The sequence below is a fragment of the Malaclemys terrapin genome, chromosome 8 (assembly GCF_027887155.1).
Source record: "Malaclemys terrapin pileata isolate rMalTer1 chromosome 8, rMalTer1.hap1, whole genome shotgun sequence".
In the NCBI taxonomy this organism is placed as follows: Eukaryota; Metazoa; Chordata; order Testudines; family Emydidae; genus Malaclemys; species Malaclemys terrapin.
This window is the reverse complement of record NC_071512.1, coordinates 1950839-2527554: the sequence shown is the minus strand read 5'-3', so window position 1 is coordinate 2527554 and position 576716 is coordinate 1950839. Positions and strand designations below refer to the sequence as shown.

Here is a 576716-nt window from a genome sequence, read left to right as displayed (position 1 = left end):
AACAGCAAAACCAAGAGCAAGTTGACAGACTTGAAAAACCAGAAATTAGCTTAGGGCATGGCTACACTTGCAGTTGTAGAGCGCAGGGAGTTAAACCAGCCTTCGGAGTCTGCAGCAGGGAAAACGCTGCCGAGTGTTTACACTCTCAGCTGGAAGCGCACTGGCGTGGCCTCATCAGCAGCTCTTGCAACGTCACAGAGAGCAGTGCATTGTGGTAGCTATCCCAGCATGCAAGTGGCTGCAACATACTTTTCAAATGGGGGTGTGTGTGACAGGGAGTGTGTCGTGTGTATGTGGAAGGAGAGAGTGGGTTTTGGGGGGGCTGAGAGCGTGTCAGCATGCTGTCTTGTAAGTTCAGACAGCAGCAGACCTCCCTCCCCCTCTCCCGCATCTCTCTCTCACTCACTCAAAGCAAGCAGGATTCCTTTATCCCAGAGCAGATAAGCAGCCAGCTGTCAGAAACGGAGCTTTGAAAGGGGATAGCCGCATTCTTACAGCATTCCTACAGCGAGTTCAAAACAATAACAAGAGTGGCCACTTGACTTAAGGGGATTATAGGACGTTGCCGGAAGCAAATCAGAGCGCAGTAATGCAACACCTCGTTCACACTGGCACCGCGGCGCTCCAGCGGGGCCGCAGCAAATGTTATTCAACTCGCCGAAGTGGAGTACCAGCAGCGCTGTAGGTGCAGAGTCAGAGCTCTCTACGTGCCTTGCCAGTGGGGACGGGGAGTGAGCTAGGGCGCCTGGGGCTCCTTTATTGTGCTGTAACTCACAAGTGTAGCCAAGCCCTTAGATACTGTAAATGGATACCTGAATGTTAAAAGTCATTACCATAAAACCCCAGAGGCAAGGAGAGAGAGCTCCCAGGCTAAGAGGGACAAATTCCAGCCTACATGCACAAAGTATAGAAAAAAATCCTATTAGATGATGCATGTCCAGCTAGAGGCACACAGCGTAATAAATGCATGAACTATGGACCCTGTGCAGCTGTTTGCTGCACCAAAGCCACCAGGGAGCTACCTCGTATTACAGGCAATCAAGAGCCATTGTTTCTGGGGTCTATCATTTGTGATGACATAAAGCCTTCCTGGAAAATGAAACTTAATATTCATGAAAATATTACTGACTTTAAAATTGACTCAGGTGCTGATGTTACAGTCATCTCAGAGACTCACAATCGCCTTCAACCCCTCCCAGAGCTGAAGTCACCTGGCACAGCTCTGACTAGCCTTGGAGATATTCTCAACTACATAGGCCAGAAACACAGAAACATAAGAATGGCCCTACTGGGTCAGACCAAAGGTCCATCCAGCCCAGTATCCTGTCCTCTGACAGGTTTCAGAGTAGCAGCCGTGTTAGTCTGTATCCGCAAAAAGAACAGGAGTACTTGTGGCACCTTAGAGACTAACAAATTTATTAGAGCATAAGCTTTCGTGGACTACAGCCCAAGCCATCCGAAGAAGTGGGCTGTAGTCCACGAAAGCTTATGCTCTAATAAATTTGTTAGTCTCTAAGGTGCCACAAGTACTCCTGTTCTTTTTGTCCTCTGACAGTGGCCTGTGCCAGGTGCCCCAGAGGGAATGAACAGAACAGGGAATCATCAAGTGATCCATCCCCTGTCACTCATTCCCAGTTTCTTGCAAACAGCAGCTAGGGACACCATCCCTGCCCATCCTGGCTAATAGCCATTGATGGACCTATCCTCCACGAATTTATCTAGTATTTTTTGAACCATGTTATGGTCTTGGCCTTCACAACATCTTCTGGAAAGGAGTTCCACAAGTTGACTATGCGTTGTGTGAAGAAATACTTCCTTTTATTTGTTTTAAACCTGCTGCCTATTAATTTCATTTGGTGACTCCTAGTTCTTGTGTTATGAGAAGTAGTAAACAACACTTCCTTATCTACTTTCTCTACACCAGTCATGATTTTATAGACCGTAATCATATCTCCCCTTAGCCGTCTCTTTTCCAAGCTGAAAAGTCCCAGTCTTATTAATTTCTCCTCATACGGAAGCCATTCCATACCCCTAATAATTTTTGTTGCCCTTTTCTGAACTTTTTCCAATACCAATATATATTTTTTGAGATGGGGCGACCACATCTGCACACAGTATTCAAGATGCGGGCATACCATGGATTTATATAGAGGCAACATGATATTTTTCTGTCCTATTATCTATTCCTTTCTTAATTATTCCCAGCATTCTGTTCACTTTTTTGATTGCCGCTGCACATTGAGTGGATGTTTTCAGAGAACTATCCACAATGACTCCAAGATCTCTTTCTTGAGTGGTAACAGCTAATTTAGACCCCATCATTTAATATGTATAGTTGGGCTTTCCAATGGGCATTACGTTGCATTTATCAACACTAAATTTCATCTGTCATTTTGATGCCCAGTCACCCAGTTTTGAGAGATCCTTTTGTAGCTTTTCACAGTCTGCTTGGGTCTTACCTATCTTGAGTAGCTTTGTATCATCTTTAAATTTTGCCACCTCACTGTTTACCCCTTTTTCCAGATCATTTATAAATAGATTGAATAGGACTGGTCCCAGAACAGACCCCTGGTGGACACCACTATTTACTTCTCTCCATTCTGAAAACTGACCACTTATACCTATCCTTTGTTTCCTATCTTTTAACCAGTTACCATGAGAGCACCTTCCCTCTTATCCCGTGACAGCTTACTTTGCATAAGAGACTTTGGTGAGGGACCTTGTCAAAGGCTTTCTGAAAATCTAAGTACACTATATCCACTGGATCTCCTTTGTCCACATGCTTGTTGACCCCCTCAAAGAATTCTAGTAGATTGGCGAGGCATGATTTTTCTTTACTAAAACCATGTTGACTCTTGCTCAACAAATTATGTTCATCTATATGTCTGACAATATTGTTCTTTATTATAGTTTCAACCAATTTGCCCAGTAATGAAATCAGGTTTAGAGGCCTGTAATTGCCGGGATCACCTCTGGAGCCTGTTTTAAAAATTGGCATCACATTAGCTATCCTCCAGTCATCTGGTACAGAAGCTGATTTAACTGATAGGTTACAGACTACAGTTAGTAGTTCTGCAATTTCACATCTGAGTTCCTTCAGAATGGGTGAATACCATCTGGTCCTGGTGACTTATTGCTGTTTAATTTATCAATTTGTTCCCAAACCTCCTCTAATGATACCTCAATCTGGGACAGTTCCTCAGCTCTGTCACCTAAAAAGAATGGCACAGGTTTGGGAATCTCCCTCACAGCCTCAGCCGTGAAGACAGATGCAAAGAATTCATTTAGTTTCTCTGCAATGGCCTTATTGTCCTTGACTGCTCCTTTAGCACCTTGATTGTCTAGTGGCCCCACTGGTTGTTTAGCAGGCTTCCTGATTCTGATGTACTTAAAAAAAAAAAGCAAGCTATTACTTTTTCAATCTTTGGCTAACTGTTCCTCATTCTTTTTTGGCCTTCCTAATTGTATTTTTATACTTCATTTGCCAATGTTTAGGCTCCTTTCTATTTTCCTCACTAGGATTTAACTTCCCCTTTTTAAAGGACGCCTTTTTGCCTCTCACTGCTTCTCTTACTTTGTTGTTTAGCCACAGTGGCTCTTTTTTGGTTCTCTTACTATGTTTTTTAATTTGGGGGATACATTTAAGTTGAGCCTCTATTATGGTGTCTTTAAAAAGTTTCCACAACTTACAAACACAAAAGCTACACATTCATAGAACATGTGATCAAAGGATCAAAGACCGACTACCTTCTCAGCAGCAGCGTGGCTGCCAGGATGGGCCTAGTGAGAAAGGTGGAAGAACTCAATGGAGGATCTGATATTGGACCTCTGAAAGGAGATCCAATACAAATCAACTTAAGAGACCATGCTGAATCACACAATACGCAAACACCCATACCAAACAACCTTTGGAAGAGACTAGCTGCAGATTTATGCAAATTCAGAGGACATCATTACCCGGTTGTCGTGAACTATTTTTCCAGGTATATAGAAATAGTGTACTTGAAAGACATAACATGTCATAGTGTTATCAAGACACTGAAGTGCACTTTTGCTCACTTCCATATTCCAGAACAACTAGTGACTGACCACGGACCACAACTTCCTGCAGCAGAATTTAAGTCATTCTGAATGAAATATGGTTTTGGTCATATTACTAGCAGCCCACATTACCCACAAGTGAATGGAAAGGCGGAGAGAGCTGTACAGACAGCCAAGAAAATTCTTCAGTGGGAAGACCCATTCCTTGCTCTTCTGAGTTCGATCAATCCCAATGGCAGCTACTGTATATAGTCCAGCACAACTCCTGATGGGACGACAACTCAGATTCTTTTCCAAAGTTGGAACAGTAGTTCTATCTCCAAAGTGGCCAGACATGAAGAGAGTAGCCAAATTAGATACAAAAGCAAAAAGAGCCTACGAACACTTTTACAACAGAGGACACTCAGTTAGAAAACTGCTGGGTCTAGAGCCTGGTGACCATGTTTGTATCCAACAAGATGGAAGGAAAAAATATTGACAACTCCAGCAGTCATAAAAAAAAAAAAAGATAGAGACCAACAGTGGAAAGCTCAACAGAAACCATTGACCTCTACAGTTTGTTCCTCAGAAGGAACAATCAACAGAGCACTAAAGGATCATATGATGATCACATCTGGTGCGTATAAGCAAGCTCTGTGACCGTCCCACTTTTGGTACAGAAGAACATGATAACAAGTAGCACCTCGAGTGCCCTACCAACTAAGATCGAGGTCTCTTTGTGCTAAGTACTGCCTGTAAACGTCATAAGAACCAGTCCCTACCTGCCCCAAAGAACTTACCCTTTAAAAGACAAGGCATGAAGGATGGAGAGAAAGGGTTGGAGGTGGTCTATAGAGCACTTGCTGAGTTGCTCAAAGCTGGCTGGTCTGATGATGCTTGCTATCCCTGTTTCCAATGGGTAAATTTCATTAAAAGGCAGCTGTAAATACATTAAATACTTTCCTAATACTACTTTTCCATGTGATCGGCTGCCAGTGTTGCCACAGGGTAGCTGATCAAGAATGCGAGAGGAGGTGATCGGTATAATTGTGAATAAGAGGGGAGGGCTGCACTGGATTATCTCTCTATTAAGTGACCCATCCGATGGAACAGATCGAGAACCACTGTATTCGAAGACTTTGGCCTGGAAAGAGTTAGATGGAGCATTTGTCTGTTGGTTACTACTCCTTGATTACTTAAGAGCAAAAGCTTGGCTCTAGGTCTTTGCTGAGCAAATTATGTCATTCCTGTTCACAAAAAAGAAGAGCTTACAGTACAACTTCTCAATTAAAGCTGGTGGTTCAAAATTAAAAGCAGACGGGGCAGATGTGCCTAGAAGAAATTTATATCCACATCTTTTGGGAATCAGCTAATAGTTCTGCCAGGACTTTAAATCAGCTTTTCCTGTGTAGGCCTCAGTTGCACCACACCTATTTAGGCCACACTGAATGATGTGGAATTGAAATGTTACCAGATATTTCCTTCACTTTGCCACGTGAAAAATGAAGGAAAATGTTGCTGAAGCCCAGAATTCCAGGGCTCCAACAACCATTCAATATTACTCAAGATTTTACAGGGAAGGAGAGGGTGGGAAGTCCCAATGACCATCATCAGCTTAATATGCCGACATGTAAAATACTAACAATTTGATTAGAACCATATGAAGCTGTAACATCCACTGTTACTGGCTGTTATTGCACAGATATTGCAAGAGGATAACCATCGATTTTTGTATCCCTCTCGGCTACATTATAGTGCTTCTCTATTGTTCTGTACTAAACCTTTACGAGAGTGGGCCCCAAAAATGAAGGGAGCAGGGAATAACAATTTTCTGGGAAAATTTTAAAGCTGTGGATTTCCTTTTTTTAGGGTTCAAAACCGGGCCACTTTTTGTTTTACGCAAAAGTTTGACATTTTTATCAATATTTTTGTCAATCATGTTCAATATTCAATCATTTAGAATATAACTTTGATTTTAAAATATTTATAATGGCATTCAAACTCTTACAAACATTGGAAATTTATGAGGTGAACAATTTTTGCAAAAAGTTCCGTTTTCTATAAGGCTTTTTTTTTTTTTTGGTCAAAGTTTTTATACTACTTTTTTTTTATAGGCTCTGAACTTTACTGGGAACCATGGGTCGGCGGGGAGGTAAAACATGAAATAAATTTCTATCTTATGACTTTGGCATTTTACTTAGGACTGGTGAAGCCATGAATGGGATATTCAAAATGAGTGCAAATAAAAGAATTTTATGCTGTCATCCAGGTGAACATATTTTGTGCATCTATCCCATGTTACATAAAAATTGCTTTGCAACGGGTTTTAGAGGGGTTTTCTAAATGCTTTTTTGTTTTAAGTATCCTTCCGGTAAAGGCAGGTACCTTGGTCACTTCACGAGTCAGGGCTCAGAAGGGGAAGAAAGTAATAAATTTAAAACATATCTGAAAAATAACATGAAATAGCTTCTTTATACAATACAATTATCAGATCTTTAAAGCCTGTTTGCTTGGACCCTAACTGGTATTCTCCCTTTTCTAATAATATAAAGTTTGATAAAATTTCTAGCCCTGCACTTTCATGAGAATAAATCTGTTAGTGGTTGAGGAGTGAAACTAAATCCCATTATGGGCATCAGGCCAGTGTAATTTTGAGGAGGGCCTTTTTTTTTTTTTTTTGAGAAGGGAAAAAATGAAAATTCTGTTTTTTGTTGTTGTTTCATTTTTATTTTTTAAATGGTAGCTGTTTGAATCAGCTGATGGGTTTGCAATGTTGGAAATGGCCCTGGGAGAGCAGGATTTGTGGGCAGAACACAAGTGGAGTGGGAAGAAGTGCAGGTTAAATACAATTATATCACAGGGTATTAGTTTCTCATATGGCTGTCACCATGACAGTTGTGGTGTGCGTGTGTGTCTCCACTAGAACATCTCTCTCCAGCTTTAGCGAGACTCTAGCCACAGGGAGCTCCCACCCAACCCCTCGCAGTCCCACATAGGCGGCAGCTGTAATATAGCTGCCTATGTTCTGTTAGAGCATCTAGAAGTGCTCAGCACCCCAGAGGGGGCTGTCCGTGACAGGGTGGGGCCTGGCCTCTGTCCTAACTTCTCTGCTTACCGGCTTGCTGCACACGAAGGAGCACGGGCTGCAGGAGAGCATGCTCCTGCCAGTGTCTTTGAAGGCAATCTGTCTTCTCCTGGTCTCTACAGGCACAATGGCTCTAGCCAGCAGTACTTGTGTAGTGTATCACCCAGCTCAGCTTTGGTTCTAAGAGCTATAAAGGAGCCCATAGCACCAGGCAGATTCTAGCCAATCTCGTAATGGGGCTAGAAGGAATCGTATACATGGAAGCAGAGTATAAATCAGAGCAACCCTGAGGCTGCTCTAACTGACCCCTAGGGGCAGGGCTGTCCTTTGCCAGGCCCCAGGATATGTGGGGTGCAAATATGACTTAAAACCACCTTAACTCTCCCCTCCACATCCCTGCCCAAAGCACAGTACTGGGGTGTCGGAGAATTTAGCGTGGTATTTTCAGGAGTCAGGTGGAGCCAATAGGTGGGAAGGTGATCTTAGCAGGGAAAGTTTCCTCTGAAAACACAGGACCCTGTATCCCTCCCAGCAGCTTTAGCTGTTTTCTGATCATATTATTCTCTTTGGTCTTCTGGGAGTGCCCCCACCATCATTAATCAAAGCCTCACGTTGCTTACTAGTACTGAAGTATCCTTGCTGCATCATCAATCATAAAAGCAGCAAAGGGTATGCTTTGGGTATCTAAATAGAGCGAGAGACAGCACAAAAAAGAGAGAAAGAAAAGGGCCTTAATTATCCAGGGGTCTTTGGTCTATCACTCACATTGGAAACATCTCTACAGCTTTATTTTGGCTGCATCTCCTTTTAAATCCTTGTAAACAGCAGTTAAGCTAGCAACCTTCATTCTGCCGCTCAGGGTACCCCACTGCTTTTCAAGCTAGTATTTTAATAAGGTTTATTTTACAATTAAGGCACCATGGGCTTTAAATTACATATAACATAAAATGTGGAAATTGAAGCATTAAGTGTGTGGCTGCCTTCAGAGACTCCGCAGCTTTGTATTAAGCTGCCGCCTGCACTGACATGAGTAGCGACAGAAGACTATGGTTTTGGGCCACTATGTAATACAAGCAATACCAACCCCATTCCCCTTTTCTCCTCTGGGAATGCCCCACGCTGTGTTTCTCTGAGGATGGCAATAGATGCTTCTCACTTGCTCTAGGCTCATGTCTGGCCATGGCAACCTGCAGGCACGGTGGTGAACCCTGGAATTGCCCCAAAGCCCTCTGGCTTGGACAGTGGACTCAAGCACAGGTTCCGTCGCTGTGCTCCCATTAGCCCTCTTCATAGCTCCTTAGTTGTGTCTTGGTACCAACTCCTCCTCCGCCTCTTAAAGCTCAGTGGTTTAGGTTAAGCGCATTGCCGCTGCTGTGGTCTGCTGCGATATGGGGAATGACTCTCACTCCAGATGGTTGTAAAGGTTAACGAGGAATTTATGCAGAGCGATATACAAATCAGACTGTATCTTCTGGGTGGAAACAACAAACCGCCAGCATAAATTCAGCTTTCAGAACATATGTAGCTTGGTTACTATGGGAAAACATCACCTCTGCCTCTTGCTGGGGGGAGCGTTTAGCACCTAACATGAGGGGGGTTGAGTTGGGGGCAGGTCGCGCTCTGCTGCAATACAAATAAATAGCAATAATTCCCTAACCTTAACACATTGCTCTCACCCTTCAAGTGCGCCAGAGCCCCCTTCAATGTACTGGGATGGGGAAGGGAGGGGACAAATGTAGCATTATACCACCTTTCAGCCCCCATAATCCAGGAGACAGTGAGGGGGAGTTCTCTCATGGACACACACAGCACAAGCTGTAGCAGCCAGGGTGCTGTTCCAATTTGCTTTGTCTTGTAACAGTCTCCAAGGGGCCATTATGCAAGGGCACCAATACCCAAATGTCCTTCTAAGACAGCTTTAAGTCCTTTTTCCACTACCAAAGCAGCCAAAGGGGACTTTTAGCTGAGGCAGGATGTGGCCCATTGCATGTAGCCACCTATTATTCCAGAGGCACGTTAATAGGAAAGGAACAGGTATGCCTTTAAGGGTGCAGCCAGTTAAATAGAAACGGGTCTTTCCTTCTGAGCATCAGCCCCTCTATTCCGACAGACGATCCAGTGAAAAGATCTCCCAGGAAACAACAGCCACCTTTGCTTTTCCAAAAGAAATTCTGGGTATAAACAGATCCACTACAATATTACAGCTGGCTGCAGGAAAAATCCCTACGCCATCAAAGAGTCAGTGCGCCCCACAAATGCCATCCTAGTGGTCAAGCCTATGACAAGCCGGTAGGACCCTTCATGGCAATAAGTCACTGATGGTCCACAGGGCTCTTATCTCACTCTTGTTTATATACAATGCACAGATCCCTCTCCTGAAATGGAGTATATGAAACCCTCACTCAGCTACCTCCGTCAAGCCTCCCAGATGCCAAGAATCTGTTTTCATTATTCTTTATCTTCCCTTGACTAATATGTCAGCTCAAGGCATTCATCTACTTCCCCACTGAGTCGAAAGCTTGCCAATTCCTCCTAGGAACAGTGGTTATGAAGGCATGGCACTCTTCTTCTTTTTAGTTATAAACAGATCAAAGGGAGAGACAGTGCGAAGTTAAGAACTTCCTGTTCCTGTATTCGTGTTGCACTGACTAGCTGCAAGAGAAGAGGGAAGCCGTTCAATGTTCTCCGTTGGAGCTGGCCTCATGGCATGTTTCGCTGTGATTCTCTCTGGGGCATTACACACAAGAAGGTGGGGTCACCCCGTGAATTTAACCTCAGCTAAGGATTCTGTCTTCTCTGTAATGGTGGAGAAAGGAGCGGGATGGGTGTTTGTTTTACTAACCCTTACACTAGTTGTGAACCTGGTGGGAAACAGTCATCTCACGGAAATATAAATGTATTTGTTAATGCACATGGTGGTATGCAGCAGGAGATGAATAATGCTACATCTCATTATCTGCCAGGCTGGCTCTGTCTTTGTCACTGTTTCTCGACTTTTGTGCAATGTTTGTTCTTAATTCTCCTGGATGTTTCAACTCCTCATCTCAAGTGGTTTATTGAAATATCTATCTGCTTATTCTGGTTTAAGGATCTTTTATTTATGACTCTCCCCTTTGTTTGTTCTTCATGCTGCAGAATGTGGCTGCTCAGACTTCTTGGTACATTTTTTTTAAGCAGGGTACAGACTATTGACCTCCGGCTGTTGGATTTGTTGGCAGAAGAGCAGGGGCTGTGAATAGGAGATATTCAGTGCCAATGGCGATGTAGCTGGCAGCTCCACAAACAAATCAGAAGTGACAAAACTGTTCAATGCAAGATTTCCCCTCTCCATGTTTCCTCAGGAGAAGATGAAAATAAACTGTAGGCAACAAGCAAGTGGGAATACAGTGGACCAGCTTCTCAGTTGATGTAAATTACCATAGCTTCATTGACTTTGCCAATTTACATCACTGAGGATCTGGTCCAATGACTACAAGTTCTAGGTTGACCCCTGGGACTTTTTCAGCTCTTCTCCAACTAGCAGAGATCACATGCTGGAGCCTTCAAAACCAACCCCTCTTCACTTCCTCCCCAGTGTTTCTCCTCACCCAATGGGAAACGCAGCCATCACAGGGCCTAGTCCCCACTGAAGTCAGAGTGGTCTCTATGCTTCATGCTGGCTGTCAGCACAGCGGAGAATTTCACCCCCAGTCTCTGATTCGGTAAACCCTCCCTGGGCCACACATGCTGCTTATTATTGTACAGAGCAGGTTCATGAAAAGCCCAGCTGTCCCCGGTCTGGGCTCAAAACTTCCCAATTTAGAGTGGGACTTGTCCCAGCTTACAGGTGACTCCCTGTTCTCCTTCATATAAAAGGAACATCTCCATTGGCAGTACTGTCCTGGAGGAGGCCAGACCAGAGGTTCCTGCTCCCATGCTGAAGTTTCCATCTTTTTTTCCTCTGAGGGAAAGCCACTAGAAAAGACTCCATAAACTTACTCAACAGTCCTGGCTCTCTCCCCTGGAGCTGTAAACTGAGGTTGCTTTCTCAGTGGCTACCATTTTATTACATAATGCAGTTACCGGGCTTGGGGCCTGCTAGGCCCAAACAAGAGTTCAGCTTTCCCTCTGCAGCATTTAAAAAAAAATCATAAATCCCGCTGGCACGGTGGGCCTGTGCTGCTGAGCTGTTCCATGCCAGTTCTGTCGTTAAATCATAAGCAGCAGTTTCAAAACGGTAATAAAACATTGCATCTGAAATTTTACATTTCCCTATTAGCCTCCTTTCTCTCCCCCACTCCCTCCTATTAGGTCATTCCTTCTCTCCTCTCCTGCCTGACATTGCTGTAACAGAAAACTTGAATCTTCACCACCTTCCAGTTTCCCACTCTTTTCGTTTCTTTTAGAGCCCTTCGCTGTCAATTGCACTGTACAATGGCTTGTGCCAATGTGATGAAGCACAACATACCGTCCCCTAACAGCTTGAGCAATTTTTAAACCACATACGCCAGACAACACCACCCCCATCTCCCTGTCCCCCCTTCCCCCTCTCTCGCACACACATGCATGCATGCAATTGCTGACTAGATTTTTCTCTGCAGCTTGGTAATTTGTGCACATACTGTAGATCCAAAAAGAATCCCGCTTTGTACATGTTTAGCTTTCGAAAGATTCCAATTTTCAGGAGTCTACCTAAACCTTCAGCTTTTTACCTGAGAGTAGTTGGCAGAATTGCTTCGTTATGGGGGGTGGTCTGGAAACGGCCTTTCAGGCAGTGGCAAAAAGGCTAACTTCATTGCAAAGCTCAGTACATCCTTGCTGAGGCCCTCTGCAGTTGCAAAGGAATGATAGGAGGGTTTATGTTGCCATGTCATGTATTGATTCCCTCTCCTTGCCAACCCACATATTCCTTTTCCTGAAAAACAGGGCCTGCTTCTCTACTGGTATAACTCCTCTGACATCAGTGGAGCTGCACTCTCAGGGAATTTGGCCCAATAGTTGATTGTTGTGAACTTTAGGGAAGGAAATGGATTCAGAAAAAAAAATCCCATTTCACTCAGCAAAGGTAGCCCATCATGTAAAGTTGTCCCAGGCGCACTGTGCAACATAGACATGGTGTGAAACTGAGCAAAGAATGCACAAGTCAGACAGCATCTAGCCCAGAAACACTAGGTCAGGAGAATTTTCTTCCAATCAAAGCTAAACATTAAGGGCCTGATCCAAAGCTCACTGAAATCTGCATCAAGACTCCCACTGACATCCAAGTAAATCACCATCACTTCAGTGACCTTGCTGAGGATCTGGTCCAGTGACCAGAAGAAGCAGGGTTCTAATCAATGCTAGAGGTTGTACACCAACTCCTGGGACTTTTTCAACTCTCTGCAACTAGTAGAGATCACATAGAATTGGGATTTGGATCAGGCTTAGTTGATTTGGAAGTTTTTATGCATTTTCAGTAATAGGCTATAAAGACCAGAAACTGTTAATAATATTTAACATTTGTATAGCGTGTTTATGTTCAGAGCACCATGTGGATATTAATTAATTACTCCTAACAACATGCCTGGCAGTTAGATGGGTAACTTTTATGGTCCCTGACTTATATAAGGGAAATGGAGATAGAAAGGCGAAGTGACACACCCAAGGCCGAATGGTGAGTTGATAGGGATTAGATTCCAGAATCTAAACCTGTGCACATTCCTCTGTAGCAAGCCTGCTTTCTTCAGTAAAAATGCCTGTCACCACATTTCTGTGGAAAAGCTAAAGAATACCCCCAATGACCTTATTCTGTGCTCCAGAGTTAATGACAGAAAGCAGGATAGAAAGGTGTCAAAGTGGTTTTTCTTTTCTTTTCTTGTCTGCTCTTTAGGTTTTTACTTTTGGTGTCAAATAAGCAGAGTTTTTTAATTGCTTTAATTATTTGATTTTTGTTTTCCCTGCATGAAAAGTGTGTTACTGATGTTTGAACAGAGGTGCCCTGAGCTGGGAATAAGAATAGGTAAAGGTATTGTGAGGTTTGCCTCCCTGCCCCCTTTCCTCCCTTACACACACTCTGATCTGCCAGTGATCTCAAGTCTACCTAGACCCCACCACTCTCTCTAGGGATCTGTCTGCTGCGACCGCCTCAGGCCTTTCCTGAAGAGAGACTGCTAATTGGGGAAAATTATGTTGCATTACGTGCGGTGATTTTGTGATGCAGACTGGTGTCTGCAGGGATCTCAGCTGAGCTTCCCCCCCCTCCCGCCCTCCCCAACTCACTACCAGCATATGATTCACTATGCGGTTTGCTGAACCTGTTTGCAAATTGCTAATACTGAGGCAGATGCTTGCACTTTGCGGACGAGATGCAGACCTTTAAAGATTTGGGCTCATAGTTACACTTCTGCCTCACCATTGGTTAATGAATGAGCACATTAGCTGACATTAGATCTGGTGATGGAAATCCAGCCTTTTCAAATAACTGATGAGTTTGCTTTTAAAGACTCAAAGGCTTATGTATCCTTCAGTCCAGGCACTATGTTATTTCAAGGGGAAAAATGCTTTGACATACAGGGCTAACTCTATTGCCTACATTTGTACAGATGTTGGGTTACCTGCACAGAATGGGTGGGCAGGGAGGGGGAAGAAAATGAATAAAGCGTGAGCTCATCCACTCTTTCCTTTAAACAAATATATCAGTTACGATCTGTTAGAGGGATGCTCAGCTGGTAAAAATCAGTAGTGCACCTTTAACTTCAACAGAGTGATGCTGACTTACCTGAGCTCCTGTTCCAGCCCACTAAAGCATCATGAACTATACACGTAATTAAAGGGAATAAGGAGAAAACGTGTTCCCTGCCTCTGTGTGTGTGTGTGGGGGGGAGGATGAGGGGGCAAAAGAAGGGGGGAAATTGTCTTAAAAATGTGACTGATCTAAAAATAACAAAATAGAGGACATGATTCCCCAGGACCTTCGCATCAATCACCCCTCACACACCTTTCTCCACACACTCACAGCTCGCCCCTTTCTGGGTGACCTATTGTGCCTAGGTGTTTGGGCAGCAATAATAAGGCATTTATTTTCTTTAGCTGATTTCAGCCAGAGCCTTGTGGCTCTGTTTAATGTAGTGTAGCAATGTAAAGGTGGGGGAGCAGGGAGAATATGCTATCATATTAAATAAATCCAGAAATAGCATCTTATAAATTTGGATTTTTCTCTTATTATTTATGGGAGAATACCATTGGGTGCATAAATACAATATCTTTGTAAGCTGACACTGGGATTTATATCCAGGGAGTCTAACATATACTTCATGTACTAGCCACAACTATTATAAGTTATTTCATGTACAACTAGAGACAAATGATCCCTCCCATGTCTGTCTTAACTTGAATTCAAGGAACCCAACTGAATTCTATTTCCAAACCTTTTATGTGGGGGAAGGGCACAGAAGATTTATCCCCCTTTAATATAATCAATTCTAAAGATATCTTTAGACACATAATTTAAAAATCTATGCATTGAGAAACACCTCTATTAATTTCAGGACATGCAGTTTTCTGCAATTTTACATGCATTTTAAAAAAGAGATAAAAACCAAAAACGCCTTGACTCTGTTCAGAAACAAATTCTACCAGGAACATTTTGAAAAGAAAAAAATCCCAGAAGGCAACAATCCCTGAAACAATTAAACTGGGAGAACGCCCCTGAGGGCAGACCAACAAAATTTAGTAAAAATAATTGCCGTGTAGGGTCCTTGCCCTATTTTGGCTGAGTATAAACAGACACACAAAAATAACCTACTGAGAGCAAGAACATTCCTACATGAAACCGGCTAACAACAGAGCCATGTAACTACCTGGCCACACTGCCTGGCTTTTGCTGGCAGGCAATGCAGCTTTTTATATCTTAGCCAATATAAAATAACAATCAAGCTATTTACAAGGCTCTGCCAAATATTAGCCTTATATCTAATTCTCTCAGTCTCTCTAATGTGAATCATACAAGTTCCTCGTTACTTTAGAATATTCTGAAACTGCAATGTTATGGTCTACTTATATTTTTTAAAAGATTATGTGTTTATGTGCAGATAATGACACAGTGCATTTTATGCTGAAAGCTCTAACAATTAATTAATTTATAATCCCCCTCCATCCCCTCCAAAAAACAAAATAAAATATTAATTTGCAGGAGAAAACAGGTTCATGTTTGCCCTTAAGATAGAGGACAAAATTACTTTAGCAGGTGGACCGTGGTTATAAAAAGTTAGATGCTTATATGTTCATTGCCAGGTGACAACTATTAGTGAAGGGAATTGAGAGTGATGAAAACAGATATTGTTAACTCATCCAAATAGATGTAAAGCAGTTGGGAGGTATCGGGGATGCTAACTGTGAGATGTAACAGAGTTATCTTTGGCAAGGGCATACTGTTACAGAGAAGAGCAAATGTCTCTTTAATAAAAGGGTGCATGGGAACCTTCCAACAAAGCCTTGATTTTTTGTGTCCGAGATCCTTTCCCCCTTGTTTTATTTTCTCCCCCTAATGTTTTGCTTCAGCCAGTTCCCAAAATTCCCTTTCCTACAGGCCTTTGCATTCTTTGGTGTGACTGCTGGCTCATTTAGGAGCTGGACCAAAGCCTCTTGAGTTAATGGGAAAGCTCCTATTGACTTCAACAAGATTTGGATCAGACCCTTGGAAACAAGTTAGGACTTTAAGAAAACTCGGAAGGCTAAATTCCGCCCTTTGCTGTACACTGTTGTAAATTCAAAAGAAATACTTTGTCCTCAGTGGAGTTACTTAGGATTCCTGCTGGTGTTAACAAGAGCAGAATTCAACCCATTCCAAACTCTCTCGAACTGATAGTTCAGCATCACCCATTGTCTGAAACAGAAGGAAAGCTTTTCCTGACAGTTAAAATTAGACCTACTCTAATTAGGTGTCTTTTATTTTTAACCATCTGTGCATGTAGTTTTGGAAACACCTCATGCTGAAGGCTGGATTTCTTATTTGAAAGTGAGCCCTGAAGTATATTTTTTAACAACAGTGCTGTTATTTTAACAATAGGTTACCAGATCCATCACGCAGTCTGACTAAAAGCCCATATTTATTTCCCTAATTTTATAAACATTTAATAGGTCCTTATTAAACACATCAGCCAGCATGATTTAATAACACAATCAGTCTAGAAGTTTAAGAAAATTGAAAACAGGATTTGAATGTAATACAGCCACAATTACCGGAGATTATAGGCAATCATTTCCATATGTCTGCAATGGGGAGCTGCTAATCTCTGTTTGCGTGGAGGTGATTTCCTCTGGAACACTTCCCAGCCTTCAACAGCACTAGTGCTGAACAAATTAGATTTGAAAGTCCCCAATTTTATGACTAAGGTAATATACTCTGTGTATTTAGAGAAACAACTGAGTTCCTATTTTAACTGGCTTCCAAACATTAGACAGAAACCTCAGCTTAGCTTGGCTCCAGCAAGTAGATGGTAAGAGATTGCCTTTAAAGGGTAAGCATGTGTTTTGGGGGGTTCTTTCCTAGATGCCATAAACCCTCTCCATCCAGAATGGCTAAAGAGTTAGCATCGCAGTCCGGTGACATCATGGCTTTGGAATGTACAGCAATTAGCTCTGGAATACTGCATGCTGTTTGTGGCCAGGGGACATGTTCCCTTTTCCTGCTAAACTTTTAGAGCCCTAACACCTTACTCCCTGACCTACCACTTTTGAGACCCTGGATGGTGTCACTTGTGTTTTGTGAGAATTTGTCTGGTAAATGAGCCATTTTGTGCATGGTCTTGGCTCCTCTTTGGCAGTTGCGGTCAAAAATGGGACCGCTGCTGGGGGAAGGTTTCCTGTTCTAAGCACCCGGAGGTTTGGCTGATCTCACTACAAGCCCCTGACTAGCAGGGATGGGTGAACCACATGGGGCATAATGATTGCAAACTTGTCAACTTATTTGTGGGGATTTGAGGGCCCACAATGTAATTACGTTCATGCTTTGTCTGAGGGAGGTTCATATTAGAGACCTTTAATGAAAGCATAAAAGGACTACATAGTAGGCACAGAAAAACAAGGGCATCAGTAGGTACCCTATGTATGTATTATTTATTTCCACTGGACTCCCGTCTTATTCAGTGCCCAAGGCGGGCAGAGTTAAGGTTGCACAGTCAGCTGTAAATCTGGTATTTCCTAACTTTCAAGTGCTTAACTTCGGAACATCCATAACATTCTTTTACTATTACAAATATCATTTCTTGATGGACAGATAAAGAATAGGAATAAATGGTCAGTGTTCACAATGGAGAGAGATAAATAGGGACCAATGCTATTCAACGTATTCATAAGTGATCTGGGAAAGGGGGGCAAACGGTGAGGAGGCAACATTTGCAGATAATACAAAATTGTGCAAGATACTTGAGTCCAGAGCTGATTGCTAAGAGTTACAAAGGGATCTCACAAAACTGGGTGACTGGGCAACAAAATGGCAGATGAAATTAATGTTAAGTGCTAAGTAACGCACACTGGGGAGAAAATCCCTACTATACATACAAAATGATGGGGTTCTAAATTAGCTGTTACCACTCAAGAAAAAGATCTTGGAGTCATTCTGGATAGTTCTCTGAAAACATCCACTCACTGTGAAATGGCAGACAAAAAAGTGAACAGAATGTTGGGAACTATTAGGAAAGGGATGGATAATAAGACAGAAAATGTCACAATGCCACTATATAAATCCATGGACACCCACATCTAAGTACAGTTCTGGTCACCCCATATCAAAAATATATATTCTAAATTGGAAAAAATACAGAGAAGGGTAATGAAAATGATTAGGGGTTGGAATAGCTTCTATATGAGAGAGATTAAAAAGACTGGAACTTGTCATCTTAGAAAAGAGACAACTAAGGGGGCATATGATAGAGGTCTATGAAATCATGAATGATCTGTAGAAAGTGAATAAGAAAGTGTAAATTTACACCTTCACATAACATACAAACTAGAGGTCACCCAATAAAATTAATAGGCAGCAGGTTTAAAACAAACAAATACTTCTTCAGACAACAGATAGTTAACCTGTGGAACTCATTGCCAGGGGCAGAAGATCTCCCTTGTCACACAAAGAGGCAAAAATGGTCATTAAGGCCCTGAGTCAGGAAGGTATTTAAACACATGCTTAATTCCATCTCTGTTCAGGAAAGCTTGACTTAAAACATTTGCTGAAGTCCCATCAACTTCAATTTATTTCAAAGTACAAAGCAGGGCACCACAAGAAGTTAGGACACTGAATTCAATTGGAATTGAGCATATGCTTGAAGTCAAGCATATGCCTAAGTGCTTCCTGAATCAGGGCCTTAATCCAGAACCAGAAATATGCAACCACTTCTTCCCACACGTTAACCTCTCCCCCATAGGCACCGACTCTGTGGATGCTCTGGGGCTGGAGCACCCATGGGGGGAAAATGGTGGGTGCTGAGCACCCACTGACAGTACCCCTTTCAGCTCCCCCCTCAGTGTCTCCTGCCTGCCAGCAGGCCCCTCAAATCAGCGCCTCCTTCCAGCACCTCCCGCCCACCTCAATCAGCTGTTTCGCAGCGTGCAGAAGTCTGGGAGGGAGGGGGAAGGAGCGAGGCACCCTTGGAGGAGGCGCCTAGGTGGGAATAGGTGGGGTAGGGGTGGGGCCTTGTGGGAAGGGGTAGTGTGGGGGCGGCGCCTGGGGCAGGGCTGGGGGTCAAGCACCCCCCCGGCACTTTGGAAAGTTGGCGCCTGTGTCTCTCCTAAACAAAATACAGCATCCATTAGTGTCAAAAGGCCTTTGGTTTGCTTGGCCTGTCCCATAAGCCAGAGGTACAGACCCATTACACACGTGATTGGCACAACTTTTATAAGCTGGCTGGCCAGGCCTGACAATCTCGGTTTGTTTGTTAATTAGCATTTTCCTTCTCCTAGGCAGACTGCTTGCCATGGCTAATAAGCACCACCTGCCTCGTAGAGGCATGACACTTATCCAAAGTCACCTGCAAAGCCTGGAAAAGAACCCAGGTTTCCCAAGTCTGAGTCCCACACGCTCGTTACTGTATCATTCTGCCTCCGTATCAGAAGACCATTAGCTCTCTAAAAGAAATACCGATCCAGAGACTTTCCCGAACACTTCACCTGTAGAGCTGTACAAAGCAGAGAAGAAGGTAGCCCTCAAGGAAGGCTTGGTATAAAAGCAAAATGGAGCTTTCACCAAGACACTTTTGATGAAGATCCAGCCTGTAGCAAGTGTGAAAGAATAGTTAGCCCCTAGGACGGCCACTTAAATCATTGCCCACAGCATTCACAAAGTTGTAGAAGGGATCCAAAGGAGCTTGCTACCAATTGTGCAAATGAAGCTGTGAAAGAAAAGTTGTAGGCACTGAGATACCACGACGTTGGGTGCAGTTTAAACACCTACATGGACTCAGATTGACCAGAACAGTTTTACCCAGACCTAGAACCAAGGGATTCTACATAATGACTGCCGTTAGAATTAAATGTATATGCTAGATTTGCTCCTGCTCACTACCAGGTGACATAGCAAAGCTTTGCTGAACAGATATCCCAAGTCATTCATTGTTAAAAATTGCCTCTAAGATCCACTCAGCTATCTTCTGCATAGTTACACCAAAGAGGAAAGAAAACCTTGGTTCTTGTAATAAAAGACATATATAGTACCAGCACATTACTGCCTTTGTAGCAGCTTTTATCCTTCGAAAAACAGCTGTAATGCACAGTATATTTTTCATTATAAGATTGCTCACATGCATTCCAGATGCTGTGAGGAAGGGCCTTAGGAATTCTAGTGGCAATCGCTAGTAGTATGAAAATAAGGGTATGGATGATTTTGATTATGAATGTTGCTCTTAAGGAGTTTATAACTCAAATGTTTCCAAGTTGAAACTTGGAATACATGGGTCAAGTTATTAGATCACTAGATTCTTTCACCCACTCCAAACAAACAAAAATCTGCTCGGTTGTTTGTTTGTTTGTTTGTTTTAGTGAGATGAGTGTATATTTGTTTTAGAAAAAGTTGTGTGCATTGTTAAGATGTTTCATGGCCATCATTCTATTTAGAAAAAAAATGATTAAAAGAAAATGAGCAAGACAATTATCCATAATATGTTCTAATCACTTTTCACATTTTGAAATAAAACATTCCCCAAAATTCCAAACACCAAGATAATTAACTTTGCAAAATGATTATGATATACAAGAATGGAAACTACATAAGAACAGAATGGCCATACTGGGTCAGATCAAAGGTCCATCTAACCCAGTATCCTGTCTTCTGACTATGGCCAATGCCAGGTGCCCCAGAGGGCAAAAGATTTGATATGACATCTAAGCCATATTTTTGTATTTTAAAAGTCCTATTAATAAGTATATACATAATTTACATGATAACACAAAGATATAGTATTTAAAGATGCAGCTGTAGTCTATTAAGTCCAACTCTTAGGAGGAATTTTTCTTTTTCATTTCAGATTTCTCCCAACAATCTATAGGAGCTCAGCAAAAATATGCAAAATTATATAGATCAGCAATAATTACACCAGCATCAGTAATGAGTTTACTTTGTAAATTATTTCTTACTGTTAGTTAAATAAATAACTTAATCTCAAAACTGGCCTCTATCATAACCAATCTGCCCACCCCAAAGAGCACCAGGGAAGATTTGTAGTGCTTCAATTCTTCCCTGGGTCAGACTAGCCCCATACCATCCCCAATGCTGTGCTGTGGCTTAAAGGCACAATACAAGTGTGATACAATACTATTGCATCTGAAGAAGTGGTGTTTTACCCACGAAAGCTTATGCCCAAATAAATCTGTTAGTCTTTAAGGTGCCACCGGACTGCTTGTTGTTTTAATACAAGTGTAGCAGCAGGATGAGCTAAAGATGGTGCATCACTTTTTCACTGAATTTCCTGGCTTGTACTGTTTGTCTGCTCTATGAACTCTAAAAGCTGTTACTTACCATTTATTTAACATCCATTGACAGTAAACATGATGTCCATGAAGGAAATACTTACTGATAAGCTATCTAATAAGGTCAAGCCACGCAAACAAATGACAATGACAATAATATAGATGTTAAGCATTGCATCCTAATATTTTTTTTCTCTTGGGTTTCTGAATTCCTAGCTACTGTATACTTGGTGGAAGCATGCGGTACTATTGCTCCTACAATTATTCTTCTTCATGCACAACAAACAGAAAGAATTTCAGGCATTTTATTTCCTTGTCAGCTTCAATAAATGAAAACGATTTACTGAAAAGAGCAAAATATCAGTGCCAAATGTTCCAAGCCTTTTTATTTTGTTTTGTTTTTTTGTTATCCAGAAAGCAAACTCTAACTTTATAAGCAAGCAAACAAAAAAGGCTTTTTATGCATATCTTATTAGTTCATTTCCTTTGATTCCTGCAAGTGATGTCATGGAGGCCAGCTGTTGTGTTTCTGCAGATGATTTCCCTTACTCATGTTTCACCAAGTAATTTCAGGCCCTAATGGAATTACTTTGACTGAAATCTAGCTTTTTCATGGTTCACTTCTCCTATCAGCTGATACCAAGAACTCTTCTGCAGGAAACGTGGAGAGCACATAAAAGCAATTAAATATATTTTAAAACATATTTTTGTTTTATTTCCAGTCATTCCCGGCCCTCCCAGATCACTACAGTTCTGGGTATTAGCTCTCAAATCCAATCAGAATGTATTGACTGAAAGCACTTTTTGAATTAAAAGGTAATAAAAAAAAAGGCGAAATGAACTGAATGTTCTCAGCTATGGAATCACAGTGAATATTTTCACCCTATACTTCCAAAACCCTCCATTTTTGGATGGCAGGTAGGTTACTATTTAGAAACAATTTGCCCCAAGGTGGCAGTAGAAAAAGACTGCCTTTTTATTTAATTTTGATCTAACATACTTATATGTCTCCTAATAGCATAGTAGCTGAGGGCCAGATCCTCAAAGGTATGTAGGCTCTTAACTTTCATTGAAAACAATGAAAGTTGGAATCTTTGCAAATCTTGGCCTCAGTGGCTCTGTCTTTAGTGTGTTCATCCTCACAGCAACCCTCTGAAGTAGAGAAGTATTATTATGGAGGGGCACAGAGACCAAGCCCCAGATTCTCAAAGATGTTTAGGATTCCAGTGGGAGTTAGGGGCCTACATACCTTTCTACATCTGTTTGCGGTGTTGCTGTAGCCGTGTTGTTCCCAACATATGAGAGGGACAAGGTAGATGAGGTAATATCTGTAATTGGACCAATGGAGGGGACACCTTTCAAGCTTCACAGAGCTCTTCCGCTGGTCTGGAGAAGGTAACCAGATTGTCCAAGCTAACTACAAGATGGGGGGTTCACACATGTAGGATTTTTATGACTAAAGAGGTGTTAGTTGCCCACTGCCTTTCAAATAGTCTCCTACGGCATGTGAAAAATTTCAGCCAGCTCTGTTTGCCAGGTCATTTCAATACCTGGAAATTATGTTGGCATTGGGCCTGGTCCACTCTCATTAAAGTCAACGAGAGTCTATCTAGTGATTTTGATGGGAGTTGGATTGGGTCCATTGCAATCTCTACATTTTACAGTGTATATCCCTTTAGTTACATTCTCACATCCTTGTGCTGCCCAAAGCAGAACCCCGGTGCCCTACCTTTCAGCGGTGCTTTCTCCTCTTCTCCCTCTTTCTTTTTCATTAAATGGAAGTTGACATAACAGAAGAAAGGCGCCTGTCAGGAGGGCATCACAGTCAGCAACGATCACAATCCGACATCACAATCAGATTGCTCTACCAACTTTTAGGAAGAAATAACTATGTGTTTCAACGCTTTTTTTATGTAGCCTTGGGATGGCTGCAGCCAGCATTTTGCCTTCTAAGCGATGTCTTGTTGCCTGCCAGGCAGCATTGATGTAGGATTTAATAATGATGGAAAAATCTGGACCCTTTGTATCATGGCAGAATGCGAAGCATTCTGATAATGTGCAGGAGAATCAGGTATGGTGTGTGCCACAGTTAAAACATTTGCATTTTACCTCTGGGACCTGAGTTGGATTGTAGCCTAGGGCATGTATGTAGCAGGCTTAGCCTTTCTGGCTGATCGATTTCCACCACATCCGCTCTCCAGAATACACAGAAAAGCAGGTCACAGTAATTGGAAGTTGGTTGGTGTGCATGGGTAAACTAGAATCTATATTCTGCCCCCACCTCCCCATGCACATGCCCCACCCCTCACAGGTGGCTGCTGTTCAGTGACTGTACATTGGATTGATGGTATAATGTCTTCAAAGCACAACAGCTACCCCAGACCATAGAGAACTAGGGTGCCTGGATACAAAGGCAAAATTCATTTGTTCACTCAGGTGATGGATAGTCTGTCACTGTTTAGACAGTAGACACAAGCCCAATTTTAAGGTATTAGTTGATTAACACTTGAGTCATAGTGTGAGTCCTATGACCAGTAATGTGGAACATCAAATGTGTGAAAGAGATTAATTGTGTGCACAGATGTTACTCATAGGATCAATTTGTCTAGGGGCTGAGGAGGCGGTTCCCTGCAAATCAATGGGAAAGGAGAAAATTGGAGTAATGTGTTGAAAGAAATCACAGTCTGGTCTATGCATGGCTGGTTTATCTGCTGCTGCTGTTCAGGTCCTCATAAACCGTTTCAGTGACAGCAATGAAACATGGTGAGCACATTTTCATTTTGAATTTTCGTCTCTGATAGACTGGCAGCTTCCCAAAATAGCGAGCAAGAGACGCCCCTTTAAAAACGGGAGCAAAAAACGCTCCTTCTGTACACTGAAGGTTTGTGCAACCCCTGAGAACTTTTCCTCAACGTTTTGTATGACAAATGTCTGTATATATTTTGCAGTGTTGTTGTAGCCATGTTGGTCCTAGAACAGTGGTTCCCAAACTTGTTCCACCACTTGTTCAGGGAAAGCCCCTGGCGGGCCAGGCCGGTTTGTTTACCTGCCGCTTCCGCAGGTTTGGCCAATCGCGGCTTCCACTGGCCGCGGTTCACTGCTCCAGGCCAATGGGAGCTGCTGGAAGCGGCGGCCAGTATGTCCCTCGGCCACTGCCACTTCCTGTAGCCCCCATTAGCCTGGAGCAGTGAACCGCGACCAGTGGGAGCCGCGATCGGCCAAACCTGCGGACACGGCAGGTAAAAAAACTGGCCCAGCCCGCCAGGGGCTTTCCCTGCACAAGCAGCGGAACAAGTTTGGGAACCACTGTCCTAGAAGATTGAGACAGACAAGGTAGGTGAGGTGATATCTTTTATTGGACCAATCAGACCTGAAAAAGAGCTCTGTGTAGCTCAAACACTTGTATCTTCCACCAACCGAAGTTGGTCCAATAAAAGATATTCCCTCATCACCCTTGTCTCTCTGCCATAGATATTTTATAAATAGTGACTGGCATGAAGGCCACAGAAACAAATGTTGCAATAAGAAAGTCAAAGTTAAATCTTAGAAGCAGCCCTTTCTTGATGTGAACTGTTGCTCTTAGGTATTAAAGGAGAAAGAGTATGATACATTCTCCTCTGATATCCATAGCTAGACATATACTGTAAATCAGAATAGTGTAACAAGGGTATCCAAGGGAGGGAGGCAAGGCCATGTTATCTAACACAGCCAGAGCCCTCACACAGTAGCACTTGCCCACCTAGAGCTGGCAACTGGCCGCACCGCCCCCTACAAGAACACTTCACTTCAATCTCCGTTTCCCTGTCCTCTCTCTCAAACTACACCCACTTGTGACCCAGCCACTGGGCACAGGGAAACCCATCGCAATAGCTTTATACCTACTCTGAATTCTTCATGCGCAATCATGTTCCTTTTAAAGTTAGATTAAGCAAGATGGTCGCAATGAAAGGCGGGAGTTCTCAGAAGCTGAGTTCGCTGGCAGTTTGTTACCCATTCAAAATGGTTGTCCATGTTTCAAAAGAGTTACCATATTTTGCAAATTTTTCACTCGAGAAGAAGATTCTTTTTTTAAACATGTGGCAGCTGCTTACACACTGCGGCAGCAGCATTAGGACCACACAAATCACGCACTGGGATTTCAGTTACATTGGAGATGTAAATGTATTTTATTTAACAGCCGGGTTTTCTTCAAACTGGCCCATTTACGTGCTTGTTTAATAGCATGGTCTATGTCTAACGCATTTAAATCGAAATGTGACCGTCCCTGCGTAGGGAATGTGATAGGAGATTTCGCTGAAGGGAGAGCTAGGAAGTGTATATTTTTAGTGTTTCTTGTTCCACATTTTATCTCCAATGCAACCACATGGTAGGTGTCGGTAAGTGGCTGATCCTTCAAAACACTTACTATCGAGTGGGTTGCTCACAACTTAAACCATCTCACTGAAATGAACGCGGCCGCTCGCAGTAGTAAACACTACATCTGGCAGTAAGTTGGCAGGATGAGAACCAAAGGGCATGTCTACACAGCAGTCAGAGGTGTGATTGTAGCACGGGTAGACATACTCAAGCTAGGATGAGCACCAATAGCAGTGAAGCTACGGTCGCACAGACTTCAGCGCAGGATGTACCAGCTCGGTCAGGGTCCTGGGGTCACTTGGGTGCTAGCCCGCAGTGAAGTCTGTGCCTCCACAGCTTCTCTGCTCTTGGTACTCTTACTAGTTTGATCAAAGCCCCAGGTATGTCTACCCGTGCTGTGATCACACCTCAGATTTCACTGGAGACATGCCCTCAGGCAGTGATGGCCCATGCATGTCCCCTGTGTAGCAAAATGATCATTCCTTCCTTAAGAAGGGCTGAGCAAACCAATCAGAACCAGCATGAAATTAGCACTTTCTCATTTTCTCCGCAGAACTAGGTATGGTAGGTCTTGGATGTCCCAGATCTGAACCTGGAGGCCAAACATAGGGGATACCTTTCCTACACAAAAATTTCCATAAACAGATCTAGTCTGCAGGCAACATTTCCCCTCTAAACTGGTACCACATGCTACAACTCATCTAGGCCCTCTTAATTCTATTTGTCGCTTCCTTACCCTTAATAGAGCCTCTGAGTTCAGAGCGAAATAATCAATTGCTCAACAGTTTGAAAGTTTTCAAATGTGAACTATTTTTAAAAAGCCAAAACAATAAACCCTTCAACATTGGCTTGAGGTCTTTATAAAAATATATATAAATAGACTTGTACTGATTGTGTGTGTGTGTGTGTGTGTGTGTGTGTATTAGCAATAGAAATCTACAACTATCCATGCAGATGGTGTACAATTGCACCAGAGAAATCTTTGAGCCCAGTCCTTGTTCAGTCAAAAAGAAGTGTTTTTCCTGAATAAAGACCACAAGCTGATCTTAAAAGGCTTCTTCGTTTTTGTTTTTAAAGGTTATATATTGTGACAAAGTTCCTCCTCTGCCTCAGTGGGTCCTGAGCTTTTTGGTAGATTTGCTCGCCTCAGAGGTTCACAGCAGCCCTCAGTTTAGCCAAACCTGCCGTTTACTCAGCTAACCTCATCACTGGCCAACATGGGGGAAATGGAGAACAATCTCCGCAGTCTCTGTTGTCCCACCTAGTGGGTCGGGGACAGGCCAGATCCCTTTCCAAATTAGACCTTTCCTTCTGGTGTTGCTCACAGACCAGGTCAACTCCTCCTGTGTCCAATCAGGAGTTGGGAGGGTGGGGAGAACCCGGGCCCGCCCTCTACACCGGGTTCCAGCCCAGGGCCCTGTGGATAGCAGCTGTCTACGTGTCCTGTATCAGCTGCGTGACAGCTACAACTACAACTACAACTCCCTGGGCTACTTCCCCATGGCCTCCCCCAGCACCTTCTTTATCCTCACCGCAGGATCTTCCCCCTGAAGCCTGATTATGCTTGTACTCTTCAGTTCTCCAGCAGCACGTCTTCTTACTCCCTGCTCCTTGCTCGCCCTCCACTAACTAATGGGAGTCCTTTTTAAACCAGGTGTCCTGATTAGTCTGCCTGCCGTAATTGATTCTAGTATGTTCTTAATTATGCTCCAGGTGTCTTAATTAGCCTGCTTGTCTTAATTGGTTCTAGCAGGTTCCTGATTGCTCTAGTGCAGCCCCTGCTCTGGTCGCTCAGGGAACAGAAAACTATTCATCCAGTGACCAGTATATTTGCCCTCTACCAGACTCCTGTACCCCACTGGTCTGGATCTGTCACAATATATAAATAAACCCACACATTGTGCCATGTTATATTTACGTAATTGCTGGAATCCCCTTCATGTTAATGTTAACAAACAGTTCATATTAGCAAACAGTTACATATTAGCTAGATAGATACATGCTCTGTTATTTGAAATTCTTAATCATCAATATACATATGAACTGTTTGTAATATCATTAATGTGAACTGGACTCCAGCAAACAATTTGTTGCTGCCTACAAGATTCAAAATACTGCTAAATATCTATCAAAGGGAAATATAGTAGAAAGCAAAACTCCTAAAGCAACCTACCCTCAAATCAGACTAACTATACACTTTTGTGGCAATGTGGATACAGTTCTGACTTTTGAAGGTTAAATTCTGGGGACTCAAAATTAAAACCTAAAAGTCTTAAGAGGAGATGGGTCAGTTTCCCGCTGCAAGATGTTTTTCCATCTCTTAAGTATTAAAGGAGAAACAGTCTGATACATTCTCCACTGGTATTGATAGCTGGATATACATAGTTAAATCAGAATATGATGCAGGATGTTTTTACATCTAATTGAAATCAGATCCTTGTGCCATGTTTGCTCCTTTTTGGCAAAATTGGTCATGGCATTGTTTTCCTTACCGTTTTTCTCATCGTAATTAGTACCAATCACCTGGCCTATGACTGCTAGCAGCAAATATCTCCAATGGCTGATTATGGATTCTAGATGGGAAGGGCTCTGAGTTACTATGGAGAATTCTTGCTTAGTGTCTATCTGATCACCATATCTGGGGTCGGGAAGGAATTTTCCCCTGGGTCACATTGGCAGAGACTCTCGGGTTTTTTGCCTTCCTTTGCAGCACGGGGCACAGGTCACTTGTAGGTTGAAACTACTGTAAATAGTGGATTCTTAAATAACTTAAAGGCTTAAACCATGATTCGAGGACGTCAGTAACTCCGCCAGAGGTTAGGGGTCTAGTACAGCAGTGGGTGGGTGAGGTTCTGTGGCCTGCAAGGTGCAGGAGGTCAGACTAGATGATCACGATGGTCCCTTCTGGCCTTAAAGCCTATGAGTCTGAGTCCATTGCAGCAAGGTACAGAGGGGGAAAGCAACCTGAAGTGAAATAGCTTGAAATAATTCAGAGGTTTTCATCAGACTATCATGTCTAAAATGCTCCGGTGCAACAGAACCTTCAAAATCAACATACTAGGGGTGGGTTAGTGATACTAAGAGGCTAAAGCAATCTGGCTGATTTGTAAATTGCACAACTGTTTAGGTTCCACAGATAATGCATGAACAGATGTCTTTGCAGTGCTTCTTATTCTCTCTAACCTGAATGCATGATCTGTACCACCCTGAGTCCTTTGTGGTAAGTGGAATCATTCGGCTTTTCAAGATCTTTTTTCCTGCAAGGATGGAGATTTAAAAAATAATAAGTAATTGCATGAGAAAAATAAGTTTGGATATATTATCAGACAAGAATATTTCCAAAATTGCTCACTCCAATACCAAATATTAATAACATCCATCCATCAATCAATATCTTCCAATAATTTTAACAAATTTATTTTGGCATTAGTCTGTGGCAATCAAAGCATCTCAATCCGTTCAAGACTAGTATCTGTAGAACTAAAAAGCCTGTAAATTATAATGCAGAAATTCCAAATTGCAATCTACTTTTTAAGAGACAAAGCCATTATTTCCAAACCTGGTTGCTTAAAGTTAGGCTCCCAAATTCATATTTAGGCCCCTAAATGTAAGTGATTCGCTTTACAGAAGTGCTGAGCACTAGGACCAGATAACAAAAAATGTCAAATCTGCTTTTTGAGAGAAAATTGGTTATTGTGCTAAATGAAATGTTTCAGTAAAAGCTTCTGCTTTCTGGGGAAAAAATCAACTTTTTGTCAAAGAAAAGAAAAAAATGAAAAGTTGTCAGGTTTTGGCCAACCGTTTTGGAGTCTCATTTTTTTTTCATGAAAAGTTGAAATTTTCTGTGGACATTTTTTACAAAAATGATTTTTTTCCTTTTCTGTGGGATTTTTTTTCTCACATAGCTCTATTGAGCACCCAGCTAATCCCACTGAAGTTAGTGGGAGGAGCTGACACTCAGCGCCTTTGCAATCAAGCACCTGACTTGAGGCACCCAGATTTGAAATTTTTGGCTTGGGTTTTTTTTCTGTATGATGTTGACCACGTACCTCACCTATAGACTTCAGTGGGAGTTCAAACTGCTTAGCAGCTACCAGAACCCCCCGCCCCTCTCTCTGAATGCATATGCTGAAGGCAAACTTCAGCCTAGTCTTTTTCTTCCCTCTACATCATTTTCTAATCTTTTGCATGAAATAATTCACAGCAATTCACAATGAACACCCTCTTCAGCCCACAATTATCTTTGTCAATTTCACATGACGGTTAATCACATTTCTGCTATAGCGGAGACACTAGATTTCAGGTATTCATGAAAACTGAGAAGAATTTTGATGGTACCAAAATGTTTTTAAATGAATCGATATGGTATTTTTAACAGACATGTCACGAAAGCACATTATCTTCTTTTTTCTGTATTTAACATTCCCAAACCACAAGAAAAGGCAGAAAGAAGGGCTGGGGGAAGCAATTTTCCTATAATTGTAGTTTGGTGACTGGATGTTCTTTGTGCATCTGCTCCAAATATTTTGTGGTCTGTATTTACGTCTACGTTTACCCAGCGTATAGCTTTAAAAAAACTGATAGTAATGGAACAGTTTCATGGAAGCAGCAATTCCTGCAGAGATTCTGTGAGAATATTAATGTCCTCCAATGTGGGTAACACCCTTGGGCCCCAATCCTGCACACGCTTCCACACATGAATATTCCCACTGGTGTCCATGCACTGGACTGGCACCTAGGAGAGCTGGATTCAATTTCCAGCTCCGCTACAGACTCCCTGCGTGACCTTGAGCAAGTCAGTTAATTACTCTGAGCCTCAGTTTCCCCATCTGTAAAAAATGGGGATAAGACCATTGACGTCCCTCCTGGGGAAATGTGATGATAAACCATTAACATTTCTGAAGTGATCATATACTACAGTGATGAGTACCCTAGAAAAGCACAAAGTATACCAGACAGATATTTAATCTACATCTTACAAAACCATGTTCGGCAGCTGTGCTAGTCATAGGCTTCCCTGAAATCACAAAGCTTTTCTGTAACAGAAGAGGCCCGATGGAGATTTCCTGTAACTCTCCCCTGCCTTTTTCTGCTGCCGCTTGGCATTCAATTGCTTCTACATCCTCTGCTTCTGGCACAGAGTAAATATGAGAAATGTGGAAGCTCTTCTTTGTTCTGTGTTTGCCCTGATCCCTGACTGGAACTTCTGGAGGCTATCATAATATAAATAAATAATTAATAATTATAGTAATCAATTCCACCACAGGGCAGCAGAGAAACAAACGTGTGTCACAGACAGACCCACTGATGCGGAAGGTCACGAATACCATTGCCCAGTCTGGGGAACAGGAGCACCTATAAGTGTGGCAGAAGCGCTTGGCTGCTGTCAGTTCGTTGGGCTGCAATTAACACCCGTTCTTAGAGCTCTCAGCAGACTTTTGAAAGCGAGGACTGGAGAATGACAGGAATGGGAAGAGGGCTATCCACATGTCTCTTTGCAAGCCGGGTGAAAAGTGGGCTCCCACACGATGCTAAAATAAGAGGTAGGTAGGTTCGACCGCTGAAAACTGGAAATGGCATTTTTATTATTAATCATGTTCATGACAGAAGCGCCTAAGGGCCAGCTGAGAAGCAGGCCTCGTTGTGCTGGGGGCTGCACCTACACAGAGTAGAGCCAGGCTCTGCCTGGAAGAGCTTATAATCTAATCAACAAGACAGACAGAAAAGGTGTGTAATACACAGCTCTTCCAGTGCTTAATTTGTAATGAAAGAGGGGCCAGGGCTCAAGCAATTTTTTTACATTCATAAGTGATGCAGCAAACCCACAGGTGCCAGGCTATGAACTGCCAGGCCCGGAGGTGCTGGGGCTCTGAACCGCCAGGCCCAGAGGTGCCAGGCTATGAACTGCCAGGCCCAGAGGTGCCAGGGCTCTGAACTGCCAGGCCCGGAGGTGCTGGGGCTCTGAACCACCAGGCCCAGAGGTGCCAGGCTATGAACTGCCAGGCCCAGAGGTGCCAGGGCTCTGAACTGCCAGGCCCGGAGGTGCTGGGGCTCTGAACCACCAGGCCCAGAGGTGCCAGGCTATGAACAGCCAGGCCCAGAGGTGCCGGAGCTCTGAACCGCCAGGCCCGGAGGTGCCAGGGCTCTGAACCGCCCGACCCGGAGGTGCCGGGCTCTGAACCGCCAGGCCCGGAGGTGCCAAGGCTAAGCCCTGGCACAAATTAAGGACTGAGTTCTTCACTCTTCTTAGTTATGTAAACCTAAGTTAACTATGTGCTCAGTGTTCTGAGTTTCTAGGCGATCCTTCACTGTCCAATGAGGCTACCATATTTCACACAGATTCAGGTGTAGAGCGTTATTGCAGGAGTTCTGGTCTCCTGCCAGGTGCTGAGCATTCCTGATTCCCAGCAAGCAGGTGCCTGGGGCAGCCAACGGGAAGGGGCAGCACGTCCGGGTCTTTGCCGGCAATTCGGAGGGAAGGACCTGCCGCCGAATTGCCACTGAATAATGCCGCTGCGGTGGTAGAGCTACCGCCGAAGTGCTGCCGATCGTGGCTTTTTTTTTTCTCTTGCTTGGGGCGGCAAAAACGCTGGAGCCGGCCCTGCTGATTCCCACTTAAACCAGTGGCAATTTACACATGTGGGATTAAGGCTGGGGTTTGGAAAGTGAATATGATTCAATAATATGCAAAACGGAGTCAATGAAGTTTAAAGGAAAACCCCCCTATTCCTTTAAAAGAGCTTCTATCATTGTTATTACGAGAAACCACAATATGGACTAAAGTATCATATGGGATATACTGCATAGGGCCCTGATGAAATATATGTATACTTTCCCTGCTATAATGTGTCAGACCTATCATGTGTGTTGCCTGTTCTTTATATAAAGCATTGTGCATCAGAAAGTTCTAGTTCTATTGATTAGGTTTCTCCTCTTCCTCACAGAGAACCAGAGCTACCACAAGCGGCATCATCCCCTTCAAGTCAGTTCCTGTACGTTGTTTCCTCGAGCAAACTGGCTATTCCACGGCTTGTAAGGGGATTGATACAAAAAGCATCTGATAGGAGGTTAGAGTAGTTGTGGCTAAAAAGAGCCATCGTGATTTATGCAATGCACATTGGTAGACAGCTGATGTGAAGTCAGCAGCTGAAGGGCAATGAATAATTCAGCACTTGGATCCATCACATCATCTCTCTTGCCATGTTATTGCTATTTTTATGTAATTGCAAAGTGAAAAATAAATTGATGTAATAAATAAACCTGTGTCATTTGTCTTGAAATGCATTTAAGACTTATAGGTCCATTCCTCCTGTTTTGTGAGCCCGGTGCAATCTTTACTGTATGCAAAATTAAAAATGTGTCCTTATTAATATCTTACATCGGGATAGATCTATGCCATCAATGCGGCCTGACACCTTTCACCTCCATGTTAGTAACCTGCATTGATGGAGGAGGATGTCTCTGAATTGCTTCTTTAGAGCATTTGAATTGCCTTTGCCCTGCGCTTCACTATCAAAGCCTTAATGCAGAGCTGGATCAGAGGTGTCAGAGTGCATCACAATGGAGGATACTTTTATTACCTTGAATAGTCATGGATAAAATAATGTCAGCAGCAGGGGCTTAAATCCCTTTCAGTTGGCAGGTGTGAAGGAGCAGTTTGTTTTTGGATAGGATAATGCGAATCGTTTGGCAGGTTGAGCGGGTAGCACTTAATTACTTATTTCTTTGCTATGAAAGATGGGCCCAACCTACGAAGTTTAAGCAGAATACATTTCACCTCTATGCAGTGCCCCAGCATAAGGAGTACGGACGACTAAAGCCCATTGGGATTGACATGAGCTTTGTCTATACACACTGTTGCTTTTGGATGGGTTCTGTAGCTTCTCGCATGGGGAGCATGGGGAGTGCCAGTACAGGGCTCACAAACTATTTAAAGGGATTGTACCCTATTGCTGTAGACTTCACATAGGTTTTACACTAGTTTTCTGCAAAGAGGTAAAATTCACCCCGAGTGAATTTCACCAGTGTTCTTGTAGGCCTGGATATGAGATGCCAGTTCAGCTCTTCTCAAGGTACATCTGTGCTTCACGATGGAGCATAAATTCCACCTCAAGTAGACATACCCACACTAGCTCTGATTGAGCTAGCTCACTAAAAATAGAAGTGTAGCCGTGACGACGCGAGCGGCAGGAGAGACTAGCTGCCCTACGTACATACCTAGAGTCTCAGACTCAGGGCAGCTAGCCCCACCTGCTTGTGTGGCAACACTTCTATTTTTAGCATGCTACCTTGATCAGTGCTAGCACAGGTATGTTTCCCAAGCTGGAATTTACTCTTCCCACTCAAAATATAGATGTAGCTTTAGAGATCGGTCTGGACGTTTTGATCCAGATCCCCAAAGTTCTGGAGGAAGAAGATTCAGCTCCATTCTTCTCCTTCTGTCCCATCTAGGCTTTCTTCTTCATCCTCTCCCCCACTCATTTTGGATCATCCCCTTGTCTTTTCATGTAACTTTCAGGCAGATCAAAATGCCCTGGACGGTTAGGAGGATGGGAAATCAGACTCGTGCCACTTAAATGAGGTCTATGCTTTGTACTTTTCTTACTTACTTTGTTCTGTGTTTGCAGAAGAAAATTTATCTTTAGTGTCTCTTTTAAAATCTGAAATAGCCTGAAAGATGTAGTAATGGGTTTAGGCCTCTGATTTTCTAGTCATCCTAACAGGCCACAGTCACACCTCTGTTCTTGACTTTGTCCTTCAGCCTAGCTGAACATGTTGCCAATGTGAGCAAATGCTATTTCTTAGCAAAATTCTGACTCAACAGTGTAAGCTTTTCAAAGAAGAATGAATGCGATCTGTGAACTGGATTGGCAATGCAGACAGATTAGAAGAAATGCTATGCAATGCCTGGTACATGCCATTTTAATATCTAAAGATGATTGCTTTTAGAAAGGAGACAATAGGTTTAGCGCAGAGGTGACAAAACATATTCTTTCCCCCTTTCCTCTTGGTAAACAAACTTCTTTCAGAAATGAAATGAAGCCTATTATGCAACAGTGATCGGAAGAGGAAGACATGATACTGGTACTGTCCTCCAGCTAATAGGATAATAGGCATTTACCAACAGGAATGAGTGGGCTTCCAGGTCCTAGCCCTGGCTTTGTATTGACAGGCTTCACGTTTTCAAAGACATGCTGCCAAAATTCAAGGGCTCAGCATTTTCATCTGTGCCATTTGCTTCTTTCTTCAGCCCAGGCCAGGTGGAGGATCTTCAGGTTTGGTCAGTGCTCCAAGGGGCACAGAGGTCCTTTAAGATGGGATAAGGGGTGGGGGGGGATCTAGGAGAGAAGCAAAGAGATACTAAATCAGAGAGGATGAGAGGAGAGAACCAGGAATAAAGGGGTGAGGGGTTGTAAAGGACAAAGGGGACTTGGAAGGGAGAGACAAGGAGAGAAGGGATCCTGGAAAGAGCCAGAAGGGAAGAAGGAGGTGCACATGGGCTAGGAACAGAGGAGAGGAGGCTGCAGAAGTGAGTAGGAGAAGGGGGTTCATGGGGCACCAGGAAAAGTGTGGTGTTGGGGCTTCTTTGTTGATCGAGTCCTGATGCTCATAGTGGCTGAGACACAAACCACCACGCCCGAGAGTTCAACAGTCACAAGCCAGGCCTCAAAAAATTGGAAGATTAACATAAAACTCCTGAGATTTTTTTTTTAAATAACAAATGTCTTTGGGCCTTCTCAGGTTTGAACCTTGGAGAGTCACATTTTCAAGCTTTTCTCTGCAATCCTGTGGACTAGAAACTTACTCTTTTTCTCGAGCTTTACTAAAACCACCAGCTTTCAAAAGAGTGGGAATTAAGATCTCCAGGGTTGAAAACGCTATACCCATTTTGACCACCCTGATTTAAAACACAGTTAAAACCATCGGGGGGGTGGGGTGGGGGGGATTTTGGGAACCCAGGAGCCCTTGTTCCATTGCAAACTCTTTTGCTTTTTTTCTTATCACTACAGGGGTTTTCCCTCTGCAGCATCTGTGCCTTTAAGACAACTTGTTTTGCTCTCACTACTCCTGTGCCGATGCCCCCTTCCCTTTATGTACCTCCTGGCAGCAACTGCTCTGCCTCTGTCCTGCAGCCCAGTTTCACCATAAGAGCGCCTCGTCTTTTTGTGAGTCAGGGCCTTTTCTGCCCTCTCATCCTCTGTCCTTTCTGTGCAGACTCTCACCGCAGGGGAGTCTCGATCTCCTCGTTTTTTAGCTTTCTGGTGGGTGCCAGTCCCGTTGAGCAGTGGGGCAAGTGGGAACCAGGAGGCCCATGCTGTTACCGGGGCTGGCCAGCTCCAAGCTCAGCCAATCCACAGGCCAAAGAACTCATAGCCACCTTTACTTTTACTTGCATGACCCACCCCACCACAGCGTGGGTCATTGTTTTCTTAAATCCACCTATGAGGATAAGGCCCTACTATAGCTGCCAACTGGTGGAGTTACTCCTTTAACTCAGGCAGAAGAGGCTTATGTTTTGTCTCTGACAGTCCTGGATTCAAACCCCACTGGCAGCCCAGACAAGGGGGGTGTTGCTCCACGCAGCTGGTGTTACAAGTGTGGCATTGCCTGTAATGGCCCCCTCCTTGCCAGTCCCCGTAGAACCTCACTGATCTGAGGTCTGCAACCCCCAAACAGAGAGATGCGCTAGTCAGCTCCAGCTTTGCAGATCCACGTGGCTTTCAGTTTATTGTGTAAGGATTTGCAGTTTGGATTAGTGAGGTTCCTCTGTACTTGTTTGCAAAAGGCAATTCCATTCTTTGCATATTTTCCACCCAAAATAAATACTTCAATATTTATTTTTCTAAAGAATAAAATTTTAAAACTGGATACCAGCTGGCATGCATGAGTAACCCTACACTAGCAAACCAGCATGCATGCAAATAGAATGGGGGAAATATGTAAGGAAAAAAGTTTGTACCTGGCTTTTTAAAAATTAGATATTATGAAAAAGATCTTGATGGTGTCCGTCTAAAATATTTCTTTAAAAAAAAAAAAACCCTCAGGCAGATAAACTCCTTCTGCTCACCCCCATACATCTGACTCAGGTTCTGTAATGTTTAGATGAAGATAAATGTTAAGGATTCGGTAATTTTCATGGAGTACAGTGTTGCTAATCTTGAAAGTACTTAATTACGGTCTTGGGTTTAAGGAGACAATTTTCTCAGTCCATTATTGCTGTGTTTTATAAGTGCCAAGTTTCCAAGTATTTTCACAAGTATTTCCAAGTACATACATCACATTAAAGTGGTTTTTCTAATTTCTTTCCATTAATGGATAAACTGTGCTGGGCTTTTAAGGCAAAGGGGAGGGAAAGGGTGGGGAGGAAACACACAGATAATTTCTTTAGTTTATATGCAAAGTTTCCCTGAAATCCACTGCGTTCATTTTCTTATGGCTGGTCATACAAAAAGTAAACCAGAGCCGTCACCTGGACCTTATTTCAGTCCATGCAGCTTTATCACTAAGGAACTGTCTAATCCAATATAGGGCTAGGTGAGAAGAAACTAATCCAAACCAGTAGTTGATCCTTGATTTTTTCCCCCTGATGCTTAATTTCATACAGTTCCATGGAAAGGTACACAGACACTTTCCCGATGTCTATAATAAGGTCATTTCAAGTGCACATTCACTGGACTCTGCTCCCTCTCTCTCGGCATCTCTTCAGGGCAGTAAACAAAAGGCAGCTCTATTTCATACCATAGTCATTTGCACAAATATTACGAGCAAAATCCAACCCAATATTTGTGCTCTCATTAGCATAATGATGTGTGTTAATGTGGAGAACAAACATGTGTTTCCTATAAGAAAGTTGTTATAGGTTGGGGGTTTTTTTTAAAGTGGCTGTCAAACACTTTCTTTTTAGCAGGATTGTATCGCTGAAACCAAAACGTCAGTGAAATTGCCTGTCCTAATGTTTCCAATCTGGTGCGAGTCCCCTCGGTGAATGACAAACGTTTAAGTTGGCTATGCCAAGAAAAACACATCAGGTCTGCCGATCACAGAACCAGGGGCCGCAGGAACATAACTATTGTGGCTCGGTGCAAATCAGAATGAACAATGGGTTATTTTACTTAGCAGAGATTCAGCTTTTATTGCCATTAACATGCAGTAGTAACACAAATTGTACAGCCCAGGTTCCTAGCTCTCAGACCCCAATCTTAGCCCCTACGTACAACATTTTCATTGATCCTTATCTTGAGAAGCAGCTTGTTTTGCTGCTAGGATTATAATCTTCTTTAAGAGAGTGATCAGTGTAACCTTTGTTCTTTCCTCAAGCACAAAGGATACACTAATTAAAAATGTTCTGAAGCTGCTAGTGCTCTTTCCTCATGTTATAAGACTAAAAGATGTTCACCACTTCTGTGGAGAGGAAAGGAAATCCCAATAACACACGAGTTCATAGTCAATAATTTAAGGTCAGGAGAAACATTGCAAGCTGGTTTTCTTTTTGTTCTTATTGCTAACAAGCACAAGGGAAAAGATATTAGTAATATGATGCTTTCAAGCAAATTCCATTCCCGGGGGTGGGGAAAGATGGAGCATTTAGTTCAAATCTATAATGCAGCACACAAATTAGTATGCAAAAATTAATTGGTTTATTGCAAAGTAAAATTCTTTGGTAGGATGGGATCAGTGCCTATATACCTAAGGATAGTATTTATTTACCCTTTGATCTTAATTTATGGAACAATAGCCACAAACTTTATAAAACATTAATTATTAGAGCATTTTTATATAGCTAGCCATGTTTATAAGAACTTAAAATGATGCCTTTCCCAAGAGCTAGGAATCTTGACAAAGGGACAAATCCATCAACAAACTCCACTGTCACTGTCGATCATCAGTTAACACGTCACAGCAAAAGAAGATAGAATACCCCACTGGACACAGATCTCTGAGGCAATTGCCTCCTTCTCAAAAGCCTCAGGGCATGTCTACACCACAAAACTAAGTCAACCAAAGTTACATCAATGTACAGCCAGTGCAGTAATTGAATCGCTTTTGCATGACAGGCTACGCTCCTTGTGTCGGCCGTACGCGTCCTCACCAGGAGCGCTTGCACCGATTTAACTGTCGGTGTGGGGCATTGTGGGACGGCTTCTGGAAGGCAGCAACAGTCGATATAAGCAGTGCAGTGTCTGCACTGATGCTGTGTCGACCTGATTACATCAACCTAAGTGCTCCGCCTCTCGCGGAGGTGGAGTTATTAAGCTGGTGTACTGGGTGAGTTACATCAGTGGGAGCTACTGTAGTGTAGACCAGGCCTTCATGAAAAGATTTGTTTTGCAGGGTGCCCTAAGGGCTAATAAATCTGGGCTATCTATATACTTATATGGCCATAGCACCTGCGTGCCTAACACCCATGTAAGGTAGGAAAGTGCTATTATCCCCATTTTACAGATAAGGAACAGACAGTCTAAATGACTTGACCAAGGAGACACGATAAGTCTGTGGCAGAGTACAGCAAGGAATTGAGCCCAGTTCTGCATAGTCTAATCTGTGCTCTAACCACTGGACAATCCTTCCTCTGCTGTTTCAAGTTGAGGTGGAGCATAAGTTCCCAAAGCCAAGGGGCTCACACAGCAAGTGCCCTGGTGATGGCTCCCTCTCTGTTAAACAAACGAAGCTCTGTCTCAAGCACCTCTCCTGATCTCAGCTACAGCTGAATGGCATAAGTAAGTCTATTGTAGTTGTAAGTCCTAAACTAGATAGCTAAAACCCATCCTGTCACTCTGTGTGCCTAGATACATGGAGGGCAGGTGTATGAGGCCTATGTATAACATGCATGTATCTTTTATAACAAAATTAGGATTCCCCAGTATTAATATTGACTTGCTAATGACTTTAGAGCTGCCCAGCTAGGAGAGTTTGATTTGCACTAAGGAATTCTCCTTCCACTTTATTACAGTTCTAGAGGATCTCTTTTTATAAGGAGACCTTTATTTGCCTGCCTTTGCTACAGTATAACTACAGCCTATGACTCCTCACTTTCCAAACTGCAGTGTCAGAGTAGCGTGGGTCAGGATGTCGGATCTGAACGGCTGAGCCGGGCTTTTGGCTTCCTAGCAGGAACTCAGTTCTGTAGTTCCAGGGCTTCCCCCTTCTGCCTGGCAAATAGAATATTCCACCTTCATCCACAGTCTTTGGAGAAGGAGGCTTTTTCTCCTTGACAATATCTCCTGAGCTGTGCTGCAGCTGAGGATCTGGAAGAATTAAATTACATTGCTTTTGCTGCCATTAAAAAAAAGAAAAAGTAAAGAGGAATTGTTACGTCTGGCTCCCTTTCTTTGCCAGATTCTTCAGTTAATTGTTTTCTAATTTGAAGAAAACCACAAATGACAAGATGAAATTGCTAGAAATATAAATCCAAGAGTTCAATTGCTCTTGTCAGATTTCTAGTTCACAAACCACGGTAATGTGATTCTGCACATCTGACCAATAAACAAGGGAGAATTGGATGGATGTCGATGATTTCTTTCTCCCACCATATCCACAGTCCCACTTGCACACACTCATTTGTTTAAAAATACCCAGAAACCTTGAAAGATGCTGCCTTCGTGGTCTAGGGTCTGACAGTTGCAGTCTTGCAGATATCTCAAATATGTTCCAAGACAGTGTTCCTCAAGATAAACAATCACAGCAGATGGAGAATCCAGTGCTGAGCTAGTTGAAGAGTTTAAACAAAAACCCTGCTAGGTAAATATAGTGTAGGGTAAATCCATCAAGCTCATTTCACTACCAATTGTAAGATGATATTTTTTGTCATTCACCAGTAGTTAGGTGATGGCCAAATGTTTGTGAATCCTGAAAGCTTCACGAGTTGTAGCACGAACAGTTAATTCATCATCTGAAAATGCATTATAACAGTCTATTACTAGTTGTTAGTTATTCCGCTGGGTTGGTTTTTTTAAGAAAACTTTCATCCAATCAGTTAGCAAAAATAATAACATGTGACTTGGACAACCAATCACTCAACTCAAAAACTACCCAGTTGTGAAACCCTCATTAACATTTGGAGAGACACTTGCTCATGTGCGTGTTCCCTTTTGCACTGGAACAGGCCAAGTGAGGAAACCCTTCTGGGGTTATTCGGGGGAGGAACTGCTTGCTGTGGTGAGCAAGGTTTGCACAGTTGGACCCTATAATGCATAGTAAATATTCAAAGCAAACAGTTAATGAACAACGAATAGCTTTGATGAATAAACTGTAGTCGTTGGTCAATATTTATGAATAATGCAATTGGGGTTAGTTTACGGATTATTTCCTAACCAAAGAGATGGTCTACATTCAAAACAAATAGTATTTGTAACCAGCTCTCCACACACATTTCTCCTTTTAAATTATGGGAATTATGGGCACAATACTGAGCCTCGCTAGGCCCTTTTGCACTGTCCTAGCTCAAACAGCCAGCTGGGCATTCCCTCGGTGCAGGGGAAAGGCCCAAATAATGTAATGCTGATGTAGCCAACAGTGCAACACCAGGACAGTTCAGCGGGATGCTTGAGGGGGACTACAACGTCTAGAGTGGAGTGTTGTCAAAATGCGGATTGCTTTGGTTTTGGTTGCATTGCCATGGAGTTTTTTCAACCAAGCTAAACATTGCATGTGATGTGACTTAAACACAGGACGGCAAGAAAGGACCAGAGCCCTACAGGGGCAAAGAGCAGACCAGCCGACGAGCACTGCTAGAAACCGCAGCTGTCACAGAGGAGATAGAAATTAAAAAACAAAAAGCCTGGCACACCCTCAGGGACGAGGGCTGCTGTTGCTCCAAATGCCAACAGCTTTTCAAACCTAAACCACAGCTATAAAATATGAAATATAACGAACAAAAGTTGGCATCTGCCCATGTGTAGCTGTCAGCCTAATAAAAACAAAACTAACTGGCAGCTGGCACTTAGGTGCTAGGAGATGCCAGCATGAGACTCTCACAGAACAAAACTTTCCTTTGCCTTCCACTCGTTGGGTTTTGCTTGACTTTTAAATGTTTGATTGGATTTTGTCCTATCCACCAGCACAGAGGCCTAATGGGCAGTGAGATGTGCTGTCCCAACACAGCCTCCACAGACCTGGTCCAGCTGCATTGTAGTAACCAAGCCCTGTATACCCGCTACTCCCTCCCACTTTGAGTAGGCAGGCAGGAAGTGGATGGAAAAAGGCTCCACCTCCCCCTGTCCGCACTCCCAATACACCAGCCCAAGCAGCTGGCCTTGTGCAGGCCAGGGATACCAATTTGCTGCTGGTATAGACCACCAAGCAGGAGAACAAATTTGCTTCCCTGACGGAGCAAGTGAGAGAAGAGGGAGCCATGATTTCCGCTCTGTGCTGCTGCTGGGGGAAGAGCAGCAATATGCCGCCGTCCTTTAACTGGGGCGGATGGTAAAGGCAGGATCTGAGGGTGCAACACAATGCACTTTTGTCAAGGGCACTGCTCAGCTGGGGGCCTGGTTCTACTATTCTGGATGAGTAGCCCTTTACTGTTCAAGTAGTCCTGTGGAAATGAATGGAGCTGCTTGTAGAGTAAAGTACTTATGGGTGTCAAAATCAGACCCTTAATTTTTACATTGTCTCAACATACTGCGCCTTCTCTAAGGCCCCCTGGCTGAAAAATCCCCCCCAGTTACAGTATTAAAAAGATTACCTAAAAAAACCACGTGTGTTGCTTTACATTTTCTTTTTAATTCCTGCTACTAGTCACAAAGGAATCTGCCTCTTGCTCCTTCTATCTTTAGGTCCTTGGGGGACCTCCTGTGGATTGCAGGCTCTCTAGGTTCAAAAGTATTTGTTCATTTTTATGAAGGTCAGCCTCTTGATATTCCTGGTAAACAGGCCAGCTCTGTCTCCTGACGTTCATGGCAAACACACAAGTCTTTCAGTAAATGACAAGGGACCTGGCAGAATGTAGAAGACATTTGGTTGCGAACTCCTCTTGGCCTGCCAGTAGACCCCAAATTATCATTCTGCATGTAATAATTTTGGGGCTTGAACCTGCTCCGGTTCAACTAATTGGGCCAGATTTTTAGCTGGTATGAATTGGCGTTCTCCGATGACTGCAGTGGACATATACCGCCTCTCACCAGCTGTGAGTCTGACCCACTGACTTCAAACGGGAGCGGGACTGAGCCCTTAGATTGTAAGATTTTTGGATCAGGGCCTTGTTGTCTTGTACTGCACGCTCCAGGCCTGCAGAAATAATTAATCATCATAATCATGATAACATTACTTCTGCTTGCAGGCCTGTTCTCAGAAGGCTAACAGGAGACAGCTTGTGTCAGTCAGGGGTGTGAGGAGAAGTCTGATAGCCAGGCTAGGGGTTTTCAAGGAGACCACAGAAGTGGTGAATAACACCGACCCAGGTCTGGGAAGAAAACATCTTTGCACACATACTGAAGAAGGGTTGTGATTCGGATCTTTGATTCCTATTGATGAAAGCATCATTCAGGCACATAGAAGATGGTCTGTGGAACAAAGACCAGTGAGTTGACAAGTGGTCTGTTTTGTATTTGCGCACATCACAAGAAGGGACAGAGCATGCAATAGCCAAGATAGTCTGACATTCCTGAGTTTGCTTGTGAAATTGGAGTCTAGAGGAGTGTGTAAACCATGGCACGTGACCATACACCTCCATCTTGCATGGCACATTTTTACCCTTATTAAAGGTACTAATGACATGATAGAGAGAGTGACAGAGGTTAACCACTACTTTGACAGCTTCTGCAACACCTAGGGTCCAATCCTCTGGATTGCTGAACACCTCCTCTAAGAGGCTGGGCACTCCAAAATCCCATTGGAGATGACAGTGCTCGGTGCCTGTTGGAATTAGGCCCAGACATTTCAGTGAGGTAACTTTTTAAATTGGTATCCAGTATGTGGTGAGTCACTTGCCAATGGACATTAGTAAACAGACAGGGAATCTGCTTCATGTTTAACACCAAATAAAATAACATCCAGTGTGTGGTGATGTAGAATCAGTTCTCTCTCCTCTGACATATATGTCCATGGTTAGATGTATATTTTCCATTGGACTGTAGAATTGATCAACAAATGTTGCCTGACCCTGAAGTCCTGTAGGGGGAAAGGAAAGTTTCACTAAAAACAAACTATGTGAGGACTGGCTCTGTCCTCCCCAATCCTTTTAAGGTATTCATTGTGATTTACACAGGAGGTGTGTTTTGTACTGTTTATCTAGATGTTGAATAGAAGTAAGAGTGCATCAGGAAGATTTGCTTTCATTTCACTGTGTTTTATTGCCTGTAGGCCCACTTAGTTCCTCCTTCGTTCCCTGTTTTGTGTCACTATGGGCACCCTTTGTAGTTTTGCTCTTATGTTTCTATGTGCTCTGGTGTCAAGATACTACAGGAGTGTGTAGTAAATGAAGATATGTGTGTGGATTGTTGATATGCAAGTGATATTGCAAGACTAGGGAAAGTAGGATTAGACATTGGGATTTTTTCTTATTTGAGTTTAAAATGCAGCAAAATGAATCCCTTCCTGTGATGCCAGAGGGATATTTAATCTTACAGAAAAAAGTTTTTACAAGATCCAGGGGCCGGAAATAAGGGGTGAATTTTTAACAGTGAGAATAATCGACCATCCAATTACCAAAGGATATAGTAAACTCTTCATCACTTGGCATCTTCCAGTCAAGATTGGATGTCTTTCTAAAAGATACTCTAGTTCAACAATAGGTTGTTGGCAGGTTTGATACAAGAATCCTGGGTAAAGTCTATGGCTGTGTTATGCAGGAAGTCAAACTAGATGATCGTAATGGTTCCTTCCGGCCTTAAATCTATGATATCACGAAACTCTGTATCATAACTATCTTTTCTAGTTATTTAGTTATGATACAGAGTTTCACAATAGAAAAGATAGGATGTCCACCAACCCTGTTAAGTCTTATACGTTCATTCCACAACAACATGAGAGCAACTGTCCAGTTTGACAGGTCCATTTCGGACAGCTTTGAGATGAAAAGCGGAGTGAAGCAAGAATGTGTTCTTGCCCCTACACTCTTTGGGATCTTCTTCTCAGTACTCTTGAACTGTGCATTTAAGGATATGAAAAATGGAGTGTAGCTCTATCCAAGATCAGATGGGAAACTCTTCAACCTGTCCCGACTTAAGTCAAAGTCAAAAAAGTCCTAATCAGGGAACTTCTATTCGCTGATGATGCTGCCCTCATAGTCCACAATGAAGATCTATTACAGAACTCATGGACTGCCTTTCAAGTTCCTGTCAGGTATTTGCTCTCACCATCAGCATCAAGAAAACAGTTGTATTAGGACAGGGGGAAGAGAGCATGGAACAACTCAAAGCTTACCATTAAGACCAAAATGCTAATGTACCAAGCTTGTGTCCTCAGCACTCTCATGTATGGTGGGGAAACATGGACAACTTATACTCATCAGGAGAAAAGGTTGAATAGTTTCCACCTACATTGTTTTCACCATATACTCAACACCAAATGGCAGGATAAAGTCACCAATGCAGAGGTTCTTCAAAGGGCAAACTTACCAAGTGTGACAACCCTGCACAAGCAAAGATGACTGCACTGGTTGGACCACCTGAGTAGGTTGGAAGATGGACATGCTATAGGGGGAGCTATCAGAGGGAACAAGAACAACAGGACGTTCCAAGGTTTGCTATAAAGACACAGGCAAGTGAGATATATGGCATTTGGAATTGATCCTGACCAATGGGAAATCTTGGCAAGTGATCGTAGCAAGTGGTGCCATCGCCTCCATCAGGGTGTCAAAGTCCATGACAGAAGCTGGCCCCCCAAAGCTTGAGGAGAAAAGAGCCCGTTGGAAGCGAGCAGCTTCCAACCAAGATACAGACAGTTGCAATAGCTGCCAAAGATCACGCAAATCTCTGATAAGCCTATTCAGTCACATGAAACATTGCAAACCATCAACATCATAGGCTGTATTCCCACCATCTCTCGCAGACAAAAGGATGCCAACAAAATGTATCATAACTATCTTATTCAGCTTGCACAATTCATTGAAATAACCTGCCTAAAATGATCCCCATTGTGTACTGTGAGAGACTGAGCAGCTTCCAGGGAGTTATTTTGGCCCTGTGTAGACCAGTGGAAATGTTTCAGCTAGAAAATCTGCACGTGAGCACATTTGAAAAACTGATCATTCAGGAGGATCTCTCCGGGATGGCCTAAGGAATGTTGTGGCATCAAACTAATCTCATTTGGAGAAGATATTCTTTCCCCGTTCATTAGGGAAGTAGACCAGGCAATGTGACTAGACCAATAGAACAGAAAGACATTCTAGAGAGGTTGCATTTATTTGAAATGCTGAATGCCCAGATTTGTTTTTTTAAATCACTGATACATTCTTACCGGGGTCTGTTCTCTCCTCGGTGGGTGAATGAATAACGACACTAATGGGGGGTTCCACCCAGGGATGAAGAAGAGAGAAGCTCTCCCACGCACACATCAGTGTCCCAAACTGAAAGCTGTGCCGTGCCAAGGCTGCTCAGCCTATCAATTGTTGTGAGCATTCCCACCAGAAAACAAAATTCTCAGCTAGAAACAGTCCAGAGCACAGCACATGGGTAGCATTTGTATGCACCCAAATTGGTACCAGGTGTTCCATTCTATTGTCTATTTTTTGTGGTGGATTAGAAGCGGTGCCAGTTCAGTGATAATAGGATTCAGTGTCCCATTCCTGCTCCCCCATCTCCGCATGATCCTGAGCCACATTGGACTCTAGCTGGGCTCTCCCTGAGACCTCCTTGTCATCACAACCATTAACAATGGTTTCCTCACTTAAGGTCTGAGTAGGCTTGTGCTCGGTGCCAGAATCCTCTGGAAGGAAATGGCTCTGCGTCAGCCTAATGCCATAACAAGATCTGTAACAGCTGCAGCAGAGATACGTTGGCAGTCCATGCTGAGGTTTGCAAACCAATAAAGAATTACTGCTTGTATCCTATGCACAACTTGTACCCAAACCCAGTGCCTCTGTCATTATACACCCGACACAGGTTTCTAAATGAGCAACGTAACTGTTTGCACTTTTGATAGCAAGTTTCATCGAAGCTCATGAAATTAATTAGTTAAGCCTCTAGAGGCAGATAAGTATTATTAGCCCTATTTTACAGGGGGTAAACTGAGGCACAGAGAAGTTAAGTTATGTGCCAAAGGTCACACAGCATGCTTGTCGAGGAGATGGGAACAGATCCCAGATGCCTAGCCCTGTGCTGGAACAGGCTTCCCCCCGTGTAAACATTACTTACAGCATGCTCGTGTTTATACTTCAGCCATACACCCCGGTATGACCGTACGATACTACACTTCATACTATTGCATTGCAGTACACAGCACCAAATGGCTCTGTACCATGGCAAAGATCATTTTATTGCATAACTAAATATGAAGTGCAAAGGGGTTTTGCTGATTAAGGAAATGGTGGAGGGAGGGAGAAATCCCAACCTGCGTAAATAATTCTTCACTGAGAATGGTAGAAAATAGAATGGCTGGACAGGAGCCTGGTGATCTCAGTGTGAATAAACACGCAGGCTGAATCCCCCGCTAGACATGGCCAGGGCCGCCCAGAGGATTCAGGGGGCCTGGGGCAAAGCAATTTCGGGGGCCGCTTCCATAAAACAAAGTTGCAATACTATAGAATACTATATTCTCGTTGGGGCCCCTCCGGGGTTGGGGGCCTGGGGCAAATTGCCCCACTTGCCTCCCCTCTCCACCCCCCCCCCGGGCGGCCCTGGACATGGCTGGTTTGAGGTATGCTGGGGAGACTGTGGGGGCAGTGCCTACATGGGGGTGAGGATGTTACACCCACTGAATGGAGTAGCGACTTGTGCGCTGTCCCTGTGCCTGGGAGAGCTCTGGCGGGGATTGTACCTTAGGGCATGCCTCTTACTCATGATACTCACACAGTTGAACCCTTGGAGATGTGCCCTCCACAGGTGCCAATCTGGTGCTATTCCATAGAGAGGTAGGAAGGTGCAGTGGTTATAGTTAGCCCTGGTCAGAAAAGTTTCTGATAAAACAATTTGGCTAAAGCAAAACGGTTTGCAAAAATCGTTCAGTTTCACCCAAGTAACAGTGGAACCTGGTTTCCTACCTGCTCGCCCACCCTGCTGAGCTCAGAGTCCAGCAATCACGGTTCCAGAGAAGCCTGCATGCCAGACTGCGTCAGAGTAGGGGACCCCAGAGTGTCCAGAGTCTGCATTGCCAAGGCTCCAATCCCTTTCACAGAGCATTTTGAAAGGTTGGGGTTTTGCTCTGAATCAGACCAAAACCACATTTTGAAATATCAAATTCCTCTGTGAAATCTTTCTCCACCCAGCTCTAGTTCTAGTGCTAGTCTGGGAGTTGGAAGCCCCAGGTTCCACTCCCTGCTACATCCCAGAGTACTTGTGAGATGTGGGGCAAGTCATTGAGCTGCTCTGTGCCTCAGTTTCCCATCTGTAACATGGGAATTGTGAGGATAAATACACCAAAGATTGTGAGGTCCTCAGGTCTGCTCCTGGCGAGGGCATGTAACTATCATAGATATATGTATAGTTTAGGTACCTGCAGTGAGGTAGTAGGATGCAGCCATCTGCTGACCCAATGTAGGAGACCCAATGTGCCAGGAAAGAAAAGCATATTCACTAGCATTGGTTTGAATTTTTTTTGGACAGGAAACAAAGGTTTGAAATCATCCAGAAAATATTATGGTTTTCTGGTTCCAAACGACTTTTCATTTGGAATTTTAAGCTATTTACAGTAAAAAAAAAACCCACAAAAATTAAAAATGGTCAAAATCAAAATGAAGTTTTGATCCTGTTGAAACGAAGCATTTCTATTGACCCAAACTGAAATTTTTCTGGGATTTTGAGTTTACAAAAATTTTTGAGATTTTGACTTTTTCTTCTGAGTTGGGATGGGAAACTTTTTCAAAATGTGACAGATTTTCATAGGACAAGAAAACCATTTCCCTCCTAGCTCTAATGTCCAGCCAACAACAGAGGAATTAATCTCTTGAAGGCCAACCGTAGAGTTAATGAATGATGGGAGTGGGGTTGCCTGTTAACGTCTCCATAGTTCTCTGGGAAAACTCATCTTTGCTACCTCACTTGGTACAAACAAACAAACAATGTGCTCTGGAGACATTATGGTCCATGGAAAATGGCATGTTGAAGCTCAGCCAGATGTTTGTAAACCTTAACTTTGAAATGTGGCACAATACCACAAGCTGTCAACTCGTGTAAAAACTTTAGCAAAGACAAAAACAGAATGTAATATTTACCAGATGAGATTTCTGTGTAATCTTATTGGAATTTTGGGAGTCTCCAACTCCCATGGATTTTGAAATGAGCTCTGTATCTTTTTTCCCCTCCCTTCTCCCTGTGCTTCTTTTTCCCCCATGAAGAGGGAAAGGGGAGAAAACACATTAATGAAAGTGAAAGATTTTGCACGCACAAACAATGGACACGGGATGGCCCTGGGCAATTTCAGATGTAGATACATTTCTGCACAGACTGGCTCCTATAAAAGATGCACATACTTGGCATCTCGTTTAAAATATTGTCATGAAAATTCTATTTCTGAAACAATTCACTGAATTAGTGCTAAGTAGGATAATATCGCTATATTAGCAGCATTTTTCATAATGTCTGAATGCTTCCAGTGACATATATTAAATCACAGTATATCCAAAATATTTTGCAACTAAAATGAAGCCAAGATGGAGGGGGGTGGGACTTATTCATCCATATGACAATATGGATAAAATATTTAACTAGTTGAATTAAAAACATACAAACATACTTAGGAGTAAAACAAATGAACAAAACCGAAGCGTTCAAGATGATCTCTTTGCTCTCAACTAGAAAGGTTCTTCTTATCCTTATGTACTCTTGGCACTTCTAAGGTACTGATCTCCATGGCACTTGACTGGGATGCTGTTCAACCTCATTAAGGAACAATCGCGGTGTCTGTTTATTAAAGTATAAAACTAGTTTATCTCCCCCGAACTGGGTCTCTTGCACTGCTCAGGTGGCACAAAGGAGTTGGAACATGACCGTAGCTAGTCAGCTGAGATCTCACACACGGGGAATTCTCAACTGGCACAAGGCGGCAGAGCAGACTCTTGCACCACTGTTCCTACGTCGTGTAGGGGAGGTTTCAGAAAGGGAGGAGGGTGAAGCAAAGAGCAGCTGCGCTGTGCCGTTTCTCAGCTGGTATATGGTTCCTTAGAGACCATACCCAGTTGGCGTCATTTAGAGCAACTCCTAGGCTGCTCCAATTCATGCGGGGATGGGGATGTCATAGATTATTCCACAGAATCAGGGAACTGCAACTGCTCCCTGACACATCCTCGCCGTGCACGCGTGCGCACACGCATTTGGTTCAGCTCATAATCCGGCTCATATGCTTTAAAGTGATTGGGAAACTGCTCATTAGCAGCCAATTAATGAGCATAAGCGGTTTTCAGAATATGTTCCTGGTCACATCAAGATCCAGATAAACCATGAATCTGAAAAGGGCCATGAAATATTTTGAGCTTAATAGTTGAATTATTTCACATCAGCAGCAAAACAACCCTGGCACGTTCTTGTGCATCACTACTGATGCCACTAACTGGAAACATGTTTTGCCAGCCCTAGAGGACTAAATGTCCTTCGGCGGTCTCTTCCAACCTTAATAGTCTAGGATTCTAACACTTCAGATTCACAGGAATGGCAGGAAGCGTTGGAGATTTTTTTGTTGTTTGTGTGAATAACAGTTGAGATTCAGAGCCATATTTTCAAAGAGGCCTCAATCCAACCCCTGAATCTGTGTGCACAGTCAGTTGTGTGCTCAAACAATAGAATGTGCATGTGCAAAGAGGGTTTGTGTGCACAAATCAGGTAGTTGGACCTCTAGGTACCTTGCATTGCAAATTGAGAGCCAACCTTCGAAAATTTGGCTCTCATATGTCTAGGCAGTTCCTTGCATGGGAAGAGGGGAGAGAAATCTAGAAACCTTGAGACTTTTCTAAGCATAATAAAACATAGGCTATAAATATATACCTGGAGGCACATTTAGATGCTTAGGAAATATACTGAACCCTTCTTGGAATAAATACTTAACCACACTAACCCTTGCTAACTTTTCCAGTTTTTAACTGAGCTACTGTTTGTTGAACTGTAATGCTAATAAATGAAATAGAGATAGGCCTGAGCCAAATCTCTGTTTCCAAGCGTCTCTGAACTATGGGCCTCAGCTCACCACTAATAAATCAAGCCAGAATAAACAAACACATAGCATATGCACTGGCGTGTTCTAAGGTTTTACAGCACAAGACCATGGAAAGGTATAAAGATCTCCCTTATGCAGGGTACAAGGAAGCTTGCGTCTTTCACGGTAGCTGAGGAAGAGTCAGTTTGAGATTGCAATGAAAGCGTCCACACTGGGTTCCCAAGGTTTCTGCTGGGTTAGGTGCCTCCTAACTGAACATGCTTAGGCCTGCCATGAATGCAGGGGACTGGACCTCTTGAGGTCCCTGCCAGTCTTACGATTCTATGATTCTATGCTCTTAGGCTCCTCTATTTGAATATTCCTCGATTCCCCTCCTATAGACCTGATCCTGAAAGCTCTCCCCAAGGGAGAAAGTTTGCAGGATGGGCCTTATGTACTTCCTGGAAAAAGAAATATTTGCTAAATGACCAGTAAATCATATTTCCCCATGAGATGTTATTGCAATCCCCAGTTCTCAGTCACTATCATCACTAAAACAGGTTATCATTTCTGCTTCTGTGAGTGAAGGGGATGCTCCTTGGACAGACGGCAGTTGCCAGACTGGAGTAATCCCAGTATGCTGACTCCAGTAGGCTGCACCAGATACTTCAGAGGAAGGTACAAGAAACACTCCACTGGGCAGACATGGGATAGTCTCCACACACACACCCACACACCACCTCTGAAGGTCTCATCCTACCCCCTCGTCATTAGAGATGGGCTTAAACCCCTGAAGCCTGTGGTTTAATATCCCTTCCAAAACTTTTAAAAGGATTAACTACACCTCTACCCTGATATAACGCTATCCTCGGGAGCCAAAAAATCTTACCGTGTTATAGGTGAAACCGCGTTATATCTAACTTTCTTTGATCCGCCGGAGTGCGCAGCCCTGCCCCCCCCGGAGCGCTGCTTTACCGCATTATAGCCGAATTTGTGTTACATCAGGTCGCGTTATATCGGGGTAGAGGTGTAATTAGAGTTCTTGTTCAGGTGAATAGAGATGAATGTATCTTCCCACTACAGACATACCATAAGAGCCAGAGGTGAAGGTCAAAGCTGGATCCAGACTTTCCCAATGATTGAGGGAATTGTGATGTGGTGTGCTGGTCTGGAGCTATGTCACGGGAGTTGTGAAGGCTTTGATGCTGATGAAGATTTGGGTGTGAATTCCCCCTCAATGAGGGATTCCCATCTGGTGGCTCTGGGATGAACTAGCGTAGCTTGGGCTGCAAGACGGATCTGTAGTGGAAGCTGCACATGGAGCATCAGGTGTTGGGAATGCTGCAGTGACATTTTTAAAACCATTTAATAGATTTTATGCTATTTTTAATAAGACTGAGACTGAAAATGCATGAGATGTAATAATTACCAACCAAACCTCAGTTCACAAAAAGGAAAACAACAACCCCAAAACAGAAATAGAAGTTGCAAGTAAAGGAGAGAAAAAGAAATGAAATTCAGCTAATCAGGCATGGTATTAAGGGAAAACCAAGGTTAAAAAGAAGAAAAAATAGGCGTCTTTGTAAAGCTCTAATAGATATGCCAGATCTTCTCTCTTGCTTTCAGCAGTTGTGGTGTGTATTGCTGGCGATGGTTCAAAGCAATGAAGTGTTGTTTCCTTGGGAATTGTCTTTCACACAAAGAAAGTAATTAGGGGAACAAAAGAAGACGATGTATTAGAAAATGGGAGCCATAACAAATGACCAAGTAAGCTGCCATGCCTAATTCTTCTTAACACTCTTTCTAACCACTTTCAAAACTTGTAACCACTTTGAAAACATTTCCCAGTTTCCATCTATGACAAAAATTTTGTCTGGTCCATATGATCTGGACAGGAATATCAAACATCTAAGTGCATATTGTGTTTCCTCGTGACAAATATGTTACTCTAGCATAGGATGGGGGGCAGAAGGTACAAAGGGAGAGAGAGTTATCTATTTATACATTTTACCATGCTCTGCAAGAGGAGCTCTTGGGAACTCTTTTCATGGGATGGCTGATTGTGCTGTCTCTGATGTGGACTCTGCTAAGTACGGGTAGGAATCCTATTACAGACCACTACAAAGAAGTGTGGAGTTTAGTTAGGAAGAGAGAATTCATGTTATGAATGCTGTATGGAAAAAAAAATATTAGCCCACTGAAGAAGAGGCGACTGTGTCATGAATAATGCAACAGTAGCTCTCTGTGAGTCGCACAAATGGTTTGGATTTAAGATTGCTTTCCTCTGTTAGAAGGTCATTCATAGTCATATTTTGAATTCCTCCAGCTCCTACCATGCAAGGATCTCAAAGCTCTATGCAGACTAAGCCTTTCAGAACCGCTGTGCTATAAGCAGTGGCGGATTAGCCACTGGGCCTATGGGGCCCATGCCTGGGAGCCCTGGAGCCCCAGGCGGGTGGGGCGAAGAAAGCCCTCACACCCCGACCCTGCTCCCTGGCAGAAGCCGGGGGCAGGGGAAGGCCCCGCACCCCTCCCCCACACCCCGCTCCCTGGCAAAAGCCGGGGGCATCGGGGAAGACCCCCATGCCCTCTGTCCCCGGCAAAAGCAGCCCCTAGCAACCCCCCCGACTGTGTCCCCAGCAGAAGCCGCGGGGGGTGGCAGAGGACGCTTCCAGCACCCCGACCAGTCCCCTGCAGAAGCCACAGGGCCCAGCGCACCGACCCTGGTCCCCCATAGAAGCATGGTGGGGTGACAGGGGAAGCTCCAGCACTAGAATGCCTACCTCAGCCCTGGGACTGGAGGAGCGCTCACTACCTGCCCCGGGCCACAGCAGGGGGACAGGGTTTCTCCAGTCTTGGGGCTGCAGTGGGGGGGGGGGGCAGAAAGTAGCAAACAGGTTGTGGGGCAACAGTGGTAGGGGGTGGGATGTGGGAGACCCTGGGTGGAACAGGGGTGGGACCCCAGGGAAGGAGCAGAAAGGGATGGGGCCATTGGTGGGGCCGCAGGTGGAGGGGGCAGAACGGGGGTCAGACCGCAAACGGAAGAAGTGGGGAGGGGGACCCAGGGTCCCAGGAAACCTTAATCCACCTCTGACTGTAAGTAAGTATGAGTATCTCCTTTATAAGATTGGGGGGGGGGGAGAGAAAAGAACAGAGAACTGGCCTGCCTGAGATCACACAAAGCCAGAATGCAACCCAGAGCGTCTGACTCCTGGTCTTGTGCTTTCACCCTTAGGCAAAGCTCTCTCTCTTCCTCCATTAATGGCCCCATCCCTAGCTCGGAGGTGATGGCTGATTCTGTATACAGCTTCTAAGTGCTCGGTCTGCTCTGCATCTGAGGATTTCCCCGTAGGCACCGTCTAGTACATATGCTGTTTCTTACTACATGTTAAAATGCTCCAGTTTTTTACCTCAGGTACTTAGGCAGGTAAATCTCCAGGACTGCTCTTAAATCTCTGTTAATGGTGTATTTGTTTAGCTTGGCCTTGTCTGACTGGGTCTCTGGAGCTGAGCACATTGGGAAATGTCACTATCCCAATATAGGGGACACAGGCTGGGATTCTCAAAGAAGTCTTAACATAAGAACATAAGAATGGCCCTATTGGGTCAGACCAAAGGTCCATGTAGCCCAGTATCCTGTCTTCCAACAGTGGCCAGTGCCAGGTGCCCCAAAGGGAATGAACAGAACAGGGAATCATCAAGTGATCCATCCCCTGTCGCTCATTCCCAGCTTCTGGCAAACAGAGGCTAGAGACACCATCCCTGCCCATCCTGTCTAATAGCCATTGATGGACCTATCCTCCATGAATTTATCTAGTTATTTTTTGAACCCTGTTATGGTCTTGGCCTTCACAACATCCTCCGGCAAGGAGTTCCACAGGTTGACTGTGCACTGTGTGAAGGAGAGTTAGGGATTTAGGAGTCCAAACCCCAGCCATGGGGCCTAATTCTGCCCTTCAGCTTTTTGTCATGTAACCTCCTAACCCCAGGCCTGCATTTTACTACAAAGCACTATGCATTAGTGAGCTCTAATGTTTCAAATGCCATCACAGATGCAAACCGCACAGAAGCCAGCATCCCTACTGCAGATCTTCACTTCCCAGGTGTCTTCAGCATTAACTTGGTGGTCAACATGGTGCTTCCTACAGCCCGTGCAATCAGACTGCCTTCCGGAGGTGCTGGCTTCAATGGAGCTACTAGAGTACACCGAACTTGGCCCATGGCTTCAGCAGAGAGAGATGTCCGTCAGCAAAGTAGGATAATTCATGTTCCTAAAGGGCCATATTACCTTAGGGGAGGCTCTCCGTTGACCATCTAGTTAACTGTGAATGCAGCTGGAGGGGATAATCTTATATCCATCAGATAATAATATCACATGCAAGCTTACATGCTGCTTCTTTGATATGCCAATGCTATTGTAACAACCATCATCTTGGCCATTGCTAAGGGTAGAACCTAGAACGGTTGGAACTAAGAGCACAAGCTACTATAGCTTGAGCTAACAGGCCAAGTCCATCACAGAGAAGACTCAATCCCCTGTAAGCCAGGCACAGAGTAGGGGGCTGTGTAACACACATTCTGAGTTACATTCGGATACAATTTTGCAGTGTATTTGGGACTCTGTTTTCCTGGGCTCTCCATGTTATGACTCAGCTGAAAGACGATTTCTTACTGCTTTGGAATATTCCAAACCATTTTTCCCCCTTAAATGCTGTATTAATCACTCCAGTAATAAAGCAACAATACATCTCGAGGTGAAAAACCAGCGCTTGTTGGGTTGGAACTTCCATCTGTGGTCATTTATAACTTCATGTGAACAAATAAAAGGGTAATATCCTCAGAGAAGGTTTAGTACACACCAGATACTAGAGACAACTTGCTTTCTCTTATGGAACAAGCATAGAGGAAACAAGACCATTTTACTAAGAATCAGCATTCCATCCAAGAGAGAATTGTAAGTAAACAGTGGTAATACAGTGTACTTTAGAAAAAGCAGTATTTTTCTGCCCCTTGATCTCTAACTGTCTTAAGCCAATTTTGGCAGGTACTGCTCTATTAAGTGGTCAGTCTCCCATCGTGGTCACATACTGTTTTATTGGAGGTCTGACAGCAGCAATAGGAGAGATAAAATTAACCCTTTGGTACCAAAGGCTGTGACGGAGCCTATTGCCAGCAATGGGGAATTCATCAAGAATTTCCATCTCTCGGCCTCATGGGGTTAATGGCAATCTGTTGCTGATTTCCCCGGACAATCAGAGTAGCAAACACTGGGCTTTTTAATGAGCCCCTGAGGACAATGCTGGCACACCAGGCTGTGAAGATCTGGACAAACCAAGGAAACGTAAAATGAAAACAAACATGGCCGTTTATTTTCCTAACTCACCAGTTGCAAACAAAATTTCATTTAATAAACCATGAAATGATTCACAGAGTTTCTGTATATTATTGTAAGTGCAGCTGGGCAATGTAAAAGTTACTTTCCCTTACTTGGTTATTCAGCCCCCATATCCAATTCTCATCCAAACAATGCCGTATTTATTTATGTTTTTAATGTATTTATCATTTTACTCCTTTGCATACTTTCCTGCAATCAGCTGGGTGGTGATTCAATGCAGAATAGTGCTGAGTGGATCAAAATAGGGCTTAATAGGGAAAGTGTTTTGCCGATCACGTGAAGGGCCAGATTTTGTAGCAGAGCTAGGTGACTCACTCATGGTGAAAAATTAGATGAACTTCACCCTTTTTCTGTGGGCAAATTATCTGGACCAGACTATGAGATTTACAAATCTATTTGTTCAAGCTCTCATTGTGAGGCTATTTCAGGATAGAAGCCCCATTTCAGGAAATCCTCGCTATTCAGGAAAACACTTAAAGTGCTCACTTTTAAGCATGTGCTTAAGTCCTACTGAAGTCAAAGGGACTTAAGCATATGTTCACAGATACTTTTGGTCAGTGCAAGTTCAGAACGCTATCTAGGTGCCAACTAAACCCAGTGAAATTTAGCTTTGTGCTTTTAGATCTCATAATATTAGACTAAAGGAGGATAGAACAATTGCATTTTGATACGAGCAGACTCTTCTTTCAGAAATGCACTCATCTCTGAGAGACAAGGTGGGTGAGGAAATATCATTCATTGGACCCCCTTCTGTTGGGGAAAGAGACAAGCTTTTGAACTTACACACAGGACCCCAAAAAAAGCTCCATGGAAGTGTGAAAACTTGTCTCTCTCACCAACAGAAGTTGGTCCAGTACAAGATATTACCTCCCCCACCTTGTCTCTCCAGTATCCTGGGACTGACACGGCTACAACAACTCATCTCTGAGCACATATACTTAAAGAGCAATAAAAAAAGAATACAAATAAAGTAGATTCTATTTCTAGATTCTTTAAATCAGTGTTCCTGGCACTCTCAATTAGGAGTAGATAAATGGGTACGTTTGTAACAGTTTTACATGTCTGTAAAGGTGAGGACACTGATCTAATTGTGTGATGTTACCAAATCACATTATAATTTCACATCCAAGGCATATGAGATAAGAATATAGAGCCATATGCTCCCGTCTAAACATGTACTAATCATAAAATGGAGCTGGGAAACACAAATGGAAGGGAAAGGCAGCTAGGGGGCATGTTCAGCTATGTACCAGCTGGTTCCCCGTCTGTGGCAATAGTGTGTGCGCCTTCATGGGCATGGCCAGGTGAAAACGCAATTAGCAAGAGAGGCAGCTCTCCATGGCGGGCTGACCAAGTTTGCTAATGCATGTTGCAGCATTACATTTCCACTCAATGGCTTCTATTCCTTGGAGGAGAGCAGACTGCAGCAGAGATGACACTGCTCGTGTTGGGGTGCAGAGAGGTATGTATCCCCTGGCTAGATGCATGTCTCATGCAGAGTAGGTTACAGGGCTACTACTAGTAGGTCAGGCTTCTGTATCAGATATGGCCTGGCCACGGAATTTCCTTCTTAGTGAGATACACACCAGATGTGCTCACCATAAGTTCTGCCAGGCGTGGCTGAGGTTCGCTTAAATAAGGTATGTTACACACAGCACCTCCTAGTGACTGTATAGGGCAATACAGGTTAGCATGCCATTACACGTCCCCCTTTAAGTTCTACATTCCTGCCATTTACCAAATGGACACTATCATGCTATCTTTGAAGCTCAGAATGGATCCGCCTGTTAAGTGTCTCTGAATCGTTCTGGTTTTCTAATGACAGGACCCAAATGCATAACACCTTGGCCATCTGGCTGTCCATTAGGTGCAACAACTGGCTGTGGTTGGTTTGGAATCTTTGAGTCCCCTTATTCTGGCATCCTCCATCTGTAGACTTTGCTCTATTGATCGTTCTTTCTGAGGAACAAGCTGTAGATGTTAATGGTTGCTGTTGAACTCTACACTCTCGGTCTCAATGACCCGGGTGAGTCATTCTTTTTCTTTACGACAGCTGGAGTTATCCGTCCTTTTTCTCCATCCAATTTGACACAAACACAGTGAGCAGGTTTTAGACCCAGCAATTCTCTAACAGAGTGTTGTCTGTTGTCAAAATGTGTGTAAACTGAGAATAGAACTGTCACACTTTGGGTCAAGGAGAACATTCCTACCGGGCATTGGATCCAGCCCTAAAGGAAATCTAGTGCATGGACCCAGCCTTTAGGGAGCTAGCAAAATGAGTCAACGGCCCCCCATTTAAAAAACCCATGTGCATGTATAGGCACATGATAGAGAAATATAACAAACCACCCAGTGGCTCTTTTTGGTTTATTTTAACAATTTATAGAATAAATAAATGTTGATCATTTTTATACCTGGCAAGATACTGGCATCTCATTCTTGTTGTTTGTCTAAAACAAGGTAATCACATTAGGTTTTAAGATGAGACTTTCATAAAGCACAGATGCCCCACATGTGCCCTACTGCAATGGGGTTTCTTGAACCTCCTTCTGAAGTATCTGGCACTGGCTACTTTCCCAGACAAGGTACTGGACTAGATGTACGTGGGGTCTCTTCTAGTCTTACAATTCCTATGTCTTTATGCACAAAGGGCCCGATTCTGAACTCTTAACTTCATGAGCAGTCCCACTGAAGTCAATGGGATACTCTTGGAGACTGGTGCTATTCAACATCAATATGGGTTCAAGATCTGGCCCGTAGACTGAGATCAGAATCTGGCCCATAGATTGCGACCCATTGATATGATGGTAATTATGGAGAATTTCAAACTTTATTAAACAGCAGCTGTAACCTCCATGGTTTTGGGCCTGCCCAAATGACAGCTGGAAAACTTTTCAGGCTATCTATATTCATCTTTAATTTATTTTTTAAATATGTAGTAAACACAATTGTAGTGCTTCTCATTAACTGTGGAATCTTATAGTCATAATTTTTGATACACAACATTACTTACCAATTAGCTTGTCTTGTTCGTTTAAATGTCTTCTCTCATATTTTAATGGGAGCTAATGATGCCTTTGTTGACTTATTTAATGTTATGTAAATGTGGCCACAAACTGTGAAGGGCTTAAACAACAGCACTATTTTTGCTTACTCGTCAGTTTTTGAAGTGTGTGTGTGTGTGTGTGTGTGTGTGTGTGTGTGTGTGTGGTGTTTCCCACATTGTCCTGATAAATATAAGTAACTACGCAGAGAAATAATAATAATTCAGTAAGATAAGCAGTGAAAAATATTCAGTGTGAAATTTGATTTTTCCTCTTTACTGATGCTTACTTTTGAAAATTTACTTTACTACAGCCTAAGGGGACTTTATGGCAATTTGTCTAGTTAATCGTGTAATTTAGGAACCGTTAAACATAGCTAGGTGTCCTTAATGCAACCACACTTAGGGTTCAATTTTGCGAACATTAGGCATTTGCTTAATTTTGCAACACCTGAATAGTTCCATTGAAGTCAACAGGGCTATTGACACACATAAAGTTAAGCACATTATAAGCGTACCTGTGATTAAATATATAACTCATGTTAAACTGAGACATATATAATACAGGTATTAAATGAACTCTATAGAAAATACATTCATATGAGGTTTTATCCTTAAGTGTCCTACTATATGCCTAGTCCTCTGGATATAGCAATACTTTGTTCAATTCCCCAGTCCTGTTTCCCCCTCTAAAACACAGTACTGCTTCCCTTTGTCTTCTTTTCACCATGTATTACTGGTTGCCACAGGACAGCTGAAGGGGAGCCTTGGAAACATTTTGGGGGTGCGAACCAGAGTAATTTTGTATGGGATGGTCACAATTACATTATTGCACTTAAAACCGGCACTTATTGCTAATGAGTTGAAATGGGGAGAAGGGACAGCACACATTTCCAGCAAGGAATCTGTAAGCAATTGAGCACTGGTTTCTCACATCCAATGCTTTGAAAATATATTTCAAACACATCATAGTCAATTTAAATATTTAAATATTCATTTATTCTAATATTCCTTTTGCGAGGTACTCACCACTCTGCATACATTTCAGCCACTACGAAGATCTACAGCACTCTGTCTATCAATGTACGTTTTAGCACAATTCACTGTGACTTAAAGAGCAATTTTCAGCTTCTTATCTATGTTTTGGGCACTCCTTTGAGAAGTTCAATATTCAACAATCAGAACCTAAGTACAACTCCTCCTACAATGAATGAGCAAGTTAGAATTTCAAGGCACGGTAAAGGTGTGTGAGTGTATGGTTGTCTGTCTGTAGAATACAATACTTTTTTCAGCTTCATAAACTTTTTTCAGTTTATATAGAATGGGTTGGCACAGGTGTAAGTTTACAGGTATAAACTCTTAGAAATACGCTGTGGATATCATGGGTATTCATTCTATGCCACCTCCTTAAAAAAATCCTGTGGACCTGAAATTAGAAATAGACCTATCATTCTATCTATGCATATTAGATGTCAATGACGTGCAATATTACATTGTAGCACTTGTTTTTAGACAATGCCCTGTCAATGCCAATAGCTTCATAAATCTCTCACTTGGGCAGATACATCATGGTGAATATGATATATCAGTATGATGCATGTATAATATATTTCTCTAGTATTAGTCCCACTGTTCCTTGGGTTCTTCCATCCTTATTAGAGTCAGTTATGCTGTTTCCCCCACTTTCAAACTCTCAAATTGCTTTTCTTCCAAAGATGTTACTATGACGAGCATTGGAAATGTACTTACAATTCTGATCTGGTAGAGAAAACAATGGATATCTACATCTATAGCTATAGCTATATAGATATAGATATATTCTGCCTTTCCCCAATTGTGTGTAAACTAGACAAGGTTAAAAGAAAAGGCCTCTCAAAGGCAAAAATTGTACCATTCCCTTAACTACGGAGCTGCTATCCCATATATATATATATTTGGAATACATGATGTTAGGTTTTACCAGCATTAGTTTACAATGAACACAGTACTCATGGGTGGTGAGTTTTGCAGGTCACCCAAATGAGTGCTAATAAAAACTTTACACCACACCGCTTCTAGGTGTATGTCGTATATGTCACATATGCCTAATATTGATTTTGCATAACAAAAGAAGCATATGCAGAATGCATGACACCGGGGTGTGGTAAGAAGGTTCATCAGAACTAGTTTGGGATGATCTTAAGTCACTCATGGCTTCACAATCAATCGTTACTGTATGCTGTTTGTCGCTGCAACTACTAGGCATGGCTACCTTGTAACCTTAGTCTGTCTTTATTTGTATGATATAGATAGAGTGCAAATTGTTGTATTTCTCTCTTTGGCATAATTCTGCTTTTGCACCCATACACGCCCATTGAGGTCACTGGTATTTCACAGCTGTGAAGATGGGGTTAGGTCTCTTGTGTTTAAATTGTCAGTGTAAAAGTCCTTGATGTATGTGAAAAGAACAACTAATAACTGACTGCAAAACATGATTGCATCTTAAAAAGAAAGGTTATTACAGCAGACCATCTGTAACTGATTTTGAAAATTTATTTCTTTTCCCTTTTTTATGAACCAGGAGTTGTAGAGTGTGCAGGAAAGAGATTTTTCCACAATATGCTTTTTTCTTGTAATAAGGAGATATTGCATTCTATGGAGATTGCTATTAAGATTTCTTGGTTCTTGATGTTATTGATGGAGGTGACACAATGAGGCTTAGATATGAGATCTTGAGGGCTTATTATTAATCTTTGTGTTGACTGGAGGCAGAAGTTAGAATTGGTGTTTCTCATTCTCAGTTTAAACTCATTCTGCCAATTTCAGTCGCTCCTGACGCACTGGCAAACTGTTACATATTGTGGGCAGAAAATGGAGTGGCAGTGCAGGGCAAAGAGGAAGTGCCGGTTATTTAGCCCACAGCTAAAAGAGAAATTGGTAGAGGTCTGTTTGACTATAATGCACAGACCTCATGAGGTCCCAAAAGTTCAGATAATTTTGATAAGCCTCTAGGTCTTTTGGTTGCTTCTCTGAGCTTGATCAAAACCACCTTAACCTCTTGGGGCAGGAAATTCCATGGAAAACTTGTTTTCTTAGGAGAACATCCATACTTCTTGCACTTCCTGCTCAGGCTGGAAAGTAGGGAGAGACAAACTCATTTGGAACCTAAATGGTCGTCAGGAAGCTAAGCTGGCACTTTAACGTTACTGGCTCTGTGTTCCACTTGAGAGACAGAGCGATAAAAGAAACAGAAAAAAAGAGAGGGGAGAAATCTAGTGACAAGACAGGTACAGTATAAATGATATTAGAAAAAACATTCTAACCCTAAGGGGAGTTAAGCCCTGAAATAAGCTTCCAAGGAATTCCCATTACTGGAGGTTTTTAAGAACAGATTGGACAAACCCCTGTCAGGGATGGTCTGGGTTTACTTGGTCCCACCTCAGCACAAGGGGCTGGACTTGATGACCTCTTGAGGTCCCTTCCAGCCTGGCAGTTCTATGATTCTATAATGGATACAGGATATATATCATATTTAGGGCCCTCTCTTGTTCCAGCCATGCCTCTGGTGCTCAAATACCTCACTGATGAACGCCCTGTAGATATTTAGGCAAGTGGATGGATGGGTGGTTGGATGGATGGATGGATAGCTAAGGTTTTTCTGTCCCTAGCAGGTGGAAATGAGTGTAAGTTGTTGTAACTGACACATTGAATGGTGGAAGGGTGGAGGTTATAGCAGGGAGAGCAAATAAGAGGAGCGTACATAATAAAAAAATAAGATAAGGTGTATGGACAGCGCCAAGTAAGATCATCCAACTGTTCCTGCTTCCTTTACTATTTCATTTGTTCTTGTTCCTTAGTGTTTCTTTTCTGTTTGTCTTTCTTTGGTCATGGAGCTCATGTGTATAATGGTGGCTCATGGTTTGTGTAAGGGCAAGTCTACACTACCGCGCTACATCGACATAGCTGCACTGCTGTAGCACATCTGGTGAAGATGCGCCATGCCGATGGGAGAGCGTTGAATTACTCCACTTCAATGAGAGGCGGAAGCTATGTCGGCAGGAGAGCGTCTCTGCCAGCGTAGTACGGTGTGGGCAGCACTTTCAGTTGATGTAACGTATGTCCCTCGGGGGGTGGCTTTTTCACCCCCCCCTGAGCAACGTAAATTACTTCGACTTAAGCAGCAATGTAGACAAGCCCATATATGAGAGGGTTTACACTAATTAAGTTATGGAAAGATTACACACACGTGCTTTACGCAAGCTAAAAAACCTGTGGTTCCAAAAAACGCTGAGTTCAGAATGCACAAAAAAGCCGCTATTTGATCCCACTTCTAATTCAGCAAAATGCAGCCGAGATATGCAGCAAGCCAATGCATGTCAAACCCAGAGCTTAGTCCGCTCCAACTGCAGTTGCTGGCAGACAAAACCAGAGGCAATTCAGAAAGCTAATGCTCAGGCATTGTTGTGGATGGATTTAGCACTAAAACAATATTTTACAGGGAAGCTGGACAAAAATGCTGTCAGTTCTCATTAGAGATGGGAGAACTTTGTGAAGCTAGAGGTTTTGCAAATCAATCAAACTGCTTTTTAGGTTCACAAACCTAGTCTGACTGCACAAACTATTTTTTTCTGCCATTTAAATCCCAGGAGGTTTCTCCCACCCCACTCCAAGGATGATTAATTTTTTTTAAAAAAAGCATGTTTTTTCTAGCTAACAGGAAGCCTATGTCTTGTATTAGCAATAGCAGATCTCCCCACCCAGTTAGACAGGCAAAACAAGTGCCAATAAATGATAAAGGCTGGATTTTTTTCACCTCTTTCTGATATTTTTTTCCTTGTTTTTCATTCTCTCTGTATTTGTTTCTTATTCTGACCATTGTCCATTTTTCACTCTTCCCCTCTGCTCCTTCCTGTTTCTACCCGACATGAGTATCTCGTTAAGGTTTGCATTTGAGACAAACTTGCAAGCCCATTGTTTACAAAATGAGTTTGGTCCCTTCCAAAATCTAGTAGAAATTTAAGGCCCCAGAGAAATGATGCCATATGTGGTAATGTCCGTAGTCTGTAGGAGCCCATTATGCCACCACTAAAGTCAAATGCAAAACCCTCAGTGGGAGGCTGATCAGGTCTTAGCAAAGGGTGTTGATAAATTTCATATAAATCCCTTTGGAATCCACTTCTGTACTAGTCAGTGAGATGAGACCCTGTACTTCGATGCAGTTCGCATTATGCTCTATGATAGCACCAGGCACAAATTGTTGAATGTCGGGTTGGAACATGCTTCAGCTTTGCAAAACATGCTGTTAAATATTTATTCTAAGTGTATCTGTGCCATTGTGTGATTAAACCCTCTCCATGCTTCTCATAGCAACGGGCTTGAGTATTAAATATCATCTCCAAGTTGTTGTTTGGGTTTTAGTTTTTAAAGATACCAAGATGTAACAATCTGTTCCTTGTTGAATGAGTTGCAGCTCATAAGTGAGCAATCAGTATTATCTAAATAAATGAAATATTCTTTTGGGCTCAACAAAATGCTTGTTAGGTTGAGACTAATCAGTAGGAAATGAATGGTGCGTTAGTGTTTGACAGCGCAGAAGAGCTTCAATTTGCATTAGTGCTTCTGATAGTGCCAACATAAATGTACAGGGCTGTAAGTTACGGAGCTCATTATTGTTATCAGACAAGAGGTGGAAGGGAATGCGGCTTTATGTAGTTGACACTTTTTATTTGGGATGGAAATCGACAGGCTCCCTCACATACTTGAAAAAATCTAGCTCAAATGTATAGTGAATGCTCTTTGGTGGCAGAAGAAGAAGAAACAAAAATATGTATTAGGGGCCAGATTTTTCAGATGTAATGAGCACCCAGACTTTTACAGGGAAGTCAATGGGAAATGCCAGGGCTCGTTATCTCTGAAAATCCATCCCCAGATTGGGCCATTAGGTGGTGGTTCTGTTTTGCATGGTGTGTCTTTCATTATTATTTTTGTGAGTGTGCAGCTGGCGGGAGATGCCCACCTGACAGTCATGGGAAGGGAAGTTCTCCGTAATCAAAACAGCTACAGCATGGGCAGTGAGAGTGCTAGTTTTCCTCCCCTGCTTCCACCCTCCATTGTGTGCTACTTCTATTCCAGAAAGAACCCAACTAGGAATGATAGGATAGCTCAGTATTTAGGGCCATGCAGCAATTGGCTTCTCTACTGGAACTGCCAAGGAGAGAGGAAAGATGGTCCAATGGATACACTGCCAGTCTATGACTCACCAGACCCAGCTTCAATTCCTTGCTCTGACACAGCCTTCCCCTGTCACCTTGGGCAAGTCATTTAGTCTCTCTCTGCCTCCGTTTCCCATCTGTGACAGGATGATTGTATTGCTTTCCTACCTCACAGGGGTGTTGTGTGAGGATAAATACACTAAGGACTGTGATGGGGGCCCTACAAATACTTTAGAGCAAGGGTAACAAGGTTAATGTCAGTTGGGAGGTAGATGAGGAACTAGGCATTTCTGCACATCTCTAAATGACCATCAAACAAGAGTGACTTTTAGAAAAGATCCATATCCTTTCCCCATCTTCTCTGTAGCTCTGAGTCACAAAACCCCGGCCTGTTTTCCATGATAAACTTTTAAAGTGCAAGAAGTTGTAACTTAGGGGGGAAAACCCCTGACATTTTAAAGGCAAGCTCTGAACTAAAATACAATGAAAGGATTAGTATGTGTGTATCAACTGTGAAGGCTAATTGGAATATTTGTAAGTGACATATGGATTGTTCATGGGAAAATGATTGCTGGGAGTAACAAGAAAATGTAAGCTGCACAGTAGTTTGGCATGTCAGTGCTTTTACATATATCATGACCATCACGGTGGTAGCCAAGGACTCTCTCGGACTCTTTGGTTGACTTGAAATGGGCACCAGGAGAATGCACAGCTTATCAGGTTTGCCCACTCCAACCCTGATCCTACAAAGCATTCAAGGAAGTCATGCTGAAGTCCATTTATATTCAGTCAAGTACTTAAGGGCGCACTTAAATTCCACCGAAGCCAAAGTTAAGCATATGGCTAAGTGCTTAGTTGCGCAGAGATGGAGTGCTGGATCAGGGCCTGTAGAAGATGTCATTGGAGTTCAAACCGGTTACCTGCGTGTTTCCCAGATTGTGCTGTTCTCCGATCTCACAACCGCCCTGAATGATAGGGAGTGTCGGAAGCCGAAAAGAGGGGATGCTTGAAAAAGCAAAGTTAATAGGAGTTTGAAGTAAGGGAAACTATGAGGCTATATTTTCTAAGCAGCATATTTGCACTGAGAACTTCCAGCATTGCTTACTCTTGTTTTGCCATATGCCATTGACTGTCACATTTCACAAGTTAAGAAACATGTTATTTCTTTGTTTATTTTGTCAGTCTTAGATATTCTCTGGAGGGAAATTATATCAGTGTTTCAGTGGAATACGTTTAATTTGTTTGTGTCTTGTTGTCTGTAGAATCCATCTAACTACTTATCTCTTAAGTTACCTCTCAGTCAAAGGTTTTCCGTTTTGTTAACAGTTTGACAGGGGAAATTCACACTTGATTGCTTTGAACTCTTGATAGGTTTGTCCAGCCATCTATGGGTTTTTTTTTATTTGTACTAGTGAGAGAAAATGGGGATTTAAAATTTATAGAACTAGCAAAGGTTTAGCTGTGATTTGTTTCTAATGTAGAGGAGTAATTTTATCCTTTTCTCACAGCTAATGGGGATATGAGACCCTGCTGCATTGAACAGTAACATCACAAAACATGCTTCCAAGAACCGTAGTTTAAAGATTTCTTATTTTCCATCACAAAGCTCTAGCTTTTGCTGAACAAAGACCAGGTTCTACTCATATTGAACCCCACAAGAATCCAATGAGAGAGGGAGAAATCCCCAAGTGATCATAAAAATATATATAATGACGATTACTGCTAATCAACTATATAGCTAGATGGTGCCACTAGGAAACTAGATGGAGAGATTTTTGAAAGTAGAAGGCTCTTTAATTTGGTAGATAACGCAATGACGTGATCCAATAGCTGGATGATGAAGCTAGGCAAATTCATGCTGGGAATAAGACACAAATTTTTAACTGTGAGGGCAACTCATCATTGGAAAAACTTGTGAAGGAAAGTGGTAGATTCTCCATCATGTGAAGTCTTTAAGTCAAGATTTAGATGGATTTCTAAAAGAGATGGTCTAGTTGAACTGGTAGTTATGGGCTTGATGCAGGAATCACTGGCTGAAATACTACGGCCTGTGTAATGCATGGGGATCAGACTAGATGCTCAGAATGGTCCCTCCTGGTCTCAGATTCCATGGATCATCTCATCCACCCCCTTCCTTGCCCCTAGCATGGTCTTTGCGCAAAGGTAGATTAAGAAAACTGGGGCCCAGGTTCACCAGCATTTTTCCCCGCTCAAGTCACTGGTGTATTTTTATAAGACACATGAACACACAAATATTTAACAAAAGATCAACCCTCTAGGATTAAGATTGCAAAAATACATTTGGAATCATGGGAAAAGCCAGCATCAACTGTGCAGTGATACATACAACAATATTTTAACCCCAAAGCAAAGCAATTCCCCACTTCCGTTACTAATGCAATTTTTCTTCTGCTTTGTGCTTAAGTATACTAGCCTTCCATTTCCTTCTTTAATCTAAATCAATGGGAGCTGCTTTTGCTTCTGCTCCTGCTTCTGCTTGGCTTGAATTTGGCTCTTTGCATCATTTTAGCAATCCTCTCTTAACTCATTCTTTTGTCAGAAGTCCTTCCTGACACTTGGCTATAAGTATAGCTCAGTTTAGAATCATAGAATCATAGAATATCAGGGTGGGACGGGACCTCAGGAGGTCATCTAGTCCATCCCCCTGCTCAAAGCGGGACCAATCCCCAACTAAATCATCCCAAGCATTTACTCCAAGCATATTGCAAAATGATAGTGGTACAATGCCATTGTAGAAGGCCTAAAGCATGGAAACATGTGCAAGAGAAATGGTTAATCTAAGTCCTACCATTGAAGTCCTACTAAGTTTGACTGTTGTGGTCTCCCAGGTTTCATTTCAGACACCATCCCCTCACTTATATTTATACTGTGGTATTCATCTCTAGTTGTACATAGTATTCCATTCTTATCTCCTACTGGTCTGGCAAAATCACTAAGTTTACCAGTTTCAACTCTATTGTTGATAGGTAATATTTTCCCTCTGCCATCTCTTCTCCTTTCCTTTGCATCTTCCACAGAACTGATGATCATTGAATGTACATTCTCCTCTAGGCTGCTAATGGGTATATTGATTAATACCAGCCCCAGTATCAATTCCTTTGGGAGACCAATTGATACCTCCTTCTCTTCGGACGTAAACTCATTGATGATAACTCATTGGTTCCTATCCATTGAATAGATTTTTTTATCTACCTTATTGTATTATTATCCAGGCAGTAGAACTCAGGTTTGTCTATTGAACTTCCTGCACAACATTGAGTTTACTTAACACCGAAATACGTGATATGTGCCTTAATGGAACTAAAGTCTCCTTATAACTGGGCGTGTTTCACAGATCCATGCCGGCTGCTACACGTACCACATAATCTTAGCAGTTTGTCTCAGATTTCCTTTCTCCTTTGGAAACTAGGGAGTAAATTTATTTCTCATGGAAGTGAGGACTAAAGGTGTGAGCCAGGCACAATGGGAGCAAAGCCTGTCTGCCTGAGATTGGGGTATGAACGAGAGCTCACATCAAGTCAAATTCAAGATCTCTGTTCTTATCTGCCAGGTGCTCAGTGGCCCGAAGCCAGGATACCTATAAGAAAGGACTGACACACAGGGATGAGGCCCCTGGCCGACAACTCTGCTTCTCAAGAGCAATGGAGCCGTCCCTGGCAGGGGGAGAGCTCATCTGTGCAGGAGATGGAGCTGGCGTGGGGCTGGGCCATGACGAATTCCCATAGGATCTAAGAACCGCCTCACACAGCCCCTCCCTCCATTGCGAGTACAAGTCGGGCTTCTTTGACCTGCCTTCCGCTACCAACACACCGAGCACGGCAGACATCACATAAACGAAATACAGATAGAAAAGGCTCCTCCCATTTGGAAGCTGCAGGTTTATTTCGCATCAGACTGTTTTTCTATCTGGTGTCAAAGGCTCTGGCATTGATGCTTCTTTTATACTTATTTATTGCAACAAATATACACCTCTAACCACCGGCCCAGATTCAGTAAGCATCCCTAGGCAGAAAGGGCACGTGAGCATGTGCTTAATTTAAGCATGTGCTTAAATCCCAGTAAAGTCAAAGGGACTTAAGGATGTGCTTACCAGTCAGCAGCTGCTTAAGTGCTTTCCTGAATCAGGGCCTCAAGGAGTGAGTGTACTGCCCAGCCCCTCACTCATCTCCTGTTTAATTACAGACGAAGGGCCAGATCCTCAGGCCAGGTCATTCCGCACAGCTTCCCTGCCGTCAGCGGAGATTTGCTGATTTGCACCAGCTGAGAATCGGATTCAAAGTCTCCTATTAATTGCGTCGTGTCCAAACCCTATTTTACTTTCAAATACATATATATATATATATATATATACTTATCGTGTTTTTATATCACATATCCTAACTGACAAACTATTCCAGGGGGAGTTGCTGTCAGAAATGGCCCAGAGGTAGATGGATCTGGTTAGCGCTAAATGAAGTTCTCAGCCACTGGTAAATGAAATGAAACTTTTATTATTAGTATTATTTGAACCTGGACTGATGTAACCGGCTCTGTTTCTCTTTACACAGGCAAGGGTTTCTTTGGAAGTTTAATGCTTCCACTCCGGATAAAAGCAAGTCATTTGCTTCTTTCACGGTGTCGCTACTAATTTCCAAACAGTCAAAGCTGCTGCTAATTTATTTACTGAACGCTGAAGCCCTGTTAGCAGGGGCTGCTACTGAAACTGATTTCTGGCCTTCGGCTTTTGTTTGTTGACAGCCTGATTTCCCAGTAGGCCATTTCCACCTGTGTTTCTGTTGGTTTTAGTGCATGTCTTTCTTTCTTCTTCCCAGTGACTGTCTCCCAAATGGCTCCTGAAGGCTTTTCTCATCTTCACACTCTCTCTCTCTCATCCCCTTCCTCCCTCCCGGCTGCAAGGACTCTTGGCTCTGCTTTCAGTCTTTCGGCAGTTACTGGTTGTCTGCACTGCCGAGTTCCCATGGGGCACTAATTTTTGTTTCAAGGACAAGATTCAAAAGAGTTTGCTACACACAGGTTGCAGGGTGCGCCTTCAGATGTGCCTTCAAATAGGCTTTGGAGATTTGAATAGCTGAGCTCCTGGAAATCAGTTTTAAATTGCAAGGAAGGTCTATTAAGTACCGTAAAAAAAAAAATCTCTTCTTTTTAAAAGTTGCATAAAAATATATTTTTTTTTAAATTGCCTTCCCCTTTCCCCTGATATTAGATGGAAATAGAAATTAGGAAGACAGCCATTTCTCTTTAACTTCATGTGTGTCAAAGGAAGAGAGCTGACAGGATACGATGATGCAGAGGGTGCTCAGCCTGGTCTGTATCTGCAGTAGCTAGAGAGGAAATACATTGAGATGTTGCAATGGCTTCTTTGCAGAGACTCACTGTACCTGGAGCTTTAAATCTACAGCAAAAGGTTCTAAGATGGTATCCAGGGACTGAAATGTGCTGAAGCAACACAGCTTCACCTATAGATTTGATTAAGATACTGTTTTAAATTAACTACTTAAAATAATCTAATCTTCTCTCTCAGTTGTGTGTACACATTTGTGTGTGTGCGTATACTGTAGTTACATACAGCCTCTCTTTTCCTGTTGTCTTCTGTCTTCACCACTGATCTGCATACCAACCAGATCCACTTTGGATAGAACAGGGATGGTTACTAGCACTAAGATGAACAACTAGATTTTGGTTTATTGGGCTTCATGAAATCTTGTTTGTTGTTTTTTTTTCAAGTGGGTTTCCACCCCTTGAGTATCCCAATGAGTTTCTCTGTGAGCAAACAAACCCAGCAAAACTCAGTGAAATCACCCAGTTTTAGCTGGTCTAAACTAGAAACCTCACCCTGTGCTTTCTTTCCACTAGGGATGGTCCCCAATGGAAATGGTACATCTAAATATTTCCCTCTTCCCAAATTTTAGTGCAGTTTTGGTTTGAAACCTCAGCTAAGAACAGGTCTCTACAGTGTTGATTCCAAATTTGGGGGGAATTGTTCCTGGAATTCATTCAGATGTGTTCCAGGAGGGTGGAAATCTCATGAAATCAGCAGATCCCATGAGATTTCTTCCAATTTGGGACAAAATATCAGCAAAACAGCCCACAAGAGTTGTGTGCCATTGAATATGAATCCAGCCCTTAGCCTTGGCATGGCCACTAAACCAAACCCCACAGCCTAATCTAGGTCCCAACATCAGCTTCTCTGTTCATCTCTGATCAAAACAGAACAAGATGTGCCTGGAACTTGACCCCAGGTCCCTGAAAGCTTTGCAAACATCAGTCAACCTGAGTCAAACTTTAGCTTTGTAAACAAAGCCTGAAGCCAGATAAGTTTCCTCAGAGTTTATGATGAAAGAATTTGACAGCTCTAATTGTAGTGAATATGCTGGAACCGTACGGTATAAAATCTTCATTAAAATGACATTAGAACAAAAGAGGTCTGAATAAAACCCACAAAAGCCAGGAAATTTGGACTGAAGGTTGAAACACTACTTGAGGGGTTTAAATATTGCCAACATGGTATGGCATATTACACTCGGTTTACAGACTTTTGCTGCTTGTTTTAGGTCTGGGAAAGGTGAGGATAAGACTTTTAGAGCTTTCCATTTAAATCAGGCCTGCTATTTTAAGGCAGCATTGAATTTTTTTCCGTTCCAATTACAGTAGGGCATGAGCAGGCCAAACACAACTCTTTGGTCTACTTTGCCTACTCTCAGTTGGGTCAGAACCCTGAAGTGAAGAGATATAGAGCAAAAAGTAGTAAAGGAAACGTATTAAACCCTCATGAAGTTTCAGTTTGAATTTGGGATAAAGATTCCATTTATCTGCATTATAATTTATCTGAACTGATTCTGTTGTCCCTAGTGATGAGCAAGGAAAATATCCCATCTGGCCAGAAACTCCTTGCTAGTCAGACGGGCATCGTTTAGAATTTTTAGTCCAGGTGTAAAATGTGCTTTATTAATTTCAAATTAATATGTGTTAACTAACACCATTGTAATTGCAAATGTATGGCTGTCTGTCATGCCCAGTGATGATGTGTCGGCTTCACACGTGTTCTCACGTGGCTGTATAGGCTGATTGGTAAGGAGAAGCTCACGAACAGGTATCGCACAGTATGTGCAGGCTCTCACCAAAGACTTGGCATGGCACTTGGCCCTTTTTTCAATCATTTTTTTGTGTCTGTCTTCCTCAACTTTTATTGATAGTTGCTTCCGTTCAGCTCTGTGGCTGTCTTCAAAGTTATCAATATTTATGCTGTATGAGGTGAGCTTCTGCTTAAGGGTGCCTTTGAAGTGTTTTTGTTGACAACTCTTCCTGTGCTTTCTGAGTTTCAGCTCACTCTAGAAAACTGTTTTCGGGAGTCTAGCTTTGCCCATTCTGATAACATTCCCTGTCCATCTAAGCTGAGCATCACTGATTGTTGCTTCAGTGCTGGTTGTCTGTGCTCTTTCAAGGATGTTAAAGTTGGAAACTTTGTATCAGCAGTGGAGCCTCAGAGAGAGCGGAGACAGTGCATGTGACATTTTTCAGGTTGCTTCAAGCATCTGCAGTAAACTGTCCATGTTCCACATGCATATAGAAGGGATGCTGTCACTGCTGCATTGTGTATCATCAGTTTGGGGGACACTCTGCAAACGTAGATGGTAGTAGACCCTTGCGTGTGTGTTTGTATTAAGTAGACACTCGTGCTGATCGAAAAGCTTTTTCATCAAAACAACACCCTTGTTTCTAAAATGAATTTTTTTTTTTGCAAAACTGTGGCATTATCAAAAATATTTCATTTTTAATGATTTTTTGTGATTTTTCCTAAATCAATTTTTAATTGAAATCCTAATAGAAACTAGATACAATCAACTTAGACTTGAATAGAGACTGGGAATGGATGAGCCATTCAATTACAAATATTGAATCTATCTCCCCTTGTAAGTACTCTCACACTTCTTATCAAACTGTCTGTACTGGGCTATCTTGATTATCACTTCAAAAGTTTTTTTCTCTTACTTAATTGGCCTCAGAGTTGGTAAGACAACTCCCACCTGTTCATGCTCTCTGTATGTGTATATAGATCTCCTCAATATATGTTCAATTCTATGCATCCGAAGAAGTGGGCTGTAGTCCACGAAAGCTTATGCTCAAATAAATTTGTTAATCTCTAAGGTGCCACAAGTACTCCTGTTCTTTTTGCGGATACAGACTAACACGGCTGCTACTCTGAAACCTAATAGAAATTGTTCATTTACCAACCCCCCCAAAAAAGTCAATAAAATATCTTGCTAAAAATGTCACAAATGGGGGGGAAATGGGCCCATTTAGAACCCAGTGGGGGGGGGGGAGAATGGCTTTGAAGTTTTTATGTTTTTTGTTTTTTGTTTTTTTCATTTTTCAGCCAGTCCCCAGTTAAACATTTCACACGCATTTGTTTCTGGTCGTGGTTCAGCTGACAGTAAACAAATGTCTGCAAATATCTTACAGTTGAGTTAACACAACCAATGTTAATTCGCAGTCAGTTAACACAGGCTACAAACAATCCAAAATTCCTCTCTAGGCAAGACTGGGCCATCCAGGAAGCATGGCCTCTTGGAACTGGATCCAGCAACTATTGAAGTCAGTGGGATCCCTGAAGGTCTCAGAGCCCAGCCTGTGCTCAAACATCCACAGCGCAATTTTATATCCCTGCAGTCTGAGCCCAAGCCCAAGTCAGTTGGCACGTGCCTGCTACGGCTGTTTTATTGCCGTGTCGACATATTCTCATTGGCTTCATCCAATGCCTGGGGGAGTCAGTCGTTCAGGCCACGAGAAAGGAATAAGGAAGCCCAAACTCTTGTAACCACAAGGAGGAAGAGAAGGAAAGTGGTCATTTTAATTTGTAGCATTAAAATGTTTCTGGACTGCATACATAGAGTGCAAATATTGGGGGCAAGTAGAGAAAAAAGAACCCCTGAAATTCTCTTCCAGCAAGATTTGAGATTAAAAACTTCCAGCAAATTCATCTTTTTATCTTGACATCTCTAATCTATCTTTCTCCTCCCCAAAATCTTCCCAAGTCCATGCTGAATCTCAGGAGTAGAAATGGTCTCTATATATCCATCTGGGCCCCATTTCCATATATTCATAAATTCCAAAGCCAGACGGGCCCATTGTGATTGTCTTGTCTGACCTCCTGTATAACATAGGCCAGAGAACGGCCCCACAATAATTCCTAGAGCAGAGCTTTTAGACACACATCCAGTCTTGATTTAAACATTGTCAGCGATGGAGAATCCTCCATGACCCTTAGTAAATTGTTCCAATAGTTAATTACTCTCACCATTAAAAACGCACACCTTTAAACACCTTCTCATGTTCCCAGCTATAGAAAACTACCTTTGTTTTATTGTTTTGCCTCCTTCTTGCCTCTGGGTTAATTTTCATCCTGTGTATATCTTCATGTGTTGCTATTGGACCAAGTTCTCCTTCAGTGACCACTGTTGTAAATTCGGAGTAAATTTGGTCAAGGCAGTTGAATGCTGCCCTGAAGACCTGGATTCTCCTCCTGCCTCTGCCAGCATTCCTAGATGATGTTAAGTCACTTAAACTAAACTTTTCACAAGTGGTCACCAATTGTGTGTTCCCCATTTTCTACTTGTGACCTGGGGTCTGATTTCCAGAGGTGCTGAGCACACAACTCAACTGAAGTCAATGGGAGCTGTGCGTTGAACATACAAGTCACTATATAATGCTAAGTACTCAGAAAGGTCAGGTCCTGGGTTTTTCACATTGGGCACCCAGAATTAATGGATACTTTTGACCTTAATCTGTGTCTTAGTTCCCCATCTGAAAAATGAAGATAAAACCCTCACATGGATGTTGTGAAAAAACAATCAAGTAATGTTTGGGAAGCACTTGGCTACTATAGTGAGGTGCTCCATAGAAAAGCCCATGAGGAATTCATAATTCCGTCTCCAGAGCAAGGTTTAAATGGTGCAGTAAATGATGAATTCTAGGGCCACCCATTGAATGAGGAGAAAAAAAAAATATTGAAGCGCTGCTAAATAAATGAGCACTGTCCATCCAGTGCACTGAATGAGGCAGGGGTCCTGTGTTAAAAATAGTACCGTATGTGATCATGAAATTAGACGCTATCATAATGCACACGCACTAAGAGGCCGAATTAAGGGTGCACAAGCGACCTTCATTCTGCCATTTTCTAACGTTTGGGTACTTGACTTTGGAGCATTAATGGAACCTGCAACACTGAACTGAGCCTCAAAGGGGTCCTACCCTCTGCACTACAACAATGGCTCTGGAGCCTCGGGTTACCATTTCCCACCCTGCTTAGAGTCTGAGCAGGGTGGGGGGACAGAATAAATAGGAAACTCCTGTAAAAGCCAGTGGGGACTTCACATGGAGTGATTTATGTAAACAGTTTGCTGGGCCACTGAGGAGCCATGACAGCTCAGTCTTTCAACGGGAGGGGACAGCCTGATGCAGAGACAAAGAGACTCGGGTTAGTTTCATTTTTTGTGCTGTTTGAATTTGGAGGTGAGAGAGGAGTAACATGGCTTCTCGAGTTTCTACTCAACTCCCGCTCCCCACAATACAGGAGACTTTGAGCTATGGTGGGATTTGGTACATGACTGGGGAGCGCCAGCCCAGCGGAGACCAGTGGTCAGGGAGGCAGAGAACCAACCCAGCACCACGTATCCAGAGCCAGCCAGGACCTCCAAGCCAGGGAAGGACCCTACCCTACTCAGCGGTGAAGACACGGTAAGGGAACCCCTTTCTTTTTGTGCCAGCCAGCCAGTTCCCAGTACTGCAGCACTTGTTGCAGGACTTATCCTCAGTGTCCCATTTGCCCAGAAACATGCTAGGGAGGGAGCTGAGGACTGTAGGCAATGGGAAATGTGGGGAGGTGGAGAATTTGTTATATTGTTGGTGTTTTAGTATTTTAGTTAATCTCAATCCTTTCCTTCATGTGAGCCTTTGTTTCCTGTCCCAAGTTATATTGTCCTTTTTGAGTGTGGCATTTCATGGGTTGGGGCTTATATTAATGTGTTGTGTTGTATGTGTACAGGGGTATGTTCCTTGTGAACACAATAGGAGAGTTAGTTATTTTCCCAAGGGACAGAATCCCAGGCACAGAGAGGAATCACCTCCGGTGGAGGCACCAGGCGCTGAAATAAAGAACCCAGGCTCCAACCACTGGAAGAGCGGTGGAGAAGCCATTGCGATTAACAAGCACCAGGGAAGAGGTTTGAACCATGCCTCGGGGGAGGGGCTACAGTAATTTTGTGTGTGTAACTTCCTAGGTTTTTAAAAAACAAACTGAAAAAAAAGAAAGTCTATCATGTGGCATCATATTGACACCCACATGGGTCTTCAGAAAAGTCAGAACCTTTAGATCCACCACACAGTCCTCTCCCACTTGAGCTAAGACATTAACTACTAGCAGTAGTAGGTTGTCATCCTCTATGTGGACCAGCACTAGAGAGGGATGAGACACTTTGGCAGCAGGTTTCACACAAATATTTGGGGTCTATTCCAGGCTCCAGAGGGGAGTGTGCACTAATGAGCAAAAAGCTCTTCTGCCTGTTTCCTCCCCAAACTAGACCCCCTATTTCCAGATCCCAACCTGTCTCCCCAAGTGCCAGTCTCTTCGTCCAGCCAGTCCCAGTTTCTCCCCTCCTGGCTTCTCATTTGGTCTGTCTCCTTTCCTACTCCCTTCCCCACCGGCTCCCAGTCTCCCTCCCTGGGCTTCCTGGCCAATCTCCTTGCGCCCCCCCCCCCAGCTCTTTGTCCAGCCGGTCCCAATTCTCCCCTCATGTTAGAGCTGTTGGTAGAATGTCAATTCCATTTCATTGCAACTTTTGAGGTTTCAGAATTTGTTTTCTTTCCACGATGAAAGAAAAATTAAACATTTTTGAATGTTTTACTGAAAAGAGAATGGTGTCAAAATGTCCTTTTTGGATCGAAACCTGAGCGCTCAGCAACTGAAAAAGGGTCTTATAATGGGGATGTGTCAGGTCACCTGACTAATAGGCTAATAGCCCCACCTTTAATAAACCACCAAGCAGTCCCTAAAGGATAAAAGATAAAACACCCTATTAGCTGTGGGCAAACACTTTTCACAGAGCGATCATGCCATAGCTGACCTCTCACTATTCAGCCTCCAAGAAAACCTGCACAATACCTTGAAAAGACAAGGAACTCAAATTCATCACTCTGACGAACAGAGACACTGATTTTATGACCCATTACCACAATTTGTCACACACCCGGCTGCCTACTTTCCCTCCATTGTCCTATGCCTGCAGAAATGATAATTGCCCACTTCATGTTCATTTCCCACTTCTTTTTAAGTTGTCTCCTACATGTATGACCCCCTTATGCTTAACAATCTGTCCCACCTTGTATTTAGCTTGGATGCTCTGGTTACCTTCAGTAATGAGAAGGAACAGCTTCCCGTGTTTAGCCCACAGGACTAGGAGCCAGACATTCTGGCTCTGACACTAGTTATCATGTAACCTTGGATAAGTCTCTTAACTAGTCTGTGTCTGTTTCCCAGTTACATTCATACAGGGATAATATTTACCTACATGTGGTTAGGTCTTAATAAAAAATACTGTAATTGACTTTTCTATATTTTGTTGTAGATAAATACATATCGGTATCATGTATGTATGAATTTATTCCTATCAATATATGCAATTTCTCATCTCAGTGTGTGGGAATTTGCACATGCTGTAAAAACAAACCCAACAGTCCTTTACAAATCTTGTCATTTTTGCTTTTAAATTAGTATATTCACTTTGAGAACAGGGCTTATCAAGTAGTCTGCAACTAAAGTTGATGTTCTGCCTTTTTACGGTTGCCATGATGCAAATGTCATTTGTTCTCTCTTTTATTAAAGTTAACTGTTATTTAAGAGATCAAAGTTAATTATCACTAAGGAGATCATTTTACCTATCAACCCACTTCAGTAACCCCACTATTACGAGTAGAAGCTTTATGCTAATCAGTTTTCTAATTTGCATACATTACTGATTTTTTTTTTCCAGTATGAAAGTAGATCTGTTGGCGACAGCTCTTGAGAGGTAAAGAGAGAGAGAGAGTATGGTGAATTTCAAGGGTTCACCAACAGATCACGGTACCAAAAAAAAAAAAAATCCCAAAACTTTAAGTTCATCACACCATGAAACTTTTAGCTAATGTAGCTTGGCTGCGCTGCAGAAGTCTGATGCATGCAGCACCTTGTTTCCGCTTAATATGGGGATAGAAATGGGCAGGAACTTGAAGATCACCGTAAGTGAAGCATGCCTGCCTAGACCGGAAGAGACCACGTTGGAGGAGTTGTGATGGTGAAAACAGAGACTTTTTTTTTCAAAGCAGCTGTTGGCTCCTCTGCACGGCTCAGCCAAGTGTGTGCTGATGTAGTGGACAAGATCGTCTATTGCAGGGAAAGGTGATATTAGAGAGAGAAACCCCCCTTCTGCTCTCTCATGCTGCTTTCCACGTAGTGAGCTTGTCAAATGGGAACCACTACTGGGGAGGCAACTCCTGTTACCATTGGCATCTGCTGTAAATTAACTCCAGCAATATGGCGAAAGAACAATAAAGAATCTGAATTAAATAACTACCCTGGTGATCTCGAAGCTCAGTAAAATGATTGTCCAGGAGCAAACAAACCATTTGCTATGTTGGACATATGCTTAGATAAGCTTTAAACTCTCTCACGCCCAAAGGATGTAGCTGAAGTTATATCCGGTGTGTTCCTTGGATTCAATTGTGGTTCTGTAACTTTAGTTTGGCTTCATTACCAGCAGGACGATTCTCTTTCCATTGACTATCAGCGTGTTCTTCGTGTTGCTCCATACGCTGCTTAGGTGACCTAGGTTACAATCCTGGCTCCACTGACGTCAGTGGGCGTTTTGCCATTGGTTGGAATAGAGCCAAGATTTCACCCCTAGAGTTTGGTTGGGATTTTCAAAAGTGCCTAAGGGAGTTAGGCACCCAAACCCCATCCCAGTTGTGAGAGCTGGTCCTTGAAGGCTCTCCGAGCCCAGACTCCAGCCCAAGCACTCTCTTTAGCCCTATAGCACACATCTGGGTCAGGGGACTCAGGCTCTCAGACTCTGTGCCCGTGGGCTGTTTTTTAATGCATTGTAGATGTATCCTTAGAGTATGGCTACACTACAGAGTAAGCAGGGCTTGGAGCCATACTCCCATTTCTGTTCACACACAGATCAGTGTGACTTGAGCCAGCAAGCACTCAGGACCCTGCTCGGTGGGGTGGGGGGGGGTTGGACAGAGCCTAAATCCCACTGAGATTCAGGTCCAAGCCTGGGCATTTTGCAGTGTGGACGCACGTCAAGCCATCAACCCAAGTCAGAAAAGCTGCGTAGTGCAGTACGGACACACGGTAACACAGCTGTGAGACCCTGGTCCAGCGTTTGTAAACCCAGGTTTACAATGCAGTGTGGATGCTCAAGTACAGGCTTGGACACACCAGATCCACAAGCCGGGGTCCCATTGACCTGAGCTTAGGGTGTAGTGTAGACATATCCATAGAGCCACAGTGCCAAATTTTACCCTCTCCAGATTTTAGTGGTCTTCGGATTCCTCCCATTGCCTACATCCTGAAAACACACCTGCGCATGCTTAACTTCAAGCCCCACCCATCCCTTAGAAAGCTGTGGAACTCCTCCCATGGTTAAAATTAAGCATATGCATGTTTTCAGCCTTAGGCCCTTAACTGATATCCATAGAAGACGCCTTTTGAATTGGTGCATTCTCAAAAGCCAATGTGGCAAGGTTGTTCCTTATTGTGTAGGGGGGCAGTGAGAGCCAATGTGACTTGGTTCCATGTAGGAAGGCAAATCCTGAATTGCAAAGATGACCTTTTATAGTCTGTTTCTTTTATGACAATCTCGTTTCAAACTCTGGCTCAGACTGTACAGAGCTGTGTATTCCTATTTGAAAGGAAACATAAAATATGATGGAAAAGGCTAAAGAATTTAGAACACATAACCTTTGTGCATCTTGCTTGGCTTTTATTGTCTCAGTTATTCATTCTGCTGGCTACCTGTAGGATAATATGATAGCTGATTTGGAATCCTTCCCTGTTCCCACTGACAACAAATCAAACTGTTAATAGGCCAATAAAATCATGGGATTTAGAGGGAAAAAGTGATTGTATTGCTCCAGTGCTAATGAGCCACATCTATCTGAACAACTGATTAAAGACTGTGTTGGAACAAGATCTTAGTAAAACATGGCATGTTGTTAATGTACAAAGGTGTACAGTATTTTGGATAATAGACGCTCACGGATCAATCCTCATGGCTGTAGACTCACTATACTCGCTATGTAGGTGGAATGTGGGCATTTGCTCTCTTTGCTATCATCTTATTCCGCTTAACCCCTTCCATACACCTATCAAGTTGCAATGACAGCCTCACAACAAAGCAGGTCAAGCACGTTTAGGTGTTCATGGGGCATGTTGTGTAGATGATAAATAGTCCCAAAGCTGTGTGATTACATAATGATAGCCATGTTCACTCACCTGTCTATCAAAAGAGCTGCATTCAAGTTTGAGCTCTCTTCCCCTGGGTCCATGAAGTGAAGATGGAGTGTTAGCTTATAGTCTTTAACATTCCTCCCAACTGTGGGCTAAGTGCACTGGGGTTAAACGGAGTCCCTTTTGCTTAGTAATCCATTAGCTAATGGGTGTCTAAGCCCATCAATTTTCTGTTTAGTCCTTAACACCATTAGGGTACACCTGCTGTGCATAAAAATACACCTGACAAATAAGAGTGATAGTTGAAATAAAATAAATATCCAGTGTTGTTATAGCTGATCTGTAGTGTTTAAAACGTAGCGGGCATAACAGTGATTGTAAAGCGGAACCCGGCGCTACATACTGACACCCACCCGCCTGAGCAGTTTGAGAGAAAAATCATTGCAGTCTTGCCCAGGCACCAAGGGAGCTCTTCCTCACCACCATATTCCCCAGCCTGCTGGACCCTTAGTTTCCCTGCAAGTCGGGGATCAAGGCAATATTTATAAATGATGACTTAATTATTCCAAAGGCTTTGGGAGCCGGTGGTGGAATTGTGGGACCTCAGCGACTGCGCTCCAGGAAGAGCAGGCAGAAGCGTTACATGGTATTTTTCTAATACCTTTCCTAGTGTTCCATTGGTTTTTGTTGTTTTATGAGTCTTTGTTTTTTACAGCTTGCGATTTGCATTCAAATTGTCAACACAGCCCTTTGCACGTAACTAATGTTACTGCGCTGCGATTTCCCTGCATTAAGTAATGATAAAGTTAATCAGGCAAACAAGCACCATAGTGTAAAGATTTTCATGGCGATAAGAGGTTTTTCCAAAGGACCTTTTTAATCAGGTTATTGCAAGACGACTCAGCTGCATTTCTTCTTGCCATACAGATCTTCCAGATACTTATGACTTTTGTAAAAGGCTGTGCCATCCCCTGTTTATCTACACCCCCTCCAGTGTCCTCAAAATCTGCCCAGATTAGGGAACAGCTGTCTTAATTCCTTACCCTAAATCATAACACTTTATGGATAACAAATAAATCCAATTAGCCTGTGGAACTCATTGCCACAAGGTACCACTGAGGCCAGGACCAAGGTAATCTATGACTCTCTACAGCTTGAGCTAAGGCTCCAGGCTCTGTGGCTGTGAACAGGAATGGACTCACACCTTGTGTAATTTGGGCACAGCGGGGGCAGTGCGTAACACACATTGACTGACCAGTGGGTTACATGTGACAGCAGCAGCAACACATGGGGATGTCTAACTGGTGGCTGGCGGTTGGGTTCGCGACGGGTGGGCTACAGGAGTGCAGCACGTGGCCTGAAGGCCTTGAGTCACATATGCCGTACTGCTGCTCCCAACCACTCAGTTGGAGACCTCAATTCCCACCTGCCTTCCCCCAGCAAAGAAAGAAATAAGGCTAAGTGGCATTAGTCTGTGAGCCTTTTCGGGAAGTCACCCACAATGTCTCTTTGATCATTTCAGGCTTCAAATTCAATCTCAAATGCCAGCTTTGTCAAGCCCAGTGTTCAACAGTCAGGTCCTGTCCTCCCTCCCTCCCCCAAATCATGTGATGTCTTTTTTAAATGAATACTTGTTGGGCGCTTGTGCCTTCTGGAGGTTGTTTTGAGCTATTTTCAAGCTTTTCTTTAGAATCCTGATGGCTAGAAACTTATTTATTTAAATGGAAGCTGAGATTCTCTTGATTCACAAGACTCCAGGAGCTGGGACTTTAAGAAAACCATCACTTCACATGAGTTGGCAACATTGCAATAGCCACATGACCGTCTCTCTCCTGGCTGTTTTTGCGGGGGGAATCCACTTCCCACTTCCTAGCCTGTGTAGGGAGAGCGCTGCCACATGTTCTCGCACCATCCCCCTCCCGCCCATTCGCTACTGTCTCTTCCATCCTCCCAGCACCTCCTTGGCTCTATCACACGCTGCCTCCCACCCCCTTTCCTCTTCTCAGTCCCCCCTAGCCTTCAACGTCTGCTTTCCTGCTGCTGGGGGACAAGTCTCGACTGCCCTCGCCCACCCTCCACTGGCCACTTTTGAAGAGGTGGGTCCCTGCTGCTTTGGGGTTAAAGCCACTGGGCCAATCATAAGGCTTGCGGGGTGGGGGGTGAGTTTGTGTCTGAGTCACTGATGCTGGTGGGGTGTCCTGCATCTCAGCAGCGTGGTTAGATTTGTAGAGCCCTCAGGTGTTACTTGGACAGCGAAGCTAATAGGGGCTGGCAAGCTGGCGATTTGGCCTTGATCCTCTCAACGTTTGGGGCAATTTGGTGCAACACTTCAGGGCTAGAGGCAGATTAAGGTTTCCTGGGGCTCTGGGACAAAGCAAGTGCCCCCACCCACCCCTTCCACCTGCTGGCCCATCCCCATTCCGCTCCATCTGCCTGCGGCCCCCACCCAAAGTTCCACCCCTTTCGGCTCCTTCCCTGGGGTTCCAGCCAGGATCTCCCCATTCCACACCCCGCACTGCACCTGTTTGCTACTTTATGTCCTCCCACACACACACACACTGTGGCCCCCAAGACTGGAGATGCCCTGTCCCCCCGTCACAGCCTGAGGCCGCAGTGGGGAGTGAGCGCCCCCCCCCCCCAAGCTGTGAGGTTGCCTCCCGGGGCCGCAGTGGGGGGGTCCCAGTGCTTGGGCTTCTCCCGGCACCCCCTGCGCTTCCGCTGGGGATGGGTTGGAGTGCTGGGGGCTTCCCCTGCCCGCTCCCCACCTTCTGCTGGGGACACCATCAGGGAGGCGCGGGGGGGCCCTCAGTTGACCGCTGCCCCTGGGCACGGGCCCATAGGCCCAGTGGCTAATCCGCCACTGTTCAGGGCCATGAAATACCCACTGGAGGAGCGGGGGGGCAGACTTTGCCAAAGAGCGCTGCTCATTTTTAGACACCTAAATAAGCGTATGGCTACATGGCAATGCAAACCCCCTGTCCGGCCCGTGCCCACTGCCTGGGGCTCACAGGGCTTGGGCTAGAGCCACGAGCACTGACGTTTGTTTTTACCAGTAGGCGCTTTTGAAGCGAGGGTGTGGGGGTCTCTGCCAGTTTTGGGGCGGCCATGTTCAGCGTATTTATACGCTTTTTTCATAGTCCCGGTATTGACTATGTGGCTATCACTGGTATCTGAGTGAGGGATGAGCCTTGGGAGAAGGGGCAGAGAGGCGCGAGCAGTGGACGGACGGACAGGGTGGGGGAGTCCCTCAGGGGAGGGGTACTCAGCGGAAGAGGCAGAGCAGGGGCGGTAAGAGGGGGAGCAGGAACAGGGCAGCCAGGCGGAGTGAGAGTGGTGCACATGCAACCTCAGGTGGGGGGGAAGCCAAGAAGGGGTGGGGCTGTGGGACGGGGCCACGGTCCAGGCATCGGTGCTCCCCCCACACTTCTAGGGAGCTGCCGATGCTCCCGCTCAGCCTCCCCAAACACAAGGCTCACAAGCCGCCTCTGACTAGGCCTCGTGCACCCCTGAAGTCAGCGCCTAGGGCCAGTGCCGCGGTTTAATTGTGGTGTAAACATTCAGTCTCAGGCTGCAACCTGGGCTCTGGGACCCTTTGGGGGAGGGGAAGGGGTGCAGCCATAGGTGCCGAAACAATTTTGCCACAATAGGTGCTCCTGGATGCTGGGCTCTCAAAACCCTAGCCCAGCTTGTGCAGTGCACCGGGCTCCTGGCAATTCGGTCCCAGGTGTGGTGTCACGGGCCAGTGCCGGGGCTGAGGAGACCGACCAGCGCTGAAAGGAGAACGCTGTGTAAGCTCCAACGCTTGGCTCCTTCCCCAACGGCGGTTGGACCAACGCAAGCTATTACTGCCCCCATCTTGTGGCGCTAGTGGTGAACTAACCCCTGGCACAAACCCAAACCAGGCCTTTGTGTGATGTCAGCTCAGCGGCACCCATTGGGGTAGACTGCCACGTCTTTCAGGCCTGGCCCATTGCTGCTATGATTGTTAAATCCTGACTGCGGAAGAGCGTATCATTCATAGCACACCTATCAAAAAAGACTCGTTTTAAATGCTTGGGGAGATTGAGGGCTACAAACCTTGGGAAATCAGCTCTGCCTAATATATTATGAAGAAGTTCTGTAATCATTATTGAACTAAAGTGCATTGAGTAAGTGGATAAAATCAGTCCCACTGTAGCATACGTCTCCAGAGAGCACAGATAAAAATGCCTTGTACTTAAGTAAAAAAAGGTAACAAAATATTTCCAATCCTGGCAACTGCATTTTCCCCCTAATATAAATATGGAACCCCCTGGAGAAGCTGATGCTGCAGCAGAGGTTGAAGGGAAAGCAAAGGCAATGGGAGCAATGCAGCGTTAACGGGCGGGGAGGGCACCACGTGAGCCTGGCTGACACAGGGAGCAAGTCGCTGTGAAATACGGACGGGGCGGGGGAGTGTGAAGTATGGCTTCCCCTCCCGCCTGAGGGCAGCCCACCAAGCCAGCATGCTCAGGAGGGGGCAGAGGGGAAGGCTGGGGTCAGCCAAAGTCCCAGAGTGGCAAGTTGGGGTCAGGGGATTTCTACAAGTTGATACCCATACTCCCTTACTGGCATCCCGAAACCTCCCTGTGGCCCATTCGTGCAACTCAGCTCCTAGACAGTGGCTTCCCTGCACCAGTATAGCCCATGCAAATGCATCTTCCCTTACACCATCTTCCAGGAGACCTGCAAAGGGGCCAGAGCGTTAGGCTGCAGGGGCTCATTTGATGGGCGTAGCAGAAAAGAGGAAGGTTGAGCATGTTGTTAAAACACTGGACTGGGCCTCTGTGGGTTTAATTCCCCTTCTGCCCCGGTCCCCTGTGTGATGTTGGGCATAAGAACATAAGAACGGCCAGACTGGGTCAGACCAAAGGTCCATCAAGCCCAGTATCCCGTCCTCTGATGGTGGCCAATGGCAGGTGCCCCAAAGGGAATGAACAGACAAGTTATCATCAAGTGATCCATCCCGTCGCCCATTCCCGGCTTCTGGCAAACAGAGGCTAGGGACACCATTCCTGCCCATCCTGTCTAATACCCATTGATGGACCTATCCTCTATGAATCTATCTCGCTCCCTTTTGAACCCTGTTATAGTACTGGCCTTCACAACACCCTCTGGCAAGGAGTTCCAGAGGTTGAAGTGCATTGCGTGAAAAAATACTTTCTTGTGTTTGTTTTAAACTTGCTACCTATTAATTTCATTTGGTGGCCCCTTGTGCTTGTATTAGGAGAAGGAGTAAATAACACTTCCTTATTTACTTTCTCTACACCACTCACGATTTTATAGACCTCTATCATATTCCCCCTTAGTTGCCTCTTTTCCAAGCTGAAAAGTCCCAGTGTTACTAATCTCTCCTCATACGGAAGCCGTTCCAGACCCCTAATCATTTTTGTTGCCCTTTTCTGAACCTTTTTCAATTCCAATATATCTTTTTTGAGATGAGGGCGACCACATCTGCATGCAGTATTCAAGTGTGGGCGTACCATGGATTTATATAGAGGCAATATGATATTTTCTATCTTATTATCTCTCCCTTTCTTGATGATTCCCAACATTCTGTTCGCTTTTTTGATGGCCGTCAAGTGGGGCACGTGCTCCCACTTTTTGTGCCTGACTTCCCTGCCTCTAAAATAGGGATACCAATACCTCTTTGCCTTCTCTAGAGTGCAAGCTCTTAGGGACAGGGACAGTCACTCACTACGTGGTTTTCCCATGCCTAGCCCAGAACTATCTCTGCTTCTCTCCGTGCTGCCCCCTCCTGGCCGCCTGCTTGTGTTGCACGACGCAGGGAAGCCACGAGCTGGGAGAGGAAGACACGTGGCAGATTTTGGCTACGTTAACAGTCATTAGTAGCCAGAAAGTGAAAATGGCGGGTGACAAAGTCTTTTGCTCCCCTCCTTGTCCAGGGAAGCATATGGGGAAGCCCAGAAGTGGCTCATGTATCCCTCCCCTCCACATCGGGTGTTTCTTCCCCCACACTCCAGTTCCCGCCCAGGTAGGGTAGGGCATGGAGCTCCTCTGGCTGGCCCAGAGGGCACCACAGAACTCTGGCCCTTACAGCAGTCTGAACTTCCCCATTGCCCCTCACTGCCACCAGCAGAGAAGCTGAGGGAGGGATAGCTCAGAGGTTTGAGCATTGGCCTGCTAACCCCAGGGTTATGAACTCAATCCTTGAGGGGGCCACTTTGGGATCTGGGGCAAAATCAGTACTTGGTCCTGCTAGTGAAGGCAGGGGGTTGGACGCGATGACCTTTCAAGGTCCGTTCTAGGAGATGGGATAGCTCTATTTTAAAAAAAACACAGCAGCTGGGAAAAAGTCAACAATGGTGACATGCCCATCATTAGGCTTCAGTGTCAACAGGCTATTGCGATGAAGGGAGCCGTTAATTCCAACAGTCCATAGATTTATAAGGCCAGAAGCAACTGCTAGGATCATCTTCTCGGCCTTGCTGCACTGACCGCGTCATAGACGTTCATGCAGTGACCCCAGGAGTGGGGGGCACAGTGCTACCCTATTGCGTAAGGGAACGCTACTGAGCCCAGGGGCTTGTGGTTGAATTAGAGCATCTGTTTCAAAAAGAGAGCCCATCACACTACTCGGACTCCAAGTTGGGATGACAACTACGTCCCTGGAGAAGGCAATCCCAACGGTTAATTACCCTCCCTGTTAAAAAATGGCATCTTATTTCCAACAGGAATTTTTCTAACTTCGACTTCGAGCTATTGGCTCTTGTTTTGCCACTGGCTGCTGGCTTAAAATGTCTCAAACAATGCTCCATGACAGCCCTTATAGACCCTTATCAAATTGCTTCTTAACTTGTTCTAAATAGATTGAGCTTAGGTCTCTCGCTGTAACGCGGCTTGTCCAGCCCCCGCCCCCCAAGGCATTCTTGTGGCTCTTAGCTGAATCCTTTCCAGTACGTTGTCAATATCCTTTTTTAGCGTGCCGACGCCACAGCTGGACACAGTATTCCAGTAGCAGCCTGACCAGTGCCACGCACAGAGATCACACTACCTCCCTACTGGTCAGAAGAGTGATGCTCCGAGTCTTTATTTCCTGTCCTCACTCAGATGAGTAAGGGCAACATCAGCTCAGATGATACCTGTCACAGGGCAGGGGACAGTGTCACCTGGCGCCAGTGTTTGTCATTACAAGCCCCATGGAAACACTCGCATGAGTAAGGTATTAAATAGGGTGGCAGAATCAGGCCGTCGGATGAGGCCAGAGGCTGCCTGGCCCTTATGCAGGTATGCTTTGTGTCTGTGGCGGGAGAGGGTGCCAGGAATCCCTCCACCACTTGCATACCCCATCCAGGGTTGGTCTAGACTAGCACGAGTGGTTAAAGTTAGCTAACACAGCCCCAGCTTGCACCCTGACCAGCTAAATCGAAGTAAAAAGGTCTTAGCCTGTGTCTCCATAAGGGAAAAGGTTGAAGTTAGTGTCGCTGACCCCACCCACCTTTGCTCGTCGAGGCAAACCCAGAAGAGCCAGGTAGAATTGCCGTCCCTGCACTTGGGCTAGAGGCCTAGGATAAACCACAATCATTTGCGTCCTGGCTAGATTAGTATTGACACAGGTGGGAGCAAACTCAGGTTCGTTGCCAAGCAAGTTACCCCAGGGCACTTTCAAAGGGAGCATTTTAGAACGGGCAGAGAGGTGGCAGAGGTTAGTTCCTAGTCTCCCTGTAGCAAACCCATCCCCAACCCCACTGCCTAGCTCAGTGGGGTTACGGAATCCCATTCTGCAGCCTGCATCCCCAGACCAATGGGCCATGCTGGCTGTCCTCTCTCCCTACCCCAAATCCCCTACCCCATTGCACATCACATAGAGAAACGCTTACAAGACGAATAGCGAACAAGGGCCAAGGTGCGTAAAGGGGCAACACTGCAGCAGGCCCAGCTGACTTGAGGGCCAACAATGAGGTGTAAGGATTGCATGGAATGGGATGCTAAGCAGAGTGAGGAGAGGGGGCATGGGAGTGAGGATGTACCAGGAATCTGGGGATGGAGAAGTGGGCTACAGCGGATGAGCAGAAGCACAGAAATAGGGAAGGGGATCACAAGACTGTGTGAGAAGCCTGTTGTGCAGGATGGCGACCCCTCATTTTACTGAGCTTATAAAAAGCCAGGGGAAATTCCCATACGAAAAGCTTTGTGAAATTAAAGTGCAACCTCTGAAAAGCAAGGAAATGACCCGTTTACACAGCATTACCATCCCCCCTCCTTTCACACACCTGACCGCCCGAACACCAAAATACCCAACTGTCCTCACTCCATAAACTCCCTTTCCAGGCCAACATATACCCAACCACAGGGCACACGAAAACACCCCCACCCACGTCCAAATGCACAGGCCAAACTCAGCCCTCACACGTTTTTTTATTTAGTACAAACACCACTTTTTAGATGTGACCATTACAGGTGGATGTCTAGACAACGTATCGTCTCCTCGCTAAGGTCAGAGTTCAGGGTGCATCTCTGAGTTTGTCTGGAGAGCGCGGATTCTTAGCCAGGCTTAATTAGAATTTGAGTCCCTGCAGTTTATGTGGGCTACCTGTCTTCAGAACTGGCTAAAAATAACTGTCCATTGAACACATTGGGTCCTGGCTTTCCTGCCTGCAGACTGGCTGTGTAACACTGCTGGTGGAATGTACGCACTCTAACAAATCATTGGCCACATACATCGGGGGCTTGCTTTTCAGAGGTGCTGAGCAACCAAACAGCAGTGGGAGCTGCCTGGGCTTAGTGCCTTTAAAAAGCTGGCAAACACCACCATCTTGGCCAGCAAACCAGTACATAGGCTATGAGCTAATGGTAAACGTCTAGCAGGTCGTCTAGTTAGAGCTAGAAGTGACTATAGTGAGAGTTGCAGACACTTTCTACTATTATAGCAGAGCATCGGTTCTGCTAGACTAGAGTTAAACTTAAGAACAACTTTCTCTGTAAAGGTCAATTCTTCCATACGCTTCTGCTTTCAGTTGTTTACAACTTTGCCAAACTTCAGCTGCTGGGGCTGGAACCGAGGGATTCTGTCCCTGGCTCTGCCGCAGACTTCCTAGGTTATGGTGAGCAAGAGTCTATCACCACGGATCTACACAAGACAACAAATTAAGGTTGCACGAGAGCTTTTCATTCTGGCCTCTCCTAACTAGAGTGCTTGGCTTTGCATTTTTAATATTCTTTTAGCAGAGGGGGGTTGGTGTTGTATCCAGTTATACAGTACGACCTTTATCCTTTTTGTACTGCAGCCACTCGAGGGCAGTACAGTAACAGGTGCTAGGGAAGGTTGGATTCCAGCCCAGGGAGAGCGATGGTGCTGTTTTGTTTGTGCACAAAAATAAAAAAAGAGGTGACGTCTCTGGGAAAATATCCCCTTCGCTCTGAGAGTGGTGTCAGGGTGGGCATCCGCAGCTTTGTGTCTGTAAACAGAGCCCTCAAACGGCTATAATTCTTCACTCCCATTTGAATCAGAGAACCACAGGCTTAGAAGGGACCCCTTCTAGTGTAACCCCCTGCCAAGATGCAGGATTTGTTGTGTCTAAAAGAAGAGTTTTGGGTGCCATTGCAGCAACATCTTCAACCCCTGGGCTACTAATCACTTCTTCTCTTTCCTCTGCGTTGGTAGAGCAGAGGAGGAAGGGGAGGCGACACTCTTTGGCATGAAGCACATCACGCCTATCTGGTAGGTGACAGAGGCTTAATATGAAGACTGGCAAAGTGGAATCTCCTTATAGAAGCCCGTAACTTCACTCTGGAAAGGAAGGGTGCTCTTGTGGGTAAGGCAATGGACAGCCACTCAGGACACTTGGGTTCAGTTTTTGTCTGTGCCACAGATTTCCAGTGGGATGTTGGGCAAGTTACTTATGGTCTGATTCTGCACCACCGAAGTTCATGGGAGTTATGCCGTGGACTTCAGTGATCACAGGATCAAGCCTTTAATCTCTCAGACCCTCGGCCATAATATGGGGATGATACTTCCTTTCTCCCACCCTCCATCAGCCTTATGTATTGAGCCAGCAAGCTCTTCAGAGCAAGGGCTGAGTCTAGCTATGTTATTGCACAATGATCTGTCCTTGAAGCCTTATTGTAATACTGTGATGTAAATGAGAACAATAAATGCTTCATTATAAGATAAGCAAAAGTTCACTGAAATCAGTATAAGAGGAGTTTTAATGCAGCACGAGAGGAGTAGCTTTCCATGTGCTATTCTGCCACTTTTTGCTGCTCTGTGTTTTGAGAAGGGCAGTTCAGGAGCTTCTGGCTTCCACCTTATAGTTATCCTGGTCTGTTGAGCCGTAGAAGCAGATAAATAAAGTCACAACCAGGGGCTCTAGTCACAGACAGGAAGTAACTTTAATTAAATATTGTGAAAGTTGAAAAGTTTTTACAGCTTGAATTTCTGCCAAAAAATTATAACAATCTCTACAGTAGTTAGTTTCTCTAACAATAGAACTGTACAGTGTGTGTGTCTATTCAAAAAGATTTAGATAAGAAGGTGAAAGGTTAGTAGTTTCAGAGATGACTTCATTTTAGCTGCATCCTAGTACAACGGTGAGGAAATAGGCATACTTTATGCAATCCAGTTATTGTGTAGCTTCACCTTTTGAAACTGAAATCGGAACGTTTCCACTTAAAGCCATATTCTGTAAGGAGTGCATCTTTTACTTAGTAAGAGACAGGGGTCTTTTGCAGGGAGATTTTGATACATTTCCTTTCATCCGATCACTATAAATAGCTGCAACAAAACACGTTGTTCATGGATCTTTGGACTTTGAAGTAAAGGGCTACGAATGTACATGGTTAACGTGGCTGTCTAAATGGCTACGACTTAGAATGGCGTTCTACAAGACCAATCAATTGTGTCACTGAACAAAATATGGCTTTAAATTTGATTACATTGCCATGCTGTTGCTTACTATGTGAATTGGAATAATCGTTTTGAGTACAGAGAAGCAATACATTGATGTCTCTCACATTTTCCAGTTTTTTTTCTTTTATTTGCCTTTCCCCCCCAAAAAGATCACACTGTGACTTTCTAGTGAAAACCATTGCAAAATTCATACAGGAAGCATGCACAGTTGCAGCATCGTTGGAAATGATTTCTTGCTCTACTAGAAAAAAGTTACATTGTCTTAAGGTAACAAAAACAGTTCTTTTGTGCTTTTCAATTCCTTTTTTTTCTTAGAATGTTAGTGATGATTGACAGTTCTGGTGCACAGTATAATGTACAAGTGAAATGAATATGATTTGCATTGTTAAGGCATCCAATCTGCTGGTTTATATTTATGTGAAAGACAGAGAAATATACAAGCAGACTTAAGAAAGAAAGTATATTCATTGAGTTCTATGAAGTTTCTCCCCATATTTAATGCACAAAAATGCGTCACTCCAAAGAGGAGAGATCCCATGCATATTAATAGAGTAAAACAGCATTATTTTTTGTTAAGCCTCAAAAGCAAAGGATATTTTTTAAAATCTACATAACTAAATGCTACAAGAATAATATGCTACTTTTTGCCATATATTGGAAAAAACTTCTTAACTTACAAATAATACAAAAATAGACAATGGCTTTTAGGTGGAAATAAAAAAAATGGAAGCATGGTTTAAAACAATCTTAAAAAAACCCTATAAATGAAATGTTTTAAAATCACATTTAAACAGCTAATACAACGGTGAGTGACCAAACAAATCAGCACTTTTCACATAGCAAACATACACAATAAAATAAACTGGGGATGGAGGGGAAAAGCAATGTACAAATTCCAAAGATAAATACATTATTTATATGGATATTTTACAAAATCCCCTTTAAAACAAACAAATAACCCCCCCAAACAAAACAAAAAAGCTTTTTTTTCCCTTTAATTAATTTTGCAAGTATGTGCAAGCTAAAGGTAGTGAGCTCTTTTTGCAAAATATGCAGTAATTTTTTGTGACATTGAAAATCTGTCTTAAGACATTAAAATGTATAAATAGAACAACAACTTTGGCAAAAAATCACAAAAAATCTACAGTATTTATAACTACATACAAAACACAACAGCAAAGAAAAATATCAGATAATGCATCTTCAGAGCTTTGCTGCCTCTTTGACTAATAGTTTTAAGAACACTTCCCAGATAATGATAGCAAAATTCCTGTAAAACAGAACCTATGGTTTTGATTTGAAACCTTCCTCACGACCCTTCCCCCTCCCATCCACCTGCAAATTCAAATTCATGTTTCCACTTACTATTCAAAAACAGTTACCTGTTGCTTAATATATTATGCTACAAACTGAGAGGGTCGGCTGATACAGCAACAATCCTAGCGGGAGGCTGACAAACAATGTGTGTGCTTCTAGATCATTGAGAATGCAGAACTGCAGACGAGTCAATTCTAGTTCTGCCCCATAGAAACAAATAGATTAAAGTGAGGAGGAAAATTTATGATTACACCCAACATGTAATAATGGCTTGAGTCCGTGTCTTTAGACAGCGACACACAATCCAAAGGAGATTTGTATGCACAGCTCAGGTTATGCTAAACTCAAGGGAGGCCACTCATTTGGAAAGATTCTGATATAAGCTAAACAGAGAGCCATGCTAGTCTAATTATGCAGTTTTAGCATTATATCCAGAGGCACTGGGTTTCAGAGTTAAAGACGTCAGCTTACGTTATTCATGTCCTTAGCTACACTTTCACCAACTTTTCTCATCGCATTATTTACACAATTATTTAGTCTGATATTAAAAACAGAGGTTACAAATTCTCTCCCTGTTTTAAAAGAACAAATGCTTAGTGAGTGATATCTATTTAATTAGAGAATCAAAAATGTATCGGATAAGCAAACCATCCCTGGATAAACAACACATATGAGCCGACTCTTAATTAAATGGCCATTATTCTTCTAAAAAAAACTAACTGGCACTTCTATTCTGTCCCTTACCGACTTGTTTGTAAATGTTACCACTTCATTTCCCTTTACACAGCTTTAGAAAAGGGTCATAAATTAAAAATATGAAGTTTCATCTCTAGTGTCCCTTGCAGAACTGTATGATTTATAAAAGACAAATGGCTGTTGAGTTAAATCAAGCTTTAAAAATTAAAACAAACAAAAAACAAAAACCAAGAAAAAAGTGGATTTTCTTTATCAACACAGAATAAATATATCTCCCAAGTACTTGGGATGGACAACTCAAATCAACACCTTGCAATTGCAGATTTTTTGTTAATTTCGGTATTTGCAAGGATGGTGATTTTTGTTTTGTTTAAAAATCCGCAGTTATTGTAAGATTCCTCTTTATTTTATTGTATTTTATTTTTTTAAAAAGGCCTGAGTAAAAAGTTCCACTCTGGGACTTGTATCAGATTTCTCTCTGAAGCAGAATTCAACCTCTTCAATAAAATTCTTCAAGGCAATCCTTTCACATGGGAGGAACAATCATGCCAGATATAGCTGTTCAAAGGAGGGGAGAGGAAGGGAAAAAAGAAAAAGAAAAGTGACTCCTTTGCATCACACCTTCAATTCCAAAACCCTCACTACATTTACCAGCAGGTACTATCTATACTGGGAGCTGAATTCATACACAAGTAGCAAACAATAGAAATAACAATATATGCATTAAATACAAAAGGTCTGATTCTGATCTCACTGACACTGGTATAAATCAGGTCTAACTGCTGGCAACAATGACATTTTTCGAGCATAAATTTAGCAGTATCTGAGCTCAGACGCAACCCCTTTTCAGCTCTTAGATTCAGAATTTGGTTGTTGCTGGCAAAGCTGAGGAGGCCTAAACTGTGAGAATTTTCATAAATTCTGTTAATTTCTTAAGAAGAACAGACATTTGTGCCCTGTGTGGGCATACAGCTACCATCCCACGTGCCAGCAGTGTAATGCCATAGTCTGTTGCCTTGTGTACACGAACACTGGCTCCTTTTCTTAGCCAGCTTTCCCAGACAAGCTCGTTTCGGTATTCAAACCCCTGAAGAGTGGATGGTCAAACCTGTCACTCAGTGTTTCTGGGCGAGGTTGAGGATACATGTTGCTGTTTTGTGGGAGAGTTTAGGAGTAGGCCAGTATGAGCCGATACAGACCCAAGTAATGCTGAGAATGATGATACAGGATTGAAACATCTGATCCAAAGGCTGACTGGGATCCTTGCAAATTAGAACAGCAGTTAAGCCTATGGGAAATCAAAGCTTTAGACCCTATCACTTAACTGACGGGAGCCAGCTGAGAAGATGGATTTCCTCCAATAGGCTATTTTATTTGGTTGTCGCAGCTCTGCAGAACTGATGGGTTGGCAACCACTGGCTGACCCAGGGTGGACACGGCGCTCACCTATACTCCTCTCCCTGATTCTCTCAGACTGTGGCACACACTGATTCATTTAACATTTTACCTATTTAAAAACTTGTTGGATATTGACATTACTGGGAGTTGTGCATGTGTAGCCAGTGGTCCTGAGAGCAACTTAAACCCCCTACAGAAGAAAGTTCCAAGTTAAAGCTGCCATCAATCCTTAACCCAGTGTTGTTGTTGTTTTTTGTGGGGGCTCAGCATCATGGCATCTTATGGGCTCACCAAATCTTTAGGTGCCTTTTCACGACTGGGATGAATTCAGAGTAGAATTTTAGTTTTAATTTAGATTTTCATCTCTTTTGTTTGTTTAAGGTGGATTGATGGTTTTACTGCACTATTCTTTCCAATATAATTTCCTTCTTTTTTCCCTATCAGGGCTCCCATTGCAAACTCCCTTCAATTGGAATGGTGCATCATGAGATATAGAATCACAGTCTCTTTTAAACTGTTTTACAGAAAACAGCTACAGAAAAAAATAGACTTCCTCACCATTTCACCTCCACCTTTGTCTCTCTTTGTTTACCAGGGACCACACTCCACTACAACCTGTACAGAACAAGGGCACATCTAGTGGCTGAATGGTATACTGCAAGCGTGCAGTGTAGCCGTGTTGGTCCCAGGATATTGGAGAGTCAAGGTGGGTGAGGTAATATCTTTTATTAGACCAACTTCTGTTGGTGAGAGAGACAAGCTTTTGAGCTAACTAAAAGTAAACATAATTACAAGGGTAGTCGCATAGGTTCTTTGTGAATGTTATAACAGGATTGCATCTTTGAAATAGTAGTTGTATGGTTATTTGCAAGAGAATATAAAATGCATACTAGACTTCAGGCTGGTTGCACTTCATGGGTGCATGATTTAAACAGAGTTGCCATCTCGGACATCTGGGCAAATGATTTCTTAGGGAAGAACTCGGTCCTGTGACAGGTTCTAATTCATTGTGCTTTAATTACAGCTGCAATTACTTGATAAGAACCAAGCCAAAGTGAAAGACTTGCAGATTTGGGGGTGAGTGGGGGTGAGGAGGGAAACGTTTTCTCCACAAACACCACATGTGCAAGAATTACAAGTCTAATCAGTGCGGGGAAAACAGCTCAAGTAAACTGCACTGATTAAATTCAAGAAAATGAGAGAAGGGAAGAATTCAAAACACATCCACGGTTGCTGTATGACATCCAAAGAGGTGACATGTTCCAATTGTCCAGCTGCATTTCTGTTCTTGGAGCGTCTCACCCAGCAAGGTTTTTGCAAAGGACGATTGCACCAGGCATTCTGGTAAGGAGCCTGGTTATATCTGGGGCAGTTTTAAAGAACTTCATCTTTAGGGCTCCCCAAACAAGCTGCTGTAGTTTCACCCAAAGTTCATAAAACCAGGGACAATGCTAAAGAAATAACAACAAGTTCGCTCTGCAGTTTGACCCCAGAGAGAGGCGAAGTCGGGGAATAGAGTCAGAGACTAAGGCCAGGATTGTTCTCTGTTCTGGTCATGTCCAAAGGCCCCAGTGAGGAAGAAGGGCCCCTTTCTATTCTATGCAGGTTCTTATACCATGCTCAGCACAGTAGTCTCTGAGCACCTTCCAGGTGTTCAATAAGCAATGTGACTAACATCTGTCCCCCAAGAAGCCCCTCCATAGAACTGAAGCTCCATACTCGGGGGGGGGGGGGCATGCTTAGGCCAGGAAGACCTGCATTCTCCTCCCACCAGCCCTGTGGGGGGCAATCATAGTAAAGTTAAAATTGGTGGAGCTGAGATAGACAGTATCTATGTGGATCTGTGGGTTTGGGGGCTGAACTACCCAACATCATTCCTTCTGTGGGGCTGGGGAAAACCTGCCCCGCTCCTGGAACAACATGTTCACAACTTGGTATGGGGAACTTCATGGAGCTTCCAGCCCTCTATATGGGGATGAGTTGGGCCTAAAACTCATGGATGGAAAAGATGCTATAAAGATGGATGGAAAAGATGCTATAAAGTAGGATGGAAAAGATGCTATAAAGTATTCTTAGGCCTCATCAGACAAGGTCCCATCTTCCCCTCCTTCTGGCACAGGGACCCATGGCAAGACCATGCTACCACCGGGCAGGAGAGGGAGATGAAGGATTTATCCAGCAGCCGTCTCCACCAGGAAGCCTCTTGTGGATTCTCTGACATTTGTTGTTAGGTCTGAGGAAACGGAAACTCTAGGGCAGGGGTCGGCAACCTTTCAGAAGTGGTGTGCCGAGTCTTCATTTATTCACTCTAATGTAAGGTTTCGCGTGCTGGTAATACATTTTAATGTTTTTAGAAGGTCTCTTTCTATAAGTCTATAATATATAACTAAACTATTGTTCTGTGGCCTTTAAGACTAACAGAAGTATTGGGAGAATAAGCTTTCATGTCTTAAAGGTGCCACAGGACCCTCTGTTGCTTTTTACAGATTCAGACTAACACGGCTACCCCTCTGATATTAAACTATTGTTGTATGTAAAGTAAATAAGGTTTTAAAAATGTTTAATAAGCTAAATTTAAAATTACATTAAAATGCAGAGCCCCCCGGACCGGTGGCCACGACCTGGGCCAGGAGTTGCCACTGAAAATCAGCTCGCATGCCGCCTTCGGCACGCGTGCCATAGGTTGCCTACCCCTGCTCTAAGGAATTCCAGTCCCCTCCCATCCAGGCAGGTGATAACAGGGCCCCAGTTAAGGGCGAGATTGTGATTCACCCTATGTGCACATGCGGGGGATTAGTGTGGGCCACTGGACTGGGACTTAGAAGACCTGTGTTCTACGGGTTAGTGACTTTGGGCAAGTCAATTTCCCCATCTGTATAAATGGGGACAATGATATTTACTACCTTTGTGAAGCACTTTGGGATCTGTGGATGAAAGTCCTGAAACAAGAGCATGTTGGTGGGAATTGGGAGGAGGAGGTGGGGGCTGTAAGGCCCTCTTGGCTCAGCTAAGTACAGGGGTGAGAGCAGCCTCAGTGGAAGCCACTACTCCTCTTCCTATGGGTGGGGGAGTTGAGGGGAAGAGGAGGGAGTGGGTGGTGTCTTGACTCTGTCCCCCCCCTCCCACTCTAGCCAGCACAGCTGAGCTGCAGCTGAAGGGTAAGTAATCTGTGCCAGGTGAAGGTCTAATGCAGGTTACTGCGTCCCCAGGAGCAAGGGAGGAACCCAGAGACAAAATTACATCTCTCTGAGTCTGGTCTTCTCCTGGGGCAGTACCACTATGTGCAGCCCCATAGTGGGGACTTGTGGGAACTCCACAACTGAGCCTTACGCAAATAATGACAATTCCTCACTCTAGGACTGTTACATTTCCTCATAGATTAATGCAAGAGCTGCACCTGGTGCCAGTGGAAGTGAAATGATACAAAAGTACATCATGTAAGTAGGTTTTCAAGGCATCACTATTATTATTCTTATTGAGGAGCTCTGATATTCTGAATTAAATTACAAGTCAAATAGAGAAAACGACATCTTTTCTGCCTAAAAGCCTTGGCATTTCCATTCTGCCAGGTCCTCATTTAGATCATGCTACTTTTGTTCCTTAAGTGCTACGTCTACGGGGCCATGTAAATTCTCTCAACTGCAGCATGCCATCTCTTCTGAAAAAAGGAGAGCTCCGAGGGAAATGCTGTAGGTATGAGATCAGACCTCCTCCAAAGGGAGAGAGAGGAACAGACCCTACACATGGGCGTTATTTCTGCCCATCCCATGCTCATTTGTATCTGCTGTTAGCAAATTACAGAAATAATGTCTTTTGAGTTTTACAAAATTGCTCGGCAAAGAGAACAACAGATCAGCATGGCTGCAGTTCTAGTGACTTCTGCTACATAAGCAAAGCTTGATTGCTTTCTGGTGTAACCAGAAGCCCAAGAGAGATAAGACAGCCTCCTTATACATGGTTGTTTATTTAAGCAATAAGACACAACAGGCAGTGCATTTCTGAGTGATTATTGCATGCCTCGGGTGGTGTCATAAGGCACGGGGCTAAAGGCTGTGTGTCTTTAACTCACCAAGAAGTTCAGTGGTGCCCAAGAAATGAACTGTTTCTCTTGGTGTCTTATTCCTATTATGAAACTGAATTGCTAAATACAAATTAGGGGAAATACTCAGATCGGTGTGTTTTCTGCACATGACATAACGAGGCGGCAATCAGCAATCCCCAACTGCGACCAGTGCTCTAAGCTCATTCCATAATTGCTTTTCATAATACAATAGGTGAAATCTGGAATTCTGTGTGTGATGAAGTGAAAAACAATGATTTAAAAAAACCTCCTGCTGCTCGCTCTCTTTCCCCACTTCAAGCAAGCGGGGAGGAGGGACAGAAGAAACACAAACACTCTCAAAAGCCCATGTGAGCCAACTATCGGTTTCCAATTTTTATTCACAAGGCTAAATAGTTCTAGTTGATGCCGTTGCAAATAAATGCTGTTCAAATCTGCAGGTCGCTGGCAGTGACGGATTTTTAAAAACAGCACATTTTCTGTGAGCCAAGGTTTAGCTGTCGATTAAAAACCTGGTGGTTTTGTTTCTATCGTGTTAAATGAGGGGTTTGACTGACACCTCAAAAAAGCTACTAATTCATATGTTCTAGCCTTATAACTACTTATTTCAGCATAAGGATTTATACCCCCAATTTACCAGTCTGAAGTACACTGAATGCAATGCTTATCTTTAGTCGTGATAGATGCCGGTTTTTATGAATGAATTCTTTCCACTCTACATGCATATAGATTTTATTTGTGAATGATGCCATCTCAGCTCTGATTGCGAGACAAGCTTCTCTCCCCTCTGGACTGACAGAAGCCGTGGCATGGCACGCAGATACTTTAGGACATTACACATATTCTGAATAGATCATTCCGAAACAAGCCCTATGTGAAATGGGTTTAGTGATTAAAGGGTTTATTCTCCGCTCAGTACTCTTTATCGGAGTTGCATAGGCACATGGAAAGGAAAATGCCCCAACCTGAGGTCTAAAGTACAGCATGCATCACAAAACCTTTCCACCTCTGGCATAGTCTGAGACAGTTGGCTGCATCTGCTTATGAAAACCCCTCGGTCTAAGTGAGCATGAAAACGTACATGTCTCAGCATGCTAACGTGGCGTATAGTAATTATAAGGGAGGGTTAGGCACCACATTGTACAGCACGCCGCAGCAAACAATGAAATGGGCAGTTCTGTTTCCTGCAGCATCCCCAGTGCTGACTGTAGTTTAATCTCCTGTTCCCTCAGTGTACATGAACACATGATTATGTACTTATGTAACCATATTCGTATATTTTTGAATTAGAGAACTAGGGACATAGAAAAGAAGACGCTCCTGTATTACCAATGGCCGAAGAGGCTTTCAAAGGGACACTGCATCATTCAGGAGATTAATTGGCTTACATGCAGTCCATTAATCACAAGGAGCTGTTTGTCCCGTTATGCAGTAAACTGGGAAATGCTGCTTTTAGTTAGGAATGCGCCTTGTATTTATTAAAGGCAAACATATGCACCAAGCTTTGCAGCTGTGTATGTGCTGCGAAGCCCTACAGCTCTTGCGGCGTCGGAAGGATTTCTGCATAAGAGTACGATGACAAAGGAAAAAAAAGGAAGGGAAGATTGAGTGACGTACTTCAGGAGAAGGCCAGCCCCTGGAGAGACCCTGCAGTGGAGTACTTGCTAGAGTCCACAAAAGACTGGTCTGATAATGGACGACAACAGGGAATAAGAGAGGAAAGAAAGAAAAAGGACGGTATTAGTAAGTGGAAATAGTTCTCGTTTTTATCAAAACACTAGATCGGTGCTTTTAAAGCCACAGCATCTAAATTCAGTAGGATTAGTAGAGTTAAAGAAAGGGTGTGTTCCCAGTCACCTGCTAGGCACAGGGGGATGGGGATAGATTCCAGTTACTCTTTCCAGGAGTAAACTATAGGCCAGAGACCACGACAGCCCCATCAAGCTCCATCCCCTCTGCCAACGCCTAATTAAACGCCTAATTAAATGCTGTGCATAATGGAGCGCCGCAACCTTGCGGTTTCAAGAGGAGCGATCTTCCTCCCCATGCTGATCTCACCTACCTTGCAGGCTATTGCCATTGGTGCTGGTGCAGGCGGGAGGTGGGGAAGTTTGCGGTCTCACGACAGGGGCAAACGCACTCTTCTGTTTCACCGCTGAGACCATGTTGGCTGGTGAGAAGGAGAAAATCCCAGAGGAACTGCTACAGTTTGATGGGAGGCTAGTGGAGGAGGCCATTGTTGGACTTGATGGCACGACTAGAGGAGAAAAACCCAAAACCAAGCATTTCTTACACTGAATTCACAAGCAGGCACTGGGAAGAAAAGATTCCTGATTCCAGGATGCACAGGTCCTGATTTCAAAAGGCCCTGAGACCATCCACATCTCCCCTTGACTTCAGAGTCCCGCATGCTCAGCACTTCTGAAAATCTGGCACATAGTGTATGGCCATCACCACTGAAAATCTCACAGGCCTTACTGCCTAGTACATGATCATGAATCTCAATAGGCAGTAGGTTTAAAACAAAGAACAGGAAGTATTTCTTCACACAATGCACAGTCAACCTGTGGAACTCTTTGCCAGAGGATGTTGTGAAGGCCAAGACTATAACAGAGTTCAAAAAGAACTAGGTAAATTCATCTCTTTCCTGAGCTGATCGACCCTAATCTTTTAAGTCTCTTGTAGGGAAGCAGTTCCATACCCTTGATCATTTTTGTTGTCCTTCTCTGAACCTTTCCCAGTCCCACTCTATCCCATGTAAGATGTGGTAGTAATTGCATAATGCAATTTTCTCATTGTGGGCATCACCCCTGTAAATCCTGCTTCCCAAGTGTAAAATAAAAAAATAAAATTAATGGAGATATCCCATCTCCTAGATCTGGAAGGGACATTGAAAGGTCATTGAGTCCAGCTCCCTGCCTTCACTAGCAGGACCAAGTACTGATTTTGCCCCAGGTCCCTAAGTGGCCCCCTTAAGGATTGAACTCACAACCCCGGGCTGAGCAGGCCAATGCTCAAACCTCTGAGCTATCCCTCCTCCCCTTCTTTGCTCTCCCAATAAGTGAATACCACCTAGCCTATCTCAAGATGACATGTGGGTACTGTGATGATGCATTCTCATTTATAAACGCCGAAATCAGGCTGTTCTCTAGCTTCAAAGCCTTCTTCTTCTCCGGACCCCACTGGACTCCTCTGAGGGCCATCATCAGAGTACACAGCATCACAAACATTATTCATATTTCTCATCTGGCCAATGGGTGGGTGGGTTAGGGTGGCACGGTGGGAGGACGGGATGCTATAAGGGGAAAAGTTGGATTAACAAATCATATGTTGGGTGATATTTAGGATACTGAAAACAGGGACTTATTTTTATGACAGCCAAGTCAAGAAAACCTCCTGGCGGATCTGTGACCACAGTCTGGATATCGAGAATGCTACATTTTCATTCAGAGCCATGGGCCAGATGTTCAGCTGGTGTAAGTCAGTGTAGCTTGATTGTCTTCAAGTGAGCTACTCGGATTTATATCAGCTCAACATCTTGCCCCACTTATGGGAGTAAACAGACGTCTCCAGGTTTTATAAATAGGTTTAGAATATTTTTAAATGAAGGCAACTTTTTCATATGTGTCTGATTTTTAAACACCCCGCTGTTTACATTGCAAAGTTGACACAAAGGAGGTTTGATTTTTAAATGGCTGAGTACTTGGAATCCTGTTGGTTTACTGTATATTGCAATTAATGTCTTTGGGTCGTGGATTTATCATGTAGGGAGTTTGTTTTCATAAAAATACATCCAAACAATTCCAGTTAATACAGTATTATTGGACTCCAGCCTTGAACCAAAACAGAAAGGGACCTGTTACCAGTGGGATCCCTTATTCTTATTGTTCATCTGGTTTAGAAACTATTTATGAACATGAGTGGTTTATGAATAATTAAATATTACAGGAAGAAAATTCAAATCAGCTGAGCGTTGGATTATTATTTTATTTGCATTTATGCAGATAAAAATCATCCTATCTGAGTCCCTATATGAGAATCGGATATCATATTTTTGAAACACTGAGGAAATCAATTAATGGAAATTAAATGTTCAAAGTTTTACAGTCTGACAGATACAATCTAGTCTGAAGTCACTTGGTGTCTGCAAGCACTTGTTAAGGAAGAACAATCAAAGCACCTAAATTGAATTGCTACTATCCAGCAATTAGTTTATTGATTTAATTAAGAATGCCACCTTTTAATTTTCAGGTCATGATTGAAACATTTTCTGATTGAATGGATTAGATATTAACAGAATGACAGATCTACCACAAAAACCTCCGAAAATAAAAACAGAATAAAGCAAACAATCAGGACTGAGAAGTGAGGTGTTACTCCAAAGATGGCTTCATTCATAAATATGAAATAATTAATTGCAGGAATATTTTTAATGGGTTACAGGCATCTGTTTCCAAAAAAAGATGCCTTTTTAATCATGTTGCATTATGAATTCAGAGCGTACAGGTTCTATTATAGGAAATCCAGGTTAACAAAGTAAGAAAATTGATAACATTAAAGATTCCATTGTTATCAGAGTACAAAAGTAATACTGATTGGGGATTCCCTGGTTACAAAGTGCTAGGTTTGTAGGTGCACATTTTTTTTTCTAAATATTGGGAAGCTAAGAAGCCGTGGTCGTTATTTTCAAATTGAATTGTTATTAGTTCCCTTTCAAATCTGGACTCAGTGCATGTATTTCAATATAATTAACTGTCATTCTGAATATCAGATAACTTTAGAATTATACATGTTGATACAGTTAGCATCCCACATCTACAGAACATGTTAGGGTCTGACCCTACAAAATCTCACTCGCACGACTTGTCCTTACAAACCTGTTCTTTCACTGAGTTTGCACTGATGCCAGCAGAACTACTCACAGAATAAGCTACTACACAATGTGTGTAAGGGTGGTGAACTGGGCAGCTCCCATTAGTTTCTACTATTCATGTGCATACGGTTTTGCAGGATCAGGCTTGTAGGCCCCGATCCCGTCAACTCTTAAGCACATGAGTAGTTACATTTACGAAATTGCGTATACTTGCTAACATGCTGAACCTTACACACTTGAGTAACTCTTTTAAAGTTAATAGGCATAAAGTCAGTCCTGTGCATAAGTGTTTGCCGGGTTGGAACCTCAGACGGTAAGCTCGTTAGAGCATGGAACATGCGCTTTTCCATGTTTTGTATCTCTGTGGCACTCTAGAAACGCTTAATAAACATAAGCCGAATTCTGAGACTCTTGCTCAAGTTTTACTCAATCCCAAGTGAAGTCAATATAATACTGAGCAACAACAAAAACAGTGAATTGCGGCCTCAAGATGCAGCCCAATGACAATTCATAATTGCTAAGAGGGGTGTTCGCATACTATGTACACAGATAAATACCAACCCTTCCCAAAGTTACAGGACCTATCTTTTCTAACTTTGATACCTCACTGTTGGAACAAATTAGGTTTCATGTAGCAAATAGCCTCAAACTCCCTTCCCCCCAGATAACAAGCTCAGTATTGAGGCTACAAGTTTTGACAAAATCCAGCAGACATGAAGTCATTTACGTGATCTCCATTTTCTAGAATTAGCAGCGTTTAAGGGGGTGTGCTGTTATTTACAGGATGCAAAGAAAGTTTTGAAACTCTCAGTCGTGAGAGATGTTATTCTTTTTCAACCCTGCACGTTCTCCCAAATAATAATAATAATAATAATAATAATAATAATAAAGTAGAGCAGTTCACTCATGGCAACACTAAAAAGTGCTTCAAAAGGCAAGTGACTTAGGGAAAACAGAATAGCAACTAACTATTGCATAGCGCAGAAGAGTAGTCATTTCATTCTAATGAAAAAGTGCAAAATGCAGAAGTGTCGTATAATACTCACTGGCATAGGGAGAATTGGCAGCAGAGCCATTGAGGAAGGTTGGAGAACCACCTAAATTTGACATTCCAGCATTCCCATAGCCGTTCATGCTTGTTGTGACGGAGTTGTAGTTTGTCTGCTGAGGGGTGGTGCTTGGCACATACCCATGAGGTGACACACTGCTTGAGTTGCGAGTAAAACCTTTTTTGGAGAGGGGAAAAGGTTAAAGAGAAATATTTCTAAACATCGCCTTATCCCCCTCTCCCCCCCCCGTTCCCAAAATCTGCTAAACTAAGACAAATGATGCAAACTACAGTAAAATACATCAGGCTTATTCTTCAGGGGTTGTTGGTAGGAGATCAGAGATGGACACAAGAACAAATGGATATAAACCAGCCATCAGGAAGTTTAGACTTGAAATTAGACGAAGGTTTCTAACCATCGGAGGAGTGAAGTTCTGGAACAGCCTTCCAAGGGGAGCAGTGGGGGCAAAAGACATATCTGGCTTCAAGACGAAGCTTGATACGTTTATGGAGGGGATGGTATGATGGGATAGCCTAATTTTGGCAATTAATTGATCTTTGACTGTTAACAGTAAATATGCCCAATGGCCTGTGACGGGATGTTAGATGGGTGGGATCTGAGTTACTACAGAGAATTCTTTCCTGGGTGTCTGGCTGGTGAGTCCTGCCCACATGCTCAGGGTTTAGCTGATCGCCATATTTGGGGTCGGGAAGGAATTTTCCTCCAGGGCAGATTGGCAGAGGCCCTGGGGGTTTTTCACCTTCCTCTGCAGCATGGGGCACAGGTCACTCGCTGGAGGATTCTCTGCACCTTGAAGTCTTTAAATCACAATTTGAGGACTTCAATAGCTCAGACAGAGGTTAAGGGTTTGATACAGGAGTGGGTGGGTGAGATTCTGTGGCCTGCGTTGTGCAGGAGGTCAGACTAGACGATCATAATGGTCCCTTCTGACCTTAAAGTCTATGATTCTGTGGAGTTGGTGTATACATTTGGCCACAATTTTCAAAAGTGAGCAGCAATTTTGAGTGCCCAATTTGACACAAGTTAAAATGACTCATTTTCTGAATGTTCTGGGTGCTGCCCTCCAAAAACTCAAACCCCTTTAAAGTGTCCATTTAAAGTGTCTCTAGCCACTTTTAAATGTAGGGCATAAGACCTAGATAAATGAATTCTCCAAAATTCTAAGATATCTGAATTCATGGTAGAGATGGAAACTAGCTGCAAAGTTTAAATCCAGATCCAGCTCCGAATTTCCACAGAATTGTGGGCAACAGGGTTGCGGAAATCATGTCTGGATGTAGGATTAGTTTTCAGACCCAACTATACTAGAACATACAAAATACATTTCCACTTCTGGTAGATAAAGCCCAAATGTTGCTGCTTGTCCCATGGTACCTTGGTAGAATGTATGTTATGTTCTAAAGTTATACATATATATTCATGTAATGTAAACTGGTCTTTCAGCCTTCCAGGAGAACACACCTTTTTACTGGCTTTACCACCAAATATATTCCAAACTTCATATTGGGAGAGCTGGTCAAAAAGTGGGAGTGGGAACTGTGAAAGTATTTGCACAAATACTTTTTTAAATTTGACAAAATGTGAGAATGTTTTTAACTTCAAAAACTATTATCTACACTCTTTAGACAACTGAAAGAAGGGGAGGGGGAGAGGGAAATGTCTTTTAAAAAAAATCAGGCAAGATTTTCAAAGTTTCAAAATTTGATCAAAATTTTAAAAATAGTCCCCAAAGTGGGTCTTACATAATGCAAATACTGAAGGGATACTCTTTCATTGTAAGGAAACACTTTTTAAGGCCCCAATTCAAGAAATCATCCCTTGTCAGGAAAGCATTGCTTAAGTGCTTTCCGGAACTGGGGGCAAAGTCATTAAGCAATCTATTATCCCTTGACAAAATCATGCATGGAATATGCAAGAGGATATGGCATGCTCCTTGCATGTTATTAAACTTCGAATAAACAGTTCTTGATTGACCTACATCCTTAGTGCCTGATCCTCTTACATTTGTCAGCATAGGGTGCATAAAAAGAAGAAGCTATTTCTTTCTCTGACCCTGATTGGTGGCCTGTGAGGCTTCCGAGACGTTGACTGCTAGCTGACCACTAAAGGAATTCACTCCCATCATTCCTGCATGGACTGACGTGTTAGCAAGTGCTGGGAGCTGGTTGTGATTGCGGGGAACACTGTACAATGCTTCTGCAATATCCGCTGCTCTTTTCAGAATGATTTCCTGGAGAGAGGAAAGGAACAAATAAAAAGGATTGTCAAATGATCTTCCAACAAATGCAAGGAGATGTGTTATGTTAAATGTACTAGATAATGGATGGCTCAAAGGCTCAGATTGGGTGGTTTGTTTCTAAATCAGTGGACTGACTCCACCCAGATAGTTAATGACAGTACTTTGTTAACGTCTGATGAGAAATACTGACCTCTCTGGGAAAGGAGTTGGAAGTCTCAGGCCAGGTCCACTTCCCAGTGGGCAAAAACAATCTGTTAGTCTTTAAGGTGCCACAGGACTCTTTGTTGCTTTTTACAGACCCAGACTAACACGGCTACCCCTCTGATACTTCACAAAAACAATGGCACCCTGATTGTTAGAGGCCAAAGACTGAATGGGGATGGAGCCTAAACTACTCAGTCATTTCTCAGGGGTAAGGCACCGCAGATCACAGTGGTAGGACAAGAATCCTACAAGGTTGCTGCCCAAATTATACGTTTTCTGGCAACCCAGGACAAAACTCTTCATGGCTGGGAAGCCAGCTGCTTACATGAGCAATAAATTCACACACTTAACTCCCCAGCCCAAAACACCCAACCAGCCAAAATGTTATGTTTTCTCATACATTCGTCCTCCTTTCACGCTGTAATAACAGGCTTATACCCTTACCCATCACTCCGGGAGTAAAGATCATTTAGGTTTTAGAGTTGCTCCAGTAGAATACACTTACCTGGTTATTATGTGGCATACCATAGAGCGCTTCCACTAAATCAGCAGCCCTCTTCAGTATCACTTCCTGTCAATATAAAAACAGATATGCTCCTTTGAATTCAATAAACACGATGTAGGAAAAGCAGCTAGTTAGAATCTTTTTATATTGTTGTATCGGTTGCGTTATTTTTTCCAACCAGGTATTTTTACAAGCAACAACTCTCAGCAAACATCGAATAGTGTTAAATCTCTAGTTCATCCTATTCACACACAAGCTTAATCAAGTCAAAAGGGTGAGAGTCATTGATGCTGCAAAATAAAATACATCACTCAATTGTCTCTGCCATCTGCACTATAAACCACTCATAGATTTATTGCAGAATACAATCCTGAGGTCATTTACTAGATTACTGCAATCAATGTCATTCAGAGCATGTTATGCATCCCTTAGATGTGTTTATTTAGTTCTTAATTGCGTATCACAGGAATTGTGACCTTATCAGACAGGCCACAGTCAAAGGAGATCCAATCAGCCCTGTGCTACTGATAATGTAACATTCAACTTGGTTTTGATGTTATGGGCCACAGTCATGATCATGTATGTGCAAAGGCTGCACAATAATATTATAGAGAGACAGAGCAGGACTAAGAAGGGACTGCTGGCAGAATTCCCTACATAGAAGCGTAATTTAAAACAATCCAGGAGCTGGTTCTGAATTTTGGGTATAACTCTACCTTTAATTTCCTTGTTTGTCACTTTCTCCATCTGCTCCTTTGTTTATCGTTGTTGTGGTTCTCTATAATCATATGTTTTAGTAAGAACTCTTCTTTCCTTCTCTCTCAAACTCTGTTGCTTCCTTTAGTATTTTCTACTGACATCTGGGTAACACCATGTCTCCTTTGTTTATATTTTTAAGCATGCAAAGAAGTCAGGCTAACAATCCCAAAAGAAAAATTTTAACTGCGTCTGCAAAATTTAGACCAAAGGAAATCTTCCTCTATATGATGTCAGAATATCCAGCAGATCTCTATTGGTCTGAAAAAAACCTACCCGTATTCACACTCTTAAATAAAAATGATGTTTCTTCTTTTCCCCATAGCTGAGTGTTTATCGAATATAGAAACATGAAGCTGCATCCAAATATATATTTCTGCAGGAGGTTTACAAATATAGATGGAGCACCAATTCTTAGGGCTTTTTTAATACTTCTGTGTAAAGTTAAAAAAGTTTAACTTAAAATATTTGACACAATAGCTATATTTTATACCAAAAAGGAGCAGTAATGTAGCATATATTGTACACTCTGATCAGAAAATAGAGATATAATTGCATTCATTTTGCTGTCACCATAACCTCTTCAGAAATCCTCGAACAACTCTTCAAATGACAAGCTTTTAGATGCATATTAGCATTTTTTTCAATTTTAAATTCTCTATAATATAAGATAAAACAGTTGTCATACTGCAGTAACTACTTATGACATATATAATGTCCTAAATTCAAAAATGAGATGGAGGTTTTTTGAACTCCCGGTAAACATTTAGGCTTGCCTTAAGTTGCTATACATCCCCTTTCCAAAGCACACATTTCAATTATTTTTCATACATGAAGCGAAGTGCATTATATAATTGAAGGATTTTGAATCAAGACATTTGAAACAGTTTTCTAATTGTTAGGCAGCTACAGCCTTTGTCCTGTTTGTGTTGTTTGGCCATGGGAATTAATAATTTAATAGTATACAGAGCGAGTTTTAACAGAGCCACTAAAAAATTGACCACCCTCATCTGCCTTGCATTAAAGATTCAAACTAAAGATCTTTCTTGTCAAATTTTGTCTTTTCCAGCCCTAATTCAAAACCAGGAAGCAATATAGAGTCTGAAAACTGTTTGGGTAATGTTTGTAGCCTAATACATCACTATGCCAAATTATTAAAAATTAGTCAATCTCCTCCCAACCCAACTTGGTCATCTATGTAATGCTGAGCTAAAAATCCTTTGGACCGAGTCTGAGCAGAGATTGCGTGGGATAGGGGGGAAGGCCAGTGCAAAGCTCAAACCATGAGATCTTACTGCTGCATTATGTCATGTCAAACGTGTTCCCACTATTAAGGAATTGGAAGTTATTTGATGCCATATCATATTGCATGTAAATAAAATTAATTTTCATCATGCCTTATTGAAATACATTTGACAAGTGGCACTGAACATTTCCAGCTCGTCCCAGGTTATTTTTATAGCATTTCCAGAGTCTGTAAATGTGAGTTTCATGCTTTTTTTAACAACATTTTCACACAATAAAAGCCTTTCCTTGTATCTGACATTTTCAGATTACACAAGGCGGCTGTTACACAAAAGCTCCTTTGTCAGGCAGTGGTAGCTTCTACTCCAGTGCTGACCATAGCTCCTATGCAGACAAACTCGTCTTAAAAACATGCACAGGAAAATGCTCCTATATATTTTTTAAGATATTAACTTGTTTTTGTTTTATGTCATTGAAAACCTTTTTCAGACCTGCTTAAGTTACCAATGGTGCTAAAGTGATTATTTCAAATACAGAGGAGCCCCAAAAATCCTCCATAAGTTAGAATAACAGACCTTGCAAGGTGCTTGGATTGCGGTGACCAGAAAATTGTTCTCACCTCCATGTCATTACGCTCACAGTGAACCAGCCCCCGAGCATGTTTGTGTTCAGGATCTAATATATTGCCTTTCAATCAGAGCTGAGAGCCACCGAACACATAGACAGAACATGACGAGCAGGTCAGGAAAGCAATAAAGATTTTACAGAGCTGTCCAAGGTGCTAAATTTACTCAATAATGGGTTTGGCACCATAGTGTTAACCTCTCATTTACTACCAGTTTGAGGGACTGAATTGAAGTAGCTGACTTCATTTACCTTGAAATGTATATTTTATGACATTATGTAAGTAGATGGAAAGGGCACTGCAGTTTTAACAATTTAAAGGCTAAACCATGTTTAAGATGAAACTTCAATATTTATTGTATGTTGCACTTAAAGTATATAGAATATTAAAATGTATTGATTAAATTTGTAAAAAGTATTATAAAAAGGACAGCTAATATAAAAGATCTATGTCTTTAAAAATCAACTTGATACTGTATGTTACCATTGCAGTGGTGATGACAGACAGACAGACTTTTTTTTTTTATTGAAAAACGAGTGAGACTGGCACGCTACAAAACAAAATCTCATGATAGGGTCAAGAGTTGATGTCCCAGATACTCTTTTGTTCACTAAAATTCTTCTTTGCTCTCATCGTGGGAGCCTAGATTTTCATGCTGTAAGTGGGCATCGTCTAAAGGGCCTTCTATTTGAATATGCAAGTGAAAATATTTCTTGAGAGGCAGAATATGACTAAAGCTAATATCTAATTTATGGAGGCGTTTGTAAGGAAAGAGTCATTCTTCTCATTATTCTAAAAGTCTCCCTGCTTTTGGTTTAGAGTAAATGAGTATACAGAAAGTAGCCTGTTCCAGGATAAGGATTTTCTTGCCTTTTCTTTGAAATAAGCATAATTTTGTTGTTAGAAAAATAATAAATGACCGAATTGGGAAAAAATGACATCGGAGCTGAAGCTCATTGTATTCCAGCATTGCAGGTGGCTATGCAATCTAAACTAGACCCAACTTCCCCTTTGGACCCCCAAATTGCAATCTGGTTTCTATTTTAGGGAAAAGTAAACACAGCTGAATTATTTTTTTAATTTGTGAAACAACAATGCAATGGGGTGGTTGTGTTTTTGTTTTTACACAGAACCAAAGGCATTCTCAGCTCTCTTTCTTCTTGAAAATATGGGGGGATGGTATGTTTACATCTGTGAACAGCAGAAGAGTCTCAGGCCTGGAAGCCCTGTAGCTACATGGTCAACATTAGTGCGGGAAGGATTTTATTATCACAGCAGAAGGACTGCACTTTTGTAACACAGAATGTTAAATTCAAACTAAATCCACTTCTGGCTGAACTTACCTAAAGTGAATACTACAGCACTTGTCCAACTTTATTTGTTCAGCTTGTGATGTGAGTAACTCTCCAATAGGAATTCATCAAGACCATGACACTTACTTTAAACTGAATTATAATCTCATATTAAAAAGTCTAGTGCTTTGTCTGCTATGCCACTTGTCTTCAGAATGAATAATATTTTCCATATATGGTTCACTGGGGTCAAATTTCATCATAATGACCAGTATGTGCCACTGTTAAGGAAGATGTGTTACCATTCTTGATGACCTCTGCTTACAATGTTGCAATTAGTCAAAAGAATTACGTATCCATCCCAATGTGGATTGTGGGTTTAACTGATGTCAGGGCACTCTGGAGTATTTTTAGCATTTAAAAAAAATATTTAATCTAAATAAATCAATTACAGAATGTTTGAGGGACTTGTTAAAGCCACATGAATTTTGTCCAGCGGGAGCTGTCCACTGTACATGATGCTCATCAGCTACATATCGTATTATTTAGTCTACCAATGGATTTATGTACTTGCAAAAAAAAAAGCTGTTCTAGCAAATCATGAGGCATTTATCTTATGTGTTGTCTAGATATCATATCGCCTTCTAATGCTCTATTAGCACTGTAATACAAGAGAGAGCTCATTCATCTTTGGAGAGGTTACTCATGGATAATGATGTCATTCATACTTCCTCAACTCATCTCTGACCTACTGGCTCTGTCTCCTAACTTCCTTATTTCACGGGGACTGACAGCACAAACCCACATGCTGAGCTAACATGCTGAGTATAAGATGCCAATTACCTTCTTCCCTTGAAAAGTCACATTCTGAAATTTCAGATTAAAATGATAAATATTAAATACTTAATTATTTATTACTATTTTGTGATGGATGAAGTGGCAGATGCTGCTTACTACGGATACTCTTACAATAAGACCAGTTTGTAGATTTAAAAAAATATATGTATATAGATGTATTATTTCCTCACAACTTACATATATGCATTCTGGTTCATTGTGTGTGTGTGTGTGTGTGTGTGTGTGTGTGTGTGTGTGTGTGTGTGTGTGTGTGAGAGAGAGAGAGAGAGAGACGTATAAAGCATGAGAACTCCTTTCTGTGTAAGGCGCACCAAAGAAAAATGATGTTTGGGTAGACAGCCAATAGGACTGCCAGTTAGGACATCACAATTCTGAACTGCCAGTCCTTTAGCTAAACATACAGGAGACTCAAAGCCATACTACAGCTGCCATCTCTATGGTGGGTGTCCAGGAACTCAGTGCATCTCTCCAGATCTATACAATGCAAGTTTCTTTATCTTATTGTTTTCAACATTTGCATGTGAAAAGAAAAATCATTTGTACAAGCAATTCAAAATGCAAAGAGATTTAATCCACTTAAAAATGAGGGGAATGTGCCAATTTAATGGGACTGTAACTATCAAAAACACAACAATGTAAAATGGCAGGACATATCCTCGAGTAGACGTTACAGCCACACAGAAACTAAAACTTGACTGAAGAACAGACAAAATCAGGGATATACATCCATGTTCCATAACTGAATCTTCCTGCTGAAGACATGAACACAGAATAGCTGCTACAAGGACCAGAGGGCAAATGAGGAAGAAAGTCAACTGGTAGAAATATGTCTGAGACAAAAAGGTACAGCTTAATATCAACTAGAGGATGGAATTTTGCCATGTTTTTACCGCTAAATTCCAGTGGCATGTTCCCGCACATAAGGCTTACCCTGGGGCTAGAACTCTGGCTTTTCCAAGCTTTAACCATCTCAACGGCTTCCACCCAAACAGAGGATAGTAGCCTAACTCTAGGGCACTAAAAACACTGATGCATGACCTTACCCACCTGCTCCACAATGAATCAAGCCTATAAATAAAAAATAGAAAGCCTATATGAGGCACCAAAAAGAATGAACACGGAAGTCCAAAAGCATGCAGACATCTTGCCATAAAAGATGAGACTCAATGATGAAGACAGCTCTTAACCACAAGAGTGACAAATTCATAGTAATAGAAAAAAATCACCCCATTCAAACAGTTCTCAACTGCAACTACTACAGTCAAAAAGAGGAAACAGAATAATGATGACAGTCCTTAAGCCCATCCTTGTGAGTTTACCTTCTTATCTATGTCTCCTTTTAATTCAGCACCTCGAGATACCAGAAGAGTATTGGCCTGCCTTGTTAATCTAAAACACGTGTCTACATTCCAGGTGGGACTTGGCAGGACTATAACAATGGGCGATACACCCAGCTGCTAGCAAAGAGGTTGAACTTCGGAGTACATATTCTGGGTAGATAGTAATGTGGGACCCTTGGAATATACTTATGTTTGAGAGCGTGGCTGCTCTCAGTACTTATTATCAACTGAAGTATCTGGCAAGTAATTAGGAGAGCTCCATCATTAAGAGCAGAGGAAGTCTTCATTGCTGGTAGTCTCTAAGTCAAAAAGAAGAAGGTGGCTAGAGCGGAAAACTGAGTACTAAATATCACTTTGCTAGTACGAATTCCTCTCTTTGGAGGTCTTTGCCAAGATGACATTTGGAACTCTCATCTTTCGCCACAAGATATTCCCCTTCTGCAGAGCTTTGCCTCTCCTGCTCAAACACATGAATATTGCACCTTGCCCCAAAGCCTTATTCTCAGTTCATGGTTTTACCTCTGCTCCTATTAAAGTCAATGGCAAGATATCCACTGGAGCAGCTTCACACCCTCTCTCTCCCCCATCTCCTTCTACCTTATTCTCTATTGCAGACAAAGATTACTGCACAGTATGAGAAACATCTAGCTCTATGAGCTAAAGCCAGAGCTCTTTAGTGATGTCAAATTTTAATCCATGAGGTCAGCCTCTCATCCATCTAGATCCTCTAGCTGGTAGCTGCCATCTATTATATTTCCATCCATCCAGATCTTATATTACTTGAGCTGGAAGATGTCCATCCTATTTGGAACTTGTTAACTGTTGCTTGAAGGAACTGCCATCAGAAGAAGCTGAGTGATTCTCTGGCATCTTTTACAGTCTCTCTTTCCTGATTATCAGGAAAAGAACGTACTGCGAGGAAGTAAAGAAGGATACCCTCTGTAGAATGTTAGTCTGAAACACTGGTAAGATTAGGAAACAGAACATTTATTCATATTATAGAGAAAGCGCTAGCACTGATCTCTAGATGGTAGGGACTCTATCAACAACTCCATCTCCTTAATTATGCAATCCAATCTTCCATGCCATCATTAATAAATGGTGTCCAAATCAAAAATGGGTAAGTCCATGAGTGTTCCACTCAATGGCTCACAGAACACAGCCATCTTCCGGGAAGGGAATGCCCAGCTCCCATCAGAATACGGTGGACCTGATTGTAGTCTCACTTATATTGCCTGCAGTGGGGTTAGTCCTCATTTACATAGGTGTAGCTGAAAGCACAATTGGATCAAGCATTTCTAAAGTTTAGAATCTTTTTTCTACCTGAAATTCAAAGGATTTGAATAGATATATTTTAACTTCATTTCACACAATGCATTGCACTTGCATTCACTGGGTGATGCGTGCAGATGTACATTTTCAAAACAATGGAAAATCAGCTCTGAACCTCCTTGCTTTGAAAATTTACCCCAATTATTTGTATTGGCATCTAGTATATTTTGAAGCGGATGTTGGTCACTGAGTTTACTGAGGCTTTAAGGTTTGCTTTTCCTTACTGCATCTGTAAGATTTCCTGATAGCTCTTAAATCAGCTACTCTCAGGCTTGGTCTACACTAAACCCCCAAATCGAACTAAGGTACGCAACTTCAGCTATGTGAATAACGTAGTTCGAACTTACCTTGGTCCACACGCGGCAGGCAGGCTCCCCCGTCGACTCCGCGGTACTCCTCTCGCCGAGCTGGAGTACCGCAGTCGACGGCGAGCACTTCCGGGTTCGACTTATCGCGTCCAGACAAGACGTGATAAGTCGAACCCAGAAGTTCGATTGCCAGCCGCCGAACTAGTGGCTGGGTATAGACGTACCCTCAATGGTAATAACTTTCCTATTCCTTGAAAACAGCTGCAGATAAGAGTGGCAAAGAAGGGAAAGTGTTGTTACTCTTGCTCTTATTTTGATCGTTCTATACCCTGTGTGTTTTTGGAAAGTTGTCAAAGTTCCTTTATGGAAGAATAGAATGTTTTGAATTATTTGGAGGGCATGGACTTACCCAAACATAAAAAGAATTTGATAGGAATGGCATCGTGAGTGTCTCTAGACATTGTGTTGTGAGACATTTGATTGAAAATACAGGGCTAGCTCTTTCACAATCCTTACTTGGAAGCAATTTTTATATCCTATTAGAAAGAATTATGAAAAATACTTGGGGCCAAAGTTTCAAAAAAGACTTGTAATTTTGCAGGTGTACATAGTAGAATATAGAGAGATGATTAATTTCTTTGTGTGTGTGAAACATCTTTGCACTTGCAAATCAAGTAGGTTGAAATCTCTATTCTATCACTTGCATGCACAATTGTTTGCACCAAGAGGCCAGGTTCAAATCCCCTTTAAAATACTGGCCCTCCAGGTCAAATCAGAAGTGGGTGACATGGTCCACTTCACTGGATTTAAGTCTGTAAAAGAATCTAATTATAATTAGTATTACAAGGCCAGATCCGCAGCTAGCATCTATCAGTATAGCTATCTGGCATTCAAAGTGTTAATTATATATTAATTGGGTTTTACTTAATTATTTCATCTTCTGAATTTTGTTTTTATTGGTGTATTTATCTTTATGAATATTTACTGTAGATATAAAAAACCTGTATGATTGACTAGATATTTTCCAGAAACAAGATATAAACTCATATATGTGCAATTCATTTAAAATCCCCATAAAACAGTTTTAATGAAAAAAAAATAACATAAGAGTGAAGTACTAAGATGAGAGGAACTGTCACTTTTTTGGTCCAATGGTGAAGAGTTTTTGGATTGTAAATCTACCATAAGAATAGTTTCTAGTTAGGCGCTGGAGTACGTTAGCTTTTAATGGTGAAATGAAAACTGATAAATAAGCAGCAGTGAGATTTTGACCTACAATGATATTCCACTATGTTCTGCCCAGAGCGAGTGCATAAAAATGTTGAAATAGAGACTGGAATAATGTTGATCGGTTTTAGCATTACAGTTAAAACACGGCTCAGTCGTAACCTCTACAAATGAGTACGTTCACTTACACTTTATCATCAGTATAATTGAAAAAAGTCTCTTGAAAGGGGCATTCTCATTACAATGAAGGACCACTTCAGACCCAATTGAAATGAAAAGAAAGACCGTAGATTAGGTGTAGATACCAAGTGGTAATTTCTAGGGAAGCATAAAATGCCAAATGTGTAACAATTATATTTTACAACTATGTGTTCAAAGGACTTAATAGTACTTTATGGCATAAAGAGGCTTTAGCTCAAGCAGAACTACTTCAGTGAAGTGCTTCCTAGCTTATGTTGTTAAAAGACTTTTTCAACTTTCTTGCTTACCGGCAACAAAAGACTCCCTCCCCCCAGCCCAATATACGTCCTTAAACATGTCGTGCAGTACCAAGTCAAATGCTTTATAGAAGTCTGCGTCTATTACATCAACTCTATTACCTTTATCAACCAAACTTGTAATCTCATAGTTAGTTTGACAGGATCTATTTTCCATAAAGCCTTGTTGATTTGCATTAATTACAACACCCTCCTTTAATTCTTTATCAGTCAAGTCCCGTATCAGCTGCTCCATTATCTTGCCCGGGATTGACGTTAGCCTGACAGTCTTATAATTACCCAGGTCATACCATTTACCCTTTTAAAATATTGGCACAACAGTAGCTTTCGTCCAGACTTCTGCAACTCCCCCAGTGCTCCAAGACTTATTGAAAATTAACATTAAGAGTCCAGTGAACTCCTCAGCCAGCTTTTTAAAACCTTTTGGATGCAAATTATCTGGACCTGCCGCTTTAAAACTGTCCAACTTTAGTAGCGTCTGTTTAATATCCTCCAGATACTTGTAGAATGGAATGAGTGTTATCACCATTCAGTGAGACTGTATCATCTTTTTTTGCCCAAATACAAAATAGAAATATTTATTGAAGACTTCTACCTCTTCTGCATTATTGATAGTTCTGCCATTTCCATCTAGTCATGGACCAATACCATTGTCCAGATTATTTTTGTTTCAATATACTTTAAAAACTCCTTCTTATTGCCCTTAACTTTCTCCTTGTGTCCCTTGGCTTCCCTTATCAATTTTTTTTTACAATTCCTAACTTCTGATTTATATTCATTACTATCAACTTCCCTTTTTTCCTCCATTTGTGATATATATGCGCACACACACATACACACACACTTGTTTTTTTATAGCTGCGTTCACTTACTCTCTAAACCAAGTTGGTTTTTTTAACAAGCATGGCCTTCTTCCTCAATTGTGGCTTTTGGGGCATCTAGTAAGGTGTTCTTAAATGATTCACAATTACCATTCACATTTTTCTGATTAAATTCTTCCTGCCAGCTGATTTCAGTTGGATAAAATATAGTTCCCTTGACGGCTCTGTGATATGAAACTAGATATCACATTTCATACCAGACAAGACTCCATTTTCAGTGGTGAATGAAACAATCACTGTTTTATAGTCGCTCTCAGAGTTGATTGGAAAAATACCAACAACAAATTTCACAGGAATGTTTCAAAATTTTTACTGCTTTTTCAAAATTTCAGTATTTTTTTTTCAAACATCGAAATATTTCAGACCTCTATCAGGCAAGATGAAAGCCCCAAAACGTAATGAAAATTATCAAATAGAGTCAAGATTTTTTTCCAATTGAAGTGTCAAAAACTTGAAATTTAGAAAAGTTTGACCAGTTCCAGTCTGCAAAGTGCTTGGCGGTCCTTTGGGCTACAAGTCAAAAAAGCGAACAGAATGTTGGGAATCATTATGAAAGAGAGAGATAATAAGACAAAAAAAATCATATTGCCACTATATAAATCCATGGTACGCCCACATCTTGAATACTGCGTGCAGATGTGGTCGCCCCATCTCAAAAAAGATATATTGGAATTGGAAAAGGTTCAAGAAAGGGCAACAAAAATGATGAGGGGTATGGAACAGCTTCCATATGAGGAGAGAGAAATAAGACTGGGACTTTTCAGCTTGGAAAAGAGGCGACTAAGGGGGGATGTGATAGAGGTCTATGAAATCAGAACTGGTGTGGAGAAAGTAAATAAGGAAGTGTTATTTACTCCTTCTCATAACACAAGAACTAGGGGTCACCAAATGAAATTAATAGGCAGTAGGTTTAAAACAAACAAAAGGAAGTATTTCTTCACACAATGCACAGTCAACCTGTCAAACTCTTTGGCAGAGGATGTTGTGAAGACCAAGACTATAACAGGGTTCAAGAAAGAATTAGATAAGTTTATGGAGGCTATGTCCATCAATGGCTATTAGCCAGGATGGGCGGGGATGGTGTCCCTAGCCTCTGTTTGCCAGAAGCTGGGAATGGGAGACAGGAGATGGATCACTTGATGATTCCCTCTGGGGCACCTGGCATTGGCCACTGTCGGGAGACAGGATACTGGGCTAGATGGACCATTGGTCTGACCTAGTATGGGTGTTCTTATGTTCTTATGATATTATATCAAGATAAAATGATGAGGATATCTTCATTAATGAGCAGACCTATAGTTCATCCTATTGTGGGAATTAGAATAAAGACAACTTCTGAAATTCCTGTATCTTCAGTACTGTGTATATGAAACAAAATTATATTACATAGGGTGGCATAGCTTTATATAACATTCCTGTGCACCTTCTCCATCTTCCACTGTCCAATATATTAATGTGAACACAGATCTATCATGAAAACAAAGCCAAAATGCATGCCCTTGTTTACAGAGAGAACATGAGACTGTACACTATTGTACTTAGAAGATGTTTCAGTCCAGAGGAGTTATATCACCATAAGTTACATGATTGACTTTTACAACAGAAAGAAAAGGCTGTACTCAAACAACTGTTATTGCCTCAATGGAAAAAAAAATCAATGAAAGTAAAATGAACAAGAGATTTTTCTGAGTTGCAGTTAATACAGCTGAAGTGCTATGGATATTAAAAGGTCAACAAATAAATTAGTCCAAGTGTTATGAAATGAATGATTTGGCTTATAATTGTATTGAGAGCAAATTGTTCACTGCCTATTAGACCAGGTAATTTTTATCCATAGTGCCTCAATTACTGTTCCATAAGCAATAATATAGTTGTAAGAGCTGTTAGTTCGATCAAGTGACCTCTGAGAAGCTAGCTGGAACAGCTGACTTTACTATGATGGATCACTACGCTTGATCTCCAAATGGTGCCAAACCTCCTTCCTATGAGAAGAGATCTCATAAAAGAAACATTAAGGCCTGATTCATTTTACCAAAATGTGTGAGTTTTCAAGTGTCAGCAGTTAAGTATAGATTGTGAAGCCCTGTATTTCTTAGAAGAATTATGACAATGGCACCGTATGCTTCTAGCACACACTGCTAAACGGCATCACGATGGTAAGAAGGATGCTCTCTGCTGCTCAACTGGAGTGTGTTGTGAGAATTGAGAAATATGCAGTGATCATATTTTATATCAGAGAGTGAACCACTGTATATCACCTGCAACTAAGTTTAGAAATGGTAACTGTAGGCTGGCTCGTTGATAATGCTTCACACTTCTAGAATGCCTTCCATCTGAGGATCTCAAAGTTCCTTATTACAAGAAAGGATGAAATTTCACAACACCCCAAGAAGGTAGGTATTATTTCCCCAACGCTCTGCATCACAGAGAGCCTTGATCTCTGCACTCAGCATAGCATAGCTGTTTTCCTAGGCTGTTTCTGACAGGCCAGGCTCACTTAGTAGGTGGAGAGGTAAGGACCTTATTTGGGGAAACTTTTGTGGCTTATGAGGAAAGGTGCTTTTATAAAATATGTATAGGGCCCAGAGCCTGTGTAGGAGCTCAAGTAACTGAAACAAACAAATATTACATAAAATATTAGCCCCATTTTACAGATGGAGAAACTAAGGCAAGGCTTGTCCAAGGTCAAACAAAAAGTCTGTGGCACAGCTAGGTATAGAACTAAATTATTAATCCCCCAAACCATCCTGCTTCTTACTCAAAAGTAACATATCTAAGGTTATAACATGGCCCCTACAGGTACAGCTAACATGAAGAGACAGTTTTTAGTGCATGAATTGCATAGTCAGTTACTGCAAATCTGCACACATATTTTGAGCGTCACATTAATGTGCGCTAGGAGAGTATACCTCTGCTTGTTCCATTTCCTATATAATTCTGTCAGCCTAATTGTGTACTGACTTCTCTGCAGAAACGTTTGAAAACAACACAATTGGGAACAAATCCTGCTGTTTTACTCCAGTAAATAGGGATTATTTGTTAGAGTAAGGATTTGGCCCTGGTGCGCATGGGGAAAAAATGGGCTGTAAGAATACAACTGTACCCCTGCATTCAGGGAGCGGAGGAACTCAACGGGTCTTGCAGTGCTTCCGTGGAGTGGGGCAAAGTGCACCTGAGAACGGGACCATTGCAGCTGCACTCCCAGAGCCCCTCCAGGACATCATGCTGGTCTATGAGACAATGGCTCCATTGGCTTCCACCAGGTCAGTACAGATCTACACTGCCCCCTAAAGGTCTGATTGGTCCCCGTACATTGCTGGTATGTCACTGTTCCTCATCCACATACGTATTGAGTTGAAGATGTGACGGCAAGCTCTGAATTGCTGAATAGCCCATGCATAAGAAACTAAAACAATAAAAGCATAATTAGACTACATTGTACCATATACAACCAATTCCTGTTTCTATTGCTATGCCACTATATTTATGATAAATCACTAAACACAATTACTCTATTGGGAGGGCGATTTTCTGTTTCATCTCTCCATTGAGCAAAAGACGGCTGCGTGACTTGGGTCTGAATTTCAATTTTACCAGCGTACAGTTGAAGTGAATATTATTTGGCACAATGCAGTGTACAACTGAGCCACTAAATGGCTGATTTACTAAATTATTATTAGATGAGCCCTTGCTGTTCCCAGTGAAAGCGCAGTCACTGTCTCCCTTCATGGTGCGTTCAAATTGTTCTGTGTTTAAATATTCAGCATGAGGCTAATGTGAACTGATGAACTGAGACAGCAAACATTCACTTTCAATACAGACAGAGAGAGAGAGATGCAACATATCATGTGGCCTGCAGAGGTGAAAATGATTTATATTTAAGGATGTTGCTGCCTACTTCCATTACTTTAAGGTACTCTTAATTAGCATGGTGTTCGAATGAGTAATTCAGGGGTGTAGCAAAAACAGCTTCATGGTTATGGAGGCTTCAGAATTCCAATGAAGTGGTGCTTCAGCCTAATTCTCTCTCTCTCTCAGCAAAACCTTAGGAACGCATTTGCTGCCACCATCATTTCACAGTTCAGTGTGTGATTTGCAGCATGGAAGGAGCGTTAGCTGTGATCCTAACCTTACAATGAAATTTGGAGGATCAGCCTACAAATATGTTTGTGATATACTGTTTTGTAATTATATGACTTTTCCAGGAAAAAAAAAAAAGAAACAATTTCTTTACTGCCACCTGCTGGAGTTGACAATAACCCTTTGTCATACTAAAAGAACAAGCATCCTCACTTAGAGGACAGTTACAGCAAGCACTTAAAATACTGTGATCCAAGACACTTACAGTAGATTAGAATTTTTTATTGGTACTGTGTTGCCATAACAACATAAAGACAGCAGATGACTTAAGCTAAGCTTGCAAAGCGAAAGGCTGCTCATCTGGCAGTTAAAATGAATACAGTTCACTTCACAAGTTCTCCATATGGACCCTTAGTGTATAGTAATGAGGGTACCATATGGTGGAAGAAAATGCACAGCGAACAATTGTGTTCTGCTGGATGAGTGCACTGGGTAGGAAGTTATGAGGAAACCTGGGAGAGATATTTGTGTGCTCTGTTGCTCAAGGGGTCTTTCAGAGGGGGCTCTCTCTTTTCTTAACCCACTCCCTAATAGAGACCCCTCTAGAAATGACAAAGAAACCAACTGCACATTTTGCAACATCATTCATCATAAACTGTCAGCTGTGTTTGTAAATCAGCTTGGTAAGATCTTATAAATTTGTAATTCTTAAAAGGTAACAGTACTAAGTTTTTAAACAAAGCGCAGGGAAATTTAAGCACTTCTGACAAGCAGAAACATTAGCGGTAATCATTTTAAAAACAGTTGCATCTTTTTTGCCTGCATGTTTAGCTGTAAACAATGCTGGAATGTATCAAAGCTTTAAAGGGGAGAGAGGGAAGAATGGAATAAATACTTTTTATTATATTTCCAAAAGGATCAAAAATAATTAATTGGAAGCTCATGTGTGGCAAGATTTACACACATGTGCAAGCGCGCGCACACACACTATTCACAGTACTAACCAGATCCTAAACCTGGTAAGACAGCTTGCTAAAGGCTGCAAAGTCAATTTTGTACTACACATGCTTCATAAAAGATGAATATAAATGCATTAGTTAGACACGGTGAGCTAAATTAGAAGGTCAGGCAGGGCTGGAAGGGCTGAAAAATCACACAACCAATGACTGTAATTACTCTTTTTTTAAGTCTATTAAGTGGTGTTGTTCTATCAAGGCTCAGGGGTATAGGACATGAAGTACAAGATAAAGTAATGTGTATTTATTACTCCCACAGGATCAATTTACAAGATATTTTCAGCTCCATGGAGCAAAATACACAAATGCAGCCTTTGTTACTTTCCTCAAACTGGCGTTTATTTTCTTTAAAAGCGCTACTGCTTGAAGGAAACATGTTTACCTGGTTAGTGTCCTCCTGCCTCCATCATTTCATTGTTGTAGTTAAAAAAAAAATAGGGGAATCTAAGATCACAGGGATCATCCTTCTTGGTTGTTCAAACAAGTGGCTCAAGTCACTCATGTGGAATGGGCTGATTTAATCTAGAGGGTCCAGACCCAATCTAGAAACCTGCCCTCCGGCTGGCAGAGTGAGGAAATGATGCATAGATCCCTGTCATGCTGCTAGCCCGCACGTATTAAAGTTTTGTCACAGATTCTAAATGACACCATCTGCTCTAATCATTTGCTGAGTAAATGCTGACCCAATTATAAAGAAAACTCACTGAAATGTGTACGCAGGCTGCTGACCTTCGGAAAAGTAAGGGCTCCTTGCCAGAAATGTGTATATGACTCTGCCCTTCAGCTATACGCCTGTCATTGTTTCTGAGCTCTCCCGTGTTCCAGATCCCACAGAGTCCCAGAAAAAGAAAAGCCCACACCCCACCACAACACTTTGATCAGGAGATTGCCCTTAAAGGGTGAAAGTTTTCAAAGCTGCTGCCTCAGGCATTTGACAACTCAAATCTTGGTGGTTTTGAACATCTCACTCTAAGGGTAAGTCTACCCTGCACACGCCTTATGGCGGCATGTAGAGTGCATACAGTGCCCAGCCCACCTAGTACTGGTATGAATAGCGGTGTAGAACTCCAGAAAATCACTGCAAAGGTGCCAGGACCAGCCTTCGCTCTGCTCCCGCCTCCCTATCTGAGCCTTGTGGTTAGAGACGGTCATCGCGTCTCACGTCTTCATTGTCAGCGTAGGGAGTCCAACAGTAGCTTGTGGTGCCGTGATCCACATCCTCCCTTCCATCCTCTGTTCAGTGCAAAGGTTTCTCTGATCTGGATCTATGTCAGGATGGATTAAGGGTAAATCCGTGTACTGTGGAGTTTCCTGCTGGGAAGAACTCCCCGTAGGTGGTGCCCAACTGATTGCTAATGGTGCCCTGTACAGGACACAGGCTGAATTGGCAGTGGAAGAAGAAATGCCCCTTAGGTTATGTTTTATGGCTCGGGGACTGGCATGGGAGAGGGTCCATGAGGGAAGGTGGAACCTGGCAGTGGTGTACCACCTCACACGCAAAGAGACTGCTGTGAGCTCCACTCTCTCCTCCACAGGGACATAAGCAGAAATAAGGCCCTTGTTCAGAGGATACAGTGTGCAGCGGAGGACAAGCAGGCTAAAGATGGATTGCTGGCTTGTATCAGCAGGGTAGGCTTGCTGGCCCCTATTGGGAGGGTAAGCAAGGTAGATACAGCAAGTTGGTTTTCACATACCTAGTGAGCAATCACAATCTTAAATACAGTGGTAGCCAGCAGTCGCCAGCAATGACAAAAAAACATACTTGGCGTTAGTTTGCACAGAGGAGTAATGTAGAAAATAAGCATCACATTTTTACAGACAATCCTTTTTTTCATGCATAGATTCCTAGGCCAGAATCATCTCATCTGACCTGTAGAACACAGACCAGAGAACTTCCCCCAAATAATTCCTAGAGCTGAGCTTTTAGAAAAACATCCAGTCTTGATTTAAACATGGTCAGCGATGGAGAATCCACTACACATCTTGGTAAATTATTCCAATGGTTATTTATTCTTTGTTTAAAAACGTGTGCCTTATTTCCAATCTGAATTTGTCTAGCTTCAAGGTCCAGCCGTCGTTATATCTTTCTCTGTTAGGCTGAAGAGCCCATTATATTGTTCCCCATGTAGGTATTGTACTCAAATCACCCCTCAGCCCTTTCTTTTTTAGGCTAAATAGATCAAGCTCTTTGAATCTAACAGTACACAGTAGGCTTTCTAATCCTTTAACCATTCTCGTGGTTCTTCTCTGAACCCCATCCAATTTATCAACATCCTTCTTGAACAGGGGGCACCAGAACTGGACACAGTATTCCAGAAATGGTGCCAGCAGTGCCAAATACAGAGGTAAAATAACTTCTCTACTGCTACTTGAGAGTCCCCTGTTTATGCGTCCCTTAGCTCTTTTAGTCACATCACCACACTGGGAGATCTCATGTTCTATCGCAACCTCCAAATCTTTTTCGGAGTCACTGCTTCCCAGAATAGAGTCCCATACCCAGGCGCGGCGCCAGGGTTTTTGCCGCCCTAGGCGGCAGTGCTCCTCCGCTGAGCATTCGGCGGTGGGGGTCCTTCCGCTCCGCGTCTTCGGGGCACTTCGGTGGCGGGTCCCGGAGCGAGTGAAGGACCCGCCGCCAAATGATCCCCCACCGCCAAATTTCCGCCAAGGACAGCAAAATGCTGCCCCCCAAATCCTGCCGCCCTCGGCGACCGCCTAGGGTCGCCTAGTGGAAGCGCCAGCCCTGCCCACACCCTGTAATATGGCCTAAACTCTTTGTTCCTAAAGTCTTGTAAGTCAAAAGTAACTAGGGGCCAATTCACCTGAACCCCATCACCCGCAGCTCCCTGCCCCAGGCAGGAGACTATGCATGGGAAATCATGTCTGGCAAGGAACTTTCTGTGTAAAAGCTGGTGAGGAAGGGGGTGTTTAAAATCTACCTCATAATGGAACCTGCTTTACAACTATCTGTGAAGTTGTCAGCATAGCTCCTGAATCTTCCGGTGCCTGCCCGAGGTTTATCTTAAAGATTTGTGGTACCAAGCATCAAGAAGCCTTAATAAATAAATGTGCATGTGATTTAAACCTCTTTACAGACTTCCACCGCACACGTGTGTGCAAGAACCAAGATGTGAGTGTGAGAGAGAGAGTGATCACACACACACTTATTTCCCAACCCCATGGAGCGGGCCTTCTCCAGTCTCCACTTTAGGGGTTGTGATACAATCCCTCAGCTCTAGCATCCCACTAGTTCTCTTTACTTCTCTCTGGAGAGCTCTTGCTCCCCCACAATCTGCCTCCTCGGTGTGTTGGCCAGGAAAGATTTCTACTCAACTCACCCCAGGTGGCTGAGCTGACTCCAGGGATAGAGGGTGTCCCCCCACTCCCCTGTATTGGCTCTGCTCTTGGAATGTGTGTCTGGGCACATCTGTTAGTGACCCCGCTTGTCAGCTGGCTTCTTTCCCCTGATCTGCCCCTGTGCATGCGGGGAGACGCCTCCTCCCCACAGCCAGCTGCTCCACCTCTCCATCCCCCCACACCAGCTTCCATTCCTGCTTCTCCAGAAACTGTACATTTTAAAAAAAATTCAGGCCAGATTTTCCATGGATCTCAGCACCCAGCAGCTCCTCCTGTAACCAATGGTGGGAAAAGGGAGTCGGAATTCTCCGTCGTTCTCCATGGGAGTTGCTGGGTGGGCGCCGAGCCCTTTTGAAAAACTGGCCCAGCGGTTTTAAAGCAAGAGGAGACCAAAGCTCTACTGTAGGATATCACAATCCCTGGGGCCACAGATGTTGCTGCTACATTCCTCCTGTGGTGCCCTGCAGAGCAGAGAGCATGCACTAAGAGTCAGCATCACGCTCTCACCAGGACGACAGCTGCTTCCATTTCTTAAAAGATGTCTATTTCGTCAATAATGCTTTAATGGAACAATGGCCTTCAATCTCTAATGGCAGTTATGGAAACGTGTGTGAGTGGGGGGAGGGGCGTTGATGGAAAAGCACAGCATACAAGGCTCTTAACATACAGGAAGCGCTGATACATTGGGATGGCAATGGTTAAAAAATAGGAAAAGCGGTATCTAAAGCTCGGAGCACTAGTCTCCATTCCCTTCTCTGCCCCCCTCCCATTTTCCTTCTTCACTCTTGGTGCTTCTGTCCATCTTAAGATCCGAAGCCAGATGGCCCCCGACTCTCATTTAAGCAGTCACTGACAATTGCCTGCCGTGGAATCCTGCCAAAGCCTGGCCTCGTTTTAATGACGACGGAAGAGCATCGCACAGCATTCAGCCTGCACACAAACTCACTGCGTCCTTGATTAGGATTCTGGAGCCAGCAAATGGTGTTGGGAATGAACCATCAGTGCCTCAAATGCAGAAGCCGACGCGTGCCAGCCCCTGCTGCATTCAGCCTCTGTGCACGGCATGTTAATGAGTCCTGAACTTGAGGCCCAACCTTCAAGCTCTCTAACACAGCTGCCAAAGACGTGTATCCTCCCCTGGCCTCCCACTAGGGTCTTACAGGAACGCTGGTTCCATCCAGGGGTTCAATTATTCCTTGAAATAGGAAATTGGTAACTTCTTCACTGTCTGATTTACACAAGCTGAGATCACACCCGGAATATAGAAAAGATGATTTCCCTTGATCTAGCGACTTCATGGAAGACCAGTCAAGTAGGAGGACAGCACATAGGACAGCAGAAAAATGCCGGGTTACCTGGACCACATTTCGGTAATCCCCGGAACCTTTCACTCAAGGATCTAAAAGCACCCAGCGAGCATTAATTAAACCTCAAGGCACCCTTTGTGAAATATTAACATCCTTCTTATACCGACTGGAACACTAGGGAACAGCGGTGCAGAGAAGTGGCTTGCTCAGAGTGCCAGGGGTGGAGCTGGGAAAAGAACTCCGGAATCTTGAGCCTTTGCCCCATGCAGTAACCACAAACCAACCCCTTCTCACTACTCAGAAAAGGAAATGCAAACTATGACATCTTCGAAGGTGACGGATGAAAGACTGCGTTAAAAAAATAATGCAGGCGGCACAGCCAATGAATTTGCACCCAGGTGCAAACAGTTAGCAGCTCACGAGAAGTGGGACAAACCTGACGAGTCCAGATTTCATTCTGAACCTCTGCAAAAACACCACCACCACGACTGCATGGCCAAGAACGGCAATGAGGGCCAAACCTGTGGGTTGAGAAGGAAAAGCTCCCCCTTTCAATCTGCCCTCTTGCCTGCTGGGCTAGCATGTGGCAGGAAAGCTCTAATTCAAGCAGTTTGTGGTTAGTGAACTCAGCTCCTATGCTTGGGCTGCTTTTAACAAGGTAGAAATTCAGACATTCTCTGTAGTATTTCTCACACCTGAACCTCAAAAAACTTCTGCTGCCAGTTACTCTAGTGTGAGTCCTTGCTGTCACAATGAGAAAGGCCATAATGTAACTGAGATGAGTGTCAGAAGCGGTAGATGAATAAGCAAAATTAGATTTTGCCCTACAAAGAGGTCTTCCTATGCCGTAAAAGCCATTGCTTTATACTAGGAGCATGCAAACCACTAGGGCTCAGATTCTGGTATGGTCAAAGCTACAATGAACCCAAACTCAAACTGCACAGCCATATCACACCACTGGCCCAGGAGGGCACATCCCGCAGTAGCCCATCTGTAAACATGCATGGCCGGAGAGGAGATTGAAAGCCCGTTGCCATATCAAATCTGCTAACCCAAGCTGAAAATGTTTGGCCCTATTTTACGTTCAATCTGTTGTTTAAAAACAGAAAACAAGGCTCTGCTATTTAGTTGGAAAGTTGAATCCAGAGCAATCTTATGACTTCTGCACCCTTTAGGCTTGCAAATCCAGAGTGCATCATAACCATGTTGATATTCTCTGGCAAACAGCTTCTCTCCATGGGCATCCTTGGCTGCACTCACAAAAGGCTCATGCAGAAGTAGGATGCTGTTTATCCCGAGGGAGGATTGCACCTCTGAGGAAGCAGTCCTAGGTAGAAAAGCATGCTGCAAACCTGTCTAAAAGTATGCGGATGGGGGGAGAGGGCGGTAGGAGAAAAGTTTTTTGAGGGCAAATGAAGCCAATGAAAAACCATGCTCCAGAACAGCATGTTTTCTTCTAATTTCTCAGGAGGCAGGAAGGAAGAGCAAAAAAACAAAATAAAAAAACCCACGCACCAATGCCTGAAGTCTTCCCAATCAAAGAGAATGGAGAGCTAACAAGACATTTAAAATAACTCATCTAATTTCATTTCTGTGTCAACAGATACTACATAATAACGTGATGATGCTTATTAACTTTTTTCCATTTCAAAGCACTTCACAAGCACGATCAATGCTCACAACGGAGCTATGAGATATCCCAGTATTTACCGTTCAGGACACTAATACAGAAAAGTCAAGGGATTTTACACAGGGGTACAGAGGGAGTCAGTGTCAGGATAAAACTTGGAACTTCCCAATTCTCCTTTGCCCAACCACTTACTGTTGCAGGACTGAAGTCAATGGCAGGTTTTTTCCAATGACTTTGAAGGGCGCAGAACTGATCGCTAAGCCACTTGACTACCTCTCTCATCAGGCATTGCAAAAACTTCCCCAAACACCCTGTACTGGCCAGTGGCAAGTTGCACAGTGGGGTGCCTACCCACACTGCACTGCACTCGGCTCCTTGTGTCGGCATTGGGCGTGCTGGCATCGATGCAAAGTGTGCACGTGCACAAGCTCTGTAATAACTGCGGCAGCTGGATGCCGACATAACAGTTTGATATCATTTTGTAGTGTAGACATGGCCTGCTTATTTCAGGGTTACTGAAACAATGGCGTGTGCTATTATCATATTAAATGGAGACATATGGCTGAACAGAAAATGACACACACTCACAGTGGCTTGTGCTCCTCTGATTTATACAATGGTAGAGTTCTCAGTGTAATTTCGCAAGATATGACTGCAATACCAGCCACTGCTAAGACAAACGCCATCCAGTTATCCAGGGCTAACTTTGCTGAAATGTACAGAAGGCTTGTATTACCAAATACCCACAATACCCCATGATGGTGTAGAGCATTCCTGCACATTACTAGCTGCAGTGGACTGTGCCTTTAAGACCTGCAGACACAGCACACACCAGGCAGTGGACAGGCTAGCTCCAGTTGTGTTGCAGTCCATGTGCAATATCCCAGAAGGCTGCAGCGAAGGTTTGTTAGTTGAACCTTCTGGGCAGAGTATCTACGTGAGCTGTCACTGATGCCAACCCAGGACATTACATGACTACCAAAGGAACCCACCAGTCTGGCAAAGATCAAAGTGCTTATTCTCAAACAAAGACCAGGCAATCCCAACTTTGCCATATTTACAAAAAGAAAAAAGAAAAACGTGGTGCTGACCTTTGGCAAGCGTTCGGGGTCACCAGGGTGCCGGGGGATAACCTTCTGTAACCTTTGGAAACCGTAGTCGATGGTGGGCTCGTTCAGGGCTGAAACAACAACAAACATCATGAGATGACAAATGTCAGGCAAGGAGGCTCAATTGGCAATGCATCACAAGATCATAAAACGATCAGAGCTAAATCTCTCATTGCTCTTTTTTACTTAAATCAGCAATGACTGTGAAGTCTTGCTTCAAGCACTGTTTGAGGTTAGTTTTGAAGCTTTGGTTTAAAAAGAAACAAAAACCTTCCTTCTCAAGTATCTGTGACAAGGTTGCTGCAAAGTTTCAGGGCTTTGTAAACAGCTCCTGAGTAAGGAGCAATTGCTATCTTGCAAGCCTTGATAAATTCATTTGATAAATGCTTTGCACCCCGCGTTTCATTTGTTTCTCTTTTCAAGTTAGAAGGAAAGTCCCTTTTGATTGGAAGACAAAAGGACAAAGCATAAGAGACTCACATTCTCACATGCTATTATGTATTCAGTACCACCTGTATGTAGCCATCATGTACATTTTCATTGTAAACTTTTGTGCACTTTTGTCACGGCAAGGGCTCAATCCTGCACCCACTGAAGTTAACTGCAAAATTCCCATTGACTTCAGTGGTCCAGGATCGGCCCTCAAATTATCAACACTTGAACTGACACCTCTCGAGTTTATTTCGTTTAACATTGCCATTTGCATTTTTAGGGTTTTATCCACAGTCATCAAGGTAAAGGAAAAGGGGAGGAAGAGGAAGATTTAAATTCTCATGAGAACGTGGCTTAACTTTAAGCATGTGCTTCAGCCCATCGCTATTCAGCAAAGCATTCAAGCAAGTGCTTAATGTGGTGTTAGTTGTGAATGTTTAGAATAGGGGTCACTTCCCGCCGCCCCCATTGGCCCGGGATGGCGAACTGCGGCGAGTGGGGGCCGCGATCGGCCGAACCTGCCGCGTCAGCAGGTAAATAAATTGGCCCGGCCCGCCAGGGTGCTTACCCTGGCGAGCCGCGAACCAAACGTTGCCGACCCCTGGTTTAGAACCACTGTTCAGCGTGGCCACTAGGGGGCATACACTACAGAGATAAGACCGTGAAAACAGGAAATAAAGAAGTCTTGCATTCACCTTGACTATGGTGTACTGGGTCTCTACCATCTCCACACTTAATTTAAAGCACTGATGTCAATGGAACTTAAACACATGCTCAACTTTAAACATGCACTTAAGTGCTCTGCTGGGCTGGAACCAGAGTCAAGCACTCTCAAGCCTCCTTACACAGTTGTCAGCATATCTTGGCCTGTCCCAAGCAACACGTCCTGCCATTTCAGTCTCCGACCTCTCCTGAACTGTGAATGCACCTTGCATTGACTTCTATGGTGGCTTCATTATGAGGACTATTATCTTCTTGTGACTAGATTCACACCATCTAATTCATTTCAGCGGCTTTAGGGTCAGATTCTGCAACCCGTACTCACACTGAGTAGTACCTTACTCCACGAGTAGTCTTTTATTTTTATTTTTAATAAAAGGCCATTTCAATATTTGTTTATTTTACATCATTGGCAGGTTACGGTTTACAGTAAACACACATATAGTATAAAAGTAATATCACTGATTTGATTTTAACCAATCCCTCTGTCCCTTTGGCCAATCTTTCCCCAAATAGGCCAGGTGTTAATCCACTCTAGGCAGCTGAGTATTCAATTTCTCTTAATTCTTTTATTCTTGGCAACCACATTTCTACAGTGGGTATTTGTTTTTGCAAACAAAGGCTCAGATTCTCATACCCTTACTCAACTAAACTGAATCAGGAAGTTTCTCTAGTATCATAACAGGAATCTTTCTGGCGTATCCCTGAAATATCTCTTGCAACAATGTTTTAACATCAGACCAGCAGCCTTTCAATATGCGATGTTCCCCAAATATTATGGCACCCCTCCACAACACAACTACAAAATGGAGGGAGCAGGGTAACTGGCTAGGTAATAGTACTACTGAAAGGGATCTGGGGATCACAAACTGAATATAAGTCAACAATGTGATGCGGTAGCTAATATCGTTCTGGGGTCTACATGTTACCAGTGAGGCCTCAGCTGGAGTACTGTGTCCAATTCTGGGCACCACACTTCAGGAAAGATGTAAACAAACTGGAGAGAGTCCAGAGGAGAACAACAAAAATGATAAAAGGTTTAGAAAACCTGACTTACGAGGAAAGTTTAAAAAAAATTGGACATTTTAGTCTTGAGAAAAGACCACCAAGGGGGAACCTGATAACAATCTTCAACTATATTAAGAGCTGTTAAAGAGGACTGTGATCAACTGTTCTCCGTGTCAGCTGGAGGTAGGACGAGAACTAAAGGGCTTAGTAGCAAGGGAGATGTAGTTAGATATTAGGAAAAACATTCTAACTCTAAGGTGAGTTAAGCACTGGAACAGGCTTCCAAGGGAGGTTGTGGAATCCCCATCACTGGAGGTTTTTAAGAACAGGTTACACAAACACCTGTCAGGGACGGTCTAGCTTCACTTGGTGCTGCTTCAGTGCAGGGGGCTGGAGTTGCTGACTTCTTGAGGTCCCTTCCACCTCTGCATTTCTATGAGTCTATATTCTGCTGTAAACTCTGCATCTATGTTGTTTTGTTAGACTGACATGCAGAAACAGCCAAGCATAGTATTTCACTCCATGATAGAGAACAGGTAATATAACAGCCTTCCAATCCTTTGGATATTTTGTTTGTTTCCATTTCCCAGTCTAGCCTCATATTGTCAGCACTGCCATGTAATTTTGTAGAAAAATCTAGACACAATGTACTTATTTTTTAAACCACTGATCTCATTATTTAGCAATTTCCTTATACCGCCCTTCATTGCGGATATGTCTAGCTTAAACTGAATCTAATTCTTATGATAAATTATTATTTATTATAAATAGCTCAACTGTGAGACATTAAACAACATCCCTACAGTTCTAATCGAGATTTCTCTTGCAGTTGTGTTAAAAGATTTTAGCTAGTTCTGTCAAGTACATTTCTTCTGTATTTCAATCTAGTTTTTTCCCCACTTTCCCCCTCTCCATCTTTTCTGAAAGTAGTTACTAAGTTCTGGGATATTATAAATGGAGGCCAGTTTTGAAATTCCCCTCTGAGGTACTAGTCATTTTCTCATATCTTCCCACACTTTCAGCACATTAGAAATCCATAGAGTATTTCCTGGGACTATTTTCTAAACTGGAGAATCAAGAAAAAGAGTAACTGTTGTCCAATCCCACAAGGGATACTGAGTGGCTGAGCACCCTTAGGCTTGGTCTACACTACCCCCCCCAATTCGAACTAAGGTACGCAACTTCAGCTACGTGAATAACGTAGCTGAAGTCGAAGTACCTTAGTTCGAACTTACCTTGGTCCACACGCGGCAGGCAGGCTCCCCCGTCGACTCCGCGGTACTCCTCTCGCCGAGCTGGAGTACCGCAGTCGACGGCGAGCACTTCCGGGTTCGACTTATCGCGTCCAGACTAGACGCGATAAGTCGAACCCAGAACTTCGATTTCCAGCCGTCGAACTACCTGGTAAGTGTAGCCAAGGCCTTAATGTCAACTGATTTCAGTTTTTCTTCAGTGGGGAGGGAGAGTGCACTCAGCCATTTACAGGATCAGGTCCTTAGCAGCATTCATCGTCTGCCATCTTACTCAGTCTCTAACTATTTGAATTGTATTATCTTTGACCCAATGCAAAATAAAATTGAGTTGCTCGTCTCACCACGGATTTGGCCAGGGTCACCCTCCATTTTTCTTCAAATTTAGACCAGTAAACTCATTTCACTTGTAATTTCGGTCAACTTTAAACTTTTTCCTCCAGCACCAAAAGGCCTGCTTAAATATTTAGCCCCAGCCTTGGAGTTACGAATCAGACATGCTCCGTTACATCAAAATGCCAAAGAAATGGGCCAGATTCTGATCTCATTTACATTGGTGAAAATCTGGAGTAACTCCATCACTTTCACCAGTGAACACATGAGATCAGACTCTGGGAAGGTTTTGGCACTGTATTTAATGAGCGCCGGACTGGCCTCTACATCTGAACTCCACCACACATATACTCCATTTCCCAGTGTCCTAATATAAAGTGGAGGAGGGCAGGGGATCAAGATTTTTTTTCATACTTTCAGACTGAGCAATAAAGTCAGTATTTGTAATCTTGACATCCATCCACACATTAAAAACAAACTACCATATATGGTACTTAAAATGCATTCCCATTACCCTAATTTTTAAAAGTACTATTGAAAGTACTAATAACTTTAAAAACTGTATTAAATTCAAATAGGTCCCAAGGCTAATGGAAGTAATTTGTATACCAACCCAAACTGACTGGCCCACTTTTCAAAATACAGGTATGATAATCTTGTGGTTTTAAAAGGACATTTAAATTGAAAGACTGTGAATTTAGTACATAATTATACCAATAGAACCCTTTAACTTGTCAACTTGTAAATCTAAAAGGCTATCAATCATTTCTAAAGAGGAAATAAACCTTAAAATTATTTGATTGACAGGGCTTACTTTTTATGTTTTTAAAAAAATGGAGTAAAGTGGCCAGAAATCCATTTACAAAAGTATATTGTTTTACATAGGTGAGTAAAAAGCCAATAATTACACCCCCAAAAGACATATAAATCAAAGTAAGTACTTTCTTCTCACTTATATATCTTAAGTTGTAGTGAACTTCAGGTAACTTTTTATTAAAATACTTTTCCAAATGTAATGCTTATTGAAGTTGTTAACAGAATAGCATTTTCATTTAAGCTAATATAATCATTTTTGCAAATATGAGATTTAAGCCATTTTTCTCACTTCCAAACAATAAACTTCCAACCTGTCTCTTGTGTGAATTAACTAAAATTACACCCAAGTGTACAAAATCTGTCTATCTATGAGTTAAGGCACAATATTTATTATTCTTACCATTTTATGAATTACTTCTTAAACCCTTGAGGAAGAACTTTCTTTCGAATTAAACTCTAACAGAATAAGCCACAGAGCTCTGTATGCAGAAAATCTGAAGCCATAATTCCTAAAATCAAAGGGGTTTAATAAAAAACACACACAATGTCTGTGGACATAAGGACACGAGTGTGCATTATTTTCATGTTTCCACCTCCAACTTGATTTTCAACCAAAATGCTGCTTAAACATTTGAGAAAAATGTTTCTACCATCACTATAATTTCAATCACTGAACTGATCCTTTTAATCAAGATGTATAGATAATCCACCGTTTTAAAAAGTCCCTTCCCCTCTTTTTTATTTAAACCAGACAGTGGAAGGTTTTTTGGGGAGGGGTGGTGGGTTGTTTTTGTTGTTTTTTTTAAATATTTCACATAATGAATTCCTACTGTGTCAATAAAACTTTGGTGGTAATTGAATGACTGTCTGATGTATCAGAGAGGAATTTGTTTCTCTAGCCATGCTGCCAACTTACGGCAGAATGATCGACACTTAATATCAGCAATTAAAAGAACCTGTTCAAATATCATATGGAACTCATAGCTTGGGGTAGTCTAGGAGAACTCTTCACCAAGGAAAACTCATTCAGCTGATGCAGAGAGTAATTGAATTAGACACATTTTAACATTATTATTCGAAGAAAAATAAACACGCACTACATAGAAGCATTATGGAAAGAGTTCAGAGCATAAAGCAAAACCAGTTAATTTGTTTCCCATGCGTTCACGGCTTCATTTGTTCCTTTTATTTTTCAGCCATATTTTTTCTTTTATTCTGTTTGATGCAAAACCAATACGAAACCGCACCTAGCTATACAAACTGGGAGCATTCTCTGCTTCAGAAGATGTATCCAGCAGCAAGGCTGCATGAAGGGGCAAGGAACACAGGAATCTCAAAAAACAAATGCAAAGAATACGCATAACAAGCTGTAGGTTACCAGCGATGGGAAAAAATTTGCCTCTGCTCCACAGGTGCAGAGGGTCCTAATCCCAACAGAAGGGCCTTGGTTGGTTGAAGAGCGGGAAAGAGAGGTTGCAGAAAGACCACGCGTTAGTGTTCCATATTGCTTCTTTTTGTAGCACCATGGAGGGCTTTTGGGGGGTAGGGCAGGAAGGGAGTGGATGCAGGGCAGGCTGGGTAAGTGGTGAGAGTATGGCCAGTGGGTCCATCCATGGCCAGTGGTTCCACCCCCACACATACTCTGGGGATATCCAGAGGAAAAGAATGCCATTGCAGCATGACGATGCTACAGTAGTTTCCGAGTGGAACCACTGGAGTTCCACAGCTGAGAAGATGCTTTGACCTCACGCCCTGCGTCCTATGCAAAGCCCATTTCCTTTGGATTTGCCCCGACAAGGGAAATAGCGGGACAATACAGTTTCAGGCCCTGACCCTGCATTGTCAAGAGGCTGCTGTGCTGGGGTGTGCCCGCACGGTACACAATGCAGCAGCCGGACTTTAGTTGACGATACCATTTGCCAAAGGAGTGTACAGAATTTGACGTGTGTCTAGACAGAGACTAGATACCCATACACAACGTTATGTACCTATTCACACGGCAGCCATCTGAAACCATTAAAAATTATACAAAAAACATATGCAGTACAGACAGGACAAACAATGACAAATTTCACTTGGACATTTGATCAAGTGGCTAAAACTTCCAGGCATTTGCTAAAATGTCTGGAGACAAAGAGCATTCCAGCTGAGCCTAACTGAGGACATGTGATAGACCGTCTCCGATACAGCTGGGTCTCACACTGCAATCCCAACCGCTCTTCTCTCCTTTCGATTTTTCTTCTCAAACCCTCCCTCTAGGACCTCACCAATTCCTTGCAGTCCACAGAGAGAGCAATACTAAGCGCGATGATGTTATACGTTCTGAAATGGCACATTGGGAGCATACCCTAACCAACCACTTCTGTGCACTGTCGGCTTTTTGTACTTGTTCCACAAGGAAAGCCAGAACACACCATCCAGTGAAAAAGTGTATCTTGCAAATCTCCCTGCAAAGAGTTCTCTTTGCTAATTAAAGATCTTTCAATGAAAACACACAAGCCTTCAGGCTATTTCTGTTGTTGTTGTTGTGACTATGACTTGCTTTTTGTAAAGCTTCCCTTCCATTAACTTTCCCAGGGGTATTTATTCCCGTAGGCAATGGAAAATGGAAGTGGGAGGGGCAGCCACCGCCTGGACAGAAAAATTGGTGTTAGAAGGGCCATTCCAGGGCTAACTCAGAATTTCCCTGCTTTTTATGGCTGCATGGCTCTCTTGCTTTAATATATTCTTGTGTGTTTAATTTCCTTTTCTTAACGGTACTGTGACATGATGTCATTTTTTTTTTTTTTTTACTGGAAACAGAAAGAGATGGAGATATTAAGAAATGAAATATTTATATTTTATTGCAATTTAATGTCCAAACAAATATCCAATATGTTTGCCAAGCAATAAATAACATTCTGGAGCCAAATCCAATGATCAGACTAGCACCTGGGTCTCTGGGTTTCCCTAGCGACTGTTCTTTATTGAACTAACGGTGAAACGGGCCAGCTTCAGGGGCACGTTACTCAATGTGATATTTTCTTCAGGGTGGCCATTTTTCTGCAGTACGTAAGTGGTTGGTCTGACATTCCTTTTGCAATGACACTTCCCAGGGTGTTCTATGGTGATTTTGAGTGTGCAAGGAATGCAAGACTTGGCCCCAAATTAATGTTGAAAGTTAAACATTGAAATTACAAGCTCTGTCTGTTCAGGTTCATCTATTGGTTCCCATGCCGGCAGTACTTGAATGCCAGTGATTTTATGATAAAATCCTCAAAATACATTAACTCTGAATGCTAACGTATGACGCCGCTGCAATCTGAGTACGTGGAAAAACGGCATGATTTGCCATTTTCCAAGCCACTTCCTTGGCCTTTTGCTGTTCCAATTGTCTTCTTGCCCCAATGGGCAAGATCTGGCTCTAAAACAACCTGATAAATCAGGTGGTTTCATGCATCAAACAAGCTTTTGGATCCTTCAAGACAATTTTCAAAAAGCCTGGCAGCACTGGCTCGGGCGCCAATAGGTAGAACAGAAAGGCCCCCGGAAGTTACGTACGTTAGTTACTGACTCCAGTCAGGAGGCTATTGGGTTAATTGAGACATACTTTGCAACCTCCACCAACAAGGCAGAAACAGCATTTTCAGATAAATATTTTCCATTTGTCTGGAACATATTCTGGAAACTCATGAAAGAATGAAATACGACTTCGCTGCGAACGACTTTGCTGGAAAAGTGCAGCTCTCAAGGGATTATCACTCTGTTTAAGTGAATAGATAGTTAGACAAAGAGGCCACCATTTTTAAAAATGGGTGCCTATGGTTCTGCTCCAAAGTCCATATTTAGGCTCTTTTTCAAAAGTGCTGAGAGCCCAGCAGCCATTTTTTTAAGGTGTTGGCTGAAAGAGAGAAGGCAACCCATCATTCGGTAGGAAAAGCCCTATTTTCACTTCATCAATATACATTTTCAAGCTTCTAATGGGTTGCTTTGAGGAAATGCTTTATTTTTAACTTTTCCTTATTGCAAATCCAACCATCTCTCGTCTACTCTCTTTGCGGATTATAAGAGGCCTGATTCTGCTCTTGTAACAGAACAGGAAATCAGAAGTAACTCCATTGAACCCCTGGTGTAATGGAGAACTTTGCACCTATGCTATACAGACACACTGAGTTTAAGGTGTGAAAGCTTAGCCTGAACTTAATTCTTATATGCTCTCATGCCATTGGGTAAAATAAATATTCAAGACCAAAGGCTGCATAAATAACACAATGTACCTTACTGAAAGTCAAGGATCATTGCTACAGTACAATGCCTTAAAATTCTGCCTTCCTTTGCATTTGGATGTCAGTCCAATGACAAGTCTCTACTTGGGGAGCAAAGGGGAAATATGCCAGCAATCATTTCCATCATCCCTACATCTGAGATGGGAAGTGGGGCACTGGAAAAAGTGCGCCCCCTCCCCCCACCAACTGTAATGAGCCTTCTGTAAACCGTGTGTGATGTTCTTGGAAGAAACTGACCTTCCAGGAGGCTTAGTTATGAAGTTGTATTAAAGATCTAAATTAAGATTAAATCCCTGGAGAAAACTAAAGCTTCCAGGCTTCCATGCATCTTTATTTTTGAACATTATCTTTGATTTGGGCATGCAACATAATTAAAAGGTTACTTGCTCAGAAGAAAGCAGACAGGTCATTTTGACTGTATAATGGATGATACAGTATGAAAGTGATTATAACTAAACAGTTTTGTCTGCGGTTTCTAATATTTGGGGGAAATCTATAATTCTAGACCTCTCGGTAGCCTCAGATTTTAACAGCAGCAATATTACTGACTTCTATAATTGTTCTGATTTCTTCCTGAAGAGTTTTGACAATAACTGTTATCAAGGGGGGAAAAAAACATACCAGCCTGTCTGATAAACATGTTTCCCTGCCCTCACACCCCAGTGAGCACTGTGACACTGTACTTTTATCATCTAGTGTGTGCTCAGAATGAGCTTAGAACAGCAATTGCCAGGAATAGGCAGGCGATAAACCGCATTGATTTAACACATCTTGTTTTCAATCATGCTCGGATTTTCTGAGCACGCATTTTTCCTGTACTCCGGCTTGTAGCTTTTATCTGACGAGCTGATCCCTTTTCACTGGAAAATGAAAAGGTCGCACAATAAGACACGGTTTACTGGAACTTGAACACGTACCGGGAAAGTATTTTAGATAAATACTGTCAGACATAGTGGAGCTGAATTTCAACAACACAATTGCTAAACAACAATACTTATTACTCTCTCAGAACAAGCCTACAAGCAACTTATGGCTCACAGCAGGGGAGATCACAGAGTTAGGCGCAAGAGCTAAGAAAACCTTACCAAAGCCTGTTTAAAGATGGCGTGCTCCTTTTAACTTAAATACTGACTAGCCTATCTCAGGGCAGAACTAAATACTGCTTTAGCTATTCTTCTAGACTTTGTGAAATTGACAATAACTCCTACCCCTGGCTACTAAATTAATGTTCACTGAAAAGGTGCATGTCTGTGTGGCTGACTTAATTTAATCAACTGGGGGTAATAAACAACTAGATAAAGAAAACAAGTTGACTGAAATTAATTAATTCACCAATGCAGACAACTGGGGGTGGGCAAATGTATATATATGTGGTAACATGACTGGACCCTCCAAATGACTACTGAATTGGTCTAATAAATAATGTGCAAAGTATGAAGAGATCATAACTATGATTTTAATTTAATTTTTCTCCCCTTCGCCCCCCCCCGAGTGAATGCAATGATCCTAAAAGATACCAGATTGACACAGTCTCCGAGTGTGTCACAATCTTTAATGTACTTATCTTCCCTACACCCCTGAAGTGTTATTACCACCATTTTACATATGGGGAACTGAGCCCCAGAGAGACCAAGGCCCAGATTTTTAAAGGTATTAAGGCATTGCTGGACTCAGCCTTTCAAAGCCTCAGTGATACAGAGGGCTAAGTACAATTTTCAAAAGTGACTTCGGTGCCTAACCTGCTTAGGCACTTTTGAAAACCCACTATTAGGAGCCTAGGTTATACTGACCTGCAGAAGAGCTCTGTGCAGCTTAAAAGCTTTCCATTACTTGCATCTGAAGAAGTGAGGTTCCTACCCACGAAAGCTTATGCTCCCAATACTTCTGTTAGTCTCAAAGGTGCCACAGGACCTTAAAAGCTTGTCTCTCTCCCCAACAGAAGTTGGTGCCATAAAAGATATCAAGTCATCCACCTGGTCTCTCTAACGTCCAGGGGCCTATATGCAATACTGCAAACAACAACTGACTTTCCATTACATTTAGGTTCCTATGTCAGAAGTGAGCTGTCCAAGTCGCTGAGGCCTTGCACCACTGAATGCAGCAATGCCAAAATACCACTGAAAGGATGAGCCTAAGTGACTTGCCCAACGTCAAAGAGGAAAGTCTGAGGCAGAGCAATGAATTGAACCAGGTCCCCAGTAAAGTCTTGTCCCAAGTCCCCACTAAACACGCCAGCCACTGGCACATCCTTCCTCTCTCGGCCTTCTCTACCCAGAGCATTTCTGCCGAGATAAGGCTGCCAGGAGTGATTTATTTTTTTTTATGTAGATACCTGTCTACTAAGAACTGATCCAAAGCCAACAGTTCATGCAACATATGCCGCTGAACAGCTGTCAGATAAAAATGACTTTCTGCCATTACCACCCTGGCCTATTTTGAACATAGTGACATAGTTCAAAGTCTCCAGATTCTAGAGTCAGGTCCCCATTTAATTAATGCTCTCAACATCAGCGAGCCGCATACCATATTCAGAACTACTAAGGCCTCCTAATCAGCAAGTGCCACGTAAGCATAGCCCTGTACTCCATTCACAGCAGACAGACGGCATTTGTGGGGGATGGAGAAGCAGGGAACCATTCACCCTTATTTTGAAACAGAAGCTTCTTCGGTTGAAATTAGAACCATGCTTGGTTCTTGGTGATTTTAACGGCATGGTGCCCCTTTAAAAACGGTTTATTTTTGAATAGTTTACTCTGGCCTAGCTCTCAACCTGCCAAGGCCCCAAAGTGGGACAAAGAACCAAACGGAGAGATCCAAAACAAAGATTCACCCAAGAACCTTAAAACACTGGGAGATTCGCTCCTCTTTTGTAAAGCACTGTTATCTCCAGTTCAAAATTCTTTAGCTGTGATATCATAACTTGTCAATAATACAAGTGAGGGGACACCAAATATCTGGGGGAAAAGGTAATTTTGGGAGCAAATTGAGAGGAGAGGTATTGGAGGTGTAGAGGTAGGTAGATAGGGAGGGGTGTGTGTGTGTGTGTGTGTGTGTGTGTGTATGTGAGAGAGAGAGAGAGAGAGAGAGAGAGAGAGCAAGCAACAATTAGAGGCTCCAATTTTTATGCACCAAAGTGAGATTTATCAGTAGATACTTTGTTTTGCCCACACAAGTTTCTTATCTCCTGGACTTTTTCAGGGTCCATATTCTCCATACTCTGCTACCCTGTGGCACAAGGAGAACTGGAGGTTAGCAACAATTTTCCAGACAGGTCTATTGTGATTTTAAATGACTTTTTGATTCAATTATAAGAAAAAAAAATCTGCGATAAGTACCAAATATGTGAAAACAGAGAATGGCCCCGAGTGTATATGCTACTTATTATAGACTCATATGCTGAGTGAGGGAACAAATAGTTGAGATGAATAAAGGAAATGTATGAAAAATCTTGCTATACAGCTGTTAATGAGCGGGGTAGTTATTGCATTAAACTGAAACGGAAATCCGAATACACTTCTATTGGTTGGATCCCACCATTAGGGACCATCCCTTTAATATGCTTTTGTTGCTGCCATCAAATTATAGTTTTCTCCAGTAAGACCCTTGAGAGTTTCACAACACAAAGTGCAATTTTTAGCAGCAGTAGCAGCCACCGCCCCCACCACCTGACATTGCCCATTAGCAGGATCTGTACACAACAGCAGCATGCCTGGGTGTAGGAGTGGCAGGGTGAAACAGGTTCAACTTTTTAAAGGAATATCAGTTTTATGGTATTGGTTTGTTGACTGTACAAGAACTGCAGAACTAATACAGAAACCTTTTTTGCATACCAAGTGCTTTGGGGGGAAGGGCTAAAAGAACGGAGTCATGTTTTTCAATTCTAAGTTGAGCAAGCTGTCGTATCGCTCTATAATTGTGTCTGAAACTTTGGCTTGTAAAAAACCGAGTGCCCCATTCAGCAAAGACACTTACACACCTGCGTGATTTAGTAGTCCCTTTGAAGTCATGCCAGCATTATAAGGAATTTTATCGGACGACAATAAACAGCATATCTAGAACAGTGTGTCCAGTTTTGTTCACCTCACTGTAAAAAGGGGGTAAATTGCAGCGGTCGACAGAAAGAGAAGGGTGGGAGTATGGTGGAAATTGAAGAATGATGAAAGACCCCCCAAAAATCATTTATTGTGGCAAGGAGAGGGATTAGAGAACACGTGCATGAGAAATCTAAAATGAAGGAGGATATGGTGAAAACTAACCAATGTCTCGTTAAGATAATGAAAAGACTCTGAATTAAATTAATGGCTGGAGACTGTAGAATAAATAAACAAATGTTCCCTCACACAGCTGTATATTCAGCCTGTATAATCCACTGCTGCAGGATATTATCAAGTCAAATTCTGTCATTGGAGCTGAGAAAGACCTGGATAATTTTGTGATCATTAATATTTGTAGTACCGCAAGCTAAGGTCGCCAATGTGTTCTCAAATCTCCTGTATCATGGCATAATGGATCTCTCTCTGCAGGGGTCAGGAAGAAATTCCCTTTCATAAACAGCACTGTTAAATTGGCATGAAACATTTACGTAATCAGTTACAGGATACCTCCAAAGGCAAGAAACTGGATTTGATGGACCAGTGGTCTGATCTGGTATGGCAAATCAAATTTTCCTGTAGAGTAGATGGGAGCAGTTTTCCTTTAAGTGGTTTGAAAATATATGGGAGATGGATTATATCTGTTAAAAGCTGCCAAAATACTATTTTTTAGAGAACCAAAATTCTCTGGGGATTGTTTCAAATCCATATAATGTTCTTGAGTGCTAAAGTTTGCAATGCTACCTTTACGTTTTCAGGTGTGTGTGTAAAAACACATATTGCTAGCTAGCTCTCTATCAGTTACACATCTGAGGATGATATGGGAAGTAAGTTATTCAGTCTTAAAAACCAACAATCACTTACGCTCCTGGGCTTTGGGTAAGTAGATTTTCAGATGACACAATATGCAGAAGAGATGTGTTTGTGCTAAAAGAAATAAATGGCCCTTTCAGGACACATCTCTTCAATGAGCTCCAACAATGGAGACAGAAACACAAAGAACTGGGATGAAACACATTCCACATTTCAGGAGAATCCACGGGTTCATTAACTAGGGATTTCAGTCCAATACAGACAGAACTTAAAATAACTGGGCCAGAGCTTCAGATGGTGTCAATCAACACAGCCTTATTAACTTTGCTTGAGCTATGCCAATTAATACTAGCTGAGGATGTGGCCTATTTTTCAGGATCTGCCTATCTGATTGCAAAAGGCTGGCACTGAATTTTAACCAGAGGCACCTACTTTACGACCGATATCCTGGGTTTACAAAAAGCAATTGCAAGAGCAAAACCACGGCAATTTTTTTAACCAAAGGAAACTTTGAAATATTATTTTAAAATAGGCATATAGAAGCAGAGGAAGGGCTAGGCATGGTGGGTTGAGAAAATTAACAAGTGACCTTTGCCTTTGCATGTGCAGACATTTTAATTTATGGCCCATGGCTCAGTTCTCCATTGCTCATCGCCTGCAGGAAAATTCACATAAGCATTGCTTTCTCCTTCTCACCTGGCAAGTTTTTCTTAGTCAAACAAGTTTAAAAAAAACACGATGTTCCATTTTGGGGTTATCTTGTGCAGCCTGGGTAGAATTCTGATATGCTTTCTTCATTAAGTGCTCATAATCCCAGAAATGAAAGTAACTAATTTCTTCCCAAGGTGCCTGTTAACTGAAAAACTCATCTTAATTGACTGCACAGATGAGTTAACCATCTTCAGATTCACAAACCATTAATGACCCATTTGCACAGAAGCTCTGCTGGTGAGTCTCGTCTCAGCGCTGTGCTTACAAGGAATGCGAGATTCAGCAATGGGAGAGTGGGGGGCTGATAGGGCCAAGGCAGCCCTATTAAGGCTTCTTGTTCATGACAAAATGAGCATTCTGGGGCCAAACGTGGAACACGACAAATAATGCTGCACTTGCTAAATTGTCAACACCAAGATCACCTTGCCAAGTCAATTGCAGAGGAATCAACAAATAATGCAATTCTGCCCCCGAATACTAGTTAAATAGCCTTGAAATGTGCCTACAGAGAGGACACTAAGCGGGAAACTACAGCCTCACAGACGTAAGAGAAAAGGAATAACAATAAGTGAGGCAGTAAAAATAATTGCACATTTCACTCCGTTCACATTTGTCTTACTTCACTCCCGCCATCACGCTTTATCATCTAGAACATACGTGGCAGAACCAGAGGCCATAAGAGGGGAAGCTATAGTACTTCAAATCTAAGTTTTCTTATCTAGCTGCCCCATCTAAAACGATCGGTGTATTCTGGCTCCACTGATGAATGTAAAGAGATGTATGTTGTATGTGAAATGAACATCGTTGATTTTCCAATTTGCATTGTTGTTTATTTGATACACAGTACACCATTCTTTGCTATTGAGTAGGAATTAGCAATGTTATCCACATATGTTCACCCACCTACAGGTATCCTCTTGATGGACTGATTTAGTCTAGAGCTGTTGAAATGTTTTGCACTAAAAAGGGAGAATTTTTGGTAAAAAAAATAGCCTCTTTTCAAAAACAATGTTCCCACTGAACATTTTGTTATCAACATTTTCCATTTTATATGAAAATTTTCATGATATTTTTAATAAAAATGTCCCAAATATTTATTGAAAAATTTATTGAATTTTTTTAGAAATGTATTATTGAAATTTTGTTGACTGAAATCCAGTTTTGGTAAGAAAATTTGTTTTCAGTCATGAACTTGACACAATGGAAGCAACTTCTAATTGGCTCCAGAGTCTTTTTCCTGTTTCTCACCCAGTTCTAACGACTACCATAATGTCATCACACCACTGTGCATCAAAAAATACTGCCCAATGCTGTGAATACTGATCAACAAAAAAAAAACCCTCCAAAACTCATTAGTATTCAATCTCAAATGATGAGTTAGCAAAAATTATTTCAATCTGCACAGCAACTGTATCATTCTTCAATTTAGGCTAAGATGAGGCACTATTTAAATAAAGATGTAAAACCTGCCCTCTGATTCACAGCATAGGTCTAGTCTAAAAATTGTTAGATGGTCTTCATCTCTCAGAATAGCAAAACAGAACTCTAACGTTGCGTAAAAAAAACTATACAGATAACTGAACTGCAAAAGATCATACACAGAAATCATATTATACACATAGATTTTTATCTCCAGTTGGCCACGTGTTTAGAACTGGAAATGAAAATTGCCCATTATGTACAGAATTGTTTGCATAAACATGAGGAAGAGGAAGGATGGTTCAGTGGTTAGGATGCTACATGGAATTCGGAGAGCCAGGCTTAATTCCCCGCTCTGCCGCAAGACTTCCAGTTTGACCTTAGGCAACTAAATATCTTTGAGGATTTGGCCTGAGAAACTTGCCTAACTAACACTGAAATCAATGGGAGTCAGGTGTCTTTGAGGATCTGGGTCTCAGTTACCCATCTGTAAAATGGGAACAATTGCACTTCCCTACCTCCGGGGGGGGGAGGTATTAGAATAAATGCATTAACCACTGTGAGGTGCTCAGATAATGCTACAATTCGCAGGCAGCTGAGTTTCCAACAATACATCGATTTATGATCCTGCTCCCGATGGACCATACTGATTAGATCGGATGCATGAGTTTCATTACCAGACTTCGGAGGTCAGAAGGTGAAATCAGCTTTGCATATAAAGAAGGGCTAAATTAAGGCACTAAGACACAGCCCTGCATTTCTGCTCTTTGAATTCTTATCCCACGCCCATCTCCTGAGTGTCTGAGCACCTGCCAGGAGGACAGCGCAGCTGCCGTGACACTCCTGAAGAAGGTTCAACCTCTGTTCCATTGCACAGCTGGTTGTGAGGTGGGGATACACCCTGACCTCTTTCCCACCCCCTTTGCACAGGACAGAGCACACAGAGGTGCCAGATCTGTAAAACCCATACATTTGCTGAGCATCATCATCCTCTACTGAAGCTAATGGAATGACAAGACATAAGTGAGAGAAAAGTGGGCCCCCTCTGAGCGCAAGGATTCCAATTGTGCCTAGAGGACCCAATGAATTGGGGAGAAAAGGAGAAGGCACTCTTTGCACCATTTCCTTGTGTTGCACACTCGAGCAGCAACAGCCCTACGTGTTTCAACTGACTGTGCAAATCAAGCACAAATACCAGCAGAAACTGAAGCCATGGTGCAGAAAAAGAGCTTCGGAGAATTTCTTCGATTTTAAAACGTCTATTGTTTTGCTATGCGCTCAAAGATCATTTCAGTGCAACAGGGCCCTGCTTTTTTTGGAGCTGCCAGGGCAATTCCAGCATTACATTAGATGCAGCTACAGAAAGGAGGGGAGAGATCGCTTGTAACAGTTCACCAGGACAGTAGATTCCACTGTCAGTGCTTACTCACTTTATTACTATTGATTTCCAGATTTCCCTGAAATCTCTTCCCTAACTGAGCAGGTGATATACATTTAGTGGCAAAGGTAATTATGCAAAATGAATCCAAGTTGTAGTTAGGTGATTAAAAAAAAATAATGGACACTGAAAACATTCGGTGACAGATTAAACATTAAAACTGATTGTATTAAATTGTGTGAGAAAGTTTCATCGTTCCTTAATCCTGGGCTATAAGGGTCCTGTCTTAACTGAAGCCACATACGAGTGTATGCTTGTGTGTGTCAGAGCATGCGTCTCCAAACTATTATTTGGACTCTCTTGCAGAGAACTTTTAATATCCTGGTAAAGCGGAGGGCAGTTTCCCCAGCCAGCAAAGGGAAATAAAGCTCCAGGTATTAGTCTTTTAAGGCTCTTTCCTCAGGGTTTGGTTACTGCCTGCAAAACCAAAAACTAATAAACTAAAAAACCCTGGGTGATAATTCCCATAGGATTTCCCTGCTTTAACCAGCACAGAGGAGCAAAGACCCATCCTTTCCCTTAGTTCTCCTTTGACACAGCTGTTATGATCCACTCGGGGCAGGAACCTGTTAGCCCTTTACAGACCGCAGCACCTTTACTTTGTCATAATACTACATTATATATATCATGCATACAAAAATGGTCATCTCTTGGGCTCTAGAACAAACACATGCATTTGTGAAACCGCCTTCAAAATATCCCCAAACCGAACTGTTTGGATGGAGATGGGGGATTAATCTGAAATCTGTTGCAATGCTTGTTACATTGTAAGTCACTATATATCTTCTAAGAGCAATATTCTCCCCTCAGCTACTCTGATACAGCACTCACTGCCACAGAAGTTGTATATCAGGTGGCAGAATTTGATCTCAAGTAAATAAATCCCTCCATAAAGAACTACCTGAGGCTGACTTTTATTACGGAATGGTCCATATAATCACTAGACTTGCAGGACATTATTCATTGTCCGCAAGGGTCTTGAACCCCCACTGGATTAACAGTCACATTATGGGACATGGTCTGAATTCTTCTTAAACAACAGAACCTATGCAGCCCAAACAGGATTTGATTACCCCCGGGCCTCTCAGGGTATGTCTACACTGCAATAAAAAAAGACCCCGGCATAGCTGCAGCTGGCCTGGGTCAGCGACTCAGGCTACGGGGCTATAAAATCGCAATACAGACATTCCAGCTCAGTGGAGCCCAGGCTCCGAGACCCTCCCCCCACGTCAGGTCTCAGAGCCTGCACTTTAGCCTGAGCCGGACCATCTACACTAGCTAGAGCCTGGGCTCTGAGACTCAGGGCCACACGTTTTGTATCGCAGTGTGGACGTATCCTGTGTGCCAAGGACTCTCCCCAGGTCTGAGGTTGCAGAAGCTATTTCTAACAGTAAGAGTTAAGTAACCCCTATCTGTCTATTTCAGGTACTTACATAGCCTCGGTTACTTTAGTATCTGAGCTCCTCACAATCTAGTTAACATCACAGTACAGCTGTAAAATAGGGCAGTTCCACATTGTAGTATCTTCCTTTTATAGACAGGGAATTGGGATTGGGAACCAACACACAGACTAGATTTTTAAAAATATCCCAATGGAGTCAGCAGGTGGGTGCATTAGAAATTTCCACCAGGTGCCTGTCTGCATCTTTAGGCACCTAAATACCTTGAAAATCTGGCTCTAGGTCACCCATGAAATGTGTGGCAAAACTGGGATTTGGCATACTGGGAACCAGAATCTTCTGAGCGCCAGACTAGCACCCTAACCACCAGCCCATCCTTCTGCTGGAACACAGACCATCCCTTTCCAGGGGTTTGCAAGTCTGTCCAGCATATGGACTATGACCAGTGGTCACTAACCATCAGAGGATACACTGAGCTTGATACAGCCTCTCATAACACTGGGTAGGGTCTTCCATGTCTGAAAAAAGTTCAGACAGCTGTGGAGGAAAAACGAAAGTGTGCAACGTTATGCCAGGGGATCATCTTGAATGGCACCATCATTCTGAGAGAAGCCAGGGCGGAACAGAGAAGGGCCATGCGGCCCAAAGATTACCGATTCCCCAAACAAAAAGGGAAGATACAGGCGAGCCCCTTCCCCTCTCACAGGACTCTGCCAATTAAAGGGAACCATTGGAGCTGTGCAGCAGCCTAGGACCCGTATTAAAAGATTATGCACAGATACTAGGGTAACAGAGTCCATATAAGACAGCTAACTTGTTGCTGGCAGCTTTGCAACATACACCAAGGCACCAACCTGAAAGGTTTTGGATAGCTTGTGCTGAGCTGGGCCTTGGAGAAGAAATATCTAATTGACAGCAGAGTTCTCATTTCCCTGAACCGATGAAGTGTAAATGAAACCAAACCAACAATTGTTTTTGGTGGTTTGTCTGAAGCAGTTGATTGTAAGGGGGCAGCCATCATTTGGCTTGATTTTAATTTAGAGCCAAAAAAAGGCAAGATGCAAAACTAAAACAAGCCCCTGCAAAATTATAGAGCTGGGGGTGGGGGTCAAGATTACTGGCACTGGACTGACATTTCTTCTTGGCTGACAGTTGGTAAGGCAACATTCAGAGAAAAAGAATAATGTGGAACATATGAATAGAAATAGACTTTGTGGGGAAATTAAGCCTTTTAACTCTGAGTTCAGTTGAATCAATTTAAAGGGTACAGTTTGTTACAATAAATTTAACTTCTCTGAAATTCTAAAATTAGTGCCTAAGGAAGTAAATATTGCTCTGTCACTGTTAGATAAAAAGGTGTGTTTCTATAGATCCCCAATTCCTTTTTCATCAAGATAATTTCCAAATACATAATGCTAGTTTCAGCAGTTTTCATCATCTGAAATAATAAAAGAGAAGTGAAATTTCTGAGGGTGACAAAAGCTTGACAAACTTTTGGTCTCACTTTCTTTAAATGTGGAACGACTCCAACCACAGAGATAATTATAGATGACCAGATTGTAACTGCTTTATTGCTTCTTTTTCCTCATAAGTTTTAATTTTGGACAGTTAAGTGAAAAATGTGGTTTCAATTTCCTACATAGTGCACACAATTTGGTCTGAACAAGAAAATAGAAAAAAAATGGTAAGCTTTTTAGAGTGAATTAAAGAGTCGAGTTTGGGGTTTTTTGCCTTTTAGCACTGTAAGAATAACAAAGTACAAAATGCAGAAAAGATGCCTGGGGGCGGGGGGGGGGAGGAATTGTACAAGGTACTAAGAAAAGCATCAAGTCTAAATATGCTTTAAGCAATTTAACAAGATAATACAATTGCTCTTGTCTTTCTCCCGCCATTTTACCATGCTACAGTTTAAAGGAAACCAAGCTGAATACATGTTACAGGAAATCTTTTAATAAGAAAATGCTGTGTACATAACCATCTTGCTCTCTCAGAATGCACCAGTGATTGTCAAAGTGCACGAAAATCAGCTCTACTCAAACCATTTAAAAGGCTCCTATCAATATTTCACATTAAACTAACAAAACAAAAAAGCAATAGACTGCAGGAGAAAGGGCAGTATCTGTTTTGCCCAGGAGGTGCAAGGCTCTCAGGTCAGTACATGATGTTACCTGCTGTACCAGTATGTACTGCAATAACTTGGCATGACAGGTGCTTCAGGGTAGAATTGTTTTAAATCAGACTGTGGGGCCAAATTACAGGCATTCCAGCCTGGGTGTGCTGGAGGAATTTATGCATTACCACACTATGTCAGATCAATGGGCCATCCAGGCCAGTAGACTTTCTCCACCCATGCTAGATGTTGCAGAGAAAAGTGTAAGCAACCCTGAAATTGCCATTGATGGATAAACTACCCAGAGGGGCACCGAGCCTCATTAGAGGCACCACCGTGTCCCTAGTTTTATGCAGGGTTTTTCAAATAACTTTTATTTTTAACAACAGCATGAAAGCTGATGCCATCTACTTCCTTGCATTGGACCTATTGATCTTCTGTATCATTGCAAAGAAAGCAGGTATGTTTGGTACATTGAAACACCTACACTGTCAGCCTTTTTTGTTGTTGTTTTGGTCAGGACTGCATGTATGGGAGCATTCTAACGATGCACATCATCCTCTGTGCTGAGGTTTGCTGCAGTTAAAAAAAAAAGTAAAATCCTGGCAAACGAGAGCACTATTCCAGATGGAGTGATTTGCAGAACTGGGAAACCAGGCCCTAATCCAGGAAAACAAGGCACACGACAAGTCTGATAGACTTCAATGGGATTACTTGGGGGTTGAAAGTTAAGCACATGCTTAAATATTTTGCCTGGTTGGGGGCATAAATCATTGCCACTGATTTTGTTAATCAAAATACTATCAAATTGTATAGCAATGTGTGTCAGAATAAAGTATTTACCAGAGCTGTTTTCTTTTGCGGACATTTGTCTGTTTTGAACTTTGCAAAACTTCTGCAAACAAACCATAAACAAGATGGATGTCTGTCCATAAACTGCAGTGCAAACTATTTTTCAGTATGTGCTTGTGAAAAATCAAAAGCCAGCTTTTTTCCCAGAAAAAAACACCACTAGTGATTTTGAAGAATGCTTCAAGAAAGAGTACAAAGAGGATTTTTGAGGAATCACAAATAATTTTTTAATCCCCTCCATGAATTTGGTGGAAAGAGACAGTTTGGGAGTTGTGAAATCTGAGGGCTAAATGAATTGTTGGAAAATTTTGTCCAAATCTTTGTGGGGGGGAGGAACTGTCATCAATTTCAGCCAGCTCTACACAAAAACCCCAGGAAAATGCCATCAAAAAGTATCTTTGGAACCATGTCAATGCAAGTCTTACAGATTTATATTGGGGTTTTGAAGTTTTATGCATCTATATACGCCCAACACTGAACAATCTAGAATAGGAAGACACTGCTCCTACCCTGAAGCGTTCACAATCTAACACCATAATCCTGCAAAGCACTTCAGACAGGTGGATAACCTGCAGAACTGGGACCTAATTAGACAAGAGGCAAAGGGTAGCACAAAGGAAGTACCATTTTACTCCTGGGAACTGAGGCCCAGAGAGATTAAGGCCCTGTTCTTGTACCACTGAAGTCAAAGGGAGTTTCGTTATTTACTTCAATGAGTGTATGATCAAGCCCTTAGTGACTTTCTCAAGGTCACACATGAAATCTGTGGCAAAGCCCATGACCTTCAAATACTAAGGACAGACCTCTACCACTTTGAGCAACAGGAATAATTCCATTAGCTGATAGCAGTAGTAGACTGTTACCCTCTAGTGAACCAGTCACTACAATTATGTCTACACTGCACACTAAGCCCGGTCTCTGACTCAGGTTTGAGTCCAAGCCCTCATATAAAGCAGTGAGAGTCAGACCTGGGTCCTGAGACCCTGCTAGAGGAGTGGCTAAGAGCCTGAGTCCTGCCAAGATTTGGGTCCAAGTGCTGTCATTTTGCAGTGTGGCCACAGGTCAAGCCAGAGACCCATCAGGTCTGTGTAGTGCAGTATGGATGCGTTAGCACAACTGAGACACCCAGTTTTACAATGCACTGTGGACACTCTAGCCTGGGCTTGGATGTGAATCACATCCAAGGGACCCACAGAGCGGGGTTTAAAATGCAGTGTAGACATTCCCTACATGGGGATGCAACACATGCTCTGCCAGCTGTTGCTTGATAATTATTTTTCTCCAGGGTTTATAAAACTGTTAATTTTTTTTATGTGACTAAAACAAGTGTATCTTTTCTACTTCCGTCTAACCCACAGTAGACTCAGACACGATAAAATGAGTTCTGTGTCTCCTGGTGCTGCAGTTATGTCCTAATCCTGACCTCCTCCTTACCTGCTTAAAACTTCCCATCAGGACAAAGGGAGTTTTGCTCCAGTAAGTATAGAGTCCGATCCCGCGCTAGACACTAGACATTGGACATTTTAGAATTGACAGTTCAAGATTCTGCAGTGACATTCAGGATCACAGCATGGCCCTTGCAGTTTACTGAAAGTAAATTTCTTCCGCAACTCAATTAGCTGAGGATTATTTCCCCCTCCCCACCCCCACATTCCCCCGATATGAAATGTTGGTTTTACCATTTTTTTCCAGCCGGGGTAAAAAAGAAAGACAAATATCGCAGGCACGGCAATGTTGGGGATCCTGTGCAATCACACAGAAAATGTTCAGGAGGCTCAATCCATTGAGAACTCATTCAGCTGATCAGACTCAGATTTCGAGATAATAATCATGATGAGATGGACCAAGTCTGCAGGAAACTATAAAGCGGACCCCGCATAGAAATATATGCATGTGTATGTTTAGCAACTCTAAAATATTACTGGTACAGGAGTTCCAATCTCGTGTAATTTCTTACATTTTTTCCTTTTGCAGTTAAATCGTGACTTTGTTCATTATAAAATTCTTGCTGCTAAATTATTGATTGCGATTAAGTGTGATACGTTTGCAGACATCAGCAGAAAAACAGAAAAGCTATGTTGCACGGTGGAGTTTAATGCTATGTAAATGTCGGGGTACCTTTTCTAAACATCTCTGTGACCCTCGTCCTTTTTCAAGACACGCTCATTGAAACGAGAGGTGAGCACTGGGACGCCATTAGCAACTTTTCAATGCACATCATGAAAATCAAAATTTAGGGAACGTGCATTTCTTCAAGGATATTGTTTCTGATTCTATGCCGTAAGACAGACATCATGGAAGTACACTTTTTATAGCTACCATATATAATAAATGTAGTGGGGGAAGTCTAGGTTGGATATTAGGAAACACTATTTCACTAGAAAGCAACAGAGGGTCCTGTGGCACCTTTAAGACTAACAGAAGTATTGGGAGCATAAGCTTTCGTGGGTAAGAACATCACTTCTTCAGATGCTTCTTCTTCACTATTTCACTAGGAGGGTGGTGAAGCACTGGAATGGGTTACCTAGGGAGGTGGTGGAATCTCCTACCTTAGAGGTTTTTAAGGTCAGGCTTGACAAAGCCCTGGCTGGGATGATTTAGTTGGGGATTGGTCCTGCTTTGAGCAGGGGGTTGGACTAGATGACCTCCTGAGGTCCCTTCCAACCCTGATATTCTATGATTCTATGATATAGCATAAAAAAAAAAGAGACCCAAACAAAGCTAAATTGTACTGGGTTGTCGTAAGATATAGTAAAGGATCATGGAAACTCGGGAGCTTAAAACACATGCAATGTTATAGCAGAGCACTGTGACTTTAAGACAATACAGATTTGTGAGTATTTTGGGAGCTCTAACAATCCTTGCTCTGCAGGGCCTGTGTAACGAGGCAATAGTATCTACAAAATAATGAGCGGAGGAATGCAGCACTATTCTTCCATTCCAATCTCAGGTGCGATCTCACACACTAAAGCACTGGATCAATACTCACAGCAGCAAGCCGTTCAATACCCCCTGAATTATTGCTTCATTTTTCTTCTTATTATAGATGAGTTGTGTTATTATTTTCCCCAAATCAATATTTTACAACCTTTTTTATCCGTTTCTCCATAAATTTTGTGATTACTTTAAACCGGGAATTCCGGTACACTAAATAAGATGCAGTATCTGAAAGGTTGTGAATGTACCAACATGATTTTTTACTCAAGACACTATGCCATGGTTAAAGGCAGAGCGTAATCAATAGCTAAGGGGGGGAATTTTATGCAGAAAAGTTGAAAAGAACACTGCTTTTGCAACAGAAAATGCAAATTCCTAAAAAAATATTAGCAGCTAAAAGAACACAATTTTAGAAGCACAGGAAAAGGGAGTTCTGATGGGCACTTTGTATCTGAAATTTAATTCCAAACAAATATGATTTCCCCCTCCTTTCAGTTAAAGGGCCAGCATAATTCAGTGAAATTGTTTCTTACAAAGCAGATAATTCTGTGCAACTTAGAATGATTTAATTAGCTTCCATAGCTGTTTCCTGCTAAGTGTTTAAAGCATCCTCAAATCAAATCATGGTAACTCATCTGCTATACTACTTTCTGTGTTTTATGCAAAGGGCCTTCTCTATAACATTAATGGGAGCTACAAGTTTCCCTGGAGAGGGGAATAGTGAAGTGAGTTAATTACATAGTTATTGTGAAATTGTGCACATCATTCTGCAGAAAACACAGTGTAACACAACAATCATTACACCGGAAAGGATAGTAATTGTGGGCAGCCCACACTGGTCCCCAATTCCACAATGCAACCCGCTAGCATGGAGTTCTTCTGATGTCAACAGGACTCCACAAAGACGCAGGGATCCAAACCAGCAGCCTGCATTGCAGGATCGTGGCCACTACCTGTGTAATTAACTGTGCGTTAGCTACCCCATTTATCATCATGCACTCATGGAATGACAGTATTTAAAGTAAAAGGGATGGCAGTGTTCTTTCACTTTTGGATAACACTTCAACAAATTATAATGGAGAACAAAAAATTATCCTGGAAATTTATACTACAAATTCCAGTAGATTTCTGCTTATATCCACTCGGACAAATTAGGCATGGCATCATAGACCTTTCAAAGAGACAGTCCAATAACTAATTTGGAAATGGGCATCTGTATTTCAGTAGAACAAATAACTCAAAACAAATCATTTCTGCTCACTAATTGTCCAAAGAGAGATCACGATTTCCTTCAGTGTCTTTGTTATCTGAAGTTACTCGTCTAATAGTTTCTGTGACTAACCTATAGATCATTAACAAGCAAATTGTTATGAATATTCAATATATATTCTCCACATATATATTCTCTCGACGTATAATATTTATATATGCGGCCCCGATCCTGTAAACATGCACGTGCTTTTAACTTTACGAATGCTGCCATAGGCATATGTGTTCACAGATTCAAAGACCAGAAGGGACTATTGTGATCATCTAGTCTGAGCCTCCTGTATGGCACAGGCCAGACACCTGCCCCCAAATAATTCCTAGAGCCGAGCTTTCAGAAAAACATCCAATCCTGATTTAAACATGGTCAGTGATGGAGAATCCACCATGCCCCTTGGTAAATTGTTCCAATGGTTAATTACCCTCCCTGTTAAAAATTTATGCCTTATTTCCAATCCTGTTTGCAGGATTGGGGTCATATATATTTTTTGTTCCCTGATAGAAAACTAACTCTTATGCTCCGATTTCTGTGCAAAGTCTCATGATTCTGAATACTTTCTGCTACTTTTCTCCAAGTTCTGGATGAAACACTTAACTCGTGTACTAAAATGCACACAGAAAGCAAATGCTACAAGGAGGCAAATGAAATCCACACGAATTCATTTGCAAAAACGAATGAATATTCATGGTATTCAAAATACCTTTTTCTCCCAGCTCTAAGCAGTACAAACATCTGGGAATGAATGTCCAAAAAGAAAGATGCAAGGGGGAGGTCATCGCCCTGCCTTCTCTGGGGCCTTCATTTAAAGGATGATCATTTGTCTTTTCAACTGAATTTGAGAGGGTTGTTGGGACACCCAGGTTTGGTGAAGAAATAACGTGCAGATTGGCCTTGTCTTTGAAAAAAAGGAATTAAGTTCTTCATTGCCGAATAAGTGTTACTTAAGAAATGTTCTTATGTCTGTCCCTGATTGCATAGAATCACAGGCATTTCGAGCTGGAAGGGGCCTCGAGAAGGTCATCAAGTCCAGCCCGCTGCGCTGAGGCAGAACCAAATAAACCTAGAACACCGTGCATGAGAGACCACACTAACAAGGGCAGGGCAACGCACTCTTCAAAATAGCACCCCCATCCACCATTGGACAAACCACAGCTGGATGGGGGCACAAACCTTGGAAAAGCAGGACTGTCTGGCTTAAATCCCGACGAATGACCTGCGTATAGGCATGGACCATCTCTTGGTTACATTTTTGTACTGCACCTAGCACAATGGGATCCTAGGGAGTACTGCAATACAAGAAGATGCTGAGTTTCACACGGCTGCCAATAGCCCCAGTAATTCAGAGACACTCAGGGGCAGCGGAACAATTTTTATAGTGAGGGGGCTGAAAGCCATTGAACAAACCATATATGATGGAAGCATGCTTGGCTTTGCAAATTTCCCAAACGGTTCAAATGGAGAACTTTGTAACTGCCTACAATTTTAACAAACATGTATTTTTGACAGACGCCTGTTAAAACATTTTAATTTTCATGTGCATTTTATGTTCCATAGGGACCTAAAAAGAAAAAGTGTGTGTGTGTGTGTGTGTGTGTGTGTGTGTGTGTGTGTGTGTATAAAAATTAACCCCCTGTCTGCTGGGAGCTGGGGTTTCCTGATGTTAACCACCAATGCTGATACCAGGTGCAAATGCACTAGCAGTTCAAGTCAGCAACTCCTAATGCAAAGAGGTTAACCACAATTTATGCTAACAGGAAAAAGGTGAAAGATTACGTTTGGGAGGGAAAGGAGAGGAGAGGGTGCAAAGCAGAAAGGCCTGTATTGTCATGGTGCTTTTCTAGGCTGCTCAGGGGCTATTTGTGCTGAAATATACTGCAAGGCAAAGTAACTGCTTTGCTGTTGACCTGCCTTGTTGAAAAAAGGATCTGCGTACATTTCAAGACACAGTTAAGTGGTGATGGCCTCATAACCCTGAATTTCACTGCAGAACGTATGATGGAACTGTGACCACACATTGGTGCGTGGTGCTGAGTGCTGCTACACAAGTGGTATATTTCAGTAGAGGATGAAGTAACTTCTTTGTAGTTTGTATTTCATTTGGGTGAAAGGGGCCAGGGATTTGTAAAAAATTGGTCTTGGGCTTTCTTTTTTAGCTTCTTTATGGTGGAAAAAGAAGGCTAAAGATGGACTGTATTTTTCAGCTTGTGTCTGGACTATCAGGTTTTGCTGGAGAACCACTGGGAAGTCTCAGGGATGTTCATTCAGAGCACTAACATTGGGAGAGTTAAATCTTTAACAAACGCTTCCTTTCTCCCAAATGTTCGCTAAGCATTAAAGTTAAATAGGCATAAAGAATAACCCACTAAATCCAGTTTGTTTGGCTAAAATTCCCTTCCCCTCTCAGTGGCTCAGCATTCACTTTCTTGGCTCGTGCAATGTCATCAACATACTAGCCCCCCAAGTCATCACAGCATCTTCCAGCCCAGGCAGGATGTGAAAATTTCTAATAGAAAAAACATAACGAAAAAAATTCTTTTTGTGGAAAACAAAACACTTTTTCAGTCCTCTTTACACATCCTTTCTGTTGAAAGATGCAATATAAATAGTGGGTGTATAGCAAAATGTCAGGTATTTTGCGCTCAGGGTGTACCTATCACGAACATTAATGGGTGTGGTGCATTCCCATATCAAGGAGAGAGGAGTCCCACGGTACTGAGATCTGCAGGGAGCTGGTTCTCTGGGTGCGCTGGGGATTGCCAGGACTAGAGGTGCCTTCGGATGTACTGCCTGCTTCCCTCCACGGGGATTCTTACAAGGTAGGAGCAGGGGCAACAAAGACAGAAGTGGTATAGAAATGAGGTCATGGAAGGGAAACGTGAGAATGGGAGTCTCTGGGACTGGGTTGGGGAAGAAGAGCGTGAGCCACTGAGATGAAACACAGTGCAGTCAAAAACCATGTGGACACGGGCTAAGCTGTGCCTCTGACAAGGCAGTGCACAGGCATGTCGTCTTCTGGGGGGTAGCAGAAGTGTGGTGAGCAGCAGACCTTGCTGCTACGTTAGGTCCCAGTTCAACAAAGCACTTAAGCTTTGCATTGTCCTTAAATCCCATAGACTTGCTGGGGTAAAGAGGAGAGGGGGCCTTTGCTCCCTTCTCCCCTCCCCAGGATTACACATGCAACAGCCTGCACAAGCCAGCAGTTCCCTCGCATCCCCCATTGCTTGCAGCCAAACCCTGGCTGTCTCCAGTGTCAGTTTGCTGGGGGGGTGGGTGGGGGGGAGGAAGCAGCTCTCTGATACCTCTCCTCTTCCTACTCAGGCAGGGTTTGGCCTAATTTGGCCCTTCGTATTTGTTTGACATTCTTTAGAAGCCAAACTACAACAGAGGAAACACTCAAACATCCAAGTGGATTCTACAGAAAAACACTAGCCAAAGGGTTCTGGTAACTTTCCAATGGAAGAGTTCAATATAACTACAATTTACAACCCTGTCTCAGGTAGGTGCCGCGTAATGGCTGGAAACACAGGATCCAGAGGTGGCCGACCCCTGTGGTCTGGCTTTGCATCCTCAAACCGTCCCTCTGTTTGGAAAGCAACAGCCGTGTCAGGTGACATCAGTCCAGCTTCGGATTGGTTGAACTACAAATGAGCTCACTTTGGGATCCCCTCCGAGGTGCACTTTTGTTCCAGGGCTCTCACCTGATCAGATTGCAAGACTCTTTTGTTGTGTCTCCAGCTTCAGGAGACCAGGCCCTGCTGAACTGGCCTCTTATAGACTCAGACCAGAAATAATAAAAGATTCAGCTCACACTTCGTTTAAAGCAGGCCTAGCTCTCGGCTCCACCAGCCTCTCAGAGAGGGAGAGACACCCCCCACTTGTCAGGTGCCCAAGCAACAGAGGATGGGAGTCAGTCACAAGCCCTAGCTACAGTGTCTGGCTCTTTAGTTCAAACTCTTGAGACGCATGCTTTCAGTCCTGCAGGTCCCCAGTACAATCTCAGTTGTGGGCCAAGGGGGGCAGCCATCTCATAGACACATACACACACAGTAGATAGATAGATAGAATATAATACAGGCAAGAGTTAAACCACAGCCTGTCATCCACGTGGATTGAAAACATTTTATTGCACAAAGTATAAATGTTCTGTTCCCCCTGCTGGAGGCCATGCAAATTCCTCAGCAAGTGACCAGCCTGTATTCAAACACGCAGACACCAATCTATCTGTGCACACACGCTCCTGACAATCTGGCCCATAGTTTATGAGACTCACTTTGCCACGTACAAAGCAGGGGTGAAACCGAGGAAGTCTTTCACAGTGCACAGCGACACTACACAACAGCCTAGAACAGGATGCTGAGTCCAACTGAACTTGGGGAAGGAATTAGGTAGGCAGAATCTATGTACCCAGACTAGAAGGTGTCAGAATTCCAGGGGTAAGAGCGCTACTCTTATAAAGAGTGCTATGAAATATTTAAATTACCACAAGTTGCCTTGGTCTTGGTATTTTTGCCTCATCAGAAAGATAGCACCTTCTTTATACAGTGTACACATGGCATTTGTATACCCAAACATTAAGAAACCAGCCAGTGAAATCCTGTAGAATTTCAGAAATACCTTTAAAATGATGCAGGTTTTTTATTATGCACCTCAGGTCCTTGTTTTATTGACCAAATTTGTAGAATAATCTAAGCAGTAACCAAGTAACAACAGAATAGAAAAGATTTATAATTTCGAGCTGATGTGAGAGAGTTTGGAAGCAAAGGATGAAAATGGAAGGTTTTCTTTTGGGATAAAGAAAGGAATATACAATACATATGTTGTGAACTCAGTGGGTTAACTTATCATGGAGTAACTATAAAATTTGAAAAGCACAAAGTGGTTTATTGGCTTTGAAGGTCAGATAACTACCTTATATCATATTAAATGAGTTAGGGCTCGAACAGTGGATAGGGTGGTATGAGCACTGCGGGAATACTTATAAAGTCTAGTTTATACCTTTATCGTTAATAGCTTTCTAATCCTTTACACAAATTTATAGTTTAGAAATGGCAACACATCTTAAAGATTAAAGGCATGTGACAAATAGTTCATGTCCTTTAATAATCAAATCACATAGCTTAGATTGAGGCTTATCAGCCTTTTCCCCACTCCATGGAGTTTCATAGGTAGAAAACACTTTATATCCCTATTACATGAATGATGAATGGGACCATTGGTTATGGGTTGTTATTTGCTTGGCTGTAGTCAATATGTTTTCTTTGGACAGGGATTTCAGTGATTTATTTCTCTTCTGGCCTTATCACTTATTAACTCAGGGCAGACAGAAAAAAGCCAAGGTTGTGAATAAGGCCTAGTACCTATTTAGACTTGTAATATCGGAGAAAATATTCTTTTTAATGATCGGGCTCCCCTTTGCTGCATAGACCCTGACTGCACTCCCCTTTAACTAGAAAATACAAGTCATAATTCTTGGAAAGTATGTACATAATAATATGTTTCCTTCACAGCCAGCTTTATTCTGACCATAGCTGTCATTGCTTTCACTCTGCAGATGTCTTACAGGTACCCTGCATACTTTCACCGATTGTATTTTCTGTAGTGCATTATAGTGCTGACAGAGTTTAACAAATGCCAGAGGTACTAGGTATCAGTGATCATATTAGCATACAACAGGGATTTTCCAGGTTACCACCTCACTGTCTAAACATCCCTTTCCCTGTGATCCAACCTTTCTACCTGTCCTGAATTTCTGAAGCCCAAACTCCTTCCCATAACCTGAAGCACCACTGTAGAAGTCCTACGAAATATAAAATAACAAAACAAATAATAAATGCTGGAGTTATTTTATAAGGAGGCAGGTGTTCCCTGAACATTTCAAAAGGTTGTGTTACCCAGGAGGCAGGAAGGGTTGCCTGGAGGATAAGACACTGGCCTAAAAATTCAAGTGAGTTGGACTCCATTCGTAGCTCAGCCACAGGCTTCCCATGTGACCTTGGGCAAGTCATTTATTCTACCCAGTACTTCAGTTCATGTGGGATAGTTGGTTACCAGGCAAGGTTGTAGTGGGAATAAAATTCATTAAGGATTTTGAATTGCTCTTCTATTAGGGCAAAGGAAGGCCACATAAGTAGATAGGCCTTATTTACTGCACACATCATTTTATATTGGATATGGGGAAAGAAATCCGTTATGGTAGACTGGACCACAGCCGGGGAAACTCCAGCAGTGCTTGACACAGCAGACAGTAACCACTGAATTAGTACTGTCTATCCATAATTAAATGTTCTCTAAATAAGTAATGGAGTCATAGTCCCAGAACCTCAAATAAGATCTGCCTACCCAGCACTTATTGCAATCAGAGTCTTCCTACAATCTCATGGCAAGGTATTCTTATTATGCAAACTAACAATTTGCATAATGAGCTGATGGGGCAAATCAGTTAAATATATAATTAGGCAATTTTTAAAACATGTGTTAATGAGGGGTTTCAATTTCTTTTTATAAACATTGAAAGCAAATAAAATTCACCAATAAAGAGCTATTTTGCATGGATTTAATTCTCCATTTCCCAATATCACTGCACTGGGGGATATGGTCCATCCTCAGCAGATCCTCTGTGAGATCAACAGCAGTATAATGGTCTTATACAGGGAAATCTGTGCACTACTGCAGTGCTTTCTGGTCTTGGCTTTCTACATAACAGCATGAGCATCAGCTCTTGTTTTTAGCCTAACCCCGCATTCCTTTGCATTTGTGGGTTTCGTTTAATTCCTCCGTAGCAGTTAGCACCTGACTATTTAACACAGGACCATTTGCTGCTCTTTTATTCTATCACCCCATCACTATTCACTTGTCAAATGCAGCTAAAGTTTGTTGTTAGAAAACAAACGGCGTTCATGTGTTCACTACGAGATCTCCCATCCAGTCACTTTTCAGGAAAGGAGAGATGTTTTACATTTCATTTCGGAGTAACAAACGTCCTATTTGGAAGGGTGTGCGAAGAACTCAACGAATGCGTCAGAGCGAAACCTCTGACTGCACTGAAGACGCCGGCCTTTATATTATTTTTCTTGTTCTGTTGGCGATGGCCTTCTCTCCTCATTCATACTAATCAGCTCTTTAAGTGCTCATGATTTAATAATAAACACACATGAATGAGGCAAACTAATAAGGTTGTGAATTACTGACGATGAGAACAACTGCCGCTTGGCTTTAACGCGTTTCAGAAACCAGACGATAAACAGCTATGGCCAAGGAGGGTTGGCATAAGGTCACGCTCCTTCCAAAGGGATCAAGGCAAAGGCTCCAGTGGGGCTACAAGAGCATCCTGATAGCCAGTCTGTCTCTTAGTACCATTTTTTTTTTAAGTCAACAAACTCCAGAACCCTTTTTTCCTGAAAGCTGCCTGCTTCATTGATTATGTATCTTTTGAGTATGACACAGTCATCGGATCCTCCTGGAGAGCAGCAAAGTTTTCTTGAAAAGGTCTCCACAAAGTCTTCCAGGCTCGAGAGTTCAGAAACTTTAGAAGGGGATGTGTGTGTGTGGTCTCTGCTCCCCCACCCCAAATCTTCACAGACCTGTGAAACATCTGAAATCTGCACATGGGCCAAGTTTTTTTAAAAAATTACTAGTGATTTTAGGGGGTCTCAATTTGAAGGGTGCCTGACATCCGAACCTGAAAGGGGCCTGATTTACAAAGGGTGTCCACCCCCGCACGTTCAGAAAAATCAAACCTTGCAAAAGGTCTTGAGCGGGACACCCTACAATGATGGCACCCCAACATCAAGCCACTTCGGAAAATTCCAGCCCTGGCTCACACATCATCCGTGGGCGGTGATGCTACTTCTGGTTGCTTGTACCGAATCCAGAACCAAGCAATCGGCAAAGGGGAGAGTGCGGAAGGAAGACTCACACACAGATCTTTCTCCGACAGAGCAGTCAGTCGAATGGAAAGCTGCCTCGACAGAAGTGTCACATCACAACCACACAGCGAGCTCCCCCGCACCTCCGAGCACACCTTGACATTCGTAATGTTGTCCCTGATCATGCAAAGATTGCAAAGAGCTTTACCAGTCAAGAGTAAACCCTCCGCTAATGTTTGGCTAAACCCATTTTACAGAGAGAGGGGAGATGAGGCAAGGAAAGGCTACGTTACTCAACCAAAAGCACACAGCCTGTCAGGATATGTCTCGCTAGGACGTCTGAGGGCATAGCCGATGGTTCTTTGTGCTACAGTAAGCGGAGCTGTTCCAGGGTTCTTTCCCAGTGAATTGTGGGAGTAGTTGTCTGTCCCTATGGGCACACACGGAGAAGTGCGGGAAGGCATTGGACAACAAGAACGGGGACGGTTTACCCTGCAGCCTCACTGCAGACTGGGCTGGTTTTAAAGCACCCCCTGCAGGCTTGGTCTCCTGGCAACCCAATGAATGGGGCTGGGCCCAATAAACCCTCAGTAAGTGACAGTGTTCCCTGACTGGACGGAAGGGCCAACAGATCACCATGTAAGCCTGGTAGCAACAGCAGCACCGTGGCTATTCAATGAGTTCTGCGCCAGCCCTTGCTCCAACCCTGGACTCCTCCTGCTCCAGCGCTAGTCCCTGCCTTCCTCTCAACTCCTGGCTCCAATCATTGGCTTGTCCCCTGACCGTACCCTGGTTCTGCCCTCTGATTCTGCTCTGACCAATACGCCACACTCCTGTTCTGACCACTAGGTTGCACAGCCTCCCGTGTGTGACACCACCACACTCAGGTGAGAGAGTTTCTGTTTGGATGGGAGGGAAGTTAAGGACAACAGTAAGAAACCAGATTAACTCTGCAAGCTAGATAGACGCTCTGACAGAGGCACAAACAGAACCCCAAGACTCCTGACTCACTGTCCTTTGCTCCAGCAGATCGTTTGGGAACAAAAGCTGCAAAATTGAAATAACTGAGCCGTTGGTAGGAGACAAAGAATAAAAGACAGTTACCTTGCCCGTAACTGTGTTCTTCGAGATGTGTTGCTCACGTCCGTTCCATATTAGGTGTGTGTGCTCACCACATGAACTGGTGCCGGAAGTTTTTCCCTCAGCAGTATCCGTAGGGGACAGGCTCTGGTGTCCCCTGGAATGATGCCCGCATAGCACGGTATAAGAGGCACCGCCAGCTCCCCCCACCCTCAGTTGCGTCTTGCCGGAAATGCCAACAGTGGGGAAGGAGGGCGGGTTGTGGAATGGACATAAGCAACACATCTTGAAGAACATCAGTTACGGACAAGGTAACTGTCTTTTCTTCTTCGAGTGCTTGCTCACGTCCGTTCCATATTAGGTGACTCCACGGCAGTACCCCTGGAGGTGGGTAGGAGTTCACGGACGTGTAGATTGCAACCCAGCTCTGCCGAACCCAGCATCACCTCTGAACCTCGCTCTGAGCTCCAGCTACCAGCAGAGCGGTCAATACCGGGCAACCAGGATCGGGCTGAGTGGTGGCTCTTGTCCGACCGGTGCTGGTCGCTGCGTCCCAAAGCCGACCTGTCTGAGTGAGACTGTCATGGCCGGCTCCAGGGTTTCAGCCGCCCCAAGCAGCCAAACAAAAAAAACAAACAAAAAAAAGCCGCGATCGCGATCTGCGGCGGCAATTCGGCGGGAGGTCCTTCGCTACAAGCAGGAGTGAGGGACCGTCTGCTGAATTGCCGCCGAACAGCTGGATGTGTCGCCCCTCTCCGAAGTGGCCGCCCCAAGCACCTGCTTGGTAAGCTGGTGCCTGGAGCCGGCCGTGGAGACTGTCTTGGTTGGCCTCTCGGAGAACAATGGCATTCGGCGGATCTGCGTTGGATACCCGGCGATCCACGCCTCACACTACTCGACCGGTACCAGGACATCGAATGGGACTGGAAGCTACTAAGGGCTGTTTGCTGGGAGGATCGTCCTGAGTAGGTCGAACTCATTCTTGGAGACAGGCAATGACGGCCCAATTTTGGCGGTCTCTGGTGTCCAATTGGTCCCAGGATCAGTACGGGGCTCATGGAGACGGTCAGGGCCACTCCTGGAGTTCTTGCCAGGTGGCACATGCCTCAGAGGATCTGTGCCAATCTACCAGCGAGGTATGCCTCGAGTCCCTCAATCGGTGCCCCCAGTGAAGCGACCGAAGAGGGCTCTGCTGAGCCTGCCTCTCCCGTCCTGAGGCGTGACGGCTTTGGGTGGGCGAACGCTGGTGGGACATCCCTCTCGATGGGGAACGGTGCCACTGAGGCGGGGACACACGCGTAGGTCCCAACGCGGGTTTTCCCCGAGACTGGGGCACCGTGGGAGCTGGTGAGGGCAGCACTGGGAGCATCAGGATCTCTTGAGCTGCTTGAAGAGCTCCGGGTGTCGCCAGCACCTGAAGCTGGCTAGGGCCTGCACTGCTATCTGGGATTGCGGGCGAAGCATGGGATGGGCTGCACCACTCGACTTGAGCTGGGGCCCAACTTCCCAAAGGGGGTGTTGAACTGCCTGGCACAAGTAGTGGCTCACCCCCAGCCCTCTCCTTTCCCTTACGGGAAGTAGGAGTTTTCCCCTCCCAGTCTTTTTCGGCTTCTTCCCCGGAGCCCTGGAAGGGAACCGGTGCCGGCTCAGCACCGTGCACAGAGGCTGCGGTGCACCGTGGGGAGTCAGACCACTGCCCCCATGCCAGTGTGAGTGCCGACTCCATTAGGCGCGCTTTCCAACAGATATCGCGCTCCTTCTTCCGCCTAGGTTTGAAGGACTTGCAGATACAGCACTTGTCACTTATGTGCCTTTCACCTAGGCAGCTGGTCTGTGGATCACGGACGGGCATAGGCCGTTTGCAGCAAACGCTAAGTTCCGTTTGGGACTGACAAAATGGTGAGAACTACTACTAACGGTAACTAAGAAACTACTAACTATATACAACTATATTACAGGTTTTCAAAGTTCACAAGAACAGAAAACAAAATAACACTAGCCGAAGCAGCAGATGTTCCAGCACCGTCGCTGGGTGCAAGAAGGAACTGAGGGTGGGAGGAGGGGGCGGCACCCCTTATACCGCACCATGCGGGTGCTACTGCAGGGGGCACCAGAGCCAGTCCCCTATGGATACTGCTGAGGGAAAAACTTCTGGCACCGGTGCATGTGGCAAACACACACACCTAATATGGAATGGACATGAGCAAGCACTCGAAGAAGAATTAATTTTGATGGGCCTTCCGTATGTCCTTTACTGTACGCAATGAGTGAATTTCTGCTTTCATTTACACCCATGCAATCCCAGTAAAGTCTCAGTATGTATAAATCACAAGGATTAGTAGCATCATTCATTGAACAATCCATCTGTGAAAAGCACACTGCCTGTGATGCATACATTTTTAATGCAAAAAAGAAAAAAAAAGAAATCACAGGCCTATTTGAATATCACCAATTAGTATAAATTTTCATCTTCACCCACATACTTCCTGAGTCACCTTGCAAATTATGGAGGGTTTTGGGTCCCTGATTGGATTCTGCCTGACCCTCAGTTTGCCACTTGTGAAATGGGGATAATGATACCTACCTGACTCATAACGTGCAACACAAGACTGAATTCCTTAATGTTTGCAAAGTGCACTGAAAGATCTATAGAGAGAAGGCGCGACATGCATCATAGAATCGGTTCCTCGGTTTGTTAATTGGTCAGGATATTCCTCTGCATAGAGTGGATATAAAACATTATTTAGAACCTGATGGTTTCTTTGTAAAATGTGTGAGCTTTTGTATTTTCTACACATTGATTCCTAATAAACAATTTCTTTCTGGGAACTTCAAATCCTGAAATCTAAGCAATAATTGCTCTTGTAAGTGTCTGCTTCTGACATGCTTTACAGATAAAACATGAAGAAGGGCATTTCCCTGTAAGCACACAGTCAACATGGGTTTCATTCTTTCTAAAATACTTTTAAAAGCTAGGATTTCTCCATATGCATGTGACCTTGATTCCTAGATGGCACATGGACTCAGAGATCAAGTTACTGGGTTGTTTGTAGTTAAAGAGGGTGGGAAGGCTAAAATTAATAGGTCACTTGGTATTTTCTTCTGAAAACTTAAGTACTTAACAGTAAGGGAAAAAAAGCAGTTTATAGCCAGGTGGCTTGAGGGGATATTTTGTTGAACACTGATTAAAAATAATTTCTTTTAAATGAGAGCTGACCACAAAACAGGGCCATAGCATGTAGGGACATTCTCACTAGAAAGAAAGCCACGTCTGATTGATTCCTGTACTGCCCACAGACCCCCATTTCTTTCCTTTCTCCCACTTCTTTCCTTCTCTCTCCTTTTTTTGTTCTTAAGAGCAGCAAGTGATGCTGAAATGTTTTTGGCCAAAAACAGAGGCCATACTCCTCTGAGAAAACATTTGGCCTCTGTGGTTTTGTAATATGTTCCAGAACACTGAGTTCACTGAAGAACATTGTGAAAAGCTCCCATCTATTGGAATGATGCTGTGGAATGTTACAGTATCAGAACTTCCAATTGGTCCATTTCCTGTAGGCCCATAATGAGTCTTGTAAAAAAATAAAATAAAAAAAATAGTGCTATGTGGGAGTTAAAACAAGTTCTCATGGGAAAAATAAATGGCAAGAAATTCTAGCTTTAAAAAAACAGCTAATCTGCTAGTTTGATTGTTCTTCAAAACTTACAATGAACCAATAATCCTAATTAGAAACACTTGGCCTAGTTCTATAAAGCACCATAGCTTTTTCTATGCTTCGTTTGTACATACCATAGACTTTTTTTTCCCTACTGCTCACTAACAAAGTGCTGACTTCCTTGGGATGGCTGAGCTAATTTCGTGAACTCAGTGTGAAACCTTAGCTAAACAAAATTGTGGTAATTTTCCTTAATTTGTAAAAGTGATTGGAGTGCAAACAAAATTTTCCTCCTGGGTCAATCCTATAATTTTCAATTAACTAAAACTAATCGGCAAGCATGCACTGAACCTGCATTTTGTTTAAAGGGCTGCAAGGCATTTCTGAAGGTCAGAATGCATTAATTGTTTTTATTTTAGTTTAGGGGTTTTCTCTCTCAGAGAAGGGTTTTCCTTTTTAAAAAGGAAGCCAGGTTTCAGTTCAAGCGTCAATAAAGGGGCACAGAAAGGAAGACTGTGTGAGGTAAAAGGTCAGTCAGAATAGAATTTATCACATTGCTATTACATCTGTACAATAAACAGAATCTTCCATTCCATGCCTTTGAATTTCTTTGTCATTTTTGCTTAGTTTTCCATCTCCTTCATTTATTGAATGAAAAATAAAGTATTTTAAATGTTAACCTGAACACGGCACAAAGAAAGCAATAAAATATAAGGAAACATTCTTAAAACTTGGATCAATTTAGTGTCATATCAGGCAGTTATCTGCTTTTGTACAGAAAGGCCAAAATTTCTTTTCTACTGGAATGACATTATTAAAGGCAGAGGGACACGGCAGGTGAGGTCATATCTTTTACTGAACCAACTTCAGTTGGTGAAGGAGACAAGCTTTCGAGCTACGCAGAGCTCTTCTTCTGGTCTGGGAAAGGTGCTCACTGTGCCACAACTAAATGCAAGGTTGTGACACTCTGGTTACCTTTCCCAGGCCTGTAGAAGAGCTCTGTGCAGCTTGAAGGCTTGTCTCTTTCACCACCAGAAGTTGGTCCAATAAAAGATATGACCTCACCCACCTTGTCTCTCTAATATCCTGGAACCAACACGGTTACAACACTGCAAACAATTAAAGGTGATCTGAAAAGTAAAACAAATTGAGCTTAAGCCCTTCTTTGTGGTATATCGGGAAGACCAGAAAATTCTCTCCCAGAGGAAAATTGGGGAGGTGGTTTCCTGCTGCTTTTTATTTGTTTGCATTTGCATTGCAGGCCTCATCTACTCAAGAACTAGTCTTTGATGACTGAAGACCTAGTGAAATGACGGCATCCTGACAGTCATGAGAATAAAAATTGAGAGGGAGAAGGATTTTCAGTCAAACTGTTTAAAACTCTGGGTCAGATCCTCAGCAGGCATAAACTGAAATAGCCAGTTTACACCAACTGACAGTCTAGCCCCTTGTTTCTCTTCTGCTCTTGTTAACATTTATTTAACTTCCACGCTTAATCGGCCTTATGTTTGTTAAAGATTCGAGCCTTCCACTCATTCTTTTGAAGTGTTGGCGCTCACAATAAACCAGCTCTCAGACACCCAAAAGGTGTCTGCAGCTTAGCAGGAAAGACCGTACTGGAACAGACAAGCCTTCTTTATCCATCATAAAGAAGCAAATGACAAGCCCAGTTTTGAGCAGGGAGGACCACAACAGATCTCTGTTGAGCACCTTTAAGCAGCTCATTCTGCGTTAATGACATCACACCAAAGCTAGCCTATCCAGCTCGTACACAAAAGCCCATATTCTGCCCTCCATCCCTACCTGCTACTCTGATAGACGTCCTTGGGCACACATCAAGATCAGTATCTGGGCCTTAGTGTGCTTGAAATGTGTCTCATAGCCACGAGCTTTGAGAATATACCTTATCCGTAAGGTTCTGGGCGATAACAGGAGGCGAGAAGGGAGTCAGTAGCTACTCTACCGCCTGAACTATTTTAAATATAGTTCTTATCCGTGCACGTTATGGGGTAACAAGGCTCCTAACCGTATGGGACCTCTTAGCAGTGTCTTTAAAACCAGCTCCACCCGTCTCCCACCCAGAGATGCTGGAGGGAGGAATATCCCAAGATGCACTACAATTCAGCACCAGTGCCTTTCCGTTCTCTAACCCGGCCTACGGCAGCTGAGGCAGTGTGGGGCGGCTGCCCAGACCTCCTAGAATGCAGAGACAAACAGTAGTGCAACCTGAGTAGACCGACATGCTTCTGCTTGGAAAATCGCTGAGGCCTGGGTCCGATGGATGTGCTGCGGTCCCTGCATCAGATGAGGATGTCACAGGCTGCCTGCGTTTAACAGAGGTCTCTCTGTAGTGTAGACAGACTCCTGGGTGGGATGCTCCACATGCCTTTGGATGTTTTTGCCCTCGCGCTCTCCCTGTTTGTCTGTCTAGGCATGGATACAGGGCTTGTCACCATGATACCCGCGTACCTGCTTCTCTCCTTAGTCTCCTCCTCCTTTCATTCCCCCTTCCAGGAGGAGATAGAGGCAAACATACTCAGCCAGAACTGCAAAACTAAGTGCAGCTTTTAAGGAATGATAGCAGTATCCCATAGAGTGGCTGAGACACCGCCTGCCCTCGCTGTACATGTTGTAGCTAATATGAACGCACGCTTACCTGTGTAAATGAATCTTCCAGGTGTTCCCTTACAGAACTGCTTAGACTTGTAGGACAATGTGACTTCTACCACGCCAGGGATATGTCGGGGAGGTGTCTGAACTCGGATTGCATGAGGGGTAATCAGCTGGAAGAAACCACCGGGAGAGGGGGGAAAAAAAAAGCACAGTTAGATGCAGAATTCTTCTCTAACAACACTTTCTTCCTAGAGCTCAGTAAACAAAGCTTTGAAACGTGTAATTAACCTGTCAATGTTTGAATACAGTCTTGATGTAACCCACATAAAAGCCAGTGACACCAATATTTACAAGCGTTCTCCTTCCCAGCCAAAACAACATTATCTCTGTTTTCATACATGGCAGGCACATGCTTCCTAGTGTGAAAATTAAGCCTGCCTTAGTGCACCTAGCACACAAAGGATGCAGTTTTTATACGCCGGGATCGTGGCAGTACCAAGTTCAAGTCCTAGCACCAGCAAGGATACTTTACAATAAGATGACGGATGTGTTAAATAGAGTCACAAAGCCACAGAGTTTAAGACCAGAAAAACCAACCAGATCATCTGCTCTGACCTCCTGCACACCACGGGCTACTAAACTCCACCCTGTTACCCCTGCATTGAGCCCAGTGACCTGGACTAGAATAAAGTATTACAGCCTTCAGAGAACTCAACGACCATGTGCCATAGGCAGAGACACGCCCAAAGCGCACCACTGCCTGAAGCCCGTGCTATGGCAGGGATTTGATATACCCGCATGATCCTAGCAAGCCATCCATGCCCCAGGGTGCAGAGAATGGTAGAGGCCTTGAGGTTTTTTTTGCCTCTCTGGCCTGGGGGAAAATTCCTTCCCAACCCCAAAAATGTCAGTCGTATGAGTTTTAAGTGTCTGAACCAGGACCTTTGCAATACAGCACATAACGATTGAACATGAAGTGTCCTAGGCCTTCAGATTCACTGCAGAACATGTGCCATTCCAAACACTGAAACACTCTAGCTCTGAGTCTGCCGTCACTTACCTCTGTACCACTGAGTGCACAGCAAGCTACCAATCTGATTTGGGAGCCTTTCACCCCCATCTTGTAGAGATGCAACTGATTACCCAGGGGGTGTGGTAGTGCCAAGTCAGGCTCATTAACTATTACAGCTTGCCCTACGCTTGTCCTGCCATGTCTCAGTCATCTTTTAGAAAAATAGCCACGGACTTTAAAGTTAACGTCTGACGTGCTACCCCCCATCGCATCATTCTGTGCCTTTTCCCCTCCAGGATGCCTTGATCGGAAGAAGCAAAGGCTAGCCACAGCTTTGAATTTCTCAGCATTTACTAGTCTGTCACCACTTTAAACATAGCTGGTGGCATTTTCCAAGACCTCTTCCCTGGTTCCCAAGAAGTGCCTGACCTATTTATGGCACATTGTTACATAGCAAGAGATGGGAAGAGTCCAACAAGTTTGCTGATTGGTTCTTTACAAACAAACAGTTTGGTTTTCCTTTGTCCTCTGAAGTAAATATGCTTAGTTGTGTTTAAAGCCACACATATACAAGACTGTCACCCACAGTCTCAAAGGGTGAACCTTATGCCTAAAGTCTGATGTTCCAGAATACCTGGGTTATATTTTGTTCCTGTCTACTTTAGACCTTGGTGGGTAGGAAAAGGGATCAAGTAATTTAGTTTTATAAATGAGCATGCTCGACATCAGTCTGCTAGAGGTCACAACAACCAAGAGTGGTTAATGCTGGATGACATGTCAGGGATTGTCTTTAGTATCTAGGGCAAGGTTCAATAAACTGTCTTCTCGGGGTTATTATTGTTACTTATAACACAACAGTACCTAGGAACCCCAGTTGAAACCAGAGCCCCACCATGCTAGGTGCAGTACAGACAAGTAACAAAGGAGGCAGTCTCTGCCTCAGAGAGTCTGCATTCAAGGATCAGAAAAGTAAATGATCTCGTTATATTCCTTTCACTGCCCTGAGGGATACTGATCACCATACAGAAACTGAAGGGAGAACTGAATTCCATGGCACTTACAAATTTGCTGCCTAGCTCTATGAATCCAACTTGCAATCTAAGGGTCTGGTCCACGCCAGGAACTTTTACTACCCTGAGTGGTTCTATTGACTTCAGTGGGACAAACGCCTCACAGTAGTCACACATGATGAGAGACAGCATGATGACAGGCATTGTGATCCAGTGGATAAGGCCCCAAACTGGGACTCAGGAGACCTAGTGTGAAATCCTGAGTCCATTCAAATCAACAGCAAATCTGCCATTGACTTCAGTGGGGCCAGGATTTCATCCCTGGGTCCTACTCCTAGCTGTGCCTTAATGACAATGACCTACTGGGCAAGTCACTTCGCCTCTCTGCCCCTGCTTCCATTCCCCTCCCACTCCTCCTAGTCTAGTCTCTCTACCTTGTGTGATCTTCAGGACGGGGGCTGTCGATGTGTATCTACAGTAGGGTCCTGATCTCAGACAGGCACTCTAGACGCAGTGATAGGACAAATAATTAATAGTCATAATAGAGATATGCCAAGAAGCAGTCTCTGTGATTCAGAGATTGAACCCAAACTCCACATTAACTTCTGCCTCCCCCAACCTTTGGGGCAATTCTGATCTGGATCTGGACATCAACTTAGCCCCTCTCTCCTAGGATCTTAAACTGGGCTAATTTTTTGGCATCTGCATCGTCTGTTTTATATCATCTCTCTTACGTTGGTTGAGACTCAGAATGGATAGGATTAAAACCGCAGATACAGAAGTTTTCATTAGAGAGGGAGGTATTTGTGCTTTAAAATCCAACACATATTAGGATTTGTATTTGCACAACAAGCTTCTTCTTCTTTTTGGTCTGCTAATATATTCTAGACATTCTTGTGTGATGCAGCATCATTTCACACTACGGAGAGTGCCAGGTTATTTTCTTAAAAGAAAAAAGTGGCATTATATAAAGTTAAGAAGAGGGTGTTACGTTTAGTCACTAGTCTATTTTTGCCTCTGTGAGCACTGGTTTGTGGTTACAGAAGTGATTACAATTGGTCAGAAATTTAGTTTGGATTCTGTATAAAGAGGGCCGTTAAAACAAAAGTGAGGACAAAAAAAAAAAAAAATCTTGGACCCACTTAAATTAGTAGGAGTTTTGCTGTTTCCAACAGAAGCAGCTTTGAGCCCAACAGGGTCTGAACAGAGCTACAGGCCTAATTTTCATACGTGATTTTGGGTGCCCATCCTCAGATGCTTTAAAGAGCCCTGATACGTAGAGGGCAAAAGCGCCCAGTATTTTTTCAAAACCAGGCTCCATTAAAGGGTCCCAAACTGGGCCCTCCAGAATTGAGGTGTCCAAAATTAATAGTTAGCTTTGGAAATCTTGGCCATAGAATTTGATTCAGCAGCATAAACATCCGTCCCAGCTTCTGTGCTGCGCAAGGGTAGTGGAGCTGGTATATCATGGGTTCCCCAGCTTTTCGCAGGATGAAAGTAAAAAGCATGTTTCCAGCTAACCCTGTGGAGATGCAGGAATGTTCCCGGGCAGGAGAATGTTCAACGAAACAGTCAATTGTAAGCAAATATTGCACAATATTGATGAGAAACTAATTTTGAATTCATAGTCACGAGTATTTGCCCTGAAACCTGATTCTAAGCGTTAAATCCTCCAACCAGGGGCCAGAAACTCCCATGTGTCTAATCAGCAGCTCGGATGTGGAATACTCAACAATTCACAGACCAAGAACATTCACTGAATAATTCTGAGGAACAAATCAGTCTGTTCAAGACTGTTCTCAAACAGAAAGAGATGAAGTTTGTTGAATAGATTATTTGTTGTGAGTCATTTGCCCAGCTCCAATGTGCGCAAATTATACCGAAATAGTTTGTCGGTTTCAGAAATCACATGGAAAAAGGTATTAGATGGCCCATTTCACTATTCTTTATGAAAATGATTTTAAAATATTTTTAAAGTGCTATGAGAGTTAAAGATGAACTGAACTCAGTTGCTTAAGGTATCTGTATTTCTGCACAAAATTAATGTGACAAATTAAGTTTTTATTTAGCTCTCCTCCATCTGGGAAAGGTTGTAATTATGTTAGCGTGTTTACAACTAAAATATATGTTTAAATAATAAATATGTGTTTCAGGAAATCATTTTAAATCTGCTTCTTTAACATAATCAGCTCCATTTCATCTCTCTGAATATTTCAATTGCAAACCTTGAATACATGTAAAATAAATTAAAACTATATTCTTTACATTCAAAATTATTTATAACATATACAGCTTGACAGCAATAAAAAAAATGTAAGTTAACTTTTTTTCTTTTTACCTTGCTTCTGACATGTGATGGGAATTGTATTGTATCTATCTTAGGTACTTACGTGGTCCCCGTTACAATATTGCCTAAGCACCTTACAGACTTTGATGTTTATTTATTCTGATAGCAGCCCTGTGAGATACAGCAGTGTTGCTACCCCCTATCACAGATGGGGAACTGATGCCCAGAGAGACTAAGAGCCAGAATTTTCAATGTATTTAACCGTCTAGCTCCCACTGAAACCAATGAGAGTTGGGTGCTTAAATACCTTCAAAAATCTGGCCCTAAGTGACTTGCCCAAGGTCACAGGAAGCAGAGCAAGAAATTGGAACCAGGTGTCCTGAGACCAAGGCTGGAGCCCTACCCACTTTTTCTATGCCAGTATAGTCCATGTAAATAAGGTTGCATGTGTATCCCATATTAAACCTGAGAAGAGCTTACTGGTGTCAGAGGTATTTTAGTGGTTAGCAGAGCTCTGCAAAATTGTGTTTAGTCCAAACATTAGTCCTGGTCCCTTAAGCCCACTGCAATCAGAACTCCTAGTGCTGCCAAGGAGAGTACAGTGAGTGGACTGTATGCAGGACTGGGTCTAATTTCTTCGGTTTCCATCCGCATGGGTTTGCTTTCTTCCCAAAATGCTTTAGGTTTCACGCAGCTGGGTCAAAACTACCAAGCTTCACTTGGTTCTATGGCAAAATCACGAGACACTAAACATTTCATATGGTTTTGAAAATAAAATCATAAAATCCAACCAACCGTTTGCTTAAAGCTAGCCTCACATTTGCAAAACTTCTGACGCGCCTGCTCTGAGTTTTGCGCTTGCAAATGAAATCCAAAAATCTAAAGAACTTCCTTCCTTCCTCTAGCAAAGGGCAGCTAAAACATTCATACTGGATAGCTACCTTCACTTTGGGTACTGAAAATCCAGTGGACATGTTTCGAAAGGAGAAGATAGAATGGCTGGCTTATCCTGTCTTGTGTATGTGGATACTGTGTGTAGTTTGAATTATTTAGAGATCATTCAGCTACCTTCACGCATTTCCAGGTTTGCTTTTAATGGACTCCCGGTTCTTTCAGCAGTCATATCTTTTCCCTTTGGGATTTCATATTCCATTTCTAGGTTACAGAACTGCAGTAACAATTTTATAGTGAAGGCTGTAAGACAATTTCCATTCTAAGCCCAATTACAACCCACTCTCTAGATTCACAAAGAAACAAACTAACTCCTTTCCGTCTGAATTTTCCCATAGGCTGAGTTGATGACAAGGCCTTTCCACCATCCACAATAACAACTGATTCACCAGCTTTCAACCTGGTAAGCTTTGAAGCTACCAACCAATTACCTTTATTAATCACTAGAACTAGGGTTTAAAATGGAAAAGCCAATCTTAGGTACATTTCCTGCTGCAGCCTCTACACTGCCTTCCCTTCCTAACCTCTTCACCTTTCCCATTAAAAGTCTTTAATTATAATGGCTCCAATCCTGCAGACCCTCATATATGCAAAGCCCCCACTGAAGTCAGTGGGGAGCTTGGTCTACATAGGGGCTTCAAAATAGACCCCATTTATTACATCTGCTTTGTTATAATACCCTTTCATCCATCTGCATTGGGCTTCCATGAGGGGGGAATGAGAGAGAGAGAGAGAAGTGAAGTCCACTGCAAATAGTAGACGGCACCCTTCCTATGGACATTGCTCCCAAATGTGTAGCAGACTCACCCGGGGTAAAAGGGTAAGATCTGAAGCAAATTATAGGACTGATTTAATATTTAAAATGTACAGTCCTGGAGATTAAAAAGAAAGGGAGGGAGAGGAGGCAAGCCTCTCTTTCAAGCTTTTTTGACTTTATCCCGTTTAGTTTAGGAATCACAAAATGCAACTCTGCGCCTGACTATCCTGCCATGATCTAAATGTCACCGGGTGTGTATTTGTATAACTAATGCAGCAAGGCTGGCTTGTAACTAACATTAGGAGGTTTACTGCAGTACTAAAGTCACATAAATATCGACTCGAGGTAAAACTTCCAATGCTTCCTTCAAAGCCTCATGAATGCAGCATCTAAAACATGCTGTCAGAAGTATCCTGGTGCCAGAGACTCGGTGGGAGTTTTGCATGGACTTCTATGGGCCTGTATGTTACAGGAGGACAGTTCTATTGATATCTCTTGTGATGTAATGTTTCACTGGTGTTTGGGAAACGAAAGAATTAAAAACCCATAATGTGACAGAAGAGAGGGAAAAGGAAATTAAGAAAAATGAGCAATGGAATAGAGTAAAAAAAAAATCCAGAAATGAGAGAGAAGAAAGGCTTGCCTTGAAGCATGAAGGACTCGGGTTGGTGGGATACTTTCCACAGTGGGGACAGTTCAGTATATCAAATGAAAATTCTCCTGTTGATGCTTAGAACAAAATAATCAGAAGTTAGGACCTGCTATTCAGAGGTTTTGGGCTTCTGTACCCCTTGCTGAAGTAAATGAGCGCTTCCGGTACACAGCACCTCTGAAAATCAAGATCTTGCACATTTTTATTTCATGGGGCCCTGGGCCACTGCCATGTTAAATGCAGAATCCTTCACAGAGAGGAGAGCTAATCCTTTACTCTTCCCTGAAATAAAAGTCATTGGGCTAAATTCAGCTCTGATGGAAGCAGGTGCAACTCCACTGGCTACACTGGATTTGTGCCACTCGCAAATTTGATCCTGTTTGCACAGAACTGGAGGAGCAAAAGAAGGAATTCACATCTAAACCTTTGTTGCCGATTTAGCTGTGGGCCCAGAAGAAAGACAGGCCTGCTATAAACTAGACAAAGCTATTAGACATTAACGTTCAGACAACACCTACCTCACTCCAGACCAGCATGGTGCCGAATATGACCTGTAACCCATCAAAGAAATTGTCTCCTATGATGATGACAGTGGCACCTCCTGTAGTCCATCCTTCACTCGGGCTGATAGCTTTGATACATGGTGTAGCTGCTTTTCAACACACATGAAAAAGAGAAGTATTCAGCTGTTAGAACTGGATTTTAATGACAGACGACTTGGGGGGGGGAGAGCTTTCAATCCCCCCCACCCCCACCCACTAACATGAAGATTCCAGCTCATTCTTCCTTGCTTGTGCATGGGACCCCAAATTAGATCTTTGGAGAGGAGATTTTTTTTTTTGCCCATTAATTTTTGTCTTTGTGTTTCTATCAAGATGATAAACATTTTTCCAGCCTAGGCGCAGAAACTCACAGCATGACAGACACAGACCGACTGTAAAACAGAACATAGTCCTATATTTAGTGTATATTTAAATGCTGAGTACTTGATTCAACAAAAAGATAATCCGGCTACCTTTGTTGTCCATTACAATATAAACTAACCATAAATACTACAGAAAACGTTAGTTAAATGAAAAAGGGCACACAACTACATTACTTTAATTCTTCTGCAACAAGATCCATGTTGCTCCAATGTTAACCTACCCTGCGGCGCTGCAATACTACGGCAATTGTCAAAATAAATATCTGCTACCAGATCAAAAACTGTGCAATTAAGAAAGATGTGCAATGCACTTTTAGATGGAAGAAGTCCCCGGCCACATGTGCGCAGCAAACCTCCACTCTCCCATATTGCTTTTCCTGCATGAAGTACCTTCCGTGAGGGTGCTGAGAGGGCAATGGGAGTTAAAGCGGTCAGCACGCAGGGGTAGACTTGCATGTCGCAACGCCCCGCAGGACTTTATAGTCACCAGCGAGCTGAGCACTACATGCAGGCAGAATAGGGCAGCAAAATATTTATAGTCTGATTCTCTGCACTTACACTGGAGTCAATCAGGAGTTAACTGGCCTGATTCCAATGGAGTTATGCTGCTGTAAAAACAATGTAAACGAGAGGAGAAACAGGCCCTCAGTTAACGGTGTCAGGGCAGGCTGATGGAGTGGCCGTTTGCCAATCTGCCTGCAGTAGAAGACTCTCAAGAGCCAGACCTGGGCAGAGATATTAGAGATATGGGCACAGCTGGAGAGCAGCTTAGGACTTGATCCTGCATACCACCCAGTGCTCCCTGCATGGACAAAGAATGTGGGACCCGATCCTTACATTCTATTTGTACACAGTATTTCACTTGTGCCTATTCCTTGGACAGCTATACAAGAGGGATTGTTTAAAAAAACCAACCCATCAATAAGTATAAGTTTTACAAAAGAGGCCTGGTCCTCAATTGGGGTGAAATTCTGGCCCCACTGAAATCAAATGGAAGTTTTGCTCATTGAGGCCAGGATTTCACCCCTATGTCTACTGGCATAGCTTCACTGAGAATGGGGTCCTCTATCTGCATGTATAGGCCAACTTATGGGGGGTCATTAGCAGTTGATCATGGATTACATATTGGTAGAAAGGCTGGGCAGACTGAACTGCCTGTTTGGTTTAGCAGTTTGAAATAATTGCCATGGTGCTCAGAACTTGTGTAGGGTGACCAGATGTCCCGATTTTATAGGGACAGTCCCGATATTCGGGGCTTTTTCTTATATGGGCACCTATCCCCCCCCCCACTGTCTCGTTTTTTCATACTTGCTCTCTGGTCACCCGTGCGGATACTTTTTTGTTCTAAACCTAACGGAAGTAAATAAAACAAGGGCATAAAAGAGACAGTGGCAGGCAGTGTGCTTTAAACCGCTTTTAACACAAAGCGCTCAAGAAGCACTTGGTATTAATGTTATTCATTAGGTAAGTGCCAGATGGTAGGAGTTGAACTGATGCACCTTTGAGGCAACTGGAAAGGTGGGTGGGCAAGGGGAAGGGAATAAGGCAGGAACTGGAACTTGGTGAATTGCCACTAGCAGTACATGTTTCTGTGGATACTGATGCAGAAAAGGTCCAGAGTGACGGATGATGTACATGGGAGGCAAACAGACCCTGTCCCCACTTGCAAAAGTCTGTAAGTGTCAGGCACAAACTTTTCCACTACTTAAGCTGACGGGCGTGCCAGCTAAAATGAAAAAAAAAAAACATAGCCAAAAATCATTACATTGCTCCAAACTTGGCAGCGGGCAGCACTTCAACTTTTACACGAACTAACCAAAGAAACATCCTAAAATTACAGTCATGAAAAGACAGCACACACAGAAGTAACTTCAATATGTTTAATTTGGATTCAAGTTACGCGCATAAAACTGTGCATAAAAACTTTGGAAAGCCCAAACCAAACGCTTTCCTTTTGGGTGAGCTCACAGCAACAGATTTACCACTAAACCAGGTTTTCTAAATGTCATCTAGCCCTTTCACAAAATCCAATCATTTCACCAATACAAATTAAAATCAATTCCAAATTACACAATTCCTGATATTTACCGTTGATGGTGGATATGCACACTGCAAAAAAATCTAAACATAATCAGTTCTCCATGTATCAGCAAGAGGAGCTACTCTTAAGGACTAGAAGACACACTTTAAAAAAACCCACCCAATTTATAAAAATTATTTGAGATCTTACATCATTAACTGAAACAGTATGCAGCCTTCACAATTACGGAGTCAGTTCATCTTTAAAATGAACGTAAAGTATTTTTTGTAGTCACAAGACCCAACTACACGTCCTTACCATCTTGATGTTTATCTTGCAACTTTTTTTCAATATCCTCAACATGGAAAGCAGTGAAGGGCGCTGAATTCCCTGCACTGTTTTACATGTTTGGTTCTGATCTGGCAAACATTTACATTATCTGCTTAACTTCAAGCACATGTCTATGCCCTCTCAAGGTCAATGGAACTTTAAGGAGGTGCCCAAATGCTTTCCCAAATTGAGGCTATGAGCTCTGATTAATCAAGGCACTTATGCATATGTGTAACTTTAAGCACTGGATTAGTGCCAGTGAATGGTGAATATGAAAGCTCAAAAAGGCGTCTCTCTCACCAACGGAAGTTTGGCCAATAAAAGATATTCCCTCCCTTGCCTTCTCTCTTGAACATTTAACATGACACACACATTTAACTACCTTAGTGAAATTGTCAACAATAGCACTGGAAATATAGTACCCTGAGGACCTGTACTCAGGTTGTGGCAAATTAGTGAACAAGGGACTTGTTTTAGAACTACAGTGTGCGTCACCGGAGGTGTGATCAGTTTACAGTGGGGATGCATTCCTGATTGTTCATGGAGCCACAGGATCTCCCCCCCCTTGGGGCAATACACTTTCAAATGACACCTCCCACTTTCTTCAGGCACCCACAGTGTTTTGTTTTAAACATATTTGGTTTGTAAATATAAAGGTCTACATCACTGCACAAGTCACAGCCCTGCACTGGGAGAATAATGGAAATGCAGTGCTCCCGATGTATCCAGCACCAGCACAGCGCACGCGACACATGGGATAGCAGGTCACTGGAACATCAACACCTGCCCTCAGCACAGGGGCCAGGCACGGCCCAGCGCTTAGTGCCGCATATATCTGTTAATCATTTGGCATCTTTAACTGTATTTATCTTCCTGGGAGGTATTTACTTATCAGCAACCCTACAAAAATAAACAGAGTGGACTAGAAAACTGAATAATGTGGGAAATTCTGATATTTCTACATTTGTTTTGGTTTCAAAACAGTACAAAACATTGAAATAGTGCCGGGGGGGGGGGGGGTATTGCAGAACAAAAAGGTCCAAAAAGTTTCTATTCCAAAATGTCAACATGAGAAATTTTAACATTTTTAACCAAAACAAAAGTGTCTCGTTTCCAAAATGTTGACAGTTCGAAAGTTCAAAATGTTCATTTTTGAAATTAAAAGTTTTGCTTTGAATTTTCCTATCAAAACCTGGAAAAAGTTCACTGAAACTGACATTTTCCTGTGAATAATTTTGTTTTCGATGAAACTCCACATTTCATCATGAAAACCTGTCAGTGAAAAAATGTTGACCAACTCTAACAGTAAAGTAGTGAAGCATGCCCACTTGATAAAACAGGGCAGAATTCAATTCCCAGCTTCCATGAGAGAGTTATCATAATAAACAACAGTGAATACACACACACTTTAAATAATGAAAGGCAGACAACCCAATTGTATCCTGAACCAAAAGAGCTTGCAAGTGTCACTGCCAGATGCCATTTAAGAAAAAAAATCACTCAGATATTCAGTGTGAATGTTCTTCGTTCACAGCATCTTCTCAAAGCAAAGTCTCCGGACTGAATAAACATGGGAGGCCACATTAACTGCAACCTCTCAAACAGCACATGTGAACCTTGCCATTCCTTATTGACGATGATATGGCCATATCCTACTCGTAAAATTTTGCTTGCGGTTATGAGTATTAACGAGATCCTCTCATTCCTTGCACGACATTGAGAAAAATAAATATTGCCTTCACTAGAGCAAGGATTTCACCCTCAGGGAGAGATTTTTCAAAAATGCTTGACGGATTTAGGAGCACAAATCCCATCGACTTTCAAGGGAACTCATGCTACTTAGATGCTTTTGAAAAATCTTCCCCTTCTTTTCTGGAGTGTTGGTGCATTTTCACAACTTTCCAGAGCTGGATGTTATGTACCAACTTCAGCGCATAAGAAACAAAAGAGAAAAGTTTTTTTCCCCACTGAGGAGTTGTGTGCATATGTATGTGTGTGTATATGTATGTCTGCTTTTCCCCCCCAGCCACCAAAGTAAAGGAGACTTTCCTTCCTTCAAACTGTGACAATAAAATGATTACCCCGCCACAGTTTAGCATAATGGTTCAGAAATGCTTGTGGCATATTGCAGAGTTAAAGTGGAAATTATTAGGTAGCTCTTCTTTGTTATAATAATGATCACTCCACAAATAAAAGCTCTTCTCCCAAAGGGACTGCAAGGCACAAAATGCTAATTCTGAAGATTATGTGTGCGCTTTTATTAAATATTACTATGCCCTGTCTGTTTGAAGGCTTCACTGCTCTGATTGTTTTATGAGTGCCATGTTAATGTCAGCCCCATCTCGCTAGCAGCAGGCACACATTTTACCTTTTGTATGAGAGTTGATCAAAGGCCACGTGCTGGGGGAATTGCTGAGAAAACACGGACAAGCGATAAAAATCTAACAGATTAATTGGTTTAAATTTCATTTCAGGGTGTTGAACTTTGGCTTGGGCCGCTAATACTACACTCCGAGTCAGGGCCTAATTACCAGATTTCCAATTTGCCTCTGAACAATGGTTGGGAGGGAGGGAGAACAGTAGTAATAATAATAATAAAAAACCCTTACAGCCTCTCGTACATATTTAACAACTAATGTTCTGTATGCAGACAATTTCACTGGAAGACTCAAATAGCAACGGAAGACAGAAGAAACAGCAGATGCCTCTAGGACCATCAAACATCCTGATTTACAGAATCAATGGGAGAGTGAGTCAAGTGCCCACACACATGCACCAGACCTATCAGACTCTTCATTAGGGACCTGAATTTATAAGTGGGAATTGCATTTTACCTGCCCGTCGAAATGATCTATTTCGCTGACAGAAAAGAGGGGCCAGAGGGAAAACAGTGTTTACTTCAGGGTTTATGGGTGGCTTCAGGAAGAAGGGTTAATTGAGCTCAGAGGCTCATGCTCCCCGGGGTGAATTAGCGGGACGCACAGCTATCAGCAAGGTTCTGGGCCTGCTCTTATTTTGCTTCTGGAATCCACTTGCGCTACGATTAATATCTCGTTTGTGCTCGAGACTGTAAGAATGACCCGGTGTGCGGTTTGTATCATAAAATATTGTTTCACCCTTCATTATCCAGAGATGAGGCTCTGGCAACAGAGGCAGCAACACAACAGGAATTAAAATTATGGGATAGGTGCTTGCATTTTTCTTATTTTTAATATGATGGCCTCTGACGGGCAATTGCAGAAAGCCAGGTAAAGTTGGGAATTCAGAGTCAGCTACCATACGTCTCAAGGAAGTCAGGAAAGATTAAAATGTCTGCCTGAAATTACATTTATTTACTTTTATTTTACATTTTCCAAGCTAGAAACTCTGGCCAAAACTCTTCATGGAAATCAGCCACTGACTAAACTCCAGTTTACAGGCTCAATCCAGCAAGGTGTTGAGAGGCCTCACCTCCCGCCCCATTTGGGCCTTGATTCAGCAAAGCGTTCAAGCAAGTACTTAAATCCCACTAACTTCACTGAAGTGCTCTACAGAACCCAGGCCTCGGCTCTGACATTGGCTCCCAGGCCCACCCTTTGTGGGAACGGAAGGGGCTGAGAATCTTGCCTGTTGGCCATTTTCAAAAATGGCAAGTGTCATGAAAATGTGTTTCCTCTGCCACAAATTTTACTTTTCTTTTAATTTTCTATGAATTTCTTTCCTATTTATCATTCACTGTGGGCTGCTTGCATTCCCCATTCAGACCAGTCAGCTTAGTCACAAAGTGGGATTTTTTTCCCTAGAGGTGAAAATTATCATTTTTCAAAAAAAAAAAAAAAAAAAAAAAAAAAAAAATTCTTGAAAAGATTAGGGCTGTCAAGCGATTATAAAAACTAATCGTACGATTTATCGCACTGTTAAACAATAATGGAATACTATTTAAATATTTCTGAATGTTTTGTACATTTTCAAATATACTGATTTCAATTACAACACAGAATTAAAAGTGTACTGTGCTCACTTTATATTTATTTTTGATTACAAGTATTTGCACTGTAAAAACCAAAAGAAATAGTATTTTTCAATTCACCTCATACAAGTACTGTAGTGCAATCTCTTTATCATGAAAGTTCAACTTATGAACATAGAATTATATAAAAAAACTGCATTCAGAAATAAAACAATGTAAAACTTTAGAGCCTACAAAATCCACTCAGTCTTACTTCTTGTCCAGCCAATTGCTCAAACAAGTTTGTTTATATTTGCAGGAGATAATGCTGCCTCTTCTTGTTTACAATGTCACCTGAAAGTGAGAACAGGCGTTCACATGGCACTGTTACGTGCCAGAGGCGCTAAAGATTCATATGTCCCTTCATGCTTTAACCACCATTCCAGAGGACATTCATCCATGCTGATGACGGGTTCTGCTTGATAACAATCCAAAGTAGTGCAGACTGACATGTTCATTTTCATCATCTGAGTCAGATGCCACCTGCAGAAAGTTGATTTTCTTTTTTGGTGGTTCGAGTTCTGTAGTTTCCTCATCAGAGTTTTGCTCTTTTAAAACTTCTGAAAGCATGCTCCACACCTCATCCCTCTCAGATTTTAGAAGGCACTTCAGATTCTTAAACCTTGGGTCGAGTGCTGTAGTTATCTTTAGATATCTCATATTGGTACCTTGTTTGCGTTTTGTCAAATCTGCAGTTAAGGTGTTCTTAAAATGAACAACATGTGCTGGGTCATCATCCAAGACTGCTATAACATGAAATATATGGCAGAATGCGGGTAAAACAGAGCAGGAGACATACAATTCTCCCCCAAGGAGTAATTACGCATTATTTTTTTAACGAGCATCATCAGCATGGAAGCATATCCTCTGGAATGGTGGCCGAAGCATGAAAGGGCGTACAAATGTTTAGCATATCTGGCACAAATACTTTGCAATGCCAGGTACAAAAGTGCCATGCAATGTCTGTTCTCACTTTCAGGTGACGTAAATGAGAAGTGGGCAGCATTATCTCCTGTAAATGTAAACAAACTTGTTTCTCTTAGTGATTGGCTGAACAAGTAGTAGGACTGAGTGGACTTGTAGGATCTAAAGTTTTACATTGTTTTGTTTTTGAGTGCAGTTATCTAACAAAAAAATCTACATTTGTAAGTTGCACTTTCACGATAGAGATTGCACTACCGTACCTGTATGAGGTGAATTGAAAAATACTATTTCTTTTGTTTATCATTTTTACAGAGCAAATATTTGTAATCAAAAATAATAATATAAAGTGAGAACTGTACACTTTGTATTCTGTGTTGTAACTGAAACCAATATATTTAAAAATGTAGAAAAAATCCAAAATATTTAATAAATTTCAATTGGTATTCTACTATTTAACAGTGTGATTAATCACAATTAATGTTTTAATCGTGATTACTTTTATTGAGTTAATCTTGTGAGTTAACTGCAATTAATCAACAGCCCTAGAAAAGATAAAAAACTATAATTCTTGCAAAAAAATCAAACTAGGAACTTTACCATTTCTGAAATTCCTTCCTCCCACCCCGAGAAATTCTTTTGTTTTAATCAGTAGCACTTGCTGCCTTGGAGGACTGAGGCCTACATATCTGCCCACCTACCATCCCTCCTATTTCAAATCAAAACACGATTTTGCACCTCTGAAGCCAAATCCCACTTGCTTTTCACCAAGGAGACTTGAAAACAGTTGCATTTGATCCACTGACTTTACTGAGCCTAGCCACATACGTAAGGGCTGCCGAGTCACCCCGTAAGTAAGTGTCTAAAGAGTTAGTCATAGACACTTGAAGGAAAGAGAATGTGACAGTGTGTTTCACATATTGTACCCATAGCATTAAATCTTCCCTCCAAATCTAAACAACGTATTTGCTGTTTATCTTAGTAAAATGATGATTTTCCTGCCTTCCTCTATGGCAGTATGGTCTGCTCCCTTCCCTATTCAGTTCTGACAATAAGCAGCTGCTATGCAGGAAACAGGGTAACAGAGGTTTCCCTCTTGAAGAGATTACTCATGTAGCTTTATACAACACATGCAGGAGGCTGCGATATTCCCCACCCCCTGGTTTAGGCATCTCTGGATTTGAGAATTATAATACATGAGTTTTAGCGATTCACACCACTCTGAAAACGGTAGCTCCCGCTGGACCTTTGTGACACAAACACTGGGCGTAATCATCGTTGTCAAACAATATAGGACTCATGCCATGCTTGTGGGTTGGGTTTTGGTTTGGTTTAATAGTGGAATTAAAGGTTTTAGCTGAGAGTTTCATAGCTGCCTAAGATTTTGGATGGCCAGTTCCCATTAATTTTAATGGAAATTGGGAATGCAAATCCCCGGTGTAATATTCCCGCTACAATCAATACTTAAAACCAATGTTTCCTTTTCTTATCTTTACTGAAGCTTCAGCTAATGAAATTACACTTTGCTGACTCCTCTGTGTTTCTCCTTCCTGGAGGATTCCTTTAACCTAAACCCTATTTCTAGAGCTTTCTGGTTTTGGCCAGCAGTTAAGACACATAATTGCACTGAATGAAAAAGACAGCATTAAATAATGAAAGATATAATACACCTCCTCCTTACCCAGGGTTCCATAGCTAGACTACAACAGCACACTTCAAAGATTAAAATTAGAGGGACGAAAATGGTCCTGTGCATTCCACTCAATCCCTTCCTCGGCAGTTCTCAACGTTGGCTGCTTCAGCATGAGTGCATTGGGGAGCAAAGAGGCCAGACGTGCCCCAGCTGTCTTTTGTGGAGGTGCTCTGCTGCCCTTCCATCTATTGGTGGCCTGCCTCCAACCCTCCTGATTGGGGGGGGGCGGGGAGGGGCTGGCAGGTAATAGGTGAGCATGCCTTCAAGATTAGACCATGCTGGCCAGATAGGCATTCCCCTGCATAGTTTGAGAATCCCATTTTGGGGCTTCCAGGGCATTGATTTGAGTTAGGGTTCTGAACAGCTCATCCACATGTAAGTGCTTTACAAGTGCCAGCTGATATAAACGTATGTGCCAGGGGACTCAGGTCCCGGCAGGGTTATGCGGCGACTGAACAGTGGCTTTGAAAATTCAGTGGTGCCTTAGGCGGACGTGGGCACCGAAAGAGGCAGATAGACGCATACGTATTTTTAAGGAGCTGGCTTCCAGGTGTTTTTGAAAATCCCACTCATTGGCTATCTGCATCTTTGAGTGCTTAAATACCTTTGGAAATTTGGCCCAGAGGAGCCAAAGTTCCATCGACTTTCACATTTGAAAATGGGACTTAGGTGTTCCCCTGAGGCAGAATGCTGACACCAGCACTGCCCAGAGTCTTTAGTGGAGACCAGTGCACCCAGAAGCATCCGCCAGTACCACCGCTGCATGGCCTACCAGACTGTTGGAATAGCCGCCACTCCATGACTGGTTGCAAACTCTCGAGTGTTCACCAGCTGGTGCAATGAACACCCAACAGCATGCTCCCCTAGCATTCCCAGAGGCCATCTGCATGCACTGCCCTGGGCAGGCTGAATGCCGTGCAGCATCTCCACTCACTTGTACAGCACTGTATTCTCCCTGCCCGCATCCCACTGGAGAGTTCCTAAAATAAGCAAGGACACAGTTTGTCCCTTAAGAACAAGAAATTGAAGAACAGGAAAATGCAAGTACTATCCACTTGGCTAAGGCCCGGTGCACGCACAAAGATGCACTGAATGTGTGTTCTTTTAAACCAATTTCATTAAACCAGTGAAAAACTCGGTGTGGACTTTCATACTGGTTTCAATTAGCTTATATCTGTTTAGCTCCATTGGTAAAGTTGCAGGCACATGCTACACCAATATAACCTATTTTAAACCAGTAAGTGTGTCCACATAAAAGCTTGCATTAATTTACATTGCTTTTTTAAATTAGTTAAGTCAGGGCAATTCTTGTATGGAGACAAGACCTACGCTGAAAATGAAGGTTTGAAAAGTGTGATCTAATTCAACCCTAGAAGTACTTCAGTCTAGCTGCATATCTTGCTCAACCCAGACCGCGGGTGAATTTAAATGAGTGGCCCTTGAATGGTGCTAATTAAGGCCCTGATTCATCAGACAATCCATGTGCTTAAATTTAAGCATGTATTTAAGTGATTTGCTGAATCAGGACCTAGAACAAGGGATCGAGCATTTCTAAATCAATCATTTGTAATATAATTGCAGAAGAAAAATCACATTTCTGTCTTCCCCAATTTCTGGGGAGAGATGTTCTTAGTGTAATTCTTCCAGTTCGGAAGAGAACACAAACTCAGGTTTCAGTAGAACTTTGGAGAAAGTATAAATCTGGCTCTAGGAAAGCAAATGTTTCCTGGGTTCTGAAAGAGTGAGAAAGTTCAGTGATACAAGATCTACTTTAATTGCTCAACAGTATAAAATCTTGACATTTTGAGGGACGCAAGTATGTAGTTTTATAGCCACACTGGAAAGAATTGTTCAATAACATTATTTTGCAATATCTAAAAGCTATTCTACATGCAAATACAGTCTTAACTCTTCAAATTCAGGAAGCATAGCTGCTGACACAAATTTTCCAATAATGCCCTCACAGCCAAGCAAAAATATAGAAATGTGTGCCATTCTAATTCTAAATCAAACATTAACATCAGATTAGTTTTTCTGTCACTTACCCTACTGCAAAAAGAAAAGAAAAAAACAAATCTATTTAAACAAATCTGAAATGAATTATTCATACAGCTGATTTTGATATTTATTGTAACGATCAGACGTTTATTTGCCTCTGATTGTACAATAAATGAATCATTCCTTTCTTCTTGGAAAAATGGGTTTCCTGACCAAAATTAACTTTTAGCCCAATTCTTCTGGTTAAGAACTGTCCACAAAAGAGGCTGAGGAAATCATCTTTCAAAAACTGAACAATCCACGTAGAAACACAAAGCAATTGTGGGAGAGAGGGGAGGAGGGCGGGAACTGAAGTCCAGTTATGCTAAGGAAAATTCAAGTACCCTAAGAGTTCTTATCCCTTTTCCGATTTCTCTTACAAATCAGATGATGTACTCTAATGCAATTTTCTGGAGAATCATAAAGTCAAATATGAACAAGTCTAGTGGAAAATCTGTGACGTTAATCTTGGCCTAAGTTGTATTTTTAACAGGCGCTGAGGTTGTGCGCCGGCTTATCCAGATGGCCATACAGGAATCATCCTGATAGGATTAGGCCTTTGTGCTGCACTCTGCTCCATCTGTTCTCAGAGGTTTGCCTGTGCCTAGCAGAATACGAATTTTTAGCCTATGTCCAGTAGCCTTACCAAAAGCAGCTGTTTAAACACACACACTCACGATTAGTAATATGGGATGAAGTTAGCTTGACAATTTACCACTAAAGAAACATCTTGGTTTTATTCTTCTTCTTCTAAAGAACGAAGTACGCAGTATCAAAATTTAAACAAAAAAAGGATTTCTGTTGTTGTTCTGGGATTTGTTCAATTCATTAAATCATAATACTGCTATAAATTTAGAAATGAAGGCATGACTCACCATTAAGTAGCATGGCTCTTCATCTTTGAAATCTATCACCGTATTGGAATGTATGATATATTTTCACTTTGAAGATATCATGGTTAAATATTCAAGATTTAGAAAGAAAGAAAGAAAGAAAGAAAGAAAGAAAGAAAGAAAGAAAGAAAGAAAGAAAACCGTGCAGATGCCTATTATTACTGTCTCAGTCTCGTCACAGGCCAAGAAAAAAGAAAACTGTAAAAAAAATACCTTTATTTCCATTCATGTTGCTTTTTGCTTTGATCAGCTACCTATTAAAGACACAGGCTTTTGCATTCATTGTTGCAGCCTGCCAGATGCAGCAAGGATGCATGTTCAACATATGCAAAAATTCAGCTCAGGCCGGCTCAGTGACAGATTACACTGAGTTGCCAACTGAGAGATCTGGGTCCGAAGGATGGCCTCAGGTGTCCAGGCTCTGGGCCAAGGGAGTAGGTAGAGAAACTGGCTGTTTCATAAGAAAAGCAGCCCAAGTAGTCAGATGGCTTAACTCAACTGCTTTCCTAGCCAGAAAAACACTACAGGCTAATGAATAAAGGGGGCGGGGGAGTGGAAAAGAAAAATAAACAATGATTCAATTGATATTATTAATAATTATTATGATGGTTTGGTGCAGGAAAACAAATAATGCTCAGCCCATGTTTGCTATGGCAGTGGGACAGTAATGCAGGCAACAGAACCTGAACTGCATTTAAGGAAGAAGACCTCGTTCCATCCCAAAGACTGAGAGACCCTTGTCTTTCAGAATGTTCCTGCCTCTGTTCTTTGTACTACAGTAAATGGAAGGGTCAAGTACCTCTTTCCCATAATTTAGGTTTTACTTGCAAAAACACAGGCATAAAAACACATTTATACTTGGTAGTATCTGTCCAGCACTGACACCACATAAAACCAGCATTCTGAAAATCTGAAGAGCGAATGCTTTGGACCCAGGCCTAGAAATGCTTAGAGAAGTTGCTCTTTCAATGCAGCTGATAAAATACTAATAAAATAATACGACTTTATTCATTTATTTAAACTGTAGTAGCACCAGGGGCACCAATCAAGGGCCAGGGCCACGTTGTGCTAGGCCAAGGGTAGGCAACCTATGGCACGCGTGTACCAAAGGCGGCAGGCGAGCTGATTTTCAGTGGCACTCACACTGCCCGGGTCCTGGCCACCGGTCCGGGGGGCTCTGCATTTTAATTTAATTTTAAATGAAGCTTCTTAAACATTTTTAAAACCTTATTTACTTTACATACAACAATAGTTTAGTTCTATATTATAGACTTATAGAAAGAGACCTTCTAAAAACGTTAAAAGGTATGACTGGCACGCAAAACCTTAAATTAGAGTGAATAAATGAAGATTCGGCACACCACTTCATCAAAGAAACTATTGGTGGTGAACTATTTGTTGTGCTTTAATGATAAACTATATCAATATAGACCCAGCATCTCGAAGTCAACAAAGATACAATCCTGAGAACGGTCTGAATGGGCCAAATCCTGCCCAAACAACTAGACCCATGGATGTCAGTGGAAATATTGATGACAGGAATCAGCTGAATGAGGTTACTCCCTGTTATATGCTCCTGCACAGCGTCCTAGGAAAAACTGATTCTGTGGAGGATTTTCAAAAGCACAAAGGGAAGCGAGGCGCCCAACACAATTCCCATTGAAAGTCAATGAGGCACCTTCCTACCACTGGTGCCTTCAAAATCCTGTGTTGAAAAATTGAAAAAGAAAATGTTCTAAATTATCAAATGAAACAACCACATGGATCCTGATTTAGCAGCCCATCCTTATTCAGCAAAGCATTTAAGCACATTCTTAACTATAGGAATTGTTACTGGAAACTACAGAAACTATAGGAAATGCTATTGAAAATAACGGTGTTACAACACAAACAAAACAGGGGTGAACTCAGAATCACGCCCCCTTTCTCTCAGCCTCTCTCCTTGCCCCCCAAAGATTGCTGCTCTACCACGTCTACTTCTCCTCGCGTGGACATTTCAAGGACATTTTATTCTTATTGTATTCCTACTGCTGCTGCTACATTTTCTTATGTTTAAAACTCTGGACAGGGAATCTAACCTGAACTTTCCTGGAGAATCACCATCTCAGAGGCCTGAAGTCATCAGATCAACATTCATGAGCAAAATGTCCCAACATATTTCTCCACCACTTTTGCACTTTTTGAAACTTTAAGTATGATATTACAATGCATAACGATGCAACATAGTAGGGAGATGAGATGAGTGAGATACAAGAAGAGCTCTGTGTGGCTCGAAAGCGTGTCTCTCTCACCAACAGAAATTGGTTCAATAAAAGCTATTACCTCATCCGCCTTGTCTCTCTAATATCCTGGGACTGACATGGCTACAACTACAGTGCATAAGTATAGTAGTGTCAATATTATTGTATAGCCCATGCATTTGGTTACATGGCACATTACATACATAAGTGTAATGCATATATATGCTCAATCCATAGCCAACTGAAGTCAATTGGAGTCTTTTCACTGACTTCAGTGCACTCCAGATTAGGCCCATAGACAAAACCTGTCCTCGTTTATAGTACTAATAGTCTGCTTCATAAGCATTGAGATTGCAATTTGGATTTCAGTGGCTCACACCAACCCATTGGGTGCTATTTTCTGCATCAGTTTCCTGGCTCATGCTGTTGACTCATTTCATTGTTTTTGGAGGAGCTCTGTCAAATATCCATTTGGCAGCGGAAACATTCTGCAGTCCCAACAACAGATATTAGGGGAGAACTCCTGATGTTGATCTATCTGCTCACATAGCTCCAGGAAACTGTTTTAGTTGAAGTCATCCTCAAGCTTTGCAGGGAAAATGGAGGATTTCTTTATTGGTGACGTTTTAAAATAATAATTTTTTTTTTTAAAAAAACCAACAAATTGGAAATAAAATTTCATCAATACTAAGCTTTTAACCCTGATTTTCCCCTCACTGAAATCAATGAGAGTTTTGCCATTAACTTGAAAGGGATCCTCTGGCTAAGATTTTCAAAAGTAACTCATGATTTGAGGTGCATCGGTTTCGGGGTGCCCCGCCTGAGACACCTTGAACTGGGCTGATATTCCCAAAGTGCTGAGCACCCAGTCTCTGATAATCAGGCTCCTCTGAGTTGCCTCCAGAGGGGCATCCAAAATCTGCAGTCACTTTAGAAGTTCTTGGCCTTTATTTCCTATCACAGTACACACCGCCGAACCCTACTTCCCCCAGGCGATTGGGAAAGAACCCTCTTTCTACTAGAGCAACAGCAGCCAGGGTGTTTTTCTAATTGACAGATAGCGAATGGAGGCATTTGTCTGCTTGGTAAATCTTTGGAATTAAATATTAATTCTGGTATAATAATGTATGGCTTTGCAATTGCCTGGTGTGCACATTTTGGGACATGTGAGAAAGGGAATGTCTGGCAAACTTCACCACCATTCAGGGACGCATCCTAGTGTCATTCTTATCCCCCCATGATGCCATTGTACTGGTGACATGGCAGCCAGCAAAGCAAATTGACATGTAACGAATGCTCATTACCTATGAATATTCATTGCCTGCTTGAGTGCTACTGAATGTAGTAATGTACCGGTAGCTATGAAAGTTCAGCCAAACACAGCAGCTAAGGTTTTTCTGTAATCGTGCTCTGATTCCATAAAGGTCTTGGAGAATTCCCAAAACCTTCATAAAGTTGAAGATACTGCTCCTAAGTTGCCAGCTTCTCCAAGACTGGCAACGGACATCAATATAATAACCTAGATACACAGAGAGTTTTATGAACTCCTGTTTGAGACGCCTGGCCTTGAGGAAGCCCGCTCTCTTGCTCTCTCCCCTAGTTCCCGTGGAGCTCTGAAAGCACAAAGAAGCAGAGCTCCTATCCTGAAAAGAGCCCCTTTGCTCTTGTGGAGGTTCGAGGCTCTGCATTAGCAGAAATTCATTAGTGCAGCTCAGTGGGACAAAATTTGGTTGACAGAATTTAGTGATCCAGAAACTGGAGTTGCGGAAATCGGGTTCTACTGCTACTACTACTTGATTGATCATATATTTTAAGGCCAGAAGGGACTATTATAATCTAGGTTTCAGAGTAGCAGCCATGTTAGTCTGTATCTGCAAAAAGAACAGGAGTACTTGTGGCACCTTAGAGACTAACAAATTTATTAGAGCATAAGCTACTACCCACAGATGCATCCGAAGAAGTGAGCAGTAGCCCACGAAAGCTTATGCTCTAATAAATTTGTTAGTCTCTAAGGTGCCACAAGTACTCCTGTTCTTTTTATTATAATCTAGTCAGACATCCGGCATAATACTGGCCAAAGAACCTCACCCAATAATTTCTGCATCAAGCCCATAGGATATAGCTCAGACAGAGGTTATTTTTAAGAAAGACATCCATCTTGACTTGAGTGCAAATGAAGAAGATTCAATGATATCCTTAGGTAAGTTGTTCCAGTGGTTAATTGCCCTTACTGTAGAAATCTTATTAGGATTGCACAGGGATCTTTGGGAATGAGTGCCATTTGTTTTTAGGGGGAGAACTACATGTTTTCTAAAACTAAAAACCTGAATTTTCACGACCTACTTTGTCCATCCAAATGGATAGAAGGCTGCAACTCCACCTGGCTATACCTAATGGATTAAATCCAGATGTGGAGGACTCCCTTACATCTGAGATGATGTGGCTCCTATATGTCCACAGGGCAGGGAAGAGGTTACTATCATGCACCCAGTTATGTCAAGCTACAAACACACATAACAAACCATTATGTAAAAATCTGCCTGAATTTCTGAGTCACCACATTTATGAGGGAACCGATACGAGAAAGGGGACTTGGCAAAAGTCAAACATCAGAAAGAAAATTATTTCCAGCTTGAAGTTTTGCAACCCTTCAGCATATTAAGGCTTACTTATTATTATTAATATCCATGTTGTGCAATGTTGTTATAGTCAAATTTTTCTCCCTTGTGTAAACTTGGAGATGTCCAACAATCCTAGGTATTCTTTCCTAATAGGAAATAAATTAGAACGTTGAAGTAACACAATATTGAATGCCAATTATACTCTATCAAAGAGGTACCATCCTAATATTTTAAATATTTCAATATTGCCTTCTTATATAATAAACTAAGTCCAATGTATGCCTGGTTGTATGTGTGGGGCCAAAAAAGACATGTCTCTATTTCAACTCCCTATGGCCTTAAGGTCCTTCTGCAAAGCCCTATTAAGCTGCATTCAAATGTTGGCATCTCTGTGAATATTTTAATACCATATAACTCTTAACAAAAGTGTCTGTACATGTGGTTCTATTTTTCACTTCCTGGCAAATAAATAATAAATAATAATATCTCAGATGTAGCAGGTGCTGCCCCTCCTCCCAAGGGTTAGTCAGACAAAGACCAACGTTTGCCTATTTAACCTGGGACCATTTCACACATTGCATTAGTCCCCATATTCGACTAGCAATTTTTGGATTAAAACCAGTTAAGGGTAAGGATAAATGTCATTTCTTTAAGCATGACCCCATTGCTCAGCGCATTAAAGTTTTCCTCATGGCATTTATTCCATTTCATTCTCCTATTTTATATTAACCGCTTAACTACTACGATACACACAAGCGGTGTGTTTTGCATGCAGTATTAAAGAATGCAGGGGTGAAAGGGTTAAAATGGAGTCGATACAGGAAGTTTCTTCATGTCATTCAAGTTCACGCCAGTTAAAAGAAGATCTAAGTGCTGTGGCCAAGTCATCTTTCTACAGCACAAGAATTAGGTCAGTAAGTCAGATCTCTGAATATCTTTTAGGAGGAATGAATTGATAGGACAGTGACATCTAGCAAAATTTTAGATATGAAATGGCCCATCTATGTCTGTATCGTGTTCTTACAATCTGGGCAGTTACAACAAGGTTTAAAGGCCTTCAGAACCGAGGCTTCATCTTACAGATTGTCCTCTCAGAATGATTTATAAAGATGGGTAGATGGCACCATATTGTGAACGTAAAACAGAAAGCAAGACACCAATTAAAAGCCTCAGCAAACCCTTCACACTCAGGTCTCCTACAGCCTTCAGTGGGAGATACGCTTGTATGAAGTCTCCAGGAATAAAGTCAGCAGGTATGTATCTGTATTGCTGAGCGGCTGATGGATTTTGAACTGGAAATGCCGTTTTGTAAGAACAAGGCACTTGAACGTTATATTTCAGGGAACCCCGCCTTAAGCCACCAACAAAAAATGGTTATTTAACAGAGGTGGTATCTCAAGAAAGGCAGAGGAGAATTTGTATCAGTCTCTTTAGAGAGGAGGTTGCGTACTAAAGTTCCAAACCCGCAACTAATATCACCAGCACAAGGTCCCGCTAAAGTTACTAGGACGTTGCATAGGTGCAGTCACTATATTTTGAAGGCTAGGGCAGTCTCTGGCTTCATAAGCAGTCTATAAAAAGATCAGAAATATAACAACAGTGGCAGGGCATTGCATTAGACATCACAGCTGTCTTTGCTTCTATCTGCAGTTCTGAAATCAAGTCCTGTAGCTTGTCTGAAACATGAAAATGATATATTTCTTCTGTTGCTGCTGCTGCTGGTGAGACTGACATAGAACCAAGTCAGTCACCAATGAGCCTAATTCCTCAGTGATCTCACCACGGAGAAGGAGGAGGAGGGTGGAATGGGGAGGGAGAAGAAATAAAATTGGCCCTTAAAAAAAAAAAAAAGAGCATTTAAACTGCTTGTCAGTCGTCTGCCTGACAAGGCCACTTGAATGTATTCAGGAGTATTTGCATAAACGCTCACAGTGAGTTCACCGTAGCTGCTAGCGCTAATGGTACATAAAGTAATTTAGTCACTTCTCTTAGGCATCCTGTCAGAGTGATGAGCACCCCCTCTTTGCCTTGTTGCATATTAGATCATTAGATAATAAAGTGTTAGAGCATGCAAACTGACAGGGTCTCCGGCACGATCATTTTTTGAGGGCACTGCATTCTGCCAGAGAGGAAAAATAAGAGAGAGACTGATGCTGCAATTGGCTTTAAATTCAAGTAAATACACCCAGAGATTTGAAAAATTACTTTGAACCAAGGTAAAAGAGTTTATGCAAGAAACTCTGCAGAGATCTAGAGCCAAGAAACCTCAAAGAGTCCCTCCAGGCTTGCTTAAATGCTATCTCTTGCATACCCTTCCTTTTCCCTGCCTTTTTGGGTTTAGTCCTTTAAATTGTTTTGGAAAGGTTTTCCTTTTAAAATTACACCTTCAGATGAACTATAAACCAATATATATTATACCGATTTTGATCTATATTAGCTCTTCTCTATACATCTTACTGTATTTGTATAATTTAGAAAGGTCAACCATGTTAGCCCCATGGTTTACCATAAATATCAAACAAGCAAGAGTTCAACTATTTGTGAGTGAAAATGTGATAATTATTGCAAACCACAAATCACTGTGACCTACCCTATTTATGAAATAATTAGCCTCTGCCTTTTGAAAAAAAAGATATATTTATTTGAAAGATTAGCTTATTAACTCTCCAGGATCAAGGAGTATAGTGTGGGGATGTGAAACCATGATCTTGGTTTCTACTTGTGTACAGAGAGATGAGTTGCTAAAAAGGAGCTTTCCTTTTACTGTCTGACCAGCAGGCTATAAATATAGATCTGTGTTGGAGATCCCAAAAATAATCCAGGCTACCTGCAAATGAGATGGTAAAACCCCAAGTGTGGAGACACAAGGCTCCTGAGTGGCTCAGAAGGTAAAACTTTCTGTCCGGTTTTGCTTTTCGGCTCCCAAAGTCTTTTTTAGGTGTCACACACACTGGAACTCAATGTTTAAAAGCAGCATTTGCCAAAACAGGTTTGTAAAGAAAATTGTAAGGTTAATAATGCCTCAGAAAACCAGCCAGCAAGCGCCCCACCTCACCACCTTCTGCCCCCACTTCTCCACAAACAACATCAGGTATTCATCATTTGCTGACCAGATATTTGCATTTGGGCTCAAAATCTGTAGATAAGCGCCTGGGTACATTGGGTCACAGGGGTATGATAGTACACTTCTTGCAATCCAAACCTCATGATCAGTCAGAGCGCTGGGTCAGAGTAGCTGTGAGCAGCACAGCTAATGACTGGAAACCTGATATGGCCTGTATCATCCTCTCCCCCACTTGCCCAACACCCCCACAGAAGACGGGAGAGCCAAGGGCATTCTGCATGGACAAATCTGGGGAAGACAGCCCAGGCCTTAGGACCAAGGATCCAGGAGTAGGAGTAAGAGGGACACATTTTGGGGAGGGAACTATGAGGGAAGCCTATTCCAATGGAGAGAGCTATAGACTGTTCCAGGAGTGGGGTTTAAGTTTTTGGTGGGTGCTCAAAACTTTGGTGGGTAGGCGCCCCATTTAACATGTATCCACCCTTGAGTTCGGTCAGATGTTTTGGACAACGTACAACAAAAGTACTTGCTAGTTTTGTTGCCATCCCATGCACATAAACATGCGTAGAGTTCAGTGGTTGGGGGAGACACAGGTTTAGCTGAAAAAATGTCTGGCATGTCTCAAGGAAGGAAGGGATCTTTTAGTGCAGTGGTCACCATTAATGAGAATTTGTCAACGGTGGCCAACTAATTTCATCCGAGAGGTACCCGAGAATTAGACTGGATTAGATAATCACTTCTCCCCCCCAGGATTTAGCAGAGGAGATAATTGTGGTGATTATGTGGTGCCTGTTGGCAAATGTTGACGTTTAATGGCAACCACTGGACCTGAGGGTTACCTGAAAATATAGGTATAATTTTATTATTTTCTTCTTTTTGCACACAGAGCAACTTAGCGAGTGGGAGTGGTAGATACATGACAAGGAGGTAGCATTGCAGTATGTGTGAAGACAAGAATAATTATAAGTATGAGGAAAAAAAAGTATAAACTTAATCACAGGTACCAGTAGGTATTCAAAGGTCCTCACTGGAAAAAAGTGTATCTAGCTTATTTCTAACAAAGCCAAAAAATAAGCAGGTTTTGAAAGACAAGAGTTTATGTTAAAAAGATTGCAAGGTTGAATAGAGTGACGTGTCCTTTGTAAGGCTCTGCCTCTTGCTAATTAATAAAAGCAGTTTGCACATTCCATACAAAAATCGAGCAAACATTATGACAGTGGTTTGTTTATTAGATTAGGTTGTTGGCAAGGATGAAAAAAAATTCTATAGGATGAAGCACAGCTGAAAATGGCTCATGACCTACATAAAAAGTTAGAGTTAAATAAATACAGATGTAAGTTATGTTTATATAATGAGAAACGCTGCTGAGCTAAGAATTTTAGGTTAGTAAGTGCGAACTACAACCCCAATTCTGCAACCACTTATCCATACCTTCAACTTTACTCACGCAAGCAGTCCCATTGACTTCAACATGGCTACACACATGCATAAAGTTAAGCAGATGACTAAATTTTTGCAGGATCGGAGCCCAAAAGAATGAGTAGAATAGAACTCTTTTTCATCAGCAATTCATCGAGTGGTGGAAAATGATATATTCTCCCATTATTATTATTTGTATTACTGTATGCAGTTTACATTTTTCCAAGTGGCATTCACTTTCCTTGAGACAAATTTTATCTGGTTTCTTCTAACTATTTGGCAGAATATAACCAATTACCCAGGCAATCCATGGCACACATTTATGGCACAAACCAGTGCAAGGGACTGGGTGCATTCCACACCCACGACTGTCCATGGGAGCAAGTGTCTAATGTGATCAGGATTATAACCCACTTCAAAAGACAAGGGACAATTCTCCCAAGGGACCGGGGGGAATTCCCTTATGCTTTTTGTTTTGTTTTGTTCCATTTTTAGAAGCAGTCACCAATTTAGAGGACAAAGCAAAAACAAAACATTAATTAGGTCCAGATTTTCAAAGCAGCTTAACTCTCATTTAAAACAACTTAATGTAGTAGCCAGATTTTCTACAGAGCTCAGCACCCAGCAGCTACCAGAAATCTGGTCCCCATTGTGGGTGCCAAGTGCTTTTGAAACTCTACCCACCTCTTTTACATGCCAGGGGGAGCTGCGCCATTTTGAACACCTGACCCCAATTTTGGGAGCTGAGTGGAGGTGATCCCAAAAATGTAGACATTTTTCAGTAAAACAAAGGGCAGATTTTTCATGAGAATTTTCTCAGGCTCCCCTGAAAACTCTAGTGTTCTGCTGCTTTGAAAATCCAAACCCAGTTTTTGGAGACTGATCTCTTAAAAATTTGGCCCGGAAGTTTGTTTCGACGACTGCAGGACAATTTGAAATGAAAAATGAGAGAGAAACCAAATAAATCCACATTTAAAGTAGCAATGTCAACCAACGAAAATGATATGCCTACCATGTTCCAGATAAGAAGGCGTACCTTCCGAGGGATCAAGCCGTCGAGCCCTCCGCCCGTGCTTGGAATTGTTGTGTACAAACATATTGTCCGACACCGCCAACACATGGCCGTCCACGTTGACTGTTGTCGACACCACAACCTGCGAGCACAAGAGCAAAACGGATCAACGTTTTGATATATTAAAAAAAAAAAGAGCACAGATTGTAATAAACTCAGTTAAATAAATAACAGCTGGGAGCTGCAGAAAATTTCATCGCTATTTCACATAATAACTGGTGCTTATGCTGTACAAATCTAACAAGAGACGCTATTGATGAGTGAGTCTTTGGCAGAGAAACCTTTTGATGCAGCTTTAAGTCAAATTGCAGAGTTTGTAGCTGTATGGCAGAAGGTACGCTGTTAACCATCATTTTAACAAGAAGATCTTTATTAAGGGTTTCTCCCCCTCCCCCCCCCCCCCCCCCCCCCGCAAATACAAGGGCGGCTGTGTTTCACCCTAAATTATCCTTCAGTTTCTGTGCTGAAGTAGATAGCGCTGTTGACATTGCAAATGAGAATCGATTCAAAATAAAAGAAAACAAAAACACGTTTTGTGAAGTTGAGACGAGAGCAGTGTTCTCTTTCTCTCCCTGCCCCAATCTCCTCTTTTTCTAGCCACAGTCACCAGGGATATCTGGACTTATCCCAAATTCTCCCGCTCTGAGCTGCATTTCAGTGTGTCTGGGGACAGTCTCCACTTCAGAGAAAGACAGACCTAGTCACCCTTATTGCCATCTGCGTTATGCTCATGTCTAGGGATCCCAACCAAGACCAGGATCCACTGTCCTAGACACTATACAGACACAATCTGAGGTGGATCCTGCCCAAAGGAGTTTCCAATCTGGATAGGTAAGACACAAAGTGTGGGAGGGGAAACTGAGGCATAAATAGGGAAAGTGACTTGCCCAAGGTCATACAGCTGGCTGGGAGCAGAACCCAGGTCACTCAGATCCCCACCATAATTCCAGGACCACACACTGCTTCTCTTACCCCGTTCCCCGCTCTGACCCCTATGTCCTACACTAATGAAGTTCAGCATTTCAGGGTTTGATTCCAGTTGAAGACAGGGCCCTGGGTAGACTGCCAGTTTTCCAAGAGCACACGTTGCCGTAGAGAACTTTGACTAAAACAATAAGAAGAAATGACCTACACTTCTCCTTATATTAAACAGGGAAAGGGATTAAAAACTGAAACCCACCGAGATATGTTTATTCATACGACCTCTTACAACCAAATATAATAATTGTCTGTTAATTGCAGTTTCAGCTCCCACCTCATGCTTCGACATGTGAAACAGCAATCAGCGGCTCCGTTTAATCCACCTATTATGTTGACTAATTAACTTTGCTCGACAGTTTATTTCTTCCTCCATTATCAGCCCCTGTCAGCCGCAAGCACACTGCCGCACAGGGGGACCTCAGCCCTCTTGATTGATCACCGATAGATTGACATGCAGATTAATTTAATTAGAATCACCTCACTTGAGAAATGAAAGACAATGGCAAGGGGGCTAATAGATCTGCTCTTATAATGAGGCGAGCCTCCAGAGCCAGGGCAGAGGATTTCTGATTTATTTTGCTGAATTCCCCAGTCGCTCTGAAAGGCTCTTGCTTTAATTGTTCTTGGTTTTGAGAAGCTTTCGCCTCTGAAGAGGTGAAATGCTTTACAAGGATTGGCAAACATTGCTTCAACGCTCCCAGGAAGCGGCTACCTCTCAGCGTTGCTCGGGTGGGGACACTTGAAGGATCACTTACAACAATTCAATGTCATCACTTGAATTGGATAAAGAAAATAAACTAAAAACTTTGCCATTCTACCTATTTCTCACCACCTATTAAACACTTAAAAATACAAAGCAAGTCAAGTGGCTAAACCATCTTTAGCCAAGCCAGGAAGCCTTTGTCTTTAAAAGGGGGAACACAACAGAACAGTTTGCATGTCAGGATTTCTGATCTAGTCCATCAGAACACCATTCTGCAATGGATTTTTTTTTAAATACATATTATAAAATACAGAATAAAGGATTCAGACAGTAATTTGGGGGGGGGAAAAGACACCACCAAATATTGTAGGTAAATTCTTTTGAATTCAAACTAGTGGAGAAAAACATGCCAAAATGTAAAATTCCACAAGGATTTCAAATGGAATTTATCCTTTCCGCGCCTGGGGGGCAGAAGCAAGTTTTTGCTGTTTCCGCTAAAATGTGACCCTACACTGAGTGGCACCTAGTTTGCGAGAGCACAAATGAGATTGCAACCATTGCAAATTCTTTGGGACAAGGATTTTTGGGCAAATCCTCAGCTGACGTCACTTGTCAGAACACCATTGACTTCTACACCAGTCTTCTGTGTTAGTCAGTAAAGTGCCAGGCACATTTAGGCTGATGTAGAAATATAATAAATAAAATAAATTAATAATAATAATAATAATAGTAATAATCATAGCAGCAGAAGAATTTGAATTTCCTAGAACATCAAAAGCTTGAAATATTTCCCCCACAACTTGGCCCCAATCCTGCAAATACTTATGCATATGCTTCCTCTAAAGCATGTGTGTAGTCCCATTGAAGTCAATTACGTTAAGCAAATGCTTAAAGTTAAGCATGTGTGCGTTTCCAGGATCCAGAATTAAAAGTCTTCCTAAATTAAAAATAATACTAGCTTAGGGCCCAAACCTGCAAAGACTTGCACACGTAAGTAACCTCTCTCACACAAGAACTCCTAACATGGGAGTAACTCTGTTCATAACAGTAGATCCAACAAGGTCAGTTACGGGATCAGGCCTTTGTAATATTTTTCCCTCAGGTTTTGGAACGTTTTGATTTACTGAACTGTACCTTCCTTCCTACCTCTTGACCAGGGAGTTTGATTTACTGCACAGAGACCACATTGGAGTGGTTCTTTGGAGTCGTTAGCAGAAGAAACTATAAAAGGAATCACCATGAGAATCTGTTTCCAGTGTCAGGAAATGCAGAAAAAAGTGGTTATTCTGGGTGTCTGTCTAAAAAAAAATGATTATTCATAGTGCACCTGTAAAAAGCAGCACACACGCTCTGCTTATTTCTTAAAATATACAATTTTATTAATGTAAGCACTCTGTTTTGCTAGGAATGTAAAAAGGATTTAGCACACACACACATTAGCTAAATATTAATGCCATGACTATGTAGAGAGAAAAAATAGACTGTGTATTTGTTATGCACTGCACAGATATACTGGGACTTTTTCAGGGCACATATAGGCTTATAAGGTTCACTTTGATTTTTAATCCAAAATACAACCCTTGTCTCATTTTGATTTTGAAATTATCAGGATGTGTTTAAGTTCAAGCACATGCTAAAACTAATCGTGGAGAAATTGTAAAATTGTGTGTGGGGTGGGGGGGAAATCAAACTAGATGTGGAGTGGACAGTGAGACATCCGCAGAACAGTGGCTTTAGCAGGAGGGAAAAGAAACACTACAGTTTAATAAATGATTAATGAGGTGCTGACATATTAATGTAAACATGGGGACAACCAGGCCTGCCAAATCTCCAACCTTTCCAAATTTTGTCAACAAAACACATTTTTAATTTGGGTCAGGCAAACACAGAAAATGATTTTGAGCTTTAGCTTCAACCCGTCGTAGATTTTTAATCTAAATCCTCTATCAACACTGGGGGAAACTGGGGGAAGAGTCCTCCCCCACATCCTTTTACAACTTTATTCAGCCAGCCACCAGTATCATTCACGCTATATTATATAATGACTCTGCAAAGTATTCTGCCTGCCATTAAATAGCTCAGTTGTGAATGTTTTTGGGAGGTCAGTTAAAAAACCTTCTGAAACAAGAATGTTGGAGATCAAACTATTTATCCGGGTTTAGTACTGGGCCTGTTTATTTGTTATGGTGCATCACCTAATATATCAAAATTAAGCATCGCATAACTCCTCATTTTTAGCCACAGCCCATTAAGCTTTGCTAACTGATTAATACATAACATGTTCCTGGTGTTTTCAATTTTCTCCGTTTTCCTGGCAGTGCCCTGATATTTTGGTTTATACCCCAGACACCTCGTGGCAAAGGCTGCAAAAATTCAATGATGATAATTTCCAGGCTTGAGATGTCTCTTGCTGCCATTTGCTTTAGGCCTTTGGCTTTGGGATTCACTAATCTGATGGTATATCTCACTGCTCCAGCTTCCTAATGGATGTCATGACAAAAAGGGATGGGAAACATCCTTATTTTCATCACCAGTTGGAGACTGCTTTGTGCAGTCTGTTTCCGTGATTCAGGTAACTCAAATAGACCTTGATTCAACAAGATACTTCAGACTGTGCCTAAAGTTAAGCAGGTATGTGCAATGCATTCAGGGAGATTACTCACATGCCTGAAGTTAGGCACATGCTTAAATACCTTGCTGAATTGGGGTCAGAGCTCACACTGCTGTTTTCCAAACTCCCCCTCCTCCTTATCCCTCTGGGGAGAGAACCTTGCATGTCCTAACTCCATTATCTGGGATTCGTGAAGCATCATTTTTGTCTCTTATGCAGATTTGCAGCAGGACACAAGTGGCTACCATTCAAACATGAGTGGCAGCATCCCATTAAGACAAGTTTGCAAGAGGTGGAGGTTGTGCTAAGCCCATCAGACAGTGCGGTAATGCGTTAGTGACTTTCTGGGTTTCCATAATAAATGCATGTTTGGGGGGTTTATGCTCTGACTCAGCCACAAAAGTTTCCTCCCTATTGAAACCCGACATGTGTCAGCTTGTGTGCAGTTTTATTACAACAGCAACAACAAAATACCCAGGTTGCCTGGGGTTTATTAATTACACAAGTAGACAAAAAGTGTTTTAGTTCTGTGTGGTTTTTTTAGGGCACAGAACCACCACGGGGCAGCAGACCAAGAGGGTAGTGGGGGCTACTGCCCCCACAATGGGAATATTGAGGGAAGTGGATATAGCTGATGTAGAGGCAAGAGGGGGACCCAGCTATATCCCATCCCCATGCAGGGGGGGCAGGAGGGAGCAGAACCCAAAGCAGGGGTGGGGGAGCTGCAGCAGCACATCGGAGCAGGCCAGACCCCAGGGAGCAGGTAGGATTAGCTCTCTTCTCCCAGGCTTCTGTTATGCGGCCAGCGTATGGGGACCACACAGGAGTCACACAGTATATGCCTCCAGCCGGCCGGGAGAGGCGGTCACTTATGTGACTCCTCAGCCCAGCCCAATCCAGCCACCCTGGGTCCCTGTGGAGACACTCAGCCCAGGGGAGTGGCAGGAGCATGTGTGCCAGTTGCCAGGCTGGGGTGAGGCCTAGAGCTGGGGGGGACGGACGGACGGGAGGGGGTGACAGCACACAGGTGCCAGCCACCGAGGGGGTAAGAGGGAGAAAACAGGGCACCAGCCACCGAGGGTGGCAGGGAGTACATGGCACCAGGTGCCAGCCACCAAGGAAATGCTGTAAGAACAGCAGGATGCCCTCCCCGAGCTGCGTCTCAGTCGCTCCCATCACTCTCCATCCTCTCCCCCTGCCCCCACCTTCACAGCAAGCTGCTCACCCGCCCCCATAATGCCATCGAATTACTATCTGTATTGCAGCAGCACTTAGGGTACGTCTACACACGCGAGGCCTGGCCGCGGCTGGCCTGGGTCAGCAGACTCGGGCTCCACACTCAGCTCCCCAAAACCAGCATACCCTCCGCCCCCTTCCCTTCACTTGTTAGCCATTTTGTGACTAAATGAGATAGGCTCCAGTTGACCCTTCCACAGTGAAGCCCACCGGGGAGGGAGAGAAAGAGGAAGGAAACTCTGCAAAGTTCATCCTCAGGTGGCATTAGCCTGGTGTACCTGGGCCTGTACTTTGCCACCACCACCTCCTGTTCCCCAACGCAAGACAGGGCCAGAGCATGGCTGCATTCCAGCAATCCCCAATGACTCCTTGGGCTTGAGGCCTTTTCCAGGCAGACAATGGAGATCAGCCCCAAAGATGAACCAGTTCCCAGATGATACCAGGATCAGGATGGAAAAAAGTGGCATGAAGTAAGGAAGGAGGAGTTATGTTGTGTGAACGAAACTCCTTCACTTCTGTGTGGAAAGGCGGAGAGCCACACAAACAGAGCCACATGGGACCATCTGGCCCCTCCCAGAAACGCCAGCTATCCAGCTATGAACAGGAGGAGGGATAGCTCAGTGGTTTGAGCATTGGCCTGCTAAACCCAGGGTTGTGAGTTCAATCCTTCGGGGGCCACTTAGGGATCTGGGGCAAAATCAGTACTTGGTCCTGCTAGTGAAGGCAGGGGGCTGGACTCAATGACCTTTCAAGGTCCCTTCCAGTTCTAGGAGATAGGATATCTCCAATAATTTAAAAAAAAAAAAAAAAAAAAAAAGGACTTGAAATTGCCTTGATCTCCTCACTCTGACCCAAGCCTTTCAAGTTAGTGGGTGAGATCCTAGCCCCACTGAAGTCAATTGACTTCAAAGGGAGGTTTACACTGCAGCTGGGCGCGAGTCTCCCGGAGCGGGTAGCGCGGTACAAATAGCTGTGTAGACATTACAGTTCAGGCAGCAATTCAGTCTCTCAAGCCCACCTAACCCCTGGGTCAGAGCTCAGTGGCTAGCCAGAGCGGCAACGGCCACACTGTGTGCTAGTGCGAATGCCTCTATCTCCCCGGGCTGGCTACCAGCTGCAGTGCAGACATACCCAAGGGGGCCAGGATTGCGCCCGTGAGCCAAAGGTGGATGCTCTGTACGACCACGCTGTGGTTTTGCTTGATACTTTTCTCCCCTAGAAGTGAAGAATGAAGCCTGTGTCTTCTACCCTCTCCAGTGACCAGCCGCTTTAGCGTAAGAAGTTTGTTGGTCTAATGCGAGAGCAACAAGTTCAAGAAGAAAACCCAGCTATTGCAAAAGAAAAAAAAAAAAGCACTGGCATTTAATGGATTTCTACAAGCTTTAATAGCTCACTGTATTAATGTATGAGCAGTGCTTTGCTCTGCTGAAAGTGATTAATTTCTTGAAAATGCTAAGGTCACGCTAATTGACATGACCTGTGTAATTAAGCAGTCTCTGTTTACACACTGAAAGCTCAACTGCTGTGAAGCTGGGTTTGCATGACAGAATGTCTTTACAAGTGAAGAGATCAACCACCTTTCTTATGCCCTACCTGCTCACCTACACAGGCTCCTGGTTGCTGTTCTGAGGGAACATGCAAAGGCATTACCATATGAAAATCAGCCCGTATCTTGGGGGAGTACGAAACTGGCAGTGCGTACATATCACGAGCCGTGTGCTTTGACAGGCCCCAGACCTGGCTGTTCATGCTAGATTGCCCTACTGGCGAGAGCACCCTTGGAGAATACTTTTCCTCTTAGAGGAGAATCTATATTTTAATAAGTGGGAATAGATCCCAGTGGCAGCACGGTATAGAGGATGGGCATGCAGCTGGATGTCAGGGACTCCTGGCATTCTAATCCCAGTTCTGACACTGACCGGGTGCATGACCTCGGCCAAGTCACTTCCCTTCCTGTATCCCAGCTGTACAGGAATAAATTATACTCACCTACCTTGTGGGGAACTACAGGGATTAACCTGTTAGCATGCATACAGTAAAAGAAAGAGGCACTGAGTATTAAAATCACTCATACAATGTGTACCACTTACAACTAAGTGCTGCGGTGGCTGGAAGGGGACTTAGAGCACCCTAAACTGCTTCACAGATGCTGGGCTTCTGCACAGATGGTCCTTGGCCCACTTCCAGCCTCAACTACCTTTCTCTGACCCCCATGGATTGCGGGACAAACCCCTCGCTGCTTCTGGGTGAAGATTAACCCCAACCCCTGAGGACAGTCCTGAGTAAGAAACCTCATGGACCTTGCCTTCACTAAACTCCTGCATTGCCCCCAACGAGGGAGGGTCATTTCTCCACCTTACCGACCCTTGTAGGCAAAACACCCTCTGAACGATGACACGGGGGGTCCTTTGGGCACACATTTCTCACCATTGCCAATACCCGGCTGGTTCCAGCATTGGGAGGTCTCGTGTAGACAATGCTCCCATGGCCAGTGACGTTTTTAATTTCATATCCTTATGGCCCTTCGTTTTCAGTTTTTATTTTATTTATTTTTTCCTGGGGATTTATCAGTGTTTATTACCATAAGCCACAACAACAAAAACAGGTGAAAATCAGTGCAAAAACTATTAATAGTTTTTCTGGGTAAATACTGGGGTTTATTTTGGAGGACGGAAAGACGGGGGGAGGGCGCGGGGGAGTATTCAATAGATTAATGCTTTGATTTCCATTCATCAATGTGGTTTGCTGCAGAACTAAAACAGAACTCAAAACACGCCACCTCGGAGTTGAAGAAAACAATATATCTCTAGACCCCAAATAAAACTTTTCATTTGAATAAACAGTTTACTGTTGTACACTTAGAACTATTAAGCTATAAATATTTACATTTAATAATTGGGCCACACCATTTGTAGCACATACACTCAACTTCATCCTATTCACCTGTTTTTTTTTTTTTTTTTTAAACTTTCAAATACTTCCTTGTGTTCTGAAACATATTCTGATACAGATTTTGGTTTTCTTCCCGTTTTACTGTGTAAAATCTTTAAACAGTTATCTGCGAGCAGCTTGAGATGTATACGTGGCAGGCATGAGATTCATCAGTACATTCAGATGCGCACGCACTTCAGAGCTTGCCTGCCTGCCTGTTTATTAGTCTAGAAGATACACACAATAAACATAGAGCCTTAGTTCAACAGGCAGTTTTGCATATACACACAGACTAATGTGTTATCGTAATACATCTATCTCAGGGAATGTACTGTATTTTCCCAATAAAACCAGTTAATTTTATACATTTGAATGATATAAAAGTAGGGTGAAAATCAGAAAAAAATGAATAAGACTTTTTGTATAACCTAGGAATTTTTTGGTAAAATTTGGTTTAAACTGAAAAGGAAGGAGCTTACGTATCTTTTAGACTGGTACTGAGCATGGTTAAACAACACAATGGAAAAATATTGGTGGCTAGCTGAAGCTCTGTTCACCCCACCGCGCCCAGCCTATGTTTCCACGGGTGGGAGCTTACAATGGTAGAGAAGTATTTGCCAAAAACACCTTAGTGAAGAAAGAGACAGTGGGAGTTTTGCCTGAGTGAGGACTGGTCCAGTATAAAATGAATGCAATCTTTCAAAAAATAAAAAAAATCTTTCAAACTGCAGCAAATGACTCCCCAAGGGGAGCTTGTTTAGATTTTCAGCATAACCATATATCTGTTTTGGTGACAAGATTTCCCCCACTAATAAATATTGTTTGCTCACTTAAAATCTTTACATGAAGGCACAGTTGGGTCTTAAGGCAGAGCAGGATACCCTAGAGAGAAGCAACCATGTGATTCAACAGAGAAACAATACAAGGTCACTTCTGTTTCTTCCCTTCACAGTTTTACTTCCTATGGGGATGGCATCATCTTCAAGTCTTCTCTTGCCCAGAGCATGAAAATCCAAGAACTTCCTACTAATTTCTGCTATCATTGGGAATCCAAAAAATGGAGATCAGTATAGTAAATTTCAGCATCTTCCAGTTAATTCCCAGCTTAGTTTGGGTCAAATTATTTCTACCCCACCAGTTGATTATTTTTAAAGGAGGAAGCATGACATACTGACCTGGAATCTCCGCATGTCCCGGGGGTTTCCGGCATTTTTTAGGCAGTTTTGGTTACATTTGAGAAAAAATTTCAAGAAGAACCTGTAGAGAAAAGAGACACTGCCATTAACCTCTCAGATGCACGCAGCGTGTAGCACCATGCCCTTTCCTTTGTCTGATCCAACGAATCCTTACTCCAAGTAACAATCCTTACTCACACAAGGACTTCTCACATGGCCTCCAACCAGCAAAGCACTTCAGCATGTGCTAAAAATGACACGTGCTTAAGGACTTTGCTTTGTCACAGCCATACAGGTTTGCAGAATTGGTCCCTATGTCACTTTAAATGGCTCGTGTCACGGAATCATGCTGTTTTCACGGAAGTTAAAGAGACAGTTTCAGTACAGCAAAGAGAAAACAGAAGAATGCTGGCCAAGAAAACGTCTTTGCATATAAGAGGTTTCATCTCACAAGTTCATGTGTAGCGTGTAAACCTCAATTTGATGCAAAAATTTTAAAGCGTTCCGCGCAATCTGAATCTTGATCCAACAATTAAACCAAATTTGTCAACAAAATTAAAGCTGGTTCGTGACAATTTGCATAAATGAATGAACAAAACACTGCGGGGGTGAGAGGAAGTCTTGATTAAAAGGCTGATCTCATGGAAGAAATGAAATGACTGCCCAGACCTATATGTAGCTTTAAGAAGAGACACTGCATTTTTCAAGCCCCAAAAAAGCAAACATTTTACTGAAAATATTTTCTTCACTGTTATGCACCAATGGACCGTAAACCCATAAAGACAAGTCGATGAATAATAGTGGGTCTCATATTCCTGGCTCCCTCCTCACGAGCCAGGGTTTATCAGCCTTTTGTCCAAAACAAACTACAGCCAGGGTTCTACTAAAGAGAACTGTGTAAAATTAAATCCTGCACCAAGCTTTAAAACCAGGCACAACCAGACAGAGCATGATTATATGGGCAAGAGCTGTTGATTAACCAGGCAGAGGCTAATTTACTCTGTCTCCACTTATAATGAGGCATCAGGGGATGATTGTTTGTTATTGTTTTACTTAAAATCAGAAAGTTAATTTTTTTCAAGCATCCATCTTGATCCCCGGTGAGAACCCACAGTGGCCACTAAGTGGCATAATTTGCATATGCCAAAATCAAGAAGGGCAAAACTGGGCTCGTTGCATGGAAACATTTCATAGCTCCATTTTGCGGGTTGGTATTCTGTGATGCTGCTCCGCTGAGGAACTGCATCCTAAAGAGGCCTGTTTGACTGTTGTGCCAGCTTCTTCACGCTATAAAAATCATATTAGACAATGGCCGTGGTGACAAATTTAAACTTCAAGGGGCTACTCTCATTCAAGGAAACCAAAGAGACCAACCGATATAAAACCATAAGGAGCCATAAGACACTTTCAACGGCGGATGGCAAGGGCGCTGTTTGTTTACGCTCAATTAAAGAGGGGGATAAGCCATTGCATTTTCTCATCAAGTAGGTCTGGATATTCAATAACCGAAAGTTGGTGCTATTTGTCGTGTGTGTGTCTTTTTAAGCCTCTAATGGCCAGCTGTGACAGCCTGACTCCGATTGTGTAGAAGGAGCTGTCAGCACAAAGCCCGGCATCTTGAATCCAGACAACTGCTTGCCACCAGTCGAAGGTCTGTACTCGTGCCAGAATGGATTTTGAGAGACAAGCAAATAGGGCATTAATTCCGCCAAAGAAAAACGAAATGCAGGGAGAGTTCAGGATCTTACACTTCAGATGATGGCTTTCCTGTCAACAGCCCATCATTTAGCTCGTGAGCTATGAAGGGCACGGACATCAGATCCCCTTGCCCTAAGCTGTCCCTGTCATGCGGAATGCTGGCAGAATAGCGAGACCACCCCTCTGCAAGAGATTGCTGGCTGAAATAAAAATCCTGGCCATCTGTTGGGAGGCAAAGACGTCCCTGTCAACTGGTGCCTGGAGCCTCAAACAGGCCCTTATGTGGCAAAGTCTCTCAGAACTGCTTATTCTTTAGGGAAAAGTCTGCTCTGCCCCAGGGGTTTACTAGAGAATTCTTCAGAGTTTTCCAGAATGTAGGAGCCAAGCAGCTGACCACTTTGGCTTGAACTTCCCTAAAGGAAAATATTACCGGGAAGGGAGGGTGGGAGATGTAACAGTTAAAAATATCTGCACTGAAAGATGGAGTCAAATGTGCCATGCAAATGTAGAAAACATTGATCATGTTAACATTGCATGGCATGCGTAAACACTGGGGGCGTGTGTGTGTGCGCGCTCGCACGGTGATCAACTCAAAAGCCCCCCCAGAATAGGCAAAGCTCTTAACGGAGCCCTCTTTATCAAAACTCTAAGCTTTTCCTCTGCTTAACAAGCTATGTCATTCTCTTGTTTTATAGGCTGGCGCCAGATCAAAAGCACCGAACACCTACATGAAATACAACAGCTGGTCTCTGGGGTCTGCAAAGTCTAATTCAAAAGCTCCACAATTGTACCATAGTGACATGGGTGCATCTCTCCTTTTCATCCACAGAAGCTGACGAAGAATTGAAGCCTAGTTATTTCGTTCTATCAAACCCCCCAAAATTGGTGAATTCTATAAACTCCAGGAAAGGAATTTTTTTTTTTAAGTCACAGCATTTTGGAGAGGAATTTTCAAGACACAGAGCTTGCCCCTTATAATTTCTCTTACTTTGTTTTAAAAAGAAATCAGCTGATAAAATACTCTATCCCATCTTGAATTCTTATTCTACCGAGAGACAAACCAAAATATGGGCTGAATAATGTCTCAGAAAGCACCAACTAAAGCAGGCTCGGTGGCCATGTGCATCATGTTTTGCCCTAACCCGTGAGAGACCTGGGTTTGATTCCTGGCAAGCAGAGTACCTCGCATCCTGTTCTGCACAAATCTCTGTGATCCGCTTCAGTTGGGTCGCACAGGTGACATGGAGGGAAGAATCTGACCCAGTGTTAGCTGGCTCTGAAGGGAGAACCACTCTTGGCTGGAAACCAGGGGGCTAGAATATCACTGCCTATCATGCTGACAAATACTCTCTCACTGTTTCCTTGTACTCCCCGGTGTTTCTGTATCCATCTGTTGTCCCTCGTCCTATTCTTAGATTTTAAGCTCGTTGGGGCAGAGACTGGTTTTGTTCTGTGGTTTGTACAGCGCCTGGCACAATGGGGTCCCAGGCCACAACTGAAACTCTAGGCACTACAATAATACAAACAAATAATAATAATACAGAAACAGGGGACTCAGAGGCCACGTGAGTATATAGGATGGCTTAACTCAAGAGCATTATCTTAGACTAGGTCCACACAGAACTGCTATACGAGGGTTGTACTAGGGCTGCCAGAAACTAAGTGGTGCACATGCCCTAGATGCAATCCAACAGTGATTAACACAACAGTCCCCAGCCAAGCCCCTAAGGGCCGTCCAGTGCAATAGTACGAAGGGGTGGTCCTTGGGCCAAGTACCAGTGATAGCCCCTTGTGGCCACTGCTCTTCTGGAGGCAATCACACTGGCCTGCAGATTCCCTGAGCACTCTTCAGCCCTTGTGCCTCATTGGAGTCCGTCTAGACAGTCCCCTTCTTTGCAGACCACTCCCGGGTCTGCCTTTTTGCAGTGGTTGCTGCCCCCCTGCCAGTAACAGCCTGCGTCATTGCCCAGCTCTCAGCCTCTCTCCCCCAGCTCCCGGGATGCCCGTACTTCACTCTGCAATGATTTCCCAGGTTGCTGCCTCTTGTTCCCGAATCCTTTCTGAGCCTGATCCTCGCGGACCACCTTCCTGTGCCAGAGGGGACCCCTCTCATGGCCAGATGTCACAGTGGAGGCTAGCAGAATGCCTCCAAAATGAGCCAAAGCAAAAGATATGTCTAGCATGGAGGTCAAGGTAGAGGCTCGAACCCGATATGACAGATGGAAATACAATTCTGCTTCTTATTGGGGATCTGCCTATAACTATCATCTCTGTCCCGCCATGGTTTCCGATCTCATGGCCAACCTGTCCTCAGAAAATAACTTTCTGCACTGGTTTGTGCAGATGCTGAGCTGAATCCACCACCCAGCGTCTACATTAGCTGATGATGGTGATGTGCGTTATCAGCCGTAGGCTGACTACTTTTGTCAATATACAAACATGTCAATAGCATTCTGGGTGTCCCCGGGAAAACATAGCCCGTGTCCTCCATGGCTTTGTTCAGAGGTTGTCTATTCCTCCTGCCGGACTGCCCCTTGGGTGTGGTTATGATAAGCCTGGGTCTGGGTAATATAGCTGTTATCTGGAGAAGCTGCCACCCACTTTTTCAGTGAATTGAAGCTGAAGACCTTTGCACTGTCTGATCGAGTCAGACCTCCCAAACTCGTGGCTTCCCTCCAAAACTGAACATACTCCGGGATTTTGAAATCTAGACACTGTCTCCTTGACTTTCCTCCTCCGGTAGCACTAGTGTTTCATGGTCTTAGTCAAACCTTTCGGATCTATACAAAGCCTCAACTGCTTTGGGTTTACTAGCAACAATACAGTAAATCCAGTCAGCTGGTGCCTGAATTCACGCAAGAACATCTTATTTTATCATTTTATTAAGTACAACTTTCACTTTCTCCCTCCGCTTTCGGGACATTATTTGGTGCGTGCATATTTGGCAGCAGACTGGGATCTTTACAAGTGCGATGTACTATATCTTTAATGCATCCCAGTTCCTTAAATACTTTGGATTCTTTCAGAGGACATTTTGCCTCTTGCTCAGAAGACAACCTGCTTGATCAGATGCATTTGCAGACTGCTCTTCAACCAAGCACACATGGGACATCCCACTCTGCCTTCCAAACCCCGCAGAGTGACGTCTGTCCTTGAACAGACACCCCAGAGTGGTTTTGCCACGTAGGCTCATTTTTTGCTCACTATAGGAAACAATATTTTTTATTTTAGCATTGCAGTCGCTAATCCATCTGTAAGTGATAACCTTCTCTGGACCTAAAGATCAATTATACTACCGATAATTAGATCTCCAATTAGTCTAGATACAGCTTTTTCACGCAGGTTTGTAATATTATTGTCAATGGCCTCACCTGACAGCTTGGTTTTCTATGTATGCCTTTCTCGGTTTTGCATGCATCAAGTTATTCTTGACATTTTTTCAGTGACGTTGTCTAGCTGTTTGCAAATCCCCCCCATGCTCCCCCTGGAATCAACTGTAGCTTCTCAATGCCTCTGAGCTTGCAAATCACAACATGATGGAGGATTTCACCCTTGCAGCTTTCTTTGCAAGACCATTTAACTTCCAGAAATATTAGAACTGTTGCAATCATCTCTTCCAGCCATATGCTAGGTTGCCTCTGAGCCTGAGGCGGCTTCATTTGCTCCAGTTTTGCCAGTGATTTAGTTTACTTCTGACACCATGTATTATAGGTGTGATACACAGGGCTGCTGGAAAGAAAGTGTTGCTTCTTTGCTGCTCCTAGCGCACTGACAAGGATCAGGGTTCTGAAAGGTTAACACCGCTGTCGCATGGCAGGGGTCGGTATTCAATGATTCCAGTGGCTACTCTCACACTTGAGATTCAACATTACAAGGCCAAATTCTATTCTCAGGTACACATGAGGAACTCCCATAGGGTCGGACTATACTGCAGGAACGTCCGTTCAAGGTGAGCTGCATGCAAGATGCAGCGTCAGTCCTCGTCTCAACGCAACAATAGGCCCACAGTCAGCTTCATGCAGCTATGGTAAGAATTTGGCTCTGGATTAAGAAAAACCCACTCTGAAGAAGTCCCCCAAAGGCCTCAAGCATGGAATAAACCATCCTAAACCCATATTTACATTTTAGAAGACAGAACTGAAGGGCAAACGCAGTAAAACAGTTCATTAGGTAACAGCTTGTACATCATTAATTATTATGCAAAACATTGTTAGAGATCCAGGCGGCACAGACTGACTTTCCCAACCCCTGGAAAATCATGTTTGGATGTTTCTATCAGTCCCCGCAATGCCGACAGTCGCAGAACAACAACAAAAATAGACATAACGTAAGGCATAAAAAAAAACCCTGTTTACACCCTGAGTGTCTGTTGAAGCTATTTTAAGAGTAGACGCAAGGCACGGTCACAAGAACGTAAGCTCTCGTCCTGGCCTCTGGCTGTGGCGTATCTGAATACAGACTGCATCTGCAGCCATCACTGCACCCTTCTTCTTTGAAAGGAGCCTGGGCGCTTCAGAGGAAGCTGCACTTTGCACAGTATCTTGCGCCCAAGGGGAATACTCTACTGACGCCTACAGGTCTGATTCATGGCGAGTTGGACTTTACTCCTCAAGCAATCCCATCAGGATGACTCACCGGTAGAGCCGGTCAGAGAATGATTTTTATTCCCCCAGGTTGAAAACAAAGAAAACTATTATTTTGTCAAAAGTTTTCAATTTTCAGCAAAAATCAAAAAACAAAACCAAAGTTCAGCCAAAACTGGAACAGTCTGGTTCAGAAATGCCACTGCATTGCCTCATGCTCCCACTGTCCTCTACAGGTTGGCCTCCTTCATCTGACTACACCTTCCATAATGCACTTCTCCCCAGCCTTGTCCCCCCCCATGTCCCCTCCTTTCCTTTGTCCTTCCATCCAGTTGATTCCCTCCTAACTAAACCCCACCCTTAGCCATTTGCTGACCATCCCATTGTCCACTTTGTTTGTGGGTTATATCCCTTTATCTGTCTTTTCTATTTATACTGCAAGGTCTTCGGGACTGTCTATTATCCTGTTTTTGAACAGCCATGCTAAGCCCAGTAGGGTCCCATTGTTGGTTGGCCCGTGATACAAATAAACAAAACAATAGTAATATGCGAAGGATTTGACCAGGGGCTCTTGTAGGCCAGCATGAGGAGGGTTATAAATTAAAACTAAACTTTCTTTTAAAAATAAAATAAGATCCGAGTGGGAAGCAAGACACATCTCTCCATCACGGCCCAGAGGGAGATTTAAGAGAATTCAAACACGGAGGGCTAGCAGTAGGACTTTCTTTGCCATTGCCACAATAAATATGTCTGTTGAAGGGGAAAACATCGTTGGAAAGGGAAGACCTGCATTCCTGATGCGGAAGAAAAGCTTGTTTGTTCCCAGTACATTGGAGAAATTGTTCGAGAACAGTTCATCCATGTGAAAATATGACAGCTGTAAGGCTGCCAATCTCAGCGAGACCTGTGGCCATCCAGTGAGTGAGTGCTGCTTGCACAACTTAAACCTGTCAGAGGGCAAACAAAACCTACCCAAGGTTTCAGAGGCCAGACAAAACGTGCCCAAGGTTTCAACGCAGGGCAATACTGGACTCTGGGATTAGAGGCTGTCAAACAGGGTTTTCTATGTGTCCGTCTCTCTGTAAAATTAGTAAAACCTCCAAAATACGAATATTGATGTAATACCTTGCAACTGGCCAGCAGATGAAAGAATTTCAGGGCCATTTTGCAGGAAAACTCCAATGCAGCACGGTATTTAAGCATGTATATAACCCAAAGCACATGAGTAGCCCTACTGACGCCAATGGGAGAACTCCCGTGCTTAAATACCCTGCTGAACCAGGGCCATTATGAGCTGAATCACCTCCTCCTGTGCTAAAACCATGGGAAGGAGCGCAGGGAAGGAGTTGCAGTCCAAAGGTAATAGTAGCGGAAAATATCAAGCAGACAAGAGCAAGTTATTTCATTTCTAGTGCAAACCAGGCACTTCCTACCAATTTGACACTAGGCACCAGTCCCCTTGCACACACCACAAAGCAACACCAGAACAGACACCTGGGCCATTTGATCCACTTATTCAAGTTTCTCTGTCTGCTTTTCAGTACACCACCTCCCCTTCTCCATCAGTCACCTCCACCATGTCTTGCTGTCAATCACAGTCCTTCCTAGTGCCCTAATGTCAACCAGACAAAGGATACCTACATTGAATTATTCAAATGAAAACCAACCAATGTGACTATTGCCATTTAATATTAACCACGGCCTTTTGTGCACAAATCGAACATCTACGGGGCATACGTGAGGATAGCAGAGTGAAACTCTAGTATTAAAAAAACTCCACAATTGCTGCTGATAACTTCAGGAGAAAGAAGAAAAACACACTGTGTATTTAAAGACCTGTAATTTCCATTTAAACCCAAATCCAGCATTGCACCATTGTCCGTGTACACGTTAGGGGCCACATCAGGTACCCTGATCACAAAAGAAAAAATTGAAGGCTTATAGCAATATTTAGCAGCATGAGACTGTGCATGGAAATCAAATACAGGCATGGGGGAGACCGCCTATTACCCACATGTTCACAGCTGGATTTTTAGTCAATAAACAGCAGTAGCCACCTTTTGTGGCATTTTTACAACTGGAAATTTATTCTACAGAAGAGAAATTAAACATTGCAGTCAGCCCCGCCACCTCTCCCCCAAATGTAACCACTCTTCATTTGTCAAACTACCTTCATTAAAAATAAATAAATAAAAAGGACCTAATCTTCCTCTTCCTGATTTCAACATTCTCAGTGGTTCTAAGGGCACCAGATCAGATCCATAGTTTGCATTACAGAATGCAAAACTATTTATTAAGAAAGCGCAACCCAGCAACAAAATTATGGGAACAACTTTCCTTTTACTGAAAAAAACCGCATCTTCCAGCTGAAGTCCAGAAAAGGTCCCTGAGATGTGATCGGACATGACTTGTGAGCCTCTCACAGCAGGGCCCTGATTACTGACAGATCCTATTGGTGCTGCCATAATAATGCGGACAGAATAGACGGGTATTTTTGTGAACCTGTTCTGAATTCCAGAGCTGGCGCAGGAAGCATTTTGCTGCTGTGGGTATAATAAATACTTCAGCATTGCAAATAGTTGGAGAAGAACCCGTATAATCACCAAATCACAAGTTAGAACTGCCCAAAGGCAGCCTTAAATTACTCACTGCTTGCTTCACCGAACGTTTCAAGTTGGTTTTCCGTAGGTCTGTGTGCTCTGTGCGGTGAAGTACAGTATAGTATAGCAATTTTTCATCTTCTACATTCTTCAGCTCTCCAATACCAAGTGTTCTAATGCATCATAGAAATTTAGGCTTCTTTGGAAAAGTGTGCTTTGAATTTTCCCTCCCAAGTGAGTTAAAATCCCAGAGAGCGTTTCAGTCTTTCATTATGAATAGAATGAGGCCACAGAATATTCGCCCGGCACCAAAAGACAACAGTGCAAAATACGGCAAAATATAAAAATAAAAACATTGCAAAATAATTCAGAGACAGGTCTGAAGTCTCTCTTTTCCCTGTTTTAATTTTTCCCCTGGGGACTGGCGTTTCAATAATTCTTCTCAAACGGGTGAAAAAGTTATTCAGTGATTGTTGGGGACTGAATATTTCTATACGCTCCCATTTGCACAGCATTCCATTTATCTGCAATGTTTATTGCAATCCAACTGGAACTAAATACCTAAAACCAACAAAAGGTTTGCAGGGTTTTACACCATCTGTGCACCAAGTATCCAAAGGTTCACTTAGAATACCGAGGTGCAATGTATAGTGTACATATGTACACACACACACACAATGTAGGCATAAAGGGAGGGTGTATCCAGCTACACATACACAGATACACAACTGCAGTTGTTACTTTACTCTGTGCAGATAAGGAAGTCTTAAGCTCTGTTTTTCTTTAAGACCCTTGCAGTCACTGCCTGTTCTTTACGAGCTGAGGGGTCAGTGCTTTAGCTGAGCCTGTGAAGGCCTCTCCAGAATTAGAGTACTTTATTATCACATTAGTACAGGGAAAAGTCACATAACTAACAGAATTTATCCTCATTTATTCCGTAAAAGCACTAATATTCAATCACTCTGCCGTTGTTTAATTACTCGTCCTTACACTACTTTTTTCCTTACTTGACCCTTCAAGTACCAGGGTAGGAAAATGTGTTAAAACTATTTTTTTAATTCCACTTAAAATGCTAGACTTTATTCCCTGGAATAAGTATAAAACCAGCACCAGGGTCTGTCATAGTTCACACAATGCCAGTGCATTAGCAGTCATCACGGTGTCATACTTGTGCTAGAAGGACCTGTGTTCAGTGTAAGTGATGACAGATAACAGAATTACTGTTAATTGTAATAGGATACTGGTATTCGACTGCCTGTTCTCTCATGGTAAACTAGTGTAACAGTTCTTAGGCATCAGTAGCGTCCAAGATACAGTTTGTTAAAGAAAACGAAAAGAGTCAACAATCTCCACTTCTGTCTTAACACACTAGGGAAAATAATACGGGCGTCTTAAAATGTCGCCCTCAGCTGCACGCGGTGGTGATGCTAATTCTTTCATTGGGGTATTAATGAAATCAAGATTCACAGTGAAAATATTTAACGACCACTCCCTTCTTTCTGACTGCCTGTTTGTGGCTCAATTAGATACCTAGATCAGATGTTCACCCCTTAGCCTGTGTGCAAAACGGCATGCACAAACTTCGGCTTGCACATGCACTAACGAGCCTTTAAATAGCCTGGCACCTGCGCACATTACAAGTGTTAGCATAGGAACCTGCAAAACCCAAGGGGGTCAGACTAGTTAAAGGGCATGCGCCAAACAAACTTTTCAGCTGGTGTCTGAACCTACAAAGCGCAGATGCAATTTTGTGCACTTCTGGATAGAAGCCCGTCTGAAAACATATCCCTAATTAGATCAGGTTAGATGGAGACATTACTTTATCTCAACAATATTTTCTTTACATGCAAAGCCCAAAGCCTGCTTTCAATTTTTTCCCCTTGATCTTCTTAAACAAAAGATCTGGTCATTATTTAGTATTAACAAAAACCATGTAATTTACTCAAACTGACATGGAAATTTCTGACTGGCACTGGGGACAGGTTTCAGAGGGAGAAAGAGGAAGAGAAATGCAATTTGCGTGTGCATTTTACCATTTGCATGTGCATTTTACCATTTGCAATCTATGTATATCCATACTGCGCCATAAGCAACAACACATGAGAAACAGAGAGGTGCACTACCAAAATGCACCATGTCTGGAGAGTATTATGACCCAGGGACTATGGCCCAAGAGCTTTCAACCAGCTGAGAAGTGTAGAGATCTGGTACAACACAAATGCATGCCCTGAAATATGCTACTGAAATGCTTTTGGTTACATTTGAGCAAAAAACGCCTGGAAGATGAGTCCGTATTTGTTTTATTATACGGGATGCCTGCATAGTTGGTGACATGATCAGTCAATCAGATTTCCTCCATCTTCACGTGCATGCGTGTGTGTGTGTGTGTGTGTACACGCACGTGCCTAGGGAAAGATTTTTCAGCAGTGTTCAGGATTGGTCTCACTTTGCTCTCACAAAAGTCAAATGAGAGTCTGACCATTGACTTGAGCAGAAGCAGAGTTAGGACAGCACAGAGTGCTTCTGGAAATCCACTGTGAGTAAAGGCGCTCCATTGCATCCCACAGCAATGTGTGAGCCTCAGAAGGATAAAAATCTCTCTCTTTTTGTTAAATAAAAAGGGTGAGGACAATGATTTTGCTTTCTGGTACAACACTACCAGGTTGTTGGTTTAAAAAAAAAAAAAAAATTAGCAACATTAATTCAGTTTGGACTTGGTATTTTCTTTTTAAAATGGTGATCATAATGGCTTTCAAATTACACAGATAACTCAGTGTTCTAATTGCGCCTAATAGACTTCTACATTTTCAGTTCAATCATTAGACTGGATCAACAATCTTGCCCAACTAATGTCCTGTGTCTCCCAGTCACAGGCACTCATGTCTACAAGCAAAAGCCTTTTGACTTATAACATTGACATCAACTGTCATTACATTTGCCCACAACATCCTGCACATATGCAAGTTAAAGGGCTCTCGGCTTCAGCTGTTCCTCTGTGTCAGTATCACAGAGAGTGTGAGAGACATTCCAGAGCCTCTGGATTAACCTCGGGGATGACACCCAGTTTCGTCTTTAGCCGCACTAAATCCTCAGCAAAACTCTAACAGCCATGGCTGATTTAGAACCTAACCTGTAAATCTCCTCTTCACACAGTCCTACTAAGGAGATGAGTGGGAATTATTTCACCCAACCTCTCTGGATATTCGTAGAGCAATCCCTGTAGGCGGTTGATGTGGTTAAGCAAAGGCCGCATCCCTTGGCATGCAAATATCACCCCAAAAAGAACATGTGGCACGATTATGTGAGATGGAGTAACAGGAGAGAAGTGCCGTATCTGCTGAGGACATATGTTCACATGGAAAAATCAGGTCACAGATTATACCATGAGTGAAATCCTCATGTCATCTAAACCAACAAGAGTTCTGCCATTCACAGTAACGGGGCAAGGATTTCACCCCGTATCTTTCCTCCCTAGGTCATAAGTAGAGAGCACATTTGCAAGGCTGAGTAGACTAGGTGAAGGGATTCAATCTGATGGAGATTCTGCTGGGAGGCTTACATGTTGATCCTATCTTTACTGTTACTGGGATACTACAATCCAGGAAGAGCCTAAATAAGGCGTATACAGGATATTCTTAAAGAGTCTGTCGAGGAAGCCCACGGCATGGAATGGAGGCTACATAATAAATAAATAAAATAAATAAGTACCCGTCAAAAAAAAAGTTAAAGAACAGAACTGAACACTGCACTGAGCTCCTTAACACAAGCTGGATAGCTCATTTCGTATTCCCATTGTTTCACAGTGTTTAAGAGCATCAAGCTCTCTCACTTCCTTTGCAGCAAGGCGCTCTGGCAATACGGATGGGATCCGGAGCGTTGTTGCTATTTTAAGTGCTGGAAGGAAGCAAGGAACTGTTCAGGCACTCAGCCTGAGCTCTGCGTGTGGCAGTGCAGCAGGGGAAGGTGGGCCAGTGGTGTTTTGAAGATGCAGAATTGTCACAAGGTATACGCCTTATTCTCAGTGGAATTTTTCCTCATGCACGTGCAGGAGGCACCCTGGCATTGCACATGATTTCTGCAAGCTATTGCTGAGAGAGAGAGCATTTGGGTTTTTTTTTTGTAAAGATGACGACACCATACATGGGGCAGGAGGTGCCATCCATAAATACTGCATATGCTGCGGGATTATATCAACCTCGCTGGAACGAGACATTGTAAACGTTTTGTTCATTTTCTGAAAAATGTAGGTGCAACGTTACGAGAACTCAGGACAAAGCAGTGAGACTTGGACATGCAGGACAAAGAACTTTGTAAGCCAGTGCAGATGCAGTGCACTGTTACCTTTCACACCAATTCAGCAAGGTCACGCGGCCAGCAGGAATAGTGCAGCCAGGGAATGGCAGTGAAAAACTTTTCTGTCTGTCTGCACATTTCCGGCTAAGGATACCCCCAGGACAAGAGGGAAATAGACTAAACCAAAAGCTCAAAATGACAGAGATAAGACCAGTGACGGGCCTAGTCCTAGTGGCAGGGGCCAGTGTGTGATGGTGTCTTCTGGGCAGGAGGGTGATCTCTGACAAGGAATGCCAGACATGCCTTTGCTGGAACCAGAACTGTTAACATTACAGGACAGGAAGCCGGGTTAAGTCCCACCCTATTGGATCACTGGGTGTGTCACTGGGGTGAAAACAGATACGAGATCTGTGATCCCATCTTCATTATTCCTCAGGCAGATTTTAGGACAGAGGGTTTCGCGAGGTTCTATATGTATCACAAAGTACTGCTGTATTATTTATTACAGTGGGTCAGCAGCGACAATGGTTGTGGTGACAAGCAGAGCTAAAATGATCAGTGAGTTACCAATTTACAAGGACAGAAAGGTAGGCACTCTGGCTTATCTTCTTCAGAACAATAGAAGTTACAATTAATTCCATTGGCTAGAAAGTGCTTACAACCTAACCGTTCCAACGGTTCCATCGGCTGTTTCTTTAAGAATGACTGTGTTGGCAACTGCTGGAGAGCCAGCAAAAATGTCCAGTATTGAATGTCAAGAGTGATTTTTGCTTAATTTTGCAGCCTTTTCAAAGCCCCAGGAAAGTCTTATTTATGAAGACCCAAACTGCACAATAATCCAGTTAGACTCTAAAACTATTAATCTATCTATAAATACACAACTATAGCTAACAGTCAGTTAAAACGATATAACATGATCACTGCCAAAAACACTGTCAACTCAGAAGTCACAGGCCAGATTCGGATCTCAAGATGTATAAATGTAAATCCAGATTAACTTCATAGATTTACATAGGTGCAGCTGAGAGAATCTGTTCCTGCACCATTTGCTATGCCACAATAAACATAAATGGAAAGTAAAGACAGATCCAAATGCCCAAAAGGCCAAAGAAATGCTGATTTGTTGTATACAGAACAAATAATTGTTATAATTGTTATAGCATGTCAGAGCATACTCTTAGTTCTTACTCTCTCTTTACTGTCCACACATAAATTAAGAGATAGTTTAAGGAAATACTGTTCACTGCCATTGACAAACCTGTAAGCGATCGCATCTGCTGTATTGCTAGACAACATGCGAAAATCCTGTTCTTTTTAACAAAGACAACGTCTCCCAACTAACATGCAACACTGATAGGTTAATACTTAAACTGTGACTCAACAGAAGGAAAAAATTAAATCAAACAGATTTTAGAACAAATTGCTTATGGCTTGGGTGTTTAATAAATTAAATAACAGTACTCCTGTTAATACAATGGGAATCATGTAAAAAAATCCAGTAAAATGACAAAGGGTCTAATTTTGGGGTGTACTGTGCAGAATTTATTAACACTAACACAAAATGACTTAAATGTCCCCAGCTACACAACTATAGGATAAATTTGATCTTCAGTTATAACAAGGCATCTCCACTGAGTATTTCTGTAGTGGGGGTTAATGGCTATAGCTACTACGGACACGATATGCCTTACTGTACTTCGAGAGAAACGAAGACCCTCTTATCCACTGAAGCGAGACAGAGGATTTCAGACAGTCAGAACAAAAAGTACCTGAGCTGGATTTTGGGAAGGACTCTGAGGATAAAACTCTTGTCCTTGCAACAAGTGCGATGAGATTTGCAACGCATACGGGTGGTCAAAGCCCTGATTTTATGTCTCTCCTGAAAGACAGCACCTCCAGCTGCACTATGGTCCCACTGCGAGACTGGTTCAGTCATCGCTAAAAGGGAAGAGTATCTCCTACTGAGTCACCAAACTCCACCTGCTACAGCACCTGGGTTTTTTCCTTAGAGGTCTCACCTTTCTAAATAAAAACCCAGTCTATTAATGCACTGCAGATAGCTCCATGCAGCTTTACATCCACTTTTTTGCTTTTGTATATTCCATAGATTTTTTTTTTTTTGTGGAGAAAAAGAATCAGTGATTTTTGGCACAAAAATCAATTGCAGCCAAGTGATACATGGCAAGTTTCACACCAACATCAGCGTCTTGCAATAAACATGTTACACTGTTTTAAATTCTCATCAACATTCATTTAGAAGGTATATTCTACCATTTAACTTTGCACAGCACACCCGTCTATCACAAAGCAGGAGTAGAATGCAACCTGACTTCCTTTGTCCTAGTAAATGTGTGTGTGGGGGGGTAATTCATTCTGCTTTTGAGGACCACACAGTAATAGAAATAAATGTTAATCAGAGGAAGTCTTGTATGAAATTGTAGGCAATAATGCACTGGGGATAAGAAACGCCCCGCAAAAGAAGAACACCCTCTGAAAATGACTTGCCTTCAGCGTTGCCAATGATTTTAGGATGCTCTGCAGAAAACTTGTCTGGAATTGCTATTGTGTTAATAGTCTAGAATACAGATGGCTCCAAGCCAAAACCCTGAATCAAAATATGTCTCAGCTCTGGGGAACGTTGAGTCCAGATCAGAACTTTGTGGCTGGACTCCTGCTTTATAAGGGGTTGAATCAAAAGTCCAGATTGGAACACACACAAACTTTCGAGAAGTCCAAATTTCAATCTAGAAGCTCATCAGAAATTTCTAACTCAGGCCCCATCTTGGAGACTGGACTGGAAGATCAGGATGTCTAAGGGTGACACTGTCCTTGGAAATCTCTCTATCATTTCTTTTAAGTGTGAAAGAAATGCTGAGTTCCCTCACTTCTGCATTTCCTACTTTTCCCCAAACCATCTCTACCCATCACTCCTTAGAGACACTGGCAAACGAAGCACCCTTTAGGCTGGATAAATCTCTTCCCAAGGAATGCCGTCATTTTTCTCACATCACAAACCTTCCAGTCTAACACTTGACAGGCTCGATCAGGTGCTGTCCAAACATTTATTAAAACATTTTAAATGATGAATATATCCAATTATTACTATTAATGCAGCTAATACTGACTAATGAGGGGGAAACATACTAGCTTGTGTCCCGCAATTCATTACCCCTGCCTTGTCAACAATTCAAAGCCCCAAACCTAATCATCCATACCGGGCCCTGTTATATTTCACACATCACATTTAATAAGTCACTCAGTGCCTATAAATTAATGTAACATGTCGGCATTTATGAGTTGCCTTTGTCGCTGTTAAAGGATGTGCCGGCCCGGTCTACTGCAGCTAGGCAATGACGAATGATGGAGGATGATTTCTCTTCAAACTGCAAACTATACACTGGGGACCACAGCAGTTGTAGTTGTGCGTGCACACACACACACACACACACACAATTTGTATGCATAAATGGTACATAATATGGAAGAGTGTGTGCACATATATGCATTTATGTATTTTATAAACAGGTCTACCCCCAAAAAAGTATAAGGTATGCATGTGACACGTTTCACCGTCCTCTTTAAATTGCTTCTTTTAAAGCCAATTCAGTTAAGTTGGAACAATGCTCCCCATAGGTGTGGTCAATGCCCATTTACTATTGGTTCCGGCTCCTGTGATATTTCCATTTTCAGCACTTTCAAAAATACAGCCCAGGGACGGAAACAGCAATGGAATGTTTAAACCCAGCTGTGTTGCAAAAGGTGCGGTTAGATTGTGTATGACACACATGGCACTAATAGCTGAGTTAGGTGGCTGATTTTTGGGGGGGGAAGGAAGGAGAGGAGAACAAAATTGATATTTTAATGAGTATGAATAATTCACTAGATTAGCTCTTAAAGGCACAACCATGTATGAAAAAACCCGTATATGTGATTTTAGTGTCAGTAATATTTTTAATATTAGTTGTTTTGTTTTTTAAAGGTATGTGTTCACTGCAAAGTAACAGGGGAAAAACACATGCCTCTTTGGTTACAGCTATGGGCAGGTTCACTATTGATGAAAGACATCTGGATCTACACCGACCTGACCCAGTGGATTGGTACTTTAGGCAGTCAGGAATTTTCTGACTCAACTTTTGGTCAGAAAATGCCAATTTATCAAAAACAAAAACTATTCAGGAGACAATGTTGGTGTTGATGAACTCTCCCGATTTCAAAGAGAATTAGGTGCCTCTGGGCTTTTGGTAATCCCACTTGGTGCCTATCTGCATCTTTAGAGCCTACATATCTTTCAAAACCTGGCCCTTCGTTTTTATGTGCCTCGGTTTCCCATGTATAAAATAAGGATCATAGCACTTCCCTACCTCACAAGTGTTGAGAGTATAAAACTATGAAAGATGGAGAGAGAGAGAGACAGCACTCAACTACTATGGAAAATGGAGCCATCATACATAGATAGTCTCACACTGCTGACATTAAAAAGCTCACATATTCTGTAACACTTTCCAAGGGAAAATAAAAAGGATCTAGAATTACAGATACCTTTTCTTTACATTTTTATTAGAAAATTATTCGGTTTACGCAATATCTATGAAATAAGTACACTTCCCAATTTGTTTTGCGGGTGTTGTGTAGGTTTTTTTGGTTCCAATATGTACTAACCCGCTCAATACATCCAGACTAATAGGTATGGTAACATTTTGTTGAAAAGCAAGGGCATTGCTGTTCCTACACTCTACATAATTGGGAAATGTCTAGTGCTGAAGAAAACGCTTTCAGAATACAGGCTGAGGTCAGGCACCGTGCAGCAGCGTGCAGTGCATAACAGCAAAGGCTAGTTGACCAATTAAAGTTAAGTGATGCCTTGGTGTCCTAGCAGCCTGCCATTTGCACAACTTTAAAGGCAATAAACACCCTGAAAATCGAGGACCAGTCGAGCCCCCTACCTGGGAAGATAAGGGAAACCTAGCCCGAAAAGCCCCAAATATATTAAATATTTTAACAATTTCAGTATAGAAAATATAATATGCAACCGGCTATGAAAAGATGTACCAGTGATTCACATAAAAAGCAGCACTCGCTGAGGAGGATTTCTCAGTCCATGCATAGTACTCAGAGGGAAAGTATGACATAAAAACCTTCCCCCTCCAAAAAAATGTAACTACACCTGATAACAGCTAGGCAAGCAGCAAGCTGTGGTGACCATCACTGACTGGCAATAAATTGGGCGCAAGGCTAGTCTGTGCTAAAACATCCCATTATTTTTTAGCTAACCTGTCCTCCCCCTCAACCACTTGTTTGTTTCACTCACCTGGCATGTCCTGTCCTTTGCATTGTAGGCTCCTTGGGGCTGGAACCGTCATTTAAATTGGTTGTCGAGAGCCAAGCACAAAGGGGCTCTGGCTCAGCTGAGGCCAATAGTCACTACTGCAACATACATGATAAACAAGAGCTGCAGGGAAACACGAAGCTTTCTTTTTCCTGCACGCACGTTGCACTAGTAAAGGGGGCCCTGGTGAAAAACAAAGATAGGCTGAGGCAGGTAATTAACGGTACGTCTACACTGCAATTGGAGGTGTGATTGCTGTTTGGGTAGACGCACCAGTGCTAGCTTTACTCTAGCTAGCATGGCTAAAAATAGGAGCGAACCTCCCATGGTGCAAGCATCACCATAGTCTAGGAACACTGGTACATGCCCAGGACTCCAGGGGGTTTGAAGCTCTCACCACTGTGGCTTCACTTCTATTTTTAGCCATGCTAGCTAGAGTAAAGCTAGTGTGTCCATGCCTACATGAGCTGCAGTGTAGACAAACCTCAATAGGCAACGTGGTAATGCATAATCCTTCATCCCCAGATTTTTCATTCTCATCACTGAAAACTTTGCATACTCCATGAGTAGGTGGAAGCTGCTGCCCCTGCTGTCAAAGTCCTTCTCTACAGATAAAGTTGCAGCACCTCTAAGTTGATAAACTTAACATTAACAAGTCACTGGGACCAGATGGCATTCACCCAAGAGTTCTGAAAGAACTCAAATGTGAAGTTGCGGAACTGTTAACTAAGGTTTGTAACCTGTCCTTTAAATCGGCTTCTGTACCCAATGACTGGAAGTTAGCTAATGTAACGCCAATATTTAAAAAGGGCTCTAGAGGTGATCCTGGCAATTACAGACTGGTAAGTCTAACGTCTGTACCGGGCAAATTAGTCGAAACAATAGCTAAGAATAAAATTGTCCAACACATAGAAAAACAAACTGTTGAGCAATAGTCACCATGGTTTCTGTAAAGGGAAATCGTGTCTTACTAATCTATTAGAATTCTTTGAAGGGGTCAACAAACATGTGGACAAGGGGGATCCAGTGGACATAGTGTACTTAGATTTCCAGAAAGCCTTTGACAAGGTCCCTCACCAAAGGCTTTTATGTAAATTAAGCTGCCATGGGATAAAAGGGAAGGTCCTTTCATGGATTGAGAACTGGTTAAAAGACAGGGAACAAAGGGTAGGAATTAATGGTAAATTCTCAGAATGGAGAGGGGTAACTAGTGGTGTTCCCCAAGGGTCAGTCCTCGGACCGATCCTATTCAACTTATTCATAAGCGATCTGGAGAAAGGGGTAAACAGTGAGGTGGCAAAGTTTGCAGATGATACTAAACTGCTAAAGATAGTTAAGTCCAAAGCAGACTGTGAAGAACTTCAAAAAGATCTCACAAAACTAGGTGATTGGGCAACAAAATGGCAAATGAAATTTAACATGGATAAATGTAAAGTAATGCACATTGGAAAAAATAACCCCAACTATACATACAATATGATGGGGGCTAATTTAGCTACAACAAGTCAGGAAAAAGATCTTGGAGTCATCGTGGATAGTTCTCTGAAAATGTCCACGCAATGTGCAGAGGCAGTCAAAAAAGCAAATAGGATGTTAGGAATTATTAAAAAGGGTATAGAGAATAAGACTGAGAATATATTATTCCCCTTATATAAATCGATGGTACGCCCTCATCTCAAATACTGCATACAGATGTGGTCTCCTCATCTCAAAAAAGATATACTGGCACTAGAAAAGGTTCAGAAAAGGGCAACTAAAATGATTAAGGGTTTGGAACGGGTCCCATCTGAGGAGAGATTAAAGAGGCTAGGACTCTTCAGCTTGGAAAAGAGGAGACTAAGGGGGGATATGATAGAGATATATAAAATCATGAGTGATGTGGAGAAAGTGGATAAGGAAAAGTTATTTACTTATTCCCATAATACAAGAACTAGGGGTCATGAAATGAAATTAATAGACAGCAGGTTTAAAAAAAATACAAGGAAGTTCTTCTTCACGCAGCGCACAGTCAACTTGTGGAACTCCTTACCTGAGGAGGTTGTGAAGGCTAGGACTATAACAGAGTTTAAAAGAGAACTGGATAAATTCATGGTGGTTAAGTCCATTAATGGCTATTAGCCAGGACGGGTAAGGAATGGTGTCCCTAGCCTCTGTCTGTCAGAAGGTGGAGATGGATAGCAGGAGAGAGATCACTTGATCATTGCCTGTTAGGTTCACTCCCTCTGGGGCACCTGGCATTGGCCACTGTCGGTAGACAGGATACTGGGCTAGATGGACCTTTGGTCTGACCCGGTACGGCCTTTCTTATGTTCTTATGTTCTCTGGAGTCAGTTGCAAAATAATAAATAATAATAATCCCTGTAGCGAGGGATTCACAGAATCTGTGAAACTTTGCAGGGAAGTAAAGAAATCTGCATGACAATCCCATTGTTTCCTCCTCCGAAGGCCCTACAAGGCTGGCAGAATCGTACAGAAAAACACAGCACTTTTCAATTCAGCCCATTGTATAGATCGTGAGTGTTGCAAGGTTTATTTTATAATCATTTATTATCAGGAAAAATAAGGGTTCAGGCAAGACGTATCTTCTCAAGAATTTATTGTTCACCAAAGTGGTTTGTTTTGCAGAAACATTTCTTTTTCCTCTATTTTTTTCTGGCAGTTCCCTGTGGCTTCATCCTGGAGCCACTTTCATCCACGCTTTCCTTTGCTTTCGAGAGACATAATTTTTAAAATCGTCCTCCTCTGTGCTACCTGCTGCTCTCCGCCTTCTGCCGCGCAGGAATGACACGTCTCATAGTCATTCCTGAACCACAGTCTCATTTTCCCAGCACCACGCTGAGCTGGCTCCTTCCCTTCAGAGCAGTGGTTTTCAACCTTTTTTCATTTGCAGACCCCTAAAAAATATCAAATGGAGGTGCGGACCCCAGGAGGTCTGCGGCCCACGGGTTGAAAACCACGGCTTTAGAACACTGACAATCAGCTGTGGCCCGGGAGATCCGTGCAAGGAAGATTCCCCTCCGAGGTGGGAATGGGGTTCTGGTCCCGTCCTGGTAGCACTGCCCCTCCCGCTCCCATGAAGAGGTTGGGGTTGGCAGTCACCATCCACATACCAACCTCGGGACAGAGGTAGTGCCATTATGGTACACACACAGACTTCCAGCCCTGGAGTACAGATCCCCAGTTACGAGGCAGTCGCTGCTGCAGGGAACCCGGACAGCACAGGGGGCTGGAGGCTACCAAAGCTGGATAGCTGGCATGGAGACCCTGGGGCTCAGTGTGAGGGGTGGGGTTTGGAGGGCTGTCCTCCAGCCTGGCTGATAAAACGACTGGGGAGAAAATTCAGCTAGGGAACCCTCATGGAGTTTTCCATGCCCCTTAGTACTGGCAGCAGGATTCACCCCAGAGGGGGTTGACAGGATCAGATCTGGTTACATTCGGGGAGTGGACACTGGCAGATACAATGAGGAGTGGGAGGAGGGGGCACTATATAGGATAAATATCGACACACATTCCAGTTACGAGCAACTGATCGGTCCCGTATGTGGACCGCGAAAGGTGCATTTATGCTTGGCACTCAAGGAGCCAACTGGGGTACAAAGTCGAGGGGACCCCTGCTGAGAGAACGGGAACGGATGGAGGTGTGTGCTGAGAGGTGGGCAGCGCTAGCGCTGACAACCACAAGGACCTTGCAGAATTTTCACCTCTGGGACACCGCCCAAGAAACTGCCCGACCTCTGCCTTGAGGCAAAGGAAGGGATCCTATGTGAGGTCCCCAAGCAGCGCAGCTCCATTGGCACCATGCTGCCCAACAGCCACACAGGGAAGAAAGATGGGGAGACAGAAACCAACCCTGCTTGGATCAACAGCAGGGTTTTAACACAGGAACTTCGGTGCTGAATGCATGAGCCTCTACTGATTAAACTAAAGGAATAGCTCCATTATGCTGGCAGCTCTAGTCCTTACATGTTGTTCAGTAGAGCGAGACAAAGGCCTACATTCTAGAGGAACAGGGAATTCATGGAGTTTGAAGGCCAGACCCCCTGCTTCTTCCATAGGATGGGGCAAAACCCGCCTTCCCTGGCAACAGAAGTGTGCACGCACAGAAATTCTCTCCGGCGGGCTCTTCCAGTGAGTATGTCCTATGGGCGGAGCAAATCCCCCACCCCTAACCCCATACCTACGAGGCCATACGCAGCGTCTACTGCAGAATCCAACCTGATGCCCCTTCTTTCTGTGACCCAGAATCCCTATTAAAGACTAGGCATGCCAGTTGGATGAAACAAATGCAGGTCACTATATTCCAAGCACCTTTTCTCATAGGCTACGTATGTGCACAACACAGCTCACCACTACAGCCGGGGGTGGAGAGGGGGGAGGAGTGTAACATCTGTCAAAGATTCCAATCTGCATGGTTAACATACAGTTTTGATGAAAAAAATCTCATTGAAAATTGCAATTTTTGAAAATGACAGACCATCTCTATCATGTGTTGAAAAACAGAACACAATTTTCAGCCAACATGTTTTCATTCATATTCACAAGCTTTATGAAAAAATTCATTGAAATTGAGAATTCCATAACGCTTTGATCAGCTCTACTCACCACCTGCTTATGTTACCTGGCATCGCTGCAGAGATCATGGTTAGGGGTTAAGCCCAGTCTCCCACTTTTCCAGTGTGACTGTAGCTTTCTCTCTCGCGCGGAGATAATTATCTGGACCCATCGCTGCAGTATCAGAGCTCCTCACAATCTGGAATGAATTTATCCTCACAAACCCCCCGTGAGGCAGAGAAATGCCATTATCCTCATTTCACACATGGGGAACTAATGACTTGCCCAAAGTCACACAAAATCTGTAGCAGAGCAGGGAACTGGACCCAGGTATTCCAAGTCACTGGCAGTGCTCTAACCACTGCGCCATCCTACCTCTCCTGATGCGCTCCACTGATTACTTTTTAGATAGAAAAGGAAGGTGATTTTAAAAAAAGATGTAAATTCCATCTCTGCGACCTTGCCAATCTAAAACTAGGTTTTTATTTTGAAAACAGTTTTCAAATAAAACTAAAAATGTAACACATTGTGTTTGCAGGCTCATTCACTAGATTAAGTAAAAACAAACAAACTAGGAAATGGACAAGAAAGAATGATAGAACCACAGAGAGGGTGGTAGGAAAGATGATGAAAGAGAGAAAAGGTATCACTTTTCATGGAGGAATTCCGAGTCTGTGTTTAATTGAGTACAATGAACTTGAAAATACACTTGGTAAATGTCTTATGTTAGCTGGACTGTTGAATGTTTGCTAGCACTTAAATACACAAGCTGATCAATACCCCAAAACAAAGGAGCTCAGGTATGTATAAATTCAATGGTTTGTTGTTGTTTTAAGAACAATCATTTTAGGATCAAGAGATAAACCATTTCAGCCACATCTTGATTTCTGTAAAACTCGGCAGGAATTATGAGGCTTAACAGCATCTCAACAATTAGCATATTATAAATACAAAAATGATATATTAAAGCAAGAGGAGGAAAAGGCCAGCATTTTACACCTACAGTAATATAATTCCACTACTTAATGCAAAGTAACAGGCATTAGAGTGTTTGGGATCCTCTTGTATGGTGTTATCTGCTCTATCAGTAAATGAGACTACGTGAACAGTACAACCTATAAATAATTCAAGGCCTGAGATGGCAATTATAGAACCATGCACAACCAGCATGAATATTTTATGAAGGCTAAAACAGCCCTCAGAATGAATCATGGATAGATGAACACACATACACACACACACACACACACACACACACACACAATCCATATAAAGACTCAGCTGTTGGCCAAGTATTGCTTCCAGACATGGCTTATATCTGATCCCTCATACACCTAAAGAAATTCTTCAGCACAGAAGTTACATCTGTATTTTTATATGTTAAAAGATATTAAAAAATAAATAAAGCAAATGCACCGAAAATCATTTTATTAAGGGTGAAACTGTTTCTTTCTGTTCAAGGATTCTAGCAGAGATTCCAAACGACTTTTTCCTGTGCACAAAATGTGGTTGGCAAAAGTAAACTACTAGTTGCAAAGTCTGCTGCTACAGAACCGCCATTGGGAAAGCCTGTAATTCAGACCTTTAATACCCTCAGCAGATAAGAGAGTAGATCAGTAATACTCATTCTTAGAGTCAAGTTCAGATGCGCACATATATAGAACACTGTGTGGATACAGAATTTGTATCCGCATGTCCATGGGTATCTGAAGATTTGCACGGCTCTCCACATATAACTCATTGATTTCAGTGAGTTCCGCATGTGCATATCTGCCTACAGAATCTGGCCATAACTAAGAGCTTGTCTGCATAGGGAAATTTACCAGCAGAATTACACTGCTATCATTATATCGGTATAATTCCCCATGTGGACACTTATTCCAGAACAAGACCTATACACATATTTGTGTATGTAGGGGTGAGGGTGTGCGTGGATAGGTATGCATGTTACCCTTCACTTTTTCAAGGCACTTTACAAACTGTAATTAATCCTCAGAACACCCCTGTGAAGTCAATAGATAGAATTATCCCCATTGTATGGAAAGTACAATTGAAACACACACTGCTAGCCAGTGGAGGAACTTGGATTAGAACTCACGTGGCTTTCTGCCAGTGCTATGCCTAGATCCTGCCGCCTCTCATGCTTAAGCACAGCCTTGGTAGTCGGAGGAGAGTCCGTCTACAGCAGGTTTGACCCCACTGTTTTCAGGCTTGTGGAAGAACACAGCTATTCTTGATAAGTAATGTTCAATTATGAATGAAAGCAGAAAGGAAAAACCATCTGGCTGAAGTACGTGGGATTGGACACTTGACTCTCACTGGTGTTTCACTTGCACCTAGAGAAGAACCTTTTAAGGCTATAGTTTCAAAGCTGCACTGCAGACAAAGTGCCCAGTTTTCCTGGAGGACTGAGTCCATGAATAGGATCACAGTGTCACAGAAGACACAGAGAGCACGGGCATCCATCCTGTTACCTTTTTCTCTATGACCCCTGTAATTTTGTAGGCTGGGCAAACATAAGGGGCCATTGTGTCACTGGGGATCAGCTTGCCATTGTCGGGGGTTTGTGGGTAGTTCTGGCATCTGAGAAAATGGGAAAATGAGCTGGTGCCATTGGCATCAAGGTGGTGGCTTGCAGGCACTTATGGGCAGATCTGGTAGCTACAGTTTGAACTGAGTCAGAAGGTTGTGAAGAGGGTTTAGCAACAGGGAGAACTGGGAATATTTATTCAAGGGGAGGGGGGAGAATGCGAAAGTATAAAGTACCTGGGAGCTGGGAGGGAGTAGGGTAAGCGCATGGAGGGACACAGGCAGATATAGCAACTGAGAAGGGCCTTTGGCCACTTTGGGCCAGATTCTGATCCCTTACTCAGCAAGTAGCTCTATTGCCTCCAATGGGACTACTCGTTGTGAGCAAGGGTATGAGAACATGGGTTTACTGGCCGATGTTATCGTCTCGTTCTATAGTCTTGACGACCGCCCCACAACTTGGCCTTTTTACTTTGCCCGGTCCATGAATTCGAAGAGATTGAGCTGTGGTTCAAACACAGCCTCGCACACGATTAAACTGCCTGTAGATCTGGCCTGTAGCAAAGCAGGATCATCAACTGTGCTTTCCTCATTTAGGGGCTGTGGGGAAAAAAAATCACACATAGAAATGCATAGCTTGAGACCACAAGTCAAAAGGAAATACCCTGCTAATTACAAGGGTTTATTAAAGTCATGAGCTAAGTAAACTAATTTGCTGTTGGCATATTTTCTATACCTCCCAGGTTTCTGTTTAGAATCTTTGTTTTACCATTTCACAATCTAGAACCGAAAAGTCCTTCAGGAAAACACACACACACACACTCTCTCTCTCTCTCTCACACACACACACACTCTCTCTCTCTCTCTCACACACACACACACACTCTCTCTCTCTCTCTCACACACACACACACTCTCTCTCTCTCTCTCTCTCTCACACACACACACTCTCTCTCTCTCTCTCTCTCACACACACACACACTCTCTCTCTCTCTCTCTCTCACACACACACACACACTCTCTCTCTCTCTCTCACACACACACACACATACACTCTCCCTCTCCTGGCATAAAATGCATCTTCTGCAACCTAATCTGGCTGCCTATTTATTTCCAATACAGGTTTGATTTCTTACTCAAAATATCTGAATGGGTTAATCTTTTATTTTAATTATTTTGACATTTCTGTTTACCCTCTCAAAACACTATCAGAAGCACAATGTGGCATTGGAAAGCTAAATGCTAACACATGGAGCACTCGGCAGAAATTTCTCTCATACTTTTGCAAGTGCCACAGCCAAAATCAACAGCGCGAGTTTGATTTTCTTCATCATGAATTGACAGCTTATTTATCTCCACGGAAGAACTTTCTAAACCCTTTAAGCTTCCACACAACTTAGGAGGGATTCTGCTGACTATTCAAAAATATTATTGCTTCGTAAAACTATAGGCCAAGTCATTTAATTCACGTTGTGTCCTCCCGTTGGAAAGAAAAGTTTGTGCACTATATATTATAACACCAGACTTTAACGAAACAAAACAAAAAATTAAAAAGGACACTGAAATCTTCTGCAAATTAATCTTTTCGGTCCCACACAGGAAAACAATTCTGCTCAGGAATATAGCATGTACTTATTGTGTTATGCAAAAGGTCATAATAAATCATCATAATGGTGTCTTCTGGCCTTAAAAACCTATGACACCTTAAACATGTGTTTAAGTTTAACTGAAGTCAAAGATACACATATGCTTAGGGGCTGCCCTGAACCACGATGGATTTTTGCACGTGCTAAACCGCTTTCCTTAATCGGGCCTTCATAGCCCAGTGGAGGTAACAAGAGATAAACATGATCCCCCTCCTTACTGCAGGATAATGCCTGTGCTTTATTACAATAATGAGGGGAAAGTCATTTCCGCCTGCCACCACTTGCAATGGAAATGATGGCTTCCGGTGATTGTAAGCCACCTTGAGATGGCATGCAAATGCTGGCACAGAGTTGCACTGGAAAGAAACGTAACCCCATGTCACTGACTAAACCAAACTTTGATTCTGTCAGTCACTAGCAATGCATCGGTGTTTCGTACAAATGCTGCCTTCCAATGAGCTGACTTCTCATTGAGGCTTAAATCAATACACAGGAAAGAAAGTATTCAAATGGGGAATCCAAGTAATGTTTAGATCGCCAATAAAATGCCTGATATTCTGTAACCCACCCATGAAAAGAGCTGTGTGTGAAAACATTTTTATTCACCAAGTATTTGCGTTGTGTGTTTGTTTGGGAGGAGGAACTGGATTGGAAGGCATCTGGTCCTTGCCTCTTCTTTACTGTCACTGATCTCGCCAAAGGTGTGAGTCATGTAATGCAATAACCATCAGGAATACATCCTTTCAAAGTGGCGGTTGTAGGGTCTTACCCTTGGCATGGAACTTGTACCAAAACCACCCAACACATACTCTGCAAGTGTGGTTTCAAATTCAGTGTGGAGGACTGGGTATCACACCTCCTGAGTTACAATCTTGGCACTACCTCTGGGCCAACATTCTGGTAAGGTGTCCAGGGTGTAATTCTGATCTCTCTGACTGTGATGTAAATCAGGAGTCTCACCACTTGAGTCAACAGAGTTGCCCATGTGTAAAACTGGTGAGAGATAGGAACGGGGTTACTAATCTCGCCACCTCAATTTCCCCATCTACAAAATGGGTATAATAGTTACCTACTTCCCAGAGATGTATCAAGGCTTAATAAATGTACATAAAGAGCTCTGAGATCATTAAAAGTAGATGATCAAAACTTGGGATTTTTATTCCACAGGAAATTCTGACATACTGAAAATTTCCCCAACTGGAACAAAAAGTCAAAATTGTTTTGGAAATACTGAAATGACCTTGTCAACACATTTCCTGTTGAAGAAAAGGACGGAAGGTCGAAGGATTTTGTTTCAATAAGGTCAAAGTGATTTGTTTTGACTTCAATACTTTTTCATCAAAAATGCCAACTAAATCAGTACCTTCCCATGAAATGTTTCAATTCCCCAACAGAAAACTGTTCCATTGAAAAATTTTCAACCAGGTCTAGTTGAAAGCAAGGCACTATTGTAATAAATCCAGACTTCATGTTAGCCACCAGGCTACTTGCCACAGACTTCTGGAACTTCACGACAGCGGCAGGGAAAGGACTCAGTTTTAGGTAGTGGACAGATCTCTTGTAGCAAGATAGAGTCTGACACACACAGCTTAGCCACACACACTCCATCCAGCAAGTGGGCAGTACTGAGCATACTGTGTATGACCTGGCGAACGTGTATCATTTCACATGTGCTTCTTCATGATTTCCCCAAAACAACCACCATCTCCCACAAAAAACACACTCTGATAAAGTGAACTTTACATTCAAAACAATGTCTCAGTGTTTTAGAAGAGAGAGCTATTGTGCAAAGCACACTCCTGTTCCAGCCCCAAACTGGTATCATAAGCAATTGCACCCAAGAGGGATGGTGGGTTTCTAGGTTACTTTGCAGAGAGGCTGTCTCTAGAGAGACGAAAGAGCAGAGGAAGGTTTTTCCTACACATCCCTATCAGGACACTAATGGATGTGTTGGGAGAAAGCTTCAAGTGATGTCACCAAAGGCACAGCACACACGTATTATGTAGACTCCAAAATGGAACGGGGGGAGATGAAAAGCACAAGGGAGAGGATAAATGCTGATAAAAAAAGAGATAAACAATGGACACTTGCAACACTGGGGAATCATTTAGAACTCAAGAATTTGGGCTAATCAGATGTACATTTTAAAAAGATACAGATTAAGTTAAGGGCTCCTGTCGTTGGGAGCAGAGCCCATCATACGAAAGCTTTAGAAGGGACAGAACAAGAAGGGGCTATGTTCTATACTGTACAACAGAGTCCTACAACAGATCTGACTGTTCACAGCAGTTCCAAACACTATGGGGTCCCAACACACGAGCCTATTCTGGAATCATTCGGAAAACACCATCCCCTGAGAGCACGCAGCTAACACCCATCGCTTACAATATTAACTGAAGCAGCTCATTTGTAAAGAGGGAGGCAATGCAACACGTATCTTTCAGTATACACTGTCATCCAGAATGCAGAAAGTTTTGGTTTTAAAAACATTACATACATATACATCCTTACAAACACACACACAAACACACACACACAAAACTAGCCTAAATTCCGCACGGTGAAAGTCATTGTGCAACATCCCAAATATTTATTAAATTAATGTCTATCTTACTGAAATACATGAACTCAGGTAACTACTATCAGCAGCAGAATTATAATAGGGAACTGGCCAACAGATGGCAGCTAAACCAAATTGCCTGATTTAAATGAGATCTGTATTCAATTCAGTAGGGCACATTTTCCAAAGAGAATTTAAGTTGACTGCTAGAGAAAATTCAAGCAATTCCAGAGCCACGTTTGTTTGTAATGGATAATACAATTATTACAAAATAAAAAGAGAGAGAGAGAAAGGGAGGGATAGAACTTGAGCTACAATATAGGAAAAAGTTTTCTAGCTTTTTAACCATTCAGTTTAATGACCCTCGCTCACAATGTCACTAATGTAATGAAAATACGTGGTTTTGCATGACTCCTGCTTCTGATGGCAGCATTTCAGTGAGATACTGAAACAAAATACAAAGCAGAGCGGGAGTCCTGAGGCAGTCTGAGAACAGGAATAAAAAAGCACAAAAGAGCTTTTTGGCCTGAGGTTGGAGGCAGAGGTTGGCATTATTTTACATTAGAAACTAGTCATATTCAAAACGGTAATTGATAGCAGTGAAGTGTTAGGGAAAAGACGGCCCTGTTCAGGCAGGCTGACCTGCCAATCAAACTCAACCTTTCTTTGAATGAATAAAAGCTGCATCACCCTATTATGCGGCGATGGGCAGGCAGCACTGAAGTTCCCTGTTTGTCAAGTTTATGCATGCTGCCCTGAGCTACCTAAAGACCCCTAAGCTCAAATATTAACTTGAAATCAGTGGTTTTTGATAGAGCTTCTTCTAAAACATTGTGTGTTAATTTTACTAAGTTCCTGGGACTTAAAAAAACAGCAGGCAGTATTTCCAGTCCCCTTTCTGCGAGGCTGACGTACAATTGCGGTTCGGCTACAGTTAGTTGGAAGGGCCATTGGTTGTTATTTTTTTTAAAAAACATCTGTGAAACCATGTAGTCTGAACGCTGCAGGCAACAGCTCCTTATCATTACAGGGAGGAAATGCTTGTCCCGATACATTTTTTTGCCTCTCCTCCAGGCAGGCAAGCTCTTGTAAATAGAACAATTGTCTCTTTGCTACTAACCATTTGATGGGAGATTGTGTTTGGTTTTTCACGATTCCGTCGCCTGCTCCCAACTGCCATGGCTTCGCTTTGCACCTCGCAGCGCTGAGTCGGTCCGTCCGGATGGGAGCAGCAGCTCACAAGCACTGGAGACGGCGGCTGAATCATCCGTTGCCAGCAAGGTCTGGCCCTTTGGTCTGCCATCCAACCACAGGTTTTAGACATTTGTCTGCTCTTCGGCACCAGCCTCTCCAGCACATTGGGCTTTCGTAAACTCCTTGGAGAGAACGCTCTGTGATTGGGCACCGATGCCACATGTTCCTTCATTGGAGGTGCCCACGTTCAGACACAGGCGTGCCTCAAGAAGCCAGTAGAGCATTTGATCGTTCAGGTGTGGGTAGGGAGCGCTTTAAGGTGAGATGCATAAACAGGAGATAATCAGGCCTAGGAAATTGCCATGTCTCTCCAATGGCCACCTTCTCCAGCAGCAGTTCTCGGATGCTGAGCTGACAAGCAACCCATCTGGCCACCCTACAAGAGACATGTATGTTGCTGTGCAGTGAACAGTGGTGGTTCCATGTGGGGTTTGTCTTTGGGGACCTATCCCCACAGCTCCGTATCTGGCCCAAGCATAGACACTTCCCTCCTTGTTCTGAGCATGGACCGTTCGCAAAGGTTCTCCAGGCAAAGGACTTTTCTGCTGGCCGCGCATCCCACACCCATCTTCTTGATTTTCATGCTGGCAGGATCATTCGGTTGTTTGCGCATCACTGGCTCCCGCAGCCTCCATCGCCTTCTGCATCCTAACACCTTCACTCACAAGCACACAAAGCCAATATAGCATGGACATGTGTGTATTTATATATTTATTACACATTCAAGCACTCCTGGCAAGGAATAAGGTCACTGGTGTCCAGATACTCTCACCTATATGCACAGAATAAGGTGATCCTTGTACAAACACACATATGAATAAAAGCTCCTCCCAGATGTCCTTTGGGAACAAAAATGGATACATCCATGGAAAAGCAATGAAAAGAAAGGTTTGAGATGGGGCCGGCTCGAATTCCGAGCCAGATTTAGGGAGGGTGTTAGTGAATATTGCTTTCCACTGTTTCTCTGGCTCTCCTCACAAGCGATGGAGGGGAAATGGTACTTCTGTGAGTAACAAGTCAGAGTGTTGCAACAGACAAACCGAGCGGTGGGCTTGACGGTCAAAGGTAGAAAGGAGACCCTTCTTCAAATCCTCATAAAGCTACTAGGAGAGAGAGACCGACGGAAAGGCAACGTAGAAGAAGGGGTGTTAACCTGCCTTCTGTCCTATAAATCTCTGTGCCTCTTCTCTGGGCCCCAGTAATCTCCTGTGACTTAAAAATTCCTGACATGTTACTGTTTGTATTTACAAAGGAGGAGCGCCTGGTAACAATGAACAGGCAAGTTGGTTGCAAATAGATTTATCGGGCTTCAAGGATTATTGTTTGCAAAGAGATAGTACACACATTATTATTTCACAGTTCAGCTATGACATTATTAACCTACTGTGCATGGATTTTATTGCCAGATTGGTTCATTTATCAAAAAAGAAGAGAAATTCAAAACCCCATAAGGAAACTAACATTTCAGCAGGCTTGGGCTTTCACTTAATGTCATTAATCTATCTATTTACACAAGAGGCAGAAATGTTCATTTAGTAACGGCTTGCAGTTCAGTGTAAGAGCCTTGAATCCGTTAGCAAGCATGAGCACATGAATGTTATCCTTATTGGCAGAGGAAATTTTGTACATTTTCCATTAAATTAATTTTAATTTGCAAAATCCCTTGCAAGCCACCCCTCTGCTAAATGCTGTGGCAGATCTGACTTTTGCTACATGTGGGTAAATACAGCCAAAGTTGGAAGAGAAAAAAATATTATTTTATCAGACACATCTTACAGACAAAGAATTTATGCATAAGTATTTGCGACTTTATGTCATGACATCATGAGGTAAATGCAAAGAGTACACTCGGGGGCAAAATATCTAACGACTCCTTTTTTTGTAAAGAAACTGATGGCAAACATCTCAATAATTCATGAAGAAACAATTGATTTTTTTGGCTGGAAGGACTGGCTCCTTTTGACTTGTCCTCTCCAGAGGGAAAACTCATTACACAGAGGAGGGGTGTGTATGTGTGTGTTCACAAGCGCGCATGCGTAATTTTACACACACACACACACACACACACCCATCCTTTCCATACGAGGCTTCTCATTACTGTACTCAGACTTTCATATCCACTGAGGATCCCTTAATTAAACCCTTTGTAATGCACACCTCTCCAGAGCATGCAAACTGCTGAGATCCCAAGAAACATGTGTATGGGACTGTGTAGACCAATATTAGGCTACTGGTATGATCTCTGTCTTTTTTAAATTTAAATGACCAAGTCATTTAAATTAGAAAGGCAAACCCAGACTATGCGTGCACCACCTATTTTACATAATGTTTCCAGTTGCTTCACTTCCCCAACCCCAATTACATATTACGGAATGATTATTATAATAATAATAAGCAAAGTGCCACTGATTTCAAATGAACTTTATTATTATGATAACACTTCTGCAATATATTGTAGGCCAAATTCATCCTGGATGTTGCAGGGTAGAGTGGAGTTGCACAAGGATAAATTAAGCCCCAAATTCTTACTAGGTATTGACAGCAATTACCATAATTGCTCTGCAGGAACTATTGCAATGCAGCTGAAGAACATGCTGCAAACACAGAAAAGGCTTGATATAGTAATGGCGCCGTTGGAATTGTCATAATGGGACATTATAATGGGTCCAATTCAACATATTGGGTTTCAACCCTGACAAGCACAATGGAAGAAGAAAGGTTTGGTTAGTCTTTGTTCTTGTTTGGTTTTTTTTAAAGCATCATTTCAGCTACTTGAAAATGTCACACACAACACCCAGCACTCTACGGCTGGCTTTCCTTAATCCCACAGAACCAAGACAAATAAATACAGAGCTAACGCTGAAACTTCACCCTTGCGCCTAGATATGGCAAGTTCATGGCCTCACCTACCACGTGTGGCATGTGCTGCAACAGCTTGGCACCGAAGGAGGAAGACAAGGAACGACTGTTAGCCTTAAACACAAGGGGCTTACATGCAGCATGAGGCGCAGGGATTTAGCCCATTATTATCTATAAAAGATACGCAAGCAAATTCCCACACTGCAGCTTCCACTGCAGCTCACGGGCAGCAGTAGTGGCTGAATCTTGCTACCATCTACTCCAGCGTCCCATGAACCACTGGATCCGGACAATTGATAACCTCGTTAGTCACATGCCCACCGCTCTCCAGCGCCCTCTTCCTCACTCCCAGGTGGGCTACTGATCTTGGCTTCACAATAAGCAGGTGCCCGGGTAACGTGGACGCTGGCATTCAATTAAACAACCCAGATGTTGAATTCTACTTCTCTGCAGATGGAACTCTATCTACACACACCGTGGGCTAAACGCTGCAAGCAGCGCAAATGGCTAGTGAGAAAGAAGCCTCCCAATCCAGGGTACTGAGCAGCTGGTTATATCACAGATCCAAACACCATGATTTTCGTTTCAAAACGCTAAAAGTTTAGTAACATATCGTAGATTCCATAAATTGAGAAATTATTTTGGCTGCCCCGACTATGAATTGCAAACCCAAATGATTAACCTGCCCACTGGGCTCTCTGTTTCCAGGGGAAACAGCAGAAAGGAAGATTTCTATGCTGAAATCTCTAAATCAGATTGCACAGAGCAGTGCTGGCAGGTGAGAGCTGAGTGGAGGGTACATCCTTGTACCTTACAAATTATTTATTTGATCAGGAAAGAGAGCCGCAAAAGGCATCAGATATTGACAGTTAGTACTGCAGCTTTCTTGGCCATCTTTTCCTGTCAGGAAAGGAATAAAGAAAAAGGTTCTTAAAATATACTCTACTCTGTCTACATTATATTTTTGGTATAGATGAATATCAGACTTACAGCTTAAAGCACCAGGCTGCTATGTAGTGTTTGCCCATGCATATGGTCCACTGGACTGCAACCCAGGACGCTTGGGTTCTATTCCTGGCTTGGCCACTGACCTGCTGCGTGACGCTGGTCAAAACACTTCACATCTCTGTGCCTGTGCTTCCACCTGCCATCCTTTGTCTACCGTGTTTATTTACATGGCAAATTCTTTAGGGCAAGGACTGTCTCTTACCATGCGTTAGCATATGCCATTGCACAACGCGGCCCTAATCTCTTGGGGGACCTCTGAACTCTATTATTATTATTGATTTGAATGATGGTAGATCGGTTTATAGGCAGCTAGAAGGATGTCTCTGTATATACATCCAGCCCGACTGGACTAGTGCAGTGCACACCATTTGGGGCTTAGCGACTCGAGAACGAAATGTTTCATAACCGGACCATATTAGGACTGGGCTTTGTTCCAGTTTGTTCCCAGCAATATCCAAGGGGTTGCTTTTGACCTACAAAGTCCTTTATGGTTCGGATGTTGGCTATCTGAGGACCTCTCTCCATGTTCTTAAACCTGCAGCACAGGTCAGAAAGACTTGTCCAGCGTTGCCGACTCCTGCCATTTTATTGCAAGTGTCACAGTATTTGGGGCTTTTCTTAAATACCCACGATACTGCGTGAGGACCTCCGCTTTCACTTTAAAGAAAGTTTCTGGTCCTCAAGTTAGTGGAGAAAAACTCGAAGATGTGAGTCCTAAAGGCTCAAATACCAGAAGGCAAAGAAAAAGAGCCCCAAGTTTAGTATTTTTAAGATCTTGTGATTTTTAAATCAGTCTCAAGATTTTTTTTTTTCCAGGGCTTGGCTCTTTTGACTACTTGGGACTGGCAATGATGTTCTTTTGATGACAAGGCCTAGAGTTCCAGGGACGGATGAAGAGTCTTTCACTCAGGAACTCCCTCCCTCCAATGGCTCAGAGGCACCTATGTTTCAGGGGATGTTGCAAAACTTATCCATTTACTCAAGTTTCCCTTGAGGGACAGCTGAGAGTGCAGGGAGGTGGTGGGGAAGGGGACAGGAAGAGTTGGGGGAATAAAGAATTCTTTTGGCATTTCTGATGTTTTGTCGGTATTGCTCTGTGTGTTTTAATTTTCTGTACTTTCACCAAAGCAAGTAGGATTTGGATCCATGACTTGATGTAGTCCACCCCTCTCTTTCCGTTAGTAGATCTACTCTCAAACATTAAAGACTTTTCTAGTTCTTTCTTCAAAGCAGCACCGCTTTCCTCGTCCTTGGAAGTTGATTCCACAGCCTGACTGCTCTCTTTGTAAAAGTGACTCTTCCTGAATTCCTTCACCAGCCAAACCTTATTTGTCTTCCCACCCCAGCTCCCTTGTTCCCGTGCTTGACGCCGACTCAAGTAGCATCCTACCATCAGCCTTCTCTTCCTCTGAGAGCTGTGCATGTCAATGGGCCCCTCTTAATCTCTTTTTCTAAAGACTACAGACCACGTGTTTCTGAAGCCACTTGAAATTCAGTCCAGGTGTCCCTGTAAGATTTAGCCATACCTTCTCTTCTTCTATCTCCCTGTCATAATAAGGAATAGATTTGCACTCAGGATTCCAAACATGACCCTTCTCCTCCCTTATGCGGTGGTAAAAGAATTCTCCAACTTTATTTAGACTCAACATTTTGTTTGGCCTTTTCTTTTTAGTGCTATTTAAGTCCAGGCACCAAAGGTTTCAGGGTTTGATCCACAACAGCTATCAATATTCTCTCTCTCCATCTCTCGGTTTTGTAGCATTTGATCCAAAAGGCTTCACACAACATTGGTCCCCAACCTGTCATCCTTGGGCCATCAGTGCCATGCGGCGAGCTTGTTGCTGGTGCAGGGAGAGCTTACTTATAACAAGGGGCCCGATACCCAAAACAGCTCAGGGACAGACTGTCAAGTGCTCCATAGAGACCTGATTTTCTAAACAGCTCAGCTCCTAGCAACCCCTTCGATTCGGGAAAGCACTTAAGCAGATACTTAACTTCAGACGTGCTTAAGTCTCATTGACTTTAATGGGATTTAAGCATATGCTTTCAATAAATCATGTGCTGAAGTGCTTTCCTGAACAGGAATACCTGCATGAATCAGGGTCATAATGTGCAGAGCTCTGCAAAAAAATTAGCCCCTGTTGCTTTCCCTCCTCCTTGTTTCCAGCTGCTAGATCACATGAAAAGAAGCTTAAAAAAACCCGCTACCCTAATGTTACTTTTCCAGGTCAGCGGTCAATGCCATGGGGATATTACACGATTGCCAGTGGGAAGGAAGATAGCCTGCATGATGCTGAATGAGAAGGTAGGTGACCATGAGGCAAATGCTCTGTAAGACATGGTCCATGCTATGGAAAGGGTTGAGAACCCCTGGTGTATGCAGTTTGGGGGACGGTGGGGGGAGAGGGATTTCTCTAGCCTGGCCATGCTCTTTGTTTACCAGCATCATTTGAATTGGAGTGCCCTCTTCCTAATGTATTGACTGCCTCCCAATGCTTCTAGTTTTGTAGCCTCAACAAATGTAATCAGCTCCCTGGCATGCTTGTAGCATGCACAAGTCGCTTTCCTCCATTTTGAACAGTTACTGCTCATAAAGTGTTGTCTTCTTTCCTGAAGCCAGTTCTGCACCCACCCAGGTAGCGAAACCATGGACTGACCTTGTAGAGTAATCTCTTGTGCATGAAGATGAGCAAAGCTTTGCTCACGTCAAGGTATATTTAGTCCATGGCTAACCTGCCAATTTTGTCATACAATATTTTTTATTCATTTGTTGGGTTTGATTGCTCTTCTCAGAGGCTCAAGTCAGACAATACCCTTTTAACTGCTACTTCAGGGCAAAACTGTGACGCCCCATTACACAACCATGCAGAAGCATCTGGGGGCACATGGCAACTTCCCGACCAGTCTATTCACATCACAGCTTGCAGCATGGAGGGGAGAGCAGTGTCCAGTGGGCTGCCACTCCCCCACTCATGAAAGTGGGTGGGGTTCAGGAGTTTTGATCCCTGCCAATCCCCTCAATGCACTAGTCAGTGCAGCTGAACAGGCATGGAAGGGAAACTAACCCACGCTACCTATAGGTTTGGCACAGATGACTTCTCACCTGGAGCAAAGGGGAAGCAGTGACTGTGTGGTAGTCCCTGGTCTGTTCCTGGAGCTGTCTGACCCCTTACAGCCCCATAGGTTGTGCAGTGAGGGTCACAACTGTGACTTGACTCCAGGCTACACTTCAGTTCTCGTTTTGCCTGTCGGTAGTGCTGCTGGTACTTTCCCTGCTGCAGCTTTCAGCTGAGAGGCCTACAGTCACATGGAGTTCCCATTCCACAATGTGATCAACAAGCATGTCCGCGGCCCACTGGTAATTCTCAAACAAATATTTCAAAGGTACTTGTTAACAGTCCCTTCTCTTGCATGCCATTCCCTTCAGAATACATGGACACATCTCAGCTGGTCCCCAGGTTCAGTCATTCTTTGGATGGTCTCATAATATCCCTCACTATTTCTTCTTCCTACACGTATGGCAAAATTACATCAGTTAATGGCATTTCTCTGGATTTTCCTTTCTGAACAGTGAGGCAAAGGGTTCTTTCAATATATTATAGCAATGACTTGGTCTCTGTCAAAAAATGATCCTTGTCATCTACTGATAGGGCCTGCTTTCTCCTTAAATGGCATCTTATTATTATTGTTTTCGGACTTCTAAACATTTCTGACTGATTTTATTTAAGTGGAAACTTCCTTCCATTCATCAACTTCATTTTTTCCATGCACTGTTAATTGCAGTCTGCAATCTTACCCGCCTGTTTGTATCCCATGTTTATCTATCATTACTTTTGGGATTCTCTTGTTTATTCATATTACCTTTTTTTTTTACACTTAGTATATTGATTACTTGATGGCATTTGTAACCAACTCCTCTTGGGCTGACAGCAAGATTTGTCGAGCTCACAGAGCTAAGAGCATGAACCCTCTTTTAAAGGATTAAACAGAAGACTCATAAGCCTCTTATATGGACCAGCCATTAGAGGGAGACAAAACCCACATTATGCTTCCAGTCCTCATTACGAATGTAGATCTCCTTTGTAAATATTAAAATATTTGTTAGCTATTTCCTGTTCCCCAAGGACTTTTCTTCCACCACATATTTAAAAATGACCAACTCTTCCTACTTGCTTCCAAAATACGCTCATTTGAAATACAGCTTAATTTCCCCTTTTATTGGTCTGCATAATTATCGAAATATCCTTCATTTCAAGATCTATTCTCTGTACTATGCCAAATTCTATGACTGATCTCTTTCTAAGTTCCTTTTACATGCTACCATATGATCCCCTTCACAAAAAAAGGGGGGAAAATTGTAAGCCAACAAAAGATGCACAAAAATAATATATAATCAGCACAGAAGTGCCCGTGTCCCTGATTTTTACATTGAATTCAATGTATGTTATGCTGTACCCACATTTTCCATTTTTGATGCACCACAGATTTTTGTATGGACAGTAACTACATTGTCTACAAGTCATCAAGTAGGAAGCTGAAGCATTTCACAGCTGGGAAGGAGACTGTTTGCAATTGTGGGCTATGCATGTTAGCCGGATGCTTGTCCTCAAAAGACCAGCACTGAAACAGTTAACACTATTGAAGTTTTTGCTGCTGTCTTTAGGTTTAAGAGTCAACAATCCACTGAGATAACTGAGATGGTATACACTTAGAGTTATTGTTTCAGGCTCTTTGCAGGCTCAGGAAGAGATCACTGCATCAACTTCCAATCAGTTTATGTTGTCAAGGTTATCTTCACCAACATGGGGACTAGAAACCACTTTATTTTAATAAAAGCTTGAAGCAAAGTTTTGGATCAGCAAATACATGCTGGCTAAGAGACAACACTAAACACAGGGGAGAGGGAAAGGACTGGAAATGTAGATTTGGGAGACAAAGGCACAGAGATAGTACCTGAAACCAAGGGAGCAGATGAAGACACCCAGGGATGGATGGATGGATGGATGGATGGAGAGAGGAGGCTGTGTCTAAAAACAGGGTCCCCTGGATTTTCAAGTGAACAGAAACGGGGAGGAAGAGATTATACCGAATGAGATGGTGGCCTGGTCAAAGAGCTGTAGGAAGAACCAAAAGCTGATGGTAAAAAGTGAGTTGAGCAGAAAGGCGTGTGTCTGATTATTCCGATTGTGGCAAAGAGATGGAGGAGAAGCTGCCCTTGGACTTGTCCAAAAGCCGGTCACCATCTCTGACTCTAGTGATATTGAGGGATAGCTGGTGTTCTCCCTGAAGTTTCCCTTTCCAATGGTCTACAGAAAATTCCTGTTTTCACCATCTTCTCTTTATTGCCTTTTAGCTTCAAGCCATGACGACTCTTCTCTTTTCTCAGCTGCTTCCAGACCCGCTTTACATACAAGGGTATTCCTCTGGCTGCCTCCCTCCCCCCCCAACCATTTCCTCTCCCTTCTAAGCTCCTCCAAACAGCTTACGCCACGCAATATCCAACCCCAATCCTTTGTCTCTCCCTCTTCGGTACAGCTACCATTTCAGAAATATAAAATACCTGTGCTTCCCAGGCAAGCTAAACACAAAAACATCATCATAAAAATATTGTAGTTGCTAAATTCTTTTAAAGAGAAAGGAAAGGCTGGCTCTGCTCTCTCTACCTTGTTTTCCATCTCCACCATATATATTATTAACCTCCTTTCTTATTTTTCCGGTTATGAAAGAATACATGGTCGATGTGATCTTGTGTCACTGGGATTAGGAGTTAAGACATTCCCTATAAATCAGTGTAATCTTTGTAACAGGACGTTGCTGCATCAAGCATTCCTGTCTGTATGGTGCATTTTCAATTACGCTACATGTTTTCTACTTAGTAAGCCAGCTTAATTCTTGGCTATGTCACAATATTAGAACATGTCCCAGGTTGGAAAAAGGAGCAATCTTTAGGGCCCTTGTAAGTTGTTTAGCCTCTGGCACTTATAAATCCAAAAACACTAGGGAAATCCCTTTTCCTTGCATGTAATATGCCTTTAGATTTATTACTTAAAGAATCTGTTCACTTAATCCTTCGCTGCGGTCAGGGTTCATCTGCATTCTAATAAAGGTTTTACTAAAAGGGAAAATAAAAATCAAGGAGCTGTATATGCAAGTAATGCTGCAGATAAAATAGATTCCTGAATAAATTCTCCAGCAGGAGAGCACAGAAAGGCAGGATGCTTTAAATTACTATACACAAATCCAGACCATCTATCTTGGGCTGCTCTCTTCGACAGCTTGGCCAGGGTGGGCAGGCAAGGCAGAGGCTAAAGAACTCTTTAGGGACCAAATTACTGTTTCACAATGGGCCTCCTGCTCCAAGTATGTGACAATAACATCTGAAAAATGTTACAGGCATTGTGTGTGCTTCGGTGCTCAGCTACAGCATCCCCAATGATTGGAGGCATGTGTCATTAAAAAATAATAATAAAAGGGGTTCATTAAAAATCATCTTGAAGGGTATCTGGCCACAGAATTAGGAAAATGACCAAACCTGAGGAAAGACATATTAGCATTTTATCTCGATGATCACATTTGGGTTTCTGGGAAACTAGCACAGGGGTGTTTTATGTTGTCTGTGTGTTTAGGGAGGGCTGGATTTGTGTGCGACCAGAAGAGGGCTAGTAATTTCCGAAGCAATGCTGATGAGAACAGACAAGGCGAGACAACAGGGAGAAAGTCGTCTTAACCTGGTTTGCTAAGATCTCAGTTGAATTCAATCTTTTTTTTGGGGGGGGGGGGGGGGAGGAGGGTGACAGAATAATTATTTTCTTCATACCCACCAATTCAAAAGCTATCTCTTTCCACAATCTCTCCAGCAGTGACATACTCCTATTTACATTATTCTTCTTATTTTTCAAAGGATGGTGGATCAAGATGGTGCATAACTTGGGAAACAAAAAACAGCATCTCCTTATTTTATGCAAACTTCCCTCCCTTTTGCCTGTCACCTCTCCCTATATGACGTCAGGCCAAACCTCGACTAAAAGAGGGGGACCCTGGGCCAGATTCTGACTCCAGGTGCAACTGTTTTCCTGGCCAAAAAATGACTGTATACTCGGCAGATTTGGCTGCCTAAGGACTCTTCTAGCATAGCAGATCCTATGTCAACCTCCTGCCTGCCACCCCTTACTCCAGTCTAAGGGGTAAGGGACACAGCTGGCTGATATCTACTAGGGAAGGAACACCCCCTTGGGACCACTGGCAACTGGCATAAGATAAAGTGCTAGATGAGCAAAGGGAGCAGGGAAGTGTGTTGGAGAAAAGAGTACAAGACAGGTTGGGTGGGTGGAGATTGTTGGGAGAACAGTAAAACTCACCTCACGGATCAATACCCTGGGTCTGAATCACACCACCCATCTTCAGGCAAAATCTCCCACTGACATCAATGGGAATCATGCCTGCACGGAGACAGCATGGGCATCTCAGCATCCACACGTCAGCACAAGCGTCCCTCCACAATGACCTTGAGGAGTAGCTCTGTCTCCATGTCCCGCTCTGCTGAGACTCCCAGGGAGTCCCCACGGTGGCCGTAGACCTCTTTCTAAACAGTAGATAGATGGAGACTAACTCACTTAATTCACAAAATCCCCCAAGGCGCCATCAACAAGTAACTACTGAAAGTTGAGGTGTGCTAGGACAGAACAAGTGACAAAGCCTCCATATCTCACTCTAAAGCCTGAGTCATTAGACCCCCTGCAGAATGCACTCACTAGAGCGTGTGCTGTCCACAAGCCAGGTAGGTGCACCATACCAACAGGCATCTTTTAAAATATGCTAATATTACAGTTACCACACCCATCAGAATTACTACGCTGTCAAGGCCCTAATCAGTGTCCTAGAGCAGCGGTTCTCAACCAGGGTTACGCATACCCCGGGGGGTACATCAGCTCATCCAGATATTTGCCTGTTTTTACAACAGGCTACATAAAAAGCATTCATGAAGTCAGGACAAACAAAAATTTCATATAGACAATGGCCTGTTTATACTGCTCTATATACTATACACTGAAATGTAAGTACAATATTTATATTCCAATTGATTTATTTTATAATTATATGGCAAAGACGAGAAAGTCAGCCATTTTTTCAGTACTAGTGTGGCTGTGACACTTTTATTTTTATATCTGATTTTGTAAGCAAGTCGTTTTTAAATGAGGTGAAACTTGGGGGTACGCAAGATAAATGAGATTCCTGCAAGGGGGACAGTAGTCTGGAAAGGGTGAGAGTCACTGTCCTAGAGACATACATCTGCCAACCACACTGCCATTTGCAGCTCTGCTTGCTCATATTCAACAAACCAACACCAGAATAAAACCTAGCCCTCGTCGCCCACGTACAGACACACGCATGTGTTTTATGAACACAGGAGAACGTCCGATTGCCATCACAGACTGCAATTCACATAGCGTGATTCCATGGAACGGTGCAGTTAGTCAATTTGCAAACACTAATAAAAATATCTATTGCTTAGAGAGCGCTTTTCGTCAATGGATCTCAAAGGGCTTCAAAATCTTTAGCTTCACAATGCCCCTGGGAAGCAGGGCAGTGAATAGGCGCTGACTTTTGTTTTTGCCGGTGGGTGCTCCTCTCCGCCCCCCGTGCAAGCAGCAGGCAGGGCCTCGAGGGGAAGAGGCTGAGCGGGGCTGGGCCTTGGGGTGGAGCAGGGGTGGGGCCATGGTCTGGGTACCAGGGCCGACAAAAGATTAATCAAGCCTTGCCGGTGCTGAGCACCCCCTCTTTTATTTTATTTTTTCAGTGGGTGCTTGAGCTCCGGAGCACTCCGAGTCAGCGCCTATGGGGCAGTGCTATTAGCCACATTTAACTCGGGGGGGGGGGAGACTGAAGCACACAGAGGCTAAGTGACTTGCTTAAGGTCTCACAGGAAGTTTGTGGCAGGGCAGGGAATTGAATCCGGGTCTCCCTAAACACCATCCTTCCCCTATTCCACTTCCCTTGCAACTACTGTGCGCACCATCCCCCTTAGCTTCATGTCTGCTCATGCAGGTAACTGCAGTTCCTGAACAAAGGAGGAGGCTATTGCACTCCACTATAATGTATGGGGGTTTGTTTTTCTGAACAGGACACAAAACTTCTTCCTCAGATTCAAAAATGCCCTTTTCTAACCCTACATTGTATAAGGGGAGGGGGGAGGAATTCAGCTGATACTCTCCACCAGCTCTCCTAGTTTGCCTGGTGTTGGCTGTGCATGTTTTTTTGGGCCCTGATCCTGTAACAGGATCCACATGGGCAACCTTTGCACCCGGCCGCACAGCACTGCAGGGTCGGGATTTAGGACTGTAAGCTTTGGGGGGGAAGGGCCTGTCGTTATTTGGGTCTTCTACAGCCAGAGCCCATTATCAGTAGCTAATAAAAGCAGCGGACATTCTTCAATTACGTCAAGTGACAGTGATTCGGGTTAGGGAAATTGCTAAACTGACAAAGGACTGTAGCACCTACTGCAAAGGGTACGTACAGAATCCTCATTAACCCTAAAAAAAGAAGAACAGGAGTACTTGTGGCACCTTAGAGACTAACAAATTTATTAGAGCATAAACTTTCATGGACTACAGCCCATTTCTTCGGATGCATATCACTGTAGTCCACGAAAGTTTATGCTCTAATAAATTTGTTAGTCTCTAAGGTGCCACAAGTACTCCTGTTCTTTTTGCGGATACAGACTAACACGGCTGCTACTCTGAAACCTCTCATTAACCCGGTTTCCAAACAGAAACAAATCAGGGATTCAGAGGGCAATTCCCATACCACAGGGTTCTATTAGGACCGTCTTGATCTGCCAGGGGACTGTAATTTCTTATTTTCTTTTACGAGTCAGTCAAAAAAAATAATTAAAAATAGTTACCCTCCCTCGCAGCGGCCGTTTCTCTTCTCCTGATGGCAGCCCCAGGGCTCACAGACATCAAGCTGGGGGTGCCATTCTCCCAGCAGAGGCATCCAGGCCCTTGGCAGATTCCTCTGGATGGTTTTGGCGTTCCCTCTGGATGGGACACATGCTCACCTGTGAATGGGCTGCCCTTCTTCTCCAAAGTGCACGGACGTCAATGGACACGCTAGGCTAAACCTTCCCTGTGCAATATTGGGCTCTGCAGAATGTATCTTTTTTTCATTTGTGGGAGATGATGATCCTGTCTTGCCCCCTTAAAGCAGGGCGGCAAATCAGGGAAGCCCCTGAGCCTGGTTCTGTTCTCACAACCAGTTTTACACCATTGACTTCCATATAGTTTCTGCTCATTCATACCGGTGAGAGATTATAATCAAGCCTCTCTTTGTCATGCCCACGTTTGTAATGTATACAAACCTACACACTAATTGAGAGCCATTTATATTATAAATGCATCATACCTTTGGAACCAAGTTCTCTTTGTCTGCCAAGCACAGGGCCTTCCTAGTATTGTGCGGGTGGAAATAATTATTAAATGTTTTCATTTTGCTGAGAACAAGATTGATTGGTTGATAAGTATGGATTATATTTATATTTCGTTATGATTATAAGGTGCAAACTCTTTGATCAGTTCATGTATATACATATAAGAATATCACTCATTGCATACAAGCATAAATAATTTTCAACAGCTTCCCTGATTTTTTAAGCGCATGAATTTAGGTCAAAGTTCTTCTTCTGGGGTTGTGAGTTATTTATATGCATTAAGGACCCAATCCTACAAGTAGCTGAATGCCTCCTCCAGGGCCTTAAGTACCCCCAACCACCGCTCAAATCACAAAAATTAAAGTCAATGGAAGCTGAAGAGAGTCAGCCTTCAGAACTGGATCCAAAGTGACCACTGAAACCTCTTCTCATGTAGCTTTCCAATTAGCTTATTACACTATTTTCAAAGCATAACACGGTGTGGTTTCCCTAAAGCCCATGTCTCATTGTCACAAGTCTGACTGTCCCAGGCGGAGTATACGCTATGTTGAACCACCACAGCAAAGTCTCTCTGTTAAAACACTGATATTAGCAGAGTGGCATTTTCAAAAGCACTCCGCACAGGCCCAACTCTGGTCAGTGGTGGAGCTCCCCAGTTAGGCCAAATTGATATGCTTTTGAAAATTCTGCCTTACGTGTTTACAGAGAACTTTTCACGTTTACAAAGCCTTAAAATGAAACAGTGAGCCAGATTCTGATCTCCATTACCCTAATGTAAATCCAGAGTAACTCCATCATCTTTAGTGAAATTATTCCAAGTTCATACCAATGTAGAGAAGAATCCAATCTCGTGCATTACCCAGGCATCTTATTTTTAGAAGCCTTAGAATCTAAGGTCTGAACGGACCACCGGATCATCTCATCTGACCTCCTGTATATCACAGGCCACCAGCACCACCCAGCACCCATACGCTAAACCCAACAACCAAAATCAGACCAATATATTACAGCCCACAGGAAACTGGACTATAACATGCCGCAGGCAGAGAATAGGAAGGACTGAGGGGCACCAGTGTCCAAGGACTCTGCAATGGGAGGAAGATGATCAAATGAGATATGCCCAGATAATCCTGGCAAGTGACCCGCACTCACACACCGCAAAGGAAAGCAATCCATCCATACCCATTAGTATGGGAGACTTGCTGAAGTTATAAGGGTTAGTCAGCAGACTGAACTCCCTGATGTACTAGTCGCGGTGGAGCAGGTTTCGTGACAAGACTATCCAAAGCTCTCACAATTAATGGTGTTATTTTCAAAGGGGCATTAAATCTCATGTTTCCGGGTTTAAGGATATAACTATAGTACCACTATACTGGATCACAGAGGGTCCATCTGGCCTAGTATCCTGTCTCGGACAGTGGCCAGAAGCAGAGCTCCAGGTGAGTGCACAGAACAGGGCAGTTGGAGTGATCCACCCCTTTCTTTCCCTCCCAGCTTCTGGAAGTCGTAGGTCTAGGGGCAGCCAGAGCATCTTGGATGATAGCCATTGCGGGACCTACTCCAGGAAGATAGCTAGTACTTTTCTGAACCCAGTTATACTTTCGACCATCACAACAAAAAACAAAGCGAGCGGAAGATTATCCTACATTGCCCACTGCAGGGTCCTCACCCCTTCCTCTGAAGCAGCTGATACTGGCCACTCTCAGAGACAGACGCTGGCCTAGACGGACCTGGGTAGGGTTACCATTCGTCCGGATTCCCCCGGACATGTCCGGCTTTTAGAGTTAAAAATAGCGTCCGGGAGCAATCTGTAAATGTCCAGACTTCCCCGCCACCCCATGCAGAGCGCGCGCAGCTAACAGGGCAGCCGGCCGGATGGTGCCACTTACATGGGGCTCCGACAGCCAGAGAGAGCCTCTCCTCCGCTTCCCCCACCTCTCCCCTGCAGCAGAGATCACTCCCTCCCTCCCTGCAGTCGCAGATCACCAGCCAGCCGTTCGCACCGGCAGTCTGGAGCTCCTCCTCCTGCTCCTTCTCCCCGGCACGCTGGTCTGAGCGGCACGGTAAGGGGGCCAGGGGGTCGGAGAAGGGGCAGGGAGGTTCTGGAGGGGGCAGTCAAGAGACAGGGAATGGGGGGGGTCGGAAGTTCGGGGGGGGGCTTTCTGGGGGGTGTGGATAAGGTTTTGGGCAGTCAGGGTCCAGGTAGGGGGTAAGGTCCTAGGGGGGGCAGTTAGGGTGGGCGGGGTCTCAGGAGGGGGCAGTTAGGGGACAAGGAACAGGGAGGCTTAGGTAGGGGGTGGGGTTCTGGAGGGCAGTTAGGAGCAGGGGTCCCAGGAGGGGGCAGCCAGGGGACAAGGAGCGGGGGCGGTGTTTGGGAGTTCTGGGGGTGGGGGGGCTGTCTGGGGGCAGGGGTGGGGAGAGGGATCGGAGCAGTCAGGGGACAGGGAGCAGAGGGGTTTAGATGGGTCGGGAGTTCTGGGGGGGGCTGTCAGGAGGTGGGGAGTGGTTGGATGGGGCGTGGGAGTCCCGGGAGTCTGTCTGGGGGTGGGGGTATGGATAAGGGTTCGGGCAGTCAGGGGACAGGTAGGGGGTAGGATTCTAGGGGGCCAGTTAGGATGTGGGGAGGGTCTCAGGAGGGGGCAGTCAGGGAACAAGGAGCAGGGGGAGGGTTGGGGGTTCTGAGGGGGACGGGAAGTGGGAGGGAGTGGAAGGGGCAGGGGCGGGGCTAGGGCAGGACGGGGGTGGGGCTCTCCCATCCTCTTTTTTGCTTGCTGAAATATGGTAACCCTAGACCTGGGGGCTGATCAATCCTTATGTCCTAGGGAAATTGGCAAACATTTGCAGCAAAGCAGAAATAAAAATAAAGCAGAGAACTCTCCAGAAAGACAAACTGCTTTGACAAAATATTTAAACAAAAGAGTAAATGAATTCATTTGTAAAACAAATGTGAAATGCAGCCAGTCAGAAAACATATGGGACTAATTCAGTACTCTAATGGTATAAAATATTCCTGTGTGCACATGCATTATGTTTCAAGTCAAATGCTGAACAATTAAACCGAGGAATATTGACTATCCCTGGAAACGCTGTGAACCTGTGCTGGAATATTAAGGAGAGCTGATTAAATGGGCAGTTTGTTCTACAATTCGGTCAGTGGCGTTTTGGCATTGCAGTATAAATGGGTGAGGATTAAGTCATTTTTCAGCTTTCCTTGGCAGAGTCTTTTATTATTTACAATATTTACTTCAGGGAAGTCTTGGCGTGTGTCATATTTATCTTGCTGAAAAATGGGCCCATAAATGCATATCACCTTTCGAACAAAGCAAAGCGTTGTGGTACTAATTTGGTTCATGAAGTGTGTAATTCAGTCCCTTTGCACAGGGGCAACATTTGTCTCCTGCTTTATTAAACTACCATAAAACAATTTTTCTTACTCATTACAGAAATATGTAAGGCCACTGCCGTGCAGAGGCTGGCGTTCTGGAGGCACTGCTACCAGGGATTGCCACTTTCATCCGTTCTGCCCCCTACCCCTCTAAGCAGAGGAAGGCACTGAAGAGATTTAAGTTCCTGTCACTTTTAGCACTTAGAGGGGAAAACGGAGCCATCATTCTCTGAGGTGCTTCTGAGAAGCAGATAGCAACACTTGGAGATAAACACTCGGATCGTTTCCCAAAGTTGCAGTGTTGCCACTGAGTTTTGCCAGCCCAAATTCTCAGCACCCTGCAGCAATTCTTGGCACCGCCCACAGCTGAAACGGGCTCATCCAGTCAGCAAATGTGATTCCGTTCCACCCCAATGGGACAGCAGGAAGCCAGGATCCTACATGGCGGGTTGTGAGGATATAGCATAAAGCCCTGCTCCTTCCATGCAGACAGAGAGAGGGTTGGGGGGAGTACGAGCAGCGACCTGCCCTTCTAGCTGCACGCACGCACACACACACACACACACACACACACACACACACACATGGCAGGGGCACAACCAGGGCAAAAGCCCTGAGCCTGCACTGGAAAGTCAGAGCAGCCATAGCTTTTGGGGGAAGATTCCTCCCCCATTCCAGTGAAGATCCCCTGTCCTAATCCCCATGTTACCCAGGATTTGCTCCTATCAGTAAGCTGGCTCTGCTATTTATCTTTTAGGAGCTGCATCTTTAACGAACACTTCCTTATTCTCCGGCGGAGAGTTGTTTCAAGTTTCATTTCATACCATAACATCCTAAGTGACAGCTTCACTATCTCATCTGCAATAGATTACTTAGGAGGGTTAGATCCGCCTGCCATTCATACACCACCTGCAACAGCATTTAAGTAAAGTAAAAGTATTTTAAATGAGCAGGGAAGGGTTGGGGGAGGACACACTATAGTCAAATGCATCTTTTTTTAAGGCAGATGTCTTACACAAAAACAGTTTAAGAGTAATTTGATATTATAGTGCAAATAAGTATGGGAGTGAAATTATATGTGAAGCTTGCAAATACAAGGAATAAATACATACTTTTAGTGAATTGGTAGTGTTTAAAATAATTTCACAGAGCATATTCACTTATCACCACAGGTGGCCTGCGTAATAGATGTTTTAGTTTAAGATGCAAAAAAAAAAAAGAGTAGCAGCAATTGTTGATTACAAGCAAGAGATTTTGCATTTAAAATCCTATCAAAACGGATCTTTAGAAGGATACAACATTAGGCTAATCTATTTTCCTGGGGTTATGAGGTGTGTACTCAGAGTAATGTATTTTCTAATGTTAATTAATGGGAACCGGAAAGCTAGTTTTGCAACGGTTCCACACAACCATAACTAGCAGCTTCAGAACCAGCAGCAGGTTAAAGTAGCAATCTGTAAATAATAATTAACATCTAGCGCTTATATCGTACCGTTAATCAGTGGGAATGTGCACGTATGTATTGGATATAGAGCGGTAGATATACAATTACTAGTAAAGGCATGAAATCAACCAGCACGTGCCGGGGAACCCTGAGTTAAGGCTAACACTGTCCTGCACTGATTCCTGTTGCGCTCAGGTTCTCCACAGCCCCATATAATACACAACAGCATGTACTGATCTAAGACCCCTGCTGTCCTTCCGTGTTGCGAGCTCCCGCTGCAGTCAGTGGGGGCTCTGGATGCGAAAAGACTCCAGGATCAGACCCCAAATTGTCAACAATACAGCAAAGGGGTCCGTTCACTGAGCTAGTTATGTAAGAGAGAGAGGGAAGGGAAGGGAAGGAAAGGTGAGACACCAAAATAAAGAGAAGTGCCTGAGGACTCTAGATGTTTTCTGCTCTGATTCCTCTATGTTGATAGCACCGAAGTTCTGCATAGCTGCTTGAGTGATATTTTGCCAGGTCACGAGCAAGTGAAGCAAGAGGTACTGAGGGGCATGTCCCATGCTCCCTGTCATAGGGTTTTAGCCCCACGCCTCTCCTACATTGCCTGAGCTGGTCCAGAAAGGGGGCATCATCCCTCCTCTGCCTGCATCTGAATAGGATGGAATATCACTTCCCCCTAACCACAAACTAGGTCATGTTTAGATGGTCTCTCCTTAGCTTCTTGGTCTCTTCTTCTCTCCATTCTGCCTCCTCTCTATCCCCCCACTATGGTTTTCTCCCTCTGCTTGCCCTTGGCCTGACTCACAAACACTGTCCTTCAAAGATACTGTGCTGCTCTGTAAGCACCCTGTCTAGACTTCTGATCAGCAGATCCCTGTCTCTTTCCCCAAGAGCTCTTCTTTCAGGTGCTGAGCCTAACTAGGATCAGATGCACCTACGGTAATTAGGTACCAGCTAGAAACCAACCCTACAGACCTCCAAGGAGTTACACCAAAGGCCACTGATTGGTTCTGCAGTGCCTCTTCCTCAAGGCACCACTAGGGAAAGGTGCAACAGTTCAATTCCACATAACATGTCACTTGCAGAAAAAAGAGGAGACACAAATAAGTGGCATCAAAATGCAATGGTGTGTGCGAGTGTAAGTGAGAGAGATATCATCTCCTAGGAAGTTTTCACTCCCATTTGTGTCTATAACTCAGTCATCACTTGCAAGTACTGTAGTTATCCCAAACACATGATGATAAAAGCTTTATAGCCCTCCATACCACCATGTAGCATGGCCTATATTAAGGTGTATTGCCTTATTTTTTATAACTGTGATCTTTATAAGTTTGGTAGGACCTCCAGAGGAATTTAGCCATTTGTGCCAAGAAATTATGGTTATTTCTATCATTATTAAAACTATAAGAGGAACAGACAGTTTCCAAGTAACTTGAAAAAGCTGTATTAATAAAGCTACTATTTATTTTTTTAAATGTTTATCAATGATTCTGTGGCTTGCTCATCCCCATGGTCTTGTGCAAATGCCATAAAATAACCTCTATGTATAGTGTGAAGTAAGAAATTGCTATGTACTGCACAGATTGTGTTATGGGCAGCTATGAATTACTTCTGTCCTGCCAGGACAAAAAGTGGTATAAATACAAATCATGCAAGGTAAAGCAAAGCAGATTTATTGCCAAACAATGGGTGCATTACTAAAAATGCTGCACAAACAGAACATTAAATCTACGGGCGTTCTGCGTGTGCAGAGGCTACAGGATTAGTCTCAGTCTGATTTATAATTTTGAGGATTAAAAATATTAACGAAGCTTTGAGTCAAGAAGCACAATGGAGCTCTACCTCAAGAAAGTTTGGTGGTTGACCGCAATCGAGCACAGGGGTTCTTCACAAGAAAGCCAAAGCATATCCTTCCTCTGTACAGGAAAGCTGTCCTCTAAACGGTACCCACCCAGCACAGCCCAAATCCAAGCACTTTCTTCTGCCATGCATCAATGCCACTTCGTTCAGACTGGCTGGCTTTTTCTGCAGTGACCCTTTCCAGCCTTCTGTATTATTTAAGGAGATTTATGGTGGGGTGTCTCATGCGGTGAAACATGAGCTCTGACCCCCAGGCTTGGAAGCCATCAGAGAAAAACATTAATATTATGTCACACCAGGAAAAAAAAAATCATTAGTAGCAGTAAAGCAAATGATAAAGTGAAACGTGACACTTCTTGTCACACATGACACGGAGTGGTTAGAAAGTGCTCACTGGTTGTGCCTGCCAAATTTCCATCTGCATTTTTGTACTCACAAAACAAACTGCCGGTGCAAATCACAGTGCTTGTGCCTTTGTTGAGATTGTTATTATGTGTGTTACTGTAGCACCTAGCACACTTCAGCCTCACCGTACTAGGTGAGAGCACAGACACATGGAAACTGGCCCTGCCCCGAAGAGTTTACAATCTTAGCAGCCCAGATAAAGCGATACAACCTACAAGCAGCAGATTGGGAACTTGTGGTGTTTAGATGCTGCTTGTCAAGGACAGGAAACAGGAAGGAGAGGGGAGGAGTTGAGGAGGCTGGGTGAGAGTTACAGAGGGTGCAGAAGCAGCTTGGTAAAGAGGTTTCCACTGTAAAAATAAAGTCCTGTTGAAGCTTGTTAGTACCTTGTCTGCTTGATACAACAGAACTCAGGCTCAGAGAGGTTACGCAGGTTGTACAAAATCCCAGTCGAAATCTGTAGCAGAGCCAGAAATTAAAATCCATGTTTTCTGAGACCCAGTCCAGCAACTTAAACACAAGGCCATCCTTCTAACCAGAGGCTTTCACTATTTGATCATCAAGTAGTTGGTAGTGCTCAGCCTTATGCCCGTAGAAGAATATTAAGAAACCATAACTTGATCTTAGAAAGGTCTGTTTAATCAATTGTCGAACTTCATGCTAAAGATAGGAGTAAGCAAACCCAAAGCTTCAGACTATGAGCAAATTGCCACATGGACAAGGAAGGGTCCTCCGACTCCCGTCTCACAGACAGAATTTCACTCTGGAGGAAGATTTAGATAAGCGCATGCATAAATACAAGCTTCGCCACCCCCACCCCCAAAGCACCAGATATTGGCCACTGCTGGAAGCAGAACACTAGACTACGCAGATTCCAAGTCTGAACTATGGTATGATAAATTCTCTGTTTCCAAGTGTATTTAATAAAGATTTAAATGTACTGTCTATATAAACATCTTGCCCTGCTGCATATTTCGCATATGAACTTATTAAAAAACACTGTAGTCTCACTTGCCATTAATGGTTTATGGAACTAAACCAGAGAATAAAATAAATAAATACACCTCTACCCCGATATAGCACAACCCGATATAACACGAATTGGGATATAACGCGGTAAAGCAGTGCTCCGGGGGGGCCGGGCTGCACACTCCGGCAGATCAAACCAAGTTCGATATAACGCGGTTTCACCTATAACACAGTAAGGTTTTTTGGCTCCCGAAGACAGCATTATATCGGGGTAGAGGTGTATATAAATAAAACAACAAAACCCCATGAAATCCTCTATATACCTACTATCAGAGGGGTAGCCGTGTTAGTCGGGATCTGTAAAAAGCGACAAAGTGTCCTGTGGCCACAGGACTCTGTCGCTATAAACCTACTGTTCAGAAAAGGTCTCAAAGACACCTGTAAGCTTCAGCTACCTCGGTGAAATTAGATGCCAGAGTAAAGAAATAGTATGTTTAATCTCTGAGGCAGAGATGATTTTTTAAAACCATATGTTTTATTTAGATATGATTTCCTTTTCTCAATAAAAAATGTATTAACGTGTGCTCTCTGACTAATCTCAGCAATACCTGGTCATTTTCTCTCATCTTTAAATATTTCTTAGAACAAATGTACTTGGGTTCTTAGCATATGCGCTCTGGGCCTGAGTTTCTGTTCCTCATTTATGGCTCTCGGTTTGCTTTCTTGAGGCCTGTTCATTTTGTGCCATTTACCTACAACACTCAGAAAAATAAGACAGAAGCTGAAAGTGACAAAAGTTTGCTGTGGCGTTTAATCAGAGAGACTCACAAGCTGAAATCCAGACAGGCGGTGGTGGGTGTTGATATCATTTTTATATTTTGGACAATACACAGAAAATGTGTACACACACACACACACACACACACACACTTCCAGTTCACAGTTAAAATTCTTGTCTGTAAAGTGAAGACTAACTATAGGATACAATGCCATAAATGCCCATTATAAACAACAGGGGCAACGAATTAATAACTCCAGTCTGCATATTTTATTACATCCAGAAAGAAAAGGAGAAGAAGTGCCCTTTTCTTTGTGTTTTCTGAATTTCCCCTAAGACCACAACAACCTCCCTCTTTTTGTATCTTGTTGATCTCTTCTAAACTTGCGGCATGCCAGAGGTAGCCAGCATCTTAGTTTCATTTCTATCTGCCCCGACATATTGCTAATAAGTTATCCTATGTACACCACTATCCACTAATAGTGACCTATTTCTCTCCAATATATTACTCAGTGGACACATACATAGACATATATCATACTGAAATTTCTGCATCAAAACTGCTGTATTAGGAGCTATTCCACGTTCTGTCCTGTACAGTAGGAAACAGCATCTCACTTGCAAATTTAGATCTAATAGCAGGACTGTTCTAAAAAGATATACAGCAACAATGACCTCCTATTTGTTTCAAGAAACATCTGCTCTATTAAAAGCCTCAACCAACTTGTGGCTGAGCATCTAACCACTGCAATATATGGCGTCTAGCATTTGAAGTTTCATTGGTCTTCCTATTATAAGATCGATTTTCACACACCGGAAACGTCCAATGCCGCAATCTTATACCAAGGTAGAATTTTTGGGGAAAGTCTGGGACAAATTACACACAGAATTTCAGAGATATGGAGCTCAAAAACTGTCTGGCTTTTCACTTTTCACCATATTTATAAGATTTACACTACAATTTCAGTCCTGATTTATCCGATTTGGCCTTGTAAGAAAAATTTGCTTTTTGCTACTTTTGTAGACTTTCATGTAGATTCCATGCAAATGAACAAGTATGGGTGCCACATAGGCATTTCTCTCCCCGTCCCTCCATATAATTAACACAAGGGTAATACCATAACATTCCCACATTGCCTTGGGACAACTGCAGATGTCTGCTATGCGTTTCCTAACATTTTGTACTAAGTGTAGAAATCTAACTCTGAGCTGGACAGCATAAAGACCAGGCTAATATACACATGCCTCACAGGCGAATATGGATATCTGCAGCCAAAGGGCAAATGCCTATGAGCTTCCAAAGGCCTGAGGCTTTCCATTAAATGAATAGGAAATAATAGTGAATACATTCGTAAATATCAAATCCATCTGAGAACAATTCACGACCACAGGAGAGGGGAATATTTGCAACATGTGTTCTTCCCAATGAACCCCACTACCAACGCTAGCCAAAACCAAGCCTAGCTAGCTGCAGTTTTACAGCTCAGGGGCTGACCCAGGGTAAGGCTTGTCTATGAACCTGGGGCTAAGTTAAAAGAAAACTACAACATTCCTTTAAGGGATTTTTGGCTGAAGTGAGTGATACGAATCTTTCACTCTTAACTCCAGGCTAATGAAGAGTGTTTGCCTGGGAATTGCCCCCAACAAGTACAGTTATGGGACCAGATTTACTCCTACAGCGGGGAACCTCAGGCAGAAACGCTACCAAGGCAGAATTCACTGGCACAAAGTGGTCACAACCTACATTGTGCTTTGACAGAGGGAGGTAGGGGGCCATCAGAGCCCTGGCCAGGAAGGGGGAATAACTCAAGGCACCAAGGGAAGCACTGATTCAGAACATTGTCTCATCAACCTCTAACACCGGAGCTCATCCATAAACTAACTGCTTCCCCACCCAAGGGACAGCAATGATGATAACATCACATGATCCCCGGCAGGGGAATTCCTCTTGGGCCACAAGGCAACTCGCTGGCACTGGACTGGGAGGAGTAATGTTCAGAGTGATAGCTCTGACACAGCAAAGCACTGAGCCAGGGACCAAGGCTATAACTTCCCAGAGTATAAAGACTTTTCTAGTCCCTCGGACAGGTTGGAGTATTTTTTCCACATCAGTGTCTTCGACACAAACCTCTGGATTTATTCCTTGTGCTGCAAGACACATGACTCCTTAAGACATCTCTGTAAGGTTCCTTCCTGATAATACAGTACATCACCCCACTGTCTTTACAGGGACGGAATGTCTCCTTGTGTGCTCAGCCTCAAATTCACAGAGCTCGTGTGGAAAGTCACAGTTCGCTTCCCAGTACTAGCTTTCAGTTACTGCCCACAGCCCCAGCTCAGCAAAGACTTTAACGTGAGCATGTGTGGAAAGATAAGCATAAGTCCATCAGTATTTAGAAAAATACTTAAGCAGGTGCTTACATCACACTGGCATCAAGTGCTACACAAAATCGGAACCCACGAGCATCAGAGCCCAACTTGGTATAATTAACTTTTGCAATATATTTTCTGTTCATCCGCACTTCCCTTTCCTTCTGCTGCAAGATGCATTTATTTTCACACTGCTATTCAGAATTAACTTTCAATCCATAACACAGTTTAAAAAATAATTGAATGTGAGATAGATAGATAGATAGATAGATAGATAGATAGATAGATAGATAGATAGATAGATAGATAGATAGATAGGGTGTATGGAGATAGAGAGAGAGAGAGAGAGAGAGACGTAGCCTAAATGAAATGTGTCCAACAAAAATAAAATATCTGCAAATAGAAACAGCAAAGATTTTTGTTTTGTCCAGAAAAGAAACCTGCTTAAGAACAAGTTACATGAGCAATGGCCTTTTCGAAGAAAAGGATTAAAAAAAAAATGAATGAGTTGACAGATGTTTTACTAAAATCATTAAGACAAGATATCAGTAATTTCTGGGTATGTTAGTTAAATTACTTACTAGGTGGGTCACATGATTCATGACAACACCATTTTCCCCATAGGTGATTAAACTGTTTAACTGTTTAAAAGTCAAGCAAATGCTCCAAAGAATAAGGCTACAACTCATCTACAGCATTTTGTGTTCCTGAGCTAGAAAAATATTGATAAAAGGGGTTGATAAAATATACCTGTAAGTGTCTTTGGATCTGGGTTTAGGTAGTTGCTTATTATTGTCATGAAGATATGATTCTTAATGATCTGGGAGCACAGCCCTATACAGGTTTGAATAATGACACTGTCTCATCGCATGCATAGTTTGTGCTTTTGTCTCAGACAGGTTCATTTTTCACTGGAGGGGAAAGGTTCATATCGCACGAGGGGGGTAACCAGTTGATGTTACACGGATGACGATTAGCCCCCTTGCTGTTCCACATGACACTGGGAAGGACTCCAGCAGGCAACCTTAATGCCTGCTTCAGCATCTTGAAGAAATTAATGAACACAGCTTCGATGGCAAAACATTTCAATCAACCCTTACCAGCTGTGCCTCCAATTTTTTTTAAAACAGGTTTATCAAAAGTTTCTTCGAAGGATAACAGTCATTTTGAGGCTGAGAGTGGAAGGAATAAAAAGGGAGAAGGACAATGGTGGTTCGTGCCAAAAGATGTGTTATGGCCCCTGTGTTTGTTGAACAAATTAAGCACGTTCTGGTTTTTCACCTGCTGAAGTAGCAGCAGTGCATATGGCCCAGAAGTTAAAAATAAGGAAATATGCATACATTACCATACTTAATGGACGACCCTCTCCATTTAATATGCAAATTTCCTGAAATATTACTGAATGCCGTCTGTTCTAAATGAATAAATTTGAATTGCAATTAGAATAATCCTTTATAATTAATGAAAACTGTCAATTTTGGTTCATAAGTAATTTGATTAACAGGATGATGGGACACTTATCAAGTTCACTGGACTGCTAGGGTATGAGAAAGCTGACAGAGAAAATAAGGTGGTCCAGGCACTGAGGCACCACTGGAATATTATCCTAAATTATTGATAACACAAGCTAATGAACTTCAGCAAGTGAACTCTGCGTGCCTTATTTAAAGGGACAGTACAGCAGGGTGAGCTGCACCCAACTGATCATGATGGCCTTCTCCAAAATAGAGTCACACGATTACCTGCTCCCAGAAAAAAAAAATCCACAAGTAACAGCAAACACCTAGTTAAACTAGAAATTCACACTTTCCAGCTGCTTCCCAGGGAGAAAAAACGTTCACACAATAAACATAAGTAAGGCCAATGCAAACCATGTGGAACAAAGTTTATTATAATGTATCACAGATATTTTACACTATATTTCCACTGGATAAAGAGTGCATTCCCTGCAGGAGCACCATTTAAAAAAAAATGTGTTTCCACTGCTTGAGAGCAAGAGGATTTTAATGCATTGGTTTCCATTTACTATAAGAGGCACTTAAAGAAAACTTCTGCTGCATTTGCATCCTTTATTCCACATGCTCACTGACACTGGTGGGATTCTACCACAGAGGAGAGAAATGAGTTTGGAAGGCCAAACTCTACACTGATGTACCCACCCCTGTGTAATCCCATTAACTTCAGTAGGGTCACACGGGTGTAATCCTATGCAGAATTTGCTCCTAATTCTACTTTAAAGAGGAAGCCAGCACTTCTGGTCATCTGCAAAATGCCATCCTATGTAAGGTACATGGGAGAGCTTTAGTGAGAAGGTCAAATCTTCACAAGCAAGCCGCAAAGTTCAGTTTCCCAGTTGGGCTCAACCTTCTGAGTCTGGCGTTCAGCCAGTTATGCCATCCTACTCATGTTGCGTGGGGGTGGAAATTAAGGCACATGTTCTTCCTTGTCTCCCAACCTTGCAGAGCCAGTGCAAAATCTTGGCATAAGCTGCACAAGGGATTGCAGCTGCTGTTCCATCCCATAGCCTGAAATCCACTGAACACATTAATATATGATGTAGAATGGTGGTTTTCAACCTGTTTTCATTTGAAGATCCCTACACCATTTCAAATGGGGGCGTGGACCCCTTTGGAAACAGTTTGTGGAACTCCAGGGATCCCGGACCACGGGTTGAAAACCACTGTTCTATGGTAACAACAACCTTTCTCAGACCCTTTAGACATAATCTGTGGACCCCCAGGGGCTCACCAACCACAGGTTGAAAACCACAGATATAGGATCAGCATCAGAGGCTCCTTTGGAGACCTGTCTCATTTTATGTGCATCTTCACCTGACTTATAGGAAGGTTTCATAAGAAACTTCATCTACAGCATGGAATTATTCCACACCACCTTTACATGTATAACAGACCAATTCCACATGGCACTCCAGAGCCCTGTTTCATTCCCAGCATATCCTGATAGATCATATTCTGGGGACGGACACACACACACACACGAATTCCAGTCCACTGTCCTAGCCACGTATGCACAGAAACAGTAGGAAGCTGTGAGATCACATACTGAGGGAGAATCTCCACTCAGTGTATACACATGTATGTGGGCACCGTGCCACTGGAACTCTGGGAGATCGTTCGTAAAAAGCCCAGTGCTGTATAACTGAAGTCTGCATGCACGAGCAAGATATGATTTTTAAACCACTGCAACTCTGCCAGCTCAAGACAGATTTTCAACAGATCACCAGGAGTCCCTGTTACAACCAAGGGACTATATTCCGGCTAAATGTCAAGTTGATACATCCGAACCATTGACGCACCAGAGATTCTTATAGCAAGGTCACAACATTTATTTTGGCCATATTCAAAAACTGCATAACTGATTTGGCTCAAGCTTTCTGATAAGATTCACACCTTGACTCTGAATAAACATGAACATTTTAAACCCCAAAAGCTAAAAGTTTGATAAAATTATAAGCCTTTGGAAAAGGCCTTTTGGAACAGAAATGCTTAGGCAACCGTAACTATAGCTCTTGTTACAAGTATACACTACTGAAATTTGCAAAGTTGGATGTGGATTCATTTTGCTGGCCTATATTTATATTGTCAAAAAATGTTCTTTAAAGAATCTTCAGCTAGTTCACCAAGTAAGAAATGGTTTCTGCACGCCACCCTGTATAGTGGAATCAGACTCACCTAGCTGTCTACGTGTCTAGATTAATATACAGTACCTCTGACCTTAGTTAGCCAAAGACCCCACAGAGAAAACCATGCCATAATTTGCCAACGGACCAATTTCTTCCCTGCTTCCCCTGACGCAATTAGAACAGTTTTTAATCAATAGAACAACAGAGGTTTTCCTCCTCCTCTCTTCTTCTCCCTTCACTTTCCTTCTTTTCTCTCATCTATCTTGCTGGTCCCATTGTGGCTGTGGTAAAGCCAAATCAAAGTAGTACATTTTGCAGAGAGTGAGATCCCAGTTTACAAGTGCATGGAAATGATAGCTAAGCAGAAGCGCACGTAAATATGAGAAAGGTGACAGGAATGCCATTGACTTGACTCTACAGAAACCAATAGAAACAGTTTGCAATTTGATAATTTTGCTTTCCCATTACTTTTCTTTTCCAATTTTTGCAAAACTTCTGCTCTGATTGTATTGGTGGGAGACTCATTCTCTGACAATCTGGGGACTAGTGTTTTTGTCATTTGTCTGCCAGACCTCACGACACTTCTACTTTGGACTGTCCATCATTGGATCTTAAAGCACTTACCCCCATTTTAACTGTTATCATCTCAAAGCGTTATTACCCCAATTTAAGGAACTAACTGAGACACCCCAAGTTACCGTAAGTCTGTGTCAGAGACAGCAATACAACCCAGATCATCGTTCCAAATCCTGTGACGAAACCACAAGACTCATCTGCCCCTTCCCCTGCATGCCCACCAGCCTAAGAGCAACAGAGCCACTGTCCTTAGATATCTGGGTTTGAGAAGATTTTAATTAGCAGGCTAATTTGGATCAAATAGCACTAACCAAACTAAAATTAGGAAAATAAGCCTTTATTTTATATTTCTGATACATTACATTGAAAGTTCACTACATCACATGACTCCAGGAACAAAATGAAGACCATATCCATGACAGCGCAATACTTTAGCAAAAGCATAACCCAAATTCTGTAGCATCATCTCCCTCCTAAGATTTACGCAGTGTGGGAGCGCCGGAGCGACAAAGCCCTTGTTTCTAATGGGGAAGGAAGAGGTGGGGTCAGATGGTGAGCCTGCGACGGAAATCTCTCGGGACAATTAATAACCAGCATCAGAGAGGTTATTGAAGAAGCTGTGATGGGCAGAAGGTGCCTTTATGCAATACTTCAGAAACCACCAGCATGATAAATAAAATACAACATGAGACTTAGAGAGATTTAGAGTCACGTTGGGAACAAAGAGTCCGTGGCAGGTGAGAAAAAATACCTTTCGGGAAGTAACTGAAGTTCGGAAATCTTTCCCTTGGATAGTAGCAGAAACCATTTTATCAAACTCAATCTATCTATTTTTTTTCCATGCTTATTACCGTGGTATCCAAGATCCATTGTCATTTGCCCTTCTTTGTGACTGGAAAAAAGGGAGAACAGGTGGCAGGGAGGAAATTAAAAAAAAAAAAGACTCCAAGACAGATTTTAGGCATATAAACCCCTCTCAGTTAGCCCTGAATACGACACTTCTTACTCGTACTGCTTGAATAATTTTTCACATGTCTTTTGCTCATCTCCTCTGAGAAAATGTGTGATTTTAAAACCACTGTGGTTGCGGAGAGGGGAAAGGAGAAATAGGGTGAGCATTACATAAGATGTTGCCCCAATCAAATGAAAGTCTTTGAGCAAATTACGGTCTGACTAGTTTCTTTTTTAAGACACATCAAGGCATTTCAGTATGTGTCAATAAAAACCCACCTGGAGGAAGAAATTACAGAGCAGTGGAAAGAATGCCAAGATTACTCAAGTCTTTGTGTTTTCATTTGTTTTAAATCTGTGTGTTGTTAAAACAAATGAAGAAATTAGCCATATGGGAACTGAGTTTTGGTACAATATCTTCATCTGTCACCACATTTGGAAAAAAACAGAAAGCAAGCACATGGCACAACAAGATCACTGGCACTCAGTCATGGAAGGAGGGTAGAAACAGCATACAGGGAAACAATGCTGAACATATGCATGGGATTCTGACCTCTCAGCATGGCGACTAATGATTATTTCATCATAAATACAGACACTAAAATAGATTGCTATTACCGAGGGGGTATATTTTAAAGATCTTCTTACAGTAACTATATAAAAAGGTAGCTCACGTCTCTTGCTAGGACAACCAGCACTTAAACTCAGTGTAGCCTACCCAAATGAAATGAAACCATACACCTAATTTTGAATTCAAACCTTAGACCCAATGCATGTAAGACAGGGGCTTAATAGCTTTCCAAACTCTCATTTGGCCTCAGTTATACAACCAGCTGACACTGAAAATAATTAATGCCCTTTAGGACTCACATCTGCTCCTATAGTTCCATGTCAAGGTTTTTAATTGGGCTATTTTGGCATTTGGAGACAATGGCAAGGTGAAATAACCTTTCTTTAATATTTCTGAGGTCAGAAGTTAGTCCTGCCAAAGGTCATCCTTCAGGTTCACAAATGAGTCATTTGTATCACCTAATGCAATCTGTGACTTGCAAATTGCACTGGGATATGTTATAGTGCATTAATTAGTCCATGGGAGGAATACTGAATTCATCATGCCTGGCTGGCGCTTGTGCAGGCGTGCCAATACTTGTTTTGGTGGGTTGCAGTAGCTGATTATATTACATAGTCTCCTTCTAAGAGTAGCCTTTAAAACTAAGAATTGTTTGCTGTTCAGAAAAGTGGCAAGGATGAGCCAACCCTCTCCCATGGGAATAGAGCGACCCTGACAATCTATATTTCAAGAGTTCCATGCAGAATGGCGCAGAGGAGGCCGTTGATTCCCCACTCACAGACACTAGTGGGCAGTATACCCAGCAGAAAGAGGGTCACAACCTTGCTAACTCCGAGGGTTCAAAAGCATAAGTCCGGCCTCCCCAAATCAGGAGATTGGCTTAGAAATAATACATTTGGGGTTCTTTTTGTTTACCATGTGGCTTTTGCGCCTTTAGGGTTGATGTTTTCAAGCCATTGGAGATAGAACCTTTTTTTAAAAAAAATAATAGAAACAGAGATTCCCATGTAAACCTATAACTCCAGAAGCTGGGGTTCAGGGAAAGACTCCAAATATCTCCAGACTCTCAATAAAATGGTGAGAGTTGTCACTAACATCTTCCAGTGGCCATTTGCTTATTCTTTTGGACAAAGGTCCAAGGACATCCCTACCTCGTCCCAAGAACTGCACGCCGCCCCGTTTTGCAGAGGGGACTCAAGAGGACTAGAGGAGAATGCAGGGCAGCTGCACGGCCACTCCACTGCTGACGCAGTCACTGAGTCACTATCGCACCCACTCTGCGCGGGGGTCAGGCCTGAGCACCCACATAGTGGCAGATCTAGGGCCTCTTCTCTGCTCCACAGGCCTCAATGCCACAAGGCTCCTGCTCCTCTGCCAGACAGAGGCACCATGTAGGATGACCAGACAGCAAGTGTGAAAAATCGGGACGGGGGTGGGGGGTAATAGGAGCCTATATAAGAAAAAGACCCAAAAATCGGGACTGTCCCTATAAAATCGGAACATCTGGTCACCCTAGCACCATGGAACGGGGCTCTGTGGACTGAATAGTCTGCTCACATTCCTATCAGTGGCCTGTCCCCTTCTAGAATAATAGGACCCCAGCTTTTTCACTAGGTTTAAGGCCTTCCCTGCTGTAATGGAGTGTTCACCCCACACAAGGCCTGGAAGAGTTAAGTTGGCTAAATGACCAGTTAACTGCCCGGGTTGCACCTGAAGAAAGAAACAGGGAGCAGGGATTCAAGGCTCAGCTGGGCCCGATAGAAACCAGGAAGCTGGCAACAGAGCCACCTGCAAGGAAGGCGTCTGGGGGAAGGGAGGTGCATTAGGGGCTAGGAGGTAGTCCATATTTACTCTCTGAGAGGAGAGAGTTGGGAGGCTGGCAAACCCAGAGAGCGGGGAAGCCAGGAAGGTAGGAGAAGGCTCAGGGGGAAAGCAGCAAGGTAGGACAGTCGAGGGCATGCCCAGGTTCCCCTACCAGCCACTGGGGACGCGGCACAGACCAGGCAGAGGAGATGGACTGCCTGATTTGATCCAGAAAGACTTTGTTATACACACACACACACACACGCTCCACAGAAGGAGGAACCAGAGGGCCGAGTAATGAAAAGGAGATTGCGGTTCCTGGAGCGAGAGGGGTCCGCAGGATGAGAGGATGGCAGGAGAGACACCACAAGAGAAGCACGCAATGCCTGAGCAGAGCTAATCCCCAGGATGGCCAGAAGGAGGCTCCACGATCAGCGAGTGGACCTTGTGACACATGCCCATAGACAACAGTCCAGAATGAATTCCCAACCCCTTTTTAAAACAATTATCAAGCTTGTTTCAAATACCTCGTGGAGAATTCCAACCTAAGTCGCACTCTGATCTTTCAGCTGGTTGGCAGCCATTGCCTATAACGAAGGGATTACTAATTTCTGTTTCAGGGGATAGGAGATCAGGTTATGGACATTGCATGACTGTACCATCTGTGCAGTTGACATATATTGATTCATACCATCTTCCCATCTGTCCTTGACACTACAGAGCATGGGAGGTCACAATCAACTCTTTGTTGTAATTCCCCCCAAAAAACGAGTTTCCATCCAGTTCCTTGTCAATTTTTTTTAAATAGACTTTTACAGAAAATTGATAATCTCTTCAGTGTGTTGTGGAAACTGACACACAGCTCAGTTTGATATTCCAAGCCCACAACCAGGAAAGTGAGTTAGTAATGACCAACGTTATCTAACAATGAAAAACAGGAGCTTCCAAGTCCTTCAAAGAAACAGTCAAAGACAAAAACAGATCTTAAAACACTGCAGAGACTCATACGCTGCCGTGAGAATGAATAAAGATCTCGAAAGATTAATCCACACTTCACACTGTGTACAGTAACCCATTACAATGGAAGGTAGAGAAACACGAGGTAAACGTGGGATGTGTTCATAGAATGTGATAAAAAAACCTGATAAAAAAACCTACATGGACTGCTTCTTCAAGGTATTATGGGGATGATCTACTTCTAGGTTGATGGTCCATTATTTAGTTCTGAATATCCCGAGGCATCATTTTTTTCTTGTCATTCTATGCAAATTGCTAAAAGCCAAAGAATGAAAAGCTATGATATATAACTAGCTATCGTACTGTGTAATCTAGGCCTAACACAGCTCTCATTCTTAGCCCCTATTTTCAGTGAGTTATAACTTTCCCCAAAATGACTTCTGAGCTCAAATTTTGCATACTTATGTTCACTCTAAAGGACGCTTTAATAGAAAGTTTAAAGAAAATCCAGCTAGGCAATTATGAAGTCTCTCAGAATGAAAAAAAATGGGGTTTTTAATCAGTTAAAAATATTTCACTTTTTTTGACATGCTGATAACACAAATGCTTTGCAGTTAGTAATAAAACCCTCATGCAATATTTTTCATCTTTGAGACACTGAAACATTTATTAACATTCACAACATTCCTTTAAATTTGGGATTCTCACCCCATTTTACAGATGTAAAAACTGCGGCCAAGGAGTTTTGTGATTTGTTTGGACAACCAAGGAGCCAAACCTGGGATTTTAACTCAGGAGATTTGGCTTGCAGTGATGTCCTGACAACGCTGGACTCTACTGGTATGTGCCCTCCATACTCAAAGGGCAGACAAATACTTTCACAATCTGAACAACCTCTAATTTGCAGTAGGAAAACAATAAAAGACGAAAGACTCGAAGTCACCATAGAAGAGCTTATGGTAGGTTCAATTCTCACTTCCCAGGTGGCCCCTTTGTGATACACTGCCAATGTAATGGGGCCAGAAAGGCAATGGATCTGGCCAGCTGGGAATTCCAAGCCAGCATAAGAGACACGGCTAGAAAGTATCGACATTGGCTATTCTCAGCTACCGGGATGATCCCTTAGAGCCAGAGTCAGAGGGACATCGTTTAGAACAAGCCTGTAACTGCTCTAATTTATATTGGAAATCAAGCCAGCCCCAGACTCTCAACAGCAACTGCACATCAGTGTAGCTGTTTGCATTTAATTCCTTCATCCCTTCTGGTTGTATTCATCTTGCCATGGTGTGTGAATTAATATTTGAACAGGTCTGTTCAGCACATTCACTTAATGAAGCTCTGATGAGATTAGGCCATCTAACCTGCTTTGGTTTTTGTTAGTCACCTTCCTTTGTCCCTGCACAACCAATGAGCAAGGAACATGCACATCATTTAAATTCACTTCCTTTCCTTTCAGCCATTAGAGGGAGCAGCAGTGACCATCTTACACACAGTCCATCTACCCACGGGCTTTACCACTGAGCGTGAACCTACCAAGCAAAGCAAGTCTGTGGCTCAGAGATTCTGGTTTATGAAAGCATGAGGCAGCATCATCTTGAAAATGCAAATTCTTCTTTTAGTGACACTAGAGTGAATTGGTGACGTCAATGGAGTCATTCTGGATTGACACCAGTGTGAGAGAGAAGGAATTGTCCTAAGAATGAGAAAGAGGCAAGAAATATTTCTACATTAATATTTTCTTAGCAAATGATTTTGATTTGTTCGGGTGCAATAGATCCGACATGGATTACACAAGATACCGCATGTGTGAAAGCATGGTGTCTTATCTAGAACCCCAACAGGAAGTTCCTGTCACCCTCAGTCACCAATTACATCATCCACAAACCTCAATACCACATAGCACTGCCATCTAGTGGCTACACATACTCATTACACTTAATATTTATTTCACCTACAGCATTTTGTATCTTTATTAGTTTAGGATAGGGAAAAAAATCTAAATACAGTCAGTCATTTACACGTCAGGGGTCACATTTTTAACAAAATCAGTTAATTTATGTAAGAGATCTATCATAAAACAATAAAAACCTAGATTTCATCATCTGTCAACATTTTAGTAACCTCAGTGACCAAGATGACTAATGTTTATATAATGCTGCAGTATTTATAGACAAAAAATTAGACTCTTACAAACTCAGACCCCAAATCTGGCATCAGGATCCTTCCACAGAGCCCTGTGCCCGTTCTGAGCCTCAATAGGGTCCACCCAAAAAGATCATGCTGAAATTTAATATTTTTAATACTGACTAAAAGTTAGTGTTAATTTTTAATAAATGTACTGGTTGGTGGACACCACCACGTGCTAAATGTCTTGGCTTTGGGATATTAGTAAATATTATGCATCAAAATTAATTTACTGTGTACTACTGAGGTAATAAAAGGACATAGTCAATTTAAAATATATATATATTAAATGAGGTTTCAGGATTTACAACTGCACAACCCCACTCTCCTGCCACTTTTTGAAGTTTTATAGTCACATCTTCTTGGAGTTTTTTACATGATTCCCCTCCCATCCTTACACACTTTGCTGTGTGAAAGATCCACATTAAAAAAAAACAGGGAAAACTCCTCCTCCCGCTGAGATCAATAGTAAAAACTCAGATTGACACAGGCCCATACAAGGTAAACACAGAAACTAACTAAATTCAAGGCGCCTGTGAAAACCCCACTAAGTGCCATCTCCATCTTTAGGCAACTATATACCTTTAAAAATCTGGCTCCTAGTAACTATTTTAGGGGTTTTCTGCCTCTGCTGTAGAGAGAGAGAGAGAAGCCAATGCCTCTAGCACATTTTCAACAGACAGTAGTTTGAAAATTCCAAGCACCAGAGCCAATAGGAGCAGAGGCATTAGAGTAGCCAATCAGAGTAAAGAGATCTGCATAATTACACCACAGTTATTGAAAAGTAACTGCACAGGTATTAGGCAAATTGCCACACTCTGATTTGCAAAACAACAGCTGTGCAATCAGAATACTGAGATTCCATACAGTGCAGTTATAAAGAAATGATATTTTTGTGATTATGCAAATTAGACACCCGTAACCAATCAAAGTGCAGAGAAACGGGTAAAGAGGGGAAACTGTTTGGTTTGGCCTCTGTTGTTGTTCATCATGTGGCTAGGCCAATCCCAGTTCAATCTACTATTTAATAAATTCAATATGGAGACTTGAGTGTTAGTTACCCCTCATACAACACAAGAACCAGGCATCACCCAATGAAATAAATAGGCAGCAGGTTTAAAACAAACCAAAGGAAGTACTCTACACAATGCCCAGTCAACCTGTGGAACTCATTGCCAGGGGATGTTGTGAAGGCTAAAAGTACAAGTGAGTTCATAAAAGAATGAGGTAAGTTCACAGATGATAGGTCCATCAATGGCTGTTAGCCAAGATGGTCAGAGATGCAACCCCATGCTCTGGATGTCCCTAAACCTCTAACTGCCAGAAGCTGGGACTGGATGACAGGGATGGATCACTCAATATTTGACCTGTTCTGTTGATTCCCTCTGAAGCATTGGCCACTGTCGGAAGACAGGATCCTTGGCTAGACGGACCATTGGTCTGACCCAGTATGGCCTTTCTTGGCATGTTCTTGGCATTGGCATTAGACAGGACACTAGTAATCTGAAACAGTCTTTGTAATCAGCAGGCGTCATTAATAGTGAACCTAACTGATCAACTCTGAGATCACCTAACGATGCTGGAGAAGAGAGGTGACCGAAGTGTGAATTTTATATCATTCCTTTTGGAAACCTGTTATGCTCTTTACTATCTTTATTCTGGTAGTTCTGGGTAGGGCTTTTATTTATTCATCTACCTATGACTATTCTGTATGTGCATATGCTTTATTCCAGGTGTTATTTAAGAAATTGAATCATACATTTCACCGTATTTCTGCAGTCCATACAATAAGGGTATCCCGGAACCAACCTTGCCTTGATGCTTACTGTAACCGTCCTCTGAGTGCACAGAGATGGGGAGTCCTACAAACCCACCACTCTGAGATTATTAGAGGTAAACATAGATATTGTGGTAGCGTGCAGAGGGGCTGCATCACGCTGGGTGCTGTATGGACCTAGAAGGGATAACATGCTTTATCCCCATGTAATCTTACTGCAATAAACCATTCCGCAGCTTCCTTGCCCATCTCTTTGCTGTGCATGCTTTAAAATAATGATAATCTAATTCCACCCCTTTAGGGCTCAAAGGGAAGGAACGCTTTTCCACAGCCAGCAGCGAGTGAATGCATTAGACATAGCTAGAGCCTACCCCTAGACCTCAAGGACGGCACCTCCACAATTTTCCTGTTCCCACCACGTTCAGGAGGAAGATTCCCCAGTGTCTCTCCTGAATCCTGTCCCACGAGACAGAGAGATTAGTTATCACATGAGCCATAAGCAGGCAGGGCAACCCTTATAAACATAGTTGTGTATCTCTTGCAGGCCTTTGAGCAGTTGCAGTTGGCAGCAACTACCCAATATAAATAAGTTATCAGAAAATAAAAACCGATAGAAGCCCCATTACGTAGCATATTCATCCCCACAGCTGGATGATAAAATGCAATTCTTATGGAAAAAAATATAATTTTTAGGCGCTATGTTTCCGATCTGCAATTACATCAAAATCCCATTAATTGAGCAATAACACTGTCAAGCCCAGCAGCTGGAAGGCACATCCATACATTCTAAAGAGATGGCCATTAATTCCGAGCTCCACAGCGTGGCAATGAAACCGGGATGTCCGTTCCCCAACATGATTTACTGTCTTTCAAGCTGTTTAAGTGGGAACCTCTACAAAAAGATTTAAGTTAAGTGACTCTTAGGCTAAGCTGGAGCTCATTTATTATTGAATTAAGTTTTCATTTCTTTTAAAAAGGGAAAAGAGAAATACAGTTTTATTTGAAACAAGGTAAAACAGTTAAAATAAATCAATTATTGTGATCCAGAAAGCCAGCATGTGTGTCTGCAGACGACAGCACCATTTTACTTTTGCAAGGGTGAAAAGCTAAATTTAAACTCTATGTCCACAAACGCACAAGTATTTATAATTTACACACACACACACACACACACATTATATATGCCTTGATCCTGAAAATTCTTAAGCATGGGTTTAATTTTAAGCACATGAGTAGCTCCACTGAAATCAACGGGCCTACTCAGCACATACTTAACTTTAAGCATCTAGGTCTTTGCAGGATTATGGCCATAATTTGTATTTTGCATGTTACTTCATCTACATTTTATAACTTCTTTTTCTTAATTTTTATAGATACAATAGATCGATCTTAGTCAAGTTTTCGTCTTGCAAATAAATTAAATGAATGTCCCTTTGAAAAAAAAAAAAAAGTTATGCCTGGCATCCAAACATGGTTAAGTGAGCCAGAGAGAGGTGTGTTCGAGGTGTTATCAATGGCTGCACGGTAGAGAAATCACAAGACTGCGGTCATGCAGCAGGGGCAGATTTGCAGGGTCCTGGATTGAGCATGAACTGCTCGGACAGACAAATAGAGATTAATTCCATCCGAGCACCATGTACACAATTTCCAGGCTGAAATTACAAACTCAGAATCAATCAAAATAATCTTAAAACCCCGTCTTCTGCCCAGCACAAAGCCCACATGAAAGGATGGATTGGGCCAAACTCCCTGCTGGCCTAATCCCATTGAAATCAACAGAGTTTAGCCAGCAGATAATTTGACCCCCGGGTATTTATTCATTGTAGGGATACACCAACCATCAGGCAGAAGTGAGCCAGTTGAAAAAAAAGAAGCAGTTGCTCCATACAATTAAATTGGCTAAATGTTTCTGAATACAATATACTTAAAAATAAATAATTAAAACCTGCCAGAGCCCCCCCAATGGTGTCATTTACACCCCAGTCACATGAGTCTACAGCGCAAGACCCTTTCGTAATTAGGTACATACACTATATAAGCTCCCTGCCTAATTAGCAAATTATGTTGAAAATAGCATCCTGCTAATTAACGGTTATTATGGCATTTCTGAAGCTGAAGCTTTAATTATCACCAACCTAATGCTTGTGTACAGGAAAAAAAACTTTTTTAAAATGATCAATAAGGGCAGGAGATTATTATCAGGCAAATCTGCTGACGGCTGATTAATTTGTTTGATGCAAAGTTGCTGTGCGTTTCATATTATTTTATCGGAGTTGCAGGAAAACGGGACATAATTTGGTTTCATTAGCAACTACTGCTATTTATCACTAGAAGATGCCCCCTCCCTTTTTAGTTGTTTGTTCAATTCCCCCTGTGTTTTTGCCTGCACCAGCATCAAAGTCAAGAGCAGGAAGTTTTAATTAAGTGACACTAATGAGGTCGTTGAAAATGATACTTCAGCAATTCAGCATGCTGTTAAATGTGTTTATTCTATAATGTCATCAAAGGTGATTGTTTTCCCTTGTAATAGATAAAATTCATTACCATAAGCATTGTACTTTTGAGTGTTAGAAATATAAAATGCAAGTGAGTCAGGTGTGTCTGTTGCACATTTCTTTTAGTCTGTCTCCACAAATGAACGTGCATCTAAAACTATACCTTAAAAACAAAGGGAAACGTTAGCTTTATTTTTAAGTTTTCTTTGTTTTTGGTTTTACTAGCTGGCCAGTCTATTTATTCATGATGACAGTCGCCCTTATTTTCTGGTTAGCAAATCATTTGAAAACAGATCCTGATTTCCTCTGAATGAATCTGTAACCAAACAGTTTGGACAAATAATTTTCAGCCTGTATGATATTTGCAAACTGTTTGTACTAGTATCATATGATTGCTCACCTAAGACCTGTGGTGCTGTTTCTGTTCCTTGATTGGATAGCAAACGTTTTAAAGAACAGAATAATACACAATGAATAGTGAATCGTGAATATTAATTCATACTAAAACGAGTGCAGTATTCAGGATCTATGAACATCTGCACAAGTGGCCAGTGGTTAAGTGAATACTCACTAAGAATTAATACTACAAATCCACACATCAGGGCTACGACAGGCTAAGCCTGCCCTTCCTCCTTGGGCTTACCTCTGCAGTGGCAGGCCCCTATTATTAGTTTACTGAATAAAGGCTCCAGTCCTGCAAACACTAGGGCAGAGGAGTAACTTTACACATGTGGGCATGTCCCATTGAATGGATCTACTCTCATGCCGAAGTGTTTCCAAGTTTGCTGTCCAAAACGCACAAGGCACATCGGTCCAGATTCTCAGCCAATATATATGGGCAAATCTCACCAGAGTCCTGTGCAGGTACACTCATGTACACAAGTCTGTCCCATTCCATTTATGATGTTTAAATTTCATTTCTTGACTATCACATTTCTAAATGCCAAAAATCAACACTTACATTTTATGTTTATTTCAAATAACGGCATTCACCATAAAGTGCAGACCACCTATTTCTAAGATGAACATGTTCAGGGGGCATGAGAAGGATTTACATTTACTTTATTTTTAGGCTTTTCAACAGGAAAAATTAATTGATATTCAGCTTCGTTCAAAATATAGTGTAGGACACTTGGGAAAAGGTCAAAATATCAACTTCTGCTCCTACATGCTGGAAAATAAAGAACAGGGTTTGTATAAATACTGGGAGTAGCCAAAAAATGCCAGGGTTTTCCATGAACTTTTTTTTTTTAATTTCATGGAAATTTTGGATTTTTCATCAAAACAAAATGTAAAATTTCATTTTGTTTAGATCTGAATTGACATGAAAAATGTGGGGTTCTAGGTTTGAAGGGGGTGTTTTGAGTGGTCCCTTTCCCCCTCCCCTAGGGAAGGAGGAGGGGTGGAATTTTTTCCAGTTTCAATCACATTCGGTCACATTTTTTCATTTCATTTCCATGGGGAAAAATTTAAAAAGCACTGTCAAATCAATCCAAACCCCATTTCTTATCCAAAAAAACCTTGACAAAGTAACCAGCACGTGGGCACTTTTCTATGGTTTATTGGTAACTACGTGAAATGCATCAGGCGGCGCATAAACCTTATCCTGGAAATGCCAAACCAGAAGACTGTATTGCTTTCCTATGTAACCTCTGTGTGGCTGGAGGGGGAACAATATGAATGCCCCAGCCCTGCCCAGTACAAAACCATCCACTCTTTGCACCAGTCTGCCCAGTCCTTGCCCCATGGGGAAAGAAGGGGGCAATGTGGCCACTCCCTGCTTCGACGGAGGAATGGGGAGATCCCAGAGCAGAGCGTCCCTTCCATACTGGTATTGTGGGGACACGTTCTGTGCTGCCAGAACACGATTTGTGGCTCAGAGTTAAAGGCCTTTGCATTTCCTTCAGTTATTACTCGTTCATAACTCCTATTCATTTCAATGGAGCAGAATTGAGTCTGGGACGAGGATTAAATAGGCCCCAAAATGATTTTAGAAATAATGTTTAGAGGGACACCATCAGTGATCATAGTTTATTTGTAAGGCATGAAAAGATTTTTGCTTTACAGTTGGAACCAGAGAATCAGAAATCCCTAGTAAACAATACACACACACACACACACACACACACACACTGAGTGAGCCATAAATCATTGCTTTGTACATACAGACCTAAAGGCAGGGAGAGGTGCAAGACGCTGGTTGGGTCCACTCTTCAGTTGGATGGCTGGGGATGTATCTGGGTCACATGACCCCTAACCTTATCTTTATTTTTCCATCAGGCTCTGTGACATTTGCCCTTTTTCATTCAATAAGTTCTGGGACTATTTGCCCCATTATACAGTACTTCCCATTGACATCCATATACTTTCAGCACTTGACACTTTAACTCTTTCTTCCTGGCTTCTGGTTTCCAGATGGGATATTAGGTTTTGGTTTCTTTGACAAAAAGAAGAAAAAAATTAAGAGATACATTCCCCTTGGGAAAGTTAGCCTCAAAACATGGTTTATTCTGCTATAGAAATGTCATCATCATCACTGCAGAGGACTATAATTACAGACCAAAACAGATGCACTGAACAAGCAATCTTGTCAGTTCAAAGTTAGAAGGTCAAAAGGTTGGTTTGCCTAAATTATACCTTTTTGAAGCAGGCTTTAGCTTCTTTCTGAAAACTGTCCACTTGAGGCATCTAAATTCTACCTGAAATCACATGCATCTTCCCATTCAAGAATCCAGAACATGCCTTTCTCCTTTTTGAAATTTAAAAGACCAAACTAAACTTGATTTCTGGTTCCTAAGGAAAGCACCTAGAAGAGACAAAGAGCACTGGGATACGGACACCTGGGAGGTCAACATTTAGATTCTGCCATGAAGACCAGCAGTGCAGAGCATTGCACTGCAGCACACATAGGAGGCAGGTTCTCTGTGGCTTTCTCTTCACCCACACACCATGCAACCATAAGCCATGGAGGTGGCAGGATCAGAACATGAGAGGTCAATCAAGGAAAATCCCCATTGTTTTTTGTTTCTCAGATGATTGCAGGTACATTCAGATTCTACAAGAAAAACAACACACTGGTTGTTCACCGAAATCAGGAAAGCACCATTACAGGCAGAGTCACGGGGGTGTCCAAACTCCATGTTTGAGGAAGCAGTTCAATTATTTGTAGCTGACTTCAAGCATGAATGTGCTCATGGTACTGGATCCATCCCCACATGGCCAAACAGATTCAATCAGCACTGACCCTATTCTCCCCTCAGTGAATAAACATCTCTCTGTCCACCACCCCCTCACCACCACTGGCTTCAGATGCAAGCCACATGCATACACAGAAGGGAGAATAGATGCCATTCACTGGAAAAGGCTTACCATGAATCCCCAATGCTAACCATTTGCCCTGTGCCAATTCATCTCCGTACCCTTTTTGAGAGGTGCCTGATCTGTGTTGGCAACAGCTCCAAAAGATGCTACTAAGCTGGACATGAAAGTGAAAATACTATGAGAAGCACTGCTCCAGAAGTAGCAGGCATTGTAATATTGGACAAGAAGTCCCTTAATACGTCCTACGTGCTAGGGAACAAGGCATTATCTGAATAAAGATTCACAGGTGTGGCCAATGTTTCCATCTGGTCACAGTAGAGATGTCTAGAAAATCATAGACCATCATACTGCTAATGTACACTAAATTAAATATGTGATATGGCTGCAGAGAAGACCAGCACCAGTTGGGGCTGGATACACAAAGGCAGCATGTCATGAAGCAAGGTGGTAAAAGCCCTTCTTTATGCTATATCGCTGGGCCTGCACCTGAAGCATGGCTTTCTAGCCTGTGCATCATGGTACCAAAGAGACATTGGCAAACAAAGATGAGGAGTGACATCTGGAGGAAAACAAAAGTGCCAAATACAACTTTTTGTGTGTGAGAGACTAATTGTGTTTGCAAGCTTCTCTCTCAACTTTAAAAGTAACAGAATAATAGTTATGTCATGAGTCAGACCCCCACAATTAAAGACTGGGTTAAAAATCATTAAATTTTAAAAATAACTTTTGGGCTCTATTTAGACACCATTTGATTTCTGAGCCTTTAGGGGAAGTCACGTTTTCAAGCATTTCTCTGAAATCATGAGGGCTACATACTTATTTTTCTCAAAAATGAAAGTTGACTGTCTCACGTAGTCAACTGACTCCAAGAGCTGGGACTTCAGAAATGCATCAAATACTGTAAGACTCACAATAAAACTGGAAGACTGTGAGCAAACCACTCCTTTGTCATTTAGCAGGAAGTATGCATCTTTTGTAAAAGAAAATCTGACTGATACAGAGGTGAGAGAGTGTGATTGTAAATAACAAAAGAAGAAAGTTTAAAATGACTTAAAAATCTGGGTCTTGCTGTGATGGCTCATAATGCCTTATTTTTATAACGCCTCCCCACTGGAGAATAGAACTTTAAAAAGAAACGAGGCAATATCATTTTTAATCCCCACCACCTGTATGCCTTGTGCCTGAACGTGGGCCTTATTAATACTATACCACCAAAAAGCAGCCTGTGTTTTTCCAAAGCCAGGCAGACATTACTTTGTTTCATTCATTCTTGATCCATTGTTGGCGACTCTCCCTTTGATTGACATGTGACATTCTTGTCTTCATGGATGGTGAAGCAAAGCTCTTGATGGCTATCGACATAAGGAAATGTCATGTCTGAATATGTTTCAATAGGACCTTTTTTCCTCATTTTCAGCCGCTTCCTCCTATTTAGTTTATTATATTTAATGCCAGGAAAACTCTCAAATATTAATTCATAATCTAAACTCTTAATTACAGGCAGGAGCCTGGCATTTAATTGCCACACTATGTTAAAAGTCACATTTGCAACAGAGGTGTCCTTACGGACTAAGGGAGACCGAATTCCGCTCGCCTGTATGCTCATGTAATCGACATACAGTTTGTCCCCTTGCCTTAGGAATGACAGTGGGACATGCCACAGAGCCAAATTCAACAGTGATGCAAGCAGTGCTGTAAGTTACACATCTGGCGCAGTGCATTCAGCCACAGGAGCAAGTGGGTTGAAGTGGCAAAGCAAAGGAGTTTGCACAGGTCTGGGAGTGAAAAGCAAGGGCAATTTACTCTGACGTGGTATTTGGTGGTGATTAAATTCAGCCCTGGCATAAATGAGTCCAGCTCTTTCCACCAAAAGTCACTCCCTTGGCACTAGAAGTTGTGCTCACTTACACCAGGGCTGGATTTGGCCCTGAGCGCATCGGGTTCGGCGCAGGCATGAGTTAAAGTGTATGTGTTTGGATCTGCTTTATCTTCACCCTCCAGTCACTTGCTCCTCGTGCTACTATCCCGCGAGATCCTGCATTAGCTTTGCACATTCACTGAATGCCAGGCCTGTACAAGTCCAACTCTGACCTGGTTTTTGACCAGTTTACATTAACAAGTAAGTTACACCACTGTCAATGTCCAAATAAATCCAGCTCAGGAGATTCTACCTGTCTCTAGTACACCCCCCCCTATACCCATGATGCTAACCTGCACACCCCATTGTCCCCTTCTCCCATGACTGCCTTTGCACTTCCTTCCACACCATCTCATACACCGGGAACCTGCTTCCTTAGGATGCCCACAAGGTCATTACCGTCTCCTCCTTAATCGCCTCCCCTTAAGACTTACTTCTACTGCAAAGCCTACAAGAAATTAACCAACAACTACATTTATTAATTTAAACAAAGACCCTTTATTCCATCATTCTCTACACATGCCTCACTGAGTAACCACAGCATCTCACTGATGTCATGCCCTATGCTTCAGCCCCATTCTGATTGTCTTGATATCTCTCCTTGTTTTGTCATGTCTGAAATTAGTTAGTAAGCTCCTGTCACTTTACCGGTATTGTCAGAAGCCCCCCTAGCATAACAAATACTATTTTAGACATAATCAAAATTGCAAATAGTAACAATGGGACAGGCTAGGAAAACTTTGTCTGAACATCTTTGGTTCATCTACTGTGATCCTAAATTACCTGCATAAACTTGTATGTGCTTGATATGCATTGATAGCCTACCATCTTGGCCACCAATTACTAGCAAGTTAGTATTCAAGTACTTCTGATTTTTTCTTCTCTTCATCTTACCATGGAATAATGTAACAAAGCTATAAAATTCATCATGAGCTTGAAGTATAGTATATGCTAATTTCATATCACCCTAATAATGCTCAGATTCACTGAGGCACATTGTTAAGTGCTATTAACGTTAATGGTAGTTACCAACTAATTAAGCACGAGAATACAGCCCAGTCTATAGGATAAACTACCAGCCAGAGAGGCAAACAGACGAGTGGCCATGCAATTTATCTTACTGTGGTTGAAATCATACACTCGACCAAAACCAAGGGCAGTGGCTCTAAAGGTTGGTACTCATGGCCCTATATTTTGCCACTATAGAACAAAACTAATCAAATTAAGAATATTTGTAAAGGAATGACTAACAAGTTATTTATAAACTCTCTCTCACCCACACACATACACATGAAAATCAGAAAGATTGGTCGCTAGGTATGTAATAATAATTAACATTTTTAACGAGCTTACCAAAATACTGCTCTTGTTCAGACACGGATTATTAAAGGGGCATTGTTAGCATGCTGCTTGGCTTATACTAGCTGAAAATAACCAAATCTGCTATCATGCATGGAGAGGCTTGGAAGGGCACTTCTCCCCCTCCCCCCAAACTCCCACTTTTAAAGTCCAGAATGGCTTTGTCATAATAAAGGTTATATCTCCTAATCAGGGTAATGTTCACACACAGCAATCTGAGCTCACTGCAGAGGGCTCCGGCACTCAGAAATCCCCCAGTTAGAAGGTGTCGCCGATTAAACTATCGCATTTCAAAGGGTTCCATATACAGTAAATAGGAAAGAAAGGAAGAAAAGGAACCGTGGCCTTTTGTTAGTCAAAAAGCTCTGGAAAGCGATAATTAACCCATTTTTGTTGAGAAATCATTTGGACAAAAGTCAAGGGATTGCCACCCTGTCAATTGTTAAGTCTAGATAAGGACATTATATTCCACTGTACAAAGAGTGACTGAAGATAGTGAAAGGAAAGTAGGCCACTACTACCACTCACTCTATCCCATCTATTTTTTTTTCCTCAAAAGAGGTGGTGTAGGAAAGAATCTTTTCCTTACATTAAAAACTTAAGTACAGTGCCTATTTTTGCATTTTGTTAAATATTCAAAGGTACCGTGCAATTAGCATGTCATTAATGAATAATTAATTATAGCTAAAGCAGCCTTCAGATTTTTTGCAAATAAATTATTTAAACAGCAAATATAACAATAGAATGCATATCCCCTCAGTCTGCATTTCATCAATGCGTTATTTGAAATGAACAGAGATATTATGTTTTATTAGCTGAAATAATTATATGCCACAAGGACTGGTTTCAATTTTCTGGCTAAAACTTGCTTCATCTCTCTCCCCCCTCAAAAATTATTTATTCTAAATTAGAATGGGCTTTTTTTGGGGGGGGAATATGAATTAATTAGCTTAAAACAACTGAAAAATACAGTTTGAAATACAAGGTTCGAGCCTTGTGCTTTAAAGTACAAATCAAACATTTCAAAGTCTGGCACCATACTTTAAAGCAATACATTCTAATATTCAGAAGGAACGGGGTTTTTTCTGATCAGTAGTTACCAACTTATACTGAAGTAATGAATGGTTAAATATTCACCAGTTCTATGGACAGCTATTGTATTATTACAAATCTACCCCAGCTTACAGCCAAGAGTTAAATAGAAAGTAATTTGTTGCCACTTGCAGATATACATCACTAGTAAGACGTTAGTTTATATTTATAAGCCACACATCTGTGGATCAGTTGGCCTATCCATCTGTTAACTGCAGCAGTAAACAGTAAGTCTGTGAGCAGTGTATTCCTGCATCCATCACAAATTCTTTCTTTAATTGGATGTTTGTGTAACAAACCTCTACTTAAGTGTATTTTGAGAATGTTTTGAAAAGTGATCATTGGGTTTTATGACTCAGTACTGGTCTTCCCATTGCTGGTTCAATGCTGTTACGTTAAATGGAGATGGTACTCCCCACTGATAGTATCAATGTGTTTACAGAGGTCGAAGATCAGAATCTAGCCCGGAGTAGATAGTACTTAAAAAAAAAAAAAAAGGCCATGATTGTCCAACAAGTTCCCACTCATGTGCCTCCTCCGAGTTCAGTAAAGGATTGGGGCTTAAAATTCTTAAAATTGTAGTTTAGGGCCCAGATTTACCGGGTTAAGCATGTGCTTAATTTAAGATGTGAGTCAATGAGACTACTCACCTGTTTGAAGTTAGATATATACTTGAGAACATTGCTGATTCAGGCCCTAGATATCTTATTTCAAAGCTGATTTACGCTTGGATGGATACTGCACCTGATTTCTGTAAACAAGAAGCTAATGGAGAGAAAATGAGCCATAAAGTTACACCTCTTACTGTATCTCATTTTGCTCAGGAACTATTGCATGTACCTTTTTGCATAATAGGGGATTTTCATTGTATTTTTTCTAATGGCTTTACAGTGGAGTTGTATATAATATCATGTTCAACTTCATAGAGCATTTAGTTACGCCATTTATTTTGTTTGAGGAACTGAAAGTACACTTATCTATGTATTATTGTGCTGATGCAAATGGCAGCGTTTTCCACATGATTAAACTTCATTTTCTCAGGGCATTCTGTGTCCAACTGCCTGGTTCTCAGTAAACGTTTAGATCAATGCACGGCTGATCCTGGGGCATGCATGCTTAAAATCCGTCCATATCTAAATGAACACTTCGGCGTCTTTTAGTCAAAAAGGACTCTACAGTACAACTGCACTTTGCAAAGATCGAGTCGGTTAAAAAAAACTGATTAACAAAAAAAAAGACGGTGCATCTGCCTCACAATAATATTCAGAACAGTCCGTTATGTTAATGCATCTCTCCAGATTTACAGTTTACCAGGAAAAAAAGTTTTTAATTTAGTAACTCTTGGAGACAGGGCAAAAAGCGCCTACCAATGAATCACATCTAACACACAATGCTTTCTAGAAACTGCCATTGACTGGCTGTGGTGACACCTACTGGCACAAGCCACCCCAGCAGCTGTCAGGAGCTCCCCTGTAGTTGATCTTCAGCCACCAAACTTCTGGTGAGCCCAGCATCTGCTCTTTTCTTAACATTACTAGGCGCCTTATGGTCATCCCTCCCCCCTCATTCCTAGGGGCAAACGCCAGCATGGTCTGGTGTCCCTTCCAAGAGAAAAAGCTCTGACCTATACCATGGTCACTGGAGGCAATGGGGTCTTAACAGACTAATGTAAGAGGTTCTTGAGCCTGTCACCGCCCAGCTAGAGGCCTTTAGCAGTAGATGATGGTGATGATTTATTGTGGTTCTTACATGTTTTGAGAAACTCAGATTGAAACTAAGTGATCACAGGGATTTACAAATTCGTTTTCGCAGCTACATCAGCTTTGTCTGCTTCTGCCCTCCCCCGCTCACTTTTTAAAACCGAGCGTCGTGCTAGCGAAAAGCGCCAGTCTCGCATCTCTAGAGGCGCAAAGTCCTCCATTTATCCCCTGTGCACTCCGGATGGTTGTCGTCCAAGCCTTCCCACACCAAAGAGCGGGCGCTAACCCAGAACAGATGACGTCTCTGAGCTCAGCCTGAAGACTCAGGGAACCCCTGCCCTTAGCAGTTCAGCCCTAAGACTCATGCGATCTTTAGGTTGTCTGCTGAAACCGGCGATGCGGGGCTACGATGAAACTGGGTTGAACACACGGCAGGTAGGGATGACATTCAATCACTACCAGACTTAAACCAGAATGGTAAGACAGCCACCCAAAGGCGAAAGAGGTTTGGTGAAAGGGGGCGAGCCCACGCTACCCCCTGTATAGTCAAAATTTTCAAAGCCACTTCAGCAGAGGAGACTCTTATTTGCGAGCGACATTTCTAGCAAAACGGGGGGGGGGGGGAAGGAATGAACAAAAAACCCAAGCCTCGCCATCCATAAAAAAAATCCTCCACAGATACCAAAAACTTTAGATTTTTGTAAACAGTATTCCTGTATTCTCCTTTCTCGCCATGACAGAAATGACAATGACTCTTTACTACATAGGTTCAAAAACACTGCTTTACAGATGAAAAACAAAATCTAACCCTAAGAAGTACATTCAGGGCCCCTTCCCCCCCTGCCCTTTATATCACTACTCTGTGCTATGGAGAAAGAAAGGTAGAAATCTGTTGAAAAACATTTCCCTGCTGTATTGTGATTGACATCTGACAGCGCTCAGTGGTGTCCTAACTTAGATGAATTTAAATGACAAGTCTCCCTTTATAAGTAATGGAGCTCCTTTGACAATAGAACAGCATGATTACTTCATGGAAAGGAGGGGTAGGGGGAGGAAGAAGAATCAAAGTTTTTCTTCAAATCCCTGGTGGTATCACTGACCTGTCTCCAGGCAATGACCTCCCCTTGTTAATCCATGCAAATCAGACAATTCTAATTTGTGGTGCTGATTAGGATGCCACACCTTTAAATTCAGAGATCAGCTACCGAATGACATGCCCATCACACACAGTTCAGGACACCTACCGATTGCAGTCATTTTTAATATGGTGACAGCTGACTCTTCACCTGAGTCCTCTAACAGGTTGGCCCATATATTCCATCTGACTGCTTCCTGATTAACATCAAGGCAAAGCAAGCCTGTTTGGCCTACGCACTAGTGATTAACTAAATTATTGCTTTAAGCCTTTCCCACTGCTCCAAGAGATTCTCAGATCCCAGGTCAAACACACAGACCACGAGCATCATGGATTCACTAACAGTCACCCAATCACTTTTATAGACATGAAAAAAAAAAAAAAAAACACGCTGTTATTCACTGTAACAAGCACTGATTCCAGCTGAGAGATATTATGTCAAACTCTAAGGCCTGTTTCAAAACTTTCCCCATTCACGTAACTTAAGACACTTTGTAAGCCAAAGGGGGGCAATTTGACAGAAGATACTATGCTCGGCTTCCACGTCACACAAAGCCCCACAGAAGCTATTTTGTCTGGCCTGAGCTGAACATCGTGCTTTAAATTGGGTCCTGATCAAGGACTCGCTATTTTTTTTTTAACCCTCACACACACTTAACTTGGGTAAAATTTATTCTCCATTGTGCCATTTTTTTCCTGCGAGATTCTTAACCTCACAGCATTAAAAAAAATAAAGGCAATTCTCCTTTCTGACAGGAGAAATACCATTTATTTCTTTTACAGATAGGCAGTCTCCCCTCTCTCTTTTAAAAAAAAAATTATTTGAAAAAGAAAAAAACTCACCAGACATGAGTCTTGAAAAGAAAAGCTGTGCAAAAACCAAAAAAAGCGCAAGACAATATCATTACTAATAAAATATTCAAGGAGTTTCAGAAGTAGCCTCTGTATTTTATATGAGACAGCCACTGAACAGCATATATTCGGTGCAATAATCTCATTTGCCTATGCCTTGCATCTCTGCAAATGCTCAGCCCCGTTAACCATCTTTTCAAACAAACGCTGAAGGTTGCCATTTGTGACAGATTTGGACTACTGCTGATGGTAGCATGGGAGTTAGTGGAAGCGATTTGATAAGTTTGCAGCAGCTTGAGGGGCGGCGTCATTGCAAATATGTAAACAACACTGTCAACAACACAGCCCATCAATAAATGCCGCCTCTTTCTCACACATTCGTTATTAAAAAATTCTTTGTCCGTAGCCACAAATCAACACCACACGCATCAGGGCTCAGTGAAACCCTGACAAAAACGTCAGCAATACACTTACTTTTAACATTACCAGTTAGGAGCCCACAGCAGCAGGTTATTATATGCAACAGAGGCTAAATATTCCGGGACATGCTTTGCTAGCTCAACACGCGTTGTGTTTTCTTTTTCACCTACTGGAAAAGTGGCTCATCCAGTTTTTCCCATGCAGGTCCAAGTGATCTCATTACTTGCAGGAAAAATACTGGCGTATGATGATTGTTTTGCCAGCAAAAACTTGCAATATCCCAAAAGCCTATTTTTAAAGCACAACTCTGGTACTTGTTTTTTTATTGACGAGTACTTCTGGCTCTTCTGTGTTGCTTTAAGGAATTAAAAAACAGCTTCCAAGGAGATCCTGAACTCTGCTGCTGGGGAGGCGGATTGCAATTACAAAGCCAACATTTTGATCAGCTCCCACTTTGGAGGCCAGTAAGAAGCTCTACATCCCCTCCTCCCCTCAAGGCAACCTACTGTCTATAACAACTGGCTGCCAGCCAATAACTTTTGAGGCTGTTGTTCAGTGAATCCTGTCCATCTGGCTGGCTGGATCGCTAGCTGGCTAGCTACTCCGTATATTTATACAGCCCTAATCACCAGAGTACCTGGGCACTGATGAGTCCCTCTTATGGAGACAGGTTCTCCTCTGGCTGACTTGAAATTAGGAACGTACCACATGTAATTATCAAGAGCCTTTTATCATGGACATGACGCCAAACCTCTTCTTGTAATCTATGAGAGATCGAAGCCTATTTCCATGACACAGGACTTTCCATGGCAGAACCAACGTGTAATTGAGTCAGGGGAAGAGGTTTAAAATGAACAGCGGACCTCAAAACAATTCTTGAAAGCATCAAGGCCCCAACCAATAAAGCACTTAACCATGGGCAGAACTTGAAGGACATGAGTACTCCCTCTGAAGCCCATAATGACTGTGAACATAGTTAAGTGCTTTGCTTGATTGGGATGTTCAAGCCAAGAGAGGAAGGATAGACGGACTTGTAGTTGAGGTTCTGGACAAGGACTTGGGAGAGCTAAGTTCACTTCCTTGTTCTGCCATAGACTCCCATGTAACCTTGCACAAGTCACTTAATCTGTCCATGCCTCAGTTCCCCCATCTGCAAAATTGGGATAATAACGTTGACCCATCTCTTAGATAAACTCATTAGGGCAACCAGATAACAGAGCTACGATTGACACAGAAAAGCTTGAGAGAGACAAGGTGGTGAGAACCAACTTCTGTTGGTGAAAGAGACAACCCTGGTCTCTGCAGAAGAGCTCTGCGGAGCTTTTTCCCCAACAGATGTTGGCCCGATAAAAGATATTAGCTCACCCACCTTGTCTCTCTCATATCCTGGGACCAACACGGCTACAGCATTTCCGCAAACAGAAATGTTTATATATTTAATTAAATTAATATCCTTACTCACATGAATAGTACTTGTTCAGATGAGTAGTCCCACTGGGATTTTGTGTGAGTAAGCACTTGCTGGAGCTGGCCTTTAATCAAAATATCTCAATGTGCTACAGAATTTAACAGCAAATGGTAAGATTTCTATAGTGCTTTTCCTTGATGGATCATCCTATAGAATTGAATAATTTTTTAGAATTCCATAAGATGGTACAGAAAGAATTCTGGGAAAGTTACCCTTTTAAATTAGATTCTATGGGGCTTTTCTATAAGGAATATGACCCAGATACATTTAACACCTTTTCCAGTTACATGAAGGAAACTCTACTTATGTACTCATATGTCCACATTGATAATGTTCCTGTGAGTTTTGGCAAATAAGAACTCAAGACAACTGCATTTTTTCTTTTCCATGAGTGGTCACAACTTTTATTAGAATATAGCAGGGGTAGGCAACCTATGGCATGCGTGCCACGGGCGGCACACGAGTTGATTTTCAGTGGCACTCACACTGCCTGGGTCCTGGTCCGGGGGGCTCTGCATTTTAATTTAATTTTAAATGAAGCTTCTTAAACATTTTAAAAACCTCATTTATTTTACATACAACAATAGTTTAGTTCTATATTATAGACTTATAGAAAGAGACCTTCTAAAAACGTTTAAATGTATTCCTGGCACGCGAAACCTTAAATTAGAGTGAATAAATGAAGACTTGGCACACCACTTCTGAAAGGTTGCCGAGCCCTGGAATATAGCTTTACTTTCACCAGGAAGGACGATCTAGTGGACAGGGGACTAGCCTGGAACTCAGGAACCTGGGGTCAAATTCCCAGCTCAGCACGGACTTCCTTTCTGACTTTGGGCAAGTCCCTTATCTAGCCTGTGCCTCCAGACCCCATCTATAAAAAAGAGGCAGCTTTTTGACCGGGGACAATCAGAGGTGACTGTCAAAGAAAAGGGTAGGTATGCTTGGTTTTGTTTTCCTCACCTTATGCACCCGCCATAGCGCATTCCGCCACGGAGCACCCCAACAAGCCAGATGGAAGGGGTGCATGGTGCCGTTATTCGCTGCTAGAATTTTTTAAAAAGAAGTTTTGTTCCAACCATCTCATTGCTGGGACTAAAGCTACGGCTGCAATTTTCACTTTGAAAACCATCTCCGTTTAAACAGTTGTGATGAACTGATACAAAACTGTGTTACTGCCCCTTCCTGTAGCATCTGACTATACATCTGGCTTTTAAATAACACTGGGTGAAGATTCATGCTTTTTCCTAGAAACCTATTGCTTATGTCTTTAGGGTTATAAAAATGGGATGCTACACTTTTGCTAACCCCTTGCCAATGACCAGACCCATATGTAAATTTCACACAGTAGTATTTAGTAGCATAATTAATCCCTACTTTATGTTATGAGTAATATTTCCTATTCCCGACCCTGCAACGTCCTTTAAGAAGATCCATGTTCCAATTAGACTAGCCCATCGGCACTCTTTTAATGAGCAGATTAATCATTCAGATGGGTACAATGGTGTCATCACAGGTTTTAAATATGATAATCTACATCCTAATGGTGCTGCAAAAGCCTTGGCTCAGAGCAAAAAAGGTAGGCAAAATTGGTGATACTTTCTTTTTTGTTCTCTCTTTTTCTTACATGACATGAGACACGTGACTATTTGGGCAACACGGCAAAATGCACAGTGGAGGCAGCTCATAGAACAGGAGGTGTCAAACAGCATCGTAATTCAGATGCAATAATTGTTTTGTAGGGACAGACAAATCCACCAGTCCCTGAAGAACATTCTGCCACGATGAGAAAAAATTTCACGTCTTTCTTGTCAGTCTAACAGATCGGCTCTGCACTTAAGCCTTTTTTCCCCAAGAAACACATTTAAAACACATCATAAAAGTGGGAAATGTCACAGCAATTTATTTAATTTTAATAAAAGGAAAGGTTCTTTCAGATCGTTTGGCTTATCTGTTTCCAAATGGAACTTCCATTTAAAAAAAAAAAGCCAAACGAGGATCCTGTCTTCAAAAGCAGACACCCAGTTCCAGCCTCTGCAGGCAAGAAATGCTAATGCTGGTAAAGGGGAGATCTCCTTGCAATAAAAGTGTAGGGCCGGATCCTCAGCTGGTGTAATTTGGTGTAGCTCCACTGAACTCAATGGAACAATGCCGATTTACACTAACTGAGGATGGGGGTCCTACAATGCAACCCATGGAAAGGTAGTGGCAAGTCTGGACTACGTTGATCCGAGTTCGCTCTTGGAATAATCTGGCCCTAAAACCAGATTAAGTTGCCAAAGGGTCCACCCAGTGTAAGGCGAATCATCCAGCGGTGAAGAGCTAACGTGGGGGTCACTAACACCACACAACGTGCTTGCTGCTCATGTAGCAGTGAAGAGGGGTGTGTGGCTAGGATACACCTATGCTACACCAATCCCGGATTGTGGTTCTGGACTCCTGGGGCCTTTTTAACATCAGGTAAGTCAGGACAGCCTCTCAAGCTTCTCCAGCTTGGCACAGGACAACTGGCCTGCGCAAACCTACCACCAGGATGAGGGAAGTAAGCTGAATGCCGCCTTTGCAGGCACACACTTCTGGCTTGCTCTGTGTGCGGTTTGGACCTAGCTGGAGCCAGACCAGCAGCTGTAACTCCACTGAGAGATTACATTTTAAATATAGCACAGTTATGATGGTGGTAGTAGCCGTGTATCAAAACCCACTGCAAATCAGGGACGTGGTCCTGCAGCACTCATTCATGTGAGTAGTCCTAATGAAGGCATGGCCCAAATCTAGGCAATTGCTTCGCTTTTTTCTAAGGATTGAGTAAGAGACCGGATTTGGCCTTAACTCCCTGAATAATGTACAGTCAACTGGTACAATGGCAGGAGACAACGGTAAATTCCGCCTCAGATAGTTCAGTTCTGCTTCATAAAAAAGTGTTTCTGGTAACACGGGAATCTTTATGTCAATTTATCAAAGCAATGGTCAAAATCCACTCACTAACGTGACTTAACGGTTTGAACTGGTGCTTCCAACCTTTTTTGTTTTCACAGACGCTCCCCGACTTATGCAAGCATTCCATTCCGGAACGCCTTGCGTCACTCACATTTTGCTTAAGTCAGAAACGTATACCCGACCATTACGCAAAACAACCCAAACAAACAAACAAAAACAAACTATTTCTAGCTTACGGAACTTTTTCCGTAAATGCGGATTTGCGTAAATTGGGTTTGCGTAACCCGGGGGGCATCTTGTACTACTAATCTTGGTCCAAATTCTGCCCATTTTACTACCAGCTATAATTCTGTGGAAGTCAATAGCATGACCCACATGAGTAAGGAGTCCACAACTTGGCTCTGGATTACTGTCTGAGCCAACTCCCACTGAAGTCAATGAGAGCTGGGTTGGACCCATATTACATAATAGTGGTAGAGGAGCATTTATTCATCTAACTCTTTCTGATCCATTGCTTTAAATCAGTTTGGAATTATCCATGTCAGGTGGGCACATGGAGTAAACTCTTTGCAAAATTAAAAAGCACTGAAATAATAAGCAGCTAAATTGTTAACACTGGATTATGCAACAAATGGACACAATGGGTTAGAATAGACGTTATTTTTAATGTTCCGTTCCTTATCTCCCCTTTGAGGGGATCCCAATTTTTTCAGTACACAGTAAACTAACTATGCATTGTGGTATCTGGGGTCATAATGTCATTGAGAAGCAGTCTCTACAATGAATAAACCAAGGTAAGGCAGCATTTGGAAAATACATTCCCACATTGATTCAGGATGTGTCACTGCAGCAAACCTTCTAATATTTGAAATGTTTGCTATACTTATTTTTTTCCTAAATTTTGCAGATTTGGCAAATAATCCAAGAAAAAGCAATTTTAGCAATAATTTTACATCCAGTTTGGTTGGCAGCATCTCAGGGTAAGCACCGGATTGCTACTAAACAATGTGTTTCCTTGGGTGCATGCCTGTTGATCTTTCTGGAAGTCCCCACGTGCTGTTAAGCAAAGAACTTTTCTACACACCCCAGAAAAGTGCATAAAGCCTGATTTTAGCGGTGGCGTGCATGAAGCTTGCGGCCTCCCCTAGCACTATCAGTACAAAATTCACTTTGTCCAAAACTAGAAAATCCAATTGCAGTATTTTAGAGTTTTGCAGTAATTTGCATAACCAGTCACTTCAAACACACCACAACAAAACAAAGGGTACTTGACACTGGAGGAGGAGCTTAACAGTATAGACAATTTCAAATATCCACCCCCAAAAATATGGTTTAAAAGATATCTCCTATATCTTTGATTCAATCAGATCAGCCCCATATTATGGAAATACACGTGTAAACAACTACAAATAATTGCAACAAATAATTATTAAATTAGTTCTAGATGTATAACCCAGTGAGATTCATTTAACGTTTTCTACCGTAAGCCCAGTTCCAGAAGAGTTAATCAACCATAGCAACCTCCTAATCAGAGCAGTGAACTAATGATCCTATTTCTGAGTAATACCAGTCAGATAAGGCTCTCAAAAGGTAGTTAACATCACTTTGGTGGAAAGGCATGACAAGTGCAAGTTCTAGCAGTGGGTAATGCATCATTCATGCCCCCTCTCGTTCTGACATTTTAACGTTATCTTGTTTTACTGTGTCGGCCTAACACTGCCACTGCTGGCAAATTAAACTGTGAACTTACAAAGTGGGTGGCAATAAATACAAATTATGAGAGTTCAAAAGATGTCCCTGGAGGTGTACTGCCAGACAAGGAATGTCTCTGGCTTTTCTGTCACACAGCAATAGACAAGACAAAGTGGAGCATGAGCTGAAAAAAAGAATTAACTACATGATGATGAAAAATGAGATGAAAATGAAAAGAAAAAAGGAAAAAACAAATAAAAGGAAGATTTAAAGAAAGAATGGGGATGAACAAAAGAGAGCATACCCTTGAAAATATAACCATCACTTTCTTTCACCTTGCAAAATGAAAGCTATGTAAATTAGACATCCACAAACGCCTTCTAGAAATGTAGACCATGTACAAAAAATGATGTCAATGTTATTGGAAAAGTAAAGACTCCTTATAAAGGAACTGCAGTGCAGAAAGGGTAATTGGATAACGTTACAGTCTTCATGTTTCTAGCAGAAATTCAACATGCCCCACTCCACTAAAGACAGGCTCTTCAAAGCTAGATAAAGACTCATGTGTTACATTGATTTAGACTTGGAGGGTCATAATTCTATTCTCAGGGCCAGATTGCCTCTTCACAAGGGAAAAAACCCCACAGAAGGTGATGAAAACAGTGGTCCAAAATCCCAAATTTCCTTTCACAGTCCCCCCGCCCCCCAATCCATTTACTTTTAAGGGATGGGGTGGGAGAAAAGGTAGGAATAGGGTTTCCCTCCCGACTCTACTCTCACCCCTGAAACCACAATCTCAGGGCCGTCACAGAGCAAAGGCCCAAGATTCTCTTTTCACAATGCTATGGTTGCCCTGCAGCTTTGACACACGCAGAAAAAGGCAAAACTTAATTATTTCTTCCTTTCCCCAGCCAGATAAAACCTGTGAGTGCGATTAATGAGTTTGGAGAAAACTGATTTTTAATACAGCCAAACCATGATGTTTACTCAACTTGCTCAAGCTCCACTAATGCATCTTATAAAATATTTTATCTCCCCCTCCCACGCTCACAAACCACTCACATGAGGCTTGAAAACCATCATAATTTCTTCCCAAAGTGCAGATATCACAGCCATATGCAGCACAACTGTTTATTTTTCCCTATAAACCACTGTTTTCATTGAAACTCATTAGCATCACCTGTGTTAATTACACTAGCAAACCAATCAACAGCTCCTTCTTAATTAGGTTTTCTTTATTAAAGCCAGAAATTGCCAAGGAGACAAAAGTCAACTGGGGAAATTATGTGAAAAGGAGTGTTTATGCCAAATTACTGTGGAAAAAAAACAGTAATAAAAAGGAAACTCAGATTGTTTACAGGAATAGGAAACAATATTAATTTTCAAGGTCACTGGCACAATTATTAATTATCCCTGTTATGTTTTATTGTGATAGTTTGTGCTGAAAAGGGTTTGGTTTATAGAAATTCCTTGCAAGTTTGCTTGTATTGGACATCAGCCACACTGATCACTGACTGTGACCCTCTCATGCCATCAACCCAGGCATTTGGAGTTTCAGGAAGTTAACAGAAGTTTCACAAGCTCTTCCTATATGGGTGTGTATGACGGTAACTCTGACAGACACACAAAAAAGTTACAGGATCCAACCATTCCCTACCAGGGAAAATCCCACAGGAAGAGAAAATTTAGTAGGACAAGTCCATGTCACACCACCTTGGTGGAAGACATTTTTGGGCAACAGATGTACAGAGAGAATAGGTAGAACACGGATCCCAAGAATTCCCAGGAAATCTTGTCCCTCACCCTCTAGGTATGAAGGCAAAGAGGTCTACTGCCAAGCTACTCAGTTCCCCCTATCTAGAGCAGATCTCTTTGTTCTCTGCCCAAACAGGCATACTCCCTGAGCCACAGAAGGTAAAGTAGGCAAGGAACTGAAGTTAATCTCACTGCAATATGTGTAGGTTTGCTGGGAACCAATGATGCATAGAGCCGGTGATCCTAGGCTCTGTTCCTTTTGCAAAAGCCTGTTCAAGAGACAGCCAGCCAGCAGTATCTTCTTGCTTTTGCTTAGGTATCTTCAAGTCCTTCAGTAGAGCTGCCCCTAAAGGGGAGGAGTTAGGACGCACGACCTGAGAGCTCATAATATAGCCATTAACTTTGGCAGGGCGCCAGCCACTTTCTCTTTGGATCTACCATTCTCTCCCACCTGCAGTGAGAGTAACTGTTGAGTATTCTTTCCCTTAGTATTTCTTCTTTTAGCTTTGTGGTATATTCCTCCTTCATAACAACGTCAGGTCTCAGGATCTTTGGCTCCAGAAGGATATTAGATACTGGCACTAAGCTGTCTGTCCTTCTGTTCATGAGTCTCTGAACTGGTAACCCCAACGCAGACTGGAGAGGCACGTTGGGATCTTCTAACAGTGCCAAGCACTGCTCCTTTGCATCCGGACAGGCTATTTTCTTTTTCCAAAATCAAAGGCTTTGCTATTTATCCTGACTTTTCTGCTAAACCATGTGAGTTTGTACAGTCAGGGCTTGAATAGGGTGTGCTTGAACTGATATATCGAAGGGAATTACCAAAAAAAAAAAAAAAAAAGCCATGCATGGATTGAGGGCCATTATCTGTTATTTAACTCATTTGGAATCCCAGGGTGAGCAAATGGATTTATAATGAGTTATTACATTGTTACTTGATGTGTTGTACAACAACTTGGTTTTGGATAAAAAAAATTTAACCCTTTACTTAGAGGTAATCTTTCTCATTTAAACCAAATGCACTTGTGCCTGTTAGCAGATGTAATTTTTATAGCAGTGGGCTCATTTTGTGCCCGATATGTGAAACAAGCCTCATTTTCATATTACCACCATATGCTTTGTATACACTTACTGTGGTTATGTCACATGAAGCTCCAGCCTCTATTGTGAAATTCACTTTTTCCTCATTTATTCCTAGTGTCAAATCAATCTGTAGAGCTTGGCTTTGTAAACTTAAGAGATCCAACAAAAAGCTCTAATTCTGCATCATCATCATCCTGGTTTTGTCCACCAGCTAAACGCTCCTGAATGAACATTATTTTGTATTTCTTTGTTATTTGGGCAGGCTGGCATACATGCTTTTTGGAAAACGGCTACTTTTATTTCACGTATGTTAGCTCAACCCTTGTGCCATATATACCTTTGTGTTGTGTCATGATTACCTCCACATTTATTGCAAACAAATATTGTGTCCACCTTCTCTTACTCTTCTATTTTATCCTGATACTTTGATATATACATCTTTAATTAGGTGCACTTCAGTTCTTTTCATGCTTGTTATAATACTTCCATTTGGGAAGCACAATTTTCACTAGTCCTTCAAATATCCACTGTTCTTTGCAAAGCCTATTCTATGTCTCACAATAACTTTGCTTTGACCCCGGTTTTCGGTTATACCACAAACAAATATAATATCCCATTTGTTAACTGTTCCAATGCATATGTATTAGCTTTACTGCATAGCTCTGTTACATAATAGCCAAGAGACATTCTTACATGGATCATCGTATTCTTGCATTTTTTACACAAAGTGGCCTAGCAATTAGCAGTCCCATTTATGATGCCCCCAGAATGTACAGTAATCTCTAGTGCCAATGGGCCTGCCACAGCTGTCATGTGTTTGTACTGTGTCTAACACAATGGGGCACTGATCTACAACTGGGACCCACAATGCAAATAACCATACACCCTGTCTAGCTTCTTTGAATGCTTGCATCCAGGATAATTTGGAAGTGCTATAAATACCTCCCTCCAATTCTCTGCTAGGTTTCCCTTCCAAACTAAAGGATTCATCTGGCTTCCTTTGCTCTTTTTTCTCCAGTATTCAAGTTAGTTTTCTTCTAACACCATGTAATAATGGTAGGCACACACACCGGACCTCTGATAAGAGACTCAACTTTATTTCCTGGCCCCGGTCAGCTGACACAGGACAGGAGACGGTTCATACCAGGCCTCTCATCAGGGATCAGTTTCCACAAATACCAATCACATGGTGTTCACATATGGTGATGGGGGCCTCATTTCAAAAACCATGAGAGAAGCAAGTTCCCTGAAGGCAGCTGTGTCATTGGGGACTTTTCTCCTCTTGTCATACAGTCTTTGGTGGGAAGCTCTCGCCTCCCCTAATCATTGTGGGGGGGTTCCCTGGAGGTTTCTCTTTCTGTGAATGAGCCCCTTTTCCTTCCCCTTTCTGGCTGACCTGAATGGAAACATCATCTAAGATGTACCCTCTATATTCAGGGTACACACCCAGGTTGGCTGATGTTCACTCAGACCGTGAAGAGCCCATCTCTGCCTTAGGAAAAGAGCCCCCCATTTCCCACAAACTGTACCACTTTCCTGTTGGAAAAGAGGCACTTCCCCTCACATTTAATCCCCTTCCTCCTTAGCTGCGGAGAGAAAGAACCTCAGCGCTTGTCTACATGGGCACATTGACCAGAGTGGCTCTCTGTGTGGACCCTGATTCTGGAATAAGAGTGACTTTTTCTGATTTAGCTTATTCCACAGAGCCCATATGGGGAGTTATGCCAGCACATTTATAGCCCTTTAAATTCACCGTCTATCTTGCTCCAGAATAACTTGCCCAGATAAACAAACTCTCATGGTCCAGCCACCACAGAGGCACATTGCGGCTGGATCTGACACAAAGGATAAAATTCATCCTCGGTGAGACTCCACTGAAGTCACGGAGTCTGCCCTGAAGTGACAAAAGCCCAAAATAATCCACAAGCAAGGCTGCAGTGCTGTCTGTCACATTCCCAGCTGAACATGGGTACTGCATCTATAGCTTCTATGGTATGTAATGTCACCCACAGTTCTGAAGCTGCCTCAGGATGGGATCACATCAGCTGCACCACGCATTGAGCTAATTAAAGGAGGACATTTCAGCCTAAATTTGGAGCTTCCTAGCTTGCATCCATTTAAGACCGACCGTCAGCATTCAGTTTTAAAGTAGGCACATGTGTGTGGAAATGTTCGTGTCTTTTATGCTAGTTGGAGAAAAGGGAGTAGGGAAAAAAAACCTCTTTCCTTGAAATTCATCGGCGTTGTGACAGCCCTAAAATTTATTTAAATGTATTTAAAACACAATTTTTAAAATGTGTATTATTTCCCTATTAAGTCCTAATGGCTCTTTAGAACCCATCCTGGTCTATCATAAACATATATTTAAAACATTTTTAAATGTGTATTATAAAGACATTTTTAAAAATGAATATTATTTATCCAGAAGACCATAACAGGTCTGAAGTGTATTGGGTACATCTGTATTCAGGGACTGTGTGTGTGTGTGTGTGTGTGTGTGTGTGTGTGTGTGTGTGAGAGAGAGAGAGAGAGAGAGAGAAAATGGATTTCTGGCCCAAGAGATCTTAAACAGCTTCTTTGGAACCATTGGAATTTATTGTTTTAATAGGGCTGAAATGCCTTCTGAAGTGCTGTTTGGAGCAATGTTGCTCTTGTGTGCCGCAGTAGACAATTTTTTTCAAATAAAACAGAACTTTGTGGTCTCTACCCTGTATCCTGAAAAGGTCTACGCAGAACTGGCCCATATGGCCAAAGCTTAAGATGCTCGGTCTTGGGGGTGCCATTCTGGAGAGGCCAGCGGGCAGGAAGGAAAGAAGCCACAGCGAGGGTATCCTGGCAGCCACAGATTCCTTGAGGTGTGGCTGGGCTCCGAGCAACCCTTGTGGTCGGCTTAGGGGAAGCGTATGCTGGCTGAGAAGGGAGAGTAGTATAAAAAGTGAGACTGGATGGGAAAGAGCTGGCTGAGGAGAACCCGTTCTGGTGAAAGACGGGATTGCTATACAGGGCAAGCACTGTAAGCCTTTGCACAGAGGCACATAAAGGGTTAAGAAAGTGCAGGAGAATGGACATTTTATGGTCATTAGGTTGATCCAGTCTAGTAACTAATCCACCTTAGGGACTAATGGTTGGAGGTGGAAAAAAAAAGATTCCTACACCAAAAGCTAAGCAGTGGGGCCATTTCCCCTGTCGCTAGCGCCCTGGATTCCCAGCTGAGAGAACCTAGGCTTAACTGCCAGAGCCATCTCATGATACTCATCCTGGCAGGCCCTTGACAGTCTGCAGCGGTAACTCATGTACATCAGTGGGAAAGGATTGGTTCCTACTGTTCAGCAGTATTCTCACTCTGGCTGATCAAGGATAGTCTTAATGATAACATTTTGACAGCACGTCACATTCTCAAAGCACAATAGTACAAACATTAACTGATCAGCTGTCAAAGGGAGCCCAATACAGTCCTTCAAGAGAAAAGATGGAGGGGATGCGGTCCCTCAAAGACAGGCTTTGACCCTGCAGCCACTGGTCCTTCAAAACTATCACTGGGGCCTGAAGTGAGCAAGTGGGAAATCTGTTCTATTCTGTCCCATATAGAGTTCTCTGGAATAGGAACTGTCTTCTTTATCTCATGTCTGTACTATTTCTTACCACAAACCTGATTGTCAATTGCTCCCATAACAACAACAAGTCTCTGTCCTATTTGCATTGCCGCTATTGAATCTTATTTCATTTTGGGGAAGACATTTTCATTTCTTGATTGAAACTTTTGGGCCTGGGGAAAAAAATTTCAGCCAACTATTTATGAACTCATGAATTAGGTTCCAGTTAAAATACAGAAAAAGCCTTTGACTTCTTCCATGTGCTCAGCCTACCAATTCTGCTATATTTAAAATAATTTTAAACCACAGCATGGTGAAGTATGCTCTATACTTCCTCATAAGCTTTACCTGTTGTAGATAGGTTACATCTGGCTAATGCACGCTTTGTGGATGACTAGCAGGGTTTGATTATAACAATGCAGTGCATAAAAAGGACAATGTGATTAGGATAAGCCCTCCCACCAAATCTGGTTTAATTCTAAAATATTCAATGCAAATGTTTACATTTCTCTTTAATAGATGGAATTAACTGTTCAGTGTCTGTCAAACAAAAGCTACGACACCAACATAATACAATATACCATAAGTCCATTCCAAAAGTAAATCTTACCTTAGCTCTTGTTTGTACTAGAAAAGTGTATTCGTTTAACTAAATGGATCTAGCTGAACTGGTGCAAACTCCTAATGTGGACACATTTAAACCAGTTTAACCCTTGCTTAGATTGATTTAGATAAGGCCTTATTGTTGAGATACAATCATTCTTGGCCTTTGTACACAATGTATAATCTCTTCCTGACCTGGACATTCATAATTCAACATAGTAACAATTGTGGGGCCTGATTCTCCTCTCACATTCTCACTAACTCCGCTGACTACCCTGGAGTCACTCCTGGATTTCACTACTGTAAGTGAGAGGAGAATCACACCCTCTTTGGTCACTTTCTTCTGCCAGCCTCACAAATAAAGGGTCCAGTCGCGCAAACACGTGACTAACTTTACTCATGTGACGAGTCCAATTGAACTACTCACAGGAGTCTGTGTGTGACTTTCTCAGAGCGGGGCTTCAGTTCTATCACAAGTTCTGGCTTGATGCAGACATTACAGAGCGATATTCTACAGCCTGCACTCTGCATGATCACAATGGTCCCTTCTGGCCTTGGATCGAGGAGTAAAGTTACTCAGGGTATGTCTATGCTGCAATAAAATACCTGCAGCTGGCCTGGGTCAACTGACTTGGGTTCACAGGGCTCAGACTGTTGGCTATAAAACTGCAGGGCAGGATAGATATCCAGGCTTCGGCTGGAGCCCAGACTCTGCAACCGTCGGGTATCAAGCCCAGACATCTACACTGCAGTTTGGTAGCCCTGCAGTCCGAGCCAGCTGCAGCTGTTTTATTGCAGTGTAGACATATCCTCAATGTTTAAGAGCATAAGAACGGCCATATTGGGTCAGACCAATGCTCCATTTAGCCCAGCATCCTGTCTTCTGACAGTGGCCAGTGCCAGATTCTTCAGAGAGAATGACTAAAACGGGGCACTTATCAAGTGATCCACCCCTATCATCCAGTCCCAGCATCTGGCAGTCAGAGGCTTAGGGATGGCCGGCGCATCGGGTTGCACCCTTGACCATCTTAGCTAATAGCCACTGATGTTGGCACGCTGAGGCCAAACACTTGGATGCTATGGGGTCTATAGAATCTCCAGTGAAAGCTCTTAACTCTCAGCTGCATTATGGGGAATAATATTTGCACATCAAGGGGAGAGGGATTTCCCTGTGGGTTGAATTCACATAAGTGATGTTCTCTAATCGGTCTTTTCCCATAATGCATCACCAAACACATCAAATACACTTTAGGAAAGTTTTCAAAAATAATTTTGCCCCAATCAACCAAGTTCATTCATCATGGGTTTCAGAGGGATGGACTAGATTCCCCAACAGGGCCTCGTCATTACAGGAACTAGAAAGCATCAGTCCCAATTAGGTCGCACTTTAGCAGCCTCAAAAGCTCTCAAATGCAGATTTTTCCACCCCATATAACTCTCCCCACTGTTAAAACTGTGGACAGTGAAATCTTGTGTGTTAGAATAACTCGTATAAACCCATATAATATAACCTAAAAACGTAATTATAACTGCAATGCCAAAAGCAAGCCAGTCAATATCTTTGAGGTTCTAATAGTTTCAAGCACTATTACCTTAACAGTCTCACATCACAGTGCTGATTAAAGAAACATTTTGTCTTTTTATCTGTATGGAATGGAGAGTGTAATTACTGAAGCACAGAGAACTAAAACATGTATTAGTAAGTATACATCTCAGTTTGGGCAGTGAATGTCAATTTAGAAGCAGAAAGTTAAAGAACAGCTTAGTTCACTCATTTACTTCATTCCCTCCCTGTTTTTGGTGTGTCCACTCCACGTGGAATGATCGCTCAAGCAAACCACGCTGCCAACTCCAATCCTAGATCAAATGCTCACAGGAACAACTCCTCTCATGAGATTTCAGAACCAGAGTTTCAATTGGCAGCATCAATCTTGGAAGAGATTCCCCCTTCTCAGAAAAGACAAGAGTCACCCAGGGAGATAAGATAAAGGACAGTTTTAAAATATGAAAGAAACATATAAAAAAAACCCCAAGCTATCTTTATGGCAATTAGAGCTTTCATTCTATACAAGTTTAACACATTTGGGCTATTCTCCCACTTTTAGATTGATTAATTAGTCTAATTGGTTAACAGTAAGTCTACACATAGTTGGCTATCCATGGCCTATTGCAATATCCCTGAGGGTGCATGATCTGCAATCAAAAACCTTGAAGGATTGCCAACATAATCTTAACTATCTCATTGTATTACCAAATCAGTATTTCAAATGTAGTGGACATACGCAGATATGTTTTCCCCTCTGCAAGAGGTATCATATAAACGGCAAACAAGATACAGAAGATCGATTATTTAGCATAATTGCACAATCTAATTGTATGGATTTTAAATGGTACAAGGAGGGGAAAGATTAAAATCATACAGCACAGCAGTATACTTTCACAAAGTGCATGAAATATATTTTCTCCAATTAGGGAACAATGAAAATATTTACTGTCAATTTAGTGAAGAAATTCTGGAATGAGAGTCAAGTAAATTTTATACCAATATGTGAAACGGGCAATTAATTTTAAATCACTAAAACTTATATGTGCAAAGAGCTGCTCAAAAAAGCTGTGCTCCATATAATCCTTCATTTAGGGTATACATTTTGGGAACTTTATAAATATACAACATTGCTGACCTCCCAGTGGATCATGAAAGAAAAACATCTGGTTTTATATATATTATATTAGTTCTTATCGGCTTTATAATCAGTTGCCAAAAAATCGATCCAGTACAGTATACTCCGTAGATTAACTGCAAAGGGGAAGGGGGACATGGAATGCTACCTTGTCTCAAAAATTAAGTGAAAATGCTAACCTTGTCATATCCAACGGGCAAACAAAGGGAAAGAAAGCACTGCTCCACTCAGCTTTACCATGGGTTAACTGGCATTTCTAATACTTTTCACCTAGCCTGACTTGACAGATGCCTAACCTTAGCTACTGAGTGGAGACAGCCTGATGGGCTTTGGCCATACAGAGGGAAAAATTTTGATGCTTCCCACTTATGACATGATTGATTTTCTTTCATCGGCCCTTCACTTTGGGATGTGGCGAAGGCTGCCTGCCTGAGCCCCCACGCGCCCTGACCTCGACATATGGCCGCTGTGAGGCTGAAAACTGATGACGGCAGAAACCTAAAAAATCAATAGGCCCTGTCACTCAGTAGGGAGGCGAACGTCTTTTAAAAACCCAATCACGACATGTACTTGCTGCATGGTGTGGATCTACTGCACACTTGAGAACACACTGAATTTCCAATTTATTTATTTGCTTCTCTGTTTACACTCTGTTTACTTATTTATTCCTTAACTTTAATGCAGCAAGGAAGACAACAAAACATGTTGTTAGGATGGGATTTTCATGTTATTAAGAAGAAGAAGAAGGGGAAAAAAAAAGATTCCCTAGAAACGCTGTGAATAGTATGAAATAAATAAAGAGCACCTTTCTGTTGCCAACATAAACACTGACATCATTATTTTTGACATTATCTGGAAAGAATTTAGATAAAAGGAGTTTTGGAGTCTAAAAACATATGAGCATGAAACTGTTTTAATTCCCTTTGCAGGGGGCAAAGTACTTTTTGTTGGGGGGGGGGGTGTCTTCATTTCTAAAAATATAAGAACCACTGAATGCGTTTTTGGTTTTACATTTCTCAGTTCCTGTCGTGGTCTCCACTGTGCACTGGAGAGAGCAAAATACTAGGCCCAAATGTGTAAGGTGCTGAGCATCTCTGGCCCCAACAAAGTCAACTGGAGTGGAGGGTGCTCTGCACATTACCGAAAGACATCAGCAGCCCCCAGGATCAGGCCAGAAACAGCCAACTCGGATCACTTTTCTCTTGCCAGTTCAGAAAAGAAAAGCAATTTTTTTTAAAGAAACAGACAATATAATGTACCATGATTTGGTTTCCACAATTTTTCTCCAAAATATCTTCATAGTGCTCCTGAAACAAACAGCAGCAAAAAAACCAACTATGACTAGAAGAAGAGAAGACAATGTTGTTAGTGACCGTGATTTGTTATCCTTTGTCACTGCAGTAAAAGAAATGCAAATAAACAAGCAAAGGCACTGAGTGATTCACCAAGTCAATAGTCATTTTATGAAAGCAATGTCTTCTAGCATTGGTATTTAATAAGTCAGAAAGAAGCTGCTGTATGGCCTAAAAAGTGGGAAGGTGTGTTACCGTGATACATTTTAAAAATCCACCACAAGTAAATAGTTTTTTAAATCACATAAGTAAACAAAATCTGAGGCTAATTCCCAAACTAAGGCCAATTAAAGTTTTCTTTATGACTGCAAACCTGACCAGTTTACAATTTCACCCTGTTGCAGTGTGTGGGGGGGGGTGTTTTAATGTAATATTAATGAGCCAGGATAGAGGGTCATAAAAAGTGATAGGTTTTTGCGATGGTAAATTATAAATCGGTATTGATTTTTCCCGGCACTAATGCAGCCAGCTTATTGTAAGACACCACAGGCAAAGTGCACTTTATCAGATTAGACTGGAGCCTGGTATCAAATATACATGAGAAAAAGGATGCATTTGTGACTTAGGCTAGACTTTAAAAAAAAAAAAAGATACATGAAATTTTTAAGGAAAAAAGTAGAAAAATATTACAAAATTAAATATCAGTTTTAAAGGATCCCAAATGGGAGCAAATTGGTATTAGTCACATTTGGCTAATTTGTTTTTAAAACTAGCAGGTTATAGGATTATGATATATACACACATATAGGGGCCCTGTGCATATTTAAGTACATGATTTAATTATAAAATTGTAAAGTTAATCAGTTGATTACTAACAAAGGTAGAATACCTCATGTGCTTAAGTGCTTTCCGAATCAGGCCCAATATGTACATATAGGTATGTATAATACACACAGACACACAGTATGTATTGATGCAGTATGTATTACTTTTGACATCATATATTGCTTTTTTAAAAAGTTGTTCCATTTTCACAATATACATTACCACTTCATGCCAACAAAAGAATATTAGAGAGCTTTTTCTTGCTGTACTTTTATTGCTTAAATGCTTTCAAGATTTTCTTTTCCTTTCGCCTAAAAAGCATTGGGAGTTGACTGCACAGTAAAACTGGGCGTTATTTTTAAAATCAACTCTGCTTTTCATCTGCTGGCCTTTTTTTTTTTTTTACAGGCACAATTTCCTCATTCAAACACGTCTATGATGTAGATAATTTACAGCAAAGAGAGAGAGAGAACAACAAAAAACCCTGTTACTTTCAAACCCAGTTGCTTTGACTAAGAGCGAACATCGGTCGTCCCACTTTCACTTCTGAGTCAACAAGGGAAAAGTTTGCACAAAAACATGTGAATTTGTCTCTATGTACTTTTGTGTGACTCCAGCTCTTGTTTTGTTGAGAATGAGAACAGCCATGTTTTAAAACACTTCACAACTTCTTCTTAGTGACTATTGGCACTTCTTCTGCAAACAATCTGCCACTTCCCCTAGTGCTTAAAGGCTAAATCCCAACAGCCAACCTGAAGCCGTGCTGCTGAGGACTGAGAGAACCACCAGCCTCGGCCAAAGCTGCTTTTCTCCCTGTCTTAATGGCATAAACACTTTTCCTTAAAACTGGCAACTCGTTTTTTTTAAACCATGTGTCTATTGACAGTTCATTAACAAACAGTAAACCCCACAAGCTGTTTATTAAAAACTGTACTGAAGTGAAGAAGTGTGAATGTAAATAAGTAACAAAGGGAGAACGTGGGGGGGGGAGGGGAAATCTCAGGGAATGTCTTCTCATGTATTTTACTCCACTGCAACTAATACCGGAGACTTCATTGTCAGGCAATGGACTGACTTCCTCCAAAATGATTCACCTTCTTATATCTTAGTTTTACAAGTTGTACATGCAGATTAAGAAATGGAGTAACTTGGGGGTTTTTGCTTCCTGATTTCTCTCCCCTTGTTCGAAGACAGCTGGCAACAGATAATCCTACACAAACCAACCCATCCTTTTAGACTAAGATCCTGCAATTAGAGCCCTATTGACTTCAACAGAGCTCCATACATAGAGGTCGATCCAAAGTTGCTGGACATCCAGCAATGCACTTAAGTACCTGTTTAACTTTAAGCATGGGCAGAGTCCCATCGACTGCAGTGGGACTACCAGGTTATTAAGTGCTTTGCTGGACCAGGGCCAAGGAGTACAGAATTTTGCAGGATCAACCCACGATAAATTGCAGTATCTGGGCCTGCGGTTGTAAAAATAAATAGATATATAAACAAAAAAGGACCTCAAACAAAACTAGTCTCATTAGCAGGTTACTAACAACCTTATTTCTCTTGTTATTATAATACATCACCACCAGACAAAAATTTGAGCCCCAATTTTAACAATCCCTATTCAGGCGGAATTCCCATAAATGTCAGTGAAAAGTTTGTCAGTATCAAGATGGGGCTTTTGCATTGCACTTCTCATATGTTTAAAGTAGTAAGAGGAAACATATTTTTAGACAAGAGCTAATCAGGTAAAACCTAATAAAGCCAAAAAGGAAATGAGGAAAATAGAAGGTTATTCCCACAGCAACCTAATCTTGCCCCTATTGAAGCCAACTGTAAAAACTCCCTTAAACATCAGTGAGCCAAATGCACTCACTCTCAATAGGCCAACTCCTCTGCTAGTGTAAAATAGAGTTCCTTCATCGAAATCAATGGAGCTCAGGGAATTTACACCAGATGAGAATCTGGCACATTACGTAGCCCCTTACACGGAGTCCCATGGCACTAAATGACATTATGAGCCAGGGTAGCACAATCGGGACCAATGGGAGTAGGACTGGTTTCTTCACTTCTTCACCTTCTCAATGGAAACTGAGCACGCTCCTAATCAAATCCTTATTTTGAAGTTATTTTTATAACATTGCTAAAGTGAAAGAACAAATTTTTAACTTATGCTAATTTCCCTTTATTAGTGATGCCAAAGTCCTCATTTACATTTTTTCATAAAAAAATCACACAGGTTTTTTTTGCTGCTTTAGGGATAAAACTAATAAACAAATACATAAATTAGTGTATTTTAATTAAATGTTATCCCATGAAGTAATATTGTATACCATTGTCTAATATAAGCACCTCTTATTCAAAATCTCATGTAAGATTAAAATATTAGAACTCATTAAAAACTAATTTGAAAACCACTTTACCTAACAAACAACAACTCCTATCTTGATATCCTAATATGTGCTATTGGTTATGCTACAATAGATGTCATTGTAGCACTTTGCATTATTACAGCATACATGAGGTACTGGTATTGCAATGCCCCAAGACTTTTCTCAATAACATTGATTCAGTGGTACTAGGAAAGTTATTGCCACTTCTGTTTTAAACACCTTCTTATCATTATTCTGCTGCTGCAGTTTTGCAGGATCAGAAAAGATTCCTTTTTAAACACACACGCACACGCTCTGATATAGTGCTTTGCATCAGTAGATCTCAAAGTGCTATTTTTATATACAAAAACACAAACATGTATAAGAATTAATATACGGTAGGTCTGAAGGATTATTTCATATCACTTTTGAATGTATAAAATACTGTATTTATTTATATATATCCATCCATGTACGTTCTTCCTGAATATATATATATATATATACACACACATACATTCAAGAAGAATGTACATCCTATTATTAATTTAAAATTCTGCTTACATTAGAATAAATAAGACAGTTTAAGCAGCAGGGTGTCCAAAAAGCATACAACAGTCACATTTTAATCTTTTATTGGATCAACTTCTGTTGGTGATCGAGATAAACAAGACAACAGAAGTTGGTCCAATAAAAGATATTACCTCACCCACCTTCTCTCTCTCTCTCTCATATATCCTGGGACCAACACAGCTACAACACTGCATACAACATTTTTAAAGCAGTCAGCAGAAATAGCTAGAGGATTAAAAATTCTGATGTGCATTAAAACACATTCACTTCATTATAAAGTTTTCTAGAACACTGTCTCCCCTGAGAAGAGGTAACTGTACCTAGACTCCACATTTTTCATTACACTTCTATCCCCCATTGTAATTTTTTCAAATGTAAGATTATTGCTTTCCAAGGACGGTATTTAAATAAAACAAATGCTCTATTTGGCAGCTGCACTGAAAAGCTTTGTCTGTCTTGGTTACATTTCTTGGAAATCCAAAGATTTAAAGAGAGAAAAAAAAGGAACCAGAGGAAATATGAGGAGTCATTTTTGTGTATATAAATATGCTTTTTGAAAAGGTACATTCATATGTCAGCCTTCCTGAAAGTGTAACTGACTCTATACTCTCGCTAAAACTATTTTACAGTAGAAGCTAAATGGCAGTGAGGCCATACCTTAAGGCAGGAGGTATCTGTTTCCAATATTGGCGGAATGTTCTCTAGAGTAATATTGATTACACAGTGATGGGAAGCTACAGGACAAAGCTAAACTAATTAGCCAATAAGCTCAAAGACTACCTACCTTCAATACTGTTTGAAGGCACATTTAATTATTGCGTGGATGCAACAACATGGAGGAGGACATGCCGTTTAGGTAAATGTAGCAGGGTGTATTGACTGGTGGGCTGAGATACCCAAGCAGGGATGACATCTTTCAAGAGCTGGTAAACAGAGAAGTTTCTAACCCATTTGGAGAAGTCCTGGTGCCTTCTTATAGGGGTTTATCCACCAAACATGGATGGAGTAATTTCCTATCTACACCAGACCCTGAAAGAGGAATTTTCTGTAGCTTAAGACAATGATGCCTTTTCCTGCCAAAAAATTCACTCCAATACTGTAGCACATCTATTTCCATCGGGGATTTTATGTTTCTGGTGATGGAACTAACAAGTCAGATGGCTTTGGTGTCTCAGCTCAAGACTGAGCATGAATAAAAACACAACAAAAAGTGCAATTTGCTCAGATCTCAGCATAAAGCTTTAAAAATATTTTCCAAGTGTTCTTTTTAATTTTAAAGGATTTTCAGCAGCTGTTGAGTTTGGTTTTATATGAAGAGGATCATATCCTGCAACATCACAAAGGGTGCAAAAGTCCTCATCTAAATCAGCCCCGTGCCTAACCCTAACCTTTCCCCATAAATATCAAGCAAGAGACAAATTAATACACAATGGGTAAAATATTCAGAAGCTTCTACGTGACTTGAAATGAGGATTTAATCTCCATTTGAATATTTGCCCAGTAGCTGCAGCTTTGAAACCACTGAAAACCAGAGGTGTCATCCCTGTAAAAGAAGGGGTTAGTGACTGTATAGAAGGGGGAAGGGGGCATAGCCTCTTAACCAAGCAGAACCTGAATATCCCAGGGAATATGGCCCCAGAACCATTGATCCTGGGGCCTTTCTGCAAGGTTCCCTGGATTTCCCATCCCCCCAAGATAGCCCAGTTGGATCAGGTCTGAAGTCCTACCTACCACTCACTAATGCTAGTCTGAACATCCTTACATTCTGAGGAGAGTCCAAAGGTGCACCGTTCGCTGAGTCTGCTATTCACAGCCCCTCAAAACCTACGAAGCCCCAAATGCATCAAGACAATGGCAAGACCTGCCAGGTTCTCATAGGGGATTATGTGGGTATCCCTCCCCTTCTTAGACAAGTATCAAGCTCGGTTTGCATTCCCACCCAGCCGTCCCCACTCTGCGACACCCCCACTGAGTTAGTATCAGAAGGTAACAAGGCTAACGGGGGGAAAGGAACACCGGCTGCTGTCACTGCCATTCCATTCCATCATGTGCAAACACAATGGACACGGAACAAGAGCCCGAAGTTAAGCACCAAACGAATGGCCTGATTTTCAGAAGTGCTGAGTTCCCTGCAGCTTAGGTTAATTTCAGGTGGTCATTTTCCACGTATTTACTGAGGGTGTCTCCCAGTGACATAGCACTGAGCACCATCACAGCACTAATGAATGTACCCTCTTTATTATACACCCCTCCCCCAATTAGGGAGCAAAGCATTATTCTCCTCAGAACACAGAGAGGGAACTGAGGCATATTACACATGCTATCCTGCAAGGTGCTAAACGCTCCTGTTCCAGTAAACTAATGAAATACCATTGACCTCAAAGGGCCTATTCACATGCTTTGGTCCTGACCCATTAAAATACCTGAGTGGTCACTGCCTTGCATGATCATGCCCTAAAGTGAGTAAAGTCATCACACTCGCTGGAGCACAGGTGAGGACTGAGCAAAGATCTCCTGAGTCCTACTCTAGTGTCTTAGCCTATGAAGAATTTCAGTTTGAGAAGGATGGTTCTGTGGCCCTCTGCTTACCCAGGAAGACTTTGGTGTCAGCAAAGTCAGATATTTCACCAACCCTCTAGCTCTGAAAACCAATGCAACCAAACACGCAAATGCGCAGCAAAACTGAACAGGCAAAAACTTACTTTTTTGACAGTTTAAGTTTTTCTTTTACAATCTGCATGTTGCTGACCCTATGACTAGTCTGGGGTTTCCTATTTTTAACTGATGTACCAAGGCTTTTAACCAGACAATTGTTCTTTTGCGATCTCACGAAGAGGACATTTCAATAAGAGTAGAAATTCTACTATCCAGAGTGGGAAAGCACAGTTTAATGAAACTGTACTATAAAAATTACAGGTAAAAAAATAATTTCTATGAAAAGCATTTTTAATAAAACATGCATTGACTCCAAGAACTGCTTATCATTTTTAAGACTAAGAGATTGATCCTACAATTACTGGGCACTCCAAACCCCCAGCGACTCCGAAAGGCCCTTACATCATTATTCATATAGGAAAGGGCCAATCTGAGAAGGAAGTCAGGACTGAGATTTTCCAAAATAGATTCATGCTGACCACATCTTTTAAAGCAGATAGAGCTTGATCCAAAAGTACGAAGTCTCCTATTAACTTCACTGGGCTTGGGTCAGGTTCCGACTTCATAAATCCATTCAGGCAACCTGCACAGATTGTCAGCATTTGCAAACTCCTTCCTAGGGCCAGATTTTCAAGCGTGGGCCACAAAAATGTGCACACACCTCCTGCAAGCCGGAATTTGCACACGCAAACCACAAGAGTGCTCATTCACATGTGCAGTTAACAATCTGGCACACAACTGCAGGATTTTGCATATCCAGTAGGACACAGATTTTCAAGATGTGCACCCACATTTCTAAACTTGGTTCCTACATTAAAGCAGCATCCCATAAACTCTCTCTGTCAGAACTCTGTTGATTACATGTTGTAACATCAAACTAGGTTATTTAAACCCATTTTTATTTATAATAAGTGCTCAAAGTCAAAATTTCTGGATAGAATTCAGTTCTATGTCTAATTTAACACACTGGGCTGGATAGTTAAAAGGTGCACAGAGAAGCCAATCTGCCTTAGTCATGGGCAGTTTGGAGTGACAGCTTCAAATGACCAAAAGAAGACACATTTCCAAAGAGACTCTAGCAAGCAAGCAAGCAATAAGCAAAGAAATCCCAAGTGGATAATGCTCTAAGTCCAAAGTGGTTTCCTTGTGGTACAGGTCTCTTGTGCCCAATCAAATTCGGAAATGGACTATCTAATGTCTTCCGGTGAGTCAATTTGCTCCAGGCCCTGCTTTCTGATCATCTAAACCTTCAGAGGCATGTTAGAAATGTGTGGGACTCCACACTATATTTTAATCAAGAATGATCTTTGAGGCCCAGGGAATATTTCTTTGAAGTTTGGAACAAAGTACCTATTTTGGAGCACCCAGCTGTGGGGAGTAAGCCATCTTAGACACAGAGCTACAGGCCTACGTTATTGTAATAGGGAGTACACTTAAAATCCTTTCATCTTTCTATCTCAGTATTTGTATAGCCCTCCTCATGATCATTCATGGACAATTCATGGATTTCATCCTCAACACCTGAGTGAAGTAGCATCGTATTATCACCAGATGCGTATAGGTAACTGAGGCACAAGGTAGATTAAGTGACTTGCCCATGTTCACATCAGTGGTACTGTAACCAGGGGAGCCAGGGGTCATGCCCCCCCACTTTTTAACAAAAGAAACATCCCCCCCCCAATTTCTGCCAGGGCTTATGGCCAGCGGCAGCCTTTCGGCACTGTGTGGGCAGGAAGGGACGGGATCTGCTTCCAGCAATGGGGGGAGGGATGACCTGGCCCGTGTCTTTGCAAAGCTCATCCCTTTTCCCTTGCAGCGCCTGTCCCTTCCTGCTCACACAGTGCCTAGTGGGCTATGAAAACTACGGTTCCCAGAGAGGCTTGCACAGAGCTGGTGGCCATTGGGCGGGGGCAGGCCTGGACTCTGCGATGCCTTGTGGTTGGGGGACACTGCTGGCAGCAGTTCGGCCAGGGTCTTGGCTCCTAGAGACCCCATCCAGGCTGAATGAGGCAGCAGGGGGCACTGCTGAGGGTGTGGGGTAGGGGACCGGCTGGCAGGGCACTGCTGGGGTGTGGAGCAAAGGTTCCAGCACCCTTGGTTTGCACCAGAAGTCTGCATCACAGCCGGAAATAAAACGCAGGTCTCCTGGATTCTCTGCCTGATGACTTAACCATTCGACCAGTGGTTTTCAACCTGTGGTCCGTGGACACCTGGGGGTCCACAGAAAATCTCGAAGATTTCCAAATGGGTCTGTACTTCCATTAGAAACATTTTTGGGGAAACTGACCAAAGGCTGAAAACCACTCTAATTAGACCATTCTTTCTCCCTACAAGGGAGCCTAAAATATTCAAATATCTATTGATTGATATGGCTACTATTGCAAAAAATCAACTTCCAGCAAAAGAAATCTTACTGTTCACCAGGTTGGCGACCTCTTCATATTTTTTTATAGTCTAAATAATCATTTTTAAGCCATCACAGATATTATCCATTTAGAAGAAATCAGCATGTATTTTGCCACTATTTTTTTTGACAAAACAGTATTTCAAGGGGTGTGGGGAGAGACAGAATTGTTTTGTTGTCAAGAAAATACATCTAGCATAAAATGTTAAGGTTGCCAAGAAATGACAGTATTTGGCAGCCTCCTAAAATGTTTGTCATTTTAAAAGTATTTATGCGAAGGCAGAAAATAAACTATCCAACATTTTAGTCACTTTTGGTGATTAAGGCAAAGTCATTAGATTTTTAGTTTAAAATTGCTCCCTTTCATAAACCAGCCAGTTTTTCTTCCACATAGAAAAATATGTGCAGTTTTCTGCTCTCAAAACTTGTAAGTGTATTAGCTTTGTTTTAGTGTTCTTGTATGATGCAAGCCAAACACAATATGTTAAGACTTTGAACATATTTTTCATTTTAATTGAAAACATTTACAAACATAATGTTGCTGAAAAGAAACAACTGAAAAAAATGGTTTGGAACAGAAGATTAAAAATATATATATCCATCAAAAGAATGCAAGAATTTGTTTCTTTTACTTGTAGAAATGCAAGTAGTTGCATTTAGTTCATCTAAGATTATATACAAATATCAACTTGGCGTGCTTTCCTGATAGTGACCTGCTTCACGTATCCCATTCATCAGACTGGTTTAAAACTATTTACAAATGCCCAGTTCTCATGAAGTTAGAAGTAAATTTGGATCTATTTTTTTTTCTTTTTATAAAGACATTGATGTGTTTTTTCTGACATGGATCATGAACTCAGTCAATCACAAGTCTTTCTTAATGGAAACCACATGTCTGCCCAGAACTGTGTAATTACAATGCTAGGATTCTTGGCACTGCCAGGAAAAGGGGCATTGTCAAACCAATTAGAGTTTATTTATTTACATACCATTTCTGGATGAGAATGTTCTTTCTTTTATGCTGAGAAAATATATATTTCATCGAGTAGCTATAATTTTCTCTAGATAGTTTTAGGTTTCATAGCAATTACATTTCTAGTTTGCAGTTAGTTTGCACGTAAGGAAATTTTCCTTTAAACAAAACATCTGGGAATAGATCATGAAATTTATCGGCCCGGTTTTCATTTGTTTCAAATGATGGAGGAGATGCAAGGGCCGTTTCCCTGAGCTCCGTATAGTCAGTATTTCCATCCCACTAGGTGCTTTCCATGTGCAGTATGCCTTATTCTTATAATTATACCGCAATTCAGCATCACTCTTCTTATATTTCCTTATACCAACCTTGTACAACTCAGTAACTGGAACTAGAAGCACAACTATGTTTCAGCAGAAAAACCAAAGATCCAGAAGGTGAGCTGAAACATTATTCCAAGAAAGGTTGCCCTGGACAACTTGTATCAAAGAAGTCACATGTCTCGGGAAAGCCAAATACCATGTAACTTGTGTGCTGGATCCATCATCAAATCATGCATACTGTCAGCAGAAGGTTACATTTGACAAGTCAGCAGTAAGGGTGGCAGCATTCTGTGATATGTCGAATGCATTTCAGGGAAGCGAAAGGCATGCCACAGACAAAAAGCCCGTGTGGATGTGTGATGTTTTCCACTCCATTGAGAGGCATCTGACGCGCCACAAAATGCTGCAAGCCCCTCCTTGTCTCACAAACATTATCCACTCAGTTGTGTTTTCTTGCATGTACTGTTCTGAGCCAGCTAAACAAAGCAGAGAACATTCCTAACTTGCATTGATATCTTGGTTTGATTAGACTCGTATTACTGCTTAGGTGCAGAATATTATCCATTGCGTAAGTATCAAACGGGGACGACGCTACCTAAAAGGGGGAGTTTTACCTGTGAGTTTATTGGATCTGAAATTCCTGCAGGAGTGTTCCAAGATGTCCCCAAGAACTGGATTGTATATGTAGTTCTCCATGCTTGTATGTGGAAGCTCACATACATCGTTTATTCCAATCTATTAAAGGTATTTCAAGATGGCCGTTAACATAGCACCTGACAATCTTTGTAATGTATTTACCCTCACAGCACCCCTGTGAGGTTAGGAAGTGCTGGGAACAGAGACATAAAGACTGCGCACTTGCCCAGACAGGAAGTCTATGGCAGAGCAGGGGATTGAACCCAGCTAGGTTGCATCTTACACAACAGGGGCTATGGAAGGTGATTTTTTAAACTCTTTATTTATCTATTTTTGTTCAGCTGATGATGTGTTTTTGACAGCCCTAGAGAGGTAGGTCTTCTCTCTAGCCACAGCACAGAGAGAGCAGGAGCAGCAGTAGAGTAACTTTCTCCCATCCCATCCTAACATGAAGGCACCACCCCTTAGCATGGGAAAGGAGGTTCAGTCTACTAGCCTGTCCTTCCTTGGCCTCTCTGCTGGGGAGGGAGCAACTGGGGTGGTATAAACGCTTGTCCAAAGTAAATAGACAGAGACCATCCACTCATTTGGCAGAGATGCCTGATACGCCAGTTTAAGACTATAAAGGCACTAAGTGCCTGGGACGTTGGGGTAAGACTTCCCCATCTGGACCAGACCAAACCCAGTTGTGGAGCTACTTCCTTCAGGGTTATATTACTACTTTTCACAGAAAACCCATAGGAGGGGGAAACTGCCGTGCCAAACCCCTACATAAAACTCTCCAAAGTTCAGAGGCATTGCTATTCAGTGCTTGCGCAGAGGGTGGTTAAAGACCCTGGTCCATTTTTTTTGTTTGAAGCTTTTCTCCAACAAAAAAAAAATGCCTTTTATTTTTTAAAACCAAAAACTTTTAATTAAAAGTTTTCAGAATTTTCCATTTTTGTTTATTGAAAAAAGCCTCCCCACCTTTTCACCACCAAATGCATTAGAATGAATGTCATCCAGCCCAGGGAGGGGATTTCTCCATTTTTCCTTCTGCCACGCTAATTTTTCAAAACCTCCTCCCCTTTGGCATAGTTCAAGAGCGGCCAAAGGAAACATGAAACTCAGCCACTCAAATCAAAAACTGAATGTTAATCTTCTTCCCCCAGCCCCTCCTTTTCCTCTGTGGCAAAATGAGAAAAGGGGGAGAAGAAACAATGGTAGAAAGAAGAAGGGGGGAAAACTCACAGTTTTTTTTTTAAATGAAAAATTTCAATAACTATCGTCACCAAAATATTTGAAGCTGAAAATTGTTCCTTTCTGAAACCTGCAAAATTGGAACAATTTACCAAGGGCCGTGGTGGAACCTCCATCACTGACCATTTTAAAATCGGGATTGAATGTTTTTCTGGAAGATCTGCTCTAGGAATTATTTTGAGGCAGTTCACTGGCCTGCGTTCTACAGGGGCTCAGAGCACATGGTCGCAGGGGTCCTTTCTGGCCTGGGAATCGATGAAAATTAAAATAACTGAAATTTTCCAAGATTTTTCCCTCCTATTTTTTGAGAATCCCCATTAGACCAGGTGCTGCGAGACAGTCTCTGCCCCGAAGCGTTTACAATCTACACAGACAAGAGAAATACCATGTGGGAGCGAAAAAAAGGTCTGGAGAGGGGACGCGTCCTGCTCAAGGTCACGCAGGAGGCCAATAAACGAAGCTGTTGTTAATAATACTGTTCTTTCTAAAAAGGCTGAAAAGAAACTGTACTCGATTCACCACGATGCTGCTCCAGTTTTATGCTGTTGATGAAAATAACGGCGTCATGACGGCTTGATACGGGGTGACACAGTGGTAGTGACAGGCCAGGCATTTAAGCTGGAGTTGGCATCCATTCCTTTTTTTTCTTTTTTGGTGGATGAGTGTATTTTAAAATACAAATCCTGGGCAGAAGGAAACATCAGGCATTTAAACTGCTATTTTAAGAGCTGATTGGGCTAACCCACATTTTGCAAGGACATGAGGAGGATGAAGATGACCTCTCAGTAACATGATCGGGCATGGCTCAGAATGTTCTCTTTCTATGTTAAGTCAGAGCCTTTGTCTCCACAGACAGCCAAGCTGAGACCACATCTCATCCTTCACGACTGGAGCTTTAAAATCCTTCTGTGTCCTCCTCCCGGTGGACTAGACTGTCCCAAAGGGGAGCAAAGGCCCTTCTCCAGCCCACAACCCCACTGATGGACCCTGCTTATCCTGAGCGTGGAAGGGAGATTAAGGGCTACTCACCACTGTTGGGAAGTGGGCAAGGAAGATGCAGTAAAAACAGTACTAGCTCCATGCTCCAGCTAGAGGAGTGACTGGGCACATAGGGCAGAGTAAATTGCTCCACGAAATGGGGTGAAGTAACTGATTGCCTCCCCAGAGTAAGGGGAGCTGGAGAGGGATGGTGGTTCGTTGTTACTGCTATGTGCTACCCCTTAACTCAGACCAGATTTTAAGGTTGCCATCTAGCCTTTTCTCAGCGACCAAATCCGATTTCCACAGTCTCGATATGAGACAGGAAAATGGCATCATCTGGCCAAGTAAAATGGTGAAGGTTACACCACAGCTACCATGTGTTCGAGGAATATTTCAGGTTGCACAGCACAAAAGCCAAAGCAGCTTCCCACCCAATTTCTGGCTCTTCTTTCTATTCCTGTCCCAGTCCAGCAAGAGCTGGGCCAATGAAAAGTGTTATAAACAGCCAGACCCTAGCTGAAAAAAGCAATATGCCGTCAGTCTGACATCTACCTCTCTTTTCCGCTCATTGTCAGCACCGTGATTGATGGTGTTGTTCATTAAATGTGGGACGATTGTCAGCTTTTCCTGAATAAATATAAAAAGAAACAAAGAAATCCCCACCCTTTTCAAGCCAGAGTGAATTATTTCCTATTTTCCTTTGGTGAATTCAAGTGTGTACTGTGCACTGCTCTCAAAATACACTATCTAGTTTTAATCGCAAAGTAGGACACTACACTCTGAATACAGAACCAAACTGCTACTTACTTAGTTTAAGACCAGGAAGAGATAGCAATTTTACTTTTTTTTTTTTACTATCTTACAATTTTACTATTATTTATTTTCCAAAAGGATAAACCACTGATGTGTGTCAATGTCTTTGCTTTAGTGCAGCACTTCAACTTTGTGCAAAAGGTAAGAACTGCTCTTCGGTGAAGGCTATAAAGCATACAGAATGGTATGCATAAAGCAGAGGTTACCATTAGCACCGTAAATGATAGGGAGAGATTCAATTCACTACTCTGTTGTGTTTTATTTCACAGCTGGATGAGAAAAAAATATTTAAAAAGTCAGATACTTTGAAAAATATTTTAACCTGGATGCATTTTTTCCAAGCGACAGTAAAGAGATACGCTATAAAAACAACCAAACTATTTCTTAACCTTTGCCATTTTCCCTATGCATTTTATCTCCATGACTTCCCCTGGTACTGGCACCTTTACCTTTCTGCTTCATGGAATCCTTCTAATCAGGTCATTGCTTATACTGTTAATAACAGGGTCATTGCTCAACGTCTTTCAAGTTTTACATTGCATCTGTGTGTATGAAAACAACAACAGTAATTATGAAATGCAGTTCGGGCGGGGGAATTGGTTAACAATGTTTAACTCTGCAAATTACACCCCAACCTGGATTTTCTTTGGAGGTAACATGCTAACGGACAATAATATTCTCCTCAAATGCTACATTTGTTGAGTTGAATAGCGAATTATTTTGAATACCTCTGTAAAGAACAGGAAACTGGGAACTGTGGAAAAACTGGCACCATGCCACCGATTGAAGATTCTATCTGACTGTAATAGAAGGTGATTATTGAGGACTAGCAGGCAGATGATGGATGATTTCCTCTTAAAATGACAGCTCTGCTGTGTATCAGCAGTCCTCATACAGCACAAATGTACAGGTCGGCTTTTGTGGCTTTTTAATTCTTAACATTGTGGGAAATGGATTTCAAAGCTGCGGCGAGCCATTGCAGGCTGGCAGGGCACATTCGGACTGTTCAGAGGAGGTTTTTAGTCACAGCAAATCCAGTGAAAGACACACTGACTACATTTTACAGTCATCTATCTAAAGAGGCAACAAAACAAAAGTGTGATCCTGCAGTCCTTACTCCAGCAAAACCCTATAGACAACTATATACAAGAAACCCACAGATCAGCACTCCTGCCTTCATAGACCCAGTAACCACCCCAAACACACCAAGGTATCTGTTCTCTACAGTCAGGCACTTAGATACTACAGAATATGTTTCAAGGAGAAAGTCCAGGATGCACTCCTTAACACACTCAAAACTGCCTTCACCAAACAAGGACACTCCACCAAAGAATGGGCCACCCAAATACTCCAAGAGAACCTGCTTCAACACAGAAATAAAACCCCCTCCAACCACACACCCCTAGTTGTCACCTACCACTTCACACTGGAAACCATAGAGGGGTACCATAAAACAACTACATCCATTCTCGATGGAGACCCCATCATGAACCCCCTCTAGTGGCCTTCAAACAACCCTCCAACCTCTCCCTCAGAAGCAAGCTCCCTATAGACCAGGACACACCAACTCAAAGCAGCACCAGCCTGCTAGAACACTATCCCCCCTTTTTGTCCTATGACTACAGAATGGTTAATGGGCTACTTCACCTTGAAGGCCCTTAGAATATGTGCTAACTGCTTATGGCTAAATTATTTATTCAATCTTGTCCTTAGATGTGATGCTCTGAGTACTTTTCCCAGACTTCAGGAAGAGCTCTGTGTAGCTCGAAAGCTTGTCTCTCTCACCAAATGAAGTCAGTCCAATAAAAGATATGAACCTCACCCACCTTCTCTCTCTAATATCCTGGGACCAACACGGCTACAACACCACTGCATGCAAAACCAAAGAAATTCATTATCACCAAAGTTTCTGTTGGCCTTAATTCCTTTGTGTTTTGAGAATTAAAAAGCTGCCCATCTACTTAATGCCTCACTTGTCATTCAGAAAGGACTGTTTTGATTTAAAATAAGCTCTATAGTGGATTCCAATCCCAAGGGCAGCACCTTAGTTCAAAAGTAGTCACTGGGACTTCTTGGGATAAGCTAGGGTGTCCCAATGTTGCCCAATGTGACGCTAAGCTCTTTTCCTGCTTGATTGTAGTGATGACAGCACAGGGAGTCAGATAGGGATTAAAACAAAGTTATTTGAAATGCTCTGCATAAAAGCTGTGCTGTGTACAACTATATTTGTTTTTTTTTAAAGTAATCAGTAACACTGTCTTTTACGAGAATACATCTCCATATATTCCTTAAATAGTCATAACAACACTTTTAGAATGTCAGGAAATAACAAAAATCAGTTGTAAGAAAGCCTGTGCTCCAAAGAGGAAAAAGTGCCATCCAACAAACTCCAGGCCCTGTTCTCTATGTCACAATGGCTTGTGTAAGAATACACTGGCTCCTCAGTACTTCACAGTAAATTAGTATAGACATAGGTTCTGGATTCTGTCAGGACCCAGCCCAGACATACAGCCGGAGTCCTGCACAAAAGGACGAGGTAATCCACAAGAGTAGTAAATTTATCAATCAAATCCTGTAAGTGTCCCTGGCTGATAACGCCAGCCCTCTTTTGAATTTAACAATGAAGCTTGCTCGAACTCTGGAGACCATCGTATACATGTTTCAGCTGGAAGAAAGATGCTGCCAATATTTCACTAGGTGTTTGCCATTCTCGTGTCTATAATCAATAGGATGGTAGAGTGCTTCCTCTCTCCTCTTTAAAGATGTGAAGGACTGTAAGCCAAAAAGAACAAAAAGAATAAAATCTGATCTATACAGTAGGTTTATACAGGGTCTTTTTCTCCAAGGAGGCTGGAGTGGAAGATAATATTTAGACTTTATTGAGGCCTCTTCCATGTATAATTCAAGGAATTATTAACTTGAAATTCATCTGCAGTTTGCATGCATATTTTTAGTCTACAAATGTGTACATTTAGAGATGATGGAACAAAAAAATTAAGCCGAAGACACTGCACTACAGCCATGAACAAAATTAATGTATTTTTGTCTCTACTCTCTTTCGGTTGCAAGCACTAGGTTTGCCAACAAAGCAAAGAATATGATGTGCCTCAGCTTAGAATATCAGTGTTATTGTACAGAACGATATGCCAATAGAGTAGTAGCTCGTGTTTATAGTAAAGTAGAGAACACCATTATCAGTATGTGATGTCAATTTAAATTTTACTAGAACAGAAACCTTTTGACCCCTTCCAAACTTGATCCATTACTAGGTTTATACATGAAAGCTTAGGAGAGAATTAAATTAGAAGGAGCATTGCAAGAGAACTGTATTTGCATCTATTGCACTTAAAACTGGAGATTAGTTGACCTTTGGAAAAAGGGATTAAAGCAGTTTCACCATCAAGAGAAGACAATCTGTGTTCTTAAAGCAATCACATTGGGAGGGTAACAACCTCTGAAAGATGAATTGAACTGAGAAAGAATCCATGCTAATTTGCATGGTTTACATGTCACTTACAAATGAATTTTGCAGTGATTTCCGCACAAGGAATTGTACAGTATCTGTATTACTTCATGAGTCCTTTGGCACTGGCATGTAAATGTGGTAACTGTGTCCATTTTTACAATCTAATTTTACAATAGATTAACCTCAGAAATGGTATCAGCAGATAGTAAAGATGCTGTACGTTGCACATGATTGGAAGAGCAGAATGCAGTCACAAGGAAGTTTCCTCTTTTTCCATGGAGAAAAATGTCAAGAACAATAATCACCAAATCAGAGTGCAGCAAAAGTGGCTAATCCAGATCAAGAGAACAAATAAAACCCAAACTGGAAGAGCTTTTAATGCCGTGCATAAATGAGGCTTGTAATAGGGACAGCAGATCTTTAAAAATACATAAAGTTCTACATATCCCTGCAAGCAAAGTCATAGTATGAGCTCCTTAGTGGGTTATGTAGTTGGAATAAAAAATAAATAAATGAACTGATGTTCACGATTAAGTGTCATTAGCGCAACAGTTACACTCAGTGAAGTTCAAATCCAACATAGATCAAGAAATTACCGGTTAGTTCTATTATCTATGCCATGTGCTATCACAGGACAACTCAGCAATTCGGGTGTGCTCCTGGTCCCATTCAACATCAATGGCAAAAATCCCACCAACATCAATACCACAGAAATGGACTCTTATGAGCTTCCATAGAACCAATAAGGAGGACTACTGCTTGCAGATTTCTTTTAATCTTTTCATATATTTTTATTTTTTGGAACACCACCACCATATAAACCTAGCATGCAAAGAGCGCTATTACAGAGGTTGAGTTGCCTATTTGCTATGGTATGGTGGTTGAACAGTGTAATAGAATCAGAAACGATCATTGTCAATACAGTTCCCCAGCAACTTCAAGAGCCCAGGCAATAAGGCAAATGAATAAGACACTGTCAACTAAATAAAGGGATGTTGCACACGGTATCATACAAATGGAGGAAACACTCGGAAGGAGAATGGGGATACAGAGAGAGTCATGTCAATCTCTCAGCAATGTTTGCTAAATAAAAAGTTCACATATTCACAAAAATTTTAAGCAGACTTCAGCAACATGATAGAAGTTGTACCACTTTGAAATGAGTATTTTTGTTTTAAAAGAGCATTTCAAATTGTTTTACAAAACAGAACATTATGCATCATATAAGCAGTTATAAGACCTTGATAATAAAACCATTTTGAGTTTGATCCATGGAAGAACCATACCCTCTGTCTATGAAAATGTCATTCTCTGTGCTTAAGGTAGAGTGTGGAATATACTAAGACCACCCCTCCCCACACACCTAAAAGCAAGATATGGGTCAGGAAATGTATTTTTCCTCATGAATGACCAAATGGCCACTGCTTTGGCAGCTCAAGGGGTACATAAGCCAAGAGGCAGACAGAGCCTAAAGGGAAGCATTCATACCTTAAGCGGGGAAATCACACTTCAACAAAGGGGAAAAATATTTTCCAACAATAGAAGGTTAGTGCATAAAGTAAGGATGTTTGGGGGAACATTTAACTTTCATTGTATCCATCTCCATGCAGATGTAACGCAGAGGGGATGTGGGCTGAAAAACTGAAAAGAAGTGTGGGAGTTTTTAACCACAACAGTGCTGATTCACATGGAGAATGTTAGCTAGGAGAGGAGAGTCACCTGCTATCTAGAGATTCGCACGATGCAGATGGAGAACTAAGGCAAAGATGCGTGTCTGGGGTGGAATCCTGGTCCCACTGATGTCAACTAGAGTTTTGCCACTCCAAGATTTCACCCCCGGTGTTCCAAAGAACTCAGGGCCAGATTTTCAAGAACTCACCACCTGCAGCCAGAGCCAGATTTTCAATAGCGCTCTGTACCTTTGCAGCTCCCATCATGATACTTATGGCCAGGCACCCAACGTTCTGAGCTCTTCTGAAAAATCTGACCCTAAGTAAATTGCCCAGGGTCATGTAGAGAAGCTATGTTCAGGAACTGAACTTAGATTTTTTTGACCTCACTCCAGTACCTTATCCACAAGACCATACTTTCATCCGTTCCAACAAAACCTCACTCACTAACACCATATACAACGAGAACATTGGTGTTTTTCATAAGCTTTAAGGGGAAATGAAGTCTTAAAATACATAGAAACATTCCCCAACCTCATGTCCATTCATCAGTTAAAAAATTGGTTCTTGTCCTCTTTAAAGAAAATCACTCCTTGTTCCTAACTTTACCCTTTTTCTTTTTTAAATGAAAACGGTTAAAAAAAAACGTACCACCAAAAAAGTGTTGTTTTAGGAACGTAGGAAGTGATGGCTTTTGCAGTCCAGCTATTCAATCATTCTGCTGATGCTCTGAGGTTGCACAACAAGGTATTTGATGGTACTCTGCAATACGGGGCTTTAAGTAAGTTTCACAGCAGCTGCGACCATGAGATCAGATAAAGATGCATCTCTAGGCTGTATATGATTTTAACAATCACCTGGAGGACCTCACTGATTCTTTCATATTCCCCTGCAGAACAGACAACTGCTCTCTTGCATAAAAGATCCAATGTGCTCAAGAGAGTGCACTAGAGATCACAGGCACAGCTCTGTTTATCAGCAACTCTCTTGTGCCGTGGTAGCACAATCGGAAAGGCTGAGATTTTCAAAGGAGTTGGGAATTAACTGCCTTCGGCTCCTCTGAAAATCTCAGCCAATAATATAATTAACTGCCTTCGGCTCCTCTGAAAATCTCAGCCAATAATATTCCTCACCTACCCTAAAAACAACACCACCACAAACCTCCTCATGGCACTGAAAGAACTCTTTCATCCGGAGATAGGCCTCACAACCAATTAAAATCCTAGCTCCATGTCTCAGTAACCCACCGCCAGCCAATCAAGGGCTTGGAGGTAGGTTTGTACATCGTGCTCTTCCAGTGGAAAAGTGCCAAAATTCTTGTAAATGCCTAAAACTTATGAGCCCCAGGGATTGGGACTGACAGGTCGCACAGCTGATGAGCTGGGAGTTCACGGGACAGCGACTGGCATTCTTTGTTCGAGCGACACCCAGGAATAGAACAGCATGGACTGCTGCAGCTCTGGCTGAAAGGGCGCGAGCGAGAGCGGTGGGTGAGAGGCTTACGTGATGCTTTATCACCAAAATGCCTGGGTCAAGCCTGCCCTAATTTCTCTTCAGTGTCATACGCACCAGAGGCACAAAAGCAAGTATAATGGGCATTACGCCACATGGAATACGCTGCACACACACACGATAAAGGTAGAACCACGTATGTTATGTGTAACATGAAAGCCTTTGTGATCCATTCTCCTCATATCAAGAGGAAGGGGGCTGAGGAGTTGGGCAGCCAGGAGAGGCAATGGGACAATAACCCCTGCAGTTTATACTGCAGAAAAGCCATGGCAATTGGTTTTTCCTTTCTGGCAACTTATTAAATGACCTGAATGCCAACAAAATCCCCCTCTCTAGTATTAATCTGAGACCACTTGTAAGATCCGGTTAGTGCAATGTGGTTGGTCTTGCCTCACAAAGCACATTGCACCTCTTCCCTCAGCAGGCTGCACTGACTTCCTGTTCTCATGAGGGTGTGATGCTGTGACAGGGTGAGAACTAAAGTGACTGAAGTGATCAGCAGTCAAGGGCACTTGGGCTCCCACGTCATTCTGGAAATCTCAGCCACAGACGTATCAAGCCATGGTTTCATTTTCTCTCCCAATGTGCCAGCCCATCATTTGGGATCCGCCGTGGCCCTTTTGTCCATCGTTCCCACATGTGAACATCTGGGGATTGGAAGCAGGGCATTCTGGATACCGGGCCCTCAGTTCTGCAAGGCATTTAATCCCCTGGTCCGGCAGAAACGTAGTTTGTTGAGTTTCAGGGCAGGCTGTAAGGCTCAACTATTTGCATTTGCCTGTTTGGCCTGAATGAGGTTACCCAGGGAAGTGAGGGAGCTCTTTGGTTGACATACGTCACTAAATTATGCATATTTTTAAATGGTGGTGTATACGACGAAAGATAGAAAATAGGCACATTCTGACTGACCAAACCACCAACAAAATGTATCATTCCTATAAACAATTCTGGATCTACACACAAGGTAAATTTTCCATACAAGAAACGTTCAGTGGGTACTGAATTTAAACCTTTGCATATTATTTCATTCAACGTCTGATGACCATGAAACTTCAGATAACAAAGATTAACATATACAAAATGGTTATTTGAAAAAAATAGATTGTTCACACAATTCAGCAAAGCTCTTAAATAAAGGGGTTTTTTTTCTGCTTCCCCTTTTATCTTACCAACATTTGAAAAGAGAAAGAAACTTTCATAAGTGAGAAACATTTTCTAATGTCTGAAAAATGAGACCTCTGGATTTGAACTGGAATCCCACACTGCATTCAAGATTGTGTTATCAGTTTTGTGGCACTCTATTAATCTGTTACAATAGAATAGGGTTTTTTTTTTTTAAAGGGGAACTATCTTTTTTAAAAAAAAAAAAGGAAAAGCGAGAGGTCCAACCTTGAGAGAAAAGCCTGTGCTCACAGTAACGAAAGTAACATGATGATCTGTGTCATCTGGCCATCTAATTGAAGAAAGATGCGAAAAACAATACAGAATAGAGCATAATAAACATGATTTCATTTCTACTTAATAAGGAAATATTTTATAGATTTTTTTTCCTGCTTTCTCTAGATATATATTTTTTAATATTAAGATTTAGTACATATATTAAGCTGTCAAATAACAACAACAAACCACCAGGATTCAATTAGCTTGCTTTTTTAAAATTGGTTAGAAATAGCTGGAAAAGCTTTCACTACATGCAAGTGAATTTTCCCAGTGCATAACTTTAACTTGTGTTTAAGACAGAACCCAGCTTTATAAAAGTGAAGCTTAAATATTAATGTGTGTTTTGTTAAGGAAGTGGAAGTCGAATCAACTTCCTGGTACCCAGAGTATCTGATTTCTAAAATGGTCTGACACTGATTGTCACAACTTCACCAGATGTGGGGGTGAAGCTCTGTAACGGAAGCCCAGGTTTGCGGCCTACTGCTGTGACGGACGCAGAGCTCACTGGACTGCATCCTCTGATAGTATATTTTTGTTAGTTAGCTGCCCGGAAGCCCTCAACTGCTCGATTTGTTTTGTGATCCCGCAAGAGCCTTCCTGGGTCTGATGACAGCACAGAATTCAAGAGTTTGTTTGCTTTGGTGGGTTTCAGGGCTGGTAAATTCCTTGTTATTTAATTTATTGCTCTACAAGGGGGGCAGGAGGGCCTGGCCGTGAAGTATCAAATCTATTCTGAGAAACTTGGGTTCTAGTCTGTTGTTCATCACATACCAAGAAACAATGTCTTTTGTTACTAATCCCACCTCCCCTATTTTATTGCTCTGTTTACTGACATTTTCAATGTAGGCCTACGTAGGAGCATTTCCTCATATTAAGAGCAAATGTCACAAAGAAAAAAATGTACTTCATTAAGACAGACAGAGAAACAGACAAACTTGGTTACTGCAGCTGGGTGAAAAACGACCAGCATAGTTTGTGAAAAGTGTTCATTGCCTCAAACTTGCACATTATTGCCAATTTTTCAACCAACAATGAACACTGAAAACGGAAGTTTTGGTTTTTTCTCCTCCTCTTTTTCTATTCTGCCACTTAAAAATGGGAGGCAGAAAGGGGGGTTAGACTAAAAAACTAGAAACCAAAACGATTTGCATGTTTCATTCCAAAAACCAGAATGTTTTCAGGGTATTTTTTCAGGGGGTTTTGTGTATGAATCGGGGGGAAAAAAATAAAAATGAGAATTGCCCAGTTGCAACTCACCCCAATTTAAACCCAAGATAAACTGCATCAGAGCATGCTACTTTTCACACTTGTATTGTGTGTCTACTCTAGTGGTTACCGCTGGTGCAGCTACGTCACTACCAAACCACTGTGCAGCCAGACCTAAGGCTGGTGCACAACAATACACCCTGAATTCCCACAGAGCTGTACCTTAAAGCCTATTCTTTAACTTTGTTGTTATATTGAAAATTATTTGGTTTTGCCTCTACTCTTAGCTAAACAGTTGGCTAAATGACCTGTGTTGCAAAAGGGCTTACTTGTAATTTAAGATGCAGGTCACCTTGCATATTAGTTAGCACAGAGGTTCTCGAACTGGGGGTTGGGACCCCTCAGGGGGTCACGAGGTTATTACATGGGGGGTTGCGAGCTGTCAACCTCACCCCAAACCCCGCTTTGCCTCCAGCATTATAATGGTGTTAAATATATAAAAGTTTTTAATTTATAAGGGGGTCACACTCAGAGGTTTGCTATGGGAAAGGGGTCACCAGTAAAAAAGGTTGAGAGCCACTGAGTTAGCATCAATGAGGCTTAAAATGGAGATTTCACTCTACAGTTCTGTCTACCTGAGGCTTTGTTTCGCTAATCTTGTCTCAGCATTGCTAACGTGGAGTAAGCCCTACCACTGCCAATGTTAGCCCACACAAAGCACCCAGCAGCCCCTGGCATATTACACACCACGGCATGCAGATGTGCTCTAGGCAGTTAGCCCTGCCTACACCAGCACTCACAATCACACTGTAACAGACTTGGAAGTGATGCAGAGATACGTATGGCGCCAATCTTGGAAAGACTTACGCACATGCTTACTTTTATGCATATGGGTAGGCACCATGAAATCCACAGGATTATTCATGTGTGTAAAGATAAACATGTGCACAAGACCCTGCAGCATTAGGGCATAGAACTGCAAATATTTTCGTCATTCCCAAACCCCAGAATGTCAAAAAGTTACCCGACTTAAATCAAACAGTTTAATTTTTTTCCCCCTAGAGTGACTGTGTGTCATTTCGTCTCACTAAGGGTTTCTAATGGGCCAATCATTGTAATATCTTTGTGCCCCACATTTAAACTCAGAAATCATTAAAAGGGATCAAATTCTCCTCCCCATTTTAGTCAGCGTCTCAAGTAGCACAAAGCACAGTTGGCTTCCTAAAGGAATGCTGCCTGGCTGCTGTTCCATCCATATTTCTAGTGCACCAATCACCATACTATTAAGACACCAAATGTATGAGGCACATAGGTGCCTATAAATTTGGTAGTTATGTCCCACACTCATGCTGCATGTAAGCTGACCCCATGAAAAGCTGCTGCAGGGAGGGGAACTGCTAAAAGTTTGAATTTCCCCTTTAGCTCCCGTAACAATCACCCCATGATCAGCACTGCAGATGGGCATCCACACACATTAGGCCTCAGTCCTGCAAGAATATATGTAAATATTTAACTTCATTAAGAACAACTTAATATTTCTATAGCAACTATAAAAGCAACTTTCTATAGCAACTATACAAATTGTTTTCAAAATGTTTTCTATCAGGCTCATTAATGTTTGTATTCCTCACTTGTTTTCTGGCTATTCCCAAAGTCAGGGATACAAAGATTGCAGAAGATTTCTGTTTTACTTTGCAAGATCAGGGTCTTTGCTTATACAACCACCACCCTGGTTATCCCAGACTGCAAATATTCCTATCACTAGCAGGAATCTAGTAATCAGTCTAGAAATGTAACTGTCATTAATGCAACTCAGTCCATAAATGTTTAGGCCCTCGACTGCCCCCCATCTCTGTTACCCCAAAACATAATACTGACATTTCAATAGTGTATGTTGGGTTAGGTCATGTTGCAATGATGTCTAAAGATGTCATGGGTCCAGCCTGTTAAAAGTCAATATATGAGATGACATAATAGTACAGAGCATGACAATAGAATCCAATTTAACACAATGTAACATATCAGAAATGTAACTGTTTTTTTTCCCCTTCAGATTGGCTGTCTGCTGGCATTTCAGGCATCAAATAGCCCACAGAAATGTTCTGAAACTAGGTATTGTTCCATTAGATTTGTTTGCAGTACTTACGATTGCTACTTGCTATGGAGGGTTATTTTTATTACTGACCTAAAAAAAAAGTGTCTGTGCTGTTGTTTAATTAGTCAGTTTCATTTTCAAGCCATTAAAGACAGACAGACAGACACACACAAAACCAAAACCTGAACTGAACTTCTGCAAACTAATGTTATCTATGCTATTGGGTTTTATTCTATGTGATTCTAATGGACAGTTGATATCTGCAGTTGATATCATTTAAACCATACATTCTACAGTCCAAAATATATCCATCCAAGAAAGTCACTGGTTAGCATGATAAAATTTGAATAAAATAAATCTCTCAAAAAATTCAGTTAACTGTCTTCTTAAAAATATTGACCATTCATCACATCTAAAAACCTGGATTTATATGGAACTACAAGCTCAGGAAAAAGGAAAATTCTTGTTTATTAGTAAAGTAAAACAGAAAATCCACCAGACCACAGTGGCAATAAGGTTTTTGTTTGTTTTGAAAATACACAGACTAAATAAGATGGAAGAGAACCAGATTTTCAATGGGTCTTCAGAATGTACCCACAGTTTGTGGATACATCTGTATACACACACATACACAAACGTGAATGTAATCCTTGCAGCCTTTGTCTGAGTGTGCTCGTCACAGTCTTCAATGGGATTTTTGCCTGAGCAAGAACTGCAGCATCCACGCCATTGTGTATTGTTAGAAGCCTTTAGAATTTTTGTCTAATTGCCTAAGATTACTGTAAATGGATAGAAGTAACCAAAATTGGAGAGGTGAGAGGTTGGCATATTTGTACACAAGGGCTCTGAAAATAAAATCAACTCTTACTTCCATAGAATTAAAGAAATGGGGTAAGTGAGACTAGACTCAATCCCTATTTTATACTAGTGGTCATGCCATATCACTTCAGTGGAGTTATTCCTGATTCACACCAGTGTAAGTGAGAGGAAAAAGTCAAACCCACGTTCTTAAAACCTGCATTATCAGTTAGGAGGGGACTGCAGTTACTTGGGTTAGACAGTTAACATTTTCCCAATTCCTTTTTTTTTTTAAGCATTTTATGAAAACCTTAAGTCTTATTCATTTATATTTACCCATTTTCTTCTCTAAAAAGTATGAATCTTTGTATAATTCCTCCAAACATTTAGCAGACAAATATTTAAACAAAGAAATGTTTTGTGACCATAAATGTCATGCTTATTTGTGTTATATAACTAATTAATATCTCAGACATCTTGTGTGTATCTGGAAAACAGTACTGTAAATATAAATGAAAAATAAGTAATAATGTATTAAATCTGATTTGCATTTCCAAATACAAAATGTGCAAAATCCAACTAATTAGCAAGAATGAAGGCCAAGGTGTTTCTATAGCAACTATAAAAATTGCTTTAAAAATGTTTTATATCAGGCTCATTAATGTTTGTATTCCTCACTTGTTTTCTGGCTATTCCCAAAGTCAGGGATACAAAGATTGCAAAAGATTTCGGCTTTGCTGTCAAGTTCTGGATTAGGTTTATCATTGAATATCATTTAATATGTCTGGCATAACCACGGTACTACTTATTTATGTTGACAATTCTGTTGCATCCTTAAAAAGGTATTTGACATGCAGGGCAAAAATTACAATAACTATAACAGAACTGAGTCCAATGGCCCAGAGAAAATAAACCAGCCAATCTGCCAAACAAAAGAAAATGAGAAAAAGAAAACCTAGCATCTTTCTCCTTTTCCTGAATTCTCCCCAATTTGTATTGGCTCCTTTTAATTCTGACCTGCTACAGCTACCGGTGGATAGATGGCTGGACATCAATATTGCTGCAGGCATCCTGCTCTTGAATATTTGCCAATGCCGTTCTGTGTTCAATATACAGCATTACAACTGGGCAGCAATGCGAAGGCACTCAGATTTTCCCTTCACAAATTCCCCTTTGCAATTTTCTTGCTTAGTAAATTGAAACCTAGAGCTTAATTTCCATTTGCAGGGTATGCAACTCTTCAGCAGCTTGATTTCTGCAAGAAAATGAACTGAAATCCTTACAAAGTAACATGCTACAAACTACAACCTTCCTCAGCTGATACCTGCAGGCTGATGGAGCTGAGGTAGAGAGGAGACAAATGTCCTCATAAAACTGGTCCAGTGTGGATGGAAGGAAGTCATTCCCCTTCAGTTTAATTACTGAAAATCATTTCAAACCTACAAGAAAGCCCAGCACTTCTATGCAGTTTATTTGAATGCAAAATAAACTTGTAACTGGACTAAACCAAGGCCACCAGATGTCATTTATTTCCAAACTGAGTTTACTCAAATGCTAATGCACAGCCCCTCTGCTCTGTATTAGTTATAGCTCATGAAAAAGTAAACAAGATTAGGCCTAAATTATCACAAATACTGGTGATATCCTTAAAGTCCTGCAGTGTTGACAAAAACCACACAGAGTCACCTCTTACAGTTGTGGGCATTAACTTGTAATGCCTCATTTGCAATCACTATAATAATTTAATACCATTAGTCTCCATCTCAACTTTAAATGGCCTTAATGGGCCCTATAGTGTTTTTTGATTATGGATATTGGTGGAAATCTCAACTGCTCGCATTACAGCTGCTAACTGTAAAAGACTTGCATTATGTACCCTGAGAAAATAAAGTCTTCAGATAAATTCAAAAATTGTGTATGTACGCATACACATGTAAAAAAACCTACCTTGTGTACAAAAATATTTCTGATACAAAACAAGGCAGAGTTTTCTGATACCAGGGGTGGGGGAGAAAAAAAACGGATCTACGTATTACTTTTACAACAAAGCACTGTTTCTTCAAAACTTGTTAACAGCCCATCTCCTCCAAGGATGTATTTTGATAGTTTGTGAATGGTGTTGTCATACAGCATAATTAAAGCTTACAGAACTATTATCAAAACCCCAGTAAAATCCACTCTGGCATACGATGGCTACGCCACGGCTCTGCTCAGCCTGCTTCCCACAGGATACGTTGTGACTGACCAGCTGGCTTCCAAACTTTGACACCAGGCATATGGAGTAAAGTCAGGCCTGGGGGTAAAATGCTAGGGCAAGCTCCAGTGAGCAATCAATTACGGGTAACAGCTATCCCCTCTCATGAAGGCCGCATATATTCCCACCATAACACGCTGCCAGTGTGCCACTTTAAGTATTCTGAATGCAATAAAACATGTAGGGAGCCAACTCAAGTGAAACTCTTAAAGATCTATGATGAAGATTAACCATAAAAAACACTAATTAAGGATGGGCTGAGGAATTAATGGACACGCACAAGGCTTTGCATTTTTTACCCTCAACTTAAAGCCTCACTGTTTTTCAAAAGGTATAATGAAAAGAGAAGTTGACCAAATGGGTTCTTTTTTCCTTAGCTTTTTTTCTTTAATGGGCATGTCATTAGAAAAGGAACACGGCCAGAAAAAGTCTGTTAGTGAAGGCTCATTACATTTTTCAAGCACAAATAAAGTGTCACTTAAAAAGGAAATCCAGTTACTCTAACATTTGTCGCCTTATTTCAATGCCTGCGAAATGAACACAGAGCACAGCACTGCCCTGGGCTTGTGTAATTTTCTAGCACTTAAATGCTTACAGATAGGGCTATGTAAAAATATGTACATTGTTTAATTTATTGTATTGCATTGCCATTTTTCTCATGAAAACAAACAGAAAATTCTAGCAGTTGCTTCCAATACCGCCCACTTAGCTTAAATTTATAGTGAAAGCCAGCAGCATCATAAAAGAACAGTCATAAACATATTGCTCTTCTCCAAGCATTCTACAGTGCATCCATTAGAGATCTGTGTAACTATTGTACCACCACTCAGAACCAGGAGCAACGTGCCGGCTTGAAACACAAACCTGAAATTTGAGGTAGGTTCTGCAGAAGTAGAGCTGGCCGAAATATTTTTTCCAGAAAAAATGGCTTTTCAACAGAAATGTACATTTTCATAGAAACATTTTTCATGGAAAATGTTCATTTGCTGAAATTTTCCAGGTTTTGATTAAAAAAAACCCACACACACAAAAATGGAAATCTTGGGTTTCAGAATCCAAAAACATTTCTATTTGGGTTTTTCCCTCCTTTCTCCCTCTCCCCTTTTTTTTAGTAGAGAATGGAGAGAAAGGGGAGGGGATACATGAAAACTGAAATTTTTTGTTTTTCACTTTCCCAAAAAACATGAAAAATTCTGCCAAAATTTTCAAACACTTTTATTTTCCAATTTTTCCTCAAAAAATACATCACATTTTTTCAACCAGCTCTATCCACAAGGTCTGCAAACCTGGACATTCAGGCTGGCTTCTGGGCGAAAATAGCGTGATCCCGAGTCAGAAGGAACAGTTGTTTCCCACTGAACTTCCCATCACTTCTGGGATTTCTTTGAGGCAGAGACCCCAGGGGTTAGGAGCCCAGGCAAAAGCAGGGGAAAGGTCTGCAGAAACAGCTGCGGACTGCGAACACGGAGATTCACACAAATCTCAATAACCTCTGTTAATGTTAATCACTGAAGTGAGTATCTTCAGACAGCACAACATAAAGACAGCTCTCACCAGGGTGTGAAGTCATTGCTGTGGACAACAGGAATAACCCACAGTGCGGTATCTCTAGCCACCCACATCCCACTGAGAGCCCATGAGAGTAGAGCACCTAATTCCCTTAGGCCTTTGTGAAAATGCCAGCCTAAAAGGTTATTATGGAACCATGGAGACAGGCTCCCTTCCCTGCAAGCTGGCAGAATGCAGCCTTGGGACCTTAGAGTATAAGGTGCTTGGGGCAGGGATGTTGTCTTCTTATGGCTGTAAAGTACCATGCACGTCTATGATGTTCCTAGTCCATACAGGGAGGATGGATGAGGCAGACTGGACCATATGGCCCACTGTAGAATGGTGTAGATGGTATCTAAATTGTGGGTGAGGGCTATTTGTGGTCTGATGCCCAGAATGGAACGGAGGTGAGATATGAGGGTCTCCAGCCAACTGATGGAGACTGGGCTAATTCATGAGGTCAAGTTTAAAGCTGGCACTAGATTCTGAGCCAAAGATTTCCTCAGTTTCTAGAACTCTGGTGTTTCTCACGGCATCCTTCTCTTCTGAACTATACCATCCTATTCAAGCTCTAAAATCACCACAACAATCATACAAGACCAACTTCCCAACAAAAAGAGCGAGAGACAGATTTTTATTCTAACAGCTAACACCTTTCCAACTCCAAGGCCCCGATCCTGCAAACACTTACCCTTCTGCCTGCCTGTGAGTGGTGATCTCAGTGAAACTATCATATCCATAAAGTTAAGCCCATGTATAAGAGCAAAATTGCAAAACTTAAGTCATAATTCATAAAACAAATATGAAACAAGAAAAAGAGCATTAAAACAATTTTCAAAGAGTATGAATCTACCAATATATCAACACTTCATAATCCAACATGCTTTGCCAAATGGGTTGCAAAAATTATTACATTCTCATGTATGTAGACATTGCACGGGGAAATCTTAGGCAGAAAGTAATATTTTCCCTCTTCACCCCACAAAGTTGTAGGGAAAGGAATGGGTCAAATTTTCATTGAGGATATAAATATTTAGAACCCTCTTTATGCAGCCACCATTGAAACTCCATAATAATTATCTGGCATGTGAGAATCCAGAACTCATTAAAAATCACAGATCTGAATTCACTTCGGAATTCAGACACAAGAAAATGCTGAAACTTGAATTGTCTCTGAGGACAATGTCAAAACGCTGTTCAGATCTAACTCCAGGTGCTTTGCTACTGTTGCTGAGGTTCTTTTATTTAATTAATTAGTTAATTTATGCATTTATGCACTAATCTGCATCCCTCAAATTTTTAGTTAGAGTATTCTGGGCATTCAATTACACAGCCTGATTTCTCTCTGCCCCACCCCCACCCCCAAATTAATGCTGGGGAAGAGGGAGATTTTAGATTTGCTAAAAAGCCAGCACCAGACACTGCACAGAACAAGCCAGTTGACCAGTGTTAAAGAAATAACATGATGATATCCTGTTAAGAATTCTGCAATTGTTATGCTCCTGAGTTATGATTTTAGTTTTCCCACATGATGTGACATCCTTTATTTATTAACGAGTATTTCTCCATGGTTCTTTATTGTTGGCCTGCTTTTACTTCTTCCTTAACCTTATTAACCCTTGCTAGTATTTGACAGCTTAACACCCTCCATTACTCTGCAACATTCACTATAAGAACTGACATGGAACTAATAGCAGTCTTTTTATATCCAATCTACGAGGTCACATGAAACTGCCCTTGTCTGAACCCTGCAAGATTTCCTATTGGCGGTTCTCCTTTTCTGTGGGTTTTCTACTTAATATGTCTCTACAGGTCTGTCTGGATGTTAAAAATGGATTCAGAGTCCTGGTAACTTTAGTTTCCGATGTGTACACCTCAGAATACAAGGAGTAGGTTTTCCCTTTAGTGAACGCTCACAGTAATGTGATGTGAAACAGCTTTGTGACAGTCTTTTCAAGCATGAGATCACTTTTTAAAGGGTGCACTCAGAGATCTTCCATTTAAAGATATCTTTGAGTTTCTGAGTTAAGTGCCAGAATGGTGTGGTCACACCCATTCCCTTGAACCTCAACGCAGACTATAAGTAGGACATTAAAGTGGTAACACGATAGATCGACGTGCCTAGCTCAGTTGTTCAGCATAGGTTGATTAAATGTAATGAATTCAGGTCAGTAATTTCAGATGATGTCCATCATACAGTATTGTATAACACAAAGCAGTTGTTTATTCCACATGACTGGTTATGCTGGAGCCTTTTCCCAAATTGGGCATTTAAATCTGCACTGAAATGCACACACAGTTTCTTACATTTTTTTAATATACCAACAGTATTTCAGTGCAAAATGACCAAAATACTTGGGTCCAAATTATGGCTAGTGTATGAAAAGTGATTTGTTAGTGTAGAATTGCTCAGAGTGGCTGTGATAAACACGCTTGTTTGTTACTGCAGGGTTTTCCTTATGGAAGAGGAGTTGTAGGAAACTTTTTTTCCCCATCCATTTATCCTTGAGAAGAATGAGAATTTGAACATTTGTTTCCAAAAAGGGGAACAGAATAAGAATTATATAGATTGCACAAAGAAAGAAGGCCAAGTTGGAATTTAGGCTGATCAGTCTTAACAGCCTTCCTTTCTGATGTAATTAAATTCTTAGATTCTATTTCAAAATTATCTGTATTAAAAAACTAAAGAAATTTTTTCTCCTCTCTTTGAAAATTCATCATCATTATGAGTGTAGCAAAAACCCCATGAGCAAAACTCTCCACCTGAAACTTCTTTGGGACGCCCTTCTGAGATCAGAATTTGGCCCTCTAATTTCAATTGAATAGCAATCCAGAGCGATAAAGTTGGGAGAGGCACCGACATCTGTTAGAGATAACCAGTAATTTGCTAGTTCTGCGAAAGTTTGTTCTTCCAAGTCAGTGTCACATATGAGAAATGCAGATGGTCCCAAGTTAGAAAAAAGAAGTGTTGAAACATATACAAACGTTATGAGGACTTCAAGTGTAAAATGTTAACCAGCTGTGAATGTGACATCCCCAGTTCTCTTAAATCTACTGTGATACATCATTGCTGCACGTGAAATCTATACATTTTCTGTGCTGATGGTAATTTCCCCACCCCTCCCTTTGCAGTTCCTTCTGTGCCAAAACAGTTCAGATGAGAAAATGAAGAGAACAACATTCCAGCAAAAATAAATGAATGTGGACACTATTTCTAAGGTTCGTTTCTGGCTGTCCCAACCATTTCCTGTGTTGTAATCTGACCATAGCCTTCATTTACTGGGGGAAGATCCTGACCAAACAGTCACAAACATCTAGAGTTAAAAATAATACATCAACTTTGAATCAGAATCAAAAGGTTGCTAAATCACACAAAGTACTAGAGATTTAGAGTCAGTCATTCTATATACAGTTCAGCAATGCATGGAATGTAAGAAGACATGTAAACCACAACACAACAGTGCTCTTGCCCCGGTGCTGGAAGTATCAGTTGTTTCCCACACCAGGCCCAAAGCTGACCTTCTATGAAACTTGTACATTTGTAAAAATAGAACAGTTGGGAAATCTTGGGCACTTTTACTTAAATCACAAACAAGATAACCATCCCTTCTGCACAGCTTAAGAACTGGATAATCACCACATCAAGACAATTACTCCCCCCTCCCTTGACGAGTTGTTTTGACAGCACTTTTCAAATGTTATGTACGATGCAACCTAAAAGAAAAAGGAAACGCAAGTTCCAGGATGCATTAAGAGGGGAGAGAGGGAGAGAAAGAGAAAGAAGCTCGTTTTCCACACCCGTTCCCCCACCCAGAATATCTCAGTTGCAATGTACATCTTTGGCACCACTGTGTTGCTAAGTAGCACCATGATTTATACATGCACAAGAATCACTAGCCAAAAAACATAGGGATGGATTGTGGCTGGTCCTGTGTGCATGCGCCATAGGAGAGAGAGGCTGCAGCGGGAGCCTTTCCATACACATTCAACACGCATGGGCCATCCATCATCCCATGCCATTATAGGTCTAGTTTGATAGAGGAAGGGAAATGATTTAGTACCCCAAGGCTGCGATGGAGTGACAGGAGTGTTTGGGGAGAGGAGAGAGTGCTTGATTCTATCCCTTTCTCCTCCACGGCCCTGGTCTAGTCCACTCTGACCCAGATTTGATGGCACGCCCTTCAGCAGCTGGGCTGCTTTCCTCCTTCTGCTGGCACCAGGGAGCAGGAGTTCTCCATCAGATGTCACAGCAAGACAGAGAACAGGGCTTATTTCTGTCAGGGGAGGCACAGCCTCTGAGGAACTTAAGATACCTTTCCCCCATACCAAAAAAAAAAAAAAAACCAACCCCTGAAAACAATTAACATTCGATTTTTTAAAAAGTGGATTCTGTCTAACGCTGGCCTGCTCTTGTTTTTGAAGAGACGGCCAGGGACACAGGACGGTACCAAGCAAACACAGTAATTCAAATGCACGCAGAGGAGAGCCAATTACATGGGAATGCACATTCAACCACTTTCTGCCCACCCTGGTACACATGACCATTCTCATGGTGTAGTGTTTTCACACCCACTCTGCGTTGGTATAAATGACTACACATGGTGCAGGACAAGCGTGAGCCAAACCCCTGGAGACCAGAGCCAGAGGAGGAAGGGTAGGAGAAAAGAACCATCACTGAGCTAGGAAACTTCCCCAGAATAAACGAACTTGGGGAGCTGGATAGACCTTCAAACCCTGTTTATTCTCAGCTTGGTAGTTGCTGTTTTAGGACTTTCATGCTAATAGCTTGTTTGCCTGTTATTATGGACTTTATTATGACATTAGCTTACTTTCAAATGTTATTTGTATAATTACCTTTCCAAATGAGAGCATTTGGATAACATATTTCCTTCAATACATGTAGCAGAATTATCCTGAGATGCCATCATAAACTCGTTACAGTCATTTCCTTAACTGCGCTTCCCAACCAAGGAAATCATACACAGGCAAAGGGATGCTAACGGGAAAGAAGCGGCTTTATCTCTTTACCACTGTTGGCGAAATGTACATACAGTTCCTACTCCCTCCCTCACCAAAAGAGAAGGCGGGGGGAGCAAAGGGATGCTAATAAGGGCAAAAAGATATACATTGATTAAGGTATCACTTAAAGCAGTAAATCGCTTTTATGCAAATTATAAGTAAAAAAAAGGAGAAATGTGTGTACCTGAAGGGGTTAGTTCAGGGCCAGATTATTAAAGGGAAGTAGGTGCCTAAAAATGCACCTAAGGCACTTCTGAAAATCTCACTAGCACCTATCTGCATCGTAGGCCTCTAAATCCCTTTAACTCTCTGGCCCATAGCTACCGATCCTGCAGAGATTTACACATGAGCAGCCTCACTGAAGCTACGCTGTCTAGGGGAGTACTCAGTACTCAGATGCGTACAGTTATGCTTCTGCTTACGTTTTTGCAGAAATGACTCCCTAGCCGTGTAAAGCACCCAGTTTGAATTACCTAGACTCTTTGGATCCACAGGTGCGACTCCCAACAGCTCTCCTCCAGCTGCCTCCCTTATGAGAGGGATACATTGATTTTAGGCAGTTTAGGCACTTTAGAGGACGCTTTATAAACTGAGGCTCTGTCTGGTCTGTATGGACAAAGTTTCCTGTCCACCCACTGTTGTGCAATGCATTGGCTGCCCCGAGCGCATGCGTGCACACACACACACACACACACGCATTTGGCTGCATTTCATTGGTATTGTATGTACACACTTGGAATCATTTGGGATGAAGAGCCCTGTATGCTGTCAGATATTATTATTCTATCCTCGGAAAACAGGAAGTTGGCCACCTGAAACATTTGAGAGAGTTTTGTGCATATTAGGACTCATTATTTTCTGACAGACTTTTCCTTCCATTATGTGATACAGGAAAAGAGGGTTTGGATTATAACACCAAGAACACAGGTTTCTAACTCCTGCTAACTATAAGCCCAGATCCTGGATACAGACATACACAACTATCAACAAACACCATGTAGCACTGAGATCACATTAGGTTTTTCCTTTACATTTAATGAAAAGAGGGGGGAAAAGGCTTCACATAGTTTCCTCCTCTTGACCTAACACAAATTCCATCGAACTTCAAAAACAATACTTTGAGATGTAGGAGGATGCAGGCCGGAAATCGAGGAAAGACTTTACACAAAGTTAGGAAACCTTTTTTGGAGGGAATACTTCAAGCGACTGCACATTTGTATCTCAGATGATTAGATCTTACGGTAACTGAATCAATAATTAGATTTAGAGAGCACACCGTTGGGAGAAAAGGTGCATCACCCTCAACAACAACAAAACGGGGCAATCTGACTGTGCAGATATGCAAAATGTTTAAATAATACCCACTGCTAAATATTTGATTATTGCCTTAATGTTTAACAAAGCCATAAAATGCCCTGCAGATTATATCCAAAACATTGTAAAGGCGATGTGAAATTATTTTTGTTGTAATGACAGTGAGCTGTCCATGGTTGACTGGTTTAAATTTTATCTTTTCATGTTAGGAAAGGTTTCTGTTTTCTTTGGGAATTTAATTATCAGAGGGTGTTTAATATGAAAGCAAGATTTATGTCCTTCAGGAGCGATCCAAAAATAGTGTCATAAAAATGGACTTGGATCCCATCACAAGCAATAAGTCTGTTATGACAAGACTCCATGTTTGCAACGAAAACTTTGTTTATGAATATATTTCACCATCACGCATAAAAGTTCAGGATGGGCCGTTCTGAAATTTGCCCCCATAATTTGACCCAAAACATGGGGTGAAAACAAACAGCTTCCAAAAGAAAGCCAAGCCATGATATCATTGTGAATGTAACAGTATTTATTTTGGAAAGCGCTCCTGGCTATCAGTAAATATTCCTTTTAATTCACTGCCATTAAAATGCAGCAGGGATTAAGCTTTTCGAGAGAGAAAGAGTAAAAGAACAACAAAGATATACTCCTATTGTGTAATAATCAGTCCACATTTCTATGAATAAGTAATATTTTCACAAGCCAAACTTAGATAGTGGATTTATTTAACCTCTGAGGGTCAGGTAATAAATACTAAGTGAATTATTCAGCCCAATGGCTAATCGATACAATTCAGTGATATATTTTTTGTGTTTCATAAAAGGTTGTACACTAAAGGCAGTGAGCAATTATGGAAATTGGGCCCGAGCAGCAGTCAATTCTTCTCTTACTTGAAACCCCGGCACCACTACCTTGACAGCAAATCGATTAGTGCGCTAGCAGAGCAGCTCCGTGACCTCCGACCCCCTTCCAGCTCGGTCCAACAGCCAGAGAGTATTTTATATTTATTTTATTGAATTAACCCCCTCTTGCCCATATAGAACATTTTACACATACAGAACTGCTGTAAGAGAGAAGCGACCGGCCACTTTCAGCTCAATGCTGCTCCGTAGGTCTGGCTAAGGCAAGCCTAACCGACTCCTTTGTTCTTGCTCCAAAATACAGATTTTTTGCCCCCGTGCAGGTTTTCAAGTCCATCCCAAGACTAACCTAATTAATAGGATGCATAGAATGTCCTGCCTGTGTCACAAACACTGAACCATTCCCAAGTCACGCTGGTCTTCCTCCACCCCTACCGACTTGGTACAATGTTTGAGTCACGGTGGAGCCCCACAAATAAAAGCTACTCAATAAAAGTGTGGTGAGATCACTACAGGAATAATATTCTCTCTTGCATGTGTAAAGGAGAACATTGGCGATTAACAGCATTTTCCACCAGGAAATTAAAACCAACGTAAAGCCACATAAAGTACCTTTTGGGATGGTTAATTACTTAGGGTCTGCTTCTGTATTTTTTGTGCACCCAGGACCCCCACTGACTCCAATGGGAGTTTCTGCACGCAAGGGAAGTACAGGATGAGACAATGTACACAGATAAGCGATTTCAGGGCTTTAGCCTGCAAGCAGCTTCGCTCCACTGGAGTTTCATTGGGATCCACCCGATTGGGGTCCTGAATGGGTGCAGGGGCCCGCTCATGTGGAACCAACTGCAGGATTCCTCACCCAGCCACGGCCACTCAGCACTGAGCTATATTATCTGTAGCCCAAATTTCTATGGATAAATCTAGGCACAGAAGTCAGGGCCCCAGAGAGAAACACCTTCCTTGCCCCGCCAGCGCAAGCCAAGCCCCTAGAACTCCTCCGGCCCCCTTCTACACAGAACACCCACCTGCTTTGTAAATCATGCATTACCTCCTTCTAAAAACCTAGCAGAACTGCATAATTTTAGTTTCAGCCACACGTTGCTCCAACTGCTGCCACTGTGGCCAATCCCAGGCACTGAACTGGGGAACTCCAGAACTAAAAGTCCAATTCTTTACAACTTGAGCTCAAGAGAAACTCGTGTTATCTGTACAGGGACACTTGTAACACACTGAGCAGTGAATTACACTACGCTTGTAACGTATTCTTTAAAATGTCTACAGGAATAAGCAAAACTTGTGACTATTCTGATATTCTCCTACAGTGTTACCAGGAGAATGCTTCTTCCACATCACTGGAATTCCACTGGCTCCAGTGGAGTTATTCCCAATTTACACTAGTGTTCTCCAGAGGCAAACCTGGCCTAATAGTTTATAAACCATTAAGGTCAATCACTCCTAAAATGCAAATTTAAACAATACTGAAAATACAGGTAAACACTCCAAGACTTGCTGACAGTTCATTGGACTTGAATTTCTGATCGAAGAGCTGAAAAACACACTAGCAAGGTATAACAACAAAAGAGAAATTTCCCAGGGAGACCATAGCGAACAAAAAAGAAAGTGAAGCCATGATTCTGTTCCCATTGGGTATGTCTACACTGCAATTAATCAGCCCAGGAGTCCGAGCCCAGGTCAGCTGGCATGGGCCAGCTGCGGGCGTTTAACTGCAGTGTAGACATTCCCAGGCCAACAGGAGCCAGATTAGATCCAAATTTGTCCAGTTTACTTTTTGTTTACTTTCCAAACAAGTGTATCCGTTGAAAATCAAAGCAGAACTAAGAAGCCTCACAGGCTCAGGTACTTTCTATGGGCCACATTCTGTCATCTTTATTCACATTGGCTAGCATCTTACAGTGCAATCTCATTGATTTAAAATAAAAATAAATTAATGGAGATATCCTATCTCCTAGAACTGGAAGGGACCTTGAAAGGTCATCGAGTCCAGCCCCCTGCCTTCACTAGCAGGACCAAGTACTGATTTTGCCCCAGATCCCTAAGTGGCCCCCTCAAGGATTGAATTCACAACCCTGGGTTTAGCAGGCCAATGCTCAAATCACTGAGCTATCCCTCAGTGGGACTATTTGCAAAATAAGGCACTACTCAACTTGTAGTTCATAAAATCAGACCCTAAGTAACATTACAACATGGTCTTAAGCCTTGTATTTTTATAAAGCCCTTTACACTTTCCTGTAACCCTGTGCATTAAGCCCTGAATTATTCTTTGTGTCTCTTTCCCTCTTAGAATCCATACAAAAGTGATTACTTCAGTCATTTCTCAATATTACTTTCATTCCTGGAAAATGCATTTTCAAACGTTATTTATTTTTCACAGCATGTCACGTTGTTATATTGTACTAGCTCAAATAAAACCACTGTAGGCCTCTGTGTTCACTGACATTCCCCAACCAATGTGGTGAGGCAGGATTTTCAGTTTTTATGTGTATTTATTTTACATATTACATTAGCCTTTAATTTAGGGCCGTTGTCAATTTAAAAAAACAAAACAAAACCATAAATCTAGTGACTAAAGTAATTCAACTATAAAACTGCCTTCAGATTCAAAATCCGATTTTAGGGGGGAAATAGTATTTAAACATTAACAGTGGTCTTTGTTTTGTTAATAAACTTTTAAACTAGTTCATCCCACTGACTCCACTTAAAACCCTTGTGTAGATAAGAATGGTGAGCTAACCCTTCCCTGCAAGGAGCCAGCCAGTTGGGCTCAGTACAGAGATGTAAGAGGAGCTGGGTCCGGGGATACAGTTCACCCATCCAGCAGGCCACTCAAGTTCTCCCTGCCCTTTATTCCAGACTATGGCCCCCTCATTCCTCTGCAGGATCTAGGTCACTGGATAATACAGTCTAGGATTCAGTGAGCGCGCTCAAACACATCGCCCCCTGGCTCACCAGACAATGCAGCGCTAACCTGGAATACACCTCCCTGGGCGTGCACACAATCTCCTACACTCCCCCTTGCCTCCCACTGGAGTTCAAATGTTGCATTGGGCCTTATTCCAGCTATCCACACCCTGGGGTGAATTTCACTTTACACATACACTTCTACCCCGATAGACCGCTGTCCTCGGGAGCCAAAAAATCTTACCGTGTTATAGGTGAAACCGCGTTATATTGAACTTGCTTTGATCCGCCGGAGCACGCAGCCCCGCCCCCCCAGAGTGCTGATTTACCGCGTTATATCCAAATTCGTGTTATATCGGATCGCGTTATATCGGGGTAGAGGTGTACTACGTTATCTAGCAAAGATCTTGAGCAATATTTTTGGGGGGGAGGGAAGGGGATGCAAGATAGAGTGTCAAGCGTTTAATTTGGGCTGTATCTCACTACAGTAACAGGCATACACAAACAAATCCGCAGCAAAGAATTTACTCAAAGGATTTCGTATCTTTTTCTTCAAGCCGATTAAGACTTCCTCGAATGTATTTGTGATTCAAATTTATCTAACAAATGTTTTTGCAAGGTTTTATTCTATATATAAAAAAATCCTAAACAATCCCGGCACTTCGTAGAGACTCCAAAAAGGATGATATTTCTAAATGGAAAAATGTTTTAAATAGAATATATGATGTTAAGATCAATGACTTTGTTTGCTTTAGTTCCCATACAATAGTAACCATTCCATGAGCTCCAAACTGTGATTCCTTTCAGGCTAACTCAGTGAAAGACCATAAAAATGACTGCCTATCCAGGTGGTTGAGAGGAAAAATTAAAAACCTTGGGCTCAGCATGGAGGCTATTTAAGCACAGAATAAGAGTCACAGAAAGCATGCATACCCCTGACCAGGTGAAATCCTGGCCTCCTTGAAATCAATGGGTGTTTTGCCATTAACTTCAATGGAGCCAAGATTTTCCCCCAGGAAGGCAACAGGAAAAAAAAAAAAAAAGACCGCATGCTTAAATGGCACAGTACGAGACATTATCTGAGCAAAATAAGTAGCCTTCAGAAAATGGAAATCCTGCCCAAGTATAGCCAACAGAAAGGAGACAAGGTCCTGGACTAGAGAAAACAGTGTTTTGGTCGGTTATGGCAATTCCTATGTTATTTCTAACCAGGAGACAATAAATATTAGACAGCCGGCCCTGAAAACCTTCTATAACAAGCGACTGTGCAATAAAGGTCAATTTCCATCCCCCCAAATTGGTGCTACGAGGCATTAATGCAAGCGACAATTTTACACTGTGCTCAGAAAAGACTGTTCTCATTCCCATGGCTGAATTAGAGGCAGAAAAAAGGAAACGCTTAAATATTTAATAACAGTTCCGCAAAAGCTCTGAGCCCAGACTTTGAAAGCACTATCTCCTCGAAATCCACAGAGGTGGCCATGAAAATGGCTGCGGTCCAGATTGCAGGGGACTTTTTTTCTGAAGTAGCGCTGGCAGGGGCCTATCAGGAAATCTTTCCGAATTGCTTTAATCTTTCATTTTAGTTTGGTCTCTGGCCACACAAGTGTGTCCAGCCCTCAGAGCCCCTGGAGGTCACTATCTGTGAGTTTTTAAAAACAGGAAAGCCATTACAGAGAAATTAGAAGAGTGAGAAAAAAGTTACTCTGTTATATGTGCATTTTGAGTTCAAGAGAAACCGACTTACATTTTGCTCCCTGCTACTGCTTTTAACTAAAAAGGAGGGAGTCTGGAATGTTTTAAACACCTCAGAGTTTTTAGCTCGGTGCCAAAGACTTTATCCATTCAATACAACATGAACTAGAAATGTGAATTTCAGATCCAGCTCACAGCATATGAATTTATTCTCCCCTTTGATATGCAGGTGAAGTTCTCATTGACATTAATGGGAGCTACACGTGCTTAATAAGGGCTAACTAGACCTCTCTCTGTGAATTTATACTTCAACAGACAGCTCTGCAAAAGGCGGGGGGAGGAGGAAAGAAAGCAATAGAAAAAAAATCTATTATTGGTGCTTTGAAAACAAAGATTCTGCTCCATGCATTTTAGATAGGCAAGCATCTTTGAAAAATTAAACATGTACAGAAATACAAACACGGGTGCATACACACACACACACACACACACACACACACACACTCCTTCCAGTGTGCATGTGAACTCCAACTCATAAATGGGACTCGGATGCATGCATCTGGAGACGTTCACAACCCGCCGTGTGTATGTATGGGGCCCAATCCTGCACTGACAGCGCCCCCAAGAGTCCCGTTCACTTCAGAAGCCAGATCCTCTGCTGATGTAAACCAACACAGCATTGATTTCAGCTGTTATGACAATTTATACCATGTGTATGGACGTTCCGGGTCCTCAAAGAATACAGAATTAGACTCATGGGATGTATTTAAAGTATTGTATCTTAATATGTACATCTGTGCAGAGCATTAGTATTGGGTATTTGTTTCCTTTATGGGAAAATTTCCTTTGCTACATATTTAATTTTCTTAGCTTACTTGCTGAGGTGATCCCAGAGACCGGCAAAGAGAGAGAGAGTGTGTGTGTGTAATGTTAAATTCATAAACACACTATATAAAGGGCATGAGCATGAAAATGGATGAAGTATGAGAGTACACATATCGTACCTGCATTTTTATGGCACATATGGATACACACACACAGATATCTATGCGTAAAATGCAGTTACCGTAACCTTTTCCCATGATAAAACATTTTGTAGTTACTCTAAAATTAAGCAATGGAGCAACGTAGCCATTCTCACCTAGAGATTTCGCCAGTGATTTTTTTTTTTTTTTTTTTTTGGTAAGTGAAGGGTTTTGACTGGAAGATATTAGCACAGGGTCAATTCCCTTCCACACATGGAGTGACACTTCTGAATAACTGTTATGCACAACGCCTTAAGAAGACTTATAGGACTGTCATAATATTTAACTACTCATTTTTGCTTGCATGATTGTGGTTGATATGACCACAGAATACTGATCTATCCCAAAGAGAAAAATTATAGAGTGGAAGAGTGGGATTTATGAATGAGATCTCTTTGGCTGCAAAGCATTCCCATTATAGCATTCAGCCACCACAAAACTGCTGTGTAATTGGAAGAGAATTTTTTCCCATGTACCGAAGCTACAGTCTAACTGCCAAACAATAAGAGACAGGCTTGTCTGAATTAGAGGATTCACATACCTGATTTTAATCCCACTCATTTAGAAACAGGCCCCAATCCCAACTCTTCTCCTCACTGCCAAGGCTGGGTGCTGGAAGGCTGCATTTTGTATGTGCCAGAGCAGAAAGCTAATCTTATTTAAGCATCGTTTCAGAATAAATTTGTGGCTAGATCAGTGGAACTGTCAAAGCTACCGATTTTTGCTTGTTAGTCCCCCAAATAGACACAAGCGGTTTTATTACTGTTATTATTTATGTGTATTACATTCGTGTCTAGAGATCCCAAGAAGGGCCCCATTCTGGTAGGCACTGTACAAACATGTAGCGAAGTGACAGTCTCTGTCCCAGACAGCGTATGGCCTAGACCCTCATTCCTGCAACGTGATGCACCCAGATGGACCCAGGCACCCACACCAAACCCCACTGAAGTCAATGGGGCTTCGCGCAGGCATATCGCACTGGGTCTGGGGCCTAGGCTTCTGACAAAACACAACAGATGGATGCCAAGGAGGAGGGAACCGTAAAACGAGCATGTTTTTGCACTAATAAGCAGCAGACTCAGATCATCACCTGCCCGGCCATTGCTACGTGTCAGATATTGATCAACAGCCAAACGCCAGCAGATGGTATTATATACACCAAGCTCACGCCTATAGAGAGAGAGAGACAGTGTGTATACTTCATGCTCCTGAAACATTCTCATACGTTTACGGGGAGCACCACCACTCTGTCACCCCCTTAAGAGTGAACGGCATGAGTTTCTTTTCACGCATTTTATGACTTCACCTCCTTCCCCCCCACCCCCCTTTTTCTGAGTGGCCTTTACCTTGGAGGCTGCTGCTAGGGAATCAGTAATTGTGGGCAGCCAGTCTTCTTCCTGATTGACCTCTCTGCATGGGGCTCAGTCACCATTGCAAATTCCCTGCCAGCACCCACACAACAGCCACAAAATACCACAGGGCATTTTTTCCCCAGCCAAATGACAGTTTTCGGTCTACTCTTTTCATGAAAAATCCAGGGTGGGAAACAACACAGTGAAATCTCTCACGATCTCATCCAGGGGACTGTATGGAAAGTGATGCCATGTGGCCACGCAGTGTTATACCCACATCGGAAAGAAAAAGTCAGGAAACAGATTTACTTGCATTACTGCAACACGATTGCAGCTGGTAACACCATCCTGACAAGGTCCCTCATACTGCATTCCCAATCACACGCATTGCACAGGGCATTCTGCACTAAAGTCAGATCACAGAACATAGGGGAAAGGGACATTCCAGCCACACTCTACTCGCAAGTGACCTTGTAGCCAGAGGTGATAGAAATATACAAGCGATGCCTCTATTAATTGAATGCAATCATGGTTGGGAGAAAATACCACCTGGAACTATACCAGTGATGACTATAAACCAGGAGCAGTATATGAAGATTTCATTGGATGTTTCTTTTTTCATGATCCAGACAAAATGCCCATAAATTCTTTGGCAAAGCTCCCAAAACTCCCAGGCCTATGTTCTCATAAGGGACGAGTGATTTCGGGTGCCCAACTTGAGAGACACAAAATGGCTCTTGGAATTGAAGTCTTCTCTCGGGAAAATCAAGCCTCCTTAAGGTAAACTCAGGTTTGGTCCCCAAAAAGCCAAGTACCCAACTCACTAGTTACTTTGAGAATTTAAGCCGCCACCATTTCTTTTTATATTTTGGGCCAGCAGGGAAAGTGTTTTTCACAGCTCTACACAGCAGCTGTCACCTAACCTGCCAAGAAAATCCAGATACTGAAGCACTGATCTCTCAATACTTTTACTTTCCAGGGTTTTCTAGCTCAGCGGTTCTCAAACTGTGGGTCGGGACCCCAAAGTGGGTCGCGAACCCTTTTGAATGGCGTTGCCAGGGCCAGCATCAGACATGCTGGGGCCAAAGCCTGAGCCGCACCGCCCAGGGCCGAAGCCTAAGGACTTCAGCCTTGGGTGGCAGGGCTTCGGTTCCAGGCGTCCCATCTGGGGCTGAAGCCCTCGGGCTTCGGCTTTGGTCTCCCCATCCAGGGTGGTGGGGTGAAGGCTTTGGCTTTGCCCACCCCCCTTCCACCTCCCCGGGGCGGCGGGACTCAGGCGAGCTCAGGCATCAGTCCCCCCTCCTGGGGGTCGTGTAGTAATTTCTGTTGTCAGAATGGTGCAACCCCTGTCGTAATTTATCAAAGGCTTTTCTAACCCATTTCAAACTGCCTTTTCACAATGGGATCTCTTTTTGACTATGGGTGATTAAACAACAAAAAGCAAAAGATTAATATGATGAGTTCAAAACGGCAAAAATAGGATAATCTTATTCTCACAGGAGGATCCCAGGAATCTGAGTTTCTAGGAACAAAAGCTACAGCTCACCCAGATTTAGGTTTTAGCAGAATTAAAAGTGCTTAACAGTAAGTGCTGATTGTTTTTGGGCTAGCCTACCAAACAGAACTTGATTAATAGTAAAATAACAAAACTTGTATTCACATTCAAGAAAAGAGTAGTATGAAAATTAACACGTGAAGGGGAGGCCAATTTTGCAGATTCCGAATCACCTTTAAAATCTTTATTTAGAATTCCCCCAGATATATAGTAAGACACTTTTTTGCATATTCCCTCCAAGCAACCAACCTGGACATGTGCACTTACAAATGCCAATGAAGACTTCAATTTTTCTGCTAAACTCCATTTGTTTTATTACCTCATCCTCCCACCCACTCCATCCTGCTGCTCTATTTAGTCCATCTGTCATGTCCAGCAGACACATAGATTGTGAGCTTTCTGGGGCAGGAATGGTCTTGTTTTCTGTACAGAACCTGGCACCATGGGGCCCTGAGCCTTGACTGCAGATCTTAGATGCTACCGCACTACGAGTAAGAAACAATTTTCTCCCACTTTAATTTGGTGTCCAATATTGGTAACGCAGCAAAGGTCTAAGGACCTGACCCTGAAAACATCCACTCAATGTGCAGCCGCAGTCAAAAAAGCAAACAGAATGTTGGGAATCATTAAGAAAGGGATAGATAATAAGACAGAAAATATCATATTGCCTCTATATAAATCTATGGTACGCCCACATCTTGAATACTGCGTGCAGATGCAGTCGCCCCATCTCAAAAATATACATTGGAATTGGAAAAGGTTCAGAAAAGGGCAACAAAAATTATTAGGGATATGGAACGGCTGCTATATGAGGAGAGATTAATAAGACTGGGACTTTTCAGCCTGGAAAAGAGATGATTAAGGGGGGATACGATAGAGGTCTATAAAATCATGACTGGTGTGGAGAAAGTAATTAAGGAAGTGTTATTTACTTCTTCTCATAACACAAGAACTAGGGGTCACCAAATGAAATTAATAAACAACAGATTTAAAACAAACAAAAGGAAGTATTTTTTTCACACAATGCACAGTCAACCTGTGGAACTCCTTGCCAGAGGATGTTGTGAAGGCCAAGACTATAACAGGGCTCAAAAAAGAACTAGATAAATTCATGGAGGATAGGTCCATCAATGGCTATTAGCCAGGATGGGCAGGGATGGTGTCTCTAGCCTCTGTTTGCCAGAAGCTGGGAATGGGCGACAGGAGATGGATCACTTGATGATTACCTGTTCTGTTCATTCCCTCTGGGGCACCTGGCACTGGCCACTGTCGAAAGACTGGATACTGGGCTAGACGGACCTTTGGGTCTGACCCAGTATGGCCCTTCTTATGTCCTAGGATCCAGTTCCTGTTGATGACAGTGAAAGACTTCTCCCTGCCTTCAGTGGAAACAAGGTCAGGTGCTACTGGTGAAAATATATGGGATGGGCAACGTGAGATTGTCCCAAATAGCTCAGTGCTAAATGATCCCAAATATTAATCAGAACGCACATGGCTCCTAGTCGCTCTGGTTTTCACCCCGCATTCTAGGGCTCCTTCCCCCACAGGCGTTAGGCAATTTCCCTGACCAAAGGACCTAGGAACCACTACTGGCTTAGTCTTATAAGGGGTTGCTGCCTGGCAACTTGCTGTTTCCTAGTCTCCACCGTCTCCCTCCCCACCCCGGGATAGGCCTCCTACCAGCCACCTTCAAGGGAGCCCCTGGAGTGATCACTGCCCCATAAGGAGGCCACCAATCCCCCTTCATGCACCAGTGGAAGTAGGAAACTCTTCAGCTTGAGCTGGAGACAAATGCCCTGAAGTTCAAACCCCAGGTTTCCAGAGCAAATACCTGAGGCCCCAGAGCTGTAGTTTTGGACACTGAGGCATTATCGGCAGAGTCGCTGGAGCAGCAGCATTCCCGGCCCCCAGAGAAGTCCCCTCTTAGGCTCAAGGCTGAGAGTAAGAACCACCCCAGTTCAATCCTGAACATGGCTGGCAAGAGGGAACAACGGCCAGCTCCGCATGAAAACCTGTGCAGAAGTGAGAGCTGCCACTCAATGCGAGAGCAGAGAGAAGGATTGTGGGCCTCTGGACATTCCTCCAAAATACATCAAAGGGAAGGAAGGGGAATCCTGGATCTGGGGGAAGGATGAATGTGGAGAACCCAGGAGTCCTAGCAGGAAATGGGGAGAGTAATAAAAATATTTGGATGCAGGGGTAGGAGCATTTCCTAAATATGTAGACATAGCGCTGAAGGGTAAATTCCTACCAGAATTAATATATTGAACCCATCATCCTTACCTCTTCCCCACCCCATACAGAGCGCCCCATCCTGAAGCCCCTCTAGGAGCATAACCTCCAGCAAAATGGACACATCACAGGCTCATGCCTTTATTTGCACATCGCCTCTGATACCTGCCAATTCCCTACCAAAAAGAGCTCAATTAAATATTGCAAATTAGTTAAAGGAAAAGCAAAATTTCTTCTACGTACCATGGCTAAAAATAAATAAAACCCTCACACAGGGAGACATGAAGTAACAAACTAACGGCAGAATGAAACATTTTGATCTGCTGAACACCTTTATAAATATTTGAGTATCATTTATTTATGTTTTTCTTCTTTTCACTGTAAAGCAAGGTGTTCTTACAAAAGCCCTCGTTTGGGGAACACTGTGGTTTATTATTTAACTTCCTAAACGCAACATCAAAGGTCTGAGTTTAAAGCTGCTCAAAAATGAACAGATCTGCAATATTTTAAAGATTTTACGATGAGGAAGAGATGGAGGTCTCTAGAATTCAGATCAGAAGGTTCTGTGGTCTGCCCTGGACAAGGAACAGATGACGGTTCTGCCAAGCACTCCAGCCACGTCCACACTAGAGAACTGAACCAATTATACACCAATACTACAGCATATCCGCAGAGGCCATGATGTTTCAAGGTCACTCTAGCGCTCCACTCCATCATTGCAATCACCCTGGTCTACAGGTGTCTTTCTCAAAGTTCCCAGCATAGTTCCCAGAAGCAGGGGAGTTTGGTAGACTTTGAAAAGTCACCAATTCATGTCGGACACAAATGGTATTCACATGATGCTTTTCCACCACTGATGCACTGCCACTCCGGGAACTAACACAGCGCAGACTGACACAATCAGTAACCTTGCCAGGGGGAGGTCTAACCCACACAGTGTTTGGCATGAGTCTACACCATGCGGAGCACTATGGTGACCACACAATAGTTAGTTTGGTAAGATTCTCCAGTCCAGGCAAGATCTATCCTCCTTGACTAAGCTTAAAAGGCCAGAACCTCATATGGTGTAAAACAGCCTTGTTCCATTGAATGGAGAGAGGCCAGTTTACCCCAGTTGAGAATCTGGCCCTTTGCGTTTAATCAAAATGGACGGTATCTGGCACATCCTTTTCATAGCGCAAGAAAATATTTTGAGCTCTGATCCCAAACGGGTGTCTGCAAACGCAAATTCCGTACTCTCCTGTTGGCTTCAGTGGGGTTCTGCCCATGTGTGGGGATCCGGGGCTTGTGCCTCATGACTCTTCCGCCCTGGATCTAATTTTAGACCCACTTTCCCCAGCTAAAGAAGATTCGTATTGCAATCCAGACTGCTGCACAGAGGAAACTATGAAAAGCTTCCCAAGGGAGAGTGAAGGCCACGGTGATCCTGAGTACCCTCAACTTCCACTGAAATCAGCAGAAGCAGGATCTGCTCTTTACTTGATCAAACAAATCCTACTTGCTTTGTTCAGGTGAGTCATCCCACTGACAAGAGACAGTTGGTACATTACACCTCACTCCCCTACCCTTTGTCTGCCTTGTCTATTTAGATTGTAAATCCCTCCTGACAGGGACTGCTGATTACTCTCCAGAGATGTCCACATTCCGGCCCTCGTGCAGAACTTCCAGCTCCAGGAGACATAACTGCACCAGCACACTAGCTCGGTCGCAGAAATGTAGTGACAAGCAGCAGGAGAGGCTAGCCACCCTGAGTATAATCCCCTGAGGCCCCGGAAATGCACTCAGGGCAGCTAGCCCGTCCCACTGCCATGGCTACACTTCTATCTTTAATACACTAGCACAACCAGACCTAGCGTGGGTATGACTCCAGGAACCAGAAATTACACCTTCCAGCTCCTCCACTGTAAACATACTCTGTACCCCAGGGGGCCCGTTCTCAGCTAGTCCCTAGGCACTACCATAATAGAAATGAATTAGTAACAAACACTTACAGTGAGCAGAATTCGACTCAATTTTTCTGGTAGAGAACCTAAATAAAATTGTAGCAAATTTGTGCAATAATTGAAAATCCATCTTGCACTCTAATATTTGAGTTCATACTTTTTAGGCAGGTTTATTTTAAATGATCAGGCAGGCATGATGCATTTTGCAATAAGTAACCAAAAATAATTTGTTCGGCAAAAACCCCCTCAAAACATTGATTTTCAAAATATGACAACACCATTCCCTTACAGTTTTGCTGTCAAAGGTTTTTAGACCTCAGCTCCTGTGAATACGCTTATAAAAATATTAAATTCCACCTAAGCCCATTGAAATTATGCAGACACCTTTAAAAAAAGCAGTTTGTGTTTAAAGCAGAATGTACTCGGCCATCCATTAAATATGACAAGGTCTGCATTTTATTTAGACATTGCCATTAATAATGAAATGATGTATGATTTCCATTCCTGCAGTTCTTCCTTCCCTACACAATAAATTATACATTTAAGAAAATATTTAGTTGATATAAAACTACTCCAATTAAGCATTACTGATACACCAGCACGAGTTTAAACTAATCAAGAAATGGTCTCTCAGATGTGCAGAATATGAACAAGATAATTCGGCTTCGAAGACTTTATTCTTGTCTGGAAAAAAAGTCTCTGTAAAAGTTAAAGCTACACTGGGTGCCGCTGGAATAATGAAGAGATGACGACCCTGTTGATGTAAAGGGGTAAATCCTGCTCACCTTACTCATGCGTTGGTCCTGGGGGCTACTCGCGTGAGCAAAGCAAACAGAATTTGACTTGAGAAAAATCAAACACAAATCTCCTTGGGTATGCATGTTGTCAAGTAAAAAAGAAAGATCATTCCACACAGTCAGACGTTTCCAGGTTGCTTTTGGGTGAAGAATGGGATCATGAAAGTGAATTTCAGAGTGGTGGCTCTGACTAAAAATCTCTTGAGACCAGAGTAACGTGGTCTCATTGAAAACCTGATCCTGCCAGCTGCTAGACTCGGGTACACCCAGCGGGGGGAAAAGCTGATGCAGGAAAAGCGCCTCGTCCCACACCTCTTAAAGTCAGTGGCCCTGATCCTCAGTTACGTTAAAGCCCTTTTACATCACTCTGGCAGCATATAGGAATCTTATAATTGGTGGGAAAAGCCCGCTGAAAAGACCTCCTTCGCAGGAGACATCCTGGACCAGTATAGCATCCGCTAAGGGCTGTACACCAACCTGCCCCAAGCACCCAGTGCAGGGGGCAGCACCAGGGGTGTGGCCAGAGCACTCTGCACTAGGACCATTCTCTGCTTCCCAGGGCCCCTCGGAGCCCCTAGAGCGCAGAGGGCAAAGAAGAGCAGCGCTAAGGAGGCTCCTCTAAGTTACGTTGGGAGCTAAGCCGACCCCGGGGCAGCCCAAGAATACAGGGAGTTAATGGAGGGGGTCGAGGTGGAAAGGGGGAGCAGAGAGAAAGAGGCTGGACCCCGAAAGCAGCAGCCAAAGAGGGACAGCCAGCAATTAGGATGCAGAAGCAGCCAGAGATACGGCATCACTTGAGATTTACTAGATGTACACACCTCCCTCTCTGCTCCCAATGTACTCTCTCTTTCTTCCTGTCCTTATACATACAGTAAATCTTCAGTGACTCCTTATCTCCCAGTCTGCTTCGAGATCCTAATTGCTATCTATCTCTGTCTGTCTGGCTGCCATTTCCAGGTCTCCCAGCCTCTCTCTTTCATTCAGCTTCCAAGCCCTCATATTCTCCGAGCGTCCTCAGTCCCCCTCCCATTTCTCTGTTTAAAAGCACCAGGCTCTTCTCGATGACCTTTCCCTCTGCTCCCATGACTCCTTCCACGCCCCACCCCCAGCCCTCCTGCTTCACACTCGCTTCCATATGGGGCTTGGCTCATATACACACCAGGAGTGCCTGAGTGTGCTACAGGCATTATAGGGGACCCCACAACAGTTTGGATGGTAAATGTCTCTAGTTAAGCCAGAGCCTCGTGTAGAGTAAAAAATAAAATGGTTCAGTTGAAGTCAATGGAGAGAAGGTGATTTACACCAGTTGAGGATCTGGCCTTTTAAGTTGAATGGGAAAAACCAATGCATTGTCTGTGGCCTAGTGCAGGAAAACAGGTAACACTCCGACCCCACGAAGGCATCTGCAACGTGCACTCCTTACTCTCTGGTGGCTTCAGAGGGCCACGCAAGAGGAAGGGTCCCCACTTGAAGATCTAGGGCTCTAACACCCCCACCCCCTTGTGCCAGTCTCCACCGCTTTCCTTTTCCTCCCAGTGCCACCAAACCAAGTTTCTTCCTAGAACTGATCCTTGCTCACACCATGTTCGCAGCCTCACCGCACTTCTCCAGGTGGAGGGTGCCCTCTGCCATGCTCAGAATGCCGCTCTATTTCCTCTTTATTTACTACTATTCTTTACTCCTATTGATTTATTCACTCCTATTTTTATTTTGCTTTGAACGTGCCCAGCTGTGTCATCTTGGTTTTGCTGAAAATGTAAACAAAAAAAGCTGCATTCAAATGCAGCCTTTCGCTGCACGAATACATTTCTCGTCCTCCGTTCTCCAGAGCTCCCACTCTGAAATTTAAACTTTAATAAAAAGCAACAACATCATTGTATATTGCATCTGTTCCTCCCCAAAAATGCTTTGTTCATTCATACCGTTTATTCTTTTTAACAAATATATCAATACCCTTCGTTGCGGAGGACGGTCTCAATGAATGGGGAAGAAAGAGACAGACTTAAATGAAACTAAAGGAATCTGCTCCATATGGTAACAAATCTGAATGCCTCTGCTTACTCGCTTGTGCTAGCAAAAAATCTTGTCTGGTTTTACAGCATATGACATATAGTTGGTAGCCAATTTTTCTAAGTACCAAGTTCAGTTTTCTGCTTGTGAAATGTAACGTTACTCCAGTGATCACCAAGCCCCGGGCTTTTCCGTGTGGCTTAACAGTAATTATATGGATACTGAGAACGGGAAAAAGTGTTAGAAGTCCCTTACGCTTAACGTTTCCACATGCTTTTGTGCCTCTTAAAGGTGAAAGCGTCTTTACCTTTCACAAAACTGAAGATCCCAAAGGAAGTTACAGAGCAGAAAAAATACCTCCAAACAAACCCATAAGCCACAACGCAGAAGTGATATTTTTAACTCTGCCTTTGACTTTTTGGTAAAGGAACAATTAAACATGACAGAGGAAAGTCACGAGACAGCAGCACTTCTCTAGCTCCCCTGCAGGTATTTTCTTGACACCCTCTCCCCACGCCCTCCGCTTCGCCTCCCCAAACACACACAGTGCCCCAAGTCAGACTGCAGCCACGGAGTGAATCCAGCCCGCTGAGGCAATACTCTCTCTCTCTCTCACCACATGTGCGACTTATGTTTCTGCTTTCACTGGCGACAATCTGGAGCCAGAGCTTTTCCGTTCAGGAGGAACTCTGCTACGTGTCGCTAACAACAACACAAACAGCGCCTGCCCTTTCTCTGTGCTTCGCTGCCCACTGGGAGCGCAGCACTATGGTCAGGATTTATAGCAAGGAGACACCAATCTAAGAACTAATTCATGGCTACCTACAATGCCACTACTGAGAGGAGGGGGGTGGGGGAAATACCAGTTTGTTCCCACTTCTGCGGCCCTTCGGCCTGAAAACCTGACTCTAAGCCTGTGCTTTGCACACGGCATTAATCCAGAACACTGCCCCTTTTCCTTTATTTTGTCAGAAGTCTTTTCCCCACCCTTACATAAATAAATGTTGTTTCCTTTCACTGCCTTTTTCTCTTTTAAACTTTCAACTTTTGATCCGCTTCAACCCGCTGGTTTTTTCCTGAGACAGTCGTAAGAGGAGATCCATTGGGTTTTTTTCCCCAGCAGCAACATGCTACATTCAAACTTCCTTGAACTTTTTGTCGTTCTTTGTACCTATGTTTGTTTTTGAAAGACGGTAAGAGTTTAATCAAACCTGGCCTGCTCTCGGAAAGATCCTGTTCAGAATGGGGGCCAAAAAGATGAGCTGTAAAATAGATTGCTTGGGTGGTTAAAATCGGTTCAGAAGAAGGTTTTCTAGACATAGACCTCAGGGAGGGAGAACAGCAATTATGATGGATGAAATCTTGGCCTCCATTGAAGTCAATGGCAAAACTTAATGGGGCCGGTATTTTACTCCAAATAGCCACACACATCATTTCTTCCCAGCAATCACAAAAATAATTGCAATAACAAAAAAGATGTGGGAGGATATGCTTCAGAATCAGATTTTTTTTTTATTAAAGAACAAGAGCTATCTGACAATTAGACAGGCACAAGAGCTATGGAGGATGTAGATTACAAAAAGCATTGGAAGCAACCATATATAAAACTTTTTTCATCAGGTTCTTTGTAAAAGCAGTGGTATTGTCAGTTAGTCCTGCCACATTTCCATGAATCGCCCCTGTGAGCCTGCTCTGTAGTTCCAAATTCTCAGCCTTCCTCTGATTGGTTTGGGGAGTTTCTAAAAACAAAGTCCCGCTTGTCAAGACAGTCACTGGAAGCATGTCACACCTGAACATTCAAATATCTCGTGGATGTGGGGGGAACCTGATAGGGGAGCTGAAAACACAAAGGCTTAAAATCCCTAGCTCTTGACTTTTCAATGTTAAGCCTGGGGAACAAAAAAAATCTGGAAAACACTACAGCCAGTAGGAGCGCTGCGTGACAAAAGACTGCAGCACCGGGCTGGTCGAGACAAAAACAAGAAAACCATCTACTTGCCTTCAGAGTTATACAGGTGAGGGCTCCCTAGATGATTAGATCTCTCTGACCAGATCCTTACATCACTTAATGCCAGCCCACCGCCGTCTATGGCCGGAATTTAAAGGAGGGAGCCAAATGCACAGCTGTCTGGTTCAATTGTGCAGAATGTGGACCCTTCCATCATTTAAAGAAATGTCCCCTCCCCCCCCAGAGGATCCAAGAAAGGAGCTGGGGGGAGGAGGGAGGGCCATGCCATACAGAGGGGGTGTTTCCTTAAATGAGCAAGTTAAAAATAAGGTTCTCCTGGAAAAAAAAATAAATAGAGTGTAGGAATTACAGCTGCCCTACTGCCTGGGCTAACTCCGGCCCTTTTTATTCTCCACTGCAGCTAAGTGAACTAAAAACACTAACGTTGGCACTTTAATGCAGGACACAAAGGGCCAGACTGTGAACCCCTGAGCCAGCGGTCCCCATGTCACTCTCAGCGCCATACGCATTAGACAGGACTCACCAAGGCTAGCAAAGGGCTCACAATCTCACCCCCAGCGGCGATCAGGCCAAACATACATGCCTGGTGGGACAAGGCGCACCCCTCCTTCTGGCTACTGTGCGGTAGGGTGTGAGGCAGCTCCCGCAAAGGGGAATGGCGGAAGCCCCTGGGCTGGCGGCTGCTTTCCCTTTCTATCCACCCACAGAGAGTCTCCGCTCCTTCTCCTCAATCCGATTTGTGGGAAGGAGGTTCTGGGCAGCCCTTTCACGCTCCCTCCCATATGAACAGGGGAGGATTCTAATTTCCACTGCTTCACTGTGTCTTTGGTACGGAGTTCACTCATCAGCCTTCCTCCCTCAGCTCCCTGTGTCTGCCCTCAAAGAGAGCGTGAGCTGCGCCCTGAGCAATCCAGGCAGCCTGGTGCAAACTGCTGCTCCCAGGCTGCTGATGACAGATGCCTAGAAGACCGCAGCTCCACAAGCCCAGATCCAGACGGAGTGCACCAGGCGTCTTGCATTAATCCACCACTGGCTACTGCCTGCTGACTTGCACCATCACACACATACCCAATCTACCTTTGTCCCTTCCACGGTACAAACATGGATGACCCAAATAAATCAAAGGGGAAAACAATAAATAATAATCAAGATCATCTGCAGTTTTAACGATAAGCTGTTTAATGAATTGTAAAGTACACAATTCACAGTACGAGACTGTATATTGTCAAAACTAACATTAAAGTGTATGGAGACAATTAAGCAATAATGACCTCTGCGTAGGGCATTTCCTAGGAATTAATGACCAGCCAGGAGGAGTTGATGGCCCGAGGTACAACCAAGGGCCATTAACCTCAGCAGGTCATTAATACTCAGGAAATACTCTGCACTAAGATCATTATTGTGAATATATGATAAAAAGGCGGGGGGAGGGATAATAAGCTTATAGACGTTTTTGTTGGTGATGCCGTTTCAGTTACGTACTGGGCATTCAGCCCCTCTCCATTAACTATCCATACTGCTTGGGTCATCTCTCAGCATTGAATTCACCTGATAATGCATCCTCAGCTACAGAGCCTGGTTCTGGGATTTTTGACAGTGGCTGTAATGGGCACAGAATCAGCCCCAAATGACATATTCCCTGAACTACATTTAGGGTTGAAGACAGGTCAAATAAACACAACTACAGAATTTTTGTTTTAATCCATATTTTGCAGATGAAATGGTCATGACAGCAGCAGCTCCAGAGTCCAAGTTTCAGGCTAATGACTCTAAATGGAGCATTGTACACATGAACGCATGCTGTCGGGAGGACTGCTCCCAGCTCAGTGACTAAATCCCACACCCAGGATGCGTACACAGGGCCCCCATAACATCAGTGGGAGCTACGCACGCTGAATGTGAAAGCAGAACAAAACCCTCGTAGCCTGAACCTGAAAACATTCCATCTCTGGATCTCCCAGGGACTCCAATGGGAGTTCCAGGAACAGGAGGGTCACCTCTTGGCTGGGTTAGGTGACAAGCTAATGCAGAGATGTGCATGCTTTGGAATGGATTCCTTTCCTCCACCCCCAAAAGACTTATCCCTGAACAGAAATGTACCAGCAGGGAGAAAAATCACTCTCTGATGCAACATAAGAATGGTTCAGAGCATCAGGGAAACCTTGCAGCTGAGCGACTAGGGAGGATATCGCCAATATTTAAATGTAATACCCAGAGAGGGATTTCCCAGTCGCCTTTGGCTTGTAACCTATATTCTAAACATGCTGGGTAAAACACAACCACAAAAACTTGGGGACAAACTCCCCCATGGATGCAGGGCACAGGGCTCCCACTTTTTCTCTTAAAAGTTGTACTATAATCACAGATGGTGACAAAGCCCTAACCCTGCAACCCTCATTGATGCGAGGAATCTTTCCTCAGGTAAGCAGCCCTATAGAAATCCACGGGAGTTAGCACATAGGAGCTTTGGAAACTCCACTCGGTGCCTACCTACATCTGCAGGCACCTGAATACCTTTAAAAATCTGGCCCATAGTACCAATAAACTTCACAGTTTTAAAGGATATTTCATCTGAGGTGCTCATAGCTGAAGTGGTGACATCCTGCCTACAGGGCCAGCTCTGGAATTTTGCAAGAGGCCTGCCAGTCAAGTTTTTGGTCACATGCCTCCTAGGAGTGACGTGCACCTGTCCATCATTATGCCACCACTATACACAGGAGCAAACACACACACACACTCTCTTTTGCTGCTTGTTCCTTTCACCCACAGGAATGCATTTACACCAATTTATGTTTTCAGGTCTAATTCTGAAAGGAAGAGAGCTAGTAGCTTAGTGTTATGTGTATATGAAAACAGATTCTCCTTTACATTTTCTCTTGCCCTAATATGCGTGGGGGAGGACAGTCTAAATACCTTCCACCATGGAGATAAGAGCACAATACCCATTGCACAGAAGCAATTATACAATGTTGTTTTAAATAAGCCCACATGAGGGCAAAATTACTTGACTTTTCCTTCATAGGCCCTTTGGTCATTTATTTTTTCCTTCTTACACCAAGGCTTACCAACTTCCTTGAACGTGAAAATCATGTACTTTTTTGCCCCATAGTAGCATCCTCTATGTAAAAATCTGACCTGTAAAAACAAACATACAGTGGCTGTATACTAAACTATTTCCCAAGTATACCACTTTCAGACATCACAGCTAATCACACTGTTTGAGAGAGCACAGCAATTATATTTGCAATCTCCTCTTCTGGAGAAATAAACTGTCCTGATATTTTAAGTTGTTACAGCTTTGAGAGAAGCCTAGAGTAGCTTTTCAGCTCCACCATTTCTTTTTAACCATTTACAATCTATTGGAAGAAAAACTCAGCATGACATCAGCAGTGTTAAGATCCTGGTGATTATATATTTAAAAACAGCTATTAGTCGACAAAATAAAAATCATTAAGTAAGGAAAATTAGGGCTTGTTAATGCATGTAATTATCAGAATCATAAATAGAATTAAGGCAGCAATGCAGAAAATATTATCTGCAGAGAAAATTATTCAAGTATGCATTTGAGTAACTCTGCATTTTAACTTAACCCTTTGAAACATTAATCAAACCATGGCTAATTATAGGAATTAAGGAATTAAACGATGGAATCTTCTAAAAGATATTATTTAAAAGGCAGTTTATACAATTACTTGTATAGATGTTTGCTTTAAAGAGGGAAACATTTCTACTGTAATGAAAAGGGTCTTAGAAAATTAAATTAACAAGGGGGGACCAGGCTGATATGAAACTAAATTAGCATCAAATGCAAATTACAGGGTACTTAATGGTAGAAACAGGTGCAGAGAAGGACCCTAAATGAGATAAATGAATAAAACATCCCTCTGCACAAATGTGGAAGCTGACACAAAGTCAATGATATGAATAATTCAGCAGCCTCAACACTGCTGTTGAGGTCAGCTTTCCTTGACCTTTGAAACAGGAAGTAAAATTCTGTCCAAATTTGAGTGACTGGAAATGTAACAGTTATTTGTTTTTTAAAAAAAAAACCTTTTAAGAAAAACAGAATATATATATTGTATTATAACAAATTGAAGCATTGAATACGTGTATTCCAGAAAAAAATATGCAGAATTAAAAACCTAATAAATGTAAGCTTACCGTGCTTATAACCTATTTGTTTCAATATGAAATCCTAAGAAAGGGTTTATATGTAAGAATATTCAGGTCAAATAATGATCTGAATATGTACAGCACTAAATGGTTTAATCTGTCTTTAAAAATACTTTAGCTGTGCTTCAGAGGTTATTAACAGAGTAAAAAAAATTTACATTTCAGGTATCTTTTTTGTTTTGTTTTTTAAATACAGCATTAAGGCATTTAAATTAGTTATGCAAAGCTGAGTAATCAATCATTTTTGTGCTATAAGCTTTTTAATAAAAAAACCTTGTAGAATATCTTTCTGGAACATCCTTTTTCTATAAATCCTGCTTTAATAAACATTTGAGTTTTAGAAATTAATTTATCTTCAAAAAATCATTTTCAAGAATAAACCACCCTGATAATTGCAAACTGTTAAGCACAGCACACAGTTCAGACTGTAGCTCTATATTGATATACACACAAAGAGAGAGATTCTCATATATCAAACAGCACACTCTTCTCACACTTACAAATCTGGAGCATCTCCATTAAATTCAGTGGTGTTCCTTCATATTTATATTCATATAACTAAGAGCAGAATAGGACCCTGCATTTTTCACTTTGACAAAATGCTCAGGAAGAATTCTGGGTTCACATAATTTCTGACTAAAAGGTGTGATCCTAATTTCAAATTGAGTTTGGCACTAATACAGATTAATAAGGTATGACAAACAACTAATTTATCCAAGCTGGAAAGACAGGCAGAATATATACAGTATATCACCCCTGCTGCTTGTTTTACAAGGTAACAAAAGATGTTCGATAATACAAGTTCTCTCTCCTTCTCCTTTTGTTCTATTAATCTGTTCAGCAGCTTACCTGCTTACCTTTCATCTGTATAATGCACGTCAGACACAAGATGATCTTGTACTGTAGGCTTAATTTTATTTTCTACTTTTAGAACATCAAAATACCATGCTGAGGACTGAGTCGCAAGAACCCTGTGCTATTAAATTTGCTGTAGTAAAGAAGTTTGGAGGGTAGCTGATCTTAAAGTGAGGTCTGACAGTAGCAGCACTGAAGATGCATATTAACGAGATAAACAAAATCATTCCTTACATTGCATAATCAACTGTGGTAAACCAAACCCTGCTTATTTAGGGTTTTAGTTAATGACTAACCTGGGCTACGGCTTTGTGTGCCAAGCGTCTTTCCCTAAATGATAGCTATGAGAACCCAGCTGGTTCTAATTTTGAAACAACCAGTTTCTCTATTCCCCAAGTGCTAAAGAAAATAATCCCAGCAATCCATGACTACACGCTTTCACAGGGACAGCAGTGAGAATTTGACTGTAGAGATAATTAAAGTCATTCCCGAAACTTCCAAGGAAGAGGGGGGAAATAGGGGAACCTATGACCTTGTTTAAATTACATTAACAACCAGTTAGCTTTGGAGAAGGGCAAAAAAAGAGTCCTGTTTTTATAGAATTTTTTTTTAACTCTCCTCTCCTCTAATGGTTATAACATTTGCAAAGAAAATGTAATAGATCGCGGCTAGTAGGAAGATTAGAATGAGGTTTGGAGCCTGGATGTTCCTAATTTGGCAAGAGCGGAGGGTTTTGGTAAACTTGAATAAAATCATGTGTAGCCACAGCGATCAGAATGGGTTTAAAGGGAAATGATACTGTAACAGCAATAAAAACAATTGGTACAGTATCTGCTTCAAACACTGACAAAATCTTTTCAAAATTAATGTTTCCTGCAGACCTGCCATGAGTTAGGTCTAAAATAATTTAAATATTAACAAAACTCAAGAACCATGTCAAACTTAAACCAGTCCCCTGACAATATTAGTCCACCGGGTCTTTCGGAAAACAGTGGGTCAGATCCTCACCAGACATCATTTCATTGCCTTCGATGGAGCTATGTGAATCATACCAGCTGAGACTCTGGCCCAATGTGCGTCATATAAATCATGCTTTCTTCACACCAAAAATAAATTGGTTGGCTCCTGTCTCTAATGACATTCACCACTCTGAATTCTGCACAGAACTCAGAGATGGCAAGAAAGAGTTTAAAACGTGTGTAATCTCTGTCTGCACTATCTGCCTTTAACAGGAAGACGAGATCAGCTCAACGAGTGCTATTCAGGGCCTCTCAATTAACCTGATTAGTTCAGCACACTGCTCTCATGAATGACACCTTATCTTGAAAATGAAGGGAAAACTTCCTTCCTTATGGAGAGATACGAGTCCCCTAAAGCCAGAAAGATGCAGCCTACCAATGATTAGCTCCCCAGTTTCTTTTCCCTTTCCTAGCATACAGGTCACTGAGACCAGAAGAGGCAACGCCTGATTGGATTTTGTGTCCTAGGGATAGACTGTGCACGATCTCATCTGCCCAGGTGGCCTACGAGAAAGCTGGGAAGGGATGCCCATTAGGCAACTGCAAGCCCCTTCTTTCAGAGTCAACCAGGCACATGATGGGATTGCTAGGAGCAGACTGCAATTCATTAACCCTTCAATAACTAAAGCAGCCCATGAATATAATAACTGCATGCGAGAGGTAGAAGGCGACCACGCTCCAACCTTCTGCAGGGCTGTGTAAAACAATGGCTTGTTTAAATGTGTTGTAGTTGGGAACTTGTTTCATATTTGACAGACTAATGGGACATAACTGTGTTACCATGGCAAAAAAGGATTCACCAAATTCTCTTTTATTTCCCCCAGAACAATCTCAGATTTACAAAAAAAAAATCTTGCCACTTACAGCAACACAAATATTAACTAATAGCATGTTCCCCTCTCACACATGGATGGCTGAGAATGTGAACAGGGCTGGCTCTGTTATGAATACACTCCAAGAGTTAATAATCAGAAAAAATAGCTAAGTAAGTTAGTTAAAATATTTGAAACATACATTTACAAAGCCCAAATGCCTTTAAGGATATTAATACTCCAGGCATTAGAAACCCTCGATGATTTGAAGGGTATTAATATTCCAATATTAGAAATCCCTAATTGTTTTTAAGGTATTTATATTCTACTGTATTAATACTCTGGTAGTTTCTGACAAATTAAGCTACCCCTGGCACAGTGCGGCACTCTTTTGAAATAGGAACTTCTCTCGTAGCGTAAGGTTTACAAGCTACGACAATTCCTACGCATAACGGATTTTATCTAGGAGTTTTCCTCCTACGCCAGAGCGTGGTGTATTAAGTTTTCCAGAGTGCCAGAGCTATTCCTGAAGCTGGACTAATTAGGCTTTAAAACAAAGTAGCTCGATGTAACCAAGAGACTGTCTTGTCTATTTAGATGGTAAGCTTGCTGGGGCAGAGTCTGTCTCTACTATGTGACTGTACAGCGCCTAGCACTACGAAGCCTCGGACAAGGCCAACCTAGTGGCAAGAGAGTGGCTCCCTCAGGAAACATGCTGCCACGGGCTCTCCCCCCGCCACACAGCTGCCCACTGCTCCACTCCTTGAGGAGGTGTACAACCCACAGAGTCATTAATGCCATGCCGTGGAGCGAAAGGGAACCTCAGACTGATCGTTAATAAGAAAGCAAATTCTATGGAGAGGCTTTCAAAATGTAAGGAGCTCCAGATTGTGAAGTTCTCAGCCGGGAGATTGTGACCCCCCAAGGAAGATCACAAAAAGGTGTCAGGGTGGGCCTGACTCCTTGACATCTCCATATTGCTAAATAGCAGAGGGGCCGGCTAGATGGAAGGAGGGCTCCAGGGGGGGGTGTCAATGTCTCTGCTCTAGACCAAGAAGAATCCAGCGCTGGATTAAGAAGTGGGCTCTTTAGTATTACAGTGGGAATCCACAGGGTATCTTTTTTGTAAAATTGCACATCTGGACGTGGGGCCAGACTCCAATCTTACATGAGTGGCATCAATCAGAATGTATCTTGGAGTCTGCTCTTGCTCATGCCAGCACACAGGTAGCAGCAGATTTCTCCAAGAGATGCATCTGGGATCAGAACTTGGCCATTACAAGACTGAAGTCATGCGGAGAAACATGGAGCGTGTTGGGAAGAATCCTTACATCAGCGCTAAATAGCTCCAAGCATGGCTAATTTTCGTCTTCTTTTGAAGCACAGAACTTTATAATGACAATGGAATACGTTTCTCCCCTTCTTGTGACATCCTTCTACAAAATACAAACTCGGTAATATGTTTTTTAACATCCACTTATCAAAGCGACTTAACACCTGGGATGTCAGCCAATGGTTATGTAGTGATATAGATGCCAAAAAGTCTAACTGAAAGATTATATTCATAAAGATTACAAAAATGATGAGAATCCAACTGGATAGGAGTGGATAGTTATTCCAGTCAAAAAACCTGGAAGGCAGCCTACACAATGATGGAGAAAATTACTGAAAATGATTTTTTGAATACCATCTGATGTTACAAGAATTGATCTAACCATGGTTTTTCAGTCCTTGTGAATGTTTTTTTTTTTACCCAGTAGAGCCGCTGACTATAGCCTGTATTAAAAACTCTTCCAAAAATGCTTTTGATATTCAGTTCATGAACAGTTTTGGAAGGGTCCAAGAGGACAGTGAAGTAAAGAAAAGGAGTTCCTGACTCAAACAGCCAATCTGGCAAGACCCTGTCATCAAAAGGGAACTTATTAATACATTACCAGACATCTAGGAATGTTATTTTAATATTTTTTAAAAATTCATTTCAGATGAAAGCCCCCTCTGAAGGGGAACAACGGCTTGGTATGACGGACTTTCTTTTGTGCAAGAAAAGATCACTTTTTTAAAAAAGTATCTGAGCACAGAGCTGACTGAACAATCCTAGTGGCTGAAATGAACATTTCATAACAACATTTAGAATGTTGGGGGGGGGGAGAAATCAGCCAATTAAATCTGATTACACAGAAAGATTTTAGGATACAATACCCTGTATCCTTAAAAACAAAATCTCCTCTCTCTCTCTCCCTGGCACTGAAAGTGTTAAAGAAAACAATAAAAGAACAAGTGTACAGGGTAGGATTTACTGGCATTTACTTTTAATCTATGGTCCTTTGCTCTATGGCTTATCAGCCCTATGTCAGTCCTTTTTCCTCCTTTATATTTCATGAGGAGACCCACATGCTGCTACTGAGAGACAGAGCCCAAGTATCTGGAAGCTTTTTGTCAGGTAAAAAGAGAAGAAAAAGGAAAGGAACAAGAGGAAAAGCAAAGCTAAGAGGCATCTATTAGATGTCACTAGGCTTTTGTATTCATGTCAATGATTCAGGATTAGAGTATTTGAAATAATCTTATTGAGAAGAATCAAAAGCCCCACGGAGTGAGAGCCTGCTCTGTAGCATATGGCAGAGCAGTGGACAATATCTTATTAAAGATGTGTTAGCTAACACTATTACTTTTTATATTATATTACAAAACTATTGTGTCTCAAACAGTTAGCTGGATGGCATAGTTGCAGTATGCCATTTTGGAGGTTATTGAGTTGTTATAAAGCTATATAGATTTGCCAGCTTGTCTGCTTAAAACATTACATTTTATTTTATTTTTGTTCCTTCCCCTGCCCTGTATTGCTGGAAAGAGAACCCTGCACTTCACCGTCAAAAGAAAAAGAGTCCAAAAGTGTACCGAGGACCACTCTGTTCCCACTACAAACATGGTGTGTGTTACACTGATCAGCCACTGTGATTCCCCCCCCACTCCCGAATTAGATTCATTGCATTTCAAATCTGTGCCCTTAATAAGAGAGGACATGGAATATGCAGAATTCACGGATTGCTTCTGCTATATCTTGTTAAAAAAATTCAGATTCAGTTTTGCCAGGTTAAGGTAATTATAATTCTGTTATAAATGAATACTATAAGTCTAAACCTTTATTTTCTCTAGGACAAAGCCTTGTAATTGGAGAAATAGCCCTTCTTAGGTTTTTATCTTCATCGGCCTTTACCTTTAGAGGCAGCTAGAAACTAAAGACAAAACAGCACTGTTTGCAGTATTTCAACGACTGCAGTGAAAGTCTGTATAACTGGGTCACTTTCTCACTGTCCAGGATATAATTTCAGGGTAATGAAATAAAATATTTTAATAATTGCTTCATATAAAGCACAAATGAAAACCTCCAGAAATATTGCTTTTATATGGCAACATTCTCTTTTAAAAGTAGAACAGAAAACTATTTATGATACTTTTTAAAAGTCTAAAATACTGTCCTTCGCAAAAAAAAAAGCAAACACTTATTTGATACAGTTAATATATTCTGATCACAAACTACCTCTGCAAAGTTGCTAATGTGACACACTGGAAACTTTGTATGGCTTTTCTGTACTTTTCCAGAACTGTTACAGAAGAAAAACTGATACTACAGGAAAAGAGAAAACTCATACCAGAATTTATCGTTTCTACTACGTGACATGCAGCTGTTTCAGACACTACGTTAAACACATTTCTAGGATGTCACTCCAGCTACGATCTACATAGAAACCACTACTTGCTTTTTACTGTATTTTATATTTATTAGCAGTATGTTGTGTTAAAGTGATATATCTCCAGTGTAGTGAAGGGTATTTGAATAGATCATGGTTATCTTCGCAGGCGTGGCCAAAAAAATGCAAACATACAGATTGTCATTCATTTATTAAATTAGGGGCCAATTCTGGAAACCGTGATGCATGTGATGGTCAGCGGGACAGCTCGCACATTGAAAGTTACTCGTTTGCATAAGCAATTGCAGGATTGTGCTCTCGGTTACATTCTGCTGCACAAAAAGCTGCCAGAGACACAGGCTACACATTTCATCTTCAAAACAATTTTAGCCAATCTACAGCCAAATTTAGTATAATCTCCACAAACACATTTTATACCCCTCTCGTTCCTAGCAATCGCATGTGTATTCCCACTGCGACAGCAAATGTTGAAATCAATCAGGGGGTGAAGAAAGGATGGTAAATTTATCCTCAGCAGCGACAGTTGAGATAACACAATATTTCTGAATTTTTTTATTTTCAAAAACTCTTCCAAAAAAAACCCAACCAAACAAGGAGAGAGTTATGCTGAGTTGTGTGGACTCAGAAAACTCCCTAGGCTGAGCACGTCCTCTCTGCTCCACGACACACTTTGAGGTAGCAGTTAGCACTAAGAAATCGATAGGTATGAAGGGCACATTTTAAGTTTTGTGAATGGAAACAAAGGAAAGTCCCCAGTCAAGGCGGGCTCTGAGTTCTCCCGGGAATGGCTCACTTCAGGGGGAGAGCTGAGCATGCCCGTAGCACCAAGCACCGTCAGCTAAAAATTTTGCTGATGCCCTTTAATTTACAGTGCCCGGCTTTCCACACCCGAGGCCTGGTTGTCTAAAGTTCTGGGCAGCTCCCAGTGATGTAACTGGAGTTTGGGGTGTACCTCAGAAAAATTAGGCCAAAGATCTCCTAGGGTGTGCTGCTAAAAATTGAGAACCCAAAATTAATGCCCACTGAAAATGCTGGCCCCTAGTGACCAAGGCTAGGATTTTCAAGCTAGCCTAAGGGAATTAGGTGCCAAAATCACGGTGAAATGAAATGGAAGTTGGATGCCTAATTCTGTTGGATTCCTTTGAAAATACAACCCTTAATTCTTAAACCATATAAAGGCAAAAAGTCTCTTCAGGACAGAGACCATCTATCTACCTGAGACTGGACACCATGTAGCACTTTGATGAGTGCTTTGATCCTGGCAGGAGTCTCTGGACACTAATGTGATATTAAATAATAATTAGGGATAAGATCTGAACGAAACAAAGCCCATAACCCTAACTGCAGATTCAAAAGTATTACTGAGAGAATCAAGTAACTATTAGTGCCGTGTGATTTTAGAGAAACCCAAAACAACATAAAACCAACTGGAAATTCGGAACTGGGTTTCCGAGAGGTTCTGAAATCATACAAAATTCTTTGTTTTTATCCATCAAATCCAACAAACAAACAACAAATGGAAATCGTTCGGTTTAGGCCAATTTCTGCTTTGAGATTTTGGGTTCATACAAAGTTGAAACACAAAGTGGAACTCCAGAGTGCAGGTAAGGAAGAGCTGGGGAGAGAGACACAACCCACATGGACTGAAACCAAAGAAAATTCTTGCACAAACCCCTGTGAAGTTCTCCCCCAATTCTATTTTATTTGAAGCAGGACTGATGCCACATCAGGGTTCATTTCTACGCCAATTAGGAGTACCCCTAGAGCCTATTTAATGGGGGGGAGGGGTTTCAGACATTTGTATTTGACTCTCCTAAGTGACAACTTTGTACTGACTGGAGCCTCCATTTATGTTATGAAGGTTCAAGACTCTTTTGGTCACCTAATTTACATGGAAAAACACTTTAGATAATACTTTGCAGATGTGCTAATCATAACCAAATCCTGTAGAGTGGTGTTTGGTCACTACCCTCTCAAAAAGTCAAGTAATGGGCTTAAAGCAAATAACATTCACTCATCTAGGCTGAATTCTGTCCCTTCTGAGAACTTGCATGGAACATTAATGCGTTTAGTCTGCATGATAAAAGAGTAGCAGAACTTTATAGGGGGCAGGGGAGATATTGCTCAGACTGCTGGGACAGACAAGACAGCCTACTTCATGCATGTGCACGTAGGTAACATATTTTATATTCCCTTTGCCACAATCCTCCTTTCACCAACATATGATCATTAACTGCCACTATTCTGTTCCTACAATGTACCTCATTTTGGATTAGTGAAACCAAAATGGCTTCTCAGTTTATTCTACACTTGCATTAATATTGACTCCCTTGCTCGCATTATCCACTGAACAATCTACATTTCCATGAAAGGCATCGTGCCTTCTGATGCAGGGCAAGCTGGAGACGCAGCACATGTTAGACAAACCTCCTATCTCCCAAAATACACCTAGCAGCGACTGCCATCAAACTCCCATGCCTGATTGCGAGACAAAATGGAGGGATGGCCCAGGGTAACAGGGCTATCCCCCGTGTTCCTCTACTGGCCATATGTAAAAATAGGCCAATAGGGAGCATAAATGAAGGCAGGTGAAGACAGCTTTAAAACGCAGTCTTGTAGACCACACTGGTGGTTTAGTTCAGTTCAGTTCACTGCTGGTAATGGGACCTGGGTTCAGATACAGCCGATTGGGCCCCTGTTTGTACATCTATGACCAGAACACAGAGTCTGTTGTCAGAGGGACAGATGTCCCTTCGCTAGGTGTTACTAGCACCCATCTCAGACTGTTTCCAATGTCACTGGCATGTGCTGAAATCTCCTTTGCCACTCTGGGCCTGTGCCCCACCATCTTGTTCCACGATCAAGGTTCTGTGGGCACTGAGCTATTCCCCTGCATTCAAACACCCATTGCTTCCTCACTAGCAAAAACCCCATCCTGACATCACCTCGCCTCTTTGATGATGGAAAAGCGTCTATAAACTACCTGACTTTACGGCACTTCAGAGACCTTCCTTGGGCATGTAAAGCTACTGTTAAATGCATTCATTGCCACATCTGCACTAGGCCTGAACAGCAGATTTTGGGGAAGCAATAGGGTATAACTGGTGCTACTTTCCTACAACACACCTGTATTTCCTCTGCAAGGCATTTTGGCATGAAAGAGGATGATCAGGCCCATAAAATACAATCCACTACACGATGACTTTTAAAGCAGTAAAACGGAGGCAGTGAAAGTCATTCACGCCTCTTTTCACGTCACTGCACTATGAAATCCTACCTGCAAATATAAACGTTTTCAGGTTAGAGACTGAACGATTTCAAAAACACCTGTAAGCAAGTCAGACACCCTGGTGATTGGGTGCATCCCAGATAGATAAGAGAAAAATATTGATCGATCCGATAACGCCTATTGACAACAGCTCTGATTGGGCCAAAATATGTAAGCAAATAACAAATGCAATTTACTCCTCAGAAGTTGGGTCCATTTCAATGTAAGGAAAGATGGCAGTACATGAAGCACTTCAAAGTTTTCACAAATTAAGGCCAGAAGGATCCATTATGATCACCAGTCGGACCTCCTGCAAAGCACAGAGTATAGAAATTCACCTGGTAAGGATTCCATCAAGCCTAACAACTTACAGTTGAACTAGAGTGCATCTTCTAGAAAGACACCAATCTTGAAATTTACCTAAATAGGTCCTCTTTTAAAATCGGTAAGGACAGATTTCAGGAATCGTATAGAACCTGTAGACTGAACGTGACCCTTTATGCTGAAGTTAATCTGCCACATGTTGGAGATTGAAACAACTGTCTGTATTTATCTTAACCAGCAGGACTACTGTTTACTAGATCCATCCATAAAAGGGAAAGAAAAGCACAGCAAGCATTGGTATCTCAATTGAATATCTAGATCCACAATGGTCAGGTGGGTTAAAAAAAAGTTTGCAAGGGGGCCAAGATACGGAAGTGGCTTTCCCAAATCAAGAAATAATATAAAGCTCCACTTTCCACCCTATGTGACTTTTGTCATTATCATCTTTTCTGATTCCTACAAAGCAAACCTAATTAGGGAGCTCTCTCATTAGTCTTCCAGAAAAATTAGCACAGCTTATGCTAATTACTCCTGTAAAATTTAATAAACTCGTTGAAATGGGAATAGTCTAATGAGGTTTTATTTATTGAACTAAGATAACTGTAAGGAAAAAGGTTAGGACACAGGGATATCTAGTGTGGTAATAAAACTACAATTTATTCAATTTCTGCACAGGAATTTTATTGCAAATATTTTAAATTCAAATATGAGTTACAATTTGAATGTTAAATCAATCTAGAATTTAATATAATACCAGCAAGTGCTACATTTTCACTTTATCTAGGATTACTGTGCAGCCTATTGCTTCACTTGTAACAGGAATCATTGTGCATTTGTGTTGTGACAGTAATACCCTTTTACAGTTCGTTCTTGGTGACAGAGCTTCGTTTAGATACATGTAAAACTGGGTTCGTGATCAAGTATACAGGCAATTCTAAAAAGATAATTCCACATACATTGTGTTTTTTCCATGAGCTTCCTTGAGATGACTGGTCTCTAACAATAATAGATTTATACCTCTCTTCAGAGAAGAGAGGGACACTAAATTTCTCTAGGTCACTTTTATAATAGACTAAAATATAAAGTAATTTTCTAGACTGTTCTCACATGCACCTACTGAAATTTTTAACCACACTTTTAAGTAAATAAACAGGTACAGTCCATATTTCCTAAATATCTAGTAAAAAAATCTAACTTTTAAGTTGATTGTACAAGTTAACTTTGTAGCCACAAAGACTGCTCTATCTGTATCCCACAAATGGCTTTCTTGAATAACCAATCAAAAAGACAGTCAGGGGGAAGGATAGGGCAGCATTTTTCATATAAGTATGGTTGTCTTTAAAAACGGTAAGAGTTTAAGTGGTGATTCTGTGTTAAAGTCAGATTAAATTCAAAGATTAGGCTTTATCAGACTGCAAGGCATGTGGGAGTGCTTTAGCCCAAACGTCAAATGAATTCTGCAAGCTCACATGCAAATAAAAATAGCTAAATATGGTTTTACATATCAATTGACACAATAGCTTAAGATTTTATGCATGCAGAAGTGACAACAAGTACAACTAAACACATGTTCTGACTTGTGCAGACATTTTTTTACAACAATTGTTAAAGTACTCCTCTTAAGATATAGCAGCTCCATATAGATGTCTTTATACTTTTCAAACCAAAAGGAAAAAAAATGAATAGGATAAATGTCACAAGAAACATCACTAAAGCCACTAACTGTATAAAGCACATACTTATTTGGCCTAAATTGTCTGAGCTAGCCACGGCCAAGAAAAGGTTTTAAGTACCCTACTGGGACAGATGCAAAGCGGCAACAATAGAAGCCACACTAATGCAATCCAGGTAACACAATCCTGGTTCAAAAACACAGGGAAGGCTAATTACAGCACTGCTGAGTCAAATTTCTTATCCCACTGCAACCCACAGGAACAGGTCAAAATCAAATGTTATTCAAACCACACTCGTATCAACCTTCTGTATCAAAGTCACAATTTAAAACCAAGTGAAGAACTTAAAAGCTTAACCCATTCACAAGCAAAAGGGGGTTCAGTGCGGGTGGCAAGGTAAGATTTATATTATAATCTAAACAGTATTCAACTTGTTTTTTAAACCTGGTGTTCAAAATTGCAAGCTTTGTATCAGTTTAAGTAAATACTGCTAATTTGATCACTACTAGGAAGTTAAATCCACTTTTTCATATAATTGGTTTGTTGTTTTTTTTCCCTTAAAGCTGCTGAAAATCTGTAGGGTCACAGTTTAAATGAGTTGCAACTAACAGCTCTGCATATTGGATCGTTAAACAAAATATTTCTGTAAACCAGCTATTAACATCTTAACATTTCTTTTTTCAGTACAATGAGAAATGCATGTGAATTTTGTAGCTTTCGTGTAGCTCAAAATGCCACTTGAACACCCTATTTTATACTGTTCAACTCTGCAGCCTACTTAGAGAGATCTCTACAGAGATGTGGTTTTATATGTGTTCTTTTACTTCCCCTGGTGTCACCTAATTCTAATATCAGGTGAACGGCTGCATAGTTAAAATATATATGTTCTGAGATTAAAACGATCTCAGGATTAGATATTGTAACAAACCAAAACGTTTTCTCTAAGCTGCCAAAGCATGCACTTGCTTAACAAACTCAAACAAGACATAACCCTGAAAGCCTGCCTAAGCACAATGCCAAGTGGTGCCTCTCTGCTATGTTCTCTTTTATATAATTCTGTTTTGATGTGGTTCTGAACAGATCTGACTCTACCTTTTTTCATAAAAACGGACACTCCAGCACAGAAGGTATTTTGAACGTAATATAGCGAACATTAACTCAGACAATAAGACAAAGAAGAACTATACTCTATACTCTGCCTTTCCTGTGCATAGGTTAGTTTCCCTTCAGGGTCCCTGTATTCACTGATTACTGCGTGGCATTGCTTTCCCTGTTTGATGACAGACAGTTTCAGTCCTTCGTGGCCATTTAACTCTCGCAGAGTAATGCCACCTAATAAACTGTTTATCATATATGTTTCCGTACAATGAATTTCAATAATTAAAATATAAAAATGACTATTTGGCTACAACTTTGCATAATTTGCAAACAGACTGCAAATTGCTCAGAACAACTAAAACAGATTTATCGTTCTACAGTGATTTACTTGGTCATGTCAGATTAGTAATATGGATCTGTTTAAAAACACAATAATTAAGACAGGCAAAATGAATTAATCAACTGACAATATAGTCAAAATAGCACTCCAACCAAAGAAAATAACTGGAGAAAATCTTAGTTTGCAGATTTTTTTTAAACTGTTCTTATGCATAAATAAAAACCTTAAAATGTAGATGGATTGCATCCAACAGAACTACTGGAGCTAAAAGTGATAATGATTCAAACATTTTTCAAATTAAAGTTAAATATTTATAAGCACCCAACCACATTCCATAAATCACAAACTATTATTTTATTCCTGAAGCTTCCTTGGCACAGCATGTGAATTGAGCCACAGAAAGTCAGCAAGAAAAATATCCCCTTTATGAACATGAATCAGATACGAAAACTAGAGCATTCCAAAGAGCAGGTCTCACAGTTACATTCCATATGGCCCTTCCATGGGAATCACAATTGCACAGCGCAACGAATTCGGTATCAACAACAAAATTTCATCCACAGATACACATAGCCCCTTTCCCATTAGCAACACCGTGCAGGTGTTTCATTATAATGAGGAATAAAATAAAATTGAAGGAAACAATAGCGGTCCTTACCTGTCAATTATCACTGGATCTGATGGAGTCTCATTTCTGTTGCCACAGCTTTTCTTGTCACAACACCGGCTACAGAGCAAAAGTGAGAGGATTTAGTGCAACCATTACACTGTAAAATCATCATTACGAACACAGGAGGTTCAAATTGCAAGCTAGAGTTACCATTCTGTCCCTGTCTGGAAATCAGTCGAATTTAGTGGGTCACATATGGGTTAATTACTATGTTTAACTTCTTGCACAGCTGGTTAGTAACGGCAAACATAAAGAGAAAGGGGTTTCACCCGCTTTCACGAACAATAGTTCATGGATCACTTCAAACGGGGAGTGTGGTCTACCCCTTTTCATGGGGCCAATACACACACATCAAGACCAATAACAAGAGTGGGCTATTTTTCCAGTGCACATAATTTTAACATCTGGGTTGGTGCTCATATTATACTACTGGTTTCCAGGGGAAGTAGAAATTCCCAGCACAATATTTTCCCCTTTTAAAATACTGTTGTTAGCAGAGAAGCTAAAACAGAAACGCCATTGGCTACTGCTTTTTATGCTTGAGTGTATCTGTTTCTCTAAGTTTTCTGAGAATTTTAATGATTGCTAATAGTACTATGGAAAGCACAGTGCTGCTGGCTGGTGCCCTGTATTAGGTCAGATACAAAGCAGGCATGTGAAACGTAAGCTCCCTCTACCAAAGAATTGCTCCATTGCTGACCTTGAGACTTGGATTCTTTTGAACTAAGATGGCTCATTGTTTCCGAAGAGAGTTAAGTTGTTGTTTGTGATGGTTTCTTGTCAGGGCTTATTGTCTATTAAGAGCCTGACTCATTAAAATATCACACATGATCTCTCACACAATATATACCCATTTCTGCTTAGGGCAGAAAATTCTCCAGGACGTAACTAGTTAGAGATGGATCTGGACTTTCCTGGGAACCAAACCTCAAAGCTCTTACTCTCATGAGCAGTCCCATGTAACCAATCAGGTTCTTACCCACTTCCTTCATCTCCCTAGTGGCAGAACATAAATATCCACCCACCAAGGATTCCCCCTTACAACCCCACCCCCATGACTCCCCTTAGTAAGGGAGTAAAAGAAGTAAACAACACAGCCTCAGGCCATAGGGGAACTTTGTCTCTGTACAACCAGGACGCCAGTGCAGCCCAGGCCTGGCCTGCCCCGCATTCCTCACCCCCGACGCAGATCCCTACTGTCACCTCAGCAGTGCCTGGGCTGACAATGCCACTGCGATGACTAAGCTTCCCTGTCACGTCACGGGGTGGAGATCTGTTCATGGAGGAACCTGTCTGTGTGTGGATCTAGGGCTGGGGTCCCCTATATTCAGGGCCGGCCCTAGCGCGGTGCAAGGCCCGGGGCAGAAGTGACAACTCCGTCACTTCTGAGACCCACCATGCCGGCCTCTGGGGACCCCCCAAAAGCTCAGGGCCTGAAGCAGTCGCACCAATTCGTCGTACCCTAGCGATGGCTCTGCCTATATTACCCCTAGTTTCCACCTTCGCCACAGAGGATGGCCCCTCTCTGTATTTGGCAGACTTACTGACTGTGGGGTGACCATATGTCCTGATTTTATAGGGACAGCCCCGATATTCAGGGCTTTGTCTTATCTAGACGCCGATAACCCCCCCTGACCCCGTCCTGATTTTTCACACTTGCTACCTGGTCACCCTAACTGACTGGGACTGACAAGCCTCACCATATACAACAAACCTTTCTGTAAATGCCAATTTTCAATTTCAACATTCAGGATTAGGGTTCTGGTAGGAATTGCGGCTCCTCTTACTTCATCTAAGAGGGACTATTTTGTTCCTGCGGAATGTGGAAGAACACCAGCGCAGGAAGCAGTCATTAGAAATGCCACACTATATAAATAGCTCTGCTGGGAGTATGACAAAGGTTCTCTTATGCGGCTGAACAATAGAGCGAATAATGTACAGTAACCCACCAAGACTAGCAATACAGCCACTAGCCACACTAAAAATAACAAAAAAAAAAAAAATGGCTTTACAAACCCAGCCTGTTGAAATGTGGTTTCCAACAGGAAAAAAAAAAGTTTCAAAGAGGAAAAAAATACATAATGCTTTTCACTGTCAAAGTTTCAAGGCCACTATTCAGGACTGAAGCGTTTCACAGGTAATGCCTGTGCAGGATGTCCAATTCTGTGCAAGTCACATTGTTTAGGACAGCCCCAAAAGCGGTTTCATTTTACAGTACAACCCCATAACTGATTCACCAACAAAATTAAAAGCCTCGACACACAAAATAGATCAGAATTTAGGAACGAATAAAATAAGCTCATAGGTCATGGGGACTTTTTTTTCCCCTTTTTTGTTTATAAAAGGGAATTTAGCTAGAATATGTGGGATGGCAAAATTTACCCAAAAACAAAGTAATAAAAACCACGAATATTTTTAAATGATTAAATTTTAATTAGAAGCATAGTTGGTGCAAGTTAAGACACACCGTTCTTGTGACTAACGCAAACCAGGGCCGTTTAGAAGAACCTTATCCCGTGAGTAGCCCCACCAAGGCCAAAAGGATTATTCCTAGAGCAAGCCGGCACTGAATGTGAGGGTACCAAAACCTGGCCCATGGGGCCAGAATCTGCCACTCTTACTTATGCTGTTCAAGGCCCCAACTCTGCCAGTGCCCACATGTTACCCAATAGGGGGGTCTGTTCACATGGAACAAGTTCCTGGATCAGGGCCAAACACCTCACTCTACTGTTGGGACATGCCCCTGGAAGAGGCCCCTTGTAAAGAACAAGCCAAGGTGGGCGAAGATGCATAAATGAAGATGGGGAGGATTAATACATACTAAGGCTAACGGGGGAATGGATTGGTTTTGTTTCCTTGCAGGGAAGCTCCCCTTGAAAGGTCTGGGGAACACTGCTTTGCTGTTGAGTGGCCACTGAATAGGATTTCCTGGGCAGTAAGGTACCAGTAAACAGGAGTAAGAGTGGACGAATGCAGCCCTTGTGTATTATGTGAAGGTGAAAAATAATGGCTCTGTGCCCTTTTCCTTGCAGCTTAGTGAAATACAAGGAAGGGCCAAAATGTTGGGTTTTAATTAGATTTTTTCCCTACTTGTTTTTTATATTAGAAATTCAAGCATTGTCTATCCCGGTTTTTCTATGGACAACTGGAGAATTAAGACATCACAGAAAGCCTCAATTTGAAACCTCATAAACTGACATGAGAAGTGATTTTTTTATTCAGTCTGATTCAAACGCTCTGGGTTTTGTTAATAGCTAATTAACACTTGGGATGACAGCTGTCTGTGCTAAATATCCACCTCCCTCATCCCTTCAGCTGAGAACCGAGAAAGAGAAGAGTATTGGGAGCTGAGTCCTCCAAGAAATCCTCTGGTTAAAACAGGGAAGGTGAGACTTGACATTCTTGATGCTTCTAAAGTTAAAAAGTACAAAAGGGTTGTTGTTGTTTTTAAAAAAGAAAAGAAAAACTTTTCTTTATAATCATAATGAATGCGGGGAAAGGGCACAATCCCAATTTTTTCCTCCCTTGTGGGTCACTTTTAAAACACGCTTTTCTTATGAAGAACCAAGAAGAAACATTGTGCACGGAGGTTCAACTCTCCCCCCGCTGACCTCTCGAGGAGGTCCATATGGGACACTGGCCAGGCAGCTTGTACGATGCGTCACAGTAGTGCTGGCATACCTGGGCACGTGTAAACTCAACACCGTGCAAGAACACCAGTGCCCGTTCTGAAGTGGTACCCAGAGTCTGATGGTTGCATCTCTCTCTGATTTAACATGCATTAAAAAAGAAGCCCCTAAGAGGCTCCCAACCAAATCTGACCTGAATACAGGAAAAAGGGAGTGTGCTAATGTATCCTTCTCATCTAGCTCATCCTGCTCCTTTTGCTTTCTCGTCCTTCTCTATATCAGACAGATGCTGCTCTCTTCACATCCAGATCAGCCCTCCTGCTTCCCATCCACCAAGTACCATTTCTCCCCTCCTTATAGCCTCCTTCCTCCAGCAATCCTTCCTGCCTTCTTCACACCAACCACCTATATGCTCCCTCCCTTGAGCTGTTGGCCAACATCATCGATGATGTTCCCCTTGTCGAGGGCCAGGCCGTGACTGGCCATCGTGCGGTTGGAAGGGGACGGGAGCATCATACAGGGAGCCTCCTCCCCTTGCACACGCCATGGATGGGCCTCTTGGCATCACAGTCCCTGCACTTGGGAGCACAAGGGCTAGTCCCTCTATGGTTCCTAGGGGCCGCCCATGTCCCTAAAGGGGATGGGGAGAAGGCAGGGTCTTGGCCTCCTTCCCCACTCTGCACCTGCCCATGGAAAGGGCTGGGGGGTGGGGGAAGGGAACAGCAGGCTACACTGTTAGGATGGGTGCTTCCTGCACTACCCTGGCATGCAGAAGAGCTCCCAAAGCACAATCCTGCTCATTGGCTCTTCTGGAGTCAGGTGGGCGTCTCCACATCACCCCCCGTGCAATCCAGCCCTTAGATTTAGCACTAGGGAGCCCTGAACACGGCGTATCCCTTGTGTGCAAACCGCTGCGTACATGGACTGCACTAGAACAATGGGTTTTTATTGATAATAATAATTAACAACAGTAGAGCAGGCCGATGTTCTCTAGTTAGCCCAATACAGCCCAATCACAACCACTGCTTTAGCCAGAGTGAACTGCCTCATTCACGGCACAGGATGGATTTCCTTTTCTTTCTTTTTTTTAAGCAAAGTTTAAAAATTTAAAAACAAAAATGTCTCACGTGAAACCCTGACATGGGTCATCAGCAGGGTGAGGATCCTTAGATCCACAACACAGTCCACCACCCCTTGAGCTAACAGAAAAACTAGTAGCAGTAGAAGGCTGTTATCTTCAGATTAGACTCGCCACTAGAGGGAGATGGAGACAGACACTTTGGCAGTGGGATTCACAGCAATACAACGTTGAGACTCAGGAATAATGGATTCGATTCCAGGTGCTGGTGAGGTGGGGGGGTGGGTTTTCTACTGAGAGCACAGGACAGATACTCCCCCTTCTCTCAGTCCTGGAACTCAGTACCATGGATGCCCCTGGCAGCTAGGAGGAGCAACTGCAGGCCAAGTCCCACTCAACCCATGGATTCTCACGCAGAAGCACGCTCAGTTGTTTTGGAGCAGCGTCCCCAAACCTGTCCATGCCCCCTCACCCCTCCCGGAGCTGGGGCCAGGAATGGGGCTGCAGCTCAGGGATGGGGGACGCAGACAGAGGCAAGGGGGCAGAGGCTTGGGCCACACCTGGAGGTGGGTCTGGGCCGGGGCCGCGACCGGGGATGGGAGCAGAGCTGCAGCTGGGCTGTGGTGGGGGAGCTGTGAGGGGCTGGAGCATGCTCAGTGCAGATGGCATCTTCCGAGATTTAGATGCCAAACTTCAACAAGTCTCTACTGAGCATGTGCAAACTGCGTTTTTTCAAGAGGCTGATAACTTAGCCAAATATGGGTGGATTTTCATGGGGATGGCATAAGGCAGCTGTCTGACATCAAGGCAACCGTGCTGCCTAATTTCAAGTCCCTGCTCCACGGCATGGAGATGGTAGAGTTTCTCAGCACAACAATTGTAATTTTTTTAACATGGACAAAACAACATATTTTCCCTAACTTCATTCTTGGAAATGGCAGAGCCATATTAGCTTAAACCAGGGGTCGGCAACGTTCGGCACGCGGCTCGCCAGGGTAAGCACCCTGGCGGGCCGGGCCAGTTTATTTACCTACTGACGCGGCAGGTTCGGCCGATCGCGGCTCCCACTGGCCACGGTTCGCCGTCCCGGGCCAATGGGGGCGGCGGGAAGCCGCGGCCAGCACATCCCTTGGCCCGCGCCACTTCCCGCCGCCCCCATTGGCCCGGGACGGCGAACCGCGGCCAGCGGGGGCCGCGATCGGCCGAACCTGCCATGTGAGCAGGTAAATAAACCGGCCTGGCCCACCAGGGTGCTTACCTTGGCGAGCCGTGTGCCGAACGTTGCCAATCCCTGGCTTAAACTTTCCCAAAAATACAGCCTTAGCCATTCACTATGCACAGGGAATTTCAGCCTGAACGGTAATCAACTTTACCAAAGTTATAAGCAACTGAAAACAGGGTTTTACAAAGGAAAGTGTCAGGCAATTCTAACTATCGGCGTCCCTACCTGCGCTGCCTATAACAATAATAAATTCCATTGAGTCCATGAATTCTTCTCAACCATTAACATGTCAGCCAAAAGAACAGCCTTATTTTGTAATCTGCAAAGAACAATGAAATCCCTACAGATAAACAAACACCTGAAATGTAACTCACTCACTTTTTTCTACAATAGTCAAGGGTCTCTCCTGTACGTTTGAATTCTTGGTCTTATCCACCCCATAGCTTTAGTACACTATAAATAAACAGCTTTTGTCACATAAATGCAAAGTTTTATTGTGCAGTTAGTCTTGATAGAAAGCACTGCAGAAAGTTGTTTAGGAATTAAATATCTAAAACAAGCTATTTTAAAATACAGAGCCCTCACTATTTCATGTCTGAAATGAAGAAATTTCATCTTAGGGAGAGCAAGCTGTCTTTCACACCATATGGCTAATGGTAGTGCATAGCAATTAGGTGGGCTGATTAATGGGGAACAGACTCTAATTTTATGCTTATAATTGAGGCTGCATTTGCACCCCTGGTGCAAATTCAGCACATCCCAACTTCCACTTACAACAGGCAAGAAATCAAGAGAAATAGAATGGTGTGGAGAGAGATGGTTTTTTTCCTGGAGTCCCCTAAAGAGCATCAGATTTGCAATTTAAAGGAGTGTTAGCAACACAATAGATGACAGATTTGTGTAATAGGGTCAAGCAGCCTGGTAAACAAACAGCACCCCTTACAAATCTATAGGAAAATCGTAATCTCTAACATTTGCAGTATGAAATTTGAATTTGGTTTTTCCCTATCAGGCATGCAACATTTGCCTGCAATGGTCTGAGAACTTTTTTTCTACCCCATACTTTGTGTTTTTGATAAAACACAGAAAGCAACTAGGGGTAAAGGAAGACAATCATAATAAAGAGCTTGAGCCAAGGCATTTTAGGAACTAGCATAAACTGCATTCATAGAAGGGAAGACTGCATTTGAATGTCATATTTTTCAGCATTCCAATAACAGAATACATTTTATCTCGGTCAAAATATATTGACATGAGTGTAAATCTTAGATGTCGATAGGTGTTGGTCCATTGGCTGAAATCTAGCAGTGTGTATATTCTCCAATTTTTAAAAAAAGTACATATAGGAAAATTAATGCATCAAAGTCTCTATAATTCCTACTCTTTCAAAGCGAGACAAGGTGGGTGAGGGAGTATCTTTTACTGGAGCAACTTCTGTGGGTGAAAGAGACAAGCTTTCGCACTACACAGAGCTCTTGGGGTCTTTCAAAGAGCATTGAGTGAGATTTCTGCTGGCACTGGCTCTGCAGAAAATGAAGCCACACTCTACCGGGTTTAGAATGGGGATTTGCTTCTGCTCCAGTGGAAGTTAAGGGGAGTCATGCTATTGTCTTCAATAACAGCATGGTCAGGTCCTCGACGTAGAATGGTTATTATTTGTATTGTGGTACCACCCAGAGGCCCTAATCAGGTGTACACACAGACATAGAGGCAGACAACCCCTGGCCAAAGAGCCTGGGATTTAAGAACTAATCAGCCCATTATCCAGTAACAGCAGCAAATATGGGCACTGACCCTCCAAACCCTTCAGCGGGTGTTTCATTTCAGTCAAGTGACCAGTGCCATTGTTGTTCTAGGATTATTTATGTGCGAAAGGGGACGCTTGTGCAGCTCAGGGGCCTTATTCAGTATGTACAGTTCATTGTTGGGTCTCCAGACAGCAAGCAGTACAAACAGGGCCCACGTATTGTAGGGTGAGCCCTGAGCTACTGACGTGACTCTGCTTCCATCTGTGAACAGAGAAGGGGCTGGGACTCCATAGTAAAGCAAAATCCCAACTGCAGCACCAGGCACCTCTTGCAGACCTTCGTTTGCCTAATCATTCCATGCTGCAACGGAGTACCTAAACGTACTTGGAAAACGTGCATTTTAGCAAAAAATGAGCTGCAAGTTAAAGGGCCAAATCCTACTAAAAGGGCTGCAGGTCCCAGCCAAAGACTGGCCATGCAAAGGGCCTAATCCACTTACCCCATGTGCCAGGTGGTACTGCCAGGGGGGGAACACTGCGTCTCGAGAGAGCTGGGGTTGAGGATGAAGCCCGTGGCTCAGCAACAGTGCAGATCAATGGGCCAAACCCACCCAAGAGGCAGGCTCTGGTGGATGAGAATCCGCCTGGAGACTTTGCCCAGGCACTCACCGATCCACAGGGAAAGTCGGGGCAAAGCTCATTCACTCAGGAGCAGGCATCAGGATTTGGGCCAAACTGCTACTGTTTAGTAAATATTTTTAAAGGCCACCATGCATGCAAGTACTAAGCATGCGTTTTTCACCCATTCAAATGACTGCTCCTAACTCATGCCAAGATTCCCTGTGTCCCACTGGAGAATTCATTCTTTTCGGCATTGCTACTGTCTACTGGGTAACTCCTGCACTCTTCAAGTAGGCAAAACACCAGCTAACTTCCCTGGGATTGCAGAGTCAGGGTCATGAGCGTGCTCTAAGGACTCTGTGGAAAGATCTCCTTAGCAATAAGACAGAGAAAACAGGAGTTAAGCATTCTTACCAGCTAGAAAAGAGACAGGTGTAGGCACCAGTTTTAAAATGGCCACCTTAGGGAGAGTAGCTGCTTGGCTCTGCCAAATTTAAAGGGCCAGCCCCAGAAAAGCATGCGGGGGGGGAAACTTCCTATAAAAGAGAGCAGACCTGCACTGGGGTAAGTTAGGAGATCACCAAGAAAACTCCCCCGTGTTTTGATGTTGCTAGTTGAACAGGGGGCTAACCAACTCTGTAACCCATACTGACAAGAGAAGCCCCAGTAAAGACAAACTGCAAGGAAGGTTTGCGTTAAGTGGAAGAAGAGAGAGCTATAAATTTCAAGTCTGAACCCGGCTGAATTAAAGCCACCTGGTTTGTCATTTTATTAGCACAGCTATGGTTGTGAGGGTAGATAATTACAGATAGCAAGATTGCAGTTTATTTTATTATTTTTGGTGAGGAAACATATTCTGGGCCCATTAATGCTAAGGTGTCTAAATGCAAACCAGTAGCCGACTGCTAAGGACAAACCTTTATAAATAATTGAAAACTGGTATGATGACTGAGACTTTGCTGCTAATTACATGAGCAGAACTCTGTTATTTTGGGATTGTTTAATGCAAGAAAGATACATTTAAGTCCTAAAATAGCTCGAGGTCCAACCTAGATTTTGAGAGACAAATTCATCTTCTCCTTGCTAATTAACTGGAAACAGGGTCTTTCTTACCTGCACATTATTTCATGTGTGAGAAGAACTCTGCACATTTCTGGGTTCTTGTCTTGGCCTTCGTACACTATCGCCTAGAAACAAAATACATTTTTAGCTTCACGCCAAACTGAGTTTGGAGAAAATAAAATGCATCACAATAACTGAATGCTTAACTATTGTTGCGGGCTGGATGGCATGCTTAAACAGACTGCGTCACCGTAAAGACTGCTTTCAAGATTTGTAGTTGACTAGAGTTAGTTTCTTTCCTCTCCCATTTCAACCAATACATTATGCACATCTTCAGAGCAGTGTGTAGGACGGGCTTTTTTAGTAGTCAAGACAACCACAATTTTCCTTTCAATTCAGAATAAAATATAGACCTAATAGCATTAAAACCCAGAAGGGCTTAGCATACTTCGGGGCCTATTTTTTTTTTAATCAAAAAAACAGCTCATGTATTTTTAATTCCAAAAGCAAGTCTGTTGTACCGCCTGTGCACTTTCCTACTAGCTACCAGAAAAGTTAGGGTCTGATGGATTCTCCACTCCCACCCACAGTGCTCGGTTGATTTACAGTGGTATAAATGAGATGAGAATCAGGCGCTCTGAATGCAAAGACCACTGGGAAGTGGGTGAGAATAAAACAAACAGGGATGGATACATGATCTTAGCTGAGTTAGGAGGAAAATCCTTATTATTTGCAAAAAACACTGGGAATACTACACAGTCACATCAAAAATAGGGTCTGCCCCTGCAATATACACCCAAATGGCACTCGGTTAAAGGGTGTCTTGTAAATGGACTGGCATTACATGCCAGGCTAAGGGAATAAAGCTGCTCACAGCCGATTTAGAAAGTGCTCCTACCTGCTTAGCAGCGATAGGTATGCCTAGAGCAGCAGCATAGCTGCATTTGCTGCGGGTAGCAAGAAAGGATGATCTATCGCTATTGTTTTGCCCTAGAAAACATTTAAACTAGGTCAGTCCCATACCACAATGTCACCCTGCCACAGTACAGCCCCGCACATTGCCAGCAATGCCCCGGGCACCAGTCCCCTGGGAGGGGAGTCAACCAGAATGCACAGAGGTGCCAGGTTACGTTTTCAAAAGCACCCTCGTCCCTTCTAATAGGATTTAGGCTCCTAAGTCACTTAGGCACTTTGGGAAATGTCACCAAGTCCCAACAACCCCTTCCCCGGAGCCAAGAGAAGACGTACCAGGGCAGCTGCATGGGGCTAGGGTGACCAGATGTCCTGATTTTATAGGGACAGTCCCGATTTTGGGGTCTTTTTCTTATATAAGCTCCTATTACCTCCCCCCCCCACCCCCGTCCCGATTTTTCACATTTGCTGTCTGGTCACCCATGGGGCTGAAGCTCTGTGGCACCCGAGTGGGCAAGAAGCAGCACTAATTTCCAGTCAGCACTGCCCTCTGCCCTGGGAAAGGAAATGAGGAGCAGCCGGGATGGGCAATGGCAGCACAAAGCCACCTTGCCATAGGGGAGCTGGAGAACACAATGGAGGGCCCAGCCCAGTTTAGAGCAGCCCAGGATTCACGGGCTCAGAGTACAGTTCCTCGGGCATGGCAGTGTTGTCTAGTGGGTAGGGCACTACACTGGGAGTGAGGAGACCTATGCCCTCCCCCATTTTGTCTGTCTCATCTATTTAGAATGCAAGCACGTCGGGGCAGCGACTGGATGTGTTTGTACAGGGCCTAGCACATGAGGCCGTGAAGTCTGCTGTGGCCTATAAGCACTACTGCAATTCACATAAGGCAGTAAGATCCCAGGGCTTTGGTGCTTTGAAGGTTCATGTCTTCCTCCTCCTCCACAAGCCAGTAAACACCATCCCATGGAGGGGAGCATTAGAAGGAAATTTTGTGAGGTGGACAGCATGGAGTCCGTTCCCAGTGACCCTGCCGGAGGATTTAGGAAATGTTTTCCCATTGCTCAGTAACCGTTACTGTTATTATTGCGGTATAACATACGCTAACCAAGGGAACCTCTACACCACTAGTTGATTTAGCTACTAAGGCCTCCGATCTAATGCTTGGAGGGGGGCGAGGTTTGCTTAGCACAAAACGTGTTCCCATATACTTCTGATCCAGTAAAACCACATTTAAAGAAAATACAACTACGCTAAATATGATGAAGTCCCTAAAACCAGCAATAAACTAGTTATTGTAAATAAAAAAGTCTCTCATGTTACAAGACACAATTAAAATGGAAATATGGAAAACAATAATAAGGAACAAATTAATATATGGTAAAAAGAGATGATGATAGACTGGTTTGCATTCAAAAGTGTCTCCCACTGAAATCAATAAGTGTTTTTCCTATACAGAGTCATGAATCTTAGGTACCATGAGCTGATTTTTTAAACCCGGTTTAAGCAATAATACGTAATATTAACCATGTGCAATACCACACAGAATACCAGGGATTGGTCAGTATTATCCTTGCACAGGATCCATGGGCATTTTCACTGCATGACTCCCATGTTAGTATGTGTCTCCCCAAAGCAACCACCAGTAGGTTTTTGCTGTTAGGATAAAACAAAAGACATAAGGTACTGGATTTCCCAGCACTCCATTGGGGGTCAGTCTAATGGGTGGGGCATTTCATCCCAGGTCTCCAATCCCAGCTCACTCCAGTCAAGGCTGCCATTCAGAACTGGGCACCTTAGTCTGGTCCCACGAGTCCGACTGCTGAGAGAGTTCAACACCCGCTGAGGTCAAGGCCCCACCCCACAGGAGTCACTCAGCACCTGGCAGGATTGGGCCCTTAGTTTCCAATCAGCCTGCAGGACAGCAGTAGATGGCTTGAAAGACACACTGGAAGAGCTGGATTGCCACATGCGATGGAGCGAACCCAGACATGGTGGAGCTCAGTCAACTGGGCAGGTGGATTATGCCGCCAGTCAAACCAAGAGGGCTTTTTAAAAAGTAATTTCCATGAACCAATTATAATGAAAACTTGTGGTGAGAGCCTGCGCCCACTGGGCAACAGAAGAGCTCGATTTCTATTTTATGTGTCAAATGGGAATCTGGAGAGCAAAAGGGAAACAAACAAATGAGCCAGACAATCTGTGGAGGGGTTCCGTGTGGAATTTGGCTGCTAACCTAGGATAAAGAAAAAGTTACCCCCAAATCAAGTCACTGACTGGAGAAACACCAGACCACTCCTGACACCCTTAGCTGGGCAAAATGCCAGCTGAAATCAATGGTCATGCCATTCTTTATCATGCCGAGTTCTCCACTACGTTCTGTGTAATAATCCTTGGCACAATATGACCCAGTGAGAATTTTGCCTGAATAAGGATTTGACCCACTATGCAGGATTTGACCCATTATGTTTAAGCCCTGCTATTTTAAAATATGGTTCACCTAATATGAGCCGAGCTTGTGCCCACTGAAGTCAATGGGAGCAGGATTAGGTCTGCCAGAAACTACAAATGAGAACAAGTCAATTTAATTTCCTCTTTTCCTTTTCTCCGTCTCCCTTCTTTCTTCCTGCCGCTATGTTTACTTAACCTCCAGGTACCCACTTAAATAACCCAACTAAACAGCAATAATGAACACACAGAGTCAACAATATGGTACCTAATCACCTTGTCTGTTGTGTTTATCGTCAGCGATCCTCTGCCTGGGTGCATGACGTTCTTTAGCCTTCCAGTACATTAAAGGTTCGGTTTTTGCTTTGTTTGCACTTGACTATTGTTACTGAATCTATACATATTGTAACTTCCCAAAATAACGTATACACATCTCTAGAGCTCAGGCTTCTCCTTGCTTGATCAGAAAGTTATTTTCCTAGCAGGCTGCCCCAAACTCACCCTCCCATACTATAGTTCCCAATTTCTTTGATGCAAAAGGGTGTGTGGACACAACCGTTCATTTACATAAAGCACACATTCAGCAGCCCGACAAAATAAAATGATCAGCTGATATTGGCTTTCTCGTTATTCTATTCGCTCTCAAACTGTGCTGTTATAAAAAATGATTTCTACCATTTGTTTTGGAAAGGAAACAGGAACTGCTAAAGTTTCAGATCTTTACAGCTGCCACAAGCACAGATTACTTTACAGGAAGAGGCTAAAATGGTGCTGCTGTGAAAAATGTCACTGTTCAATTAAATAAAGGCATTCTTTCACCAAAACTATCTTCATTTTCCAACATATCTGAATATTAATTTGTGAAGTCTGAGCTTTGGATTGGGTCATCGTACCGGGATTCAGCAGAGCTCTGGCCCAGTCGTAATCATGCCAAACAGCTATCGCATTAAACAAAGAGTTAAAGTGAAAGTTACGGTGTACAAAGTTAGATCACAGGGGCAGGGGGTGGGGTAGGGTGGGGCGAGTGTGGGGCTAAAAATAAGTTTGCAAATACACATCACATCAGAATCACATGGCAACGGAAAGCCAAAGGAAATACACAATTATATATTTTGTTTTTCCTTTTTGTTTACTTCTACTGTAGTTTAAACACAATTTATTTCCTACAGTGGGAAGACACTTTAGAAGGGGTTCTTCTTCCTTCTGCGTGACTTTATGTTAAATGTTTGCCTTAAAATTCACCTTCTGTTTTGTAAAACCTTATGCCTGTAAGTAATCATCAGGCAAGAAGTCCACTGAGTAAGACCTACTCATAAAAAAGAGTTTGCAAGATTGGCCCCTAATATAATAGTGCCGATACTGATTTCCAGTGAAATGAAACAGAATATGAAAAAGTATCAGCTGTAAAACATTTGTTTCCAGAATATGAAAATGACTAAACTGGGCACACTACAGTCATTCCGGGACTTCACTTTTTCAGTGACACCGAGTCCATGAAAAAGGGAACTATCAAATTAGGGGTCTAATCCTCAGCTAAATCAATGGGAGTTTTTGCCTGAGTAAAGACTGCCGGATCAAGCCATGAAATAACTGGTGTATAAACTGGAAAGATACAGAGTTAGATTCTGCCCTCTGCTACTCCAGGCTAATCCAGATTTATGCCAGTATAACTGAGGGCGAAATATGGCTCCCAGTGCCAATTTACCAGTCAAGCAGTCCTGTTTTCAGAACTGGATTAGAAACAATCCTGAAGGAATGAGATCATGTTGAGTATATTATTTGGTTATGTCATAGCCTTGATTTACAAAAGAGAGAGAGCACATGCACCGAAAACCATGCACCGTTAAATGCTTCATTTATGTTTCACGAAACAAAATATCTCATTAATGGAAATAAAGGAGAATGAAAAACAAGCTTCTGAAAGATGGGACTAAAAGGATCTTTGCTGATATAGACAGAGATATATATAAAACGATACGCATACACATGCATATACATATAGAGAGGATAAAATCCTGACCCCATTTAAATCAATGGCAGTTTTGCAATTGAGTTCAGTGGGGCCAGGACTTCACCCAGAAAGAGTTATAGCTATATCACCTATATATAAAATGCTGTCAGCTATAACAGTGCAATACATTATTTTGACTTGGAATGATTGATTAACCATTAATGACCTAATCCTGCACTCCTTACCCAGGCAAAATTCCCAATGATTCCAATAGGGATTTAGCCTGCATCAGTAATGCAGCATTGGGTATCAAAGAGAGTGGCTTTAATTCTTTCTATAAAGCTCTAAATAGAATTCACTAATATCTAATTATTTTGTCCAATCTCTCTACGGCTCTGATACGCCAACCAGCTTAGTAACTTATTCATACGAATTAAATACATTTCTCTCTCCTAATATGTTCATTTTTAATGCTTTTCAAACATTCACATGGAAACAGCTCTAGCGTAAATATCCCAGAACAAATGGCTGTATATTACACAGGAGGCAGCAGTTGGGCTGCCAGACTGGGAATGCACTAGGCCATCTGGCTTGAGCAGTCTCTCCAAAATCCTCAGCTTTGTTTTCACCCCCAGACTCCAAACAACACATTTTCCACTGTGATGAGTTTACATTTTCCCAAACACAGGTCCTGATCATGCATGCAAATTCCAAACTTCTTCATTCCTCTCTGTACAAGAAAATTAAAATCACCTGCGCTTTTGACATGTTACCAAAGGAACAAGAAAGCTGCTAAAATCTGGCACAATGTAAACTTTCCCTGGCTTTGTTTTGTTTCATGTTTCTGCTGAATATCTGATATTCTACTGAGTCTTTTCTGAACTTATTGATAACATTTCCTTTACACAAATACGTGGCTGCCAATGAAGAGTCAGGCTAGGCACTGACTGGAGAGCTGATCAAATATCTGCATGCACAGCAAGATGCAATAGGGCAATCAACAGAAAAATGCACTTGCAACTTGAGTTTAAAGTACTGAAAAAAATCAAACCATAAACAAAGTGTGTAAGGCTGAATGAAGGGTTTTGACTCGGTAGGACTCTGGATAGTGGACTAGAGGTATCACACGTGACTTGAAATACTAGGACACCTTAGCCTTAGTTCTGTTCACCAGATCTCTATGTACATGAATGGATGAAAAAAGAGAAGGGGATAGGTAAAGTATTTACTATTTATTTTCCTACCTATTTCCTAATAGTGAAATATTAAAACTTTATGAACACTCAATTGAAGGACTGGGGGCATTTACATATCTAGATCCTCAGCCTTGTCTGAAAGCACCAGTTTGATTGGCGTGGAGACATTTCACATATCGCAGACAAATTCAAAATGCATCATTGTTAGCAGCAGACCTACTGCAGTAGGAGCTGCTGGTTTACTGAAAGCAAAAGCTATCCAGTTTGGGATCCTACAGGGCTCTGAAGGCAGTAGGAATGCGATACTGAGTTCAAATGAGGTGCTGAGATAACATAAAAGAACATTTAATTAAGACAATATTAACATTTAATGCTTTTACCCTTAGAAAAATAATTTCCCCATATAATTAATTATTTGTATCTAGTAGTTACAATTTAGAAATGATTGATGCATTTTATAAACATCGCAGTCACCTCAAAGGGTTGAAATTAGCATGTCATACCGCCACTTCTTTGGTGAAACCACCAAAGGCCACGCATTAGCCTGGGAATAGCATGATACTACACATTTTGAGCCCAATTCTACATTCCTTGCCTATATAAAACTGTCCTGGGAGCCACTCCAGTTTGAGATGTGCAAGACAGCAGGTTCCGATTTTGGCGTGGACACATGCACAATGGGCCAGATCCACCTCACATTGCAGTCAATGTCGAAATTCTCAGTGAATTCAATGCTAGCAGGGTCCAGTCCTATGTCCCCTAGAATATCACAGATGACAGAGAATACATCCACACCCCACGAACTGTGACATGATAGAGCTTTGTCCGTTTATGGGTTAGTTGAACATTCAGCCACTCAAGAAATACTAGCGTGGCCTGATCTGTTTAGACCATGAACTCCGGGTATGTCTGCACTCCAGCTGGGAGCAAGCCCCCCAGCGCAGGGAGACAGCCTCATGCTAGCAGGGCTTGCACTAAAACACACTAAAATTAGCAGTGTGGACATTGCATCTGCGGCAGAGCCTTGGGCTAGTCAGCCGAGGTTAGACCCAGGGGACTGGGCGGGCTTGAGAAACCAAGCTGCTGCCTGAGCCACCGTGTCCACACAGCTATTTGGTGTGTGCTGGCTCGAGCCCTGCTAGCCATGCTGGCCATCTCGCTCCCAGCTGGAGTGTAGACACACCCCTACGGGACCAGACTCTCTGGTATTCTGTGGGTCTTACAGCACCTAGCCTAATGGGGCCCTATTTCAGTAGGTGGTGTCTAAATGCTATTATAATACAAAATAAACATTCATGTAAAGCTTTTGCTAAAATTATGAGAAATGTATTCTATCGAGAGAGATCATGGTTTTGATTTCCTGAACGTAAAACTCCTTCGCAATTGACAGTTATATAAAATTTGCAATTTACGGCTGTGACATCAGGAATGTACATTAATCAGATCAATTATATAAAATCTGACAAAAATCTGAGGAAATTTTATTATATATTCTGGGGACCTAACCCACTCAAAGCTTTGCTTTTGTGGGATTTTTAAGTTGTCACCAGAAATCTCAGAGTAGCTGTAATTTCAGTCCAGGCATTCACAATACTGTGTGTGTGTGTGTGTGTGTGTGTGTGTGTGTGTGTGTGTGTGTGTGTGTGTGTGTGTGTGTGTGTGTGTGTGTGTGTGTGTGTGTGTGTGTGTGTGTGGATGGATGGATGGATGGATGGATGGATGCATCTAGGAGCACCAAAAAGACTCGGCCAGCTAAAACATGTATGCTCCTGCAACAGCCTCATTTTAAAGTAATCGTTTCATTATCCAATTTGTTCTGCGCTTCCTGTATTAGAATACTACACCTCTGAGTAGGCTGACAATATATATTTAACTTTCATTTAAAAATGGAGAAATTTCAGACAGAGTTTGTAATATTTAATTACAGTTTTATGTTTTGAAAGTTACTTGAGAATCCCCTATATAATTCACTGTGGCTAAAATATAAATGATATAGTCATATTTGGGTAAATCTGTGTCAGATGCTGTACTTTGCTGTCTAATGAGTATTTTATTGACTGCAATAAAAGCTACCAAACCTCTGAACAATTGCACTTGGAATAAAGAATAAACAAGCATATTTACTGTTCAGAAATAAATATTAGGACATGCCACAGTTATGACATGATCATTCAGATGTTTTGTTTAAAAAATGATAAATATGTCTACATAAAGGTATTTCATGCAACTAGTAAGAAAGCAAATGAGTTTCCCCCTACAAATACCTAACAGGAAAGCCAATTAGTTTTCTCCTACAAATACCCTTTATTTCACTGTTTTCTTAGTCCGAATTCAGATAGTTATTTTAAATACCGTCTTCATCAACTCTACTGTGCTTTCCCAAATAAAATAAAGTATTTTGCACTAGATGTATACATGAAGACTAATTAAAAGCAGACAGAGAATTTCCCTTAATTGTAAATGTGTTTTATATCTGCATTATTATGTTTTACAAATAAACTGTATCTCTCTCTCTCTCTCTCTCTCTCCAAAAGACCCTTGATGACTTGATAATAATGAGAGAGCAAGAGGTCAAACAGTGCCTTAGGATGGACTGCTCATATGCAAGATGCCTTTGTTAAAAAAATAATATTTTGAATCCGTTTCTCTACATAAATTAAAAGATCTGTTTTCAACTGAGTTGCATACAGAGGGAAAAAATAGCTTTGAATTTCTGTAATGATATGAAAGCTATTTAAAGATTATATTTATCGATAATGCTTTTTGTATGGTCTATAATGCAATACATGAGATCCAAAACAACTACCAAAAAAAAAAACAGCTGATGTATCAGAAGAGATTTTGTTACTTTAAACATGAACTAACCAATCTGTGCCTGAAAAATATGAATGACACAGGAAATGCTTTCCAAGCTGTGTTGTTAAAGGGTATGTTGTTGCTGTTTTAATTCATACAGTCTCTGGTCTATGTTTTAGAAGTGTATATTTAACACAGATCAGATGCATGGTTGAATTGTATATTATAATTACTCCAAGTTTCCTCTTTTTTTTTTTTTTTTTAAAGACAGTCTTCAATGGCAGGAAAAGATGTTTTGAGAGCATCAAAAACAGTTTTCTAAAACAAACTTAGCACATGGAACTTTACATTTTGGTGTCAAAAAAGAACCAAAGAACAAGCCACAGGAAGAGCGTCTCAGCAGATGACAGCATTTTGAACATACAGGAACTGACATTTTTTCTTCTGTGTAAGACATTTAATATTTTAATTTGCTTTTGTAAATAATACACAAACAGAATTTTTTTCTATAGAATTAGAATTGGAAAAAGTCCACTAACTAATTAAAAAGATGCAAATTCCAGGGGAGGGGAAGATGTTTAAATGTATTTAAATGGAAATTTATTATAACATATAAATGCTCTTTAAAATTATCAGGATAGAATACTAGAATCTTCAGAATGCTAATTATTTTGGGAAAATATCTGGGGGTTTTTTCCAAAAAATTATTACACAAAAATACTGATTATATATATATAAATACACAAATACAATTGTGTGTTTTTGTGTGTATATACACACTTAATTTCTGTTTTGGAAACTAAATGCCATGTTTAAAATTAGTTTCAATCATTTATTTTTCAAGCTGGTTGTACTATAACTAAAACTACAGTTCTCTTTGACTGTAAAATGGATAAAATAATGACTTGTCCTGCATGCATATTTTCAGTGGCTGTTTACACAGTGAAAATCACTGTTCCTTTAAAACAACTAACAAAGTAATGGCAAATAAACAAAGGATAAATATTTGCTACGGTGCCTGGCTGGTGTTTTGTGCTTATATGTTTGTTTGCTTATTTCTTTTCATTCTCATAATTAAAGCAAAAACCCTGGGATCGAAAACCCTTTAGGGAATGTGGAGCTCTACGTCTTGATTTGTAAAGCTACGGAAAAACGTCCCATTTTTTTTTTTTTTTTAATCCTGTCTCTGTTCATAAATGTTTCTTCCGAGCCAGAACTCAGTCTGGATCTACACTGGCACTTGGATATTAGGAAGCTCAAAGCAGGGCTGTTTCTGCACCTTTAAACCCCAGTTTAGGAGCACCGGCTCGATCCTAGCCAATGCAACACCCAGGGTCTGGGGCGCTTTTCGGGACCAGGCGTTCCCCTCCCAGCCACCCTTGCATTGAGAGAAGCCGGTCAGGGCTCTGCGCTCCGCGCGGGGGTTTTATCGCTTCGCTCGCGTTGTTTGTTACTGCCCGTGTCCCTGGCGGGCTCGGTGTGACAGAGGGGCCGCTGGCTGAAGTGGGTTTCAGGAGGGGAGCTGGGAAGAGCTGCCGGCTGGTCCCCGGAGCAGGACGGCTGCAGCTAACAGCCCTGGAAGTCGCAAAGCTCTGTAACTCGCCAGAGGGACCGCTAAAGGGGGCTGGTTTGGGGGCGCTGCAGTCGGGCTGCGAGGGCGCCCAGCGCGGGGACAGGGGCTGGTGCCCCCAGACCCTCCCTTGGGGGCTTGGTGTACCAGGCTCCGAGGGGATCTCTCGCCACGTTGGGTCTCACTCCCCCGGGCTGCGGCGGGTGCCCCGGCCCGACCCCCCTGCAGAACCAGCCGGGCTGGGCTCACGCACCGAAACGGGAACTTGACAGCCCCGCTCTGCCCCGCACCAGCCAGGCCAGCCCCACGGATGCGCCCCCGGAATTCCGCCCCGCGCACGCTGCGATGGGGGGATGTAGGACGAATAATGATGAAGGAAGGAAGGGCCATGATCCAGGCGCCCATCACTTACTTGTTTGGTCATGGAGTCGATTAAGCGGACGTAGAAATCCTGCTCGGTTCTTATCCCTTCAAACAAAAAAAAAAGGGGGGGGGTGAACAAGTTGCTGGAGGTCGGTGCATTTCCCCGGCGCACCCGTGGGGGCTTTGGGGAGCGGAGCGGCATCGGCCCGGTGCAGCCTGCCTGGCCGCGAGGGGGAAGGAGCCCGAAGCGATCTCCTTCCACTCCCTCCAAAGCGCCCTACGCAAAACAGACGGGGGCCAGAGAAATCCACCCGCCGGGAAAACGTGCTTCCCCCTTCTCGCGTGGGATGTCCGTGGGAAAGGGAGACGGTGCTAAAATCCCCCCCACGGAAAGCTTCAGACGCGCCTTGTTTGCTTTGCGGGGTGTGGGGGGGGGGCTTCAATCACTTTTTTGGGAGGGGGGCAGGGAAATGTTACACCAGAAAACCATTCCCAGCGGGGCGCCGCTTGGGAGGAAGGCAGCGTGTGTCTGAACCCGCCGGCCACGCGCGTGGAGCGCCGGGGCGCAGGGGAAGGTTATTTCGTGTCGCTTTGCCATCGGTGGGTCCGTCTGTTCCCGCAGGGCCCCGCCTGGCCTGCTCCAAACCAGCGCCAGCCTCCCAGGCGGGCCGGGCCCGGGACTGGCAGGCGGCGGGCAGGGGACGCGCTGGCCGGGCGGGCGGGTAGGGTCGGCCCCGGGCGGGCGGGCGGGCAGCGGCTCACCGTTGCTGTAGAGGAGTTGCAGCCGGTAATGGATCCCGTTATTGGTCTTTTCGCTGTTGGCTTCCTGCGTTGGAGGGAGACACACAGAGCCAGTGTTAAACCTCCCCGATCGCCCGCACCGCTTGCAGACTCCGGGGCGCCCAGCTCGGGGTGTATCTCCCCTTTCCCTCCACCCCCCAGCCAGGGAGCTTGGCGGAGCCCCGAATGCAAACCGGGAGCGCGGCGTGGGGGGACAGGCCCCTTCCCCGGGCCCGGGCGCTTTGGGGCGAGCTGGGGGCTGGAAGTTGTCCAAGCCCCCAAAGGGGGGCTGCTGGAGCGGGCAGGAGAGCGAGTCTGACCCATCCCCACGGGGTGCAGTGTGCGGGGGGCTGGAAAGCAGAGCCCCCGGGGCGCACCGGCGGTGCAGGGGGCTCCGTGCGCGGGCAGCAAGGGGGAGCGGAGAGGCCGGGGCCGGGCAGGAGCCAGAGGGAGCAGCCACGCCTCGTGGGCCACTTACTTTCTCCTTCTCCACGAAGCCCACGAAGGCAGTGCGCTCGATCTCCACCGGCTGCCCCTGCCTGTCGTACAGAGCCAGGACGAAGTGGAAGAAGTTGGATTTCCTCAGGTTGGAGGGGGGCTGCTTCTCGAAGTGAGCCCGGGCCAGCCCCACTCCGCTGCGGCCAAAAAGACCGGGTTAGAGAGACCGAGGACAGAGCCCCATTCAGTACCCCTATCCCCTCCCAGCACCAGCCAGGGGGACCCCAAAGCAGCTCCCCGCGGACTCTGCGCCCTTCCCCAGCCCAGAGCAGCAGCGGGCTTCTGTGGGGGCCATGAAAGCTGGGGGGAAGCTGGGCTCTCAGAACAAGCCTGCACTGCAGGTGAAGCCCTCCCGTCCCTATTTCTGTTCTTGGGGGGCGGCACCCCAGCTTCGCAGCAGGATCTGCGGGTGGGAAGGTCCCTACTTGTCAAAAATAACGGAGCCTGGAGCCAGGTTGTGGTGTCCCTGAGCCATCACTGGTCGTTCTGGGTGCAAATGAGAAGCCCCAATTGCAAACGAGAAGCCAGTCGGCAAAGTAGCCTAGGGAAGCAAAGTTCATCGCTGCCTGATTTCGAGATGGAGATGGGGGTGTGATCCCCCCCAAAACCCAGGCATCCAAGGAGAGAAATGTATCCATTCAACTTACAAAATCTCATCCCGCCCTCGAGATGCATAATAATTCCCCCCCATCTATATGGAGCTAACTGCCGTGCAGATGAGACCAGCAATCTTTAACTTTTTTATTTCAAAGTGGGGTTGTTTTGCCATTTCCCAAACTCTAGTCAGAGCTGTCAGTAAATCGACCATGTGCCTTCTGCTTCAGCTCGGGTAATAAGCGCTCCCCCTTCCGCCCCCCCCCCTCCGCCGGCTTTTGATTCATGGTAAACACCCCAAAGCTGCCTGACTAGAAAACTTTAAAGATTCCAGCATTTGGGTTTTCCCTGCAGAACTTTCCCTTCCTTAGAGGGCTCCAAAGGGAGAGGGGTGGGAGATGATGTGAAATATACCAGAAGATGTCAACATTAAACTTGTTAGCTGATGCTGTCTCGCCGGTTCAAGCTTCATATTCTCGATCACTTTGTGTGGCGGTGGTAGGAGAGGGAATGATAAGAATTAAAGATATCGTGGAGGCAGCTTTGCAAAAGATACTGCTTCTTCCAAAAAAAATGGAGGGGGGTTGGGTTTCTAGAGGGATGATTGGAATTAAATATATCCTGGACAAAGCCTTGCTCAACTCACTGGTTGGTTTTTTTTAAAGGTGATCCCCGTGGGGATAAGGAGGAGACATATTTTGAATACATCTTTGCAAAACTCACCGCTTCTTGGAGGCGGGGGAGAAGTGCTATTGAGGGGCTAACAGAAATAAATATACACTGACTACAGCCTCGCAAAACCCAGGGCTTCTTTCGAAAAAGGGATCCTGGGCGGATAATATCGTCATATAGAATCTGTGTATTTTGCACACATGTAAGTATCGGCGATATGCAAGTCAGAGACAGGAAGTATATTTTTGATACAGCTCTGGAAAACTCACAGCTTCTTGCCAACCAAGTGACTCTGGGAGCACAATAGGGATAAATATTTACTGGATACATCTATGGAAAACTCACCGCTTCTTGCAAAAACAAGTGATTCTGGGAAAACCGTAGGAATAAATGTCTCCTGAATACATCTATGTAAAACTCACCGCTTCTTGCCAAAAACAAAAACAAAAGTGATTCTGGGAAGGCAGGAGGAATAAATATCTCCTGGTGACATCTACGCAAAACTCAGCGCCTCTTGCACAACCCCAAAGTGCATCTTTGTGCTGTGTTGGCTTTGCCAAGCGCTGCCCGGGCTCTCCGGACTTGGCCCCCCGGCAGCATGGAGAGGGGAAGTGAAAGCAATTGATGCTGCGCGGCGCGAGCCTACCTACCTCTGCGCGGCTGTGTTTGCATCCAGGACGCCGGCTCCCTGCATCCAGGTCCTGACCGCGTTCATCCCCGCGCCCAGGGGCTCTTCCTTCATGCTGCTGCCGCTCCGCTGAATGCTTTCCTGGATCCCAAACATGAATGACACAATCCCCGCCCGCCTTAGCGCAGACGGGAACCGCGGCGAGGCGATGGCCGGGCAGAGGAGGAGGGTGAGAATTGTTGCGCTCTGCGGCGGCTGGCTGGAGTCAAAGCAAACGCGGCCACACACATTTACCAACCCGTCCAAAGCAAAGCTCCCGCGGCCAGCAGCCCCCGGGGGGGTTGGGGGATAGCGCTCGCAGGAGCCGGAGAAAGTCGCTCTTTGCAGGACACCCCCTGGGCTGGCAGGAGACGGAAGGAGCCGGGGTGGCCGTTTAAGAAACAATAGGATCAAGCGAAGCTGCCGCAGGCTTGGCTACACCAAGTGTCATTTTCCAGTGACAAGGGAGGCAAGTTTTCTCTTCCCCCTCCCCGCTTCCTCTCTCTCTTCTGCGCTTTCCTCGCAGCCCGGGGGCTCTGCTCCCTCCTCTCGCAGCGCAGGGAGCGGGCGGCTGGAGCCAGGCGCAGGCGGGGAAAGAGAGAGGGGCAGCAGCCTGGGTGGATGGAGATCCTCTCGCCTCCCCCCCGCCCTCCCTCCCTCCCGGCCCTGCTCAAACAGGAGTGATTTGCGGGCGCTCCCTATGGAATCCGCTTTGACTATCCCCGCAGCTAACCAGGAGCGCACCAGCCCCAGCGGGCAGGGGGCGGGGCCCCGCCGCCCGGCCCCGCCCACTCATTTGCATCTTGTCACCGCGGCCCCCCCCTCCCCTCCCCGCCAGCCGCGCTACGCGTTTGCTAATGGCCAGCGGCGCTGGGAGACGCCCCCCCTCATTAGCATCTCCCCGCCTCCCCGGAGCAGGGCGGGGCGGGGTGAGGAAAGTTGCAAGGGGCGAGCGGGCGCTCGGTAGCGGGGAGGCTGTTATCAGTGCAAACACCGTCAGCGCCTTGGGCATCAGTCACCCAACAGCTTCATTAGCTGGGGCCCGGGGCCCGGGGCCCGGGGCCCGGCTCTGCAAGTGCACACACACACACACACCGTTCTGCAAATGCACACAAGCAGAGAGAGCTCTGCAAGTGCACACACACACACACACCCCTCTGCAAGTTCACACATCTCTGCAAGTGCACACACACACACACACACCCCTCTGCAAGTGCACACACACAGAGAGAGCTCTGCAAGTGCACACACACACACACACACCCCTCTGCAAGTGCACACACACAGAGAGAGCTCTGCAAGTGCACACACACACACCCCCCTCTGCAAGTGCACACACATCCCTCTGCAAGTTCACACATCTCTGCAAGTGCACACACACACACACACACACACACCCCTCTGCAAGTGCACACACACCCCTCTGCAAGTTCACACATCTCTGCAAGTGCACACACACACACACACACCCCTCTGCAAGTGCGCACACACACACAGCTCTGCAAGTGCACACACACAGAGAGAGCTCTGCAAGTGCACACACACACACACACACCCCTCTGCAAGTTCACACATCTCTGCAAGTGCACACACATACACACACACACACACCCCTCTGCAAGTGCACACACACACACACCCCTCTGCAAGTTCACACATCTCTGCAAGTGCACACACACACACACCCCTCTGAAAGTGCGCACACACACACACAGCTCTGCAAGTGCACACACACGCACACACTGGGGGCACGGCTCTGCAAGTGCACACACACATACACATACACACACCTCTGCAAGTGCACACACACACACAGGCATGGCCCCTGGTGCTATCCTTGTTTCTTAACTCCCCCCAGCAATTAGCCAAGGGGTGATTAGCTACAGGGAGTTAATAAACACGCTCCCTCCAACCTCCCCCCACCCCACCGCCAACAACAAAAAGACTCTTCACGTGTAAAGCCAAAACACACACCCTACTCTAGGTCTCCGATCTCCTCTCCAGTAATAGTTGCCGGGAAATGCCCTTAGCTCGCGGTGTGTCATAGGCACAACCGACCCCTCCCCGCCAAAATCTACTCGGCCAATGCCGCTGAGTATTTAACAAAACTCGGGCTGCCCGGGTTAGATTCACCCCCAGGAACAGGCTGTTGCCAGGATCGGGCTCAACACACGGGGGGCAAAAAGATCTTTCAAGGGGACACTGCCCCCCCCCAATAAAACCTGCTCTCCAAATGTGCCCGTTTAAAAACCGTCCCCCCAGGGGTAGCTCGCACTCTGGTGAATCGGGTTTATTTCCCGTCTATAGCAGCAGAGTCATTAGCGAGAGGTATCCAGCCCCCCCTCCAAACCAGCCATCCCCTGCCTCGTGCAAAACACAACTCCGGAGGTGAGCAGCATCGATTGGCCACCGAGAGCCCCAGCGTGCCCCTGGTGAAGCGTGGTGAACGGGCAGGCACAGCTACCCCGTCCCACAGGGCGTCTACATGCAAAGTCCGGCGCGACGCGGAACAGGTCCGCGCCATAGACACGGGAGTTTTCTCCCGCAGTCAGTAGCCCAGGTGTCTTTAGCTAAAACATATTAGGGTGACCAGACAGCAAGTGTGAAAAATCGGGACGGGGTGGGGTGGGGGGTAATAGGAGCCTATATAAGATAAAGACCCAAAAATCGGGACTGTCCCTATAAAATTGGGACATCTGGTCACCCTAAAACATATTCAGGAGAGTCCACTTCTCTCCATCTCCGCGGGGCGGGGGGGGGGGGTCTCTAGAGGTGCTGGGATGAGCGGCCGGCCCTGCGGGGGCTGTTCCGGTTGTTATTCCGTGTGCAGTAGGAACAGGGGGGCGTTGGCCCTTAACACGGCCCCAGGACCAGGGCCGTCCTTAGGCATAGACGGCTGTGTAGGGCACCCAGCAATTTGGGGCACCACCCTCGCTGGCTGCAGCACGGACACCTCTCGGGCCCTCCCCACACTGGGCCGGGGGGGCTTCTCCCCGACCCCCTGCCCCTCCTCTCCACCCACCCATTCCTCAGCCGGGGGCCAGGACCGAAAGTTTGCATGCGAGTGAGCAGGGGGGCCGGGCCGGGGGGGGGGGAGGCACCAGGCAAGGCTGGGAACAGAGGGGGGGGGGATACCGGGAGGCTGGGAAGAGAGGGGGAGTGGAGCTCGGGGGTGGGGTAGAGCTGGGCATGGGACTTCGGGGGGGGGCGGAGGAGGAACCGGTCTGGGGATGGCTGGGGGGAGCCGGGCTGGGAAGGGAAAAGAGCGGGGGGGGTGTCTTTGTCTGGCTCAGTGAGCGAGCAGCGAACACGCCTAGGGCCTCTGGGGGGGGCAGGCTGGTGGCCCCGTGGGAGAGCAGCTGTTCCGAGCAGCCCCACATTGTATCTGCCCCTCTTCCCCCTTCTGCCCACGTGCCCTGCCCCGGCAACTCCCTGCAATCTCTCTCCTAGTCCCCTTGTCACTCCGCCTCCCTCTGCTCTGAAGTTGAAGCCCAGACCCCGAGGATCCCCTTTGGACCGTCACCTTTTCCTCTCCTCCCTTCCCCAGCAGGGAGGGAGCTGCAGCGGGCTGGGAGGAGGGAGAGGCGCACACACAACCAGGCTGCGGAGGAGGGACAGTTAAAGGAAAATAAAAGGTGGCGTTTGCTTTTCCTGCCCATTCCCAATATTCCAGTGTCAACAGGAGGAAACTGACACTAAAACAATGGGAGGAGGGGGTGTACCTGGAGCAGGAAAGCAGCGGTCGGCTGCAGAATGCAAGGGAGGGAGCGACCTCTTAGCTGGGGAGGAAGGTGAACTCGCATTTGACAAGGCTGGAGTAGTTGAAAACTTTTATTTAGGGAAAAGGGACATGATTTTTTTTCATGTGGATTCAAGCATCTCCAGGGCTGTCTCTTAAGCTGGCAGCAGTTTGAACCAGGGAGAGTGCTAAACAGTGCAGAGTTGAGTGGGATTTTAAGGGTCCCTTCAAGAGTGCAGCACCTTCTTCCTCACCCATGGGAAAGACCTTTAAAAATGGCCTTAAATAATCCAAAACAAGAGCCACTGTTCAAATGAGACTTGGCTGGTTAGGGCTCCAGCCCCACTGCTGAAGCACTGTTGAAACTGCCTGCTGAGTTATACCCAGTACAATCCCACCCGCCTCTCGTTAGAGCATTCATAGAATCATAGACTATCAGGGTTGGAAGGGACCTCAGGAGGTCATCTAGTCCAACCCCCTGCTCAAAGCAGGACCAATTCCCAACTAAATCATCCCAGCCAGGGCTTTGTCAAGCCTGACCTTACAAACCTCTAAGGAAGGAGAGTCCACCACCTCCCTAGGTAACCCATTCCAGTGCTTAAAAATATATGGAGATATACCTATCTCCTAGAACTGGAAAGAACCCTGAAAAGTCATTGAGTCCAGTCCCCTGCCTTCACTAGCAGGACCAAGTACTGATTTTGCCACAGATTCCTAAGTGGCCTTCTCAAGGATTGAGCTCACAACGCTGGGTTTAGCAGGCCAATGCTCAAACCACTGAGCTAGCCCTCTCCCCAAGCATTGGTTTGATATGGGTTGGATCTGGCCCATAGCACTGCTGCACAAGCTGAAGCAGAAAGTGCACTATTCGCATTTCTGTCTCACACACACACACACACACACACACACACAAACAAACTTCTCTGGGAGCACAGAAAGTGCACTATTCACATTTCTGTCACACACACACACACACTCTCTCTCTCTAACAAACTTCTCTGGGAGCAGCACTTACAGCCCAGTTCATGGGTTGTTTGATTTGCTCCAGTGAAATTCCCCTCCCTGCCCTGTCATCTTGCTGCAAAGTCCTAACCGCCCACTCCGCTCCCCTCCTCCCCTCCCATCCCGTTTGGTTATTTGTTGGGGGCCAGAGGGTCTGCAAAGAGGGTGTGTTGTCCTGTCTTGACCTACTCGATTGTCTCGCCAACTATATGTTTATGGTTCCCAAAGAGAAACAGAGAAACACTAGCGAGCCTGGCTGTTTTATTCCCCGGCAATGTTACCCCTCATTTCTAAAGCAGGGTCACATAGCATACACCCTGTTTGGGATCGCACAGACATAACTCCAGGGAGGCTGCAGCTCTGGGACCCAGGCATGGCACTGCCCTGCGTTTTCCAAATAAAGGATCATTGACTGCAAGTGCTACATTGCAATTTCCCCCACTGCCTGTTTAGCTCCCGCCTTAGCCCTTCGGCTTGGGAAAGGTGCTGCTGGAGGAAGAGCGGGGGTGTTGTGGAAGGGGGAATCTGCAGCCTTCACTCCATTTCAATCGTTTCCAACGGGAAAGGTGCCTGATTCCAGATCTTTGTAGACAGAGTCAATAGATTGAAGCTGCATGTGTCTGATTCTCTAGCTCACCTGCAGTTCAATAAACACATTCATTAAAAGCCTGGTCCAAAGCCCACTGAAGTCATTTGAAAGACTCCTATTGGCTTAAATGGTGTTGGACCAGGTCCATATAGTCAAAGATATAACAGCCACACACAATAGACAGACACTCGTGTATAATATGTGTATATAGCTTTACACACTCAGACCTGTGTATCAGTGTGGGTAGACACTGTATGTATGTGTGCACAAATATGTCTCAGATAATCAACAAAGCTTCCCAAACAGTTATTGCCAATGGGAGCTTTGCCTGACCCTTGGGCTTAGATGTGTATAAGCACTTACTTATTCATATTTAATATATATGCCCCATCTACTCGCATATGAATATATAAGATTTCACATACCCTGGAGTGATATTTGAATCTTCACATCAGGACACCATGTCATGCATGAGGCATCCCCTAGGGATGTAGGAAAAGAGTGAATATACGCAGTCACAGGTGAGTATATATGGCATGTTTATTGTATAGGAGAGGTAAGTCCCTGCGCTGCTCCTGCGCGACTTGTATCATATCCAGACTAAATGTCTCCACGGTGAGAGAGACTCTTTGCAATTAAAAGCAATTTGCACCTGCAGCAATTGTTCCTTTCCCAGGGCAGGGACCTGCCAGAAGGAGGGATAATCACCACATCAGTGCTTCTGAATCAACGCACTGAGCTTGTTGGTTGATTTTGCCCTTCAAATCTTCTCCAGGGAACAAGGGGCTGCTTCCTCTCCTGCTCTGGGGCAGAACACACCAGCAGTGTCTGGGCACTTCACTGAGCCATTCACTACTATAGTGAAAATCACAAGTTCTCTGCGGCTCTCTCTCACACGCACTGCCTTTAGCTGCTAACCTGCTGCAATTCTCTGGCCCCATCTATGCTTAACCAGTAGATGACATTCCAGGGGGCACAGCTGAGTAGGGCCTGGAAGGCCACACTTGAGGATCTGTACATTTTCAAAGGTTCTAAGCAACTAATTGTTACAAGAATGAAGGAGTTAGAGGTTTGCTTGACCCCCACAGAGGGAGTGTGAAAGGAAATGTAGACCTGAAACACAGAGGGGGTGAGAAAGTCAGGATTTTACAGAAAGGGGCAGACAGCGGGGGATTGGACTTCTGCACTCCCTGAGGCCTGCCGTCGCTGAACACAACTTCTTATGATTTGTATCTTAAAAAGTTCCCAATTACATTTAGACTCCCTTTCCCCAGATCAGCCAGGGCTGTGCTCTTTTGAACCCGTGTCAATTCACAGGCTGCAGAGGAGTGACTCCTGATTGTGCACCCGGGTGAGAGCAGTACCCTGCCTGTTGTAAGACTGGAGTGTGTTTGTGTCTTTTCCTCAGCATGGCAAATTCGCTGGGGGCTACTACACAAAATATCACTGTTTGCATGGGGGAGGCTGAGAAGGTGCATTTCATTGTCCTTTTCCTGCAGAGAGAAACTCTAGCACGTTAAGACGTCGCTTGCCTGTAATTCGAAGTTACGTGCTCTCGCCGTACAATGCAACATAAAACACCCAGAGACTTGGAGCCTTGCAGTTTTCTCCCATGTGTGAGTAAACGCTTCATTGCCAAAGCCTGTGTGAGCTGCACATTTGGGCTGTGGATTTTACCCAAGCAACGAGAACCAATAACTACAACGTTGTGAGAGCAAGGAAGAACGGACTGTAAAGAGGGCTGCAGGGTCTGGGGTTTGGGCTTGGATCTGGTGGTGTGGAAAACAATATCTTTGGGGAAAGGATGCCTGGACTTGCATAGGCAGCAGGTATTGGTCCATGCTGGAATCTTGATCCCAGGGGAAGGGATGGAAGTGTAAGGGTATGTCTACACTTAGGGCGTCCAGATGTCCTGTTTTTATAGGGACAGTCCCGCTGTTCAGTGCTGTGTCTTATATAGCTGCCTATTATCCCCTGTGCTGATTTTTTACACTTGCTGTCTGGTCACTATCTACACTGCAATTAAAAAGCCGTGGCTGGCCCCTGCCAGCTGAACTGGGCGCGCAGGGCTTGGGCTAGGGGGCAGTTTCACTGCAATGTAGGTGTTTGGGCTTGGACTAGAGCCTGGGCTCTAGGACGTTACAAGGTGGATACTGCAATTAAACAGCCCCTTAGCCCGAGCCCTGAGAACCCGAGTCAGCTGGCTCGGACCAGTCATGGGGTGTCTAATTGTGGGGTAGATATACCCAGAGGCCTGGCCCGGCTGGCTGGAGTCCTGTCTGGATAGAGACCGAGGCCCCCAGGGAGCAGCTGGTAGTTGAAGCCCTAGGACACGGAGGCCTGACCCAGGCTGAGGCCTCTGGAGGAGCAGGAAGGTCTAGTCCTACAAGACTGGAAATAGAGACCCACAAAGAGAGATGCCCCCTAGCAGGCTGAAACCGGAAGTCCCCAGGGCCCAGGATTCCAGCAGGAGCAAGGCTCCTTTTCTCTGCTGACCTGGTTTCTAGCTGGGACCAAGTCCGCCCTTGCGCCAGGGCTTGGGCTTCCAGATAAGATGCTAGGAGAGAGGATTTATCCTGTCTTCCAGCCTTGCAGGCCTCTGTTTCCTGGGAACCCCAGCTTTCAGCCAGCCACAGGGACCATCGGGCCTCTGTTTCTTCCTGCTTCACTCTAAGGGGTGAAGGCCTGGTTGGAGCCTGGGACTTCCAGGGGAGAGGAAGCGTGGTTTTGGCTAGCTAGGAGCTGGGAGAAGAAGGTGAGAACACCACTTTTTCAGTTATAGGGGATCCAAGAAGGCAAAGCTGGTGCCTTATGTCAAGGTGGGGTTTGAGGAGCGGGGCAGCTGAATGTTAACCTGATGCTTCCTATGCATGAAAGAAGGGACAGGACCGGGTGCTTTGGGGCCGTGGTTCTCAACCAGGGGCCATGAACAGGTTTCAGGGCGGCCACCAAGCAGGGCCGGCATAAGATTCTCTGGGGCCCAGGGTAGTAAGCTGAAGCCCCACTGCATGGGGCAGAAACCCAGGGCCCTGAGCCCCACCACCCGGGGCTGAAGCCGAAGCCTCAGCAACTTAGCTTTGTGGGGCCCCGTGTGGTGTGGGGCCCAGGCAATCACCTGGCTAGCTCCCCACAAATGCCAGCCGTGGCTTTTATATGCAGGAAACCAGTTATTGGTGGCACGGGGTGTGTGTGGAGTTTTTATAGCATGTTGGGGGAGCCTCAGAAAGAAAAAGGTTGAGAACCCCTGCTTTGGGGCACCCCTCATTTGTATCCCCATAGAGAATATGTTTATGAAGGAAAAGGAAGCCACCTGGCTCCGGCTTAGATCCAAGGAGCGTCTTCCTGAGGCATAAACCAGCTATCAAACCAGGCCACCCTGGCGGTGACAACGCTGCTCGGCTGCTCCCGTTCCCATGGCACCAGTAAAAGTTACCCGCTTTCCATGCATTTCCCGATGGTTTATCGACTCTTCTCTTGGTTCTCTCAATGAGAAACTCAAGGTTTTTCATTACTGGTGATTGACAAGATTTTTTTTGGGGGGGGGGGTTAATCTCGGTTTAGAAAGCAGGTGTTGGAGGGCAGGGGTGTTGGGCGCCATCTGTCTTGTTAGGAATGAGGCAGGGGTCAGGGTGACAGGGCCTGGTCCTCTCTGCCTGAGCATGGAATGGAAGTGGAGGGTGGTTAGGGTCTGTCCTGTAGGGAATGTGCATTAGGATCCCACCTTTGTCCTGGGTGTTGCAACGCAGCCATACCATGTATGTCAGGTGATGTCACAGATAGGAGCTCCCCAGCCCCGAATGCGACAATGTTCAGGGTTGAGAAGCGGATTAAAGTGAGTGAGTTTGGGCCTGGGTGATTGGAGCTGCAGTTATGGGGGGCATCTAGGCAGCAGGGGGAGTCCATCTGCTCCTGAATGGAGGGGAGGCAGCCTAGTTTGGGAGTTAACTAGTCTGGCTCTGAATTGAGCGGTGGGCTTTTAGGAGCTGTCTGCCTGCCTTGCATGGATGAGCTGGGGATGGTTACAGGGTCTGTCTGCCTGGCCCTGTAGGCAGAGGAAGGGGAGGTTATAGGGTCTGCCTGGGGGCCAACGCAGGATCCTGTATTACAGATCTTACTGCGAGGGCTTAAACCTGCCCCTGGCCCTCAGATGGGGCAGGGGGATTCTGGCATCTAATTGCAATGGGATAAGCACCCCCACCCGGCAAATCCTGTGCAGTGAAAAAGAGAGACGCAGTGGCCACTCCTCCGGGCCCTGCGCTCCATCCCAAAGCAGAGGCCAGGGCCGCAAGCCCAGGGCCCCCTGAGAGAGGGGAGGGGACAGCCACCAAATGGAGGGCTTGTCACTTCCTTCTGGTACACGGCAGGAGGGACTCCGTTTATACCAGGGTAATGCTGGGTTTACTGAGAGGAGCATCACCTCTTTAGCCTCAACCTTTCCCAAATAATAGTACTCACCCAGAGAACAGGTTTATTATCTGAATCCCCCCCCCCCAGCTCATTTCAACCAGAGGATCTCAACCTTTCCAGACTACCCCTTTCAGGAGTCTGATTTGTCTCACGTACCCCCACGTTACACCTCACTTAAACACGACTCACTTACAAAATCAGACAAAAGTGTCACGGCCACACTAGTACTGAGAAATTGCTGACTCTCCCTTCTACCACACAATAATCAAATAAATCAATTGGAATATAAAGACTGTACTCACATTTCAGTGTTTAGAGCAGTACGAACAGGTCATGGTATGAACTTTTAGTTTGTCCTCACTTCGCTAGTGCTTTTTATGTAGCCCGGTGGAAAACCAGGCAAATGTCTAGATGAGTTGATGTACTGCCTGGGAGCCCCCTGTGCACCCCCAGGTTGAGAACTACTGATTTATACTATAGAGAAGCTCCTGTGTTAAGCAGGTGGGGAGCAGGTTCGGGCTCCCCTGCTGAGGAAGGCCAGGTGTCTTTTATTTTGAATGAAACATTCAGCAAATCACTGCATTGCTCGCAGCTTTTCCCAGAGCCTGCTGTGTGCTAAGATCTGTATTTGCTTCTGCTTTCAAGGGACTGGGGGGGCTGCCTCTTCGGGGAATCTCCTTGCAGGGAGGCCCTTATCTTTTGGCTGTTGCAAAAAAACCACCCAACCACCAGCCCAGCCTCAGTTGGGTAGTTCATGTGCTGCAGGGATCCTGGAAGCAGCAATTTACACAGTTTCGCTGGATGAATTAATGCAGCAAAGGGGGTAAGGGGGGGGGTCAGCGGTTCCTTTTGGGCTCCTACCTGGACCCACTCGGCGGAGCGCTAGTTTTCTTTCAGGCTGGTCAACGCACCCCCCCCCCCATAAAACATTGTTCTAGCACTGGGGGTGCTGAGATCTATTGAACCAAACTGCAAACCCTGCATATAATGGAAACCACTTCTCGTCCGGGGGGTGCAGCAGCCCCCCAGCGCCTGTGCCCCTCCCCGCAGCTGCTGATGAGATGGGGGGGGCTTCAATTGGGACACAAGCTAAGAACGGGGGGGGGGGCGCATCGCGGGGTGGTGGGGCTGGTTTTTATGATGTCAATATTCCTGATAAAATCTCCCCAGCCCCCGGTCCGGAGCCCGTGGGGAGCGAGGGAGCCGGGCCCCCGTCCCATCCCGGCTGCCTGGGAATCCAGCCGGCGTTTTCCACCCGCTCCCTGCCCGGGCACCAGGACACGGAGCGGGCTCCACCCCAGCAGGTGCTGCCCAGCTCAGGGGCTGTCCGGGGAAGGGGCGTCCCCAAGCCCCAACTCGCCCCAGCGCGGCCTCGAACCTGCGGCTCGGGGGGCGAGCCCCGGGCCCGCCGCCTGGCCCCAGCCGGGCCGGGCTGTGTGGAACCGCGGGGCCCTCTAGCGGGCGGCGGGGGGAAGGGCAGCGTTACCCCTCGGCCCTCTGCTGCTGAGAGGGGTCTCGCCCCAGCCTCAGCCGCCCGCTTCCAGCAGCTCGGGGCTGCCGCTCGCCAGACCTCGGGGGTTGATGGCCCCTGGGCACAGCCCGAGCTGGCTCCCGGCAGGAATGACAGCCTGGCCTGCGAGGGGCCCAGGGACTTCACCGGACATCAGCCGTGGTGATGGAGGGGGCGGCTGCTCCGCGGCTCGCATCCCATTGCTAGCGGGGGAGGGCTCAGCCTTGCCCTCCGCATCTCCCAGAGCCTCCTCTCCCTCCCCAGGGCCTCCCATGCCTGCCCCTGCCCCTGCCCGGCTCTCTGCGAATGGCATTCCCGAGCCAGCTGCCCAAGGACCAGCTGAAGGTCCAAAGTAAAAGGGGGAGAAAATAAAATCGTGCCCTCAGTTAGACACGCAGGGCTTGAGTTGTTCCCCCACTGACACCAGGGGCGGGTTCCCCGTTGACAGCAATGGGAGCAGACTTATGCCAATCCAGGACATGCCATCGAGCCAGTGAAGCCGGAATCCCGCTCTCTGGTGTCAGTTGGGCTTGGCTGATGAATGCTGAGAAAGAAAAACAGTTGCCAGGGGTCATTTCACTTGGGCCACCTCCCTTGAAGTCCTCCCCAGAAAAGCGCCTCATCTTTAGGGCTCTGTCTTGCAGGGGGTGTAAATTCAACATTCCCATTTGGGCCCATCGGGCCGGATCTACTTCGGCTGAAGCCAGGGGCGACAGAGTCAGGCCCCTCATCTTTATTATAGGGTTAAAAATGATTTGAAGTAGAATCGTGTGTGTGTGGTATGGGGGTATTGACAGATAAGTACACAGTAAATACCTGAGTTGAATGCACAAACTAGTATGCAAGGTTCAGCTGTGGTATTATTATATACAGACAGGGAATTTGGGATTAGACAGGGGCTTGGGGTGGTATCCTTACACACAGGTGTAGCTTTGTGAATGTATTGCAGCGCGGTTTGGACGGTAACAGGCCAAGTACATTGTTACTAATAAAACAACAACAGACTTAACTAATGGTCACTTGTTTGTATTCATTTCTTGCATGTTACAAGCAACTGCAAAGCATCAGGATCCGTGTTCTTTAGTTTTAGTAACAGATTATCTTTTCAAAAGACCCCACTGCTAGATGTATCCATGATACAACAATCTGCAAATCCCTTGCGGAAAACAAAAATAAAGAGAACTAGATGAAATAGGCTTCCATTGTCCATTGCTGGAAATGACACCCAAGCTAGGGGTAAGAAGTATCATTCCCATTCCATCAAGTCCTCTGACATGATGAGTCCGAATCACATACTTAAGATCAGCTTGCATTTATTCTAGTGGTAACTAGCATTACCATCACTGGATAGCACACAAAACTGTGCTAGGATCTTTACAGACATATAGGTCCTGATTCAGCAAAGCACGTAAGCACATATTTAACTCCCAGGGACTTCAATGAGATTGCTTTGCTGAAGAGAGAGAGATTTAAGCATGTGCTTAAATCTAAGTGAGTGATTTGCTGAATCAGGGATATAAAAAGGAAAATTTCCAAGAAGTGACTGAGGCCCTTAGAAGCCTGCATCTCATTGAACATCAATGTGATTTAGGTTCCTAAATCCCGTAGGCAGTTTTGAAAGTTTCCCCCCCAAACCACAGGTCCCCGCCTCAAAGAGTTTACAATCTGAATGGATAACAATCCCTACAAGAGGTGAGGGGACATGATACAACATACAGAGAGTGACTGACTATTTCAAGCCTGCACCGGGATCCTTATACAAATTCTGATGCTCATCTTGGAGCATCCCAAAGTGCTTTACTAATTCCTCTAGCACCGAAATTCAGCCACTCCTGGGGTGAAATGAAGCAACAGTTTAACAGCACACAGCAACAATACTCAAGAATTGAGCCCAGCTGGATTTTGGCCACTAGGCTTGTTAAAAATTCGCAGTCTTTCATGACATCACATAGTTATGAACAAGTCTTCAGCTTTATGCTTCCTCCAAAAGAAATGTTCCAAGAGAAATGCCTTAGAAAATATGAATCAAAATGGCTCCTCTAACATCCTTTTGGGATGGAATAGCTGTCGATCTGATGCAGTGTGAATGGGAAAATTTGGTTGGTTGGTTGGTTTTTATCACTACCAACATGTTTCAAATACTTACACTGCTGATGCTGCTGTTCCCAACGGGCTGTTAATCATCAATTGCAGGGTTAATATTTTGGGGATTATTTCTTCAAATTATTCTGTAAAGAAAGAAAAAATTAAACACAAAAATCTCTGTTAAAATAACACTGCAGTGTGACAAAATCAAAGACGACCTTCCATTCTGCCCCATTGTCACCAAGGGATAGAACACGGGTAGGCAACCTATGACACGTGTGCCGAAGGCGGCACGTAAGCTGATTTTCAGCGGCACTCGCACTGCCCGGGTCCTGGCCACCGGTTGGGGGGGAGGGGGGCTCTGCATTTTAATTTAATTTTAAATGAAGCTTCTTAAACATTTTTAAAACCTTATTGACTTTACATACAACAATAGTTTAGTTCTATATTATAGACTTATAGAAAGAGACCTTCTAAAAATGTTAAAATGTATGACCGGCACGCAAAACCTTAAATCAGAGTGAATAAATGAAGCCTCGGCACACCACTTCTGCTGACCCCAGGTATATAGCAGGGACTGTCTTTTCAGTCTGTGTTTGTGCAGCACCTGGCCCAATGGAATTCTAAGCCATGACTGGGGTGCACATTAATTATTATTGATAATAATTGGTTGTTAGCTCACCCAACCCTGGCGGGATGGATCCGGTGGTGCTCAGTGCTTGCACGGGGTCCTGCATGATGCAGGACTGAAGCCTTTGGTGCAAATCCAGCTACCAGATCCGCAATGGGCTTCTGCGTGGTGCAGGGCCCTGCAAATCCAATTCAAGGATCTCGGTCTCTCTCTCTACTTACACATTGTTTAATGCAGCAGGCACAAAGTAAGATGGTTCAGAGACGATCTGATCTCTATTCATTAGAGCAACGGTCCCAGAACATACGAGCAGCGCACTAACCAGACAGTCAATTGTTCCCTGGCAAATGAAAATAAATATGCCCAACCTCAGAATTCATTGTTTTCACAATATGTTGGGATGATTTCCCCCCATCTCAGAGTTGGGTCAGGTGTTGATAACACCTTTACAACAGGAGAGGTTACTCACCTCTCCGCTAACTTGAGTTCTTCAAGATGGTGCTCCACTGTAGGAGGCATGCACACCTGTGCGCTCTCAAATGGAGATTGTAAAGCAGTGTCCACTGGCCCAGGCTGCAAGGTGGTCTGGTCTAGCGGTCACAGCTGGGCAGAGGTCTGTACACGAGGGACGGGAGTCACCGGGCAGGAGTTAGAGGAACCACAAGGCCAGGTCCCGTAAACAAGAGTCAGGGTAAGAGACCAGAGATCAGGAGATAAGGCAAAATCTGACATTGCAGCAATCCAAAGTCTGTATGGTCCCCCAGACAGCTTCCTGGGCAACCCCTGGATTTAAGTAGGGGCACTTGGCCAATCAGACTATCAGAGGGCCGCAGGGTAGTGTCACTCGGGGTCCCTTGGATGATATTTCCTGTGGCGCCTACTTGCTACACTGCTCCCTGGCTGCACCTCTGCATGGCCTCCTGGTGGCATTGTGAGAATATCAGCCACCCCAGGCTCTAGTCCCCGGGTCCTTACACACACCGGCACAGAGCAACTCCTCGGGCTCCTCTAGGAGGGCATATATGGAGGATCAGACCTGCCATCACTCAATTCCTTTTCAACTGCAAAGCCAGAGACTCTGCAGTGGAGTGCGGGAGGTGGAGCACCCATAGGGACAAAAGAATTCAAATTACTGGACAGGAAAGTAACCTCTCCTTCTTCTTCGCGTATATATCGAGTATATATCCCTAGGGGTGCTCCAGCATAGGAGACTCCCAAGCAATGACCCAATGTGGAGGTGGGTGTTGAGGAGGCAGATCGGAGGACTGCATCACCAAGCAGTAGCTCTGCTCTGGAAACAGGTAAGTTGGCATATGGATGGAGGACCAAGTTGCAGTCCTGCAGATTTCTGTTATGGGAACATCTTTCACGGGGGCTATAGATGTGGCCAGAGCGCTGTCACTCTAGGAGGGGAGTGTATTCTGGCAGCCTCCTAGCACGTCAAGATACAACCTGAGATCCACTCGGACAGTCTGTGCTTGGAAATGGACTGTCCCTTCATCCTTTCAGCAAAGGGTGTGAAGAATATGGAGAAAGTCCTGGAGGCCTTAGTTCTGCCTAAGCAGCAGGCAAGACCCCTTCTGACATCTAGCATGAGTTGGCTGGAGTCCTCGGATAGAGCACAAGTAGATGGATTTGTGAGTGATACGGTACCGGTGGGTGTTGGGGTTTCTTTCTAGCTGATACCCTGTAAAGCTGTTCATCATATCACAGAATATCAGGGTTGGAAAGGACCTCAGGAGGTCATCTAGTCCAACCCCCTGCTCAAAGCAGGACCCATCCCCAGACAGATTTTTACCCCAGTTCCCTAAATGGCCCCCTCAAGGATTGAACTCACAACCCTGGGTTTAGCAGGCCAATGCTCAAACCACTGAGCTATCCCTCCCCCCGTAAGCTATCCCTCCCCTCCCACAGGGGTTTCAGTCAGCCCACCAAGGATGGGGCAAGTCCCCAAGGGTATTCATATCCCCATGGTCTAGGGAGCTGGTTTGGCTTTGGAAGAATGGACTCAGAGGTGGTGTGATGGTGCCGTGCTGAGGTAGGACCATGTACTGAGCCCTCCAAATCAGATGTCTCATCCCCTGGGCTACACAGGCGGGACCTCCAGCCTTGGGGATGGTACTGAGAATTGGAAGTCCCACCAGGGTTCAGTTGGCAGCTGTCAGAGCAGTGCTGGGGGATGTCTCTGGTAGAGTTCCTCCATAGGGGAGACTCCGGTGTGTCCAAAGCAAGAAGGTCCTTTGGGGAGAAGAATCTGAAGGGGGGTGGAGGGCGACGATAGCCTATGGTTGTAGCCGGAGTTGGTGCTGGAGCCAGGAATGTGGACTGGTGCCGAGGAGAAGTGGTGTGTGAGGTCCCAGAAGGGCTGACAGAGCAGCTTCTCCAACCTCAGAGCTGCAGGAAGACGACGGTAGCGGAGCATGGGGAGAAGCTCTCTGTGTACATCATGGAGCCGAGAGGTGTCCGATAGTCCTGAGGCAGCAGCTGCCCTGTGCATGGAAGACTTCTCCACGCACAACTTCTTATGCAATAGCGACTCCTCAGTACCAGTCTCAGTCAGGGGCTCCGCAGACCCACATAGGGGAGTGCGATGGATGGGGTGACCTACCCCCCTTCTTTGGGACAGAGGTTTCTTTGTCTTAGACGTCAGTCTCTGGGGCTGCTGCTGAGGGTCCAGTGCTCCCAAAGTGGCCTGAGATGTGGTGCCCAATTTACAAGGAGTGGAAACAGACCCTCAGGAGCTAGTGTCCAGTGACATGAGCTTCAACTAGCCTCTTTGCCTTTTCTAGACCTGCCTGTAAAGCCCAAGCCGACCTTGCACCTTGATGGGATATGGGTGTCTCTGAGACACAGGAGACAGCGGTAAGGTCTGTCACTACAGGGAAAAGACCTGGGCTTAAATCCTGGGTCTTCGCATAAGCTGGCTTGTGAAGCACTAAACCAGAGGTGGGCAAACTACTGCCCGCAGGCCACATCCAGCCCGCGGGACCCTCCTGCCCGGCCCCTGAGCTCCTGCCCCAGGAGGCTAGCGCCCAGCCCCTTCCCCATTGTTCCCCCTCCCCCGCAGCCTCAGCGCAATGCTCTGGGCAGTGGGGCTGTGAGCTCCTGGGGCAGCGCAGCTGCAGATCCCGGCCTGACCCGGTCTCTGTGCTGTGCGGTGGCGTCATCGTCATCGTGGCCGGCTCCAGCCGGGCGGTGGGGCTGTAACGCCGCCAGCCGCCGGTGCTCCAGGCAGCGTGGTAAGGGGGCAGAGAGCGGGGGGGGTTGGGTAGAGGGCAGGGGAGTTCAGGGTGGTGGTCAGGGGGCGGGGACCAGGGAGTTTAATGGGGGCAGGGATCCCAGGGGGCAGTCAGGAATGAGAGGGGGGGTTGGATGGGGAGGCGGGGGACAGGCAGGAACAGGGGTTCCGGGGTCAGGCAGGAGTCAGGGAAAAGGGATGGTTGGATGGGGCAGGGGTCCCGGGGAGCAGTCAGGAATGAGAGGGGGGGTTGGATGGGGTGGCGGGGGACAGGCAGGAGTCAGGGAAAAGGGATGGTTGGATGGGGCAGGGGTCCTGGGGAGCAGTCAGGAATGAGGGAGGGGTTGGATGGAGTGGCGGGAGGCAGTCAGGGTTGGGGGTTCCGGGGCCAGTCAGGGGACAGGAGCAGGGGGTAGATGGGGCAGGGGTCCCGGGGGGGAGGGGCGTCAGGGGGCGAGAAGCAAAGAGGGGTCAGATAGGGGGCGGGGGCCGGGCCACACCTGGCTGTTTGGGGAGGCACAGCCTCCCCTAACCAGCCCGCTGTACAATTTCCAAAACCCGATGCAGCCCTCAGCCCAAAAAGTTTGCCTGCTCCTGCACTAAACCTAAAGTCCTGAATGGTGGAGGCGGAGGGCTCCCCCCTTGGAAAGCACATCTGTGCCGCAATGAAATCAAAATAACAAGTAAATAACGAAAGTGAGGGGGAACCATCACAGTACGTGAGAAAAGGCGGGAAGCCGTAGAACACGGACACCAACGTTTGCTCTTGAGCGGCAGGCGGTTGAGAGGGAACTGAGTGACAGTGGGTCCTCGCCTCCCGCTAGGCCCATGAGGCGCTGCTCTGGCCGGGGCACCACAGACGCTGCTTTACACCGTCCGTGTGAGATTGCACAGGCCCGGGCATGTCCTGTGGTGGAGCATCCCTAGGGGCATAGCCTCCAAGAACTTTTCGTTTTCAGTTTGAAGCAGCACTTAGGTAAAACAGTCATGATTTATACAGGGAACGCAAGCGTGCTGGGCTTGGTGGTGTCCAGAAGGGTAAAGAACATCCTCGTGCTTTCTGCAGAGGGGGAATAAAGCAACAAATGGTCTAACATAGTTTACTACCTACATAGCCCTGATCCTGCAAAGTCTTATGCTTAATTGTATGCCCCGTATACAGTCCCTTTGCCAACTCGCACTGCATCAAGTTAAGCAAGTTTCTAAGTGTGTGCAGAATCGGGGACTTGGTCTCTAAGAGGTGAGTTGGCCCCCTTTTTTGAAACGTGACTATGATAAAAACTGACCCACGTTTTATTAATTTTTCAAGGTTTTTATGTTTTGCAGCTGGTTTAGAAACGTGTCTCAGAATGGCCTTCATTTAGGTCCTAGGGATAATTAGCCCCACATGGAAAGCAGGTCGTTTTCGGCAACAGATTTCTAATATTTGGGTCCAATTATTTTGTATGTATAAAAAAGACTCTACCCTCTATATTTATTTTCCACTAGATATGGGCTGGCCGTAGAAAATGGTACTCATCTTTGGGGATTTTTCAGCTGTCTTTTAGAATTTCCTGATTTAAAATGTTGGCCTTGGTGGAAAACATCTTATAATAATTGAACAATAAATGTCCTTCCTTTTAAATTATTTATTCAAATATGTAGCCAGGAAGATTTTCTATTTGCATGAATTCAAAATTATTTCCAAAACCCCAACCTGTGCTAATTGTGACTAGTAAATTAGCAATTAAAAGAATTTTTATAGAAAAGAAAATATTTGATCTAATGCATGAAGGTCAGGCTAAAATTGGAGCTTGTTTCAGTGGCACGTTTTTGCATAGATTTAAAACCCTGTGCATAGAGGAGGAGGAGGAACAAGAACCGGAGCCCATAATTGGAGCTAGGCACTTTGTTGATTAGCGCCCAGTGGCATTTGAATAGAACTCGAGCAATTCTAAGAAGCCCCTCGGGTTACATGGAGCTGAAATCCTGACCTCCATCATATTATTTCTAGCTTACAAATCTTTATCTGTAGGAAATTCCTAAGTAAGAAATTTCCTTTGTGGCATATAACTGCTTTGTCATTGAGAACAACGTACATGATCTGACTTTTGAAGGATGCGGGGAGGGTGATCTTTGAAATTAAAAGAAAAATCCTGGATTTAAAGCCACTCTCTAGCCATTGTAAAGTTAACTCCCATTTTACTGAGACTATCGGAGACCCAGGCATCAGGATGGCCCCGTACAATAGCTAGAACACTTGGGAACCAGGGCTAACTTGGCATCGGGTTAGAAGAATCGTAAAGATAGATTTTTTGCACTGTAATTGTTCCAGTAATTCCACCTACCATTGCAAACTGAGAAACACAAGTAGGAAAACAAGAAAGGAATTGTGCCTCGGTGAAGCCTGTGCATTTTCAATGCTGTCACAGGTAGATGTCCTGATTTTATAGGGACAGTCCCAATTTTTGGGTCTTTTTATTATATAGGCTCCTATTACCCCCCCCCCCCCACACACACACACCTCTTGTCCTGATTTTTCACACTTGCTGTCTGGTCACCCTAGTCACAGGTGTGTTTGCAAGACAGCAATAGAAGGCTGGACTGGGTTTGTCGTTTTAAGATTTGAAAAACCACAGCACCATCCAGTGGTCACTGGTAATAGCACATTTCCTCCTATTGCTTTTTTTTTTTTTTTTTTTTTTTTTTAATATATAGGCATTCTGTTGTCGTCCTTACTACAATATGTTGATACAGAATCCAAGACAAGCTTCTTTAATATCATCTTTATGAAAGAAGTAAAGGAAGGAAGTGCCCTCTAAATAATTCTTCAGACAGTCTATGTTCTATTCAGGGTCTTGAATTGTGCCCATCACAGGTGAGGGCCTTCCAGAGGTCCATTAAATGACCTGACTAGCAACCTAAGTGGAACATGTGCCTTGCACTGGCTCTCTGCTGTGGGACCAGTTCCACCCTAGGTGCAGATATGTTCCCCCGGAAAGCCTTGGTGTTGGTACAGAAGTGTCAGTGCTGTGGTTGGTGGATAAGGCGCAGAGTGGCTCTGCAAGGACCAGAATCCATGCAAAGATGCTAACACACTTGAGGACGCAGCCCTACACAAATGGCTGACTGAAGAGGTCCGAGAGCAGCAGGGAAGAAGAACTCAAGGAAAGACAGAGCTTGCTTGAAATTGAATGCAGAGGGAATGTAGAACTGGCAACAGGTTCAGCTGGAAAGCTGTACCCAGCAAAATCCACTCGTTCTTGGACTACTTTAATACTTTGGGGAAAAGACTAGTTGTAACAGCAACCCAGCTGCAGAAGCTCTGCATCCCAGCACCATGGTTTTAACCCTTGGCAGGCAAGGGGATTTTGGTGAGCATGCTTAAATTCCAAGGCTGCCAGCACCAGAGTAATTATGGACCCTTCTTAAGGTCCGAGGCCAGACAGAATAATTTTGCAGCTACTTTTTCATTTGAGAGAGAGATGGCTGCACTACCGTAAAGGTCAGGCACCCTCAACATTGTGTAACCAACCACTGACCAATAACTACAAGGCCAGCCTGTACCTCCTACAGCTCATGGACCCAACTCTCCCCATATGAACCTGGCCTTGGCATTTCTATGTCCAGGGGGAGCACTGCCTGGGTCTGGGGATTGTCCCCATCCCACCCTGCCCCAGAGTGGTGGGGGTTCCCCTGGGGCCGAGGAGAGGTGTCTGGGGAAGACCCATCTGGCCTGTCACCCACCAGAGGAATTCACAATAAAGCTCCTCTCATTTGTTTTTCTGCCCTGTAGCACCCACGCTCGCGGAGGATGTGTAGGCAGCCTGGTTTCACTGGAGCTGCACTGGCAGCAGCCAGACAGCACAAAGAGCCATCGGTGACCACGTGTCCTGTTTTTGACCGGAACACGCGCTCGAAAAGGGATCCTGGCGGCTCCGGTCAGTGCCATTGACTGTCCAATTGGCGGTGCCATGCAGCGGGGCTGGCAGGCTCCATGCTGCGTGGCTCCCAGGAAGTGGTGGGCGTGATATACCTTGACTTTAGCAAAGCTTTTGATATGGTCTCCCACAGTATTCTCGCCAGCAAGTTAAAGAAGTATGGGCTGGAGGAATGGGCTGGAGGGATGGACTATAAGGTGGCTAGAAAGCTGGCAAGTTCATTGGGCTCAACGTGCAGCGATCAACGGCTCCATGTCTAGTTGGCAGCCGGTTTCAAGCGGAGTGCCCCAAGGGTCGGTCCTGGGGCCGGTTTTGTTCAACATCTTTATTAATGATCTGGAGGATGGGATGAATTGCACCCTCAGCAAGTTCACAGATGACTCTAAGCTGGGGGGAGAGGTAGATATGCTGGAGCGCAGGGATAGGGTCCAGAGTGACCTAGACAAATTGGAAGATTGGGCCAAAATAAATCTGATGAGGTTCAACAAGGACAAGTGCAGAGTCCGGCACTTAGGATGGAAGAATCCCATGCACTGCTACAGACTAGGGACCGAATGGCTAGGCAGCAGTTCTGCAGAAAAGGACCTAGGGGTCACAGTGGACGAGAAGCTGGATATGAGTCAACAGTGTGCTCTTGTTGCCAAGAAGGCTAACGGCATTTTGGGCTGTATAAGTAGGGGCATTGCCAGCAGATCGAGGAACGTGATCGTTCCCCTTTATTCGACATTGGTGAGGCCTCATCTGGAATACTGTGTCCAGTTTTGGGCCCCACACTACAAGAAGGATGTGGAAAAATTGGAAAGAGTCTTGCGGAGGGCAACAAAAATGATTAGGAGTCTGGAGCACATGACTTATGAGGAGAGGCTGAGGGAACTGGGATTGTTTAGTCTCCAGAAGAGAAGAATGAGGGGGGATTTGATAGCAGCCTTCAACTACCTGAAGGGGGGTTCCAAAGAGGATGGAGCTCGGCTGTTCTCAGTGGTGGCAGATGACAGAACAAGGAGCAATGGTCTCAAGTTGCAGTGGGGGAGGTCCAGGTTGGATATTAGGAAACACTATTTCACTAGGAGGGTGGTGAAGCACTGGAATGGGTTCCCTAGGGAGGTGGTGGAGTCTGCTTCCTTGGAGGTTTTTAAGGCCCGGCTTGACAAAGCCCTGGCTGGGATGATTTAGTTGGGAATTGGTCCTGCTTTGAGCAGGGGGTTGGACTAGATGACCTCCTGAGGTCCCTTCCAACCCTGATATTCTATGATTCTATTTCCCCCCGCCTCCGGCTCCTATGCATAGACACAGTCAGGGGGCTCTGCAAGCTGCCCCCGCCCTAAGCGCCACCCCCATAGCTCCCATTGGCCAGGAACTGCAGCCAATGGGAGCTGTAGGGGCTGCACCTGCAGATGGGGCAGTGTGCAGCGCCGCCTGGCCACGCCTCCGTGTAGGAACCGAAACGGGGACATGCCCCTGCTTGAGGTAAGTGCTGCCTGGAGCCTGCACCCCTGAGACCCCACCTGCCCTTTGAACTGCTTGGTCCCAGCCTGGAGCACCCTCCTACACCTCAAACCCTCATCCCCAGCCCTACCCCAAGCCAGAGCCCTCACACCCCCATGCACCCCAACCCCGGGCCCAGCCCAGAGCCCCTCCCACACTCTGAACCCCTCATTTCTGCCCCCTGAAACCTGTACTCCCAGCCCAGGAGCCCATACCTCCTCTGACACCCCAACCCCCTGCCTCAGCCCAGAGCCCCCTCCCATACTCTGAACCCCTCAGCTCCACCCCCCAGCCCAGAGCCCCTTCCTGCATCCCAAACTCCTCATCCCTGGCGCCACCTCAGAGCCCTCACCCCCTCTCACATCCCAACCCCCTGCCCCAGCCCTGATCCCCCTCCTGCCCTCCACACCCCTCATCCCCAACCCCATCCCAGAGCCTGCAGCCCCAGCCTGGAGCCCCCTCCCACATTCTGAACTCATTTCTGGCCCCCCCCCCCCAGAATACTCACCCCCCGTACCCCAGACCCCTGAGCCAGCCCAGTGAAAACAAGGGCGTGAGGGTGGGGAGAGTGAGCGACAGAGGGAGGAGAGGATGGAGTGAGTGGGGGGCAAGGCCTCAGAGAAGGGGTGGGACGGGGGCAGGGCCTCATGAGGGGAGGGGAAGGGAAGGGGGCTGGGCAACAGCGTTCAGTTTTGTGCAAGTAGAAAGTTGGCAACCCTACAATGCAGATGGTGCTAGAAGTGACGGGGCATAAAACTCTCAAAATAAATCTCCCATGTGCCCCACTCAGTGACAGAAAATAGAGCTAAGAAAATCCCAGGACACCTCACAGCTCAGGGATGAGAGCTAAATATGGACACGCGGCTCAGCTTCAGAACAGAAAATCTGTCCTCCTTGGTATGCCAAAAGACTGTCACTTCCATGCCAAGCTCTTTAGGGCAAGGATTGTCTCTCTGATAAGTGTTGCTACGACTCCTAGCGCTATGGGGCTCCTGGTGCTACTGTCATATATGTATTGTTTTGGAGAAGCTGCCAGTTGGAGCTTTGGCTGAATTGTTACTAATCCTAGAAATGTCCGACTGCTACTAGTTATGGTTCTTGGGAATACCGTGCTGAAGCAAACCCCCGTTTACTCTTTGGAAATCTGCTTGTAAAGAAATAGTACAGAAAATAAAATACTTAATATGTGAGAACTTGAAATTGGACTATAAAATAAAATCGGTTCCTGAAACAGTGTAATAACTTTCCCTAATGTGCTTCACCTGAATATGCATCTGTATTTCTAGCTAGTAAAACGGTTTTCTTTAGCAAGTCCAGGCCCAGTTCTGCACTGCTTACTAACTGGAGTAATTTTTACTCCGACAAGTAGACCCACTGATTTCACAGAGACGAACCATTGCGACTACCGCAGCCGTGTGAGGGACTTGCTCAGCTGAGTGGTGACTGCACGACTGGGCCCAGGTTTTGCAAACTACTTTAGCAATTGTGAATTTGCATTGCAATAGTGCCTTGTAGCCCTAGTCCATTGCACTAGAGTCTGTACTAACAGAACAAAAGGACGGCTCTTTTCCCAATCTAAGTACAATCTACAGTCTAAGTAATATCTGTAGCAATACTGTGAACTTTGAACACATTAGAGAAGAACTACAATTTTTCCTGCTCCCTGGCCACTTTTTCTGGCCTGCCTTTCGTCCTCTGTAACTCAGCATCGTTGTGAGCATCCCATATTTCAGCAAGATGATTAGACAGACAGACCGACAAAGTACAGAATTTCAAACGCATGTATGGCCTTAAAAGTTTTATTTTGAAAACAGAATGTTTCTCATTTTAACAGGCTGTAATTTCTCATTTTCCCGTACTTATCAACACAAACTTCCCAACACACAGGGCCTTTGAGAAATTAATTTCCATCTAAAAACAAACAAAGCTGAAATAGCTTATGAAGAAACCCATCTTTCAAGGACATTTCCTTTTAAATTGCACAATACAGCTCTTAGCAGGGAAAATAAATAAAACTTAATCCCTCTGCATTCCAGCTGCGGTTTTTTCCCCCCAAACTTGCAGCGAACAGACTATTTTTAAAGTGTTCTATAGTCCATTAAAATATATTTAATTTACAAATAAAATATTATAGAGGACACATCTCCCCTCCTATTAAGGTCAGTTGTTTTTGATATATTACACTCCTGTAAATGAACTATTTTAACAACGCTCCTGTCTCAAACACTCCATATCTGTTTGTGCAAATTCTAAGGATTTCTGGCCTTTGGCTGTGTGTAGCTAAAGACCTGCAGCTGAAACAGATACAATTAAGGATGAGAAACATCAGCATCTTGGAAATAACTGTTTGCAAAAACTGCATTCTAAGACTTGTTCCTTTCTTTTGCAGTGTGCCTATTTAACCAGACTGGCTTTGTATGCCGGCAGGCATGCCCTGTGGTTGATATGGTTTATTGTCCTCTAGTCTGCTGAGAACTCGATTGCATTTAAAGCAACTCCCCTCAAGACAGACTTACTAGGTCATGGCTCCTTGTTTCTTTAAAATGACTATTGTTCATTTTCAAAAGATTAATAAAAGCAGTTTAAAATTGCACAGTGAGTTGCCTGAATGGTTTATAACCAAATCACTGCTCTGTTTCTTCACAGCAAACACCTGGGCTTTGCATGGCTGGGGCGTGTTTGAGATTTCTCTTCCCTGGACCTTTGCATCCTTGCCATACCAGATAACCACAAACAATAACAGAGTCCTTAGCACTAGCATCCCGGGCTCATGATGCTAGTAATGAACGATTATGGCTACAAACCAACCAGCCATAGGCCTTGTCATGACAAAGAAGAGTCTGGCTTTTCCAGCATGCTAGTTGATATGATCTTAAACACAATTATGCACACAAGGAGTCGAGCGTCCACCAGGACCAGCTAGTTACGTTTAAAAGCGCGAAAGCATCTCGACGTGAGGTGCAACGTTGTGTTTGAAAAAGGCTTTAGCTAAAGCCTTTTTCAAACACAACCTGGTTCTTTAGTCTAGGTAAGACCAGAGAGGAGGGCTCATGAGTTGGATACAATTGAACACTGTCCCTTAGGATCTCCACGTGAGTGGCACGTGGCGGTGCGTCATCTCTCTTGTTCTACAGGCAAGTGAGGCCACTAGGTCAGACCAAGCTATTTGGGGCTGGACTGCAGTCAGTCCACGGACACTCTGCTTGGCATTGCCGTTTAATCAGGTAGGCATGGGTGGAGTAACCTCCATTTTTGGGTGGACCATTTCCAGGGCCCTGCTTTTCAGTGGGCAAGTGCTCAGCACATCTGAAAATCAGGCTCCTTTAAGAGTGGACCAGATTTTAATAGATGGTCCATAAAACTATTTCCCGCTCCTTAACTGCAGTTGCAAGAACTATCCCTTCCATTTGTGATGGGAAAACATCCCCGGGACAGCTACTGCCAGGGCATCTCTACCCTGATAGAACGCTGTCATCGGAGGCCAAAAAATCTTACTGCATTATAGGTGAAACCGCGTTATATCGAACTGGCTTTGATCCGCCGGGGTGCGCAGCCCCTCCCCCCCCTCCCGGAGCACTGCTTTACTGCATTATATCCCAATTCGTGTCACATCAGGTCGCGTTATATCGGGGTAGAGGTGTACTTACACAGAAAAGTGATATGAGGGAAGTATTTAAAAAGGTATTTTTGACTGCTTTTTTAACTGCTGGAAAAAGAACCTGCCCCATGTGTGACAATCAGGAACCAGACACCCCAAGGGGAGAGCAGGTTTAAACTCCCCAAGTAAGCAGGCACTGCTAGCAAGTGCTTGTAGACCACCAGCAGTCCATAAGCCAGGGCAGTTTGAGGACTGCCAATATATAGTAAAACAGTATCTTTACTGGTGTCCCACTACACTAGTGAATCAAAATTGGAATTCCAATTTAAAATCTAATCTACTTTTCACGATTTACATTGCTTACTTTAAAGCATTTCTCCGTGAGAGAGCAAAAAAACCCAGTGATGTCAGTTTCATTCTGATTTAATTTTACTCAATGCGGCACATCTGGGTTGCACACACTACAGGGGAAGTGTTGAAAATAGTGGATTCCATGGGATTTTTAAAACAATATGTTAATGGACAGTACTTTGGTTCATGTCTTGGTATTGATTTTCTTGGAAGAGTTTGTTTTGGACCAAACTGAGTTCCTTCAAATGTGTCTGTTTAGCTTTCCTGGGGGGAAAAAAAAAATACAAATTTTCTTTAAGGGATATTCAAGCAGTTTATGCCCAAATTTTCATCTGAGTTATAATCTGATAGCGCACACTCTTCAGGTTCTAAATATTAATAAAGCAAATACCACCTCTCTAGGCAGCATAATCTAGGGGATGGGGCACTGGCCTAGGAATCATATGTAGGTTTTATTTCCAGCTCTGCCACTGAACTGCTAAGTGACTGTGGGCATGTCACTTCATTCTCCTGTGCCAAATTTCCCCCTCTATCCTTTGTCTCATTTAATCCTCCAGATCACGACGGTCTATAGATTTGCACGGCATCTAGCACAATGGGCCCCTCGTTTTCAGTCAGAGCCTCCAGGTGCTACCGTAATACAAATCATCTAAGAAAACACATTTTAAACAGGCATGCTCTTGTGCTGCTGCTGGAGTGGCAGATCTAATCAGCAACGGGAGCTGATGTTAAGCGAATTTAAGTCTCACCATGTAGATTTCATCCATCTTGCCAGTTGCATTTGTTACTGTCCTGTACTTAACCACACAACTGTGTGTAGGGTTTGGCGGGGGGGGGGGGGGGGGGGAGTAGGGGGCACAACCAGGAACATTTCCTCCAAGTATAAAAACTTGAAACCGTGATTATTTTCTTTTTAATTCACAATGTTTTTAATGGTCTCATAGATGCCCCAAGTGGGTGTTTGTGCGTTGATCTTTCCTTCTCTCAGGTCATCTTGTTTCCTTGTTGCTTCCTCCCCACCCGTTCTCTCTTGTTGCCTTCCTAGACCCCTGGGGCTCTGCCTTATAACCTCCCCTCCTACAGCTTTGCTCCCTCTGCATCAGCAGAACGAACAGATCTCACATGGAGCAGAAGTTCTTCACATCAGCCCTGAGAGCTTTGCATGACACCTTTGGCACATGACTGACTACCTGGATTTTGGAGTACATGGTTCTGGCTAAACACATGCCCCATGAAATGAGAGGAAATTTGTGTTTTATAATACTGATCAGTACCATTAGGATCCTATGCAGGGCCCATCCATAACCCTTACACCTCCAATAACTTAAAATTTGTTGCAGAGAAGCATTTGTCTAAATATGTGCATCAAAGGTGAAACACCTGGAACTGTACAATTGTGGACTTTGTTTTTGGCGAGGTCAGGCTATCACGGAAAACAAGGATGAAGGAGAGTTTGACGCGTCTGCCACTGACGCTCTGTACTGATTAAGAAAAAAAAAAAGTGACGAATCAGTGAAAGTTTCTCCCTATTTTTCACTGAATTCTACTTAATAAGCCAATGAGTCCCAATGCCCAAAGCAGCATATGGTAAATGTTACCGTCACGCATAAGGAGACAGGGCAGCGTAGACACTGAAGCAGGCTCTTGCCGTTGATATTTTCAACTCTCAGGTGAGAGCCCAGGTGGAGGTATTTGCTGTGGGGACCAGTAGTCCAGCAGCACTGTGGGAAAGCAAGTATCTGGGGGTAGCCGTTAGTCTGTATCCACAAAAACAACATTTAATGGCTGCATCTGTAACTTTCACTCCATGCGTCTGAAGAAGTGTTTTTTTACCCACAAAAGCTTATGCCCAAATAAATCTGTTAGTCTTTAAGGTGCCACCGGACTCGTTGTTTTTGTGGGACGCAGCATGCTTAGTCTGGGGACGGGGGGGGGGGGAGACGGGGGGGCAGAGAGAACACAACATACCATTTTGTAGCTGCTCCTCAAGGTTAAGGCACGGGGGGCAATGACAGGTTTTAACAACTAGAATGGTCTTTGGCTAGAATGTCACGGTTACACATGTACAGCACATGTGGAAGTGAGCATCAGATCTGCTGAGCTCAGAGGAGAATGCACGCTTATCTGGAACAGCAGCCAGGCTGCACGCACATATCATTCAGGTACCACCTTCTGTTTAAGAATCACATCACCAAATGTAAAAATCTTCAAATGTAATTTATTAAGACATTCAGCTATGTCTGTTCGTCTACATCCAAATTTACTACTAAAAATAAAATCATATCACATTTCACGTTAAGAATACCAATTTTGAAAAAAACACTTCAGAGCCGAGCCAAGCCTATTGTATAAATAAGTGACTAGTTTCTTTTCATATCAAAATTCACATAAAAAATTTCCTCCCCCCTCCCCCCCCCCCCAGTTCTATCTGAAGCCATGATGAATGTAAAAATTTAAGTATGGACACGTGCGTGTCAAAGAATAAAGGTGCAAATTCTATTAACTGCTTTAAAAGTGGCATTTGCGGCGTTTGATCATACACATTTCTGTATTCATTCCCAAAAGTGCAAATATTGCCCGAGTTTAACACTGTTTTAATTCAGCTGCAAGAATTAAACATTATACAGGATCAAACAGTATTGCAAGGCCTTTATCTGTGCCCTAAAACTCATCCCACTCTCCCGCACTTTGCAGTGAAGGCCAAAGTGTTCATTAGAGCTTTAGTTTACTTCACATGGCCCATACTGTGCATAATATATTAACAAAAGTTTCATATACATCAAAATATTGAAGACTCCGTCATAAAAGTCAAGAGTCACTATAGATTACATGAATGCAAATGTAATTGCCCCACCAAAAATGCCCAAAGCATACACACAATGTATTAGAGTGCTTCCATCTTCCAATACAATCAATGCTGTTACATCTTTGATTTTGGCTTCAGTGCTGTACAAAATTTTGTCAGTAATCATGGCTGCGCTCCAGTCAATGCAGAAAAACAGGCCAAAGCATTCTAACCTCTCACTGGTACCTTGGGACATGGTTCAGTTTGGTGGTTCCTCCCCACCCCAAACACAAGCTAGAGGTTCTGTCTCTTTCGCACCTCACACCCCCTACTTCTCCGCCTTGCCCTTTATCCACCCCCTGAAAATACTCTGTGTCCATTTCATGTGTTTCCAGTTTCTCCCTCCCTTGCAATTCAGAGGCAGTTTCTGAAGTCATTTCAGTTGAATCTCCTTGGAATTGCCTCTACCAGGCAGCCCACAAAAATCAGCATGGGATATTATAAATACATTTTGACCAGCATTAATTGCTAAACTTTTTCACAATTGTGGAAGGATAAGTTCTCTCTGCTGAGTCAGGCACGGGTCTCTGACATGGGTCTCTGACATGGGTCTGTTCCAACATCATCTTCTGCCACTTCAGAACTGTATAGAAAGTCTCGGGTCCTGCATGAGAACCTCCTCCTGGCCTCCAATCGGTTCCTCCACAATAATCGCCCCCTGGCTGTCCTCAAAAAGGCAAGTGTCACAATCCAAACTCTGAGAATCATTCTTGGTGTCATGAGTGTGGTCCTGGTGATCTGGCCCTTCAGCCACCTGTCCGTTACTGTCCCTAGGGCTCTCTCTTAGATTTCTCTCCTCCTGGTGTTCAACACCAAGATGTTCAGTTGCTTCCTGATGAACAGTATTTTGCTCTGCTCCAGGGTTTGGCTGTGGAGCTGGCTCTGGTCCCAGCCCTGGGGGCTGTGAGGGGTTTTTAAGTTGACAGTGGCATAAAGGACAGGTCTCTTGCACATAGAGCCATTTCTTAAGACAACCAGAATGAAAAAAATGGCTGCATGGCGTGATTACAGCAGATTTCATGTCCTGAAAAGAATAAAAATCAAGATGTCACACAACAGCCAAACACCCTGTCCTCCCAGAACTACCCTATATCCTCCATGTGATCTCAAATTTACCCTGTGAGATGGAAATTCTAAGGCAAGATGTGTAATGATTTTTCTACATTCACACAAGCCTTCACATAACTTTCAACAGGCACAAGACCAGTAAGTTTCCAGATGAAAAAAAGTGATAGAACTCATGAGACTTAATGACAAAACAATTGCAATCCCATGGAAGTCAGCCCCATACAGATTAAAAGCGAGCACAAAGGAACGGTTATTTACAATTCTTTGTGGAAGTAGTTGTAGGGTATGGGTTACACAGTACTAGGCGGAAAGACAAACCCAAAGGTATAAGTCACCCACCGTGGTGTGAGAGCAGAGCAGAAATGAAGTGCCTAGACCTAAGCCACAGAGGTTAGAGCAGAGATTTTTACTCAAATGCAAAGTACGCTTTTGTTTTAAATAAACATTTCAGATCACTGAATCCAAGTTTGGAGCCAATCCAATCTTAATAAAATCATGCTGCATTCATCCTAGGGTTACTCTTTCCCTTCCATTCATAAACATGATTTCCCAGGGAGGAAAGAAGCACATCTGTATTTCCCGCCCCCCCCCCCCAAAGCACAAGGTGTGATAAAGATAGTACTTCCAGTGTTCACTTCTAATTTCCTTACTTCTGTTGGCTTATGTTAACCCTTCGCCTTACAGTAATTCGGTTTCTTTTCCTTTTATAACCAGTGTTTTAAATTAAGCAAGAGTGGGAATTAACAATCCATGGAGATTGAATTGTTTCTATGAAACCGTACAAGACATTGGCTAGCGGAGTACATACAATCTTACAGGAAGCAGAAGAGAAATCTCCCCAATGAAAAAAAAAAGTTAGTGTTTGGTTTGGTTCTACTATTGAGAGTAGCTTGGCCCAAACTCATTAAGAATCTCAGATACTTTCTAGAGTACGACACTTGCTTTAGACAAATCTGAAAACAGATTAAAAAAAAAAAAAAAAAAAGCTATTCTGCTCTATTTAAATTCCTTAATTTCCATGTTAGTTTGTTGTAGGTTTCCAGTGCAACGACTCTCTCCAATTCTGCACTAAGCCAAATTACATATAGCAGAACTCGGTGGGGATTGCAACTGAAACACAACCAAAGTCACTGAACTCGTTATAGCAGCGGAGACGAACTCCAGACCATCCAAAGGTATGTTAATAAGAGTCACTCCCCTACAGTGCTACTACTTGAATTGCACACCTGGTAGCAGATGGCACAGATATCATTGTGTTGCTCCAGCTGCTCCTCTGTGGCAGTGGGCAGCGATTTGATCTTATTCACAGCATCCCTGCGGAGAAGAAAACTTTTCCACCCCAACTGGGCCCGGAGCCACACATTGTAATAGGAGTGGATGAAGATTATCATTGAGCCCATCACAGTCCATTCGCCAAAGATAGTCTCCGAGACGCCGTATGCCACGACGCAGAGAGCCACGAGGAATTCCAGCAGCCGGTAGGTGCCGTTTACATAGTAAATTACATCGTCCATATTTTCTACTGGCTCTTTTCTGAACTCCTCAACCATAAACAAAACGTAAATGAAAAGTGTTCCAAGCACCTGAAAACAGATAGAATGACACGGTTTTAGCATTCAGGTCCCGAGGGTAAGTAGAGTTCTGTACACAAGGGGCCCCCCTCACCTGGAAGCATATAAGCTCCAAATCAGCCACGTACTTGCTTAACTTCAAGTAGAAGCTAAATCCACCCTACTCAGCAAAGCATGAAGCTTGTGCTTAAATACCAGGGAAACCCATGCTTAAGTGCTTTGCTGAATCCAGGCTGTAGTTAGGGCTTGTCCACACAGCAAACGCATACTAGAGGGGTGTGATTTCTAACGCGCACAGGCGTATCAGTGTAAACACTCTTTGAAACAGCACTACATTAATGTGCACTAGGGAATTTTTAGGGTCGATATGGGCCAGTTAGTGTGGGACACGGTGCACTTTAGAAATCACACTTCTCTCGTGCAGTGTGGACAAGCCCTTAGAAGCATGGATAGTGACTAGGTGCACACACACAAAAAGCCATTAAGTGACAAGCTTCCAAGAGTTATTTTTTAAATAGTGAATTAAAAAATGAAAATGAGGATACACGCCCCCACGCAGGAAAGTACGTATGTATGCATGTTTTGGACACCAACATATTTTCAGATCGCCTCTGGAAATCTCCTAAAATAATGCAATCTATGTGCAGTTTGGAAGCTTCTTATTGTAACCAACATGCCCTTGCAATCCTACAGCATTATTTACAATAAATATTTTAGTTCCCTATGTTCTCAGCCCAGCACTAGAGTACTCTCGCCGCAGGTAGAGATAAATAAAAGATTTTACATCCCAGCTTCTGCACTCTAATACTTCCCCCAGCACAGTTCTGGTCATAGCCCGTTATCTTAGGGAGAAAAATAAATAAAGGACTACCATGAGGCTAGTGTGCCTTACCTGGAGGGAGGTTAGAATACTGCTAGAGATAATGATCAGCAGCCAGAAATCCATGTGGAAAAACTGACAAATCATGTAGGCCATGTACGCTGGGAACACTAGCAAGAACAAGCACAGGCTGACTGCACGGAAATGCTTCCACAGGCTCCTGCAGGAACAATGCAAGGGTTGTGATTCAGACAATTGGCATCCTCTCACTGAGAGGACAGTGGCGTCTGTCTCTGCTGAAGGCTTTTACATTAAAGAAAAGGAATTCTTAATTTCCTCAAGTACAGTCTGATTCGCAGCACAGACATTTATTCTGATGGATGCTCAGTTCTTTCTGCCCTGTGCCATTCTCAGCACAAGGTGGAAAGGCTGCATCCTCAGTGAGACAAAGGCAAAAATTAAAGACTACAAGTAAGTTACATAGGTATTGCCACAGCAGATCAGATCAGTGGTTAATTTAACTGTCTCCTGTCTCTGACAGAGGCTGATACCAGATGCTTCAGATGAAAATCCAGGAAATCCCGTTAGAACAATTATGGAATAATCCGTTCCAGGCAATCATGCTCTGAAGCATAAAGGTTTGTAAGGTTCTTTTAAATGCTATCTGGTATACCTGCAGAAGTTCCCCCATAAAAACATCTCATACTTCGACTCTTACTAGACTCTTTGCTAGTCTCTACAACCACCTGTGGAACTCTCTGCCACATGATGACTGTACATTGTGTAAAAGTATTTCCTTTTATCTGTTTTAAATCTGTTGCCTTCAGTATTAACGAATGGCACCTTGCTCTTATGAAAAGTGATGAATTGAATTTATTTAGATTTTAAAAAATAATGACATCTATTCCAAGGCTCTATTTATTTTACCATAATTTATCATGCAATAAGTACAATTAAGTTAAACCTCAGCAGCACTGAAATTGGTTCCATAGAAACTCAGCCAAACAGCCCAGCCATCTACCTCTCCGTGATCAAGGAAGCATACCCTCAGCCTACTCCAAACAGGTGTCTTTTGCAGTATACCCCAAAAGTCACCAAATTCGGGCTATTTCAGACCAAAGGGGAGCAAGTTCCTGAGTCTCTGAGTGAAAGCCCTGCCAGCTGTCCCCTCCCTTTTATAACAAACAGATCTTCATTATTTTGTAGACCTCTATCATGTCCCCTTTTACTCATCTCTCCCCTACACAGTCCTAATCTTTTCACTCGCATCCCATTTGGAAATCTTTCCAATGCCTCTAATCGTTACTTGCTGTGCTAATCGGCAGCTCTCTCTGATGTATTTTTACACACATTTAGTTCCAGAAATAAGATACACTGAAACTGACGAACGATAGCAGAAGGGGAGAAAGGAGAGAGAACTACCGTAATTTGACCTCAGCTAAGGGTTAGAAGAAAAAAAAATTCTAAAATTAACTGAATTTTGTAAATACCTGTGTTATTTCAGGGGGTGGGGGAAGTGGGGGAAGGCTTCCCCACCTCACTTGGTCAGAACTCCCTACAAATTCAGCTTTGGAGCTGGCAAATAGTTAGTTGCTGGTAGCAGTAAACTGTATCTGTTTGAGACCCAGATATTCATCTCCTGGCTCTACTCCCCTTTCCTTTTGTTAGCATATTTAGAGTTAACATGCCACAGAGTTGTGTTGACCACAAGCAACCTCTAAGCCAAACAGACTCACTGGATATAAATAAACCTCCTCTTTTATTTATAACACTTACTGGTTACATAAGGGGAAAGAGACATGCAATTAACATAGGAAATGCAGTTTCATGCCAGAACACCAAAGACAAATAAAGCTCCTCAAAGAAACACAAAGAAATCAAAGGTAACAGGAAAAAACCCAGCAGATCAAAACGTCCACAAGACTCCATTCTTCCACTCCTCGGGTTCTATCCATAGACACCTCCCATTCCAGGCCTACAACCTGTGTGCCCCAAGCCTGAGGTTCCTGAAGTTAATCTAGGGACTATTATTACTTAGTAGAATTTTTCCTCCATGATTCTATTAAATAACTGGCTGTTTCCGTGACACCCTGAACTGGGGTTTTGTTTGGCCAAGAGCAGGGTTCAGTGTCTCACGGGGGGTTGGGGGGGTGATGACTTTCCTTGCGTCATGTAATACACAGAGAACTCGGTGCCAGGGGCTGCACAGCAACATGATTCTGTGCAGACTGTACAACATGCTCATGGATGATTCTTCATTAGGACCATGTGACCCACGTCACTTTCCTTCAGCAGAAGGAATCATGTTGCAAAGCATCTCTGAGCTGGTGTACATCACAGTGAGAGAGTGTGTGGGAGAAGGGAGCAGGGAGAAGAAGCAAGGAAATTAGAACAGTCTGTATACCAACCTTTTTATTCTTTAGTCTACAAGAATGCGGACCACCACAACTTACCTGTTGGTAGCCCCCAAGGCTATCAGGCCATACATTAGTGTGCTCACCTCTACAAAAGAGAGTTTTAAATAGCTTTCAGTTTAGAAAGTGCATCTCTTACTTGTCCCTTGAAGCGCCCAGAGCCAGAACAATGGGATCAGCAATCTCCAGCATGGACTGAAGGATGGATGCTACCACAATGAAGAGAATAATACTAAGCAGGAATGCCCGATGGACAACTTGAAGCTCGATTAAACCAGTCTGCACTGCCAAGATCAGGAGAGTGACTCCTTCTGTCATCCCCCTTTGGGTTGGTGTTTTGAAGAGAAAGTGAAAATAAAATGCAGAGCATTAATTATTTTGCTTCATCTTAAAATAAAAGTCTGGCATGTATGAAATCAACAGAGTTTGTCATAGTGCTTTGTTTCTGATTCTATCTTAAGATTTCTTTCTGCCTTGGATGACCTCAGGACATTAACATGGATATATTTCTTTAAAAAATACTGCTTACGCTTCTTTGTAGCTTTCAGAGGCTTTGCTGACCTTTATTCTTTAATGTATGCAGTGGTGTTGTAGCCATGTTGGTCCCAGGATACTAGAGAGACATGGTGGGGGAGGGGATCTCTTTTATTGGCGAGAGACAAGCTTCAGGTCTGGGCCGGGCCTGAAGAAAAACTAGGTAAGATATTCCCTCACCCGCCTTGTCTCACTTTTTCTTTAATGACATCCCTGTCTGGAGTCCTACCACTTGGGTACATTTTGAAAGCAGTGAATTCAGACTTAGATATACAGAACAACCTCCAATGTCGCTCACAGAAACTCTAGAATAAAGAGTCCCCTGAATGCCCCACTTTCACTCTTTTGGTTTTGAAGTTGAAAGTGAATTTAATATTTCTAACGTGGAGACAATGATACTATCTTGAAGCAGTTACAGCACAGCATGGACTATGCATGACTGTCTCCCCCCGCCCCCCCCCCCACACACACACAATGCTCCTGCGCCATTCCTGGGCAGCCTCACTTTATACTCACTGCAGTTCCCACGTACTCACCGGAACCCAAAGTACAAACAAGTCCTTCACTTGTGGCTTGAACCAGCATTTGAACTCCCGGTAAAAGCTAACATACTAACCCACAGTGCCACAACTAAACTCCCAATTTTATGTCAGACAGTTGTGACAAGCACAAGAGAAACTAGTTGCCTATATTCTTTGGCAGTTTCCCACAGTAACTTTTAGCTGACCAGTGTAAATCTTCCACAAAAGATTAGCTTGGTGTCACATGCAGTTACGGGAGTGGGGGGGGGGAAATGAACCAGGAAGTTAAAATATAACTATGTAAGCATTTAGTTTTTCTAAACATTTGAAGATTCCTTCAGTCACTCATCCCAATAAAAACACTGCAAATAATCTAAAACCCCAAAGAGAAGCAGTACTGTAATACATACAGTGCATGATTGCCATTCTAAGATTCATGGTAGACATTTCCATCTCAAATCCTTTAAAATAGTGCATTGGGACTAATAAATAAGAAGCCTGTCGTAATTCCTATGCATTCTAAGGAGTTTATAGTGGGTTAAAAATAACTTTCAGTTCAACAAATGCCAACCTTAGATCTATGTAGTTCTAAATGTGTGTCAGGCACTTACCTGTTCATAGCCGGGTCATTCATGAATGCTCGGTAGCCCTGCAAGTAAAACTTGCAGAGAGTCAAAACTCCCAAAGCAACAAAGGAGACTGTGAACACCAACCCCAGGAGTGAATATGGAGTGCTGCAACATTCCGCAATGCTAGGGGGGAAAAACACAGTTTAATTAATAAAAAGATTTCTTCAATTAAGAGTCTGAGCTGGTTTGAAATTACATCTGGATTGGCTTAAAAAAAATAACTTGAGAAGCCCCACAAGTAAATGCATGTTTTTCTATGACAAAATTACAGGAGAGCACAGTCCACTATTTTCTCCTCGGACATCAAAGGTCAAAGATTCACAGGTACTCAGTCACAAATGCATAGTTCTATCAGCTGATAAGCAAGCCCAGGTGGTTCTCCATTGCTCATTCAGACTGTGCTTCAAGACAGCCCCACATGGTGGTGCTATCTTGCTTTTACTTTAATAAAGAAGAGCACTCATTCTCAGGCATGGAAATGTGATGCATTCAATTCACTTAATGACATTTCAATCCAGTTACCACAAGGAGACGCAAAGTTACAGTAGATCGATTTGATTGGTTAGTTCCCACCCATTGCAATACTGCCAGGATGCCAGTCACTATATAATGCTCATATAAACGGTTATTAAAATGGCTAATAAATTGCAAAGTTCTTCATAATTCTGGTCTGAAAAGTGATCTGAGATCTTGATGTTCCACACTACTGCTGACCCACAAAAGAAGTCTAGTACAAACTTCAAATAAACGATACCAAAAAGACAGGTTGTCTTTAAACAATTATCAGAGCAAGAACACATGATGCTCTCGCTCTCAGGCCTACTTCTCCTTTGACTTGTTACTATAGTGAAGTCACAAGGATGCAGCTGAGGATTCACAAAAGCTGGGTGCAGCCAAGTTTGAGGGATCAAAGAGCTGTTTCAGCTCACTCATCCTGGGGCCGGTTTTCTGTAGTCCTGGCCCAGTGCAGTCTAGAGCAGTCTCAGTGTTTCTCCAGAGTACAGCAGCCTTGAATGGGAATCACACTGCTAGAGATCAGCAGAATGCAGCGTGCTCTGGTGATACATCCCCCCCATCTCCAATGTCAGCAGAGCTGGAAAGCAGTGGTGTGGAGCTGCTCTATGCTTGCTTTCTCTAATGCCAGGGAGTCCTCAGCTACTCAACTCAGGGTCACGTTCTGGCACCTTTGGTTACAACAGCAATCCTGGTTCCTTCAGGACATCAGGCTGTTCCCAGAGAAATTATTAGGATGCCACACTGCAACATTCTAATTAATTCACTGCTGGGTCAAGTAGAAGCAAAGTGCTCCAAGAAAGAGCTTGTGTCAGAAACACTAAATGGAACAAAGGAAACGGTAAATAGGTGCACTGGTACTCTGAGTCCATTTTTAATGTTTTATACGGCACCAGAGAGGTAACGCAACAAATGAAGGTCATCTCTTTTTAAAGCGTCTATGTTAAATAACAGCTCAAGTTTTATTACAGATCATTCTGCTTATTCTTCAGCAATCCAACATTTTAAGTTAATAGGGCATGAAAGCCTTTTGTAGCTGAATAGGCTGCCCACGAGAAGCTTCTTAACTTCCTGGCTATGCCTCTGCACATGAATGGTAGTGGTCTTTGAAAGAAACCCAAAGCAGAGAATTTGGAAGAGTCTCACTCATCATACAATCAAGGGGTACTCCTGATAACTCATCAAATCCTCCCTATCCTCCAGTGAGTGATACAAGCTCTTTCGGAAGATAGAGAAAACAGAGTCTGTAACGGAATATTGGCTTCTAAGAACACTCACCATCACCACAACCCCCAGCAAAGAAGGGCACGTCTACAGTACCAAAACAATAAGCATAAAACTCCATGTGCACAAGAGACAGATCTGTGTAACTGGTTGGAAAAGAAGAGTTATGCCAGATGATTGTGGCACAATGGTTCTCTAGTGACTCCTCAAAATTCCCAGTATGTTGCTCTGGTGTGACTGTAAATAGGAAAGAATTGGCCAAAAAAGGTGTAGGTCTCTGGAAGGGATGACTATCTCCCAGGAACTGTGCTTGGGCTGGTGTTTGTCCCTCTCAGTACTGGTCATGTGCGATGTTTAATATTAAGGGCCCCTGCTATACAACGTATTTTTGAATAACTTCAGGGTTCCCCACCCCCCCCCAAAGTCGTCAGGAATGAAGGAACGATAGTTAAGGAGAAGTCTGATCCACCATAGCTGAGCCTCCAGGTAGGCTCCATAATCAAGAACTTTCAACCCCTCTAGCAAGTAGGCTACCACCCTTCCTAATGAAGTTTAAGCGGAGATAATTTACCATGTAAGGGACTCAGAGGAGCTTAAAAACCTCAAACAAAGGACTGACTGGAGAGCTTTCAGATTTATCCTTATGTGCCCACAGGTGTGAGTTTGTAACTGTCCTGAAGGTTTGAATTCTCGCCATCTTCAAAAAAAATACAACGAAGGCTGTGTTTTGTTATTGTTTGTTGTGCATTTGTGGAAGCTTAACATTGCTATTAAATGCACTCTGATTGCGCTTGCTTGAATTCTGGAGTTGTATAGCTCTAGGAAATCATTCATTACTGCTTATAAAGGGCACGTGTGCACACACTGCTCTTTTCTGGCAGAAAAACATTTTTCCATTTTACTAAGTAGACTGCAGTACAGTGAAGTCTTCTGGCTGACTACAGAATCTTTATTAGCTTGTCTAACAAAATGATATTTTAACTTCCTCTCCTAAACAGAGATAAAACCTGCTACTGGAGCTTTCTTTCTTCAGAAGAGAAACGAGTGCTACTGTTGCATTTTCTTACCATGGCAAAGCAATGCATCTTTGGCCCCCACAACACTGGTATAAAAGTCTCCTGGTTGTGTTTGTTGCTCCTGGGCAGGTAAAAGATGACAGCAATTGCCAAAAACCCACCAGGAAGGATGCCTTGAGGAAACATGTCCCCAGAGCGTGATGAAATTGAGTCTACAAGAAAAAGGCTGGTGCTTTCATGTTTTGGGCTGTACAGAGGAAGTCTGGCAAGTAATATTTTCGAGATGGCATCTTGTTTAACTCTCACTTATTATGAAGATACAGATTTATTCTGATACTTGGCAGGCAAGTTCTACCTGATGTACATGGATTGATTCATGATCATTCACATCTTGCCCCTCAATTCTATGGCACAATTCCAGAATCTAAAACACTAGAACCGGAAGTGGTTTAGATTGCACCAGGTACATAATTTCAGTAACTAGAATACTGATGGTTCATGCCTGCAAAGACCAACGGTGGTTCAGAGTGATATTTGCACTGAGTGTGTCAATCTGGCATTAGAGATCTTTCCTTTTGGAGATCTTGTGCATGTAGCAATAGCTACAATATTTGCCAAATGCATGAGGTGTGTTAGAAAATCGAAGCTCCCCTGCTGTGCCATGTGGTACAAGCCTCTGCTCTCTGCCTGTGGCCAGACAGAGTACGCACATCACTAGAGCACAGGCTTCTGTATTAAGCACAGTGGGGAGCTCGGAGCCTAAATGACTCAGTGATGTGGGAGATACTGGGTCTTCTCTGCGAGGAAGAGCCATTTCGTCATCCCCAGATTCTTTACCTTCCTGCTGTCAAGGGACTCTCCGATTTCTGCCCCTAGTAACAAGAGTCAAATATCCTGCAATTTCTTCAACTCAATCACAGAAATTAGAGATGGAAGAGCCCTATTAGGTCAGGCAGCCCACATCCCTGGCAACTGCTACATTACAGTTAGGTAAAGTCAATATTCTGCTTTGTGCAAAATTAAAACTTCAGTGGAGGTGTAAAATAAAGTTGGGCGGGGGGGTTAACTGAAAACTAATCACCTCTGTTAATGCTGAATAATGCCATTAGTACTGTGTTGCATTACATTTTAGTATGTAATGCCCTCAAACCCTTTGTGTTTCTCTGTTTATTTTAAGTTGACACTGAATTCAGAGGGCTTGAGTACTGTGATGGACAAGACCCATGTGTGAAAGGTAAGTGAGAGGAATGTTCTAGAACCTTGATCCTGAGGCTGTGGTGTCAAACAGGGTTATTCTAAAAACAAACCTTTAGAAAGAGTTAGGAGATGCTGGCAATGTATCAACTTCTTCGTGTGGTTTAGTAGAAAGACAAGAAGGTCCCAAATGCACTAAGAGGGTGAACGGAAAGACTGGTGAGTCATAATCTAGTAAGGGAATGACTGGAGACAGAGTGTAATATGCTTTCTTAAAATCTTGTAGAAAGATGAATGCCAAAAACAAGACAGAAGAGGTATGAAAAGTTCCCAAGCACCAAAGGCACTGAGAAGGTCCCGCTGCTGATGAAATGGTCCGTAAGAATGTGGGTTGCTCAATAAAATACACCCTTCAGAACAAACCAAACATCAGAAATAGTTTGTTAGAGAATCCAGTCCAATACCCTGAAAGCTAGATTCAAGAGCAATCCAACTGGGGAAGAGAGTAGCATACTGGGATATTTAGGATCACCATCAGAAAGATAACCCAAGTCTCTCCTTCCTGAGGACAATAAGTTTGGTTTTTTTTGGCTTTATTTCGGATACTGCTGATATTGTGGATGGAATTCCCCATGGTCGTTGCTCATTGCTAAACTTTCAGTTATGGCATGGGTTTTGATGCACTCCAGAACGTGTTGCATACCACAGCTGAAAATAAAGCATCCAGGACCCAACAGACTCATCGATTCCTCAACACAATCCTACAGACAAGTACCAGAGGAGGAATGGGCTAGCTAGCCTCAGCTGGTGATATCGGAGTTCACTGATTCAAATTTTTGAAGCCCTACCAAACTTCTGAGCTGAAGCTGAGTGTACAGTGGTTTGCCCATCACTAAGTTATATTCTGTATTCACTGGGAGCTTTTCCATAGTTCTGCTAATACCTCTTTGTCCTGAGCTGCTGTGAAGCAAAAGGCTTCACTGGACTAATCTGCATGGGGCTTCGTGATACGGACAAATATTTACTGGGGACTAGAAGAAGACAGCTGATTTAAACCATTCCATTTTGTAGAAGACAGTAGATTAGTTCAGGAATACAAACAATGCATGCACAGAAAACAGCTTATTATGGACACTAGTTAATTACCTTGTCAGAAAGAGGAAGAGAAGTCTCTCTCTTGAGGCAGGCTGATCTCGTGTGCTGAAATAAGAGTAGATTTGAAGAGCAAATAAGACAAGCCAGAACACCATGAATAGAACGGGGACCACCAGCTGGTTCCACAGAGACATCCCCAATGCCAGGAGACCATACACCTCCACTACCTGGGCAAGGCAAAGACAAGACCAGTTTGTTGTATTTGTTCACATCCTGTATGTTTACAGAGATAACAGAATAGAAAAAACAAACAAACAAACATTCAATTCATTTGCAATTCAAACCATGAGTCGGATTCATGTGGCACAAGCGGGTCAGTTACAAGGATTTTTTGACTTTGTACTTCTTTGACCTTTTGTTAAAGGCAGGTGCTAAGTGTCTCAGACACCTGTCAAAGCAGAGGCTAAATATCTAAAAATTGGCACATTTGCAACATATGACAGTTACAGTCTGGACAGCAATTCCTTTAAAGTTTATACTACTCTTTGTACAATGTTAATACTAGGTGACTATGGAGCAATTTTCAGAAAGCTGGAATTTCAGATTGGAAGGCTAATCCCTTAAAAGTGACAGGGAAATTATTCATGGCTTTATTTTAAATCAAGTGTCTGTTTCTCACAGCCAAGACAAGAATCACAAGTACCTACTAGGAAGTATGTATTTTAAGAGACGAGAATTAGAGAAAAACTTGTACTTTACAAGCATGTAACTACACCTCTACCCCGATATAACGTGACCCGATATAACACGGGTTCGCATATAGTGTGGTAACCCCGGGGCTCCGGCAGTGGGGCTCGGGCAGCGATCTAAAGGGCCGGGGCTCCGGCTTCTGCGGGGAGCCCCGGGCCCTTTAAATCACCGTTGGAGCCCTGTTGCCGCTACCCCAGGGCTCCAGCAGCGGGGCTCGGGTAGCGATTTAAAGGGCCCAGGCTCCACACGTCCACAGCCCCCGGGCTCTCTAAATTACTGCTAGAGCCCTGCCGCCGCTACCCTGATATAACGGGGTTTCACCTACAACGCGGTAGGGATTTTTGGCTCCCGAGGACCGCGTTATATTGGGGTAGAGGTGTACTAGTATTTGACAGTGAAAGATTGAGCAGGCAAATCAGATTATTTGCAGATGCCTGTCAACCCTGGCAAACATTAGAACATATTACACTGAGGTCCTAGAAATGTAATTTCTATCATAGCTGATTAACAAGCAGCCTACTAGTTTGGTGGCCAAAAGTAGCCTGTGCTCAGGCACTACAAAGGAGCTTCAATGGCCCTGCGGAAGATTCCCGTGGCACAGGAGCAGAATGGGACCAACATAAGCAACCCTACACAGAGAGGGGGTGTACCTATAGTACTGAGCAATGCAGGGGATTCTGGGAAGCTCTCTAACTTGTATGCAGCCCCTGCAGGTTCTCTAAACTTATACCAGCCCCCAAAGTCCAGGATACATAAGGTGACAAGCTGCTTTTGCCCATCCTCCCTCTGGGCGTAGTCTCCAGAGCTGTTGGGTTCAGAAGATTAAGCTAAAAATTGGTCCTGGGTGTTTTAATATCCCTCTTCCCCCATGTTTTTCCACTGGTATTACAAACTACTGTTTGCAATACTACAATTGCAAAGCCTCAGAAACAACGGTGAGGTCACAACTACTGGCTTAAGTTATCACTGAATAATTCACGCTCAAGTCAGCAACTATCACAAGTGATGGCAAAGGATGACGAGGACGTCATGTTAAAATCAAGTTAGGGCAAAACTCCAATCTGGTATAAGCAGATTCATCTTCCTTGACCTTCAATGGAGTTGCATCTACTTACAACAGGTCTAAAATGGGGCCAATTTTTTTGTCCCGATTTTTGTTTCTGGAATAGGGAATAACTTCTAGATTTCCACAGAAGTGAGCTCCTTAAAAATAAAATGAAAAAAGGGTGATTCTTGTTTTTTCCAGCTTTCAATTAAACCAGATTATAATCAAAATATGCAGCCCAACACGACTACAACTGTCCCCATTTGCTGAGGTTGGCATAGGCAATTTGCCTCAGAGGCACTTTCCAAAAAAAGATTACCAGCGGCATTAACATTTCTCCTAATTCCAGCAAGTTCTCTCCAGCATATATTGCACAGTACTATTCTCAGCTGTAGCTGCTTATTATTCTAGCAGCATGTTGTTAATACCTTCCAAATTGTTCCATAGCCACACATGAGGAGTTATGCCCTTGATTTGCATAGGGAATTGGGAGAAACATGGTGTGAGCAATGCTCCTTGAAGAGTTTGTACTAGAATATTTTTTTCTCAAGGCCAAAACAGTACTGCATTGACTAGTAAACACAGATTTGAAAGACAAAGGGAGTCAGTGAGGCAGCCCCCCAAAAAATCACTTACTTTCAAATCTTTACAGTGATTATAAAAACAATCTTATTAGCGCACTTATAATGGCCAATAAAGTGGTAAGGAGAATAGACAAAAAACAAACACTTGAGTAGCTTTTCCTTCGAGCTTGCATATGGCATTAAAACAACCTCAAGATATTGAAGTGTTCTTAACACAAGTGCCAAAGAAGAAAGAAGAGTTGACAGTACATTTATGATGTCACTGCACCTCAAGTGTTAGCTGTTGATCTAGCTTTTAAAAACAGTTTGAGGTTTAAGGTGGGTTTATTGGTAAGCTACAAAAAAACAATGTTGGATTTCAGGCTTTTTTTGCACTACTTTATGACGTACGGAAATGACCATCTTCCCAAAAAACCCTGCTGCCTTATGTGGTTGATTTTGTATTACCACCACAGAAATGTGAAGAGTGTCAAGTCTGGTCTTCCCCAGTCTTGGGGGAAGGCATCTCAGATTTGCCTTGTGAGCTTTCATACTTAAATGAAGAGCACTGAATCTTTGACAAAAACATCTTTTCAACTAAATGTGTTAGGTACGGAGGTTAAATAGGTGTTAAGAAAAAACAAAATTCCCAAGTTTCAGATGGGCCTGGGTCTGCAGTAGGGAATTTTACCAAAAATTTCCCCACCAGTGTTACTGCACTGGGGGACAGTGCTGGTGGGAGTCCTAGTGTAGAGTAGAGATCTGGCAAATGCTAGAGCTTTTACCACTGTGCCATTTTGACCTAACCTAAGCAGAGTTAGGCAACATGGCAGTGAGAACACCAGTGGCTGCAGGATGTTCATCCACACTAGTTGTCCCACCATTTCTACCACATTTGGGGCTCCGCTAGCAACAACAGGAAGTTTGTAGGATAAATGGTTAGCCTAGACAAAGCTGTAAAGATTTCGAGGGCGAGATCAGATCAGATAAAAAAAAAAGGGAAAAAAAAAATTCCTTTTCACAAAAACCTTTCAGGGCTTCTTTATATACAACACAGCAGTAAAAACAGAGTGCAAGCCAATTCCCTCCCCTCCTCCCCCCTTTACAGGTCACTTTGAAAAAACTGCCTGCTCAGCAAGGGGCCAAGCAAAAGCTTCTGGAACATGTTTAGAACCAGACACGTAATTCTGAAGTTTTCAGAGCAAGTCCATGTAGGTCAGAGTGCCTTACACGCATGTGTGGCAGAACCCATTTTTAAAAACAGTGAGAGGACATGGATTGTTTTCATTGGAGAGGCAGCCTATCTTCATATTCTGCATAGAAACTGCAGTCTCCGTCAATTCTCCATTTCCTCATGATTCAAGAAACTTCATTATTCCAAGTCACTTTGCATTTTGCTGGGCCAACATATGCAGCTTGGGACTTATGTCTGGCAGAACTGGAGCACTCCATAGGGACTGGTGTTCATTCCTGTCTCTCTCTGCAGCCAAAGAGTATATAATAACCCATGTTATCAAGCTACAAATGGGGATTGTAGCACAGCTGGGGTTTGTACACGGGTGCTGGTTGAAAAATTTGACAAGAGTTACTCTGCCTGACAAAAGCCAGGAAATTCCTTTTTAAAATTGTCTGAAAGCTTCCCCATGTTTCAGTCTGTTCTGATTTGCAGTAAGCCAATTCTGAAGTCTCTCTTTCAACCGACTTGCATAACTGACATTAATGAAAGTTACACACATCAATGGAAAAATGGATGCCTTTGCTAGGAGTGAATTTCCAAACTGATGTTTATGTGTATACAAAGTTGCTAATGCATTTTAATATTCCAGAAGTGTAAGTTATTCATAGTTTATTCTTGGTTTCATGTTTTTTCTTGGATCTCTCATTTCCAACTCAAGATAAGTTATACTTACAAACTGCCACTTTTCTACACAGGGCATTATTATATACACCAGAATTACTGCAATTGTTTTTGTGGGTGCAATTTGCTTTCCAAGAGCAGCTTATTTCCGATTTAGCAACTATAACATCCATCCTACCGAGGCCCTGGGTTTTATCCAATAAAACCATGGGTTAGGCAAACTGCAGGTCAAGCAAGTTGCACAAGTTTAGTGATCAACCAGGATTAGAATCCAGGTCATTGCTCTAACTGCTAGTCCATGCTGTCTTGCAATGTACGTTAAATAAGTGGAAGAGGACGTTGCTAAGACAAACACAATATGGAATGATAGGAAAGCACAATTAACTCCCAAAAACTGAGCCATGGAAGATATTTTGCAATGACTGCTTTTTCAGACCACAAAATATAAAGTAATACCACAGAGTATGATCAGTGTACAGCCTACCTGGACAAGCTCTCGGTATGCAGATTTCGCAAGATTATATGGTACTAGAAGATTCGATGCCAGAAAATAGAGCACTTCCAAGCCAGTGAAAATCATGGCAAATTTGTTGATGATGACAATGGTTTCCAGAGGGACGAGGCACAGCCGTGCCAGCAGAGGGAGCATGTGAGCAGAAAAGAGCCAGATCTGCTTGGTTTTCATGACACAGGAGCACAGGGTGCATACCACCAGCTGACCTGAAAACATGACAAAGTATTTTATAGCAAGCTGTTCACCTCCTCCAGGAAACACACATCTTAATTTAGCTTTCCAGTAAAGCATCTAACAATATCCAGTACTACCCATGACAGTTCTGTTAACTACAGCACACCTGTTATGAAACTGGATTTTCCTGCATCTTCAGAGGTTCACACATGATATCACCCTCAGAGTGCATGCTGGATACCATCTCACTGTGTGTCGCAATAAGAAGATTTATCAGAGAAAAGGCTGACATACTGAGTATGGCCTCTATCTGCTCAATGAAAGGAAGGACCTTGGAACAAGCCCTATGACCATTGGGCAAATCATCTCTTCATCCCTCCCGTTAGCTTCACCCATATATGTACATAGGGCTGAGAGTTTCTGAAGCCCAACCATGCTGTCATTTCTTTCTGAGATAGGAGGAAGAGAAGGAGTGGCTGGGGGGCTATCCGGAGATCACTCTCGGGCCACTCAGTCTGATGGCAGAGCAGAGAGCAGTGGCTGCTGGCTGGGCGCCCAGCTCTGAAGGCAGCACCGCTGCCAGCAGCAGCAGCATAGAAGTAAGCGTGGCATGGTATGGCATCGCCACCCTCACTTCTCCACTGCTGCTGGCAGCGGCACTGCCTTCAGAGCTGGGCAGCAGGAGAGCAGCGGCTGCTGGCCTGGTACCCAGCTCTGAAGGCAGGCACCACCCCCAGCAGGAGCACAGAAGTAAGAGTGGCATGGACTATTCCAGGGGTAGGCAACCTTTGGCACGCAAGCGGATTTTCAGTGGTGGGGAGGGTGTAGAAGGATTTTAATTTAATTTTTAAATGAAGCTTCTTAAACATTTTAAAAACCTTATTTACTTTACATACAACAATAGTTTAGTTATATATTATAGAGGTATAGAGACCTTCTAAAAATGTTACAATGTATTACTGGCACGCAAAACCTTAAAATTAGAGTGAATAAATGAAGACTCGGCACATCACTTCTGAAAGGTTGCCGACTCCTGGACTATTCATTGCTGTGGGTAAAATGTGTGCAGCAAGTCCCCCACCCCACCCCAAAGCTCCTCTTGCACCTCCGAAATGCCCCCCAGTTTGAGAACCTCTGGTCTAGAGAACACTTAGTCCTGCCTCATTGCAGGGAACTAGCCTAGATGATCTATTGAGGTCCCTTCCAGTACACCATTCCTAGGATTCTATGGTTTGCACACACCTCTCAAGCAGACATGCCAAACCTGCAGGGGAAAACATAAATCAGAAATCGGGCTTGTTTTTGGCTTAATTGGCTTGTGAGTTGCTTGTTGGCTAGTTTTTGGCTTGTAGCTTCTTTTTTTGGATCAGCTCTCGGCAAGCAGGGGCAAGGGGCAAGTAGGGGCGGGGGGGAGGGGGGAATCGGGGGTGCACAGCGGGTCCACCACAGTCCCAGACTGCACGCCGGGGGAACTAGTCAGAGTGTTGGGGTTCTTAGGGATTGGCTTGTTTCGAAATGGGATTTGCTTGATTTATGGCTTATTGTGAAAGTTGGGGAGCTAATTTACCACGTGAAAGTTGCTCTCAAGCTGCACTTTGCGCTAGACCCTCAAAGTATATTTCTCAGGAACATAAATATCACATTTCCAGCAAGTAAACTTAATATATTTGCCTGGTCATGCTGCCTCCCTTCCTTGACTGTGGTTCTGAGAGAATATTTTCCTTTAAATGGATAAAGGAAACAATGAAGACCCCCAAGTCCCTCCCTCATCATTTTCCTGCTTTCTGTCCATTCCCCGTAACCCACTCTCAGCCTCTGTCCCCAATACATGAAATTTGTTAGCAGATGGGAGAAAAATCTTTGCGGGAGCCCTGGTTCAACTATTGGCAGCACATCACTGCGCATTAACAATTTTCTGCTACTCAGCTGCTTGTACAGTTGGATTTACTCCAGTTACTGTGACTCATAGTAACTAAGGCAACCCAGCTTTGTAGACAAAAGAATACCAAAACTAACACCAATACTTTCTCGGGTATAGGCATGACGTAATTATCTACAGTGAAATTTTGCCACAGCACCGGTTTAGTCCCCTTTGGCTTTGTCTACACTAGCACTTTTGTCGGTAAAACTTTTGTCAGTCAGGAGTGTGAAGTAACATCCCCTTGACCAACGTAAGTTTGACCGACAGAAGTGCCAGTGGGGACAGCACCATGTCGGTGGGAGAGTGTCTCCCACCAACATAGCTACCACTACTCGCTGGAGGTGAGTTAAATTATGCCGACAGGAGAGAGTGGCTACATGGGAGACCCTGCAGGAGCGCAGCTGCAGCGGTACAACTGTGCTGCTGTAAGGTCTGTAGTGTAGACATAGCCTTATACTCTTATAAAGAATGTCACTGGATCTCTCATGATTTTGAAGGGCAGGACCACAGATCTAAGTCTCATCTAACAGAAAGGAGTGCAACCATGTTCCTTTACTAATCAACATGCAGCAAATCAATGTTATGCTAACTCCCTGAGAATACCCAGCAGTCTCCTCTTCCACCTTTGGAATCTAAGCACTGACTGAAAGTTACTTGTCACAGGAGGGAGGCTGCATGTCACCAAATTAAATAAACGGAGTACTTTATCTCAAGGCTCTGATCTGCTCTCTCAAATCAGTGTCGTGCTATTTGTCTACCCCTTCAGGGAGGATCTGAAAAGATCTATGACAGGACTTTTGATGAAAAGGTACTCCCCATTCCATGTGAAAGATAGTTATAGAGAGAGATAGAAAGAACTTGGAAAGACACAGTCAGATTATCTTGGGGAGGTGGTATTATGTGATAAAAACCACTGACAACATAAGGTAATGATATAATTAGTCAAAAGAAAGGCACTTGTTCTGAATGTCAAAACACAGAAGAACAGACTGTGCCAACAAATTGTTAATAACCATCAACAAATCCACTCGCCCACTGGCATTCTGAAAGTTGGAAACCATGGGCTGAGTGATGTACTAGAGCAGTGCTTGTGTACCCTGTCTCCTGCAGAATTTAAGCGCTCTTCAGGGAAGGAGACAGTAGGGAAGGACGGCTGTCTCCTGCGGAGTGCCTGAGCTCTGAGAGCACAAAACCATTTTTCTGCACCCAAGACTTCTGCACATTTTTTGCAACCTCAATCGTCTAGCTCATGACCTAATGGAAGACTTGTTGTAAGCAAGCTGACATGGTAAACTTTTCCTCCAAATCCTTTCTAATATAGAACTGTCTTTGTTTTACTCCCTCCTTCCACCTCCCCACAAAAGGCTGATGCCGACAAATTCTCCCTTTCTTCCACATTAATCCATTACAGTTTTTTAACTGTGGTTAAAATAAATATACACTATTGGGGTTACATCTTAAGAAGATTAATGTTGTGGGCAGCATAGTTTCCAAAGCCACTTAGCTGGGAAAATTCCAAAGCTAACATGGTTATGGGATGTCATGTTTATACACGAGGCGACCCTCAAATGATACCGTTTGCAGCACTAAGGCATAGATTAGCAATCTCAGTCAGCAATGGTCATCCTGAGCCACAGGCCTGCAGGAATAAATGGCTGTTGAAAGCCCATTTACAAACCCTGCAGACATGAGGGCTACAGAAACTTCTATACATAAATACATTTAAATGTAATTGTAAATTAGATTAGATCAAACTACTTTGAGGCAGGGACCAGTTTACAGGTTATAACCTATGCACAAATTAAACGTATACATCCTGGAAGCCGTAACATTCGGTATAAAGCCAGCCTCAGTTCCCATTACACATCTCAGACATGGTTTTCCTTTTATAGCAGCTGCAAGTAGACAGGGAGCAGTTGAGTCTCCACAGTCGAAATAGTAAATAGAGTAAAAGCTGTTTTATCCGGCATGTTGGAGGTATGAGGGGTGCCAGGAAGTGAAAAATGCCAGTTAATTAAGAGGGAGGGAGTTTGGGGCAGTGGGTTGGGGAGTGGGATCTGGGGGTTTTCATCCCGGGCGGCTTCCCACAAGCGGCGACCTGTCCTGGCTGCTTCTAGGTGGAGGCACGGCAGGCAGCTCTGTGTGCTGCCTCCGCCGGCAGGTGCCTCCCTCCCCCCCCACGTCCCATTGGCCGCGGTTCCCAGCTAATGGAACCTGTGGAGCTAGCGCTCGGGGTGAGGCGGGGGCAGCGCGCAGAGCCACATGCCGCGCCTCTGCCTAGGAGCAGCCGGGACAGGTCACCACTTGCGGGGAGCCGCCTGAGGTGAGCGCCCCCTGGATCAGGCACCCGCCTCCACTCCCCAACCCTGCACCCCCAAACTCCCTCCCAGAGCCTGCATGCCGCACCGCACCCTAACCGCCTGCTGGCCCCACGCCAACTGGACTACAAACTAGAATTTCAATGAAGATCAGAAATGCTGGTTTTTAGAGCTTTCCAGTTGGTGAAGTACCAGATAAAACAGCTTTTACTGTAGATGAAATCCTTAGAGCTTAGCAAGAGGAATTGAAGAGGGTCTGTCTTAAAAGATTTTTGACTTTCTATCATTCTATGAACACACGCTGTAAACATTCCTAAGTTCTCCCACTGAAATGTGGTAGGGCTCAGTGACCTTAATACCAAAACATGTTCTTTACTGGTCAAAGTTCATCATGGGAAAAATTACACAGTGTTAGAAAAAGGGATCTTCATATATGCAAATCACATCTGCTGTTATGAGTAACACTTTTGAGAAAGAATAGCTCACGAGCCATCAAGTAAAGCTTAGTTAACCTCTGCATTTCAGTCAAAACTAGGGAAATAATATTACTGGCACTCCGAATTTAAAATAGTTTTTTGCACCTTTGCAGGTCCACCTACACAAACTTCTGCATGGTAGAAGACATCTCTCAATCTCTAGGTATGTCAGCTTCCCTAGCTCTATATAATGGGAATAATGCTTGCCTAACCCACAGGGCTGTTGAGAACAAATGTTTTTGTTCTGCACTTTTAAAGACAGAAGTATTGATTATGCATACATGCTTGTTAATACTTGGAAGGCATTGTAGAAATTCCATGTGAGGAATTCAAACAATTACACTGTTGACTCTAAATCAGAGCCAGCGAGTCAGAGAGCTAGTCTAACAGCGAGACAGGAAGGGAGGAGAATTAATTTTAGGAAGTGAAACTGTAAGGGTGGCAACTACAGACATACTGGGTTTTATTAACTTAGTCTTGAAGGCAACACAGACCATAGCATTCTCCACTGCTCCAGCCCTGCCTTTGGGCACTGAACCAAGGGACCCGTTGCCCCTAGATGAGATGCTCAGATCTTCCCCCAACACATTCCAGGGAGCCAGAGACAAAAGTAAAAAAAAAAAAAACATGTACAGTACCAGCATTCTCAGTAAATCAACTGTTTTAAATTAATTGTTATTTCCTGGGCAAATTTTCAGCCACACTAATCTCCGTTATGGAAAAGGCTTAAAATCCATCTGTAGGTATACATAAAAAACCACTCTGCACTTTTGATAGAAGCCTCCAGTGATTGACTCCTCTTGAAGCAACAAAAACGTGCTATCAAAGTCAGAAGGCCACAGCACAGGTTAGCATGCCAAAATCGGTCTTTACAACAACTTAGTAGGTTCATTTTGTTACATGAAAAAGCAAGTGACACTAAAACTTTTACAATCTAATATTAAGGTAAACAGGCACAGTGAAGATTTTAATTTATAAGCAAAATTGCAACCCAAGGGAATGTGTTTATTAGTAAAGTTGTAGTAAATGGAATTACATCATAAGGCCGCATGGATCCAATCCTCTCAATGGAAAAGTACATATCATTATTATTTAAAAACCTCTAATGCCAAGAGACACTCAGTACCAAGAAATTAAAAAAAAAAGGTGCATGTAGAAGAGATCAGGATGAGAATTAGAAACAAGTAGTTATTCCTGCCACCCCTTAGATGTTTAAGCTGCACTTACCTATTAAGGCGGTCATGAAACGATTCATGGAGAGAGGTTCTAAATACATTGGCCCTTCATATCCCGACTCCAGCTCACTCTTAACATAATCCCTGATGAACAAAAACAAAATACGAAGACATCTCTAACCAGCTTGAAAGGAGTTTACTTCATATAATATGCACCTTTGCTGCACCCTGTATTTAACAGACTGAAGTTACAAGAAAATTTTGGAAAGAAACCATTTGCTGACTGAAGGACTACTTCACTTTTCAGTGACATGTATTTAAATATTTCTTTTCTGTCCATCACAGTGTTTCTTCTCCCACCTCCACGTCAAGCAGTTTTGTAACTAGAGGGATGAACAAAAATGTCCTTCCAATTCATCTGCTGGTGAAACTGCTGTCAGCTCTTTTACTAAAATGGTCATTTGTGCCCTTTAAAACCTGTCTCTTTAAATGGAAAAGTGTCAAATCAAATTTGACTTCAAAAGGACTACTCATGCTTAAAGTTAGGAACCAGCTTAAATGCCTTGCTGAATCACAGCCTAAATTAACAAGTTTACACAGAACTCTCAAAACTTGTATTGTAATGAGTGGTGCTCAAATTAAATGAGTGACGGAGTAGTTTTAACTTGGGCATGCAGCCCAGCAAGCAGGGGAGGGTAACAGAAAAGATTTTACAACAAGGTGAACGTCTCTACGTTAACATATTATGTATAATGCACCAGTTTTTGTTTCAGTTGTCATATGACCCTCCCCTCCTATAGTATTCCAGCATTGCTGGTTTGGAATGAAATATTCTACTACATGTCACATGTGGCTGTCTTCAAGAACTCCAACCTAAGAGAACAACTTATTTTCATCACCTGCATAAGTAACTCGCTTCCTTTCTGTGTGGTGAAAGTTAATTTCCTCAGTTTGGTATATGAAAATCCAAACACTCCCTACCTTGACCAACAAGAATGCATTGCACCAACTGAAGTATGCATGGAAGGAGAGAGCACCTGAAGACATCCGAAGTACATGATTCAAGAGCAGCAGACCACTTAGGAAAAGCAGAGGTCAAAGTTCTAGGAAACCAGCCAGTTTTTGTTCTTTGTGGAAGAACTAGAAGGCACTCCTCTCTCTCCACCCCACCCCTCATTTCTCCCCATCTCGTCTAATTTCTCTCTTTTTTGTTTTTAAACCTAAGTAACAGGTGAAGTTCAAACTTAATGTTAACATTTCAATTTCTATCACAGGGCTTCATAAAAACAAGTAATGGACAGCTGAAATCACCAGATGTACATAGTTTATGTATCTGTGTCACTCTTTGTATTTATTTATTGATTGATTGATTTGCATTGCTCCCTCAGTAGAATATGTATAGTTAAAGGGAAGGGGAACAAATTCATATACCCATATGTAAACACACACTCATCAAACCTAACTCTATTGTCATTGGTGCAGATCAGGGGTTCTCAAGCTGGGAGTTGGGACCCCTCAGGGGGTCACAAGGTTATTACATGGGGGGTTGCGAGCTGTCAACCTCCACCCCAAACCCCGCTTTGCCCCCAGCATTTATAATGGTGTTAAATGTATTTAAAAAGTGTTTTTAATTTATGGGGGGGGTCGCATTCAGAGACTTGCTATGTGAAAGGGGTCACCAGTAAAAAAGTTTGAGAGCCACTGGTGTAGATGATCATTTTGGATTATTTAATAACAGGATAGTGTGCACAAGTCCAATGTAAGTATTCTTCCACTAAAGATGGGGATATGGAACATGGCAGTGCAAATGAAAAGAGAAAATATATTGAAGCTCTGCCTGCTTCACCCTTTAACAGAGATGGGGTAAATGGGCTGCTTGCCCTGGACCCTGTTCTTTGGCTCCATTCCTGCCAGGGAAGGAGGCCTGAGACAATCTTGTCAGGTCTGCATTGCATCTTGCCGGGCAGATCCAGTCTCTCCAACTGTGCTGGTTGGCCAAGGTGACGTCACCCAGACCAACCCTTCATTTTGCCTCTGGCATTTCATGGCCTGCCTTGCTCCCCGAAGCCTGCAGTGGCACCAGCCACTGCAAATACCTAAAAGAGGAGTAGAGCTGAGAGGACAGTCTTCTAAAAACATCTAAAACAGCCCTGGGATACAACTGGAAACTAAACACATTAAACCAAACTGTTAGCCTAAACATTTGAAATAAAGTTTGCTATTTCCTTCGGAAAAGCTCTGCAGCAAGGAAGACTGGCTGAGCCACCAGGTGCTGGGGAGGCAGAAAAAAAACCTGGAGGGAACTTCAGGATGGGGGCATTCCCTGCTGTCAGTGACTGACAAGTCCGGTTCTGCCTCAGAAGTAGGAGGAAGTACTCATGGTAACAGATCTGTGGACCTCCGCAGAAAGAATATGAACATTTAGCACGTCCAAATACAAAGGACATATTGGAACAATACAGCAGTCATTCCAGTCAAAGCAAAAGCAACCTCCTAACAGATCTCCAAATCAAATGAAAGAGGAAAGTCCTTCCCTTCAACAAAGACCGTGCATGTGACTCAGTGCTAGTTATCCAACACATTCACACTGCTTTAATGCAACTATGCCCAGGGATTCAAGCTTGTGCCAGTTAAACATGGAGAAATACTTTAGCTCTATCCCTACTTGATAAACAGCTAAGCTTCCACCCTGCAATTCACCTTCTCATTTGAAAAAGGTCTCTGGAATTCAGAAGTTAATCTCAAGTAGTAAAACAAACACTTCAAAAATCTGTTCTGTGCATCTGTGACAGCCCTTGCTCAATGCAGATTTTCAAGCATCATAGTACGTGCCAAGTACACTGAAATGGGGCTCTTTAGACAATCTGCATTAAAATACATGAGGATGGAGAAGAAATCTAGAGGATTCTAGAAAGAACATGTGTCCTTCTCTTCCCAACACCAGTTATACACACTTCCTCTTCTCTGCTCAATGCTGGTGAGAAGCAGTACTTTTCTTCTTTGAACAGCGGTGCTGTGGGGTGATATGATACCTGTGCCAGTCACCTCTTCAGTCCTCGAAATGTCTCTGGGAGGAGACTGATTCTTCAAGTGTATATCTTGGGCCCTTGCCTGGCTCTCTCATGGATATCAGTATGGAGGGCAGTGCCAGGTCTCTGGTTCCCTGATCCACTCCAGTTCTAACTGAGGACTTAGGAGCTCTGTCCTTGATGGAGTGATGTTTTCCTTCCAGCACTTCCCTTCAGTTTTGGAGCTATATTTGAGCTCTGTCTAGCTGCATGAGTCAGTGTCCCCTTTACCTGTGGGAACAGGTGCTGGCTTTGTTGCCTGGGGCTGTCAGCGCTGAAGATTTCATCAAACACAGAGGTGGTCAGTGTCTAAGATGTCAGTGTCAGCTCTACTAGAGTCCTCTTTTCCTTCTTTCTGCTGCCCGATCCTGGGGTATGATTTGCCCTCAAAGGAATGCTGTCCAATGCTGGTTTATTTGGCCTTGTTCTGGTAGTGACCATCACCTCTGGGTTTGAAGTGACCCATGCGGACTGCTCTAGCTGACCAACCCTGGATTTGCAGACCCTAAAGAAAAGGACTTGCACACAGAGCACATGTAGCTCTCCCCTAGGCAAAATATGCATTAGCAATTATCCTCTATAAGGATCAGCCCATGGCAGGATGGGCAGCGTTTGGAATCTACCATTAGGCATGATGGTTGGTGCAAAGCACCTCGCACCAATGTTCAACAGGGTCACTGATTGGGGATGGGGTTTTTGGAAACATCCTTCGATTGGGAGCGTGCAGACAAAGTCTCAACAAACCTGATTAAAAACAACAACAATGTAAAGGTCTCTGAAGGGAGTAGCTGGTCAGACACTCACTGGGTTCATTCTCTCTGCTGTGGGTGGTAAGAGGGAACTGAGGAAGGGTTGCAAGCCCTATACCCTTTATGTACTGAGATGGGAGAACAAAGGCACAGGACACGTGCACGGCCATGACTGACAAGGCTATTCAAGAGACTGATCTCAGATGCATGTGCACCTACAATAGACCCACACTGACACATAATGCATCAGATCTCCTTTGAGTCATTTTTCTACAGGCTCAACTGCAGCAACATTTGAAGGAAAATAATTTATATCATGAGAGCGTAACAGATCTGTAAAGTACTGAAGTATAAAATTGTAGCACAATTTTTAAAAAAGTATTTGTAGATGAGTTGAATCCTAATTTCTTATTCAAAAGTAGTGAAACATCAAAGCTGTGATTTTCTTATTACATTAGCAGCACAAGAATAATGATCTTCTGGTACAGATATTCAGAAGAGGCCACGAACAGCTGCAGTGCTATACAAAGATGCTGATTGGACTGAGTGTGTGCACTCAATTTTGATCAATTAAGGCTTTATTAAGCTGCACCTTTAACTTCTCAATTGTTCATTCTACTGGAATAGTGTAAAAACAATTATTTTCTTATTAAATTAAACGTCTCATAAGCTTTGTTAGAAAATTAGGACATAAATATAAAGCTAAAATCAGATTTCCAGATTTACTGCTGTTGGGAATGCAGTTCTAAAGCCAATTCAGGTTAGAAAGTTAAAAAGAAAGCCACTCACAATCCACTGGCTGCTAGGATTTTGTGACTTTCCGGGACCTCCTTGACTTCTGCAGCCACAGGTGCGGCTGGCCCGGAGGCTACCTGAGCAGGCTGGTCGCCTTCCGGACCAGCCGCTGCTGGGGAAGTCTTGGGCCACTGCACCTCCCCCACAGCAGGAATTTGGGTGTGGGACGAACCTCAGGGCTGGGATTTGGGGCATAAGAGGGGGTGAGGGCTCTGTGTGGCACTTACCTCAGGGTGGGGGTTCCCCGGAAGCAGCAACATCCCTCAGCTCTTAGGCGGCGGCATGACCAGGGAGCTGCAGAGCTGGCACTCAGGGCAGAGGCAGCGCGCAGAGCTGCCTGGCCACACCTCCGCCTAGAAGCTGAGGAAGGGGGATGTTGCTGCTTCCGGGGAGGTGCGGAGCCAGGTAGGGAGCCTGCCAGACCCTCCAACTACCCCTCCCCAGCACCTGCGGTGCCCCAGGTCACCCTCCCACCCCAAAATTTAGTCGGGGTATATAGTACAAGTCATGGGCATGTCAGGGGCCGTGAATTTTCATTTACCGTCTGTGACCTGTCCATGACTTTTACTAAAAATACCCATGACTAAGACATAGCCTTAGGAATAACCTATATTTCTAAACAAAGGGACAATTCAGATAATGCTTATATTTGACTCATACATTTATATTCTCATACATGCAAGAAAGGCTCTTCCATTTTTAACAAAGGTGCTTTGTAGTCAACTGCCATAACACACAGCGGTTATCTGGCCTAATTGTGTCATGCCACTGTCATTTACTTCGGCTAATCAGTCTCCTCAATTAACGTCAAACAATCCCACCAAAAAACAACTCTAGGTTTCATGTCTTGTCATATTAAAAACAAATTAAGTTGGATATAACAAATAGTTCCTGCTTGTTATTTCCCCACTCATTGGAACCCCATAATTCTCAATGCTGCCAATTGTGGGACAGAATCACAGCACAACAGAAAAACAAGGCGTATGAAATGATGCAGGGTTCCTCTCTTTAACATAAGCACACATCCCAGTGAAATTTCCAGGCAAAGATTGTATAATGTTTGTGCAAGAGGCTGATGTAACTGTGTATGAAATAGAGGAGCATCTATTTTTCATGAGGGGGCTTGTGAATCTGCCTTTCAGGTTAGCTTGGATAGGAACATAAGAACGGCCAGACTGTCTCAGACCAATGGTCCATCTAGCCCAGTATCCTGTCTGCCAACAGTGGCCAATGCCAGGTGCCCCAGAGGGAATGAGCAGAACAGGCAATCACTGAGTGACACCCCCCAACCCGAGCTTCTGGCAATCAGAGGCTAGGGATGCTCAGCATGGGGTCTCATCACTGACGGTTTTGGCTTATAGCCATTGACGGACCTATCCTCCACCAATTTATCTGGGTTTTTTTTTGAACCTCATTATAATTTTGGCCTTCACAACATCCTCTGGCAATGAGTTCCACATGAGTTGACTGAGTTGTGTGAAGAAATACTTCCTTTTGTTTTAAACCTGCTGCCTATTAATTTCTTTGGGTGACCCCGGTTCTTATGTTATGGGAAGTGGTAAATAACACTTCCCTATTCACTTTCTCCACACCAGTCACTATTTTATAGACCTCTATCATATCCCCCCTTAGTTGTCTCTTTTGCAAGCTCAAAAGTCAGTCTTTTTAATCTCTCCACATACAAAAGCTATTCCATATCCTTAATCTGTTTGTTGCTTTTCTCTGCGCCTTTCCCAATTCTAATACATCTTTTTTTGAGATGAGCTGACCAGAACTGCACACAGTATTCAAGGTGCTGGCATACCATGGATTTATATAGCAGCATTATGATATTTTCTGTCCTATTATCTATCCTTTATTATTGCCTTTATTTTACAGACACCCAGGAGTTACCATGATGGTGACTGTTCTCACTAAACACATTACTATGTTTTACACCTTTTGTCTGGCAGTGCCTCTCCAAATCCTTTACAAACAGTATTGAATCAACCCTCAATCCCCCTCTTAACATCACCCCACTTTACAGATGGGGAAGCTGAGGCATTAGGAAGTTACATGACTTGCCTAAGGTCACACAAAAACGTGGACATCTGAAACCAGAGCCAGGAATAAAACCCAGATGTCATGACTCTTAGTCCTGTGCCTTAACCACAAGTTATTCCTGAAGTGGAACAGCAGCACTGGAAACAGAAGTTCTCCAGTGATTCAAAAATTCCAAAAGGCTGAACATCGTCAAGAATGCCAGCTGATAAGTAAATCCTGCTGTTTCACATTTTAAATGGTCTGTCAACCATGCTGTGTTTGTAGTTCCCCAGCGTTACTTCCTCACCCATCTTAAACAGCATGCCAGCTAATGAATTGCAGTAGATTCAATACCAAGTTATTCAAACCATTTAAAACTAAACAATACTGTTAGAAGAAGAACAGGAGTACTTGTGGCACCTTAGAGACTAACAAATTTATTAGAGCATAAGCTTTCGTGGACTACAGCCCACTTCTTCGGATGCATATAGAATGGAACATATAATGAGGAGATATATATACACACATACAGAGAGCATAAACAGGTGGGAGTTGTCTTACTAACTCTGAGAGGCCAATTAATTAAGAGAAAAAAAAAAAAAAAACTTTTGAAGTGATAATCAAGCTAGCCGAGTACAGACAGTGTGATAAGAAGTGTGAGAGTACTTACAAGGGGAGATAGTCAACGTTTGTAATGGCTCAGCCATTCCCAGTCCTTATTCAAACCGGAGTTGATTGTGTCTAGTTTGCATATCAATTCTAGCTCTGCAGTCTCTCTTTGGAGTCTGTTTTTGAAGTTTTTCTGTTGTAATATAGCCACCCGCAGGTCTGTCACTGAATGACCAGACAGGTTAAAGTGTTCTCCCACTGGTTTTTGAGTATTTTGATTCCTGATGTCAGATTTGTGTCCATTAATTCTTTTGCGTAGAGACTGTCCGGTTTGGCCAATGTACATGGCAGAGGGGCATTGCTGGCACATGATGGCATAGATCACATTGGTAGAAAAAAACTCCCTGACAAAGCACAGGAACAAATCCGTACAGACACATGCCTAGAACCCCGACCAGGGGTATTCTATTTGCTACCCAAGATCCATAAACCTGGATATCCTGGACGCCCCATCATCTCAGGCATTGGCACCCTAACATCAGGCTTGTCTGGTTATGTAGACTCTGTCCTAAGACCCTACGCTACCAGCACTCCCAGCTATCTTCGAGACACCACTGACTTCCTGAGGAAACTACAATCCATCGGTGATCTTCCAGAAAACACCATCCTGGCCACTATGGACGTAGAAGCCCTCTACACCAATATTCCACACAAAGATGGACTACAAGCTATCAGGAACAGTATCCCTGATAATGTCACAGCTAACCTGGTGGCTGAACTTTGTGATTTTGTCCTCACCCACAACTATTTCACATTTGGGGACAATATATACCTTCAAGTCAGCGGCACTGCTATGGGTACCCGCATGGCCCCACAATATGCCAACATTTTTATGGCTGACTTAGAACAACGCTTCCTTAGCTCTCGTCCCCTAACGCCCCTACTCTACTTGCGCTACATTGATGACATCTTCATCATCTGGACCCATGGAAAAGAAGCCCTTGAGGAATTTCACCATGATTTCAATAATTTCCATCCCACCATCAACCTCAGCCTAGATCAATCCACACAAGCGGTCCATTTCCTGTACACTACTGTGCTAATAAGCGATGGTCACATCAATACCACCCTATACCGGAAACCTACTGACCGCTACACTTACCTACATGCCTCCAGCTTCCATCCAGGACACACCACACGATCCATTGTCTACAGCCAAGCTCTAAGATATAACCGCATTTGCTCCAATCCCTCGGATAGAGACAAGCACCTACAAGATCTCTATCAAGCATTCTTAAAACTACAATACCCACCTGCTGAAGTGAAAAAACAGATTGACAGAGCCAGACGAGTACCCAGAAGTCACCTCCTACAAGACAGGCCCAACAAAGAAAATAACAGAACACCACTAGCTGTCACCTTCAGCCCCCAACTAAAACCTCTCCAGCGCATCATCAGAGATCTACAACCTATCCTGAAAGATGATCCTTTACTCTCACAGATCTTGGGAGACAGACCTGTCCTCGCTTACAGACAACCCCCCAACCTAAAGCAAATACTCACCAGCAACCACACATCACTGAACAAAACCACTAACCCAGGAACCTATCCTTGTAACAAACCCCGATGCCAACTCTGTCCACATATCTATTCAAGTGACATCATCATAGGACCTAATCACATCAGCCATACCATCAGGGGCTCGTTCACCTGCACATCTACCAATGTGATCTATGCCATCATGTGCCAGCAATGCCCCTCTGCCATGTACATTGGCCAAACCGGACAGTCTCTACGCAAAAGAATTAATGGACACAAATCTGACATCAGGAATCAAAATACTCAAAAACCAGTGGGAGAACACTTTAACCTGTCTGGTCATTCAGTGACAGACCTGCGGGTGGCTATATTACAACAGAAAAACTTCAAAAACAGACTCCAAAGAGAGACTGCAGAGCTAGAATTGATATGCAAACTAGACACAATCAACTCCGGTTTGAATAAGGACTGGGAATGGCTGAGCCATTACAAACGTTGACTATCTCCCCTTGTAAGTACTCTCACACTTCTTATCACACTGTCTGTACTCGGCTAGCTTGATTATCACTTCAAAAAAAAATTTTTTTTTTCCTCTTAATTAATTGGCCTCTCAGAGTTAGTAAGACAACTCCCACCTGTTTATGCTCTCTGTATGTGTGTATATATATCTCCTCATTATATGTTCCATTCTATATGCATCCGAAGAAGTGGGCTGTAGTCCACGAAAGCTTATGCTCTAATAAATTTGTTAGTCTCTAAGGTGCCACAAGTACTCCTGTTCTTCTTTTTGCGGATACAGACTAACACGGCTGTTACTCTGAATACTGTTAGAATATTTGAAAGAACAGTCTAAATACCTGCTTCTTGTAATTTTAGTACATTACGTCTACGAGACAATATAAAAAGCAAGCTGGATGCTCAATAAAGTGACAATATGTACAGTACAGAGCATATTTGTACATTAGTCACACTTCAACTTCATACTGTTCTTTTATTGTAAAAGACCCTGGCTGAATCTGAAAATTTTTGGGGAGGAAGAGGGGAGGGGCTAAGAGTGGTGGTCCTCCCATTATTACTGTCAGAGGCTGCTGTGGGGAACCTGCCACCAGTCAAGGATGACTGGACCAAACTCCCACCAAAACCAGACCGTACTGCTCCAAGGGAATGGGTAAATTCGCTCGAGAATGTCAGTAAGCCACACTTTAGCTCTTCCAGCAAGCTCAGGACCTCAACATGGCTCTTCATTTGGCTAGACTTTGCTCTACTACTAGACTGTTGATTTGATACAATTTTATTTTTAAAATGGAGCCTGTTTTCTGTGCAATGCTAGCAAAAGTAAAAAATTAGGGTTGCAGGTTTGTCACAGTGGAGAAAACAGTCAAGGATAGCATGATTTTCCCATTTGTCCAAGCTTTGTGTGCATATGCATGTGAATGCGTGGGATTTCCCTGCTGTGACAACTCCTGCTCCAAGAGGCTGGGCTTGCAATGCCCACACAGAGAGGCGAACTTGGGTGCACAGTGTTGCAGTGCTGCTCAAGTTTGGCTTGGCCTGGTTAACCCTCCATCATGACAGGGGAGCCGCCAAGTCAAATTTGAGTGAGAGGCATTGTGATCGGGCGAGCAGGGTTACAGCGCTGCTCAGATTTGGCCCACCTGCCTTAACGGAGAGGCAGCCAGGCCAAACCTGAGTAGCGCAGCAACTCTGTGCACCAGGTCACAACACCCAGAGCGGGAAGCCAGGCCCAATCCCAGAGGACTGGGCTACTCCATGTTTTTTGATAAAAATGCCATGGCAAATCTGCAGTCCTAACATTTAAATGAAAATCTTGCATATTAACTCGTTATTAGGAATTGTCTAATAGATTTGTGGAGCCGAGTACCAGTACACTAATGGTTCAAACAGTACATTTTCATGACTTCTAAATGTCACAGTATTCATAAGCGGATATAGTAAAATTCAAAAATTACAGTGAAAAAATAATCAGAATTAAATTCCAGTAGGGGACCATGCCCAAGACTGTATATAAATTGAAGTTTATGCACTCTTTCCCCTTTTTTCAGGTTAAAAGACCAAAGCTCAAGGCTGCGGAAGTGAAGGCACTCATTCTGAATCTTCTATCTCCACGTCCTCTGGACCAAAAGCCCACCTGCATCGGATGAACACCCGAGAGAGCATGCACATTTAGGATGTCATATTAGCATCCTTCTTCTGATTTAAACTCGGGATCTTAAAACAAAGTTAGGCTTCTCTCTCTAGTAAGTAAATACAGTCTTTAAAATACTAGGACAAACGTCTGCAAACTACAGCTAGAAAAGCTCAGGATTCCCAGGGGAATAATCAGGAAGCCATCCTCCTTCCTACCCAGGAAATAGGAGACCACAATCCTCTCCCCCACATTCAGACCACCATTAAAGGAAACCCTAACAGCCATGACATCAACACTTTATAACTGCCCCAAAACCTCTATTTAAACTTTCCTTGACAATGAACAGATTTAACCAAAAGGGCAGTTTCAAAGCATTTGCTGGAACAACAATTTTACCACTTAAAATAACAAACCTACCATTTTATACAAATCAATTTAATATGATGTTTTCAAATATTTTCCACCACTGGGCATCAAAAGAATCAGATCCAATTCCAAACTTGAGATATTTCTCAGGGAAGCCTCCTAACAAGATGACAGTTTTTCAGGCTCCAATCCAAGCCTTTAATCAAAATGAGTTTGTTTTTATTTTGGGCTAAATATATTCAGCAACACCGAAACAATAAAATGGAAGATTTACTTTGGTTGGTTGTATCGCCTCTGACCTGTCCACTGCATCTCACTTTACATTTTAGACCCACACGTATTTGGCGTGCTTATTTATTACTGTAAGATTTCTAATCAGAACTACTGACTTATGAAAGTAAAATAATGGACAATATAATTTATGATGAAGAAATTTATATTCCCGTATTAAAAGCTTCCAACACTATTATTACACTTATCCCTCTCTATGGCTCTTTATTCCACACTTTCTCCCTTGTCTAGGCACCAGCAAGTTGAAAGGAACAATATGTCTTATCCTCCTAGTAAAACATTTGTGAAACTCAAAGAGATGCAGGTACTCTCTCTTCTTGGTCCAACAGAAATCATGTCCATCACAAAAGCAATGTATTTTCATATTGGATGGGAGAGAGACTCCCTGTGATGGCTAGGAAAGACTTATGGGGGATTTTAAAATAAAGGCTTTATGGGCCTGATCCAACTCCCACTGAAGTCAATTAAAAGAGCAGGCCCCACACATCTTCCAACGGTAATGGAGCAGAATCGGTGTTAATCCTGTAACTTCTTTTCAACATAAGGAAAGACCGGATATATTCCAGACAGCTAAATGAAAAACACAGACCTTCCCCTCTGTGTGTGGCTACTACTGGCAAAATATTAATTACATTATTTTTCAGATTTGAAAACCAAGTCATGTGAAAAATTTCACACATTCTTACCTGGAGATCTGGTGCCCAGCATACAGCAGCAGTGCAGTCAGAAAGTACAGGTAGAGCTGAACCAGGTGTTGTCTAGGTAAGGTTAGGAGCACAACACTTAAGATGTAACCTGGAGCAGAAATCAGAAGTTGAAATAAAACCTCTGATGTCTTTTAAAAAAACAACTTCGACATCACTCTCTCTTACTGCAGGATTTTTTTTTTTTTTTTAAATCATGCACCTGGATACAAGAGAAGAAAAACATGTAGTTGTCATACACGCATACAGCTCCATTCACTTCAGTCAAGTTGCATCTACTTATATCAATGGTGAAACTGACCCATGATATTTTGGCAAAAGAAAGTGACTGCGAGACATGAAAAAAGACAAGAGAAAGATGTGTGTGTCCAGGCTTCTCTCTTCGGCACACATATTTAAGTGTAGATAAATTTCAGCACTAACATAAGCAAAATGCCTTCATTGTAGGCAATATATATCAGTGAATATATCCACCACATTCACAAAATCATCAAGTTACAACAATGTAAATATTGTAATGCATTACATAGGATACATTTAAAACCTTCATTTGTATGTTAAGCAAAATTAAACTTGTAAATTACTTCAGTTCTCTCACCATCCATTTTCACATCTGAAATCCCTGCTTAATATCACAATTTGAGACTGAAATGTAGGTTCTTCTCTACACTGCTCGAATTCAGGCAAATTCACAATTGATATAGTTTCACGCAAGGGCATGCTCCAATGGAGCAAATTACATCTTTCCTTGCCTCCACTTGGGGTTTGCATTGCAGTTACTTCAATGGTTGTCTAGCATTTGCAGGAATTGAGAAAAATTCCCAGTGAATACAAAGCTTTACTGTTCAAGAACATAGCCTGGCTAGTGAGTAGCTCAAAGCAAAAAAGTTGTTGGGCCTCCTTTTCAAACCTCTTTCCATCAGGATGCCAAAATAAAGCAGACATTGCAAAGCCTGCTTCTTCAGGGATTCAGTGATAAGTATCTAATGTTTGGCAGTCCCTAGTATTTCCCCAAAGACTGTAGGGACAGAGAGCAGGAATCCTATGCACACCGCATGGTGTCGTTTGTCCTTTGCTTTGAGCTCTCTGCCACAGAGACCCTAATTTCAGAGGTTAATAACTTAAGTGACTGGCACTAAAATCCATTCAGCAAATCTGTCAAGGGTAAAGGATTTCCTAGCAGCTAAGAACAAAACATCTTTAGAAGGGCTCATCACACAGATCATAGATATTCAGTAAATGCTATTTGTTTTAAAATATCATCTATCTACTTAGCAAATTCCTTAATTGGTCACAACCTTTTTAACTAGAGTTGATTATGCTGTTTTGAGTATGTCGTAAGATAATTATGAGCATGAAACAGCACTGAGATTCTTGAATAAATATTCTAAGAATATATACGAGTAGTTCAATAACAATTAGCTACTATCAGACAACCTATCAATGCGGTATGTCCCAATATTTAATAGGATGGAATCCCAAACTAAGACAAATGTTTATGTAGAAACATTCCAATTCTCCTCAACTGCCAGCTACTTAATATTTCCAACCTCCAGTGGTCCATCTCTATAAAGCTCTAGTAAAAGTGCACTCACTGAAGAAAAAAAAAAAAAAAAAAAAAACCACAGCTGGCAATGAACCCATAGAAAAAACTTCAGACCCATAAAATACCAAGCAATCAAGTCCATTCAGGCATGTAAAACTTCCTTATTCCATGTAAGGGCAGGTAGATAAAACTTATTTGCTCACCAATTTAAAAAAAAATACATGTATAAATTTACACTTGTAACAGCAGAGCAGATTATAATTTTCCAAAATTTCCTGAATCTTGTATTAACAACACAAAGCTATGATAAATGAGACGTTCATCTGAGAATTGCTTTTTTTTTTTTTAAAGTTCAAGGCACGGTTTACGCTCCCTACTGCAAACAGGAACAGGACTATAGTACCACAATTTCCACAAAGCCCCTGGATTTTTTTTCTTTTGAGCTTTAAGTTCAATTAAATACAGCTATTTATGGAGCCTGAGGCCTGGCACTGAAACAGTTTGCTTACAGCAATTAGGATGCTTTAGATGAGCTACATACGTCTAATTAATAAAGCAAACAAATGTTCATGTCTTCTATTTCTTGGCTAAATAGAAAAAAATCACATTTTATCAGGTTTAACTTCTTCTCTATTCTCCACCTCTTCCTCTCTCACCAAACACATGAACAGTAACCACAAGGACTGCTGGGCAACATCATTCCTTAAGGCAGAACATGCATTTAACTGTCCTATGTCACTCCAAGAAGAATTAGCTGGAAGAAGGGTCCTAATATTTGGCATGCCTGGCTTAAATCCCACAGACCAAGCAACAAGTTTTGGCTCTCTTTTGGATACAAAAACTAAACAGATGTGTGCTTCTGTAGCCAATGTTAAGGTCAAAGAGGGGCACACCAGGTTACCAAAATTCAAAGACAGATGTGAAGGTGACTTCAGCTGGAAATGTGTTTATATTGTTTCAAAAGTTGTTTACCTCTGCCACATTTACTCAGTATCAAACAACACAATCCAAAGAATGTTTAAGGTAACAGTAGCAAACCAGAAACCTACAACAAGCCTTCCTGGTTCTCAAATGCTCTGGGGACTTGAGGTGACAAAAAGGTGGCAAAGCTCTCTAGTCTCATTCGCTTAATTCCTCCAATTCGCAATTAGAGGTTAACACTTTCAGTAGTGCTGGCCAGTTAAGCTACTGCTGTACCACTCTAAGACCAGTATCTTCTTCTCCAAGTCTCACTTTAAACCCTCCCTTTTCACTTGATTCACCCTAAATCCCACAAGCTTTTCCCTTCACCTTGGGATGCAGTCTTCCTTTGCGGTAACTACTTCAAGAATATCTGCTCTGTCCTTTACCACATTCATATTTCAGCTCTTAGGAGCAAAGAGATGGAAACAGACGACAGAGTATGAAAGTCACCGTAGCACAGCGTTTTAGGGCTACAGCTGAACAGTGCTATAGTACATTTTGTAAAAGGCAAGAAAGTTCAGCACTAAGGCAGTCACTGCATCCATAATCCATCCCTGTTGTGCTGGAATATTGTAGAACATACAGTGCTCATTCTTCCCTTTGTGATCACAACTCCAAATCATTAATTGGAGAAGAGACCCACAGGGCTGGTCTTCACTATGGGGAGAGCCACACTGCTGCAATCAATTACAGCAGGGAATCGATTTAGCGGGTCTTCACTAGACCCACTAAATCAACGGCAGAGCGTTCTCTGGTCGACCCCAGTACTCCAGCTCCCAAAGACGAGTAAGGGAAGTTGACCGTAGAGCATCTCCCAGCGACGCAGCTCAGTGAAGACACCAGGGTAAGTCTACCTAAGCTAGATCGACTCCAGCTACGTTATTCATGTAGCTGGAGTAGCGCAACCTTGGTCGACTTCTCCTGGTACTGAAGACAAGCCAACAGACACCTCAAGGAGGAGAATGAAATTCAAGTGCAAATCAAAGGAAAGATCAGACCGTAAGAGTTTGGAGATCCTTGGTTTAAAGGCCATAAATAGTGATGGTCCTCAATGCACTGCAATTGGTAAGCAAACCAGCAGAGTCAAGATTGCTACAGCAGCTTTAGTGATGAATGTTGCAGCTCATGGATTCAGGCCAGAATTTCAGTGTTCATTTCTATGCGGTTTTTGCATTTGCTATAATTATTTTTTGACGGGGGAAAAAATATCAAGTAGTTTCTTTTTCATTTCATTATTTACAATTCCATTTTGAAGCTTGAAAACAGACATTTTAAAACACGTCACATGACAATATTCACATTTTTGCAGTAGAGGTCTTGTTCCCAGAACTGCACATTATCATTACCATTTGTGATGCCTCTGACAAACAAAAATATAAACGATTCATTAACAGGTTGGCTTGTTACAAGGAAGAGGAGGGTGATTGCAAATGTAGACAAATCAGAAGAGCAATATTTCATTCCCTTTTTTTCTGAATATAAGTGTTAAATTTATGATGCAGAGGACATTCTACTTCAAATAAGAGTTAAAGGAGGTCATTTTGGGGATTAAAGTACTGGATGTTGCAGTCTTAATAATAGCGTTACTTTCAGTGACAATGGATAAGTTTGCAAAAATCAGAGTTGCTATTATGAGTGTCACCTTCTCTAAAGGAAGGAAATATGATGCCCTAAACCCTGTAACTATTCTGCGCACATAGCATCTACCTACTAGTTTGGAAAATATTTGCATATTAATGGGCAACATATAAACATATATTATTGTAACCTTGCCTAACACTCCCTGAATGGATGGAAAAGCAAATGCATCATGCATTCCCCAGGAGCCCTGGCAGAATCAGACAATTTGGGGTCCCCTCTGTATCCTCACTTTGACTTCCCTGCCATTCCATGCTGGGCCACAATCACACCCCAAACATACTAGAAAAAAATGGAGAAATCACTAAAAGACTCAAGGAGAACAGCTTAAACGCCGCTAAATGAAAATAACGTACATTACTAGCTAGCCATGCATGACCTCCGTTACAACTTGTTGGTTAGACAGATAAATACCCTTAAATAGTCGAACATTCACTGTTCCACTACACAGACCGCACTGTTTGCCTTTCAACATCTCTCTCTCTTTGTGTACCACGAACAAGTTGTGTCCAAGTCACTGTCTCACAGATGCATATAATTATTTATAGCCCTTTGCTTCTTTGAAGGGTCAGGCATCAAAGTCTTTGACGTGCTGCATATTACTACATCCTTTAGAACACTTAACACAATTCAAACTGTATCTTCAAGTTACATGTTTATGAACCTTTTTAATTTCCTCTTTTTTGCATGGTTACATTTCAAATATATTTTGCTCATTTCCAATAATTATTTGGAACAGTTAGGGTTTAGGTTGTGCATGGAAACTTTGCACAATAAAAGTCAGTTAAGGAGTTTATAATATTTCTCTCAAAGAACAGTATCGCTTGGTGGTTGCTTTTGCAGAGCCACATCAAAGAAACATTGCCTCCACACACAAAAAAAAACAACAACAACACAGCTGTCAGGATGAGAAGGAGCCATACTTTAGTTTAGAGGAACCAGGAAGTAACTGCACAGCAGCTTGGATTCTTTCCAAGAAATGAATTTCCCAGGCCTAGATGATCTCTGCCTCCAATCTCTCAGGGGAACTGACAAATTGCCCCACAACATCCTGTGGCAGTGAGTTGTAACACTATGAACCACAGGATAGGCATCAGATATCTGTGTCTCATGACCGAATCTAGTGCCGGTGCAGACATGGAGTGACAGCAAGCATGGAAAACTCAACTGCTGGTCTGTATAGCAGTTGTACTCTACCGAGTTATGCTAAAATGAGAGGACTAACTCATGACAGCCCAATTCACGAGTAGATTGCAGAGGACAGTCTTACAGTGAAACACTTAAGTAGTTCAGGCTAGTCTACACGGCAGCACTTTATCATGCCTTGTGTGGTCGCGGCGCAGCGCTGGGAGAGAAAACATCTCCTCAACAAGGGGCGTAGCTCCCAGCACTGGGGCACTGTTTACACTGGTGCTTTACAGCACTGCCACTTGCTGTGCTCAGGGGTGTGTTTTTTCACACCCCTGAGCGAGAAAGTTGCAGCGCTGTTAATTGCCAGCGTAGACAAGCCATCAGTTTATTTCTTTTATCCAAAATAAGGTTGAGAAGTGACTATCAGTCTAGAAGTACCGACTTGAGGAAGAGGTTTCTGATAAACTCTTTAATCTAGCAGAAAATAACATCCAAATGGTTAGAAGATGAAACTAGACCAATTCAGTTTAAAAATAAGGCACAAATGTTTAACAGTGAAGGTAATGAACCACTGGAACAATTTACTTATGGATCTGGCAGATTCTCCATCCCTTGAAGTCTTCAAGTGAAGCCTGGATGTCTTTCTAAAAGATGGGCTATCGCTCAACCAGAAGTTATGGGCTTGATGTACAATTTACTGCATGAGATTCTACAGCCCGTGTAATGCAGGAAAGTCAGACTAGAGGATCATAGTGGTCCCTTCTAGCCTTAACATCTATGAATCTAATCCCACTAATTGAACTCACGTAAAAATAATAGAAACAAACCATTCTTTTTCTTCATATCTCACCTTAATTCTCCTTTACACCCCACTTGGACCACTAGGAACAAGTCCCTACCAGAACCCAGCAAGATGGGATCTTCATAACTGGCAGACAAATATATCCCCTGCTGACCCTTCCCTCAAAATACAAATAAAAAAAATTAATGGAGATATCCCATCTCCTAGAACTGGAAGGGACCTTGAAAGGTCATCAAGTCCAGCTCCCTGCCTTCACTAGCAGGACCAAGTACTGATTTTGCCCCAGATCCCCAAGTGGCCCCCTCAAGGATTGAACTCACAACCCTGGGTTTAGTAGGCCAATGCTCAAACCCACTGAGCTATCCCTCCCTCTCCCTTTTCTAACGGAGAAGCTGAAAGAACTTTAAGTGCAATGTCATATAGCATATCCATTAACGTGCAAGACAATCTCCTGCATTAGATATGACCTATAGGCACAATTCATGAAAAATTCTCAAAGCTGAAATTAATCCACACATCTAGCCACTAAGACTAGATATAATGCCAAATCCATATCAGTGTCCCCTACCAGCCAGCCAACAACAGTAGCAACAGGGGTAGCTTCTTCTGTACTCTCCTGCCTGTGTTAACTAAATAATTCTTCAATGCAGTGTTAGCATGCTGGTTTTTAAAATTTAACACACTTACTGGGAGCCAAGATCTTTGTAAACAATACCAAAGAACGTCTTAAAAAAAAAAAAAAGTTTATGCAAGAGTTCAATAGATTAGGGAACCACAAATCAGCTCATTTATGAGCTAAGTAACCTTTTGGCAGACAGCCTCATAAATCTAGAATCAACAGACTTTATCTTTAAAAATATCAGGAAAGGCTTCCCAATCAAATATAACGATCATGCAACGTTTGTGTCGTTCAAGCTACGAAGTGTATATTTTGCTCTCTTGGTACTGTCATACTTTGCACAATGCAGAAAATATACTGACAAATACACACACGGCCACGACGACATGCAAAAAACTATCAATGTTATAAACATATAAACTCTTCAGTACATACAGCGGCTATCCAAATTATCATACATGCCAATAGGTCTTCCTGTTCTAATTATCCAAACACATGTAGTGTCATTCAACTATTTCAAATATCTGTTTGAAAATAAAAAGCCCAACTAGCACTGCACTCCATTTCCTTTATTCGGACGACCGGCAATGAAGGGAATCCGCTATCTCCCTTGCTGGATTCTTTCCGAGAGATCTCACAGTTCTTCCATGACAGAGAATTAAGTAACGTAGGCTCTTATCACAACTGACCCTTTGGCTCATGACAGGCGTAACTTCCAGGATGGTAAATTGGGTCATTATTGAAAGAACCAAGTGGGAGTAGCCGAACTATGCCAGGGGATGATTAGTTCAACAAAATGCACTGCACATGTCACCAGGATATTGCAGAGAGCTTAACAATAAAACATGATTAAGATAATCAAAAGTAACAGAAAATAAAGGTTTATTTGGTTTCTAAAGCTGTAACAGACTGGGCACTCTGACCAGAAGTAGGAGGAAAGAACTAAATGTTGCACAGAAGCTTTAAGTAGCAGTTTCAACCATCGGTTTGGTTGTTGATTCTGATCTTGTTGGACTATTGAGAAAATATATTATTTGTATACAAATTATAGTATTAAAAGGTTGCTCGTTAGTGAATTACAACCCAAGAGAATCTTTAAAAAAATATGCATTTGAAATCAATACACAGTATGATGTGAAGTAATAGTAGGGATCTGAAAAGATATGATGGTTCTGTTGACTGGGTACTTAAATTAATATGGGCTGCTGCATTCTGGACCAGCACTCAAAATGTTACAGTAACCATGAAAACTCAAAAGGTTTATAAATGATTCCAAGTCTCTTTTTAAGCAGAACTTCTTTGTTAAGAAGGTGTAAAAAATGTATTGACAAGTATCAGCAATATAAATACCTAAACTTTGTACTAGGAAATATTATCGAAAGGAAACACCAAGCAAAGAGACCAGCTCAGCAGAAGCCTGGAGCACCTACTGGAATAGCAGTAACAGTCTGGCAATCCACAATACTGAGAAAGGAAAGAAGAAAAAAAGAAACTGCTAAAATCTGAGTGTGGCAGGAATTCTTTAGCCCTTCTGGTGTGTCTGTTAATTGCAACATATAAGGTCCTTTATCCAAGGAGCTCAAAACAGCAAGTGATCTTGACAACACTACAGGGAATTTTTTGGAAGAAAAAAAATAAGATGAACACAGTCTTATGACTTGGTCTTTACTTAAAAATAGCTATATTTTAAAATAGAACAGTTGCAAATTAGTTCTGTTACTCACTTAACTAAATCCTGCCTGAACATAAAAGTAAAGATACTTGTATAAATGTGCATCGGTTCAAGACTTCACCTTTCTGTTTACTGAAGCTATCTGAATACGTTAGAAAGAAGCAGGGATATGAGATATGCTTCCCCAATCCTGCACCCTTTATTTGTTGGGAGGAAATCTGTCTTGGGAGTAGATTGACTCTGCTTCCCCTCTCAGCCTGGAGCCGTGGATAAGAGGGTGGGTATGGGTGTGATCTGTACCCTTACATTGCAAGAGCATTAGGCACCCTTAGGGAGAGGCATATAAGTCTGGTCAGTAATTAAATTAATATTCGCCTAGACATAAGGAGATGAAAATGGTACAGCAGCATCTGATAACAGCGAGTTCAGATGGCTTCTCCTCCTTTCAACCCTTTACACAAATGCACCTAATATTATTGGCTGAGTGATTAAGGTATTAACGACAGTTCAGGAAGTTACCATTACATACTACTACTTTAGGTCACAAATTTATATGTTCCATTTGCCTGAGAACTTAAACTCTTATCAGTGACTCTGTCTTTCCCAGGACTTAACGTTTGGATGGCAAAGAATTCACCATTGGGTAGAACTCTGCCCTAAATCATTCCCTGATCTCCTACCGTAAGCATGTTCACTCTTAAGCAAGTAAACATGAGTTATTTAGTGCAATTTGGGAGTGCACTATATTAGTGCAATAATGACCATAATTCAGAATCACACCATGATTACAGATTAAGGCTCTGGACAATACCTATTCTCTTATCTTCAGCTGACTCACTATTTGCCCGCCAGCATGCTACAGGCCTCCCATCACATCTCAGTCCTTTTAGGGGAAACACATTATGGCTTCTGCCACTCCTCCGTCTTTCATCAAGGAAGAGCAAATAGAAGCAGCTGACCGCTCAACTGCGGGAGGATAAACTTGGGAGATTTTGGCAGGAGCAACTAGCACTGTCTGAAACAGCAGGTCTATGTGACCCAAGACTGTACTAGGAAACCATTTCAACTTGGCACAGTTTTGTTGCCAGTGTGACTAGTTTAACTTAGTTAAAAGAGTCTTTAAAAATGTACAGTAAAACATTTACTGTTCACATGGGGAAGAAACTTAATTAAAGCCTTTTTAAAAAACCTGTTTCTTAGCACAGCTTTTTTCTAGTAATATACAGGATTGCTACATCAATATTGATAACAATTAAGTACTTTGCAAACAGATTCACCATGTTCTGCCTCTCCAGTAACTGCTGTTATGCAGTCTCCCAGCAGGTATAGCAATGTTCTTTTATAGGACGGCATGAAGGGGAGGATAAAGACAGCCAGGACCTGACCCTGAGTACTGAAACCATTGACAAAGGTCTCTATGGAGAGTTATAGGGGCCTAATACTCCCCTATGGGGTCACATCCCCAAGTACTGTTTATAATTAATATAATTTTTCAACTTTGAAGAAAAAAGTTTAGATGAGCTAAAATAGAAAATAAGATTAGAGATCTGAATCTTTTGTGCTATGAAAAGACCTAAACAGACTGAATTATTTGCACTGCTTTTCATGCTGCATGGTTCCAAACTAATTTCATTTTCCATTTGAAGTTGGGTTAGAGTCCTAGTGTATTTAACTTTCAGCCTGTATTTTTAAGACTCGTTCATTATGTACATCAAGATTTCAAAACAGCAGAAGTATGTGCCACCATCCTTTAATTACTATCTGGCCAACAGACAATTGATGGGTGCACTAAAAACTTGAGAGAGAGAATATTAAAGTGTGATTAAGTAGATTTTAAGGCCAGAAGGGACCATTTCTGATTAGATAATCAGACCTTCTGCACAGCCCAGACCATCAATTTCACCCAGAGAGATTCCTGTATCTAGTCCATCATCATGCGATTGAACCAGAGCACAGCTTTTAGAAATATACTTGGTTTTGATTTAAAGACTTCAAGTTATGGAGAATTTCCCACATCCCTCAGTAATCTGTTCCAGTGGTTAATTACCCTCACTGGTATTATAGTAACAAGGACTATCATGGAAATTAATGTACTATACTCTTGTATTAGCGTTACTTCTGAGTTTCTTAAATGTATGTGCAGTACATGTTGTTCAACCTTTACCACATGATTTTACTACTTCTGGTGTATTAGGCAAAGGAATGACAATGGCTTAGGCAAACCAGGTAAGTTTGCCAGAAAGGAAAAAAGTCTAGTAGAGAGATCAATACTTTTCTTTCTAGAGAAAAATTCACATGCAGAAAGGCATAACCATTAAAACAGTGTAGGACAGAGTATATGTGAGTGTACAGATATATATGTACACACACACTACCAGGGAAAGTTGCAGATGTGGTATATCTTGACTTTGGTATATCTTGGTTTTTGATACTATCTTGCATGACCATTTCAAACAAACTAGGGAAATACAACCTAGATGGAGCTACTATAAGGTGGGTGCAAAACCAGTTGGAAAACTGTTCCCAGAGAGTAGTTATCAGTAGTTCACAATCAATCTGAAAGGACAAATTGAGTGGGGTCCTGCAGGGATCAATTCTGGGTCCGGTTCTGTTCAATATCTTCAACAACGATTTAGATAATGGCATAGATACTACATTTATAATGTTTGCAGCTGATACCAGGATGGGAGGAGTTGCAAGTGCTTTGGAGGATAGGATGAAAATTCAAAGTTATCTGAACAAACTGTCAGAAGTAAATAAGATGAAATGTAATAAGGACATATGCAAAGTACTCCACTTAGAAAGGAACAATCAGTTACACACACAAACAATGGGAAATGACTGGCTAGGAAGGAGTATTGCAGAAAGGGATCTGGGGTCACAGTGGATCACAAGCTAAATATGAGTCAGCAGTATAGCACTGTTGCAAAAAAACATTCTGGAATGTATTAGCAGGAGTGTTGTAAGCAAGACACGAGAAGTAATTCTTCCGCTCTAATCTGCGCTGATTAGGCTTCAACTGGAGTATTGTGTCCAGTTCTGAGCACCATATTTCAGGGAAGATGTGGACAAATTGGAGAAAATCCAGAGAAGAGCAACAAAAATGATTAGAGGTCTAGAGAACATGACCTATGAGGGAAGATTGAAAAAACTGGATTTGTTTAGTCTGGAGAAGACAGAGGGGACATGATAACAGTCTTCAAGTACATAAAAGGTTGTTACAAGGAAGAGGGAGAAAAATTGTTCTCCTTAACCTCCGACGATAGGATAAGTGGCAATGGGCTTAAATTGTTGCAGCAAGGGTGGTTTAGGTTGGACATCAGGAAAAACTTGCTGTCAGGCTCTTTAAACAAGGGAATAAAATGCTAATGATGGGGATTCCACAACCTCCATAGAAGATTTTTAAGAGCAGGTTTGACAAACACCTAACAGGGATGGTCTAGATAATACTTAGTCCTGCCTTGAGTCCAGGGGACTGAACTGGATGACCTCTTGAGGTCCCTTCCAGTCATATGATTCTAAGATTCTAAGGGCAGAAATAAATACATATACACATGCACTAGAGATTATAAAACCCGAAAATGTTTCAGCCCAGTACTGGTTGTCTTTGTATACCTCAGCAGCGCGGCTAGAATCTCTGGTGGACCTTCAGAGACAGGAACTGGACACTTTAGTGAAAAGCTTTTTTTTTTTTTTTTTTAAAGCAGGTAACAAAATCAGAACAACAACAAAATGTGTCTGCTTAAGCTTGATGTTTCTATCTGGAAATGTTTGTCTGCTGTTGTCCTAGTCTATACTTACAGTTAAACTATGTACAGCTCAACTGGTGTTTAAAAATTGTCAGGAGCAGATAATTTTTCTTGTACAGATCTGCCCCCCCCCTTTTTTTTTAAATGAAAGAATGTGAGGGGGAAGAGCCAGCCTGCAGGGTTAGCTATATGCCATCGGCTTTGGTTTAATTCCTAGGACTAATGGCTTGGGGTGGGTGGGGTGAATCACTACTGCAGTACAACCAACCATCTAAGAACCTCAAAACAGATCTGTTTCTGGGTTTGGGAGCTTGTATTGTATTTCAGTCCATTTTGAATTAGAAATGGGGAGTACAGTTAACAGCCAAGAAGCTCCTATTAACAATCCCTACATCTGAGCTCTGCAGATAACATTTCCTGTGTAGGATCCTCAACGCCGGAAGTTGTTAAGTCTGCCAAAGTTTGCTGATCTTCAAAGCATTCTAAATCTCATCATTCACCCAAGCATTTGCCTGAGGTGGATTGGCATATGAGGGGTGCCTAGTTCTGGTCAGGAAATTGGGTGTGTCTGAGCCTTTGCCCTATTGTGTCAGTGGGAATTAATTCAGTGACCGCCTAATATTGCCAACAAATGGCAGCAATATTTTTTCATATCCTGCTTTTGCTGCTGTAAATGTGACCAGGGGCTTAGCCAACTGACACATTTTTATATCCAAATTTTAAAAGTAGATTTTTTTGAACCGTGCTTACAGCAAGTTGCTATGCTAATCAAGCCCTTCATTGATAGATATCTTTCCCACGTAGATTTGAAATCGCCCTCCTCTCCCCCATCCCAAATTGGGAGGGAAAGGGTTTTGTTTACCTCATCCTCCTCTGTGGTTTACAGAAAGTTGCACTGGCTTAGGTAAAGGTGTGTTTTTAAACTGATTTAACTAAATCAGTGCAAAAAAACCAAACAAACCACCCTGTGTGGACAGAAACCAACTTAACCATGGTAAACTGATTTAGTTTAAATCAGCAAGGGGTCAATTTAAGATAAATCAATATAAGCCAAAATTATAGCAATTTAAAAGTATCCACAGGGTTTCCTACATATATAAACCAGATTAAAAACCGATTTTAGCTAAACAACTGCAAATTTGTGTAAAAAAAAAAAAAAAAGTCATAGAATTCCTCCCAGAGCAACAATTACAAATTAGAGCAGTAACAGCATAAAGACTCAATATTTTAAAAGAAAGAAGTGAAATTATTGCTGTAGAAAGAAGCAAGGAGGATTAAGAGAAGGCAAAAAGGGAAAGAAAAGTGAGATGCCATCATTCCAGTACTTAAATAGGCACCCAGCTGAGTAACACTGTAGCAAATGACCATAAAGAAAAGCTGTTTCAGAGATAAGATATCATTAAGCATATTTCTCTAAAAATTAACTTATTCTGCAGCTGCTTTTATATTACAAACTGATTTTGTGAACTAAAATTCCTGAAAATATTCGTCAAAAGTGAACGTTTATTTGCACAACCACCACCATATACATTAAGTATCCGGTAGTTATTTTAGGCACTGTCAAGCAGGTACTACAGGTACTACCCCATTGTTCCCACACCAACCTACCTCTCACCCTGAAAGGCAGCTACTACGCCTGGTAGTTTTCCATTAAAGAGCAGCAGGTATATTCCTGCAATTCTCCACAAGACTCACATTAAATCAGCAAACAATGGGCCATAGAAAATATTTTCATTTGTCATCAGGCAAAAATGTAATAGATAAAAATCACCTGCTTACACCTATGGAGCAAGGATTAAAAACCTAGTTTTACTGCTCCAAAAACACAGGCCTTCATCTAGCTGAGCTAAAGGATATTTCCCACAGCGGCTACAGCTGCAGATTCTCTTTATCCTCTCTAGGCCAATGACTACAAAACAGCATTACAAACATAGCAAGTTAAAATAAATAAATGATTGATATATTTATTTTACACATACACACCCCTTACCTATCTCAGAGCTGGAAGGGACCCCGAAAGGTCATTGAGTCCAGCCCCCTGCCTTCACTAGCAGGGCCAAGTACTGATTTTGCCCCAGATCCCTAAGTGACCCCCTCAAGGATTGAACTCACAACGCTGGGTTTAGCAGGCCAATGCTCAAACCACTGAGCTACCTCCCGTTACATACTAATCCCCCCGCAAAGTTATCATCTGAGTTTCACAGGAGTTCAAATGCAACAATGGGGAACCAATCTGTAATTCATCCACATACTGTAGCCAATCACACACACCCCTTCAGAGTTGGTCCCAGAACCAGGGTCCTTTCATCTCCCCAAAAACAGGCCTCTGGCATGTGAGTTTCTACTTTCAGTTCCCTGAGTTGGGAGTAATTTATCCAGAAATTCTGTCACTTTCCAATCCACTGTCGGTGCTTGTACTATTTTGAAGGCTTAAGAGTTGAACCCAAAGTGCCATATCGGTACTGAGTTCAAGTAATAGAGTTTGAAAGCTGGCTTTTGTCAAGCTGCAGGCCATAGTTCAGAGGCAGCAGCTTATTTCCTTCTTTCTAGTCTTTTATTTAGCTCCAAGCAACTAGGTTAATTTTTACATCATAATTAACCATCCTCTCTCTCTCCTGTTCATCTGTCAGATGCACAGCAGTACCTGATAAAACCCATCCCCATTCCGGTACTCTGTTCTTCCTGTGCATTAGTAGCATTTCACCCAACTCATATGTGATGTCCATTAAATTCCTTTTGAGGCTATGCAATAAACCTCTTTCTGATAATTCACTAGGAGATTCTAGAAACGGATCGCTGTACTCCTAGGATAAACATCACCATTTTATTAGACAGACCAAAAGAGATGTTGCAGCCAAAATATACTATTGTTATTTTACTGCATTCTTAAAATTCTCGCAGCAAAAATATTCATTTGAAACGATATGATCTCCGTGAGGTGTACAGACTTACCCACATAGTGCATGTTGAGGGCCAAGTACTTGTACTGGAAAAGGGGATTGTTGTTGAGGCTACTTCTTTGGATCTGCTGGAAGAAGGAGCTGACATCCCATCTGTACAAAACATCCAGGAGCATGATGCTTGGGACCCTCAGGGCCACATTTAACACTGCCTCCAACTTCTCCTTCGCAGCCATTCTGTTCCTTTTCAGTGAACGTGCAGCAGACTGTAACTAGCACAAGACAGATAAAAGTCATCAAATCAATCTCACTGTACAGCCAGCCATTGGGCATCATGAATGTATGAATGGAGAACACTGTGGGGCCATAGATCAGTAAATGAATCAATTGAGCTAAACTCAAAAATCCACACAGCATAGCTTTTGCTTCTTTGCTATATTAAGAGGAGCTTTGCTAGCTATTTTCCATAAGGACTTACTGTGCTTTTATTATTTTTTCTGGACAATGCTCTTCCACTTTGAAAATGTGTTGTGAAAACTCTCATTAGTAAACATACTTGGGTTTTAGAGCCCACAAAGAGCAGAAGAAAAAAAAAATCTAGAGAGCCCATTTGGTAATTCCCAGATTAACTTGAAATCTCTCTCCATAGCCTTCTCAGATGAAGCAGCTTTTGAAATAGATGCCAAGTAAAAATAGTTTTTTGAAGTGTTAAGCATTAACAAAGTAAGCTGTTTTTGAAACAACTTTTTACAATAACCTTTGAGGTGGTGGTGTAGCCATGTTGGTCCCTGGATATTAGAGAGACAAGGTGAGTGAGAGAGTATCTTGTATTGACCCAATTTATGCTGGTGAGAGAGGCAAACTTTCAAGCTACACAGAGCTTTTCTTCAGGTCTGGGAAAGAAAATCAGGGCAGGTCCACACTTAAAATGTTGCAGCAGCAGCACCACTGTAGCACTTCAGTGAAGACACTACTATGTTGACAGGAGAACTTCTCCCCCTTGGTGTAGTTAATCCACCTCCTTGAGAGGCGGTAGCAAAGCAACGTAGATGGGAGAAGCCCTGTCGTTGACACAATACTGTCTACACTGGGTGTAACTGCTTCGCTTAAGGCTGTGGATTTTCTACAATCCTGAGCAACACAGTTATACCAACATAAGTCAGCCTGAGGCCGGGTCTACACCGCAATGTCTACATTACAGCTTATGTTGGAATAGTTTCTGTCACTCAGGAGTGTGAATAAGCCACCCCCCCCCCAGTGACATAAGTTACACCAACAGAAGTGCTTGTGTGAACATAGGCTCAGGCCAGGTCTACACTGCAGACTTAGGTTGGTATAACTATGTTATGCAGAGGTGTAGAAAATCCAATCCCTTGAGTGGAGCAGTTACCGATCTACCTCCTGGTGCAGACATGTGCCGCTTGCAGAAGTGGTTTTATTATGCCAAGAGAGCTTAGTTAGGTGTGCTGTAGTGTAGACCAGGGTTCATAGAACCTTTCCCAGACCTGAAGAAAAGCTCTGCATAGCTCAAAAGCTTGTCTCTCTCACCAAAGAAGTTGGTCCAATAAAAGATATTACCTCACCCACCTTCTCTCCATAATTGTAAGAGACACAGGGTGGTGAGAGAGAGAATAAAAGATATTATCTCACATGCATTGTCTCTCTAATATCCCGGGAGTGACACGGCTACAACATTGCATTTTACAATCATGACATTTTAGGTTTGTTTCCTCCCAGTGGCTTGAAATAACTTTAAAAATCTAATCTTGCTTTTATTATTTGTGGCATTCGTTGACCTCTGTTTGTATATATTTAAGCAAACATCATTTCTTTTAGATTAAAAATCAGTAAAGCAGCTCCATCCTGATTATATTAATGTAATTCACTACAATGGCCCATTACAGTAGTACTCTGGAATTAGGGTTTGGTTTGTTTGTAAAGTGAATTAGTTGCTCATGAACTGGGCTAGATTGATAACAGTGGAGGGTTTTGTTTAGCTATAGAAAAGACACAGTACAAGTGTCTCCACAGCAACCTGTTAATGTACCTCCGTCAAACTGGAAAGACCATATTAAGAATAGGTTTAGTCTCCATGCACATTCAGCCCATGGCCTTCAGCTAAGACTTTTAGCTGGTGCCAATTGTAATGGTTTTCATGAGGATGACACCTGTCCACTGTAGGAATGGCAATAAGGCAATGCATTTCACACAGATCACCAGCAAATCAATAACCATTTTCAGTTCACTCCCACCCTGGACCTGTTTTCAAGTGAGTGGATTTGGAGAGGTGCTGGGAAAAGCAGACTAGAAGGGGAGGCTAAAATTATGAAATTTTTTCAGGCATCTGTGTGAAGAATTTTCCAATTTTGTTGTTTTCAGGCTCAACTGCTAGTTGAGGAACCTTTATAACCAAGTCATTGTTTATGAAGTGAGGTGGTGTGAGAGAGACAGAGAGAGAACAGGGCCTGTGGAGAGATGATGCAACATGAGCAGCTGTGATTTCAAACCCAGCAATGGGAAACTGTTTAAGCAAGTGGAAGCTATCACCCTTGGAGATCTATGTCCCAAACCAGGCTCAAAGGGCTGAATGTCCCAAATATCAGAGGAACATTTCAGAAGAACTGTACTCTGTCCAACAGTCAAACAATTTGCAAAGGCAAAAGATGCATTTCACTTTGAAAAAGCTGTGAAATGCATTTCAAAACTAAGTGCAATTACTATTGGTATTTTTGAGACTACCATGACTGGCTATAAAAATAGTAAAATCATTTGTACCAAGGCAATATGGAAGCCCAGCACAAAACTAAACCAGACTATTCTGCTGAAATATTAATGTTCTTCTAATATTGTTAAACTGTAATCAGAGCAAGATGGAAAATGGTTTACAGTACCTTACTTTGGGATGCTGCTCATTGCAAAATTAGGTTTTATTTTTTACTCACAATGCTCACCACAACTGGTTGGCTATGAAATGCAGAAGTTTAAATTAAAAAAATGTTTTAAAATACTGGAATTACATTTCAGTGCCATCATACTGGACGACATTAACCTTTGTGCAGAGAATGGCACAAGGGATATGCACCACTTTAAGAGCTTATCTTCACTACGGAGCTAAATCGGAGCTGCTGCAAGGGATGCAGTGGCATTGAGTTAGTGGGTCTAGTGAAGATACGCTAAATTGATGGGAGAGTGCTCTCCCACTGATTTCTGTACTCCACCTCAACAAGAGGCAGAAGCAATGTTAGCGGGAGAGTGTCTCCAGTCGACATCACGTAGTGCAGACCCTGCAGTAAGTAGATCTAAGCTACGTTCACTTGAGTTATGCTACTAACGTAACTCTAAACTACGCAATTTGATCGACCAGCAGCAGTAGTTTAGACCTGGCCTAAGTCTCACATAAGCCCTCAAAGATAAGATGCTGTAAAAAAAATCATAATTCGTGGTCAAGTTTTGCAGGTGGGAGGGAAGGGTGCAGTAAGACTTGCACAAGGCATAGGGACACAAAGTGTTTTCAGCTCTAGAAGAGTTAAAGCAATCAGAGGCCAATACTGTCCACAAATGGTAGCGCACCTTCCATAGCTCTCAGGAAGAAGTGTAATTATTTTTATATAGCACTTGATAAAAAAAAAAAGCCAAAACCAAGTAGTCCTAACAAATTTATAAAGGGGCCCTATCAGTCTGATCTCAGTAAATCATGGGTTGTAGGGCTTTTTCAATTTTATAAATTCAGACTGATTTTTGTACACAGTTCCAACCCTTACCACTATTTTAACAGAACTGTAAACTCGAAACAGCACACCTTGCCACCTCATACAAACACAGTAACCACCATACTTCCCACACAATATCTTTCTAAGAAGCATTACACAATAGCATGTAAGAAGAATTAAAAAACCAGTCAAAACAATATCATAAGCATCCTAAAATATGAATAAGCAAAACCGCTGCCCAAGCCACTAAAACATTGTTCTGACCGCACAAAACACCCCTGCAAATAATTTACTGTATATACTCGTTCATAAGCCGAATATTTTTGGTAAAAGAGTGACACATCAAAGAGCAGGGGTCGGCATCAAAAGTTGATCATTTTAAACTCTATAGAATCATTGAATTGAATATCTAATACATTGTTGTTTTGTTTACCTGGAGCATCTACAGGCACGGAGCCCCTCCGCTCCCAGTGGCCATGGTTTACCCTTCCCAGCCAATGGGAACTGCGGGAAGTGGCGCCACTTCCCGCAGCTCCCATTGGCTGGGAACAGCGAACCGCGGCCACAGGGAGCTGAGGGGCTCCGTGCCTGTAGATGCTCCAGGTAAACAAAACGTCCAGGCCCACTAGCGGATAACCCTAACAGGCCAGGAGCCAAAGTCTGCCAACCCCTGAAATATAGGGTCGGCTTATGAAAGGATCATACAGTTTTTGCTATTTTTACCTAACCATCTTGGGGGGTCAGCTTATAAATGAACGGGCTAATGACTGAGTATATACGATACATATATTTTTGCTGTGGTATAAATTAAAAAGGGTTTTATGTATTAAAATAGTATTTTAAAGAAAATTTTGGATGCAGGCTGAATATATAGAAGAAAATTTTAGTCAGATTGATTTGAAATTGCAAGCCTATACTCAGAAAGAAAGTCAAGATAAATATAGTTTAAGAGCTTATGTGAAAAAAAGTTAAAGGTACTATGAATTTTAAGTAGCTTTTTTCAAGTCTTGTTTTTTCCAAATACATAAATTCACCAATCCTTGGGGGGAGGAGGGGAGAGCAAACTGTCTACGCATTTTGCAATTTTTAAAAAGCATTTAAGGTACAGCTTGACAACCATGGTGATCTACAAGTTTGTACTATTTGTTGTTTAAAAAAAAAAAAAAAAGAAGTACACCTAGGCTGACACATGGACTTGATTAAAAAGCTCTTACATATCCAAGAGTCCTATTTGACCAATCAGCTGTATGGCACAACATCTACATATGCAGAACAAGAAAAGTTAAGTTTCTATTTAAGGGCCCTATTCAGTACTCCTTACACACCACAAACTCAAGCAGAACTTACCTGCTTTCCCAAACACAGAGTGCTAAATGGGGCCATAAATAACTAAGTTAATTGGGACAATTTGGGCAAGCTTGCTTTTCCCTTCCAAATTCACAAACCTATACACCTCTACCCCGATATAACGCTGTCCTCAGGAGCCAAAAAAATCTTACCGTGTTATAGGTGAAATCACATTATATTGAACTTGCTTTGATCCACCGGAGTGCGCAGCCCCGCGCCCCCCGGAGCGCTGCTTTACTGCGTTATATCCGAATTCATGTTACATCGGGGGTCGCGTTATATCGGTATAGAGGTGTACTTGGGAGCTTAAGAAAAGTGAACTATATAGTAGAAGCTCAGAGTTACGAACACCAGAGTTACAAACTGACCACTCAACCATGCACCTAATTTGGAACCAGAAGTATGCAACCAAGCAGCAGCAGACAAAAATATATATGTATTATATATAGTACAATACTGTGTTAAATGTAAACTGCTAAAAATATAAAGGGAAAGTAGCATTTGTCTTCTGCATAGTAGTTTCAAAGCTGTATTAAGTCAATGTTCAGTTGTAAACTTTTGAAAGAACCATAACATTTTATTCAGAGTTATGAACAACCTCCATTCCAGAGCTGTTTGTAACTGAGGTTCTACTGTATGTGTGTCTTGTTTAAGGGTATAGTTTAAAATTTCTAAGCCTAGTTTTAAAAACAACGTTGACAACCGTAACACGGTGCAACTGATAGCCACTTTCTGTAATATATTGCCTACACTGGAAAATCATAGCAAGTCTTGTCACTGCATAACAAGAGACAAGGTGGGTGAGGTAATATATTTTATTAGACCAGCTTCTGTTGGTGAAAGAGACAAGACTGCATAACAAACCATCCAATATTCATGAGACACCCTTTTAAATTATGTCCACTAGAAATCTGCAAGCATTAAGGCCTAAAATGCAACTGCTGCCAAGTTTCAATATGATGTGCTACATGTGAGCAAAGTCGATTATTCTAAGCTCTTGATATGTGGTAAAAGATCTTAAAATACATTATTTTGATTGGGCAAAAAACATTAAATCTTTATATGCTTAGAAAAAAAAGTCACTATGAGCAGCTGGATGCTCACCTCTTCTGAAAAACCAGGCCACTCATTTAAGGGTACATCTACCCTTCAGTGGGGAGTGAGCATGCTAAAAATAGCTGTGTTGTGGCATTGGTGGAGGCTCCAGCTAGCCATGTGACCTCAAACCCACCCTACGTCCTAGGTTGGAGCTTGGGTGTCTAGCTGGAACATCCAGATGTTTTTAGCATGAGTGTCTACCTGGGCTGTGAGGTTCACTCTCAGCTGTAGTGCAGACATACCCTAAGCGGCCAAAAGTTGACTGAAGAGCCTAACTTGAAAAACAAGGCCAGTGCATTTATTACAAGTGCAGGTCATGCCAATTTCAGAATAGATAAAATGCTGCTGAAAAGAATACCAGAAAACTTTTGATTAAAAACTGACAAAAAGCTCACAACTTTCCCTTGAATAGGAGGTTTATTTCTAAGGCTTTGTCTACACACAAAGCTGCAATCTGCATGCATGTACTCATAGGTTTAAATCTGGCTTACATTAGCTTGTATCAATAAATTTATAGGCACGACCTAAATCAATATAACCAGTTTTAAACCAATATACGAGTCCACATACCCAAAATTTACACTGGTTTAATTAAGCACATTTAAGCTAACCCGGTACCATTTCTTCATGTAGATAAGCCCTAAATACGATGCTTAGTGAGTAGTTACAGAAACACACTAAAGGTGGAATATTTTCAAAACTCAGTGCTGGCTTAACTGCATCCACTGAAGACAATGGTAAAAAATACCACGGACTTCAGTGAGAGCAGTTAGTCCAGTTCCTAGTGTTTTTGAAAATCCTTCACTAAGGACCCCATCCTGCAACACGTCTGGTCTCCAGTCTCCGACTGGCTACTATGGGCAGAAAAGGTACTCAGCACCTCACAAGTTCATGTCTTGAGAAGTTTGGAGAAATCTGCAAGAAACTGAAAACAGATCTAGGTCCAAATTCTGCTCCAATACCTGTGACACCCTACTGATTTTGGATTCATGGGTGTAAGAGCAGAATTTGGTCCATAGGCTCCACTTACACTGAGGAAAAAACAAACATTTTATAAGATTATTGCTATGCAAAGCTTTGATTTTTTTGAATAAACTAAACTTGGTTAAACATTTATTTAAAACAGAACACCTAGCTGCATCAGAGACTGTTTTGACTAAGAACTATTAAAAGATTCAATGTCAAGGCTGGTAAGCCTAAAATTAGACCCACCAGCTGTGCTCTGAGTGCGTGCACATCTCAGTGTCCCTGTGTTATGCATGTCTGCTCTGTTCTTGGGAGCAGGAGATTTGAAATATAAAACAATTCTGAGTTCTTCAGAGAGTTGGATTCTTGTAAACTGGCACAGTGTTGAAACATACAAGAACAAGACAGAATGGAGGGACAATGTTATGTGCCAAATACACAGAAAAAATCCAATGCTGATACAAGTCCACAGAGAAGTCCAATATTTTGGGTTGGGGACTGATGATCCAGCAGCTTTCATTAAACTCTTTTCTTCCTGCCCCAGCTCAGTGGCAGAGGGCAGCATGGGAAGTACAAAATGTATGAATGACATGTAATGTTCTTGGCCTGCCAACGACAGCATACTAATATTTTTGCAAAGAGAAGCTGGCTATGGTGCAGACTTGCAGATAACTATACTAAAGCAGCGAATGGAAAATTTGTATTATGCACTGTAACACTATAATTAGGGACTTGTCAGTACTTCCACTAAAACCCAGTTTTTGTGGTTTGCTATAGGAACTCAGCAATTTCAAATCATATCAAGATTGAATTTGAACACTAAATTCTAAGAGTTTTGCAAGGAGGCAGTAGAGCAAGCAGACATAGCATTTTTGCTATTTGAACAAGAAGTTACTGAGCATACACAGTGTTTTTTTCTATGTGGTGCAATAAAAAGAATTGTTAGAGCACTGACAAGATCAAGTGAACAGAGGTATTTATTTTCCCCTAAAAAGCAAGTGAATTGTTAAATTAAAAGCAAAACATGCAGGGTCCAATAACCCACCCGAAATTAAAAACAAATGTGAATAGAGGCCATTGTGGTTAATTATTTAATTCAAGCTACACACAAGCACTCAACATACATGCTCTTCTGCCAAAGGGTCTCAAAAGAGTGGATCATCCCTACATATTATGGAATGAACTACTGGGAAGGGTGGGAGTAAATGTGAGTTTACCTTATTAGCATAATCAGAAGAGTGGTGAGCCAAGTGCCTAGAGAGAGATGTTTACTATAATCTTGAAATGTAGAGGTTTTACATTCCTAACTTCCATTAACTCCCGGAGGCATATGGGAAAATTCCAGGTGCAGGGAGATTAGACTTTACCATCTATAACTGTAAAATTTTTAAGGTTTTAGTTAATTTCTTCCACTCCCCTATCAGTAACCCATGTACTGTTATGTGTACACACACACACAGTAAGAGTGCAACATATGTCTTTGATACCTCCCATCTACTTTAGCACCAATCCTGCCAAAACATATACATGTGCCTAACTTTAAAAACCTTACTTAGTCCCATTGAAGTAAACCGGATTACTCACGGTGCCTCAGATGTGTGTGTAAATTTGCAGGGGCCAGTTTGGCCTGTAATGCATTGTCTGTATTTGATTTAGGTTATAAATAATAAGGGGCAAAGAATGTGTCATCTTCTATATTCCTACAGAGCCAACCAAAGCACCTAATTGTTTCACAGCAGCTGTATTCTTTAAAGGCAGACTGTAAAATATGATACGCCTTGTTTATTCTTTACACCCAAATAGGCAAAAACCTGCCTCCCAAGAAGACTGAACTCTGGCTAAAGTTTGTTGAAAAAAAGGGGGTAAACAAATCAAAATAGAACCTGATCAGCCAGGGAATGAAAGAAATACAGAACCTTTCATTTATATCTCACCAGTTCAACTCCAGATAAGGTAAGAGTGGCTGCCGGTTTTGTGAACTGTGTGAAATTAGTTGGTGGTTTCAGTCCAGTTTTCTGAAGACAGGAGAGCACATCTTTAACAATACCATAACAAATTGCATCTCTATGTGAACATTTCAGCAGAAATGCCAAAGAGTGAATTTACATGGAGACTGAAACACCCTTAGATCCTGTCCAACTCTACATCTTCTAACCAGTCAGAGGGTTCGTCACCTTAGTCAATCAGTTTGTGCTTACAGAGCAGCTTTTTTGCCATCACAACTGTATTTGTGAGTCCACCTAACTATGTTTGTATCAGTGTATTCTAGGAAAAGCGGGGCAGCTATCCTACAGTGCCTCTGCAGGGGACAAGAGTGCCCAGAGCACATGCTTGCAGAGCAAGGACAACAGCATATTAGATATTGCAATATTGGATGTCTTGTCTCCAAAAGCTAGGAGGAAGGAGGACCAGCCAAACTGGGTAAGTGGGCCAAGTGAGGGTATCCTGAATACCCTGCAAAGAAACAGTGTGCTGAACTTGTTATAGGAACCACAACTATGTGAGAGGGTGATACTGACCATTGTTACTTTTAAGTACTTGTATGTGGACACAAGCTACATTTAGCCAGGTCAGTAATTGGTTACACAATCAGTTAGAAGATGTAGCGTGGACAGGGCTTTAGAGAGGATTCCTCTAGGTCAACATTGAAGCACACTGGGCATTTAGGAAGCTTCCACTGCTTGTACCTATGAAATTCCTGTTCTGTGAATAAAGAGCTTCAATCTCCAGGACTGTCAAACAGTCTTGAATTTTTCCCTACAACTAGATTTACGTGATAGCAAAGAAGAATGAATGGCTGCTGCCATTAGGGAAAAAAAATATTTAAAAGACACGGAAACGCAAGATTTGAACACATCAAAACTTTCACAAGAAAATACTGGGATGATGTACTGTAGGATGTTTCAGAGGGCTGAAAAACATCTCTCTTATGGTGAAAAACATCCAGAGTTCAATTATACCACAATCTAAGAACACCATATCCTGCAAAAAATTATATGCATACTTAATTTCACAAAATGCAAGTAGCTGTTTACTTCAGGGGGACATATGTAAAGTTAAGCAGACAAGACTTTGCAGAATCAGGGCCTAAGACAAAAGTTAAAAAAAAAAATTTCATAAGGGAGTGACTTAGGCAGATCACTTACCCAAAAGCAAAAGGAATCATACAAAAGTTAATGCAAGGGATACTGGTATGTTGCAGCTATGGCATGTGTAGAGTGTTTACAGTGTATCTAGAACATATAATTCCCATTAGTTTAATTTTTATAACCACATCAAACATACATGTTAAAAAAGGTATATACCCTTATGGTTAAAATACCATTCTATGTAGTACTTGGGTCCAAAAAAGCACAATGCACATGAAGTCCATTATTAAATTTAAAATTAAATATAAAACTGTGTTCTAGTGGATTGAAATAGAAATTACCTACAGTCTCCATAAAAGGGAACCAATTGCAATGAGTCTTCAGTCTCCAGTTTAGTAAACAGCATGGAGATTTTTGTTGGTTTTTTTTTTTAAGAAGCCAATACCAAGCATAAGGCAGACGACAATTTCAAAGACACATACCAATCCATTTATTGTTTTATTGGCTTTATGTGCATTTTTTCTTAAAATCTGTCCCACAGACTTAAGCTGCTGAAGAACTGAGGCAATAATCTATTTCCATCAGCTTCAACAAAGAGGAGTCCCTGGCGCCTGCTCAAACAGTCTGAGAGAATTAGTAGTAACTTCAATGGATTTACAACAGCATGAACCTGGTGTAAACAAGATAAACATCGGCCCACTATATTTTGGACCCAGGAAGAACATCCATTGTTCTGTATTGTAAAATGGTCACAATCCTGCTTCATAAAATCTCTCTCAAAGACCACCCTTGCCTCATTATATCATGCAACAATATTAATCCCTAAATTCATTAATTAACAAAGCTTCCTGCATGTCTTCGGTACAGGAAAATTTTCCACCACTGCTAACTCCAGTTTATTGTAGACAGCATGTTAATCCTGGCATGTTGCAATATACAGTAGTAGGTTAACTAAGACCAAGACATAGCTGCAGTTTCTCTCCTTCATAGGCAGCTGATTATTTAAAATAGTTGGCATGGACAGCCACAATAATGGATTGCGATGATTTAGTATCTGCAGTGTCTTACAGAAGAGAAAAAAATGAATTTCTAATGAAAGCTTTGTTTTTACTAAACTACACATCAACGTGACCAAACAAAAAATCAGAACGGTTGCCTGTTTTTTCAGTTTGAAACCTAGAGGATACATTACATAAAAAAATGTACTGCAGTCTAACACGGACTTAATTTAAAAAAAAAATCTAAGCATAGTGGTCCAGAAGATGAACTGGGAGAGAAGATTTTTGAATTAAAACTACAGAGGAGCGTACACACACACACACACACACTGAAGGGACCACAGAAGCATCTAATTTTTGTCTGTGTTTTTTAAAGCCTAACTAAAAGAGTAAAAAATATTTTCAACTAAAATATCACATGCAGACAAACCACTTACAGTTGTGTGTCAAAGGTCTTCCAGAAGTCTTCTGGTTAACTGACAATCAACTGCACATATTACTGTAATCAAAACCGTTCCTTTTTGTAGGCAAAACCAATTTTGGTTTGGGTGCTAATTTTTTTTTTTTTGTTAAACATTTATTAAACCTCCCCTCCCTGCATCTTATTCTCACACATACTCTTCTCCCCCCTTGCAAAGTGTTGTTCTATCTGAAAGAGAGGCATCATTCGGATAACAGTCCGTATGTCAAAGGCACATACAACACATGGAACCATACCCCATCGTACACTAAAATTCGAGATACAAAACCATGTCACAAGCCTTATTGTAAAGAGAGAAGGAAGATCTTGAAGAAATAGCTAAAGTGACATTAGCCATAAAGGCAGAGAAAGTTACTAGACTGAGAAAGAGAAGGTCTTTTACATAAGCATTATCACATGCTTTTAAAATAACTGGGCCTCTCCCCTTCTCACTTCCTTACCTGAATTTCACAAAGTCTGCTGCAGGGGCTGTTTCTCACCCTTAAAAACTCGCAGCGTCTGCCCTCCAAAAAGCGTTAGAGATATTTAGTCCTGACTCCTTCTCTGAGGGCTGCAAGACCAGAATGTAAATAGAGACAGAGGGAACCAGAGCACCGCAGCCTCTACCACGGAGCCATAAACCTTGGTCACGACTGCAGCACCAGCTCATCCTCTGGGGTTGAGTCAAGCTCTGGACCCACAGTTCAACTCTCTGTTTGTAAGCCAAATTCCGCCTCCCCATCCCAGTGCCTTTCCAAGCAGGGACCTATTGCCTGCTCGCCCCTGACTGCAATGCCAGGTGTCCCATGAATCTTTGATGCTGCTGCAAAGCCCCTCGCGTCCTTTCCTCGGGCCCCGCGGAGCTCAGCTGGGTTTGAACTCCAGTAACCCCGCGCACAGCTCGCTGCAAACCAGGCGCCGCCGGCAGGGACAGGAGCCGGGGAATTCCCCGCAGCCGGGAGCGGGCAGCCCGGTTCAGCGGCCCAGCGGAGGAGGAGAATTGGGGTGGAGTAGCGGTATTTGGGGCGGAGAGAAGGGGGGCGAAGTGGGGGGCGGAGGATTGGGGGTCGCGGAGGGGGCTGGTTTGGGGGGGATCGGGAGGTATTTGTGGGGAGATCGGGGAGGGGTGCAGGGGGCCCCTCGTGGGGGATTTGGGGAGAAGGCTGGTTGGGGGTTAAGGGGGGGCCCTCGGGGAATTTGGGAGGGGGCAGAGGTTCGAGGGGCCCTTGGGGCCGGGGGGAATTTGGGGAGGGGGGCTGAGGGAGCTGGGGGGGTGGAGGTATTTGTGGAGCGAGTGGGGGGTTCAGGGGGCACGGGAATCGGGGCAGGGGTTCGGGAGGCCCTCGGAGGGGAATTGGGAGAGGCGGGGGCGGAGGGGCCCCCGTGGGGGATTCGGGGAGCGGGCTGGTGGGGGGGGTGCAGAGGGGCCCTCGGGGGGGATTTGGGGGAGTCGGGCGGGGAGGGGGGCTAAGGGGGCTGGTTGGGAGAGAAGCGAGGATATTTGTGGAGCGAGTGGGGGGTTCAAGGGGGCTCGTCGCAGGGAGTTGGGGAGGGGGCGGGGGGCCCCCTCGCAGGGAGTTGGGGAGGGGGGGCCTCAGGGCCCCTCGCAGGGAGTTGGGGAGGGGGGGCCTCAGGGCCCCTCGCAGGGAGTTGGGGGCGGGGCGGGGGGGCTCGGAGGGAGTTGGGGGAGGGGGGGCTCGGAGGGAGTTGGGGGAGGGGGGGCTCGGAGGGAGTTGGGGGAGGGGGGGCTCGGAGGGAGTTGGGGGAGGGGGGGCTCGGAGGGAGTTGGGGGGTGGGGCGGGGGGGCTCGGGGGCCCCTCGGAGGAAGTTGGGGCGGGGGGGGCTCAGGGGGCCCCTCGCAGGGAGTTGGGGGCGGGGCGGGGGGGCTCGGAGGGAGTTGGGGCGGGGGGCGGGGGGGCTCGGAGGGAGTTGGGGCGGGGGGGGGGCCCAGGGGGCGGCCAGTTACCTGGGCCGACGCGGTTTCCGCCCCCCCGGGCGGGCTGGCGGCGGGTCTCGGTCAGGGCCGCGGCTCGGTGCCCGGCCTGCGCTCGCTCAGCGGGGACGGCGGCGGCAGAGCGTCTCCCGCCGGCACCATCCTCCCCGCGCGGCTCCGGGCGCCCAGACCGACCGACCGACCGCGCGCGAGCGCCAGGCCCCGCTGCGCCCGGCCCCGGCTCCAGGCCCCGCCCCGCCCGCGGGCAGCGCATGCGCCCGGCCCCGCCGGACAAAGTACCGCTCCCGGCCCCGCCCCCAGCAGCCCGGGCACCTCCCCCGCCGGGCGGCACGCGCCGCAGCGCCTCGAGCGCCCCCCCTCCCGGGTCCGGCCGTGCACGAGGCTCCTCTGCCCCCCCATGTATACAGCCCCCCAGGGTGACCAGACAGCACGTGTGAAACATCCAGACGGGGTGGGGTGGGGGGTAATAGGAGCCTATATAAGAAAAAGACCCAAAAATCAGGACTGTCCCTATAAAATCAGGACATCTGGTCACCCTAAGCCCCCCCCCACCCCGTGCATTTCCCCCTCTGGGGCATTTGGCCCCGGGACTGCAAACTGCCACCCTCGCCAGCCCCCCTCTCCCTAGTGGTGTTTTATGGTTACAGAGCCACTGCTCCGGGCTCTGGCCAGAGCGAGACCCTGCTAGGGGGACCAAATGTCCTGATTTGTATAGGGACCGTCCCGATTTTGGGGTCTTTTTCTTATATAGGCTCCTATTACCCCCCACCCCTGTCCTAATTTTTCACACTTGCTGTCTGGTCACCCTAGACCCTGTGTCTCTGTGTGTTGGGGGGGTGTTAACATCTCAACGCTTCACATGGGCCTGCGGCTCACCCAGCACTTGCCAAATAGTAACTGATGGCCCATGGCAGCTCTCTGGAGTGGTAGGTCAGGGCTGTGTAGTGATCACGTTACCAAACACTGAAATGCAGCCACCCCCAGGATGGATCAGAGCTGCTGTTTAGGAGCAAATAGCCAGGATTTAGGACAGGAAGTGAAGACTATTGCAGTTGAGGGAAATTACAGGGGGAATTAGGGACAGACGATTATATGGTTGTTTTGTTTTTTTTCCTCTAGCTCTCCTCACAGGAAAGTCTAACACATCTTTTTCGAAAGTGCCACAAGCTCTTCACTAACCCTAAGAGAGCACACAACATCTGTTTCATGTCTCATCCAGAAGGCAATGCAAAATCCTTCATTGCAAGAGAGAAAGACTGAAAAATGCTTTGTGATCAATTCCAAATAAGGGAGTCTCCCTCTAACTACAGTAAGAGACTTGACAGATCTGTCTAGTATCTATCTGAAATGTTGACAGCTATGTAACTGAAGCCCTAAAACAAGTTTGTTACCATTCCTCTTCTCCAAAAATGTCACTAAAGTCAGAGGCTTGGTTTAAATTATAATGAAAGATTATTTTTTAAATGCTAATGACCCCTGGCCAAGTTTCAGTTCTGCCTGTTTAGGATTTGAAAGATTTATGCTTATGCTATAACTGAGAAAACCAGCCCTCAACATCTGGTAAAATTCAGGGGTATATTCTTTGGATGGATTTTTCTATAGACAACTGTACATTTATAATATTTTTTTAAATGAAATTCAGTGGAACCCTGTTGCAAAGCACACAATGATTTAGCAATTAAAATAGTAAGTTTTAACAATAAGAGACGGGTATGCGATGTAGTATTGTTTATGGGACCAACTGAACCAGCTTTCCAACTTACCTCGGCTACTCTGTCTCTCTCATATCCTGGAACCAACATGGCTACGACACTGCAAAAACTTGTTAAATCTTTTTCAATAGTGTACTTTAATTTCAATAGCCTCCTTTGTTGCAGGACCTGCTAAGAGATAATTAATCTTTTGTTGTGATGCTTTGTCATCTTTTTCAGCTGGAGAGAATATTTTGTGTGTCAGTCAGTTCTCTCATACCACAGCCCCGAATGGCAGGAAGTATTGTTTAAAGACCCAGTCCCACAGCCCTTACTAATATAAATAGGAATACTCATGAGTAAGGGCTGCAGAACTGGGGCCAAAATGTGTGTTGTGTATGGTAAAGCAAGAGTTACAGCCAAATCTGAGTAATGAATTTGTCCTTATGGTTTATTAATTGTAAAGCTCCATTGTTTGAGTCATTTCAAATTAAGCAGCACAAAGTATTCAGAAGGCGAAAATCCTGTTGTGTCCAGGGGATGGACTATCCAACGTAAGTTTTTTCTTCCCTTGTCTAACTTACATGAGGACTGGAGGACTTCCCACAGAGGAACAGATTCTACAGAGGTGCACGGTTAGCCCTGAAGCCATCCAGCACTACTGAGAACAGATATTAAAAGAACAAGCTCTGTCCATTCTTTGAAAATTACCCTTGTCTGAGTGCCCCAAACCTTCTTCAAAACACTCAAAGACCACCATTTGAAAATTCACTTTTCTTCTTTCTCTACATACAAGTAATTTCTGTTTCTGTGGGATTCAGACTACATTCATTGAAATCAATGGCAAAGCTCTCGTTGGCTTTAATGGTGCAGTATCAGCGCCTGTGAGTCCTACTCCATATAATCAGTGGTACTCCTGCTGGGAAGCATGAAAATGGCATCTTACACAGAAAGAATCATCACATCACTCACAAATACAGATAATGTGACAGTCATTTCTAGGAAATGTTTTGAAAATTCCTTTTTTGATATGTTTCTATTCTTATTTGGTAAGTATTTATGTAATCAGGGTATTATAACAATCTATGAGTTTTCCTTTCAGAGTGCAAGCAAATAAGAATCCAGTTTTTGTTTCGTCCATCATCTCATGTTTTTCATTCTGAAAAATGTTTTAATTCAAAAAGGCACAAGCTTCTAATGGGTAGACCAGGTACATGGCTTTGCAATTGCTCCACTGTCATATGTTTTAAAATCATTCTGCTTCACTTGTCAGTGATTTCAAAGGCCTTTTATAATTCTCCATTATTGTAGCTATGAATTCTGAATTCAATCATCATTTACATCTTGTTAGTAACAAAGGCAAACAATTTGGATTCCAAACTTTTAGCAATCAGCAGAAACAGAGCTGCCACATCTCAGAAACAAAAGCTCTGTTGAGGTCCGAAGAACAGCCTGCACAGAGGCATCTCATTAAAACTTCCAAAAGACCTTCTCATAGCTCAGAGATAATGTGGAAGCTAGTGGCAGTGGCTGGACAAGTGCCAACACCTCAAATCAGACACAAAGAAAGTCTCTTTGAGGGGGTTTCAAGAACCGCAGAAACACTGGCATGGAAGAAAATGCAATGTATGTTCAAGATGGAAAACGATTGGAGACTTTGTATTTTAGTGTTTTCCATGCAATTACTGCAAGAAACATTTATGTTAATTTACTTACACACAGAAATAAAAGTTCGCCTTTTTATGTATTCGGTACAGTGACATAATGAAGTGTAATGATTATACACACAAACTATGTCAAAAGAACATTATTAAAGTTGCAAAGTCAAGCACTGAAAAGTTAGGAAATGTCAGATTTTACTCTGACCCCCTTGTGCTCATGCATTCTGACAGTCTTTAATTACATGATCACATACTATTTTTTCCACAGGACCCCTGCCTCATTCAGAGCACTGGATCCACAGTGCTCACTCAATTAGCAGCAGCTATCAGTAGGTTTTTTTTATCCTCATTGTTCAATGTGTCTCACTAGGACTTATTTACTGCACACTATTCAAACTTGGCTCTGTACACAGAATTATGGATTTCCTCATGGTCTTTTCTATGGTGCTCATCACTATAGTATCTAAGTGCTTCATACTAATTAATTATCTTCACAACTCCCCTGTAAGGTGAGGGAGTGCTATTTTACAGATGGGGAGCTGAGGCACAGAGAGAGATTGGTCAAAAGTATCTACTAACTCTGGGTTCCCAATCTGAGTCACCTAGATCCAGATCCTCAAAGATATTTAGGTGCTTAACTCCCAAATAGCATTTTGTATGTTCAAAGCACAGCTTCCATTGACATCAGTTGCAGTTGTGAGTGCTCAGCACAGGTCTCATGTCTGGCACCCAGAAATGAGGAATGCACAATTAGTGACCACCTATGAAAAGTCTGGTTTAAGCACATCACATAGGAACTCCAGGAGAGGAACGTATAGAATCCAATTCTCCAGAGAAGCATTCAACTGCCTCCATGAGACCACCTTTTCTATTCCCATAATACCCTGCATCATGTACTATACACCTTCCAACTTTTGCAACAAATGAAGCAGCAGTCCTACGGACATATTCCTTTACTACACAGAACGGGTTCTTCCTGTGAATGAGGCAAGGGTCCTATGGAATTATCGCATTTTTTGAAACATACTTTTTCGTGTGCAATTTCCAAGGTTTTTTAAAGGAGAAAACTGAATAAATAGAAATTCCATCATGTGGAATCATAGTGACTCCCACATGGCTGTCAGCAGGGTGTCCTTTAGATCCACAGCACAGACCTCTGCCTCTGCCGGTTCTTCTAACAGAGTAACTCATAGCAGTGATAGGTTGTCACCCTCTCCGTGAACCACCCACTAGACGGCGATAAGAAATAGCCTTTGCCAGTGGGTTTCACAGATATTTGCTGACAGAAGAATGAGGAGACTGAGGAATCTTGGGTTCCATTCCAGGCTTTGGAGGGGAGTGTTCTCTAGTGGGCAGTCTCCTCTGACTATTGTCTCCAAGTATAACCCCTTCTGACCCATTCCTTTCAACCAGTCCTATCTTCCCCACCCCTGCCTCCTCATCCCATTCTCCTTGCCTACCCAGTCCTAGTCTTCATCCCAGTCCTAGTCTCATGGCCCTGCCAGTCTTAGTTTCTCCCTTGAGTCAGTCTCCACATCTGATCTGTCATTTTCCCCACAGGCTCCCAGTCTTCTTGCCCAGCTGTCCCATATTCCCCCCCACCCTAGACTCTTCATTTGATCTGTCTTCCCCCAATTCCCAGTGTCCTTGTCTAGCCAGCCCCAGACTGTCTCCCCCTGGCTCCCAGAACTTTCCCACACCCCTAGGCTCTTATTCTGTCTTCCTCCTCTCCCCCCAGGCTCCCAATTCTTCTCCTCCCAATCTCCCTGTTCCCAGTCAATCCGTCTCTCCCCTATCTCTACTTCCAAACTTTCCAAGATACTGTTTCTCACAAGTCACTGAGAATCATACAGGAAAGACCAAACATCAGCAAGAAAGAAATCAAGATTTTATCATTATCACAATAATGAAGGACCCTGACCCAAGAAAAATATATAACTCCCAAAATTTACAGCACTTACTACTGCCTAAAGATAGGCACTGGGCAGTAGTAATGTACTAGTCTCTGTATTGAGAGGCTCTAAAACATCAGGTAGAAGAGAGAGCTGGAGATGGGGGGAAGTGATGAATTAATTTTTGCTCTGCAAGCAAAAGTACCACAATTATCTATCTTACTAAAGCGCTCAACCTCCTTCTCCAACTCCAGGTAACCTAGAACACAACAACAACAGAAATAAATAAATAAAATTGGGTCCAAGAGTGGAAGAAAGCCAATGTTCAGATTCAGGAAGTGATGAATCAGATCATACATATAATGCCACCCCTTAGTAATTAACAGCATGTACCGACACCAATATTAAACAATCCTCACAACGCTCCTGTGAAGTAGCTATATAAGTATTGCAAACTCAATTTTATAGATGGGGAAGCTGAGATACAGACTAAGGCAGGCTTATATTTTCAAGTGTCCAGTAATACTGAGTGTTTCGGTTTAAACCTGAGACACCGCTATCTCTCCAGTTGGTCCTCTTACAACAGACACACCCAAATTAGTGAACACTTGAAAATTTAAGCCTAAGTGACTTGCCTAAAGCTACACAGTGACTCAGATCAGAGCCATGATTCAAATTCAGGAGTTCCTGAATGTCATGACTGGGCACAAAGTCCACTACTAGAAGATCATGATGCCTGTTATCATACATTGACAATCACCGGTCATGACCAGCAGTGCAGGTCTAAATAAAATGCACTTGGCATGAATAAACTCATTTTGCCCAAGTTTGAACCTACTCAGACACTATAGGTTTTAATGTCTGACTCATACCCAAATGCTATTGGATTTACCTACCCCTTCTGAGACTATGAAAAAGGGAGCGGGGGGGAGGGAGGGGAGGAAAAACAAGCATTAGACTGTGTAAAAAGGCTGAAATGGGAGACAGAGATTAATACAATTTGATTAAAAAATAACACCCACAAAACACCCACTGGTGCACTGCTTGTAGGGGTTCTCTGTCCCTGAGAACACAGACTCCCCTTTACATTTTTTTTTCTGGCATGTGTTTAATTTAGATGGAATGTCAAGATTCAGATAATTTTTCCGAACCCAGAAACAGTCTGAGAGGCTTGCCAAGCCTAAAATTCTGGACAGTTGGCCCATCTATAATCTGTACCACATTAAGGCCCTGCTCCAGCACTCACTGAAGTCAGTAAGAGTGGCAGATGCTCAACACCTCAGGTTTGCAATGTTGTTACTTTTGCTTTCTAACACATTCACTCTTCATGATCTAGAATTTTTCCTTAATAGAGCATTCCTGAAGGCAGCCATCTGTCTGAGATTTCTATAACTGTTTTCTATTTGTAATGGCCATTTTAAAGGATCCTTTTGTCCCATTTCCCAAATACAGCTACTGCGGCTGCTCTAAGGGTTTGATCCTGCTCTCTAATATGCAATATGCACCACACTTTAAGGAAGTCAGCCACTGGGCTTCAGCACGTATGCACAGGAACATATTTTGCAAGATGCTCAGCAGTGCATGCCATGAACATGAGCTGCTGGAATGGAGCCAGTGTGCATCGGTTTGATGTGCCACCATCTCTTTTATTTCACTCTGGAGCATACCAGGACAGAGAGGATATTAGGAGAGGCAGGAGGGAAGGCTTGCTTTAAAAATTCCCATGTGTTTTTCTTCTTGATTTCCTGCAGTTACAGTTACCCCATTCTGTACCCACTAAGCACTGTCCACAAGATTTACCCTTTCACTACACAGAAGAGACTGTGCTGTCTACCAGATTTAACATTAAACTAGGTACCACTAGCTCCCAGACTCTAATTCTGCGTGGGCTTGGACAAGTCACTTAACCCACTCTGGACCAAATTTAGAATTGCGTCCATTTATGCCAGGGTTGAATTTGGGTCTGTGTGCCTCAGTTTCCCCAGCAAGGAAACCCACAAACCACCAGAGGTGTTGCAAGTATTAGTTAAATGCCTGTATAGTGCCTAGCACAAGGGGGTGCTGCTCCCTGGCTGGGGCTTCTAGTCATTATCACAATACTACTACTACTAATACTAATAATAATTTGTGCATCTTATCCCAGGAACAAAGTATGCTGTATAAACAATGAGGCCTAAAATGATCTCTTCTCTTCATTCCCCAGACCAAATGAGAAAGCTTACTTACTTTTTCACTTCATTATTTTTCTGTTAGACTTGTAAGAACTATCAAAGATTTCAGAGATAGGGAAACTACCAAACTACGTGACATCATTTTCCGACTCAACATCTTTGAAGAGAGAGGAAATGGGAACCAGCTTTGTAGGAATATGGGGGAGGGTAGTGTTCCTATGTAGCAGAAAGTTTTATCTCAAAATATGACTTTGTTAATTGCTGTGTACAACTCTGGAAGCTTCCCTGTAGGGGGACACGTCAACAGAGGACAATTGCATGCCATAAAAGGAAAATATGATTTCAAGGAAAATGTCTGCTTGTCTGAGATGCATACTGTTTGTTGTATCGGAGGTGCATTTTAAAGGTGTAGCTGCCATTTTGGGAAGAAAAGTCATATTTTCTGCCTCTCAGTATCTCTTAAAATTACGTATTTTTGTAAACTCTTCCATCGCCTATAGTTTATTTAATGAGACCCAATTAAGACTTTGTACAACTTCTACTTGAGTTCTCACATGTAAGAAATCAGGTTGTTTGCTGCAGAACAATTATTTTCCTATGTTACAGGACATCATCTCTGTGCAGAGGTTATTTTTCTTTCTCTGCAGTACTTCTGCTATCAGCAAACAAGCAAATAAAACCCCTTCAAATGATGTCCACCCACAGGGATTACTCAGATCTTTGAGGGGAAGGGTAGCCTCTGCAGAGTTGGTGCAGTGAGACACCAAGCCTGATGGAAATCAGCTGAGAAGTTATAATAGCCTTAGGTGGTATTAACTTCTGAGTCAAGATCCCTAGGCACTGAGGAACCCCCTTTTAAACGGTCTATTGGGATGATGATGATAAGGAGGTGCACAGGAGAACAGGAGTTGGAAGCTCCGTAAAGGCACAATGCATGGATTCCAGAGGATCCACTGGGCTTCAGACCAAACCCACAATCTGTTCTGTAAGTGCAAACAATGATTTAGGGAAACATAAATGAGAGGAACCTGGCAGTTTTCCTGCTCCGTAAATGCCAGCTCTATGTTTTTTCACTGGAGAAGACAATCTGATCCACTGAGAGTGAAAATAAGTGTCAACAGAGAGAAAGCGCCACCTCCTCTTAAGTCAATCATACTAGGTAAGCTATTTAAGTGATTCTATTTTAAAAAGTTAGTTTCCCCTCTTCACAGACTTTAATAAAAAAATATACCACAAAAAGATAAAACTTTCCTAGCTATAAACAGAGCCTCATGATCACAGTTAGAAATTACTTCCTGTGTTGTCATAAATAAACGTGCAGTGGTACAAGAATGTGAATTTGTTATTCATCTCCCTGACACTCTGTGAACATTGAATGGTGACTTCTATTTGTATGTGCTGCTTTATTTTTTAAAACTACATTTATGGATTACTTCTTTTCAGTAGGCTACCAAACCCAGAGATATTGACAGAGTAGTAAATGAACACTCATCTAACAAAGGGTACGTATACGCTATGCCACTGTAGCAGGCACTTGCTACAGCTACAGAAGGGTTTTTGTTGTTGTTGCAAATCCAATCCCTCACAGTAGCTAGGTTGACGGAAGCAGTGTCTATAACAGGGCTTAGGTCAGCTTAACTAATGAATCTTAGGGGTGTGAATTTCTTACACCCATGAATGATGTAGCTAGGCTGACCTAACTTTTAGGTGTATAGCCAAAGAGTACGGCCAGGTCTACACTACAAACTTACACTGGTATAACTATGTCACTCAGGGGTATGAAAAATCTAACCTTCAGCGCACACAGCGCTGTGTTGACAGGAGACCTTCTCCTGTTGACAAAGCTACCACCTCTCACAGAGGCACATTAACTACACCGATGGGAGAAGTTCTCCTGTCAGTGTGGTAGTGTCTTTACTAACGCGCTACAGCTTTTCTAAGTTTAGACCTGCCCTCAGACTTATATGCTAGTGTGGCTGAAGAATTTCTGTAGCCAGCAACAGAGCCTCACATGGTGGAAATGCACTCCTGTAAGGTGGATGTAATGCTGTGTTAAATGGCTCTCATGCAGTGAGCTGAAGCAAGAGCCATCGTAGGCATGTAGCTTAACTGGGGCCCAATCAAAGGAACTGGTGCTAGCAGTGTTGGGAGCCCTAATGTAGACTGGGTTTCAGTTGTCAATGTAGAATTCAGCTTCTTGCCAAGTAAGCCTTGATTATACAAAGCAAGTACACCAATTTAGTTAAATCAGTTTCTAAATCTATTTAGTTAACTTGGTACAACCCTCTCATGTCAATACCATTTAAAATGTAGCTTAATCTGATAACATATTGAATTAAGTTAAATTTACATTAGCTACTCTTAAAACTGATTTATGAGTGTCCATACAATAGTGTTCTACTGAATTGATTTAGACAACAGTTTAGTTAAATCAGTGTACTTTGAGTGTAGTCAAGGCCTTAGACATGATCCCAGCAGGGTTAGATAACATGCTGAAAACTCAAGTGGAATCCAAAATGCTGTCTACAATAAACTGGAGTTAGCAGTGATGGAAAATTTTTCAAACATTCCCTAGTGCAAAGCAGATTCTGGAGAAGAAGTGAGTGGAAGGACAGCAGAGAGGATGTAAAATTGGAGAGGACGTGGAGAAAAAGGAGGGGATTAATGTAGGAAACAGTAGAGTGAAGGCAGAATTCTGTAAACTCCAATAAATGAGCAATTTAACTAGGTGTTTGCACATATTGGTTTAGACAAGTTCAGGTATTTGTCCTGGGATTCCTTTTGGAGGACTAGGTGTTTTTGCTCTCCAGCTACCACCTCTATCTTTCCCAGAAACTAGCCCCCCATTACATTGGAATTTCTGAGAGCAGGTAGGGATTTTGTCTCCCTAAGGAAGCTGGAAAGTGTTTGTCACTCCTGGTTTCACAACTGTTCATACACTGATGTTTCACCAAACTTTGGTTGCCCCAGTCATAAGAACACAGAAATGATCACATTGGATCAGACCAGCAGTTGATCCAATCCAGTATCTGGTCTCACCAGTTGCCTCAGAGGAAGTTATAATAAACTGTACAACAGGTAATTACGTAACAACCTTCTTAGATAGAAAGTTTCTTCCTAAACACTGCCAACTACAGGGTGACTTATGTCCTGAGGGTTTCTCCTCTTTTCTCCACCTCTGATAGAACTCTGGATGTTCTTGTTAGCCATATAAGTGCCTGATCTGCGTGTCTCACAGAGCCTGCCCTACACTATACCTAATGAACTTGGCTAAATACAGATAAGAATCTAGAAATACCCATGGCAAGATAGGCAGGTAACATAATTTAATTCCAGGCCATGTTTACTGCCTGCAGCTGACACAACTATCTTTCCAATTCTATGAAAGCTGAAACACACTGGAACAGGGTATCTAGTAAATGGACCTTCAAATACAGAATACTGTTTGCTACTAATTTAGAGTGAATTTATTAAGGCATGTGGGTTTTTCCATTTACCTCATATAATAGTACAAATGACAGCCTGCTTCCGCCAGCCTGAAATGTTGAGTTAATGACTAGCCAGTTGTTGAGCTACCTGCTATCCTTCTCTGCCACAACTCCCAGACAACAAATATGGAACTTCCCCAACAGCCATGGCTGCTACCCCAAGTAGATATAGCCCCCAACACACACACAGCATCCCTGGAGGCTAGACACCCTCTACTCCCACTTCACAGTCCCAGCCCTTGAGGCCGAGACACCCTCTTCACAGGCATGAGCCCCATCCAACATGCATGCAGCCTCCTCTCACCCACCAGCCACACCAAGCAGCGCACGTGCATGCAGCCCCTGGATGCCACAGAACTTGTAGTCAACAAAACCATTCTTGAGGCCGAGACAACCCTCCCCCCGTGTCCCCTACAGATTCCCCCACCCCCACCCGGGGGCCAAGGCCGCCCTCCCCTCGTCCTTCAGAGCCCCCCCTCCCCGGGGCCCTAGGCCTCCCCCCCCCTCGCCCTTCAGAGCCCCCCCCTCCCCGGGGCCCTAGGCCTCCCCCCCTCGCCCTTCAGAGCCCCCCCCTCCCCGGGGCCCTAGGCCTCCCCCCCTCGCTCTTCAGAGCCCCCCCCTCCCCGGGGCCCTAGGCCTCCCCCCCTCGCCCTTCAGAGCCCCCCCTCCCCGGGGCCCTAGGCCTCCCCCCTTCGCCCTTCAGAGCCCCCCCCCTCCCCGGGGCCTTAGGCCTCCCCCCCTCGCCCTTCAGAGCCCCCCCTCCCCGGGGCCCTAGGCCTCCCCCCCTCGCCCTTCAGAGCCCCCCCCTCCCCGGGGCCCTAGGCCTCCCCCCCTCGCCCTTCAGAGCCCCCCCCTCCCCGGGGCCCTAGGCCTCCCCCCCTCGCCCTTCAGAGCCCCCCCCTCCCCGGGGCCCTAGGCCTCCCCCCCTCGCCCTTCAGAGCCCCCCCCTCCCCGGGGCCCTAGGCCTCCCCCCCTCGCCCTTCAGAGCCCCCCCTCCCCGGGGCCCTAGGCCTCCCCCCCTCGCCCTTCAGAGCCCCCCCTCCCCGGGGGGCTCACCCCAAAGGCCCAGCCACCCTGGGCCCCCTTCAGCTCTGCAGCCCCACACGCCCCCACCCCCCAGTCTCTCTCCCGGCGCCCCGGGCCACGCCGCCGTCCCGTCGAGACTCGAGGGCGCATGCGCACTGTGCCCAGGCGGGGCCGCGCACATCCGGGTTACTGGCGAGCTGCGCGCGCTCGGCGGCGGGAAGCGGATCGCCCAGTCCTGACTCCCGTCCCGCCACATCCGGGTCCTTCACTACGACTTCCGGGTCGCGGGGAGACGGCAAGTTCCGCTTCCGGCGTGGCTGGTACCGGGAAAGTGCCGGTTCCGTTACCCAGGGTGAGTGAGGGGGGAAGGGCCCTGTGCGGCCGCCCGCAGGCGGGGCTGGGATCCCCCCCCCGCTCCATGGGGATGCAGCCGGGGGGCGCCTTCCTCACGGGCCGTGCTAGACGGGCGGGGCGGCGCCTGGGGGCAGGTGCCCCCCCTCCCCCGCATGCCACCGGCTGGCCCGTCAGCAGCCCCCGAGTCCCTGTGGGCAGCGGGCCGGGCCGGGCCGGGCCCCCTCTGTCGGGAGGCCTCTGGCCGCGGGGGGCCGGCGGGACGGCGCGTGGGGAGGGCACGGCGGGGCCTGTGGCGGGACAGGGCCCCGGGAGATGGGGGGTGATCTGGGGCGATCAGGGGCGCGTGGGCTGCTGTGCACGGTTCGTGCCAAGGCCTCGGAGGCCCGTCCGGTCCCGCGGGGAGGGGGGGGGGCAGGCTGGCCGCAGTGGGCGGCGGGGTGGCCTCTGGCTAACCAGTCTTCTTAGAAACTCTCCCCTGCCCTCGGGGGGTGGGTGCTTCTGCATGTGCCCGTGGCATTAAGAAGAAAAGAGAGCGGTCACTTGGTGGTAGGCGCCCAGTTATCCTAAGCCCACGGGCCCCCACTAGCTTGGTAGGACCTCGTGGCTTGTCCTCCGTTTCTGAATAATGGTCTAAGCTGTGACTCCCCAGGGCCCCAGTAGACGGAAGACCTACGGTAGGTGAAGTGAAAGGGAGACTGTGGCGCGCTGGCGCTGGAAGTGAGTCTGGGTTTGACCAACAGAACTTTTGCAGCTGTGCAAGGTGCAGAGAGCTTTCCCTCCACCCTAGCATCTGCATTTCTAACGGGAAACCCTCTTCTTGACGGTGAACAAGCTGGTTAATCTGTTTGCATCCACTAGCAGAGTTGAGTGTTCCTGACAGTGAGGTGCTCGCTCTCTCTCACTTTCCAGATAAGAGCTTAGAGACTAACAAATTTATTAGAGCATAAGCTTTCGTGGACTACAGCCCACTTCTTCGGATGCCACAAGTACTCCTGTTCTTCTTTTTGCGGATACAGACTAACACGGCTGTTACTCTGAAACCAGATAAGAGCTGGCTGTCTCGGGGGAGCGGGGTGGCAAGTCATCTCCTCTTCCCCTCCTGCTAATCTGGGACAGCCTTCCTTTGACCTTGTACCTCACTGATTCGTCACCCATTTTCAAACCTCAACAGAAAACATGTTTTCCTCCCTTCTCTCTACTCCTCAATCTCTCTCTCCCTCTGCTATTTGTGTCTGTTACTGTGTGTGACTTAACTGTAAACTGTTTTGGATACAGTTGGTATGAATGATCCTAAGATAGGATAAATCAAAGACAGGGTTGTTTTGAGTGAACTAAAAGGTGCTTGTTATGATATAATTGCATTGTCTGGGCAAGTGTTTTGGCTTTGTTTTCACACACCTACTTTGATCATGGCACAATAAAATATGCCCTGGAGTGTGGTGTATTGCAGGTATTACACATCTGTAATGGAGTGAATGAGGAGGGAAGGCTAATGCTTACATTTAACTGTCAAGATTAGAAATATTTGTATATGTAGTTGTTCTTCCGTAATTACAGGCGTAGCGCTCACACTGTGGACAGTCTCATTGCTTAATAGGCCCTTAGTGCAGTTGAGATTTGCAATGACTAGGATTGTGATGCTGCTTTACTAGAGTTGGGTGCTACTAGCATAGACTAGGCTGGGTGTGCATTGAATGAACACACTAAAGAATAGAATACTGCTAAATTCAATACAAATGTAACTACAAGCTTCGGTTTTAGCTCTGCGCTTTATCCCTCAGTTTTAAAACTTGGTCATAACTGCTGCAGTTCATACAAAATGAACAACTTTAAACAAACAACCTACCTAATACTGCAGCCTTTAAAATACTGTAAGCATATAGTATAAATCTACTTGCCCTCCAATTAAATGCTGCTCTCCATTCTGAGGGGTTTTTTTTGTTTTTTTTTTAATATGACCATCTCTTTTTCCCTTCCCTTCTTGCAGATATTGCTGGCAGTAATACTGAACATATGCTTCAAGAATGTCTCTCTCTATTATAATAAAATGGGGTGGACAGGAATATTCTATAACCTCATTATCCGAAGATGATACAGTGTTAGATCTTAAACAATCTCTCAAAGGCCTTACAGGAGTGCTACCAGAGCGCCAAAAGCTGCTTGGACTTAAAATGAAAGGTAATTCTTCACATTAGTTATTGGTGGAGCTGCCTAACTCATCAGAGGAAGAACCTGCTTTTATGTGTCCATGCTGTGTACACCAGTGGAGCTCTCTCCTCCCCACGCTAATGGCTATGGATTTTGGATGGGTGTGTTCGCAGGGATGTCACACATCACTGGATGTTGCTTAGCATTGGTACATCATGCCTGTTTTTAAATTACTGATGTGAAATTTCTGCAAATTAAAGTTTAAAAAAAAAAAAAAAGTAAACTGCAAGTACGACAGGGATTTTATGTATAGTACCTGGGTAATGAAGCCCCTGTCTTGATTGGAGATTCAAAGCGCTGTTGTAATACAAGTAATTTTTTATTTCAGTTTGGCATTACTCTGTATTAATACAAGTTCATAATAGTCTATCCTTGAACATGTTAGTGGCATAGGGAAATTGAGGCTCCAATGGCATGGTATTTAGTATGGCTCTGTCATCTTAGACCAAATGAAACCCCTCGACTTCAGTGCAAAAACAATGATCTGCTTGTATTGTAGGCAAACCTGCAGACAATGATGTTAAGCTCGGAGCTCTCAAACTGAAACCAAATACTAAAATCATGATGATGGGAACTCGTGAAGAGAGTTTGGTAAACATTTTCTTTTTGCCCATTTGCTTCTATAAAATTATAAACTGCACTTTGTCATGTTTCCTAATGATGACTGAAATTCTAGTGTTCCAGAGACAAGTTAGTGTAAGAATAATGGCACCATACCAACTTTGCTACTCCTGCCTTGTATGTAAAATGAACTTGCCCGTAGAACTGTAATAGATTTGCATGTTATAATTTCTGTAGTGATCAGTCTTAAGTATAAGCTCTTATGTGCTTCTAGTGTCTCTCAAAAGTTTCACTAATTGTGCCACTTCTAAAATGAAAAGCGTATAGATTAAGCAGTTTTATCTTTTTCCTGTAATGTGTTGTAACAAAATCCTGAGATCCAGTGTGTTTATTTTAATGCTGCTGTATTTTTTTCATCCCTCTAGGAGGATGTTCTTGGACCACCCCCTGACAATGATGATGTAGTCAATGACTTTGATATTGAAGAAGAAGTTGTTGAAGTAGAAAATAGGTGTGTTATAGCCATTTTAAGAAAAGATTGCAGTGTTGCTGAATGTTCAGTCCTCACGTGTTAACTATAACTGTTTTTACTGTTGTATTAGGGAAGAGAACCTACTAAAAATTTCCCGGAGAGTCAAAGAGTACAAAGTGGAAATTCTGAATCCTCCTAGGGAAGGGAAAAAGCTGTTGGTATTAGATGTTGATTACACACTGTTTGGTAAGTTAGAGAACTTTTTTTTTTTTTTTTTTAAATAAATTAGTCTGTTCACTAATTACCATGTTAGCTTTTGATAGGTATTTTTCCCCTTACAAGTCACATTTAATAACTTCCGCTTCTACCACCATACTTCTGCCTGGTACTCTGTTTTTTTGACTTGCATTGCTACTATTTTTAAAATTGTGCTTTATCAACATTGAATACTGTTGACTTAAGGCCACAATACATAAACTTGCTACATGGAGATGCAGAGAGAAGGCGTGTTTGTTTTTTGTTTTTTTTTTTTTAGTTTATACTTTCATTCTAATAATTTTCCTTTCATATGCTGTCCAAGGCATCGAGGTGGCAGTGAAGGGAAAAACACTTATTTTAAATATGATAAAGTCAACCTGTAGGTGATAAGGTTTCTCTTTTTGGGAAGAGGAGATTAGTTCAGTGTTGATTCTCATGGAGTTTTGAAACACCCATCCATAATACATTGCATATGAAAACTACCAAAATGGTTTCTCTGAGAGATCAGCATTTTCTTATGACCTCACACTGGGATATGGAGACATTATGGAGTTTGACTCTAAACCTTACCAATTATTTCTCTCTCCTTACCCCCAACCCCCTAAAAATTGTGTGTGCGCATGTGTGTGATATGTTCGTAATCTGGGATCAGAATTCAAGTCATTAGTACGAGCATGAGTTAAAGGTGGTGTATTAATAAGGAGAGTTTCACAGGAAGCCATTTTCTAATGAAGGCAGACTATTATGCTTATGTGTTTGACAGAATAAATAAGGCACATGCATGATCACAAATATTGCCTTTTGAAATAAGGGAGGAAAAATGGTCTTATGGTTAACTGGACTCTGTCTGGGGGAACCTATGTTAAATTTTTGGCTCTGCCACAGGCTTGGGCAAGCTAGAGTCTCTCTGCTTTAGTTCCCAGGGTGGGGATACAACTTCCCTGTATAATAGGGTTTAGAAGAATATATTCATTGTTTTTGAAGTGTTGGGTGCTTCATTGATGGGGGCCCATACAGGAATCAGATTTAACAAAAAATATGCTAAACTAATAATAAATTGTTTGTTTTCCTCTCAGACCATAGGTCATGTGCAGAAACTGGGGTAGAGTTAATGAGGCCATACCTTCATGAATTCCTGACATCGGCATATGAAGATTATGATATTGTAATTTGGTGTAAGTTATTTTCTTTACCAAATGAAAATCTTGTAAATTGTTTGGCATGTAGGATGCTGCAATAGAGATGTTAAATATACTTGCAGCTTTTGGTGTTTATTGTAAAACCTGATGCAATACCTTAATTTTGGCTGTATCGTATTTAATCCCTGAGTGAGTAGTCGGTTCATGCTCAGTAGTGATTAGCTCTATTTTTAGAAAGATGGTAGATCTCATGTAACTAAGCACAGCATACTGCCCATGCAAATAAGTGAATGTGGTGAAGAAATGAACAGGGTATAAAATTATATTGAATATTAATTTGTACAGGTTAACAAGTAATTGAAGGGATTAAGCTGTATGTTAAACATCCATACGCTGCTTGGTGATGTGCATATATTCCAAACCAGACAATCGATAGAGTATCCATGAGCAGAGTGGGGCAGGAAACAAGCAAAACTCTGTCACCATTATTACGGGGCGGTCACTCATCTGCCTGAACTCGCCAGTTGGTTTCCTGTCTGCTAGCAGGTTGAGGGTTGTCTCTAGCTGAGCTCCAGTCTAATTTTTTTATCTAGCTTTAATCATGTTACAGCAAAAGGGTTAGTTTAGTGTGAATAGTCTGCCTTTTAAAGTGTATGCAGTATTTGATCTAGTCTGTTACATTTTTCAAGCTAAAAGGAATTAGTTTCAACTAAATATTTTACATAGGAAACAAACTTTAGGACAGTGATGGAGAGAAAATGTAATGATAGTTTAGCTTGTACCAACCAGGCAAGTCTGATAGCTTAAGAGAACTGAAACTTTACCTTTCGCTGGTTCATCTTGATAAAGAGTTCTTTTCCCTCCTCCCCTTGTTCTAGCTGCTACTAATATGAAGTGGATTGAAGCTAAAATGAAAGTAAGTTATGTTTGGAAATGTCATTTGTTTCTATTATGTTGTCAGTATTTGGTAGCTATGAGTTCGTAACCTTTAATCAGACTGTGTTCAGCAGCTTATATAGCAATACTAGCAGTTAGGGAATGTGGGCAGGGAGATTAAAAGCTGTTTGGGTTTTCTAAAAGTTCATAGTGTTTTTAAAACTGTCTCCCTCACAAAACTGAGAATAATCCTCATTTTAAAATTCCATATAAACTTTCACTGCAGTAAGTGTTAAATTTGCACAGATAAAATATAAAACAGGAGGTGCTAGAGATTAGATTGGTCATGCAGATTTTGCCCTGTCATTGGTATATATAATCTGTAATTATATCATCACATACTATTTCATAAATGTAATGCAGTTTTTAAAAGTGTCCATAGATACACACCTAGCATCCTAGAGATCCGCAGGAGGAAAGCCCCTCTCGTTTTTTCCTTGCTCCTTCCCCAACAATGGAGCTCTGCTCTCTCCTGTGCTTCTTACAAAGTCCACAGGAGCCCTTTCAGATCCAGTTCTTTACTGATTTAAGCACAACAGGCAATTAGCTAGTGACTGCACAGCTGATTTAGCCGTGAACATATTTGCTGCTAGCTTAGTGAGTTTACGAAAAATTGCTGCATGCTTGGTTTGTAATTTTCAAAACTCAGTCAAATCAAAACCAGTTTCAATTCCAAAATTGTGCCTTTTGTACTTCTGCTCTTTTGGCTTTGTGGCTGCCATTTTTTCAGTATTTTTAATTGGAAAAATTATATTTTCCACTTTTTGCTTATGCTCAGAATAGTCATGGTCTTTTTATAAATCAGCCTTAGGTAGAGATCAGTGATAGAGAACTTCAGTCAAAACTATGAAAGCTTTGAATTATGAATGAATGAAATTGGGGTGAGAATGGTAAACATTACACATCCTTAACTATGGTCAGATGCACCCCACTCTGATAAATAGGTCTGTCAGACTTTCCTGCTCTTATTTTTTTTTTTATTGGCTAGCATTTATTGCGAAGGAAACATCAGAGCTTAAATTTCATTTCACTGGTACTAAAACATGGTTTCAAACCAATGTGGGAATATGATTAAGTATCTTTGTAAAAGGGTTGCTTACCACTCATATGTGAGGTGCAGCTGCTGCCTCAGGTTCCCCTATCTGGTTAGCACTCTGGATAAAAAACAATAATCCTGTCGTAGGTAAAGGAAAGTCCAATGAAATAAGATATATCTAGAAAACGAATCATTCACCTTCCTTTGGCCACAGTTCACTCCCTAGATACATGCAACAATCGCATCTTGATTGCAAGGATATAACTAGACTACCTCTAGTCTAGATGGCACTTCAGCGCTCCAGGGGAGCCTGTGTGATCTCCCTCTACCATAGGCTGCAGGTAGTTCTGGATAGCAAAGCAGCCATTTGCTCCAAACTCAGCTGTATCTGCTTCACACTCTGGCCTTCCTGGTTTCCTTCTCTGCTGGGAGCCCCACTGTGGTCCAGTCTTGGTCACTTGATTCCCACCAACTGAGCAGAAGACATCTCTTGTATTGTTGTCCCCTTTCATAGCTTCATGCTTATGTCGCTTCTAGCCTACAGTTTGCATCCTCCATTTGGGAACAACAATCCCCAAAATACCTGGCCTTAAAGGGCTGAAACAGAAAAAAGTTCTGGAGCTGTCCTTAAAGAGTCACCACACCCTGTTATAGTTCTCAGAGGTAACGTCTGCAGCAACAAAAGTGAGGCAGAATAACTCTGTTTAATTTTATTCTTACCACGCACATATAAATGGAATTCAGATGCTGTTTAGCATTTTGCTGTGGTATAACACTGACACTGATCTTTGTAGAGAGCACTTTTCATCTGTAAGAAGATTCACTTTGTACATAACAGCAAGGCATTCAGGTGTGGCTAGATGTCTGAAGAAAAGCTGTTGCAGTGGATGGTTTGTGCTTAGTTGGTGCATGACTCTGAATTTTAATTCTGGTATGTGCAACAGAGTAATATATAAAAACTTGCACATTATAGCAAAGTTTAGTGTTACATGATAGTTTTCAGAAAGGATTTGAAATAGAATGATGCAGTGTCATTTACTCAAAGATTCATTTCTATAAATGAGCTGTTGTCTGTGCTCCCATTGTTTCAGGAGTGGCCAGGTCTATAAAAGGTGAGCCATATCTGTTGCAAGGCTGATTCTTTCATTAGGCACTTACTCTTCTATTGTCCCACACGTTGACTACTGTCATTTTTGCTTGGTCTTTGGGCCTGGCTATAATGTGGAACAGGAGCAAATAGAAGAAAGGAAAACACGCTATTTGTTACACACTTAGCTTTAGAGACTGAGCAGGGGTCTACATCAGTTAGACACTTTGGAGGATGTTGCTCCCTCTTCTCTTCTTGCTTGTTGTGGATACAGGGATGATACTGAGGTGGGTCAGAAGCTCTCTGTATCTTGCCTCTTCACTGAACTCACTTTACATCAGTATAAAATTAAAGTATTTATTAAGTTTGACCCTAGGAATTGCAAAACTACACTCTCACCAATTTTTTCTGTTAATAGAATTCTGTACTTTATTCTCGTTTGGATAGGAGAGCAGACATCTATTTTTAGCATGTCTCGGTTCATCCTCAACAGCTGACCCCCTCACAAATATAATGTATTACAAACAAAGTTTTTAACTTATAGCAGTAAAACTGTCTGTCTGGAATTTCAATTATGAATCTCTGTTACCCAGGAGCTGGGAGTGAGTACAAATGCAAACTACAAGATAACCTTCATGTTGGACAGTGCTGCCATGATAACGGTGCACACTCCAAGGAGAGGACTAATAGATGTAAGAATCATGTGTATTTCCTAGATTAATGGTTTTCCTCCTTTTTAAACAGTAACATTTTCTTTAAAAAAAGCTAGTGATCGGAACCCCCTTATATATTTTTGATTTAAGTTTGTGTTGGGACTTCACATAAGAAAACCCTAAAAAACAAATGAAGTTCAGGAAGGGGAACTGGGAAGAACAATCTTGCTGTAGCATTTTGAATTTACAGTGGTTCTTTGGTTATAATGTGGCTGTCAAACAAAATTAATAAACAGGGCTATTGGGAGAACATTCATTTGTGTCACAAGACTACTTTTCTTAGTGGTGGCTATATTGAATCTGCTGAAATTACCAATATACATTCAATGAATAATTTTGAAGTACTATATTGAAGACAATGGACCGCATGCACTTGCTAATTCTTCAGCAAAAGGATACAAGTGAAAAGTACAGTAAAGTTGCAATGCTGATGGTATGATTTCCATATCTCTTGTAATCTTTACATCACGTGTTTTACCTCAGGTAACTCTTACATACTTATATTTGCAGGTGAAACCCCTTGGTGTTATATGGGGCAAATTTTCAGAGTTTTACAACAAGAAAAATACTATCATGTTTGATGATATTGGACGAAACTTTCTAATGAACCCACAAAATGGACTAAAGGTAACTTTCAATGAAATTATTAGCAAAGCAGCAACAAATGAAAGTAAATAATTGACTTATAGCTGCTTTCTGTATTTCTTTGCTGTTTTTAAACTGTGATCAACTGAGATGTTGATCAACAAAACACAATGCATATTTGATTGTTTAAAAACAAGAACAACTATTTGGACTAGATAGTTGCATTTTAGTAGTAAGGGAGATGTACTGAATATGGTATTTTGATTCACTGTTAAAGCAGAAACATTTAGACTACTGAAATGAGGTAGGAGTAAAATTATTATATCATTTGTGTATATGTATTATACATTTACATTGTAGTAGTGCCTAAAGACCACAATCAGATTGGGTCCCGCTGTGCTCGGTGCAGTACAAACATAGGATAAATGACAATCGCGGAAGTGTGCTTAATGGTCAGAAAATAACTCCATTAAATATCTTGTTACTGTACTTTATCAGTAGTATGCCAATATAAAAAAGGTCCTGCTCCTATGAAATCATACAGAACAAAATTGCCAACTAATTTCTGTTTCCAGACTCCTCCTCGTTGATGTTGATTTACTGAATAGAACGTTGAATTGAACATTCAGTCTGACTAGAGGGAGACGTGATGAAGTGAGAGACTGACAGAACTGTATCATTACTTGTTAACGGGGGTACAGCACACTTGTGTTACCGCCCAGACTATATTGACAACAAGATAAATTGGAGATGGTTGTTGAGGAAGGATATTGGAGGAGAGGGAATCAAGATCAGATTTTCAACCTAAGGCAAAATAATTTAATCAGCCACTCCACTTGGGCTTCACTGATTGTCCAAAAGCTTATGATACAAGTGGATAGCGCGATATGGAATGAGTTTCACAGCTCCTTTAAACGGTCACAGTCAACTCAAAATCATTTACGTTTTTTGAACCCTCTATTGTTACAAGCAACACCAGAGATTACTGTGACAAAGGGTTACACAAAACTTCCTTTTCAGTTTTATTTTGTGCATTTAATGGCACTTTGTGTACAGTCATTTTTACTTTGTTCCTCCTTTCCCCCTCCCGTCCCTCCCTTTTTGGTGGTGTGTGTTGGGGGTGTCTTTTGCAGAATAATAGGGGAGAGAAAAATGATAGGAAAACGTAATTGTAATGCCTCAAACTAGCAGGGGAATTTGGGGCAGATGCAATATCTGAAGGTTCAGTAACTTTGACAGTAACTCCTCACTTAAAGTTGTCCCGGTTAACGTTGTTTCGATGTTAAGTTGCTGATCAATTAGGGAACATGCTTGTTTAAAGTCGTTTGGCAGCCGCCTGTTTCTTCCACTGCTTGCAGGAAGAGCAGCCCGTTGCAGCTAGCTGGTGGGTGGTTGGAACCAGGGTGGATCAGCAGTCCCCCTATCAGCTCCTCGCTCCCCTAAGTTCCCTGTGCAGCAGCTGCCTGCAGTTCAGCTGTGTCCCTCCCCGGGACTGCCATGTGCTGCTCCCGCCCTCTGCCTTGGAGCTGCTCCCAGAGACTCCTGCTTGCTGTACGGGGCTAATGTCAGAGTGTCTCCCCCTCCCCCCTGCTCCTGCACCCCGCTTACCCCATCTTCCATAGAGCGGAGGGTGGGGGGACACACTAGGGAGGGAGCTTCTAGGCAGTAGCTGGTCTCAGGAGGTCTCAGCAAGCTGATTTAATTAACAGGACAGTGTACTTAAGACTTGGGTCAGCTACTTAAAGGGGAAATGCACATGTTTTCTTTCACACACAGGGTGTGTGTCTCTGTCTGCCTCCCCCCCCCCTTTCCTGCTGCCTCGTAGAGAGAGAGTTAACCCTTGAGGGCTCAGTCAATTGCTAGTTCATTTAGCAGTGAGGCATTCCCTGGAAAATATCCCACCCTCTAACTCCTCCACCTCAACCAAGCTTCACAATCATCATCACTGTGTACCAGTATTAAATTGTTTGTTTAAAACTTATACTGTGCGTGCGTGCGTGCGTGTGTGTGTGTGTGTGTGTGTGTGTTTATATATATCTTTTGTCTGGTGAAAAAAATTTCCCTGGAACCTAACCCCCCCATTTACATTAATTCTTATGGGGAAATTGGATTCGCTTAAAATTGCATTTTTCAGGAACAGAACTACACCGTTAAGTGAGGTGTTCCTGTATTTGACTGTGTCCCTTTAACTAACTCAGAAGTCAAATAACCCATACTAGGCATGTTCAAGCTAGAATAGCAGCAGATTGATCTGGGACTGGAAAATACCTTAAGTTCTTGCTATAATTTTGTAACCTCTGAGGTGAGATTGCAACAGGGACAGACTGAGAACAGGGCAGTAACAGTAGTGTTCTGTTATGGATAGTTAAGAGATTTCCTATCTCTGAGGTAGAACGTTTTGTACAGAAAGGTGTGGAAATGATAAGTTAATGTCTCAGTTACGGCCATCTAGGCTTCCAGATTCCAAATGCAGTATGCATACCACGTAACTTAAGACTTTAGTCCAGAAATGCCTACAATCTGAATCTCAGTTCACTAACCAGCAGGAAAGTAAATATGAAGAGTACCCGTCTTTGCTCCTGTTTGAAAACTGAGACAGCAAGAAATTTCTTTTCTAGTTGGCTTAAGCAGGTGGTCATTTTCACGAAGGATGAGATCTCTCAAGAACTAAAAGCCTATAAAGTACCCTGTTCTGTATAATACTGGAAAAGACTTGGTTGGTATAGTTTGTATACAGATTATGTGTAGAGTTTTCTGGGATTTCTCTTTAAGTGAGTGGCAGGGACGCCTAACTTACTCTGAACAGTATACTTACTTCACAAATAATAAATATGTGCCTAATTCACAAATAACCAAATGTGAGAGAATTGCAAGTGTTGTGTTAGGCAAATGCTTATACTTCTGTCTCTCAATAGATAAGACCCTTTATGAAAGCACATTTAAATCGGGATAAAGACAAGGAGCTTTTAAAGCTTACTCAGTACCTCAAAGAAATAGCAAAATTAGATGACTTTTTGGAACTGAATCACAAACACTGGGAAAGGTAAGGACTATGTCAAGTTTTCTCCCTCCCTCCATCCCTAAATACTATATCATGCTTTAAAATTACCTGGAAGGAAAGACTGCACTGCTATACACACCAACTTGAGATGGGATGGGATGGGTCTCTAGTTTTCGGTTGGAACTTAGGTCATAAATCAAAGCCTTAACACACTAAATGGTGTGGGACCTGACAGTTTGGGTGAGCCCCTCTCGTTCCATGTGATACCAGAGCATTTGTGGTCAGTTGAAGTGTTCAACCTAAGTGCTCTCTAGCGTGGGATGGGGAGCTGTGGTTAGAGTGCTCTCCATCAGAGGTCCTGGAGCCTGGAAGTCCTTCTCTTCCCACCCCTAGTCTGACAGAGGCTAACTTTATTAGCCTTGTAATATGCCCTGAAGGTTTCTTTTTTCAGAGCGTATGATTAAAGGGTTGAATGTGGATCTGTATATAATGAGGTTCCTAATTGTTAACAAGGGTTTATGCTATGCAGAGGGGTTATGTTGTGCACCAGGTTAGGGCAGTAAAGTGTTTTATTAAGGCTATATAGCCTTTAGGGAGATTTTCAAAGGCAGGTAAGTGCCTAACTCCCATTGAAAGTCATTGAGAAGTTGGGCATCTAACTCTCATTTGTGCTTTTGAAAGACTTCCTCATGATGTTTATACAAGTGCCGTGAGCTTTGAGAGGAGCTTGCAATACCATGCAATAAATAAATGTGTATACAACATGTTATTGTGAAAATGTTTGCTTGTCTCAATAAAAACAGGTCTGGAAATTTGTTGTAAATCTTAATTTACTAGTGCTGTATGCTACTTAGAATGGAGGGCCAAATGCCAAGTTTATTTTAAATTAACCCTTTGGAACTCTCTGCTGTGAAGGCCAATTACAGGGTGTTTTTAATAGAGATTAGAAAAGCTGTGATGTTACCACGGTGCTTGACATCTCCCAACTGTAGAAAGAGAACCCTAAAAGTGGAGTAATTCAATGGCCTTATTCTTTAAAGGCATCTTCCTTCAGCCTTCAGAATTTGTCAGACTCCTAACAGCAGAATTTTTAGACCAAAGGAATTTAAAGATAGCTCTTCAGGTAATTTCAGATTAATTTAAACTTGAGTTAAACGTGTTTGTATATTTAGTTAGTTGTTACTTTCAAAAATAGTAACCATGTCTGTGTTGGATTGTAGAAAATCTACTTTTCACAGAGGGGAATGATGGTGAAATCTTGAAAGCTGCCTCTAACCACCACCTTTCCATCACCCAGTGCATCAATGATCAAAAGCATACTGGTTCTTAAGCAGTGTCATAAAGTCTATTATAAAAGAGACTGTGTACTAACGTTATTTCCCCCTCCCCCCCATTTTGGTTAAAAATAATTTGTTTTGTTTCTTTCAGGTACCTTTCAAAGAAGCAAGGACAATAGCTTTAATAAACTCTTGTGGCACTGAACTGAAGAGAACATAATTTGAGATCGTTGGACCTTTCCTTGCTTTTCTGCTAGAACACAATAGTGCTGGACACTGAATCAGACACCAGAATGACTGCTTAGACTTGGTCTTCCAGTTGGTTTGTTCTAATTATTATTATTATTTTTTTTTTTTTTTTAAGATCACAGCAATAAGCTCAAAGAGAGAGAAATAAGCCAGTTGCTTTTTCTTGCATTCATTTCCGGTGTTATTTAAAATACTTTATTTTTCATTGCTGCCATAATACCACCATAACCATTCAAGAGCAACACCATTCTGAAACTGGAAAAAAAAATTTTTTTAGACCAAAAAGGTTGAGTAAGGAGCTAGTCTTGGTATTCTCTGAATTCTATCAGTCCTCTTTCCCCTCTGTCTTAGAAACAGTCTCCCTCTCCCATTCCACTATTTAAGACTATAAAATACAAGCTGTCTAAGTTTGGTATATATTAGTATGTCAGTGTTTCTTTGTGCAAGACAGTTCAAGATTGGAAAGCACCACCTCTAAGGCAAATATACACTAGTGTGCAAATTTATATTATAAAGCAGTGGATTACTGAAATACAAAAGACAGAAAATTACAGAGGGAGAGAAATCCAACCTTGTTTGATTAAGTGAAAAGCAGTCTGCCTGAAGAAAAATTCTCCTAACCAGATAGAGTGTAAACTTCAAATGAGAGAGTCACATTCCTACTAAAGCATGAACAAAACCCTTGTTCTGTTCTAGTTAATCTTGTCAAAGTGCAAACACTGTGTTTCAATTACAATATTCAGCCATACTGTTTTTAAAGTATAATTTACTTGCGCTGCTTGAGCCTGCACTATAGAAGTGTGATGTGACTGCTGTTTTGCATTACTGACAGTCCTGCATTATGCAGTTCTTGTATTTGAAAGAAGACTGACCCTTTCAAATAAAGATGGTATATATTGTTCTTAAGGAACTATAGCAGTTGTGTAAATAATAAATACCTTTTTCTTAAAGTGTTGGTTGCTTGTGTCTTATGTTGTCTTTTTTTTTTTTTTTCTTCAAGAATCTCTCTTCTTCTTCTCCATATTAACCTTACACAGTCTTTTCCCCTCTGTGTGAATAACCCTATCATTGCATCACACGAGGGTTTTTTCATCTAATTGTCCTGATTTTAGGGGGAAATGGTTTTGGGTTTTATTGTCAAAGAAAACAGGTTAGGAAAGATATATGTACTTCGCTAACTACCTTTACTGGGTAAGTGAACTTTGACACTACATTTCAGGACTGATCAAACTCGCACCGAACTTAATAGATCTTAATGCTCGGAGCTGATCAGACCCTTATCTAGCTGTGCACATATGCCCAGTACATGTACCTTTAAGGCCACAGTTCTGGCATCAGATCCAAGAGGGCACATCTTTGCATTCACATGGAGTCCCACTGAAATTAACAAGAGTCTGCCTGCATGGATCAGTTTGCAGGATAAGGGCCTAAGCATGCAGCTTAAATTATTACTTGTGTTTTGCACTGAAGTCTCTATAACTTATTTTAAAACTAGGTTTCCAAACTTAGAAAAATGTACCACTAATTGAGTATTTACATACCAAGCCTCAATCTTTTTAAAAAATGGCTGTCTAAGCTGGGAAAGTATTATCCTGCCTCTACCACCTTATAATACAGAAAATGCTGAAAAACAGGTCAACTAAGCTAGTCAACGACCAAAGTAATTGGTGGGCATGAACAATCAAAGAAAATGTCAGCACAAAAGGTGAATTCTTCAGAAAGATTAGCATGGGATTAAAATTGCAACCTTAATTATAGTAGGGGCAACTAATAATATATGCTTTGGGTTTAAAAAATGGATGTGCTACATATTTTTGATTTAGCAAAACCAAAAGCTGTGAACTTTCAATAAGCTAAATTGTGGGTATTAGTTAACATTGTGACCAAGATTTTTTTGGAGTTGAAGCTTGTAACTCTGAACTCCATATACATTACCTCCCATTGTTTTCATAAGAATTTGGTATTGATTCAACAACAGTAAATCAAAAATGTAATGTTAGACTGTAACCATATGTAGATAAATCTAATATGTGTCTTTACCAAGCGTCCTTTTTACGGTCCAGGAAAGCAATTTTGTTTCATTAGCATTATACTCTCAGAATCCCAGAAATGTAGGACTGGAAGAGACCTCAAAAAGTCATCTAGTCCATCTCCTCTCTTCCCCCCCCCCCCCCCCCCCCCCAAATGCAGAGGCAAGACCAAGTATACCTAGACCACACTTGACAGGTATTTGTCTAACCTGTTCTTAAAAAGCTCCACTGATGGGGCTTCAACAACCTCCCTTGGTAACTATTCCACTACTTAACTTTATCTATAACAATAGTTTTTCCTAATATCTAATCTAAATCTCCCTTGCTGCAGATTAAGCCCATTGCTGCCTGTCCCACCTTCAGTGGATGTGGAGAGCAATCATCCACCCCTTAACATATTTGAAGACTTATCAGGTTCCCCACCAGACTTTTCTCAAGACTGAACATGTCCAGTTTTTTTAACCTTTCCATGTAGGTCAGGTTTTCTAAACTTTTGATCATTTTTGCTCTCCCCTTAACTCTCTGCTGTTTGTCCACATCTTTCATAAAGTGTGGTGCCCAAAACTCAACACAATACTCCACCTGAGGCCTCACCAGTGCAGAGTAGAGTGGGACAATTACCTCCCGTATCTCAGGTACGACACTTCTGTTTCTGCTTCGCAGAGTTATATTAGCCTTTTTTGTAACAGCATCACATTGTGGCTCATAGTCACTGTGTGAGCCGCTGTAACTCCCAGATCCTTTTTTGCAGTACGACTGCCTAGCCAATTATTCCCCATTTTATAGTTGAGATTTGATTTTTTTTTTTCCTTCCCAAGAAGTATTTTGCTCTTATTTTTATTGAATTTCTTCTTCTGATTTCAGACCAATTCTCCAATTTATCAGGATAATTTTGAATTCTAGTCCTGTCCTCCAAAGTACTTGAAACCCCTCCCAGCTTGGTGTCATCTGCAAATTTTATAAGTGTACTCTCAACCCCTTAGCCAAGTGATGAATTAAAATGCTGAATAGTACAAGACCCAGGACCGACTTGTTGGGATTTCTGAAGGTAAGATGGTATTAAATAACCATATAGAAAATCACAATGGGACTTGTACTCAGTTTTACAGTTACTTCTTGCAATTGATTTAGAAATAGATCTTCCTTTTTTTAATCAGTAGCCATTAACAATTTTCATTCTTCTATTAGTGCTAAAGCAGAAATAAATTAGCCACGTTCTCTTAATGTTGATACTATAACACAGCTATTGTGGTGAGATGAGTGTGTGTGGAATAGGAGGCTGGTATGGGCCAGGGCAGATTAGATGGATGTTGAGATACTGAAGAGCTTGGCTGTCTTGCAAGAGAACTGTGGCAGTAAGGCTACCCCTACACTATGCAACTCCAGCTATGTGAATAAAGTAGCTGAAGTCAATGTACCTTAGGTTGAGTTACTGGGGGGGTCAACGGGAGAAACTCTCCCATCGATTTACCTTACTCTTCTCGTCGGGGGTAGAGTACAGGGGTCGACTGGAGAGCGATCTGCTGTCGATTTGACAGGTCTTCACTAGACCCACTAAATGATCCACCAGTGGTCGAATCTCAGAGCGTGGATCCCGGCTGTAGTGTAGACCTGCCCTAAGTGTCAGGGTGTTAAAGCTGCAGACACAAATGAGCCATTAAGATGAATGCCCTATAGCATGGCTGGCTGACTTGTCAGGAAATCTACAGTTTCCTATCCACTGCTCCTTGTGGCTTTGTGCCAAGCCTAATTGAATTTTAAACAAGTAGACCAGAAAGCTGTTAAATGCAGTTCTTTGTTTTAGGTAAATAAAACTGTTTGGGGTTTTTTTTTTTTAATTCAAAATGCCCCAGACTTTTCTGAGCCAAAATCAGAGACTGGCTTACAGATTTCCAGCACAGAAATACTTAATGACAAACCCTGAAGTTATGGAAAGCTTTGAAACAGTGATCCTTTTACTTGGATATGTTGCAATTACTATAATAAAATATACATTGATTATTTTATATGAAACTATTTAAAAACTCATTAATAGAGGCTCAAATGAAATATATACTCCAAATAATAATGATAATAAATAACCCAGTAAGAGGACCAAAATAATGCCACCATGGCTAAATGGCAGAGCAAAAGAGAGAGAGATGAAAAGACCTCCTTTAAACATTGAAAGTCTAATCCTACTGAGGGAAACAGAAAGATGCATAAACTCTGGCAAGTCTACTGTAAAAGTATAATTAAGCAAGCCAAAAAAGAATTTGAAGGGCAATTAGCACAAGACAGAAAAACTTACAGCAACATTTTTTTTAAAGTACATCAGGAGTAGGCAGCCTGCCAAACAATCAGTGTGGCCTCAAGGAAGACAGGGCCATTGCAAAGAAGCTAAATGAGTTATTTGGATTGATCTTCACTGCAGAGGATGTGAGGGAGATTCCCACACCTGAGCCATTGTTTTTAGGGGACAAATCTGAGGAACTGTCCCAGATCGAGGTGTCTATAGAGGTGGTTGTGGAACAAATTGGTAAATTAAACAATAAGTCACCAGGACCAGATGGTATTCACCCAAGAGTTCTGAAGAAACTTCACAATTTCATATTTGAGTTACTAACTGTGGTATGTAACAGATTGCTTAAATCATCCTCTGTATCAGATGCCTGGAGCTAATGTAATGCCAATTTTTAAAAAAAGACTCCAGAGGTGATCCTGGCAATTACAGACCAGTAACCTAAGTTCAGTACCAGGCAAATTGGTTGAAACTACAGTAAAGAGCAGAATTATCAGACACACACATACACACACGAACGTGATATGTTGGGGAAGAGTCAACATGGCTTTTGTAAAGGGAAATCATGTCTCACCAACCTATTAGAATTCTTTGAGGGCGTCAGACATATGGACAAGGGTGATCTAGTGGATATAGTGTACCTGGACTTCCAGAAGGCCTTTGGTAAGGTCCATCACCAAAGACATTTAAACAAAGTAAGCTGTCATGGGATAAGAGGGAAGGTCCTCTCATGGATCATTAAGTGGTTAAAAGACAGGAAACAAAGGGTAGGACTAAATGGTCAGTTTTCACAACAGAATGAGGTAAATAGCAGGGTTCCCCAAGGCGCTATACTGGAAAAGGGGGTAAACGTGTGGCAAAGTTTGCAGATGATACTAAATTATTCAAGATAATTAGGTGCAAAGCTGACTGTGAAGAGTTAAAGGGATCTCACTAAACTGGATGACTGGGCGACAGATTGGCAGATGGAATTCAATGATAATACATGCAAAATAATGCACATTGGAAAAAATAATCCCAGTTATACATGGGTTCTAAACTAGCTGAGAAAGAGATCTTGGAGTCAACCTGTGTAGCTCTCTGAAAGCATCTGTTCAATCTGCAGCAGCAGTCAAAAAAGCTAACAGAAGTTAGGAACCATTAGCAAAGGGATAGATAATATGACAGAAAACATCATAATGCCACTATGTAAATCCATGGTACACCCACACCTTGAATACTGCGTGCAATTCTGGTTGCCCTTCCTTAAAGGAGATATATTAGAATTGGAAAAATTACGGAGGAGGGCAACAAAAATTATTAGGGATAACGGAACAGCTTTCATACATGGCCTGTGCTGTGTAGGTGGTCAGATTAGGTGATCAGAGAGATTTTAAGACTAGACAAATATCAATGAATCTTGTAAATTTTAACCTAAAATCTTAGTTTCTTGGCCGTAAGGGTTACATACATTTATTTTTAAAAAATATATCATCTACAACATTCTTGTAAGGATTTTTACTAGTAAGTTGTTGATGTTCTCAGCCTTAATTCACCTTATTTTTAAAGTATCTTGTTGTTTGCTCTCTGAATAGCATGCAAGAACCCTAATGACAGAACTTCAAGTCCTGCTGACTACAGCCTCACTAGACCAATGGATTGAAAAACCTTTGTTTTTCAATGTCACTCATTAGAGGGGATTTTTGCTGTTTTAAGAATATCACCAGGTATTATAACAAGGAAAGTGGGTTATGTTAGAGTAAAATGACCACAAGGGGGTGCCATCACAATTTAAAAAAAAAACATTGACTCCTATAATAAAGAGCTGCTGAGGTTATTACCTATTTCTGTTTTCTGAACAGGAAGCAAGAGAGATTTTCAGAGGCAGAAGCATTTATTGTACTTTATAACAAAGCATTTTCAAGTTGAGCACAAGGCTCTATATCCATTTATAAAATACGCTATTAGAATCTTAAACTTCCTTATTGCTTCTGATGTGCAGTTACTGAATAGGAAAGAAAGCACAAAGTGGAATTACTCAGAGAAAAGGTACTCAGTCATGTTTTGTTTCCACGGAGGCCTTCAAAATAACATTGACTCTGTATGTTGCACTCTGAAAAGCATTAGATCCAGTGGGCTCAGTTCTGCCCCAGGACACAGGTTCAATTCTAATGGACGTCACTGTAGTCAGAGAGAGTGGTGCATTTGCACAGAAACATTTATGGACATTTGAAGGAAACTCAGAGAAGGGTAGCAAAGATAACTAAGGAGCTGGAAGGACTGATTTAAATGCAGTGTTAAGGGGGGACTTTCAAAGACACAAGAGACCGATGCCCAACTCCAATGAAAGCCAAAGGGAGTTGGCTGCCTATTTCCTCTTAGTGTCTCTGAAAATCTCTCCCTAAAAATGAAAATGGGCCAGAACTAGCATTGGTGTAAACCCACTGAAGTCGGTAGAGTTACACCAGTGGAAATGGGCCTATTATGTTTACCTTGGCTAAGTGACAACCAGAGCTACATCTACATTGCAGCTGGGCGAGGTAACGCCCTGCTTGGGCAGAGGTACACACGCTCGCTCTGAGTGAGCTAGCGTGCTAAATATAGCAGCGTGGCCATGGCAGCCACAGAGTTGGCAGCCACCCGAATACAGTCCTGTCCAAGAACCTAGGTACATACTCGGGCAGCTAGCCCGAGCCACTGCCCAGGCCGCCATGGCCACATAGCAACTTTTAGGGCACTAGTCTGATCAGAACTAGTGTGTGTATCCACCCCGCTGCTTTGTACATATACTCGAAGGGGAGAAAAGTGAGCAGCCCACCAGTATTGGAAGGTTGTAAAGACCAAAATGGCAGAAAAGTTATTTAGCATGATACAAATGGCTGGAGTCCTATGTTGGAAATATGAGGTGAATGGCTCATTGTTATTAGTGATATTATCTTAGTTCCTAAAAGCCCAAATGAGGGATCAGAGCCTTGTTGTGTTAGGTGCTGTACAAAGAAGTGAAGCAACTCAGATCATATAGCAAGCCAATGGCTGAATCTGGGACTAACATTAGAGTCTCCTTAATCCCAGCCTCCTTCCTCAGGTCTTCAGCCCCTCGCCTAGCTGCATGATTTCCCCTGGCCCCCTCTGTGATGTCTCTAGCTAATTTCTTGGTTGGTGGAAATCATGTCAGGTCTCAGCTCTCTCTCAGCCATCCAGCAAACACTGCCAGAAAAAGGCACAACAGATTGCCTGTATTTATATTGCTTACATTCAGGCAATCTTCCTTTTGCAGCCCCGAGCTTCATTCTTTAACGCATATTTATGCCTTTTGTTCAGCTCTAGGAATACACAGATCCTGCTCTGATACACTGTAGGCACTTAGATATGCATTTAGTTCCCAAGAACCTTTGCAGACTTTGGCATGTTTCCTCTACACCCTCCTCCTCCCCCCCCCGCCATGTCATTATTTACTGGTTTCCTGTCGCTCTCTCCTAACAAACAGCTCCAGCATCAATTAATTTTCTTTTGGACAATAATCAGGGACAAATCAAAGAAAGCTTGTTCTTGGATTGTATAACGTTTCTACTAATATGTGCAGTGTCATGGGTGCAGGGAAAGAAGCGGATCATTAACATTTAGTTGAAAGTTATTTGTTTTCTTTCTGGGAGTTCATTTGACATTCTAAGTGCGTCCGTTATGCTACTACAACACGGAAAGGTTTCGTGGTGCGTGTACATTAGGAAGTAACTGCGTCTGTAATTCCCCCTGTGGTAGGGGACCCTCTTAAAACACTGCAGCTTCTCTTAGCACAATTAAAACATGAGCTATTCTAGAGTGCAACTGGGACTGATGCCACATTTCCAGCCACGTTCCATATTGTTCTGCAGCCCAGCTAAAAATCCAAGGCCAAGATCTGTGGAAGTGGCTAGTGATTTTTTTTGGTGCCCAACTTGAGGCATCTTGGTGGGTGTTTCAGAAAGCAAAGTGGACCCACCCAGAATTCAGACATCTCCAAGTTATCCCAGATTGAGCTCTTAAAAATGGAGGCACCCAAAATCACTAGTAACTTCTGAAAATGTTGGCCCACGCCTGTAGCATGACTTGGGAACATAGTTAAAACAGGGTGCCATCCCATCTGTTCACAGCCAGGGACTGCAGTTTTGCAAGTTCTGCCTTGAACACAGCCGACGTTACAGTGTAGATGGGGTTTTATTCGGAAGGGCTAACTGCTCCCTAAATGGGCTGTCGAAAGGGACTTTCTAGGTCCTCAACATAAGTTGTACACGGAACTTCCTTTGGGCATTGGGTACCTTGCCAGTTTACAGTGAGATTTTCTCATGTTCCGTCAGCATGATGTTCCGACCCCCATCCCCCTCACACGGAGGTATTTAGACAGCTTATGCTGACACAGGCAGGGAAGATCAGACAAACACAGGGAGACTTCCCTGGAAAAAGACTCCATGAAATGCAGTTCCAGGCTCCCTGACACGAGAGACATGACAGGGGCACAGTAGGGTTAGTAAGTTCTACTGAAAACAAGCAAACCTGTCCATTCAGTTCTTAACAGTGTGGGCTAGATCCACAAAGCGACTCGCACCGAACGCCAACATTTCGTCACCGCTGAGATCCTCAAACCGCGCACTCAACTGCTGCCTAATCCCAGAGGCACCTAGGTTTCCACTGGCAGAGTCCCCAGGGTGCCTACGTTTCCATCAGCACCCATGCACAAAGAGGCCTAGGTCCTGGTGCCTCTGAGCTGTTCATCTCCTGGGTCACATCTAAGCCCTGGTGGGAATCTCACACTAGACTTTCTCCCGCGGTATCTTGCCTGAGCGGTGGCCCCCATTATAGCCCAGTGTCTAGAGCGCTCACCTGGGATGTGGACACCTGCATTTGAATCCCTGCTCTGCCTGATTTGGAGCAGGAACTTGGACGCAGGTCTTCCACATCCCAGGTGTGTGCTCTAACCACTGGGCTACTGGGTATAATGGGAGCCATCCACTGAGGTGTTTTTTTGGTTGTTTTTTTTTTTTTTTGAAAGAAAGGCACCTAACTCTAGGGGACGGTTCCTGGCTGTGAATTCTGAGAGAGGGAGGCTCCTTCCTCCATCCCGGAGCCAGGTCCTAAACTCCCTACAATGTCCAAGTACCTTTGTGGATCTTGCCCTGAGGGACTTCTGAAACATTCTAACTTGTGCTTCACTAGTTAAGCTGTTGGTTGTCCTTTGCAGGAGATGGGTCTGAACCGCATCAGAGTTCCCAGAGAAATTATAGCTCCATTTGAACACCTAGCCAGCTACATCGGAAAGTTTCTCTTCAGAATACTAACTCTAGGATCCGTCCCTCTGCTATCTAGATTGGAACGCTGCTCTCGATCTAAAAGATACATACTTCCATATCTCGATAAGACCATCACACAGGAAGTACTTTACCTTAGGGCAGGGCCATTTCCAATACAAGGTCCTCCCCTTTGGCCTTTCTACTGCACCCTGAGACTTTCCAAAATGTGTGTCAGTTGTGGCTGCTTTTCTGAGAAGGAGAGGCATTTCTGTTTTTCCATGTTTAGCTGACTGGCTTCTGATAGCCCACTCCGAAGATGAACTGAAGTCAGTCATTCACTACACTTGCTCTATGTTCTGGGGGAAAAAATCTCTGTTGTGCCAAAACATGAATCACAGCTAAAATGAACATGTTTTCAAAGTATTACAGGTGCCAAATGTCTCATTGAAACAATGCAAAAGCCTCCATCACTAGAAAGGTGAGAGATTTTTTAAAACTGCGTTTAAACCAGGGGTCGGCAACCTCTCAGAAGTGGTGTGCCGAGTCTTCATTTATTCATTCCAATTTATGGGTTTGCATGCCAGTCATACATTTTAACATTTTTAGAAGGTCTCTTTCTATAAGTCTATAATATATAATTAAACTATTGTTGTATGTAAAGTAAATAAGGTTTCAAAATGTTTAAGAAGCTTCATTTAAAATTAAATTAAAATGCAGAGCCCCCCCCTCCCCCCAGACTGGTGGCCAGGACCTGGGCAGTGTGAGTGCCACTGAAAATCAGCTCGTGTGCCACCTTCGGCACAGGTGCCATAGGTTGCCTACCCCTGATTTAAATGAGTCCCTAATGTTGGTTGGTCTCACTGCAAATGTGTCCAATCTTAGCAGTGGTAGAATGTTTTTACATATCAAACTCTTTAAAAATAAATATGATTGGAAAGTAAAAAAATATCACTCCTTGCCTTACATGTTAAAAGAATGGAGTTTTAAACTCCAGACAAAAATGTGCTGGTAACCAGCAAAACTTAGTGGCAGTGATGCAAATGACAAGACTAAATGCAGAAGTTATTTTTATGCTTATTGCAGCAACTTCTGACAAAGCTAAATTGCCAGCCCATCTATTTATAGCCTAAGCATGCTATAAGCTTTGCAGTTAAACCTGTGTCATTAGTTCTGAACCATTGCTCTGAGAAACATTGAAAGATGTGCCTAATTGCATATGCTGAGAATCTCACCGTGTAACTCCCATCAAGGATGCTTCTATGGACCTGACATTCTAAATTGCATGGCTGGTGTCCAGAGATAACAAAAGAGCCCAGAGATTTATGGAGGAAAGGTTACAACTGGCGACTTCCAGATCTCATCTGTGCTCACATTTCAAAGTTAACACAGCATGTTATGTAGAGAGAATGCAAGCAGAGGGCAAGGTGCCTTTGCTTGAAAACATCAGTGTTGGGTGACTCAGATTTTGAGACATTAGGGTACAAACCAAGCCCCCTTAATTGATAATAAAGGACAACCCTAGTAATAAAACAGTCACTGGTCATAACATCTCAGAAGTCAGTAACAACAGTCACTCAGCGGTTAGGGAAAACATGGAGGGAGGAAAACAGCATTAAACCATGAGATACAGGGTTCATGAGGTGTTTAGGGAACATACATCAAAGTCATTTTGGCTCTGAAGGCCAAACTCTGCCCCTGATTATATGCTTGCAGTCCCCATTCATAGAATATCAGGGTTGGAAGGGACCCCAGAAGGTCATCTAGTCCAACCCCCTGCTTAAAGCAGGACCAATCCCCAGACAGATTTTTGCCCCAGATCCCTAAATGGCCCCCTCAAGGATTAAACTCACCACAGTGGGTTTAGCAGGCCAATGCTCAACCCACTGAGCTATCCCTCCCCCCATTGATATACCTGGGAGTTGTACTCACAGCACAGTTTGGCCCTTGGTGAATATTACTTGGCAGTCAAGCTGTTAGCAGCCAGGGCCATCAGCTGTAGGATTTTGGGGGCTCTGCCAAAACACAAGTAGATCTGGCCGAGCATCATAACGTTTTTACGCCCATGGCACCGTAATCCTTTTGCCAGGTATTAACAGCGGCTCATAGGGCCATGTTCAACATGATGTCCAGGGCTCCATTTCAGAATAAATAGAACTCTGGGCTCAAGCCCCCACCTAAAACCTTATTCACTCCCAAATTCTTGAAATGCAAGAGTCAAACCGGATTACCTTTAACCGTGTCCCTCCGCCCTCAGCCAACATGCACCAGCGTCTCTGGGATCATGAAACACAGCTACTTAAAATACAGGGTTAACACAATTTTGAAATAAGCTTGTTTTAAAAAATGGAGAAAGCCTCCTAAAATAGGTGCCATCTGGAACAACCCTCAGGCCCTTTTATTCATGGGCTGGTTTGTTAGGTTCCTTAAAGTCTTACTCAAAGCACAATCCCTACCCACCGAAGGCATACTCACAATTCTGACTCAGCAGTTGTCAAGCAGATGCAAAGTGGGGAGACAACCCCTTCAGCTAGATTGCTGTGCACAATACTAGGGTGCTTCTGCAAGTCCAGTGGTCTACTGCTGCCTGTTGTGCTTAACCATTATGTTAACTCCATCCACTTGGCCAAGTCAGAGCCAGTCTATCACTGCTAGCTTTCAGCTAGTCTGTATTGTTACTCAACCTGCACTACCAACTCTACTGCTACTATCCCTGTTATCTTACATCACAACTGCTACACTATATGCATGTCCAACATGACACGCTGAGTCTTGTTAACAACAAATATTCAATAAAATCTGCTTTCCTATACCCTGCACTCAGCTACCCTATCTGAGCCCACTGTCTACTAGATTAGGGTGTCCAGCTTTTCTCATGGAATAATCGACATAAATTCATCTTCTCACCTACCGTTCCACGTCAATGCAGTTACATAGTTTATTTAACATAATTCCTAAGAACAGAAGACACAGAAACACCAAATGAGGCAGCTTCAAGTGTTCTGTGAAACCATTCTGAAGCATATGCAAATAAACCTGGCAGCTGGTAAGGAATCCCCTCAATTTCTCCATTTTTCCTATAGGGGGAGCCAGAACCTAATATGCAAATAATGAGGCTAGCAACACACTCTCAATTTTCCCTTTTTACCTATAAAGGGTGCCAGAGAACTTCCAGTCCCAGTAAGTCCTATCCCATGGATAATGGCACAAAGAATTTTGCAGTGTTAACGTTAGTGCACAAACAAAGCCAAGAGGGGAAGCTCCTGAGGTCTCGCTGGAGCTTAGGAAGCCAGAAAACGAGTCTCTGTGCAGGGAGCTGCTCACGGAAACGAAAAACGAAAGCAGCGCTGAAGAGCTGCTGCTGCAGGACGGCGAGTGTGTTAATTCTGAAGCTGCATCAACCGAAAATTTAAGGGGGCTGGGGACCATGTCTCCCTCATCTTCCCTGGGGTCATGGCCTTGGGCTAAGGGGGACTCAGTTCTCAGTGTCAATGTGTCTACATGGTCTGTAGTACCTGATGCCAAATTTTCCATGACTTATCCTAGAAGGAGAGATCCAGAGAAATCAACCAAACTGATACTGCTCTAGGACTAATAGCCCTTCCCACAGTGACAGCCATGGATGGGAGGGCAGGGCGAGGCTCTTTCCAGGGAGGGGGAGTGGCAGCTGTACCCTTCAGAATGGGACACAGTTGAAGTCCCTAAATTTAGAGAATCTCCTAGGGTATGCATAGAGATAAAGGGATGCACAGAAGGCCGGGGCCAGCCCCAGAATCCCATTTGCTCAGCTACAGTCCCTCAGATCACCCCCCTGGGTTTATAAACCCATCCTGTAGAGATGCTCTGGAAAGCAGAAGACATGTATTTGTATGTGACACGCCCTGCTGTCGACAATGGGTGGGATGAAAGAGGCAGTCGCACAGAAAGACAATGTATGGTAGGTATTGCTTACCAGAATAGTCCCTCATGCTGCGTGAGAAGCGGCAACACTTGGTACAATGATTACTGCTCTATCTCCGCGTTGGGCTGGTCTAGACTAGGATGTAAGGTTGGCATGTGTCAGGGTCATTTTAAAAGTTTAGTCTAGACTTTAACACATCCTAAACTGGCTGAGTTAGGTCTTAGTGTGGACAAGGCCATCTTGCTTTGCTTGTGCAATTAAAGAAATACAGCAGAATTCTTTGTCCTCTTTTTTTACTCCCGGGGGGAAAAATAGGTCTCCCTGCATCTCATATGAGGTCTTTCCCATTTATAGCAAAAAATAAAATAAAAAGCATAGAGTGACATTCCTGGAAAATATCAAAGGGGTAGCCTTTGTTCATTTCCGTGGTCCGACGGGCATGATGAGAATCCCATTCGCTGCCCCATACGTATATCTGTGCGGGGGGTTGTGTAGTTGCAGCCTGAATCAGAGCTGCCTCCCGGAATGATTCCAGCTGAGGACTCCGAGTCCCATGTGTATTTCCTGGGGAACCCAAGGCGTCTAACTCCGCAACCCATCCATTACTGAATATGTCTCTTATTTGTCTTACAGAGAGCGAGGGGCCGATGGCAGTTGTTGACTCAATGATTCCATCAGGAAAGCCCTTAACACTTTGGGCCAATAAAAGGACCAAGACCAGTCCCTGTGTTGAATTTATGGTGCTTTATTCAACTAGCAAACTGAGAGCACGTGATGGCCTTGGGTGACCGGGGAAGGCAGCCCACAGGAACGGCAGCTGTAGGCGGAGATTCCCGAGTAAAGCTTAGGTGAGCGTTAACCAGTATCCTTTGTGCTTTACACCAGTTCTCCCATCACTTCCCCTAGAGAGGGAGAAATCAGAGGTGCCAGGGTAGCAGGCATGGGACAAATGTGACCCACACCCCCCCTGGGTGTGGTGCTCTGTCCCCTCTAGGGCCAGCGAGACCACTTAGAGATTAATGAGTCCGCTACAGCCTTGGCTAAGGGCCACGTGGCTTTTAGCTCGTGCAGTAGCGGCTCATGCACTAAGCTCCAGAGATCCCAGGTTCAATCCTGCCCGCCAGTGACCAGGGTCTGTCAGTGTTACACGAACACCCGAGAAAACTGAAAAAAAAAAAGATAGATAGTGGAGATTCTGCTCTCAGCACCATAGGGCCAGGAAGGGAACCGCTCCAGAAGTGCCTGCTAAATCAGACACGAGCTACTGGGCTCAGACTCCTGCCAGAGCCAAGGAGCAGTCAAAGGTTGAAGTGCCACTGCTCTGTGTGTGTGTGTGTTTGTGTGTGCGCGTATACTTGTCTAGCACCAGAGGAAGGGGTGGGGATGAGCTAGACCAGAAAGCCTCCAGCCATGCTATCTCTCGAAAGTACTTACCTGGCCCCCCCTCACCATAGGATCTGAGCACATCACAGTCTTTAGTGTCTTTATCCTCACAATCCCCCAGGAGGTAGGGCAGTGCTAATATCCCCACATTATAGATGGGAAACTGAGGCCCAGAGAGACTAGGGTGAGTCCACAAAGTCCCTTTTTGGGCACCTCTGCGATCCACAAAACGCCCACCCAGCTGCTGCCTAATCCTGGAAGCACCTAACCTCCCCTGGCATCTCTGTTTTTTCCTCTGGCCACGTGCAATGCAACCTCTCGCCAGGCACCCGGTCATTTAGCGCCTACCTAAGCCCCAGAATGAGCTCTCCTACCGGATCAGGCTCCTCCGGCGAGTTCATGCAAAAGAAGAAGTTTTCCCTTATCACCTTTAGCCCAGAGGGTAGGTACCCACCCAGGATGTGGGAGACCCCCGGTCCAAGCCCCCCTTTGCCTGAGGGGAAGAAGGGTCTAGCCCAGGGACCTGCCACCTCTCAGGAGAGAGCCCTAACTACCATCTAAAAGCTCTGTGCCGAGATGCTCACCGTTGTAACGCCTCAGTCCCTTCGTGGATCCCACCCCGCATGACATGCCCAAGTTCACACAGGAAGTCTGTGGCTGAGTCCCTAACCACTAGCCCATCCTTCCTCCTCCACCCCCTCTGCTCACTCACTGGTGGCTGGTGCTGAGGGTGTGCATGCTACATCCTTCTAAGGGGCAGGGGAGCTGCTGCTTCTGAAACCCTTTCCTGTGGTGGCCTCCTGCCTGCCTCCATCTTCAGCATGGCCAACAACCTCCTGGCAACTGCCTCTTGGGCACCAGCATTTCCACACCCCGCGAAGCTGGGCTCCTGCTCCGGAAGCGACGGCAGTGCTCAGCGCCTCCGAGACCCTCTCCTGTTACTGGAGACTGGCTGAATCAGAGCCCCCGCTCAGCTCCCCAGCCGGAGCCTGGGATCCAGACTCATTCCGAGTCTGAACTGTGTGGCGTAGCCCCATCCGTGTCTATTGCATTAATACCAGAAAAGCCCCAAAAACCTCCGAAGGGTTTGGCCCCAGTCTCGGGAGCCTTCCTGCCCTGAGCTGCTGCAGCCAGCTCTTAGTTTTGTCTCAACATTCAAACAACAAAGAGTCTTAGCAATTCAAACTCTCCTGAGTGTAGATTGCCTAGAAGGCGGATGCCATGCTGTCTGCTGTCTGTGTGCAGCGTTCGGATGCAAAACATGTGCCCTGCTGGGGATTATTGCTCTGATGGGAAATGAGCTGTCAGTTGATAGTAGTTTTTCCAGCTGAACTTGTGCGATAGACCTCAGGGGTCCGAAGGATACAATTTCTGTGTAAATTATTCTCATTAACAAGAGCATTTATGTACGACCCCAGCTGGATCATCCAATTATGTCTAGGCCAATTATCAAGGTTTTACAGCTCGGTTTATGGGGTTTCCTGGTGTTCCTCCTTTTCTCAGCTGTTGGAACACAACGGTTTTGGAGCATAATTTGCTCGTAAGCGGAGGGGTTGGCTTAGGGGACGTGTACACTGCAGTAAAAGACCAGCCACACGGGGCTGGCCCAAGGCAGCTGATTTGGGCTCCCAGAGCTAAAAATTGCCGTGCATATGGTCAGGCGTGGGCTGGGGCCCAGGCTCTGAGACCCACCCTCTTGTGGGGTTTCAGAGCCCAGGCTCCAGCCCGATCATCCACACTGCAGTGTTTAGTCCCATAGCCCTACAAGCCTGAGTCAACTGCCCCGGGCTCTGAGACTCGGGGCCAAGGGTGTTTGTTGCAGTGTAGACGAACCCTGAGTGGCCCAAACCTAAGGTTTGAAATCCCTGGACAACAGGCTCAAATCCCAGAAGAGCCGGCCTCGTCCCTTCATTCTCCTGGAGCTGATAAAATAAATCCCCTATGATTTCCTGTGGGTGGCTCTTTGGGATAAGTCTTCTCTCTGCCTCTGGTGGAGTACCCCAGGCCACCTCTCCAAGAACAGGCCTTTGGCAGGTGTGCGTGGGCCTTTCCCCTGCCTGGAATGCTGCTACACCTCAGCTGATTAATGTCTTCTGCCTCCTGGCTTCAGGGGGGGACAGGCTGCGGCTCCTACAGGAGTTTGGCCTGAACCATATAAGCGTACAGTATTATTCACCCGTCTCAGGTAACAGCAATTACCGTCACCAAATACACCCCGGGTCTACCTGTGGCTTGCATTCGCCTTCATTCTCCACGCTGAGCTGGGTTCCACTTTCCCTGCAACAGTGGGAGAGAGAGATCCACCCTCACACTGCTTCGCATAAGAGCACGGTTAAATGAAGATCTGGGGTGCCCAGAACGAGCAGTGCGGCTGAGACAGGCATGTTCATACTGCCAGGCGGGCATTGCCAATTCTTTCCATTGGAGCCAGCCCCTTCCTCATCCACAGGCTGCCGGAAGACGGCGCTTCCTCAGGCATTCTGGTAGTTTTGGTTTGACCCCTTAGTCTCACCAGGCTCTCGAGAGGGACGCATGGTCCCCGTGGTGCAAACTCGTGACATTGGCATCGTGGGTGTGGGACGCCCGCCGTGGCTAGAGGGTGACCTAGGAGCAATAGGCACTGCAGAGACCGTAACAAACCTCAGCTGAAAGGCTGCCTGCTCAGCGAAACCGCCCACAGCGTCGGGAGTTCAGAGGCCCAAGGCCTCAAAGGTATTCAGGCTCCCAACATCTATTGAAATCCACGGGCCTCAGTCCCTCTTCCTCAGGGCTGCACTAAGAGTTCTCCGTCAGCCAGGGCCTTCCCGCTCGCTCAGGAGTCGATCTACAGCCTCCAGCTCTCACTCCCGCGGCCTGGAAATTAAGAGTTGCTCTGCTCCCTTCTGCTGAGTCTTTTCTCCAGCTTCCAGCCTTCCTCGCCTGCTCCCTTCAGGTCTCTCTCCCCAGGCATCCTGCCTGGGAGCTGGGGGGAACCTCTCTACCTGAGCTAAGCCTGCTCGTTATATACTGGCTGGCCTGGTTCTGAGTCCCCAAGCTTTGACCATGGGATCCCTGGAAGGGGGTGTGAGCCTGGGGCAAAGCGCAGCCGAGCTGCAATCCCCTTAAAGGGCCCGCTCGCCCTATGACACTGCCCCTCGGAAGGAGCTAGTGGTGTACGGCTGCTCTCAGGAGAGCCCGTTACTAGTTTGCACTCACCACATGGCTGAACACAGGAGACATCTGTTGCCATATTTCACACCATCCGTGCCACAGACGGGATCGTACCCCTTTGGGCAGAAAAAGGGGCCACGCTTCCTTGCTTGTGGATACCTACTGCAGTCAACCTGAAAAAGCGATTGCACACTGCTCCAAACTCGTTCAATGAGGTTGTTGTTGCTAGTCGTTTGCCCGTCTGTAGCATATTCTAGTAAGCAGAGGACACCTTTTCTCTCCCCCTTCTCCTGCCTTCTCTTTCTGCTGTGTCTGTCTGTGTTCAGGGGCAACTGACTTGACTAGACCGACAGCTTTGGTAAATGAGCAGAGAACGTTTTGGCTGCAGACCTGTTGCCATTTCCATCAATGACCAAGCCAGAGCAGGACCTGTAGCTCGAAATGTTCCTGCCTGGCGAGGCCAAGAGCAGAAGCTTTGTGTCATGTGTGGCTACTGAGTCTTAGCCCACAATAAAAGACGCCTAAGATTTGGCACTAGCCGTGGGGGGACACCCAAGTAACTATTAGCCGCACCAGGTGGCTGCACGAAGATTTTGAGTGTAGAGCTCTTTTCAGTGGAGTGGAGGGTGTCGTGCTAGAGCTTGTGGGAACTGGAATTTCTGACCCACAGAAAGGTCACATTTCTCCCCCAGAATTTGTTCCGAATCAGAACGAACAGCTGGAAATGGGAAGTTTTCTGCAGAAGGGAAAATTTCAAAACATTCCATTTTGGAAGGGAATTTTTTCAAACTTTCCAGGCCAGTTCTGTGGCTGGCTGGCTGGCTGGGGAGCTGGGTGGCCTAGAGACCCTGTCTGCCCCCGAACCCAGGCGGCTGGCCTGGGGTTCCCACAGAACATTTAGATTCCGTTGAATCAGCGTGTTCTGATGGGAAATGTCCAACCGGCTCTGCTTAGAGCTCCTTGCTGAATGTCTGAGACACCTTGAATCACAGGATCAAATCCTACCAGAGTCTGCTCAGCTCTTCATTCTTTCATGGTCCATGTGTTCACTCCCCTGCGGTTTCCTTGTCTGTAAACCAAGGTCCTGTCTCCTCTGTGTGAGGCTTAAAGATCCCCTGGCAGGTTTTGTAGGAACAGGACTTTTCCCTGGGGTAATATTACTCCTCTCCACCTCTGTACGCAAGTGGAGCCCTGCTCTCCACCCCGGTCATGACTGCATTTCCACAGGGCGCTGTAGTTTGTAAAGCCTGTGGGATTGCATGCTATATAAAAATGTAAACTATGATATGCCTGGATTTACCTTTTCCCCACATTTTCCTTTATGCTTCATGCCAATGTTGATTCCAGTTTCCCTGGGAGAGAGAAGGAGCGATTAAAACTCCTGAGTCTCCTGCAGAATATAACTATAATGGAACAACTGTATCCATTTTTCTCTTCTCTGCTATACCAGGGTGGTATATTTTGCCCATTAGTCTAGTCTGAACTGATTTTTTTCACCCCCATGCCTCCATGAGCTGCCTCCTGATGCATTCTGGGATCTGATTGCGCTAGGTACTGTACAAATATATCATAAAAAGGTAGCCCCAGGCCCAAATAACTCACCAGATTGCTGAGCACAAGAGGCACTTGTTGCCGTACGTCATGTGATTTGTGCCACAGACGGGCTTGTACACCTTTGGGCAGAAAAACGGCCTTCGCTCCTTTGCTCGAGAGTACCTGGTACAATCGACCTGCAAGAACAATTACACACAGGCATTATCATCACTGTCAGTAAAGCCAGTACTTTGCCCAGATACAGCACAGAGCAGACAGCTTCACCAAAGCACCCTGAGGTATGTTGATATTATCCCCATTTTACAGATGAAGGGAGGGGAAATCTTCTGGCAGAACCAGGAAGACAGGCCTGTTTTCCTACCTCCCAGCCCTGTGCTTTCCCCACAGAACCATTCTTCCCCCTGGTTTTAACCTATGTCTATCCATCCCTCTGTCCACCCAGCCACCCACAGAATGCAAGTAAAATGGGCCCGTCTCCATGTTTCAAGGCAACACTGCGATGCTGCTGCCCTGTGCGTTCTACCTCATGGCAAACAGAACAGGTGTTGTAGGCTAGTGTCTTTCCGAGCTGCAATGAGCCGTGGAAGTGCCAGGAAGCTCAACTGCTGTTTGATTCATTCGCATTAAGAGAAGAACAACATCAAGGATCACTCAGTTGCTAATAGTGAAGGGTTTAAAGCGCCTTCATAGCTTGGCATTCTTCTGAACGTGCGCCCGGGCAGGGCTTTGGAGCAGCTCACTTTCGAGTGGCAGAGAGGGCTTAGCACTCCAAGCTGAATGTTTGAAACGCCTTGAATCACAAGACAAATCCTATTAGAGTCTACTCAGTCCTCCACGATCCCATGGGCGATCAGCTCAGTTCCTTATCGCATGTAGGTTTTTGACTGGAAATGCCAAGGGCCCGACTCCTCTGAGTGAGTGTTAAAGATCCCCTCACACTTTTGTAAGAGGAGGATTTTCCCATGTGTCTTTCCTTGGTCAATACTTCTCCTCTCCACACACAAGTCGATCGCTGTGCTCCACCCTAGTGATGGCTGCATCTAAGGTGACCATATAGCAAGCGTGAAAAATCAGGACGGGGGAGGGGGGTAATAGGTGCCTGTACAAGTCAAAGCCCCGAATATCAGGTCTGTCCCTATAAAATCAGGACATCTGGTCACCATAGCTGCATTTCCATGGTGCTCTGTGTATATACAGTAGTTTGTAAAGCCTTCAGGATGACACCTGCCAGGTAAATGTAACGTATAACACACCTGGATTTACCTTGGGCATGCACTCTTGTTTACCCCTTATGCCAATGTTGACTCTAGTTTCTCTAGATGAAAAAAGAGAGATGATGAGTATGACTATTCCCTTCAGAATAAAATGTCTCATCTGAATTGAATTAACCAGAGGAAGATGGGCTGTCCCGTATGAGAGGTTCTATTGGGGCAGGGCTATTCACATTTATCCTCTCTGGTAGACAGGCATGTTGCCCAAAATTGCTTGCCAATTGTTCCATTTGAACCCATCCTTTTTGTGCTAATTGATTGCCATAGGTCACAATGCGCCGCCTCCAGATGCATTCTGGGGTTTGTAGTCTGAGCCTCCAAGAAGAAGCCTGTGCAGAGCCTGTGGGAAAACAGTAGGGTAACCAGACAGCAAGTGTGAAAAATTGGGACGGGCGGTGGGGGGTAATAGGCGTCTATAAAAGAAACCCCCCCAAATATCGGGACTGTCCCTATAAAAGCAGGACATCTGGTCACCCTAAACAGTGAAGCTGTTACCCAGGACATTCCGCAGCAGTGTGGAGAAGGAGGGAAATATTGTCAAAGGACCCTGATGCTAATCCTTATACAAAGAGCCCTGAAGTCTCTGCTGCCCATGTAGAACAAACAACCCCTCAGCTCTCTTCATAAAGGTGGGCAGGATTCTGACCACTAAGGGTCCAGGCTGCACAAGGGTGAGCCGAGAGGTGGAAAGCGAAGGGCTGTGGCCCAGTTACTGCAAAGGGCGCTCACCTGAGAAGCAGCAAGAGAGAAGTGCCAGAGCACGGGGCACAGAGATCCCTTTTGACTTCCTGGTGGAGGTAACTGTGCAATCCATGTGGAGACCATTCGCGCTCTGCTCAGTAGATGCTCCCTTAATCAGCCTCAGAGGCAGAACCCACACACGCCGAGTCTCCACCCCAACTGCAAAATCACTTCCCAAAGCCACCCCGACACCGGACAGCATGACCAGTTTCCTCTGGGAGGACCTCTCCACATGCACTTTGCCCTCTTTACCTTTTGCCTCACCAGGGATTGCTGTATCGAGATGATTCTCTGTCTTTGCCAGACTGGTAGGTCGGCGCCCGAGCTGAGGTGTGGTGGGTTTGCACCTGATATAAATCTACTGAGCCCAGAACCTTCTGCTGAGGAGCAGATGAACTGGCACGGCTTGTGGGACTTTTCGTCCTGGGCTCCATGGAACGCTCGGCAAGGTTCCTGTTTGTTGTTGTAGAAACGCAGCTGAGGCCAACAGCCTCACCTCTCGCCACCAGTTCCAAATCCCTTCGGACTGATTGTTCATTTCCACCCCCAAAGCCTCCTAGGTGCGAGAACAATGGGGTATTACTCATCAATCCAAAGGTGGATAAGCTCTGGTGACCTCCGCCACCATCCTCAATGGTTGGGTGAGGCCCTGTTGCATTCTGGGAAAACACAACTCATTACTGTGGTCCCAATGCACATGATTTAGTGGTTAATGCCTAGAATGTAATAACTAAAAGAACTCACGACATAAGTATCCCCGTGTAGCCTCTCTCTCACTCTTTAAGGTGTCCCCTCGGCAGCCATCATGCTACGGGTGAGTCCTGCCTGGATTTCCTCACCCTGAGTATAAACATGTCCAAGCAGGCCTGCAGGTACTAACAACTCCCTCTTTGGAGGGTCTCATTTATTCAACCAAAAAGAACAACACAAAAGTGGAACCTGAAGTCAGCGTCGCCACTGGAAAACGCACTGCCTCCAGGTTAATCAGTCTTACGTCTTGGCTCCGTAGCCCTGGGCACTCAGGCTGAATTCCCTGTCTTGAAATCAGACTTCTGTGAAGCGTTCTGCTGGCGCCACTCTTCCCCTGACAGCGCGGCACTCTTTGCTAAGTCCCTCATAGCAACCGGGAAGGCCCCATGCCCAGTTCATTCTCTGGAGCTGCTCCTGTCCCTTCCCTGGGAACACTTTCTCTTTGCAACTGCTTCTCTCTCTGTAAGCCCCTTCTCGCCAGAAGTCCCTTCTCCCTGGCAGTAGCTTCCCGGCACACTGGGCTTCCGGCTACGGTCTGAGAGATCCCTTTGCTGAGACCCAGGCCTTCCTGGATGTCTGCTTTCTGCAGCTCTGCCTTGGGAATCTCCTGCCTCCAAGAGCATCTCCTTGGCTCCCTGTTCTGGTGGGATCTCCAGACAGTTCCCTGTCTCCAGGGAGCTCTGGTGATCTGGGAGCTCCTCTCCTCAGGATTGTCCTGTCTCTTGGTATGTCTACACTACGAAATGAGGTCGATTTTATAGAAGTTGATTTTATACAGTCGATTGTATGTGTCCCCACTAAGTTCATTAAGTTGGCGGAGTGCGTCCACAGTACCGAGGCTAGCGTTGACTTTCGGAGCGTTGCACTGTGGGTAGCTATCCCACAGTTCCCGCAGTCTCCGCCTGCTAAAGGCTGACCTGGGGATACTGGAGGAGAAGTAGCTTTCTTGCAGGCAGTCACAGGCAGACTGGGCCCTGATTCCCCTTAAAGGGCCAGTCGCCCCATGGCACCCTGAGTTCACACGACATTCTACCACTTATCCAGTTTGAATCAAAGGTGTTAATGTCCAGTTGGGAAGCTGGGCTCCTGTTATACAGCTACAAGTCCTCAAATGGAAGGACATTCTCAGTGCTGGCTGGATTTCAATTGTGGTCCACCTTGAATGGCTTAGTACAAAAAGGGACAAACCCTAAACACTGACTTGATGAAGATGATGGCCAAATACTACAGTCGGTGGCAGTTACCACCAAGCGATGCTCATTGAGTTCTGAGTGTTTTCCATCTTTATAATGCCAGAGCTGGCCAGGAACTGAATTGCTGTCTCAATGAGCATCGCTTGAAACACAAATCCCACCCAATCTACCTTGGCATAACCCTAGATAGATCTTTCACATGTCTTACCCATGTAACAACCTTCTAAGCTCATGGGCCGGCACTGCAGGAGAAGCAAATGCACAGACTCTCCAATCATACGGTTTAGCCCTCTGTTACTCTGTGCTCTGGTCTGGCTCCCTTCGTCTCACGTTGGCACACAACTGCACTCAACCATGCGCATTGTAACTGGGACAATTCGCCCCACACCAGTACCATGACATCCTGTGTTAAGCGACATCATGCCTCCACATGTCTGCCGTGAGGTTGCTACAGCCAGGATGGTTGAGAAGATCAGGGCAAACCCAAGCCTACCCCTGTACACAGACCTCTTCCACCCCCGCCCCATGAGTGCACTTGTCTTTGAGTCAGCCTTTGTGGGCCCCCTTGCCCGGCCCAAATGTCTCCGTGCTGTCAACATGGTGTGAAGAATGACTTGCAGCTGATGTCAGAAATGAGTCTTTTCTAGCTGACCCACCCACGCGTGGACCTGGCTTTGATTCGCCACGCCGCTCCTGGGTCCTTCTGAACCTATGTCAAGTGAGCCAGGGTCAATGTGCAGCCAGCCCTTCACTCCTGTGGCCACACGGAGGACCCCACATGTGAATCATAGACTATCAGGGTTAGAAGGGACCTTAGGAGATCATCTAGTCCAACCCCCTGCTCAAAGCAGGACCGATCCCCCGACAGATTTTTGCCCCAGATCCCTAAATGGCCCCCTCAAGGATTGAACTCACAACCTGGGTTTAGCAGGCCAATGCTCAAACCACTGAGCGATCCCTCCCTCCCTGTGGCTGAGGCCAAAGGCAGACAATGCAGCACATCTGTGACGACTGCCCCCGACTAGATTTGACGCTGGTCTGAGGGACTTTGCACTTCGCTGATAGGGCTGCCGCAAATTGGCTTGGCAAGAGCCGCATCCAATCAGAAGAAGCACTAGTGCAATGTGTGGCCTAGCTGAACGACTTAGTACAAACAGGGACAAACTGATCCTCAATTCCAGCCAATCTTTGGCCTATGATCCCAATAGCAATTGCAAGGCCTTCTTCCCAGGCTTCAGTTGCTATGCAGCAGACACAATTGGCCAACATGTACATTTCTTCTTCTCCTCTTCCCCCATAAACGCTGGGGGATCAGGGCCCCTTTGTGCTGGGTGCTGACCAGACACAGAAAAGCGTCAGGCCCTGCCCTGGGAGGTTTACAGTCTAAAGAAACAAACAGATGACGGGTCGGAAATGGGGTACAACGTACGAGCTAGAAGCCTGATGAAGAATTGCTCCAACTTTGTTAGTTAAATGGATTGTGTCGCGTCCCCCCACCCAAAAAAACTTTACAAATACTAAAAAAGGAGGCTCCCAGCTAGAGCTGGTCCAATTAGTAACTGAAACAAAATGATCTGATGAATTGAAGCATTTTTATTCTGGGCAGGAAATGGCTAAGAACAGACTTTGACGTTGGACGTGTCTGTTTGAAATCACTCAGAACCAAGCTTTGTACATTGTCTTGCCCCACGGCGGAGGAGGAGAGATTATTTACGTTCAGTCATACGGATCAAGAGCTCCTTTGTGTCCTCACAACAGCCCCCTGGCATCCCGGGCACAGTCAGCTTTGCTGTCATACCCAAGTAACCCGGCCCATTCTGGGCTCCAGGTGCCCAGTCCCTACAGCTGTGCCAGCTGCTTTCAAGTCCAGGCACCGGCCCGTTTGTGTGTCACTCTCGTTTGGATGGCCAGCTCGGCCTGGCGGGAGGGGAAGTGGTGACGTGCTATCAATGGACAGCCAGGGACGCCGTGCTCATAGGTTGGGGGCAAAGGAAGACTCCCCCCAGTGCAGCCCCAAATTGAGGCAGCTGATACTCCTGCTGAGGACCAAGCCAGGTCGGCAGATTGTTGGTCTGCCGCACAGGGGCATGAAGGCACCACAGAGCCTGGCCAGAGGGTCCCGGTGGTCTCCTGTGCACCAACAAGGAGATGGACAGCCTCTGCAGCTCCTGGGTTTGGGCGGGTTTGGGAGGAATGTGGGGAGCGAGTTGGGTGTGTGGGGGGAGGGAAGGTTAAAAATCACAGAAGTAAAGAATTTGGCTGAGTTTACTTTATAGAACATCAGCTGTAGAGTCAGCGATGGTGGCCGGGGCAGAGTCCGTGTCTCCATGTGGGGATCTGCTGGCGGAAACTAAAAGCAGAAAGGGTCCCGCTCCACCTCAGCCCTCAGCACCATCGAGGATTCAGCATTCTCCTTCTTGCTTAAAGCAAAGACTTCCAAGGTTTTCCCTAGAAGGAAAGACAGAGACACAGAACTCAGGGCTGCAAACTTATGGGCAACGAGGGCAAAGCTTCGGTCAAGGCCCCAGTATGTCAAATTAACCAGAGCTTATTCGCTGACAGGAAAAATTAGACTGAGGAAGTTGACCCAGCCGGTAGGAGGTAAAAACAGATGGGTACAGGCAGGGGCTACAGTGACATGACAATTATGTTTTAGTTTTTATGAATGGGCCATTTATTCCTGTACTCACCAGACTGCTTTGCAAAAGAAGCATTTGTTGCTGTATGTTTTGTTATCAGTGCCACAGATTGGGTGTAAGTCCTTGGTGCAGACAGAAGGTGGCTTCTTGTACTCACTGCAGAAACCCTGTGGCTGATGTTATTAATTCATTATTATTATTATTATTAATGCCATTCTCTGTATTACATGAGGGCCCTGCTGGTGTCCCATGGTGCTGGGTGTGCTATGTCCCTGCCTCCCAGAGCTCACTGTCACTATCTAACCTGCCCCTCAGCTCTGACGAACTGATTTCCCAATTCCCCTCTTACTGCCAGCAGGGGCTAAGAAAGGGCAACCACACTGCTGGTCTCCCTGGTCCCCGAGACTCTTCCCAACCTGCATCACAAGGAGTGTGAGAGAAGGGGCGTCTGCGCAGGGAGCTGATGCTCAAATATAAAACTCCTCATGCTCTTGTGATACCGTCCCCTCCCCCTTCTGTCTCTGAGTTGCTTCCGGTGCCTCCCCGAGGCCCATCACAGACGGTGTCCTGTCCAGTAAAGGATGGAATCCATCACTTGGACCACATGGCGTCTCACCCCCAGGGATTGACTCTCCCCTCAAGCCTGCTCCCAATTTACTCCTGAGTCCTAGCATGTTTCTAACCCAGAGATCATGGGCTCCTTGATGTTACAAACCAGGGGGAGGAAACGATTAATTAACAGTGAGAGTTGGACTCACCTTACCATCCTGACCAGTAGCATCTGGAACAAAAACACAGACACAAATGACACAATGAAGGGAAATGCTGGCGGGAAAGTCACTTAAGAACATTCATCTCTGTAGGACAATGCATGCAGCTTCCTCACTGGCAAATGTCACCATGGGAAGGTTCCCTACACTAACCCCAGCTGTACCGTAATGTAACTCCATGACCCTCACCGGCAGGTCCACAGCAGTGTGTGTGAGATGAGAATCAGCCTCCCAGTGAGAATGGAGATTTACAGTCAGGCTAGAAAACCACAAAGGAATGTCTGAGGGAAGCATGGAGACAAATGTGCCCACAGTCAGACCCGTAAATACTATCATCATTGCCCAGGATTAACTGCAGGTGCGATTGTTTGGAGTTCCCAGAGTGGAGTTTGGTTAAAAGCCCATAATAGCCTCTCAGTAACATCTTTCCAAAGGAAATGGCTGTTTCTGCCATGAGCCACTTCCCCGCTTATGACACCCAAACGTCCACAGCTGGTGCTCGGCTGGTCTTTAACAGTCGAGCCCCTGCTGAAGGTTAGAGGGTCAGACACAGAGCTCTGTACAGGCTGCAGCAAAAGTTACTCACCCTGAAAGCTGAAGAAGAGCCCCAGAGCGAGGAACACAACGACAGCTGCTGTCTTCATGGTGGACGTGGTTCGTGGGTCTGCTGGAGTCTGTTAGTGCTGAGCTCTGCAGATGCTCTCGGCTCTCCCAATGCAGCCCAAGGGAGGAGACCTCATATATATAGACAAGAGGTTGGGCTCTCCAACTGGATTATGAAATCCCTGTCGAAATGGTCACTGAGGCTACAAACCAGTACAATGAATGGTCATTCCCTATTCCTGTTCATGATGGCTCATTGATCATCTAAGTCAGATGTACATTTTGCTCCCTGATTAGTTGGCTAAAACTTTTCCAGCTGGAAGGTCAGGTGTGCCGAACAACAAATAACAAATACTCTTGTTCATGCATGACAAGCCTTCTTGTCAGATGAGCCCAGGTGTTGGCATGAAGAACGTTCCCCATCCCTAATGCAAATAAACCTCACAATACAGGACGCTCATAAGTGGCAGCTACGAAAACACTTTGGGGATTGCAATAAATATTCGTGAGGAAAGTTACATTGTTCTCACACGCATGGCTAATTCTACCGAAATGGTAAATCTTAGTACACCATTGTAGAGAGGAGAGATCATGTACATTTGGTCTATGGGTCCGTGCACCGTTGCTTGCTCAGAACAGCTGCTATGCATCACTCACGCTAGACTATGCTATCATGCCCCAGTAACCCAGCACATTCTAGGGGCTGCGTGTCCTGTTCCTAACACACCGGCGGCTGCTTTAGTGTTCAAGCACCTGCCAGCCTGTTTGTAACAGGTCTTGGGACACTCAGGCTCAGGCAGGAGGGAGCAGATGTTTGGCGGATAAAGGTGTCTGTGCAGATGTGACAGACGTAGACTTTCTACTTAGTACCTCACAACATGCTGACTAAAAACATTATAGATTATCATTATACAGTTAGCATGATACAATATCACTAGAGCACATGTTAAATGGATTATTAACTGCCTATTTCATAGGCCTCAACAAGTGGTTGTTAAGAGGAAATAATCAGTGAATGAGGGTGGGTCTAGTGAGGTTCTGCATGGATCAGTGCTAGGCATGGCAGTCTTCGACTTTTTTCATCACTGCTCTGGAAGTGAAAAATAAAGAACTGCTGATACAATTTGTGGATGACACAAAGGTTGGAGGACTGGCATCTAGTCATGAGGGCAGGGCCGTCAAACAGAACCATCTGGATTGCTCTGTAAGATGTTCTGTAACATACAAAATAGGTTTTAATACAGCCAATGAAAAGTTATCCATTTGGGTCTACAGGCTGCAGGCTGGCCCTATAGAATAGGGGACAGTCTCCTGGAAAGCAGAGACTGTGAAACGGAGCTAGGGTTCATAGTGGGCAAGCAACTGAACATGAGCTCCCGGTGTAGCGAAAATGGCTAATGCGATCCTTTGACTGTAGAAGCAAGGCAGTGTAGGAGTCAGGAGGTGATTTTACCGCTGTACATGACAGAGCGAACAGGGAAGTTTGAGAGGGGGAGAAGGAAATCCCCCTGCTGAATGAAGAAAGTGCGAGGACTAACTTCGGGGTGAGTGAGTTTGTTTGGCTGTTTGTGTTTTTCTTTCTCTTTCAGGATCGTTAAGTTACAGGGTCAATTGGGATTGTGTCTTTGGGGACTGTTTGAGCCTTTGTTCCTTCGATCATCCTTGATCAGCCTCAATCAGCCTTGTGATCACCCTCCCCCTGTGTGATTAACGCGGGGGTAGGGCTGACCTAGGAGAGAGGGCCTTAAAAGCCAGAGGCTAAGCGACCAAGGGGAGCTAGCGAACAGGGGACCAGAAACAGGGGAGTTTGTGGGCGGGAGACGTAATATAATTGTTATGGTTAGGAAGGACCACATTGCCACCGCCAACGCTGCTCCTGTCTCCTCCACCTGTGCCTGTATCCAGACAGAGAACCTAACCATGGATGCCTCTACCCAGATCCTGGTGTGGATTTGCAGAGACTCTGGCCTGCATTTCCCACTCACAGAAAGCCGGGCTGGGGGGACCATCCAGTGTGAGTGGTGCTTGCTGGTGGAATCTCTCAGGAAGCAGGTGGGAGAGCTACAGGAGGAACATCCGTGCCCATGAGGAGTTCCTCAAGAGTATTCATATGGAGACATCCAAGGCTGAAGAGGCTATCAAGCTACAGAGGACTGCTGTCACACCACCAGGGGAGGAGGATGTGGCTCTGCCCAGGGCCAGCTTTAGGACCTGTGGGGCCCGATTCGAATACCCGGCGGCTGTTTGGGTCTTTGGCGGCACTTGGCGGCGGGGGGTCCTCTCCGCATCTTCCGCGGCACTCAAGGACCCCCCCGCCGCTGAAATGCCGCCGGAGCGGACCGCCGCTGGGTGAGCCTAAGGCGCGGGGCCCTCTTACCCGCAGGGCCCAATTCTGGGGAATCGGGGGAATCGGCCTAAAGCCGGCCCTGCTTTGTCGCACGGAAGACACTGGCTGCTGGTTACTTCTGGCAGCAGGCAGTGCTCCATCCCTACTTCCAACCCACCCACTGTGGTGATGGAAAGCTATTTTGCTGCCCTGGCAGCGAGCGATGAGGAATCGCCCCCACAGGTGGAGGAGGAGAAGCCATGTACCCCCAAGGCTGGGAGGATCACAGCCACTACTTCCAGGAGGAAACATAGGGTAGGGGTGATTGGTGACTGTCTTCTGAGGGGGACAGAGGCACCCATCTGTTGCCCTGACATGGCATCCCAGGAGGTATGCTGCCTGCCAGGGGCCGTATCCGAGATGTTACGGGGGGTTTGTCAAGGATCATCCGGCCCTCTGACTACTACTCCATGCTACTCATCCATGTGGGTACTAATGATACTGCGAGGTATGACCCTCAGCAGATCAGAAGTGACTGCAGGGCTCTGGGAGTGAGGGTGAGGGTGAGGGAGTTGGGAGTGCAGGTGTTGTTCTCTTCGATCCTTCCCGTCAAGGCAGAGACAGATGAATCCTGGAGGTGAATGCCTGGCTGCGAGGATGGTGTCACCAGGAGGGCTTTGGCTTCCTTGACCACAGGATGCTGTTCCAGGAAGAAGGACTGCTAAGCAGAGATTGGGTCCACCTATCGAGGAAGGGGAAGAGCAGATTTGGATTCAGACTGGCTAACCTAGTGAGAAGGGCTTTAAACTAGGTTTGAAGGGGGCAGGTGACCAAAGCCCACAGGTAAGTCAAAAACATGGAGACCCAGGAGAAGGGTCGGAATTTGGGTGGGGAACATGGGCTGTTATAGCAGGGATAAAGGAGAGACAAGACAGAACTGGGGGTGGTGGAATCAAATCAGTATCTTAGATGTCTGTACACTAATGCGAGAAGTATGGGGAATAAGCAAGAACTCGAAATGCTAGTAAATAAACACAACTATGACATAGTTGGCATCACAGGGACTTGGTGGGATAATACGCATGGCTGGAATATTGGTATAGAAGGGTACAGCTTGCTCAGGAAGGACAGGCAGGGAAAAAAGGGAGGAGGTAATAATATAATATAATATATGGAGATATACCTATCTCATAGAACTGGAACGGACCTTGAAAGATCATCAAGTCCAGCCCCCTGCCTTCACTAGCAGGACCAAGTACTGATTTTGCCCCAGATCCCTAAGTGTCCCCCTCAAGGATTGAACTCACAACCCTGGGTTTAGCAGGCCAATGCTCAAACCACTGAGCTATCCCTCCTCCTTATATATTAAAAATGTATACACTTGGACTGAGGTTGAGCTGGAAATCAGAGACAGACTTGTTGAAAGTCTCTGGGTAAGGATAAAAGGGGTAAAAAACCAAGGGAGATGTCATGGTAGGGGTCTACTACAGACCACTGAACCAGGAAGCAGAAGTGGATGAGGCTTTTTTTAAACAACTAACAAAATCATCCAAAGCACAGGACTTGCTGGTGATGGGGGACTTCAACCACTCAGACATCTGTTGGGAAAATAACACAGCAGGGCACAGATTATCCAACAAGTTCTTGGAATGTATTGGAGACAATTTTTTATTTCAGAAGGTGGAGAAAGCTACTAGGGGAGAGACTGTTCTAGATTTGATTTTGACAAATAGGGAGGAACTGGTTGAGAATTTGAAAGTGGAAGGTAGGTTGGGTGAACGTGATCATGAAATGGTAGAGTTCATGATTCTAAGGAATGGTAGGAGGGAGAACAGCATAATAAAGACAATAGATTTCAAGAACGCAGACTTTAGCAAACTCAGGGAGTTGGTAGGTAAGATCCCACGGGAAGCAAGTCTAAGGGGAAAAACAATTGAAAACAGTTGGCAATTTTTCAAAGAGATACTATTAAGGGCACAAGAGCAAACTATCCTACTGCGTAGGAAAGATAGGAAGTATGGCAAGAGACCACCCTGGCTTAAACAGGAGATGTTCAATGATCTAAAAATCAAAAAAGAGTCCTACAAAAAGTGGAAACTAGGTCAAATTACAAAGGATGAATATAAACAAATAGATGTAGGGACAAAATTAGAAAGGCCAAGGCACAAAACGGGATCAAACTAGCTAGAGACATAAAGGATAACAAGAAAACATTCTACAAATACAATAGAAATAAGAGGAAGCCCAAGGACAGGGTAGGCCCTTTACTCAATGGGACGGGGGAGGGAAATAATAACAGAAAATATGGAAATGGCAGAGGTGATTAATGACTTCTTTGTTTTGGTTTTCACCAAGAAGGTTGGTGGTGATTGGACGTCTAACATAGTGAATCCAGTGAAAATGAGGTAGGATCGGAGGCTAAAATAGGAAAAGAACAAGTTAAAAATTACTTAGACGAGTTAGATGTTTTCAAGTCACCAGGACCTGATGAAATGCATCCTAGAATATTCAAGGAGCTGACTGAGGAGATATCTGATTCTCTTTGAAAAGTCATGGAAGACAGGAGAGATTCCAGAGGACTGGAAAAGGGCAAATCTAGTGCCAATCTATAAAAAGGGAAATAAGGACAACCCAGGGAATTACAGACCAGTCAGCTTAACTTCTGTACCCGGAAAGATAATGGAGCAAATAATTAAGCAATCAATTTGCAAACATCTAGAAGATAATAAGGTGATAAGTAACAGTCAGGATGGATTTGTCAAGAACAAATCATGCCAAACCAACCTGATAGCTTTCTTTGACAGGGTAACAAGCCTTGTGGAGGGGGGGAAGTGGTAGGCGTGGTATATCTTGACTTTAGTAGAGCTTTTGATACTGTCTCACATGACCTTCTCATTAACAAATTAGGGAAATGCAACCTAGATGGAGCTACTATAAAGTGGGTGCAAAATTGGTTGGAAAACCATTCTCAGAGAGTGGTTATCAGTGGTTCGCAGTCATGCTGGAAGGGCATATCGAGTGGGGTCCCGCAAGAATCGGTTCTGGGTCTGGTTCTGCTCAATATCTTCATCAATGATTTAGATAATGGTATAGAGAGTACACTTATAAAGTTTGTGGATGATACCAACCTGGGAGGGGTTGCAAGTGCTTTGGAGGATAGGATTAAAATTCAAAATGATCTGGAAAAATTGGAGAAATGGTCTGAAGTAAATAGGATGAAATTAAATAAGGACAAATGCAAAGTACTCCACTTAGGAAGGAACAATCAGTTGCGCACATACAAAATGGGCAATGACTGCCTAGAAAGGAGTACTGCGGAAAGGGATCTGGGGGTCATAGTGTATCACAAGCTAAATATGAGTCAACAGTGTAACACTGTTGCAAAAAAACCCGAACATCATTCTGGTCTGTATTAGCAGACAGAGTTTTTCCGAGAAGTAGTTTTTCCGCTCTACTCTGCGCTGATTAGGCCTCAGCTGGAGTATTGTGTCCAGTTCTGGGTGTCACATTTCAGGAAAGATGTGGAGAAACTGGAGAAAGTCCAGAAAAAAACAACAAAAATGATTGTGGGTCTAGAAAACATGACCTATGAGGGAAGCTTGAAAAAACTGGGTTTGTTTAGTCTGACTGAGAAGGGACGTGATAATAGTTTTCAAGTACATAAAAGGTTGTTACAAGGAGAAGGGAGAAAAATTGTTCTTCTTAACCTCTGAGGATAGGACAAGAAGCAATGGGCTTAAACTGCAGCAAGGGCGGTTTAGGTTGGACATTAGGAAAAACTTACTAACTGTCTAGGTACTTAAGCACTGGAATAAATTGCCTAGAGAGGTTGTGAAATCTCCATCATTGGAGATTTTTAAGAGCAGGTTAGACAAACACCTGTCAGGAATGGTCTAGATAATACCTCGTCCTGCCATGAGTGCAGGGGACTGGACTAGATGACCTCTTGAGGTCCCTGCCAGTCCTACAATTCTATAATTCCTGGGACCAATACTGGAAGATTGACTCCAATTGTGGTGTCCACATTTGGAAAAAGATGTTTAAAAATTGGAGGAGGTGCAGAAAAGAGCCACAAAAATGAGTTAAGAACATAAGAACAGCCATATGGGTCAGACCAAAGGTTCACCTAGCCCAGTATCCTGTCTTCTGACAGTGGCCAATGCCAGGTGCCCCAGAGGGAATGAACAGAACAGGGAATCATCAAGTGATCCATCCCCTGTCGCCCATTCCTAGCTGCTGGCAAACAGAGGCTAGAGACTCCATCCCTGCCCATCCTGGCTAATAGCCATTGATGGACTGATCCTTCATGAACTTTTCTAGTTCTTTTTTGAACCCTGTTATAGTCTTGGCCTTCACAACATCCCCTGGCAAGCAGTTCAACAGGTTGACTGTATGTTGTGTGACTCGAGCACTGGAGGAAATGCCTGAGCAATCAGAGACTTAAAGAGGTCGTTCTGTTTAGCTTATCGAAAAGAACACAGAGAGGTGACTTGATTGCTGTGTGTAACTACCCTGAAGGGGAGAGAATACTGGGTATTAAAGGGCTCGTTATGCGATCAGAGAAAGGCAGAACACGAATCAGTGGCTGGAACCAAAGCCATACAAATTCCAATTAGATGGACATTTTTAGCGATGAATGTGACAAACCATTGGAACAAATTCCAAGAAAAAAATGGTGGATTCTCCATCTCTGGAGATCCAGTGTGGATGACTTTCCGGAAGATGGGGTAACTGGTGAAATGTAATGCCTGCGTTCTACAGCACGTCAGACTAGATGATGTAATGGCCTTACGCTCTATGAATCTATGGCTCTGTGATGTGGGGCTTGTCACATTTCTGGGGTTAACTGCATCCCTGCATCTCTGCTCCCTCTGAGGTCTACTCAAGGGCACCCCCTTTAGCTGTCCAACCCACAGCCATCACCTTTTCATGCACCTTTTACTCATGGTCTTTGCTCATGATCTCATGATCTGGTCTATGGAGAACACTCAGGTCTGGAAGTGAGTCAGAGACAGGGAACGTGTCTGGGGTTTGCGTAGGGATTTCTCTAGGAGGACAGGGCATGGCAGGAGGTGATATAATAACTTCCAGAAGTGGAGCCATTTAGTGCCTGTGACTGGTTATTACACTTTGTGTTTTCATTAACTCTGGTCTGTAAGCTGGGGGGAGCCTGTCTGAGACACGGGAGAGCAGAGTCCCTCTTTGGACAGGGGAAAAAAACACAGAGGTAACGAATTCTGCTGAGTTTGCTTTATTAGACATGCAGGGGGATAGTCAGCCCTGGAAATGGAGGATGAGACGAGAACGTGGCTCCATGTGGGGATCTGCTGGTAGGAACTAGAAGCAAATGGGGGTCAGCTCCATATCAACGCTCGGCATCCCCGAGGATTCAGCATTCTCCAAGTCGCGCAAAGCAAAGACTTCCAAGGTTTTCACTAGGGGGAAAGTCAGAGACACAGAATTCAGGGCTGCAACCCTTACGGGCAATGAGGGTAACCTTCTGTCAAGGCCCCATTATGTCACATTAACCAGAGCTTATTCGCTGACAGGAAAAATTGGACTGAGGAAGTTGACCCAGCATCTAGGAGGTAAAACAGATGGGCGCAGGCAGGGGCTTGAATCGCACCACAGTTATGTTTTGGTTTTTATGAATGGGCTATTTATTGCTGTAGAATCATAGAATCACAGGACTGGAAGGGACCTCGAGAGGTCATCTAGTCCGGTCCCCTGCCCTCATGATCTAGACTAGTGGTGAGCAACATGCGGCCCATCAGGGTAATCTGATTGCAGGCCGCGAGACATTGTGCTGATGTTGACCGTCTGTAGGCACAGCCCCCCATAGCTCCCAGTGGCTGTGGTTCACCGATCCCGGCCAATGCGGGAAGTGGCGGGCTGCAGGGATGTGCTGCCTGCCGCTTCCCGCAGCTCCCATTGGCCAGGATTGGCAAACAGCAGCCACTGGGAGCTGTGGGGGGCAGTGACAATGCCTTGCCCACTACTGATTTAGACCATCCCTGACAGGTGTTTGTCTAACCTGCTCTTAAAAATCCCCAATGATGGAGATTCCACAACCTCCCTGGGCAATTTATTTGAGTGCTTAACTACTGCCCTTGCTGCAATTTAAGCCCATCACTTCTTGTCCTATCCTCAGAGGTTAATTAAAACAACTTTTCTCCCTCATGCTTGTAACAACCTTTTATGTACTTGAAAACTGTTATCATGACCCCTCTCAGTTGTCTCTTCTCCAGACTAAACAAACCCAATTTTTTCCATTTTCCCTCAGAGGTCTTGTTTTCTAGACCTTTCATCATTTTTGTTGCTCTTCTCCAGACTTTCTCCAGTTTCTCCATTTTTTCCCTGAAAAGTGGCATCCAGAACTGGACACAATACTCCAGTTGAGGCCGTAGCAGCGCAGAGTAGAGCAGAAGAATGACTTCTCGTGTTTTGCTTACAACAGTCCTGCTAACACATCCCAGAATGATGTTCACTTTTTTTGCAACAGCGTTACACTGCTGACTCATATTTAGCTTGTGATCCACTGTGACCCCAGATCACTTTCTGCCGTACTCCTTCCTAGGCAGTCATTGCCCATTGTGTATGTGTGCAACTGATTGTTCCTTCCGAAGTGGAGGACTTTGCATTTGTCCTTATTGAATTTCATCCTATTTACTTACAAGACTGCGCCACAAAAGGCACATTTGTTGCCGTATGTCTTGCCATCAGTGCCACAGACTGGGTGGTAGTCCAAGGTGCAGGCAGTTGGAGGACTCTTGTACTCACTGCAGAACCCCTACAAGTAAAATTCGTACCAGTGTTATTGTCTGTATTGCAGTAGTACCCTGACATTCCCATGGTGCTGGGTGTGCTGTGAACACAGAGGAAGGGACAGTCACCCCCCTCCTACCCCCAGGCTCACACTATCTTATCCTGTCCCTTGTCTCTTTCGACTGTGGTTCTGAAGCACTCACTTCCCAATTCCCCTTTCACTGCCTGGAGGAGCCGAGCCCGTCTCCCTGGTCCACGAGACTCTTCCGAACCCGCATCACAAGGTGTCTGAGCAAAGGGGCGTCTGCGCAGGCAGCAGATCCTCAAATATGAAAAATTTCATGCTCTTGTCATACCGTCCCCTGCCCCTTCTGTCTCTGAGTTGCTTTTTGTGACTCCCCCAGGCCCATCACAGATGGTGTCCTGTCCAATAGCGTATGGAGTCCATCACTCAGACCACATGGCATCTCAGCCCCAGGGATTCGCTCTCCCCTCACTAGAGCCTGGGGGAGAGTCTGCTCCCACATTGACTCATGAGTTCCAGCGTGTTTCGAACCCAGAGCTCCTGGCCGCCATGATGCTACATACCAGGGATCGGGACAAGTGACAATTGATTCACAGTGAGACTTAGACTCACCTGACCACCATCGCCGACAGCATCTGGAAGAAAACACAGACACAAACAATACAACTAAGGGAAATGTCAGAGGGAAATCAGTTAACAACATTCATCTTTGCCTAGGACAATGCATCCAGCTTCCTAACCAGCAACTGGGTCATGGAAAGGTTTCCTGCTCCCTCATCGAATTGTTGTGACAAATAGAAACATTGAGTGTAATGCACGGACAGTCTGACCTGAAATATCATCACTGGGCCTACAATTAACTGCAGGCGCGATTGTTTGGAGTTCCCAGAGTGGGGTTTGGGGAAAGCCCATAATGGCCCCTCAGTAACATCTTTCCAAAGGAAATGTCTTTTTCTGCCATGAGCCACTTCCCCGCTTATGACACCTAAACGTCCACAGCTGGTGCTCGGCTGGTCTTTAACAGTCGAGCCCCGGCTGAAGGTTAGAGGGTCAGACACAGAGCTCTGTACAGGCTGCAGCAAAAGTTACTCACCCTGAAAGCTGGAGAAGAGCCCCAGAGCGAGGAACACAATGACAGCTGCTGGCTTCATGGTGGACGTGGGTCGTGGGTCTGCTGGAGTCTGTTAGTGCTGAGTTCTGCAGATGCTCTCCCAATGCAGCCCAAGGGAGGAGACCTCATATATATAGACAAGAGGTTGGGCTCTCCAACTGGATTATGAAATCCCTCTCAAAATGGTCACTGAGGCTACAAACCAGTACAGTGAATCGTCATTCCCTCGTAAGTCATAAGTTGGACAAGAATGCGTCTGTATCAAATGCCCTTTGGGGACTGCAATAAATATTAGTGGGGAAGGTTAAACTGCCCTGACATACACGGGTGAGTTCAAAGTCAGCCTTTGTAAATCGTGTCGCACCTGCAGAGGAAGGCAGGTTATTTACATTCGATCAGGTGTGTCTGGGGCTCTGTTGGTTGCCGAGAACTGCCACCTTGCGTCCCAGTCACATTCATCTTTGCTGTCCTGCACCAGAAACCGGCATATTCCAGGGTCCATGCGCCGTGTCCCTCAAGCCCCTGCCAATCTCTTTGTAAAAGCAGCTTGGAAATTCGATCTGGGCCAGGAGGGAGGGGAAGCAGCCATGTGGCACCAGTGTGCAGCCAGTAGCCCCATGTCCATATGTTAATGGGCACAGGGCGAGCTCCCTCAGGCAGCCCCGAACTACGGCAGCGGATAGGTCTGGTGGGATCCAGAGGAACGGGACGAGCAGAGGCTGTGCTGCATGGGGCAGGAAGGCAGCACAGATCCCATGCGGAGGGACCCCTCCGCCCCTTGTGCACCAGGGAGATCATGGCTGGGGTCAGGGTACAGGTCTCTGCCGCAGGGATCGGGAGGGATGTGGGGTCGCTGTGGGCTATGGCACAGTGGGCCTGTACATGGGGGAAGTGGTGGGATGTTCCCTTCTCCGCTCCCAAACGCAGGAGCAGCTGGGCACTGGGTAACTGTCTGGGGTCGCCGGGCTCTGCTTCTGGGCTGGGGATTCCTCCTCCCCTCTGCCCCAGGCAAAGCCCTTGAACTCTGGCTTTGCTCTTGGCTCCAGGACTTGCACCATTGAAAATACGGGGATGAGCCTGCTGACTCGTCACCGGCCCTGTGACAGCCCAGTTCAGCACCTGGCCGGGTCAAAGCCCCATAGTCCCTCCAGCACAGGGCCTGTGGTCGGGGGAGAAGGGTCACCTACAGCCCCTTTCATCTCTGTACAGCAAGACTGGGAGTTGCTGAATGCTGCAATAATCAGCAAGAAACACCCCTGGCAAATGTAGGTGAGTGCTGCTTAGCATTATCATTATTAAGTATAGTAATATCGGGAGGAGGGGTCTCAGAGTCTGAGAGGAGAGGGGTGCAGGACACGTACCGGGTGTTTGCATGTGCAGTTCTCTGAAAGGAAAGGAGATAGGGGGGAGGAGGAGGTACAATAATACCTGGGGCTGTCGTTCCTGGTCCTGCTATTGCACCTTCTATTCTCTGGCCTGGCCACACAAGAACTCTCTGCTAAGAGCTGATGTGACACTGGAGAGCAGCGTCCGTTCCTTGGCCAGGGGAAATCCAGACAGGGAAAGAATTCAGCTGTGTGTATTCTACTGACCAAGCAGATGGAGCGAGACAGGTACTAACAGGGGGGCCACCCCCGAAATGGAGGATGAGCAGAGAACTTGTCTCCACGCATGGATCTGTTGGTGGAACGTGAAAGCAAAATGGATTTAGCTTCCTCCCAGCGCTCGGTCCCATGGAGAACTCAGCATTCTCCGCCATGCTCAAAGCCAAGATTCCCACCTCGCCCTACCAGGAAAGGCAGAGATACAGAACTGACTCAGCGCTAGATTCTTCGAGGGCAAAGAGGTCAAAACATCTGCAAAGGTCCCCATTACAGGGATGAATTAACGCTGCGCTCTTGGGCCTACCTGTGAGAAGTGAGAGTCAGACAGTTGCTACGTGGGCTACAGACTGGTCAGAAACATTTTGACGAAATGGCTTTCAATAAGGAAATGTATACATGACATTTCTTTTTGGAAAAAGAAATGGAAAAAGCACTATCAATGCTGTCAAAATGATGAGTTGCGATTTTTCATTTAGAAATGACTTTTCATTTCGAAACTTCCTTTATTTCATTACCACATATTTTAAAACAGTTTTTTTAAAAGGTCAAAATCAAAATGAAACATTTTGAAATTATAGAAAAAAACAAATTGTTCCTTGGGTCTAAATACCGGTGAGAATGGCCATGAACCTGAGTTCCTGCACAACTTTCTATGTTTTTTGTGTTGATTGATGGGCTGTTTATTCCTGTACTGACACGACTGCTTTACAGGTGTGGAGAAAGCAAATAAGGAAGTGTTATTTACTCCTTGTCATAACACAAACATTTTGTTAAGCAGTTTTGTTTGTATCAGGGGGTGTTTTGGGTTTAAGTTTAAAGGAGTTTAAGGAATGTAACGTGTATCTAGTCCCCCACACTCCCACTCCCCCTGTAAACTCTCTCACTAAGCTCCCCTGTTAGCCGCTCCTGTTCGCTAGCTCGAGTCATTTCGGGGTGCCCCTTTGTACCAACCTCCCCGTTCTTTGTCTCTGGCGTCTCCCCGCTCCCAGACGCTCCCGAGTCACTGGGACAGGGCGCTGGCTTACAGCAAGCATCAGCATGGTCAGAGATCGGTCAGGCTCCCCCAGGGCAGCCCAGAAGTGAGGCAGCTTCCAAACACGTGAAGAGCCAAATGTGGCAGGTTGTTGGTCTGCTGCACAGGGCATCAGCGCAGCTCGGCCCCAGTCAGAGGGACTCCGCAGTCCCCTGTGTGCCATGGAGGAGACGGACGGACTGTGCAGCTCATGGGTCTCTGGGGGGCGGGTATGTGTGTGTATCGGAAGGATCAAGGGTTTATTGGTGTGTAGGGTGTGGCGCACGGCATGGATCCACATTCCCACAAGTCCTTTACACCTCCCACCCTGACAATTAGCCCTGGGCCCTATGTCTGGGTTGGGGATCCCATCCCCTCCAATCCCTTGGTGTGACGTTATTGACATGAACTGTGACTGCATAGATCATTGTTGCAACCAAGGTCCTATCATTGCACCAAATCTTGTACAAAGGAGGTCCATTAAGGTGTCTATGAAAAGGTTATGATGTGCTGGTTATAATTATGCTATCTGTATGCATGTATCATTTTTGTATTTGAAGTTATAAATATTGGCTATTTACTTGTATCTCAATGTGTTTGATTCTAAGTAGCACCAGTGAAGCATTTGGCCAGCTTATTGAGAAGGGACTCTTCAGATTAAGTGTCCAATCAAGAAACACTTAACTGACAATGAACCTTGGGAGACTCCAATCCACATGAGAAGTCTTCCTGGGAATGTTCAAATTAGCATGTGAGCAATGGCTGCTTTCCCGTAAAGAACCGAGTCATGCATGGACATGTGACTTCCCCAAGTGACTCCAAACCCCATCTTGCTGCTGTGATTTTCCACACTAAGAACAAAAGGGTGTCCTTCCACATGGCAGAGGCTATAAAAGGCCCTGGAAACCCCTCCATTCTGTCTTCAATCCTGCTTCTAACCTCTGGGGTAACCTTGCTACAAACTGAAGCTCTGAACAAAAGACTGAATGACCTATCCCAGCTGTGGATGTTCCAGAGACTTGATTTGAACCTGCAGTTTATTCCATCACTGCTACAAGCCTGAACCAAGAACTTTGCCATTATTGTATGGAATTGATTCCATTGAACCAGTTCTAGATCTCATCTATATTTCTTTCTTTTTATGAATAAACCTTTAGATTTTAGATTCTAAAGGATTGGCAACAGCGTGATTTGTGGGTAAAATCTGACTTGTATATTGACCTGGGTCTGGAGCTTGGTCCTTTGGGATCGGGAGAACCTTTTTAATTTTACTGGGGTATTGGTTTCCCTGGCCACACAATAGCAGATGTAAAGGTAGCCATCTTACAGCAAAAAAACTTCAGGACCAGACTCCAAAGAGAAACTGCTGAGCTCCAGTTCATTTGCAAATTTGACACCATTAGATCAGGATTAAACAAAGACTGTGAATGGCTATCCAACTACAGAAGCAGTTTCTCCTCCCTTGGTGTTCACACCTCAACTGCTAGCAGAGCACCTCACCCTCCCTGATTGAACTAACCTCATTATCTCCATACTGATTTATACCTGCCTCTGGAGATTTCCATTACTTGCATCTGAAGAAGTGAGGTTCTTACCCACGAAAGCTTATGCTCCCAGTACTTCTGTTAGTCTTAAAGGTGCCACAGGACCCTCTGTTGCTTTTTACAGATTCAGACTAACACGGCTACCCCTCTGATACTTGGTTTTCATAACCATTCGTCCCCATAACAAGTGGCCCTGGTGGTGATACTGGGAAATCTGAGGGAATTGCTTATATGACTTCTAGTTATCCAGTGGGGCGAGACTGAAGTCCTCTCTGTTTGGCTGGTTTGGTGCCTTAATAGTAAAGGAACCCCAGCTTTGGGCTGTGACTGGCATGCTCTAAGCAATTTGTCCTGAATTGATACTCTCAGTTGTGTCCCGCCAGAGGCAGCCTCGTTACACCAGGCAAAGCTCTTTTACATGGACTTTGCTCACGGTCTCATGATCTGGGCCATGGAGAACACTCAGGTCTGGAAGGGAGTCAGATACAGGGAACATAATAATAAATAATAAAATAATAAGAACGTGTCTGGGGTTGTGTATTGATTTCTCTTGTAGGAAAAGCCATGGCAGGAGGTGATATAATACTTGCCAGTCTGTGGCTCCCTGAATGCCTGTGACTGGTTACTGCACTTTGTGTTCTCATTAACTCCGGTCTGTAAGCTGGGAAGAGCCTGTGTGAGACACGGGAGAGCAGAGTCCTTCCTTGGAAAGGGGGAAAAAACCACAGGGGTAACGAATTCTGCTCACTTTGCTTTATTGCACAAACAGGTGGGGAGTCAGCGATGCTCTTAGCGGCCTGGAACTGGTGGATGAGACGAGAACGGGACTCCGTGCAGGGATCTGTTAGTGGGAACTAAATGCTAAAGGTCATCTTTTTGCTTGGCCTCATCGTGCGACTTGCATTCTCCATAATGCTCAAAGCAAAGACTTCCAAGGTTTTCACTGGAGGGAAAGACAGAGACACAGAACTCAGGGCTGCAACCTTATGGACAACGAGAACAAAACATCTGTCAAGGCCCCAGTATGTGACATTAACCAGAGCTTATTTGCTGACAGGAAAAATTACACTGAGGAAGTCGACCCAGCATCTAGGAGGTAAAGACATGGGTGCAGGCAGGGACTAGAATTACCTCACAATTGTATTTTAGTTTTTGTTAATGGGTCATTTATTCTGTTACTTACTAGACTGCTTTGCAAAAGTAGCATTTGTTGCTGTATGTTCTGCCGTCAGTGCCACAAACAGGGTCATACTGCTGGGTGCAGACTTCTGGAGGCTCCTTGAACTCACTGCAGAAACCCTACAAAGAACATTAGTATTGCTATTAGAGTTATTGTCTGCATTTCAGTGGTGCCCCGACACCCCACTCGCCTCTGAACAGAGAGGGAGGGACACTCCCTGCCCCTGGGAGCTCGCAGTACCTACTCCTGTCCCTTGTCTCCACTGACGTTCTGATGAACCGACTCCCCAATTCCCCTCTCGCTGCCAGGAGGAGCCGAACCTGTCTCCCTGGTGTAAGAGACGTTTCTGAACCCACAGCACATGGTGTGTGAGCGAAGGGGCATCTCCGTAGGCATCAGATGCTAATCTGACATTACCCAGGGTACAAGCTGGACTGATGAACAGCTGTGTGCCCTTTTACACTGCTTTGCTAGGAAAGCAACCACTCCTATTCCTGCTCACCCACAGCCTCCAGCATGTAAATTACTCTGAGCTGTACGGCATGAGTGCTTTGGCCGGCCACTCTTGAATTACACTGCAGGGAAACACCAGCAAACTTCCAGTCCCAGACTCTGCCCCAGAAATGTGCGTCTTGTAGTGCCCAGCACCCTACTGGACAATACAAGCTCATATGAAGTCTGTCATTTTATTAATAGAAAATGAAATGCACAAATCCTGTTGTTTCAAATGGAGTTTTCCAAACCCTTCAATCCAAACACACTGCTTTAGATAAAACAATAAAACAAGTTTCTTATCTACAGAAAGATAGATTTTAAGTGATTACAAGTAATGAGGCATCAAAGTCAGAATTGGCTACAAGAAAATAAAAGCAAAACGCCACTAATGCCTGACTTATCAAGCTAAGTGAATTCAAAGCAAAAGGTCTCTCTCACCAAATGCTTCAGCAGTCTTACTGGCTGTCCTTTCCACCAGGACCCCTCCCCCAGTCCCGTGTTACTTTCCTTGTCCTTCAGGTATTGGTGATGTTGTGGGCAGAGAGAAAGGGAGAAGTAACTTGGGGCGTTTGTTCCCCATTCTTATATTTTCCCCTCTTCTTTGAGCATCATCTACAGCTGGGATTCATGCGACAGAAAGTTTGTGGGGATGGGAACCTCCAGCTGTTCATTTTCCAACAAGTAAATTTCTCGCTCACAACTTTTTTCCTGCCAAAGAATGGCCATGTAACCATGTGAGGGTCCCTTTGATTATGTTGAGACCTGGCTGAGGTGTCAGTTTGTCTTTTGTCTCTGGTTTATAGCTGTTTCCCCAGACTGGGTACATGTCTTATAGAGTAGAATCTTATAACTTTACATACAATGTTGCCTCACAGATTTAACAGGACAATAATGTTCAGCACATGATGAGTGTTCAAAGATACCTCACAAGGCATACTTTCTAAAAAAGGTATCATAATCTTGTAAAAGGGGTGAACATAGGGGTACAGACTGTCACACCCTGGTCTAAGAGATGCTTCTGAACCTGCATCATATAGAATGTGAGTGAAAGAGAATCTCCACAGGCAGCAGATGCTCATAAATCAAAAACCTCATGCTCTTGTCACACCGTCCCCTCCTCTGCTCTGTCTCAGTTGCTCCCTGTGTCTCCCCCAGGCCCATCACAGACGGACCTGTACAATAGCGTAGGGAATCCATCCCCCTGACCCCATGGCTTACGTCTACTCAGCAGTGAGACACCCCTGGCTAGCTCCGCTCAGCTGACGTGGGCTCGGGCTGTGCAATTGCTGTGTAGACATTCGGGCTTGGGCTGGAGCCTGAGGTTTGGTACCCCACGAGGGGGGAGGGTCCCCGAGCCCGAACATCTACACAGCCATTTTGAGCCCTGCAGCCCACGCCCCCCAAGCTCGAGTCAGCTGATCCGGTCCAGCCATGGCGGGGCGCTGGATCTTTTGTTCCAGTGTAGACGTACCCAGGGGTTCTCAGCCCCAGAGATTCACTCTCCCCTGGCTAGGGCACTGGGTACAGTCTACTTCTGCTCTGAGTCATCAGTTCTAGCATGTTTCTAACCCAGAGATCGTGGTCCCTGTGATGCTACAAACCAGAGACTGGGGAAAGTGACTATTAATGAACAGGGAGAGTTCGACTTACCATACCAGCCTGGCCAGCAGCATCTGGAACAAAATAAAACAGACAGAATGAGACTCTTTCAGATTCTCTCTCCCATTCTGGTGCTGGGGTTATCCATGTCCCTAGTTCTGACCAAGTCTCTCTCTTTACTTCTACTATCTTGGTGGGGGGATCACCTGCAGAGCCCGAGAGGGCCAGTGTGATGGTGTCTGCACAGAGAATGACCGGCACTGTCTCCTGGCAACTGATGGCCTGGGCCCCTCCCCTGCACAGGTGCCAACTGAAGGTGTTGGAGAACAAAGAGATCAGGTGGCCTCCTGGCCTGGGAAAGAGACAAAGGCAGAGGAGGTGCTGGAGAGTTTCAGTTGGGAGCTGGCTGGGGAATTGGAGGGAGCCCCAGGACTGGGGTCTAAGCTCCCTGCCCCCCAGAAGGACCTGACTGAGGGGTCCTGGGTGTACCTACAAGCCCTGCTTGGAACTGTGTTCCTGTTGGCCAATAAACCTTCCGTTTTACTGGCTGGCTGAGAGTCCCGGTGAATCGCAGGAAGTGGGGGTACAGGGCCCTGATTCCCCCACACTCCGTGACAGGAGGTGTCTCCTCTACAGGACCTCACCCTTGCCTTTGGGGGAAGTGGGGAGTTTCCTACTTTTCCAGGAACTTCTGAGAAGATCTCAGTGCTATTTGTTTTAACCCTTCTCCTTCTGGATGAAGGGTAACATTGTATCTATCCACTCAATTCAGTGAAAGGCTTCAGAAAATATTCATGCTGTCAACAAGACTTAATCATAAAAATGCAAAGAAATGTCTTTCTTTCTTTCTTTGGAGTTTCAGGGGGAACAATTCACCCATGTAGTGGGATCGTGGTTGTCTTAAGCCACCTATAATAAAACAATGCCCACATGATGGTCTCATCTTTTAGCTTCTGAAACACAGGCCCCTGCCACTTGAGCTGAAGAAACAGCTGTTAGTCGCCACCTCCATAATACCCTGATGTTCTTTCAAGACTACATCCAGCCAACAGAGGCCAAAAAATGTCCATTGACATCAGTGGTAGCAGGATTAGACCCCAAACTATCCACAACAAAAGTGGTTAACAGCTTTGCTTTAAAACACCTTTTATGGAGTTCTGCATTTCAAAGGCATTTCATACCACAGCCACTTTTCTGTCATTCAGTTTTCCTATGCTGCCCTGGTGCTGGCTTCTGACATTGGACTCCAGTTTGTCTTTGTTGTTTCTTGATCTCTCTGTAAGTGTGAGGGGTTTCCTGGTTCTGCTTCTTGGTCCTGCTCATTAGGGGCTCTGATGGGAAACTTATGATCTGGGTCTTCAGGAGTTAATTTTCAAAAAGCCAACCTAGAGCAACAGGGATTGAATTGTGCCTCACTGCCCTCGGGAGCAGCCTGCTTTGTCTCTCTCTGTGTTTTGGGTTCTTGTACATTAAGGTTCTGGATTCTGAGAAATCATGTCGTATTATATTGCAAGGATACAGAAAGAGAGTTTTACATTTTACTCTAACATCCATTGTATCTATCCACTCAATTCAGTGAAAGGCTTCAGAAAATATTCATGCTGTCAACAAGACTTAATCATAAAAATGCAAAGAAATGTCTTTCTTTCTTTCTTTGGAGTTTCAGGGGGAACAATTCACCCATGTAGTGGGATCGTGGTTGTCTTAAGCCACCTATAATAAAACAATGCCCACATGACGGTCTCATCTTTTAGCTTCTGAAACACAGGCCCCTGCCACTTGAGCTGAAGAAATAGCTGTTAGTGGCCACCTCCATAATACCCTGAGAGAGTTTTACATTTTACTCTAACATCCATTTGGATGGTGTGAACATAACACTGCACACTCGGCCATGTACCCCACAACAGGCTGTCTGGTCCATTCATTGACACTGCCTGAAAAATACCAGAACACTAACGGTTGTGTCTCAGCAGCTGTTTTGCAGGATCCAGGATCTCACGGGCAGCCAGTAAAACCTCAGCAGCTTTTGACTCTCTCTCTCTCTCTCTCTCTCCATTATTTGAGTGTCTCTTCCGAGTTAAGCCATAGCACAGAATTACATCAGCAATTACTCAATTCTAATGAGATGTTTCATTCAGAACAGGTCTGACTGTTTGTTAATGAACCTGTATCCAATTGACTAAGATATCAGCCCCCCAAGTGAAGATTATCTGTATTAAGGAGCTCTGGATAACGGGATCATTCAGCATTACAAGGTAGGGATTTAACCAAAAAAAGAAAGTGTTTGGAGAGGATCTAAATCTTCCAATTTCTCCTTTGGCAATGCCATAGAGCTTGTCATGCTAATAAAGTATCGTTGAATTGAATTAATTCAGGGCATGAAGCAACAAGGTAAGAAGAAATTTTTGCTGTGGGAAGCTTCTCTCAGAACTGCCGAGAGCCTTGTACATGGCTCTAAATACACTGGCATAGGCTAGTGTTGGAAACAGAGATTGAGTAGTTGGGTGCCTGGTCTGATCCCGGGAGGGAATTTTTGACTCCTGATGGTAAGGTGACTAGATAAAAAGTGTGAAAAATCGGGGGAAGGGGAGGGGAAATAGGTGCCTATGTAAGAATAAGCCCCGAATATTGGGATTGTCCCTATAAAATCGGAACATCTGGTCACCGTACCGTGCCTTATGGCCTCTTGTGGAGTTTCATAATAAACAATGACAGGAATTAAAATTATTTAAGCAACTGGATCAAGAATTTTACTGCCAACCACCTCAACCTCAACAAAATAATCAGAAAACAACGAGAACCGTAGACGAGAAGCAATTCAAAAAGAAAGGGGATTCCATGGATGTTTGGTTTCTAGGGGTGAATCTTTAGAGCTGCCTCAGTTTCTGGCAGAGTCAGTGATATCCCAGCTCAGAGAGAACCCTGGGAACAGCCCTTCCGAGCTCTGGGATCCGTCAGGGAGGTTAGAGCTCCTGGAATCAGCCACTGTGGGGATGTGTGAATCCCTGTATAGATCAGAGTGAGGCTGGCCCCGACCTTTCAGGGGGCAGAGGTATCAGAGCAGGGCTCAGCACAGGTTACAGCAAAAGTGACTCACCTGAGTAGAAGCAGCAAAGTGCCAGAGCGAAGAGCAGAACAGCCCCTGTTATCTTCATGGCAGACGTGGCTGTCTGGTCTGCACTGGGCTCTTGGTGCTCCGCTCCCTCAGTAAACCCCACCGACAGAGCCCCGCTATATATATGGTGTCGGAGAACCCACCTTCATTGTGACATCATCCTAAATAGTCACTCACAACTCCGGCAACCGGAAGCAAAGCTCTTGAGGGGAATGTGAAAGTGTAAACAATGTTTCCTCCACAAGAAGTTTCCAGGATAAGTTGGAGGAGGTTACAAGTCACACCCTTGATTTAGTGAATAATGGCATAGTTATGTGGGTTGAGTGCTCACCATGGGGACATGGGCACCCAAACCTGGCTATGCCTGTTTGTCATGACTGCGAGTGCAGAACATATTTCTCATGCTGCACGTTAAAGGCACTGACCCAACCGAGCACCTGACATTTACCGTGTTACCAGCCTCTTTCAGCCAGACTCTGCAGTAGGTTGCAGCAGTGGGGGCAAAGCTGACCGTAAGCGACTGCCATGCTGTCCTGATCTTGCAAGTATTCTGCCCGGAGCCGGTGCCTGGCTTAGTTTAGAGGCGCTAGAGGGCTGGTCTAACTCATTCCACCGGCCTGTGACCCCAAGAAGCCGTTTCCAATGTCGTGAGATTCCAGGATCTTGGTTCTGTCCCTTTCCCCGGCTGTGCGCCCTGCGGCAGCTGCAGTGATGGGGTGACTCAGGAGTTGATTGGGCACCTGGAGATCCCCATGCACAGGTTTAGCCCAGTGTTGACTTGGGGCCCAGCCCTGCACGGTGCTGGGCGCCCTCGCAAGGAGCTGAGAGCAA

General features: G+C 43.3%; 5 protein-coding genes across 10 annotated transcripts; 1 reads left to right on the top strand and 4 right to left on the bottom strand.

Moving 5' to 3' along the window:
- Window positions 1-91085: 91085 nt before the first annotated feature.
- Window positions 91086-408693, bottom strand: EBF1 (EBF transcription factor 1). Of its 5 annotated transcripts, none has more exons than XM_054037974.1 (16): window positions 408055-408693; window positions 406119-406275; window positions 405623-405686; window positions 404910-404965; window positions 393673-393746; window positions 384251-384319; window positions 211443-211524; window positions 201746-201887; window positions 179101-179234; window positions 171957-172083; window positions 130823-130911; window positions 107984-108049; window positions 107088-107265; window positions 105012-105191; window positions 101155-101349; window positions 91086-94192 (listed from the first exon to the last, which is right to left on the bottom strand). In XM_054037974.1, the coding sequence occupies exons 1-16, from the start codon at window positions 408186-408188 to the stop codon at window positions 94161-94163; spliced, it is 1779 nt and encodes a 592-aa protein (XP_053893949.1). In that variant the 5' UTR covers window positions 408189-408693; the 3' UTR covers window positions 91086-94160. The 5 variants fall into 5 exon arrangements, with proteins under 5 accessions (XP_053893949.1, XP_053893950.1, XP_053893951.1 ...); XM_054037975.1 differs by having other exon boundaries at window positions 179101-179231; XM_054037976.1 differs by having other exon boundaries at window positions 201770-201887.
- Window positions 408694-436824: 28131 nt separating this feature from the next.
- Window positions 436825-502010, bottom strand: RNF145 (ring finger protein 145). 2 transcript variants are annotated; one of them, XM_054037972.1, is made up of 12 exons: window positions 501811-502010; window positions 500306-500415; window positions 488229-488448; window positions 473139-473247; window positions 460917-461008; window positions 454771-455006; window positions 450122-450297; window positions 445011-445151; window positions 443484-443666; window positions 441003-441150; window positions 439766-440122; window positions 436825-438495 (listed from the first exon to the last, which is right to left on the bottom strand). In XM_054037972.1, exons 3-12 carry the CDS (start codon window positions 488410-488412, stop codon window positions 438049-438051), a joined length of 2073 nt encoding a protein of 690 aa, XP_053893947.1. In that variant the 5' UTR covers window positions 488413-488448; window positions 500306-500415; window positions 501811-502010; the 3' UTR covers window positions 436825-438048. The 2 variants fall into 2 exon arrangements, with proteins under 2 accessions (XP_053893947.1, XP_053893946.1); XM_054037971.1 differs by lacking the exon at window positions 500306-500415.
- An 11985-nt stretch (window positions 502011-513995) lies between these two features.
- Window positions 513996-528553, top strand: UBLCP1 (ubiquitin like domain containing CTD phosphatase 1). Its single transcript, XM_054037979.1, has 11 exons — window positions 513996-514079; window positions 516069-516259; window positions 516789-516880; window positions 517276-517361; window positions 517453-517568; window positions 518657-518755; window positions 519598-519635; window positions 522372-522470; window positions 523002-523118; window positions 525992-526119; window positions 527506-528553. The coding sequence occupies exons 2-11, from the start codon at window positions 516106-516108 to the stop codon at window positions 527531-527533; spliced, it is 957 nt and encodes a 318-aa protein (XP_053893954.1). The 5' UTR covers window positions 513996-514079; window positions 516069-516105; the 3' UTR covers window positions 527534-528553.
- Window positions 528554-553499: 24946 nt separating this feature from the next.
- LOC128842318 (ovomucoid-like) lies at window positions 553500-555150 on the bottom strand. The gene is made up of 4 exons (XM_054038242.1): window positions 555093-555150; window positions 554495-554517; window positions 553788-553909; window positions 553500-553545 (listed from the first exon to the last, which is right to left on the bottom strand). The coding sequence occupies exons 1-4, from the start codon at window positions 555148-555150 to the stop codon at window positions 553500-553502; spliced, it is 249 nt and encodes an 82-aa protein (XP_053894217.1).
- A 15207-nt stretch (window positions 555151-570357) lies between these two features.
- Window positions 570358-575925, bottom strand: LOC128841876 (ovomucoid-like). The gene is made up of 4 exons (XM_054037378.1): window positions 575868-575925; window positions 572822-572844; window positions 570680-570795; window positions 570358-570439 (listed from the first exon to the last, which is right to left on the bottom strand). The coding sequence occupies exons 1-4, from the start codon at window positions 575923-575925 to the stop codon at window positions 570358-570360; spliced, it is 279 nt and encodes a 92-aa protein (XP_053893353.1).
- Window positions 575926-576716: the final 791 nt, after the last annotated feature.

Excerpts from the sequence above, each read along its gene's own strand:
- EBF1 (XM_054037974.1), bottom strand. The coding sequence starts at position 408,188 with ATGTTTGGGATCCAGGAAAGCATTCAGCGGAGCGGCAGCAGCATGAAG. Across the intron at positions 384,320-393,672 it reads ACACATGAAATAATGTGCAG|CCGGTGTTGTGACAAGAAAA; the intron begins GTAAGAAAGACC and ends TTTGCTCTGTAG. Across the intron at positions 94,193-101,154 it reads CAATGGCAATAGCCTGCAAG|CTATATCTGGCATGATTGTT; the intron begins GTAGGTGAGATC and ends TCCTTTGAACAG.
- RNF145 (XM_054037972.1), bottom strand. The coding sequence starts at position 488,412 with ATGGCTGCGAAGGAGAAGTTGGAGGCAGTGTTAAATGTGGCCCTGAGG. Across the intron at positions 473,248-488,228 it reads CCTCAACATGCACTATGTGG|GTTACATCTTAAGTGTTGTG; the intron begins GTAAGTCTGTAC and ends TTTCTGCTCCAG. Across the intron at positions 438,496-439,765 it reads TCTGTGCCATCTGCTACCAG|GACATGAAATCTGCTGTAAT; the intron begins GTGTGCAATTCA and ends TATTCTTTTCAG.
- UBLCP1 (XM_054037979.1), top strand. The coding sequence starts at position 516,106 with ATGTCTCTCTCTATTATAATAAAATGGGGTGGACAGGAATATTCTATA. Across the intron at positions 522,471-523,001 it reads CAAGGAGAGGACTAATAGAT|GTGAAACCCCTTGGTGTTAT; the intron begins GTAAGAATCATG and ends TTATATTTGCAG. Across the intron at positions 526,120-527,505 it reads AATCACAAACACTGGGAAAG|GTACCTTTCAAAGAAGCAAG; the intron begins GTAAGGACTATG and ends TGTTTCTTTCAG.
- LOC128842318 (XM_054038242.1), bottom strand. The coding sequence starts at position 555,150 with ATGAAGACAGCAGCTGTCGTTGTGTTCCTCGCTCTGGGGCTCTTCTTC. Across the intron at positions 553,910-554,494 it reads CTACTGGTCAGGATGGTAAG|CCACAGGGTTTCTGCAGTGA; the intron begins GTGAGTCCAACT and ends TAATAACATCAG. Across the intron at positions 553,546-553,787 it reads TTCTTTTGCAAAGCAGTCTG|GGAAAACCTTGGAAGTCTTT; the intron begins GTGAGTACAGGA and ends CTTTCCTTCTAG.
- LOC128841876 (XM_054037378.1), bottom strand. The coding sequence starts at position 575,925 with ATGAAGATAACAGGGGCTGTTCTGCTCTTCGCTCTGGCACTTTGCTGC. Across the intron at positions 572,845-575,867 it reads ACTTTGCTGCTTCTACTCAG|ATGCTGCTGGCCAGGCTGGT; the intron begins GTGAGTCACTTT and ends ATTTTGTTCCAG. Across the intron at positions 570,796-572,821 it reads CTGCTGGCCAGGCTGGTATG|GGTTTCTGCAGTGAGTTCAA; the intron begins GTAAGTCGAACT and ends TGTTCTTTGTAG.